The sequence below is a fragment of the Eretmochelys imbricata genome, chromosome 3 (genome assembly GCF_965152235.1).
Source record: "Eretmochelys imbricata isolate rEreImb1 chromosome 3, rEreImb1.hap1, whole genome shotgun sequence".
NCBI classification, from domain to species: domain Eukaryota; kingdom Metazoa; phylum Chordata; order Testudines; family Cheloniidae; genus Eretmochelys; species Eretmochelys imbricata.
In genome coordinates, this window is record NC_135574.1 from 124,871,144 (window position 1) to 125,447,859 (window position 576,716).

The 576,716-nt window shown below is 41.3% G+C and overlaps 2 protein-coding genes across 2 annotated transcripts; both read right to left on the reverse strand.

The window, feature by feature from the left end:
• Nucleotides 1–68,943: 68,943 nt before the first annotated feature.
• On the reverse strand, nt 68,944–108,997 carry C3H6orf118 (chromosome 3 C6orf118 homolog). The gene is made up of 10 exons (XM_077812165.1): nt 108,948–108,997; nt 107,910–108,618; nt 103,929–104,051; nt 96,693–96,752; nt 94,165–94,289; nt 92,297–92,355; nt 89,234–89,430; nt 86,087–86,140; nt 84,407–84,468; nt 68,944–69,028 (listed from the first exon to the last, which is right to left on the reverse strand). The coding sequence occupies exons 1-10, from the start codon at nt 108,995–108,997 to the stop codon at nt 68,944–68,946; spliced, it is 1,524 nt and encodes a 507-aa protein (XP_077668291.1).
• Nucleotides 108,998–128,369: 19,372 nt separating this feature from the next.
• PDE10A (phosphodiesterase 10A) lies at nt 128,370–408,046 on the reverse strand. Its single transcript, XM_077811808.1, has 22 exons — nt 407,248–408,046; nt 290,268–290,396; nt 243,679–243,707; nt 215,838–215,958; nt 213,517–213,566; nt 196,257–196,397; nt 193,811–193,966; nt 188,321–188,371; nt 186,802–186,860; nt 172,912–172,963; nt 168,139–168,281; nt 164,653–164,745; nt 163,882–164,068; nt 161,991–162,133; nt 160,320–160,403; nt 156,920–157,070; nt 149,725–149,880; nt 144,362–144,534; nt 141,347–141,458; nt 137,242–137,322; nt 134,501–134,589; nt 128,370–128,548 (listed from the first exon to the last, which is right to left on the reverse strand). The coding sequence occupies exons 1-22, from the start codon at nt 408,044–408,046 to the stop codon at nt 128,431–128,433; spliced, it is 3,117 nt and encodes a 1,038-aa protein (XP_077667934.1). The 3' UTR covers nt 128,370–128,430.
• Nucleotides 408,047–576,716: the final 168,670 nt, after the last annotated feature.

The following is a 576,716-nucleotide window of genomic DNA, read 5'->3' on the forward strand; positions in this document are numbered from 1 at the left end:
GAATTGAAAAATATATTTTTTGTTTTTTACAGTGCAAATATTTGTAATAAAAATAAATATAAAGTGAGCACTGTACACTTTGTATTCTGTATTGTAATTGAAATTAATATATTTGAAAATGTAGTAAACATCCAAAAAATTTTAAAATAAATGGCATTCTACTGTTATTTAGCAGCGCAATTAATTGTGCAACTCATCACTATTAATTTTTTTAATCGCTTGACAGCCCTAGTAAAAAGGTTAATGGTGACCAGATTCTCAACACAATTAATATTAACAACAAGGGAGAAGGCACGCAAGCCAATAGGGAAAGAACAGGTTAAAAAATATTTAAATAAGTTACATGTATTCAAGTCAGAGGGCCTGACGAAATGCAGCCTAAGATACGTAAGGAACTAGCTGAACCAATCTCAGAACCATTAGCAATTATCTCATGGAGGATCAGTGAGGTTCCACAGGAGTAGAGAAGGGCAAACATGCCTATCTTTAAAAAGGGGAACAAAGAGGGAATTATAAACCTGTCATGCTAATGTTGATACCTGGAAAGATACTGGAACAAATGAATCACTTTGGAAGCACCTAGAGGATAACAGGGTTATAAGTAATAGCCAACATGCATTTTTCCAGTACAAATCAGCCAGATCAGCCTAACAGGGTTACCAGTCAAGTGGATAGGGGATTTTAGTAAGGCTTTTGATGGTTCCACATAACATTCTCTTAATCAAATTAGGGAAATGTGAGCTAGATGAAATGAATATAAGGTGCGTGCAAAACTGGTTATACAACCATACTCAGAGATTAGTTATCAGTGATTTGCTATAAAATGGAGGGGTGGGATATATCTAGTGGGATTCCTCAGGGATCAGTCCTGGGGCAATATTTCCATTAATGACTTGGATAATCGTGTGGAGAGCATGCTTCTAAAATTTGTGAATGATACCAAGCTGGGAGGGGTTGCAAGCACTTTGGAGGACAGGATTTCAAAACAAACTTGACAAACTGGAGAATTGGTATAAAATCAACAAGATGATATTCAATCAAGACAAGAGCAAAGTACTACACTTAGGAAGAAAAAAATGGATTGCACAACTACAAAACGGAGAATAACTTGCTAGGCTGTAGTTCTGCTGAAAAGGATCTGGGGGTGATCGTGGATCACAAATTAAATATAAGTCAATAATGTGATGCAGTTGCAAAAAAGGCTAATATCATTCTGGGGTGTATTAAGAGGACTGTCATATGTAAGACCTGGGAGGTAATTGCCCCGCTCTACCCAGCACTTGTGAGGCATCAGCTGCAGTACTGTGTCAATTTCTGGGCACCATACCTTAGGAAAGATGTGGGCGAATTGGAGAGTGTCCAAAGGAGAGCAACAAAAATGATAAAAGGTTTCAAAAACCTGACCTCTGAGCATGTTTAGTCTCATGAAAAGAAGAGTGAGGGGGACCTGATAACAGTCTTCAAATACATTAAGTGCTGTTATAAAGAGGATGGTGATCAATTGCTCCCCATGTCCACTGAAGGTGGGAGAAGTAGTAATTGGCTTAATCTACAGCAAGGGAGATTTAGGTCAGATATTGGGGGGGAAACTCCAAATATAAGGATAGTTAAGCTGTGCAATAGCTTCCCAGGGAGGTTGTGGAATCCCCATCAAGTGGAGGTTTTAAGAACATGTTAGACAAATACCTGTCATGGATAGTATAGGTATCCTGCTTGGTCCTGTTTCAGCACAGGGGGTTGGACTAGGTGGTCTCTCAAGGTCGCTTCCAGCCCTCCATTTCTTGATTGTAGGTAAAGGATAAATATCCTTCTAAGTAATGCTGTTCAGTTTTCTTCTGTCTACCACCAACCTGGGGACCCCCATTTTTTGATGAACGAGCACCACAGGTGATGCATATGGGCTATACCTTTCTTCAGATCACACCAACTGTCAGCAATTCACACGGATGTTGCCGCAGACTATCAAAGTCTGAAGGAGACACTCATCTGGTTCACGCCTGGAATGATTTCGAAGTCACCTCACCTTCAGCTTCCTGATGCAGTTTCTGACTGAAGAAGATGTACATGTAGGTTTCTGCCCATTCATCTGGTAATGAAATCATCATAAAACCAGAAAGCCATTCTTTCTTACAGTCTTCAGTTAAGTACTTCATCACATTAGTATCAATGAGAGCTGGAACTTGCTGATTCATTCACTGATTTGGATGAACAAGGATAAGGATTGCATGTTTCCTGTTACAATTCCCAAAGGCCATTTTGGGACTCTCTTTAGGGGTATATGCCCTAAGCAAGGAAAAGTTTGACTTCCAGCCCCTTCAATCTTTAGTTGATCACTGAGGGACTGTCATGATACACCTAGTGTCCTGTTGAGGACATTAAGCAGTCTGATAAATAATAGCACTGAGCAGTCATGTTAAGTACACTACATTAATTTTACATGATCACCCTTGAACCTTGATAACAGCCTAAATAATGGGCACAGTATATTGGTGGATTATTATTAATTTGTGTTGGCATAACTCCGAGTTGGCCTAGTTAGGAAGTGGGACCCCACTGTGCTAGATACTGTGCTAATACATAACAAAAAGAGCTTTACGATCTAAATGTAAGATGAAAGACAACAGGTAGACAAACAGATTGGAGGGGGCACAAAGCAACAATGAAACAACTGAAAAGATACCCCCACCCACAGCTGAATCTAGCATCTATGTACAAAGATATATATTTAAGAAGAATAGTTAGAAGGAAAGAATACTGCACACAGTACCTACAGCATTACTGTTTTCATTAAAGGTGGTTATTCAAACTTACTATACAAAGTTAGGGCAAAATTTCATGTACAGAGCCTAGTATAATGCAGACCCTATCTTATCTGGGGCCTTTCGATGATATTGTAATACAATAAATAAACAAACATAAAACATATTGTATTTTAGAACCCTCCTCCCACAGGAAAAATACTTTAAAGAGGAGTGTTTCTAATCCATACACAGCTACCATTCAAAACGTTATAAGGGCTCTAAACCCTCATCTACTTCAGGGCCTAAGCCAATCACTAATGGATGGGAGTTGGGTAAAATATCCCCTACAGGCAGGTTATTCCATAATCATCCATAATTGTGTTCTTTCTCATTTTTCTAAAGGATCAGGTACCTGCTGCTGTCAAAGAGCATCATGGATTAAATGGACCACTAGTCTGATCCAGTATACGGTTCCTGTGTTTTTAGTATCCAAATCTAAACACTAGCATTCTTATTACACCTGTGTTAATCTCATCTACTTTTGATGGATGTAGCGAGACAAGCTTTTAAGGAAAGTATAATTACTTTTTTGGAAGATTTACATCATCTGCAGAAGGTCATTAGCAAGTTCCTAATACGCCTGAATTACTTTTGAAAGATTGAATAGACCTTAAGCAAAGGTGTTTCAAGATGAATAATCATTCATGGGTGTTATGATTTTCTACCCATTAATACTAGCTATGCAACTGAAGCATCAGATATTGAGTAATTAATAACAGGTATATCAGCTGTAGTGTTTTTAGACCATAAAACTAAGACCATGTCAATGGAAGATTAGGTGGCTAAACAACAGAACAGAGCACCCAGGTCTACATCTTGTAATGGATGAGTTTATCCTTTGCATGATGTCTCCACCCACATAAGTTGTAAAGGCAAAAAATCAAGTCTCCTTGAGAACTTTCTTAGACTAGCAGTTTTCTATTATTACATACATGAGCAATATTTACAGGGGTGTGAATGTTTCCATATAAAAGCCAACAGCTTGTCACATAACCAGCACCAGGCTGTAAGGCCGGTCAGACAGCTGAATCCTGGTAACTTAGATCCTGTAGGCCAGGTGTAGCTAATGTTTGGCAGGCTTTATCACTGAAAAACTATTATGAGAAGGAATAGATATTTTAGTGCAAAGCCGGTGAGTCAATAGAACCAGGAAGGTCCAGCTTTGACTTTATTGCAGCCAAGTGGCAGAGGTGGTAGGAAGTATTGTAGTGCCATAGCCCCTTCAAAATACCTTTAAAGATCTGCAGTTGTCATCTGGATGGGATGACAGGAAATGTATGTGACACACCCAGAGGGAAAGCATTTGGGAACTAAACAATCTAGGTGAAAAAGAGATGGACAGGGAAGATTAATAAGAGTGCTTTAGCCTTTAAGGGGGAATTTAATATTAAAGTTGTAGGGCACCCATGAATTCAGAACAAACATTTCTCCTAGACAATGCACCAGAGAGAAACTTGTAGACAAAACTCCTTTCCCCTATAGTCCTGAAGGCATAAAATTTCACCTGTCCTGTGAAGGATTTCCTGCTCTGCAGAATGAATGCCACTAAACAACATTGTCCCAAAACAAAACACACACACTCCTGCAGGACAAGAGGATGTTTTAAGGCTCCAGAATTGCATGTGTGAACAATCAGGAAGCAACCACAGCAACCAGGAAACACCTGTCTGGACCAACTAGAGTACTGGTTTGAAATCCAGATTACAGGGCCAAGCAGCAAAAGTTATTGGGGGGTTGGGTCTAGAGAGAGCAACTTTTTTGTCTACCCTGCCTTTTCCCAGGGACTGAAGAAAGAGTGGAGGTGAAAGGAAGGCAAGTAGGGAGGATATATGAGAGAGGGGACATGCAGGGGACAAAGGAAAAGGAGCAATATCAAGGGGAGAATATTTGTAATCTGGCTCAGAGAAAGAAAGGGCTGCTATCAGGAAAGTACACAATCAAGCAACAAACAATGGTACTGGAAGTGATAAACCACCTCAGATTACTGGCCTGGTGAACATGGAGTAGTGGAGGTCTTAGTGCCATACCTGAAGGAGAGAGTTGAACTCTGGTTCCAGCTAGAAGCCAGTCTTCTAGAAGATTCCAAGCCAGCACAGATCATTAACCACACAAATGAGCAGCGTAGACCCAGCCAATGTTTCATGTGAGACTAGAAGCAGCCTGAAAGATGCTGACATCACACCCAAGAATCTAACAAGATCATAAAGAGTAGAGGATACCAGTACCAAGGACTAATGGACTGAGACTTCATGGGCAGGCCTATGAGCCAAGCAAAATGTTGAGTACCCAGAGTACAATGTGCCAGTGTGGGGGCTTAGGAAGAAGTTGCAGACCCATTGGCAAAGGAGAAGCAGTGCTATAGTTTTGCATACAAAGCTGTTTCAGAAGACATCAGGATTACTAGGACCCACCCAGAGCAAGAACAAAATATTACAATTTTGATTTCTATACACATACATAAATAATTATTTTTAAAATAATTTTAAAAACAATTCAGTGAGTTCTACTTATTTGTAAATACCCCCTAAACATTTTAGGGAAACAGACTTTCAGGCCATTGGTTGTTCACAAAATGTTCACTGGTTTCAGAGTGGTAGCCGAGTTAGTCTGTATCAGCAAAAACAATGAGAAGTCCTTGTGGCACCTTAAAGACTAACAAATATATTTGGGCATAAGCTTTCATGGGCTAGAACCCACTTCATTAGATGCATGGAGTGGAAAATACAGTAGCAGGTATATATATATATATATATATACACATATACACACACACACACAGTACATGAAAAGATAGGAGATATATATATATACACACACACACACACGCTACTGTATTTTCCACTTCATGCATCTGAAAGCCCATGAAAGCTTATGCCCAAATAAATTTGTTAGTCTCTAAGGTGCCACAAGGATTCCAAAATGTTCACTGTGATGATCTGCTGCCTGCAGTGTGTGATTGGTCACATTATATTTTCTGCTTCCTCACTAAATACTTGAAACTTTTGCAGCAGAACACTAACAAATAGCCAGGAATTTTTCAACAGAACATTTTTTCAATGGAAAATGCAGATTCATCTAAACAAAACCTTTTTTTGTGGAAACCGATCAGTTTTGACAACCTTTCTCAGGTCCAGGATATAACTCACAAAGAGACCTACCCCAGAATAGCTAATAACTTGGTGGTTAGCACACTTACCTGAGATGTGGGAATCTGAGGTTCAAGTGGCTGCTCTGAATAGCCAGTGGGCTATAGAATCTCTCTCTCTCTCTCTCTCTCTCTGGCCCATATACAAATATGACAGCTCCACCAGGAGAGACTGAGACTGGCTCTATAGCAAGCTGGTGAATTAGGCAAGGCAGGGACTTGAACATACGTCTCCCACATCAAAGGTGAGTGCCCTAACCATGGGGGTATTGGCTATTCTGGAGCAGGTAAGTCTCTCTTTTTTCCTTCATAGTGTTCTGCAAAAAAAAGTTTTTGTTTGATGTGGAACAAGAAGTATTTTCAAAACATTAAATTTTCCACAAAACAGAATTGTTGCTGTCTGGTCAGCCCCAACAAACGTCCATCCAATCACAAATAGTCAGTAAGAATTCATGAACAAATCCCCTGACTCTGCATTAAATGAATATTCATGTTCAAAAAATAATATGAACTCATTAGTAGCAGCAAATTGAATTAGAGGTCTTGGTGAATAGATTCACAAATCTATGTTTGTTATCTGACTAGTTCTAAAATATTATTTAATGGGTTATTAATTACTGGTCCTTTCCTTGTAAACTAAACTAATAACTAATGTTGAAGATGTAAGGTTTATAGATACTTTCTCCTATTGTATATCACTCCCCATCTATCCATAACACAAGGCTACATGGTGTGTACTCTAGATCACTACAATTTTAATATGCTGGACTTATACAGAAAGGACATGACCTGCAGTTGCTATTGATATGTTAATAGTTTTACAGGTTAGAATTCAATTTTTCTAACCTTCCATATGGGGTCTAAAAGAATTTTGTTGTTCACGTAAAAATACAAAAACCAATTAAAAAATGAAAATTTTATATTATAACATCTTACTTAACACAAAAATCAACACAGTGCATTGCCCTCCTGAATTGTCACCTACAGGGATTGAATGGCAAAGAATCCTTTCAATAGTTAGAACTGGCTGGACATTTTTTTAAAAGAAAGAGAGAGAATATGACCACGTATGCTTACTTTCCATTGACCGGAGCTTTGTTTTCACTGTGCTGTTCCAATCCCCAGGGCCTCCCCTCTCCCCTCCAAGTCCCCTCCAAATGTAAATTGTCAAAATTAGTCTATTTAAAAAATAGGTTGAGTTACCCTCACACTGACTTACATAAACCCATTTTCCTGTTTTATTAGTTGCATTAGCATTCAATTGCCCTTGAAATGTCACAAGTTCAAGAGCACAGCTGTACATATTTCTATTTGTTGTAATAAAACATGGGGATACAATTTCCTGGGACACAGAAAAGATGGAAGAGAAGGGGGAATGCACGCGGGCAGCGCAAAATTGACTAACACAGTAGACAGGAAAACAAGATTGTTTTCAGAAGAATGGAGAGTTGGAGGTGAATGTGAAGCAGTTTTAGAAAAGCAAATGATTGACTTGATTACTCAGTTATGAGGTTTGGCTTGTTTGTGTTGTCTCTATCTGGAGACATGAAACAGCCCAAGGACCTGCCACTGGCTTCCACTCAAGTTGAGGAAGAGAAATGACACAGTCTCTACTTCAAACAGCTTCCGTGACCTCTTAGTTGCCTTTTCAGAACTACATTGTACATTCTGACTACTCTCATTTGTTAGTGGTGATTTATTTGGGGGCAGAAGCTAGCAATATTCCCTGGCTGTGCATTAACTAACCTAAAATGTTCCAGCGTTACCAAGTGTAATAAAGAAATTGCAGATTACTGAGAAAGTTTTGAATAAAGTAACAAAAAATCCTGAACTTTTGGGAATCTGATCTATGTACTCTTACCTGCTGTAGAAACTCGGGGGAGGGGCGGGAGAAAAGACGAAGAGGAAATGTGCGGAAGAGAAGAGGAGAGAGAGAGAAGCAACAAAAATCAATTGTTGTTCTTTAAGTTGTGAACCTCTCATATTTAAAACCACTATTATCTCGTAATGGGTGTACAAGATAGATACATTTTAACTCGGGTTTTTTTTTGAGGAGTTCATTTCTGGGGGATGGTTTTTAGCAATCTTTGTGTTGTGTACCTGTCCAAAAATCAGAGGGTTTCAGGTCTGTCTTTGTTTATATGCTAATGAGCAATGTACATTATATACATTACTCATTACAGTACTATATGCTGTAACAAGCAATCTTTTTGAAGTGCTCCCTAATGCAGTTTAATATAATATTGTTTTAAACAGCACTACATTAAAGCACCCTTTAGTGCACACCAATTAATGCACAACACATTAGTTCACTTTGGAAATCGCACCCCTGTAATCCACATTATTATTCTGTGTAGACAAGCCCTTAGATACAGCTAATGATAGGCAGTGTTTTTCTAGTGTCTATTGGATAAATACCAATTTGTTTTCTTTTTTCCTTTTTTTTTAAATCAGGGTGTGTTATCGATGTTTATCAGCTAAAACCTAAAATCAGAAGTCCTAATTTTATTACCTGTCCTAAGTAGTTTCTAGGCAGAAAAGCCTTCATTTGGTGGAGGGCTCCCAGTTGCCTGAAACGCATGCATGCCATTCAAGGACATACACATATAAGCACAGCCACCTAATAGACACATCTTCGAAACTTGGCTGCCTGTGGGGTTGGCCATCCAGAGATAAATGATGGCTACAACTCTTAGGATATGTCTATATTACCTGCCGGATCGGTGGGCAGCGATCAATCCAGCGGGGGTCAATTTATCGTGTCTAGTCTAGACACGATAAATCAACCCCCGAGCACTCTCCTGTCGACTCCTGTACTCCGGCACCGTGGGAGGCGCAGGCAGAATCGACGGGGGAGCAGCAGCAGTCAACTCACCATAGTGGAGACACTGTGGTGAGTAGGTCTAAGTATGTCAACTTCAGCTATGTTATTCATGTAGCTGAAGTTGCGTAACTTAGATCGACCCCCCACCCTGCAGTGTAGACCCGGCCTTACTGTCATGGCACAAGCTAATGTTCACCAATATTTTCAGACTGGCCCTATATGCACGAAACTATTCCTTCACGGTGTAACGGGCTGCAGCAGTCTGATGAAAAGCTAGCCAAAACTCAGCTGCCACTACTGTGGATGCACTGAGCTGCAGAGGCAGAACAGTTGCGGCCAGTTTATTTGATAAGGGGGTGAACCTTCCAGTCAAGGGAATGTGAGTGTACAAGATGAGCTGAATGCTGCTCAGCAGGAACAGGTCGGGGACACAGTACTAGAATGGATCACTGCTCTGGGTGGCCAGAGGAGGACACCAAGAAGAAATGAAGTTTTCTCCTTGTGCATGCAAAGGACAAGGTGGCCACCAATAGAGTGACTAGAGAAAGATTCTCTTACCAAAATTGGGGGAGGGGAAAGCAATGATTGACTCAGCAGAAAGCCCAGGTCACCACATCCAAGACCATCCATGGGAGCAGTGGTCCGGACGCTACATTGATAAGCTGCCAAAGGCAACATCAGAAAACAAGCACCTTGTTCATTCGTGTACCTCGTTTGCTGTAGTAGGTGGCCTAAAAGCCAAGTGTGTGAGGGAAGGCACTGGTGGGAGACCATTTCTTCCAGCCTCTCCTGGCTTCCACCTTCCTGGCCCATGACTAGCTTGCATGCACCACCCAAGTTAACCTGAGTGGACCCAGCACTGTTCTGAATAAAGGCTGTGATCATCAAGGCTCAGCCCATTTGCACCCACCCATTCTTTAGTGCATGCATGTTCTGCATGCAACCAGCTACACTTCTCTGAAAATCCCAGATGCACCAATCTTCCTCTTGTGCCCCAGACTGAACATTTGTAGAGGTATTTGCATGCATGTAAAATTTGGAAAACTTAACTCTGTTTTCTGGAAATGCTCAATGGTTCTCTCTCTCTTCAGCCTGTCAGGCCTGCAACCAGAGCAGTAAAAATGTGCTCTCAATAAATGTTAAACAAGTGAGACAGATGCAATACAACAATTTTGGTCAAATCTGAATGGATCTGTGGACTATATATCGTGCAGCAATGCATCCTCTGTTAGACACACAGATTGCCTTTTTCTTTAACTATTGATACAACCCCCCCACCACCACCACCTTTCATTTGATTGCTCCAATAAACCACTTGCCAGCATGTTCTATGGGTTCTGTTACTGTTTCCTCAGTCCTCTTTGTTGTTAATAATTTGGGAGGAATGTATGCAGATGAGATTCAAACATCTCTTTTCCTGGGATATAGTACGTATACATTGCTTGTTCTGCATATTAAATTAGAGGAGGATGTGGTAAGAACTTCAAGTGTTTTCAGCATTTTGTTTCAGACAATATTGTGCCACTCATCTATTTCTGCACTCCAGAGAAACAAGGTTTCAAGTGTACCCTTGAAACAGATTAAAAAAAAAAATCCCTCATCCGTACTAGACTCATAGACTTTCAGGTCAGAAGAGACTATCCTGATCATCTAGTCTGACCTCTTCTACATTGAAGGCCGCAGAACCTCACCCACTCACTCCTGTAATTGACCCCAACCTCTTCTACCACTTGTTTAAAAGGAAACTTGCCTTTATTCACAATGGAGGGTAGTTGAAAAAACAAAGAATGTGCCTACAAAACACAAATACACCTTCTGCATTTTGTTGGCAATTATGTAAAACACAAATGTCTGAAACAAGCAATGTCTCATTCATGACCTGGCTTCTGCAATGACATCACAGTCTGTTATGAAAAACACATTGTATATGTTCAGCACTTGCATTTCACTACTAAATCCAGAAGGAACAGGAAATAGGTGAGTAAGAAATCCTTGTTTAAATACGCTTCTCTTCAATTGGCCACTAGGGCAAAACCATAAACTGAAATAAAAGACTTATTTGTTGATTGAGTAAGTGGCACTTCTTCATCTGAGTTACTCAGTACAGAACCAACGCCCCAATATAATGGCACTATACTGCTAGAGGTATTATATCTTTCAGATGAGATGTAAAACCAACCTCTTGATCACTGTGGTCATTAATTAAAAATCCAAATATAATTTTTTGCAGATACAGGAATATTTAACACCAGTGTCCCATCCAAATGTAAACCTGGGTAGTTACTTTCTACCTACATATTATCCCACTACAGTTTCAATGAGTTACAGTTCAATGAGTTACATAATTCCCTTCCTGTTTTTAAACACTATGGAGTTTTGCTGCATATTGTGTCTCTAAGAGGTGCAGCACAGAACTTTCAGCCCAGGAAGAGAGGGCCTAAGCTGACTCTAAACCTCCTTTGCACCCAGACTCCTGATCCTGGGCCGTTCCAGGGATGGAGAGGCCTCCAACATAACTTATACAGCCCTGGGGCCTGTTTAAATTATGGAAGCCTGCCCAGGCTGCCTGTTGGGTCACAGTGCTGCCTGGAATCAAAACTCAGCACTGAAATCTCATCCCCAGCACATCCTTCCTATTCCCAGCATGTCCCCATGCCAGAGTTTGTGAGAGGGTCCTCAGAAGTCTTGTGGCTTTCTTCAAAGGGCCTGCACTAGGGGAATCTTGGCTGGATATGGGACATGTAAGTCCCCTTTATGCTGCCTCGGTCCTTTCACATGGCACAAAGGTACTGGAGCAGAGGTGAAGATCTCACTTGGGGTTTTTCAAGTCCCCTGACATATTATGGAGTCAAAGGCATGGCACTGGGATAAATGCAATACTATCTAATAACTATCTAATAACATATCAAAACGCTCTACTTCTTATGGGTTTCAGAGTAGCAGCCGTGTTAGTCTGTATCCGCAAAAAGAACAGGAGGACTTGTGGCACCTTAGAGACTAACAAATTTATTTGAGCATAAGCTTTCGTGAGCTACAGCTTATACTCAAATAAATTTGTTAGTCTCTAAGGTGCCACAAGTCCTCCTTTTCTACTTCTTATGTCTGCCTCCACCAGATTCCTTTTCAAATGGCTGGCACTGAGCTTTAGGAGAGCTGTTATCAATAGCAGCATTCCCTACAGGATCTTTCCATTGCAGAGCAACAAATGATAGTCTTCATCATCCCGTTCCCACTTGCTGCTGAACAGCTGTTTAATGGCCCACAGCAGTGACCTCTGATCCTCATTCAGCTCCTGTGAAGTGCAAAAATAAGGAAAGCCAACACAGGTGGGTAGGGAGAGAGAGAGACGGATAGGAACCAATAAGGAGACAATGCTGGATGTATCCATAATCATAATGGAACTGGAGTCAGAGGGGCCATGTTCCCTGGAGGAACTGTAATTGATGGGACACCTCTGGAACAGGGACCATGGGACATTAGGCTGGAAGCTACTCAACCACATGGATAGAGCCATGCAAGTTCCACTTGTTCAATTTAACCTGCATTCAGCATCACTCGTGCATGAAACATGGTGGCAGCATATGAGCTGTGAGGTTTCTGCAGTGCAGCAGCTGGTGCAGTGAGATATGGAACTAGGTCAGAAGCCCCCTAAAGCTCTGGATTTTGCAGACACAAGCCTAGCCCAGTGATGGACCTGGTGGAAGGAGGAGCTCAAGCTGTACACAGACCTGCCCCTGCAGGAGTATGACAACAGCAGGATGGTAAAACAGTTACTTTATCTTGTTGCAGATCAAGGCAGAGAGATCTGCAGCACACTGAAGCTCACCATTTCCTCAAGCTTCACAGCAGTCCTAGGAGCCCTGGGGAACTGTTGCTCCCCAAAGCAAAACAAAAGTGTGCAATATGCACACTGGTTGCTACCTGCAATTTTGGGGACTTGATGGACTCCCTGATTCGGGACAGGATAGTCTGCAGCATTTGGAATCACCACTTGAGGGAGCGGCTGCTCTGGGAAGGCAATTTCACATTAGTCAATTGCTTAGACATGGAGTGTGCAGCAGAAGCCCTAAGCGAAAGGTGAAAACCCTAGGAGGCACAGCACCACCAGAAGAACAAGTAGTGTGACAATAGCAAAGGAGAGCAGGTGGCCAGGGTTCCATACCCATAGCAAGATGCATTTACTAGGGGACACATCATGAGCACCCAAAGGAGAAGTGCCCAGCACTCAGACAGCATTGCAAGGAATGTGGCCAGTTGAACTATTTTAGCAGCATGGGCAAGAGCAGAGGAAGGTCCCAGAAAGATTCAGTCAGACTTGTACAAGATGGGGATGGCACATCAGACAGCGGTGATGACATCTTTACTTTCTTGAGTCTAGGGGCATATCAAGTTCAAGCTGTTGGGACAGGAAAGCAACAAGCGATAATATGAACTTCCATGTGCAGAGTGGAGCAATTTCATCAGTACACTTATGGCCACTCAGTAAAAGTGCAATCAGACCCCAATCCTAGAGACAATCATGGCAAAGCCTCTTCTTAGTACTCCAAAAAGATTGCGGCACATGTTGATGCACCTCTAGCACTACCAGGTAGAGATCAGGTATTATCCGAGATGATTACCAGTGTTAGTGGACATGCAGAACAAGGCATATCTACGCAGCATCAGTGATTTGGGGGAAGGGAATCAGGCACTGAATCCATTAACATGCTGAACTATCTCCCAGTTTCAACTGATGGAAATCAAAGAGGCTGCAGAAAAGGATCTCCAACCACAGACAGCCAAGCGAGTGATATTAGCAGAATGGCCAGAAGACAAAAGAAAAGTGCTGGTAGGAGCAGAACCATATGTTCAAATGATGGGGTCTAAATTAGCTGTTACCACTGTAGAACGAGATCTTGGAGTCATTGTGGACGGTTCTCTGAAAACATCTGCTCAATGTGAAGAGGCAGTCTAAAAAGCTAACAGGATGTTGGGAACCATTAAGAAAGAGATAAGACAGAAAATATCATAATGCGGCTGTATAAATCCATGGTACACGCACACCTTGAATACTGCATGCAGTTCTAGTCACCTAAAAATGGATGTATTACAACTGGAAAAAGTACAGAGAAGGGCAAGAAAAATTATTAGGGTATGGAACAGGTCCACCTGAGGAGAGATTAAAAAGACTGGGACTGTTCAGCTTAGAAAAGAGATGACAAACAGGGGAGATATGATAGAGGTCTATAAAATCATGACTGGTGTGGAGAAAGTGTATAAGGATGTGTTATTTGTCTCTTGCATAACACAAGTATCAGAGTTCACCCAATTAAATTAATAGGCATATAACATATATAAAACATATATAAGGAAGTACTTTTCCCATACAATGTGCAGTCAACCTGTGGAACTCATTGCCAGGGTATGTTGTGAAGGCCAAAAGTATAACTGGGTTCAAAAAAGAATTACATAAACTCATGGAGGATAGGTCCATCAATGGCTGTTAGCCAAGATGGTCAAGGATGCAACACTATGCTCTGGATGTTCTTAAAACTGATTGCCAGAAGCTGGGATTGGCTAACTCTATAATTGCCATGTTCTATTCATTCCCTCTGAAGCATCTGGCACTAGCCACTGTTTGAAGACAGAATACTGGGCTAGATGGAACACTGGTCTGAGCCAGTACATCCATTTTTATGTTCTTAAGAATGACCTGAGTGTGCAGGATGGAATCATATTTCAAGGACAGAGAGCTGTTGTCCCTGCCTCATTACATAGGTGTGTCATGCAAAAAAAATACATGCTTGAGACATGGGCATTGACAACTGTCTTAGCCAGGCTTCAGAGAGTGTATAGTTGCCAGAAACGAATATACAACTCCGTTTATTGATAGAAGGGTGTGACACCTGCTGGTCATGTGATAACTGCCTTCAGAAAGAGACTCCATTACCATGAGCTGCCTGCTTGACCATGGGAAAAGCTAGGAGTAGAGTTATTTGCCTTCAGTGAAAAGTAGTATTTGATTAGAGTGAACTACAATTCAAACTGTTTGGAGGTCAGTACCATGCCTGAATCAAGCAGCAAATCAGTGATTGCCAAACTGAAGGCTCACTTTGCACAATACAGCATTCCAGACACTGTATTCCAACAAGAGACCCCAGCATGCCTTGGCAGAATTCAAGGAATTTGCACGCATATGCGAGTTTGACCACCACAACTCCTTCCCAGCAAACCCACAGAGTAATTGGTAACATGGTATCCGCTGTGAAAACAGATTAGGGACTGTTACACAGGGCTGTTTCTTGTGGTTCAGATCCTTTGTTAGCATTTTTGGTACACACAACTACCCCATTGTAGGGGAGTCAAAACAGCCCATTGCAGGCACTGACAGGACAAAGGACCAAAATCCTGCAATCAGTGAAGGTAAACCTATTGCAGCAAGAATGCTGGAGATGCTGCTGAGAGGAGATAACCAACAATCAGAAAGCAGCCATTTGAGTACAACAGCTCAGCCAAGGACCTACCGGCCCTGGAGACAGGCATTCTTGTGAGGATCCAGCCATTACAGAGACACCAGAAGAAGTGGACTAAAGGAGATGTCAGGGGTACAGTGGCACATGAGTCATACAAGGCAACCGTGCAAGAGGGACAAGTGATTCAAAAGAAAAGGAGACATTTACAAGCCAGCAGACACAATGGTGACAGATGCCACCTGGAACTGGGGTACACTGAGCCCTCTGACCCACCAGCCTGGGCTCCCTCTCACACTGTGCTGCTGTGACAAGCTGCAAAGCCCTCCAGCCTGCACTTTCACCAGCATTCACACAGGTAGGGATACACCCAGCTGCAGTTACACACAGGCTCTCTAACCACCAGCTTCCCAGCCTAGGACCCCAGAGCAGTACCATCCTGCCCTGGTCAAATCTGGCCAGTATATGGGTTTAATACCCAGTCCACCTCTCCCTCAATGTGAGGAGAACAATACACATTTGTGGTAAGCAGAGATTTTCCCCAAGCATACCAGTCAATGCTCACTGGTTTGGATTAAAACATAAAATAAGTTTATTAATTACAAAAAATAGATTTTAACTGATTATAAGTGCTATCAAACAGATCAAAGCAGATTACTTCGTAAATAAACAGAAATGCAACCTAAGCTTAGATAGATTGGATATGAATAGCAGATTCTCACCCTAACTGATGGTACAGGCAGACTTGTAGATTCTTAAGGGGCAAGCTGCATTTGCTTTACATTTGGAATCCCGAGGTCTTTCAAACACAGGCTAGAAATCCCTTTAGCCTGGGTCCAGCACTTCCCCCAGTTCAGTCTTTGTTCCTCAAGTATTTCCAGGTGTCTTCTTGTGTGGGGAATGAAGAACCACCGACGATGTCACTCCCTGCCTTATATAGCTTTAGCATATGGCAGGAACTCTTTGATTCAAAACTTCGTTCCCAGACTGATTTGTGGAAAAATACTGACATCTCAAGATGGAGTCCAGAATCATGTGGCCTGGTCACATGACCTTGCAGTGTTATAGTAGCTATTGCTTACAGACTGGCCGAAGTGCCCACAGGAAGGTTAAGCTATTCCACGGTCCATTGGTTTTGCTGATGGGTCATCAGCCCCATCTGGCTTCATTGTTGCACCTGAAAGGCTGGCTATGGGTGTTTTCCAGAGTAAGCCCATTTGAAATACAGATCCCTAGTCAATATTCATAACTCCAGATAAAAAAAATGATACATGCATACAAATAGGATAATCATGTTCAGCAAATCATAACTTTTCCACTGACACCTCACATGACTTATCTTGCATAAAATACATCATAATAATGCTATAATCATATCATAATAATCATATGAAGAATATGGGGTGTAGTGTCACAATAACACCCAGAGAGATCCTACAAAGAGACAGAGAACCATCCAGAGGCTAACCTCACAGGAAAGCAGAAATCTCCACACAGAAATAGTTTGCTAGACTAGGAGATGGAGATAACTCACTCCTGGTGTTGTCACCTGTTGAGAAGACCAAACTATCTCAAAGACTATATCACTAGCTGAGTCTGTGGTAAAGACAAAATTTGAACTCAGCTATGTTCCAGAAGCCTCAGGCAGAAAGGATGGGGAATGGGAGGCTGGGTGTCAATGATTTGTTTTTAATGTTTATAAAATAAGGAAGATGTATCATGATGCAAGTGGAACTGGAGTCAGAGGGTCCATATTCCCTGGAGGGTTGTTATTGATGTGACATCAGTGGAACAGGGGGAATTAGGCTGGAAGCAATTCAGCTCCCTGGACAGAGCAGTGCACAGGGTTTAATAAACTTCCACCTGTTCACTTAACCTGCATTCAGCATCACTCTGTGAATGAAACATTGGATACATGCTTTACATGGCTTTATGTTTTAATCCAGTGAAAATAAACAGGTTAATTCCAAAAAACACGCAATGTGTGCACATGAGCTAAACTGAAGAGCACGTGTGTCACTATGTTCCTATGGCCTAGAAGTGTATGGGAACAGTAGAAAGTGATACATTGTTGCAATTAATGCTCACCTTCACCTGATGTGTAATTAGTCTGCACAGGGCAGTTTCAGAGCTGTACTGAGCATGGCTGAAAAGGGGGCTGCTTCTACAAGCTAGAAGCTGGAAAAACCTTCTCTTGCCCTTTGTAATTCTCTCTTTTCTGGCAAGTTCTCCAGAATCCAACCCTTGGATAAGTACCAGATATGTGTCATGCTTTCTTTGTAATATGGACATAATTATGTGTATGGTATATAGGGGGCCACCTGTGCACACTGTGACGGGTTGGCTCACAGAAACCCCCTGGGGCTGCCAACTGATGTACCAGGACTACTTCTGCCCCTGCTTTCTTGCCCTGGCAGGTTGGGACTCCAGCACCCTGTGTTGCTGAGCCAGACACACCAGTCTGCTCCAACACAGACCCAGCATCTGAACCACATGCCCCAAAGCTGCAGGCTAACTGAAAGCAACTTAAGAAGTGTTCCTTTCTTTGACACTCAGATGCCCAACTCCCAGTGGGGTCCAAACCCCAAATAAATGTGTTTTACCCTGCATAAAGCTTATACTGTCCCTGCAGAGTTCAGAGCAAAAAAGCACCTTCCACATGGGGATAACCCTTGGAGGGGACTGCTGAGTAGCCATTACCTGCACAAGCCTCAAATGCCCATTAGGAACACTGCAGGGAGTGGAATTCCGGGAACACATGGCTTCTCACAGATTCCAATTGATTCACGGGGTTTGGATGTCCTTGCAGCCTGTTCCACAGAGGGGGGTATAAAGTTACAAGCAGCAGCTCCACTTGCCTGATGGAACAATCAAGACACTGCTCTGTGAGGAGACCCCTCTGTTTACATTTCCTCCCCTTTAGTCTATGGCAATCGTGTTAAAATCTAAAATGCAGGTGCTTACACATGCTATGGTAACGCTGTCCAATGGAGGATTTCTTTTCTTTTTGCTTTTTTTCTTTTGGAATAAAAAAAGCTCTCCTTTGCTTTCCTAACATTTCCTTGGCTGGGCACAAGGCTGAATAAAAATAAATTTCTCAGCAAAAATATGTTTTGCCTGTAGCAACAGTGTAAAGAGACAGGTGCACAAGGCCAGAAGATGTATTTTACCTGGCGTGGCACATTTTGCCACTCTGAATGTATCCTGTGTGATCTGATACACTTATTCTAACAAGAGACAACCCCAGAGCAAGAGGGAGCATGTGACAGCAGTGATGGGGCGGGGAGAGAAATGCAGAAGAAACTCAGCTATTAAAAAAAATAACTAGACTTGAATCTGATTATTTGTTTGAGAAATGAGCAACTGAAAGCTGTTGCATTCCATAAGCAGGCAAGCGCTGTCATCACTGACCTTAGTGGGGGATTTGTGTGTGCCTGTTGAAATACAGCCTCATAAGCTGCACACTGGCAGGAGAAAGACTGTTCATCGTCATCTGGTGGATTACTGGAATGCGACGAAGCTTTTTTGTTCTTGTTCAGAAGCCAGGAGGATTGGCTGATGTCTCAGGAGCTGGCTTTGGTTGGTGCTATAAAGTACTGGAAATAGCTTAGTTGTATATGCATCCATGTCCTCTACGGGATGGAATGTCAGCCCTGATCATGTGTTTATTATGCTACCCATCACTGGCTGGCCTACGAAAAGGTTAGTAAGCTGATTGACACAACATGGACTGAGTGCGTCTCAAATGCCAGAGACCTGTATCCTTGGAGCTTACTATCCTGAGCCATATTTTGGCCCCCGTTCATCTTGGTTGCACTGCCCTGGCAACACATACCAACTGGAAAGCCACCAGATCCAAACTCCAACGGATATCTGCAGTGGGGCGGAGGTGGGAGAAGGGAGGGAGAATCCTCAAATGACATAGCATGGGGTGAGGTTGGGGCATTTCCTTATCTTGACTACCAGAATAGCCATTTGGACCCATGGTCAGCAGGGTGTAAATTACAACAGCCCAGAGACTACTCCAACTTATACTGGGAATGACCACGTCCTTGGCTGGCCGCATGGTCATTGGGATGAGGCGCATAAAAGTAGCTTAATGTACCACCACACACCCCTCCAGAGCTGCACCAAGATGAGAGCCCCTGAGTGCAAGGTGATGGAGAATCAGGCCCCTAGTGCCTCCTGCTTAATTGCTGTTGCTATGCTGGCTGCCCCAGCCCACCTGATCCCTACAGTGGCTGTCACCTTTGTGTTTGCTCATCACAGACACCATTTTGATAGGGGTCTCACTAGGTAGGCTTATTATTGTTTAATTTTGGTAAGCCAGGCATACAAGGCCTGTAAAGATTTCTGCATGCAACAGAAAAAGACTCTTGGGTAAAAGACTGAGTTTGCTTGTAAAAGCTGCTTTCTGTCTGTTGTCAGATGTTGGCTCCTTGTGTGTGTTTTTGCAATACCAGCCCTGTTCTTGTCCATTTCTGTGAGCCTGCCCACGGGCAGAACCTGACTTCTGCTCACAGCCAGTCTCTTGCTATCTTGACATTATATTAGCAAGGCTTGACCACTCCTTTAGTTCAGGCCTCAGGTCTCACACTGGGCCTCCGATACAAGGCCTTATGTCACAGGCTCCCTTTCTACTACACTGCCACATAAAGAAACAAGCATTTCCTGGCCATTTTTACATTTGTGTGGTAATGACTAAAAGACAATGCTCCAAATTGATAACATATATGTGGGGCTAACAGCTATCCAGCAGGGAGAAAATAATGTTCAAATTGTATAAGCTGTCTGCTTCCATGGGCTAAGAAGGGTGGGAAGGGGTAACTGAAAATTTGGTCTGGTGGCATTAGAATTAAAAACAATTAATTCTAGGGGATCCCTAATTGAATAAAAAAGTATGAAGGGGTTGTGCAAAATTACCAACGATAAGAGAAAATCCTTGCTAATGTCACCAGAATGCCGAGATATACAGGGCAGTGTTATTACCATTGGGCTCTTACGACATTTTTTAATAATATAGTAGAGTAGGGCATATGGAAATTTGAAAAAAAAATCTGTATATTATAAAGTGGGAGAAAATAATTGATGAGTTCTTGCTGCTTTCCATCAGCTTTTCTACCCACTCCTCCTTCCTTTATCCTCCCCACTTCCATAGGTGTAATTTTCTCTAAGACATCTTAATCAGGGGCTTAAAACACTCCATATATTTGATTTTTAAAGGGATTGAGTTTTGCCACTGAAGCCAAGGATATAAGCCCTGCTGGAACCTATGACCAGTCTACTGTTTTGCTATTAAAACCATATTTTAAAGTCTTCTATGTGGCTACACCAAAGCCTTGTAATACATGGAGCTTGTGCCATGTTCAAGAAGGAAATGGAGTTTGAGTGACATGTCATTAGAGGCCATTTTTCAACTGAAAAATATGCTTGAAATAAGGCACCATACATACACCTGAAGGGCACCAGGAAGGTGACCCCCACCTCACCCCTCTATTGGCTCCACCACAGCTTCATCAACTCTCGGCTGGACCACAGCCATGTGCAACACCTGGGCATGAAGCCACGGGTGGCAGGTGAATCCCCACTTTGGGGAGGCTAGCCAGCCTGCCCTGCTCCTTCCACCCAAGGCCCATCCCCGCCCCCGCATGCTGGAGTCCCAAACCCCCCTGCAGCTGGAGGAGCCCGAGGCTGCCCCCTCCCCATAACCAGAGAAGCCCCAGCCTGCCCACCCCGGCCACGCCCACCCCCCAAGCGCCGGGGTGACCCCAGCACTGGGCTGAGCCACCAGCGCTCCCAAGCACCAGGCCCGGTCACTGGCCCGATGCCCCTCCGTCTCAGGCCAGCCCAAGTGCCAACCCTGGCAGTCTGAGGTCCAGGCCTCCAGCTGTAGCTGAGCCCTCACAGGCTTCATGTTAGCCAGGGAGGGAAGGCGGGGCCTCCCAGGGTAACATGGGCAGGACCATGGTGTGGGTCAGGGGAGGTTTAGCCCATGCGTGAAGCCTTCAGCCCTTAGGAAACTCCAACTAGTACAGAATGCTGCGGTGCATCTCCTCCACAACATGGGCTACTGCGATCACATCAGATATGTCCTCCACTCTCTAACACTGGCTTCCCATAGACTGTCTAATCAAATTCAAAGACTCAGTCCTTATCTTCCAGGCACTCAGTGACCTATGCCCAGGATATCTAAAAGATCATCTAGAGTTCCGGGATGGAGACCCTGATTGACAATTTCCCTCCTCAGCACAGTGACACTTTCTATTGTAAGGATAAAGTTCATCTGTGTAGGAGACCATGCTTTCTCAGGAGCTGTCTGAGACTGGAAGGAACTCTCCCAGGAACTAAGACCATCACAAACCTCAACATTTTCCATCCCAAGTGCAAAGTGCACTTCTTTGACCTTGCCCTTTCTAATATAAACACATCGCATCATATACGTTTAAAAAAAAATCCTAGAACAAGACACTCCACACACAATCCTCCTGCTTGGAAGTGGATGAGAGGAAAAAGCAAACCTCAGGTGTCAGATGTTAATCATGTTGATTAATGCACTCAGATAATACAGTGATGGGAGTGCATAAGAACCTATATAGAATGGAATATAAATACAGGGACAGAGCCTCTCCTGAATATCTATCCCAAAGCATGGATATCTCTGAACTTTGAATTACTTGTGTCCTCAGAACTCACAAGGAATTTGACCATATCAACTTCTCATTTAATCATTAATCTGCTATTGTATTAATTGTACCATTGATTGGGACCACACACAAAGCACTAGTCACTATGAATAAGATTAAGGACCAGATCCTGCCAATCATTGGACATTTAACTAGAGCTGAACAAAATTCAGATTTTTTGCCCCATAGGAAATGCTGACATTTCAACATTTGTTTTTCTCATATATCAGGACAAAATGATGGAATTTCAGAGTTTCCTACAGTATGGAAATTCTGAAGAGTTTTGCTTTGGAAATGTTAACGTGTTTTGTTTCAACATTTTCAGTCCAAACAAAATGTTCTAACATTTACAAAATTGAAATGTTTTTTGGTTTGTTGAAATGACCCGAAACACTTGGTTTCAATATTATGCTGCATTTTCCCATTGTGGCACTTTGCATTATGGGAGTTGTAATTCAGGATTCTCATGCTCCACATTCTCCCCTTTGTGCCAGGCTCTCTGGCTGGACTACAACTTCTATATTGTAACCAGAATCAGGTAATTCCACTGATGCATCACACAGCTGGGTCAGAAGGAAATCAGTACCTTATAAGAGATGTAATCCTTCAGGGAGTATATATGAATGAATGGGGGCCAGAACTACAACTCCGGTAAGGCAATGTGCTGAGAGGAAAATGCTGTTTAATGTTTTGTTGAACTGATTCAAAACTAAATGTTTCAGTTAAGTTCAAAAACGTAAATATTCTGATTTGGTTCAAACTGACACAAAAATGAAATATTTAATTTTGATGTTCCTAAGAAAAAATTAAAATTTTCATTAAAATTATTTTTTTCCATGGAAAATTTCAATTTTGTGAAAACTACATTTCCTTTTGGAAAATCAATCCCAGACAGTGTTTAAATAAACTATAGTAACTTCAAGAAGCTTCTTGTAAATATAATCTTAATACACATTTCTGCCTCTGGCCTCAGGTTTTGATCTCAAAATAAGGGAAGTACTTGTAAACAGAAAGCACATTCAAATGATCATATTCTAAGTCTTCTCATTTTCATTATAGTGTAATATTGCAGAAAGTCCAAAACCAAGAAGTACAAAGCAAACAAGTTGGGAGGGAAGAAGCCAACTTCTGGCACGGAGGTGTTGCAGAGCCTGGGGGGTAGGTTGTGTATTTTGTATTTTATAACCTAATCTGGAAACTAGTAGATGCCTACCTTTTGACCATTATTCCCCACCACCACCCCCGAGTATCATTGCCATTGGTGATTGTACTAAATTCACAGCAGTGACACACTATTATGTCAGACAACGCTCACTGACTGACAATGGTGATGTCACCTTTGAAGGTGGTGCCTCTGGAGATTATGCGCAAAAATATTATTCACCATAAGTTTTGACCAGTCTCCAAACTGGGCCTAATTAGTGCCCTTTTCCCCCATCATTCCAAACTTCTAGTCAAAATATATGTTCAAGAAATTGCATGAAACTGTTCTGTCCTTGTGGAAGCTGCTACAGATGCTCTGCAGCTGATTTAACTGCTATTTTTATCTAGATGCTATAACAAAGCTCCTTCCCCCAAAAGACAGACAGTAACTTTTTCAAGGTAGCTAATGAGATTAAGGAGTGGTAAAGCTGAAAAGGTTACTGTTCCTGACCTTTCATACAGGCCTAACTGTCTTAATGAATTCACAGGCTAAGACAAGTCGGCTTCAGACATTGGATTCCAGATTCACTTCCTCTCACATGGGAAAAAAATCTCAAATTTATTGAAGAACTGAGGAGTGGTGCATTAAAGAAAAAAAGAAAAGGCAAATCACTCAATACAGAAGTAACCCAACTAACTAAAAGATAGGCAGAGGTCTGTGTGACTGCATGGTAAGCAGCTATAAAAGAATGTGCGCAGAATATCAGTGGTCTTCAGAGAGGTCTTCATTTGTGCCAGATAAAAAATAAATTGAGACAAAGTGAAAAAGTTTGTTTTCCAAAAACACCTGGGAACACAACCTATTGAATCTCCATATGGACTCACTGGGCCTAGTTCTATGCTCAGTAACGTGTACAATCTCACTGGCTGCACTGGGGAGCATGTGTATAAGTAACGGCAGAATTTGCCCCACCACTTTTAAAAACATAAATAAATGGAGATTAACCTTAACACTCTCAGGGCTTGTCTACATGGTGCCTTAATCCACACCAGCAGGGGTGTAAATTCTAATATGCACCAGCGTGTCATGCACTAACTGGCCCCTGCAGACACTTCTGGTGCACGCTAAAAGTTCCCTCATGTGTTAACATAGCACTTTTTGAAATGTACTACATTTACCGTTTGAAACCATTTCAAAAAGTACTATGTTAAGGCACCCTAAGGAACTTTTAGTGTGCATCAGCAGTATCGGTGCAGGCCAGTTAGTGTGTGACACACTGGTGCGTATTAGAATTTACACCCCTGCTAGTGTGGATTAAGGCACTGTGTAGACAAGCTCTTATATATGAATTGGAGTTCTGGCTCCTTTCCCCTACCTCCATAACAGACACACCAAAAGAAAAAAGGTCTTCCTGGCCAACAACAATCTCCCCCTCTCCTCACCACCCCTTCTGGACACATGGTCTTTGTGATGCTCTGTACCTCAAAGTAGCACCCTGGAACCCCCACATTCACCACTGTCACATGATTATGATATGTTTTGTACAAAATATGCTTTGTGGGGTATCAATTAAGAAGTTTTGATTTGCTGAACATTAATATCCTGTTGGATTGTATGTACTATCATTGTATGTGAAGTTATGAAGTGCTGCTACCTATATTAGTGAAGTATGTTGTGAGGTTGGGAGACTCCTACAGCTGGCCTTTCAGTTGCAACAAAGGAGCAGCTATCACTGACCAGACAGGTGTTAATGGCCCATCAAGAAGAATCCACCCTCCCAGAGGCTCCTGAGAAAGGGCACACATGCTATGGGGACTGCCTAAGCAATAGGAACTGCCTGACTCCCCGCGTCAGGGCAAGGCTCTTGCTAGCGGATGCAAGAAAGTATAAAAGAGGGACAGTAACATCATCACTTGGCCTCTCCTGACCTCCCCCTTCCCCCATCTCAATACCTGGAAGATCATCTTGAAGACAAAACACTTGGAAATAGGGAGATTGGGCCCAGGCTGGAAGGGAGTTCAGTCTGAGTATTGAGAACTCCCAGCTGCCTGTAACATCTGTTAGGGTGAGAGACTGGTTGGTTCAGATCTTGCTTAGTCTATTAAAGTTAGAATTTAGACTGCATTTAAATTTTTATTTCTTTGGTAACCAGCTTTGATCTCTATGCCTGCTACTTATAGTCACTTAAAATCTATCTTTCGGTCATTGTTAAATTTGTTTTATATTTTACCTAAAACAGTGTGGTTTTGGCTGACATGCTTTGGGAATCTCAGCTCAGATTACAAAGCTTGGTGCATGTCCACTTTCCTTTGAAGAAGTGGGGAACTTATTAATGAGCTTGCACTGTCCGAGGGAGTCTTGAGCAGTGTAAGATGGTATATTTCTGGGGTGCAAGGTGGGAGCTGGGGTGATTGTCTCGTGCCTCTCTATATATGATTCACGAGTGGCTAAAGGAGCATTCATGCAATTTAGCTGGGGGTGGGGCTCCACACGTTGATGGCTGAGTGATCACAGCATCTGGGGGGATTTGCTGCTTGTCACTGGCATAACTTTGTGAGAGACCCCCCCTCCCAGGCTGGAGAATTAAGGTGGCACTGCGGTCCCACAGTTCCAGGTTGTACCCTGGGCATCCCGTCACAGTCCTATAACACCCTGTCAATCCAGACATTAACAAATAGCACTGGGAAGCAGTAGTGTGATGAAAGGGGTGTTCAGAAAGATTGACAGGTTAGTCTGGTGTGTTGAGAGGGGATAGTTTAGTACATGGGGTGCTGGAAGGCTGATATCCCTAGGGTGCATGGTCTGTGATATGCACTATCACAGTGTGTGTACCATACTGTTAGATGACAAGATTTTAATCTCCTCATGTTTGTTGTGTGTGTATATAGCAACCTTCATTGTCTCACAATAAGGTTTCTGTCTGTGTATTAATTCTAATCAAGTTGCTTGTTCAGTGTCTGAAGAAAGTGACTCTTTCTGTGATCCTTTACCACTGTGACAAGACAACAGCTCTGGATACTCAAGTCCTCCATCCAAAGAGCACATACATCCCAGCAATAGGTGTGCACGGCTCTTTCATATACCTTACCAGTGTCCCAGCCCTTACTTGAATGGAGTCACGTCTAGGGAGAAGAGGGCAGAGTTTAAGCCTCCAGGTCCTTGAAGTCCTGTTCCTCTCTGTTGAAACTGCCATAGTGGTGGTAGTTGCTGATGTGGATATGTGCACAGTAGGAACCAAAGAAAGACCACTCTCTCATTTCACAGAGCAATTAGATAGTGACAGCATTCAGGTACAAAATGTAGGCTGGTTTTAAATTATTGTGCTAAATAGAGCTGGTCAGGAAGTTTTCATGAAAACATTTTTTAAAAGTAGAAAATGCCAATTCATTGCAACTGAAACTTTTCAGAGGAAAGGGTCAGTTTCAACACATTTCTCAATTTGAAAAAAAAATGTTGGAAATTGTTGAAATGTTTCATTTTGACATTTTCAAAATGACAATGTCTGGTTTCCTGGGTCCAAACTATTTTTCTTTTAGGAATTCAAACTAATTATAGTAAAAAATAAAATAATGGTGAAAATTGAAATGAAACATTTTGATTTGACCCAAATTGAAATGTCTTTCAGATTTTCAGCTTGTGAAAATATTTGAAAAGGATTGTTCATCCTGATTCAGGATGGAAACAATTTTTGAAATTTCAATAATTTTGGCAGGATGGGAAATCCAATTCCCATCCAGCTCTAGTGCTAAAGGTCCCTTCCTCCATTTCTGCTTTAGTCCACCCTTCTCTGGCCCTGTACTTAAATTTTTTACTTTTGGTAATTTATTGTGTTTAAAGCACAGACAAAAAATGTGGTTTTTTATGTGTGGTATCAGTCACTCTGAAGGACTCACAATGGCAGGTGAAATTAACTCGTGGACTGCTTTAACCTATTGTAGTTATTACAGGTTTGTGCTGATGTAATTATCTTTTTAGTGTGCTCCTTCTATTATATGGCTTTTATTAAAATATGACCTCGGACGACCTCACACTATATCAATCTGTGGCAAGAAAAAATAAAGTCTAATTAAAAAAAACCCTTAGCACCTTCAGAATTGTTGCTGAATTGTCCATATTCTTTTGCTTTCTTGCAGTAATTAAATAGGCTTCAGCTCTGACAGGGGAGACTTTTAGTATTAAGGCCAATTGTTAGCGAGACGCTCAGTAAAACAGTCACATTTTTCATTTTCAAGGCAAAAATATAAAAGATAGCAACATTTGAATGAGAAGCAGAATGGAACAGCTCTCCAGAACACCCACTGCACCAAGGATTCTCAGCTGGAGTAGATTGGCCTGGCTCCAGTGCCGATTTATACCAGCTGAGCACATGACCCAGAATATTCAAATATAGTTTTCTCAAGTTTGTCACGTCTGTGGGCCCTATTCTGTAGCATTTCAACCGAAAAACACTAGGTGGTGATATGAAAGACAGTGTTCAGTGGTCTATTTGTCAAAAGCATGGCTGTGGCTAGGTTCCTGAGAAATTCCACTGGTGACATTAATGCCATGCTGTTCTTTTTAATACAGCGTTGCACACACCAGTAAAAGTTATCTGTCTGAGTTTCTACAAACATGTATCAGGCATAGAACTACAGCAAATGCCAGCAGCAAAATTAGGGATTTCCTAAACATCTTTCAATAGCTACATATTCCTCACCTCCTCCTCCTCTTCTGCAATCTCTTGTATAAGAAAGCTACAAAATAACAATAGCAGAATTTATGGCAGACTCCCCCAGCCAGTAAATGAAAAAGAGTTTACTTGAATTTTCCCCTATCAGGGTTAGTCACCTGCACTATATCAACACAAGATAGTTTATCTCCATGCTGGTAACAGAGCAGCCTCACCCAGCCTTCTAAATAGGGAGCAGATCATGTCCCTGTTTTGTGTGTTCCCAAAAGGAATCTCTCTCTCTTATTATCCAAGGACTACATGGGTGCCTCATGTCAATGACAACCCATTCCCTTGGCCAACAATGATATTACCCTGTTCATAGATCAGGCAAGTACATATGAAGATCAAACCCAAAATCAGAGACCATGACAAGAGACAGTGCTAGAAGTAGAACAGGGATGATGCTTATTCACTTTCTATCATTTCTGCCTAGGAAATTCCATTTTAACTGGGGACTCTGATTAAAGTACCAGTTCAGGAAGATTATTAAAGGGCCTCATATTTGTAGGCCAGTGCAGTTAGTGAATCAGATGCCATAGCTTTGGGCTCTGTAATATGCATCTCAGCCTTTGCTGAAACCACAGAATATCTGTTCATTAACACAGGCTCAGCAACATATTTTTGCAAAGTATTAGGGTGCAGTGTTAAATTCACATTTAATTAAAAGAGGAAAGGCATAGGGCAGTCCCTGTTTATGCTAAAGGACCATGCTCAACTGTGAAAAGAATGGCACTGTTTTAAAGTAACACAATTATTCTGGATTACCAATATTTTGGAGCCATGCCATTATTTTCTAATTATTCATTTTTAAACACGCACACACACGGGGGGGGGGGTCCCAATTCCCCTACTCCTGACATCTCCTAGTTCCTTTCCCCAGCCCAAAATTCAGCGAGAGGACCCCACCACTTTCTCTTTGCAGCAGCTCCAGCACTTCTGCTATATACATTCTAACTAGGTGTGTGAATACAAGTTATTTTGTTGGTGAGAAACAGTAAATTGTGCACCATTTGGGTGGTTCAATCCTGAAAAGTGACTATAAAAAAAATCTGTGTATATTGTGGCCTACTGAGTCCATATCAAAATTGCTCAGATATCTGTTAACTGCCAGTCTGCACACTCACCCAGGGCTCTAAAAGTCAGACAGGGTTCTTTTCCGCCTGTGCATTATCATTAGGGCTCCATGTCTGTCACATGGAGGTCGCAGAAATCACCGATTCTGTGACCTCCTGCAACCTGCATGACTTCTGCAGCGGCCACTGTGGCTGACCCCAGGGCCGCCCAAGCAGCTAGCTCCGGAGCCAGCTGCTCAGGCAGTCCTGTGCCAGCCATACCGGCCCACTGCTAGAGCAGCTCAGCACCCCACCACTTACGCGGTCTCGCAGCCAGCCACACCAGCCACTGCTCTGGGGACCACCCAAGCAGCTGCTAATGTGGCTGGCCCTGGGACGCCCCTCTCCCGACAGCAGCTGGAGCAGCAGCGGGCTTCCTGAGGCACCCCCCTCCCAGTGGTGGCCAGAGCAGCGATGGGCCTCCCTTTCCCTCAGTGGCTGCAGGACACCCAAGGCTCCATCCCCTGCAGCAGGCCCCCTGGGGTTCTTCCCCTGCAGTGCCCCCCTCCCCAATCATGAGTATTTTTAGTAAAAGTCATGGACAGGTCATGGGGCCATGATTTTGTGTTTTTTGCCCCTGTCCAGTCCATGACTTTTACTAAAAATACTCATGATTAAATTGTAGCCTTAATTATCATCTCTAGTAAGCATTCTGCAGGACAGATTCTCCCCCTGCAGTTACACTTGCGCAGCTCCATTGCCTTCAATATTACTGAAGAGATGTGAATAGGGAAAGAATTTGGCCTCGCAGTCGGAACAATGTTAAAAATTCTGATGAAGACGCGTGAACAGGAATAGAATGCAACCTACTCTTTCAGAGTTGTGCAGGCTTGTTAGGAAAACCGGCGAAAATGTTGGGTGAAATCCTGGCCCCATGGAAGTCAATAGCAAAATTCCCATAAAACTTCCACAGGGCCTGGTTTTCCGCCTTGATTTTTGTCACTCAGGTCAGCAAATCTGATTGACTACAGAAAGGGAACGGATCTGTTGATTAAGGAAGTGTCATTTTTACAATCACTTTTTATTGTGCTTAAAACGGTTCTGCATCTGCCCTTCTGGAATGGTAGAATGTATATTAACAAGTCTCCATTTCATTTCTTCCCTTCTCACAAATGATTTTTCTCCTCTGCACATTTCCAGGGGAATCCTTTGATACTTCCCACCTGTATGGTTTTTAATAGGTTAGAAATCCAATTGTGTGCTGACCATTGCAATAAAGGGTGCACTGTACACCATTTCCAAACACCTACAATATAGCTTTGCTAAGAAGGGCAGAATTTGACGCTAAGATTCATCATACCATGATTGCATTTAAGTGAAAAGCAATATCTAGCTACCAGTCAGTTAAATAGTTCAGATGAGATTTGTAGCCCACAGAGCTCTTATACTTGTGTGTTACAAACTAAGATGCTGACTCAGGAAAGCACTGAAGTGCATGCTTAACTTAAAGCATGTCCTTAAATCACAATAATTTCAATTAAACCTAAGCAGATGCTTAAATACCCCTCCTGAATAGGGGTGTTTTCGTCAATCAGTGCCTACGTATTTAGGCACTAGCTGCCGTGCACTTGAGTACAAGGTGTAAGGCCATTCTTTGTAGTGTCTTGTGGAAGTAAATGCAGGCACGTACACAGGTAAAAAGCTAACGCTCTTTTTAGCAGAACTCTATATTCTTCTCCCCACTCCGAAGGCTTGTTTACTATGTAACCCGGGCAGCACTGGGTTTCGTTGATTACAGTATGGAGGCCTTAAAGGGACATGTAATTACAGGGTGGAGATGGCGCAAAGATGAGTACTTTCCTCCCCAATGGCAGTAAAAGCAGCTCTGCTCTTTCGGTACCTTGTGCTCCTGATGATTGGCACCCTTAGTTAACTGTACAATAAATGTCATAACTAGCCTGTAAACATACTACTTTGCTCTAAGTACATTTTTTCTTATTCAGATATAATGTTAAGGGTTGAAACTTTTTAAAAAAGGGCAACAGGTTGAAAAGACCACAAAAAGCAGCATTTTTTTAAACCAATCAAATAGAGCCATCCAAAATGGTACGTTGGGGCAGAAAAAAAGGGCATCTCCTGTCCTTACAATAGTGAAGGCCAGGCAGTATCTTTTCCGCTTGTTCACTATAAGCAGAAATACAAAATACAATCAAAATACTTTGTCCCTCTGCAGTTGTTGGGAGGTATCAGGAAAGAATCTTCAATTACAGTGATTTGGACAGGAGATATTATAACACTGATAAAAGCAAAGAAGTTTGAATGCCAGAATGTTACTCTCAAAAATAGGAAAGAGAAAATGCTGCATATACAAAGCATTCAACAACCAATCATTAAACCAGGAAGTGGTGTTTTGAGCAAATGATGCCTGCAGATTATTTGATTGTGTAGTGCTATTCAGTAAAGAGTCCTAATGTAACAAACCTGGAAGAATGAAATGTGATTTCTGCTGAATACCCCCTTTCTCCTCCTCTTAATGGGAGTGTCAGTATCTCTTCCTCTCACCACCCTGTGGTTTCTCTCAACATTTAAACAGATGTAGTACTCTCTACCTCCATACAGAGCATCCAATTTTATTCTAAGTGCTGGAATTTTAAAGAGTCTGTGAGCTTGATGGGATTTTGAAAGAACAGACAAGTGTCTTTATCTTATGCTGCCAGGTTATGCTATCAAATCAGTAATGACATATCAAAATGGCTTGTTCCAGCTGTAGAACTATCAAAGCAGCATATGAACAAACGACAAAGCTCTCCTCACAGGTGAGTTACAAATGAATTTAGGACTAGTCCCCCTCTTTAGCAACAGGGGCCTGAGTGCCTCTGAGTACATTGTACACACAACCAAAAAGCTCACGCTTTGCATTTTTTCTTGCAATGGCTCAGGATGTCCCCCCCGCCATAACAAATAGTCCCGTTTTTCTGCAACATACTTGCTCACAGCATCTGTTGATACTCTGACTTCCCCAGCATGTCACTCCCACACAAAGCTCGCCTGTTTGGAGTGAACGGGGAAGTAAATCAGTTAATCAGTGTTTTTATTACATTGTACATTTCTTTTCAGTTTCTATTATTGTTGTATACACTTCCCAAGATAGACACAAAGGAACAAACAAGCAGGAGGCAGCAGAAACACATTTAGTAAATGAGGTTAGAAGCTAAGGGCTCAGTTGTGCCTTGGAGGCACAGTCTTTCATCAACACCTCATTCGGGAGCTGCCCCACCTCAGGGGGAGGCAGAATGGCTTCCGGTGCTCCTGCGGGTACTGCACAGTACTGAACCCCTTTATGGAGTGCAGCCTGGGTCAGAGGTGTGGTCTTGTTCCCTTCCCACCCGTTTTGGCTACCTTGCTCCTACAGGGGAGTAGAGAAAGGAGAATTCCCCATACTTTCCAATTCTACCTGACCCTTATGTGTACTCTGAGAACGCAGAATCTGGCCCTTAATTCTTTGTGATTATTGACTGCTTGCTAAGTTAATTAATAAACCTTGAACGTCATTGTGCAGAAAAAACTCCGTTCCCACTACTTCAAAGCACCTTAGAGAATTCCAAATTATAAGCCAGGTCCTGAGGCTATGTCCTATCATATGGATCATGGAAGCCCCTTATCACCAACATCTATACCAGGTGTGCAACAGGCATAAAAAGCCTGAAGGCCATCTGACACAGTGCTCAAAAAGGGTAGAGGGAACCTGCTTCTGCTTTGGAGTAGGTGGTACAAAGCTACACACGCTACTTCAATTTATGGCCAGAAGAGTTTCTACTATGAGGCTACAGCAATTCCCATGGAACTTCTGCAGGTGAGTGGATAAGGTCTGGGTTGGATAGGGCAAGGAGGGACACCTAACATGTGAACAGCTGGGCAACAGGGTGTGATTCCCTGGAGAATTTGGCATGGTAGCCTAACAGCAAGGAATGTTCAAAGCAGGAACGTGCAGACAAGTGTGCTGTTAATTACTGGAAGCCTTGGTAGCTGAGAAATATCACAAGCAGCAGAGAATGCATCAGTTTTTCTCCAAAAGACACAGAGGGGGCAACATTGACAGAAATCACAACTTGGGAGCTTCTAAGAAGGGATGGATTTAGATCCTGCCTGGTTTAATGAAAAGTATCCTGAGTGCAGCATGGGCTGCCAGGAGAGAGTGCCCATTACCAATTTATTGTCCATGCTTTTAGTAAATGAAAGAATAATTTTATAATAATTTCATATCTGAATATCCATTTTCATGAGAGCACTGCGCTCTACTCATAGAACGACACCGAACCGAGCCGCAGCACTATTAATGTCATAAACTGCTCCAAACAGATTAACACAGTATAGTGAAATAGCTTCTATGGATCCACTCTGAAGCATCCCCTCAAAAGCTCTATTTATGCAAATCTGCAAATGGTGGATTGACAAGATACTTTGTCTGCAAGATCCGCTTATTACTGTCTCCATACAACTGACTGACATCGCACGTTGTAAGAAATCCATCGTCAGGTCTCAGGCTTCTCTATATAAGACATTTTGCAGCTTTATGAAGCTCCATGTGTTGGTAAGTAATGAATGATGTGAAGCAAGCTCAGGGGAGCCAGGAACACACTGACACAGATCTATGAGCCAGCCGCAAAATGGTGGATTACATGTCATTACATGTCTGCTAGCCCTGCCATTTCCAGGACTTTCAAATTGAATGTCATTGAGACACATGCAGTGCAGAGTGTGCTGAAATGACACCAACAATCTTGGAGCGACCCCAGCACCACTATGACATCAACATGTGCTGTAAGGATTGTGACCTGCTTCATTGTGTGGTTTACACTCATTTCCCAGCCCAGGATCTGTCATCTCAGAGAATGGCACCAAGAGGAACGACTGTTTTAAAAAACTAGAACACTTATAAATCTGATTCGTGTTTGCTTCTGAATACAAGTTAGTGATCTTTTTTTCTCTCTCTACCTCTCTAATAGAGCATTCGTCTAAGGTATTCCTATGGTATCTATCCCCTTTTAAGCATGCATCCACGTGTGGACTCTGAATCAAATGTTGGGAGAACCCCTAACGCCTCCATGTGCTCCAGATAACAAAAGAGCTTTAGTGCACCAAGTTTCCATAACATTTGTGTTATGATACAACTCATCACTCATGTTCACAAAGGTTTGGGTTCATTTGGACAGGGTAGAACACAACTTGTTCAAATTTCCACCTGAACTACTTGCCCAGCCCTAACTCACATATAATGCAAAAAATAAGAAATACTTGCTGTTGTGTTATACTTGACGTGAGATGGGTGTGACTGTGACAATTGAGTCCCATTTTGTGGGTGGGACCCACAGAAGGTGATAAGAAAATGAAAATAAGATGTTAGATACTGAGGAGATGGATAGTACGAAAGGGAGATACACACAGTGGTCAATTTCTCCATCTACAGGATATGAGCCATTCGCCTTGACTCCAATGGGAGTTATTCATATCTTAATGTGTTGGTTTGGGGTTGCAGAATCAAGCCCCAAAAGAGAAGCTGGTGTAAATCAGCAGAGCTCCACATCAGTCAATAGAGATATGCTGCTTTACACCAGTTGAAGATCAAGCCTTTGATTCTCCCTACATTCAGCATTTAGAAGCAATATTTATGTTTATTCATATATAGACTGAAATAGAGGAAGAAAGCAGGCAGATAATTTGCTAGATCTCCTAGCACTGAGCTATTATGTACATTTTTCATTGCTTCTTGTGCCAGGGCAGAGGCAGAAGCACACAATATGTACACACAAAGTACACTTTTTAATTTCCTGGGGGGCAACATTTCTTATGTCAACTCGTAATGTTGTGCTTCACTGCTAGACAGGTCTAAATCTCCATCACCTGCACCTACTATGACAGTGACCATATTATGTGCAATGGTAGGTCTTCCTTGACAGATTAGGGGGATACTGAGAACTACACTGTGGGGGGTAGTAGAGAGGGAATGGATCAGTCAATTTGTATGCAGATTTCAACTTCCTAACTATATCTCCTGTAGCCAGGAGGGCCCCTCAAACTGTTCTTTTAATCTGAGTCCATCTAAAATTTTCAGGTGCTTCCAAATCTAAAGGATATTGAAATGTATTTTGGATTTCAACTTCCATGAATAATTATTCAACCACTGATCAAAGTAGATGCTAAATTTAATACTTTTAGATTTAAATAAATAACAGTTAAAATGCCCATATGAAAAAGATCTCGGCACCCTAACAATTAGACTTTCAACCACAAATGATGACCACCCAAGCAGCAAAATAAATCATATTCAAACAACAAATTAACTCAGCCTGCCACTAAATCAAAGCAGCAAATTAACCCCTTTAACTGCTCCTCAAGAGCCCTCAAGCTTTCACCAAAACTCGGTCAAATACAATAAATGGTTTTTGCAGCACACAGAGATGGTCCTCCAGTTTGGGCTATTTAGGACCAAGCTGTTGGATATAAATTGCTATATCATCCTCTTTGTTAATATAATTACTGGATTTTTTTTTCTACTCAGCTTTTGCAAAGATTCCTCTCTCTGTCTTTTTTTCTTTTTCATCTCAGTGCCTCCATTCCTTTCAGTTCTCTGTCTTCTTCATGTGGGCAGGGGAAGAGGTCTAAAAGCTCTGTAAAACTGTCATACATCCAAAACAAACCAAGGGCTGCTGGAAAGAAAAGCGAAGACTTAGGAAGAGAAAGAACACAAGAGAGAAAAATAATGTTGGTTATTCAGACAAGATTATAAACCAAGGCTCTGACCACTGAGCTATTGAAAGAAAAAACTGTCTTCATTCTGCTCTGCCATCGGAAAGTTCACAAGAGAACAACCACCTCCCATCATCCATAAACTGAGACAAGTATTTTAAAAAAAAATTAAGGATCAGGCCCTGCAAGATACAAGATGTCTCCGGTAAGGTGCCAAGAGCCTTTTGCTACCCCAGTGTTCAATGGGAACAGAGCGTGCTCAGCATTTTGTCGCAGTAAGCCTCGTACTTTTAATCTCAATTGACATGTCTGAGTTTTTGGCTGGAAGCAGCCATCTTCCAAGGGGTGACATTTATGTTAACAGGAGTATGGAAATCTAATGCTGGAGAATGTAAATCCATTTTCCCTCTTGCTTTAATACTGGGCTTAACCCTCATAAGTAGAACTTTAATCTTTAAAATTAAACATTTGATTTAAATGTTAACTATTAAGGTCCATCCATTCGCTAAAACATAGAAGTAGATTTTGAAAGCCAGTCTGTGCTGGAGCAAATGCGGAGTTCCTCTAATTTACATCACTAATGTAGCATCCTTATTGCAGTGATGGAACTTAATGGACCCTATATCTGTGGAGGATAGATGTTGCAGGGCACAGCTCCACATGCCCCCTCTCCATCTCTGCTCTCCCTTACACATCCCCTACACTGCGGGTGGAGCTGGGGCAGAGGCAGGAGCTGGAGCTGCCTCTGACAGCTTTACACCAGAGGGGAGTTCTTCAGCACCAGAGAAATTCCCTGCTGGCCATGAGTAGCCAGAATCCAGTCATTTTGCGCTACCTGAGTAGAGGAAAGGATGAGGATCTTAGCTCAGAGTCTGGCCTTTTATCTTCACAAGGTTTCATAATATATTCAGAGCATGAATGCCAGTCATCCTGGTGAACTTTTAGACTGCTAAGTTGAGCAAATGAGGTTGCCTTTTCCTAAAAGGTCTCTTGATAATTTTCACAAGGGTAAGAATTTTAGCCCCAGCCTCCTGGCAAATTCCATTTTAAGAAATTATATTCTGCAGACCTAAATTTCATTTTTAGTTTCAAATAGTTAAATCCTTCTTCACATCTGTTCCTAAAGCCACTGTTGCACAGTTTTGCTGGGGCAGAATGGCCACCATGTTTCCACCTGCAAGGTGGCTCTGTAGCACTTTGGGAATTTTTGTCATAGAAAAATGCAAAGTATTTTTAATTGCCCTTTAGCTCTCTGTTTACATTAACTGTGACAAGCATTCTTCCAAAGCAGACTATTCTTTTTGGCCTCTGTTTCAGAGTACAGCTCTCTTGAAATAACCAAATGATGAAGTTTTCAGCTCAGCTCAGTTCATGCCATTCTGAAAACTTAACTCATACAGACACCTCATTTGTCAGGACTGGACACTATGCAGGGAGAAATCAAGACCGATCACAGCAAACAGAAGCTAGTTATCCTGATGAAAGATCTCAGGGAATCACAGCTGTAGTAAACTGCGACCCTTAACATCTCCTTTGCACTGTTCAGAAAATAAAGGACACATTGTACACAGATTCTTCTTTGATCTGAAAGCTGCGCACCCTGCTGATATTTTTATTATTTTAAAAACATTTCCTAGTAATGGCCTCTTTGATTTGTGGAGACAATATTGTGACTAATTGTAAGCAGAACTCTACATTCAAGTGAAGGTCACAATTTGATTTTGGAAATCAGAATCCAGCAGTTCTCTGCTCATTTGCATCTGACCCTATAATCTTTGCCATACCACATTACTTGTATAAGAATTCATCCAGGTTTGTGATTTCAAGGAGAATAGAATCAGTACACTGTGAGGAGAGTGAGAATGGGGCTATCACGAGGAATTAAATACATCTTGAAGGCTTGTCAAGAAACAAAAGCAGAGTTAGCTGGGCTGTTTTTCAGATGGTGAGCAAACAGAACAGTGTTAAAAGGTGATGTGGCTACCCACAGGTCATTCTGCTGACAAAAGAGCAAAGTTCAAGGGGGACTGCATGGCTCAGGGGATTTGTAGCGGGTTACAGAGCCTTTCACCTTTGGATCAGTTCTTGGAATCTGGCTAGGGCATTTCTCATAGGAAGTTACAATCAGCTGGCTGTCCTTTGTGAAATGGAGGGGTGGCCTTAGGCAAATATCTGTAGTGGACAGGAGCCTGTCGCAGAAACAACCATTACAAGTGGCATTAATTGGCATGTTGGAGTGGAAAGGAGTCCCTGTACTATACACAAGGCTATGGAGCAGCCCTTAGGAAGCTGCTATAAATTAAAACAAATGGACGCTGGGTGCTGCACTGGCCCCAGGAACACCCCAGAATCCCTGGACAGCAAAGGTGCTTTAGTTTCTTTCACTCACACCCTGCCCTTGCTCCTAGGGGCTGTATTTCTGTGCTGCACCTCCTAGAGATGCAGCAAGAATTCTAGCCCAATTATTATGATAACAACTAGAAAAAGAGAGCCAGTTTCAAGACTGGCATTAGGATCTTCATCTTCAGTCAAAAGAGACAGGAAGAACAACAGGAGAGATGTGAGTCTCTTTGTGAAAATGAGGTGTCACATAGGAGTGCTAGTAAAAGACTGGACTTCATTTCCTAGCCCCAGGGGGCAGGGATACAAGACCTTAAAGCCACGTCAGCCAGCAGGTGTCAGAATCCACGGATTCTAATTGACTTGATTCTAAGTTCCCTTGCCCCAGTTATACAAAGATATAACTCCACTGTCTTCAGAGAAGATCCTTTACACCAGCGCGGCAGCAGAATTAGATCCTCAGTCCACAAGGAGAATGGTATCAACAGCACCTCCTCGTTGTTCTAGATACAGTCAGCAAACACAAATCTGCTAGTCGCAAGCGAAGAGCGAAACTCCAGGAATAAAATGGCAGCACAAATTAGATGCATGGTTGAAAGTCCTACAGCTCCACTCAGGTCAGCTTAATAGTCAGATAATCAGGGAGGAGAGAAGAACCCTCAACAGACACACATGGTCGAGGACTGGATAATTAGCTAGGCTTGCCTTGCGATTCCTGGGGCCCTTTGCTGTACAAAGAATATATCAAGTTTATTGATTCTATCTGTAAATACTTGGGAGGCATTCAGACTGCAGTGATAGAATGATATTGATAGACAGGCTGAAAGAGAAGATGGATAGACAGAGCCCAGTTGTGATCTCATTTACAATGGTTTTACTCTGGTGTAATTCAACCGACTACAGTGGAATAACTCCTGATTTATAACAATGAGAGATGAGAATCAGGTGTAGAGATGCCAAATCATTTCTTGAAATACAATACTGAACCCGTTTCCAGTATTTGTTATTTGGTTAAGTTCAAGCACAATAGCTTTTAGCTACAGTTGTATACATCTGAATAGTGTTACCAAAAAGTGGATAATATCCTCTCTCCCAGCCAATATTTGACGTAACTGCATACAACTTACCTTTGAAGTTCTCTCTTTCGCAAAAGCCAAACTTGTCTTTTTAGGGTTGCTCTTAGAGGGCAGGTATCTTTATTGAAATGTAAAGTGCCCTGCAATGCCCATCATCAGGTAAGAGTGAGTAGTGGAAGGGAACTATGTTGGGTTCCAACACTTTAGTTATCAGAAGCATAAAACAAGCAAGATTCAGATCAGGTCAGGTCGCATTTGAGGCATTAAAAGGCTCATTAGTTCAGTATGTTTATCAGGATTCACATTATTGGAAAATATCTGTTTCTATATATATAGAATTTTTAAGATGTTCATCAAATGCACAATCAGTATCAAGTTCAGTGTCCCAGGGCGTTAATTATTCATCAGCGGAGAAGCGTTTTCCAATCAAGTCCCATTGTCCAGCTCTTCTCAATAATGAGCAGAATGGGCTGCTTTTCCTTCCAGCCCATCCCCACTTCCTCCAAACCTCTGTCTGTATCTATACTGTGGAGAGTGCTTTGTCACCCTGAAGAAGTAGACATCTGGGAAAACCTGAAAAGGGATGGGGAGGGGAATATTTAACTACAACAGCTGCATCCCATTCAGCTGGCTTGTCAAAGTACATCCTGATTGGAATAAATTACATTGAAGCCTTCTGAATACTGGAGGGGAAACAAGGTGTTTACAGTATACCACCTTGTTGGATCAGATCCAAACCATGACTCATGTCACACAAAGTTGTCCTGGTAGAATTAAACACGGATTCCTATCCAAAAATTGAATGCAGTGCATTAGCATTAAAATTTGGATCATCATATTGTATGACAGCATCATCACCAGAAGGTCACAATTCTCCAATCCGTTACACTCGCAGAAAATTGGTGTAACTCCAGATTTATAGAGTTACACCTGGTAAAGCTGATGTAACAAAGTGGAGGATTGTCCCCTAAAACTAAATAACTATATTACTGGAAACCAAATTTTTAAATGTACAATGCAGTTCTACTCTGAAAAGAGATTTTTTTCCCCAATATGGCATTGTATGGCTGCTGTTTATAGCCACTCAGTGATGCCAGATCAAATTTGCTCAGTTTACAAGTAAAAGATGACATTAAAAGAAAACTAATCACTAGCTCTATAATGTCAGGGCAGAAAGTGAATTTCAAGCTTTGTTGGCGTTATTTTGCACTTATCACTACTATTAAAAATTCTGCAAATTGAACTTGGTTATCAATTATGATGATGTGTGAGCCAGCACAGAACCCAGTTCTCTCTGCCAAGAGTAAAAATTTAATCATCAGAATCAAAAAATATAACCATACCTCTACAGGGAGCTGATCCATTGCTTAATCGGGTGTCATTTCCATGTGGTCCCTTTTCTGACTACGTAAGCACATTTCTACTCAGCACGTGTTTCACTTAATGAAATTTGACTGAAAAAGTCAGAAACTGAATGTCCGCAATTTTTCTTGGCCCTTGTGAGGGAATTAAGAAGAGATCAACAAACTTGTGACTTTAGCCAGGATTTGAACTTGTGTACGCAGTGAGCACACAAAGTTGGTGATTCAAGTAGCCCTACAGCACCGAGAGTTTTAAAGGAAGGGGTCTTTAATCTTTGCTGATGCATGGTATTACCTATGTAATGAAATAGTCTCTCCTCCGATTGCTCTCCATCTCAGGAGGAGATTTCATCCTCCATTCAGAGCCTATCCTCTTACTACCAGGAACATCACAAAACAGACATGACAGATGTTAATCGCGTCAATTACTGCACTGGAAGGCACTCAGCTATTACTGCGATGAGGGTAGTATAAGCACCTGTACAGACTAGATTAGAAAAACGATACTTCACAGTGCCATCAAGTAGTCAAGTCTACTCAATACACCTAACGTGTTTTGTAATTTCTTATTCCTATCCCCTCTGATACACAGCCATCATACCATGGACGTTTCTGTGTTTGCCCTTTAAATCCATAAGCCATTTTTACTTTGTATACTTGAATCCAAACCAGTATAAACAATTTGTGAAGATTAAAACAATGATGGGTATTTTTGTGCTTACTCAAAAGTCCAGAAGGCTGCTAACTAGGCAACAGTTTGTCACCAGTCCTTTCAGCCTGAAGCTCAATTACTGTAGAAAAGCGAGCATTCTCAGCGTTTCACCATGTCAAATAGAAGATTAATGGCAATTATCCGGCTGTCTCTTCCCTGCTCACTCAGACCAGTGTAATATTCAGGCTCGCCCACTACCCTTTTCTACACCCAGGATGTCGTCAAAAGTTCAAATGCCCCCCGTCTTCCCACCCCCTCAACCAAACTCTTTTGCTTCAGCTCCATCAAAGGGTTGCTTGCTTCATTTACAGATAGGCAGCTGAACAACTGTACTGAGCTGTTTGCATTTAAGCAGAAAATGACACTGATTGTCACTAAATATAATGAGTGCCGTATGTACGTTTCATTGGAAATGCAAGCTCAAATTAGCCTGTCAGAATTTCACTGTACCCTGATGCCAGCTTGTCAAATGACACAATTAGCTCAAAAGAATAAAGAAAAGGCTTGTCAAAGGCATCAAGGCTTTCCTCTTGCTCAAGTCCCATCCCTTTGCTCACTACCTTTATTAAATCCAAATGCATTTCATACTTGCAGTTAGGTAACTGCTGTCTATGTCTCCCCTGCATCCCCCCACTCACCTCCCTCCCCGCACCCATCAGCCCCCCTGTCATACTTTAAAAAACCATCAACTCTGTGAAGAGGGAAGGGAAATAACTTCCTTACAGGCCTCAAAGTTTGGTTTTCTAAAGGTGAAGGGGATTTTTAACAGTAGATGAAAACTTATCAAAGGCTGAACCCTAGTGCTGTGCAAGGAAAACAAACAACAACAAAAATACCAGATTTAGAGCCGAACTGGAGAGCACAGAGTTGAAGTACAATAAATGATGATAATCGTTTTATTTAGGAGTATCTTCTCCCCCACCAAAGCACACAGAACACAATATTTCTGTTGTCATAGCTGCAGAATTCTCAGACAATAAGGAATCGAGCTCAGAATTGGTATCTGCTGTCTCAAAGGGATAGCAGGGTCCAGCACAAAAAGCAAACTCGCTAAACCCAATCGCATCGGAAACTAGCTGGGAGGTTGGTGATCCTGGAGTAAGTCTAAATGCCTTCCCAGCAGCAGCACCTTCTTCCTCTCCCAAGGAATCTTTTCAACTCCTCCTCAGTGCTCTTCACACTCAGAAGTCCCCTCACAATCACCACATTCTCTTTGGGTCCCTGAACACTGACCCTGGGTTAATGTACTTCCCGATATTGTTGCTTGCTCAACTGCAAATGTGGGCAATATTTCAATTTTGGGAATTATTTATTCCTGTGGTCAATATTTTTGTGTTTTTCCCCTCTGAGCCAGCATAGAGTTGTAGTGAATAATCAGTTCTATGTCTCCTTTTCCTAAGCCTAAACTACAAAGACTCATTACAGTACTAGTGTTTAAACCCAGATCTGGACTCTGTTCTGATAAACAATGTTCATGGAGCCCATGCCTTAGGTGAGACTCTCGTCTCAGGCAGAGTCAGTGGAAAGACACACTCAAGGAAGCACAGGGAGTGCTGAGCAAATGGACTGGAGCCTCTGGGATCCCTTCCTGTCCCTCTAAACAGTCAAGAGAGGTGGAGCAGAGCGGGGGGAGGGATAGCTCAGTGGTTTGAGCACTGGCCTGCTAAACCCAGGGTTGTGAGTTCAATCCTTGAGGGGGCCATTTAGGGATCAGGGCAAAAATTGGGGATTGATCCTGCTTTGAGCGGGGGGTTGGACTAGATGACCTCCTGAGGTCCCTTCCAACCCTGATATTCTATGATTCTAAGAGAAGAAAAGTGTCTTACCTTCTCTCCCATTTGCCACTGGCAAAGAGAGGGGAAATATTGTGTCAAAGTTGCAGAAAGGCACAAAAACAGTGGCTTCAATGTCTTGATGCTGATTGTGATGTTCACATTATAGTGTTGCATCAACACAGAAGATCACTGTTTAGCGATGGCAAAATGTCATGGAACAAGCACTGGAGTGTCAGCATGCCACCCCAGGTCTGTCTAACTCCTGGAGATAGCTGTTGAAGTGGCTCTCCAGCTCTCTCAGCAGACACTATTACACGCAAACCTCCACCCAATTCAAACATTAAAGGTTTACACTCTAAAAACCTGCTCAGCCAAGGTGTACAGTAAGGGCTTGTCTTGACTAGCATCTAAAGCTATGACATTGCATTGTGTTATCTGGCTAATCTAACCAGAGCCTTTGTACTTTAGCACATGCTACACTGAGCAGATTAAAGTCTAGGAACCCCTTTAGGCTTTAACTTGACCAGTTTATCAGGTACTCAAGTACAATTTGCCTGTCTTGATTAGAGTGTAGGAAGGCGTTAATTAGATAAAGCTAGATAACGTGAGCTAACACACTTTTAAATCCTAGTCCTGGTGAAGCCTAACAGTCTACACTGCATCTGTAGTTGTGCTTGAAAACTGAGACTGGGGGTTATAAGTTGCCTTAGTCCAGTTACCATCCACCCCCTCAAGCACTTTTTCTGGAGACACCCATGTACATAGGGCTAGCATCTAATGAAAGACAGTCACACACCTTGGATCTGCTATTGGTGTATGCACTACTGTACAGCAGTATCCTGTTACAAGAGTATCATCCAAGGGTGGCTAAACAAAAACTTCAGCAGCACAGAGTAAGAAACAGAAGAACATAACTAATGCTCTAACACTTAAATATTAATTAGACGGAATGGAACATGGAAATGTTTAAAATAAATGCTCTTGGTGGTATTATTAAATGTTAACTTTTATGCATACTAAATCATTTTGTAGCCTGTTAAAATAGCTTTGCTGTGGCCTAGGAAATGCATAATTAATATTATTTTTTTCTAGCCATTGATGTTTAATAATTAAATAGATTGACTAACATTTAGATGCTAAAAGAATAAAAAGTCGTTTGAAAAAGCCTAACATTTCATAAAGAACATTACCGAGATAAGTCATTTTTTTAAATCATTTATTTTAAAATAGCAAGCACCAGTCTCTTTAGGCCTTTCTGAAGTCCAGTGGGGATGGGAAAGAGGGTTTTTCCGGTCAACTCCTGAATTCCAAAATAATTCCTTTTTGAATGGACAAGCTAACTACATGGAATAGGTGAATCAATACAGAAAAACTCCCTTACAGAGTAACTAGATAAATCTGATTGGAGATTTTTTGCCATTACACTTATATTTAGCAACGAGCAAGAATAAGACTTTTCTTAACAATAATACTTATTTAGAACTTTTCACCGTAGATCTCAGAACAGTTTGAAAAGTGAGTATGCATAATTATTTCTGTTTTATAAAGAGAAACTGACACTTGGATAGGTCAAGTGACTTGCTCAAGGGCACACAGCTTGTCAGTGGCAGAGATGGGAAGAGAACCCAAGTTCTCTGCTTGTTATTTTTATGAAAGGTATGAGAGGATTCTGGAACCTTTGGAGATGAAGGATGAAGAAATCTATTCTTCCTTTCTAAGGTAAATACCGAAAGTGTAGCTGACTACTGCTACTCTTTGAATCACACAGCCAAATACTCCCGTCTCTCCAATTGATCAACACCTTCCCCTCCCTCCCTGCACCTCACAATCATCTGTTTTGTGGCATGCAGGAGGCTCTGGGGGTGGGGTGGGGGGGAACAAGGGCATGGTAGGCTCAAGGGAAGGGGTGGGAAGGGGGCAGGGCCTGTGGCAGAGCCAGGCGTTGAGCAGTGAGCACCCCCCGGCACATTGGAAAGTTGGCTCCTGTAGCTCCAGCCCCGGAGTCTGTGCCTATACAAGGAGCCGCATATTAATTTCTGAAGAGCCACATGTGGCTCCGGAACCACAGGTTGGCCACCCCTTATTGGAAAGAATTTAAAATAGGAAAGGAAGAGCACTTGAGGAAGAAAACTGAGTAGCTCTTTCTTGCACAAGGCATGATATGAAAGAAGATACCTGTCAAGGTTCCTTCTGCACTCTGAACTCTAGGATACAGATGTGGGGACCTGCATGAAAGACCCCCTAAGCTTCTTCTTACCAGCTTAGGTTAAAAACTTCCTCAAGGTACAAACTTTGCCTTGTCCTTGAACCCCATGCTGCCACCACCAAGCGTGTTAAACAAAGAACAGGGAAAGAGCCCACTTGGAGATGTCTCCCCCCCCCAAAATATCGCACCAAGCCCTACACCCCCTTTCCTGAGGAAGGCTTGATAAAAATCCTCACCAATTTGCATAGGTGAACACAGACCCAAACCCTTGGATCTTAAGAACAATGAAAAATCAATCAGGTTCTTAAAAGAAGAATTTTAATTAAAGAAAAAGTAAAAGAATCACCTCTGTAAAATCAGGATAGTAAATACCTTACAGGGTAATCAGATTCAAAACATAGAGAATCCCTCTAGGCAAAACCTTAAGTTACAAAAAGACACAAAAACAGGAATATACATTCCATTAAGCAAAGCTATTTTACCAGCTATTAAACAAAAGAAAATCTAACACATTTTCTAGCTAGATTACTTACTTAACAGGAGTTGGAAGGCTGCACTCCTGATCTGTTCCCAGCAAAAGCATCACACAGACAGACAGACCCTTCGTCCTGTCCCCCCGCAACCCCGCCCCAGCTTTGAAAGTATCTTGTCTCCTCATTGGTCATTTTGGTCAGGGGCCAGCGAGGTTATCCTAGCTTCTTAACCCTTTACAGGTAAAAGGGTTTTGCCTCTGGCCAGGAGGGATTTTATAATTCTGTATACAGAAAGGTGGTTACCCTTCCCTTTATATTTATGACAGTACCAAAGAGACGACTCAGAACCCGTTGAAGTCAAGCTCCTATTGACTTCAATGGTGCAAGTTTAGGTACAGAGGGAATGGAAAGCAGAGACAAAGGAATGACATGCGGATCTTAGTTCAAGAAGATATTTTTCCATTTGCTTATTTTACGAAGTATGAGAGCATCACCAATTCATGGAAACCCAGAAAGAAACAATCTGAACTCCAACAAGTGTAGTGATGTGGTTATTTATGCAGGTACGCGGCTGCTTTATAATAAGCCTTTTTCATCAGAAGCAGCAGCTAAGCTGATAACTGACTAATGCAATTAGTGGTGAGTCATTTCCTCAAAGTTTGGTAAATAAGCATAAAGTATATGTTACTGGGCAACATTCCTTCTGAGTAACGATGTTCTCTGTACAGAAGAAGCCTGGAAGTGTGTGTCAATGAAAATTTCATATAGGCTACATTGTTCTCAAAAGCTTACAGAAAACATTCTGCAGACACAGGGGGTTTAAAACAACAACAATTTTTGCCTATTGCAAGGTTCAAACAAACAGTATTTTGTAACCCATGTACAGAATAAATATGAAGTTGCTAACAAAAAACTTCAGCTCTAGTTCAGCAAAGCCACTTAAGCGTGTGAGTAGTCCCACTGAAATCAGTGCACGTGCTTAGTGGATTGGGGCATTAGAGAATGAAGTGTCTTTCCTCGTAATAGATAACTGTGGTTAAAAAGAATTGACAAACAATTTTACTTCAGTCCCTAAACTATCCCCCTGTGATCCTGATATATTCTACTCCTGTCCACTGCTTGACAATAATCTCTCTGGAGAGGACATTTCTGACACACTGCTGTTCAACTTTCTTCAGAAATTTCAACTGTCACGTTTCAATCAACCAAAACTGCAGCTTGTTTGAACTGCTGTCTGGAACCTAGCATTTTCTCCATGGCTAAGATTTGGGCTGTACTGCCATCTAATGGACGTTTTGAAATAAACTTTTGGAAAGTGAGGCTAGCAGGAGGTGTTGTACCATTCAAAGAGGGTGAAATGGATTTGATCTGCATTGTTATACATGCTGCATCACAGACTGGCCTCTGAAATAGGTGTTGCTGTACCATAATAATTAGTGAAGTAAAAAGTGCAACATACTTAGATAAAAATGAACAGGATGTTAACCAATTAATGTTTAACATCCATTTAGTATGAGTTAATAAAATCATTTTCCACAAAATTGTATTTGATACACTAATTTCTCAGAAATCTGTGAACATATATCCAGTTTACGAACACTATTTGACCACTGAAGATTGCATAATCTTCAAACTTCCCCTGACAGGTATTAAAGGCATATCCCACAACAGGTAGTCATTAAAACAATTCATTCATTCTTCTATAGTATATTCAAATATTGCAAAGTGTAGCAGAGTCAAAATAAATAGACAAAAATCCAAGGTTTCATTATGTAGCACTTTTCACAAATGAAACTTCCCAAAAATGCTACATAAAAGATAAAGTTTAAAAAACTGGAAAGGATTTCAAGAAAATTGTCTGGGATATGCAATTTTGGGGCAAAATTCTTCTGACATCAGAGGAAATTCTGCATATGGATCAAATACTGAAAACCCAGGAGATATTTTTAGTGCAGATGGAAGAAGAGAATTTTCCCCTCAATCTCCGTGTAGACTCCTAACAGAAGGTAGGGAGATGGTGACTAAGCCCAGAGGTAAGTGGGGAAGTGGGATACCTGGAGAAAACACAAGGAGGAGGATGCAACAGGGGAGGCCTCCTGATTCATACTGAGAAAGTTGGCAATCAGCTAGTTAACGCAAGAAGCCTGGGAAAGAAGCAGGAAGAATTGGAAGTCCTGGCACAGTCAAGGAACTATGATGTGATGGAATAACAGAGACTTGGTGGGGTAACTCACATGACTGGAGCACTGTCATGAATGGGTATAAACTGTTCAGGAAGGACAGGCTGGGGAGAAAAGATTGAGGAGATGCACTGTATGTAAGAGAGCAGTATGATTGCTCAGAGCTCCAGTATGAAACTGGAGAAAAGCCTGTTGAGAGTCTTTGGGTTAAGTTTAGAGGCGAGAGCAACAAGGGCGATGTCGTGGTGGGCATCTGCTATAGACCTCCAGACCGGGAGGATGAGGTAGACAGGGCTTTCTTCGGACAACTAACAGAAGTTGCCAGATCGCAGGCCCTGGTTCTCCTGGGGGGACTTCAATCACCCTGACATCTGCTGGGAGAGCAATACAACAGTGCACAAAAAATCCAGGAAGTTTTTGAAGAGTGTTGGGGACAACTTCCTAGTACAAGTGCTGGAGGAACCAACTAGGGACCATGCTGCTCACAAACAGAGAATAACAGGTAGGAGAAGAAGAAGTGGGTGGCAACCTGGGCAGTAGTGACCATGAGATGGTTGAGTTCAGGATCCTGACACAAGGAAGAAAGGAAAGCAGCAGAATACGGACCCTGGACTTCAGAAAAGCAGACTTTGACTCCTTCAGGGAATTGATGGGCAGGATCCCCTTGGAGGCTAATATGTCGGGATAGAAGTCCAGGAGAGCTGGCTGTATTTTATAGAAGCCTTATTGAGGGTGCAGGAATAAACCATCCTAATATGCAGAAAGAATAGCAAATATGGCAGGCGACCAGCTTGGCTTAACAGAGAAATTTTTGGTGAGCTTAAAGACAAAAAAGCTTACAAGAAGTGGAAACTTGGACAGATGACTAGAGAGGAGTATAAAGATATTGCTCGAGCATGCAGGGGTGTAATCAGGAAGGCCAAAGCAAACTTGGAGTTGCAGCTAGTAAGGGATGTGAAGGGTAACAAGAAGGGTTTCTACAGGTATGTTAGCAACAAGAAGTAGTTCAGGGAAAGTGTGGGACCCTTACTGAATGGGGGAGGCAACCTAGTGACAGATGATATGGATAAAGCTGAAGTACTCAATGGTTTTTTTGCCTATGTCTTCACAAACAAGGTCAGCTCCCAGACTACTGCACTGGGCAGCACAGTATGGGGTGGAGGTGAGCAGCCCTCAGTGGTGAAAGAACAGGTTAAGGACTATTTAGAAAAGCTGGACATGCACAAGTCCATGGGTCTGGATCTAATGCATCCGAGGGTGCTGAGGGAGTTGGCTGATGTGATTGCAGAGCCATTGGCCATTATCTTTGAAAACTCATGGTGATCAGCAGAGGTTGCGGACAATTGGAAAAAGGAAAATATAGTGCCCATCTTTAAAAAAGGGAAGAAGGAGAATCTGGGGAACTACAGACTGGTCAGCCTCACTTCAGTCCCTGGAAAAATCATGGAGCAGGACCACAAGGAATCCATTTTGAAGCACTTGGAGGAGAGAAAGGTGATCAGGAACAGTCAACATGGATTCACCAAGGCAAAGTCATGCCTCACCAACCTGCTTGCCTTCTATGATGAGATAACTGGCTCTGTGAATATGAGGAAAGCGGTGAATGTGATATATCTGTATCAAAAGCTTTGCTAAAGTCAAATCTCCCACAGTATTCTTGACAGCAAGTTAAAAAAATACGGAGAGGATGAATGGACTATAAGGTGGTAGAAAGCTGGCTAAATCGTCAGGTTCAACGGGTAGTGATAAATGGCTCGATGTCTAGTTGGCAGCCGGTATCAAGCAGAGTGCCCCAGGGGTTGGTCCTGGGCTGGTTTTGTTCAACATCTTCATTAATGATCTGGATGATGGGATGGATTGCACCCTCAGCAAGTTTGTGGATGACACTAAGCTGGGGGGAGAGGTAGATACGCTGGAGGGTAGGGATAGGGTCCAGAGTGACCTAGACAAATTGGAGGATTGGGCCAAAAGAAATCTGATGAGGTTCAACAAGGAAAAGCGCAGAGTCCTGCATTTAGGACAGAAGAATCGCATGCACAGCTACAGGCTGGGGACCGACTGGCTAAGCGACAGTTTTGCAGAAAAGGACTTGGGGATTACAGTGGATGAGAAGCTGAATATGAGTCAACAGTGTGCCCTTTTTGCCAAGAAAGCTATGGCATATTGGGCTTCATTAGTAGGAGCATTGCCAGCAGATGGATGGAAGTGATTATTCCCCTCTATTCGGCACTGGTGAGACTACATCTGGAGTATTGCGTCCAGTTTTGGGTCCCCCGCTACAGAAAGGATGTGGACAAATTGGAGAGTCCAGTGGAGGGCAGCGACAATGATTAGGGGGCTGGGGCACATGATTTATGAGGAGAGGCTGAGGGAACTGGGCTTGTTTAGTCCGCAGAAGAGAAGAGTGAGTGGGGAATTTGATAGCAGCCTTCAACTATCTGAAGGGGGGATCCAAAGAGGATGGAGCTAGGCTAGGAGGATGGTGAAGCACTGGAATCTAGGGAGGTGGTGGAATCTCTATCCTTGGAGGTTTTTAAGGCCCAGCTTGACAAAGCCCTGGCTGGGATGATTTAGTTGGGGTTGGTCCTGCTTTGAGCAGGGGTTTGGATTAGATGACCTCCTGAGATCTCTTCCAACCCTAATCTTCTATGATTCTGTGGTGTAAAAAAAAAGAGAGAGAGAAAAAAGTGGAAAAAAATATTTTAGGTAACATGAGAAACAATTGAAAATGAAAATGTTCACACAGAGGAATATACCATAAACCAGACTCTGACAGACACCCTTATTCATCTTGGATAAATTGTTATTCTCCAGGTAGCCACAATGAAATCAATGAGAGAAGTAAAAGAAAGAAAATAAATTCACAAGTAAAACTCTAGGCTTTGTTTGTTTGGTTTTTTACTTTATTTTATTTTTCAAAACACCCATCAGTCAGTACGACAGCTAGTGAACTGCCCTTACAAAGGGACATCTGTAACTATAGTTTTAAAATTGAAGTTTGATTCTCAGAAATCCAGAGCTCAGCTCTGAGAAACTGAAGTATTTCACACTTTCAGAGGGTCGCACCATGCGATAACTGTACCTGTAAGCATAGGTACAATCAAATTATTAGTATGAGAGATTCTACAAATGAGATCATGGGATTGATTTTGTTGATGCTCGAGGTAAGCTTTAGAACATGCCCAGTGTGAAATAGAGGTTTTCAGTAGTCTGAGCAGTCTCAGACTGCTCTGAGTGCCGATGCCATTAATACAAACACTGAATCTTCTCTCCAGACAAACCTGATTCCTGAGTTCCTTAGTAAACATTCCTATCTGAGGTTTCTCTTCCTGAGCCTGGCCTCAGCACAGAACTGCCATTGACTTCAAAACACAAAGCAGTTGCTGGACCTTATTCAGCCTCAGAACACCCATTCTTTTTCTACAGAGTCAAAGGAAAGAAAGAAAACTGATTATAGCAAAGGGGAAAGTCATTATTATAACTACTGCCTAGAGGGAACAAGGATTACAGGGGATTTTCTTTTCTCCAAAGGTTATAATGAGGGGTGTATGAAATTCAGATGCTTTGGGAATTCAAACCACAGTATTCTTCACAGGCCCTCCAACTGCTGGACTTCTGCTTTGAGCTTCAGATTTGAATGAACACCTAATACTCCATTCAGCGACTTTGATGAGAGACAGTGCGAGCAGCCCTTACCTTATTGAGAGAGGTGTTTCAAGATCCAGATCTGAACTCTGCACACCAAGCACAGATCTAGTTCAGATTCCAAAACCATAAATTGGTGCAGCATCACTCTAAACCAGGCCCAGGTTCACTCAAAAGGCTTGTGAACTTTAACAGGGACGTTTCTAGGAACCTGAACTGAGTTTTCGGTTTGCAATAAAACCCTAGAAGAGGCAAGTCTCACATGGATTCAGGTTGCACTGTGAACAGCTTGCACAGCTCTCTTATATATGATACATGATTTCTACAAACCTTGAGGGCAAGTCTAGGTTAAGACAAAGCATGAAAACTTCACACACCCTTCCCCCCAGAATCAAACTGTCTTGCTCCTTGGGCCTCTCTTTTTCCCCGTATTATCCCTTCCTTCCCATAGAACTCCTTGACCTCTCCCAGTTGTCTCAAAGATTCTTCAGCCCAAATTCTCCAAGGTATTTAGACGTCTTATTCCCACTGTTTTCCATGGAAGTTAGAACCTAAATACCTTTGAGGATCTGGGCTTTAGTTTCTTAATGATTCCTTGCTGTGACTGGGCCCCTCAAAGCCAGCTCTCTGTAGCCCGACTTAACCCTAAAGCAGAGGTACATTGTCTCTTTAATTGAACAAGGACTAATTAACGTATAAAAGTAAAACATAGTAACCTGTAAATGGCCTAAGACATTGCAACCAAACTTGCTGGGAGATGGATAGCCTCCTTAACACAACAAATGGCAAGATCTAAGGTGAGGGGTACTACTCTGAATCCTTCCATCCAAAACTCCAAGTATCAAACACATTTTCTTTCTATTCTAACGTATTAGTTGACAATTTCCTTCAAACCAATAAAAAGGAGGCTATTGCACACCAAGATATAGAGGAAGAAACCAAAAATCAAACTTTTTTTCCAAAGCCCAAAAGGTGGTAAACTACAACAGAAAAGAAAGCATGATTTGATGAAGAGTTCAACCCTCAAAGAGTCTTCATTTGAGACATGAAAAGCAGAATTAAAAGGTTATAGTATTCTTTGTATAAAAGAAAACTCTCTAACCCAGCACAGCAAACTGGCTGATTATATTCAGATCAGGTGCTTTAACCAGATGTTACATATAAGCTCATCAGCATAATGCATGGTTATTGTGATAATCATGTAGACATCAGATTCTGGAAGAACCAATATCTGTGAGTAAAATAGGTGCAGTGGGTGTCATTACAATTCTGACATTTACTATTTGCAGTAAGCATACTTATGTTATTTGTGGAATTTCATTCTAAGTACATGGGGATTCTGCAGACCGTGTGGTATTGGTAAATACTGAAATACTGTGGTACAGTCAGCTCCAATGGCTTGAATTTTTTACCTGAGGGTACACTTTTACCACTCTGGCAGCGTAAAGGGATCTTAAAGTGACTCTAAACCACATCTCAAGTGAGCGTAAGGATCCTCTACACTGCCAGAGTGGTGTCAAGAGCCCTTCGTTTAAACGCAAATCAGGCCTTGAGTTTTTAAAGACATCCTCTGCAACAATATAACAAAGTATAGACTCACCCCAGCAGTCAATAGTCTGCTTGATAAATATCTGAGGACAACTCAGTGAAGGAAAAGGGTGACCAGTCCGCACAAGCTACTGTGGCATACGCAATAATGGCTGCGGTTGGAAAGGGTCAAGTAGAATTAGTTTCCAGTTAAATTTCTCCTCTGACATAGGAATAGTTTTGCATGGTTTCATTTTCTGTATTTTCCTCATACTAGATTAAAATCAAAGCAACAGTAACATACATTTGTACAGTCTCTATTTTAATCTAATTCCACAGGAAAGCTGCTGCTTGACACGAGGCCCCAACTCTATTAAAGTGCTACTTAAAAACCAAGAACAAAATATTAGTAATTGTGTAAAGATAACCAAATTTCATAGATGGTGCGAACATGTCCAGACTCCAGGGCTTCTAAACATTTACTGTGGCAAACAAAGAAGGGGTTGAAACCCCATGATTTCTTTAGGTACTATGGAGTCATCCGTAAATATTTAAAGCATGTTGGAAAAAAGCAGAGGCGTCTCTGTGCGCTATGAAGCAACAGATCTTATGTGCTATGCTGGTCGTGGTGCTGGAACTAGGAGTGCTGCAGCAACACCCCTTGGCTTGAAGTGGTTTCCATCATATACAGGGTTTACAGTTTTGTTCAATGGCTTTCAGCACCCCCCACTATAAAACCTGTTCCAACACCACTGATGCTGGTTCATTTCTTTTGGCAGATCTGCATGGGCATATGTTTCTGAGTGGAGCTTCCACTTCTAGCCTTTTCATAAGGACAAAGCCTAATCCTGTGAATCTCACTCATGAATAATTCTTATAAACTCAGTGGCACTTCTTGCGTGTGGAAAGACTATTGCGTGAATTAGGTTTACAGTATCAGCCCTGGCACAGTGTTTATATTTTTGATTAGACATAGGTTGTTCATATTCATTTATGTAAATGGCATTGCCCCTGGTTGTCCAATCCAAAATGTGCTTCCATAGTCATATGTTTATTAATAGACATAACAGAGCAGAGTAATAACTTTGCATGTGAAACAACATACTGATTATTCCCCTTTGTGACATTGGATCTGAGAGAACTGAACTTCTTTTGATCGTTAAACTAAATGTTACCATCCTGGAACAGCCTGTGCTTTCTGTTTAATTCAAGTTTTCTGATGCTACAAAGAATGTTGATAGAACTGAAAAAGGATCCTACTGTAATTTCTGTCAAATACTTTAAAGTCTTCAAGAATCATAGAATATCAGTGTTGGAAGGGACCTCAGGAGGTCATCTAGTCCAACCCCCTGCTCAAAGCAGGACCAATCCCCAACTAAATCATCCCAGCCAGAGCTTTGTCAAGCCTAACCTTAAAAACCTCTAAGGAAGGAGATTCCACCACCTCCCTAGGTAACCCATTTCAGTGCTTCACCACCCTTCTAGTGAAAAAGTTTTTTTGAATATCCAACCTAGACTTCCCCCACTGCAACTTGAGACTATTACTCCTCATTCTGTCATCTGGTACCACTGAGAACAGTCTAGCTCCATCCTCTTTGGAACCGCCCTTCAGGGGGTTGAAAGCAGCTATCAAATCCTCCCTCATTCTTCTCTTCTTGCCCAATCTGGATTCATTTCATGCTCCTAAAATACGTTGGGCCAGACTCACCACTGTCTTAAGTGGACTTGCATCCTTTTCCATCACTGGTGAATTTGGTTCACTCAAGAAACAGATACATTTCCTGTCTCTTCTCTTCACTTTGGGCCTTCTGAACAAACTGGAATACGTTGCTTTGAAGTTTTTGTGCTCTGCTTTCCAAGTAATCATATTTTTTGCCCCCTTTATTGACCTCAGCTTCTCTCTCTCTTGATCATAACCATATGGACATGATTTATAGTGCATATGAACACTGGATTTTGGGACCCCTGGAATAAAGCAAACTATTATCAGGCTATGCTGCCTGAAATTGAGTCAATTTTAAATCATTACTGCTACTTAAATGAGTCTTTCTTTTCATTCTGGGCTTAATTTTCAGCCAACATAATCATCCTCCCCAGGCTTTCGAACATTAACTTTTCGGACTTGTCTTTTCTATGTAAAAAACCTTCATCAAGATTAAAGATGAGCATGAAGAAGAACTGAAAATGTTTTAATTGTATTCTGCTCCTAGGTTAATATCAAGGACCGCTAAGGGCAGGTGTACTAGGAGAGAAGAAATACAGTGGTCAGGGACTTTTTGCATGACCCCTTAGACAAGCAATCCATTTTACAGTAAGTGAAATACTATGCAGTAATTGCTCTGCCTGTGGTGCTGCTTTTTTTTTTTTTTTCCAGTACCATAATACCATTAAAATAGCAACTCAGTGAACATTATACAGAATTGCTACTCAGGGCACTAGACAATTCCACTATATGCTACTGAGCTGAATGACACAGAAAGACTTATGCTGTTCCCCCACAGGGCACCGAAGGATATATGTACACATAAAGAGGCCACCCCTACAATTCGGACACTTTTGGCTTGTGGTAAATTTGGTGGGAACACTGTGATATTAATTTAAATGGAAACCACTCTGTGTGTGTGCACACTCTAGAGCTGGTCAGGAAATGTCCTTTCTCCATAGAAAATTTTGACTTTTTGATAAAAATTTAAAACCAAAATCTTTCAATTCAGAAATGCAGCTGCAGGGCCTCATGCGGGGTGGAGGTGGCGGGGGAGAGGGGTTGAAATTCTAGTGCCTCATGTTCCCAGTCTCCTCTATAGGTTGGGCTCCCTGGTCAGACTACACCTGCTATGATGAGAGGTTTTATCATGGGAGACCCTTGCCATGGTGTACAGCAATCAAGGTAAAATTTAACAAAAAACTTATTTGAAGTTTTACATTGCACAAGTATAGGGATGGCTTTAAAAAAGCCAGAAAGGTGCTTGTGACAGGAGATGAAGGCAACAAGTTTTACATTGAAACAGTATGTATGAAAAGATACAGGTCGCTTCAAAATACTATATGCTTTTCAGTGCAAGAAGGAACACTTAAAGCTTAAAAAAACAACAAATAAAACATGGTAACTGGGCATCTGCAGAATTCTGTCCAGTCATGACATAACAATCCTATGTACTATTAGTATTATGCTTTATACATAAGCTTAAATTTACTTTAAAAGCTTGTTTAAAGACTGGATTGCATAGAAAGAAAGGCATTGTTTTGCCACTCATGCTAAGCATTTATTACAGTTTAGTTTAACAACTGGTCTACCAATGACCTCTCAGAAATTGCAAGCTGCACAGCAGGCTGAAGTAGGGATATAGGAGTGACCTCACAGCGGCTTATGTCTTGTAGCAGCCCAGACATGCTAGAGAGGCCATTGGCACTATCTCACCATGGCCTATGGCTGGTCAGCAGCCTAGTAGACCAGAATGGAATGCGCAGAGGCTTTGAGGCAATGCAGCAGCCCAGAAAGCTAAAGGTAAGAAACCCTGAAGTCTAAATTGAGTGAAGCAAGCACCTCACAGAAACCTTTATAAAGGGTGCTTACCCTCCCCCCCACCCCTCTTGAAATTCAACGAGTCCAAAAAGCAAGGTGTTCTCTGTCCAGTCAGGGAGTTTTTCCTCTAAGAAAAAGAAGCTACAGGACAAATAAGTTTTTAAAAAATGGCAGTAGGAGATGTGGGAACAAAGCCAGGAGACACCTTAATTACAAAATCCCAAACCAAAGCTGAAACTCAACCCAGTTTAGTCAAGAGTTTTGTGGACACTTGTGAGCAAACCAGGATCCAGCTTCAAGCAAAACTGGGCCAATTTATGGTGGTGTAAAAGTACACAAATCATAACCAAAAGGAAAAAGGTTCATATGAACCCTGCCATCCAAAAGGATAAAGTTAGAAAAAAGATTTCCTGTGGGCAGTCTACTACCTCTCCAGGAGGAGGAAAGGTTTTTGGTTTTGTTCTACAACTGCTCTGCCGATCAAGAGAGCTGCTGCTGCCCTCCATTCTGTTATCCAGCACACAAACACTTGGCTTTAACTGTGTGATGTATCTTTGACATGTTTTCTCCCCCCAGTTGCCTTTATGACATCTTTGGCCAAATGCTGGGCAATTCCTTAGCACATGTGCTCGGCCACCTCTGGCTCCCAAGGATTTTTGCCAGTCAAGAACATTTTTGGTTCCTATTTTCAATGTTAATTTGCCTTTCCTGCCCCATTTTTAGCTAAGAGAATAGGAAGGAAAATACAAGCATATGCACATATATGCATGTATTTTTTTTTAAAACAGAACCACATACAAGTATACATCTTCTAAATAAAAGCCTGTTTTTTCTTAAAAGAAGTTACTTAAATCCCCAAATTCACATGACTGAACTCTAAGCCTGCCACATAAATACCAGCTAGAACATTTTGCCCTTCATTACAGACACACATTTCTCTAATATGTAACACTTCTCCTGGGCTTACTGCACCTCTTATAGTTATCCACAAGCTGGGCCAAATCCCCTTTAATTTCTTCCTTCCTCATAAAAAAACATTGTATCTGCCACTCCACTGGGCTTGTCCCAAGTAGAAATGTTGACTGAACTTCACATGCACTGAAGAGTTAGTGATGGCTTGCCTCAGCCCCTCATTAAAGTTACCAGATTTCTCTTGGTTTGACACACCTGCCCCTGCTCTCAGGAGAACTCTCTTATTGCAGCCCCTCCCAGTGTGTCTTCAGTCCCTGCAACTAACCTGCCAGCTGCACTGCTCCAACAATAAGGAGAGGCAGAGCCACGTTGCTGCTACAATGAGCATTGATTGAGACTGTTAAAGCCTACTCACCTAAGCCATGTTGGAACTGGGAGCACCCCCACCACCCAGCTGTAGGTCAGACTCCACCAGGCCTCAAAGGACCTGACCCCTCCTCTCAGCCAACTCACCTTCCCCTTATCCTCAGGCCACGGAGGAGCCCATACTCTCAGGCTAAAGAGGAAGACTCCTCACACTTGAGAGATTCATCTCTTCCACACCCATTATGGCTCCCCTTCACAAAAATCTTAAGGGGGTGTGAACAGTCCCTCCCCAAGGCACCAAGGGACAAAAGTCATAGGGGACTCACTTCCCACAAAGTTTCAGGAAATGGAACCTTATCTCTCCCGGAGATATCAGACACACTTTCTTCAAAACTTCTTCCTCTTTGAAGTCTCAGGGGACAAAACCTTCCCTACCCCAGGGGTCAAAGAACATCTTCCTCAACTGATCCCCTCACCCCAAGCCACAGGGGACCCAACTTACTCCATCCCTTTAGCAGCAGAGGAAACACTCCCCACATGAACCTTCCTCCCCAGTTCATCAGAAGATATGTGCCCAACATGATCCCCCACACAAGCCTTCCTGAACCCACCTCCTCAGAGACATGAAATGTGCTCTAATCTCAACCCCTTCCTCCTCTTCTACAAGTGAATCTCAAAGGACCTGACATCTTTACCCCAAGCCACAAGGTACCTGCTCCCTCCACTCTGTTCACAGGAAATCCACTACCATCTGACACCCCCCATCCTCCATGCACAACAGAACCCATCCCCTCCCCCACAAGCCACAGGGGATTGGTCTCACTCAAACTTCCCATCCCAGATCAGAGGGAACTAAATCTGTACCTGACCCCAGATCTACCCCTGTCATACCCCCACCTTCTTCAGTTGAGAAAGACCTTTTCCCTCTTCCCCACAAGCTAGTCAACTGGAGTACAAACCCACCTAAACCCCGTGGATATGTATTTGGGGCTGCTAGCCTATGCTGCCACAGCCCATGCTATCACGGCTACTGTACTATTTGACGTGCTAGCTCAGATGAGAGCTAAGGCAAGTATGTCTACTCAAGCTGAGAATCATACCCCTATAGACTTAGCCACAGACTCTGGCCTAAAGAGCTTCCAGTCTAAAAACAAGCAAAAAACAAAGGGGTGGAGACAGTGGGAGGGGGATAGAGTCAATAACCTACATTTTTATATCATTCTATTTAAATAAAAATATTGCAATCATTCCTTCAGCCTTTACCTTATAAGCTGGTTGATATGTTGTAGACATCAGAGAAGAAATAGGTCTTGAGGAGGGAATTGAAATGGGAAATAGAAGTGGCCTTACAGATCACTTGGGGAAGGGGATCCCAGGAATAGGGAGTGGGGTGGAAAAAGGCATGAAGATAGTTGTGGGAGAAAAGTAGACAAAAAGTCATCCAAGGTTATATGGCTGGCAAAGTAGAGGGGACAGGAAGCACTGCTGCAAGAAACAAGTGGATATGTTGGGAGAGCCAGACCTGTGAAGGGCCTTTATGCCCATGTTTAGTTAGCTCATAGGAAGCAGGTTCACTGGAGGGAAGGCACAGGATATAACAGCACAAGCAGCCCAGTCAGCCTGAAGTTCACAAGTAGAGTTACATTTTCAGAAGTGCCTACATGACTCAGGACCAGATTTTTTTAAATTAATCGAAGTTAGGTGCCTAAATACCTTCTTAAAATATCTGGCCCTTAAACCCCCCTGAAAGTCTATGAGACTTACGAACTTCTGAAAATTTACCCATAATGCACATGATCAAAGGCTTAAAAGAGATATTAACAGAATTACACCCATATTACCATATACATAAGCTCATCTGTATCGTCACGCCCATGATGATAATTCAATATCTAGTCTTTCTCTGCATGCAGAGTGGTTTTATATGTTGTTTTTAATTTACTTTGTTAACAGTGTCCCTTCATCATATGTTTATCTTTTCCCTAAGGAGACTGGTTGTTAATTACAGTATCTTACTATTATCCACTTCATGCTCTCAGTTTATTGGAAAAAAATAAAAAAGATTGAATACACCAAATGTTCTAGGTTAAATAATTTAATCACTTTGGATAATGGCTTAATTAACTAGAAAAACAACACTGGAGAAATGTGTGCCACATTTTGATTCTCTGTCATGTGTCCAGATTTGTAATGACTTGAGATAGGTGTCCTGCTTCCCGAGAGCCAATAATGGAGAATTACTTGTCTTCTAATTCAACTTCTCTGAAGAGGATAGTCATGCCAGATTCTCACACTTCTGTCTCAGCCCCCTGGCATGAGAAAGACTGAGCTCCCCTAAATCTAGAGGACTTTTTGTTCCTAATGGTAGTGGATAGGAATGTGAGCCTCTCTGTCCACCACTGATGGTCACATTCCGTCCTGGAACCTTAACCCTTGGAAGCTTCCATACAATTCCAGATATGAATGGGAAACCAAAGTTTCCCAAGGAAAAATAAGCCAAGGACAAAAAATAAATGAACTGACAATTGTAAAACATGAACAACAAAGTGCACAACCCCACCTCCAAAGGCTCCCTCCACATTATGTGGGTCGGTAAGTGAGAATCCTGCAGAATGAATCTTCAGGGAGGAGGATCACCAGGGAAGTAATGTCCCCTTTCTGAAGACACATCCAGGATTAAATTTGGACTGAGCAAGCCCTGCATGGTGGGTAAGTCAGGCTGTATTCATTCCTTAGTGGATTCCCTGTGGGGTTGGCCAGAGACAATGTACACCATCTCAGCCACACACCAAACATTTCCATCCACACCTCTGAATTTCAAGTTCCTCTAGTGGGCTCTCATTTCAGGGGGTGGGAGGAGATCTGTGCACAGAGGGCCTTTCCATGATTGAGACCCTGTGGGATGACTTGGCCTTAAATTAGAAATTCAGGGTCTGATCCTGTAGGATTAGAAGCTCTTCACTTTCCTGTGAGCAGTTTGCTGATATAATGCATGATCAGATAACCAAAAGTTTCCCCATATCATCTCCTGTGCTGCAAGTATGAAATATACAGGATACTAACCCTCAGGAGTGAAATCCTGGCCCTCAGTGAAGTCAATAGGAATTCTGCCATTGACTCCAACAGGTCAGAATTTCACTGCAGAGGTGTTTGCCAGAGATGTTTAAACTGAAGAAATGGGGTGTCCAAGTCTGCAAGCTCATCATCATTCACCCTCATTTACAAAACTGCCATAACTCTTGAAAATATATATTTCACGTCTGCCTTGCTTACAAAAAATCCTTCATAGACTGCTAGGACACTGAAACATGACCAGAAGTAAGAGGCAGTGCAGCTGTTGAAGGTGAAGAATATGTTGTCAGCAAAAGAACTGCATCAGAATCTGCTTCTGAAAATAAGGCTTTGTTCTGTGATCACTGGTCTTCCAATCTGAATGGTTCCATTACGCAAGCTGCAGTGGATGACATCCTGAGGCTCTTCTCTCTCTGATCCTTCAGCCAGATGGGGACATCAAAGCTGGTCAGCAAGTTTCCTCAGTCCCACCAGTCCTGCTGACAAACTGGGCTGGCCTATGATTTGCCAGATGAGCATGGGGCTATAGGACTGCCAATATAAGGGTCACCAAAGCTCTCACATGTGTTGCTTGTATTTAAGGCTAGCTCACTGTGTCTTTGTGTATAATACTGAGCATCCAAGAGGCTTGGGGTAGGAAGAGAATGACTATATACAAAAGTTGAATCAGAAAAATAACTAATGTTATAGTTATATGTTATAATGTGAATGGCATTTATGCAGTGTGGAGGCACAGACCCTGTGGAGAGTTTGATGTGGTCAGAGTGTGGCAGATGGGAGGGAAGGGAAGGCGTGCATAGATATGACATAGTGTTGCCAAGATGGCACTGTGAAAACCACGTTAGTAGTACCAAAGGTTGTTTTCTTGCTCTTTTTAGTTTTTCAATTAATTTTTATGAGTAAACGGATCAGGAATAAAATAATATTTAAACTTTGTTTATAATTGAAAATCAGTGTGCTGGAAAGCAACACATCTAAGAAGGAAATGGCAATTTTACTGTTAAACAGAATTCTATCAGTTTAACAAAAACAAAAACAGTACCTCTTCCAAATCTAATTAAGAGGCCTGCTCTTCTTGAACATAATGAGTAACATTCTATTTTAAGGACTCAGTGGAAAGTTCTAAAGAGACCTTGAGAGTTTGCTAGTAGAAAACATTAATCATACAGTTGAAGGAAGACCTAATAAAAGGCAAGCTGTATGGGAGTTACAAACACATGTGAAATCAAATCTCAAGCCTTCATTTTGCGATAAGACAATTTGTATTCTAAAAATAACATGTACTTCACTAGCTAGTATCATTTACGCCATAGGCATGTTAGGAAAGGAGGATCTCATATCCAAGACCACTGAAATTAATACATGGACTCAGAATTAAGGTAAAGAATAAGTTGTGGCTGTCTATATAGAACTTACTAAACACTTCTAAAATGTCCTGTTCTAGCATATTCAGGGGTTTGTTTATGACCTGCAAGGGACTCTTCGGAGATGGTATCTACTCTGATTGTCTGAAAGTTTGGGTCTGGGACACAGATGGGAACTTTTATCTAACTCCTCTATCATCCTTTACTCTTGGTTTCATGCCTATGCTGCCCTTTATGCCTGGAGCATACATATTGTCCCCATCCACCAAACTCCCCAGTCTTTCTTACTCTTCTAAATCTTCCTTAAAATCCACCTTTTCACATCATTGTTCTTCCATTCTACTCATTATCATACTCTCACTCTCCTTCTGCTGAGCTGTTGTCCTGGGTCTTACATTTTCTTTGTCCTATTTAGACTATTTTTTTTCAGGAGATGGAATGCAATTTATCTAGATTTGCAAAATACCCTGTAAATTAAATGTTACACAAATGTTTTTAATAATAATAATGTGGATTTTACACAGAGAACGATCACAGTCTAGTCTGTTGCTTATCCATCTTCGTGCCAGAGTGAGGGAACTAGGGATCGTTTTAAGCCTTTTGGGGTTTCTTCTGAAGGAAATAAAGTCCACTAGAACTTTAAATCACCAGTGTATTTCCACCTTCCAAACCTCCTATCATAAATATAAAGGGAAGGGTAACAACCTTCCCGTATACAGTACTATAAAATCCCTCCTGGCCAGAGGCACAAAATCCTTTTACCTGTAAAGGGTTAAAAAGTTCAGGTAACCTGGCTGGCACCTGACCAAAAGGACCAATAAGGGGACAAGATACTTTCAAATCTGGGGGGTGGGGGTGGGGATAGGTTTTTGTCTGTTCTGTGTGCTTGCCAGACACAGATCAAGAAAGCAAGCAGTCCAACTCCATTAGAATTAGTAAGTACTAGCAAGGGAATGTGTTAGCTTATTTTTGTTTTGGCTTGTGATTTTCTCTGTGCTGAGAGGAAGGTGTATTCCTGGTTTTCTTTTTGTAACTTTAAAGTTTGGCCCAGAGGTAAATCCTCTGTGTTTTTGAATCTGATTGCCCTGTAGATTATCTTCCATTCTAATTTTACAGAGGTGCTTCTTTTACCTTTTTTCTTCCTAATAAAGTTCTGTTTCTTTTAGAATCTGATTGGGGTTTTTTTTTTTTAGTGTCCTAAAAAAACCCAAGGTTGTTCTGTGCTCATCTTGTTTATTCTTAAGCCTCCCCAGGAAAGAGGTTTTGGGGGGTTGGGGGGATATTAAGGGGGGAATAGGAACTCCAAGTGGTCCTTTCCCTGATTCTTTGTTAAATCACTTGGTGGTGGCAGCATACCCTCCAAGGGCAAAGAATTTGTGCCTTGGGGAAGTTTTAACTTAAGCTGGTAGAAATAAGCTTAGGGGGGTCTTTCATGCCGGTCCCCACATCTGTACCCTAAAGTTCAGAGTGGGGAGGGAACCCTGGCACCTCCTTTGTCTGCTCACTGCCAAAAACAGACCCCCTCCTTTTTGAAAGGAAAAATATTTTCTAGTGTCAAACTCTATCTTCTCGAGTAGTGGTGTGCCTTCTAGCTTGACATCCAGCATCAGATGAGGGAGGAGTTAGATTCCCCTAGAACAGCCATAACTGCCAAATAAAATACAATTTCCTAGGCCTACTGCATCTGAAAAATGGAAGGAGAGTATTATATGAGCCACAAGCCTTCCTCTTCCTTCTACAAGCAGATTTACCACTGCCTGGGCAGAAGGATGGTAACAATATATAAAAAGGTTATACAAAATATTTCTGAAATTAGTTGGTTACCAGTCCAGTTCTTAGTGGATACATATCCACAACAGAAAAACCACCACAACCACCACATTTGACACTCCTTGTTGGCGATCTTAGCAGAAAGGCACTGCACTACCATACGTATGTTGGAAAAACTAGGCAGTGGTCCCTAACCTTTCTGTGGGAACAGCATATTCCTATTCCCAGAAGACTGTGGCGGGTGCCAGACACCCCGCCGCCGAAATACCGCCAAGAAGTGGCAGCGGCAAGAAGCGTTGCCGCTGAAATGCCGCCGAGAAACGGCAACGCTTCTTGGCAGCATTTCAGCAGGCGGTGTCCTGCGGGCACACACAACTGCCCCAGCAGGCACCATTGCGCCCGCAGGCACTGCATTGGGGACCCCTGAACTAGAGGATATATTCTCAGAAGAAAAATAAAATGACTGAGGGACTGGGAGGATTGATTCATAAGAAGAGATTAAAGGCCTCATCCAGAGTCCATGGACATCAATGGAAGCATCCCCAATAAGGACCACGAAAGAATGAGGACATTCCTTGGTAGCATCTTGTGCTGACTATGTATACAAACGTTAACAAAAAGTGAAGGTAAAGATTAAATGTGTCCATAAATACCAGGTTAAGTGACAGCTTCTCTTATAAATGAGACGCTGTCTAGCATTTTGATTATTAAAAACAAAAGAAAAGAAAACAACTACTTTGTTCACTAGACTAGAATTCCATGCCCATTTTGCCCCTGACTTGCTAGGTAACCTTGGAAAAGTCATTATTTAGTTTCCGTTTGTCCCAGTTTATCCATCTATAACATGGAAGTGTTGTGAAACTTAATTAATGTTTGTAAACTGCTTGGAGAGTCTCCGTTAAAAGGTGAGCACAAAACATTATTATACTTTCAACACCTTAGGAGCACCCATATTTTTTCATAAATGCATTAAAAGTAAATAGGGAATTACAAGAAGAAAATTATTAATCTGCTGTAAGAGTTAGCAAGTTCAAAACGCATATTCTAGTTCATAGAATACCTAGGTACACAGATACAAGAATGCACATCAGAGTTTATGTACTGATTGTTTTACTTTACTAACAAAAATGAGTTGAAGAATATTTTCCCTACATTCAGCTATAAATTTCTGCAGGAGGAGAGCTCCTATTACCTTTTTTCAAGTTATTTTATAGTGATAGATGCATGCAAAAATACAGAAAGAATGAAGTATGGAAGAAAGGTGGTCTTGTAGTCAAGGCACTAGACTGGGCCTCAGAAGATCCGTGTTTAATTCCTTGCTCTGCCAGCACACACACTTCCTGTGTGACCTTGGGCAAATCAACTAATCTCTCCCAGTTCCCCATCTGTAAAATGGAACATAGGAATTGCCACATTGGATCAGCCTCATGATTCAGCTGGTCCAGTATCCTGTCTCCAACTGCAGCTGGTACCAGACGTTTCAGAGAAAGGTGAAATTAACCCCACAGTAAGCAGCTGTGAGATAGTTTACCCAATATTTAGTTCCGATTCTAATCCCTAAGAGTTAAAAGCTGGTTTAAACCCTGAAGCGTGAGGTTTTGTATCCCTTCCAAAACTGTTTTTTTTTTTTTTTAGCATTCACAGTTATAAAAACTGGATATTCTTGTAATCCATATAAACATTCAATATCTCTGAATCTTGCTCACTTCTTGGCCTCAGTGACATCCGGTGACAATGAGTTCCAGGGTCTAAATGTTGAATGGAAAAATATTAAATGGGGATAACAATACTTCTTTTTTCCCTCCTTTGCTCTTCTTGTCTATGTTAATTGCAAACTTTTCAAGGTAGGAAATATCTTTTACCATGTGTATATACAGTGTGCAGCACAAAGTCTTGATCAAGGTGATACAAATATATAAAAGTTTTGATACTTCTAATTGTAAGGACAAAGACCCAAGATCCCCCTCAGACTATGAAGAAAATAACTGTAATGCTCTAGTCTCCGTTACATCAGTGACCCAACAAAATAATTATTAATAGACTGGAACGATATGCTACAACTGAACAGTCGAAGCCGAAGAACAGAAAATGCTTGTTTCATATGTAGTCATATTGTTGCAGCACTAACTATTTCAACAAGAAGATTAGTCATCAGAAAATATCAGCCAGCCAGCCAGGCAGCAATTCAGAGCCTGCCACATTTTTCTAAAAATGGAAAACAATTAAAATCATAACAATTTTGCTTTACTAGAAATATTGGGGCCTTCCTAAACTTGGCACTACACTAGGGTATAATGTCCCTTTGACCGTTTCTCCTCAAACCTATCAACACTGGTGGTTTTCAACCTGTGGTCCGCAAACCAACTGGGGTCTGCAAAAGGTTGTCATTACATAGAGCAGTGGTTTTCAACCTGTGGTCTGCGGACCCCTGAAGGGCTATGTCTAAGATTTCCAAAGGGGTCTGCACCTTCATTCAAAAATTTTTAGGGGTCTGTAAATGATTTTTTTAAAAAAAAAAACATTGCTCTACACAGTTAAGTGTACATGTGTAGTCACTAAAGCTGCCAAGTGAGCTCCATGGAAAATGTTACATTAAATGTGAAATATTGCAGTGCCATGCCTGGCCCACCTTTATCACATTTTACTAATGCAATGATTTAGTGAAATAAAGTTTAAAAACAAATCACTGATGAAAAATAATTTAAATAGCCTTTCATTCCTGCCAAGTTAGAGATAGGTTTGAACTAAACCCCATGATCCAAATATCCTTGAATTATGGTAGAGTGCAGTTATCTATCTAAACTTTGTTCTTGGGCCTGAGTCAAAGATTGACCTGTAAAAAAAGAAGGTAGATGTGCTCTTCCAAGCTCTACTCATTGCAGATGCCGAAAGGAGAGGCTGCACTCAGCAGATTGTGCATATTGTGTCAGGGTCAGGCCAGATGGCTACAAGAGAGTGGTCGAAGGTAGATACATTAGTTCCAGGTTAAGCAGGTCCCTTTTCCCTGGGTAAGGTAACAGGGACTGTTCCAGAACACTCAGGAACTTTCTAGAACTAATTAAGGCAGGCAGGCCAATTAGGACACCTGTAGCCAATTGGGAAGCTGCTAGAATTAATTAAGGGTACTCAGGACACCTGGTTTAAAAAGGCTCTCACTCCAGTTAGTGAGGGGTGCGTAAGGAGCTGGGAGTGAGAGGATGTGCTGCTGGAGGACTGAGGAGTACAGGCGTTAACGGACATCAGGAGGAAGGTCCTGTGGTGAGGACAAAGAAGGTGTTGGGAGGAGGCCATGGGGAAGTAGCCCAGGGAGTTGTAGCTGTTGCACAGCTGTTCCAGAAGGCACTCTACACAGCTGCAGTCCACAGGGCCCTGGGCTGGAACCCAGGGTAGAGGGTGGGCCCGGGTTGCCCCCAAATCTCCCAACTCCTGATCCAACACAGAAGGCTCCACTGGAGGGGAAGTTCTCTAGGCTGTTCCCCGACCCACACGGTGGATCAGCAGAGACTGTGGGGATTGTTCTTACTCTTTTTTCCCCATTCTGGCCAGTGATGAGGTTATCTGAGTGAATGGCAGATTTGAGCCATGAAAGTGGCCAAACTGAGGGCTACTGTGAATCTCTGAGGTGAGCAAAATCCACCAATAAGCGCAGGACCCACCAAGTTAGAGGAGGAACCTTATCACAATATGTTCCAAGTTTGATTGCACATGGTCTCTGAGCCTCTTGAGTTTAGCTTCACCTTACTGGGGGATTCAAATACACCCAGAGGCTCTGCTAGCCTCCCTGGCTTGGTTTTCTCTCAGGGTACTTCTGCACTGCACAAAGGTTTTAGCCTGAACCTACCATCCATATTAAAAAAAAAACCTGTGACCTAGCTTTAATTTCAGGTTATCTTACCCAGCTGGGTGTGCAGGTTAGACGTCAGTGGCTAAAATCACTCAAGTTCTGACAGTCCTCCAGTATATTTCCCAGACTGGACAATTGACAACTAACTGGGAAAGAATTTTAGAGCACCTCAGCAGAAAGAACTATGGGATATGCCCATAGACACACATTGGCAGACACAGTTGGGACACTCATGTCCAGGCTAAGCTTACCTGGCTGCTCAGACCCAGGGGCCAGTCAGGGGTTATTTACCTGTGCAATGTAGACATAGCCTGGGTGGAGTATGAATGTCCCCCTACTCTCCCTGGATTTTGGCTCCTTTTTGATTGGGGAAAATAATTAGTAGGGGTATTCTCCCCCTTGTTGCATGGCAAAAAAGGAGCTGCTACTTGCAGTAGTCTGTGCAAATCTTCATAATATCAGTCTTCCTTCCTTCCTCTATTTTTTCTTACATACTCTGATGAGCCATGAAATAATAAACAATGTTGACATTTAAAATATCATCACTGGCATCTGAATTAACACCTCTTTGAGATGAATGGGGCAATACGCACTTCGGAGCTAGCTTTACAGGCACTCTGCAAATTCAGGCAGACACTGCTGCTTCACATATACTTGGTTTGTGTTTTCAAGGGTTTTATTGCAATTGTAACAGCTAGACATTTACTTTTCTAAGATGGAAGCTGAGATTCTGAAGAACAAGAAGGCTTCCGGGAGAGGTGCCAGTATGCCATACCACTGTATACCAGTCCAAATCAAGTCCTGTATGCAGTACTTGCAAGAAAGTGTTTGCACACAGTGATATAAATAGATCTTATTTAGAAGCTGCAGCTTCCATTTACTTGAATAGCTGTTAGTTGTGAGTTCCATCCTGGGATTTTAATTAATAACCTCTGCCACTTGCATAATAAAGGTTCCATCACGAAGCGAGGGCGGCTTCTATTGAAAGCTGCATGGAAAAGGCATAGTTACTTAAACAATTGCTATTACTAATTCAGGGCATTTTCTAGATAGTATATAGTAATCTCTTTCTATATATACAGAATACCAAACCATGATAATTTGTGTAAAAAATGGCATGCATTTCTATTTCTGAAGTTGCATTATTATACTTAATTCTGAGACTCAGCATCAGTTTTTCATATTTGGATTTCATTTGCATGGTTTCAAGGTGTCAAGTATACCATCAAGGCATTTACAATTTATCTTCCTACATGTTCTTCTGAATTGTCTGACGATTCATTATCTTCAAGTGACAAGAATTTCTTCAGCAACTCCCACAACTTTCTAAAAACAAAAAGCACACAATCAATACACTAACTGCATAGAAAGCACAGGGTAAAAGTGTCCAAGCAAACATCTGGGACAGAATAGCAACCCCTCCATGAACTCTTCCACTGTCAGCAATATAAAAGGAAAGAAAGGTTACTTACCTGTACAGTAACTGGAGTTCTTTGAGATGTGTGGTCCTATCTGTATTCCACTTAAGGTGTGCATGTGCTCCATGCGCTGAGATGGAAGATTTTTGCTAGCAGTGTCCGTTGGTCTGTGCTTGCACCCCTCTACTCCTCATGCTTTGAACTGAGCGAATAAGTGGCAGTGTGACCTCTCCAGTTACTTTTCTACTGTGAATGGCTGTAGGATAAGGCTCCACAGGAGAGGAGCAGGAGGATGGGTAGTGGAATACAAATAGGGACCACACATGTTGAAGAACTCCAATTACTATAGAGATAAGGAGAGGTCACTTACCTTGTGCAGTAACTGGAGTTCTTCGAGATGTGTGGTCCCTATGGGTGCTCCACTTCAGGACATGCATGCGCCCATGCACTCTTGATCAGAGATTTTTATCAGTGGTGTCTGTGAATCTGCACCTATGCCCTGTATATCCTTGTGCTGCTCTGCAAGGATTTTCAGGGGGAAGTGGTCCTGCTGCCACTCCAGTTCCTTCTCAACCACAAAGTCCAGAGAGAAAGAGATTCTGAGGCAGAAGTGAAAGAAGGTGGGGAGTGGAGCACTCATAGGGACAAAACTTCTTCAAGAACTCCAATTACTGTACAAGATATGTAACCTCTCCTCCTTCTTTGAGTTATTGTCCCTCTGGGTGCTCCATTTGATTCCCATGAAGTACCTCAGTACTGAGGAGGCAGATTCCCTACAGACTGTAGAACAGCATCACCGAAAGTTGTGTTGGCTCTGAAAGCAAGTGTGAGAGAGTAGTGCTGGAAAAAGGTGCGCACTGAAGATCAGATAGCAAATAACTGAGATGGATGTTTTTAGTAGGGTCAGAGAGGTTGACTGGATCCTGGCAGAATAAGAAATCATCCTGGGAGGGGGATGCACCCCCAAGACATTGTAACAGGTTAAGATGAACTCCAAAACCCATTTAGACAGTCTTTGAGTGGAGATCAGATCAGATTTGTTCTGTGATCGAGATGAAAAGTCTAGGGCAAGCCCTAAAGTGCTTAGTCCTGTCAAGGTAAAAAGCAAGAGCTCTTCTTACACCTAGTGTACGAAGGGTTGCTGCTTCTCTCACAGAGTGAGCCTTGGGATAACACATGATGTATGTCCTGATGAATGGGGAATTCTGAAGAAATTTTAGGTATGAAATGAAGACAGGGATGTAATGTCACATTGTCACAATAGAATGCTATGCATGGTGGGTCATCCATAAGAGCTCCCAGCTCCCCAACCCTCCTGGCTGAGGTGATGGCTGTGAGGAATGAGGTCCTGAGGGACAGACGAAGGTGGGAACAACTGCCCAGATGCTCAAACAGTGGTTTACTCAGCTTATTAAGAATGAAATTGAGGTTCCATGGTGGAGTAGGTTCTTTGACAGGAGAAAAAAGGTTGAACAGGCCATTAGCAAACCTCATGGTGGTCAGGTGAGCGAAGACTGAAAAACCTTCAATAAGGAGGTGAAAGGCTGTAAAAGCAGCCAGATGAACTTGGATTCAGCTCAGTGACAATCCTGTGGTTTTTAAATTCAGTAGGTAATTGAGAATATGTGATGCACAAGACTCAAGAGGAGGTGCAGACTGATGGCTGCACCAAACTTGAAAATGTTTCCACTTCTGTAGGAAGGTTTTCCTCATAGTGGATTTCCTGCTCTAGAGCAGTACTCTTTATGCTTCTGCTGAGCAAGCCAGTTCTATGCCAGTGAGCCACGTGTAGCCTCAGTGCTTGAGGTAAAGCACTGAGAAGCTGGGCTGGGTGGTGAATCTCAACTGCTGGGTAAGGAGATCCAATGTTAGAGGAAGGTGGAGAGGTGGCTGCAGAGCCATGCAAATCAGCTCTGGGAACCATGACTGTCTTGGCACAACAGCGCCATGAGGCTGGTTACTAATTTCTCCTGTTTCAGCTTGTTCAGAACCTTGCGTAGTGATGGCGTTGGAAATAAGCATATAGCAATATATGATGCCTAGGAGTGGCTAGGATATCTCCCATTGAGTTGCAGCCATGCTCCCCCCAGACAGAAATGCTTGCTCAGGGAATCGACTACTGTGTTCTGCAACCTTGGTAGACAAACCACGAGATCAGGATGCAGTGAGATACGCACCAGTTCCATAGTCTTATGGACTCTGTGCATAGGACTGGGGTCTTGCTCCTCCTCATTGGTTGATATAATATATTGCTGCTCTGTTGTCCACCATTATTCTGATTGGGTGTCTCTTGATATGGGAAGTGATGGCTGTGAAACTGACTACTCTGAGCTCTAATATGTTGATGTAGGGGTTGCCTCCTGGAGGGCCTATTTGCCGTGAAGTCCTGAAAGCGTGCACCCCAGCCTGAGTCCAGTGCTGATGCCGATGCTGTTTCAGGCGGACTGCTCTGCTGAAGGATGTCTACTACAGAAGTTTGTATCATGACATAATGTTTTACAAAACTGTGCACGGAGCCTCATGATGCAGCCCCCTGCGGATCCCCAGAAGAGGGGCATCTCAAATTACGCTACAGATGCAGCTTAGCTTCTAGTCAAGTGGGGCCTCAAGCCTTGTAGGGGAAGAGTCACTATTAGCTCATAACAAAGCAAAATGTAGCCCAAACGCCATTTGAAAAGTCTTTGTGTGGAGATTATTTCCCCTGTCATACACTCAGCAAAGGAGGCAAAACGTTCAAGAGATTTCCTGAAGGGTTTTGTCCTTTGCAGGTATAATGTCAGGGCTCAACAGTGTAGTTTCCTGCCCTCTCTGGTAACATGTGGCTTTGAATAGAAAATTGGTGAGTGTATGACCTCGTTTTAAAGAAATTCTGAGATTATTTTTGAATGAATTTGGGGTGTAATCTCATGGAAACTTTCTCCTTGTGGAATTCCATATTTAGGTCCACTATAAGGGCCCCCAGCTTACTTACTATTCTGGCTGAGGTGACTACAACCAGAAAGGCAAACTTTATAGATAGATGAGCAAAGGCACATGATGCTAACGGTTTGAATGGAGAGTTCATTATACCCAATAGGACAAGATTGAGGTCCCATATTGTGATAAACATTAGTAGTGGAGGAAAGATTCTGACAAGTCCCGTCAGAAACTAGTAGTAGGATGGGCAAAGACCATATGGCTATCCACTGGAGAGTGAAAGGCACTAACAGCTGCCAAGAGCACCCGCAAGGAACTGAGAGACAATCCCAACATTTTTAGAAGGAGGAGGTAGTCTATAATAGTAGGGATCTCAGCATCCTCTGGGGGTATCCCACAATGCTGGCACCAGGTAGAAAATCTTTTCCATGCTGTGTAAGTATATTTGAATGAATTGAGCAGAGGGTTGAATCTGTTTATGTGAATTTGCAGTTATAGTTTCTTAAGCAGTTGCTTATGTTGAATCTGTTGTTATATAGCGGTTACTATGTTTTTCTTCTCTCTCTGCAGTACAAGATGTAGTCAGCCATCATGGCTCAAACCATGTGTACATGAATGTGTTTCTAAATCAGGGACTCATGCTATATCTGCCATACAGAGCAACTGGCAATGAGGATTTCAAGAACATTCTATGCATCAAAGGAGCAAAACAATGTCTGACATTGCTTGCAGCCCTGCGTGGGGAGAGGAGTCTCCTATAACTGTGACTACTCCAAAGTACTAAACTAACAGCAGCGAGGTCAAATAGAAGGCTGTACTGGAAATATGAAGGCCTTCAACACTGCCATTGAGGACTGGCTCACATATAGAGAGAGGCTGGAGCTGTAGTCTGAAGTAAATGCACTTCCACCAGAAAAACATGTAGCAGCATTATTGTGTGTGATAAGAGGAAAAACGTAACAGTTTAATAGGCAATCTGATTGCCCCAGAGAAACCAGCAAGCAAAACCTTTAAAGAGATAATGCAAACCGTTCAAGAGCACTTGGCACCCAAGCCCCTGATTATAGCACAAAGATTCAGGTTTCATAAGAGAAATCAACTTGAAAGTGAATCTATTTCTGCCTTTGTGACAGAGTTTAAAGGGTTATCACAACATAGTGCTTTTAAGGATGGGCTTAACAAAGCCCTAAGTGGCAGATTTGTGTGTGGACTGCTTAATGAAAGCATACAGAAGAGGCTCTTAATTGAGGAAAATCTTATCTTTAAACATGCAGTAGAAATTGGAGTAAGGCTGAAAACTGCAGCAAGGGATGCAACAGAATTGCATACCGCAGCTAAAACGGAAGTGGGAATGAATAAACTATCTGCAACCCAAGGCAAGATCTGGTCCACTCAGCAGACAGACACGTTATTAGTGCAGAAAAGGGTTTCACACTCCTGATTGCTGATTCAAAGATGCATATTGCAGAAGCTGTAATAAAAAAGATCCTATCCAAGCTGTTTGTCACACTAAGATTAATATGGAGGAGACCAAAGATGCGAATTGAAATGGACTATTAGTGTATAGTCTGTAGACAGAGGAAATAGTGACACAGAGCATGAGAGTGGAGTAGCCAGCCTGGATATATATAGTCTGATTAAAAATGACAAGTCAGCAATCTGGTTGACATCCTGGGTGGTGGGAAAAGTGCTCAAACAGGTGCCGCAGTGTCTGTTATCTCACGTCTGGAATATGGAAACTTTTAAAAATACCAAACTGAAGGGGACATTAATGTTGCTGAAAAAAGAGTGCCAATTGGAGTGATGCAAGTGAGTGTGGAGTACAACAATAAGCACTGTTTATCAGACTTATGTCATTGAGAAGTGGGGACTGGCTCTGTGAGGCCATGAATGGTTATACAATCATTACTCTGGATGGGAAATCTATAAAGATGCTGCAGTCACTTTCAGAAGACCTCATGAAAACAGTTGAACAACAGCTGGAAGGGATACTATGTCAGGCACTGGGAACCTGCAAGAAGGACATAGGAACTCTAAAACACATAAAGGCTAAAATAATCTTAGCTGAGAAGTGCAGCCCAAATTTCACAGAGGTTGACCTGTCCCTTTCAGCAATGGAACACCTTTTTTCATTTGTGGACCCCTAAAAAGTTTCAGATGGAGGTCAGAACCCCTTTGGAAATCTTAGACATAGTCTGCGGACCCCCAGGGGTCCATGGACCACAGATTGAAAACCACTGTTCTATGGTAACGGCAACTTTTCACAGAACCCTTAGACAGTCTGCAGACCTCCAGGGGGTCACGGACCACCGGTTGAAAACCACTGCCTTAAAGTATTCTACTCCTATCGTCCCAAATGTTAAACTTGATGCAGTAAGGGTATGTGGAGATTTTAAGGTCACCGTAAACCCTGTACTGACTTGAAAAATGCCCCCTTCCTTGAATTGAGGACATTTTTGCTACACTGGGAGGGGCAATGATTCAGCAAAATGGGTTTGTCACAGGCCTACCTACGAATGGAATTGAAGGAGAGTCTAAGGCAAACCTCACAATCAAAAGGGTATGTATCAGTACCACAGACTAGTGTCTGGTATTGCTTCAGCTCCTGCTATGTGGCAATGGACCAGGTTTTGCAAGGTATTCTCAGAACAGAGTGTTATTTGGATGACATTATTGTGACTGGTGGAAGTGAAGAACATCATCTGGAAACCCTGAAAAGCATATTAAAACATCTTGAAGAATATGGCTTATGAGCCAATCACATAAAATGTGAATATTTCAAGGACTCGATAGCTTACTGTGAGCACATTATTGATGCATAAGGCCTACATAAATCTCAGGAGACGATTAAAGCAGTTCTGAAAGCTCCACTGCCAAAGGATGTGTCACAACTTAGATCATTTCTCGGATTTATCAATGACTATAGCCAATCTGTACCAAGTATAGCACTGTATTGCATCCGCTTAATTGTTTACTGCAGACTGGTCAAAAGTGGGTATGGTCATGTGAGCGTCAAAAAGCTTTCCCAGAAGCAAAGCAGTAGGTCCTTGAGAAAGTGTGCTTACACACCTTAACCCATCCTTGCCTATCAAGTTACCATGTGAAGCTTCATCCCATGGAATTGGGGTGGTTATATTGCACTCCATGCCAGGTGGCAGTGAGAGAGCCATAGCATTTGCCTTAAATCTCTCACAGCAGCAGAACATAACTATGCACAAATAGACAAGGAGGATTTAAATTTGGAATGGGGTGTGAAGAAATTCAACCAGTATCTATATGGGAGGAAATTCACCCTTGTCACCAACCACTGACCATTAATAGCAATCCTTCATCCAAGGAATGGAGCTTCTGTGACAACAGCAGCATGAATGCAATGCTGGGCTCTCTTCTGGTTACATCTATGACATCAAATTCAAAAGAAAAGACGTGCACACAAATACAGATGGGCTCCCCCACCTGCCTGTGCTAGTTGAAGGGCGGCCTGTGATAGAGACAGGATCTATCAAATCTGTCAGTGTGTTTCAGATCAAGTGCTCCTGAGTGAATCGTAATTTGATTGAGCAAGAAACCAAGAGGGACCCCACACTAGCTCAGGTTTATGAAGCCAGCTTTGAAGAGCTGGAAATATACTGACTGCCCTATGCTGGCACCTTTTTACACATGCAAAGGTGAGCTTACCATACATCAAGGGTATGTCACGTGGGGAATTTGTGTTATTATACCTAGTACACTGGGCACAAGAGTATTAGATGAGATTCATTTAGGTCTCTTAGGGATAGCAAAAATGATGGCACTTGCCAGTTTTGGATGGTGGCCAGGCATTGACCAAGAAATAGAGCAGCTTGCTAAAGAATGTTTAGGATGCCAGCAGGTACAGCGCGTGCCTAAACCAGCACCATTACACTCTTGGGAATGGCCATCAACTTCCTGGTAATGTCTGCATTTTGATTTTGCCAGACCATTTTTGGGTATGATGTATCTAGTCGTTGTAGCTGCCCATTCCGAATGGCTGGAAGTTTTTTGCATGAAAACCACCACAGCTGCACAGACAGTATAGAACGTCAACGTTTGTTTGCCAGAACTGGACCACCAGAATAAGTTGAGAGTGAAAGGGGTCCTCTGTTCCGTTCAGAAGATTTTCAGCAGTTCATAAAGAAAAATGTTATTAGATATATTACCTCTGCACCTTACAATCCAGCCATAAATGGCTTTGTTTAAAGGTGTATATAATTCTTTTAAGCAAGCCCTGCAATTCTTGGCAGATGAGAAGGGGTCACTACAGCAAAAGCTGGTACATTTTTTGCTAGCATATCAAAATGCAACATATGCCAATGCTGTTTGTGAGCCAAAATCTCAGGTCACACTTGGGCTTATTAAAGTCAGATATAAGCCAGAAATAATAAGTCAAGTGAAGGTGAGAGGGACCAGGGCACCTCATCAGCTACAAGTGGGTCAAACAGTACTGGTGCATGATTACTGGGGACCCAGTACACGGCTTTCATCAATTGTTAGTGCACAAATGAGTCCTTTGTCCTATACAGTACAAGTGGCACCAAATATGTTTTGCAAACGGCACACTGACCAATTGCGAGATTTGTTGGTGACTCCATGTCTGACAAAAAAAGCAACAGTTAGGGAGACGCTATTTGTGCCCCAGCTTGATGCAACAACCAATAACATTATACAGAAAGCAGCTGTGCTGAACAACTGGCATCATCTGAGGGAACACATGAGTCAGACATTGCTGCAGACACCCCACTTCCTCAGGGGAGTGTTCAAAATGTTGGCAGACACTATCCAGAAAGAAAACACTAGCCACCTGAAAGATCTGATTTGTAATTGGACCTTGGATTGTTCTGCCACAAGTATGTCTGACAGCGTTGTGCCCATTATATTTCTGGGGAGAAGACAGATGTGATATATTTGAATGTATCAAGCAGATTTTGAATCTGTTTATGTGCATTTTGCAGTTATAGTTTCTTAAGCAGTTGCTTATGTTGACTCTGTTGTTAGATAGTGGTTACGATGTTTTTCTTCTCTCTCTGCAATACAAAAGTCAGCCAGCCATCATGGCTTCAGCCATGTGTACGTTTCTGTGTTTCTAATCAGGGATTTGTGCTACATCCACCATACCCAACACTGTTAGATGGAGGGATGCAGGGTTGGGGTATTTGCTTCTGTCTGAATCAACAGGTCTGGGAAAAGCCAAATATGGATGCACAAGGACATCTTGAGAATGCTTGGACACCAGAACTATCGGGGCCATTGGGGAGCAATCACGATCGCTGACATTTCATCATCTTTGATCTTCTTCAGAACTTGAGGTAAGAGAAGGATCAGAGGAAACATGTACATCCTCTGTCCTGACCATCAAACTAGACGTGTGTGCCCTCTGGAGTTGTGGCCTGGAGCAGGAGGTCAGGCATTTCTTGTTCCGTTGAGATGCAAACAGATCCCAAGATGGGAATGCCCACCGCATTCTCCTCACCACTAAGTCAGGTAGTTCCCACTCCTGGTCCTTAGAGAAACATCTGCTAAGGATCTCTGCTATAATGTGTTGTGCACCCGTGGAAGGTGCGCTGCTGAACAAGTGATTGGGTAGCAAATGCACCAGTTTGAGATTGCACAGAAGCAGTAAAAGAGGGATGGACCTTGTTCCCCCTTGTTTCTTGCCGTGGTCTTCATTATTGATGACTTCTTCTCACTCTGTGTTGCTACTGACAGCGTAGAAGATGTCTTCTGCCTTTTTCCCTTTGCCAGTGTTGTGGATGGTCCTACTTTTTCAGTTAGAAAGCTGTTTTCAGGGTGCTGTTGCCCTTTGGTGCCAGGAAACCAGTACCATGTTCCTTGCGAGCTCCTGAAGCTCTCATACTGGGGTGCAGTGTCTCACCTGACTTAGCGGATGTCAGAGATGAGGATCTCTTCTTGGATGTGGACATCCACAGGCTGCAGGAGGAGCTGAAAAGGGAAGCAGAGAGTAGCTCACCTGCAGCAGCCAGTGAAGGTGAGCAGACCTGCACTCTGAAGCTCTGCAAAAGGAGAATTTTGGGAGGCCCAGCTGCCAGGGCCCCTGACACATCTTTCCCTGCTAAGAGAAAAGGACTCTGGACATTTGCAAGGTCAGAGACATCTTCTTTGGCTTATTTTCTTTACCGGTTTTCTCTTGGAGACTGTTAGGAAGTGATCCAGGAAGACAGTTGCATAGCACTCCAGAGTGCAGGACTCAGCTGCCTGCCTCTGGGCCCTGAATTAGAACCTCATACAGAGGGTGGGACCAAGTTCCCGTACCCATACACCTTGCTCCTGATAGGGCTGGAGGAAAAAAGCCTATGTCTGACACCAGAGACTTATTAGGAAGACCTCCATATCCCAGAGAGTCCTGACTCAGGGACTTTGGCCAGGTGAAGCCTGATGCCCCCAGCTGGGCTGCAGAACTATACTTCGTGGCACTCTTCACATACCCCGGAAGGGGTGGATGCAACTTGTGGCCCACTCAGAGGGCCAGTCACAGAACAGGGCCTGTCATCCTCCTCTGAGCACTAGGTGGTGCCCTGTGGGGCGCAGACCGCTTCACAAGGGGGTTCTAATGAATCAGGCAATAGAGGCATGAGTTGTGATCGTCGCTGATTGGAAAAGCCCAGGGGAGCAAGCCATGCACTTTTTAAATCCAGGGATCCTGGACATACTAGACAGCCCATACAAGGGGCTGTTCAGGTTGGGAGGGATCCCAAGCTCCCATGACTCCTAAACTGCACTATCTAAAAACAGGTTTACAACTATTGGCAACTAACTACAGTTTAAAAGAAGCAGCTACCTAACGGTGGAGGTACCAAAGAGGTTCTGTCTCAGACCACTGTGGTGGAAAGGAACTGGAGAGGCAGTCAGTCCGCACTGCCACTTACACCCTCGGTTTGGAGCACGAGGAGGAGAAAGCACAGGCGCAAAACCAATGTGCATTGCTAGCAAAAATCTACCAGTCTCAGGTGAATGGAGCACATGCGCTCCTGAAGTGGAATAGACATAGGGACCATCACTCGAAGAACTAAGGCCTGGTCTACGCTGGGGGTGTGGTGGGGAGATCGATCTAAGTTACGCAACTTCAGCTACATGAATAACGTAACTGAAGTTGACGTACTTAGATCTACTTACTGCGGTGTCTTCACTGCGGTAGGTTGACTGCTGGCACTCCCCCGTTGACTTCGCCCGCACTTCTCACTCCGACGGAGTAACTGGAGTCGACGGGAGAGCGCTCAGCGGTTGATTTATCGCATCTTCACTAGACACGATAAATCGACCCCCGCTGGATCAATCACTCCGGAGGTAAGTGTAGACATGCCCTAAGAGTTGGAGTCACCATTAGTTGTTATTGTTCGATTGCATAGTACTCCACCTCTCTCTCTCTCTCTCCCCCAACCCCCGCCACCCCGCAACCGATTTGGAAAGTTAAGCTTGGGCTGTTCCCTGTAAGTCTCGTACTGGGAGCACAGACCAAAGAGTGTAATTTATACAGCATGTATCTTTGGAGAATAATAAATCTGTGACAACAGATAATGGTTTACATTAATTGTCACAGATCTGTACATCCTTTATAATGTTAAATGCAGGCATCTTCACATCCTGCATTTAGTTCTCTCACTGCAGCTACATGCTGCTTTCCTATGGAAAGAGGAGTAAACCATGGATCAGGTGTTAATGATGCAAGGAGCAGCATTAACTTATACCATTAACTGCCCTATGTCGTACCAGGGATGACTTTGCGGGCAGAACAATGAATGCAATTTTTTTTGTAAATATTCATATGTTTAAACACATTCACTTCAACCATCTTTGTGACACATTTGTGGCCATTTTCTGCAAATATTTGAGGGATCTAGAACTGTAAGAATAACTGGTTTTTCAGGTTGGTGTCCCAACTGAAAAAGTGTTTAAGAAAGAAAGTCAGATTGTTTCAGGTCAAGTGACACAAGGGGGACGTGGGAGGGCATTGAATTTTTAAGGGGGTTCTTTACCATTTTTAAATAAAAGTGAAGTACAATTAAAAACAAAATGTCATTTTGAATTGAAAAATAAAAAGGTTTTGATTTTTTTGCTAGTTTGTTGGGGGGGGTTTAATTGCCCCCAAACAATTCAGTGTATTTGACACAAATTTGCAAAATGTTTCAATCTTCCTGAATCTGCATTTTTTTGGCAAAAGAAAGTTTCATCTGAAAAACTTCATCTAACTTTAGAGAAATCCAGTTTACTAGCATAAATAATTTCAGAAAGCTAATTCTGAAGGGAATTTTTACTCCTTGTGCTGCAAATCCATGCACACTCATCCAGCCAGGGAAACAAACAATACAATGTGACTTAATCTGTCCAATTACAACTTAACAACAGAATTTTGAGTTTAGAATATTTGCAACTAATCAACCGAGGAAAGATACTGTAAAGCCATTTGTCAAATGGAAAATAAATCTGAGGAAATCACAGCCATCTTCCAGAAAGCTGAATAAATGTCTGCAAAAGATTTTCTCAGCTCTCATCACAGGCTGCATGGTTCACCCCTAATTCACTGAACAATCCCACAGCACCTTGGGGAAGCTGTTGCTGTAGAGATTAAATAATTAAATTGTTAATCTATGCCTTGCCTGTAATTAAATTCCATATTAATAAAGTTATGTGCTTTAAGGGCAAAGGATGATAAAGTTCTGACATCAGACAATTAGGTGTTCTCCTTCAATTGTGCCTCCAGACAGGCTTTGATTCAGAAATCTCATGCTATTGCTAATGTTTTAGTTTTCCTGATCTATCCTGGATAGGAAGAGTAATGTCAGCTCCAGAATTGAGAATCATAATACTAGGAGGGCAGAATTTGGAGGTATCTCATTTATAATATGCCTTATTATGCAAATATCCTGAGGCACTGTACATTTTTAAAGGGTTTATACTTGAGCTCTGCTGGAAGCAAAACTTAAGTCTTTATGTTACATTAAAAAACATTTAGTGAGGGCCCTTTCTTAAGTACCTCAGGGCTAATTACTTTTAATAATTAACACCATAGAAATGAAACTAATTAACTTTGTATTCAAGTATATCTACTACTAATTTCCTTGATATTTTATTTCTAATAACCTCTTGGCTAAGCAAGCGCTGCATTTGAATGATTTTAAAACAATGCTACCGAATTTTTATTTTTTACAAAATAGTTCTCATTATTCTTTCAGATGCAGTGACATTCCATTTTCTTCCAAGTTTTCTTTGTCATATGCCATTGACTTTGGGTTGGGAGGTTCCACTCCTGCTCTCTGGGACATGCAGTTCTAATCTAAAATGTTGTTTTACCTCACAGAACCAAAGGAATATCAGAAACTAAAATCACATGCTGCCCTGTAATTCTGACCCTCCCTCTAACCAGATCTGAGTTGTCACAGTCCCTAGGCTAACCCACACCTCTGACTTCTCCAGATGTTCCCACTTTGTATCAATCAGTGGGTCAGAGATTGACTCTATAGCCTGTTAGTCAGAGCACTCACCTGGCATATGGGAGACCCAATTCTGAGCTCCAGATCAGGCACAGCAGGGATTTGAAAACAGGTCTCCTATTCCCACCCCCCCAGAGAGTGCCCTAACAACCAGGCTCTTGGCTGTAATGACATGGGAGCTCTTTTTCTCCCATAACCACCCCCCCCCACACACACACACACACTTTCTCCCATGAGAAAGTACTGAGCTGGTTTAGGTGCCTAATTCCAGGAGAGGGTGCACAGGTGTGAATCCCAAGCAGAAATAGGCACCTCCTCCTAGCCCAGCATTAGGGCAAGAGCCGAGTTCAGGCCCCACCTCTCTCCTTTGCATTTTCTATTGGCCACCTCACTTAGCTTCCCCACTCACATGCTCTCTTCTATGAATCCCATTCTTAGGCACCGACTTTCTCCCCATGTATTGTATAGGGAGTCTGAAAGCCTAAATTGTGTTTGTTAATTCCACTGGGCAACAACTAATTCCCTTTGTGGATTTAGGCCTTTGTAACTTCTTATAGCCTTTTGATCTGTTAGTTCCCAGCTCTGGCAAAGCAGTCTTGCAGATCTGGGCTTGAAAGTAGGTCGTTGTCTGAGGTAATTATTTGTTGGGAGATTGCTTATCCAGATCCATTGTGTTGCTTTTCTGCCTGTTTTTCCAACAGTCTCCTATCAAGCTAGTTTAATACATTCAGACAGGAAAGTCTAATAACCCAAAACACAGCAACTTCATTTTGCTGACCTGGTCACATAAGTATTTATAGCATTACTACAGATCAGTATTCTTAGATAATTACATAGCAGCTCTGTGTCTCCCCTATGAATTGTGAGCCATTTTGCAATGTGGCACTGGACCTCCAAAAATAAAAACCACTGTGATACCACGGACTGACAATCCACAACTAAGTAAAAGAGCATGAAGCAGATTCTGAAATCTTCTCTTAAGTTTAACACTGAACTGAAAAGCTTTTTACATGTCAAGATTTGAGATCACAGTTCTCTATTTGCCACAAGACTCCATTAAAATACCTAAAAGAGTGATGTGACTTTTCTACATTCCAATTGTTGATTTAAAAGTTAGTGATTCTGTCAATGGCAGCAAATAAAGCACAGACCCCATTTAAACTCAGCCCTTGGCAGGTAAGAAGAGAAGGAAACAGTGTTCCACTAATTGCATTATTATGCCATTTTAATCCTAGTCTACACATATAGATTCAGATTTGTACCATTAGTCACGTAACTGCATGTGTACATTTGGGAATTTTGCAGACCATGGCCCTGTATCTACACACACCATTGTTGTCTGTGGGTACTGAATGTGAGACTTTCACCACCAAAAACATACACACCTCCCATCTGGGCTCAGGGAATAACGTCTATAGCTATGGTTAAATAGCATAGCGTTAAAACTATGGGGACAGATACTATATGGAGATAGGCACTAATGTCTCAGATCATTAAGTCAATGAGAAGCTTTTCTTTCAGTGTGCACTGGATCAGACCCCATACCAGTATATCACATGTGTCTAACTGGTATGTGAAAAAAAATCTGGCCCAAAAATTATCACTGAAATGGACTCTTAAAACTTTTTATGTAACTTTCAGTCTACTGTTAACCTCTTTCTGCTACAGAAGTTTGCAAGTTAGGTTTTCATAAAACTATATTGCAGACCTATAATACATACCCAAACCTGATGTTATACTACACTAATTTGAATATAGACAATTAACAGAGAGAGCAGTATGTGGTTAGCTGAAAACATCATCTGTAGACCTAATAAATGAAGTCTTGGGCTAAATCTTTGCACCTAATTGAAACCATAATAATAAATACTTTCCTTACTTACCTCTGAAATAAGCATAGATGTCAAAAGTGTAGTCTTTATAATGCAGACTTAGCTGCGTGCTGTCTCTTTTTTCTTTCAGCCCATCTTGATACTAACAAGATGTAATGTAGGAAGGTGGGGAGGACACCTGAGGGGAGTGGTAATGGAATGTACAGTCTTCTGCCCCTGGCAACCAATTCAGATCCAGCCCCGCTCTGCAGTGACCACTGTTCCCTCTAAGCTGAGCACGCGTGCACAGATCCTAAACCCCGCACACACGGCAAAACACCACACGCACAAAAATTTGCACAGAAGCACAATAATTTGCACAGAAGAATTTTTTTGCGCACACGGCCTGTCAAAAATTAGAGTGAACATTGGTAGTGACTAAAACTTTCTAACTCATTCCTTTGCAAAGCACTCTGAAATACCTTGAATGCAAACAGCACTACTTAACCCAGAGAGCCACAGACAATAAAGAAGCTGTGTGTGAAATAAGGTCTCAGTTCAGTTCCTATGGACATGAGTCCACATAATAAAAAACACTACCACACCTAGCACTGGACCGCAGCCTCAGAACAGAGGCCAAGGACTGGATGGGCATGGAGACTGTACTACTGTCTCATGCCCAGAGGTCACTTCTCTGGGGCAAGTCAGAAGCATATCAGCAGGACCGTGTGGGGAAGCTTAAACAGCCTCTAAAATATATCTGCTCGATAGTTGAATAGACAAGTGCAGCAAGTGGGGGTGTCAATCAAACATCATGCAGAAGCACTCAGATTCACATTATTTTTTTCTTACCTTATTCTAGACTACAGGGCCTTATTTAAACTGAGTCCCTATCTTAATCCCTAAAGTGCTACTGTGTATGTTGTACTAAGTAATACTTAAACCTAGCAGCTATAAATAACTGATCTTTCTTACTCTATTCTGGGACGTTTTTATGACGGGGTTTCAATCATCATTCTGTAACATGTAACATTTATAATATAGACCTAAAACAATATAGCACATCTCAAATACGTACTAACATTCAAAACTCACCGCTGAATTTCCTGGGTGACCTTCTGTCTATTTAAGATGTCTGTGATGTTGTATTGAACTTCCTAAAAAAACACCAACAACAAAAAACTCATCTATGTATAAATGCAGAGAAATATTTTTCAGTGGTTAAGAAAAAAATGGTTTGTGATGCAGTATCTGTGATAAGTAATTGGTGGTGCTGAAGTCTTTTTTAACTTCTTAACCTTAATTTATGGGAAAGGGATACGATGGTTCCTGTGCTATAAAAGGTTAAACTTCAGCAGGAAGTTTAAAGTTGCCAGGCATCTTTGGACATTATGTAGTGCTACACTTCCTGTTGATTCTCACAGGCTCTCACAAAGACTGACAGGAAACAATTGCAGAGATTAAGACAACTAGGCTAGATTACAGCACCACTGACCGGGCCGTTAAAAGCTGCAGGGCTAAGGCAGGCTAGTCCCTACCTGTCCTGGCACCGTGTTACCCCCCAGAAGCAGCCAGCAGGTCCGGCTCCTAAGTGTGGGGGCCACAGGGCTCCCTGCACTGCCCCCGCCTCGAGCACTGGCTCTGCACTCCCATTGGCCAGGAACCGGGACCAAAGGGAGCTAGGGGGGGCAGTGCCTGTGGGCGAGAGCAGCACACGGAGCCTCCTGGCCCCCCTGCCTAGGAACCAGATCTGCTGGCTGCTTCCCGGGCACAGCATGGAGCCAGGACAGGCAGGGACGCTGCTTAGACCCGCTGCGCCACTAACTGGGAGCCGCCCGAGGTAAGCCTGCGCCCCAACCCTGAGCCCCCTCCAGCACCTGAAACCCGTCATCCCGGCCCCACCCTAGAGCCTGCACCCCGAACTCAGAGTCCATAACCCCTCCTGCACCCCAACCCACTGCCTCAACCCACAGCCCCCTCCCACATTCCAAATCCCTCACCCCCACCAAACCCAGAGCCCCCTCCTGCACCCTAACCCCCTCATCCCCAGCCCCATCCCAGAGCCTGCACCCCCATCCAGAGTCCTCACCCCCTCCTGAACCCCAACTCCCTGCCCCATCCCGGAGCCCCCTCCTGCACCTTGAACCCCTCATTTCTGGCCCTACTCCAGAGTCTGCACCCCCAGTTAGAGCCCTCCCTCTTTCCCACGCCCCAGCCCAGTGAAAGTGAGTGAGGGTAGGGAAGAGCGAGCCAGTGAGGGAAGGGGAATGTAGTCAGCGGGAGGGGTGGGGCCTTGGGGAAGGGGCAGGGCTAGGGTGTTTGGTTTTGTGCGATTAGAAAGTTGGCAACCATAGTCTTTTGTGAGTTATGCATTTTGTGGGTATGTTAAATCCACCTAGCATAGGAACCCGTCCTTCATGCTAGTTCCCTAATTATACTAGCCGCTTTAGCATCATTGATTGAGTTATGAATTATGAAGCTTTGACAAGTTCTTGTAAAAAATAATGCAAATGGTGATCAGGAGAAATTTGCTTCTGATCAAAGTACCCTAATAGCTCTCCTAAACGGTGAAAAATAGGGTAAAGGGACAACCAACACCTTTCTACTCTCTAGCAGGTGGTTCACCTTGTGCCTCACGCAGAGCCCACAATAGTAAATGGGAGTCTTTCCAATGACTTCAGTGGGCTCTGGATTAGACCTAGTGAAGGCAACTGGAGCAAACAGGTTTAATAATGGGGCTTTGGACCATATCACAGTTCTAAAGAAGAAACTTACTTTGATTTGTTTCTGAAGGAAGCTGTTGTCTAAGCTGAGTTTGACAGCTTCGGCCTGTAAAACCAATAACACAGCTTTGCTAAACTGGAGCGCAACATTTCCAAAAACGCAAGTCATTGAACTGACCTATTTTTAAAATTTCATACATGTGCATAGTACAGGTTCCTGCCATCTTGGCATTATGACATCATAGTGTTAGGAGAACTACAAAGATGGGCTGGTTCAATTAGCTTGTTCTTCTTAAATGATAGCATACTTGCCCTTTGTCTAAATATCCAGTGGGTGCAAGGTTTAGATTATAGCTTTATTATTATGAATAATAATTTGAAATCATATACACCTTATACATTCAGACCCAGATTAACTAACCACCCATTTGCTTGGGGAACTAATGTCTCAGACTTTGTAGAGCACTGGTTCTCAACCAGGGGTACATGTACTCCTGGGAATATGCAGAGGTCTTCCAGGGGGGACATCAGCTCATCTCAACATTTGCCTAGTTTTACAACAGGCTACATAAAAAGCACTAACAAAGTCAGTACAAACTAAAATAGGGTAAAGACAATCACTTGTTTAGACTGCTCTATACTCTGTACACTGAAATGTAAGTACAATATTTTTATTCCAAAGTATTTATTTTATAATTATATGGTAAAAATTAGAAAGTCAGCAATTTTTTAGTCATAATGTGCTGTGACACTTTTGTATTTTCATGTCTGATTTTGTAAGCAAATCGTTTTTAAGTCAGGGTACGCAACTTGGGGGTATGCCAGACAGATGAGACTCCTGAAAGAGGTACAGTAGCCTGGAAAGGTTGAGAGCCACTGGTGTAGAGGGTTCATTCACTCCCAGAGTTCATATACTTGCTGAGAGTGCCTGGAATGGCTACACATGAAGCATCCAGCCGGTCTGCCTCAGGCAGCAGCTGCATCTCTCAGGCTGAGAACGCTGTGCAACAGTGCCCTCTGCTGGCTGCTCTTCCTCATTCCAGCTCAGGTAAAGTTAGTAAAAAAATTCATAGATTCATAGATATTTAGGTCAGAAGGGACCATGATGATCATCTAGTCTGACCTCCTGCACAACGCCGGCCACAGAATTTCACCCACCACTCCTACAAAAAAAAACCTCACACCTATATCTGTTTTATTGAAGTCCTCAAACTGTAGTTTAAATTAAACAAATAAAAATAACATGAACAGAAAGTTAAACCCATATAAGGAACTTCTGGATACTCGTGTCCCCTTAATCGGTATCTCTGGAGCAGAGAAAGGATTTATTCCCTTAAGGTGCTTCACATTTCGTCCAGAAATTAATTGTTTATTTAGCTGTGAGGGGCATAACTCACACATTGTTGATCAGTTTGCAAAAGAAACTTTTCAGAAAACATCTTGGGCTTATACCCTTTCTTTGCCAGTACAAACATGGAAAACTGTGGTGGCTTATTGTTGTTATTCTCTGATCTAATACATTAACACTATATAAATTCATCTGAGTCCAGACTTTCTCTCCAAATGAATGTTTGTCATTTGTGGGTGACAGGTATTTTTTTTTTTAAAGTGAACTAGTTTTCTGTCTTGTACGGTTTGATAAGAAGACAAGATTGAAAAAATTGGCAGACAAGACAAAGAATTGGAATGTATTCTGTCAGTTTAAAGGCACCCAAGTGAAACCCAGCAAACACCATGATGGTCTGTGCACTTGATCTGGAAAAGACAAGAAGTGTGGAGTGTGCATGAATTTTGGTCTGTGTGTTTGTTTTCATATTTTTTCCTGGATGCTACACAATTGCATGACTGCTCTGTTTTACTACCAGTACAACTAACTGAATGGATCTGATGTCCTGAAGGAAGGCTAAATTCAGCCTCAGAGGACAAAAGGCTTGGGGAAACATTTGAATGTTAGATGTGTATTTAAATCATGTCTACCTATCAATAACTGTGCCACATTTCACTTTCTGCATGAGCAGGGAATATTCAGCTTTTATTTAATTTCAGGAAATTATTTCACTGAACACACCTGGGATTCCTATCCACCTGATCAGGGACAGGGAAAGCATGGCTCTGTTGAGAGCTTGTGGTATTTCTAGTGGCATAATTTCCAAAGGAAAGAGAATGCTGTTTTTAATGTGTTTGGCACCAATCCTGCAGGCACTTACACACATTTGACTTGTCATACTGTCAGTGATCCCAAGACTTCAATGGCACCACTCACAGAGCTAAAGTTAGGCCCTTAAAGTCTCTGCGAGATCAGAGCCTTAGACTGTACACTCCAGAGCAGGGACTGTCTCTTATCCCCAGCACAGTGAGGCTCCAATCCTGACTGGGACCTCTGAATGCTACTGGAATACAAACAGATGATAATTTTTGTAACAAATATTATTAACATATATTTGTAGTTTTATTCCTCTGCTTGGTTTTATTAAATAATGATTTTATTATATATTGACAGTATATTATAGGCCTTATATTTTCAGTCTGGAATCATCCAGGCCTTCCTTTCTGTGCCTGAAATGTGGTGCTCACAGCTAAGTTCATTTAGACATCCAAGAAATTGATTTGCAGGCACATTCATATATTTAGATGTCTACGGGTAGGATTTTTTAAAAGTGCTCAGTGCTGGTCCAGCCATGCTCCCTTTAAGCCAATGGGAGTTTACCATTGTCTTCAATAGGAGAAGAGTTAGGCCAACCGAGTGCTTTTGAAAATCCCACCTGTTATGACCTTAGCAGTGCACACAGTTATTACCACACACCAAGTGCAGGAGCAAAAGGAGAGAACATCAGTTTAAAAAAAAAATCAGACCCTCCACCTGTATCACTTATATATTTTAACGTATGTACTTTACAAAACATGGCTCTAAAGCCTCAATCCTGCAATGTGGTGCATGCAGACAGACCCCTGTGTCTGCAGAGCTCCATTTACTTTAATGCGGGGGTCCACCCATATGCATCACATTGCAGGATCAAAGCCTAAACACCATGGTGGGTTGCGGCCATATAAGTACGAGGAGTAGAGATGTATGTTCTCAGAGGAGAAAATACAGGCAACTGAGTCACTGTCTGTCTCGTTCTAAAGAGCCCATCACCAAAGTAGCTAGCTAGGCACCAATAAACTTGATAGGAACTGTTTAGAAATAATTATGTCATGCCTCTATGTCTTTAACCATCTTCTCTATAGTATTTGCCATCCCAGCATAAGTCATGGTTTCTCGAATCTCTTTCTCTAGCGCTTGCATTTCCTCCCACTTAGCGAGAACTTGGCACCTCATAGATTCAATCTGTTCAGCAAGGGTGAGAGGTTTCTCTTCAGGCAGTTTCATAGTATGGTCCCTGGAGGTCTCTGGAACTATAAAAAGGCAGGCATGGTTAATAGGACAGTGTTGCCAGAGAATTATTTGGCTATTCTGTGCTAAACTGTTGCAATCTCAGTTTGAGGACCCAGTGAAAATGGCAAAATGTCTACAGAGAGACCAGTGAGACATTAGATTGCATGCTCTTTTCTCAGAAATTGCCAGATGATGAATCAGCTTGCAGGCACACATGGTACCTGGGAATTACATCTTGTCCGGCAGCACAGTGAGTATGATAGTGTCTGGTTCATTCCTAGTAGATAATAAAGTTGATTGAGTGTTTTAAAAAAAGAATGAAAAATCTGCCCAGTTAGTGAGTAAAGTATCTCTGCTAAGTATCTGCTAAAATATTTAGAAATAACCGTTCATAAATTATACAGTGTTTTGTTATGGTGATGCTCTAATGTTTTTTTCAAACCAAAGATCCTTCTCTATTCAGATGACCCTCCCCAACTGCACACTTGTTTGCCATCCCTTGCAGCTACCTATGTTTCTAACTTAGGCTATGTCTACACCACGCACCTTTTCGCGACAGAGCCGTGCCGCAACGGGTGCGCAGTGTAGCCGCTCTTTGTCGCAGGAGAGCTCACCCGCCGACAAAGCGCTGTTCACACCGGCACTTTTCATCAGTAAAACTTTTGTCATTCGGGGGGAGATGTGTGTGTTTTTTTCACACCCCTGAACAACAAACCTTTACTGACAACAGTCCAGTGTACACAAAGCCTTCATTTCCTGTTCCATGCAGTGAGCATCATCTTCTTCCACACATCCCCCGCCAGGAAACAGGCAGCATCACATTTCTGCCTTTGTCCTTCCAGTGATCATACTTGGTATAATAAACAGCAGTCACTGCATACCCCCCTGTCTATTGTAGGTAGGCCTCACAGCAGAGGTGAGTTTTAAGGAGGGATTTGCTAAAAACAATGCAGTAATTTGTAATGTTTGTAAAGGTTTTGAAGGCACAAACTGCTAAAGATTATCATTGTGGTTAAGGTTCTACGCTCAGGAGACCTGAATTCAGTTCTTGCTTATGCCACAGACTTCGTGTGTGACCTTTGCCAAATATCTTAATCTCTCTGTGCTTCAGTTCTCCATCTATAAAATGGGAATAATAGTAGTATTTCCTTTTCTGTCTTGTCTCGACTATAAGTGTACAGAACAAGGACTGTCTCTTACTATGTGTTTGTATAGTGACTAGCACATTTGGGCCTCAATCTCATATTGGGTTTTTAAGCATAGTATTCAGCCCCTTCTAATTTTGTTCTTTGTAATTCCTTTTTATCTGAAGCTTTCCCCATACAGTTGTCTAATATATTGAAAATGTTAGGGAGGGGAGCTTGGAATGAATTGGACCAGCACTTCTGAGATGCAAGACTTTAAAAAAGGAAGCGTTTTCACATAGTTCTTAAGTCTTCTAACTTGTTTCATGCACAGCCATCTCTAAGAAATGTCTTGGCCTAGAAACTTCAAATTCATTAGTTCTGTCAGAGATCTAGAGCCAATTATCATTTCTGAAAGGGACAGCTGTAAACCTTTGGAATTCAAAGCCTGTGCCAAGTTGTAGAATCAGACATAGCAAAGCAAATGCAACCCCAGCTAAGTCCACTAAAGTGCAGGGAGGAATTTGGGCCAGCACATTTCCTGAGTGATGGAAGAGCAGAAGTTGGTTTGATTATACGGCACTTTTCATATGCAACATGCGTTCATAATAATAAGTAAGATACTGATAGTAGCACCTAAAATAAGGCACTAATAACAGATCACATGCAGCCTTGGGTATGATGCTGTATTTAATTGACAGGGAGAGTATGGGCCAAAACAGAGTTACGTCCTCCATTTCAGAAGCTGCCATTTTGTATTTAACATATGTGTGGAGCAGCTATCAGACAGAGCCAGAAAGCATCTCACCTTAACAACTCATGTGGCTATTTATTTATTCTCTCTATTTACAGTGTAGAAGCTTACCATTTTATATGGTCACATGCTATGTAAAGAAGCCATGTTTTGCATCTGCCATAAATACAGAAGTTTAACAAATGCATGAAATATAGATGTACTATGCAGTCTGACTTGGCATACTGTATTCTACCCTGATGACATTTTACAGAACTTCAGAAATGGCCCAGTTCATCAGAAAATGAAGTCTCTTTCCTTTTTGCCCTTTCATGAGCTTCCAGATTCACATACTCTTTTCTTTATTGAATCAGCTGAAAGACCCTGATCCAATGCTCATTGAAGGCAAATTCAAAACTGATCAAAGGAGAGAATTATTCATGCAGCACAGAATTAGACTGTGGAACTCATTGCCACAGGATGTTGTTGAGGCTGAGAATTTAGCAAGTGTCAAAGAGGGATCAAACATTTATATAAATAACAAGATTATCCAGAGTTATAGACGCTGATGCTTAAAAGAGTTTATGAAAGGACTACGAAAGCTCATGCTGCACAACTTAACCTGCCCTCTGACTATTAGAGATCAGGACAAGACCTTCATGAAGTATCAGATTATCTCACGTCTGAGGCATCTCCTGCTGGCTATAAGATACTTAACTAGATGGACCACGGGTCTTATTTGGTGTGACACATGCCCCGTGTTCTTTAATAAATGCAAATTCTCCTGTTGATTTCAGTGGGATTTAGATCAGGCCAAGAATGAAAGGCAAGGAAAATGTTATGTTGCATTATCCCACAAGATGCTCAGCACCACTGAGATCTATTTCTTTGCTTTTCGTGAGAAGCTGTTTAGCTTTAGTGTGTTTTGATACCCTGAGTCACAATATATGCGCGTGCGTGCGCGTGTGTGTGTGTATTTATTTCTTGCAAAACATCAATTCTGTAAATCCACACTGTGTTGTTACTTACCAATTTTACTCTCAGGAGACTGGCTCACCCACAATTGAATTTCTAATTCATTTCTGAGTCTAGCGTGGAACAAAAGAGAACACTGTGTTAATGTGATCACTGCCATGTTTTGAGTATCACGCTGCAGATTAGACATGAGCCAAGGCAATTCAGGTAATCCTGCAGCTCTTATACATGTGAGGATTCCCACTGACATCCATAGGCCAAATTCTGAGCTCAGGTATACTTGTGTAAATGCAGAGTAATGGTTAATTCAGTGAACTGACTGGAGTTACTCTGGATTCGAGTGATGTAAATCAGAGAAGAATTTGGTCCATGATCCCTGCTCTGAGAAACTTGAAGACTCGAGGCATCATCATACTAAGCCCTTGTTTCCTGAAGGAAGTAATATTAAAATGGCAACAGAGAGAAAACAGCTTGTTTGCTAAATGGAACTACTGAAACAACTACACATTATTTAAACACATGGTAGGATACACACATAACCCAGAAACACATGTGGAGTGCTGTCCATGTAATCCACTGCAGACCCATGTAATGATCAGCTGATCACATACTTGGCCCCCCTCACCTGCTCTCTGCTGATTAATCCATCTCCCCTGGACTTGTTTTAAAATTGCAAGCAGCTTCAAACAAATGCCATTTTAAAAAGATATCAACCAAGAAACATTTCCTTCTTCTGCCTCTCCTCCACCAACAATTACATGAGCCCAAGCAAAATTCAGACCTACACCAGTAACACCTTTGGTCTACTTAAAAATGTTACAGCTTTAAATTCAGATTACTAGTGGCAGAAATGAAGATACCATTGGGACAGGGAAATCCCATTTCTCTTGTAACACAGACTCCCCTCTAGACCTGGAAGATCTTGTGATAATGGACTTCTACCCTCTGAGCCCAACACAGTTGGATTCATGGTAAGAAAGGCAGCTGGGTTTGCTACTAGAAGAATACAGAAAATAGTAAAAATGCATTTTTCTTAAAATCTAAACATTTGTATGATATGGTGCATATACAGAATGCATGAAGTTGTGAGATGTTATAAAGGTTTCACAACACACTCCAAACACAACACACAAAACCATTCTCTGAAGTGTCCCTAGCCACTGTTTGCCAGAAGCTGGGAATGGGTGACAGGGTGACTTGATGATTACCTCTTCTGTTCATTCCCTCTGGAGCACCTGGAATTGGCCACTGTCAGGAGACAGGATACTAGGCTAGACGGACCATTGGTCTGAACCAGTATGACTGTTCTTATGAGCCATCCCAAACTGATATCAATAAAACCCTTCTCCCATACCAATCTGTCACACAATCTGTCTCTGTAGACACCTACATGTTTAATTGTTTGGGCACTGTTTATTAGCAACATGGTTTTGCTACAGTTTCGTTTGGTGTAAACAAGGCTCTGTCACACTTCAATATCTTAATGATCATGGAATTATACAAAATAAATTTGGAAAGCGCAGTGTTAATGCTGTTATGTACACAATTTTGATCAAATAAAAATAACTACAAAATAAATTAAACAGACCTATTCAGTCATCTAATCTAGGTAGCTCATGCAAATGAGAATAAGGAAAAAAGATGAAAGGGAGCAAAAGTCAACTAGGTTAGATTGTGACTCGCTAGTTCTTGACTTTGATGGAAGGGGTGTTGGAGGCAGGAGCATGTGATTGAATTGTCTCCAATTCATGTAAATGGGTCACCAGCAAGATTTCAACAGTCCAGTATGGACTCAACAACTTGAGCGAGGAATAACTCCATTTCTTTTGCAGTAGTAATAGACTCTCATCCTCTATGAGTACTAGGCACTAGAATGGGATAACACATACGGTTTGCACGTCCCTTACACTTACGGAACTTACTCTTCATTTCTCTCCCAGACACTTTTGGCTTTTTTCACAAGGGTCTGTACTTCTCGCCTGAGCTCTTCTATTTCTCGCGTCTTCAGAGTTCTTTTCTCCATACCTTTTACCTGAGCCATCAGGGTCTGTGAGATTAAATAAACAGGAGTGAAATATGAGAACGTTCACATTTATAAGGGGCATATGGAAGAAATATGCAAGAACTTGTACAATTTTTCTCCATTGGGCCGATCACAATTTTTTTTTTTTAGGTGAAAAATCAATTCTGAGGGAAACTTCTGAATGAGGATAAGTGCTAATGCTAACACTTCCACTGATGAACCAGAAAAACTACCGCATGTTTTACAACCATCTCTATAAATGGACAATTCATTCTAATTCCACCGAGATATTGGAAAGGTAGAGTAAAGGTGGTTACCAACAGAAAGAGGACTGACAATGCTGTGTGTCTTCCCCAGCCAATTATCTCTCCATTCCTATCCATCTGAAGGCTTTGCTGCTTGTGGGATAATCACTTTCGTTGCTTCTCTCCTGTGTAATGGGCTAGTTATGCTAGAGAAAGCATACTTCCACTACTGTCAGCGGTTTCAGGTTCATCATTACTGTGATTTCAACAGATCATCATAGTAACACGGCAGCACCAGGGCCCCAGCACAGAGTGCCATTAAGAAAGGGAGGTGGTACCTAGGGTGAAATCCTCACCCCATTGAAGTAAATGGTAAACTCCCATAGGGCCAGGATTTTCACCTTGAGCCTACAACAAAAGCCTGTACTTGTGGTTGGCAGGAGACCATTGACCGAAACAATTACTTTTATATTTCACAGTAAAAGCAAAACAAAACTATAAAATGTCACACAGTATCCTTGTGTTACAAGCTTCCTGACAGCAATATATAACAACAGCAGAAAACACTATCAATCAGAGAGAATAAAACAATTACAAAAGAGAATAAGGTGTGTCAACACAGCGACAGGGAGCGTGCTTCCCAGTGCGGGTTGACAGATGTGCCCTAGTTCTCCTTGAGTAAGAGTCCTAAAAATAGCAGTGTGGCCACCACAGCATGTGTGGCGGTTCGGGCTAGCCCTCCTGAGAACAAACGCACCAGATTACCTGACTCCCTGGGTCTGCAGGGTCAGCAAGGCCACACTGCCACTATGGCTACACAACTATGTTTAGTGGGCTAGCTCAAGTGGAGCTAGAATGGGTCTGTCTACCCACTCTGGGAAGCATGTTCCCAGCTACTATGGATCCATACCCTTAGAGAGCCAGTTTCTGCTACCTGATTCAAAGCTTCCCAGTCCCTGGCCCAAATGACTACATGCTGGTGGAGAATCAGGTGAATCACGGCACTCCCCCTCCCTATCCTGCTTGTATTGCACCCCAGAACACTCCCAACATTCCTTTTTCTTCCCGTTATGCTAAGGGGGAGGGGGGGAAGGCAGCTGATGTAGAAGGCACAGGAAGCTAACTTTACCAGCTTCATTCCAGTGGTGAGTTCCTCTGCACAGGAGGAATTCTCCTCCTGCTTTAAGGGAACAATACACCACAAAATTGCCTTAGACAGGAGTTTCTGGCTTGAAATGTTTACACAGCTCTGTGTAATTTTCAGTACAAATACCAAAGTTTAAATTCAGATTTTGTGCTCCGCACAAAATCACTGTGCAGAACATTTCTCAGAGGAACCCTCCCCACTCTCTTAGCTTTAAACATCTGGCTGTGTGAACATATATTTATGTAACATGTCTACACATAGCTGGACATTGCAGCTTGGCACTTATTCAGAATGCTTTCTTTTCCATTTGTGAGGGTGGTATTTTGTGACGCAGATATAAGTCCACTAGGAATTGGAGTGAAACCACTAGCTCACTCGACAGAGACCAACAAAACAGATGTCAGTGGTAGGGACTAAAAGTCACTATCATTCTGTGCTTGCTTCAACCAGTGACTCAGAGGTAAATAATACTGAATTTAAATTACGAATCCCCGAGCCATTCGTTCTACTTAAATTCCCCCTTCTGACCACAGAAGAAAATGGAACATATCTTAATACAGAGTGAACAGTGTGCAGATGCAGTATTCATCAATGAAGTCAAAGCCCCCAACAATACATATAGACAGACGTCATGGTTGGGTGCTTCAACATATTCAATTCATGCTGTCTCTGCCAACTCTGTTTTTATGCCTGAAATCTGCAGCCTCCTTAGCCTTTTGCTGTTGGTGCTCCTGCAGAAGTCCTCATAAGCAATGAAATAACAGGCAGGCTTTAGATCTTTGTATCAAAGATAAGTGCACATCACTTTCAGCGGTCCCAAAAGTGTCTAAATCACAGGCCAAAACAATCAAGGGCTGTTCAGTTTCATGTAACTTGTGTCTGTGTGCGCTCATGTGTGCACGTATCCGTTTGCATGTGTCCAAAGGAAGTTTTAACTCATCCATGTGGCTCCACCCGCTGTTTTCTAAGCTTTGAATGCAAGTAACATTGACCTTGTGACCTCATTCTGAGCGGCCATTGGCAAATGACTATTACCTTGTATTGTGTTGTAGGCAGAGAATCCAGAAGTATCACCATGTAGAGCTCATATTCATTCTAAACAAACAAAGAGGAACAAGGAACATTACAGAACAATTATCAACAACGTTCAGAGATTATACAAACTGGATTCACTTCAACAACAGCAACCACGTACTGTACGTGCTCTACAAGAACCTTTTCTGATAGGGCTAGGAATGAGTGTGGTCTTGATCTCACTGAAGTCATTTGAAAGAGTTGGATCATGTCATTTGTTAGTAAATATACCGATTCGTAGTGCATTCTTGCCACCCCCTCAAGCTTCCTTTAACATAGACTGTCTTTTTTCTCCAACCCGCCGCTCCTTCTCTTCTCACTGCCATTAATCCTAGATAGTACTCTGTTTCCTGCCTTTTGCCATTACCCATTGCCAACTATTGGAAGGCACTGGGGTGTGTTCACTTTCTTAACAAGTGTGAAATGTTGCCATTTCTCTCCCTCTCAAATATCAGACCGTGTGTCAACCTGGCACTGTCTAATGCCAATGGCATAACTCGACTATGTACAGAACAGAAAGAGTGAAACTCAATTTTCGTAACAGAGTTTTTAGGTTCTGTTCCATATTAGAGTCACTCTCACAAGGGTACAGCCGGAGGGACAAATAGATTTGATGTCCAGAGAGTTTTAAGTGTTAACTTTCAACATGACGACAGTTCAAAAACAGAGGGGGGATAACAAACACTGACTATTGCAGCTAGGTAATAATACAGTAATCAGCATTTTTCATATGTAGATCTCTGAGAGCTTTACATGGGGAAGTATTACCATCCTCATTTTACAGAGAGAGGGAAATTAAGACACTGAAAGGTTAACCCCGAATGACAAAAGTTTTGCCGATGAAAAGTGCCGGTGTGAACAGCGCTTTGTTGGCTGAGCACTCTCCTGCCAACAAAGCTACTGACAGGTTTCAGAGTAACAGCCATGTTAGTCTGTATTCGCAAAAAGAAAAGGAGTACTTGTGGCACCTTAGAGACTAACCAATTTATTTGAGCATAAGCTTTCGTGAGCTACAGCTCACTTCATCGGATGCATACTGTGGAAAGTGTAGAAGATCTTTTTATATACACACAAAGCATGAAAAAATACCTCCTCCCACCCCACTCTCCTGCTGCTAATAGCTTATCTAAAGTGATCACTCTCCTTACAATGTGTATGATAATCAAGTTGGGCCATTTCCAGCACAAATCCAGGTTTTCTCACCCCTCTCCCCCCCACACACACACAAACCCACTCTCCTGCTGGTAATAGCTTATCTAAAGTGACCACTCTCCTTACAATGTGTATGATAATCAAGGTGGGCCATTTCCAGCACAAATCCAGGGTTTAACAAGAACGTCTGGGGGGGGATAGGAAAAAACAAGGGGAAATAGGTTACCTTGCATAATGACTTAGCTGTTGTGATATCACAACTTTCATGTCTGTGATCGCGTGACCAGAGAGATTGAAGTGTTCTCCGACTGGTTTATGAATGTTATAATTCTTGACATCTGATTTGTGACACTACAGCGCTAATAAATGATGGTCACATAAACACCACCCTATACCGGAAACCTACTGACTGATATTCCTACCTACATGCCTCCAGCTTTCACCATGACCACACCACACGATCCATCGTCTACAGCCAAGCTCTGCGATACAACCGCATTTGCTCCAACCCCTCAGACAGAGACAAACACCTACAAGAGCTCTATCAAGCATTCTTACAACAACAATACCCACCTGCGGAAGTGAAGAAACAGATTGATAAAGCCAGAAGAGTTCCCAGAAGTCACCTACTACAGGACAGGCCTAACAAAGAAAATAACAGAACGCCACTAGCCGTCACCTTCAGCCCCCAACTAAAACCCTCCAACGCATTATCAAGGATCTACAGCCTATCCTGAAGGATGACCCAACACTCTTACAAACCTTGGGAGACAGGCCAGTCCTTGCCTACAGACAGGCCCCCAACCTGAAGCAAATACTCACCAGCAACCACATACCACACAACAGAACCACTAACCAGGAACATATCCTTGCAACAAAGCCCGTTGCCAACTGTGCCCACATATCTATTCAGGGGACACCATCACAGGGCCTAATAACATCAGCAACACTATCAGAGGCTCGTTCACCTGCATATTCACCAATGTGATATATGCCATCATGTGCCAGCAATGCCCCTCTGTCATGTACATTGGTCAAACTGGACAGTCTCTACGTAAAAGAATAAATGGACACAAATCAGATGTCAAGAATTATAACATTCATAAACCAGTCGGAGAACACTTCAATCTCTCTGGTCACGCGATCACAGACATGAAAGTTGTGATATTACAACAAAAAAACTTCAAATCCAGATTCCAGCGAGAAACTGTTGAATTGGAATTCATTTGCAAATTGGATACAATTAACTTAGGTTTGAATAGAGACTGGGAGTGGCTAAGTCATTATGCAAGGTAACCTATTTCCCCTTGTTTTTTCCTACCCCCCCCCCCCAGACGTTCTTGTTAAACCCTGGATTTGTGCTGGAAATGGCCCACCTTGATTATCATACACATTGTAAGGAGAGTGGTCACTTTAGATAAGCTATTAGCAGCAGGAGAGTGGGGTGGGAGGAGGTATTTTTTTATGCTTTGTGTGTATATAAAAAGATCTTCTACACTTTCCGTAGTATGCATCCGATGAAGTGAGCTGTAGCTCACGAAAGCTTATGCGCAAATAAATTGGTTAGTCTCTAAGGTGCCACAAGTACTCCTCTTCTTTTAACAAAGCTACTGCCGCTTATTGGGGGTGGAAGTGTTTTGTCGGCAAAGAGGGGCTACACTGTGCACCTTTTAGCGGCATGGCTGTAGCTGAACAGCCATGTCACTATAAGGTGTATAGTGTAGACAAAGCCTTAGAAACTGGAGAACAGCAGCCGAAATGAAGATGAAAGGCAAATATTGAAAATATAAGGAAACATAGAGTCTGTGGCATTAATAAAGTCACAGTTAAAGACCTTGTGAAACTCTGGATTTAGTACCTTTTAATGGCATGTGCTCTATGCCTATTACGGTTGAAGATTTTGCCAAGTTATGTTAAGAGACCTAGTTAATTGCTATAAACCTTCAAGTGTAACCTTTGATTTATATATTTCCAATTCGCAGTTTAAAAATGAGGGATAAAAACCAAACTGAATTTTTTAAGGCTTGAGCCTGCAGGGTAGTTATAGATAATTGAATTTAGTGGAGATTTGTGAATAGCACATTAAGTGATAAAATTAAAAACTTTATTTAATATAAAATACTTAAGAAAACAGGCATTACAATATAACCATACACTGCATTTATACTTACGTTTTAAGGTGGAATGAGGCATTTTTAAAGGTGATTAGTCCCTAAATGAAGAAAGTGTGTATAATCCTTTTTCTATCAGTTCCTTGATGATGGATGGGCATACCTAAGCTAAAAGTAGCAGGCTACCCTTTTTATATTCAATTATAACACCCCTTAAATAATTAAAATTAAATTTACCTTTTACCATTCCTATATTTCCGCTACCATGATTAAATATATTTTTACTTTTTCATTGGCTATTTAACATTAAATATTATTTTAATTAGCATTTGTGTAAATACCATACCACTAACTATTAATATAGAGAACATTTTCCAAAACATTAACCATTTGTTTAAAACACTTGTAAAAACCGGTTAAGATCAAACCATGTTTACAATGACCGCCCTGCAGCTTAAGTGGGGAGGTAAGGTGACCATTTTAGCTGGGACAGTACCTTTTTTAAGCCCTGTCCTCACTGTCCTGACTTTTTTTTTGGCAAAAGTGGGCTTTTGTCCCATTTGCTCTTGCCGACTTGATCAGTTGGCAAGAGCAAACGGGACTGTCAAGGTTCCTCCCCCACTCTGGACTCTAGGGTACAGATGTGGGGACCTGCATGAAAAACCTCCTAAGCTTATCTTTACCAGCTTAGGTCAAAACTTCCCCAAGGTACAAAATATTCCACCCGTTGTCCTTGGATTGGCCGCTACCACCACCAAACTAATACTGGTTACTGGGGAAGAGCTGTTTGGACGCGTCTTTCCCCCCAAAATACTTCCCAAAACCTTGCACCCCACTTCCTGGACAAGGTTTGGTAAAAAGCCTCACCAATTTGCCTAGGTGACTACGGACCCAGACCCTTGGATCTTAAGAACAATGAACAATCCTCCCAACACTTGCACCCCCCCTTTTCTGGGAAATGTTGGATAAAAAGCCTCACCAATTTGCATAGGTGACCACAGACCCAAACCCTTGGATCTGAGAACAATGAAAAAGCATTCAGTTTTCTTACAAGAAGACTTTTAATAAAAATAGAAGTAAATAGAAATAAAGAAATCCCCCCTGTAAAATCAGGATGGTAGATATCTTACAGGGTAATTAGATTCAAAAACGTAGAGAACCCCTCTAGGCAAAACCTTAAGTTACAAAAAAGATACACAGACAGAAATAGTTATTCTATTCAGCACAGTTCTTTTCTCAGACATTCAAAGAAATCATAATCTAACACGTACCTAGCTAGATTACTTACTAAAAGTTCTAAGACTCCATTCCTGGTCTATCCCCGGCCAAGACAGACTATAGACAGACACACAGACCCTTTGTTTCTCTCCCTCCTCCCAGCTTTTGAAAGTATCTTGTGTCCTCATTGGTCATTTTGGTCAGGTGCCAGCAAGGTTACCTTTAGCTTCTTAACCCTTTACAGGTGAGAGGAGCTTTCCCCTGGCCAGGAGGGATTTCAAAGGGGTTTAGCCTTCCCTTTATATTTATAACAGGGACAAATGCCCACTTTTGTCAAAAAAGCGGTGTGTGGAGGAATGTGCGGGGTGGGGAAGCAGCAGTGGTAGCCCATGCAGGGGGGAGGCAGGTCTCGGGTGAGAGACTCAGGCTAGCCCTGCGGGGCAGGGGGTGGCTCAGACTAGCCCCACACGATGTCCCATTTTCCCTTTGGGAAATATGGTCACCCTTGCGGGGGAGGGTATTGTCTGGCTTGCCGGGGGAGGGGGAATAGAGTTTTACAGGCAGGAAATGAGAGAGGGGCTCAGAAGCTGCCGCAAAAGTGGGCGTGGGAAGGGTTTTGGGACTGTGTGATGTATACTGGCAGGGGCAAGAAGTGATGATACATTTCTGAAGGTCAATGACTTATCGGGGAGGCTGGGGTGAATCTGTTATTCAGGTGGTGAGCCTGAGGTCTGCCCCATGGAGGCTTTGAGGGCATACGACTGGAGAGGGATGGGCCTCTCTTTATGCATGGTGACGGGAGTCCCCTCACAACGTACCAGTTCGTTACAGTGTTGAGACAGGGACTGACAAGGCTGGCGCTGCCAGCCCAGGAATTTGATTCCCACTCGTTCAGGATTGGGGTGGCACCAGCAGCAGCACAGCTAGGTATGGGGGCAGAGGCAATCGAGGCAATCGGACATTGGCATTCATAAGCCTACAGGATGTATGTGAGACCCCAGGGGGTGAGTCAGTGTTAATTTATTGTATTTTCATTCCAGAGGAATGGATGACCAGCCATGCAGGTGGTGGTGTGGCTCTAAGGGCACAGTATTGGGGGTTTTTTGAGCGCATAGGTGGGCGGCCAAGTTGCCTGAGAATTCGCAGCTGTGAGGGCTTGTCAGCGGTCACCAGATATAATTGTGGTGCACCAGGGGGGAAAACAATTTGGGAATGTGTGAATGGAACTTTTTCCAGGAGTAAAAATTGTGTGGTTAGACTTGCTTCAATGCAGAATCTGGCAGGGAGCTGTGAAGCCCCCCAAGGTGGACAAGGTAAAGAGGTATGGGAACAGGGAGTTGGCCAAATTCCTTGGAGCCATAGAAGGGTCGGTAATTTTGCATTCTGGCCTAGCATATGGGGAACCAGAGTTATTTCAGGAGGATGAGGTTTACCTGTCAGACTTGGGCACAGACACGTTTTTGGCTGATATAACAGGGGCATTAAGGGATGTCTGGGAACCTGACTGGATGGTAATTACTGGCACCTCCTTGTGGCGGATGTCCAGTGCAGGGGAGGGATACAGTGATCAGATAAATGGCTTGGTAAAGGTCTTAAAAAGGAGGTGGTTGTTAAAGCAGCAGAAGTGGGGGAGGGGATTCTGGGCTCCTATGACTGGCATGGCAGGAAGCCGACCCCTCTTTCTTATCGTCCACCTTCACCCTTGTTCAAGGGGTGGGGGAATGGTAAGGTCCCAGCAATGAGTTGGCTGGGGGATCTGGATGGAAAAAAGGGTGGGAGGGGCGCTGGCGGAAGCTCCTGGGTAGATACTGAATGATCATGGAGGTTCCTGCACTGTACACTTTTATCTGCCAGGTAGTCCCAGACATCCAATAATAAAGTTTCAGCCTGATTAAAACCATATCAAGTGTCTCCTGTCCTTCTTTCGGTATAGCCAGATAACATGACCTGGGGTTATGCCCTAACTTGTTTCCAGCTTGCTTCTGAATTGTTGTACTTAACTTTCCTTATATTTCACCAGGCCTCACTTGGCTATTGTCAAACCTTGTTGAGCATACTTACATTTCAACATATTTTTATATCAATATAAGCAAACGTTATCTTTATAGGCTACGCAAGCCCCCACACCTCCCACTGTGTGCATGTTCACAGCCCGGGAACTGCTGCCATCTCCTTCGTGGATCTGTGGAAGACCCTCTCGCTATTAGCACAGCAATACCTGGAGATGGTAGGGAAGCAGAGAAAGCTTTTTGTCACCTCAGATTGCTGGGCAGGCAGGCTGACTTTTTCTCCAGTTGCTCTCTCTCTCAGCACTTCAGCACTTCTCTGCTCTTGTATGTTTAGCAAAATAGAGCAAAGGAGCCAGGAGAGAGCACAAACTAAGAAAGAATCATCCAACCTTCGTGGGGGCATAACAATTACATACAAATTAGGAGATTCTTTGAGCATATCAGGAGCACAGGAAGGCTTAACAGATGTGTCTGATTTTAATTTGTGGCCAAGAGATCAGGGAGGAATAAAAGGAAAGTAAAAATGTCACTTCATTTACAGTAGCTAGGAAGGGGTGGACATCTTGGTTCCATAGAGTAGTGTTAGCTGATTCCATGACATTTTGTGAACAGTCCCTAGAGTACATAGGGCACAACACTGGTAATACAAAACAGGAGATAGAGAACCTTTAGATCACAATGTGCTAAGCCTGACTGGTATCTCTTACCTTAACTTCCTTCAGAATATCACCAAATATTAAAGAGCTGTTGCAAATATCTTCAAACACATCCCCAAAGACCTGCAGCCGTTTGAAATGGGGACGGTTACAATCACAGATCCTCTGGAGCTCCTGGAGTAAAAATCAGAATTAACACTGCATGCAGGTGTGTGTCGGATGCATCATCCCCACTTGGCTCTAGAGTGTACAGACAGCACAGACTCAGGGATATGCTTTAAACCAGTGATTCTCAAACAGCAGTCCTTCAACCGTCTGTGGATCTGTGGAGCCCTTCCTGATGGTGTACGAAATTAAATATTATGACAACCAAGCAATGGAAGTTTAAAGAATTAGGAGGAGATCACTCAAGGAAAGATTTTCTTTCACTCATAACACAGTTCACAGGATGAAAAATACATTTGGAGAACCCTGCTCAGCAGCAAGAAGAAAGGCTCAGATTGGAAATGAAAAGTAAGTGTTGTTTATAATAGCCAAGAGAAAAGAAAGAGAAGCCCTAGGAAGAGTGTTATAGGTAGCAATTAGTATATTAGACCTGAATATATTGTTAAGTATCATTGCTTAGACGTTTAAGGCCAATTCCTCAGCCGTTATTAATCGGTATAATGCAACAGGCTTCCACGGATCTATGCCTGTTTACAACAGATGAGAATGTTGCCCTTAGAATCCATCATCTCATTCCTTAAAGAAAACTGTTATGAAATCTTGGACAAGGTATGCAACATTTATAACCTCATGGTTAGGGCTCTACCAAATTCACGGCCATGAAAAATGCATCACGGACCATGAAATCTGGTCTCCCCACCCATGAAATCTGGTCTTGTGTGCGCTTTTACCCTATACTATACAGATTTCACGAGAAAGATTTCAAATTGGGGGTCCTGACCCAAAAGGGATTTGCAGGGGGGTCACAAGGTTATTTTAGGGGGGTTGCCATAAGGCCACCCTTACTTCTGCGCTGCCTTCAGAGCTGGCTGGGTTGGAGAGCGGCAGCTGCTGGCCGGGAGCCCAGCTCTGAAGGCAGAGTCGCCTCCAGCAGCAGCGCAGAAGTAAGGCTGGCCTGGTATGGTGTTGCCACCCTAACTTCTGCACTGCTGCCTGCGGAGCTGGGTGGCCGGAGAGTGGCGGCTGCTGACTGAGGGCCCAGCTCTGCAGGCAGCAGTGCAGAAGTTAGGGTGGCAACACCATACCAGGCCAGCCTTACTTCTGAGCTGCTGCCGGTGGCGGCTCTGCATTTAAGGCTGGGATTTAAGGCCAGCAGCTGCTGCTCTCCAGGCACCCAGCTCTGACGGCAGCGCGGCCACAGCAGTAGCACACTAGCGAGGGTAGCAGTACCGCATCCCCTCTACAATAACTTTGCACCCCCCCCCGACACACACACACACACACACCCCTCCTTTTTTGCTCAGGACCCCCTACAATTACAATACTGTGAAATTTCAGATTTAAATAGCTGAAATCATGAAATTTACAATTTTTAAAATCCTATGACCAGTAAATTGACCGAAATGGACTGTGAATTTGGTAGGGCCCTACTCATGGTGTTGTGACTGTTCATATAGACATCTCTTCTGACTACAAAATCTTAGGCATTAGAGACAGAAGAGATATGTTAAGTCATCGGCTCCATCCCCATCCACTGCAACATTTGCTCTATAGTGCTTCTAGTCTAGTCTTCTAGTGCTCTGTTCATCTCCAATATCATACTTGTGTCAGGGAGATGTCCTTATTCAGGTGATGAGCCATGGCACAGTTTCACTTTGTGAACATTCCTATCTCCCAACAGAGGCAGAAAGGGAAATGTGCAGATCCAATCAAAGGCCAAAGTTTGCCATTGCTGCTGGCTAACAGCTTTCACTGTAGTAGACTTTCACAAAGTCACAAAAAACGTGATGGACTCAAACTTGTCTTGGGGAAAATGTTCTCTGTATTTTTGTAGAGAAATGTCAATGTTTTTGCAGCAAATCAGTTGTGGGTTATTTTTTTTATTAAGGCTAAACTGCTCTTTTATTCGAATAGCAAGATGCCATTTTCCTGCTTATGATAATGAACAGCACACAATCCCTTCATTTCAAATTGTGGCAAACCTCGCTCCTCTGATTCTAATTCACATCGATGTACCTTCTCTCGCTCATTCTACTGACAGCGTGATCATCTTTTCTTCCCAGTGAAGAAAAGTCTCTCTTGATTCATTATTGCCTTATAACTGTGTCCCTCGGATGAAGAATTAGTAAGTGCAAGGTTGGCCTATAAATTCTTGGTTTTCCTGGGAATTTTTAATGCAATGGCAACTCTACAAAGAGGCAGTTCCTGGGAGGTCTCTCTCAGGCATGTGTTTATTCCTTTGCCTACTCTTCTCCTGTTCTCTTTGATGCACCCTGGGACCAAGTGGAGAGATATTCCTCTAGGGATACCTATTGCAGGTGGAAGTTACCAACTTCTTATCCAGTTCTCTCAGCATGGCAGCTTGTATCTAAGAGGAGCCAAAGGTCTGGTGGTGGTTATCCTTCCTCAAGCATTCAGCCCTCTTACCAGAGATGTACACTTTGTCCTAGTGCAGTTGCTGCAGTAGGTTGGAGGCATCCAGGAAGTGGGAGCACACCTTTCCTTAGCTGTTCGTCACCCATTTCATTGCCAACATCTGGTTTGCCCAGTGCTCTCACTGAGGGGGGCTGCTGCCTCTTTCAAGCCTGGACTATCAGTTTCCCTCTCTGGCGAGCAGCCATCACTACTCACTGGCCTGTTAAGCTTAACTCCCTGTCTGCAAATACCACTGATCACCAACCCGCTGCACTCTTATAAAATAGCTAGTGTGTAAATTGGGTGGGGGGAGCTTTGCCTCTTGCACAGCCACAGGATAACATTTCAAAAATCTTGTATGCTGCAGTCAGACAGATTTCTATTTCTGCCATCAGTACTCTTAGCTCTCTAGTTATCTCCCTGCCTACTGCATCATTCCCAAGGCTTCTGAATACCACGGTGACATAGGCAGACAAAGCTGACAGAGAGGACAATGAGGAGCCAACGTATCAATGGCCAGGGACAACTAAGCTATCTAAAGTCACCCTGGCCCACCAGTAGAGTGGTCCATCAGCAAAATGGCATCCTTCCTTCGAGACCTCTGAAACCTGGTGGGTTCCAAAAATACAGAACAATTAGTGTTGGTGACTTGAATGCTGCAGTGCAAGCAGGGATTCTACGGTGCACCAGAGAACCTCTGCTAGCACCTTCTTCATCTCATTCTGACATTCACATCCAAGCAGGACACCCTTAATCAAGGCCAGTTTTAGAGTGGGAAACCACTTACACTGAAGGGTGGTTGCGAAAAGCTTGGCTATATCACCTCCTAAACTCTCTCTTGATTCAAGCTGAATAGAGTGCCCAGCTGCAGTCATCCCGTATGCAAAGCCCAAAGCCTCATCCCAAATCAAACCATGGTTAGTGATCACAGGTAGCCTGTATTCTTAAACTTAACAGCAGGAACTGAAGAGCAAGATCAGGATCAGCCAATACCCTGTGCTTCTGAGAAAGACCCCATGCTGTGCATGTCGGTGGGACCAATACTGACAAACTGTCAGCCTGTGCTATGACTCTTCCTTGGCCTAGAACAAATTTGTACCCACCCTCACACCCCTGCCCACCATGGAAAGGGTCAAGGGACACAAGGCCTTGTAAAAATGATTCTCTCACATGCCCAGACTGAAATACATTTCCCTGCTCACAGCAACGTTAATCAGCTGTTCGGTGACCCAGCAACTGCAGTTGGGTGCCCAAATGAGAACCTAACAAATCTTTTCTGTCTCTAACTACTACTAAATGAATCTCTTACTGTAACTCCTTGGCTACGAGTGGGGCTCTCTCATAGCAATGATCAGATTTATCATTTCTTACCCTGTCCAGTTTAGAAGGTTTGTAGGATCTGGGGGGAGGATGTGTTGTGTTTGTAATAATTATTGACGTGCTTTTCCTTACCTGAGCCAACTTCCTTTCATGCCGCTCTGATGCTTTGCTCCCAGTGGTGTCATTCTCTAGCAGATCACGCTTGACAATAAAATCCCTCTGAAAATGTAAAAACTTGTTAAACTGATCAGTTTTAGTCACTCCAGCCAAATATGAAGGCATAAACTGGTACTCATCCTTAGCAACTTCAGCAGCAGCACGTCGGCTGTTCTTAGCTGGCTTGTACTTCAACACTTTCATCTCTGGCACATCTAACTCTTCTCTTTTAAGTGGCTTATTGAGTCTGTCAGTTTCTTCCTCTATTTTCTTTTTAAGCTCTTTCAACTGCCTTTCCAAAGGAGTAGAAGTTAATGGGCCATTCACTGGGCGATCAACACTGGCCATGAGTGCCTGAGAGTGTTTGTAGATAGGAGATGCAGATTTGGCACGTACTGGAACCAGTGTGGTGCTGGGGGTGAAATCAGCCAAAGTATTTTTCATCTTCTTGGCTGTCTCATCGCATATATTTTGAGCTGGGAATTGCTTTCTTTCTGTCATGAAACGTGTTGGTTTCTTGGCGCTGTCCCAGTATCCCGGTTTTATATTCTCTTGCGGCTTATAAAGCTTGTTATGGTTTAAGTGTCCTGAGGTATAAAGTTGAACATCAGCTCTGTGGGCCTTTTCCAAGCCATCTAAAAGATGAGTCAAGCTCCTCTCTTGCTTGCTTTCTGCCATGGTAAAACTGATGATTATATCACAGAAAACAACAACAAAAAGTAGGAAAGTTTTAGTTGAAAAAAACATTGAACATATGCCTCACCTCTTCTAGCTTCATAATAGAATATTTTAAGTGAAATTAGTGGTTGGATTCTCAGCCCTGGATAGCCAAGCCCATGAAGTATCAAACCAAACAGCATAGGAAGCAGTCATGTCAAATTCAACATGCCTTCCGCAAAATGTGCCCCATTCAGCATGCCCCAACCTTGAGCTGGGAGTACCACCTGTAGGGCTAAAAGTCTGCATCCATTCTCCATGCCCAGTATATTGCTGATCTCATCTCTACAACCATACCCGTAGGTGCCAGTTGTGATGAGAATTTTTGTAGGACCCATGAATGACATTAGACTCTACAATGAGATAGACTGCAAACAGGGTGATCTGTGGAAAATTATAAGAAAGAATTCCAAGAGTTGCCAAAAATATTAGTGACATGGAAAATTATGAGGGGAATTTCCTGATTTTTTGCAGGGAGGAATTGAGGTTTTTTAAAAAATAATTTTGTAATACATCTGATTGTCACTCACATTCTGTTTCAAAGTTATGTCTTAAATCAGATCACTGTGGTGTTGTGGTCTCTTTGAAATCACTCAGGAAAATGCCATTTCTGCAAAGCATCTGACAGAGGATGTCTGTGTAGTTTCATCAGGACGCAATGTGGGAGAGCTGTGCATAAAGCCGTCATCCTACACCTATTTATGCCTTTGCTTAACTTTAAACACAAGAGTAGTCCCACTGATTTCAATGAGATTACTCATGTGCTTAAAGTTCACCATGTGTATGTATAAAAGCTTGCAGGATCAGGACCTTAGTACTAGACCTAGTGTGTGATTCAATTTACAGTAGCTCAACAACCAAGTATAACTAAGGTGCTTAAGTTTAAACTCAGTTGTGGCAAAAAGAAGTTTGTCTAATACAGTTTGGGCAGCCAACTTAGACGTGTTAGAACAGAAGTATTTTGCACATGCAGGAGCCTAAGCTACAACATGGTTTTTGAGTATGGCTCTAACCTAGTTTGACTCCATGCACACCCGCCAGTTATCACAGCTTTTGCATCACTACATGTAGGTTGGTATTTACCCAACAAATCTGTTGGACAAACCAGGCTTTGCAGAAGTATGTGCTGAGCCTCCAAGAGTCAGGGGTTCTGTTGCAGCTCCTCAGCAACTCACTCCCACTGGCACATGTGCAGTGGCTTGTAGTGAGGAGCTAAACAATAATTTAAAAAAAAACCTACATGCAGGTCCTTCCCCGCCCTTGCTATGTAAGAACGGTGGCTGAGAAACTGCAAAAAACAAACCCTAATCAACCAGCTTAGTTTGATAGAAAATCACACTTTGGCCCCCGTCTTTACTGGCTGTAGGACAAAATCATATTTAAACATGGTTCAATCACTGCTCCATCTAACATAATGCAACATGACAGATCGGTATTGTCTGTGGCCACCCCATGTTTGGGGCTGTGTCAAACCAAAGGTCCATCTAGCCCAGGATCCTGTCGTCTGACAGTGGCCAGTGCCAGGTGCCCCAGAGGGAATGAACAGAAGAGGTGATCATCAAGTGATCCATCCCGTCGCTCATTCCCAGCTTCAGGCAAACAGAGGAGCCTGGTCTGACTCTCTCTCTTGGCCACCCAGAAGCTGGGGCTATGTGCTGGCCTGGGGGTGTAAGGAAAGAAAAGGGGTTGTTAAGGCAGCCCAGGGACCTCTCTCCATTCCCCTACCCGCAGTGCGGCTACCGCTCTGGCAACTCCCAGGTATTCCTAGTGCAGGGGAGGCTGCCGTTGTGGGAGTGACAAGGCTGGGCTCTTCAGAATATTTAGTGGTTTGAGCCAAAACGTTCCCAAGGAGAGACATGAGAGGAGGGAACTGGTGATTTTTAACACTCGGAGCTTGTCTACAAGAACAATTATGGCAGTTGTTCATGGCAAGCGTGAATGTGCGCTACACTAGCCTGCTGGGGTCTGACTGTCCCTCAGCATCCTGCTGCTGGGTGTTAGCAGCTTGGCAGAGCGCTCTGAGCTCGTCCTTTTTGAAATGGGACTAGCTCAAAGCGCATCATCAAAAAATGGTGGCTGCCCATCAGCAGAGCGCTGAGGGACAGTCAGACCCCAGCAGGCTAGTGCAGAGTAGATTGACACCCCAGCTTGCCACAAACTCATTGTTCCTGTGGACAAGCCCTTAGCTAAATCTCAATAGACGATCACCAGACACAGAAAAGGCACTTTTGTAGCATGAGGGGATCTCCCTGTCCTGAATGTCAAACAATGGAGGTGCTAATGCTTCTTAGAGAAAAGGTCCCAAAAATCCATTATAATGGAAAGTGTTAGGAAACATAAATGTAGGGGCTTGCGACGACCTCACCCTATCACTGAAGAAGAACAAGCAACAGTGTAAATGAATGTGTTTTATAATATTCTGCAGTATTTGTTCAACGTATTACATTTTACAACAGTACATTCTAATACAATACTACATTATAGCTATAGACGGCAGAGCTTGGGGGCTTTCCTGTGTAAAACTCGAAGTGAGCTGTAGCTCACGAAAGCTTATGCTCAAATAAATTGGTTAGTCTCTAAGGTGCCACAAGTACTCCTTTTCTTTTTGCGAATACAGACTAACACGGCTGTTACTCTGAAACCTTCCTTGACAAGGTTACTTATGCCTGTTCCCAGCCTGCTCTTGAGAGCTCCTGAGTGCTCTCAACCCCCAAGTGCTGCTCAGAGCCTTGTTGGATCATGCTCTGATACGGTAAGCTCACTAGGCTAGAGAACTTGAGTTCAATTCTTGCCCTATTTATGCCGGTGTAAACAGAATTATTGGAGTCTTTGGAGTTACTCCGTATTTATCTCAGTGTAGCTAGGAGCAGATTGGGACCCTGCATCTGCCGTTATGCTTTATGTAGCACTGACCACACGCTTGGTACTGAATAATGAATGGTAGTAGTCCTGCTCTGCTTCTTGGGCTTGAGTCAACTGAAAGCACAGTTCATTTTCAGACACGCCAAACCCGCAAAGAAAACGCAGACATTGGGCTTGTTTTTGGCTTAATTGGCTTGTGAGTTGCTTGTTGGCTAGTTTTTGGCCTGTAGCTTGTTGCTTGTGTTTTTTTATCGGCCCCCGGCAAGCAGGGGCAAGAGGGGGAGAGAGTCAGGGGTGCACAGCAGGCCCACCACAGTCCCAGACTGCATGCCGGGGGCAGGGCCGGATTAATGCAGGGGCTTTAGGGGTTGCAGCCCAGGGTCTTGGGCCAAGGGGAGGCCTGCGGGACGGATGGGGCCCGTTGCTTCTTTTCATCCAGCCCGTGGCAAGTTTCCACGCTGAGGGCCGGTCACGGGTCCCCGAGCCTCGCCCACTCAGCCCCGGCCCCACCCCCACCCCCACCCCCACGGGGCTGGAGCCGCGAGTGCTGTCATGCCCCTCTTGCCTAGAGGCCGCAGGAGTTCAGGGGCAAGGGCAGGGGAGGGGACGCACACACACACTCAGCACTGCTGCCACGCACAGTGACGCACACACATGCTATAGCTGGACTGGAGCCAAAATCACCCAATTCAAGCTTTCATTCTGATTGGCTGGGAGCCAATCAAAAAACAAGAAACTACAAGCTACTGTAAAAGCCCTGAAAGCCAAAAAGCTAGCCAACACGCAACGCACGAGCCAATTCAGCCTAAAACAAGCCCAATTTCTGCTTAGTTTCCATGGATTTGACAACTCTTGGGGATCCTGCCTTAGCCCCGCTGTGCCACTGACCAGGAGCTGCCCAAGATAAGCGCCTTCTGGCTGGAGCCTGCACCCCCTCCTGCACCCCAACCCCCTGCCCCAGCCCAGAGCCCCCTCCTACACCCAAACTTCCTCCCAGACCCCGCACCTCCACCTGCACCCCAACCCCCGTCCCAACCCTGAGCCCCTTCCTGTACCCAAACTCCCACCCAGAGCCCACACCCCGAACCTCCTGCTGCAACCCAACCCCATCCCATCCCTGGCCCCACCCCAGAGCCCACCACCCAGCTGGAACTGCACCCCCTCCCAGACCCCTGCCCCAGCCCTGAGCCCACTCCCACACTTCAAACCCTCAGGGGCCCCATAAAATCGGATAGCCCTGGGCCCACAGGAGAGTTAATCTGGCTCTGGCCAGTGTGATCTAGTCACATAGAGTATTGGGGTTCTCAGGGGTTGGCTTGTTTTGAAATGGGATTAGCTTGATTTTTGGCTTATTGTGAAAGTCGGGGTGCTTATTGACCGCGTGAAAGTTGGCAACTGTGTTCATTTTCTGTAGTGCCCTTTCACTGCACCTTCTAGTAGTAACTCGCTCGCTCCGCACAGCCCAGCCCACAGCCTCCAGGACCCACCCATGCAGTGCGTTGCTTTCGAAAAACGACGGACTCTAAACCACCGTCCCACAGAACCCAGCCCCGGGGGAAGCATTGCAGCAGAGGCCCGAATGGCGGAACGGTAACTTACGTCAAGGCTCCGCTGTCTGCTCTCACCGGCTCCACTGTGTCTCCAGCATAACGGCTCCCCTTCGGCCGGGGTGCTGTTACCGGGAAACCAGAGAAACATTCTGCATTCTCGCTCCTGCTGCTGCTGAGCAACCGTGCACGCTGCTGCGAAGGGAACCTCAGAAGGCCAGGGTATTTCCCAGTGGAGTCGAGCAAGCTTGTGGGATCAAAACCGCCTCCCTGGTGGGAATTCTTTTTCTCCTCAAGGTTGACGACTGGTATTTTAAATTCCAACCTGATTGTTTTGTTTTTGTTTGGAATACTGATCTGTTAAAACACACTAGACAGTTGGACACACTCCCAGGAGCTATTCTGCATCCCAAGGAGCGACAGCCTGTCCTTTGTATATTGAATGCACATAACACCTTGTGCAAAGTTGACAGCCTATTTCTCCCTGCTGTCAGAGTTCAATATTTGCAAACAGATAACACCCCGGAAAATTACACTCTCAATAATTTAAACTCTTCGGATCAAAGACTGTCTTTGTTTTTGAACCTGATACGGCACCTAGCAGATCATAAATAATCATTAAATAATAACTTAGTGCTCATGTAATTGTGGGCTATTAGGCCTGGCTTGAGCCAGGCACTGTGTGGGCAGATGCACTGCAAGCTCTTATGTAATATGACTCAATGACAGCACAGTGCAAGTTAATTTTTAGCACAGTGATACACTGTGTCAGAGATACACTGGTAACATAACAGGGGTTTATATTTACAGAGGCGTGGAGCAGAGCAAGGGCCCTGGTCCCATGGTATACTTACTTGATAGATATAATGGCATCACAATGGTTAAACTTAACACCCACCTTCAGCATACTCTATGCGCATGATGCCACATAACAGAGGTTAATATCTGCTGGTTTGTGAAGGCGTGCTTCCATGGTGGGATCATTCCAAGCACATTTCTAAACACTTTATTAATATATAATTATTAAGCTTTCCATCTAAGACACTCCAATACTATAGTGCTGGAGGCCATGAATTCTAAATAGATCAATAAATAACTAGACTAGTAGTATTTAACTGCTATAAAAGTATCACTTATTACTAAACTATAAGGAGTACGGTGGCACCTTAAAGACTAACAGTTTTATTTGAGCATAAGCTTTCGTGGGTAAAAACCTCACTTCTTCAGTGGGGTTTTTACCCATGAAAGCTTATGCTCAAATAAAACTGTTAGTCTTTAAGGTGCCACCAGTCTCCTTGTTGTTTTTGTGGATACAGACTAACACGGCTACCCCCGATACTTGTCACTTATTACTGATCATCTTACTACTACAATACAAAAGGCATCATGATTATAAAGTATTTATTTTACAGAATACTTCTGGAAGGCACAACAATGAATTATGAACACAGGGAGCAACCACAACACAGAATTTAAAGAGATACAGGCCGCCAACAAATATTACAATATAAGAATATGAACAGGGAAGAACTGAGAATGGGCCCAGTGCTGTGAAGATGAATGCGCAGAACCCTTGCAGAATCAGGCATAGTTTTTGGGGAAGGAGCTGAGGCGAAGGGTGAAATCCTAGTCCCATTGATTTCAATGGCAAAACTCTGCTTGACCTCAATTGGCCAGGATTTCACCCTAAACGTTTTAGAAGTCATTTGAAAGTACATGTACAGAAATAATATATTACATAGCAGAAAAGAATCTATAGAGAGAGTTTGTTACACCAAAAAAGAGGCAAAAAATAGAAAATGGATGGAATCAGGAAGAGGCAACACACAAAAAGAACTGAATGGAAAAGAAGTGTGCAGTGGCTAGCAAACAAAATGTTTGGATTTAGGTATGAAGTTTGGAAAACATGGAAACAAGATGGGCCAAGCAAAAGTGTGGAATCAAAATTGTGAACTCCATGTAAATTTGACTCAGTAGTCAGGTAAGCTGATGCAGCAGTGAGAGAACAGGTGAAACAGGATGGGCTGTGGAATCCATTCCACGTAAGGCAAGAGCGACCACCTCTAGGACACCCATCTGTTTAACCTCAGGTTTCCCATATCAGTTATAGTTGCTTGAACATCTGTGTGTGCTCCTGGCAAGGGTGATGTCGAAATAATGTTAATACCTGTGTATTAATCCTCAGAGGGTGCTCAGAAGCCTGAGCAAAGTCCCAGTCTGATCCAAGCGCTCATGCTGTTAACATAAGCATTGTGCTGCCTTCTCCTGACAAACCAGGTAACTGAAAGCTCACTGAACACTGCACCCAGCACTGATTTTTTCTCTCTACCTCAGAGAACAGGCATATGGTGGTTCTCATGGCCAATACCGTTTCTACAATTTCGCACACAGCAGTCCAGATGCCCTTCCAAGGCATTGTAGTATTTACACACATGGGATCCGTGAGGCAATTGGATCTGCTAATAGTTTGGAATAAACCTGAAACTGTCCGTCTGTGCCCAGAATTGATGTCTCCCAGCTGGCAATGCTGTACATGGCCACAGAGCCAGCTAAAGCAACATAATTTTTTAAATCATGCTCAACTTAGGCACCGACCAACTTCAAAACATCCAATATCCTTCGGCTGATTCCCTATTCCTCAAACTATGTTTGTTTAAAGAGTAAAGCAGCTGAAGCAGTCTTTTCAGAATGACTGTTAGTGCCACAAGGCTTTTGTTTGCGGCAAACACCACATTGGGCTGCCAGGAAACCAGACCCACTGTTACATATTTTATAGATATTATCATTCCAAAACATGTTCACGATGCACGTTTCTAATGTTGAACGTCTTATTTAAAACAGAGACATTCACATTGCTAGTCCCACTTGCTTTAGTTTCACACTGTTGTTGAATAATATGTATTCATAATAAGGTAAATAATATGAATAATATGTATTCGTAATAAGGTAAATTCACAGAGGGCCCATACTAGGCTACACACACACCACACAAGCCCTGAAGGCATAATTCAGGGATTCAGAGCTCAATCCAAGTATCAACGTAGATGGAAGGAGCGAATCTTCCCTCTAGACTATAGAGCTGTTCCATGGAGGCTGCTTTAGCCCAATGGCACAAGACTCCATGGCCCCAGTGTCTCCACATCCTGGACTGGAGGATGTGCATGCAAGTGGAGCCTCTGGCCCCTCCCCTTTCCACAGCCCCACTGCTCCCCTGCCCAGCCAAATTCAGCCCCAAGAGGCTGCTAAGGCAATGTTCCATGGCTGAAATGTGAGGACTGCTGTCTGACTGTCTTACCCAGATTATTATTAGCCATCACTGTGGTATCTGACCACCATGGATGTATGCTTTCCTTTGGGGCTGAAGTAGGACTTCAGCAGAAGCTATGCCTTTTTAAAATCAGGTGCAATTTGGCCCTGATTGCCTTTTATTGAGTCGGACAAAATGGAACGAGATTCCATATTTACACAGTTCTGCCTATAAGTCTATGAAAAGAAATAAGAATACAATTCTTAGGTCATTAATATACTTCTGATCATCTAAAACTGCCAAAGAACCCTCTCAGGGATCTTTTCTAGTACAGCAACTAAGAACCTCCTTCAGCAGGGGCTTACTGTCAGGGGTAGCTATGTTATCTATGTTATGTTGTGCAAAGACATGGGGGAGAGCTGAAACTCCTTGTGTGGCCCACAGAAAAGTCAGGCACAAACGCAGTCCTTAGGCTCAGGGAAGGATGGAGCACTTTGCAGGGCTAGGCTCTAGGATCAGACCTGTGAAGGAAAGCTCAACCTGGCTGTTTATAGTGCAAGTATCTGCAGTTCTCCTCATTGTTTTAATGGACCTTAAGCTATGGAAGCCTCAGCCAGGGCAGGAGTGGAGGAGGGGCTGTACTAGGTGCAAAGTGCCAACTTGTTGCAACAGCAATGGGGCGGAGCTACTTGCCTGAGACCTGGGAAAATCTTGGTGATAGCAGAAGTCCTCCTGGGACAATTTCATGACTTTGGACAACATTTCTACTTGGAGTGGGATCAGCAGAGGCTGCAGGAGTATGCGGCATTCTGTAAAGGTGAAGTATCAAGTGGCAACATAAGTTCTCCGTTGGTTCTGAGTTTTAGCGTGCAAACTATGCTTGTAAATTTGTGTATGAAAATTGCAAAAAAGTCACGGTCTTTGGATTATATAGAGTAGATGGGGCTCAAATATGTTCCATATTTTCTTAGAAATTGTAAAGTCACCATTTAAATTGTAAGAAGCACTCTGGTTTTTTTCATGGTTTGTTACACACTACGCTGGCAAGTTTACCTTGACTGTGGCCCTGAAGGGTGGGATTTTAGTAATATCACTGGCAGTAGAGTTAGGCCAATGGTGAGTGCCTTCAAAAATTCTATCCTAAATTCTTTTTTAGGATAGAAAAAAACAGAGCTTTCCTTCACAGTTGTGTGTGTTAATAACTAGGGTAGTTGGGTCTGTTGCCTGTTATTCTGGTGATTGGGGTTATTTGCTGTTTTTTTAAGAGGACTGTTTGAGATATGAAATGGCTTATGAACATCATCCTGCCAAGTGCTGAGCACCTCTTGCAAATAATACTGAGTGCTTCCTTCTGGTTCCACTGAAGTCACTGAGACTGATGTGCTGATCACGTTGCAAGACTGAGCCATATACATTCATAGCCTTTAAGGCCAGAAAGGACCACTGTGATCATTGCATCCGAGCACTACATCCGAGGGTGCTAAAGGAGTTGGCGGATGTGATTGCAGAGTCATTGGCCATTATCTTTGAAAACTCATGGCGATAGGGCAAGGTCCTGGATGACTGGAAAAAGGCTAATGTAGTGTCCATCTTTAAAAAAGGGAAGGAGGAGGATCCGGGGAACTATAGGCCAGTCAGCCTCACCTCAGTCCCTGGAAAAATCATGGAACAGGTCCTCAAGGAATCAATTCTCAAGCACTTAGAGGAGAGGAAAGTGATCAGGAACAGTCAGCATGGATTCACCAAGGGTAAGTCATGCCTGACTAACCTAATTGCCTTCTATGATGAGATAACGGGCTCTGTCGATGAGGGGAAAGCGGTGGACGTGTTATTCCTTGACTTTAGCAAAGCTTTTGACACGGTCTCCCACAGTATTCTTGTCAGCAAGTTAAAGAAGTATGGGCTGGATGAATGCACTATAAGGTGGACAGAAAGCTGGCTAGATCGTTAGGCTTAACAGGTAGTGATCAATGGCTCCATGTCTAGTTGGCAGCCGGTATCAAGCGGAGTGCCCCAAGGGTCGGTCCTGGGGCCAGTTTTGTTCAGTATCTTCATTAATCATCTGGAGGATGGCATGGATTGCACCCTCAGCAAGTTTGCAGATGACATTAAACTGGGAGGAGAGGTAGATACATTGGATGGTAGGGATAGAATACAGAGGGACCTAAACAAATTAGAGGATTGGGCCAAAAGAAATCTGATGAGGTTCAAAAAGGACAAGTGCAGAGTCATGCACTTAGGAAGGAAGAATCCCATGTACTGCTACAGACTAGGGACCGAGTGGCTAGGCAGCAGTTCTGCAGAAAAGGACCTAGGGTTCCGGTGGATGAGAAGCTGGATATGAGTCAGCAGTGTGTCCTTGTTGCCAAGAAGGCTAACGGCATTTTGGGCTGTATAAGTAGGAGCATTGCCAGCAGATTGAGGGATGTGATCATTCCCCTCTATTCGGCATTGGTGATGGTGAGGCCTCATCTGGAGTACTGTGTCCATCCACACTACAAGAAGGATGTGGAAAAATTGGAAAGAGTCCAGAGGAGGGCAACAAAAATGATTAGGGGGCTGAAGCACATGACTTATGAGGAGAGGCTGAGGGAACTGGGATTGTCTAGACTGTGGAAGAGAAGAATGAGGGGGGGATTTGATAGCTGCTTTAACTACCTGAAGGAGGGGTTCTAGACTGTTCTCAGTGGTACCAGATGACAGAACAAGGAGTAATAGTCACAAGTTGCAATGGGGGAGGTTTAGGTTGGATGTTAGGAAAAACTTTTTCACTAGGAGGGTGGGGAAGCACTGGAATGGGTTACCTAGGGAGGTGGTGGAATCTCCTTTCTTAGAGGTTTTTAAGGTCAGGCTTGACAAAGCCCTGGCTGGGATGATTTAGTTGGGGATTAGGTCCTGCTTTGAGCAGGGGTTTGGACTAGATGACTTCCTGAGGTCCCTTCCAACCCTGATATTCTACGATTCTATGATCACCTAGTCTGACCTGTTGTATAACATAGACCATAGAACTGCCCCCAAAATAATTCCTAGACTGTATCTGTTAGAAAAAACATGTAATCTTGATTTAAAAATTATCAGTCTTGAAGACTCCACCATGAATCTTGGTACATTGTGCCAATGATTAATTACTCTCACCATTAAAAAACTATACCTTATTTCCAATCAGGGGTAGCCTTGTTATCTAAGTGTTACACGGGTAAACTGTTTTGAAGTTCTGTAGTGTTCAAACTTACATGTCATCTCTTTCTGATATTTCAGTTGGTGATCCTTCACTTCCTATCCTACACTATTGTGCAATATATCTAGTCCTGTTAAAAAACTATCATGGTCAACCCCACAGACAGCTTTATGTCATCACAAGTGATCCCTGTATATAATCTCTAAAAATGTCACATGGTCTCTCTGTATGAGCAAAGACACTGTATATAAAAAAGCTGGAATTCTCCGGGTGAGATTCCGTGCTGTACCTCTAAGGGGTGCAACACAGAATTCACAGCTCAGCACTGAAGCACTTTTGAAAATCCCACAAGCTGCTTAAGCACCTAACTCCCATTAATTTCAATGAGAGTTAGGGACCCTGCCACTTTTGAAAATCCCACTAGGCGCCTATCTGCATCTTTAGGTGCCTGAATATCTTTAAAAATCTGACCCTCGGTGACTTGTCCAAGGTCACACAGGAACTCTGTATGGAACAGAGACTTAAACCCAGATCTCCCAAGCACTTAACTCAAATCGAAATGAAGACATCAAGCAGGATTCTTCACAAAATCCCATGCATTTTATGTCAACTATCTTGTGCCCATAATTTGTCACCTATTCCTTTCCCAAGCCAATCCATACTGCTAACAATAATTGTCAAGTGAGGTGATTATTTACTGTTTAGTCACTAACAGGCACCAATACAGGACTTTACCTGCCCTTAAAAGTGGGCATTGAGGGAAGGGTGGAATCTCCTTGGAAACTAGGCAAATCACGTTCAAGTTCCACTTTACTTTCATTAAGATTGATCTGATGATCTGTGGTATTTCTGGTCTGCCTATTCCCCACAGTATTTGGACACTGATGGTAATATTTTCAAAAGTGCCTAGCAGATGCTTGAAGTCCCTCTGGTACGAGTGAAAATTTTACCCCGAGACTTGGAAACTTGGGCTCTTTTCTGGACCCATAGTTTTGATTTATTGCTGCAAGATGCTGTTAGTGTAAAAACAGTGTAATTAGAGGTAGTTCTCTGTGAATAATGTACTGAATCAACAGCCATTTTCGCTGTATTCTCTCACGGGTGTTCAGGTGCTGTGACTGCAAAGATTACCTAGACCTTCCAGTAATCTTAGAACATAAAGGAAAATTACTTACCTGCTGTAATTCAGCTTTTCCAAAGGTGTCATTTGACTGGATTCCTATTGTTGGGTTTCAAGTTTCCAGTGTGAGACAAGAGGGCACTCTTGTTGTTCTCAACAGACTTTTGACTTTCAAGCACCAAGTGGTGTTCTGTGTATATACCAGACACCAGGACCTTCTAACATGTATCCCTTGGGTTTCTTCATGAGCAGGAAGCCAAGAGCTCCCTCATCTCCAAACAGTATTTATGCCTGATATAAACTTTCCTAAGACAAAATGAGCAGAAAGTTACTGAAATTCAGCTTCCCAACTCTGAGGGGAATGAAGGTGTGGGTGAGCAGTCAAGTAATATTTTCAGAGAAGCTCTCTGAAGATACCTGGGGAACTCCTGGCTCTGTTGAAGACACTGGTAGTTTTGTCAGACTTAAATGGCACCAAGATTTCATCCCCCATGTTGACTTGGATACCTATATTGGAACCTGATCCCAAGTTCATGAAATGATCCCCCCCAGTAGCTTCAATGGGTTTTGCATCAGGGCCTTGGAAACTAAAATGTTCAAAGGAAGTATCCACAAAGCAGTACATTCTCTAACTTATAAGGGGGTAAGAAAAATTCAGAGGCATTTTTGTAAGTCTCAAGAAACCCCTTTCATCAAACAGGAGGTAAAAGAGTTGGAGAAAATATTACTGGGTGGGTAGCAAACAGTCACTGGCATGCAATGTTCTCTGCAATGTAAGAGCAACTACATTGCCTGTACTGCAAGAAGGAAAACATGAAAAGAGCAAAGGACGTGCTCTATTGCCACCAATTTGAGAAGCTGGATCAAATAGTAACCAATTGGTCCAGAATACTAGTTCTTACCAACAATAAAAAAATTGGTGGAAAGGACCAGGTTAATAAAGAATTTGCAGAAACATTGTCCTTGTGCAAACGTGTTGGGATAGGGGAAAATGTCAAACTAGGATGAGAAAACCTTTGTCCTACACACAGGTCAAATCTCAGCACAGTTAATGTATTAGAACATTGGTCTTGAGGTTGAAACAATCCACAGTTAGATAAAAGGAGCTGAGTCTAGAAGGAAAAGGGAAGGGGTTTGTTTCCCTAAGGAATTCGGAAACAAACTTCAAAACACCCTAAGTGAAGGTGGAAAAAGACAAGCTACAATATGTCCAAAATAGCCTCTGAAATATCTCTGAAGGAGGCACTCAACTCCAGCACAGCATCAAAACTAACTGCATGAGTGAGAAAGACAATGCTCCTCCCCTCAGAAGAGCTGAGGCTGTTGATGTGCTCAGGACTGAGGAGTCCCACATGCCATATCAACACACCATAGCTGACAGAGAACTGAAATTCCCTTATCAACCCCGATTTCAAAGTCCTAGTTGGTTATGAAGTTGAAGGGCTAAGAAAGAAATCGGTTCTCCAAGCAATCTACTGGGAACAGGGCACTGAAAAAAGGATACAGAGCACTGTCCAAGTGGAACTGAGGTCTGCAGAACTGGACCTGGCCTCTATGGCAGCAGTTCCAGCAAGGAGCTCCTTTGACAAACTCAATAAAAAAAAAAAGGAACTGGAGGGGAACATTACACAGTTGGGATTTTCATGCTTTTTAAGTGTGTGGACCCAAATCAAAATAGACATTGTTTCATGGATCATCTCCCTTTGATTCAGGACATCATGGATCTCCCTTCCCCCTCCACATACTATCAATCACATAAAATTCTTGTACCAACTATAGCAATTGCTTACATGGAAAAATAACATAAAGAGATAATGTACGTATTTGTATTAGTTATCTAATGCAAGGCAAGAGCTGAAAACAGAGGGAGCCAACAGCATCTGACCAGCCAGTTCTCCACTGATCACTAGTGAGTGCCCTGTGTTCAGTGCGTGGTCTTTTGAAAACTGTTCAGGAGGGCACTGAGGCACCTACTCTAATGTCTTGAAGGGTCAAAAACCATTGAGAGAGATGAGAGTTCCTGCCACTCATGCTGGAACTTTGCTACTTAAAAGTAAGAGTCCAGTCACCATGGTATCTTTAGATGTATTTTTATTATAGTGATCACCATTAAAAAGTCAATGTTTCCCCATAGCTACCCACCATCCTATACCCGAAATAACACATTTCCCTGCACATACAACAAGAAATCTCAGTTACTATGGGCGAATGTTGATTTTTAATGGCAGCTACAGATGAATCTCATTTTGACAGAAGCATATATAAAATCACCTGTTGTATTGAAATTAACTCATCCATGTTATTTTCTACAATTGTCAATACTACCCCACATGATCACATGCTAACCCAATAGAAGGCTCTTTGGAGCAAGGATTTGTTTGTATAGCATCAAGCAGAATCCCCGTCTGGAACGTCTGAGTACTACTGTTATATAAATAGTAATAAAAGGAGGAGTGGCAGAATTATAGGTACTGTAATAAGGTGCATTCATATTGTCTTTTTTTAAATCTGTAATTTTGTCTAGCCATTTCTACCGTGAGGTTTGTCTTAGCACACCTAGCTCTTCCTGGGAACAAACCTTTTCTCTCAAAGTTAGATGTACCTGTGTGGCTCATGAAAAACAGGGTTTGGAGCATAAGAGTTCTGAAGGAAACCCATGTAAAGAAACTATTCTAACAATACTAATTTTTTGCCCCCTTTCCTCCTCATCACTGTGCCTAGACAAAAAGGGCCACAAATCTTTTCAAGCAACATATATGTAGTTCCAAGGTGCTGGAAATAGATGGATTGTAAATGTACTCAATTAAATTTAATTGTGAACTAAAAAGGATAGCCCAGATCCTCAGCATGGAAATCAATGTAGCTCTGGCAATTTACACCAGCTGAGGATCTGATTGTAATTTTAATATTTAACATACAGCAAGACATATTTTGTTACAGAAAATAGCTGCAACAGCAGACGTTTGGAAAAATGCACCTTAACTGATAAGTTGTCACATGTACAGAAAATCAAATGTTGATCTTTTTCATGGATTCCATTGCCTTTTGTTCTTATTTCTCCTTGTATTTTACTTGTAGTGGATCAACAAACATACACACAGATCCACAAGAAGTCCCTCTCCCTCTCCCCCACTCACAACAACACCAAAAAATGAACATAGAAAATATTAAAAAACTCTGTATTCAGTAATATTCACACCAAAGTGTATGGATATGTATATATCCATTAAAATTATGAACATTTCTAAATATATTTTATGTATCATACATATATTTATATGTATAATTACATATCCACAGAAGTTGTCTTGCTGTGCTAAAGCCAGCAATTAAAGCAGAAACAGGTTTCACAACAGGACACCCATATATGCATATGTACTGGCTGTTTGGTTTGTTAATTTATTTACAGCTTAACTATATCATAATAAATGATTACTGCTCTATTGTACAAACATAATAGTAAAGGTTGTTTGTTTTTTAAATACAAAGACTGCAAATGAATACATGAAAAAATACACACCATGTACAGTATTTATAATTTATAAATGCAAAGGTAAGACCTCTTTAAATTATTGCACTTGCATTTTTTTTACAAAGAAGATAGTTTATATGTGTCATATATATAAAATCAATTTTTCAGCTCACTAGATGTCATAAAGTTGAACGTTGTTATCTTGAAGTTTTTTCTTCTTCACAGAACTGCCCCCCCACCCCTCGAATTTTGAATATACATGGATCTACTCTACAAACCAGTTTGATCTACCCTGCAAACTGGTTGATTACTAACTTTTTCAGTTTTTGACAGAGCATACACCCAAATTACAATCGAGCACAGTTTTTGGTCAGCAAGCAGACAAAAAATAGTTGTGATGTGCCTTTGCTAGATTGGGATACATAACCTAAAATTTGAATATGAGTATCCTTATAGGAGAGTATAGAAAGTCACTTACTCTCCTTAGAATGAACAATTTACTGCACCATTTCACAGAATGGCAACTATATCACAGTGTTTTAGGCAAATGCATTTCTTCAAGAAGGTTGCAACTGTCTGAACAGGTAAGGGACTTGAGTATTTCTTTTAGATAAATAATGCTCTATGTTGCCCTTACAATTTTAACACTAAGTGGCCTGAACACAGTAACAGCAAGAGACTGATTAGCTAGTACAAATATTTCTACTTCAAAATTTGCAATCCATACAGATTATTTAAAACACACCTAAGTACTGTGTACTGCGTGCCATATGAAAATGTAAGTGCCACACTGCATGCCTCCGAGAATCTAATTAACATATTTGAGAATGTGCTCCCATTTAAAAAAAAAGCAGTACATTATTCTAATGTAATGCTTCTACCATGCTACAATTTATAACAGTGTAGCTGCAATGTGCTGACCCATTACAGTAGAATATTGCACTATCTGACAAAAATTCTTAATGTGATTACCGCAGTAATGGAGTTTCCAGCAAAGCTTTTATAGAATATACAGTATATTAAGTGAAAGCTAAAATGGCTAATACCATCCTGTGTCAACCACTTTTCACAGGTTGGCTATGTTTTCCGTATTCATTATGTTCCAGGTATTGTTTCAAGATGCATCAGCAGGAGCTATGGCTGAATACGCATCCTTCTCAAATTCAGCTTCTTACACCTACTCAAAAGAATGCTCAAATATGGCTTGAAATAGTCCCTTTTTTCTATTGTTTTGTTTAGAAGGGAAAAGATCATTAAAACTTTAATAAAAACAGTGCTCTTTTGGGAATAAAAACTATACATTTTACAAGACTTCTAGGAAAAATGTCTGTGCCAATTTTTAAAAAGTTCTTATTCATTTTGTGTGACTACATTTTTAAAGAGACAAAAACTCAGCTGACATTTGACCACAAAAATGGTTGTGTCAGATGTTTAGTTGTTCTATTTGCCAGCGCAAGTATAAATTTTTGGACAACCAAATATTCAACATGGACCTGAGTCATGACATTCAAATGCAGACTCAAACTTCTTCTTAGATTAGGGTTTTCAGTTCTGGGATACTGATTTGGGTTTACTTCTGTCAAACACCTGGATGCCTAAAATTGCCCTCACTAAATTAGTCTATAGGACAAATAGATGCAACTTAGAAAATTTTGCCCATTAAGACTATTATTTTTGTTGTTGCCTAAAATATAGGTAGGCTTTGTCCGTATGGTTTTACTCTTTTCCCCTGCCTTACTCCGGAGGAGAAGAAAGGGGGTGGGGGGACTGTATTAACTCTAATGGAACTTTAACAAACTATTTTAAGTGGTTTAGGTTACTCAAAATGTCAAGTACCAATATGGTTGTCTCATCACATTAATAGAACTATTTATTGCAACTTTGCTTAATTCGTTAGGGAAATATTTAAAGCACCTATATGATACTGCCAAGCATTTTCAGTGACGACTCATGATTTAGTTAATTTAGATTTTACAGTCACTGACTGGAAATCAGACAAACTTTCTGTGAAATGAATATAGCATGTGACAAGGAATATTTTGCAACACTGACAAGACCAGCAAATAGAGGGAGAAGGGGACAGTAATAACAGACATGCTTGAGCCATGAAAGAGATTTTCAATATGAGTTGTTTTGGGTATCTCACAGATATACAGACAGACTGTATTTGAGGCCACCACTGTGAAGTTTCTACATAAATCAGTAACTCTGTGTCCCAAGTTCTTTGCTTGCAGTCACGCAGGCTGCGTATGAATTGCGTTATTTAAACCAGAACTGATAAGGAATAAAGTAGAGGACACACTTACGTCGATCTTGTTTGTTTAGTTTGATAAAATTGCATCCTTATAATTTTTTTTCATTCCCAAAAAATTCACTGGTGACTATGCAGAGAATAACAGCATTTAGTATTGGCAAAGCAAATTGAGCGTTGCATGGATGCTGCTAGATATCCTTGGTCCCCTGTATGATTCAGATCTGAACTTCAAATAAAAAGATTTGATCAAGATACCCCAAATCTAACCCTACATGGTATTTTATGTACTGCAAAGGCTTATGTATACGTTATGTGATTACAGATCACAAACATATACTGGTTTGTGCTCAACCAGAACAGAAGGCAAAGCTCTTCAGGGACCCAGACATTTTAATAAAAACAAATAATAAGATGCATGCTTATTAGATCAATACAGTTCAGTAAACAAGAGATACTACCTATTGCCTTTAACTGCTGACCGTACTACTTCTTTGTATTTATACTACACGGTAGTGCTGTCACTGAACCACTTCAAGACTTGCCTATCTGCAAGCAGGTAAGAAGAGTTGATTAATAGAACGTAGGCGCGGTGGCGCAGATTACACAAATGCAGGGTTGCTACCGACCAGGGTATAGACAAAATGTACTATATACTGAAAGTTTATTTTATTTTTAAAAAGAAAGATTCAGGGTCAAATTCTGTATATTGAAAGTACACCCTTTGCAACCACATTAAAATCAAAAGGGTTGCATAGAGAGCATAAGGCCCAAAACTGCAAACTGTTATACATGTGCTTAATGTTAAGCACATGCATAATTGTTTGCAGGATCAGAGCCCTATATCAGCACAGAATTTCTTCCACAGAGTTTCAGTTTTCTGAATCAGTTATTTTTCTGCTTAGTTAGGTAGCTCTAAACTTGGAAATGTTTGCTGAACTAGAAAAAAAAGCAAACATAAAAAAGGTAAATGGCTTCCCTTTTTTTTTTTTTTTTTTGGTAGTAGAAAACATACAGTACTGGTGAGCAACATAAAAGCTAGTCAAAGAAAAATACTTTCCTTTTATTGTGATGGTACCGCAGTAATGCCTAGTATACCTGACTTTTCTGACAAGGCTCCTACTTCCAGCAGAAAGTACTGTATGTTAAACATGTCTCTCTAATATTTTCTAAAATATGACTCACCACGAAAAATATTAGCATGACCACTTGACATATAGCTAGCTAGGCAGGCAGATCTCTGCTATTACATTCAAACTTTAGCCCGTCATTTTAGTCAATGTTGATAAAAAGGTCCAGCCTGAAATTATATAAGCCTGCATCTTTCCTTACTGGAGATAAATATCCAGTACTTCCAGTGTATGAATGGATGAGCTCTCTAGCTTTTCACATAATTACAAAAAACCGAAACACAGCCAGTGCTTTCAACATTTAACTTGAGAAATATAACAGTTGCTCTGTGATACCTAATAGAATTTTTGGAGCCTTGAACCTAGAAGTTGATTTTCCTTCTGTCTGCAGCAAGATAATTCAAGTACTGTAACTTCAGTAAAAGTTACAGCTCCAGAGGTTTTCTGCTAAATTTCAAACTGATTACCAGTAGATCACACATAAACATTCACAATAGCAATGTGTAAAATGTTCTATTTATAGCCAAGAACTCCCAAGTGACACTGGTGTTAAATCCAGCCACAGTACAATATAATAAAAGTACCATTGAAACCCTTACTAGAAAGATACAATTTTAAAAGTACCCCCTAATATTTTTCCCTTCAGTTTTGAATTAAGGCCTCAGCAATGTAGCCCATGAGAAAAGGCCAGTCTTTTATATTCACATGTCATAAGTTTGCTTTGACAGCTGATTCTGAAGCAACTGAGTTGTCAGTCTCTCTCTGGTTATGTTGTGTCACTGATGTTAGACAGGAGACTAGTGGACAGTCACCTAGCTGAGGTAACTCTGTAGGTATTACCTCCACAGGCAGATCTGCTTCTCAGCATCTGTAGCTTTTTTTTTTCCTTTCCAAAAAAGAAAAAAAAACCAAACCAAACAAAAAATGAACAAAGGAGAGATGCCTTAGAGTTAAAGCAATTTGTCACGGCTGTTTAGTCATCAATCTTCACAGGAAGTGAATCTGAGGTCTGGGGATCATGTGATTGGGACGGAATCCATAATGAAGTTTCCTCTCCTTGTGTCAATTTCTCCCATTGTTTGAGATTTTCCCTGGAGATGCAAAAAGAGCAAAACCTGTATATAAATTTAACAGTTCTTTCCTAATAAGTTCTGCTACATTATACCAACAGAAGTAGCTTTATGGAGTACATAACACTGGTCTATAATAAAGTTTTTCTTACTACTGTATTTATTTCATCTTATTTCTTTCTGTCAACACCACATTTTTAATCTTGATGCCTATTTTAGGGAAGTATATGCTGGCTATTGCCAGGATCCTGTGTGTTCTGCAATTCAACAGCTGCCAATTTGTCACAGAATTCACCCCTTGCTAAAGAATTGTGCTAAGGAACCTGCTTCCATTTCTTATAAAAATTGAATTTCTAATCCTCATCATTGCAGAGATGTCTTTGAAAGCATGACGTAATGCCGTGATGCCTGCTCAAGGCTGCAGAGAAACTGAAACAATAGCTTTTGAGAGATGTGACCTGTCCCATACCTCACTCAGGGAATCATGGACTTTGTGGCAGCCTAATTTGTTGTTTTTCCAGGATGCCACAGAATTCAGCATTCTTGCCATGCCATTTGCCTCTATGGAAGCCATGGAAGCCCACAATTCTTCATGAAGTCCTCTCTCCATTTAGAGCAGTAAGACAATACAATTCTGCTGGCCAAAGTAGCTAATGATATTTTAGATATTAGGATTATTGTATTAGTCAGTCTTCTCCAAAGCAAAGGGCCTTCGAATAAGGGGGGGTGTTCTTGTCTGATATTCTCCTTCCTAGAGGAAGAGAGTGCTCATTACCTTAGAGTCTGGCCTACCCTATCTTTCAAGTCTCCAAACTTTGGTTTTACAAATCATAAAAGTGTCAAATAACAAAGTTGTACAGGGAGATTTTGGAAAATCAGTAAAGTGCCTGAAACCACTATTGCTTATTGCTAAAAGCAGCCAAGTTAGCAGGCCGTAAATTGGCCGTGCAGCAACCTCAGCTTAACCAAGGCAGGAGGGGAGGGGGTTTTGGGTGCCACAGAAAGGGCAGCTTGACCCCACGTCCTTCCTGATAAAAACTGTGTTGAAGTTGCGGATACATGCATTTTAGAAGAGCAGGATGTGCCACAGGAATGTCCATTAGGGCTTCAAGGCTGCAAACTCTGGGAAAATACCCACACCTGGTTAATCAATAATCAGAAAGAAACCTCTTGCTTGACCGTTGAAACTGCTTGGTTAACAAGTTTTCTTTAAGTGACATGTCATTGTATTATTAATGTATAAATAAGAGGGAAAAGTTTGAGGTAATGGGACTGCATTCCTCCTCTGAATGCGTCTTGTGTTCCCCACTGGCAGACAGGCTGCTGCTGTGCCACTCGAGAGTCACACTCAGCTTTGGTAATTATCGAGGGTTGGGGGTGTTTTACTAACCTGTGGCGGACGTGTGTAAGTGCTTGAGACTAAGTAAAGTTTAGCTTTAAGTGAAAGCACTCCTGTGTTGTCCTGTTTGTGCCAGCCATCTATCGGTCGGACAGCCGTGTCTCCCCTGATTTATTTCCTGACACCACCTCGCACAGAGCAAAAGTTACCAAGAGCTTTGGGTTGAAAGAACCCCGGGTAACACAGCTGCTTACAGCTTAAGTATCTGAATGGAATATGGAGCCAGAGTTTCACGTGGTGTAAACTTGTATCACTCCAAGGACTTAAACTGGATTATGTCAATTTATATCGCTGTGGATCTAGTGAGTCCATGATATTTACATATGGTCAAAATCAACCATTCAGTTTTCAAATGCAGAGTAAAGGACAGCCATACTATCTGAGCTTTAACAAATTCACTCCATTCTGTCCTACCAAGTGTCTAGTTATGTAGACAGACTCTCAGACAGATGTCTGCAGTGAAGGAATAGGAATACAGTAACTCCTCACTTAAAGTCTTCCCAGTTAACGGTGTTTTACTGTTACGTTGCTGATCAATTAGGGAACACGCTTGTTTAAAGTTGCGCAATGCTCCCTTATAACGTTGTTTGGCAGCTGCCTGCTTTGTTCACTGCTTGCAGAAAGAGCAGAGTTGGAGCTCGTGGTGGGGGGCTTGGAACCAGGGTGGACCGGCAGCCCCCCCTCAGCTCCCCACTCCCCTAAGTTCTCTGTGTCTGGACAGTTCAGCTGTCCCTCCCTCACTGCCTTGTGCTGCTCCTGCCCTCTTCCTTGGACCTGCCCCTGGGAGCCTCCTGCTTGCTGTGCAAGGGCAGGGCGGGGGGGGGGCAAAGAGGGGTGCTAATGTCAGGGTGTCCCTGTTGCCCCCCCCACACTTTATCCATCTCCACAGAGCAGGGCGGTGACACGACAGGACTTAGGACGGAGGGAGCTTGCTGGCAGCAGCTGCTGTCTCAACTTGCTGATCTACTTAAAAGGGCAATGTACTTAGAGTGGGGTCAGCCTACTTAAAGGGGCAATGCACATCTCTCTCTCACGCACGTGTGTGTGTCTCTCTCTCTCTGCCATGATGTTTCCCCTCCCTCCATTCCGTGCTGCCTTGTAGAGTTTTTGATAAGCCTAAAATTTTGAAAAGTTTTGGGACAACCCAAAAAAGTTTTTTTTTTGGAACTTCTGACAATTATATGCTGTGCAACCTTATGCATCTTATTTACCCTCCCTAATCCTTAATTTCCATATCTCTAAAATGATGATAATAATGCTCAACTACTTCACACAAGTATTGTGAGGCTATGTACATATTTGTAAAATAAGTGCAAAACATAATTAAGGCCAGTCACGTGACTGAGGAGTTCCTGGCTTCCAGTCCTGAGGTTAATCCATCAATCATGTGGCCTCTAAGAAGACTTCTTTCCCACCTACTTCATAATGAAAATATTTAAGAACATATTTTTGAGCAAAGGTGGATTTCTGATTTCAAAGACATCCAGCTAATGGGAAATATTTCATGAAGAAATTCATCTGGAGTTTTCATAAATGTAAAACATTTTGAGGAAGTTGAATACGTTTTTTTAAATTAAAAAAACAAACAAACAAAAAAAAACAAGACAGCATAATTGAGAAAAATTGTGATGGGAACCAGCTCTGCTACAGAATATGCAATTTGTCTTTAGGCCACAATGGACCAGCCAGCCAACATCTAGCTTTCAGCTGTTGATATTACTGGATGACTATTTAGTAATCTACCCCACGCAGGAAGTACAAATCTAGCAATTAGCAAGGTTGCAAGATCGCACAAGCTACCTCTACAAGACAGCTGACTGATTCACAGTCAATTAAGACTGTTTACAAGTAGTTTTATAGGGAACTTTAAGTGAACTAATTTTTTTTTTTTAAAATTCTCAGGATTTAGCTTTGGTCTTTTGTTTCTAACATTAGGAAGGGAGTCTGGAGCCTCCAACACCAAAGGGAATGAGACATAAGGTTCCACTGAGGGAAACTCAGTGTAATAACAAAAACTATGTTAAAGCAGATAGGAACATCTGGAATAGGCAGAAGTAGGTCTTGCTGCCACAGTTACATTTAGGCAATTGGTGGGCTTACATCTGATATGTAGAAAAGGAGAGAATGCAGAGGAAAAAAGGTATGTGCATGCATGGGTGGGAAAGAGTCAGGAATAGCCTCCATCACAATGAGATCTAGAAGTGGTAGTATTTATTTTATTTAGCATTTGCATATTTGCTGAGCCAAGCAATGTGGCCAAGTGGCGCTCTCGGAGCCCATCAATGAATTTAGTTAGCGGGCACTACTCAGTAATGGATGTAACTGCTTGATCTGTGCCACAGCTGCAGCTTGCATTGTCTCGAAGATCCCAGTGGTGCTGGTTGGCTGCACAGAGGCCTTGCCCAATCCTGGATCGACTAAGAAGGACCCACTGATGACGTGGCAGGTCGAAGCTGGGTGGGTGAGCAGGAGGGTCTGTGATGAGGAACTGATTTGTGGTTGGTGTTAAGCACCAGTCTTCCCGCCCCAGGGACTCTGCTGTCATGTGCTGGCGTAGCAGCCTCGACCATGGTGAGTGTCATAATGAAAGATGTGTAGCTAGTGGGCTAAAAAGGGCGTTGAACAAGGGCAAGTTTGGATTGGCACGTCCCTTCTCAAGCAGTTTGCCAGCTGCAATCTCCCTCCTGACATAAGGGGGATCAATGTGGCTCAGAATTGGAAGCTATGGAAGATGAGTCAGTCAGACGGTTCCTGTGATAATGTGTATTGTTGAGCTGATTTGCATGTCAACAAGTTTGGTGTTCCCTGACCGACTCCATACTGGCACACAGTATTCTGCTATTGAGTATGAGATGGCAAGGGCTGAGGTCCTTAGGGTTGGAGCATCTGCTCCGCATGAAGAACCTGCCAATTTGCTGAGAAGGTTGTTGTGTGTCTTGACCTTGTTGTATCTTGCTCAGGTGGCTTTTGTAGGTCAGTGTTCGGTCAAGGGTCACGCCTAAATAAATTGGGTAAGCTTCATGCTTCAGCCTCTGGACATTTGTTATGATGTTTAGTTCCCTCTTAGTGTTTGCATGGTGGAAGTGGTATGTGCTAGAGACTGTCCTGCTGGTGCCATGTCTTGAAGTAGTTAGCCAGCTTTGCAATGTTATCACTTCTTCAACTCAGAGAAAGTCGGAGCCTACAGCCCACAGCAAATGCTGTCTACAGAGATGAACTTCTGTGACTGGACTGGTGGCAAGTCACTGATGTATAGGTTGAACAAGGTTAGGCTAGAACAGACCCTGGGGTAACCTGGCTAAAACAGACCCCTGGGTGGCAATGGATCAGTATTCTCATTGCACCACCTGTCAGTACCCAGTACAGTCCAGGGAAGCTAATGATCCTCCTAGCAAACCAAATTCCGCAAGTTCATACTTGAAGAATCCCAGTATCGCCACTTCCCGTAACCCTAAGAAATGGTAGTGTCACAATGTAAACAGTGTGTGTTTGTACCCACACCACGTCTCACACACACACACGTAGCTAAAAGCCTGTGCTTCACCTAGGTGTGGCAGTTGGGCCAAGTAAGCCACCATCTGAGTATTCTTGTCATATAACCAATGGAACTGTTGTATGCAAATGCTGTAGAGCAAGGGTGGTGATTTGTTGACTTACCTCTGAAATCACGTTAGTTCTAGGTCTGTTGGCATGGCATAGATACTTACCTTGCTGTCACATGGATATAATCTGCAAAGTCAAAGTGGCTGAGAACTTAAAAATTGGATGATAACAGACTGTGTATCCCAGTGATGACTGAACCTGGTGATATTCTGAATTAAAAGAGCTTTCAGCCAAGCTTGTAGCTGTTTCCATCACTTCACGCTGACTCAGACATTGTAGGCTTCAGAGTGACAGTTCTGGAATCTTATTTTATTTATACTACGTATACACAAACACACACACTTCTGGACCTCAAATGTATATTTTAGATGGAGGAGTGGATGGACAGAGAGAGAGTGAGAGAATTTCCTTCTCTTTACTTTACACTGCCACTGTACCCAGAAAAGAAAATGCTAGTGGTTTAAAGATCTGAAGAACGAAGAGAGTACTCTGATCTGCCACACAGGAGAGAGAGACACGTCTGTTAAACTAGAATACAGGAATACAACCAGAAGAAAAGGAATAGGAGAGAGATGAGGAGACAGTAAAAGCACAGAAGAAAAAGGCATTTTAATTCCCAGTAGTTATGCAAGTAAAATGGAGGCATGAAGCAGACAGTGGGAAGTTGAGTTGTACTAGGCTAGATGGAGGCAGTTAACTGGGGACACATTACGGATGGACCTGTTTGTCTACAGGTAGTTTTGACATTAAATAGATTTTAATAGCTGCATCGATGGACCTGTGTTGGCTGAACCTACCCAATAATCCCTGCCTCCAGGTGTTGGATGCACTTGCTAGAGAAGAACATTTATGTTTGTCTACATGCAATATTTGGAATTTAGAGGCATATATTTCTAGACAGATATATGTAGTGGGACACACTCTCACTCAGCCAAGATATATGCTGTGCAAAAACTTGCACTGCTACTCACCTGCATGCCCGGAGTAGTGGCCCAGCAGGAGGGAAGATCTGTGTGAGTGTGGTGTAACATGGGATGGCTACAGCATTGTAGAATCCAATCTGTGAAAAACAGTGGAAAAAATATTGACAGGAGCCAAATTATGACACAGTTAACTGCAAAAGAGCCCCAAACTAATCTATTTACTTACTTATTTTACAATTTACTGACTTACAACCTATCTTACTGTTCTGTACTGCTGCCCATCTCCACAGCATCTGAGCACCATCAAAGTGAACTCAGTAGCAGTCAGCTCTCCCTTTTGGGGGTAAAACATACTGCTTGAGGTAGGTTCTCTTTGAACTTTGTTGGCTGGTTGATTTGTTCATTTTGGGGGTTGGAGGCATGTGGGAGGATGGGACTGTCCATGTTCGGAGTGTCATTCTTATGGTGGAAAGGCTTTTCAAAGCGGAAAATATTGCAGTGTTCCACAAAGATGGGTCAGATTCTGGATTTGACTTATGTCCTCTGGAATTTTAATTCACACTTGGATTCTCTGGATGTTCTAAGGATATGGTGTACTGGGGAAATTTTCTAAAAACGTCTCTTGTTTCTAAATACTGGTTTAGCTCTACCTGTGGGGCCCCTCAGTAGATGGCTCAACTGACATTTTTAATGCTGTGTCTCATAACGCTGCTTAGAGCAGGTCTAGTCAACACAGCGTTAAAGGTGCCACTAGCCCATCTAGGGTAGGGCTCCTAACGTTGCTACCTTTGGTGTACCTGAATTGGTGTTAATGGCAGGACATTTTCTGAAAACAGCCCTAGTACAGGCAGGGCTAAGGGGCCAAATTCAGCCCTGCTGTAACTTCACTGATTTAAATGTAGTGTTTGCTTACACTATACATTTAAATTTGTCCCCCTCCTATCGCCTCTCACTTTAAAAAAAAAAAAATCCCCACAGCTTTAGTAGAGGACCACACGCTAGCCAGTCTAGTGCAAGAATATCCACAGTGTGGGCTACCAGTCTTTTTTTCTGATATATGGTTTTAAATGTATTTTAGTGAAATAGCATACTGTACCATGATCACAGGGTTTGACATGTAAACCCCTTTTTATCTACTGACATATTAGACCTTATCCACATATTAAAAAGCAAATCCTACCTCTGCCTCCACAGATGCAGAGGTTCCCTCTGCAATGGAAGTGGAGTGTAAATAGGTGTGTTTGGTGCTCTACAACAGATAGGAGATACAGTCCCTGTCCTCAGATTCTTACAGTCTAGGCTACAGAATATATGACATGACTGACAGAGAGGCTGCAGTTGGTAAGGGGGCAGGGCTGCAGCAAGAGGAGGGAGGTTTAAACATCACAAGGGAGCTCACTATTTTAAACTGTATGTTTTATATGCACTCCATGGGTTTTTTTAAAGATATTTGTAATTAATTTTTATTTTATTTTAAAGAACTGACAGACTGCTACAGACCTGTCACAAATTCTAAAGGAGATATCTGCTTAACCTATCAGTATTAATACCATGGCAAAAAAGTGAGAGGTTTTGCCAAAATTAAACACATCTGGGATTTACATCATAGAATCCTATCACTGAAATCACAGTACTTAAAAATAAAATAAAATATTATGGTTTGGGCCGTATTAATTAGACCATTTTCATTTAAAAAATACACAACAAACTGGACAAACTCTGAGAGGGTCAAAAAGAGGTAGGGTGGAAAAATGAATAAAACCAGTTAATCCATGACAATTCCTTGAGATAGTTTCCCCTCCTACCAGGAGCTTTAAATTTTAGATTTTTTTATTTTAAAAAGGGCATGAATTCCCCAAACTAACATTCCAATTCTCATCCTCTCAACCATACGTCTGCATTTTAAGGGCAGACTGTGGCTAGATTAAAGAATTTCATATAGTTCCTCTTTAATTCTGTTTTATAAGTACATGAATATGTAAAAGATTGCAGAAAAACTTTCAAAAGCACCAAGGTGACTTGGGCGCTTAAGTCTCATTGACCTTCAGTGACACACAGGCTCCTCAGTGCCTAAGTCCCTTTTTAAAATGAAATTTAGGCATTTTTGAAAAAGTTACCCAATGTTTTTCCATTTATTAATAACCAACATGTTAAAACCATCACTCGCTTTCATAAACAAGGCTTTTAACTTTCAGAGAATAAAATTTAAAACAACTCTATTTCAGTTTTGCTGCATAAGAAAAAATTTATTTTATTTTCCTACCTGAAAATCCTATTTCTGAGAAAAGCTGTCTTTAATCTGAAGTGTGCGTGCAGCTCTTTCTTCCCTCCCTTCATTACTATGGCTGCATTAGTCTGCTTATCAACAGGGCTTGCTGCTCAATGCATAATTGTGGCAATCATGCATCTAGTCAATGGACCTCAAAAATCTTACTCTTCCAGGTGGGAGTGGAATTCTTCTGAGTGAGAGCTTTGAATCTGCCCTCTCCAAGCAGCTGATTAAAAAGAGCTAAGGTCTAGAGGAAGTAGAGCTGCAACACACTATATTTCAGGACAGCATGAAATAGCATGCTCTTGTTCCAACAATGTCTCTGAGGAGGATGTTTTCAGTTGCCATTTTTAAAATCAGCTATGGGTTTGTATGTAAAGTGTGGAATTTGGCATGACAACTCACAGGTCAAAAAATTATCACATGCCTTGCTAGAGGCTAATATCATATCCCCTTATCAGGTTTTACTTGTGTGTATCTTACAGCAACTATAAAACATTTAATTTTAGATAGCCCATACTTGGCCTTGAGGGACCTCATCCTTCTTGTCTCTGTCCATCATAGGTATAGGTTGAATACCTATCTTCCTCATTTCATCACCCTGAAAAGAGAAAGAAAAAAGGGTAATGTACTCCCCAAATAACTAAGGACATTCAGAAGGAAAATCAAGATTTCTTAAATCAAAAAGTGTTTCAGGTTTATATTATTTTTAATCTGAGTATTTAGAATTCAACATACCATACGGGAACAACTGAAGATACAATCTCAGAAAACTGTACAAGGACTCCTTTCATAGCATGATACACTCAAATGGTAATGCAAGCAATAACTCCTAGAAACTAAACACAACTGTGATATATTTTTGTGTATTTAATTTTGTTTTAGATGGGCCTATCCAAGGTTGAAGCACTTGTACAGAGTAAAAATAACAGATCAATATAAAGATTTACCTGTCCTCCCCACAATCAACCTCATTTCTCTCAAAATGTGTCACCAATGCCTCATAAAATAATGATCTGCTTTGACAAGTTATCCCACATCCCTCAACTCACTCATTCAGGAAAAGCCCAAGAGATGAATCTTGCAGCATGCCCTGAAGGTCAGCTGATCCAGGCAATTTTGGACCAAAGGTAAGGAGTACGTTTCTCAGTATAGGGCACCTCGCAGAAAGTATCTTGCCAATCAGACACCTCTTTTAAAAACAGATGGTGCTAGCCACGTGCTTCTGCTCATCACAAGTGCTGCAGTATTACATGGTGAAAGAGGCAGACTTTCAGGTATATGGGAGCCACACCTTTTATAGGGCAAAACCATCACCTTACATTCTACCTGGGAACTAAAGAGAACCCAGTGCACCCTGCTAGTCACCAGAATAATGTAGTAAAGTTGCCCAATGGTCTTAAAACATAACAGCATGTTTAGAACACTGCAAAAGTGTGATCTAAGAAACATATAGATGCAATAAGATTAGTTTTGGCCACAGCTATTACTTGAACATCCAGGAATAGTAGAGAACCTAATGTGACCTTCATACTGAAAAACTGAGTAATAAATGTTCTAGAAACTACCTCATTAAGTTGCTGATATAATCTGTGCTTGTTTCAGACCTCTACTGTATTAATAAAAGGCAAATAATTTGAAAAGCAGGTACTGTTCTGCACCCTGTAAGAGAAACACACCTTACAGTACATACTGCTCTCTAATGGCAGATGTAAGCGCAAATCTGGTTACGAGTGAGGTTTCCATATGTACACTTCTGGCAAATATGGTCAGTGTTTAACTCAGATATACATATATATGGATCTTTGTTTACACGTTTTTGTCTGTTTGTATATCTTGTTCGGGCAGTCCAGTCCAGTCTTCCTAGCCATTTCTACAAACCAGAACAGTAACTGAAATTAGCATGAGGTGAGATGAACAAGTTGAACCAGCAGAGTCCAAATAACTTAGATAATATATGCAGGTATGAAGGAGGTGGAGAGAATTATTGATCTGCAGGGTTCCTAGAAATCTGTTTGCCATGGAAAAATGCAGAATTTGTGTTTTTACAGAGAATCTTTAGTTTTTACATTTTGTGAGGGAAAAAAACAAAAAACAAATAACTAAATTTTACTGAAAGTATCAGTGTCACTTATTCAACGAGTACAACCTCCCGCTCTTGTGGCTGATTTTTTAATTTGCTGACCACCCCAGCCGCTATCAGCCCTGGGCAGCTGGTGGTTTGATTAATACAGAAAGCCAGATAATGGAGGCTTGGATAAACAGGGTTCTATTGTACATTGCTAAACATACTCCAATAAACTGCTTCTGGAGTATAGCGGCTACTCAACGGCATATCAGGATTCATGTTTTAATGCATCTCAAATTTCACTTTAGTCTCCAGGACTAATTCAGAAAGTGAGTAATGTTAATATAAAAGCAATTTTTATTTTATTTTTTGTGCTTTTCAAAAAAAAATCTGAAAATATAGAATACAGACATAGAAGTATTTGGTATATGTAAGAAATACAAATTGCAATTCTATTATTTTTATATTATAATGATTGATGGCACTGGTAGGCTTCTAACTTGCTTAAAAATTGTAAATATATCAATAAAACATTATGTTCAACTGATACCTATATATAGATGTATGTTCCTATTTAACACTTACACAAAGTGAATAACATTTTAAACATACTGGTATTATTAATAACTTGTATTCAATATATTGAAAGTAGCTATTAATCTCATATGCAGTTTGTAAGCAAATGGCTTTTCCACTCATCTCTGAGAACTGTACAGACAACAGCTAGATCTTGTCCAAACTTACCCTATTACCCCAGTTTACCATTACTGCTAACTTAAGTAACAACAAAACATATGGTGGAATGCAGTCTACATTTTCTACTGAGTTTGGCTGTTCTTATGGTTTCCCCTGCAGGATACATCTGTACCTGCCCCTAGTTTCCTCTGCTTCAGAGGAACCTTCAGACCCTTTTATGTTCCTGAGGTAGCACTTGCCTGTACTGCCTGCTAGGACAGGGTGAGGCACCAGAATAAATGCATCTCCTACCACCTGCCACCCCCTCAGATGATCCTTTTCTGAAAAGTGATCCAGTAAAATATTATTGCAGGGCTCTGTGTTTATTGTCAATAGTTTCCAAAGAAAATTTCCTTCATTTACAAGTAAAGAGATGTTTCTCTCAGACACATCCTGGTATTAGGGAGTCGAGTTAAAGTTTTTCCTTCTGGCACATCCTCACCAGTCAAACACTCTGCAGGGCAAATTTTGTCCTTAATCCCACCTTTATTACTGATTAGAAAAAAAAACCCCAACTTGACTCTCCCCTTCCATGTTGGGTTTACAGCTCTGGCAGTTACAATTGAGGTCTTTATACTTGTAAGCAAAGCAAATTTGCTACAGAATCACTGAGATACAATAAAACAATAACCAAATCATTCACATTTTGAATTCCAGAAGAAACATGCAGTAGACAAGAAACAAACAAAATCCATGAAAAATCCATGCAACATCAACTCTGTGAGCCTGATTCTCGCCTCACACCATTGTAGATCACGAGTAACTCCACTGAAGTTAACAGACACACACCTAGTATATAAGAGAAAGGAATCAGGCCCTACAACTTACACATGCAACATCAGTTCAAAATATACAACAGATCTTCTGAAACTGAAACTGGAGAATTGTAGGATAGTTCTTGTTTTAGTTTTTTAGCCCATATTCTCATCTTTGTTCATCTAAACCATTGTCTATTAAATGGGAAATTATCAATCTGTTTAGGCTCTAAAAATATTTTCTTCAAAAGGTTTCAGAGTAACAGCCGTGTTAGTCTGTATTCGCAAAAAGAAAAGGAGTACTAGTGGCACCTTAGAGACTAACCAATTTATTTGAGCATAAGCTTTCGTGAGCTACAGCTCACTTCATATCCGATGAAGTGAGCTGTAGCTCACGAAAGCTTATGCTCAAATAAATTGGTTAGTCTCTAAGGTGCCACTAGTACTCCTTTTCTTTCTTCAAAAGGAAGCTAAATCCAGTGCAACATTCTTTGAATAATACCTTACATTCACTTTATCAGTCATCCTCCCCCCTCTTGTTTTTTTGAACTATTGTAACAGTATTTGGGTTCTCATTTATCTAAGCATAGGACATAATTGTACAAGTACAACTATGTTCCATGTATAGATTCTCATTACATCGTCTTTGTAAAGGGAGCTTTGTGGCTTATTACAAGGCTACCATCACAAACAGCCAGGTCTACTTTAGAGAATTCCCACTAGTGACCTGAAAATCGTACAGATTTTCTTCTCTTTCGTCTTGTTATCCCTTAAATCACTTTCTATTTTGATGAGATAGATGCCTTCTAAATATAAATCTTTTATTTTGGGAAAACAATATACTTCTTGCTTGCAAGTTGATGACAAATCCCCATACTAATTTAGATGCTCAAATGCTTTCCAGGGAGCTTACAATACCTCTGCTTGCATACATGAATATATTTCAAGACATATGTGGTAAGTAATCTATTGAAAACTGTTCTAGATCAACCTACTGTTGTGTTCCTTTCTCTCATTTATCTGAATATTTTCCATATGTAGAACAAATGTAAGAGACATATACATACCTCAGCCCAGAACTCTGCATATATATCATTAGCTGTCAATCTGGTAACTGGCCACAACTTTGTTACAGAACATAGATCACAAGCTGTCATCATCAGACCAATCATACGATCCCTAGAACACAAGAATATGAAATTTGTTATTTAGATAAAGCTTTATGTTATTGTGTTTTGAAGCTTTTTGTGTGTCCTGTCATATATATGTCCAACAACAAACAAAAAGTACAGATTCTACAAAATACCTCCCACATAACTCCACCATCCCCCTTTGATATTAGCTCATTGATAATTCATCACATGAATCATATTAGTAACATATCACTCTTATTCAGTTCAGTAGCTTATACTATTGAAAAATGGCTCAATTCAAGAGCAGCCAAGTGAAAAATTTGATGGCTGACCCAAGCAAGTGTAAATAAATGTAGTGTTTCAAGGAAGATCACGCTATAATTGATTTATAGCATACATTATCCACTTTTGAGAAAAATTATGTCCCGTGATTTATACCTGTTGTATTTGTGAAGTTTTTAAGCAATTATTATATCTGACTTGGTACTATACTAAAACGTCCCTTTGTATTTTAACTATTATATGATCCTAGTCTGTTTTGAACATGTGTTAGTAGTAAATTAGAATTTTGTTTGTGTTAATAGCCTGTCTTTTTATTATAAGGTAGATTAATTTAGGGCCATACATATAACGTGTAGGAAATATGAGCAAAATGAAGATCTTTCATAATTATGCAGAGATATAAACATTAAGTAGTCCAAGGATATCAGTGGTCAGGTATTTTCATTTTTAAACACTAATATACGTGCCCACTCTCGTATGAGTAAGTTTAGCCCAGAGCTCATTTTCTATTGTTAATTTACATAATGGCATGTCTACTCTTGGAAATTTATCAAAATATCTGTTTTGTAATAATTATTTCAGAATTGCTATTTTGGTAAATTTCCAAGCTCTAAGAAGGACTTTTCAGTTCTTGGGACATTCTCAGAGTTGCCATCAGGAGGGTAAATCCACTTTTGTTGCTTTCAAAGTGGGCTTGGGAAGCAATGGGGATAGAGGAACTTGTTGCTTTCCCTGAGTTTCAAGATACTACAATGATGGGTGCTATAAGAAACAGCCAAGGTGGAAATATTTTTATTCTTTACATGGTCAGGAAGCTTGTTCCAGAGTGTTTTCCATTCAAGTACCAGTTTTGCCCCAGTGTAAGACATAAAGAGGGACTGAAAACTGGTCAAACTGGGATTTTCCACAGGAAACTCACTCTCTCGCTCAATCATTTTGAAAAGTCTTGTCAGACTGTGCTACTTTGGTTTGGAGGGGTGGAATGTGTCTGTGTGGTGCTTTGGGTTTGTTTGTTTTTAATAGGTATTTGGGCCTTTGTAATTTACAGGTATTTGTAATTAAGGACATATGTTGGAATTGCACATCTGAATTGAGAATTTATGGCAAATATATATCATAAATGTTTAATGTAATTATTGCTAATGACAATTAAAAAGTTATAAAGCACAAAAACATGAATAATTTGAAACACCCTGTATTACCCGAAACCAATTCAGAGAGTTAACTGATTAGAATCTGAGATACTAGGAGAAAGTAGGGGCTAAAATATTTAAATACCTTTTTACATGTCACAAAAATGCTGCACACTCATATTGTGATAAGTAATGTTCATTCTGTTGTATCCTCTCATACATGATTAAAAATACTTAATTAAAAAACTGCATCTATCCTATTTTGTTTTATCCAGAAATTTTAAATTTCAAAGGTTAATGCAAAAATGCTTTGAGTATATATTTCTGAGTTTAGTTATGTTGAAAGGTACTTGTGATCTTTTGTGCTTTCAGCTGACCAAATTCTGAAGTACTTGGCTCAAGAGTCCATTCTCCCCTATACCAAATATTTTAATATGGTGTAGCGGTAGTGCTCCGATTTTTATTTTGGCAGGGATGAAAAAACATCCCATACAATCTCTGTGTTTTGCATGCCCAAAAGTAATACATACATAGATTTAATCCAACTCACTCTGTCTAGCAAAACCTTAATAGTGACCTCAGCCATCTTAAAGCAGAGTAAATGGACTGTGTGGCAGTCAGATGTGTCAATCTGTTGATTCAAGAGAGTATGAGATCACTATCAAGATTTGGCATGACAGACCAAGCTGGGTGAAGCTGGGGTATGTACTGCTTTTCAGTATGTGCTGGAGGTAGAATAAATGCCTTATAGAATGTGATGCAGATTATGTGAAAGTGGCAAAAGACATTGGAGACTTTTCCCTTAATTCTTATTTTCATGCTTTCAAGGATTTAGGTAGGTGAGGTGAATCCTGGTGCAACTTAGGTTTTGTTTAGGCATGCAAGTGTGAATGTATATTCTAAAACCAGATGTTTCTGTGGTCTAATTCTCAAGGATAAGGGGGCTGATTCTCCTCTCACTAACCCCGGGTTTCCAACCAGTATAACTCTACTGATGTCAATGCAGCTATTCATTATTTACACTGGCATGGGAGGAGAATCAGGCCTTAGGGCTAAAAGTATTTTTATATTAACTGTGTGAATAGGTAATCCCCGTTAAAAGGATTAATTGATTTTAACTAGAGTCGGCTCAGGCACTTAGGCCCTGATCCTGCAAACACTTATGTATGTGCATAATTTCACAAATATGCATAATCCCCTTGAAGTCAATGAGACAGGTGTAAAGTTAAGCATGTGTGTAAGAATTTGCAGAACTGGGGCCTGAGTTACTAATGAACTCCTCAATAGGAACAGTTTGAAAGCAATGAAATGTCAGTGTGATAGATTTAAACATAAAGTATCTGAACACTGTAAATTGTCCTTTTATAGCTGGAATACTATATTTGTGCATCTATATTTGCTCGTAGAGCTTACTCTGTGTAAAGAACAAGATATTGTGTGCATGGTAAAAGTTCTCATCTTAATTCTTCTTTGTTGTCATTTGCAGAAACAAGGTTCTTTCTTCAAGTTATGAATGTTTGCTTGTTTCCTTTACCTATGTGCTTGGTTTTTAAGGTTTAAGGCTCCTGTCTGATGCAGTTCTTCCAGCTGTTTTCTGTTTCCAAAGTACAGGGCAAGATCTGTGGCAATGATGGCTTTGCGGATGATCTCCAGGACCTGCTCGTACTCGCTGGAGCTCAGTTTGGAGAAGATATTGTGACCTTCCAGCTACAAAAAAATAAAAAATAAAACCAATAAAAAGCACAAGCTCTAATTTTGAGATGATTCATGGAGGACAGGTCCATCAAGGCTATTAGCCAGGATGGGCAGGAATGGTGTCCCAACCTCTGTTTGCCAGAAGCTGGGAATGAACGACAGAGGATGGATCACTTGATGATTACCTGTTCTGTTCATTCCCTCTGGGGTACCTGTCACTGGCCTCTGTTGGATGACAGGATACTGGGCTAGATGGACCCTTGGTCTGACCCAGTAGGGCCATTCTTATGTTCTTCTTATTCCTATATTTATCAGTTTATAACAGTTTTACAGCCCACTAAGGATTTTTGTATTTTGTAAATGAAACCATGAACAGCATGAAACATGCTTTGATATTTTCTTTTTAAAAGGTTAACATGGAGCTGTTGCTATGATTGAAATGCTGCTCTGTGTTTAGGACTCAAAGACATGCCGTCTCTCACAATACTCAGATCACAGATCCCTATTTTTTGCCGTAGTACAGCCTACCGTGATTAGCCCAATCCATTGTCATAAACAAACATATTATCTCTATTATGAATCTTAAATTTGCACTCCATTTATTTCTGAACTCTTCATTTCCCCTAAGTTTGCAAATGAATTTACATTGTGGGTCAAAATTTAAAAATTAGGAAAAAATATCTGCATGTGTCTAACATGTACACAAATAACAAATGTGCAAGTTCAAGTTCAAACCAGAGGTTTGGTCTCTTACATTGTCAGATGTGTGAATAACTGGGCATTTGCCCACTTTAGTACCTGAACTGCACACAAATTAGGCACTTGAAATATTTACATGCATCTAACTTTGAAGATCTAGCCCTGTGACCTTCCCTAAAGATATGTCCTGATGCTGGAAGGTGCTGGGTACCTACTGCAAAGTACTGAGTGCCCCACCAGCCCAGGAGCTGATGGTTCTCAGCACTTCTCAAGCCCAATGTTTGCTTGTTTTTTTTTTTTAAACACTCCTCTCTCCTTCTAAATGGAGAAAGCTCTCTAAAAGTAGAAGAAATTACTAGGCAGAAATACATTTTAACAAAACGTTTCCCAGCAGTTCTACAAAGCACTCCCACTTACAGCTGGCTTGGGAGCCTGGGATTCCCAACCTGATCCAGAGTGCTGAGCTGCCACTAGCCTGGCAAACTGGCTTGGGATTTCTTCCTGAAGATAACAGGAGTGTTTTAATAGTGCTCAGTGTATGCACAATATTTAATATGGATAAAGAAATATCTAGTTACTGTAATAAGGTTATTGCAATTTGATTAAAGTGCCCTAAATGAAATGTAATTAATATTCATTAGCAGATGCAATTTCCTCTTTCAAAACCAAGTTAGGTACAGTATTTTCATGTGTGTATACTTAGGAAAAGGCAGCTTTGTTTAAGAATGAGCTGACTTATGAACTTAGAAGAGAGAATAATGTCTTACACCAGGGAGACTGTAGAAACATGCCATGCTTCATGCCCTTTCCATTTTTGCTATTATTAAACCATATGTAATGAACAATATCCATATATGGTAATCGCTGGTGAAAGCTACACCATATAGTTAGAAAACTCTGCACTATCCAATGTTTTTCTCCTTTTGGAAACAATTAATTAAAGGTCTTGCTAAAGCCCAGAGGGGGCAGGAAGAAAAAAGGATGAACCAGCTAAATCAAGGTGCACACATTCACAAACAGAAAACATAAAAAATATATTAAACTTGGATGTGCTTCAACATTTCACTGCCACTTGTACAGAACATAACCAAAAGCCTCCCTGCCTTTTGTCAAGATTTTCCATAAGGATAAGTTGTTCGAAAACAATTTCTTATTGGTGCAAATAAAATAGGCTTGTTTTTGCCCATCACCGGGAATGTGAGCTTTATTTTCTAACATTTTGCTTGGACAAATAGATTTATTGTGAATAATGAAGAGAAAATACAATCCATTTGTGTCTCAATGTTCCCTTGACAATGTCCCAAGACAGGTACAGGATGTTTCAAGAAACTTATTTTAATCCATCGTCAGCACTCTGGTGCCAGACAATGTTTAGCAGTAGTTCTCCTAGTCTGGATTTTTGGCATTGATTTTTTTCCTACTCTTGCTGCATGATCACTATTAATATACTCTAAGTTCTATTACTAAGGTTATACCGTGGCACAACACCACAGGGTATACAGTAGGCACCTCTTAGGACCTCAGAAGTTACAATATCAGGAACATTAACATGACCAGATGGTTATGACTGTTTCTACACAGAGTATTTACCTACAAAAACTGGTTGGTTTCTTATCTACTAATGGAAGTTCCCATTTTGGATATGCCATTTATGTTTCTGAACACTATGTGAATGCATGCCTGCTGATAAGGTTTGTTTCTTTCCAGGATCAGCTAAAACTGGTAACTGGAATACTCTATATTTATACAAAATAAGTAGGGCTGTCAATTAATCATAGTTAACTCAAGCAATTAATGCAAAACAAATTACCTAGATTTAAAAAAAGTCACAATTAACTGTATTTTTAATCACACTGTTAAACAATAATAGAATACCAATTTAAATTTATTATAAATATTTTGGATGCTTTTCTGTAATTTCAAATATATTGATTTCAATTACAATACAGGATACCAAGTGTACAATACTCACTTATATTATTTTATTACAAATATTTGCACTGTTAAAAGATAAACAAAAGATATAATATTTTTCAATTCATCTCATACAAGAACTGTAGTGTAATCCCTTTATCGGGAAAGTGCAACTTACAAATGTAGAATTATTTTTTTACATAACTGCACTCAAAAATAAAACAATGTAAAACGTTAGAGCCTTCAAGTCCACTCAGTCCTACTTCTTGTTCAGCCAATTGCTAAGACAAACAAGTTTGTTTACATTTATGGAAGACAATGCTGCCCGTTTCTAATTTGTAATAAATAATAATATATGTGAGCACTCTACACTTGGTATTCTGTGTTGTAATTGAAATCAACATATCTGAAAATGTAGAAAAACATCTAAAAATATTTATAATAAATTTAAATTGGTATTCTATTATTGTTTAACAGTGCAATTAAAACTGTGATTAATCACAACTTTTTTAAAATCGCATGACTGTGATTATTTTTTTAATCATTTGACAGCCCTAAAAATAAGTATGGCATAAACCTATGTTTATGATGGTTGAAACAAATAACTATAAAGTTCTAATTAATGTAATGTTTTTACTATTTATTCTGCTGACACACAAGGCCAGATCCCCTAGCTCTGGTTGGTGCTAGTCTAAGAAGGTTCCCTGATCCTGGGGCCATCCAGTCCCTAGTGCAAAATGGAGCAACCTAAAGGCTGCTTTATATGACACTCGCCACCAGTGACCCCAAGTGACCATTCTGGCTGCCAGTATTTTAGCCTATACAGTAGCATCCTTGCCATGTCCCATTTCCCAAAACACCACCCCATGCCCAACTGCCAGGGCTAGGATGTGGCATAGGAGCAGCTATGGTGGATCTATGCAACTCAGGGATTCCACCACACAGGGGAAACCCCAAATAGGCCATTAAAGTACTGATTTAAGTTTGCTTTGCACTGCCAGAGTGGTACAAAGAAGTCTTAATAGGCCTGAGTTTCTTGCTCACTGTATATAAACTCATTTGAAAAACAAATACTAAAAATCTAATGCCATACTAACACTGATGGACTCATTTACACCCTCCTAAATGAAGGAACATTAAGAGTTAAGGCTTACATTCTGTGAAGGCCTCCATGTATATGATTCCTAAAAATATGAATCACATGATGTGCTTATGAATGTGATACAGAACATGTGTTTTTATGAATAGCTGATAAGATATTTAAGAAAATAAATATGTCCCCCTTGAAAGACCAGGAAGAGAAAAAAGTTAGCAAGGGATGAAAGACACAGTACCATGTAAAGGGTGTGTATAGGGAATGTGTACACCAAAACGAAAAACAGTGAGCACAGAAATCATAATGGACTAGAAGCTATTTTTGTAGCTATGAGGTCTCTCTCTCTTTCCAATTCAACATCAGTTTATTTTTAATGAATAACAAAATATCTGTGTGTTATCACTAAGTTTAACTTTCATGAAATTGGTTAGCACGCTCTGTGGTAACTTTGTATTAACTCAACACACAAAGGCACTACTTCATATTATGGACCCACCGGCATGCAAAATTTAATATTTAAAACAGTTATTTTTAAATCAAGAAGAACAAGAAAGCATATGAAAACAATCAAACTATTATGTACATTTTTCCATGCATGCCAAATATTATGTTTGCTCCTAGGTAAAAGATGCATACGCATTTAAAGCCATGCGTTTAATTCTCTCAGGAATTTATCACAGCAGATTGCTATAACTCTGCAATAGACTGAAATAAAAGACTAATAAGCACTGTTGCCAATTCTTGTGGCTTTATTGTAAGTCTCAAATTTGGTCATTTTAGGTATATCTACACTGTAATCCAACATGTGTTTACCTATGCCAGAATGGTTGAAAACAGCAGTGCAGGTGCAGTGATGCAGACTTTAGTGCAGGCTGGACAAGCACCCCATGGACCCTGGGAACCTACTTGCATTGCTAGCCCATGCTGAAGCCCGTGCTGTGGCATCCACCTGCCATTTTAGCCATGCTAGTGTGGGTAAAGTCAGCGTAAGTCTACCTGAGTTGCAACCACATCTCAGGCTGCAGTGTAGACCTACTCTTTCTTGAAGCATCAGCTGCTAGAATCATCTAACAATATGGGAATCTCAGGGAATTTTTCATTTAAAAAACAAGTACTTTTCTAGGTCTTCACTGCTAGAGAAAAAAGCATCAAAACATGACCCAGGTGCGTCCTAAAGCCTCAGAAACCAGACAGCAAATAAAAAGAACTCAATTCTTTACATTTTTTAAAATCTATGGGGTTTTATGGAAATCTCAAGATTGTGGGGGATGGAGGGGTTGACTCCTGATTTTTAACGCTGAGGGTTTTGTAATAGTGCAATACAGGCTTGCTGTAATAAACCGTGGCAACATCCCTTGCAAATATTTTTATTTTCTAGACTAGCACTACAAATCTAGTAATAAAATTAAACATGCTTAAAAACAGCTATTAAGAAATGCTGAGTCTACTACATTCACTACTATGATTCTAAGATGAGCATTCAGTAATCCTACCTGCAGAATGGCCACTGTCTGGGAGAAGTGGTGTTGCTCCATAGTTGAGGTGGAATAAAGAGCTGCCAAAGGGTGATCAAATTTCTGAAGGTAGCTGTTGCTGTAACCCCTGTGATCCAGGTCATGACACAAGCATGCAACTAGGAGACCTTTTCGCTAAAGAAATGTGTGAGGCAAACAAAAGGAAAATATAAGAAGTGAAGAGATGCATTTCCCTGTCTCTAGGTTTCACTTCAATCTCTTTAAATATTGTACAGTCACACTACAATATATAAATTAAAAAGAAACCAAATGGCAGTTTTTCACTCTATGCAATGAATTTTTGATGCTCTCAATTTTCCATTTTATTAGTACGACTGTTTCAGGTTTCCTGTTTAAAGTATGTTTTCTTGGTATTCTAAACTCTTTGTAGTTGTCCACCAGATGCACAGACTATAGCATGTTTCTGAGAAGATCTGTTTTATCACAGAAGTTACACAGGGTGTAAACATATTTGGCCAAATTGTTCTCATTAGATCCATGAACTGAGCTTGACCTTCTCACTTGTGTGTGTATATCAACTACCTGCCCCCAGATCCACTGAGGAGTTTCCAGGGGTCCAGGAGTCTGTGTGGGAGGAGGATGAAGGAGTCAGGGAACATACATCATTCCACCCAGTACCCATCTATCAATTTACTAAACAATTAAATACTGGCTGTGGCTGTATTAATCGGATAGTGCTGGAGAAGAAGAACTATGTGGGAAAAGTTCCCACAAGCTGGGGAAGTCCAGGAGAGAAGCAGGAGGCCCAAAAGCCAGTGCAGATAGTTACTGAGAGTCAACCTACTGTTTCTTCAGTAGTAGGCAAACCCTGTTCCAAATGGAAAAATATGGAAGAAACTCCAGGAGGGGGACTTTGCAGAATTACAGAATACACTTACATACTCCAGAGAAGGGGCAAATGGGCCCATTTTTGTTAGGTGTTTATGTGTGTGTATGTATATGTATGTATGTCTGTGTGTGTGATGGTCCAAAGAGAGGGTGGAGAAAAGCAACACATTTATACTTCATCTGAAGACAAAGTGCTACATTCTACACCCAGCCTGAGCTCTGCTCAGACACAGAAAAGGGGGAGGCATGAGGAGCTGGTTATTTCTAGGAGCGGCTCTAATTTACACCAGTAGTGTAAGGTCCACCTTATTCCAGTAGAGAACTGGGAGTAGAGAGGAGCAAAGTGGATTTAGCAGATCAGAGAGAATCCAGCCCAAAGATTCTATGGCTTGGAAGGGATCATTGTTTATTTAACGGGATTTAACAGCAAACTAACAATTTAATAACAAGCTAACCTTGTTTTGTTTTTTTATCATCACATTTTAAAAAAAAAATTGGTCTGTCTGTTCTTAAATTACAGGAAGGCAAAACAAGGAAGCTAATTAGTTTCAGATTATTTTTCTCATACAAGTTGGGCAATGATAGTACATAGAATTACATTTTTATATTGCAGGCTCTCTCTCTACCATATAGACAAATTGCATTTGATTGGATTTTATTTAAAAATTCTTATTTGAACTAGAATACTAGTGTCACCTTCTGAGGTGCAATCCAGACTGGTGAAGAGTTGTGTCACCTTCTACCCTGTGACCCTGAGTCCCTCAGAATGCCTTGCTGCTGTAGCTCTCTGCCTAGGACACCCACAATTAGCAACAACCATGAGCGCTATGTCTATGCATTGGGCAGCCCTGATCCAAAGCTTTGGATCCTGGAGCTTGCCTGCAATACTACAGACTTCCACGGCTCACCACCAGCCTTGGTTAACAACTGGTAAGGTGATGCCACGCTCCAACCCCAGCCCTAAATTTTCCCAAAACATGTGATCTGAACTGTCCTGGAACAATCAGAGGAATCAGAGTAGCAGCCGTGTTCGTCTGTATCTGCAAAAAGAAAAGGAGGACTTGTGGCACCTTAGAGACCAACAAATTTATCTGAGCATAAGCTTTCATGAGCTACAGCTCACTTCATCGGATGCATTCAGTGGAAAATACAGTGGGGAGATTTATATACACAGAGAACATGAAACCATGGGTGTTGCCATACATACTACTCTACTTGTGCTACATTGATGACATCTTCATCATCTGGACCCATGGAAAAGAAGCCCTTGAGGAATTCCACCATGATTTCAACAATTTCCATCCCACCACCAACCTCAGCCTGGACCAATCCACACAAGAGATCCACTTCCTGGACACTACGGTGCTAATAACCGTTGGTCACATAAACACTATCCTATACCGTAAACCTACTGACTGCTATGCTTACCTACATGCCTCCAGCTTTCATCCAGACCACACCACATGATCCATTGTCTACAGCCAAGCTCTACAATACAACCGAATTTGCTCCAACCCCTCAGACAAACACCTACAAGATCTCTATCAAGTGTTCTTACAACTACAATACCCACCTGCTGAAGTGAAGAAACAGATTGAGAGAGCCAGAAGAGTACCCAGAAGTTACCTACTACAGGACAGGCCCAACAAAGAAAATAACAGAACACCACAAGCCATTACCTTCAGCCCCCAACTAAAACTTCTACAACGCATCATCAAGGATCTACAACCTATCCTGAAGGACGACCCATCACTCTCACAGATCTTGGGAGACAGGCCACTCCTTGCTTACAGACAGCCCCCCAACCTGAAGCAAATATTCACCAGCAACCACACACCACACAACAAAAACATTAACCCAGGAACCTATCCTTGCAGAAAGCCCGTTGCCAACTGTGTCCACATACCTATTCAGGAGGCACCATCATAGGGCTTAATCACATCAATCACACTATTAGAGGCTCATTCACCTGCACATCTACCAATGTGATATACGCCATCATGTGCCAGCAATGCCCCTCTGCCATGTACATTGGTCAAACTGGACAGTTTCTACGTAAAAGAATAAATGGACACAAATCAGACATCAAGAATTATAACATTCAAAAACCAGTCGGAGAACACTTCAATCTCTTTGGTCACTCGATTACAGACCTAAAAGTGGCAATTCTTCAACAAAGAAAACTTCAAAAACAGACTCCAACAAGAGACTGCTGGATTGGAATTAATTTGCAAACAGGATACAATTAACTTAGGCTTGAGTAAAGACTGGGAGTGGATGTGTCATTACACAAAGTAAAACTATTTCCCCATGTTTATTTCCTCTCCCCACCCCCACTGTTCCTCACACATTCTTGTCAACTGCTGGAAATGGCCCACCTTGATTATCACTACAAAAGGTTCCGCCCCCCCCCGACCCCGCTCTCCTGCTGATAATAGCTCACCTTACCTGATCACTCTTGTTACAGTGTGTATGGTAACACCCATTGTTTCATGTTCTCTGTGTATATAAAATCTCCCCACTGTATTTTCCACTGCATGCAGCCGATGAAGCGAGCTGTAGCTCACGAAAGCTTATGCTCAAATAAATTTGTGTCTCTAAGGTGCCACAAGTACTCCTTTAATCAGAGGAATGTTAAGGTTCATTGCTCCTTTAAAGGGTCACTATCCAACAGCTGTTACTTTAACTGGAGCTACCAAACAGTTCAGTTCAAACACAGCATTGGATAGGTTCACATGGAAAATAAAGCAAGCTTACTTCATTCCAAAGAGATTTTAAGTGTGTACAAGTATAGGGATTAAAGCCAGAAATGGTAACAAGAGAAATAAAGATCAAAACGATTTCTAGTAATTAAAACTTAACAAGTTAGACTTGGTTCAAGGTAAAATCCTCACCACACCTTTCCATCAAGATGGCTGACCAAACCCCAAGGTCAGGACCTATCCCCCAAAGCCAAATGGCTGGTACCTTTGTCTTCTGAGTAACTACCTTCTATCAAAAACTGCAACATGAAAGGAGACAAGGGCAGATGTAGACGGGGAGGGGCAGAGTTGAGAAGGGTCTTGAAGGATAACAATTTTTATTATTACATGTGCTAGGTTCTTTCCAAACACAGAGGATGAGAGAATCTGTGCACTGAATAGAATATACTCTGACTACTGAGGCTATTCTGAACCCTTTGTTTCCTATGCTACCAGGAAATTAAAACAAATATTAAAAGACGCTTTTGCTATATAAATAAAAAGAGAACAAGAAAATAACTGGAGCCACTTTGCAGCGAGGAAGGGTAGAGACTAAGGATTATTTAGTTATGACCCAAAAGCTAGAGGAATACTTTGCCTCCATTTTCAGTAAGGATGCTAATGTGGAATATGGGGGCAAAGGCCGGTTGGCAAATGGGTGTGAGTAAACAGAAATGCAAATGGTCTTATTTAAACTCAAACAACTTCATATGTTCATGTTGTGGTGACTGGCTAAACTCCATCCCAGAATACTGAAAGAATTGGCACATAACATTTTAAGTCTGGTAGCAAGGATTTTTAATAAATCTGTCAAGTTGGGGGTGGTACCATATGACTGGAGAACAGTGAAAGTAGTACCTATATTTAAGAAAGGAAAAAAAGGTGATCTGGACAACTGCAAACATGTTAGTCTGACAGCACTAGTATGCAAGCCTTGAGAACAAATTTTGAGGGGAAAAATCATTAAAGATGTGGAGGTAAATGAAAAATGGGATACAATGCAATGTGGGTTTACCAAAGGTAGGTTGTGCCAAACTAACCTGATATCTTTCTTTAACTGATATCTTGCAATTCAATAAAGCATTTGACATGGTATCACATGGGAAATTATTAGTTAAACTGAAGAAAATGGGGATTATTACAAGAACTGTAAGGTGGGTAAGGAACTGGCTAATGGGGAGATAACAGATTCACCTAAAGGGGAACTATGAGCTGGACAGAGGTTACTGGTGGAGTTTCTCAAGGATTGGTGTTGGGACAAAACTTATTTAACATTTTCATTAATGACCTTGGCACAAAAAGGAGGAAGTACTAATAAAATTTGCTGATGACACAAAGTTGGGAGGCATTGTAAATCCAGAGGAGGATCAGAATGCGATACCAGAAGAATTGGATGACTTTGAAGACTGCAGTAACAGAAATCGGATAAAAATGAATAGTACAAAGTTCAAAGTCATGCAATTAGGAGCTAACAGCAAGAATTTATGTTCTAAACTGGGGAATCATCAGTTGAAAACAACAGATGAGGAGAAAGACCTGCGTGGATTAGTCAACTCCTTGATGACTATGAGCCACCAATGTGATCAGGCAATGAAAAAGGTAAAGGCAATCCTAGAATGTAAGAGGCAAGGTATTTCTAGTAGAGAGAATTAAAATATGTTTCTTCATGTCTAAATATTAGTGACATTGTAGCAGAATTTTTGGAAGCCTTCTTGATCCATTGCTAGCTTCAAGCACTCAGCCACTGACCTCCCAGGGATCTGCTGCACACCATCTACCCACCTCCTTGCTGGTTGTCCCCTACTGCAATGACCTGCCACCATTCCTTCCATAATAATGTTCTCAAGTTTATTTCCAACTCTACGTCTGATGTGATCAAAATACATAGGTTTGTACCTGCTGATATCTGACAGCAGTGTCCGCTTCTCTCCAATAAAGAAATGTAATAAAAAGGTGGAAGAGTTGAATCATGCAGGGAAGGAAACTGGAATCCACTCTCTGTACTTTCTCCCACAAGAAGTATCCAGTAGAGATAGGGAAGTATTAATGCCATTTTACAAGACACTGGTAAGACCTCATCTGGAATACTGTGTACAATTCTGATTGCCCATGGTGAAGAAAGATTAACTTAAACTGGAACAGGTGAAGAGAAGGACCAATAGGAGGATTAGGGGAACTGTGGATCCATCTTACAAGAGCAGACTGAAAGAGTTTGGCTTGTTTAGTTTAGCAAAATGAAGGCTGAGAGCGGATATGACTACTCTCTGTAAATACATCTGGGGGTAGGCACTAGGGAAGGAGAAGAGCTATTTAAACTAAAGGACAATGTTGGCCCAAGAACAAATGGTTATACATTGGCCATGAATAAATTTAAGCTGGAAATTAGAAGACTGTGTCTAACCATCAGAGGAGTGAGATTCCGGAACAGCCTCCCAAGAGCAGAAGTGGGAACAAGTTGCCTACGATAGCAAGGGACTGCACCCTTACCCAGGGGGTCCCTTCCAGGCATATGATCCTCTGAAGCAGGGGAAGACACAATTCTCTGCGAAAAACCACTGCATTTTATAGTGAAATTTGTGCAACAAAAGTATTATGCTTTGCACGGACTTCAAATGGGAATTTTGCATGCATAGAGAACAACAGGCCCATAATTTGGATGTCGTTTTTCTTTTTTAAGTTGTTAACCGAAATACCACCCAAATGAAATGCTGTATTTTGGGCAAAGAATCTCTCTCTGACTAAGACCAAATTATTTTTGTCAAAGTTCTGAGAGGTTGAAAATGTATAAATAAACCCAACCGTCCCCCTCCCCCAAGAAATCCCCACATCAACCAATACACACTTGTAAATCTGAACCCTAGAACTGTTGTCTTGAGGATGGAAGAACTCCCAATCTAAGAACTAAATTTTGTAATCTTATATGGCATGGATTCCATCTAAATCAACTGCTGAAGTAAAAAACATTTTGTTCTTTCAGATCTAGAAATTATTTCTTGCACAGTATTAAAATTCTGAACAACCATCATCATGCTGTGTAAGAATTCTAATTTTAGTTGGCTTAAAGATCATTCTTCATGACTGTAAGCATTATTATGGTAATTTTATCCATCCTGATCTGCATCTGAATTATACAGAAAGCAAGCTTTAACTTAGAGAAAGAACACCTTTGCTTTAAAAGAATATATAGGGGCTTTTTTCTTTTACAGAGTTTGCCATTAGAAAGTCAACATTTACACACAATTACCAAACAGTGATACCAGATATCACATTATTTCCTGTATTTAGAACAGCTGCAGCGTTGCTCATAACACTGTGTGGTAAATATGGATAAATGCTGACTTTTTAATGGTAATCACTGTATGGGAGAGTGCCATCTTGAGGACACCGCTGTGAGTATATAAAGGCCAAATTTTATGGAAAAGCCCACAGAGAATAAGTTTACAGAAAAACTCAAAGCAAAACAATAACAGACGAAAGATACTGTACATATTTCCAGGACATTTGACACCTTCCTTCCTAGCTCAGAATGACATTGCTGTCTGAGTTATGAGATTTTATGAGAGTACTATAGTCCCTGTGCTTACCTCCAGGTCTGTGAAAAGCCCTTGGTTGTTCTGAAGTATGGCATACATGCAATGTGCAACTGTAATTGCATGCTTCCAGTTGTGATAGGGCACACGGCGATAGTTCTTCTTTACAGACATAGTAAAACGACATAGCTTTTCAAGTTCAAAGCTTCAAAGAAAAAATTGGTGAGAGAGAAGAAACAAAATGGAAAAAATGAGAATAATTCTATTTCATCCCAAAATAACCCACTCTTTATAACAAAAAATATATGATTTGGTTTCCTTTCTAAGATCTGTTAGAATTATGAAACTTTTAGATTCCAATAGTCATTGAGTACAAATCCAGGATGGTGGTCTGATTTTGGTCTGCCATCTTCTGATGCAGACCATCTTCCCAAGTAACTCTCAGGGTTCATTTGAACAAAAACCTCAGAATCCCTGACTGTTGCTTTCTTAAACAGGTATCTACTGCTAATAATCTCAAGAGAAATAATGAGTTTAAGGTGGACTATGTTTGTCAAGAAAACATAACAATTTTTCCTTTTTTCTTCTTCTTTGATACATTTTTGTCTAGAACTCCATTCAAATTGTTGGAGCATGTAGTGGCTCCAGAAATAGTCTCATTGGCTTTTTTACTGGGTTATTGTCACTCAAACATAATTGACGTCCTCTGACCATAATCCATGTCTCAATCTATATAGTTTGAGGGGCTATTTTATTTAAGGACATTTATCTCTAAGCCTGCTTACCTACTATGAATGCTTAAAATAGACTGGTGGTCAAAAGAAATTGGGGAGTAATAGTAAAAAGGACTGCTAAATCAGCATTATGTGATTAAGCATAAGCACGCAGCATTAAGAATATCTACCAGCATCGCTGTTTCTGACTGTCAGCATATTTATATGGCCCTTGTCACAAAAGTGTATGAGTGTCTCACAATCATTAATGGATTTTGTCCACATAACACTCCTGCAAGGTGGCAGGAAGCAGTATCCCTATTGTTACACAATGGAAATTTAGGCCTAGAATAGTTTAAAGGTAAAATTTTCAAAAGCCCCTGCATGACCTGTCAAAGATCACAGAGGAAATCTGTTGAACCCAAGTTTTTGAATTAAACCCAAGTCTCCTGATTTCCAGTTCTGTGTTCTTTCAAACTGCCCACTCTTCCAACCTATTTTAGCAGTTTCTTTGAAACTGAGGTGTTGTTCTATTGCAGAATTTCTTGTACATTACATTAGCTAGTTACTATACTGATACTGTTTGTGTGTCTAAAAATGGAGGTTACTTCCTTCCTTCAAGATAGGTGGTCCCTATCTGTATTCCACATGGGCATGCGTACCTACGAAAGGAATACACATGGAAACCAGCACTCAAAGAAGAAATGGCAGTTACTGTAACTAGAGGTTCTTCGAGATGTGTGGTCCCTATCTGTATTCCACTCGGAGGTATGCATGTGCATGTGGAATACACAAAGGGTCCAGCACTCAAAGAAGAAGTAAAACTTTGATTATATATAATTATTATTAATAATAATATTAATATACATTTCATACACCATCTTTCACTCAAGTTTAAATGCCTGGGTATTGCAATGTATGTTATATACATGATTACCAACCACATGGTGAGTCCTTTAATATTATGGTTGAACATGCAAAGTTAAGGATGAAGTGGACACATTAATCATAAACCCCTTCCTTTTGGTTAGTGTGGATTGACTGTCTGACCTCATCTGGGAGAGTTCTCTTTGGTTTTGTTACTCTTTTATATAGTGGCAGTATTGATGTCCTGCTTTTACAGTATACATGGGCTGAAAAAACAGCTAAATGGTTCTGACCTATCATGTAAAAATGTAAACACATTTACTATAGGAAGCTATTTAGACAGAAAAATATAGTACTTCATGCTTATTGTTTAGTATTATAACATTTACAGAGCTTTAGCCTTGCATCAGAAAAAAAACTGGAGGCATATTGTCTTTCACAAAATCTTTAGTATTTTTTCTTCTCTTTTTTAAATTCTAGAGGTTTCAGTCAAACATTTTCAAACATTTGTTAAAAATATTCTTTGAAATAGGATATTCCTCAGAATATATATATTACAATGATCACTTCCTTCTGTACAAATACCTGTCCATGCCTATTTACTTTCAGAAACTACTAAAGGACAGGACAATCACCATCAAAAGCAAAATCACCACAGAGAGAATACCTCAGCCTAGAATATAACTATTCCCTCTACTGCTGTGCTCTCATTAGAGGGCAGCACTACATCACTTCTTATTGGGAGCAAGCAAGGAATTGTCACTGGGAGTTGCAGCTCTTTCTCTACACTCCCTCTCTGTGGACAGCTTAACAGCTACACTCTACCCTTTACACAGGACTGTGCTCAATGGTGTAATTCTAGTCCTCAATAAGCTCAGCATCTAAATGCAATGTTAAGACAGTTGCAGACTTTGTTTTGGAGAGATAAGAAGCTTTTTTCTCTCTATATATATATTTTTAAAAATATAAGAAACTTCAAAATAATAAATATGTTTGGATGGCTTGAAGGATTCCAGGCCTTCCAATCTTGACAGTATTCCTTTGAAAATATTTTTTTCTCACATTTATTTATTTTTTAAAAATATCTGTGGGCTAAGACTCACTAAGCAAAGTTTCAACTTGGTGCAATTTTTTCCACACCAAACTGAAACCCCCTGGAAAACAAAGTTTAGAATAGAAGCAATTTAGGAGTAAATTTAGCTCCCATCTCTGGAACCAAAGACTTCTGACACTGGAAACAAGGTGATTTTTCTGTGAAGCAGGGTGCTGTATTTAAGAGGGGCTACTGCTCATCCACGTTGCAGCATGGAGGCAGAAGGGAGCAGAATGCGTCAGGAATGGGGCCAGAAGGGCCATTCATGTCTTCTATTCCTGTCCACAGTTGTTGAATGCTAGATAAGGTTCTAATCAATAACATCTTTTTACACACTATTTAAATAATATTTTAAACTAATTCAGCAGCTATATTTTGAAATCCTGTGTAGATGAGCCTTAGGTCTCCTTTACTATTGAGAGGTCCTGTTATGTTGCCATCATCCTTCTCACTGAGGAGCAGCTGATGCATCTCCACTCAGAACCAAGCAATGCTGCTGTTTACTCAAAGGGCCATTGTCCAATGGAAAGAGTTCCCTCACTCGGAACTGAGCTCACTGACCCCACAACATCCCCAGCCCTACCAGCTGAGGAACAAAAACTGGGCCTGGAAATCCAATTTGCTTAATAGATTCCTGTGTAGACAAGGTATACTATGTTGCTAAAAAAAAAATCTCCAAGCATGAGGAGTCTGATTACAACATTCAGTAAAAGAAAAATAAAATAATAATAATAATCACAGAACCAAAATAATAGTGATGAAAAATACTTGTAATTCATACCAGGTTGCACCACAGGACTGGTGGACCATGTAGACAAAAATGGCCGGCCAGACATCCTCGTAGGGACCGATATCAAAGTGGTATCTGACATAAAGAATATTTAAGTTCAGCAGCAGGAAATATCCTTTAATTCTTATTATACTTAGGCTAAAAACTGCTAGATGACATGCTCACCTGACAGCAGAGTCTTGTTTCTGACCATACATACTATATTGACTTTGTCGACCAGATCCTCAGCTGGTGCAAGTTGGTGTAGTTCCACTGACTTCAATGGAGCTAGGAAGATTTACATCAGCTCAGGACCTGGCCCTATTGCTTAATAGAAACATCCTCCCCTTTCCCTTTTTAAGGGAACTATATCGTTTAAAGAATGAGTCAGAGAGCTCATCAGAATCTTCTTTGTTGAATTAGGATAATGAGGGGAGTTATAATGTCATTCAAAAGTATTCAAACTCAAATTAACCCTTCGCCACAAAAAGCTGTAAGGGTGGCTCATATTTAATGAGAAATTCACTGGTGTTTTCAGGGCTGGTTGAAATCAATTACTTATTTCAAGAACTGGATGCAACTTCCACCAGGTTTCATTTTTGTAGGGAAAAACATTAGCTTTTACTATTTAATAGAAACTAAATAAAAATGTCAAAATTTAAGGATTTAATACTGTACTTTTATGCTTCATTAGTTGATGTTCCCCCCTGCCCACCCATATCAACATTCACAGCCTCATGTTGGGGGCTAGCATAGCAGAGCTGCTTGTCCTTCCAATATTAATTACCCTCTTTCATTGCACCTGATGTGCTGAAATGTTCTATTTATGTCCCATTGAATCTAACCAAATGTTAGAGTGTCTGTGATACACTGAACAGCACAGCAGGTGTCAGATCTGAAAGTAGCTGAATTGTTTGGAAAACGATTACCTGTGTTCAGATTCTAAAACAATGGGGGTTTGTATTTCCAAAAAGAAAGCCTGCCATATTTAAAAGTAAAAATCATTTTGTTGAGGAGGTGCGTTATATAATATCATTCAACAAAACATTAAAAATTATACTGCAAAGAACTATCCTACATTACGCTTAATCCTGAAAACTGCTGAGCACTCCAACAATCAAAGCACTTAAGCACATATTTAACTTTAATCATGAGTAGTCCCAGTTAAACTTAAGCACATGCATGCATGCCTTGCTGGACTGGAGCCAGAGTGCTCAATGCTTTGCATCACTGAGCTTTTGTATTTTCATTTTTTTGTGGTTTATTTTTTATATGATCAGAAAGTCAGGTCTCCCTTACTTGGTTTCTCCTGGAAGCCTCATTCACTACAGGAGAACTGGTAGGATTAGGATAGCAGAGATCCCATGCAAACAAAGCCTAATTAATAGAACTTTTTTCTCTACATTCCTTTGGCTTGATTTACTGTTGCTGTGCAAAATGTATAATTATTTACATGTGTGCAAAGTGGATGCAAAATGCTTCTACTCTGATTAGGTAACATTTTACATCTGTGTTACACTTTGTACAGATATAATGAGGTGCAAGGTAATTCAAAATGAATCCCAATAGCTTTAGGATGTTTCTTTGATAACAACTTCCACAAACCCTCTGCTGTACATGGAAAATTTAACTTCATGAGCAAAATACAGGTTATAGCTGCTGTTGAAATGACAAAAGACTCACAGTTCAATTTCTTTGCAGATGTGGGTAGGGAGTGTGCAGTTCATGAGATTTTGCCATTCTTCTGCTGTACAAATACTGTGATAGGACAGCTTCTCCATCGTTACACGATAAATACACTCTGAATGGCGAATTCTGTGGTACATCTGAAAGAACAATCGTTATTCATTAAGACTGGACTTCGGTTACAAAGATAATGCCTGTTTCCTTCAAGATCAAACATTTATTCTTAAGAATAAAGGCTTACATTTTCAAAACTGACTAGTTATTTTGGATGCCTGACCTGACACATTTTATAAGAGCCAGATGTTACGAAGGTGAAAACTTAGCACTTCTGAAAATCAGGTCCTTTCCCTTTAAGGCAGGGGTGGGCAAACTTTCTGGCCGAAGGGCCACACTGGCGTTGCAAAACTTTATGGAGTGCTGGGTAGGGAAGGCTGTGCCTCCCCAAACAGCCTGGCCTCCGCCCCCTATCCGCCCCCTCCCACTTCCTGCCCCCTGTCTGCCCCCGTCAGAACCCCCAACCCATCCAACGCTCCTTGTCCCCTGACCGCCCCCTCCCGGAACCCACAGGCTATCCAACCCCCCCTGCTCCTTGTCCCCTGACTGCCCTGCCCTGAGGGACACTCAAAAAAGGAAGCACCTCTGCGAAGCCTATTTCAATGCCCTTGCTACTACCTGTGATGTGGGTAGAAGGTGCAGAACTGAGAAACGAGCACATTGCATCCTTTTGACCACTGCGCTAGCCAAGCCACAATTTGGCCCAAAAGAGCTAATTTAGATAACATATTTTCTATACATTTTCAATCTCCCACTGAGTTTTTCAAGTAATGTATTGTCACTGTTGCTTCAGGGACAGCGTTTTTCACAACAGAGAGTGGAGAAATTACCACTCAGTGCCAGGGAAAAACAAGTTCAATGATATAGTAAAAGATTGAAATTCAACTATATTAGGCCTGGTGTGGATTGTAAATGAGTAAAAAGAATTATGCTTCATTTGTAGAAAGTCCCCAGGAGCAACATGCTTTGAGGGTTCATCCTCTAACATGGTAGATCCATGTCCAATAGATGGACTTGACTGGACCTGATCCTGATTTACCCTAAGGCCACTTTATACCACTCTAAAGAGGCCTTAAAGTGGGCGTAAATATAATTTACTTCCCCTTTTACAGCCAGAGTGCTGTAAAAGGGATCTTATGAGACTCTGGCCTGACTATGTCATTGTACAATATCTCTCTTCAATAAAATGTGCTGAGTTCCTCTTTTTAATGGTCAATATTGCATTTTTATACCTATATGGTAATGATTATAAATGTTTTTATACTTTCTAAATGAACAGTTATCTTTCTTTAAAAGAAAAAGAAGGCTGACTTTCACAGTTAATAGCATCAACACTCATCTAGACGCATGGGTAGTTATGTGAGAAAAGTCCAGGATGTTAAAATAAATATTCAAATGTATTTGATATACTCTTTCCACACTACGTATTTGAGTACACTCCCTCCACCATGCAGTAAACTGTGTAAAATACATACTCTGAACCTGAATAAATGACTCAGGCCCATTCACCTTATCTGAACAAAGTTAAGTGGTGCTCTACATATTTTGACTGGAGTACATTGTTTTACGTTAGCTGTACATAACAGATATATTAATTGCACAATTATTTCAGAAGAAATCAACCGAATCCTTATTGTGAAAGAATCAACATATTACTGATGCCCCATTAGCTCAACAAAACAGAATTATTCATCAATTTTAATGATTTGGAAGATGAAGCAGAATTGATAAAATCCCAAACTGATCCTAACTCAATATGTTACAAGCAATAGCTGACAGAACTGAAACTAGTTTCTTCACACTTCATATTAGGCTTTTGGGGGGTAAAACTTACATTAGCACAGTGTAAGGCTAAAGCACAAAAGACTGCAAACATTTTAAAGTTGTTCTCATCGGTTTTAGAGAAGGCACTTCCACTTATTTTGTTCACCATCTGCACAACGCCTATTACACTCCCTCGACTCACAATCGGCATGCACAGAATGTTCCTGGTTGTGTAGCCTGTGTAGAGGTCAACTTCTCTGGAGAGTTGGGGAAGAGAAAGAGAAGGACAACAGTTAATGGTCATCCCTTCTTTCCTAGAAATGTCATTTAAATATACACAGGGTTCACTAATCTAACACTTAAATGCATGCATCAATTATTATAATACCCATTTAAAAGTTAAAGAAATAAAACTTCAGCCAATTAAGTCAGCTCATTCATAAAAATACTGAAAATGTTTTAAAAACTCTATTTTTATGACTTAGCTGGTCGTCAGGTGACTGAAACACACCTATTTTCTAAACCAATCAGACGTAATTAAGGTTATTAATGTACAGCAATAGTCCATCCAGCTGTGCAAACTTCTATATAGAACAAAATAACTAATGCTTCCTCAATTATTTGGTAAAACAGACTCAAAATAATTTTAATAGACTACAGTCACAAGGTCAGGGTGCATGCTATGAAAATAAATATTTCAAGTTTGTCTCTTCATCATACCCCTTAATTCCATGAAAACGTACTAATCAATTGATAATGTCTTTAAAATTTGAGTGGAACATTAAGTAAAAAGCAAGCTTTTTTTTTTTTCTGTCTTAGTTGTAATTAAAGAATGTCCTACCTGTTAAAGCGTGGATCTGCATAGGCATCAGGAATGTTAAGGACTTCACCTGTTCTTGCTACCTGACCCGCTATTCCTTTCTCAATAGAAAATCTGCACATATTAAAGAAACATGTTGATCAGCATACGAACAGTTTGAATAAACATTTTTTCATTGTAGACTACCCTGAACATACAAATGTACATTCAATCCAAACCAGCTTAATTTTGTTGTTTGTAAGGATAAAATGCTTGAAAGACAAGAAGGAATTGTAATGAATAATACAGATCTACTGAAAATATTTATATGGATATAGAGCAGGGGTGTGCAAACTTTTTGGCCTGAGGGCCACATCTGGGAATAGAAATTGTATGGTGGGCCATGAATACTCACAAAATTGGTGTTGAGGTGCAGGAGGGGGTGAGGGCTCTGAGGTGGGGCCAGAAATAAGGCATTCAGGGTGCAGGAGGGGGCTCCAGGATGGGATGGAGTGCAGGGGGAGGGGGAGAGGTGAGGGTTCTGATTGGGGGTGCAGGCTCTGGAGTGGGGATGGGGATGATGGGTTTGGGGTGCAGGAGGTTGCTCTGGGCTAGGATCGAGGGGTTTGGAGGGCGGGAGGGGGATCAGGGCTGGGGTAGGGGCACGAGGGGAGGCTCAGGGATGCAGGCTCTGGGCAGCGCTTACCTCAAGCATCTCCCGAAAGCAGCGGCATGTCCCTTCTCTGGCTCCTACATGGAGGCACAGCCAGGCAGCTCTGCTCACTGCCCCATCCACAGGCACTGTCCCTGCCGCTCTCACTGGCCATGGTTCCTGACCAATGGGAGCTGAGGGGGCGGCGCCTGTGACGGGGGCAGTGTGCAGAGAGGAGCCCCTGGCTGCCCCTAAGTGTAGGAGCCGGAGGGGGGCCATGCCGCTGCTTCTGGGAGCCACACGGAGTGGCCCCAGACCTTGCTCCCTGGCTCAGGGCAAGCCTCAGACCCTACTTCCCAGCGGGAGCTCGAGGGCTGGATTAAAATGGATGGTGGGCTGGATCCGATCCATGGGCCGTAGTTTGCCCACCCCGATATAGAGCTAAAAAAGCTATACTATAATCATTTTGGTTCAGTATGGATTGCTGCCCATAATAAGATTAGAGGTTATTTTTAATTCATGTTCATTACATTCAATTACATTTGCGCAGTCTGATGACTTGTGTTTAAGTCATCAGTTTATTTTACAATTTATCAACTGAATCTCTTATATTCATGCTATTTTATGAATGAATCTCATGTAATATGCTTCTTTGGTGCAAAAAAAAAAAGTTTGGAATAAGTCAATGGAAAATGTCAAGTATGCAGTTCATGTGCACTTGGGTCACACAGACCTTAAAATGGATGGATAGATTTCATTTTACAGCAAGCTAAAATGCACTAGTACTGACAGAATCTTGTAGACCTTCCACAATGAAATCAAATACATGAAGCATACTATAGTTGAATCATACAAATCCTGCAGTCAATATTATTACAAGAAAATAATTTGGATCATTCTTCAACATAAAACACTTCTGGCTTTTATAATTCAAAGGAGGCATGGGTGAAATAAGCAGAGATGCTCAAAGGTGGGCCACACGCAGATGTTAGTCTAAGTGGGTAAATCCTGGCTCCACTGAAATCAGTTGCAAAACTCCCTTTGACTTCATTAGGGCCAGGATTTTACGCAGTACAGCAGGAAAGCAGAGTTGCGAACTGAACGGTCAACCACACACCTCATTTGAAAGCAAATACAGTACAGTACTGTGTTAAATGTAAACTACTAAAAAAATAAAGTGAAAGTTTATAAAAAGATTTGACCAAGTAAGGAAACTGTGCTTGTTTCATTTTTCTTCTGTATAGCAAAGTTTCAAAACTGTATTAAGTCAACGTTCCGTTGTAAAGTTTTGAAAGAACCACTGTAACATTTTGTTCAGTTATGAACATTTCAGAGTTACAAACAACCTCCATTCCCCAGGTGTTCGTAACTCTTACGTTCTACTGTATGTCTAGAAGAAGTTTAAGTTGGTGTATTCTATACCTTCTTCTGCCTATCCCCACAACATGTACACCAAATACAGCATTATACCAATTCAGACTACTTCAGACAGACTCTTACCCTCTTGCAAATGTATATGTTACAGTCCTTTCCCCTTATACATCACACCTGAATTTTCCTCATAGATTCCCTTACATTCAAAGTCAAAATTTGTGTAATTCTCACACTGAGGGGACAGACGAGAGGACTGTAAACAAGAAAATCAATTATCAGGAGGGTATAAGAAAGTGTAAGTAGGCCACCTCCTTCTTTAATTTACACCATCTTCTTGCTCCTTAATATGTAAACTGCACCAGTGTAGACTCTCTTATGCTCATGTACACAATGTAGTAAGAAAGAATAAACATCAGCCTACGTGAGTCCCATTGAGAGTATGGGAATCTGACTTACATTCTTGTATGAACCATATCTGATACTATAACTTTAAAGATACAAAGAAACAATTGAATAAACCATTTTAGAATGTCACTGCTGAGTGAAGAGCGGTATGTATTTTATGTTTGAAAGATTTTGAAGTAATGCATGGGATTTAGTCACACATTTTTCACTAAACTATAAAACAATGTGGACCCAAATCCCCTACCCTGCTTTGAAAAATCTCAACCTATATCCATTAGGGATTTTCCTGAACGAAAGGCACTATATAAATTATCATTCGCTCCTAAAACTGAAATATTTAAAAGTTACCTTGTTATTCTGGCTGTTTTTTCCACTAAGGAGGTGTGTATGTGTAAAATGTACACATTAATGAGGCAATTTGTACCATGTAGATGATGCACAAGTTTTAAAAATACTCATAGAATCTTGTGTAACCTTCCATGCCTGTGCAAAGCTTAAAATTGACCAGTTCCAGTGCACTTTAAAATCACAATTATTTAAATCAGAACAAAGTCCAGACTCATCATATCAGGTGAGGCAAGGAGACACTAAACTAAGAGTAAATGGATTGCCCACCTTAAAAGGATTGATTAGATCTGACCAGTTACCGGCAATGCCTGATTCGCCAGCCAGAATTACCCACAATAATTTCCCTACTTTGGGTGTGTGTGAGAGAACATGTCACATTTAGATTGATCTTGGGAAAGCCAATAAAAGTCTTGTACTTTCAGAACTGTAGATAAGGGGGTTTAATTTAACACCTGCTCCTTTACCTACCTTGGAGCACCTGTGTTTTTTTCCAACATGATTTCCAAAAGGACCGCCTCCGGAAGACGGCATTTCCAGGAGTGACGTTATAGCTTCAGAGACGTTGTTTCGATGGCACTGCAATGTCATTCCCAGAAGTACTACCTTCTGGAGGCGGGTCCTGGTGGGAATGATATCACAGTATGACAAGTATTGTCAGGGTAGGCACCTGCAAGTAGGCACAGACACTGGGTAACAAAATACCTGCCATCGCTAGTTAGAATTAAATTGCATTCTTCTGCTGTTCCTACCTTATTTCTTTGGTCTTCTTGAAGACAGGTTTCCCCTCCTTCTCCTCTCCAATATCAAAAAGGTCTGAATACAGCTCCTTGTTTTTGTGATCAACCTGGAAGAGTGCACAGCGGTCTGCATTCACCAGGTTTTTTGCATATATCTATAGACAAAGAACAAAACTAAGATTAACCATCATGAGATTCAGGTGAACTTTAGTCCCTAATCTGTTCATGAAGGTAGACCCTTCGAATATGAAAGTTCTGACAGCTTTTCTAATAGAGAAAGCATTTTCCAGAAGTTTCCTCAACTATAACAATTTAGGCCATAACTTCACACAAAAATATTTTTTTTGTTTTATACAATAATTTCTTTAAATCAAGCTGTCATTTACAGTTTTAACATTTAAATTTAAAAAGTCAGGTTTTTTTTTTTAGATGCTTCAGTGGGTGATGTACAAGGAGAAAAATGGGTCTCCCATTGAAGAGGGGTATTTTGTGGGTAGAAAGTCCTTGCTTTTGGACTGACAACCTTTTCCCTACTTTTTAAAATGATTTACTTTCCAGTACTTTAATAGATTTGAAGACACAACAATATCAAAGAACATTTTATGGGCATTATGATTTCTAAAACTCTGAATAAATAGTGTTCCTAATGGAAACGCAAACTGACCAGTCACTATATCATTACAGCTAGATGCACCTATCAAAATGTGCTTTGAGGCCAAAGAGAGAAGCATCACTGCATCCTACTTTAAAATTAGAACTTGATGAGATTTTTCTGACATTTCTTTTCCCATTTTTTTTAATAAAATAAGCAAGAAAAGTCCTTGCTTTCTTACATCCTTTAGTTTATTTATCATTTATCATTAATAGCATTTATTGTACTGTGGTAGCATTTAGATGCCTCAGCCAGGTTGGGACCCCTCTGTGTTAGGCATTGCACAGACATATAATAAATGACAGTCCTTGGCCCCAAAGACATAGAGACTTCAAACCCCTTGGGGTTCAGAGTGTTTTCTCAAGATTAAAATACTCCACATTTTAAATGATAAGCCAGATAAATATTTATTGTTTGAAAATTATAATACGCTTAACTCCTAAAGTGCTTACCTGGGTTACTTCTGAACTATACAAGAGCAAGAAAATTCTGGGATTAAGAGCTAACCCCTGAGTACACGAAACGCAATCCCTCTTGCGTATATGATATTGCAGCTCATAAGGGCACAGTTTAGCTCAAAATACACCAAACTTTCCATCTGCAGAAGCCTTGAAAAATAACTTTTTGCATAAAGTCCAAAAGTACTTTTGGTTGACTCAAGTACACAATGCATATCCTTTCCTAAGAGTTCTGAAATATCCAGGCCCAACAGTGTGACCTAAGGACACAGCAAAAATCTCATCTCTGAATTCCTCCTCTCACTTCAAATGAGAACAGGTTAACACTTCCCACACACTACTCTGTGGGATCACTTTTCAGAAAATTAGTTTGCAGCAACTAAAAAAAGAAGAGAGAGAGAGCAATGGACAGAGACTATCCAAATGTATGAGTCCAGCTGAAGTTAAAAGAAGATTTTATATAACATTTTTCAAATGTATTGTATAGCATAGTAGTCATTTTATTATCACGTCACAGGATTTAATGCTACTGTATATATTACATAAATTATATTCTGACCTGAAAATATAGATCACAAAAGCATGTGTATAGCGGGTGTGCTCTCTCCTTATACTACTAATATAGGGGTTTGCATACACACAGTTTCAAGCTTTTCCAGGACACACATAGACATGTGAAATCCATCAGTAACAATCCCAACCAGATTTTTAAAAGGATGCAAAAGGTAAAATCAAAACTGGACTTTAGAGCATTCAATTTTGGGAATGTCCCCTAATCACGATGATTTCAGCTGGACAAAACACAAACACAAACGCACGCACACCTGATTCTTTTTTTTCTCATTTGCTTTGCCATTGTGAAGAATACCCCGAGATATGTTCATTTACAGCAGACAAAAGGGCCAGACCTTAATCTCAGATTTTAAGAACTCTACATTTGTGTGCATGAATTTTGTTAAAATATCCTTTGTGCGTGTGTGTTAAACATACACTCAAGAATGCTAGGATTCTGAAGTTAGCATACATTTCTAAAGAAGCAAAAGTGCCATTTTTGTCATGGATAGTAGTGAGATATAAAAATATTGTGCCAGATTCTCATCTGTACCAATGTGCGCTGGACTCAGCCTGAGTTGCAAAGAATCTGTGTGTGGCTCCCTGATTCTGGGGCGAATGCTATGCCAACTACCTTTGGCACACAAGGTACCGACTGCCAGCCAGGGACTGCTGGACCACAGCAATCCTGTCATACTTTCCATATCCTATCCCTTATGCTGCGACCTGTGTAGAACCCAGCTACACCAGCTGAAGGCTCCCCTCATGCTGGAAAAATCCCCATCTGGAGAGATCCAGAAGTGTTCTGGCTCCTTGGTGCCACCAGGCTGGTGCAAGAGGGGAAGATGGCAGGCTGAGTGTCAGGCCCAAGGTATCTTTTCTCCATGTGGGAGTTTATTAAAAAGTCTAGCCATTCCCAATATTCCTTTATTCAGTCAAACCAGAGGAACTAATTTAAACCACTTTGGCAATCCCTGGGATTACAGTAAGGGAGGTTTCCCTATGTACCTTCTGAAACCATGTCAGGTGCTTCGTAAAGCAGCAGTACTTTAAAACAGATCACAAGGCATTGTATTTTAATACATTCAACTCCTGAAGGATGATGTCATTTATCTTATGTCACAACCTATTTTTGTCAGACTTGCCTGCTTAAAATATTACTGTTTGTGGAGCAGATGCCTAACGGGTTTGGCAAAGCCTTTCTTCATGGGTCATTGGCTCAAATCCAACCCACCTAGACAGTGACTGGCAGGTGATATAATCACAAAAGGTACCCTTGTAACTAGAGTAATAAGGAGGCCAAGGACGGAAGGGGACCAACCTATCATCTCTCCCCTCAGGGCAGAGCCTTCAGAATAGTTCTGAAACATATTAGTGAGGCAGTGTGTGGGGAAACTTACACTCCTGTTCCCTACGCTGCACCACTTCTGTGGATGAAGAAAGACCTTTATTTTCAGGTGCTCCCAATCAGGCACCTTTTACTGCACTAAATTCACTAAGGAGTTTGAATAAGAAAGAAACAAAGATATAAAGACAAACTTAAAGCAGAGAAATGCTACTATTATTAGTGTAAGAACCATCAAAAGCTTGCACTGTAATCTCCAGGAGGTGGACTGGGGAGAGGAGATTGATTCTTGCTGTTCTCTCACTCTAGGAGATAGGGTGAGTCACAGAAATGATCCAACTGGTCTCCAGTAGAATTGCAGTGGATGCACAAACTAGCAGATCCATCCTTCTCTTTCTGCTAGACCCAGAAGAAGCCAATTGGCACAAACTTCAAAGGAAGTTGAATGTGAAGCATCAAAGCAGGTTGTACAGCAGAATGCTGAGAGAGCAGGTGTTTGGAAGGAAGATGAAAGAATAAGCATATTGCATTGCCATGCGTGTGTTCTACTTGGTGACTGTTCACAGAGAAGAATATCATTATCTGTCATTAAGTTCTGTGTATTATGTTACCACAGTGCTTTTAAATGTTAAACAATGTTGTGAAGCAATTTGTGTAAATAAGAATAGACAAAGCTGCTGAAACTGAGGAATGTTTCTTGTGCATTGAAGAGAGCAATTCTTGTCTGTGTAGTAACTAGATTCAGCTAAGACTGCAAAATATCTCTCCTGAATATTGATTTGAATTTATGAACAAATTTGCTTTGACATGGTTTGCACTGTTGGTGTGCTTACTTTCTGTGAAGATTCTAGCTAAAAAGTTCACTGATAAGTTTAGGGCAAACACTGGAGAGTATTGTTGGATAGCGATTTTTAAATTGGTAAAAATGCAAGCACTCATCAGAAAACTGACTCTTATTTACACTCATTCAGTCAGGGAAGAGAACCATATTATTCAACATGTTCGTCCAAAACTAAACACATTCAAACACTCAGCAAACAATCTACAGGCAAATTGATTTGCAGATAATGTTCAATGAATAATTCTGAATAATGAATAAATTCAAGAAAATTGTGATCGGTTTATGAACTCAAAAAAGTGAAATCCATTGACTAAATAATCTGTTAGTTATTACTATGCAACCAGCTTTAATTGCTGCCACAATGTTCTGTGACTGACTGTGCCACTCTGTAACTGCGGAATCTAAATCGGTTTATGTCCTAATTGGTAGGAAACAACTCTCTTTTGTACCTATCACATGTCATTGGATAAACTATCTATGGGTAATACTGGCCATTTTCACATGGCTTCACACAGACAATGCTCTTCAATCAGAAGGGCTATTTTTGTGGGGTTTTTTGAGGAGTGTATTGTAATGTGCAGTGATTTGAAAGTAGAAAGAACCAGTCAGAGGAACAAGTTGAAATGCTAAGAAAAAGTGGTACCTTTCCATATACAAATATTCCATTTATCTAGCAAATCTGAGATCAACATTTAGTTCACAGAGACCCAATAACTCAGTACTTATGAAACTGTGAAATGAAGTTTTTGCAATAAATAAAACCAAGAGGACCCTTATCACTATTTCCTTATAGACCATCCTCAGAATTACCGATCATATGAACTCATTATAAACAGCTTCTATGGTTCAACAATGCCACACTTTACTTCAATGAAAAAGAGACTGGAAGACTAACAGATGTGATGTATGAATTTAAAGATGAAAAAAGATAGCTTACCATTATATGTTCAAGTAGAGAATCTATTGCGACTATATTATCAAAATAGGTTCTGTAAAGAAGAAGAGATACAAAATTAGTAAGTAATGTTATTTAGATTGCTGCAGCACAAGGATTTGAGCAGGTTCCAAGTTGTAGTCCCTTTTAGATAAGCATGCAACTCTGTTAAAAATAAATAAACAAAATAAATGAATGAATAAATAGAGAGCCTACCATATGCTGCTTCAGGCCCCTATTTAGCAAAACTGTTCAGCATATGTTTCAGTGCTTTGCTGCCCTCCAGGGCAAGTGTTCCTTACTCTCTCTCTCTCTCATTAAATGCTTTAACATATGCATTATTTAATTCCTTCCAAATATACTTCATTAGGTTTATGTATTAGGTTATTTGTCAAAATTAATGTCATACCAAACCACTTTTCCTAATGGAGGCAAACACCTAGAAAACATTTAAATGAACGTTCTTTATTAAACCAGGTAAAGTCTGCTTGGGTGGGTGGAGGCACAACAGTGCAAGACACCTGCACCAATGGGAGCATTAGGGAATGCCAGTGCAGAAAAGCGTGGTGCTGGTGAGGGTGGGGCTTGGGTGACAGGAAATGCACTTTGAGTCCTGGCAGAAATTAAATTCTGGGGAAAGCAGCAGTGTAAACACCACCTGCCCTCCCCATTTATGGCAAAGTTCCCCATCAAGCACAGAAGCCCCCAACACTAGAGAAGCTGACCCACACCGCTGTATTCTCACAGTAAGTCAAAAGGCCAGACATTTTTTTTAAACCGTAAGTATAACAAGGCATCTGGGAAAATAAAACAGTCTTGGATGCTCTCTGTCATCATCACAAAGACAATGGAAAGACTTCATCCACACAGCCCTTGAATTTACTATGTTATTCTAGATAAGGCCTCAACCCATTGTGCTGCATATGGGGTTTCTTCATATTAAGGAGATGTTACTGATCTGCACAATAACTGGAGTTTTTTGAGATGTGTGGTCCCTAGCTGCATTCCACTTGAGTTGTGCATGTGCTACATGTACTTGATATCAGAAAATTTTTGCTAGCTGTATTCATTGGTCCATGCCTGTGCCCTTCTCCTCCTCATACTCCACATCAAGGCCACGTGGGGCAGTGAGGACTGCCTGCCTCTCTAGTAACCTTTCTACTGCCAATAGGCCTGGGATAAGGCTCTGCAGCAGAGGGGAAAGACGGCAAGTAGTGGAATACAGACCACAGATCTCAAAGAACTCCAATTAATGTACAGGTAAGTAATCTTTTCTTCTTCTTCGTCAAGTGGTTGTCACTATGTGTATTCTACCTGAGGTGACTTATAAGCAGTATTCATTGAGGAGGATAGTGCAAGGAATGCTGCTGTACCACATATTGAAGGACTGCTAAACCAAGAGGCTTCTGCTATAGAAGCCTGTACCAGGGCAAAATGTCTAACAAAGGTACAGATGGAGCCCCACATTGCCACTTGGCAAATATCTAGAAGGATGTCTCAAAGTGAGGCTACTGAGGTAACCTGGGTTCTTGTTGAATGGCTCTCACCACCTGAGGGGGAGTAGTCACTGATAGTTTGTAATGTATCAGGATTCAGACCAAAATCTCTATAAAGGAGACAGCTTCTCTTCTCATGTATTTGGCAAAGGACACGAACAGTTTGGGAAATTTTCTAAGGGGCTTTGTCCCTGTACGTAAAAAAGACCAGTGCTTGGCAAACATCCAGAGAGTGGAGTATTCTGACCTTTCTAGTGACATGGACATTCAGATAGAAGACAGGTAGGTATACGACTTGGTTCAGATGGAATTCCAAGATTACTTTGGGAGACTACATCCTAAATTCAGGAAATCTTTATCCTCATGGAAGACCATACATGGATGGTCAGCCATAAGAGCATCCAGCTTACTGACTCTTCTGCCCGAGGTGATTGCCATGAAAAAGGCCACCTTCACTGAGAGATGTGTGAATGAGGCTGAAACTAATGGTTCAAATGGGGTCTTCATCAGTGCTGATAAGACAAGATTGGAGGTCCCATGTCGGTGTGGGTCTCAGCACTGGAGGAAAGGTTCTGATGAGCCCTTTTAAATCCTTCCTGTGGTAGGATGGGTGAAGACTGGAGGGCTTCCCACTAGAGGCTGAAAACTGCTAATAGCCACCACATGAACATGCAAGGAACTAAGAGATAGTCCTCATGTCTTTTGAGAGAGGAGCTAGTCTAAAATAGTAGGGATCTCAAAAGTTTCTGAAGGTATTCACCAATGCTGGCCTCAGGTAGAGAATTATTTTCCATTTTGTGGCATAGTGTTTTCTTGTGGAATCTTTCCTACTATTGTTAAGGATTGTACTGCCACTGAATGTGCCTTTTCTATATCCGTCATCCAGACAAATAACATGTTGTTAGATGGAGGTCTACTCGATTGGAGTATTTGATTCTGCCCTCATTTTAACTCAGTAGGTCTGGGAAGAGGTGAATATGGACACATGGGCCAGGCCACCTGGAGAATGCTCATAAACCAGAACTGTCTAGGCCACCAGGGAGTAATCAGGATAATCAGCTCTCTCTCTTGTTTGATCTTCCTCAGAACTTCAGGTTCCCCTGAGATGCAAAGAGCTCCCACAATGGTAATGTCCATTGCTGAAAGACACTCCATACCACTGAGTCGTGCAGTTATCACTCGTGGTCCTTGGAGAAATGTCTGCTGAGGTTGTCTCGCGTGACCAAAAGGTGCACTGCTCTAAGAGGGTGAGCTGATGGAGAATACACTATTTCCACTATTCACTGCTTCTATGCAAAGAGGGGTGGACCTTGTTTCCCCTTCTTACTTGATACAGTAACTATTTGAGAGACAAGGTGGATGAGGTAATATCTTTTATTGGACCAACATCCATTGGTGAAAGAGACAACCTTTTGAACTTACACAGAGCTCTTCTTCATGTCTGGGAAAGGTACTCAGACTGTCAGAGTTAAAGACAAGGTGGAACAGTCTGTTAAGCAAGGGGAGTTAACACATATTGCAAGGGACGTCATCCACTTTCTCTCTCAAATGCCCTGGGACTAACACGGCTACAACAACATTGCAAATATAAACTATTCTTATGTTGTCTGACATGACCTGGATGTGCAAGGTCTAAATAAAGAGTAGGATTTGTTCGTAGGCATCATGTACAGCAAGCAACTTCAGAAGGTTTATATACAACTGGGATTCTTGGTTTGTCCAGGTACCCTGCATTACATGTTCATATAGGTGAGCTCCCCTCTCTAGGAGGAAGGCATTTGTGATCAGTATTTTTTGTCGATGGGGGACAGATTTCAATTCCAAGCAATTATATGCAAGGGTTATATTCAATTCTTTGAGGGCACGTAATGATTCATCTGTCTTTCCTCTCAATAGATCATTTACCTCAAAAGGCAGATCTTCCATGGTGGATTGGACTTCTTTGGGAAATATGGAGGACTGGAGCCACAAATATCATCTCAGGACTATGGAAGTTGCCATCAAGTGGGAGATTGTATCTCCTGCATTCACTGAGGCCAGGAGAGCCAATCTACCCAGCAAGTTACCTTTGTTGATAATTGCTTGAATTTGAAGTCTATCTTCTTGAGGGAGTTTGTTAGTGAATTCTGATAACTTATTATAATTAATAAAATCATATTTTCACATTAAAGCTTGGTGGTTCACTATGAAGAACTGTAAACTCACCGAAGTGAAGTTCTTTCTCCTGGAGGGGTCTAGATGTTTGGACTCCTTATCAAAGGGCGTAGATCTGGAGCAATGTTGCCTGTTCATTTTGAGGAAGCTTGTCTTGATTCCTGGTGTGATCTTATGGATTTGGGATGTTGCACATAGAATCCCAGAGACCCCAATAAAGCCAGTGTGAAGGGGCTGTAAGGAAAAGGGGCTGGTCCCTGTGACTGTATCTAACCCCTGGCCCAAGACAATGGACTAGGCTTCTTTCTTTTGGTCACACCAGAGTTGTTGGTCTTGTCATGGTCTACAGTACTGACTCCTTCGTAGGCCGTGTTGGTATCATTGGGGTAGGAGGCATCTGCTGCCTTCTTTCCCTCTCTGGTACTGAGGATGCTCCCACTATCATTGATCAGGTCTGGTTTTGGGGCACACTTGCCCTTTGGTGCCACAAAACTGGTACCATGCTCCTTGTGAGTGCCTGACAATTCTATAGCGAGGTGCAGAGTCTGACCTGGCTTATAGGATATCAGAAAGGAAGTCCACTTGGATTAGGACTTGGAGGGGGGTTTCTCACTTTTTTTGTGAGACTGTTTGGTTTTTTCCTCCTGCTTGGAGGAGTCGTTTGTCCTACTCCAGAACTAGAGACCAACGTGCTCAGAAGGGCACTTCTTGATGCCTCTGCCCAATGTACACAGGGATCTCATGGGCCAGGATCAGACTGGGGCCTCATAGCGCTATCCACTAAGGATTCTCCGAAGCCTATACTCAGAGGCTTGACAGGTTCTACTTGAAAAGGACCAGCAGATACTGCACTTAGAGTAGAAAGGAACTGTAGAGGTGGTCAGTCTGCACTGCTGCTCCTTATGCCCTTATTTCAGAGCATGAGGAGGAGAAGGGCATAGGTGTGGACCAACAGCCATTGCTAGCAAAACTCTTCCAGTCTCAGGCATATGGAATACATATACACCTTAAGTGGAATGCACATAGGTACTATTACTTGAAGAAGTAGTAACAGTTTGATATAACAGTGTCCAGCAGTGCAGTGTGGATTGCAATCATCATCGGTGGCAGCAGCAGCTTCATATGGCTATGATGTAGTTGTGGGGGCACACAGAATGGACTTCCATCTTGAATGGGGTCCTTTGCAACTCTTCTTCCTTTAGGAAGATTCAGTATGGGAGGATTCAGGCTTATTAAATCCTTCAAAATTGCATCTTGCAATCTCATTCATGGTCAGCCTTCTGCTCTCCTTCCTTCGACCTCAGCTCCATAAACATGTAAAAACATACTTTCTTTTGTGCAGTGGACATAACCCCACCACTGCAGTCAATCTTGTTCTCAACTGGTGCAAGAATGCAACTTGCTGCGATCATCTAAGTATCTCCTCCATTGTGACAAAAATCAAACCAATGGATGTTAAGAATATAACTTTTGACGCTGAAAACTGTTTCGACTACTTCCTCTCCTCAGCTCTTTTTAATGGCCATGTTTCATCTCCATATAACAGAGTTGTCATCACCAAACACATTGAACACTTGTATCTTAGTTGTCACACAAACATCTCACTGCCCAAACAGAGGTCTTTGACATTGCTGAAATGCCAGCGATGTAAGACCAACCCAATGAGTGATGTCTTTGGATATAGAATCTCTTGCTGTCAACTGACTACCCATTCAATGTCTGTCAAGGTTCCTCCCCCACTCTGAACTCTAGGGTACAGATGTGGGGACCTGCATGAAAAACCTCCTAAGCTTATCTTTACCAGCTTAGGTCAAAACTTCCCCAAGGTACAAAATATTCCACCCGTCGTCCTTGGATTGGCCGCTACCACCACCAAACAAATAGTGGTTACTGGGGAAGAGCTGTTTGGACGCGTCTTTCCCACCAAAATACTTCCCAAAACCTTGCACCCCACTTCCTGGACAAGGTTTGGTAAAAAGCCTCACCAATTTGCCTAGGTGACTACAGACCCAGACCCTTGGATCTTAAGAACAATGAACAATCCTCCCAACACTTGCACCCCCCCTTTCCTGGGAAATGTTGGATAAAAAGCCTCACCAATTTGCATAGGTGACCACAGACCCAAACCCTTGGATCTGAGAACAATGAAAAAGCATTCAGTTTTCTTACAAGAAGACTTTTAATAGAAATAGGAGTAAATAGAAGTAAAGAAATCCCCTCTGTAAAATCAGGATAGTAGATACCTTACAGGGTACCTTATTAGATTCAAAACATAGAGAATCCCTCTAGGCAAAAACTTAAGTTGCAAAAAAGATACACAGACAGAAATAGTTATTCTATTCAGCACAATTCTTTTCTCAGCCATTTAAAGAAATCATAATCTAACACGTACCTAGCTAGATTACTTACTAAAAGTTCTAAGACTCCATTCCTGGTCTATCCCTGGCAGAAACAGCATATAGACAGACACACAGACCCTTTGTTTCTCTCCCTCCTCCCAGCTTTTGAAAGTATCTTATCTCCTCATTGGTCATTTTGGTCAGGTGCCAGCGAGGTTACCTTTAGCTTCTTAACCCTTTACAGGTGAGAGGAGTTTTCCCCTGGCCAGGAGGGATTTCAAAGGGGTTTACCCTTCCCTTTATATTTATGACAATGTCATTGCCAACTACATGCAGTATTAGCAGGTCATTCATTTCCATTTTATAGGAGGCATGCATAAATTTGGTTTTATATCACCATTGATCTTAAATCCTATAGGTTCTGCAGTTTTTCACAGCTCTTCCAGCATTAGCTGTAGTTGGTCAGTAGTCTGTCCAAATAAGGCAATATCATCAGCCTACCCAAGATTTCACACCTTCTCTTTTAACCTCTATCAGCTTTGTCATCAGATAGTCTATTAGAACATTATTTAATGTAGGTAAGAAGGATCCCTGGTGTATCCTTGATTCTACAGAAAACCAGTCTGTAATACAACCACTGACCCTCACACAGTTAAATGTACCATAATACAGTTCCTCCACGAGGCACACTAAGTCCTCAGGCACCCCATAGCCACAGTGTTGATCCGTGCACTGAATCAAAAGATGAATTAAAAGAATTAAAAGAATATTTAAAAAGACACCACACACTTGTATAACACTTTGAAAATGTAAATGGGATCCTCCAGCAAAGGCAGTAAAGACTAGTCTTACATTCCTGACGTATTAAGGTTAACAAAAACCGAAAGCACAGATTAAAAAAAAAAGTTTTAAACAATCTTTTTCAACCCTTCTAATACTCATCATAAGCTAAGAGAGATACAAATACCATTTTCTATTTTTCTGTAGCAAGACATCTTTAACACTGGAGACAGGAGAAAAACATGGAGACAAGGAAAAACAAAGAGAAAAAAAACTCAAATAGAGAGCAGCAGCAAATACAACACCTTACTCTTGTTTTAATGAGATGTGAATTTCAGAGCCTGACACCATTTAAAAGCTATTATTAAGTAGAGTTATTTTCTCCTCCTTTCCTCATTTAAACAAGGTAACTAAATGGAAAAATATTGACCTGATGTTAATCCAATGATCCCTTTACGGCCCCTTGATAAAGGGTTGGGGCTAAGTCAGAAAGAAGGTTTAAAAGCCAGCTCCTAAGCAACCAGAGGATCTAGTGAACTGGTGCAGCAAACAGGGCAGTTTGGTGAGGGAGTTCTCCATGAGAAGGAGGAGAGACTACATGACCCTTGCACTTGGGGTGAATTTGTCTGTTACCTTGTTGTCTGCTCGTTTGTTTGTTTATCTGCTTGCTTGCTGTGTGTTTGCTTGATTAAAGAGTGTAGCAGGGTCTGCTGTAGGGCTGTGTGCTGAGCCAAGCGACCTGCTAGGCTAGGCTGAGAACTTCCTAACGAGGCTCTATCCTGCCATCTTTTGGTCCCTTACCTCTTTACAATTCCTTGATGGGGAGAAAGGGAGGTGGGTTAGCTCAGGGAGAACAGGAGTTTTAAAAGTCATTTCCTAAGCCACCAGAGGAGCTAGCAGACAGGGGAGTTTTGCAAGGGAGGGTGAGAGGCAGACACACCTAACAAACATACTCTAAACTTAGGCCAATAACCCCCCAAAAAACAACCAACCAAAACAAAAATCCCTGCTAGAGTAGAAATAGTGCAGGTAGAAGTCTAGCAGCAGAGTAGGGGCGATCCTCTTTATTGCACTGAATGCAGCATGTACGATATTTGCCTTGTATTCAGGTGCCGTATCAAGCAGTCAGCAAAAGCAACTCATGGCCCTCAGAGACCAAAGCCGCTGAACTTGACGAGCTAAGGGAAACAGAGATGTACACAGAGAAGACTTTCAGAAACACAGTAGAGCAGTCCCACACCTAGTGTGACAGCCTCTGTGCTACTAAGGAGGATAAAAGTCTCAGGGAAGGAGCAGAGGGAAACAATCCCATATTTGGGACCCTCCTTCGAGATGATGTCATATCTTCCTGCACTCAGGATATCTCTTCAGGGATAGGACCCTAGTTATGAGGAAGAAACAGGTAATAATAATGGGGGGATTTGATATCAGAAATACAGATAGCTGGGTTTGTGGTGACCAGGAGAACCACATGGTGAACTGCCTGCCTGGTGTGAAGGTTGCAGACTTGGAGACATCTAGATAGATGTATGTGCAGTGCTGGGGAGCAGCTGGTGGTCATGGTACCTGTAGATACCAATGACATAGGGAAAGGTAGGAGAGAAATCCTGGAGGCCAAATTTTGGTTGCTAGGTAAGAGAATGAAGTCCAGGACGTCTACAGTAGTATTCTGTGAAATGCTTCCTGTTCCATGTTCAGGGCCAGCTAGACAGACAGAACTGTAGGGTTTCAATACATGGATGAGATGATGGTGGTGGGAGAAAGCGTTTTGGTTTACTGATAACTTGGAATCTTTGATGAAAGCAGCATTTTACACAGGAAGGATGGGTTCCACCTAAACCAAAATGGAACCACACAGCTGGCATGTAAGTTTTAAAAGGCCGCAGAGGACTTTTTAAACTAAGGGCTAAGGGAAAGTTGACAGGTGCAGAGGAGCATATGATTTGGAGAGAGACATCCCTTAGGGGAGGGTTTATTTAAAAAGATAATCTATATACTAGTAAACATGAGAGGATAAAAGTTGATGAAGTACAATTAGGAGCCAAAGAGAAACAGTCAAATGAAAAAGAGTCCCATTCAGTTGCAACACATGAAGGCAGACAACTAAATATTGACAAATTTTATAAGTGCTTGTATATGAATTCAAGAAATATAAATACTAAGATGGGTGAACTTGAGTGCCTGGTATGAAATGAGGATATCAATATAATAGGCATCACAGAAACTTGGTGGAATGATGATAATCAATGGGACGTGGTAATATCAGGGTACAAAATATATAGGAATAACAGAGTAGATCACGCTGGTGGAAGAGGGACACTATATGTAAAAGAAAGCATAGAGTCAAATATAGTAATAATCTTAAATGAATCGAACTGTATCACAGAATCTCTATGGACAGAAATTCCATACTTGAAAAATAAGTGTACAGAAGTAGGAATACACTACTGACTACCTGACCAGGATGATGACAGTAATTGTGAAATGCTCCGGGAGATCAGACATGCTACAAAAACAGAAAACCCAATAAAATAGGGGATTTCAACTAACCCCAAATTTGCTAGACACATGTCATCCCAGAATGGGATGCAGAGATAAAATTTATAGACAACATATGACTGTTGCTTGGAGCAGCTAGCCCTGGAACTGACCAGGGGAGATCAGTTCTTCATTTAGTGCTAAGTGGAGCACAAGATCTGGGCCAAGAGGTGAACATAGATGAACTACACGGTAACAGCAACCATAATGTAATTAAATTTAACATTCTTGGGGGGGGGGGGGGCGGGGAAAATATCAAAGAAACCCAGCACAGTAGTTTTTAACTTCAAAAGGGGGAACTACACAAAAATGAGGAAGCTAGTTAAATGGAAATTAAAAGGAACAGTCAAAGGAGTGAAATGCCTGGAAGCTGCATGGAAACTATTTAAATACACCATAATAGAGGATCAAATTAAAAGGATACTCCAAATAAAAAGAACTGTAACAGGACCAAAAAAAAGCCACCAAGGCTAAAAAGCAGAGTAAAAGAGATGGTTAGAGGCAAAAAGACATCCTTTAAAAACTGGAAGTCAAATCCTACTGAGGAAAATAGAAAGAAGCATAAACTCTGTCAAGTGAAATATAAAAGTATAATTAAACAGTCCAAAAAAGAATCTGAAGAGCAACTAGCAAAAGACACAAAAACTAAGAGCAATTTTTTTAAAATACATCAGAAGAAAGAAACCTGCCAAACAATCAGCGAGATCTCTGGATGATCGAGGTGCTAACGGAGCACTCAAAGAAGACAAGGCTGTTGTGGAGAAGCTAAATGAATTCTTTGCATCTGTCTTCACTGCAAAGGATGTGAAGGAGATTTGTCACCTAAAAAGAATGGCTCAGGAGTGCCAATCTGAGGAACTGTCTCAGATTAAGGTGTCAGTAGAGGAGGTTTTAGAACAAACTGATACATTTAACATTATAAAGTCACCGGGAACAGGTTGTATTCACCAAGAGTTCTGAAGGAACTCAAATATGACATTGCAGAACTCTCTCCCTCATTCAGTAAGGGTGTGGGACCCTTTCTAAATGGGGGAGGCAACCTAGTGACAGATGATGTGGAAAAAGTTGAAGTACTCAATGCTTTTTTTGCCTTGGTTTTCACAGACAAGGTCAGCTCCCAGACTGCTGCACTGGGCAACACAGTATGGGGAGGAGGTGAGCAGCCATCAGTGGTGAAGGAACAGGTTAAGGACTATTTAGAAAAGCTAGACATGCACAAGACCATGGGTCCAGATCTAATGCATCCAAGGGTGCTGAGGGAGTTGGCTGATGTGATTGCAGAGCCATTGGCTATTATTTTTGAAAATTTGTGGTGATCAGAGGGAGATCCCGGACGATTGGAAAAAGGCAAATATAGTGCCCATATTTAAAAAAGGGAAGAAAGAGAACCCGGGGAACTACAGACTGGTCAGCCTGACTTCAGTCCCTGGCAAAATCATGGAGCAGGTCCTCACGGAATCCAATTTGGAGCACGTGGTGATCAGGAACAGTCAACATGGATTCATCAAGGGCAAGTCATGCCTGACCAACCTGACTGACTTCTATGATGAGATAACTGGCTCTGTGGATATGGGAAAAAGTGGTGGATGAGATATATCTTGACATTAGCAAAGCTTTTGACACGGTCTCCCGCAGTATTCTTGCCAGCAAGTTAAAGAAGTATGGATTGGATGAATGGACTGTAAGGTGGACAGAAAACTGGCTAGATCGCTGGGCTCAACAGGTAGTGATCAATGGCTCGATGTCTAGTTAGCAGCCGGTATCAAGCGGAGTGCCCCAGGGGTCAGTCCTGGGGCTGGTTCTGTTCAACATCTTCATTAATGATCTGGATGATGGGATGAATTGCATCCTCAGCAAGTTTGCAGATGACACTAAGCTGTGGGGAAGATGTAGATACGCTGGAGGGTAGGAGGGACAGGGGCCGGAGGGACCTACACAAATTTGGAGATTGGGCCAAAAGGAATCTGATGCCGTTCAAGAAGGACAAGTGTAGAGTCCTGCACTTAGGACAGAAGAATCCCATGCACCGCTACAGGCTGGGGACAAACTGGCTAAGCAGCAGTTCTGCAGAAAAGGACCTGAGGATTAAAGTGGACGAGAAGCTGGATATGAGTTAGCAGTGTGCCCTTGTGGCCAAGAAGGCCAATGGCATATTGGGCTGTATTAGTAGGAGCATTGCCAGCAGACTGAGGGAAGTGATTATTCCCCTCAATTTGGCACTGGTGAAGTCACACCTGGAGTAGTGTGTCCAGTTTTGGTCCCCCCACTACAGAAGGGATGTGGACAAATTGGAGAGAGTCCATCAGAGGGCAACAAAAATTATTAGGGGTGCTGGGGAACATGACTTACAAGGAGAGGCTGAGGGAACTGGGGTTATTTAGTCTGCAGAAGAAAAGAGTGAGGGGGGATTTGATAGCAGCCTTCAACTACCTGAAGGGGGGCTCCAAAGAGGATGGAGCTAGGCTGTTCTCAGTGGTGGCAGATGACAGAACAAGAAGCAGTGGTCTCAAGTTGCAGTGGGGGAGGTCTAAGTTAGATATTAGGAAACCCAATTTCACCAGGAGGGTGGTGAAGCACTGGAAGGGGTTACCTAAGGAGGTGGTAGAATCTCCTTCTTTAGAGGTTTTTAAGGCCCTGACAAAGCCCTGGCTGGGATGACTGAGTTGGTATTGGTCCTGCTTTGAGCAGGGGATTGGACTAGATGACCTCCTGAGGTCTCTTCCAACACTAATATTCTATGATCCTTAACTATGGTATGTAACCTATCACTTAAATCAGCCTCTGTACCAGATGACTGGCAGATAGCCAATGTAACACCAATTTTTTAAAAAAGGCACCAGAGGTGATCTGGCAATAAAAGGCTGGTAAGCCTGACTTCAGTACCAGGCAAATTGGTTGAAACTATAGTAAAGAACAGAATTATCAGACACATTGATGAACACGATATGTTGGGGAAGAGTCAAGATGACTTTTGTAAAGGAAAATCATGCCTCATGAATCTATTAGAATTCTTTGAATGTGTCAAACATGTGGACAAGGGTGATCCAGCTGATAGAGTGGACTTTCAGAAAACATCTGACAAAGTCCCACATCAAAGGCTCTGAAGCAAAATAAGTAGTCATGGGATAAGAGAGACTGTCCTCTCATGGATCAGTAATTGGTTAAAAGATAGACAACAAATGGTAGGAATAAATGGTCAGTTTTCACAATGTAAAGTGGTAAATAGCAGTGTCCCCCAAGGATCTGCACTGGGATTTGTGCTGTTCAACATATTCATAAATGATCTGTAAAAAGGGGTAAACAGTGAGATACAAAGCTGGCAGATGAAACAAAACTACTCAAGATAGTTAAGTCCAAAGCTGACTGTGAAGAGTTACAAAGGGATCTCACAAAACTGGATGACTGGGCAACAAAATGGCAGATGAAATTCAATGTTGATAAATGCAAAGTAATGCACATTGGAAAACATAATCCCAACTATACATACTAAATGATGGGGTCTAAATTAGCTGTTACTGCTCAATAAAAAGATCTTTGAGTCATCATGGATCATCCGCTCAATGTGCAGTGGCAGTCAAAAAAGCTAACAGAATGTTACAAACCATTAGGAAAGTGATAGATAGTAAGACAGAAAATATCATAATGCCACTGTATAAATTGATGGTACACCAACACCTTGAATACTGCATGCAGTTCTGGTTACCCCATCTCAAAAAAAGATATATTAGAACTGGAAAAGGTACAGAAAGACAACAAAAAATAATTAGGGGTATGGAACAGATTCCGTATGAAGAGAGATTAAAAAGTCTGAGACTGTACATCTTAGAGAAGAGACAACTTAAGGGGGGAATATGACAGAGGTCTGTAGAATCATGAATGGTGTGGAGAAAGTGAATAAGGAAGCATTATTTACACCTTCATAAGAACCATGGATAACCAAATGAAATTACTAGACAGCAGATTTAAAACAAATATAAGGAAGTACTTATTCACACCCCACCCAGCCAGCCTGTGGAACACAGTAAATGCCAACTATGATTTTAACAGCCACATTAACATGTTACTTGTGTTTATTATTTCTTTTCCTATTTTCCCAATTAAATGCATAGCTGAATTATAGGGAAGCAATGGACTCCAAATGCAAAAATTCTATTAATGATGTAAAAGAATGCCTATGGGCATTTGCCAACTCCAGTTACATCCTAAACATTAGCAACTTCACGTATTTCTACAAAACAGTAGAAATGTGGTAAAATGTCTTATATTTGAAGTGTAATGATCAGAAGTCACACTAAAACACAGTAAGTGACCTTGAAGCAAAAATACAAATATTTATCACATGAATAATGAATAAAATTGGGACTTTACAAGACTTGTATTGTACAAGAGAAAGCCTTAAGCAGCATTGAAAAAAGGGCAAATGCAGACAGAGGAAACCCATAAACAAACAGGGAAAATGGAAGGGAAGCACAAACATACAAATTGCAAAGGAAAAATATGAATTAGTAACTTTCACTTATCAAAAAAGGAGCCTGTCACAGAAGCAATCATTCAGCTGAAACTGGCTTGTTGCAAATCACACTTACTTTGATACGTCAAGCAGGAAGTCATTCAGTTCAGTCTGTTTGGCAAGACCCCTGCACACCTGAGGGAAACACATTATACATTGTTGCTTATTCCAGGAGAACACTGGACTCATAATGAAACTGTAGGACAAACATTTTATTGGTCTAATCTGTATATAAACAAACAGGTATATATAACAACACGTGTAAAATGTACCAAAAAGCTAATACAGGTTTGTATGTCGGGCTTCAAGTTTAAATATCTTTTTGCAGAGCTGTGGATATGTTAACATGGATGAGCAATACATTTCTCCATCTCTGCTAAAAAAAAAATACTGCCTATTGTTCAGTACTGTAAAATCTGAGGTGCCATTAACTGGCATCTTTGGGTCCTGCTACGAAATCAACTTAACTACTGCACTTCCATAACAAATGCTACACCCTTGCTGGGAATGCTAATAGCATTTGTTTCCTTTATCCCTTATCCTGTTCCTTCATCACTTCTCTCAGCTTGCCAAAAGTAGCCCATAAAGGCACCTAATGAGTGAAGTGAAGCAGAATTGCTAGATTCCCCTTCCCCATGCTCTTTCTTTGGGGAAGTCAACAGGATTACAGAGACCGAATACAATTAACAGCGCAGGGAAAGGAAAATATTGCTGGATGAAGTGAGGACTTTGAACCCCATTGCTACTTCACCAGATTTCATATTCATTTCATATTAGTTGACAAAAGAATTTTACTCCTATAATGTGCATGGAGCTTTGCAGAAAGAATAAAGAAAACGGGCCTTTACCGCTCTGCACCTTTTATATCATAAAATACCATTCAAATCTGATAATGCTTTATACATGTGCAAAGTGGATGTAAATAACTACATAAAATGTGAAGAATCAGACCCACAGTTTCTACTTAGATTTACTCTATGGTTCCTTAAAAGTGCCATGAAACAATTAACAATTAGGCTAAGGGATGACTTGATCACAATCTCTGGAGAACAAAATTTGATAATCAGTTTTTGAGTATAGCAGACAAAGGTATAACATGATCCAATGGATGAAGTTGAAAAAAAAAATTCAGACTGGAATAAGGCACACATTTTTAACAGTGAGGACAATTAGCCATTGGAACAATTTACCAGTGGTACCGGTGGAATCTCCATCACTGCCAACTTTTAAAACAAGATTAGATATTTTTCCAAGTTATGGGCTCAAACTTTTAAAGGAATTTAGGCGTTGCTGCACTTGCAATGCCTAACTGACTTAAGAGCCTACGTCTCATTTTCAAAATGGATTTAGGCACTTAATCCAGGGGACAATGTGATTTAAGCTCCTAAATGCCTTAATCCCTTTTGAATATAAGTTTTAGGCTCCTAAATCAGGTGTTGCAAAGCTCAGCGCAGCAACACCTAAATACCTTTAAAATCTGGCTCTGCTCTAGTTCAAACAGGAATTAATTCAGGGCTATCCTATGGCCTGAATTATGCACGAGATCAGATTAGATGATCACAATGGTCCCTATGAGTCAATGAATTCAGACCCACCTGTACTTGATGTATTGCTACCGAGGCCCATGCAAGATTTGCTGTTGCAACCTGAAACAAAATATAAGAAACCAACTTTGAGGAAGTCCAGTAAATTTCAAACCAGCTCTATAATACTTTGTTTTTTGATCCAGCTGCTAAATGTCTTTGAATATCCTAATACTTCACCGGCTGAGATGTTTTAGATCATAGACAGGGAACTATATTTTGCAGGGGAGGGAGGACAGACAATGAATTTATGAAAGGTGTAACAGGGCTACCAGTGGTTCATTGTTCTAAAAGAGTATTCAGGTCACACACAGCAAGTGTTTAATACTTCTCATTTGTTTTGTGCCATTGGGAGGCTCACAGAGCTGTGCTCTCCAGAGGCAGCATGACAGATTCACCCCAGCAAACAAAAGACAGAAGCAGCTCTTCCAAGAACTCAAGAGGGGCTTTAAAAACTACATTTCATACATTGTTAAAATGTTTCTGCCACACAATGAAAGATCCTTGTGACAACAAAATATTCTTTATGAGGACCAATCCATTAAACCACCAATATTTCTAAGGGAAAATCTCTGTTTGTGGACAGGCACTGCTTTCTTCATTGCCATTTGTGTTTCAGAAGAATCAGATATGATCACTAAAACAAGACTTCTGTTTAAAATATGTCAGTTTCTGTACAACATTTCAAACAAATGTCTTGTAATCTGTAGTTAGCTAAATTTAAATAAGATGTGCTACCAGGCATAATCTCCTGTCCTTAAAGCACACAGGTTTTGTTGGGAACAAACAGAACTGTAAAAAGTCTACTGTTATATACTCTATTACAGCGTTTCTCAAACTGGGGTGTGCAGACCACTGGGGTTCCCCCGAGCGTACCCCAGGGGGTTCGCGGGCCCTGCTGATCAACTCCTCTCCAGCCCTCCCAGCGCCTCCTGCACCCAAACTCTCTCCCAGAGCTCACACCCTGCATCAATTCCTGCACCCCAAACCCCTGCCCCGGCCTAGTGAAAGTGAGCGAAAGTGGGGAAGAGCGAGCGACAGAGGGAGGGGGGATGGAGTGAGCAGGAGGCAGGGCTTCAGGGAAGGGGCAGAGCAGGGGCGTGGCCTCAACAGAGGGGGAGGGGTAAGGGCTGAGCTGGGGGTTCCCGAAAAATTTTACATCAAAATGGGGGTCCTTGGGTTCCTAAAATTTGAGAACCGCTGTTCTATTAATATACATATTTCCTATAGAAGATACTGTAGCTTTTTTTAACTGCATAACTGTGGCATAAGATGTTTTGTGAGATAAAATTAAAAAGATTAAAAGGATACAAGTTACCTTAAAAATTCTCAGATTAGAACGAAAACATTTTGTGCAGCATTATTTATTTTTTAAACAAAAAGCTACTGAATTATTGGAAATGTAGCAATTAGTTTAAAGTAGGTCCCAAATGTAAACAAATTGTCCAATACATACACAGCTTTGTACAGAACAAAATATGTGTAAGACCTACAAGAAGTGTGGTTTTATTAACTGCTGAAGTTATTCTAGGGAAGGTGAGGTTACTCACCCTATGTAGTAACTGTAGTTCCATAGCATTTTTGCTTCGGCACAAAGAGAAGGGGATCTTGCCAGCTGTTGTTGGTTGATGTAAAACATGCAAGCTATGCTGTCTGTCATGTTTTAACAGATTTGTCTCTGATTCCTGACTGCCCTCAGCTCCAGAAGGTAGATATGTAAACGACCTTCTTGGGCAGACCATCGGCCCTGAATAGCATTGTCAAGGTTCCTCCCCCACTCTGAACTCTAGGGTACAGATGTGGGGACCTGCATGAAAAACCTCCTAAGCTTATCTTTACCAGCTTAGGTCAAAACTTCCCCAAGGTACAAAATATTCCACCCGTCGTCCTTGGATTGGCCGCTACCACCACCAAACTAATACTGGTTACTGGGGAAGAGCTGTTTGGACGCGTCTTTCCCCCCAAAATACTTCCCAAAACCTTGCACCCCACTTCCTGGACAAGGTTTGGTAAAAAGCCTCACCAATTTGCCTAGGTGACTACAGACCCAGACCCTTGGATCTTAAGAACAATGAACAATCCTCCCAACACTTGCACCCCCCCTTTCCTGGGAAAAGTTGGATAAAAAGCCTCACCAATTTGCATAGGTGACCACAGACCCAAACCCTTGGATCTGAGAACAATGAAAAAGCATTCAGTTTTCTTACAAGAAGACTTTTAATAGAAATAGGAGTAAATAGAAGTAAAGAAATCCCCTCTGTAAAATCAGGATAGTAGATACCTTACAGGGTAATTAGATTCAAAACCATAGAGAACCCCTCTAGGCAAAACCTTAAGTTACAAAAAAGATACACAGACAGAAATAGTTATTCTATTCAGCACAATTCTTTTCTCAGCCATTTAAAGAAATCATAATCTAACACATACCTAGCTAGATTACTTACTAAAAGTTCTAAGACTCCATTCCTGGTCTATCCCCGGCCAAGACGACTACAGACAGACACAGACCCTTTGTTTCTCTCCCTCCTCCCAGCTTTTGAAAGTATCTTGTCTCCTCATTGGTCATTTTGGTCAGGTGCCAGCGAGGTTACCTTTAGCTTCTTAACCCTTTACAGGTGAGAGGAGCTTTCCCCTGGCCAGGAGGGATTTCAAAGGGGTTTACCCTTCCCTTTATATTTATGACAAGCATATGTCCCTAGATGAGCCTCCCAATCCAACAACAAAGTTAAATTTGTCTTTATGGTGATGGTTGTAGCTGGCTGGATAAAGGGTACTCTGGCACAGACATTGTGAAGTTTCTTCAGACTGTTTGGTCAGCATATAAACTGGAAGCAGAAAAGGCATCACCTTGTATGACATGTTATGGCAGCTTGTACTTTTGTATGTCCCAGAAGCTGAAGACAATTTCTTGTCAAAGTCTGGGGGCTTATTTGAATCTTTGCAATGTGGTTTGAATGAGTCGAAATGGGTCCATGAGGAGGGAAGCTCTGGCTGCTACTGTGTCTAAGGAGTCGCCTATGAATTCTACTCTTTGTATAGAGGTCTAAGTGGACTTTTCTACATTGACCCGGAGATCTTGTCTGAGGAACAGGGACAAAGCTATCTTCATGGTGGAAAGAACCTCACAGAAAGACCAACCAGTTGTTGAGGTATGGAAAAACTATCATCACCTTCCAACACAGACAGGTGGCAACCATTGCCAATACCTTTGAGAATACTCTTGGAGCAGAGAAAAGGCCAAATGGAAGTACCCAACATTGGAAGTGGTCTCAGCTGACCAGAACCCGAAGGAATCTCTTTGTGAGATGGGTGAATCATGATATGAAAATATGCATCCCGAAGGTTGAGGACCAAAAACCTAGATCCAACGATGGACTTTTTAGCTGCAAGGGTCCCCATCCTGAATTTCTGTACTTTCACTAAGATGCTATTAAGTCTTAGATCTAGAATAGGTCTCCACTCTTCTATGGGACCAGAGAATACTTGGAGTAAAATCCCTTCTCCCTGTGCTGAGCAGGAACTGGTTCTATGGCTCCGAAGCATAGAAGGAAAGTGATTTCCTGTCTCAAGTATTTGTGAGAGGGATCCTTTAAAATGGAGAGGGAAAAGGGGTGGGGTTGGAGATGCAGGTCAAATGAATGCAGTAACCTGATCTTATAAGCTCCAAGTTCAAGTGGAGAGTCACGTGGTCCCATGGAGACATGTAATTCCAGTGACTGTGTCAAACCTGGTACCAATAAATGTTCAGTACTCATCAGGGGAGGGGAGACTCTGGATCATCTGAAACTAACAGGTAGCTAGAATACCTAAACTCCTGTAAGACTGTGTGGGTTAATGGTACCGAGAGAGGAGTCTACCCAGAAGAGTCTGTTGGAGTGGAAGTCATCAGTACCAACAATGTTCATTGCCTCAAAGAGCGTGTGGTCTGAGGTGGCTTCTTAGACTGAAGGAGTCATGGTGCTAAGTACCAGAGGTTGTGGAGGAAGGTCCATCGGTACCATCTTGCTAGAAACAAGCTGCTTCTCTCTGCTGCCCTGCTTGCATTTTGATGGTACCCAAAATAGTTTAAGTACCAATGCACATTTAGAATCATGGCTCCTAGAGGAACTCAAGAGTCTTTAAAGCACTATTGGTTGGTACAGGAGGAGCATGGAGCCTCAGGTGGTATCCAGCCCAGAACCTGAGGGCTTGGACATGGTCAACTTGTGAGAAAACCAAAATCTTTTTGAAACAGGCTCTTTGTGAGGAAAGGTAAAACTCCTTTTCTGAAAGTCACTCCCAGAATGCGGTGTCAAGGTAGAAAGGGCACTCTGCTCACTTGGAGACTGATGAACGGGCAGAGGGTCTCTCATAACTCTCTGGTGAGGGTGAAGAGAGCTCTCTCTGATGAACTATTGAAGTCTAATCTCTGTTTTCTTAGCCCTGCTCTTAAGTCAAAGTTCCCCTGAGCCAATGGCTCACTGGACTGATGTGGTTAAGGCATGTCAATTTTATAGCCAACAGTACACAAAGGAGTAATGTGGCCAGCACCACATCCAACTGCCTTTGGCTGCCCTAACCCGATGGATCAAATACTCATTTTCCCCCTGGGTGTACTGGAGGTGGCTTTTCAGTGTGAGACTAAGCAAGATTCAAACCTCTGACCTTCAGGATTGTAGTCAAGCACCTTAATCACTCAGCCACCACACTTCTAATGGCACTGCACCTCAGCTCTTAAGGGCTGAGCAGAAATTGCATTTGTGAGGGATGTGCATGCCCCCAGATAAGGAATGCACCAGGAATGCCTGCTGATGAGTGGGATAGCCTATTGGTAGGTGAGGCAACACATGAATCTTGGTGATCCTGGTATACTGCCTTCACCTGGAGTGAAAGCCTCCCAAAAGGAGGGTGGGGGAACACCCTGAACAGGCACTGCTACCAAACATCTCTGATCAAAGGTGCATGAAACACATGCACACTTGAAGGGGAGCACCGTACTCGAAGAATAAATGCTTTGAAAAAGTTGACCAGTGTAGAAACACTACCTACCCATATTGCAAAATATAGCTTTACCGAAAGGTTTAAATTGAGCTCTGTGTAACTTGGTAATGTCCTTTTAAACAGTAGCAATTTCATTCTGTAACACTAGTTCATGTACTTGTAATAGCCTGAGCTTTCATTGACCCACCCTTCCATTAAGGTGCTGACAACATCTATTATTTTAAAATTCATAATCAATAAACAATTGATAACAACATGCTTTCAATTATTCCCACAAGATGGAACAAAACAATTAGAAAATGCTGTGTGTATGAAATGAATCTTTACCACTTCCCACTCAGAATACCAATGAGAATCAACCGGCCTTATAAGGCCCACTCTCCAAGTACATAACTCAATTACAAAAAATATCAAAAAAAAAAGGAGGAAAAAAAAGGAGGAAGTCTGGGGTCAAAAGTAGCTGGCACCATCTTGAAGGGGGAAACTTAAAAAGAAAACCAGCTGCAAAATTTTAGGCCTTACCTCCTGGTGACTGAGATGGAAGGCTTCTTTGCCCCAATGCCGATAAAGCTCCAGGATACCAATCAAATCACCAATTGCAGTGACAATCGGTAAACAAAGAACAGATTGGATACGAGTCCCTGATTCCAGTCCAGTACCTTTGGGAAATCGTTCATCCTAAAAAGTGCAAACAATGTTTCATCAAATGTAAATATTATAACATTAATATAAAAAATAAATCAACATTTCTCTCTCGGCTGGCTGAACCACTTAGCACAAACAGCTACACCCTTGACGTTCAAGAACTCAATCAAAAATGTCTCTCCATGGTTATTCTACAAATATAAATGACCTTATCCAAAGTTAGAGTCAGTTATGGTATCAGATGCAAGCTTTGCATTTATTTTTAAAGTACATCTCTTTTAACCTCACGCTCAGCAGAAATAGTACCTTATTGCTGAGGCTAGTCTGTACAATGGCAGAAAGAAAACTAAATACACTGGCAACTGTGCTGTGTCTACACTACTGTGGTAAGTCAACCTAAGTTACTCTACTTCAGCTATGTGAATAATGTAGCTGGAGTTGACGTAGCTTAGGTAGACTTACTGCAGTGTCTACGCCGTACTGGGTCAACAGGCGAGCACTCTTCACTAGACCCGCTAAATGGACCCCATGTGCATCGACTGCAGCAGTGTCGATCCCGCAGTAGTGTAGACGTAGCCTCTGAATTGAATTGCAGCAACTCAAACCACAGGGTTACCAAGCAGGCAATAGCCTCTGCGGGAGTAAGTAATCAAAGCCTGAGGCACTCACCGGTGCCAAAGGCCCCATGGAGACACAAATCTGCACTAATAATTCCCAAACTATCCCAATACTGAGGACAAAAGTTACATCTATACAAGACAGAAAGGCTCTTCCCCATATCCTATTGTGCTTTACCACCCATCCTTAGTATACCTGTTCTCAAACTTGGGCAAAAATTACAGGAAAGAATGTCATGACGATGAAATGCTACCACAAAGGGGTCCAGTCTATCAAGTTGTGCCATTAATAAGATATGCCCCAGGCTTTACAGATCAAATGCCCCAGGAAAGGGAACTTATCATGAATAGGAAAATTGCCCATATGCTATTTTTTACTGGGGTTGTAACTAATCTCGAGGTGTAACTGTGGGCCCACACTCTTGAGCACTAACTCTTTAATCGTCGACTCTCAACAGATGATCCCTGCAGCGTGCTCCAGGGAAAGGAGAACACCCCTCCTAGCTTGGCCAATCTGCTGTAGTGGAAAAAAATGCCTTCCTCACCCCAAATAAGGTGATCATTTTCCCTTTTAGCATGACAGTGAGGGTCAATCTGAATGTAACCCATAGCCTGAAAGCAATCGTCGCTCAAACCAATGGTAAATAGTCCCTCCCTCAGGCAACCCCAAAGGAAGGAGAATGTGCAGAACTTCAGACTGTCAGGAAGCAACGTAACAGGAGGATCCTACTTCCACTAGCAGACTCTTTTAGTGCCTGCTTGCATGGAGAGGGATCTGGCAAGTCAGTGTACAAGGGCCTGCTGCTTCCCCTTGCTGAAACACTCCAAAGCCTCTGGAACCCATTCATCCTGGTCAATAACCTCCTTGTAGAAAAGCAAACAAGAATAAGGGGTCTGGGAGGAGAGGAAAACAGGCCAGGTGGAAGCAGCCCTTGCATTTTTCCCAAATCCAACCCACAGGCCATTGTAACACTGCTCACTCTCTGCTGAGATGGAGAGCCTGAATTCTAGAAGAACATAGACTACGCAGAAAAGATTTCTTCTGAAACGAAGGTGAATGACTCGGCACATATGGATATGCACAATCTTTGCAAATAAAGATCTATTTGAGAAGAGAAAAGCTGCCATGCTATACTGGTGCCCTGGTGAGAGTGTAAACCGGAAGACATTATTCATACATTTCCCCCCACAAAAACTCTAGAATTTGATTATGAATATGAAAGATACATATATAAAACATTAAGGTATTCACTGAAAACTACTGAGAAAATTTTCAAGTAATGCAGTCAAGTAGTGTCATGTATTAAATCAAAATTTGGTTGACTGTGCAAGTTAATAGAGTGTCAGTCACTTTAGCATTTGGGCTTGGCATACTGCCTGTTGTGAGGGCTAGGAAGGGAATTTTGGCTGATCATGCTTTTTTCTCCCAGGGATTTTTAGTGCACAGTAGTGTTATTTCCCTTTTCTGGCAGAAAAAAAGTTAGTTTTAAAAAAATGTATAACATTTGTAAAAATTAAAAAAATTATACAGGGATGAGTTTTTATTAAACCAATCCAGACACAGAGAATTCATGCTTCTGGTCAGACACTACAAGTAGCAATGTAAATTATTTACTCTATGAATAATCCAGTTTACATTTCAACAATAATACATTTTTTGGGGAAAAAAAATCCATGTATCTCTTTAAAAAGAGAAAGTAATTTACCCCCAGAATATCTTCTACTAACAAAGTTTTTCTATATTTGGCTACATATGCAGATATTGTGGTGCCAAGTGCAATGGGCCCTGCAGGAATGAGCTGTGGTTGTCCTTCCTTAGCTCCCGGAGGTGTGAACACACAGAGGCTCTAATCAGAAGAAGAAAGAAAATGCCATTAGAAAGTTGGACTGTATTTGCACTGTAATTTGTGTTATTATGTACTATACAATAAATAATAAGAAGAATTAAAGGATAAATTAAAATAATTTAGGTAGATCCATTTTGAGCTGATGCAATGAAACTGAGGTGGACTGATGGACTCAGCTTCATTCTGTCAACAACTGCATCAAGAGATTATAGCAAATTCAGCCCTGGCTTAAGTGGATACACCTATTGTAGTCAATATCCACTGGGCTCACTTACATCAGAGATAGATTCTGCCCTTTTGAATACATTATGTATTGTATATAGAACTCCAGAGCAGTAAGTGACAAGATAACAGAAAACTACTCTTTTGTCAAGGATACATTTACTTCCAACTTTTCAAAGAAAAGTTTTAACAAACATGGATAACTCCAAGTTCTTGTTTCTCTTTCCTGTTACTTCCCCACCTCTATCTCCATGGTCAGGTGGCTTTGGCCCTGAACCTGCAATTGTATCTAGGCAGATAGACATTTGAACCCATGTGAAGCACAACTGACGACAGAGGGCCTCTGAGCAAGTGTGAAAGTGTCCCGCTGCGTGCATTCTGTTTTGCTGCCTTTGCACCCAAGATCAATCCGAGCTGATTATGTTGCTGAAGACTCAGAAGTAGTTATGACAACTTTCACTTTATGAAAGCCTTCCTCAAAACAATGACTTTTTTTTTAAATAAAGCTGAAGTATAAACCAAGGTAGCATTAGTAAAGTAAATAAGGCCAGCACAGAAAAAAGCTGCTGGCTAAATGGATCCAACTGCAGCATCAAGGCCTAAGAGAGACTAAACTAAGCATCTATTTTTTCCTCTTATTAAAATCAAACATTAAATTACAAATAATAAATAGATTGAACACAACCACTAGCATACATAGGGGCTAACCTGCCAGCCCTCCGGGTGCCCATCTCCCATTGGGAGTCTAGGAGAGTTGTGTTCACAAGGATTTTAGGATCAACTATATACTGCAAGGAACAATCCCATGCTGGAAGGAAAATGGAATAGACGATCACCATCTTCCATTTCATGAGTCTATAGAAGTAGTTATGGCTTTCTGTAAGGTATTTATTGCTAGATGAATGGAACAAGTAACCCAGCCTGCCATGAATCAAAGTAGCGCCATTACCTTCAATGAGGAACTAGTCCATAGTTTCAGTACTATTTCCCTGTTTGTTACTGCAATGACAGTGCTGTTTGAGTTACTGTTTTTTGCTGGGTTTCAGAGTAGCAGCCGTGTTAGTCTGTATTCGCAAAAATAGAAGGAGTACTTGTGGCACCTTAGAGACCAACAAATTTATTTGAGCATAAGCTTTCGTGAGCTACAGCTCACTTCATCGGATGCATTCAGTGGAAAATACAGTGGGGAGATTTATATACACAGAGAACATGAAACAATGGGTGTTACAATACACACTGTAACGAGAGTGATCACTTAAGGTGAGCTATTACCAGCAGGAAAGCGGGGGTGGGGGTGGGGGGAGAACCTTTTGTAGTGATAATCAAGGTGGGCCATTTCCACCAGTTGACAAGAATGTCTGAGGAACAGTGGGGGATGGGGGAAATAAACGTGGGGAAATAGTTTTACTTTGTGTAATGACCCATCCACTCCCAGTCTTTATTCAAGCCTAAATTAATTGTATCCAGTTTGCAAATTAATTCCAATTCAGCAGTCTCTCGTTGGAGTCTGTTTTTGAAGTTTTTTTGTTGAAGAATTGCCACTTTTAGGTCTGTAATCGAGTGACCAAAGAGACTGAAATGTTCTCCGACTGGTTTTTGAATGTTATCACCTTCAGCCCCCAACTAAAACCTCTCCAATGCATCATCAAGGATCTACAACCTACCCTGAAGGACGACCCATCACTCTCACAGATCTTGGGAGACAGGCCACTCCTTGCTTACAGACAGCCCCCCAACCTGAAGCAAATACTCACCAGCAACCACACACCACACACCAAAAACACTAACCCAGGAACCTATCCTTGCAACAAAGCCCGTTGCAACTGTATCCACATACCTATTCAGGGGACACCATCATAGGGCCTAATCACATCAGCCACACTATCAGAGGCTCGTTCACCTGCACATCTACCAATGTGATATATGCCATGTGCCAGCAATGCCCCTCTGCCATGTACACTGGCCAAATTGTACAGTCTCTACATAAAAGAATAAATGGACACGAATCAGATGTCAAGAATTATAACATTTAAAAACCAGTCGGAGAACACTTTAATCTCTTTGGTCACTCGATTACAGACCTAAAAGTTGCAATTCTTCAACAAAAAAACTTCAAAAACGGACTCCAACGAGAGACTGCTGAATTGGAATTAATTTGCAAACAGGGTACAATTAACTTAGGCTTGAATAGAGACTGGGAGTGGATGGGTCATTACACAAAGTAAAACTATTTCCCCGTGTTTATTTCCCCCCCCGCACCGTTCCTCAGACATTCTTGTCAACTGGTGGAAATGGCCCACCTTGATTATCACTGCAAAAGGTTCCCCCCCCTCCATCCCCCTGCTTGTAATAGCTCACCTTAAGTGATCACTCTCGTTATAGTGTGTATGGTAATACCCACTGTTTCATGTTCTCTATGTATATAAATCTCCCCACTGTATTTTCTACTGAATGCATCCGATGAAGTGAGCTGTAGCTCATGAAAATAAATTTGTTAGTTTCTAAGGTGCCACAAGTACTCCTTTTCTTTTTGTTTTTTGCTGGTTACTGCTTCAGATCTATTTGGCTTTCTTCTCTAGCCAGCTGACACTGTACTAGTTGTAAGATTTGAAGGATCACTCAGTCACTCAAAAGCATCTGACAGGCTGCCACTGGTGGCTGAAATACTGTGAGACATCATGCATATCAGCAAGAAAATTAGCTAAAATGTTGATTAATGGGTTAAATAATTATTTAAGTTGTATTTCTAGAAAGCAGGACTGTTCTACTTAATTTACTCTTTGCTTGTTAGTAAAAATAAATCCACTAAGATACTGTTCTCTACTGTCAGAATGTTCTCTTCTCTTCCCTGCTCCTAACCAGTTCCCCTTTAAAATGATTTCGTTTTACTTCTCAAATAATCAGACATCCAAAGTTGAATGGCAAAACAATAAAGCAACATGTTAGTGACTGTCAGTATAACAGTCACATAAGATTATTAAATGCACAGGAAGCAGACTGATATTTCAAACATTAATTGGAATCCTGGCTCTATTGAAATTAATAGCAAAACATCCATTGACTTCAAGGGGCCAGGAATTCCTGCCCTTATTTTTATCTACTTTCGGTAATTATGTGGCCCCAGGTACCATAGTATCTGAGTGCCTCACAATTTTTATCTTCACAACCACCCCCAGTGAGGTAGGGCAGTACTATCATACTCATTCTACAAATGGGGAACAGAGATACAGAGCGGCTCAGTGACTTGCCCAGTCACACAAAAAGACTGTGGCAGAGCACAGAATCAAATTCTGGCTTCCCAAGTCTGAAGCCTAGTGCTCTAGCCACTGCATCATCCTTTTTTTAAAAAAATTCTTTACATTAATAAAACCCAAAGCACTTTTTGAAGAGACTCTTTTTAAATAGGCAAGGGGTGGCTTGTTACTAGTTTGGTGCTGAAATCTTTAGCCCAAATGGTTTGATTTGTTTCAATAGCAAAATTAAATAAAACTGAACCAATAATAATATGCAGAATTTCCATACAGTAAGTAACAATAATGATAAATAGTATTATGACTTTTGGTATGAAATAAACAGGAGATACACTAAGGATGAAAGCTCCTTATTCATGCAAATGTCCCTACTAATAAAAATTATGGAAACAGAAATCAGAAAATATATAATATTTAGGGAACAATTTCTCCAAACCGAATGTACTGCAAGCTTTTTCATTAGGCATCAGAAAGTCTTAATTGTCCAGACACATATGCAGTCATATGATTGCACTGATTAATTTTACCATCAGATGCTGTGTTCATTAAGTCTATTATAGGGATTAAATTCCCCAAGCTTCAAATACTATCACAGACATTATTTTTAAGGATAATTAATATTAATGAATTTTGTTTATATCTTAGGTATATCAAACCTAAAGCTTCCTTTGCCAACAGTGGAAAGCGATACTGCATGTACTCTTCTGCTATGAGAGAATCAAACTGTTCAGAACAGAGCACCACCTTGAAAGACAGAACAAAAACACCACCTTCTTTCTGAGGCCCTTTTATTTCCTAAAATGGTTTCAGTTTGGGTATAAGGTTGAATCAGGGGACTGGCAGTAATTTTGTTATTTGAATATTACAGTGCCCTAAATATGAATGACCCTTTGTAGACAAAGCAGCAGCAAATCCCAGTAGATTTTATAATCTCAGGGCCTGATCCTGGAAACACTACCAGACACAGGGCTTACCACCATGAGTAGTCCCATCCAACTGATTCCTCATTTGGTAGCTTCTTGTGTTATATCTGATTGTTGTTTGTTTCACAGCACCCAAACTGTGCTAAGTGTGTTATTAAAACACCAAAAAGACAGGTCCCTATCCTGAAGAGTTCAGAATCTAAGTAGGGTACAAAACACAAAGACAAGGAGCAGCAAGGGCCAGGAGGACAATGGGTACAAATACAGAGTCATGAGCTGACTTTGGTGGTCTTAATGCATCTTGTGGATTTTTTCATGTATTAAATGTTTTGTCAGGTGAGGGTTTCGACTATGCAAAGGGGGACAAAGAAATGGTTGGGAAGGTGAGAAGAATGGTCAAGCCAGAGGAGCAGAAAGGCATGCAGAACTCAACTAGAGGAGGAGGAAGGAATGAAAACTGAGAAGGGGATTGGATCAGAGGATATAGAAACTTTCACCTGTCTCTGGGTGGGCGTGATAAAAGTAAATGCCATCTGCTTGCAGTGACCTACACTGAATTAGATGGTAGTCCTGTGTCCAGATCACATAAATACCACTAGAACAATTGTTGACCGTGTTAGAAGAGAGGTTAAGGGCTTGTCACTGCAGAGACTTTGTACAGGGCAAGCCAGGCTATGAATCTACAGTGCACTAGCCTGCCATGCACTAAAAGTTCCATAGTGCGCTTTGACCTACTGTTTCTAACTTTTAGCTCTCATGACAGTTACAGTATCAGAGTGACATCAAAAGTTACTGAAATCCTGCATCCTGTTACGAATAGTGGTATGTCCAATCACACTATGGAACTTTTAATTCACAGTAGCAGGGTCCTCATGGCCACATAGTACATGGCAGCCTTGTAGGCTGTAGATACATATCCCAACTTGCCGTTCACTAGATCTCTGAATAGATATGCCCTTAGTACAGAATGGGCCTGGATGCTGTGCTCCCTCTAGATCAAGATTGAGGTACCTTGATGGAGGTAGTGAGGAGAAACTGTATCTCTTTTGTAGATACAGATCTTCAGTAACTTGTGATATCAGTCTGATATTGTCACACCAATGGGAACCAAATTATCTTAAAAATTAAAAAATAAATAAATAAATAAATAAATAAATAGTCCTTTAGCTCTGATAGATTCCACCATGGTGTATTCCATACTACTTACGTGATCTGAAGAAACAACACTTCTTTGGACAGGAAAGTGCTAGTGACCATGCACAAGACAACCATTTTCTTCTGCTGCACCTAGTAGAGGCAGGTGCAATACTGAGGTTTGGTGCTCATTCACTTAAGTCTAATCTGAGACATTATGCTCTGAATCCATATAAATTCACAACTTCTTTTTAAGTTTGGCCTTTTGAAGGGACAAGGGAACTGTTCAAGTCAGATTCTTTGCTATACAAGTGTAGTTTCTTATATGTAGTGAGAAAGAAAATTTAAGAATCCAGCAGAAATCTACCTTTCAATATAATGGATAAACCCATAAAAGTCTGCAAAAGACGGCCAGAATAGAAAAGCATTTTTATTCTGCTTTCAATTACATTCTTATAATCTAATGGAATGCATATACATTATTATATTCAACTGGGAATTTTACGTTTACATGGCTACTTGCCTTTCATGAGACTTAAAACTTAATCCGAGTTTGACGTTATTAAGCTTATTTCAATAAAAGCAAGAAGAATATATTATGCAACAGACACAAAGTAGGCGTCTTGGGATCTGAATAGAAATGAACCATCTTAATAAAACTCAAGAAACCACCACACACAGAAAATGCAGTTCCCTCCCCCCCCCCCCGATTTGTTTTTAAAAAATCAAATAAGCTAATAAACCTACATGCACATTTCTTTCTTTCTAAATTTTGTTTTTGTTAATTTGTACACTTCTAGGGGAAAGGAGGGCTGAAGATTTAGAAAAACATAAGACTATGATTATTGGTATGTGTATTAATAGTATTATTTGTTTAGCACTGAGAGTGTGCTTGACGTTGTACAGTATCCAAAAATGCAGATGTTCCATGAAACACACAAAGATGGGAGTAAGAATGATATAATATGACATGTGGGAATATGAATGAAAATTACATTAAATTAACAGGACACTGACAAGCCAAGATGACCTCTTGCAGACTTAAAAGCTAACAGTTCGTTTCAAAACAATCTCCTGAACCCCACCCTTAAAAATGTATCTGGTCCCCCAAGATGACAGCAGAACATATGTGAAACTCAATTCAGCAAAGCAATGGTATCACTATTTTTTTAAGTTATTAGTTAGATGTATTAAAGGGGCTCTTCCACATAAGTCCAGGGGCATGTCCAACTCCAAATATAAAAACCATACACACAAATCTGTCTCTTCTCAGAGGCAACCCCACCCTCCTTTCCTCCCCCCGAAAACCCAACAAAGCAAAGCAAAACAAACAAAAATCTCATAACAAAGGATGTTCCATCCCATTCATGGGCCTTCCACTGTGTCCTCAAGGCCAGTAAACTGAGATATCTCTATTTATGGGTAAACATCAAAAGGATGGGAGAATCAGTTTGATTTTGAAACGCTGGAAACTTGCTTGAAATTCCAATCCTGTAGAAGCTAGCACTGTCCTAGAGAGCAAGAGCTCCCTCCATCCCACTCAACAGGCCTCTGCTCTTCCCTATCTTGATCTGTTATTCTCTCTTCCAGAGGCAGCAACAAAATCTCTTCACTCAGGTAGGACAGTGGCAAAGACTGACAGACCATTATCCCCCCTTCTTTCAGCAAGGTCTGTTTGGTGACAGACTTCTTCCTCCATTAACTGTGGCTAGTTAGTGGGACCCAAGACTCTCACTGTTGACCCTAGTGCAGAGGCCCCCAGAATGTACTGGAAACTCCCTTCCTCCCTTCTCTGTCAGAACTAAAAAATTAGGAGATTTGCAACCAAAGAGGCGCAGTATTTTTCTACAAAGTTCCCTCTTGTGTCAGTTTTTTAGACTTACGTTAGAGTTTACTGTCCATTAACAAAAACAAAAAAATCTCATGAATCTTGGTTGAAAGGTGTTATTGTGCATAAATAGTGATCACTTTTCAAACTCAAATAGCTCAGTCATTCTCATTTATGAATTCTGAAGTATTTCAGTGTACCAGGATTCATATTAAGCATTAAAGGCCTGTACAATTTTAGTTGATAAAGAAATACATTTTTAGTTACAGGACTGTAAAAAAGAATCTACAGCCACACTACCCCCTACCTTTGCTGCTGCTGTTATTGTTTGGTTTGGTTGGTTGTATTTTTTGCTGTGCGGTGATGGTTTTTTATTTTGTTTTGCTGCCTATAAATTAACATTGACCAAACCAATTTAAACCAAGTTTATCACTATAATAATTTTTTAAAACAGTATGCTAAATTTTGGCCTCAAATCTCCACTGGTCAAATTCTGAGTCTCACAAAATAAGAGTTGCTAAAAAGAAACCCTAACAACTTTCACTGGAGGTTAAAAAAAATAACACAACTGCCACTCAACTTCTTATGTACTCTACATATACACAACCTCTACTATAATATCATCACCATGACACTAATATATTAACAAATTTTATGGTTTACCATAATGAGGAGTGATGCATGTTATAATGAATTTTGGAAGAATTTCATCAACTAGACAATATTCTCAGGTACTTGTTACTTTAGCAAAGCTAAACATTTGTTGGATATTTTAAGTGTGATTTTAGTGTTTGATCGAAGTGCTAGATTGGGAACCCCTGAGACCAAAGCCCTCTGTTTATCAACAGAAATGATACAGCATGAGCAGCAGTAGTCTAAGTTTCCCCACACCGTGCTACCAATGTTCCTCAACCATCTTCTGGAAGATCCACTTCTAAGGCTAAGGGATTCGCCGGGCTCAGTCAGTCATTGGCCTTTCAGATGAGGCAGATAACAAAGGAGCCAATTCATGCCAGCTCTTATTGTGGCTGCTGTGCTGTAGCCATTGGGAACCTGGTAAATCACCAAATACATTTTACATAAGCAGTCATCAGATGATAAAAAGTTTCCTTGGGCTGCATTTGAACTGGAGACCTGTTTCATTAACAACTAGTGAGCCATTCAGTTGCTCTTTTTCTTTTTTAAAAAATACTCCTGCTCAGTTAAGCAATACCAGTAACAATCAGATTTTTAAAACACTTCAGATTTTTATTTCTGTCATAAATATAAAGGGAAGGGTAAACCCCTTTGAAATCCCTCCTGGCCAGGGGAAAGCTCCTCTCACCTGTAAAGGGTTAAGAAGCTAAAGGTAACCTCGCTGGCACCTGACCAAAATGACCAATGAGGAGACAAGATACTTTCAAAAGCTGGGAGGAGGGAGAGAAACAAAGGGTCTGTGTCTGTCTGTAGTCGTCTTGGCCGGGGATAGACCAGGAATGGAGTCTTAGAACTTTTAGTAAGTAATCTAGCTAGGTATGTGTTAGATTATGATTTCTTTAAATGGCTGAGAAAAGAATTGTGCTGAATAGAATAACTATTTCTGTCTGTGTATCTTTTTTGTAACTTAAGGTTTTGCCTAGAGGGGTTCTCTATGTTTTTGAATCTAATTACCCTGTAAGATATCTACCATCCTGATTTTACAGGGGGGATTTCTTTATTTCTATTTACTTCTATTTTTTATTAAAAGTCTTCTTGTAAAAAACTGAATGCTTTTTCATTGTTCTCAGATCCAAGGGTTTGGGTCTGTGGTCACCTATGCAAATTGGTGAGGCTTTTTATCCAACATTTCCCAGAAAAGGGGGGGTGCAAGTGTTGGGAGGATTGTTCATTGTTCTTAAGATCCAAGGGTCTGGGTCTGTGGTCACCTATGCAAATTGGTGAGGCTTTTTATCCAACATTTCCCAGGAAAGGGGGGGTGCAAGTGTTGGGAGGATTGTTCATTGTTCTTAAGATCCAAGGGTCTGGGTCTGTAGTCACCTAGGCAAATTGGTGAGGCTTTTTACCAAACCTTGTCCAGGAAGTGGGGTGCAGGGTTTTGGGAAGTATTCTGGGGGGAAAGACGCGTCCAAACAGCTCTTCCCCAGTAACCAGTATTAGTTTGGTGGTGGTAGCGGCCAGTCCAAGGACAACGGGGGGAATATTTTGTACCTTGGGGAAGTTTTGACCTAAGCTGGTAAAGATAAGCTTAGGAGGTTTTTCATGCAGGTCCCCACATCTGTACCCTAGAGTTCAGAGTGGGGGAGGAACCTTGACAATTTCACAAAGACAGAAGACAGATTTTGCAGTTAGAATGAGTTTAGGGTTAAAGTAAGTACACACGTTATAAAGCATTCCACCATTAACAATTTGTTTGGTTTTTTTTATTACAGGGGATGTGATCTTGCCCCTACTTCATTCACAGAGAGTTTTGCAGCTCATTTCACTGGAAGAAAGAATGGGCCCAGAAAATGCTGAATGGAAAATTATTTAACATTCAATTAACATTAAATGGACACATCAGTGCTAAATTATTGTTGTATACTTTGGTGCCTAGAAAAGACATTTCCATTCAAGAGAATTCTATATTAAGCAAGTTGATATTAAGTGAGCTTAAGTATATCTGCATCTCACATTCTCTTCCATTTGGTAGCAGAGGCAGGGTGGTTTGTTTTGTTTGTTTTTTGTTAAAGGACATGGCAGCCCAACATATAAGAGCATATCCAAACTCTTGTACAATAAAAATTCTTGGCAAATATATATCAAGGACTGTGCCTTAAAATCATATTCTTAAATGAACAAAACTAAGCCCAGTAGAAATGACGACCAATACAACAAACCAAATCAATAGAAAAGTATCCCCAGCAGAAAAGGTTGGAATTGTAAAATGCCCAAGTTGAAGAACCAGCCAGATGCTATAGCTCTAAAATCTTCCACAGTTAAAGCCAACTGTATCCTGTGTTTGAACACAATTGCCAGCAATCCCACTGTTACGAGAATTTGGCCAGGGGGAAAAGAACAAACAATAACTTCTTGCATTTTTACAGAAACATTGATAACTCATGATTTATCTGAAGAGCTCTGCATTTTTCTATTGTACAGTATTAAGTATGCTGGGAAAACAGATATAAATGTTAGAAAACTAAAGCAAAGACAACATATTTGTACACTGTAAAACAATTTGTAATGTAGCTGATAATTTTGGGGGCCTGTGATAAACTAATCACTTAAGGATTGTGAAGCTGCATGATGGGAGTGCTAAATTATCATAATTAAAAGTCGTGCTAAAATTCCAAACTAGTTGGCATATTTTCTGAGTGAATTTGTTTGTTTTTAAGATGGGGGCTGCCATTTCTAAATGCATTTAACTGCTGAAGACTTTGCTATTGGGCAGTGCATTCTACACTGACAAATACGAAAGAAGCAAAGATTTTTCTCTCTATATATACACAAAGGATGCATAATGGCAGAAGTAATTTTAGTAATTTTGGGAGCTATCAACTTGAGACACCTTAAAGTGATTGATTTTCAGAGAATGGGAGCTCTGTTCTTTCACAAAAATCAGTGGCCTTTAAGCTGTCTCCATTTGGCCATCCAAAAACAGAGACAACTATAATCACTAGTCATTACTCCAGGGTTCTTAATATCTACAATCTTCCCTTCTACATAAAATCACTAGATGGCGCTGCATATCTAGCTAGAACAATAATTTCTACATACTGTAGGAATTCTAGAATAATAGCTCTATTACATTCACCCTGAAGCACAGATTTGTGGCCTCTGACAAGTCTCTTTACAATGAAGCTGTTGTGAATCACCATCTGAAGGGAGGATGATTGATTTGGCATAGCAATTTACAGCATCAGGAAATAGACAATGCTCACAATATAAGATAGAAACTAATGTAAGCGTCTTGCTATTACATTTCAAAAACTAAATGGGTCCAAACCTGCATATCCTTACTCACATGAGTATACTATTATAACTAACCAATGAGGAATTACTCACAGGAATAAAAACTACATGAGTGAGAAAGCATTTGCAGGAACTGCTCATATATTAATACATAAATATTGTAGTTGTGACACAAAACAAAAAGTTTTGGGAACATTCACATACATAGGCCACAAACTAGAAGCATGTACTTAAGTCCATCCCTATTTAACATAGTACTTAGGAACATGTGTAAATCCCACTGCAGTCAACAGGACTTAATTAAGTCATTCAAGTTAAGCACATGGTTAAATGCTATGCTCAATTAAGACCATAACTGCTAAAGTTTTGAACTGTATGTAATTCCCTGTTTTGGGTAATAAAACGGAGGGAACAAAATAGGATAAAAGTCTTTTCTCTGAGAGTTGACAAACATTACTGTTTGCTTACAAGGCTGTTCCAGTCTCCAAGGTAAACACAATTAGTTGGTATTTTCAAATATGTGTTAGTGCCCTTAAGATGAAAGTGTCTTATTTGTAATTGTACCAGCCTATCAGACAAACTTTTAAGTAGACCATTGCACAGGCTAGATAGGACAGGGGCACAGGGTATGTGTGCGCAGGAAGGGAGTAAACAGGACACAAGAAGCCCTTTACACTCTTTCAGGCAAGAGTGTAGGAGGCAGCAGAATCTTGGTGCTTGCACTTCCTGAGCACATCGTGAAGGGAGTGTTAGCACTGCCAGCAGTTCTGGACAATCCAATGCCCATGTCCCCTTTGGCATCTGCTAGAGGCTGCTGGTTTGTGTGAAAAAGCACAGTGAACACTTTAAACAGATGTAGCAGCTGCCACCTCAGAGATCCTACTCCAGGGATCTTGGGGGCAATCTACTTGCCTCTTTTCTCAGCAGGAAACTGCTGCAGGTACATTGCATTACCACACAACTCCTACATACCTTTATAGAAAAGTCCTGTAGAATTTAATAGGGATAAAACCAACAAGGTTATACAGAAATTACTCTGAAAACCTATGGAATTTTATTAGGAGTGAAAACTACTTAACATATATTTTAACAATCTTATGAAATTCAAGAGCAAGGATATAATTTCCTATTCAACTCCGTCAGATAGTTAAAACACTTACAGAAAGATATCTTGTTCTGTTAAATTATATAGGACTTTTCTCCATTAGTGAGATACCTCTTTAGAAGCCAGTGTAACACCTGTATTATGCACAAAGCAGAATACAGCAGACAGACTAATTCAGAGCTTTCTTTTGAATTAATCAAATGTGCATTAATTTTTTTTTAAAAAGCACATTCATTTCACCATACTCAAATACAATTTTCAAATACAGAAAGGGCTATCCATACTAAAACCAAGAGAGTGGAAAGCATTTATGACTAATTCATTAAAGCCAATTTTAAAACTGCAATGACAAGGCTGTTTCCCTGTTCCTTCAATGAAATTTTAAAAAAAGCACAAACATCTTCCATGATATGAAGTAATCACTTGTTGGGTCTCACTTTGTAAACCTAGATTCTAAAGTATCTGAAATGAGGAAACTTTCTTCTGTGTTATGTATAAATTAATGCATTAGAGAAATGGTCGGAAGTAAATAGGATGAAATTCAATGAGGACAAATTAAAAGTACTCCATTTAGGAAGGAACAATCAGTTGCACACATACAAAATGGAAAATGACTGCCTAGGAAGGAGTACTGCATAAAGGGATTTGGGGGTCACAGTGGACCACAAGCTCAGTATGATTCAACAGCGTAACGCCGTTGCAAAAAATAGTGAACATCCTTCTGAGATGTGTTAGCAGGAGTGTTGTAAGCAAGACATGAGAAGTAATTCTTCTGCTCTACTCTACTCTGATTAGGCCTCAACTGGAGTATTGTGTCCAGTTCTGGGTGCCACATTTCAGGATGGATATGGACAAATTGGAGAGAATCCAGAGAAGAGCAACAAAAATGATTAAAGGTCTAGAAAACATGACCTATGTGGGAAGACTGAAAAAATTGGGTTTGCTTAATCTGGAAAAGAGAAGACAGAGGGGACATGATAAAAGTTTTCAAGTGTGTAAAAGGTTGTTACAAGGGGGAGGAAAAAAAATTGTTTTTCTTAACCTCTGAGGCTAGGACAACAAGCAATGGGTTTAAATTTCAGCAAGAGAGGTTTTGGTTGGACATTAGGAAAAACTTGCTAACTGACAGAGTGGTTAAGCTCTGGAATAAATTGCCTAGGGAGGTTGTGGAATCTCCATCATTGGAGATTTTTAAGAGCAGGTTAGACAATCATCTGTCAGGAATGGTCTAGATAACATAGTCCTGCCTTGAGTGCAGGGGACTGGACTAGATGACCTCTTGAGGTCCCTTCCAGTTCTATGATTCTGTGATTACACAACTAGTTGCGAGACAACAGTGGAACACTGGGCATCAAGATTCCTACTTTCTTATACAATATCATCCCTCCTTTCCCCATGTACATACATATATACAGGCCCACACACAATGACGTCACTAGTCTCAGGCACCAAAACTTCTCAAATATTCCTTCAACAAGCATGATGTTATGAGGCTCAAACAAAGATTGGCTTAACACTGAAGCAGTCATCCTGACTGTTGAGATTACTTACTGGATGGAATCAAGAAGCTTTTCAAATATTTCCAAAGTTAGCTAAAAAAGCCTAAGGCCAATATTTCAAAATTGTCCACTATTTTTGGTTGCCAAATTTAATACAGTATAGCTATCCATACCTCAAACTGGATACCCGAAACACTGAGCCACCAAAAATTAGAGGCCACTTTTGAAAATATGGGTGTAAATATTTAACTGCTTCATTCATCTAAATTTAGGAACTTGTATCATTTTGCATTTATATATGCTACACAGAACAGCAGAGCAAAACACGGGAAGTTTTATCTGTGCAACAGAAATAACTGAAACTAAACCACCAAGAGGGATACTTTCAAACACACAACTGGCAATGAGAGATACCTACCTCGCACTGAAAGTCAATGGTAGTTAGATACCTCACTGTCATTTGTGCCTTTGAAAATGTAACCTCCTTAAAACTACAAAACTTAGGGTAGGACAAAAATGTTATAAGTCCAGTACACAGGAACAAGGATCCCCAAATTAACTGTTAGTTACAATTTTTTAAAAAAGAAGTCTACTGCATTACTATTAAGTGACAGGAGTACAATATGGGCCTAACCTCAAGCCACTGAAGTGGCAATGGGCTTAAATTGGAGCAAGGGAGGTATAGGCTGGACATTAGGAAAAACTTGCTAACTGACAGAGTGGTTAAGCTCTGGAATAAATTGCCTAGGGAGGTTGTGGAATCTCCATCATTGGAGATTTTTAAGAGCGGGTTAGACAAACACCTGTCAGGAACGGTCTAGATAATATAGTCCTGCTATGAGTGCAGGAGACTGGACTAGATGACCTATTGAGATCCCTTCCAGTCCTATGATTCTATGGTAAGTGAACAGAAAATCTCACATGGGTTTTGATGGGCTTTGGATCAGGCCCTATATGACCAGATGAACACCATGCCATTGTGGGGCAACTGTAATCACATTTCAGTGACAAATATAATCAATGTGTATTTTTTATGCAGCTGGTATTTATTTTTTTCAGTGGTAGAGTTCATTATAATGGAGCACATTATCTTGCTTGTCTAAAAAGCTATAAAGACAGCAAACATACAGCCCCCATGTCAGGTGCTCAAGAGGTCAGGAAGCTGTAAGGTACCCCTCCTCATCTTGTTCCCCCCATGCAAAAGATGAGCATATTGTGAAATCTTGAGCTGCAAGATTAATGCTACTAGTAGTTTCTGCAAAGAGGAAGTGGAGGAGGTAGGTCTGTTGTTCAGTTCTCTCAGAGTACAGCCACCAGCAGAGCTAGCCATCCATCCACATGCTACACCCTCATAAGTGAAGGCTAAACTTCCTGCGAGCTCAGTGGAGGTTTGCATCACCCCCAAAGTGGAACAATGATTAAATGCCAGAATTGGGCAGAAAAAACTGAAGATGGTATTGACAGTAGGTGGGCAATGTGTGGAAAAGCATACGCCCACGGAAGAAAAGTGATGTCTTTTGCAAGAAATACCTATGTTACAAAACTCTCTCAGAACAGGACTGATTTCTGAATCATAAAATGGGTTATCTTTATTATACCAAATATTTATTGAAGGAGTGAACTAGAACCCGAAAGTTAGATTCATTTCTTACTTGGAAAGAGCTATTGTACGACATTTAATTCATACCTTTGAATGGGACACTGTCGACTAGTCTGTTTTTAAAAAATGAGTTAAAAGTATTTTCAGGTAGTACTCCGGCCTCCTGTCAGTTAGTGCACCTTTACAATCATGCTTTCCTGCTGTTTTGTAAGTAGTTTTCTCTTCTCTTTTGCTGCATGAAAGACCCACACAAACAGCAGCAGGGAAAACTGAATAATGGACTATGCAGGAATAAACCATGAAAGCTGACTGAAGTGAAAGATTAAACTAAAACAGTGGAGAAAAATGTTTTGCCACTCTAAACAGTTGCATTTATAAGAGTCGGAGGTGTTTCTTGTACCAACAGTAGGCACACACTTTTCAGACAAAAATGTGATTTTTAACTCAATGGTGTCCCTTTAAAGTGTAACTACATTTTCCTGCCTGCAATTTTGTCACGTAACTAAATCTTATATGAGGGCATCTGGATAAATTGCCAAGATAAACATTTCTGCTTAACTTAATGCATTCTAAAAACCACAGCAAAATAGTGATTATACAACAAACAACACTGGACTAAACTCATTCCTGTTATAATTGTTGTAGCCAATTAATTTATACAACAAATTAATTTGGCTCCTCATTTTAAATGTATGTGATCTATTTCTTCATGTTAATCAATGCAGGAGTTTGAAATTTAGGTCACTTCATTTTCAGGCTACAATTGACAACAAAGAAACTGATGAAGTTTAGAAACCAGAAACTTAACAGGATAAAAAGAGTAAGTCACATTTAGAGGAAATCAAAGTTACATTTTCTCTCTTTAAAGAGAACATCTTTGGATAAATGCCAGGACTTGTGCTTGGCCATGTTGTGGGGAAAACTGTACAAGAATGCAGTTTTGCAGCTTCATAGTAACATAAAAATGGCAATACTGGGTCAGACCAACATCCACCTAGCCCGGTATCCTGTCTTACGACAGTGGCCAATGCCGGATGCTTCAGAGGGTAATGAACAGAACAGGGCAATTATTGAGACACCCATCTCCTGTCGTCCACTCCCAGTTTCTGGCAGTCAGAGGTTTAGGGACAACAAGAGCATGGAGTGGTGTCCCTGACCATCTTGACTAATAGCCATTGATGGGCCTATCCTCCATCAACTTATCTAATTCTTTTTTTGGACCCAGTTACACTTTTGGACTTCACAACATCCCCAAGCATCGAGTTCTACACATTGACTGTGCATTGTGTGAAATGTACCGTCATTTGTTTGTTTTCAACCTGCTGCCTTTTATTAATGAAGTTGCTAGACTTCAGAGAAAGAATAGCATTATATCTGTAAAGCTAAAAAAATACTGATTAAAAAGCAAGGCCCTTGGAAGCTCAGTGCAAAAAATACTTTTGCTCATCACTAAATTCAGCAATATTGCATCTACAGAAACAAAAATAATGTAAAATTAATATTCAGAACTTAACTAGCATTTCCTGCTAAATGATGTACAAATGAGATTACAGTATTTTTGGGGAAGTGGAAAATGCACTTTTAGTTAACTGTACAGAAAAGCAGCATCTAAATCCAGAATACTTACATTATTGCATTCTCCCAGGAAATATAGTGCAAATCCATCAGCTTTTGTAGCTGCCAAAGCAATAATAAAAGAAGTAATTGTACTCAGAGGGAGAATCAAACTTTTGCATGTTCTCCAAGGTGAAACCATAGACTCATTCCACTTAGGACAATCAGCTAAACTTCTGAACGTGAAACACCATTGATGTATCCCCTAAAACTGCAAAGTTAGTGGCATATGATAATATTTTGCAGAAACCCTGCAAAGTTAGTGGCATATGATAAAACTATCTGTTTCCCCACCAAATTTAATATATTTGAGACATAATTGGAAGCTGCAACCTGATAAACTTACCTAGTCTTTACTTCATGTCTAGTGAATGTTACATTGCATGAATACATATTACAGCATAAGAATTAAGTAAAAATACACATCCACAATGTAATCATACAGAACATAGATAGCACATTTTCCATCAACAGAAGAAAAGCTGTTTCCCATGTATAGAGCGTAAATATCTCTGTCCTTGCCTTAAGATACATAAGCATGGCAAAACAACAAATAAGCCTCAAATGCTGCCACTAAGTGTGTATGACAGGATTGTTTCTAGTTTCTATGACATGTGGAGGCCTATGTTTTCCATAGCTGTTCTGTATTAAATTCATTAAGACACTCCAGGGAGTAAATATTTGCTGGCAATTACTGCAAGACTCAGGTGGTGTTGTGAGGCATAAGGCCAAAGGCTAAGTGTTTAAACATGAAAAAGTGCAATAATCCCTTAGAAATAAACCATCAGAGGTATCTTATTGCTAAAACAAAAAAGAACTCTCGGAAACAGAGGAACACATCAAGCCTGTGCTTTTACACTCAGCATTACAAAATAGGCTTAACACTCTGGGCACAAATAGACCTCTCTGCCTGTCAGTAATGCTATCTCCTGTAAATGCACAGGTCTGAATGATTTCCTCATTTTTATGAACAAATAAAACACTCCAGTCAGTGCAGTTCAGGGAAATGATTATATTTTGAGGGTAGTTAAAGTCAGTTGGCCTTCTACACTTGTTTGACAGAACCAAAACTCCACTGTCTGATGGCTTAATTATTGACATGGATATGAATCACATCATTGCCAGTCAGTGAGAAGCTCATTTGTATTTGAGTTCAAAAGTCATTTCTAGAGAAAATATTATATGTCTATTGGACATTACAGGAAAGAAGAGCATTGTAAGTTAAGGAAAGAAAACCTACTCTCTAGTCTACCAGGAGTATGGAAGGATGTGTTGCCTTTGTCTCTCCTCCAGCCCTCATTTGCTCTTTAACATAAACCAGTACTGACCAGCTAGGATGAAGTTGAATCAGAACCCTCAGGGGTTCTTAAACTTCATTGCACCACGACCCCCTTCTGGCAACCAAAATTACTACATGACCCCTGGAGAGGGGGCCAAAGCCTAAGCCTGCCCATGCCCCTCTGCCAGGAAGTGGTGCTCAGGCTTAGGCTTTGGCTCCAGACCCCAGGAAGTCTAACGCCAGCCCTGGCAACCCCATTAAAATGGGGTCCCGACCCACTTTGGGGTCCTCACCCACAGTTTGAGAACTGCTGCATTAAAGTGACGGTAAACAAATACAGTCTATTTGAAATACAATACACATAAAACAGAAGAACCAGCTTCATGTTACAAAGTGTCAAGAGTGGTAAGGGTATGGGGGAAAGGTTGTAAAACAACTATTTGCAAAGTATGTGAGGCAAACAAGCCTGAAGAGATGCTTTCAATGCAAATCTGTCTGTACTCACGTTGGTTAAAATTTGGGGCAAGGGGAGGTGATGGAAGCTTTACATTTTTACCGGAAACGTGTTTCACTTTTATTCTTGGACAATATTCTGTTTCACAAAGAGGCACCTGTATCACATCAAAAAGTGCTATAACTCTATAGAGTTTTAATTTATCTTCTAGGAAAACACACATCCAAATCACCTCACTTTTGTTAAAGGAGCAGTCAAGATTTGCAATAATATTGCTGATAGCTAATTCCACAACTTTCCAAAGCAATCTGTCAGGCAGCACTAAAACCAGAATAATCTACCAAGTGGTTTGCTTTGCAGCGGGCCCTGATCCTGCAACTGGACTCACAGCTGGGTGGACCCTTGCCCCAAGCTGTAGTTCCACTGACATCAGTGGGGCTCCATACCAAGGCAAGGGCTACTTGGCGTGGATGCAGTTGCAGGATGGTGTACCAAGCACGTACAGTTATTCTGTAATAACAATATTTATTTAATAGCTTAAGTAATGCACAGAGTACCAAGACAAGGCTTCAAATAAAGGGCATCAAATCCTCTTCCTTACCTATTTTAATGATGCTGCTCAGTTCATATAAGAGAAGTTGGTTGTCTCCGCCTGTATCCAACCGTTGTTCTATGTAGCTGTTCAGTTCGTACACCACTCCTTGCATATTTGTATCCTGGTACTATTGACCCAAAGAGGAAAAACCCAGTTTAGAACAAACATATTCTACAACTTGAAAAAAGCGTTCTCAACATACATATAGAAAAATACACAGTGGATGTAATGTATCTGATCAATCCTCAATTGTCCCCCTAACCCAATTGCCTGAATATTCACACCATGGCCATGTGATATGAATTAGCATTCCATGCTGTAGCCAGCTAGTCAATTGTTCAAAACTCAACTATCTTTAGTAATTTTGTATCATCTGGCTTCAGAGGGGTAGCCGTGTTAGTCTGGATCTGTAAAAGCGGCAAAGAGTCCTGTGGCACCTTATAGACCAACAGATGTATTGGAGCATGAGCTTTCGTGGGTGAATACATCTGACGAAGTGGGTGATCACCCACGAAAGCTCATGCTCCAACACGTCTGTTAGTCTACAAGGTGCCACAGGACTCTTTGCCGCTTGCATCATCTGCAAATTTTGCCACCTCACTGTTTACCCCTTTTTCCAGATCATTTATGAATAAGTTGAATAGGACTGGTCCCAGAATAGATCCCTGGGGGATACCACTATTTACCTCTCTCCATTCTGAAAACTGACCATTTATACCTACCCTTTGTTTTCTATCTTTTACCCAGTTACCAATCCATGAGAGCACTTTCCCTCTTATCCCGTGGCAGCTTACTTTGCATAAGACCCTTTGGTGAGGGACCCTGTCAAAGGCTTTCTGAAAATCTAAGTACACTATGTCCACTGGATCCCCTTGGTGTACATGCTTGTTGACCCCTCAGAGAATGCTAGTAGATTGGTGAGACATAATTTCCCTTTACTAAAACCATGTTGACTCTTCCTCAACAAATTATGTTCATCTGCTTCTTTTGGGTGTGTAGGCACATTTGACCAACCACACTTACTGATGGATTCAACACACAGCTTACCCCAGGCATCCCAGAATATGGTGTGCTGTTGTTTCTGCTATTGCTTTCTTGCATCGATTTCTACTATTTGTATAATTCCCTCCACACTTTCTGTCACAAATACAGAACATATGACCCTACACATCTGAGAGTCATTTGGTTTCCTCATTTCAAAACAAGTAAATGCTTGCTGAGTGAATAGCATTAATTCCCAACAGCCTTATTTAAACTGAACTTTTCTCATCAACGGAACTGAATACTGACCAAAAATGCTGATGGGAGAACAACTCATTGTTTGACCCATAACCTCTTCTTAACTACCTTAATACTGTGTCCACCTATTGTTCCAATAGACATGTACAACTGCATGATACCTGGCAGCTCAGATATCCTCCTTGAGGTTAAGGTTGTTTTTAAATTATATAATTTTTTAAATTATTTTTATTACAAACATTCCTGAAACAATATTAGGTGACAGTGGATGTGTGTGTTTACATTTTGGAAGAGAGCGTGGTGCTTACCAAAAAGAACATCTACAAACATTTTTTTAGAGGAGCACACAGTGCAAGTAAGGTGCTTGGCAAGCTTCGTCCACATACTGAACCTGGTTCTCCACTGCCTTGCCCCTTGTGTAGTCATTTACAAGGGAGTACAGTCATTTACAAGGGAGTACAATCAGAATGGTGGTATTCTACATATAACTTAGCACTCACTTTGCACAGGCACAAGTAACTACACAAAGAACAAGGCAATGAAGAATGAGGTCTGGTGTTGCCAGCATACATGAGCCCAGATCTGCAAACTCATGTCGCCACAGTCTGGGTTTCTCTAAAACCAGGACTGTAAATCATGAAAAATTGCACATTGGATTTGTTATGTAGAAAAATGTCCTCAAAGGACTTGGGGGTGACCAAATTCACTTTCACCTGTGACCTACAGTAATCAGGATTTGAAGCTAAATCTTCAAAGGTTAAGGCTTATATTTTAACCCGCTCCATCATCTACATCAATCTATCAGCATAGCATCATAACCCTTTACTCAACTTTCACATAACTCAGAACTATGTATACATTCTAATTATGCAATTAACTATGTGAATAAACGATGTCACCTTTGTAACGTGTTAGCAAACATTTAATAAATCTAAGGAGACTGAAGTTCCTGCACACATTTGTGCAACTGTGAAAATGCTAGCTGCATAACAAGAGTATTAATTTGTAACATGGCAGATTTCCATCCTGAGATTATCTGGATTTGACAACCGGCAAGATGAGCAGAATTTGTTTAGAATCATAATCAAGTCATTTTATAAGAGGCTGATGAGGTCTAAGACAAGTGGAAAATAAAAAGCTAAATCAATCACTATGACTTTGGACCTGTACTGGTTTCATTTTATAACACAGACTAGCACATATTTTGTACAGGTTTGGCAAAACAAAATCTAAACTGATCCCAGCTGATGAAAGAAATTCCTCAAACAATTCAACCTTCAGCAGGAAAAAAAAAGGCATGCAAACATGGTTATTTGCCATCACATAACTATGAAAATATTTAAACTGTAACAGGAGTCCTGAAGGTTAAAAATTACCAACAATACTCAAATCTAACTAACCCCTTCCTCTGCCTACTCAACATTTTGTGTATCAAACTGATGACCCTACCAATATTTTGGGGCTTTTAATTGGGAAATCTAAATTTCAATGTCACTAAACTAAGGCAGCATTAATTTATTTTAATTAACTCTATCAGTGCCAGTGATAAAACTGCATCCTACTGACATGTTAATTGTACTGATCACCTAAATCATAGTACCATAAAATGGGATAATAATTTGAAGGACAAATCACTTTGTAAACACCCATGATTAAAGAACTTTTTGCAGAGCTTTTTCAGAAATACTTCTAGCACCTGTTTATCTTTAGAACATACCAGTAACGCGCAACAGCTGACAAGAAATCAACAATGAAAAATAATTGGAAGAATACTGCTAGATTTTCTATCTAAACAAAAGGACGCACACTTTTTTTAGAAAGCTGCACAACAATTACAATGATCGCTTAGTCCATGCAGAGATATTGTGACTTCAGAAAGAGTCAGATGGATGTGAGTCATTCAATATGAAGAATTAAGTAATCAAAAGGTAAAGTGTATGTAACATTAAATGAAACATGAATAAGTATGAAGAACTAAAGTGACAGATTAATCTGCATGCCATGCCTTGCTGCTTATAAGGTAACTGTGCCAGGAACATTATTCCTCTTGCTATTGGGGGCGGGGGGGAGGGGAGAGGGAACTCAACAAAAAAACAACTGATATAATCTGCTGTAACAGAAAGGCTATGGTAATAGGAATCAATGTCAGTAAATACAAAGTTAAAAATCAGGTTTCAGAGTAACAGAATAATGCATCCCATGAAGTGAGCTGTAGCTCACGAAAGCTTATGCTCAAATAAATTGGTTAGTCTCTAAGGTGCCACAAGTACTCCTAAAGTTAAAAATCAGAAGCAGACATGTGCCTATCTTAGTGTTTTCTATAGTTTCTTACAGTGTTTGCAGAGTTCCTGTGGCAAAATAGTTAACAACAAAATTGATACTATAGTAATTATTATTATTATTTTCTCCCCCCAAATCAGTGATTCCCAGCCTGTGAGGTACAGCCCTGTCCTTTTATGTGATCTCAGTTATTCAGCAGAATTCACTTTGCAGTGCATGAAATTACTTACAGGATTTTAAAAACTAGGACTGTAGCTTCCCTTTGATGTGCGAGAAGGGAGTGCCAGACGCATTTTGGGACTATAGAAGGATTGGAACTCAGAAACCTCTCTGGATAAGGTGAAGAGAGGTGAGGAAGCCACAAAACATGATGGAGGAAGGGGAGGCAGTAAGAAAGATCACAAGCTTTAAAACAACATTGCTTGAGACATTTAAGAAATGAACTGGCCAGAGCACTAGAAAATATTTATGATGGATTTGGAGCTACTCTGTAATAACCTTAGGGTGACCAGACAGCAAGTATGAAAATCGGGAAGGAGTGGAGGATAATAGGCATTTATATAAGACACAGCCCCGAATAATAGGACTCTCCCTATAAGAGTGGGACATCGGGCCATCCTAAATAATGTATGAATATCATATATTCTAACCATTTGACTGTTGTAAGGGGGGAGGCTGTTTACTGTAGGAATACAAAGGGTTAATTCAGGTAGGGGCCAGCTGCAAATATGCAGAACAAAGGACAACAGATTCAAATAGCAACCCATTTACTCACACTTCAGGGAGAATATTTGACCTATTCACTTTAATGTCCTATATCCAACCCGCTATGGAGATGAAGGGACCAGTTTGTCATGGGGTGATCTCAGTTTGTAAACATAAGAAAACCAAAAAGCCTGGGAGTCTAAGACAAAGGGCTCCTGGGGGGATAAAAGTGCCATTCTTGAGGGAGCGGGGAGTGGGTTTTGGGAGTTGCTGATGAGAAGCAGGTTCTCATTGGGTACGTCTACACTGGAAAACAAACAAACCTGCAGCACCATGCCCCACAGCCTGGGTCTGCAGACTCAGGCTTGCACTACACCACTAAAAATAGTGGTTTAGTTGTTCCCACCGGGCTGGAGCTTCGGTTCTGAGACACGACCCCCATCACCAGGTTTCAGAGCCGGAGCAGGAACCTCCACATTACTGTTTTTAGCATTGTAGCATGAGCTGGTCTATGGACCCAGGCTCTCTGGCTCACTGCTGTGGGTTTTTTGTTTGGTACTATTTTTTTTTACAGTATAGACTGTGAAGGGGCAAGGCCAGATGGCTATAGAAAAGTAGTGGGAGATAGATATATTACCTCCAGGCTAAACAAATCCCTGGTACCAGGATAAGTGAAATGGCAGCTGCTCCAGGTCAATTAAGACACCTGGGGCCAATTAAGAACTTTCCAGAAGGCAGGGAGAATGCTAGGTTGATTGGGACACCTGAAGCCAATCAGGGCTGGCTGAAACTAGTTAAAAGCCTCCCAGTCAGTCAGGTGGGTGGGCATGTCAGGAGCTGTGGGAGGAAGTTGTGCTGTTGGAGAGACTGAGTAGTACACACCATATCAGGCACAAGGAAGGAGGCCGTGAGGTAAGGGTGAAGTGGAGCTTGAGGAAGTGAGGGCTGCAGTGTGGGAAGTAGCCCAGGGAATTGTACATGTCATGTTTCTAAAAGGTCAGCTACCATAGTCAGCAGGGGAGCCGCCCACCCGAACCCCAGGGCTCCATGTGGGCTGGTAGCCTGAGCCCCAGGGAGAACGGCGCTGGGCAGTTGGGGCTGGCAGCCTGAGCCCCAGCAGTCAGTGGGACCTGCAGCCCAAGCTCAGTGGAGCTCAGTTGACCAGGGCAGTGAATGGGGTCCAGCAACAGGAGCCTCACAGAGTGCGGAGGAAATTTAAACTTAAAACCCTGGAAATATTCATTTTTAGGAGGGGGTTCATGAGATTTCACAATTTAGTGAAGGATTCACGGGCTGTTAAAGTTTGGGAACCACTGCTCTAGGTCCCCATATCCAGGCTATGTCCAAGTCTTGTAAATTCTTTTTGCATAACATTGACACATTCTACATAACATCCATTCTTTCTGCCTTTCCTATCCATCCATGAGAACTGTAGTCCAAACTGTCATAAATATCATGCCTCAATTATTGTAATATCCCTTTTGCTGGCCTGAAGATATGCAGTCTTGCCCTATTGATATCCATTTGGTATACTGATGCAAAGATCATTTTCCAAGTGTGTTGCTTTGCCTTACCATACTGACTATATTGTTTCCTTATAGTACCAAGTCAGTCTGTCTGTATACATCTGTTGTCTCTTGGCTTAACCTTAGAGAATAAGCTCTTTGGGATCGAGGCTGTCTTTTTGTTCTGTTTTTGTACAGCACCTAGCACAATGGTGTCCTGATCCATGACCAGAGCTTCTAGGTAATACAATAATACAAATAATTAATATAATAATAATAATAGACGGATGTGTTGTGGAGAAGAGGTAGTCTCAGCCTCTTAAGCCATGTAAAGGTTTTCCATGGCTAACCTGTTGGCTGAGGAATAATAATGATAAAAATCAGTTTGAAAACAAAGCAAATTACCACCTGAAATGCACTTTCCATAGGTGACAGAGGATGAAGCAACATAGATCACTTGTGGGAAAGAGGAAAGACATTTCCATGCAACCAGTCCAGTCAGCATTATGTGAAGAGAGAAAAAGAAGCAGAGAGGAGTAGAAAATACCCATTTATAGAAATTTATACACTTATTTGAGTGAGAAGGATTTAGTTCTCATTTGACACACAAAGTGATTACCTATATATGAAAAAATAATGTACTTTATTCCATAAATGATAAAAGATGGCACTAGGTTCCTTACAGATAGAATTTATACATTTAGATTACACAAACCAAAGTAAAATATGCTGACAGCATCTAAGAGCCAATTTTCCCATCAATTTCTTTTCCCAATCATCCCAGTGACGGGGTGGGGATCCCCATCCAGTGCGGGGTGAGTACACCCCACCACTTGAGCGCCTGTTTCTTCAGAGTAGGACGCCTGATGGACCTACACTGATAAGATTAGCAATAAGGCCTAATATTCAGAGTCAGTGGAGAATCTCTGGTTCGCAGGGTCAAGGCTTAGCGGTCTGAGTTTATAGGGGGTCTCTGATTCACAGGGTCTCGAGGCCCAGTGGCTGGAGTCAATAGTGGTTCCCTGGTTCACAGGGTAGGCAGACCTAGTGGCCAGAGTTCATCAGGAGTCCCTGGGCCGCTGGGTTGGTAGGCCTAGCGGCCAGAGTCCATGAGGAGTCCCTGGGTGGCAGAGTAGGCAGGCCTAATGGCCAGAGCCAATGAGGGGTCCCTGATTCACAGGGTAGTGGGCCGCCCTCAGGGGGAGGGTGGCAGCCTAGGGTAGGCGGACCTGGGTCCTCCCTACTCCACCGGGTCCCAGCCCAGCGCCCTCGTAGTGGCAGAGGGTTCCACCAAGGAGGTCAGCAGGGATCCAACTGCAACACGCTGCTTATGTCCAGGACTATGGCTAGTCCCCCCCAGGCTACTTCCTACTGTGGTTCTGGTGGCAGTAGTTGGGGCATCTTCAGGTTGCTCGGCAGGGGCTCTTCCTGGCGTCTCCAACCCCTCTTGAGTATCAGTGGGTGCCTGGGCGTCAGCCAGGGCCTCAGCGTTTTGGGCTTCTACGGGGTGGGTTGGTAGCTGCTCCCCAGCGAGACCCTGTATGCTATATCCTTCCCCTCTGGTGGTCAGCCCCAACTGAACTGGGCTGTCTGCCTTTATACTGCCACTGCACCTGGAGCATGCCCAGTAGGACCATGGGGGCATGGCTTCCTCAGCCACCAAGGAAGAGTTAACCCCTGTCCAGTGTCGGGTGAGTACACCCTGTCACAATCCCACAGAAAATGATGACCAAAGTTCCTTTAAAGACTATGCATAGTGTAATTATGTGATGTTTGTTCATATACAAATGCATTACAAAACGTCATGTCAATGTTTTTCCTACTAGCAGCAGCCAGCACAAGCTTTCATTACTTTAACAACAAGATCCTTAGCACTGAAACAGAGAACCATCAATGGAAAAACTAAGCCATCATTTTAAAGGTGAACTGAAAAATAAATCAATACAGGTTATTTGTTACAGTCTGGAAGGCTAGAATAATATTTTGTCTGGATGCAAATAAAAACAATGTGATCCTCAATGTAGTCAGGATTGAGGAATGCTGATGGCGTTACATAGGGAAGTTTGCAATGCCACTGCTGTGCTATATCTGTTTTGTAGATAATTAAAAGATTTCAGCTCTCACAGCTACAATCCTGCACCTTTCACTATTGCTATATTATTCAATAATTTTTTAAAAATTAAAGATAATAAAATGATTTGATGTATTGTGTTAAAATACATTAGCTGCCCTTCTTTTGAAGTAGCATTTGGTCTTATGAAAAAAGAGAGACAATTAGGAGGTGAAGGTGTACTGCATGAATTTACTGGGCTCTCTCTACATAAGATTCACTGTCTACACCATCATCTTTCTTCATGGCAGAATATTACAGGCTGTTGATCTATTGTATCATAAAAAAATCAAGATATATAGTTTAAAGAATCATATGACCATTGGCTTATTTGTCCACATAACTACCTTTCTCCTAATTTGCTTCTAATACAAAAATGCATTCTCTTCTCCAATCTTCCTTTGTGGCCTACTTTTAAAAAATACTAGAAAAGAAACACTGGTGTAAAATAATTTTCTCAACCTCAGCCTAACGGGTACTTTCAAAGAGCTGCCAGGTTTTGCAGTGCTTGGCTGCACTAATAGCTAGATCCTTCATATATGCAAATTGATATTCCCATTTCCAATCATGAGTTACAGTGACATATCTTAGCTATCGTGCAATGATACTACAAAAACAGTTAAACCACACCTGTGAAGAACTGAAATATGGGACACAGTTTCATGCCCCCCAAAATTATGGAAGGTCATGAAATTCCATTAAGACAAAAGTTTGATTTTTGAGGGCAGAAGCACTGAGCGGTGGGATATCATATACTTGGCTTCAAAAATAAAAGTATAGAGAAACACAACAATAGGCTTAAAGTATCCACCTGGCTTTCAAAGCAGTAGAGATGCTGAAGACAGGAAACAAAGAAATCTCCTTGATCCAAAAATCAAGGGTTGGCTTGTGTGAGCAGTTTTGTTTAAGCGTGGACACTGGAAAGCATGATGCTATAAAAAGCTGGCTCTGCTGTGATTAATTGTAATGCTTGTATATAGCCTGAGAGAAAACTGCTGCTACATGTATTTGTCTGACGTCTATTCTTCTTGTTTTGACTGAAGAGGACATGGGTTATAACTTGTTCAGTAAATAAAGCTTAACTTTGCAGCACCATGCACAGGTATTTATGAATTGTTTGTTCACACATCAAATGCTGCTCATGACAAAATCAAAGGAGGGAAAAATGTGAAATAACAGCTGGCAGAACATGCCCTATTATTAAGTTGAAGGACGCAAAACAGCTCTAGTACTACACAGAGAGCGCTCACAGTTTTTGAAGGCATACATTTTCCAGCTTGTTTATACAGTCGATTTTCAGGCCTGATCTTAGAGAGAGAGAGAACACTGCCTTCTGAACATCAACTTCTTGCCGCATAGTCACTGATCGCTGGCATCCAATCCCAGAGACTTTCCTCCAACTTTTCATCCACTGGTACATGTCAATATTGAGACAGATTCCCTCAATGCAAACATTAAATTAAAAATTATTTATAATGGAGTGAAGGAGGCATTGACTGGACTATAAAGACAGAACACTTTGATTATGCAGAACAGAAAAGACAGACCCATTTTATAAAATCTGATATTCACTGCAAGTGTTACAAAGACCATACTACCTTAGTTATACCACTTATCCAGACAACAGCATTGTGAAAAACATGTAATGAACTCCATTAACCTTTATATTTTAATTTGGCAGGTCTGGATATTGCCATTTATTTAAATTTCCCTTGATAAATTGCACATTCCCTGTTAATATAGCTATGTTGATGCCTCACCTGTAAAACACTCCAAAAGACATTCCAAAAGAAATCATGAAAAAATTAAAAATATGGTCCAACCTTTTTCCATCTCCATTCTGCTTATCTGCCCCTTTCCTTAGTCTCTTACTACTACCAACAGTATCCATAAGCCTCTTTCTCCATTCCAACTTCATAAAATGCAAGCATCTTCCTCTGATAACACTGAATGTTGTATTATCTTCTGAAGGATATATATATTGCTCCTGGGGGAATTCTATGCCACTGCGCATGCGCAGAGTTCATGTCCCTTACAGATTTCTTTGTTTCCCTGCAGAAAAATGACTTTCTGACAGGGAAGCAAAGGAAGCCACAAGAGCGGTCATGTGACTCTCCCCAGGAGTATATTTTGGGTGCCAAGGGCAGCCGGCAGAGAGATAAATCACTGTGGGGAAGGGGGCAGGACTGTGGAAGACCCAGCTGGTGGCTTCTACCCTGCGCTGGGCTAAGTTCCTAGTCCCAGCTGGGCTGGGGAGGACAGGACTTCCTCTTTCCCTGCACAGCATCTAGGGCCAGGTCAGACATCCCCAGATTTCTCCCCATGCTGCGGGAAGCTTTACAAGCTCACTACTCCCTGGCTTCTTGCCTCCATCACTCCTCAGCTGCAGGGGGAGGGATCACTGTACGGGAAGCTGCTCCCTCTTTCGACCAACCCTCATACTCAGATCCTCATGCCCCCATACCTAGAATCCCTCCCCCACACACGGACCATGCTGACAAGTCATATGCACCCGGATCCCCATCCCACTGAGCCCCAACCAGGTGCACCTGGATCCCTACCCCACTGAGCCCCACTCCCCCCAGCATTTGGACCGCCCACTGAATCCACCACACCCAGACCCCCCTGCCAAGCTCTATCCGCCCCCCCACCAAACCTACCCCCGCTGAGTTCCAACCACTTTAACCTGGGCCCCCCTACAGCATCCCATTACTGATGCACCCAGAACCCCACAACAAACCCTTGTGCATCCAGATCCCCCCTGCCCCCAGGTCCCCCACTTAGCTGCCTGCACCCAGATTGCCCCCCCACATAACCCTCTCAACCCACACCAGGATCCCCCCACACGAAGTTCCTCCACACTTAGATCCTGCTGGGCTGAGCCTGCCTGGCCATACCTGGTGCACCTGGCACAGAGGGGGCAGGGCCCTGGGGTATTTCTGGGGCAAGCCCGGTCCCTGCCCTATGTCAGGGTTGAGTCCAGCCTTACTGCTGAGTCCATTTCCCAGGGGGAGCTGCAGAGTGATCTCCCACCTCTGTGCAGCCAGTGGCCTGTGCTCCCCAATGCCATGCTGGAGCCTCCACATTTAGTACACAAATAAAATTTGCAGAATTTTAAAATATTGTGCACAGAATTTTTTTTTTGGTGGTAGAATGCCCTCAAGAGTAATACATATATGTCTGATGTCCTAACCCTTTTCTTTTAACTTTTCATTACACCATTCATTTTTGGTTGTGAAAAAGTTTAAATCCTATGATCAATAAAGAAACGGTGTGAAGAATGAATAATCAACTTGCTGTGGCAGGGAAATATGGAAGGGATTTAAATGGGACAGAGAAGTCATGCAATTATTACAATTATTTACTGAAAAGATACTGATTCTGTAATTTTCAGTGGCATATTATGCGAGGGTGTTACCTGGTGCCAAGGCAGCTGCCAAAAGCCCTAAGTCCAAAAACGGGAAAGGAGAGGATTAAGTGTTATTGCCATTTCCAAGAATAAAGTACTGTAAATCAGTTAGTCATTTGCTAGGTAATAATTTCATGGTGTTTATACTGTAAACTACAGCAAAGTGAATTGCTGCTGGGATCACTACAGTTTACAAAGCAAACAGGCTTGCCAAAATGCAGCTTCACCATGGGTACTGTACAAGCCAAAGTGGAATGCAAAAGAAGCCATTATTTGAAATGAACAAGGGCTAATTTCACTGTGATTATATCAGGCACACTGAGCATTTTTATTTAAGTTTAAGGTTCTGAGGTACAACATGGCACACAGCCACCATGGGAGAAGGAAGCAGCATACAGGACAAAATCCTTGCCATGACTTAAGCAGCAGTATTGGATATGTTAACCCCTAGCCTGCACACACATGCCAGTTCTGCACCAGACCCATCCACAACATACGTGATATCCTGTACTCTCCCCTCCCTGCACAGCTGTCTGTGATCCCAGTCTTTTTCTACCCATGGACTGGGAAAGCAGACACACAGCACCTTTCACGTAGTTGCCATAGGGGAAAGAAAGTGGTGGGAACCAGATGCATTCAGGGTGGTCAGACTGTCTGGGGTTGCTTGGAAGGCCATGTCCTTCACTTTCCAAATCACCAGAAGTTTCTCCATCCCAAGAAGTTCTGCACCCCTATGGAAGATCTCTTAACTGGTCTGTGTGTTCTATATAGTATCACCAGTCAGTCCATTCCCCCGCGGTCTTGGACGGACACTGTACATGCTTAATGTCTCTCTAATGTTATTTCTAATGTCTAGATGAGGCAGAATTATGGACTTTACCCCTGTTTTGCCAGCCATAGAAGACTGACCCCTCTCCAATCCACAAATAGTGTTTTACTAATATTGTGAATGGAATGAGTCCTTACCTCAGTCTAGCACAGAACACACATATGCAAGACTAGTGCCCAAACTCACCCTTCTTCCTGTAGTAGTTCCTTTCTTAGGAGGTAAAAGAGCGATAGCACAATATGAAGCTTAACCTAAGCTATTTCCACTAGGCTGATTCTAGGTTTTCCATCCAGAACCTCTGTCCCAAGACCCTCTACCCTGATAGCCACACCCACCTCTAGTATACCTAGGAAAAGAAAAAATAAGAATAAAAGAAAAAATGACACATGAAACAGAACTCCTGGACATCATTTTATAATGTGTTCAGTGACAAAAAGGTTAAAGAAGAGTGGCGTGGGGGGAACAGAAACTCAAAAACTTGAAATTTTCAGAAAAATAAATCATTGTTTCACTTTGAACCCTGCAAAATAGAAACAACTAAGCAAAACTGTCTTTCCATTTTTCAACCATTTCTGCTCAGACCTAGGGTGCAGGTAACAAGATGACATCTGCACCGTAAATGAACAGGAATCAATCAGCATTTCCATACAGGTTCCCCAACATTTGTTCACAGGATGGGTCAAAAGAAGGTGCTTGCCACCCATTACAGATACTGAAAGATATTTCACAAATGTTACAAAGTTAAAGTGATAACATGCAGAAAAAAAGTTCCTAGGTTCAAAGTTTCATCACAGATGTTTATGAAATATTCTGGTTCTTGCATTTTTGATGGTGATAACAACTCTCTGTGATCAGAAAATCCGTGGTAGAATGATTTCCATTTTTGTGGGGGACAATATTTATATCAAGACAATCTAACATCTTTACTTGAGATTTCTGAACCCAAGTTGGTTGAAAAATTGAAAGAATTTTACTTTGTTGTTTCTATTTTGCCAGGTTCTAAGTGAAACATTTTTTTTTTTAATTTTAAGTTTTTGAGATTCAGTTCCCTTCACTTCCATCCTTTTAAAAACCTTTTTGCCAATGAATACAATAGAAAATAATGATGTCCAGGAGTTTTGTTTCACGTTTCATTTTTTCTTTTGCTATTTTGTGACTTTTCAAACCTTCTCCAACTTTTCAAAGATGAAAAAAGGAAAAATGAAACTAACTCTGGGACTCTAATTTTTCAATACTTTGCCACTCTGTAACTTTTGAAAAGTTGGAAGAGTTACAAAGCTTCATTTTTCCATTTTCCAGTCTCACTTTTTCAAAAGTTGAGCAAATGCTGAAAAGTTACAGAATGGAAAAAAGAAAAAAAAAACGAAAAAATGCTACACAGCACTCCATCTATTGAATTTAGTGATAGAAAGGAATTAAAAAAAAAAAAAGAAAGAAAAAACTGGAAGGGGGGAACAAAAGAACACAATTCACATTTTTCAATTGCAAAAGCCCCTCTCCCCAAAAATAAAAAACTATTCCTATATGAAAGTTTTTCATAACATTTTTTACTTTTGAAAGGCCATTTTTAATTGTGCAAGAGAGTACTGAAGCAAGTTCACAGCAGAACATAGGAGTCTGATGTTTCATTTTAAAGTTAGTTTTTCATGACACGTGGGGTAAAGAAAAATGATTTAGCTAGGAAAAAACAAGTAAATTTCAATTTTAGAACTTTGAATAATTTAAGGTTTTTCCATCTATGTACTCATTTTACTCTGCAATAAAATAGCTTTCATTGAGCTCTTTGCTTATATTGTAAATTGTGTGATCCAGACAAAAGTACTTTTTACAACATTTCCAGAAATGAAAATGTACCATTTATTGCCTTTAAAACTCCCACACAGACTTAAAACTACTTCAAAAATTGTATTTTTGCTGGGTATGGAGAACTCTACAATTATTCAAGTTTATTATTTTCAGAATTCAGTTCTTGAGCAGAGAGATATTTACAATCCAATTACATTTGAACCTGTTTTGGGTTGTTACTGAAGGTAAGCAGTGCACTACCACAGTCTAGATTATTATATACTGTTTCTTAGATAATACAATATATGCTAACAAAGATGTCTACAACTTTATATACACACACATCCATTTGTAGTGCTGTGTATTAACCTCTGCGTGCCAGACGGAGTCCATTAAAATTATGCAGTGAACCATACTTATTTAATATACAACATATTACATACAAAGTGACTAATATTAAACGTTTGAGGAATAGGGATACCCATATTTACACCCCAAAATTCTGCACTGCACATTTGTATGCAGATAAGTTAGCTTTGTACTCAGTTGGCTCCAAGATCTATACTGAAGCCTCACTGGTCTCTGACTGGAGTTTAAGGTGTTTCTTATGATTTGTACGCCTATAAAAGAGTTGGGACTGGCCTATCTGAGGGATTGCCTCTCTCCCACTTCCAGCTGCAGTCATGGGAGATACCCAAGCTGGATCCCCTCACAATAAAAGAGAGGGAGAGCTGGCACAGCATTCTCTGTCAGAACTTCATGACTCTGGAAACTGTTCCCCTGCTTAGTCCTAAATAACCTGAATCTGGAGGCCTTTTGAGCATGCTGCAAAAGAAATGTGTTTGATAGGATTTTTGGAGAGGAATGAGGAAATGATTCCCAGAACAATTAAGGGGTGGAAAGGAGTTTCAGTATGTGGCTGGCTGGCTGGCTGAGTTCCTGTTGAAATGATTAATGCTGCTGGGGTTTTACTGCATTGTTAATGATGTGTTAGGGCATCTAGAGCTTTGGCATCATTTTAATTATTTTAAATCTGAACAAAATAAAGTAAATTATTAAATATCCCCTCAATTATACAATTAACAGTAGGATGAGTACACAGATAAATTAGTTTTATAGATAACCACACTATCCCCCTATTTCAAAAGCCCTCCAGATATCTCTACCATGTAAAAGGATATGGAGGACTGACCTCAGCATAAATTTACTCAGAAATCTTTCAGTTTCTCATAAATAGCCTGCATTAGGGATTAAGGCTCAGTTACCTAACACGTCAGTCCTTTGCCTTCAGGGTTACTAATCCAAGAAACTTGGTATCAGGCTTCTCCTATACCTTCACAATTCCTTTCTTCATAGCTGTTGTGCAAAAAAGATTCACAGTGCAACCATGACACTTCAGCCTGGGTCTGTGGTCCCTTGGACAATCTTGTTTTTAATCCTCTAGTGGAGACCTCACTATATTGGTTTCAGTCTCCTTTCTTTAGCAATTACTTCTGTTAGAGTAAGTGATTTGAGATGTCTGTTGTTTGGAGAACTCTATCTTTAATTTTTTCTTCTGACTTTGCACACAAACAGAAACCAGAGTTCTATTTTTCTCTTTAATGTTTATACTCTGGACATGAAATCAGCTTTAAAAAGTCCATCTACATTGGATTAAAACAGAGAACGTCAGAGACCTTATTCTTCAGGGAAAGCAAAAAAAAGCTCAAAGGCCTCCAGTACTCAGTTGCTTGATGGATCATATAAAACATATGTCTAACTTGCAAAGCATTCCATAAGAGACCTCCTAAGGGTAGCAAAATACATTCTACAAATTGTTTCCCAAAGCTTTAACCTGATGTGCAATATCACCCTTTCAGGTTTAAAATTCTTTCACTGAGCACTACAAGGCTGATATTCCATCCTTGACTGATGCAGCCTATGATTCTTCCAGCTTCCCTTCATCCAAACTAAGTGAGCAAATAAAATGAAAAATTACAAAAAGTAAACAAAGAAATGTTTTAGTTCTATTTCTTTGTTCAATAATAATGCAGAAAAGGCAGAGGTAGTCAATAAATATTTCTGTTCTGTATTTGGGGAAAAAGCAGATTATATAGTCTCATCATATGCGGATAACAATACTATTTCCATTCCACTAGTATCTCAGGAGGACGTTAAACAGAAACTACTAAAATGAGACATTTTAAAATTAGCAGGTTCATATACTTTGCATTGAATAGTTTTAAAAGAGTTTGTTGAGGAGCTTGCTGGACCATTAATATGGATTTTCAATAAGTTTTAGAGCACTGGGGAAGATCCAGAAGACTGGAATAAAGTGAACATTGTCCCAGTATTTAAAAGTTTAAATGGGATGAACCGGGTAATTATAGGCTTGTCAGTCTGAGACTGATCTCAGACAAGATAATGGAGCAGCTTAGCTGATAATAAGGACTCTATTACTAAAGAATTAAAGAAGGGCAAAGTAATCAATGCCAATCGACATGGATTTATGAAAAGCAGATCCTTTCAAACTAACTTGATATCTTTTTTTTGGATGAGATTACAGGTTTGGTTGGTAAAGATAATAGTGCTGATGTAATATATTTAGACTTCTGTAAGGTGTTTGACTTGATACTGCACAACATTTTGATAAAAAACTAGAATATAAAATTAACATTGCACACATTAAATGAAATTAAAAAACTGGCTAAATGATAGGTCTCAAAATGTGATTGTAAATGAGCAATCATCATTGAGCAGGTGTGTTTCTAGAGGGGTCCCACGGGGATCTGTTCTTAGCCCTTCACTCTAACATTTTTATCACTGACAAAGACTGCAGATCACAAGCAAATAGGCTGACCAGATAACGTGTGTCAAAAATCGAGACAGGAGTTGGGGGATAATTGGTGCCTATGTGAGAAAAAGAAATCGGGACTGTCCCTATAAAATTTGGATATCTGGTCACCCTACAAGCAAACAACGTGCATTTTAATACAGCTAAATGTAGATGTACACATCTAGAAACAGAGAAGGTAGGCCATACTTACAGGATGGCAGACTCTATCCTGGGAAGCAGTGATTCTAAAAAAGATTTGGGGGTTATGGTGGATAATCAGCTGAACATGAGCCCCAATACAACACTATGGCCAAAAGGGCTAATGTGATCCTTGGAGGTATAATGGGTTTCTTGAGTAGGAGTAGAGAGGCTACCTTTATATTTGGCACTGGTGTGACTGATGCTGGAATACTGTGTCCAGCTCTGGTGTAGACAATTCAAGAAGAAAGCTGATAAATTGAAGAGGCTTCAGAGAAGAGCCATGAGAATGTGTAAAGGATTAGAAAATATGCCTTATAGTGATAGACCCAAAGAGCTCCACCTTATTTATCTTATCAAAGAGAAAGCTAAGCTGTGACTTGATTACAGTCTGTAAGTATCTACATAGGAAACAAAAGGCTTTAATAATAGGCTCTTCAGTCTATCTGAGAGAGGTATAACATGATCCAATGGCTGGAAATTGAATTTAGGACAAATTAACACTGGAATTAAGGCACAATTTTTTAGCAGTGAGAATAATAAACTATTGGAACACTTTATCAAGTGTCATGATGGATTCTCCCTCATTGCTAATTTTTAAATCAACACTGGATGTTTTTCTAAAACATATGCTCTAGGAATTATTTTGGGGAAGTTCTACTGTCTATGTTATACAGGACGTCAGACTAGATTATCACAATGGTCCCTTCTGGCCTTGGATCTTTTCCCCACCTTTTTGAAATTATATTTTTGGATTTCAGGCTGAAAAGCTTGGACACCACTGTTTTAGAGGGGAAAATATTGCCCTATATTGATGTTTCTTCCTTTCCCAGAAGGAGCAGTTAGCCACGAGTAGCTAATGGGGCTAACTTGCACCAGTAATGTCACAGCTGTGTAGTGTTACTGATGTATTGCAGGGTGCAGTAGCACCTGATGCTACTGGCAGGACTCTTGGCATACATGCTGAAACTACAGGTACTGGGGGTGCTGCCGCACCTCCTGGGTGGAAGTGATTTCCATTATATACAGGGTTTACAGTTTGGTTCAATGGCTCTCAGAACCCCAACTATAAAAACTGTTCCAGACCCCCTGCCTCTTGGGGGGAGCAGAAGCTGTTCCAGCCCCTAGAAGCTACAATATATATGACTGCCACCAGGGGACTTTTGGCCCTCAGCACACAGACTGCAAGCCTCAGAGGAAGGCAGTATAAAATAGGGAATACAGGCTTCGCTGACTCTAACCCCACAGGTGCAGAATCTAGCACCCTTTGTACGTTCTCTCTCAAACTCCTGAAGTTCATGCATCATATGGAGAAGACATAGAACAGGATATTCCAGATCCCATGCTCCCTACAGCCTCCTCTACTGCTTTTCCAGACCCAGCAACTAGTCATGGGGAATTTCTGAGCAGGGCGGACTGGAACTTCTGACCCCGTGCTGGTGATGAGTGTCAGGTTGTAGGGAGAAGAATTCTGACACTGAATTTCTGTAACAGGATCCACGACCTGCCCCTCTTCCTGGGGCCCGCCTGATGCCCCAGTAAGGCTCAGAGAGGCTTCAGGTTGTGCAAAACCTGTGTCTTTGTTCACTTAAGGTTTGCTCAAGACCGGGCTATGTTGCGGGAACTGGTAAACCAGGTAAAGGCCCTTACAGAGCTGAACTGCAGCCATGATGGGACGCAGATCATGCGGGCCAGCAATTGGCTGCAGAAAATGATGCGGGAGGATGATGTAGAGGCATACCTCCTGGCCTTTGAGAGGACAGCCTTGTGGGAGGTTTGGCCCTGAGAACAATGGTCTGGCATCCTCGCTCCATTCCTGTGTGGGGAGGCCCAGAAGGCCTATTATGATTTGCCTGAAGAGGCTGCGGCAGACTACCCCCAGCTGAAAGCAGAGATCCTGGCCAGATCTGGGGTAATGACCGCAGTGCGGGCCCAGTGATACCATGAGTGGAGGTACCAGGAAAACAAAACCTCACGGTCCCAATTATATGACCTCATCCATCTCGCACAAAAGTGGTTACGAACTGAGTCCCGGTGTCCGGAGGAGATACTAGAGGTTCTGGTCATCGACGGGTACATGAGAGGACTACCACCACACCTTCGCTGCCTGGGTAAGCCCAAACGAACCCTCCACCTACGACGAGGTTGTCGCGCTGGTAGAAAGGCAAAGGACGGCAAGGGAGCTGACCCAACCAGTTAAGGAAGAATCACCCCAGGTAAAACTAGCAGCACCAAGCCCTAGAGCTCGGGGGACTGGGCCACCAGGAGAACCCAGGTGGAAAAAGAGAGGGGCTGAAGGCCCACCAGAAGCCACAAAGAGTCGGAGCACTGAGGGGGAAGAGGATCGTGATGTTAGACTACCCAAACCAAGAGACAGGGGAATGTCAAGGGCTTCATACAGATGTTACGCCTGCGGGGAGTGGGGACACATAGCTGCACAGTGTCCCAATGCAGAGGAGCCTATGCAGTGTAACCTGGGGAACTGGGCAGACCCATGCTCCCTAATCCACCTTGTGGGGGTCTCACTAATCCCACATATGTACACTAGACCAGTGAAGCTAAATGGGGTAGAGACCACAGCACTGGTTGATTCGGGGAGTGCTAACACACTTGTCTCGGGGAAGCTTGTGAAACATAGTCAGCTGCTGTGGGCTAAGCATATGGGGATAACGTGTCCATGGGTCAGTTGGTTATTACCCCACCATCCCAGTAAAAATCGAGATTCAGGGGAACATTACTGAGGTAGCAGCAGATGTAGTCCCTAAACTCCCCTACCCAGTGCTCATAGGGAGGGACTTCCCAGGGTTTGAAGACTTACACCCGGTAGGAGAATTGGAGAAAGGGGGAAGCCCTGAAAGTAGTGAGGCATCCACAGTAGACTATCAACCCCCAACCTTCTCTGAAATATCCCCAGATTTGTTCTCAACTCCCAGACAGCATAGAAAGATGAAAAGGGAAAGAAGGGCAGCTAAGGCCTTGGGAACCCGAATACTGGCCCAAAGCCAGAGGGTCGCTCTCATAGGTATGTGGACCCGAGCACCTGAAAAGGAGGTCACCCAGGAGGGAGAAGCACCCGAGTCTGTCCCACACCCTAAAGCCTCTGAACCAGTAGAGGCAACAGAGACTGGCCTCCTAGATCTCGGGCAGATTAGCCCCAGGACAGGAAATTTTGGACGGGACCAGGCTGAAGACCCAAGGTACGACAACATTAGGAAGGAGGTGACCGAAATAGATGGGGTCCCCGTGGAAGGGAAAACCCAGGAATCAGGACCCTACTTCATAATGAAGAAGAATCTCTTATACTGGGTTGCACCACTACAGCAGCAAAAGGTACAGCAGATCCTAGTACCTCAAAGACACCAGAATGCTGTATTAAATCTGGCCCATAGTCATCTTTTGGGGGGGCAACTGGGGGTAGAGAAAACCCTGGCGTGGGTCCTGAGACGATTCTTCTGGCCCGGAGTACACGAAGAAGTGCGGAGGTACTGTGCGTCCTGCCCGGAGTGTCAGCTGCACAGTCCCCGTCCCCACTTGAGGGCACCTTTAGTACCCCTTCCCATCATAGAGGTCCCCTTGGAGCGAACAGCCATGGATCTAGTGGGACCCCTGGAGAAGACAGCCTGGGGCCACCAATATATACTTGTCGTTCTAGATTATGCTACTCGCTACCCAGAAACCGTCCCCTTGCGGAACACGGCCTCTAAAACAATAGCTAAAGAGTTGGTGGGAATCTTTGCCTGAGTGGGGCTACCAAAGGAGATATTAACAGACCAAGGTACCCCATTTATGTCGAAGCTAATGAAGGACCTCTGTACGCTGCTCCATATACATACCCTGAGAACTTCAGTTTATTATCCGCAGACCGATGGGCTGTGTGACAAAGCTCTGTCCTTGCCTCCGTGGGTCCCACGTTTCCTGACGGATTTCACTAGCCTCAGAGGCTCACTGTGACCCTCCATGTAACCCTTCTCTCTCTAGAGACAAGGGTCACAGTCTACTGAGCCATTTTCATCATAAGCCAGCAAGGGAGGTGAGAAGTTATCCTTCCTTCCACAGTCTCTGTTATCTCCCAGTCTCAGTGATTAATCAGGGGGCAAAGGTGGGGGGGAGCCCGGGCCCACCCTCTACTCCGGACTCCAGCCCAGGGACCCTAATAGTATCAGCTATGGTAGCTGACCTTTTAAACATGACGTACAATTCCCTGGGCTACTTCCCGCACAGCAGCCCTCACTTCCTCAAGCTCCAGTTCACCCTTACCTCAGGGCCTCCTTCCTTGTGCCTGATATGGTGTGTACTACTCAGTCTCTCCAACAGCGCAACTTCCTCCCACAGTTCCTGATATGCAACCCCACCTGACTAACTGGGAGGCTTTTAACAAGTTTAGTTAACTAGTTTTAACTAGGGATTTGTTTAGCCTGGAGCTAATATATCTATCTATCTCCCACTACTTTTCCATAGCCATCTGGCCTTGCCCCATCACAGCTAGTAGAAAGATTTAACCGAACCCTCAAGGCAACGATAAGGAAAGTGGTAAGTCGAGACGGGAAGGATTGGGACACCCTACTACCCTACCTTATGTTTGCAATCCGGGAGGTACCTCAGGCCTCAACTGGGTTTTCCCCCTTTGAATTATTGTATGGACGCCACTCCCGTGGCATACTAGATATTGCAAAAGAAATCTGGGAAGAGGAACCCAATAAGGGAAGAAATATAATTGACCATATGTTGCAGATGCGAGAATGGATAGCCCAGGTCACCCCTATTGTAAGGGAACATTTGGAAAAGGCGCAGGAGGCCCAGCAAACCCATTACAATCGCCAGGCAAAAGTCCGACAGTTCCAACCAGGGGATCGGGTGATGGTGTTGGTACCCACGGCAGAAAGCAAGCTTTTGGCCCAATGGCAGGGGCCCTATGAGGTGGTTGAACCCGCGGGGGAACTAACCTACACCGTGTGGCAACCAGGACGCCGGAAACAAGAACAAATTTAATCACATTAACCTCTTAAAGCTTTGGCACCAACGAGAGGTGTGTGTAGTGGCCCAAGAGACCCCCATCCAGGGAAATAATATGGCAGGAGCAGATCAGGATATCCACTGATCTGACACCAAACCCGAAGGAGGTAACTGAGATGATCAACCGATACCAGGACGTGTTTTCAACCAAACCAGGTCGGACCACCAAAGCATATCACTACATTATCACAGACCCTGGGGCAAAGGTAACTTTAAGGCCCTATCGGGTCCCAGCAGCAAAAAGGGAAGAGATCAAGGCAGAGGTAAAAAGGATGTTGGAGCTGGGAGTCATCAAAGAGTCCCACAGTCAGTGGTCAAGCCCGATTGTGTTGGTGCCCAAACCTGATGGCACCTCTAGGTTTTGTAATGACTTTCGCCAGCTGAATGAGATATCCAAATTCGATGCATACCCCATACCCCGTATCGATTTGTTAGCTGACCACCTGGGCAATGCCCGATTTTTGACCACCCTTGATTTAACAAAGGGATACTGGCAGATTCCCTTTGCCAAAGATGAGAAAGAAAAGACGGCATTCTCTACACCAGAGGGTCTGTTTCAATATACTGTTCTTCCTTTTGGACTGCATGGGGCACCTGCCACCTTCCAACGTCTTATGGACAAGCTCCTATGGCCCCATACCAGTTATGCAGTGGCATACCTGGATGATGTGGTTATTCACACCCCCGACTGGGAAACCCACTTAGGAAAGGTGGAAGCAGTTCTGGACACGCTAAGACGGGCTGGCCTCACAGCCAACCCAGCCAAGTGTGCTATAGGGCTAGCCGAGGCTAAATACCTTGGCTACATTGTAGGAAGGGGCATCATCAAGCCCCAACTAAACAAACTAGAGGCTATCCAAAATTGGCCCTGGCCGAATCGGAAAAAGCAAGTCTGGGCATTCCTGGGTGTGGTGGGGTACTACCGACGATTTATTCCCCATTTTGCTACCAGAGCGAGTCCCCTGACAGACCTGATAAAAGCCCAGGGTCCAGACATGGTGAAGTGGACAGATGCTGCAGAGAAAACATTCATGGATCTACAGACAGCCCTCTGCAGTAACCCCATGCTTATAGCCCCAGACTTCAACAAAGAATTCATTTTACAAACAGATGCATCTGAAGTAGGATTGGGAGCTGTCCTATCGCAGATGGTCGGAGATGAAGAACAGCCAATCCTCTACCTCAGCAAGAAACTCCTCTCGAGAGAGAGAGCAGAAGTATGCCGTGGTTGAAAGAGAGTGCCTAGCTGTGAAATGGGCCATGGAAACCCTATGTTATTACCTTCTGGGATGACGGTTTACCCTTGTGACCGACCATGCATCCTTCCAGTGGATGCAGCAAAATAAAGAGAAGAACGCAAGGGTGAACAGATGGTTCCTGTCCCTACAACCTTTCCAATTCACCATATAACACTGGGCTGGAAGCCACCATGGCAATGCAGATGGCTTGTCACAAGTACACTGCCTGACGTCCCAAGTTGCCCAACCCCATAGTGTTGAGCGGGGGTGGGGGGTGGGGTGTATATGTGACAGGGTCGGGCCAGATGGCTATAGAAAAGTAATAGAAGGCAGGTATATTAGCCCCAGATTAAGTAGGTCCCTTTTCCCTGGGTAAGATAACAGGGAAGATTTTTTTTGAAACAGGAATCTTCTGGAGACAATTAAGACAGGCTGATTAGAACACCTGCAGCCAATCAAGAAGCTGCTAGAATCAATTAAGGCAGGCTAATCAGGGCACCTGGGTTTTAAAAAGGAGCTCACTTCAGTTTGTGGTGTGAGTGTGAGGAGCTGGGAGCAAGAGGCACTAGGAGCTGAGAGTGAGAATGCGGACTGTTGGAGGACTGAGGTGTACAAGCATTTTCAGACACCAGGAGGAAGGCCCTATGGTGAGGATAAAGAAGGTGTTGGGAGGAGGCCATGGGGAAGTAGCCCAGGGAGTTGTAGCTCTCGCACAGCTGTTCCAGGAGGCACTCTAGACAGCTGCATTCCACAGGGCCCTGGGCTGGAACCCGGAGTAGAGGGCAGTCCCGGGTTCCCCCCAAATCCTCCCAACTCCTGGTCAGACACAGGAGGAGTTGATCTGGACTGTGAATTCAGAAAAACGGCCAAGCTGAGGGCTGCCGTGAAGCTCCAAGGGGAGCAAATCCGCCAATAAGTGCAAGACCCATCAGGGTGGAACAGGAACTTTGTCACACTATAGAAATGTTAAGTAGGAAGAGGAGAGTGAGTATGTGGAGGGCTATTTCTTGAGCTGGTGAGGATTTGGCAGGTTGTGAGCTGGAAAAGTATGTGTCAGGTTGGCAGGGGAGTCAACTGATGAATGAGATTGTGTGTGAATTGAGCAGGAGATGGTAGGATCAGACCTAGATTGGAGGAGCAGAAATTGCTTTACGAGAGAATACTTAAGGAGTAACAGGGTAAAACTATTGTTTTCTCCCACACTTTCCTTTTCTGTAAGGTGCCCCAGTTTTTCACTTCAAAAATACAATCAACCTCGGGGGAGCGGGAACTGGTGGGAGGTGCAGATTGCTATTTGCAGCCCTTCCACTTATTTTGGGAACCAGCTGTCACTCTAAGAATCAGCCTACTTCTTATTACTTCCCGTAAGCAATGTCCAGATACATGACTATCCACGACTGAGAAAGAGACAATTCGTTTCCTTACTTGTAAATTTTATTTCCCATAACAGAAAGCATCTGGCTTGGATAAACTCTTCCTATATATCAAAATGTTTTTGATAAAACAGACTGTAGATGTTATAGTCTTTATTCTATTAAATTTACAACTTACAGTGGTATTACCTCTCTCTTCTAACTAGTTTACATAGTTTCAGCTTCAGAAGATTTCACCTGTAATAAGAGTATGGTCCTGCAGCAGACTCACAAAAGGAGTCTGAACTCAAAGCCGGGAGGAAGGAAAGCGTGGTCGGGGGGAAGTGCTTAAGATGCCTGTATTGCTGTGAAATTAGTAAGGCTTACCTAATGAGTAATGATAATACCAGTTGATTCCCTCCATTGTGAGAAATAAAACTACAGGTAAGGAAACTAAACATCTCCATTCTCAGGAACTTTTATTTATTCAGAAATAGATTTTGATTTTACAGAAACTAGAAAAACTAAAAAGGCACAAATTTCTCCCACCGTACAGGATGTTTTGGAGGAAACTAAGGGGAAAATTCAATACTCAGAATTACATACACACACGCACATGATACCTTTGGCTTCGCTGCTCAAGTTTATGCTTTTATATGGTAAATATGACAAATTACAATTAGGTTCAGACTGTTCTGAGATGAGTGAGGTGGCGTTTCTTCTTTTCTATGATTTTGGTTAAGAAAACAGCAGTTACACACTAGTTACCCTCTCATTAGTTACCCCTTCCACACCATGATCATTTTAATGAATCTAGGTTTGATGCATGCACAGCTCAACCAAGTGACTGTTTGCAGAACTCTCCATATTGGCAGCTAGTTAGGGAGGTGGTAGGGGTAGAAGGTTCTAGACTCCATGCCCAGGTAGCTCTAACAAGCCTTAAACTGATGACTTGCGCAAATGTGTGCATTGTGCTGGGAGATATGTGTTGATTTGTGTGGGTGGCAAATGAGAGGTGCATGTTACAGTGAGGGGCTGTGTGTGTCTGGGGTCAGTGTGTGTGCTGATTGTATTGCTTTGTGGGTGGTTTGACTGATTTTTGTCTGGGGACTGTGCTGGGGGTTTGTGTGTTGATTTGCGTGTGGTTTATGCTGGAAAATTTTGTGTTCCTTTGTGTGGATTGTGATAGGGAGTTAGTGCTGAGTTGTATGAGTGGCAAATCAACCCCTAAAGAACTGTGGCAATTGGGCCAAGCAACCCACTATCCGTTCAGTCTAGGACTCTTGCCATAGAAACATCTTTCTGATAGCGACTAACAGTTTTGTAAGTGCATGCCTGGAAAAGATGAATTGTACAATGCTTATTTCTTTCGTAAAACAAGATACGGTTTTCAAGATTACAGTACACAATTAGCACTCAGTAGTTGGGTTCAAAAAACCATGCATGTAATCCCCGGAATTTCAACAGATTTCACATATCTTGGATAAACAGTCTCTACTAGACTTATCCCCTTAAAGACTCAGACCACAGTGAAGATGAAAACTGCAGATGTACAATACAATTCTGGGTGTGAAACTGAAACCTGAAAGGCTAGTCCTGATTCAGATACTGATGCTACTGTATTTGTTTGAGAGTAATTATTTTACACATGTATAATTATTTATATTAATAACTTAAATACCAGGATAGTGTCAGAAAAGTAACTAATGCTACACAATGCTTTTTTATTTCCTCTTCCTTGTCTAACTTTTATTTTATGCTGTGTCATTGTTATAAGGATTATAATCATGTCAAGACGTGATCTTAGTAATGTTTAAGAAATTTGGAAAGATTGACTTTATAGTAGGTCCTTAATCTTTAAATTTCCACCCATTTAAAAGATTCTAACCTATTTCTGGGCAGAAGGTTTCTTAAAAGGTTATTTTATTATCACTTCTCCCTCACAGACAGATATACTAAAAGGTTTGGATGACAAATGTGTTGAAAATATGCTTAAATAATAAACTGATTACTGTTGGTTTTACCTTTAAGTGCAGTATATACTTAAATTCCTTTAAAAGTAATAGTATTGTTACTCTAGATTTGTTTTTCTATGTTGTAGTCTTCTGTGGTGACTTTTGATACTGTTAAAAATTAAAGTTGCTACATGAAAAACGTATCAACAAAATCAAATAACATTTGTAAATCTTGAGGAAAAAATGTAAACAAATATTCTGATTGAAAGAGATACTGAACTTGACTGTCTATAAAACTTTCTACCTTTAGCTTATTCAAAGTTATCATAAGATTGATGGTTATTGGGCTAATGTTCCTTTTTTTTTCCCCGCTGTGAGGGTAGCATTAATAGGTGTGAAAGAAAAAAGGCACTGAAAAAGACCATCGTTTGGCTAGGGCTGATGCATCAAGCAAATCTACCATTCAAAAGCGAAGTGTAGAAAAGGCTGTTGATGTCCCTTAATTACATGATTATATCTATGACTGGCTCATGAGATGACAGACATGGTAATGTCACTGGTGGAAGAGAGTCCACAGTGAAAAAGGGAAAAGCAGAGAAGTGTGTTTAGAAGGAATAAAAAAGGTGGCAACCATTTGTTTGTGTGGCAGATGGAAGGTTAAGAATGCAAATAGAGCAGAATTATTTACCAAAATATCAAGGTACAACATGGGAGCAGAAAGACATCACCACCTAGTTACCACAAGATACTACATGGTAGACTATGGTAACTCTTTCAACATGAAGTATTTGTTCATTGTATATATCACCCAGATAAATAGGGCACTGAGACAGAAAGAAATACATAATTCTCAAACACTGAAGTTGTGTCATATTAGTTTTCATTCAATAGATTGCAAAATATTTTACAACAATGAATTTAGTTCTTCGGTACCCTACCATATCTCAAAGGGCAGAATTATATAGGACATAATCCTTGCCTTGTTTCCTCTTCAATAGTATCATGCATGCCATCTCTCATGGTAGTAATACTGATTAAATAGTGGGTAGTCATATTAACAACTAGTCAGAACATTCAAAGTTGCTATGAATTTCCTGTTTTCGTTTAAGCAGCCTTGTTCACATGGGATCATACCAGTAGCTCCTGTATAAGCTCCCTTATTTTGCTAATGAAAAGACATGACCGTCACTCATTTACAACTAATCAAATGTTTTGAATAATAGGATTTAGTATTTTAATTGCTCTGCAAGTTGTCAGTTAGATATACTTCTCTGGAGATCTGATTCATTCAGGGAATAGAGCATAGCCTTGATCAGAGACTGAAAGAAAGTTACCTCAGGTGACCAGTGGGCCAGAGAGACCTCTTTTTTTTTTCTAGTGTGGGATGGAGAGATATCTGTAAAGCAGTACTTACCCTGCTGACTTCCTTAGGAGGTGACTCATCTGTGAGGAAACAAAGCAAACAATTAGGTTCTAGAATGAATGTAGAACAAGATATTGTCCTTCAAGAAAATTTGTACTGTTGTACAAGACTTTCTCTGACTTAAGTTCATTATTTTGGTTGAAATGTCTGTTTTTACTGATATATATTCAACTGGCTTGCCAATAGTCAAGGAGTATAAAATTCCACACCTAGAACCACAGCAACAGTCTGATTAAACAGGTGAGCTTTGCTGCTACTCTTAAATTAGGACACTATTAGACAAGCTGGGGAAGTGAGTTGCCACCAGATCCCACATGTGCAAGGCTAGAAACTGAGGGCTCGATTCTGCTCTATTTGATGCCAATGACAATACCCACATTTACTTCTTTGGGTGCAGGCGCAAGCCTTAATGACCAAGAGCACATTGATGATGTTGCCTGGCGTAACATCAAAAAAAGAAGCATAAATTATAGAAATATATCTCATCATGTCTTCCATTTTTAGAATACATACAGGCTATACTGTGCATTTTTTGAAGTTTACATTTCAAGTTATAAAGACAGATATAGCAACGTGGCATATCTTTAAAGGATTATGCAACACTTCAGCAAGTGAACAAAGGGAAAGTGATCATACAATAAGAGACCCTCTATGACATGAAGGTTATTATGAACCTACAGTCTCATGTGTCTTCTGTTGCATAATTATTTCTAATAAGAAAACAGGGAACAATCTGTATCTTTCTATTTTTGATCCCACAAGCTAAATTATTATTTTTTGGACATGTCGCACACCCACTATCAAAGAAACATTTTTTTAAAAAAAAAGCGTTGGTGACAAAGTTCTGGACAAAATTTACAAGGAAAGTCTGATATCACTAATCGTGTTCATCTCCTCAAATTTGTTTGAAGGATGCTAAGTAAAATAACAGATTTCATGGTGATGAACCATTATGCCTGACCTTAGTTCCGAAAAATAAATCTTACATTGAAAATTCTATGCACAAAGAGTACAGAGATATGCCCAGCTGAGCCATTCTAATTAGTCCTGTTAAAAACTTATCAATGGACCTCTTGCACTTTGCAGTATGACATACTTATTGTATACGGAAGTGTACATCAAAGACAATAGATCACCATCCCTGGCTGGATCAGTCCAATGTGATTGTCCTTGCAATCATACGGCTTTCATAGCATTTCAAGATGTGATTCTCACTACAACTCCAACTGACAGCCAGAATATGAATAAACCAAATGCCACAAACCTAAAATCAGCAAAGAGTCTATCATGTTATATGCAGCCTGATTAGATCTTCATTTAAGATAAAAAGAAAAGGAGTACTTGTGGCACCTTAGAGACTAATAAATTTATCTGAGCATAAGCTTTCGTGAGCTACAGCTCACTTCATCGAATGCATTCAGTGGTTGAAGTGAGCTGTAGCTCACGAAAGCTTATGCTCAAATAAATTGGTTAGTCTCTAAGGTGCCACAAGTACTGCTTTTCTTTTTGCGAATACAGACTAACACAGCTGCTACTCTGAAACCTGTCATTTAAGATAGTAATTCCAACATCATAAACACCAATCCATGGCTATATATTGTTCCGCACCTTCACCATGACATTGTGATTTCAGACTCCTCTCTGAGCTAAATAATTTTAGCTGTATAATCTGCTTAATGTGAAACAGCATTTCATTCTTCCTGTAAATATTTTATGCAAGGCTTTGGTATATAGGTTACCAGACATTAAGAGGTCTTGCAGTCCACAATTAATGCCTTTATTATTATTTATATTTTCTAGTAAGGAAGCATCTAGAGGCCCTAATCAAGGTTTGGATCTTATTAGTGCTAGGCATAGGACATGCCACGTGAAAAGACAGTCTCTTGTACCAAAGAATTTACAATCTAAGAGTATCAATAAGTGAATATAACAAACAAATGGGGAGGAGGGGATGACACACACAAGGTATCAATGAGACAATTATGATTAGAATAATAAACAGCAGTCACAACACTAGCCTCCTAGCCACTGTCTTTTTCTTTGGGGGTGGAGGGGACACGCATCACACTGGTGGGTTTTAAGGAGGAATTTCAAGGACAATATAGTGGTGTTGCAGATTTTTCCACTATGCTTCTCCCAGTGGCAGCATTGGGAAAAGCACAATGGTATCTGAGGGAAAGCAGAGGTCAAAGGCTAGATGCTAACCAAGAGGCGACAGGACAGGGCTTCAGCATCAAGGGTCTTAAAAGCAAAGACAAGTTATTAATTCAATATTCATAAATGGCCTGTTCCAAAGTCCACTGAAGTCAATATAGTCTTTCCACAGTCTCCAATGGACTTTGGAGCAGGCCCAAAGTCAACAAGCTTTCATGACAGACATGTCCCAAATGGAACTTGAACCACAGTGTTTAATACGTTGAGTTTCAATTCTTCCAAACTGAACCACATGAGAACTGAACATACTGGTCCATTAAAATTCCAACTCTCAGTCTCCATAGGGAAAGCATGTTACTCAAGATAGAGCAACAGTAATTGAGGCAAAACAGTCCCCAACCCACATAACAACGAGTTCTGTAATAAACTGGGGCTCAATTCTCCTCCCCTAAATTCCTACAGCTCCCATTGGCGAGGAATGGCGAACCACGGCCACTGGGAGCTGCGGGGGACTGTGCCTGCAGATGGTGAACGTAAACAAAATGTTTCACAGCCCACCAGTGGATTACCCTGATGGGCTGCATGCCGAAGGTTGTAACCCTGTGTTACAGCATCCTTGGAGTTGGTTCTTCTAATGAGCACCTGAACGTATCCAGTTTACACCAAAAACAGGAACAATTACTTTCCATAGGATGAGTTGGTGAAGCCCTTCCAGCTTTAAAAAAGCCCTGCGGGCTCTTTTTACAGCAGTAAAACAAGCACTGTGACCTGGAGGACCTGATGTATACTGAATTTATTCTTTTGGAATACAGGGAAATGTAATGCCCAGGGACATTCAGTGTTGAAGGAAGCACGTGGAATATCTGTCGATCTCAGTTTGATGTTTGTACTTGCACTATTCTACAAATCTACACTATAATGTGAAGCAGCCCTTCTTTGTGGATCATTTCCATGCAATGAATACAACAGACATCACTGGTGGAATGGCCTCTTTTCATTAATGATTTTATTCAACAGCAGATTGCTAACAGAATCAGTTAATACATCAAAAGAATGGAGAAAGTGGATATAAAAGGGAATGCCCTGGATCTGTACACCTGTGTTTATTTAAAAGACAGCACATAAACACACCAAGTCCTTTTTTGTAACTCAAGCTCTGCAACTTTAAGAGTTATGAGACATTCAAATAAATTGATTAGTAATTAAACTATACAAAGGTGCATTTATCTTAACACGTAGTATGTGAATCCTGCCTAGCAAGTTAAAAGCTTAGGGCAAAATTCAGTCCCATTCTATGTAGATGGTTCTCATTTAGTCAATGGGGATAGGCGGAATTGACAGAATTTGGCCCTTAGTGGAAAGTGGAATACCAAACACATGTAGTACACAATTTTCAATACAATTTTTTCATTAAGTTTTGTCCAAACAATCCATGGTATCCATCTTTATGACAAGCAAGTCCACGGCAAGTTTAAATTTTGGGAGTCATGAGAATGCAAAAGAGAGTGTGCTGGGAAAGTCTTCTATTACCATGATCTGTTAATTCAAAATTACTGAACAAAATGTTAAATTTAAAAAAAAAAATTCATCTTTGGACTGACGGGGAAAAAATATCAGCCATTCCCCCACTTTCCCAGAAAGTTATAAACATTTTTAAAAACAGGGTTTAAAATGAAATTTCTTCCCTTGTAATGACAGCTGTATCTTGTCAGTAATATGACACTTAAAAAATAAAACAATGGTCCATAAAATCAGTCCTTCCTTCACTTACCGGAGTGCAGGGTTTCAAGCAAGGACACACTAGAATGGCTCACACTGGCTTAGCAAGACAGCACTTTTATTTTATTTTTTGAAGAGGCTATCATAGAATCATAGAACTGGAAGGGACCTCGAGAGGTCATCTAGTCCAGTCCCCGGCACTCAAGGCAGGACTAAGTGTTATCTAGATCATCCCTGACAGGTGCTTGTCCAACCTGCTCTTAAAAATCCCCAATGATGGAGATTCCACAACCTCCCTAAGCAATTTATTCCAGTGCTTAACCACTCCGACAGTTAGGAAGTTTTCCCTAATGTACAACCTAAACCTCCCTTGCTACAATTTAAGCCCATTGCTTCTTGTCTTATCCTCAGAGGTTAAGAATGATAATTTTCTCCCTCCTCCTTGTAACAACCTTTTATGTACTTGAAAACTGTTACCAGGTCCCCTCTCAGTCTTCTCTTCTCCAGACTAAACAAACCCAATTTTTTCAATCTTCCCTCATATGTCATGTTTTCTAAACCTTTAATCATTTTTGTTACTCTTCTCTGGACTTTCTCCAATTTGTCGACATCTTTCCTGAAATGTGGCACCCAGAACTGGACATGATACTCTAGCTGAGGCCTAATCAGTGCAGAGGAGAGCGGAAGAATTACTTCTCGTGCCTTGCTTACAATACTCCTGCTAATACATCCCAGAATGATGTTTGCTTTTTTTGCAACAGCATTACACTTTTAACTCATATTTAGCTTGTGATCCACTATGACCCCCAGATCCATTTCCACAGCACCCTTTCCTAAGCAGTCATTTCCCATTTTGTATGTGTGCAACTGATTGGTCCTTCCTAAATGGAGTACTTTGCATTTGTCCTTATTGAATTTCATCCTATTTACTTCAGACCATTTCTCCAGTTTGTCCAGATCATTTTGAATTTTAATCCTATCCTCCAAAGCACTTGCAACCCCTCCCAGCTTGGTACCGTCCACAAACTTTATAAGTGTACTCTCTATGCCATTATCTAAATCATTGATGAAGATGTTGAACAGAACTGGACCCAGAACTGATCCCTGCGGGAACCCACTCATTATGCCCTTCCAGCATGACTGTGAACCACTGATAACTACTCTCTGGGAGCGGTTTTCCAACCAGTTATGCACCCACCTTTTTGTAACTCCATCTAGGTTGTATTTCCCTAGTTTGTTTATGAGAAGGTCACAAGAGACAGTATCAAAAGCCTTACTAAAGTAAAGATAGACCACATCTACCACTTGTTACCCTGTCAAAGAAAGCTATCAGGTTGGTTTGACAAGATTTGTTCTTGACAAATTCATGCTGACTGTTATTTATCACCTTATTATCTTCTAGGTGTTTGCAAATTGATAGCTTAATTATTTGCTCCATTATCTTTCCAGGTACAGAAGTTAAGCTGACTGGTCTGTAATTCCCCGGGTTGTCCTTATTTCCCTTTTTATAGATGGGCATTATATTTGCCCTTTTCCAGTCTTCTAGAATGTCTCCTGTCTTCCATGACTTTTCACAGATAAGTGCTAATGGCTCAGATATCTCCTCAGTCAGCTTCTTGAGTATTCTAGGATGCATTTCATGAGGCCATGGTGATTTGAAGACATCTATCTTGTCTAAGTAATTATTTACTTATTCTTTCCCTATTTTAGACTCTGATCCTACCTCATCTTGTGCTCCAAACTCTAAACTTTCAATTAACATCAATTCTCTAGCTCTTATGGTTGAAAAATTTTCAAATGTGAACCAAGTCTAACACAGTGGAGTGATATCTCCCTGATTCCACAGACAACCTGAAACAATGATTCAGAGAAACATGAATTGCCCCATTTGTTTCAGTGGCTGTTAACTTTGAAGCATAACAATGACCATAATTTAATTGACAAAATTGTTAACTGTTGTTAAAATGGCAGATCATGCAGGAAAACCTGCACATTCTACAGTAAGTGGTTTCTTATTTTGGCATACCAAGCAGATTGATCTTTCTTTGTGAGCAGAGCCTGGGAGAGTGCATCTACTTTATTTCCAGCTCAGTCTCTACCATCAGGGTGTAACTTAAGATATTCTGTAATAATCTCTGGAATCATTAGCACTGTGTAAAGAAATGATCTAGGGAATTTAGTTCCTGCATTGTATGAGTTGGTAATGTCATCAACTGTTGCAAGAGCAATATATGTATGTCCTGTTTTTTCAGATATTAGAATCCTTTGGGATATTACTACAGTCTGGTTGGCTGTGGACAGAAACTATGCTGATAATCATTCCTGCTACAGTTCAATACGTGTACAGATTGTAATTCCCAAAATATGCCATGTTCCTGGAAACTCTTATAATTAACTAGGCCACACTGCTCATAGTTGTGTACTTTAATACACTGTCTGTTACAATTGTGGTTTGTGAGGCACCTTCAATTAGTTAGCAAAGCTGCTTCCATCACACCTCTGAAGAATGTGCAATTGAAACAAGAAGTGAGTTTGCCGTTCTAAAGAAATGCAATTGGGCACGTGTCAGTTTTCGAGCAGAGTTCCTTCATTTAGGTTGTGCTTAGGATCTAAAGACTGATAAGTTTCTTTGTTGTTAATCCAAGTACAATCAATTCTTGATTAGACCAGAGAAGAACAAACTGTCAGGTGACCTGGAGAGAATGTGGGAGCTGCAAGCACTATGAGACAACTCGGTACAACTACTTCTACATACTATTAATAATAATTCCTGTCTCTACTATATCACTTCCCAGCAGTAGATCTCAAAAATTTTAATGTATTTACCCTCATAATACCTCTGTGAGGTGGGGAAGTGCTATTACCCCCATTTTACAGATGGGGAACTGAAGCACAGAGAGTTTAAGTGACTTGCCCAAGGTCACACAGGAAGTCTGTGGTGGAGCAGGGAATTAAGGTTGACATCCTGCAAGGAGGGAAAGGAAATAGTTCAACTACAAAATGGGGGGAATATAACCAAGTAGCTATCCAGCTCATTAAAGCAGTTATTTTTAAAATCTTTTCTCCTTAATACTTTGCAAATGTTCTTTAAAAAAGCCACAACACCATCATACCCAGGCATTAATGATGCCACAAAGAATGTGTGCGGTAGTGAGGGGAAGTGCCATAAGAGAATCTCAGTTTTAAGTGGTTCACAATCTGACAACTTTGAATGACTCAGCCTTAGCATGTGTAATTATGACTAACCTCTCTACATATAGCACCACAGGTGTGCATAGCACTTAACATGGTAATAAAAGACAACCCCTGACCAAAAGAACTTCCAGTCTAAACTAAAGGTGGGAAGACAGAAGAGGAACAGAGAAAAAGATTAGAAGGATGAAGGGAAAGAGTACATAGAAGGTGGTTATGGGGATACAGTAGAACTTCAGAGTGACTAACACCAGACTTACGAACTGACTGCTCAACCACACACCTCATTTGAAACTGGAAGTATGCAATCAGACAGCAGCAGAGACATATACACAAAAAAGTAAATACAGTACAGTACTTGTTAAATGTAAACTACTAAAAAATAAAGGGAAAGCAGAATTTCTTATGCATAGTAAAGTTTCAAAACTGTATTAAGCCAATGTTCAGTTGTAAACTTTTGAAAGAACAACCTTGACGTTTTGTTCAGAGTTATGAACATTTCAGAGTTATGAACAACTTCTATTCCTGGGGTGTTTGTAAATCTGAAGTTCTGCTGTCTTCTCCTTCTTTCATGCAGGGCCAGCTCTTGGTTTTTTGCCCCCCCCCCCCAAAAAAAGATGGCCAGAATGCCGTTCCTGCAATTGTGCCGTCCCAAGCATGTGCTTGCTTTGCTGGTGCCTAAAGCCGGTCCTGCTTTCATGTAGCTTGGGTAGGTAGCAACAACTACAAATTTATATCTAAGTTTGACAGCCAGCACATTACCACAGAAGTGAGCTGCTGAATATCCTTCAGGGCCCCAGAAAAAGAACAAACGGAACACTCAGATACGATGCACTCTATTGTTTGTGCCTGGTGATCACAGTTACATACAGGTGTTTGCCTCATTTTCCATTTAAAGGGGGTTTGTCCACATCTCCCATGAGCTGTCCAGATGCTATTCAATCTGCACCAGCCTTTCCAACACAAATCAAAACCCGGTGGTTCCTCAACAGGATCAATGACAAGCAGTTTGTTTTGAGCAAAATGCTTCATACGACTCTCCATTGAGCCTCAGCACCGAAATTCGGTGTAAGGGTCTTAATACAGTTGCACAGAGGGTTGAAGGATTTTAATCTCATCTTTGGTGGATTCTGCAGGTCATGGTGTAGTGGGATCCTTGCATTTGCATTAACATGGTTAAGAAAATGAGAAGTCTGAGCAGCTCTTCTAATCTGTGGAGGCTGGATGTGCGATAGGACCAGAAGGCAGTCAACTATAATTGGGAGGTAAAGTACAATTCAAGCTACTTGCTAAGTTTGTTTTGGTTTTATAATATTTTGTGTTAAATGGGAACCTTAATTTTGGAATTTTGTGCTTTCAAAGTTTCATCCTTCAGATATGCATATTTTATAATAGAAGATGTAAACTTCTATTTTACAGAGGGGGATGATTTTCTCACAGCTGCACACTGATAGACTAGAGTTGTACTGAAAAAACCATGATGCCAAGCAGTCTTTCAGCATCTCAACCACAATTTATCTGATGGGTGTATTGAGGAGACACCTAGTAAAATGACCAGTCATTTGTAGTCAAAAACTTATTAGTAACAACAGTACTGTAGGTTTCAGAGTAACAGCCGTACTGTACTGTACAGTACTGTAGTTTCCCTTTGGTGTTGAACTGCTTTCTGTTCTGTGCAGAAAAATAATGTGGTACTGTATTTGAATATGTTTCAGATGCACAGATTAAGGGCTGATGTTTATGGTCAACAGGAGCGTTAGTGGGGGGAAACTGCAGTATGAAGTCAGGTCAAATATCACCCAGATTTACACCTCATAGAACTCCATGGAAATCAAAGGGACTTCTGGGATATCAGTCAGGAGAGATTTTTTTTTCCAGACATGGGGAGAGAGGGGGAAAAAAAGTAGTAGTAGTCTAAGCTTCACCCACAAACTCCACACACTTGAGATGCCAAAATGACACTGCTCAAGGTAGACTGGTCATCAATTAAAAATATGATCATGCATTCTCTCTGTGCTCTCCTGGGCCCCTTGAGTTTAGTTTGCTCATGTTTAGCCATGGATGATACAATAGTCTTATGACTTATGAGCAGGCCTCTAGAAGTTGTGACTGGACAGAGTCAAGTGAGGCCATAACATGATTCTTCACTGGGTCTGAGCACATGGGAACCACAGTGGTTGTGGCTTCCTGATCCCAAGCAACTAGTTAGAACTTCAAAGGAGGACTGGACATATTATTTGTATTACAGTAGTGCTTAGAAGCTCCAACTAAGATTGGAGACCAGTTGTGCTTGGTGCTGTACAAACATTAGGTGGGGGGAGGAGGTGCTAGCACCACCTGTCATTAAGGTTGCTTGACACATCCATTTATAGGGCCCTGTTTTATGTTGCTTATAACTTTGTCAAACTAGCTGTTTGGACTGAAATTTTCCAGGCCAGATGCCTGACTCAGGCTGATTTCTTTCTTTCTTTCCTTTTCTTTTTTTTTTTTTAAACTTTCAGCCAAAACAGTTGAGCTGGTTCAGAGAACAAAGCTAGTGGAAAATTCACTGTTTTGCTCATGTTAAAAAAAAAATCTGGTGATCTTTTATTTGAACAGCTCTAGCTCCCCCATGCTAGGAAGTTACATACAAAATATGTATGGTAAAAGTTTATTAATGTTATAAAGTCCAGCACTCAAAAGTTAAGAAATATCAGAATTAAAGTTTGCCTATGCACCCTTAATTTGGCCCTCTTGTGCTTACGCATGTTGATACATGGATCAACCTGCTTTGCAAATACAACAGGGTTGCATAGTGAAGGAGACTGTTGCCTGTAGGACACTAGCCTCAGTAGTTGTGGCAGCTGGCAAGTGTGTAGAGAAGGAGGCAGGGGATTGCAGAAAGAGAAAAGGGAGTCTCGTGGTTAAGGCAGTTGAATGCTGCCCTGGAGAGCTGTATTCTGTCCCTGACTCAGCCACAGAGTTGCTGGGTGATGTTAGGCAAGTTACTTAAACCAATTTTTCACAGGTGGCCACTAATTGTGAGTTCTTGGTTTTCTGGGTGTTAAAAAACACGAGACCCTAGAGTCTGCATTGCAGAAGTGCTGAGCACTCAGAGATGCAACTGAAGTCAATGGGAGCTATGTTCTGAGCACATAAATTACTGTATAAAGCTAAATACTCTGAAAAATCAGGTCCTAGGAATCTCAAATTGGGCATGCCAAATTAGTGGATACTTTAGACATAACTCTCTGTGCCTCAGTTCCCCATTGTAAAAGGGGAATAATACCCAGTCATCTCATAGGGGTGTGGTGAAAAACACATTCATTAATATTTGTAAAGCACTCAGATATTATAGTGATGGGCACTATAGATAATCTCATGAGAAAATCAACGGTCTTCAGAGCAGGATTTGAGAAATGTGTACTAAATGAGGTTTTGAACTATGAGGATAAAACAAAACATTCAGGAACTTTTCATTAAATGTGCATCATCTATCCTATACACTGAAAAAGGCAGGGGTCCTGTGGAAAAAATAGTCCGGGATCATATAATTAAGGTCTATATCATAATGCATACATACACACATACAGGGGCATTGAATTAAGTTTGCACAGGCAACCTTAATTCTGGCATTTCTGCAACCTTAATAATGTGTATTTAATGTAGCATGGGCATTTGTAATATGGCAAGAGATAGATTATAAGCTGCTTCGGGCAGACACTAACAGACAAGACAGACAAATGGTACAGAAATAACATACAAGCAGATTTATCATTATGAGCTTGTCTTCATATTGCATTAGTCCGCATGAGAGGAGTCTAAGCTCTAGTTGTGCATGGAAGCAATGTTTCAAGTAACAACATCCTTGATGCCCTTAGCCTATCTATCCAATTTTGGCAACTACTCCCAGCTCCTAAGAGCCTGAACCCAAGGAGAGAAGTACAAACACAGGGATGGAAAAAAGAGTAATAGTAAGTGGGTCTGTGTATCAGAGAACTTCAAATGTCTTTATGTCTGTATTGTGTCAGAAACCAGGACTAGCTAAAATTACAATAACTAGTCCCGACTGCTTCCCCACTGTGTTCCTGAACAAATGGTGAAGTACATATTGGTTGATACTGGCTGATTATATAACACACACTGTCAAATAAAAGGTGTGTGCACACCGAGACTTTGCACTGTTGGATTAGGATTCTTTTTTCAAGGGATATATGTTAGCACATGCTGGGAGACATATTCAGAAGATATTTATAGGTCGGCCATGCAATTTAGTGTTCAAAAATGTAGAAGTGAAATTGTTTGTCTAATTTTTGCACTCAGTTATTATCATGACCACATGCACAAATTGGGTATTTATGTGCATGAATGACCTGATAATTCTCTTACCCAGAGAGTCCAGATCTCACATAGGAATGGAAAGGACAGGCACTGCTTTCTCCTCCATCAAGCTCTGAGTGACCCCCCTCAGCCATATATGGTGGGGGTAGAATCCAGACTACGTATAGAGGAGAGGGCAGGCCAGGGTGGCTGGGACAATGCCATGGGAAGTTCTCACCTCTGGCCAGAAGCACTGTTTCAGGGACTCAGAACCCAGCTGGGCCATGCGCATTGGCTGAACTCTGTGCTTCTGATGCAGCAAAAAAAGGATCTGGCACTGTAATAGGAATATGATGTGATGGTCCTTGTTTCACTGTATTGTAGAAGCCCTGGAAACATTTCAAGTTGTATGCAAATATCTTTACTTCAGTTCTGCATTTTTCCCTTTGTTGCCCGTTATATTGCTCTCATTACTACCCATTTTATTTATTTGCCATATTTTCACCTGTAACTTTTTTTTAAGGAAATGAACAAAAAATATTCCTGTGGCAAAAGAGAAGTAATGAAGTTATTATACCCCTGTGAAGTTGCTCCAAACTCCCAGCTTCCACTTCTCATCAGCCACAGAATCTGAAATAGACTGAGGAGATTTGCTTACTGGCTTACTTTCTGCTGCCTATGTCTCTGAATACATTGAAAACAAACAGATTTGTGCTGAACTTTGCAGTGGAACTCTCAACATCTGCAGAGAAGTCAAGACTGAGCAGTTCTCTCTTCTCTTAGACCAGCTGACAAGGGAAACAAAAGGAAATGTCCTGGGGGAATAGTCTGCTAACGTCAACAAGGGTAAGAAGATCATTAGCAGCTGAGATGATAGGTTACCACATGGGAGTACCATAGTGAGCCATTGTGGAGCATACTTACGTCAAGGGAATCATTTCATTCCCTCTGAAGGAACCCTGCTGTAACTACAACATACGTACATTTGTATTAGAGACGTATGCTATTTATTTTGCTCAAGGGATTGAAAACAAGAAACTAAAATGTGTTCTGTGTCATTTAAATAAACACTGTAATAGAATAAAAATGACAGAATAAATGCTTGTATGCAGTCATTTTAGGATATTTCCACTGACCTGTTTGTAATCCCAGTCCAGTGTTGACTGGATGTGTGTTGTATATTACAGAATAATGATATGCAGACAGTTCAAGATTTTAGAGTCTTTGGAAAATGGCAAATTAAACTAACATGATAAAGTAATAGCAGCTCACAATAAATCTAAATGATTTAGCACTCATCACCCTTCTTAGCAATATCACTACTGGGAGTGAAGCATTTTTCTCTGCTATAAAGAAATTACTTATCTGGAACTGCTGTTGTCTGAAGCTGTATGTTGTAACAGATTCCCACCCTCACATCCATTCTCCGAGTAAGTGACTGGTGGGAACCACCAAAGCTTCACAATTTGGGAGGCAGATTCCTCACCTCCACACTAGAACAGTGTAGGAGTCCCTAGAGTTAGTTCCTTTTTTAAAGACACTAGAAAACATTAAAAAATATCCAAATGTACCACCAAGTCTGGGGGGAGAGTCAGTCCATGAATACCGACAGGGAGAACCCAATCCTCAGTGCATTGGTGACTTCTCCATCCCTGGGCACATCAGTGTTTAAGGCAATGGTTTTCAAACATTTTGTATTGGTGACCTCTTTCACATAGCAAGCCTCAGAGTGCAACCCCCCCTTATAAATTAAAAATGGAGTTTTTAAATTTTAATTTAACAGCGGTTTGGGGATGACAGCCCCCACACATGGCTGGGCTTGTGACCCCCCACATAACCACTTTGTGACCCCCTGAAGGGTCATCACCCCCAGTTTGAGAACCCCTGGCTTAAGGGAATCCCCTTTTCATCTCTCTGGCACCATGACTCTCCATTAGCACTTAAGCACTGGAGGGAGACAATGATGGGTACCATTGATGTTTGGAGAATCTGTGGTACCTTGGTGCACCAGTGCTTATCTAGCTATTAACACTCACTGAAACTCCAAATATGGCTGCAAATTGATCACCTGTGGTTGATGAATCCTATGTTTGTCAATTACAATTTCATTTTTACAAACTTACCATTCTGGCTGTTCGTCTCTACCAACAACCTTTCTAATGTAACCAAGTGCCACATTTATAGCTTGAATAGGAATTTTGAAAAATAAGTTTGAGTATGTGACCGATTCTATAGAAATCTTCTGCATATACTGCATCTGCCTGTAATGAGGAACTCAAAGAGTTTATTATATTGTTTGCAACCACAGTTCAGTTTGTTTCTAACTTTCCATAGCCAAGCAGAGTAGCATGAAATCTCTCGTATGCCTCAGCTTAAATTTTAGAGTATTGTGAGAGTGAATTAATATTTTAACAGAGAATAACTTAATTTTTTTTGCAAAAAGAAAAGGAGTACTTGTGGCACCTTAGAGACTAACAAATTTATTTGAGCATAAGCTTTCGTGAGCTACACCTCACTTCATCGGATGCATTTTTTTGTAGCAGGGTGAGGGAGGAGCGACCTGCCCAACCCCATTACCTCCCCTCCCGGAATGATGTGGGGAGGCAGTTTTCTTTAATAGGAGTCCAAGAAACTTTAACAAAAGTTTGTCTCATCAACACATAGCCTGTTCAGGCTCCTTTCTGGGGGTAGGTGGTCCCCAAAGAAACTTAAAAGGGAAACAGAGTCCCAAAAATCTGTCCCAGGGCATGGCTCTTACCTCAGAGCCTGAGTGCATGAAAAGGATTCCTTCACAGAGTCTCTCTTCTGGGCTTGCAGATGCCCTGCCCAAGCTGACTCCCTTGTGGCTTCTCAGTCAGCCCTGCCCCCCAGAACTGCTTCAACTTTCTAACAAAGGAATCGGCTGTTTAAGTTTCCTTTCCTGAGCCAGGTGTCTCCAATTGGCTTATTTAGTAACCCTGCTCCAGGCTTCAAGTCTCCTGCAGAGCAGCTTCCTCACTCCCTCTCATATCCTTACATATCCTTTATCTACACACACGTCAACAGTTCAACATAAAAGATGGACTTTTTTTAAACACACAAAACTAATAAGAAAGACACGAGAACTGTCAATTGTTTAAAAGTGCTAAATAGAGAGTACGAAAAAGGTTATATTACCCTTTTACTGAGGTTGGCTGTATACATGCAATGTCTAATATTTGATTTAGGATTGTGACATAATATTTCATGTCAACTTTTGATAAAAAAATGAAACCATATTTACATACAAAATGGAAAAATAATAAAAACTAAATATTCAAACTTTACCTTCCTGCTAATTTACCACAGAAGAGAATAAAATCCCTCCCAGTCTTCCACACACACAAATAGAGGTATATACCACTGATAATCCTTGCAGCAGTTACTTAGTCCTTACTGGTTTCAGAGTAACAGCCGTGTTAGTCTGTATTCGCAAAAAGAAAAGGAGTACTTGTGGCACCTTAGAGACTAACCAATTTATTTGAGCATGAGCTTTCGTGAGCTACAGCTCACTTCATCAGATGTATACCGTGGAAACTGCACAGCTCACTTCATCAGATGTATACCATGGAAACTGCAGCTGCAGTTTCCACGGTATACATCTGATGAAGTGAGCTGTAGCTCACGAAAGCTCATGCTCAAATAAATTGGTTAGTCTCTAAGGTGCCACAAGTACTCCTTTTCTTTTTAGTCCTTACTCTTTCCTAACAGGTCTTTTTCAAAGTCTCCTCCTTAGAGCTCTTAGAGATACCCAAACAGTCTCTTCTCTGTCTAAAGATTTCCTCCTCAGAGCTGAAAGTCCATATCCAATTTATCAGAAGGCAAATCCAACCTTCCCCCGTTGCAGTCTGACATACAATCCCCTCACAAGGTATTTCAGTACCTTCCAAATCCTCTTTCTAGAACTCTGGGCAAAAGATTAAGGAATTTACATTGTGAAGTTACTATGGTAACTGCTGTGTGTCACATTTAGAATGTCTTGAGGCTCTGTAGATTCCAGCTTTACAGTTCACATTTCCATCCCATGTAGCTAAGATGATTTTTTGGGGGTCCAATTTAAGAGGAATCTGCAGTCAGAAGTGATGAGAAAAGAGTGCTCAACATCCATGAGCACTGAATCTTCTGGGAGCTCTTGGGCACTTTACCACTTTTGAAAATTAGGCCACTTATACAGAGGCCTAAATATGGGAGTGGGGTCAAGTAGAGAAATGAAACTTCAGAACAGAGCAGAACCACCAATGCATAACAAAAAGGCAAACACTTGAAAAAATAAGTAACAACTAAGAAAAGGAAATGGAAAGTCAAAGAAGAGGGCTTCAGACAGAGTTGCTACTTGCTGAACCACTCTGCACAGGGGGAGGAAGAATAGAGATTCTGGGAATATTAAGAATCTTAGAGAAAATTCTCTATTGCAATTGGCTGTGACCTGCTTCACTGACTTGTGTAGGAATTACCTCACCTGCTTCCCTGGTAGAAAGAGGAGCACATTCTGCCATGCTTACCCAGAGGCAATAGAACAGTATCCTACTCCACAAGTAATCCGAGTGAAATCAATGGGTCTATTTAAGGAGTAAAACAGTACTCACCATAACTATAGGAGGCAGAATCTGAGCCAAAATGAAAACAGAATTGTGAAAAGAAGTAAACTGTGAACAAAAAAGCAAAAACTGGGAACTTAACCCTCAACGTTTTAAAACAGTCAAGTCAGGCATTGCAGTATACTAGATTGATTTCCATAAAGTGAACAGATGGCATAATTAAAATGTTAGAAGAATCAAGTACGTGTAAGTTCCTTAGAAAACTTTCATTATATGAAAAAACTGAGATAGATAACATTAAGCTACAGGATTCTAAATGACATGAAAACACAAGCAACTCTTCAACATTTATAAGACCCAAATTTTTGAATTAGTTTTAAAAATATTAACTACTGCATTATGGAACAAGAACTACTCAGGAAATACATTGAAGGGACTATAAACCCATGATTCAGTTTCAAAGACCATTTCCAAGTTATATAATATTTTCTGAACCCGAATTGCTGTTAATTTCATTTGAAGGACGGAAGATGGAAACTAAGCAGTCTATAAAAGAACAGAGGGAGGAAAATAGTTCTGCACCTTTGTTGGCCTCTTTGCATCTTTCTCTCTCAAAGCCACTCCATTAATTTCAGGGATACAATACACTTAGTGTGAAAAACTGCCTTTACATGTATATTCTCAGACTCATAGATATTAAGGTCACAAGGGACCATTATGATCATCTAGTCTGACCTCCTGCACAATGCAGGCCACAGAATCTCACCCATCCACTCCTGCGAAAAACCTCTCACCTATGTCTGAGCTATTGAAGTCCTCAAATCATGGTTTAAAGACTTCAAGGTGCAGAGAATCGTTCAGCAAGTGACCCGTGCCCCATACTACAGAGGAAGGCGAAAAAAACCAGGGTCTCTTCTAATCCTCCCTGTAGGAAAATTCCTTCCTGACCCCATATATCGCGATCAACTGAACCCTGAGCGTGTGGGCAAGATTCACCAGCCAGATACCCAGGAAAGAATTCTCTGTAGTAACTCAGATCCCACCCCCCTAACATCCCATCACAGGCCATTGGGCCTATTTACCATGAATAGTTAAAGATCAATTAATTGCCAAAAACATGTCATCCCATCATACCATCTCCTCCATAAACTTATCGAGTTTAATCTTGAAGCCAAATAGGTCTTTTGCCCCCACTGCTTTCCTTGGAAGGCTATTCCAGAACTTCACTCCTCTGATGGTTAGAAACCTTCGTCTAATCTCAAGTCTAAACTTCCCGATGGCCAGTTTATATCCATTTGTTCTTGTATCCACATTGGTACTGAGCTTAAATAATTCCTCTCCCTCTCTGGTATTTATCCCTCTGATATATTTATAGAGAGCAATCATATCTCCCCTCAACCTTCTTTTGGTTAGGCTGAACAAGCCAAGCTCCTTGAGTCTCCTTTCATAAGACAGGTTTTCCATTCCTCAGATCATCCTAGTAGCCCTTCTCTGTACCTGTTCCAGTTTGAATTCATCCTTCTTAAACATGGGAGACCAGAACCGCACACAGTATTCCAGATGAGGTCTCATCACTGCCTTGTATAACGGTACTAACACCTCCTTATTTCTACTGGAAATACCTCGCCTGATGCATCCCAAGACCGCATTAGCTTTTTTCATGGCCACATCACATTGGCAGCTCATAGTCATCCTGTGGTCAACCAATACTCCAAGGTCCTTCTCCTCCTCCGTTACTTCTAATTGATGCGTCCCCAGCTTATAACTAAAATTCTTGTTATTAATCCCTAAATGCATGACCATACACTTCTCACTATTAAATTTCATCCTATTACTATTACTCCAGTTTACAAGGTCATCCAGATCCTCCTGTATGATATCCCGGTCCTTCTCTAAATTGGCAATACCTCCCAGCTTTGTATCATCCGCAAACTTTATTATTATTACACTCCCACTTTTTGTGCCAAGGTCAGTAATAAAAAGATTAAATAAGATTGGTCCCAAAACTGATCCCTGAGGAACTCCACTGGCAACCTCCCTCCGGTCTGATAGTTCACCTTTCAATATGACCCGCTATAGTCTCGCTTTTAACCAATTCCTTATCCACCTTTCAATTTTCATATTGATCCCCATCTTTTCCAATTTAACTAATAATTTCCCACGTGGCACTATATCAAACGCCTTACTGAAATCTAGGTAAATTAGATCCACTGTGTTTCTCTTGTCTAAAAAAATCTGTTACTTTCTCAAAGAAGGAGATCAGGTTGGTTTGGCATGATCTACCTTTTGTAAAACCATGTTGTATTTTGTCCCATTTACCATTGACCTCAATGTCCTTAACTACTTTCTCCTTCAAAATTTTTTCCAAGACCTTGTCTACTACAGATGTCAAATTAACAGGCCTGTAGTTACCCGGATCACTTATTTTTCCTTTTTTAAAAATAGGAACTATTTTAGCAATTCTCCAGTCATAACGGTACAACCCCTGAGTTTACAGATTCATTAAAAATTCTTGGTAATGGGCTTGCAATTTCATGTGCCAATTCCTTTAATATTCTTGGATGAAGATTATCTGGGCCCCCCGATTTAGTCCCATTAAGCTGTTCGAGTTTCGCTTCCACCTCAGTTATGGTAATATCTACCTCCATATCCTCATTCCCATTTGTCATGCTAAATAAACAGAAACAAAATTACACTTTAAGCATAATCTATGCAGAAATACAAACCTTATTATCTAGGCTGAAGGTTCTCATAAGGTAAACAAAAAGTCATTCAAATGTCTAAAATACATGCGTCAATGCTTTTTAATGTAATGTTAGATCTGCTTATTTGACACCCAAACTGTTGTACTTTGCTGTCCATTTCACCAACTTGAATTATTATACTAGATGGGATTCAACTAGGCACCATATGATTTCAAACTGCTTGTCTTACTTCCTATTGTCTTGATTCCAGCATCTGCAATGGCTTGATTCAGTAAGATGATGTCTGCTGATATTTTAATTTACATAAAGAGATGAAGATTCCTTGTCACTTCCAAAATGTGAGAAACTCAGTATATTATGAACAGGTGACAGACTAAAAACACTGCGAAAATTCAACTTTCCCCCACAAGCTAATATGCAAAGTTTGCATGTAGGTTGTCTTACTAAGATAGACATTTCTTTCACCTCAGGTTTCATTAGCATAATCTGGAGTGTAGTGAAATTTGCCTCTTTTAAGCCCTTCACCCCCTCATTCTAGAAAAACAGTCAACAAAATAAAACAATTACATGATAACTGAATTATATTCTCAAATTCTCATTTTTCAGAGGACAGTGTCAATTATGGGTGTTCAACAGAAATGTGTACATTAAAAAAAACAACAGTAAGCACTTTCCCAACAGTCAAGGTCAATGCAGGGACTGAGCCAATTAAAGATGCTAAAGGGCAAAACTAAGACAGCATTACCCAGCCAAAAAAGTGTCCTTTTGAAGCTTCCTCAGGTCCAAATTTGTAACTAGAACTCTGAGGAAGAGGAAAACGTGCATGTAGAGTTACACTGTGGAGAGGTTGTCTCAAATAATTTTGGTTACAGGTAAGTAACCTTCACTTCAAGTAGCCTCTGCACAGCCCCACACTTAGAAGTTTGAAGCAGTGCTCCTCTCTCCAGATGCAGAGTCCTAGTTTAATAGGGATTGCAATATTGCTTTTGTGATCTAAGAAATAATGTTCTGAGAAGTATGAATCAAGATCCAACTGGCAGTTCTAGAGAGTTCTAATATTGGAATATGTCTAGAGGAGGACATGAAAGTGGCCTGTGCTCTAGCTGACTGAGATCTAAGCCCTTCTAGAAGGGAAACAAAAATGTATTTCTAACACTCTTCAGTATAGACTCTAACATCTTAGAAAGGTATTGGGATGTGACTGCCTGACCCCTCTACTCTTATGAGAAGAGACAGTCTAAGTCATTTTCTGTATCCCTTAGATCTATTCAAACAGTAGGCAAAATCCACACACTTTGCTGGGTCAATAGGTTTAGATTTGCAGGATATAGTCACAATAGATCCTAGAACCATTTTTGCCTCACTCAGGCTGTTGCTACCAGAATAACCTTCAGTCTCATTTGATTTTGTTAAGAACTCCCTCAGTTAGATGAGGGAAGGCATGAAGGAGACCTAATCCCACAAATCACCCCAAATTTAGAGGAAATGCATTTGAGATGGACTGGTTGTCTTCTCCTGGTTTGGAGCAAAATTTTGACATTTGGAGTTGTGTGTAAGTGCCTTACACTTCTTTCCTGTATGTTTCACTATTGAGGATAATGTATACAGTGTTGCATGGGGGGTCCCGATCCAAAGGGTCCAAATGAGCGTGTTCTAGAGGCACAACATGATTAACCAGAGCCACCATGGTAACTGTGGATCCAGCAGGAATAGATGGATTCAAAAAATCATCAGGTGCCTTTTAAGGCTTACACTGAGGTTTCAGTCATGGAACTGATGGCCTCGGATGGGGGCGGGTTGTGGAGTAAGGTGTTCCTCTATTTTGCAAGATGCATGAAGAAGGCATGAGAAAAACTGCTCCCGTACCACAACCAGTAAGATGCATTTGTCTGAGATTTTTGTTTTTAATTGGTGGGGGAAGAATGAAGAAAAACAAAGTCAGATGTCCCCTAACTACAGACTTTTTATCTGGGAGACAAAAATGATTGTCAAGCATTTGATCTGGCATTTGTTCCTGAGGAATCTGTGGAATCCTGCTTGTTTTGCCTCTTTCATTGCTCCTATTTCAAAATTTGGCTCTGCTATAATTGGAATCTTTCTTGATTAATTTGTTTGTTATACAGGCCAAATGAATGCTTCTTCCTCACAATAATTTCATCCCATCCTTAAAGTTCTGAGGAAGGTTTTTAATGTTTAGCTTTTTCAGATGACCCCAGGACCGTTTTTTTTAGAATCTTGCCAAATAGTCCACCCTTTCTTAATTTAGCAAATGAAAAGGTTTAGCAAATAAAAATTATTATAAACTTGCCAACCATGTTAACAGAGGAGTCTTTTCCACTATGTCCACTAGAGACAACTTCAAAGTAATCTATAGCAACATCTGCTATGAAAAATGTGACTAAGGTGAACTTCTTCAAAGTAGGTTTGAAATTATTTTCTTTAGCATCTAACCAGTATCACTGCACCAGGAGAAACAGCACTTAAACTGAGCTGTCTGTGAGGAAACATACAACTTCCACATTTATCTTTATAGTTCTTGAGTGTTTTGACCTAATAGATTTCTCTTCAAGGAGTATTCCGATGGAATGACCATATCTGTGACAAACAATATTACTGCAGTATTATGTCTGGGATAGACACAATGTGGGATTTGGAATGTTGCAATTTATAGCGTGGTTGACAGATTTACCTTCAGGATTCTCACTCTGAATGGGCAGTCTCCCCAAAAGAAAAATAGCTAAATAATACCTTATTTTTATTTGTGGTACATTGAATTGTCATACTAGATCAGGCCAATAGTCCATTTAACGTTCAGCCTCTGAAAGTGGCCAGTAAAAGAAACTTCAAAGAAAAGTGTAAAAAAGGTTGACAGTAACAGTATTTCTGAGAAGATTTATTATACTTTTATTAACTCTCCATTATCCCTTTGTGTTGACTACTTTGAATCAAGGTTTCAAACATTTTGCAGGGAATAATTCAGCCTACTGGTCCTGGTCAAACTGTATTGATTGATAACTTGACAAATCCCATTCCACAGTTGAACTAAGAACTTTTGATAGAAAAAAACAGAACTTGATACCAAATTTCTTAGTTTTTTCTATATTTCATTTTTAAAGATCTTTTCCTGTCAATTTCCATGCTGCCATCTTCACTGTATTTTACAATATGTATAATGACTGCTAATATAACCACCTTGGACATTAAAATGTCCCAGAAATTTATTCACAATGGACATTGATACAGCTGTCATGGGTGAATGCTCACAAGCTAAGCTTTCTGAGGAAATGTGGTAACAAGGACATTGCTGGAAAACACTTAAGTCATTGTAGTATAAATCTTTTATCTGACTGGAGGACACATAAGAGTTTCCTACAAAGACATGCCTATGACAACTTACTAATGTTTGTCCAGCTATAAGTTTAACAAGAGGAATAGGCAACAGGGAAAAAACACAGACGGTTCCTAATGTGTATGTATTTAACACATACATGATGACCAAAAAGGAAGTGAAACCACAACATCACTTCCTAGCTTATTTAAAGAAAAAGAATAGGGACAAAATTAGATATTAATTACAAATGTTAAATGAAGTAATCCTCTTCTTCCCGAAATAGGAATTTATTTTAGTGGTCATGATTACTCTGACTCAATATATAAGTGACATTTTATAGTTATTAGGAGTTATATAAACTGTGTTTTAATAAATGTCTACAAATGTTCCATAATGTGCTTAAAGATGGATGTGCCTAAAAGTCCCTTGGAATAAACTTATCTCGTAGACTAGTCAAGGAATACATATGACTGTGTGCACTCAAGTGTAGATATGTTAAAATGTTCATAATGAACGTTAAATCCACTTGAACTGAGTGTGTGTACGAGGATTACTATAACAGTATATTGTGAACCTCCTCACCTCAACCAATAAAACCCAAGGCCCCCTGCTGCTAATTTCTACTGGTGTCTTTAAGAGTAAAAAATCCCCGACTTTAATAGAACCATCAAGGTGTGCACATACACTGACAGAGTAACAATCGGATCTCATTAATGTAACCCTTGTCCTTCCTCATCCCTTCTCCCATCATTTCTTCCTCTCTCGCTGTCAATTCAAATTAGATTGTAAACAGATCAGGAAAGGACCATGTCTTTGTTCTATAAAACATTTAGCACACTTCTGGCAGCTGAGCAAACAAATAATTAAAATCTAGCTTCATATTAAACTTAAAGATCCAAAAGTTATTTTATTGCTCAACATTGTTCAGGAATTTCAAATGGCAATAGATAACATGCACTCTCCTTGAAAAATGGTACCCTACAGATTCAATGCACGGATGCTCTTACAAGTCACAGTGGGATCACACACAAGATGTCACTTAGATATGGTTCCAAGATCATTACCCAACACAGTTGGGAAGGTGAGAATGAAATGACTCCACTCAGCATTGGAGCCATCAACATGAAGTACGTACAAAGTGTTATTACCACAGGGCTTGTGAGATGCCCTAGTGTTACAACTCGGCCCCAAGTACACCTTCAGCATAAATGACAAGGTCCATGAACAAAATTTCATAATAGACAAAGTTTTCATAGAAAGTAAATTTCAATGCATTATCAGATTCAGTTTGATCTACAATTATGGTGGCATTGGCTGCTGCTAGGGATCCCATCTCTAGGCCAGTAATTCTCAACCTCAGGTATACGTACCCCTGGGGGTATGCAGAGGTCTTCCATCAACTTATTTAGATATTTGCCTAGTTTTACAACAGATTACATAAAAAGCATGAGCAAAGTCAGTACAGACTAAAATTTCATATTGACTTGTTTATACCACTCTATATGTCATACACTGAAATGTAAGTACAATATTTATATTCCAATGGATTTATTTTATAATTATGTGGCAAAAATGAGAAAGTAAGCAATTTTTCAGTAATAGTGTGCTGTGACACTTTCTATTTTTATGTTTGATTTTGTAAGCAAGTAGACTCCTGAAAGGGGTACAGTGGTCTGGAAAGGTTGACAGCCACTGGCCTAGGCAACAAAAGCTTGCACACTGCACTCATAAAGATACTGCTCTGCTGTGAAATTGCAAAGTCTATGCCCAAATAATGGCATCTGGCCTTACAGCTGGCATTAGCGCCAACCATACATCTACACTGGATAGCAGTGGAATTCACCAACAACAAATATATAAGCAACAGTAAATGGAGCTCACAACAAATGTGCATTTAGGAGCTAAACAGACTAACAGAAGCACCTGTTCATGATTATTGATTATTTGATTGTTGATTATTTGAAGCAATGAGTTGGGTGGTGGATGGAATGAAAGAGCTGGGAATGAGATGGCATATTCATGTCTGTTACTAGAGAGCTGCAAATTAAGATGCATTCATAAAACATGCTACTGTAGGTAACAAAGTAGTTTAATGCAGTCTAATTTGCATTTAATTGTCAGCATTTATTTCAATTTTTACAGTATAAAGAAGCGCACAGGATAATTTGACGTTTATGTAATTTTACCTCTTCAAAGCATTAGAACTACTGATGGTCAGTAGAATCATAGAATATCAGGGTTGGAAGGGACCTCAGGAGGTCATCTAGTCCAACCCCCTGCTCAAAGCAGGACCAATCCCCAACTAAATCATCCCAGTAGGATAATAAGGTGAATTTCAATTACTCACAAGATACAAAGGCTCTGAAATATTTTTTCAACAGCAGATGAACAGAGACTGGGCAGACAGACTAAATCTAGCCAAGCACACAGTATAGAATAATTAAATTCTTATAATCATCTATCTGACAACACTGCTAGAAATTATAGCTATAAAACTGATAGCCCTGATTCATCTAATACTAATTCCTCTGTTACAAACTATTTTAAAATTGATACACTTTGTATGTGCTTCATAGTCCTCTGTCTTAGACAACCTGAATGTTTATGAAAAGCCTGAGTATAAAAGATAATTTACCTTAGTTGGCACTCTTTATTAAACGTCAGTCAGAGATGGAGAGAGATGTGGATACTTGCCTCTTCCCATAGAGAGACAAACACATCAATTTGTGAATAATAATATATATATTACCATTAGCATATCTCCATGGAAAGAAACGAGTTTACGTTCAACTTCAGGTGTTCTATGTTTCCAGGGAGATAAGTAAATGGCAATATTTACTGCATGACTCACCAACATATTTTTAATACCATATATGCAATATATAGAACACATGATCTGGATCTTTGTGCATTTATTTTTCAATATTTGTAGCCAATATGTAAATGACAAAATAAATGCAGTGTTAATTCATAGAGTAATGAAGTATAAGGCCAGAATAGACCACTGTAATCCTCTAGTTCAATATTCAACTTTTTTCCATTTGTGGATCCCAAAAATTTTTTGAATGGAGGTTGGGACGCTTTTGGAAATCTTAGACACAGTCTGCGGACCCCGAGGAGTCACAGAAAACAGGTTGAAAGCCACTGTTCTATGGTAACAACAACATTTCACAAACCTCTTAGACCAGAGGTTTTCAAACTGCGGGGCAAGTCCCTCTAGGGGGGCATGGAGGAATTTTCAGGGAGGGAGTCTGGAGATGCCAGGCAGTTTGGGCCAGCAATGCCGGGGTGGGGGGGCGCTCAGGGAGGAAGCCCCACCTCCAACCCGATTCACCTCAGCAGGACACCCCATGTGTGGATTAGTGTCAACATTGCTACACTGATTTCCGCTGCCAGCAGCCTCTGCCCCAAGAAACTGTCGCACACGCCTTCCCCGATCCTGAAAACCTGAGCGGGGAGGGGCAGGTATTGTGTCTATTTTTGTCTAGGCAGGGAGGCGCAAGCAAAAATTGTAACTCAAAGAGGGGGCTCAGCTCAAAAAGTTTGAAAACTGCTGCCATAGACATAGCCTGCAGACCCCCAGGGGACTGAGGACCACAGGTTGAAAACCACTGATCCAGACTGACATCTTGCATAAAACAGGTCACAGGACTTCCCTGAACTAAGTTCCTGTTAGATTTAAAGCATATCTTTTTTAAAAAAAATCTGATCTTGATTTTAAAATTGCCAGTGATGAAAATCCACCACAATCCTTGATATGTTGTTTTAATGGTTAACTACCCTCACTGCTAAAAATTTCCAACTTATTTCCAGTCTGAATTTCTCTAGCTTCAACTTCCAGGCTTTGGATCCTGTTACATCTTTGTCTGTTAGATTGAAACCCTTCTATTATCAAATTTCCATTCCCTGTGTAAGTATTCATCAGGGTGGATAAAAATCAATGATTTAAAAAAAAATCTGATTTTGTTTAATTTAAATTGGATTTTTTTGATAAAATGCTTTTTGAGGAAAAAACCTATCTAAAGTTAGTTTTAATTAAGATACATTATAGCTCAAAGATATCTCATCATGGAATAGGGATTATAAATCCTAATTCTATAGTATGAGACAATACACCAGATCGTCTACATAACATGAATTCGGATATAACGCAGTCACGGCCATGGATCTCAAACCTAAGTACTGTACAGTACAATTTTTTTGAGTATAGACGTGATAAATCGACCGCTGAGTGCTCTCCTGTCACCTCTAGCATTCCACCAGAACGAGGAGCACAAGCGCAGTCGACGGAAGAATGTCAGCTATTCACGTAGCTGAAGTTGCGTACCTTAGATCAACCCAGCGTGGTAGTGTAGACAAGTCCTAAGATGATTTCTGTAGGTCTAGAACGCCATACAAATGTAATGTAATAAAAATGTACAAGTACAGTATTTATCTTTAGAAAGATGTCAAAAATGTCAGGCAAAAGGAAGGCTTAATCGGTGCAGGAGAAATTGGATGCTATCGAACGACTTAGGAATGGCGAAACCCAGACAATGATTAGCTGCAATACTGGCATTAACGAGTCCACCATTCGTGGATGGCTAAAGAATGCTGACAAGCTCAGAACTTACATTCATAACCTGCATGAAAAGCATGGCCTTCAAAGAAAATGAGTCCGTTTAGCGAATGATGCCGATCTTGATTTTGCGGTTTACACATGGTTTGTTCAAGAACAGCTGAAAGGCATTCCGATTTCTGGTCCACTTGTAGCCATGCAAGCGGAAAAATTCGACTGGGAACTTAATGGCGAATTCAGCAATTTCAAGGCGAGTTCGGGTTGGCTATAGCGATTTCAGAAAAGACACAGAATCTCTCAGATTGCAGTTTCGGGAGAAAAACGCTCTGCTGATGCCGACGCCACGCAATCATACCCTGCGAAGCTGAGGGAAATTTTACAGGCAAAGGGTTACTTAGAGGAACAGGTTTACAATGCAGACGAAACAGGAATTTATTATAAAATGTTGCCTGATAAAACCCTGGCTGTCAGAACAGATGAACATAAGAAAGAAGGACACAAACAGGCAAAAGATCGCCTTACTTTATCGTTTTGTGTGCGTGCAACAGGCAAGCATAAATTAAAACCATTGTGCATTGGAAAGTCTCGCATGCCTCGGTGCTTTCATCACGTAAATGTGAATTGCCGGCTGTTTTCATATTCCAAACTCCAAAAATTCCTGGATGATAAGAGAGATTTTTGAACAATGATTCTTCACTGAATTTGTCCCTTCTGTGCGAAAGCATTTGAGGGCAAAACACTTAGAAGAAAAGGCCACTCTTTTGCGAGACAACTGTCCAGCGCATCCTCCGGCCGAAAGACTCAGAACCCGTGATGGTATAATACGGGTTGAATAATTACCTAAAAACACGACTTCCAAAATCCAGCCACTTGATCAAGGTGTTATCACCATTTTTAAGCAGCACTATCGACAGAACTTGGTATGACAAATGATAGAAAGCGAATTGTCTGTCACCGATTTCTAAATACGTTGATTATAAAAGACTTCTTTTACATTGGCGGCGATTCCTGGAATTCATTACACGCTGAAACGATAAACCGCTGTTGGATGGTGGGACTGAGAGAGTCGTTTGGCCACCCGCTCCTGAAAGAAAATGAAGAAAGTAGATCACAGTCTGACAAGGAATCTGACTTCGAGGGATTTACAGAGGAGGAAGTTGGAAGTGGATGCAGGAGCTGTGGATGCAGGAGCTGTGCCAGCAACTGTCCAGGCTCGGGGTAACTGTTCTGCCACAAAATATCGAGTCCTGGATAAGAGGTGATGATGAAGCAGAAGAATTTTGTCCCGTTGCTGAAAGTCTAATGGATGACCAAATTCTTCAGGCAGTACGACCAAACAACATTCCAGAAGCTGAAGAATTGGCCTTCACCATGGAAGAAGAGGAGGAAGATGAAGTGGACGTCGTTCCAACATCAACTGCGACCGTAGCTGGCTTAGAGACTGCTTTGAGATGGTCTGAGTCGCAAGACGTTGAGCCTATAAAAATTATGCAGCTACGTAGTCTTTTGTAGTTTGCTAAGCGGAAGCAGACAGCAGCAAGAATAAAAAGTCGGTGAGTTGCTTTTGCAAGAAAAACTAGACTAGTTTATTGTAATGTCTACTTTAAATCTCTAATAAAGCAACACTTTTTCTCGTTTATTGTTTCCTTCAAGTAGGAGTTTATTTTCTAGGGTTTTCTATACTTTATGGATGTGACATTTACTGTATACAGTAATTTCATTTTAACGTGGTCCCCACTATAACACGGTACTTGGCATGGATCCCAAATCTCACGTTCTAGCGAGGGTCCAGTGTATATTCATGTAATGTTTAAGAAAAGTTTTGTAAATGATTTCCAATAGTTCATGGATTAGGGACCTTATCTTATGGGGTTCCAAGGGCTTCTGAATAGATTATTTAGGTTAATCTTTCTATCTACCCAATAGGACTCAGTGCTCAATCTAGAAGATACCATCAGAGATGCTTAGTTTTGCAGTTCTCAAATTGTGGATTTGTGTCTCCAGAGAGAACATGCTTGTGAACAGCAAAAATGTTTAAAATAAATAATATATTAAGATGAAAAATAACTGACCTCAACCCTATTGACACTCTGTAAATCTGTGTACACAGAGTCAATCCCCTATCTCTCTCTAAAAGTGCAAAGTTTCAAAAAGTTCAATGAATAGAAGATTGCTGAGGACAGAATAGATCCAGACAAGGAGAAGAACTCTGGAGATAAATGTGAGAAGGCAGGGACAGGCAGTAGAAACAAAAGTGAAACTGTTTGAGCAGCATATTCCCGAAGTCTTGAAGTCTTTCTGAGTGTAGCCTTCATTGATTTGAGATCTACCATACTATTCTCTCACTAGAAAAGGAAAACCTATAATGGCAGCAGGCCGTAAAAGAGACCCAGTTTGGGAATAAGAACCATTCAAGAAATATATGTTTGCTGCTGCTGTTTTAAAGAAAGTCACACCAGCGAACTGGTGGAAGCCACTTAAGCACTTGGATTCAGAGACTGTTGAAGTGATAATCTCACTTTTAACAGCAGTAGCTTCTTCTCCCGGTGTAGAAAGAATATTTTCTTCCTTTGGACTAATTCATTCCAAATTGAGAAATCGTTTAGGACCTGAAAAAGCAGGAAAGCTTGTTTTTCTTTACCAGATTATGAACAAATTGGAAAATGAAGGTGAAGATGACTGAGTTAGCTGCAGAAGCCAATGTTCTAAGTATTTCATGTTGACCTGGCTGACATAGTCGTTTTAATTTTTGTGGGTTTTTTTAATTTCATTTAACTATTTTAGTTAAAAACTATTATAACAAAAACAAACCTGAATTTAAAAAACTTGAATGTTTAACTAAATTCAAAAATTCATATCCTTGTTTTGTTAAAATATTATGTGTTTGCTGTTGAAGAAAAAAATCCAGAATACCTAACGTTGTTGTTTTAGTTTAATAAAATAGTTTAAATGTCTGTCTGGAGATGTTCTCCTCCTAATACAGCATGGCAAGAAAATCCTCCAAATAATAATTAACCTGTTGAATTGGAGATAGTTCACCTCCTAATGACTTCATAAATATCTGCTTCAATTACCTTTGGTAAATGAAATAACCAAACAATCATGCATTTTCTGATATAGCTGTGATACTAGTCTGAAAAGTTTTCAAAATAAATCACTTTAAAAATGTATAGTGAGTACCTTCTAAAAATGAAACCTCCATCTATCTCTGAGTTGTGAAGAATATGTATTAAAGTTATAACAACCAACAAGAATGCACTTTTATGTAGAAATCCATGATTAAATCAAGTCTTCCTGACTAGTGATTTAAATCAATTTGATTTAAATGAAATCCACCCTGGTTTCAGACTGTGATCACGTCATCTCTTAACCTTCTTTTTGATAAACTAAACAGATTGAGTTCCTTTCACTACAAGGCATGTTTTCAAATCCTTTAAACATTCTTGAGGTCTCTTCCAGTTTATAAACATCCTTCCTCAATTGTGGGCACTAGAAATGGACACAGTATTCCAATAGTGGCTGCTGTAGTGTGAATAGAAAGTACAGTACAAAGGTACAGTACAAAGGTAATATAACCAATTGTACTCCTGCTCCATATTCCCTTGTTTATACATCACAGGACCACCTTACCCTTTTGGCCACAGCATTTCACTGGGAGCTCATGTTCAGCTGATTATCTACCATAAGCCTAAGTCTTTTTCAGAGTCATTTCTCCCTAGAAAAGAGTCCTCCATCCTTTACATATGGCCTACATTCTTTGTTCCTAGATCTATAACTACACTGGTCATACCGAAACACATACTGTTTGCTGGCATCCAGTTCATCAAGCAGTCCAGACTGTTCTGTATCAGTGACCTGTCCTTTTCATTTTTTACCACTCCCACAATCTTTGTGTCATTTGCAAACTTTATCATTAATGATTTTATGTTTTCTTCCAGGTCACTAATTAAAACATCAAATAGTATAGAGCCAGGAACCAATGCCTGTGGGACTCCATTAGAAGCACACTTGCTTGATGATGATTCTCCATTTACAATTACAATTTAAGACCTGTGTTGTTTGCACTGATGTTGTAGCTATGTTGGTCCCAGGATATGAGAGACACAAGGTAGGTGAGAGAACCTTTTATTGGACCAACTTCTGTTGGTGAGAGAGAGAGAAGCTTTCGAGTTTCACAGCTCTTTTTCAGGTCAAGAAGAGCTCTGTGAAGGTCAAAAGCTTGTCTCTTTCACCAACAGAATTTGGTCTATTAAACTATTTTACCTCATCAATCTTGCCTCTCTCAGTTTAAGACCTATCAGTTAGCCAGTTTTTAATGAATTTACTGTGTGCCATGTTGAATGTGCCATATCTTTCTAGTTTCTTAGTCAAAATATTATTCAGGACCAAGTCAAATGCCTTACAGAAGTTTATTATGTGAACACTTTTACCTTTATCAAGCAAACTTGTAATCTCATCAAAAAAGATATCATGTTAGTCTGACAGAATCTATTTTTCATAAACCCATGTTGGTTGGCATTAATTATATCACCCTCCATTAATTCTTTATTAATCAAGTCCTATATCAGCTGTCACATTATTTTGCCCAGAATCGATGCCAGGTTGACAGACCTATAATTACCACCACCCTAGGCTTGTGATTATGCATTATCATACAGTCTTCAGTTTCATGATCACATACTATTTTTTCTCATGACATCTGCCTCATTCAGTGCATTGGACGCACAGTGATCATTGTATGGGTAGCTATTCAATATATTGTTTTACCCTCATCATTTAATATGTGGTCCTAGGCTTTATTTACTGGACACCATCCAAATCCTGCATTGCATACAGAATTATTAATTTCTTTGTGGACTCTTCTGCAGTGTTCCTCACCACAGCATCCAAGATCGTCAAAAATATTAACAAATTTATCTTCAAAACATACCTCCAAAGTGTGGAAATGATATTATTATCCCATTTTACACATGGGGAGCTAAGGCATAGAGGAATGAAAGCTAAATTTGTCAAGTATCCTGTAGTCTGGAGTGCCCAGTGTGCAATCCCTATGGCCTGATCTTTCAGAGTATTTAGCATTGTATAGCACCTTTATATGTTCAGAGCAGTGGTCCCAAGTTGCAGCTGAGTGAGTCCTCAGCACTTCTGCAACTCTGACTCCAAAAGTTTCAAATTGCACAACCAGAAAATGAGAAACACAATTAGTGGCCTTTTGGTGCAGGTTCCAAAGTTTGGCTTGGGAAATGCAGGGACAGAATCCAACTCCCCAGGGCAACATTCAACTCCCATGAGACCATCTTTTCTCTTCCTGCAGTCCCCTGCCTTAGTCACTACACAATTTCCAACTGCTGCAACAAATGAAGCAGTGGTCCTATAGATCAGTGGTTCTCAAAGCCGGTCCGCCGCTTGTTCAGGGAAAGCCCCTGGCGGGCCGGACTAGTTTGTTTACCTGCCGCATCTGCAGGTTCAGCCAATCACGGCTCCCACTGGCTGCGGTTCGCCGCTCCAGGCCAGTGGGGGCTGTGAGAAGTGGTGTAGGACAAGGGACATGATGGCCACCCTTTATAGTTAACAGTTCCTCCACTATGCAACCCTGATTCATCCCCTGATAGAAGCATACAAAGGCATAAGAGGATTCAGTGATTGATAACTGAAGTTAGATAAAGTCAGACTAATTTTTAACAGCAATAGTCATTTACCATAGGAATAATTTACCGAGTGATATTGTGAAGTCTCCATCATTAAAAGTCTCTAAATAAAGAGCAAGTGTCTTCATATAAGATATGTTCTAGCTCAGGGGTTCCCAAACTGTGGTACATGTACTACTGATGAGATCTGAACTTCATGTTCCATCCATTTACTTCATAACATTTTTTTAAGGTGACACATGAACCAGTGAAGTTTGGAAGCCTCTCCTCTAGCTCAACCAGAAGTTAAGGGCTTGATGCAGGAAACACTTTGTACGGTTTTATGGCGTCAGTTATGCAAGAGGTCAAACTAGATGGTCTTAAAAGGAACCATCTTCCTCACCTTAATACTTATAATGGGGAAGGGAAGGAATGGAGATACATAAGGAAATAAGGAAGAGGATTAAGGGAAGGAGAGGAATGAAGGAGGAATTATGAATTATTATTATTATGAAAAATGAATTATTTCTCTCTCATAATGTCACGTTGGCATGTGTGACACTGCTTGGGGGCATCTGAAATGCTATTGAGTCAGTTACATAGTTACATAGTTCAGTATCCTCACCAGCCAACTTTATTATTTCCATCTAGAAGGAAGCCATTTTATAAAGCAGGGTATGCTCACAACTTTCTTTCTAATCCTACCAATCTTCATGGTACCTTACATTTAAGAGAAGACTCCCCAGATACTTCTGAAAATCATAAATGGTAGTAGGCTTGAGTGATAAACTGTAAAGCTCACAGTTACTATCCCAGTGCCAGTATTGTAAGTGGAACACTGCCCAAACAATTCACATATTCACTGTTCATTTTTGGCAAGTATTCCTGCTTGTTGGTATATCCTGGGAACGTAAGCACAGCAAGGCTGCATCAGGATGAAACGGCATGCTTACAGCATCAGTGAAGCATGAATACAGCCTAAATATAAAACATGGAGGTTATTAACATGCTGCCATGTCATTTCCTTTTGCACAGTCTGATGAGGTATCAGAATTGCAGTGAGTTATGAAATGTTGCTACTAGAGTAATACTCCCACTTTTTGAATATATTTACAGCTCTTTCATATACACGGTTTGGAAGTACTTCATTAACCTGCTGAACAAACCAGTATTAGCAACTGGATGGTTTGAAGCTGTAGAGCTCCCAAAATAGGCAAACCCTCCATAGGCTCCTTCCTCCTATTTTTACAGGCTGATAGCAAACTGCCAGATTTTTAGCACCACACATACACTGATACAAGAACATTCCTGCTAAGCAGAAACATTTGGCAGTTAGCTACCTTTCACACGTTAAAAGTCTGTGGACAAATTGCAAATAACACATCTCTATATTGCACCATTTAGTAAAAAGTTCTTCCAAATTTAAAACCTTTAAAAACATAGGCTGTACAAAAACCCAGAAAGTAAATGAAGGGAAAACAAAATCATACCTTACTTACTCTAAAACCATACACGTTTGTTGTACCCTTTTTATTAACATGCCCACAACACAGCAGAAAAACAATTCCCTTTTCATACCATACCCACAAATACTGAGAAATTACCTACTTCCTATTGGTAACAACCCATCAATTACTCTCAAAGACTCGCTTGCGTAGGAAGGGAGATTGGGGTGAAAGGAAGAGATTAATGTAATAGAAGTCAGTGTAGTGTACTCTAAAGTTGAACATTATAATGTGAGGTATTGCAAAAGAAACAATTCCCATTCTATTTTGGACCATGGAAGAATTGTTTTTCATGATTCAGCACTGGACAGATTTGCTTTTAATATAAGCCTAAAGGACTAGTGGACAAATTGTCTCTTTTGTGCAGAAGACAACCTCAGGGTTTGGGAACGATTGAGTCTTTTGGTGCAGGTTCCAAAGTTTTATAACAATTAAAACACAAAAACTGTCAACATCACATGTCAAAATATTCAAAGTAAATATCCTTCAATAGACCTATGAGTCTATGACTCTAAATCAAACTCCAAGTTCTCAAGCAACATTCTTCTTTCTTTGCCTATCTGTAAATTTCTATTATCACTGAAGGAAATATTTTTCTGTCAGTTTGTATGTGTATGGAGAAATTGATGTTTACTGACATTTACCATTAAAAATCTAATCCTTTCAAGTCTAGGTGTAATGTAGCTGAGTCTGGATGGCATAGTTGCCCCTCCTTCTGGGAGATTACCTCTGGAAGAAGAGGTACATATATATTGGCAGATGAATGGACAGATTCACTGGGGCTGAATATCAGAACTGATTATCATGGCTGAATACTGTCTGAGCTTCCAGATGTCCCTTGGTACCAGCGGGATAGGTAGGTTGATGAATATTATTCCTGGAGCCCAGGGGATCAGAAAGGCATTTGACAGAGATCTTGGGATCTGGCACCCTCTGGAGCGGAACATGTGGCATTTTGTGTTCTCATTCTTTGCAAATAGGTTTATAATTAGGTGATCTCACTTGTCATATGTCCTGCATGACGGTGTCTTTGACCATTCATGGTCATTTGCAAAATGTTTGCTGCGGTGGTCTTCCAGGATATTCTGCAGCCTGGCTGCAGAAACAGAATTAAAGGCACAACTGTAAAATATGCGAAGAAAAGATAGTACAAATAGTAAGAGGCCATTATGGCTCTTTCAGGAGCTCCTTAATTACCTCAAAATCAAAAAGGAATCCTACAGAAAGTGGAAATATGGACACATTGATAAGGAAGACTACAAAAGAACAGCACAAGCACATAGGGACAAAATCAGAAAGGCGAAGGCACAAAATGAGTTACACCTAGCAAGGAACATAAAAGGCAATAATAGATTCTTTAAACGCAGAAGGAGCAAGAGAAAGATGAAGGAAAGCATAGGTCCTCTATTTAGCAGTGAAGGAGAGCTAGTACCTGATGATATCAAGAAGGCGGAGGTGTTTAATGCCTATGTTGCTTCAGTCTTCATTAAAAAGCTTATTGGTGACCAGATACTCAACACAATTAATATTTACCAAAATGGGGAAGGAACACGAGCCAGAATAGGGAAAGAGTAGGTTAAAGAATATTTAGATAAGTTAGATGTATTAAAGTAGGCAGGACCTGATAAAAGTCATCCTAGGGCAGCATTTCTCAAATGCGGCCACCGTGGCCGCATGCAGCCAGCCAACAGGGGCTTTTCTTGCAGCAACAGGCTTCTGGGTGGTGACTGGGGCAGGGGAAAGAAGTGGCTCCTCCCCTGGGGCTGCCAGGAGAGGTTGGGCCCTGCCCACCTCTGGAGCCACAAATGCCAGAGGAGCAGGAAGCCGGTATGAATTCCCCACCTTCCTGGGGGCAGTAGTGGGTGGACTTCCGGCTTCAGCCCTGGGGTGGCAGGCTCTGGGCATGTGGCAGTGGGTTCAGGTGCCGACCCCAGGCTCACAACCCCAAACATTGCCCCGGCACGTGCTACCTTCCCCAGTCCCCCGTCAATTCCCCCATTGCCCCTGCTGCCTCCCTATCCATCTCCCCATTTGGACTTAATTGTACCCTGGTTTGCTGGGGATGAGTAAGTCTGCTGTGAAAAGTGATATTCGTATATTTGTTAATATCACTTTTCAGTACCTCTCAGCTAGCTAGCAGACTTCTAGCTAGCAAGTCTAAAAAATAAAGAAACCAAAAAAGCAAAAGAAACAACAACAAAGACAAGAACATGCAAAGCACCTTATATGTGTTTCTATTCCATTTAGGTTCAGTAACGAATAGAGACAACCATACATTATTTTTATTATTGAGTCTGCAAACAAAACCCTACATAAATAAATTACAATGATTTGGACATGTACATGTGCATATTTATTTTTTTCCCTAAAATTAATTAAGTATTTTAGGAAATATTGTCAGAGTTGGTGGCTGCACTCTGAGGCCACAAAAGAATTTGTTGTGAGAATCCCTATCCTAGGGTTCTTAAGGTAATAGCTGAAGCAATCTTAGAACCATTAACAATTATCTTCAAGAGCTAATGGGGTATAAACTCATGGGTATAAGTAAAGAGCCAGAGGACTGGAGAAGGGCAAACAAAGTTCCTATCTTTAAAAAGGGAAACTAAGAGGACCTGGAGAATTACAAGCCAGTCAGCCTAACTTTGATGCCCAGAAAGGTACTGGAACAAATTATTAAACAATTATTTTGTAAGCCCCAGAGGATAATACGATTATAAGAAATAGCCAATGATGAATTTTTCAAGAATAAATCATGCCAAACCAACCTAATTTCATGCTTTGACAGGGTTACTGACTTAGTGGATAGGTGGGAAGAAGTAGATGTGAGATATCTTGATTTTTGTATCTTTGACACAGCCCCATACGATATTCTCATAAGCAAACTAGGGAAATGGGGTCAAGGTGAAATTACTAGAAGATGAGTATGCAACTGGTTGAAAGGCCATACTCAAAAGAATAGTTATCAGTGGTTTGCTGTCAAACTGGCAGTGGATATCTAGTGGGATCCCATAGAGATCAGTCCTGGGGCTGATACTATTCAATGTTTTCATTAATGACTTCGAAAATGGAGTGAAGAGTTTGCTTATGAAATCTGAAGATAACACCAAGATGGGAGGGGTTGCAAACACTTTAGAGCACAGGATTAGAATTCAAAATGACTTTGAAAAATTAGAAAATTGGTCTGTTAAGAATAGGGCTGTGGCTTTCTCCTCTAAGCAGGTGCTTAGACATCTAAAGATCTCAATGTTGCTCAAGAATATTTAAATGAGCACAGAGCCTCATCGATCTTAATATTAAATAAAGTGACAGCCTTCAAATAGAACACCTTCTATTGTTGTCTGTACCTCCGTAGGCATGCCAGAAAACTGTAACCTTCAGGATCTCCTGTTAAGAGATGGCCATGGAAACTCAGAGACAAGAGACTTAAATTCTTCCCTGCTGTGATGATATTTGTCTATGAATTTAGAAGCACTGTCCCAATTCAAATAATCCTATTTTGAAGTCGCTTCTAACCCTATCTGTGACACTCTGTACCTCAAAGCAGCACCCTGGAACCCTCATATTCCCCACTGTGATATGATTATGACAGGTTTTGTACAAAGTGTGCCTTGTGAGTGATCATTTGAGACATCATGATCTGTTGAACATTACCATCCAGTTGAATTATGTGTGTTAGCATTGTATCTGAAGTTATGAAGTTTTGCTATGTGTGTGTTACTGAAATATGTTGAAACAACGAGGAGAAGTGGGTTTTAGCTCACAAAAGCTTATCCCCAAATAAATTTGTTAGTCTCTAAGGTGCCACAAGGACTCCTCGTTGTTTTTGCTGATACAGACTAATACAGCCACCACCCTGAAACCTGAAATATGTTGAGAGTCTGAGAGATACCCACAGCTGGCCTTTCAGTGGCACAAAGGAGAAACTAACACCCTCAAGAAAGATTTACATTCGGCAATGTGTTGCTGGCCCATTAAGGAGAATCCGCTCACTCAGTAAGCCGCTCCTAAAGCACTTAGACAATGGGAATTGCTTAACTCAGTAGGAGACATAGAACATGTGATCCCTAACTCTATGTTTAAGACAGTATCTTTCCATGCTCATGGATTGGGGAGCGGAGGGTAATAAATTGGAGTCTGTGATATCAGCCCAGGGCCTCTCTCCTCCCCCTCCTGCTCTGAAAGCAACAAGAACATTCAGTAGAAAAGACTTTGCACTGAAGAGACAAGTCCCAGCTGAGCACAGAATTAAGCCTGTGTATTAAGAACTGTGAATTGCTTACAACACCTAGTAGGGTGAGAAACTGCCTGATTCAAATCTTGCTTAATCTGAAAAAATGTAGAATTTAGACTGCAATTTTATTTTTATTTCGTATGTAACCAACTTTGGCCTCTGTGCCTACCACTTATAACTAAGGCTAAGATTTTGTCACAGTTATTTTTACTAAAAGTCATGGACAAGTCATGGGCAATAACTAAATATTCACGGAAGCCCGTGACCTGTCCCTGACTTTTATTTAAAAAACTATGACAAAATGGGAAGGGAGGAAGTTCCAGCACCCACTGCTTCTGGGCTCTAGAGTTCCCCCCACCCACGGTGGCTGAGAGTGCAGTGTTTCCCCTGCTGCTGGCAGCAGCTTAGAGTTGTGGGGTCTGCCCGTGGGAGCTGGGAGCTGCAGGGACCGCCCCCCAACCCGTGCTGGCTGGGGGCTGCAAGGTTAATTATGGACACCTGAGTGCAAATAAGCGAAGTCTATGACTTTTAAAAACCTCTTCAGAGGAGGGATGAGAAGCAGGCAGCAGAAGGGTTGTGTGCAGAAAAGGGGAAAGGTTCTCCTAGATAAACAGGTGTTTTTTTCTATAAGGGAAACCTTGTGTTTATTTCTGTTTGGGGATGAGGCCTTGGTTCCCAGAATGGGTTAGTAAGGGTGGCTGACAATTGGTAGCCAGCATAAGAAGAGGCAGTACTCCAGTGGGAGTTAGGACGGGGGGAGGAGGAGTGGTTTACAAAACAAAACAAAAAACCTCTTGGGCTAACCCTAGGGCCTACCCTGTAAATGCTGAAAATAAACCAATGCTAAGAATTAAACCTCCAGAGTCAGACTGATTTACTCCAGACAGACCAGCCACCCACCAACGCCAGAAGGAGAAATGCTGAGCCCTGATGTGTTGAAAGAGGTGCACTGTCACAGCACCCAATAGGACTAAGGCTGGGGGGAGCTGTCAGGGGTAGGGAACCAAGGCGAATGCTCATGTTTGGAACCACTAGGTCTAGGGAAATAATACTTTGTCCTAGATTCCCCATCACAGCTATAGGGATCAAATAACTGGGACCTTTGAGAGCAGATTGGTGATGTTTCCCTGATGTGCTCAAAGGCTGAAGAGGAGAATGAGTATTCTTTTTTGAGATGTGAAGCTACCTTCACTGGGTCCCAGGCAAAATTATAGTGTCAGATCTGGCCTGCTCCAAGGAAGCACTCAATCCCATAATGGTAGAGGTGCCCAGTCCCAGGAGTGATACTCTCACAATACAGGAGAGTAGTGGTGATTTAAGTAGAGATGACACACTAAGGCGAATCAGCACCATAAAGGCTTTCAGAACTAGGAATAGCAGTACCGAGGGCAGGTGAAGAAAGGCTGTCGGTACTGGAGCAGTGGGCACTGAGAGTTTCTGTGCTGACAAATCAACATTGGATAAGACATGAAACTCATTCTGAGGCATTACCAAGCCGTGGTGCCTGACGGGGTACAAGAGGAACCCATCTTGGGTCTTGAGCTACCCTTTAAAGAGGCAACATGAGGAGATTTCTGCCTTTTCTTGCCAGGATCTGGTGATGGTGACCTAGATCTATGCCCCTTGCAGGAGTACTGCTTCTTCTTTCCTCTGACCTCAGCTGTTTTACCAGTAATGGAAGACATCTTCCTAGAGACATAAGCCCTAGAACTATGAACCAAGCCTGACCTCTCCGAAGCACTTCATGAAGAGGGTTGGCCAGGTGTGAGGAAGAATGTAGAGGAAGAATGTATAGCCCTCTCTAACAAAAAGAGATGCTTGTGAGCCTCTCTTGCCTTCTGCCTTCTCTTAGAGAACAATCTACAGAAGGCACATTTATCAGGAGTGTGTCCCTCTCCAAGGCACAATGGGGCACCCTGTATGCCCATAATTCAGCAGCAGCATCACATCAGAAGATGGGCAGCTTTAAATCCAGGAGACTTCTGCTCAACAAGAAGAGCAGGAGCTGGCACTGGGAAAGTCTCATAAGAAGAAGTATGAAAGAGCAAGAGCGAGAGATTTTGTGCATGTGTGTGTTTTGTTTTTTTTACCAGAGAAGACTGCAAACTACTACTTACATAATTAACCCTAACAGCTATTTAAAAACTATTTACAAGACAAAAGTTAGCCACACAGTGAGAGAGATGGACTCTGCTAGGATTCTGACTCACAGCCACTGGTGGTAAAAAGGAAATAAGGGGCAGATGAGGTAGCCCCATACTTTATATCCTCACTTTAGGGTCATTAGGACTCCTAAGGTGCAAGATGCCACTGCTGGTCAAATGAATCTGAACTCAAGTGCATGGGATGTACATGCACGCAGAATGGAAAGCACATCTCAAAGAAGAGAAAGAATTAAAAGATGAAAAATTAAAGCTCCTATTTTGCAGAGCACAGACCAAATTGTGGAGACTCTCTGAAATAACAGTATCCATAATTATGTTTCTAATTTATTATTAGTCTGATTATTGAAATTCTCTGGTGTGTGTTTCAATGAAACTGATATTGTCCTTAATGTAAACACACACAACAGTAGCTTCTGTACCTGCAAAGTCCCTGCCTGATGAAGCCAGGTTTGGAGAACATGCATTCTGCTGTGTCAAAGGGAAGTGTGTTTTAGTATGCTCTGTTAACATTCTTAGCAGATGCTCACTGAGCATAGTTATAGATTATTTTTAAAAAATCAATTACTTTATTCACAGTCTTTCAAGCTTCAAGAAGACTAGTAACATCTTAGATAATTTCTGAGCTACTAGTCTGGGGCAAAAGAAAAGCATGGCAATAATTTTCTTTAAAAATAATCCCCCTGCCCCCTTTTATCTTGCCATTGTAACTCAAACAACTATAAGGATGTTGCTTACCCTTCACCCTGCCCCTCCCAAAAAAACAACTTTGGCCAGAGACCATGCATGGAGTGTTTCTGCCCAAAAGTTCAATTTTTTCAGAAAATTAAGAGCATGTAAACCAAAGAGTTATTCACTCAAATTGTTTTGCAAGCTTAACGATAGCACTTACTGTCAAGTGAATGCTATAATATACAAAAATTTAATTGCAAGCTGAATTTGTATGGAATGGATCTGTTATTTTAATTGCCTTCTTATGTAGATTATTATTGAATACACCAGTTACATCACGGAATGCCACCATCTGTCCACACACTGACTTTACAGCTCTTCATGCTTACTTTGAGAGAGACTAGTTAACTTTTCTGCCTAATTTTCTTGGAATTATATATATAAGCACATACCAGAATGTTGCAAAATTTCAATTTTAGAGACAATTCCAGATTTAGGAAAGAAGAGATAAAACTCAGCCAATGTCTAGAAGGCACCACTGGATGTCCTTCACATGCACTTAAAAATGAAATGGAACTGCAGATTATGTTACAAATCATATTTATAAGTATGTGACTCACAGATGTGAAAGATCCTAATGTAACCAAAGCAGGAAGAGTCAATGCTTCAATTTTTCTACTTTGTGATATATTACAGTGGTTCTTAACCTTTCTGTACAGCTAGCCTGCACATTCCTAAAATTGTTCCTCAACAATAAATGTTAGCGTGTCTTCTTTCTGTTTGTCTTAGTTCTAGGATAATTTGTTCTCTTCATATTACTCTTATTTTGTGTTCCTCTCATTTGTTTGCATGCCTCAGAATTGTCTGTCATTTTGTTGTGTCTCTGTTCAATATTTTGTTCTGAGTCGTTACTAGATAGATCATTTGCTATGATAAGTGAAATTCTAAGGTCTTTCTTCTCTTTTCCTGAATCATTGTATTCAGTCTTTTGTGTATGTGTTTTTCATATGCATTTTTCCATTCTCTTTTGGTGTCTTCTGTTTTCTTCTTTTTAGTGCCAAGGGTAGAAAGGGAAATGTTAGAATGTTGTGAAGGCCTAAACCATAATGGGGTTCAAGAAAGAATTAGGTAAGTTCATGGGGAATAGGACCATCAATGGCTATCAGACAAGATGGTCAGGGATACAACCCAATGCTCTGGGTGTCTCCAGCCTCTGACTGCCAGAAGCTAGGTGTGGGTGACAAAGGCTGGATCACTCAATGATTGCCTGTTCTGTTCTTTCTTCTGAAGCATCTGACACTGTCAGAAGATAGAATACTGGTCTAGATGGATCATTGGTCTGACCCAGTATGGCCATTCTTATGAGAAGGAAAAACAGTTGGCATGCATTACAATGGTGCAAGTCATATTTTGCACATGTGACTACAGGCTTCCAAGAACAACCTTAATTTCAAAGAACTGAGCTATTTGGAGTAGTTTTAAAATATGAATATCTGCCTGTACAACTCTGCAGAGCCAAGAATATGTACAACCATACCTCCCCAGCACAGAAAAGAGAATTTTCAAAGCCCAATAGTGAGCATTCTTTCAACTCTGAGCTTCATATTACTTACATATGGAAGGCAATCACTTATTTCTGAACTCCTTTTCCATTGTGCTCAACAGCATTTGCTTACTATAGGTATTTGGTAAACTTACATAATAGTAAATATGAAACAATCAACACATGTATGAAAAGGCAATCTAGATGTTCAAGTAATCCTCTAAATTTGCATAATTATATTTTTATATAGCTATTGGGCAGAGATGTAAGTATATACAAAATCTGACATGTCCAATTATATCTTCATTTTATTGTTGTCAAGATACACTAAGATTTCACTCATTCCAAAATTTCATACTTATCAAGCTCTATGCAACTCATTCAGAGTTTACATTTGCAGCTGAACATCAGAAGAAAAACATACAGTAGTGACTACTTCTCATTATTATAGCATCCATAGGATGTATTCAATATGTTAGTTTCTTAAAAGATTATGACTTTTTGCCATTACAGCTAATATATAGCATATGTGGCTTTCTTTCAGAAATAAAGATTTCTTTTGGCTTATGTTTATCTAAAACATTTTCCTTTGCAAAGTCCAAAATGGAATAGCTGAAATATTTTTGTATGTACAATGGTCCATTTACGGCAATTGCTTCCAAAGCTTTGTCAGGATCCTACTCATAATAAAATATCCTGAAGATTAAATTAACAAATATGTATAATTAATAACATTTCTCCCATTATTTATTAATTGTGGTTTCCTCATCTGTAGACTGGGGAGTGCAATACTTTCCTATCTTCCAAGAAGGTTGTGATCATTAATGAATGTTTGTATAAAGTTTTGAAAATATAAAAAGTGTTATATAAATGCAAATTAATAATAATTTGAAGGAAATGATTTCTCTTCTCCTTGGTTACAGTTGTTCAGATGTCACCTGACCAGAACGAAGGTTGCTGAGAGGCACATTTATTTGCCTGATTTTGTAAATAGCTTCAGCATTTTTCCATCTAATTTTTGCGAAGTCCTGAAATGGCAATATAATGCCACCCAGGCAAATCTGCACCCCTCCCCACAAACAGTTTGAAAATACACTCATGAATATACCTAAAATCTGGATTTGGACATTCAATAAATATGCAAAAACATGCTTCCTTATTGGGTCAATGGAAATCACAATTATTGCTTCTGAAACTTTTAACTTTATCTCCTTCAAAATGTTACTTATAAAATTTTTTGTTAGATTCAAGAAAAACTTGGCTCAAAATCAGAGACTTCTAGCTATCGCTCACAAAAATATAAAGAAAATCTGTAACAATCTATACATTGACTTCACGTTTCAAGGAAAACCAAGGTTTATTGACCCTAGAGTTGCCAACTGTCTAATCACACAAAACCAAACACCCTTGCCCCGCCCCGCCCGTTCCCCAAGGCCTTGGCCCTGCCCTGCCCCTTCTCACTCCATCCTCCTTCCCTCCGTTGTTGCTTGCTCTTCCCTGCCCCGGCAGGGCATTGGGTTTTGGGAGGGGGCGGGGCTGGGGGTGGGCCCAGCGTTTCAGAGTGTGGGAGGGGACTTGGGCTGAGCCTGGGACAAGAGGTTAGGGTGCAAGAGGGGGTGCGGGCTCTGGGAGGGAGTTTGGGTACATAAAGGGGCTCAGGGCTGGGACAAGGGCTTGGAGTGCAGGAGGAGATGAGGGGTAAGGGCTGTGGGAGGGAGTTTGGGTGTAGGTGGGGGCTCAGGGCTGAGGCCGGAAGTTGGGGTGCAGGAGGTGATGCGGGGTGTGGGCTCCAGCTGGGCGGTGCTTACCTCAGGCAACTCCCGGAAGCTACCGGCATGTCCCTGCAGCTCCTAGGCCAGGCGGCTCCGCGCACTACCAATGCCTGCAGATACTGCCCATGTAGCTCCCACTGGCCATGGTTCCAGTTCCAACGTTTTTCGGCCACTGGGAGTTGTGGAGCCAGTGCTCAGGGCGGGGCAGTGTGTGGAGCCTCCCTGATTGCCTCTGTGCCTCGGGGCCGCAAGGACATGCCAGCCGCTTCTGGGAACCGCACGGAGGCAGCCCTCCCTGCTGTGCCACCGACCGGATTTTTGGCCTATTAAAATCTCCCAGATTGCTTTCAATAGCAACTGGGAGACTGAGGCCGATTCCAGGAGACTCCTGGCCAATCTGGGAGGGTTGGCAACCCTAATTGACCCTCAAGGTCAATATTTACCTTGTCTTTGTTAACTGGTTGGCTCAATACAACTTGAAGCTTACTTCCACAGAAGTCACCATTATTAGAACGTTTTAATGTCACACCCAAGTGTGTGAACAAGCACCATAAGATAATGGCAGCAGAGAAATTCTAAGCAAACCAAAATAACTTCTACTTAAAACTGTCATGTTCTCTGAACTGAAACACTATCTGAAACTTTCTGCCACATTTAAGCACTCATATTCTTAACTCACACCATAACCTACATTTCACATGGAATATCACTCCCTGTACATATCCTGGCCTGTTGTAGAAAATCACCCTTTGCACAGGATGGAAAGACACTATTGTAATCTAAAATAAGGATTTTCCTAGTAGCACCAAAGTATTTACTAATTTGTAAGAAGTCTGACTCAAATGAGTCCATTAGTGGTTACTAGGCTATTCTGCACCCCACCCCACAAAGCTCTCCGTACAGACATAGTATACACTTATGGTTCTATTGGGTATCACAGTTCCCATGAGTAACAGTCAAAATAAAAAAAACCCAAACTTTTAGCTCCATACTTGACATACAAACTTGATACAGAAAAATGCTGTTGTGTATGTGTAGATAAATTATAAATATAAACACTCTGTTGTGTATCCATTAAAGTTGCACTATACCTATACCTAAAACAAAACCACAAAAGTAAATGAAAGAACAACTAAGGAACCTAATAGTACGTACCCACCACTCCTTTTCCTAAACACAGGCATCTCACCATTAGAACAATCATCATACACCAAAGAAAATACACTGCATCTTAACTTTGCACACATAATAAGGCCATCCATGCAGTACTACCTTTCACAAACTCCTTAGCACCATTACCACAAACAGACCAGATTCACCCACCACTATCCTTTCTGCATTGTTATAGAAAATCATATTCACTCGTATTTGGGAAAGTGGCAATATTCCATATATTTAAAATGGGGAATATCATTCAAACTAGTATTTTAAAAAAACAAAACACAACAAAAACTATTTATTGCTGCATATATGGAGCAAAATCAGGCTTTTTTCCCCAACCTACTATACTGCAACCTCATGTACAATTTGCTACTGTGATCCAGAACTTTACTAGAATTCATTCTTTCCAAGTGTCTCCTTTGCATTGACTCTCTGACGTCTGGATGATGTTTTTCCCCCGATGAATTTATTCACATTTTTCCAGAAAAAATATAATTGTTATTGCCTGTCAATATTTTTTCCTGGTCATTTTTATTTCTCTTCATTCCTCAGTGTTTGCAATAATTTTATTTAATTTCATCTGCAGACCTAGGTTCCAGTGTTGCAAACTACTGAACAAGCAAGGACCTTTCATCTCACAGCTCCACTAAATTCAAAAGGGTTCCAAGTATCCATTCACGTACAACAGCTTGTAGGACTGAGGCATTAGTTAACAAGTTGGTTATCAACAAGTCCAGATCATTAAAAGGAGAAGAGCTCTATGTAGCTGTAAGTCTGTCTCTTTCACAATAGAAATTGATCCAAGAAAAGATATTACCTCACTCACCTTGTCTCTCTGTTAAGTATAAATTAAGCCTAATACTGATCCTGCAGCAGCGCAAGAACCTCCCCATAATTCAATACATTGCTTTTTATAATTACCCTTTGCTTACAATCCATGTGTCACTGCTCATATCCAAACCCATTTTAATTCATGTTGCATGTAGGAATTTGCGAGATAACGTACCAACTATTTTACTGAAGGCTACATATTATGTGTTGCAGTATTTTAGCAATTTTAGAGGTAAGAAACAAAATTATGTTTTCAATAAACTTGCACCGATGTAATGTTTGTAATGATTAATGGTTGGCCCAAATGTTCATATTTATTCATTTTCAGTTACAATTATTGGACTAAACTTCTACAAAGGAATACCAGTACATTCAACCAGAAATAGCTAACGGCTAGAAACATAAGGAATTCCTAGCCTTTTTTTTTTTTAACTTTATTAAAAATTTTGCAACCTTGACATGTGAGCTACAAAATACAAGTTTTAAAAAATGAAGCCGGTTTATAAAACCAATCTCCAACCTGTTTAACATTAATGTTTAATCACAATTAATAAGATTTTACCTTCCTGTCTGTTGTTTTTTCTCTTCAGCCATTTTTCCACTGTCTCAGCACTTACACTTTCTGACACAAATTCATCCAGTACCTGGGGGTGAAGAGAAAGATAGGCCTTCACTTTTTCATCTGTCAAACCTGCAAAAGAGAATATTAACTGATTACATTTTTATCACATTATTCCTTATAGAAATGCTTAGAGACCCCAATCTGGATCAGGGCTCCCAATTGTGCTAAGGGCTGTAAAAATACACATGTACACATGGTTCCTGACCTGAAGCTAAGGTTGCCAACTTTCTACTCACACAAAACCGAACACCTTTGCCCTGCCCCTCCTCCGAGGCCCCACCCATATCCTGCCCCTTCTCTGAGGCCACACCCCCTGCTCACTCCATCCCCCTTCCCTCTGTCGCTCGCTCTCACTGACTCGCTCATTTTCACTTGGAGGGTATCAGGAGCGCAGGCTCTGGGTAGCACTTACCTCAAGCAGCTCTGGAAGCAGCCAGCACGTCCCCCTCCAGCTCCTATGCAGAGCAGCGGAGGTGCAGCCAGGCAGCTCTGTGCGCTGCCCCATCAGCAGGCACCGCCCCCACAGTTCCTGGCCAATGGGAGCTGTGGGGGCGGTGGCAGCATGCGGAGCCCCCTTACTATTCCTACACATAGGAGCCAGAGGGGGGACATGCCAGCTGCTTCCCCAGAGCCACATGGCATGGAGGCTAGCAGGGAGCCTGCCAGCCCCGCTGCACAGAGTCACCTACCGGACAGTCAACAGCCCGGTCAGCGGTACTGACCAGAGTCTCCAGGATCCTTTTTTGACCGAGTATTCCAGGCGAAAACCAGACATTTGGTCACCCTACCTGAAGCGTTTACAATCTAAGACAGGAAATGACATGCAAAGAGTAGGAAAAGGGGATATGGATCCATTCATGGAATATATTTCCACTATAAGGAGATGCATGGAAGAACACACAAAGGCTGTTACGGGGTTGTGGGAGAAAAGTATAGGCAGGAAATCAAGGCTGGAATCGCCGGTGCAGTGATAGGAGACATGTAGGCAGGTTTGAATGAAAATGGGGAGACAGTGGAGCAATTTCAGGGGCAGCACGATCTAAGAATAAGGATTTTAGCAGATGCATTTTGTTAGATTGGAGAGAGGGGATGTGAGAGGAGGAAACTGCAGTAGGTGGGGTGTAAAGGCCTAAATGGGGATTTTTTGAAGCAAGGACAGAGATTTTAGAGACGTTACAGAGGAACAACCAGCAACCTTTGGACACAGCCAGAGGGGGTAGGGTGAAGAAGAGTGAGGAGTCAAAGATCACCATTGGGTTACAAGCCTGAATGACACGATGGCTGGTGACAGTGTCATCAGTAACACAGAAAGCGAAAGTAGGGGTGGTTTTGAATGACAAATCAAGAGTTCAGTTTTGGCCAGGCTGAACGTAAGCCAACAGTGAGACATTCAGGACGATATAATTGGAGAGACAGGCTGAGATGTGGGGTTGGATGCAGGAAGGTGGTCGGGGTAAACATGTCTCATATACAGTGCCAAACTCAGTTTCATCACTTAAACAGCAACAAGAGCAATAACTACAATAACATGTAACATCAAAATTAGGTGGGAACTTAAAAAGGAAAAAAGTTGCAGATATAGCTTCAGAAGCAGAAGCAATATTCAAATCAACAAGCAACCATTATTTTAGAAATTCCGTTATCATGCTAAGATTACACTTAAGGGTATATTTCTTTACAATATCTAACAACAGGAAACCAGTGATACGTATTTTAGAAAATGCAGGACAACCAAAAGGCCAAATCAGAAATTCTATGATATGGGAAATTCCTGATATCACAAACCTACTGTACCATTCAAAAGTCCACTTAATGTAACTACTCACTTCAGGGGTGTGCAAGTGAAATGAAGCTAAAATTTTTCAAGGGAGAATAGGAAACAACTCTAACTGCCTTGAGAGAGATACATGTTTTCGCAAACAGAAGTATACTGAATGCAGAAGTGTTAATTAGTTCTGCTGGGGACTGAAGTAACAATTGCAGTAACTCCTTAACTACCTCTTCTCCTCCAGAGTTGTGTGTACATAAACATATTGTCAGCGAAGCTGTGAATTAATGACAGAGTTAGCACAAGTAATGAAAAAGCAGATCAGCATTAGACAAACCTGAAACTCTCCCCAAACCGTGTTAAGTTTGTTTTGAGAATTCCGACACAATACCGAAATATTGATGCTTCTTTTCATATTTCTTGCTTAGTACAGTGTTAGAATACACTGAAAAACCCCTTCAGCCACTGAGATTATAAATTGTAATAATATTCTATAGTAATTTTAAAAATATTATAGCTAGTGTCTTTCAGAATGAAAATATTTGACAAGTAATATCAAAATACAAAAACAAACACAGCACTGACATAATTTTGTACTATCCAGATTCATTAACACTGAATGTTGGAGCTGCAACACTAGATCAGCCACACCAGACCACTAGTACCAAACTGACCACAGATCATACCATTAGTACCAAATTAGTGAAGAATCTCAGTCCACCTAATCCGGGTACATTGCCTCCAGCAGCAATCAGTACTTGATGCAGCAGATAATAGTTTCAAAATACCAACTGACCATGCTTGCACAATTTAAGTTAGACCACATAGCAGGGTGCTTGATTTTCGTTTGGGACGAGCAGTTGGAACTCTCATTTAAGTCAATGAGAGCAGCAGCTGCACAGCTACTCTGAAATTCAGGTTACTACTTTGGATGCCTAACCTTAGGCAACCATATTTTAAATGTGTACCATAATGCATCTACCACAATCCAGACGTGCATGCTCTGTATGGATTAAAAACTCTCAGCCGATGTAGATCATCATCTACATCCTGAAGAATTAGATTTGGTTACCTATATATAATTTTTGTAACCAGCTGCACAAAGAAATACACAATAATATTTTGGTATCTAAAATACTGGTATTCTTATGGGACAATATATTTTAATAGGATAATATGTTTACAGTAATGATGTATAACAAACATTTTGGAGATTCAGTTCAGTTAAGCATCAGAAAGTTGTTTAACTTAGCCAAAGCTCTCCGGTCTAAAAATATGGCTGATAACTCATTAGTACAGAAATGCCTGCTATGTTCCAGGTTCTATGCAGATTGCAAGGACAGAAAAAATAGCATTTTGTAGCACTCCTGCTTCTGGCCAAAACTAGGAATCGGGAGGCATGTAAAACATAAAAAAAAATTAACTCCTACAAGGTTTGGTTTGAATTTTAAATGAAAGTTCATGTCTCCTCTCATTTATCTGAACCAGTCAGCTAATTCTTAAATTTACATTGAAACATAATGTTAAAAAATTATGAACTATGACCCAATCTTGTAAATCATTACTTAACTTGAGATACTGCTGAAATTGCAGATTCCCCAATATTCAGTTTCCACCACAGGTCTGATAGTGGGAGCCTCCGCTCTCAGCCCCACGCGGCTGACAGCAGAAAATCGCAGAAAAGGAATAATGGACTTTAGTACCGCAAATAATAAGGACCATTATTACTGGTCTGCAATTTTCCATGGCTTGCCCGCAACCCAGCCACACTTTTTTTTTGACAATCACCCTGCAATTCAAATAGGACCTTACTTGTGAGCATAGTCCTTATTCCTTGCCTTCCAAGGAAAGGAACATGTGCTTTAAACTTTTATAGGATCAAGTCCCATATTAACACTTGCCATCATTCAGTAAAATGTCCACAGGAACTAAGAGCTTACATCTACATTCCATACATTTAACTATAACTTCAAAAATAATTTTGTCCCAAATGTCTTGCAACTTCAGCTACCCTGCGCAGAGGCTTCTGTTTTAACCTCATGGGGACATGTGAGTCTTTCGGTCAATAGGAGAATTCCAGCAGTAATCCAAGAGGAGCACACTTGCATTTGGCTAAGATGTATGTGTCCACACTTGGCTTTGTGTGTGTGTCAGACAATTAGAATAGAATAAATAGGTTCTAAATTCTATTCTATAATTGCAGAGGTGAAAAGAAATGGCAAGATTAATTACAAAATAATAATTTGAACTAATTTTCTTTGCAACATAAAGCAGGTATTTTACCTAGGTTCTAATCTTTAGCCTTCTCTATAGAAAAAGAAATGTTATAGCCACATTAAGAAACCATGTTTTAACCTTACAGATTTTAAACACTGTTCACTTAATGTGGCTATAAAATTTATTTTTCTTCTGTACACGAAGACAATAAAAGTGTTATAATACAGTTTGGTCACAAAAAAGTTTACTGCATTTAAACAGAGCTATTCTGTGGTATATATGGGGCTTTCCATGTCACAGGAATTTATAGGTATTAAATTAGCTACACCACTCTCTTGTTGATCCCTCAGTGCAAGGGAATCATATTGCAGAATTAAAAAGACAATAGTCAATTAATAAAAATTTAACATAAAGGACTATAAAGTTCATACCAAGATGCATGTGCCAGAAATTTTTCATACAAATCTGACATTTTTTACAGAGCATTTAATTTATTCAATAAAAAAACAGAATGAGAAGGAAGAAAAGGATAAGACAATTTTTGCAATAAACCTCTCTTTAAATGTGTCAAAGCCTTAATTATCAGTGCTCTTAAAATATCCTTTTCTGTAAAATTAAAAATATGTATTTTTACATTAAAAATATTTTTTTCTATTTCTCTCCACCTCCACCCAAACCTACAGCATATGTAAATTAAATGAACTTAATTCACCTATATGAATTAGAATTTACACTTGCAGATCTTTTGGAAGATACCATGAATGAAATCTTAGATCTCACTGACTTCAGTGGAGCCAGGATTTCACCCATGTTGTTAGCAATTCTGGCGCTGAACATTTTAAAACTATGTAAACAGCATTTTACAGAAGTCATATCTCCAGAACTTTATTTCTATTTGATGAGCTCACAAAGTTTCACAGACCAGTTTCCTCCAAGGACCTACATTGGTTCTTCTGGCAGAAAATAATGAGCATTCTCATTTCCTGAAAACAATTCTATCCTCCGACAGTGCAGGGATAGTATCAAGAGGGACTATCACTCAGGAGACCTGAACTTGGGCCACTAGCTTACTATACACAAAGCCAAAGCACACAGAAAGGTTTGGAACAATTGATTCTTCTGAGAATTAAAAGGAAAACTTGCATCTCAGTTGACCAGTCAATGGTTCCCTTTATGCATTAGACTTTGCCTTGCTGATTCATACATATCCTGTTCAATGAATTAAAAAAAACCCCACCACAATGCATCTTCCAACTCCCATTTTTCCTCTTTTTTAGGTGATAACCCTATATTTTGGTGTTGACATCCCTTGCTGCAACCTGCTAATCCCCTGTTACGTACATGTTAACTATTTGTTCTGGTTTTGTGATTAAACAACGATTATAATGAAACTAAAACACAAAAAGGACCCGCGTATCAGATAAGCACTTCCTTTCTTCATTTCCCTCAGAACAAACTGTAAGCAGAGAAATTGTGCAGGGTCTACCCTCTGCTTCTGCTAGGTCAGCAGCTACTAACTTCCTGACCAGCACATTTGTTTAGGTTCTCTTTGTGGAGCTCACTTAGAAATGTTCCCTTAGGCCATGCATCCAGTTCATAAAGTTAATTCATATGCGGGACTAACCAGAAGGACTTTTTTTTTCCCCTGGCTATTGCTGTCCTGATAGTCACTGAACACACATCGCTACATCACTGTTGTATAAATGACAACTTTCGCGTGAGTTTTACACACTGTTGTGCTCTTTGTGTCATTCAGGCTAGCTTGCTTATTCTATCGTCAGGAAGAGACTAACATTTTTGGAACCCTGTAAAACAAAGAAGGGAGAGAGGAAACAGCATAGTTTTTACAAAGACAATGCCCTGATCCACAACACTGGTATTTATCACTGAGGAGGGATAACCTATGTTGGAACTGGTTTATCCAGTAGCATTCAGGCAATATCCATCAGGCAAGAGGGAAAGAAAAGGGATACAAAGATGATTTTTCCTAATATTTTTCCATTTTGATTTGACTTGGTTAGGGTGTTAGCTGTGGCCTATTCATACAGTGACTATAAACATTTGGATACTGTGTCCAGTGCATTCAAGTGTACAGTCGAGGTATGATCTGTTCCCTAATCTGGCACCAACGCCTACGCAGTCTATAAGGACAGATTTTTTTTTTAATTAAACTTCCTGGCCTTGAATGGAGCAGGCAAAGGGGCAACATTTTTATTCTTGGCATAAGGCAACATAAACCACTAAATTTAACATTACATTTGTCTTTATACCAAGGCAGAATTAGGGATGGAGTCTTTCCTCTTCTTCTTCCTGTCTACTTTTTTAACTAATTATAGAAAATCTGAACGTACATGTTTTTCTAATATTACTATGTAATGACATAGTTTAGTTTTCTAAGCACTAAAGTTGGAGCCAAGAATCTGAGTGCTAAGTCTGGCTCTGCAATTTTTTTTTCTTTGGCCTTAGGTCTGTCACTTAAAGTGCAGAACTTCAGTTTCCTCATCTGAGAAACAGAGAGAAATCTTAAAAAGTTATTGTGGTGATTAATTCACTAACTTTTCTAAAGCACTTTAAAGATGAATAGCACTGAAAGTACATAGTGTAACAGCTAAGCATTAATATTATCCATTATTTCTGATTCCATCATTCTAGTGGAACTAGAACACTGGGGCCAACGGCATAACTAGAACTTGGATTCTGTTGCTAGTAGATGTACTACTCTCTCCTTTTTAAAAAAAAAGAAAGCATGGTATGAATTGTAGTATTGGTGAAAGGTTTGGTTTGCAAAAGACTGACAGTTCTAGAGTCTGACAACCTTCACTTGTCCACATGAAATCTCGAACATTTTATTTGCTCCCACTTTTCATTTGCAGTGACTACAAAGCGAACACCAAAATGGATTTTTGAACTCACCGCTCAAAACCGGATTCTGCTTCTTCTACTATCCAGTGTTAGTAAATAATCAAGAGCTTCACTAAATCAAACAGCAAATCCATAACAGAGTACATGCTATTGGCTTTGATGAGAAAGATAATAAAGCCTGTACAAGAAAAACAAAGTGGACTTCTTGTAGCAACTGGGAGTACTACACAAGTAGAATATATACACAGAATCAGTTTCACTGCAACTCAAATAAGTCTCCTGTTCACTATAACCCTTTTCAAAACGGCAGTCCCTCACAGAGTTTAAATAATTAATAAAATTTGATACGACTGTGAGCAAATGCTTCAGTCACAGTGAGCTCAGCAATAGTTCACTCACAAGCTAGGAAACTCTTACTGAGAGAGGAATGTTGGCCATAACACTGGAGCTATCTTTATACTTTTTTTAAAAAATGCAACATGAACTTCTAAGTTCCACCTGAAAAATCACACAGTCACAGAAAGGATCTTGAGTTAACATTTCATATGCAATAATGAACCTGTAAATACAACCAAGACCAATATTTCACTGTTAGAAATAGACGGTATCAGTGCAAAGAGTTTTTGAGATGCCTGAAGTCAGAACAAAACGTTTCAAATGAAATGCACATATTTCCACTTCAATCCAGTGACCAGAAAATAAAAAATAAAGCAAAGCCAGAAGACAAAGCTTACAGAATAGGAAGACTAATGCAACAAATATATGGGCACTCTCCCAGTTGATAAACACAATACTCATAATTTCTATGGTAGGATTTAGGAGAGACAGGATCTCTAAATACTGTCATAGTCTTATATACAGCAGTCCCTTCAAGATGCCTGCAAAATATTCCTTGGAAAATTAGTCTGTATGAACATTTTAGTTTGTCCAGTGCAAAACACTATCACTAACTTAAAAGACCGTCATGTATTCAGCAAGTATGATAAGGTATATCCTTTAGAAAGTCGATGCCTTAAAAACTTGAAAAACGCAGTGGCAACTGAGTATGAAAAGAGATTTCGTTCAAATAGGAGTGGAGGGGAGTTCGGATTTACAAAGAGAATGAAATCTTTCATTCCTGCACCCCCCCAAAAAATAAAAATCCCTCCTTCATTTGGAATTTACAATGAAACAAAAAATACCAAAATTATGTTTCTGCTATTAAAGGTATATGTTTTGTAAGCCATATAAAAAAATATAAGTTCTTTAGACATTTTGTTTTCATTAACAGCCCAATTCTGGGACTCTTACACATGCTGTGTATCACTTTGTTCTGGGAGTAGCCTCATTGAACTCAGTGTAAAGCAGTGCTACTTGAAGTGGTGGTCCGCGGACCGGTGCCGGTCCGCGAGCCATCGGCTGCCAGTCTGCGCGCACATTGGAAAAAAAAATTGCCGGTCCCCCACATCAGATAGCTTGCGAAGTACTGGTGTAAAGTACTACTCACTTCCACGATGAATAGGTGGAAGAATTGGGCCCTGTAGCTACACTTTAAAAATCCGTTGTGTTTGGCACCAAGAGTAAGTCACAACCTTGCCGGCTCTCACAGTTTTATCACAAATCTTGCTTACTTGGTGTTGTACAAAAGGTGCCAACTAACGCAGCCATTCATGTGACTATGTGAGAATCTCATCTTTCATTTAAAAAAAAGTTTCTAGCCCCCTGGCTGTTGAGAAAAATTTGAAAACATGAAACCTAAAGGTTCAACCACCAGCAAATCAATAAAAACAACCCAAATTCTATTTTTAAAATCTTGTGATTTTTAAGACAGTCTTGTCATGGGGTGGGGCGGGGGCTGGACCTGTCTCACAATTTTTCTACAAACCTATTTGGACATACTCCAGTCACTGCTATCCCTCAAAGTTCTTCTGCAACGCCCTCAGTGGAATATCTTGTTGGTCTAGACACGGCCAATCGCTTTAATAACCATTGCAAGAAAGACCACTAAGAAATTAAGACAGGTTTCAGAGTAGCAGCCATGTTAGTCTGTATTCGCAAAAAGAAAAGGAGTACTTGTGGCACCTTTTCTTTTTAAGAAATTAAGCAGATTTTAAAGTATAGACCAACAATGATGGGGAAAAACAGCTTCAAATATTACAACTTCTTTGGTAACGGAAGTTTAAAAAAAAAGCTGGTTTTGCTCTAACTCTGATGGACCACTGCAAAATATTTGACAAGGGCAAATTCATCACTTCTCCACACAATTAAGACAGATATTTTGTACCAAGCATAAAATTTAGCAAAAACACATTATGATAGACTACAGATTAGAAAACAACCTTACCTCCAATAAAGGTAAAAATTTTGTAATGTTAAAATAAATCCTTTCATTTGGACCCGAAAAATGATGAACAGAGATGTATAACAGCACTTCCTATAAATAAGCATTTGAACTGGAGTGTCATAGTCGGCACAGTGAGATCTTTGACATGAAAAATTCTCAAATTAATCCAGCAAGGAAATGTCAATGCATTTTTGCACCTATCTTCCTTCCTGAATAATTTAAATAGTCCTGTCCCATGCCCACCCAACACAAAAATCACCTCAGAGTGTCTCACTACAGAACCTTATAACTGTTATTTGTACTCATTCTTGAAGGCATTTGGGGCATGTGTGTACACTGCTTCACTTGGATTAAACACTAATCCCATTAAATCAATCCCTTCTTTGTTCAAAACATCAGGATTCAAAACCACAGACATAGTCAGTTTTGGAATATTCTTTTAAAGTCAGACTTTTTATCTTAATCCATTTAAGTATACAGGAATGTAATGCAACCAAGTGCCCAAACTGCACAATACCTAAGATTACACTGGTTTGGCAAAAAGTGTAGTTGTCAATTGCTAGCAATCAGAATGGTTGGATCTCTTCTTTAGTTTAACTAGCATTCAGGCTACCTCTTTTCCTTCTTCCTATCCAACCCTCCACTATTACCCCAAGCCTTAATTGATAGGAAAAGAGAAATCATAAATTATTCCTTTGTACACTGACCAGCAAACCAAGTCATTTCTGTATTAAAAACAATTACAAGTATTATAGTAGCTTTAGATAAAGATATTATAGTGCACATAAAAAATACAACAGTGAAAAAGTATCTAAAGATAAAAAGGTAAAATCTAAAATTGTCTTTAGAGTTCAAAAAAAGTAGGTGTTTTACACACCTGATATGGTTTACAAATATATTTGTATATCTGTTGCACATTTTAAAATATTTAATCTAGTTGCGGAGACGGGACTATGTTAAATTGAAATTGTATGATAAATGTTAAGTGAAGTTTTGTGAAGGGAAATATTGTTGGACAGAAATCAACAAAACATATGCTGCTGGGAGATACAGAGGCTTAGACACCTGGACAGAAGCTCCGCCCATCCTGCTTGTTCGGAAGTTTCGGGGGGTTGAACTGGAAGAGTTGCTGGTTGTCTCCAGAGGGAGGAGCGAGTGAGCAGGATCAGGGAAAGGGGAGAGCTAGACTATGGTCAGGAAAGGAAGCACTGCTGGATTAGGCTTTCCCTTTGGGAATAAGAAATAGAAGGGATATTGAATGCTATTGTTATGTTTATTCTGGTTAACCAAAAGTTTAGTGGTTTTTGAAACCCAAAAGTTGGAGGCATCATTAATCAGTAGTTTTTGAAGAGATCTTCAAGGACTTCAAAATAGACTTAGAAACAGCAGTCAGAATGGCCCATTATTCACAGGCAAGTGTCGTCAGGGGAAGCTTTGGAGGGGTGAAAGGGTTGTACTAGGTGACCCAGAGACACACCATTGTTGAACAGGGTCAGGTCATTACACTATATGGTATTGTAAACTGTGTACATATAGGGAATGCTTCATTTCGTCCACCACCAAAATGCCATCTCAGAAGTGGAATATGGTAATTAATATAAGGATTCCAGCAGCACTACACAACAGTTTGAGAGAGAGAAAATGAAGAATACCTCATCCAATTAAAGCAACAAAGAAATTTAGGCAGGTAGAGCACTCGTAATCATACTGGAATTTAGCCAAGATACAGAGGTGAAAGTAAGCCAGTACGCCCCGGTACGGCGTACCGGCAAGAGCCAGTGCGCTGTACCGGGGTGGACTGGCTTCCTCAGGTGCAATTTAAAGGGCCTGCGGCTCCCAGCAGTGGCTGGTGCCTCTGGCCCTTTAAATTGCTGCCAGAGCCCTGGGGGAGCGGCAGCGGGGCGGAGATTTAAAGGGCTCAGGGTGTTAGTGGTGGCTGGAGCCCCGTCCCCGGAGCCCTGCTCCCAGAGCCCTGGGGAACTGGTGGCGGGGTTCCGGGGATGATTTAAAGGACCCAGGGCTCTGGCTGCCGCTACCGCCCGGGGCCCTTTAAACCGCTGCCAGAGCCCCCGGCTGCTGCTGTTACCCCAGGGAGGGGGAAGGAAGCACTTGCCGGTACAGGGTGGGCCGGGGCTGGCTCTGACCTTCCCCAGCCCCGCCCCTTCCCCCCAAGGCCCCGCCCCTTCCAGGGGCCAGAGCTGGCCCCAGCCTAGCCCCAGTAAGTCCCTAGATTTACTTTCACCCCTGCCAGGATACCATGGTTCAAGCCCCTTACTCTTGTGAAAAGTGCCTCAAGAAACTTTAATGACTACGGGGGGGCTTGATCCCACAGTCTGAGCAACAACGTGAGGTGCTGAGCACCCTCAACTCTTATTGACTTCAACAAAAATAAAGTGCACTGAACACCTCCAGTAACTGCTCAGTTTCTTACAGAATCTAATCCTAGAATTGGTTATGCCCTCTGTCTGATATGTCATCCAAAATATTATACTCTAATGCTCCAATAACTCCAGGGCAGAGCCCTGATTCAGTACTACCTAGTATATGGAAGAACACCATCTACTGAATCCTTATCAAATTTAGTTTTTATTAACTAGGGTAACAAAGATCTGTTCTCTTAGCTTAAGACTTACACACTTGTTGAATGGGTGAATAACCCCCCATGATTTTAGCATTCAGTTTTCAATAAAAACATAAATATTAATACTGAATTGAAAATCTATATATTATGCAACACTGCAGTACATGTATACTGTTATTATACAACATTATCCATCAGTTAATGTACAGGTATTTGATAAAATTGTGACCATTACTGTTATGCCCTGAGAACAGGTCCACTACATTTCTAACTAGAACTCTGGAATAACTTTAAAGAATGCATAATAAGTTTTAGTCTCCACCCAAGTGCATGCTGGGACAGAAGACTGGGTATTTAGTATGCAAGAAGCTCATGGAATGAATGCAGACACACTAACAGCTTCAGATTTTAATCAAAGTAATCTCAAAAATTTGCCTGAAGAATAAACTAAATATTCACTCAGAATTCATGCTAAAGGTGATTACCAACATTTGTAATGAAGTTTCAACATTTCTACAAGTAGCAGAATTAATAACAAATATATAATGAATATTTCACTACAGTTTAAAATCATTTGCCCTTTTTTCCTTCTCTTGTGTAGATTCATGAAAATATTTCCTATTGCCCAGGTTTTCACCCAACGTGCTCTGTGCTAACAGTCTAAATCAATATCAACAGGTGCTGAAGCCGTATCTGATTATACATTATGTAACTCATCCAAAATCCAAAACTAAGTAAATTTCATAAAATAAACAAACACATAAATCAGGTTGCAAAATTAATTACTCAAATGTCAAGAAATGCCCAAGATAAGGATGCAACCTTAACCCTGCCTTTGGGTGTCTACAGTAATACAATTTAGTATACAAACAACATTTTCTACAATACAGGACCTGATCCTATAACATTTATATATTTGAATAATCTCACTGGTCTCAATATTAGTCTCATTATCTATAATCAAGTACTACACTAATTTTTTATATTCATGATTAGAATTCTAGTTACATTAGCCAGAAGCTAAAAGTTTGCCTGATGAACAAGCTGGATACAGAGGTATTTACTTATGAAAGGAGCAAACAAATCAGCCAAACAGTTGCATGCTCAGACAGTTTACCTGGAGCACACAGAAAATCATAATCATGCTAGAATCCTCTGACGTAATGATTAACACAGAACATTGATGCAAAATAATCTATTGCATAGCAATGAGACTGTGCACCTGTGTTTTGTCCACTTTGGTGGTATCGGGTGCCCATTTACAGCAGCATACCATAGCTCTACATTTCATTGTAATTGTTTCCAACTTTCAGTGTACATTTTCAGAGAAAAATAAAGGAAAAGTGCACTAAGAAAAGAGAAGATATAAAAACATGGAAACCTGTCATTAGGAAGTTCCATTAGTAAGAAACCTAACATGACTTCCTCATGTTTGATCTGGTACGTGAAAACGTAGCTCTTCTAATACAAACTATACTGCTCTAATTACATGTCATTTTTTTTGTAATTGAGGCTAAACTAAAAATCATAGCTTTTCGTTAGCTCTTTATGAGATATAAAGTAATATATTCCTAAATATCTTGAGCTGTGACTTTCTCAGATCTTTTAAGATTGGCAGGAACAATCCTGTTTAGTACTTGAATGGGAGATCTCAAAGGAAAACCCCAGGTCCCAACAGGAACGTGTACGGATGCTTTCGGAGGTGGCACTCCTCCATCTGAGTTTGACCTGAACAAACACCCAGGCCTGGTACTGATAAATTCATAGCTTTTAAAGCCAAAAGGTAGGCATAATTGTGATTATTTTGTCTGATAAAAACAGAAGAACAGCCATACGGGTCAGACCTAAGGTCCATCTAGCCCAATACTGTGTCTTCTGACAGTGGCCAATGCCAGGAGCTTCTGAGGGAATTAACAGAACAGGTAATCATCAAGCAATCCATCCCCCGTTGCCCATCCCAGCTTCCGGCAAACAGAGGCTAGAGACACCATCCCTGCCCCTCTTGGCTAATAGCCATTGATGGACACTGTCCTCCGTGAATTTATCTAATTCTTTTTTGAACCCTGTTATAGTCTTGGCCTTCACAACATCCCCTGGCAAAGAGTTCTAAAGGTAGTCTCTGCGTTGACTGACCTGCCTAACACAGGCCACAGAACTTTATCCGGTAATTTGTGCATTGAGCCCAGTAAATTGTGTTTGACCCAGCGTATATCTTTTGAAAGACATCCAATCTTGAATTCAAGACTTATAAAGGTACCTATAGCCTGTACACAAATAACCTCTTGACATGCTCTTCAAGAGACTAAATAGATTGAATTCCTTAAACTGAATTTCCTTAATTTAAAGGGGTGCTTTATTACTTGTGATGGCATAATTCAGATGAGATTTATAAAACACAAGGCCTGATCACTCACATTTATTATCACATAGTAGATTCTGACGAGTTTGGTCTTGCAGTTCAGACTAAGGGGGTGTGAACAGCAGTGCGGACCAGAGTACTGCACTGTAACTTCTCCATGTGCACACTGAAGGCTTAAACTTAAAGGTCCCAATTTTGCACTCCTGTAGTTCTCTTCAAAGCTGTTCAAGAGGACTACACTAGCTGAAACTTGGGATCTTTAAGTTTATGCCTGCAGTGTCCACACAGAGGTGTTACAGCATAGCACTTTGGGGCGGTCACACCCTCGTAGTCCCACACAATATAAGTTCTCAAAAATTGACTTGTATATCATGGACCCTAGATGTACTGCATTTTTTGCTACATCTGACTCCTAAACATTAAAGTTGCTCATGTCAGAGAAGTTAATAGCACATTCACTGCTATGAAAACTACTCTCGCTATTTTGTCTCAATACTGCTGTAAAATATAGATACTGTATGTCACTCTCTTCAGATCTAATGCAGTTCTTGACTGACATTAAAAATAAAATTTACCAGTCAAATTCTTGGGGGGAGGGGCGAAATTCCCACTTTCACACTAATTAAGTGTTGAAAGTTAGGTGCTGACTCCATCAAAGTGTCAGAAAAAAGTTAGAAATTCCAATTTATTTAAAACAAGATAAATGAAAAACAGTGTTTTTTTTTTCAACATCTCAGTCTTCAGATGTGCAAGTGAATAGAGTGAGAGAGGACGCTTTAAAGATACCAATACTGCTCAATTCTGTGGTGATGGATGTAATGATATCTCCATCTAAAATATGGCCTAAAAAGAGCAGCATAATTTAAGAGATTTCAATAAACTCTCTGCTATAGTGAATGGTGATTTAAAGTGACAATTAAATACTGTGTTAAGCTTACTTTTACATTACAAATAAGACTAAGTTGCACAACCCGTGCTGCGAGCACTTACTCAACTCGAGTATTCCCATTGACGTCAGTATATTTGTGTGGGTAAACAGTCACCAACATGATCAAGGGTTGTGCAACAAAGCCCCAACCATGTTTCATTCCACACATTGGTTCAGACTTTATTTCTTTGCCAAAAGTTGCTGCTTACTAGTATGTACAATATTACTTCATTAAATCATGACAATACAAGAAACTCTTTGCATGCACAAAATATGGTTACAGAATTGTTCAACAGCAAGTTACAAATTATGGACCCAATCTGGCTCCAACTGAAATCAATGAAAAATCTTCCACTGATTTGGATGGGAGCAAAATGGGATCATAAACGTAAATGCATTTCAAAAGATACATGGTAATTTGGGAGGATTTGCTATTTGCTCTTAAGATAAAATAGTGGAAGATAAAAGGAAATGTAGAACAAGCAAACTATGGATATATGCTGAACTATCAGTGTGCAAATTCAAAAGATACCCATGGGCTGCAGCTATTAGAATATGAACATCGTGTTTAAGTTTGAAATATGAAAATTGTTGATAATCTTAATACTTAATAGCTCGTTAATGCCCTTCATCACAAAGGATCCTAAGGCACCATATGAACTATGGAAATCATCCTGCCATCTTTAATCTTCATAAAATTCCCATAGATTCAATGTGCTATTATTTTCACAGGCCCTGAAATATTAATACAGAATTTTGCAGCACTATTACTCCTATATTTGATGCTATGCAATATTAATAAATTCAGATCAAATTACAAGATATACAATTCAAAAAGTTTTCATTAAGAATGTATACAGTTTCCTTTTCAATATATTAAATACATTATATGCAGTGAATGCAATTAACCAATGTTGCCATGAGCATATTAACAAATTACACATTCCAGCATTTGTAATTCTTTTTTGACAAAAAACAGAATGAAAGGTTCTAAGTTATGGTAACATCAAATCAAGAACTGGATGGTTTGCATGTTACACGAATGAAAACTTGAGAACGTCTGGACTAGGTTTTACAAACTAAATGTTTACACCACTACAAAGCACTACAAGCTGACAAATACCTAGACGTAAAATGTCCCAAGACCTTTGCTTATTGCACAGTAATTTGCTCGCTTACTCTTCCCTCATCACCCTCATTTATGCCTTGGTCACCTCCTGCCAGGACTACAGCAATGCAGCATAGCTAGGCATGATGCCTTCACCACTTACAAAAAACCAAATAGTACAGAACGCTGCAGCACCTCTCAGCAACATGGGTTACGATGACCACATCAGACATGTCCTCCACTCTCTACACTGGCTTTGTCCTATGACTGCAGAGATTTTAATTATCCACTTCATTGTGAATGGCTTCTTGTATTATGCATTAACTCCTTATACTTAACAATCTGTTCCGCCTTGATACTCTGATTACCTTCCCCAAACCTGAAGAAGAGCTCTGTGGTGCTTGAAAGCTTGTCTCTTTCACTAACAGAAGTTGCTTAACAAAAGGTTAAAAAGTTGTATTTTACAGAATAGTGCAGATAAGTGAAAAGGTTTTGAATATGTGTGACGCAGTTTATGGGAGATGGTGGGTTTTCCATTAAGTTGCATAGATGTTTGAAAGCCAGTATGTCTCTTCTGCCATCCTTTTCAGTGAATGGTACTATAGCGTGACAGATTTTTTAATTACTTTGTTCACCTACACAACCGTGGGCAGGAAAAAGAATGGAAGGCAAGACAAGACTGGTGGACCAATCGTGGATTCAGAGACTAGCAACAGTAGTATGAGTGGAAGGGACAAAGTTCTGGATGTAACAGAAACACAGTGTCCCAGTAAGGTAGGGCAGCCACTGAGAGGGAGTGCTATTTACTTTTTTCCCCCAAAGAAGAATAATTTTAAAATTCAGAATATGATTTCTCTTCATCTGCAGCTCCAATTTTATTTATCAAAAAAATTCTAAACATACATTTTAAGAATCAAAATTGACAAAACCACCTAAGATTTTAGCTTTAATAATAAATACTATAATAACAGCTATTGATAATAACACTATGACACCATACATTGCCATGTATATGAGAACCTCAAAGCACTTTCTAAAGGTGGATAAATACCAACGCCCCCATTCCGTAGATAGAGAAAACAAGCACTGGAAGATAAAGTGACTTGCCAAAGGTAACACAATAAATCAGCGGCAATGTCAGGAATAGAACCCTGGTCTCCTGCCTCCCAGGTATCTGTTCTAACCATAAAAAAAAAAATCAGAATGCTGCCTATAATATCTAATATTGGAAGTGGTTTGCAGAAATAGCAAGGTAAGTACAAAGGTGACTGGCACTCTGGAAAGGAACAAATTTTGAATGGCTGCTTTTCCAAAACTTTCTATTGGTGTGACAATCTTCCACTAATAGCAGATTACTTGGCAAGTGATGTTCTAATCTTTAGACATGTAGTCTAGTGCTAGTTTCAGTTCTAGAGGTTTCCCCTCCCTGCACGCAATCTAAAAAAAGAGTCACAGGATTTCAGTCAGGCCTCCTAGTTTACCACAATGCTTAAGCAAATGCCACAGAATTCAAGGCTGGCCTCAGAAATTAAAAGTGAGCAGCTGTTTCTCTTCTCTCTCCTCCTCCCCCTCATCACTTCCCCACCCTTTTTCGTTTGTTTTGGAGACAGTGCAGCTCACCACCATGTGTTAATGTCTGAAAAGCATCTTCAAAGGAAAAAAGAGTTGGAAGAGAAATGGAAAAGTAGTGGTAGATGGAAAAGGAGAGATTTCCCCCGGGTTTGTTCGGGACTCAGAAAACACCTAAAAGAATTAAATTGCAGCCCCCACCTTTGCACTCACAATGTGTCTTTGTTGTAATGACATATACAGCATTAGTCAGTCAGTAAGCATTGTGCATGCTCTGATTCTAGACTGTTAAGCACCTAAAGCCCAGGATTCTGTTTTTCATCTGGTGCACTGACCAAATGCAAAGATGCACACATTACAGTGCAATATAAATGTCAAAATAATAATAGCGAAAAGAAACGTGGAAATCATGAAGCGGGCACTTATAAACAGACTGACCCGTTCTCAAAATGAATTAGTTAGAAATTGCAACATTAGAAAACCTCCTGTAGCAGAGGTACACTGTGAAATGATCACTTAATGCTTAACTATTAAAATCAGTGAAAAAACACAGAGGCTTAATAAAATGTAGCTTTTCAAAACCTCAAAATTAAAACCCTTTTTGTTGACTTCAGAGAGGGCCTCCACATTAGCTGTAAAATTGCTGCACTTGTAGGCAAGACCGCGTTAATTTAAAGGCAGCTCAAATTAATTGACAGTGACAAGAAAAGTCTGGAGAAAGAATCATTAGGCATAATAACTGAGATACTAAAAGTATTGCATCTGTAGGATGCAGCACAGGAAAAATGGACTCCAGAGGTCTCTCCGGCGTATGGTACAACATATTACTGCTTCTCCTCTTGCTCTTTAGATTTCCCCAGTTTCGAACCTTCAGTGACAATTTTTGGGACTTCATCCTGCTGACATGCTATTCATGTTATTCCATGTGTTAACACTTAGGAAGGCATATCTTACACTTAACTTCTAGTTAATCCTCTTGGAAGGAACAACTTTTTCCATTGAACAATGAGTCCCAAAAAGATACAATATGCTCAAACTACCGTGACTCAAAGATAAGATCTTAAGTGTGAGACAAACTTTATGCAATTATTTAACTCAGTAAATATTATACTATTCAAGATATACGAAACTTTTTCTTCTAAAGTGCAATTTTGGTTTATTTTTGTTTTGCTTTCCTGGTTTTCCTGTAAAAATGACAAAAGCAAGGTTCCATACTTATACTCTCTTAATTGCTCCATATCAAGTGACTTGACAAAGTGCACCCAACATAAGAGCAAGTTGCAGACTTCTTAATCTGTCTGTATTTTTAACTTTGAGGGGGCAAGCAGAGAGGAGGAGTGCACAGAATGAAAGGGGAAAGAGGGCAGACAAAAGGGGATAATGAGAGCCACGCTGACTCACAATTCTGATGAATAGCTGCCTCCCACTGTAATTGGCAGGTCACACAAAGCCTGCTGGGTGCATCGGCAGCAGGGAACCATCACGGGAGCTCTGGGGACATCAGCTATTATAGAGGGAGAGGAAGACAGAGCACAGCTGGAAGACAGCACAGATGGGAGAAAGATATGAGCTCCAGAATGTGTGCAGATAAACAGGGAGCCAGAAAGAATGAGGAGGGGATTTAGGAAACAAGTGAATGAAATTTCAGTGTAGGTGGTGGTATCATGATCAGCGGAAATGGAGTCACAGGGCCCATATTGCCTAGAGGGATTGTTGTTGGTGGAACATCAGTAGAACAGGAGAAGCAGGGAGTTAGGTGAGAAACAGCTTGGTCACATGGACAGAGCAGTGCACAAACTAAATAAAGTTTCATTTGTTCAGCCTAATTTGCATTCAGTTTAACATTTTGCAAATGAAACAGGTGGGTGAGGCAATTCTATGGAAGGGTGGAAACAAGAGAAAAACAAAAGAGAAAGGACAATTCAATTGACTGTGGACATGACTTCTTGGAAAGCAGGGAAAATGTTTTGCAAGAATGATAGGATGTATACTATCTTATCATGAAAAATAAGGTCTTAAGGGAAGCATAGATAAATCCTATGACTGCAGCATGGCTCTTTCCTCTCTTCCCTCCCTCCCCCCCAAACCTGAAGAAGGAAAAAGTGAGGCATAAAACCACACCAAGATAAAACACCTAGTGGAAAGCAATCTCAAAGACAAAGGGGAGTGGACATGACATTGGAGGTCGGAGGGATCAGGGGAGGATGAAGCGGTGAAGGTATCGGAGGCAATACTTTCAATGTAATCTCACGATTTTATTTTTATTTGTTTCATTTTCTGCCCCCTTTTGGGGCCAGTAGTACGGTATAGTTATATCGGGTCTGCTGTGCTAAATGTAATTCACATCAGTAAAGTAGAAACATACATAACTAATAAACATAGGGAGCAACATGTTGCTACATGTTATAAAGCCACATTTTAACCTGCAAGTATATAATGTATAGAAAAGTTCAGCTACACACGTTAATCGTACATGTACACACAATCATTTAATAGTTCAACAGGATTTTTTCACTTGTGAGATAAAACACATATGCCCCACTGTGATAGGATCCCTGGGGTACAACCTGGAACTGTGGGACCACTGCACCTCCTTAACTCTCCAGCCTGCGCTGTCTCCCACAATGCTTTGCTCGTGACAAGCAGCAAACCCCTCCAGGTCCTGTTATCATTCAGACACCAGCATACAGAGACACACCCAGCTAAACTGCATGAATGCTCTCTAACCACTCATGAACTATACACAGGGAGACATCAGCAAATCCCCCCAGCCTTACACCCTGGTGTGTCTTATGCTGCTCAAGACCTTCTCTTCAGCAATGCAAGCTCATTGATTAATTCACCACTTTGTCAAAGGATAGTGAAATACCAGCCTGTGTAATCTGATCAGATTCCCCTAGCACTTAGGACAAACTCACTGGTAAGGATAAAACATTAAAGTAAGTTTATTGACTACAGAAGGATGGATTTTAAGTGATTATAAGATGTAGGCATAAAAGTTGGTGACAATTACCTACGAAAATAAAAATTAAACACCCATTCTAAAGTCTGAACTTTCAGACTAAGGAAAATTTGATTCAATCAGCTTTTCTCACCCCGTTGGATGTTGCAGGTAGGTTACAGTTCTTAATACACAGGCTGAATTTCCTTCTCAGTCGGGGACCAATCTCCTCAATGTAAAGTTGGTCTTTCCAGAGTTCTTGTTGTCTTCCGCACAGGTAGGAGAGGAGAGAGGTATTCTCCTGGTGCCACTATCCCTTATTTTATACTCTTAATTCATGGCCCAGGCATGTCCTGCCACAGAGTTGAGCAATTCTCATTGTGTGCGGCTTGTACAACTGTCTTACAGAATTGTAAATCCCTTATTTACAATTCCTCTGCTGATCTATGGCTCATGATGGTCAGTTAACGCTCATTTGGCTGTGGGTCACCACCTTTGTCACCACTGAAGAGCTAGCAGTGTGTGACTCCCAAATTCACAACATATTTCAATAAAAACCATATAGCAAAATCTCATAACTTCATACACACTAACGATATACCTATTTTGCCAGAACAATGAGTTTCAGCAGATCATCACTTTTCATATGATATCTTACATGGCATGCTTTGTATGAAATATCAGAACCACAGATAAATGACAAATATGGGGTGCTACTTTGAGGCCCAACGCATCACACCCATCAAAACTGTTCTCAGTGAATATGCATTCACTTTATGGGAGCATAAAGAACATGTCAGAATTTTTAGGGGAAAATATCTTCTGCACAAAACCCTGAGCTGCTTAGCCTTCTTGGAATACAATAATGCACCCATTGTACAGTATTGTATTTCTTATGGCAAACTCTTTCAATGTCTTCAACTATGTCATCAAGCCATTTTATTCCAAAGATGTAAAACTTCTTTAAGCTCTGTTTCTTGTGACAGAGATGTTTGCTCACATTAAGAGGCTTATCTAAAGGGATCATATATGAATAACTTGCCTTTTTAATATTTAAAGCCAGTGTAACAGCCTTGGAGATTAAGTACCACTAGACAGCTACAGAACAGATGATGCAAGCTTCCTCACAACTCCCTGCTCCAAAAGGGCCACCTCTAGCAATGAGAGCAAAATTTGCCAGTGGAGAACGGGAAGACTGCAAGGTCAGCATGGGGATCTAAGTCATCAGTTTTGGCATAATTTAAGCTTTCATTTAAAAAAAAAAAAGTTTTTAGCCCTTATGGTGGCATGCGAAGTTTTCATTCTGTTCACTTTTTGAAGGTTAACTGATGAAACCACCAGGGTCTGCAGAGATAACTGCAGTGGCTCTGTTGTTCATAGCTTTATCAAGCAGCCTCAGAGTGAAATAACAGGTCTCTGTTCAATTTCATTGTTATTATTCAGAACCCTGAGGGTTATCAGGAAACTTTTAAGAATGATGTCAGTTTCATGTTGCTACTTCTTGGGGAAAGCTATCAGCAGAGGCAGGGAGTAAAGTTATTCACAGGAAAGGAAAACCCCTTCAACCCTCCCCCCTTCCCCCCGCAAAAAAACAACAACCCATTGTCACACACCAAAGGCTGTTTGAAGAGTAGAGCCATGGAGAGGAGCAGTGGAGATATCTTTCCATTTTCATTGCAGTGGGCAAGATACTCTTTGGGAATGCAAGGGGGAGGGGGGAAAAGGGGAGAAGAGACAAAGTTCTTTCTCCCTTCCAGCAGCTAGTCAAAGAGAATGGGGATAGATTTCAAATTTACAAGACTCCTACTAGATAGCAACTGATAAGAAAGATGGAGTCCCCCACCAAAAGGGTTCAGGATATCATCCTAGTAGACATCACTCTTTTCCACCAACTTGAGGCAGGAAGGAAGCTTGGCTTCTCAATATGCATTTACTTCTGAACCTCATTAGTGGGGCTCCCTACCCTCATTTATTTTATCTATTTCTGACTATAATCCTCTAGCTATTAGGTGTCTAGTAAATTTTTGATTCCTCTAGGGAAGCGTCTAGCTTATCCAAACCTTGGCCTCTATGCTAAGAAAGTTACCAGTTGGTGCCAATATGATATATGAGTGAGTCCAGTCTGCAAATACCAAGGAGGATAAAAATCAACAATTTTTGTTAAATAAAAAAAATCTGATATTTTTATTTAAATTCAATTTTTTTATTTAAAATTGGATTTTAAAATTAAATTTGAAATTAACAACCTACATTAAGGCTTATACTTTTTATAATCGATTTAAATAATTTAAATTAAATACCAAAAATAATATTAGGCACTATGTGTTTGCTGTCAAGTTTTAAAGAAAGCCAGACCACTGAACTGGTGGAAGTCACTGGCTAAGCACTTGGAACCAGAGTTTGTGGAAGAGCTGAACCAGCTTCTGACAACAGTAGCCTCTTTTGTAGGCGCAGAGAGAATATTTTCATTTCAGTTTATTCAACTAGTTCAGTACAATGACTGGTTCAGTCAAAATTAAGAAACTAACAGGGAGTTGAAAAAGGAGAAAAAGAGAAGCTTACTCAGTAACTGAGATTCTTTGAGATGTGTCCCCCTGTGGGTGTTCCACTGAAGATGCAGCAGCCTGCACCTGGGATCAGAGATCTTTGGGAGTAGTGCCTGTCACACCACACATGCGCTGCTTCCCATCTCGTACCATGAACAGCATCTATATATAGCACTGCACAGTCCAACTGCCCCCCAGCTCCTCCTTTTCCACAGAGCTTATGTGTCAGCTCAGAAGCAATGGGGAGGAGGGCGGGTAGTAGAGCACCCATAGTGGGACACATCTCGAAGAACCTCGGTTACTGCACAGAGTGAGTAACCTTCTCTTCTTCTTCAAGTGATGTCCCTATGGGTACTCCACTGAAGTTGACTATAAAATAGTGCCCCTAGTTGGAAGGCTGGGGCTTCAGAGTGGTGTTTAATGCCGAGGATAGAACAGTGCATCCTAGTAGGGCATCTGAAGCTCCCTCATAAGTAATTGCGTAGTGATGGCTAAAAGTGTCTGCAGATGCCCATGTGGCTGCTTTGCAAATGTCAGCAATTGGGACACTGTTGAGAAAGGTTTCAGAGTGGTAGCCGTGTTAGTCCGTATCAGCAAAAACAACGAGGAGTCCTTGTGGCACCTTAGAGTCTCTAAAGTGCCACAAGGACTCCTCGTTGTTTCTACTGTTGAGAAAGGCAATCAAGCGGAGAGAGAACAGATGGAATGTGCTCGAGTTCCAGGAGGAGGCTGTTGAATGTTTAGTTTGGTAGGATAGGTGTATACACTGCAAGATCCACTTGGAAAGGCACTGCTTAGAAATGGCCGTGCCTTTCGATCTTTCACCTGTTGATTGGAATAAGCTTGGTGATTGTCTGAAAGGTTTAGTTCTGTCCAGGTAAAAGGCTAATGCTCGTCTGATGTCTAAGATGTATAATGCCGCCTTCTGCTGGTTGTTGTGTGGTTTTGGAAAGAAGCAGGGGAGATTAATAGGTTGCTTTAGATGAAAGGAGGATGGTACTTTGGGTAAGAATTTCAAATGTGGATGTAACATAATTTTATCCTTATGAAAAACCGTGTACAGGGGTATGCCATGAGCCCACCAATTTCACCTATTCCTCGGGCAGAGGTGATAGTAACAAGAAATGCTGTTTTCATGGATAAATGAATATAAGAACACATTGCCATAGGTTCAAATGCTGGTCTAGTAAGAGAGTGTAGAATCAGGCCAGGGTCCCAAACTGGAGTGAGATCCTGTATGTGAGGGTAAAGGTTTTGGAAGCTTTTCAGGAATCTTTTCATGAATGGGTAAGTGAAAACGGAGTGGCCGTCTATATCGTGGTGAAAGGTCATGATGGCAGCTAAATGTACATGAATGGAGCTTGTGGATAACCCTGATCTTTTAAGAAGTAAAATATAGTCTAGGATGAGCAGTAATGGAGTGCTCTTTGCCTCGACATGATTGGTGGTGCACCAGGATCGGAATCTTGTCCATTGTTGCAGTTCAGTGTGTCAAGTTGTGTCACATATGCTATTGAAGAGTACTTCTTTTACTGCCTCTGAACAGGTCATCTCTGAATCCCGAAACCATGGAGAAACCACACCTTCAGAGGGGGTAGCTATGGACTGGCATGGAGGATTCGACCTGAATCCTGTGAGAGGAGTTGTGGACTCGATCACAGAGTGATAGGAAGACATACCACCATGCAAATAAGGTAAGTTTACCAGATCTGTCGTGGCTATGTTGGAGCTATAAGGGCTCAGTCCCCTAGGATCTTGTGGAGTATTCTGAACAAAAGGGAAAGAGAGGAAAGGCGAAGAGTAGCTAGGCATTTTAAGTGAGGAGGAACACGTCTCCCAAGGGATCCGTGGCCTAGGCCTGCCCTCAAGCAGAATGGAGAACATTGGGCATTCTTGAGTGTGGTGAAGAGATCTATGGTGGGGAATCCCCAGTGGCTGAATACGTGGTGTAGGGCTTCGTAACCAGCTCCCACTCATGGTCTTGGGAGAATCTCTTGCTCAATGAGTCCTCTGTGGTGTTCTGGTGTCAAGGGAGATATGTGGCTGTTGTGTTGGATACACTAGTTCCATAATTTCAGTGCTTACAAGCACAGAGAGTGGGACCTCATTCCACCGTGCCAGTTAATGCAGAACATGCAGGAAATATTGTCCGTCACAACTCATACTGCACTGTCTGATCAATGGCAGAAAAGGTCAGCAGGCACTGTGGACCGCTCATAGCTCTAGGGGGTTGATATGCACGGTGGGACCATCCGCCCTGCACTGTATGGGTCTGAAGGCAGGTAAGGAGGCATGAGTTGCTAGCATCATGGACGGTGCTTGCTGAAGGAAAGGGACCCCGTGCAGACGTTTTTGGGTTGGGTCCACCAAAGTAGCGAGTTCTTGACCTTGATAAGCATGGATAGGATTTTGTGAAGGCTGTGTCTGTGAAGTACATTAACTGTATGTAGCCATGCACGGAGACAGTGCTTGTGCAACCCTGCGTACTCTCCCACAAAAGTGGTTGCTGCCAAGGGGCTGAATAGTTGAAGTGATTTCCTGGCTGATATCTGGGGACAGTTTCTCACCATGGATACGAGATCGACTATTGCTGAAAATCTTTGAGGTGGGAGGAAAGCTCTGGCTTGTATGGCATCCAGTTGTGCCCCTATGAACTCCAGGTGTTGCACTGGTGAAAGTGTAGATTTTTCTAGGTTTATGCAAAGGCTGAGGCTTGAAAAAAGGTCCATTGTCAGTCATATGGCGTGAAGGGCGTTGGTACTCTGTATTGATAGTTATTGGTCCCCATGATGAATTGGAGGAACTGTCTGCGGGCAGGGTGTATTGTGTTGAGGGCCAAGAACCAGTCCAGCAGGGAGAGAACTTGACCAGGGCTGTGACAGATGTGCAAACAGAATATCTAACTCAACAAGAAGAATTAAAGTACTCCTTTTGAAGGTGGGCAACATTTGCTTTTATCAATTCAGAGAGATTGGAGAGATCCTTGGGAAAGCAGCCAAACAATTTTGTTCCTGAAATTTTTTAGAATTCAGCAATAGTTTTCAGTGGTTGTCAGCCTTCCATAGTACTATATTAATATTTTTTGCTTACAAGCCGTCAGAGGCTCTTTCCCAACACAGTACTTTCTCAACACAGTCCCAGTCGTAAATAACTAACAATATAAGGGCCTGATCATTCAGAGCACTGCACCTCAATAAAGCTGAGCACCGCTACCTAACTCAGAGACACAGAACAGTTCAGACACAAACACAATGGATGACCAGGGGATGGTCAGATCTCAAAGCACTGTACATTGGGAGAGTGACTTCAGCCAACAGTGGCAGAAAAATGTTAACTCCCCTTCACTGATTCAAGCAATAAAAGGAAAGAAGGAACAGAAGATAGAAAATCTTTTCTTGGCTAGATGCCAAATTGCTAGTGGAGAAGTCAACCCTGGATTTTATTTAAAGGGGTGAAAGCATTTGTGCAAACTTGTCATATTTAATATATGTCTACAGTCCTCTGTTGCATAAGCTGAGCTGAAGGTCCTCAGCTCACTCAGACATCATGAAGCAATGCACTTTTTTGCAAAACACACAAATTACAATTTCATGGTTTTAAAATCTAGACTTAACCCCTTCACTCCTGGAGAAGCAGCATAGCATTGTGCACTAGAAAGCATATATGCACTAGAAAGCACCAATATTCTTGAGATTTCAGAACAAGATATTTAAATATTATTGTTGCATACAGCCTAGGGTAAAGCTTCCAGAAAATGTTAAACATTACGCAAATGCTAAAGATTATTAATAAAACAGAATCAATCTGTATTTTGTACCATGTACATTGCTGGTATCTTGAAATTCTACCTGTCCTGAAGGAAGGAAAGCTTTTGTTTTGTTCTTAAACAGGAACCCATTAACATTTAATGGTCTTTGCCCTACAGGAAAAGAAATCTCCTGCAGGACAGGTAGAATTTTATCCTTCAGAAGATTTTTTTATATATATATATATAAAGAGAGAGAGAGAGAGAGAGAGAGAGAGTGAGTAATAAAAATCCTTAAGAGTTAGTATACAGAAATGTACATCAGAATAAACCACATTTAAATACTATTAAGTATCTTTGTTCTTTTGACTAATTAGAGAAAAATACAGTAACAGAACAGTGATCCATCTGTGACACACATTTGACACAGTGCTAAAAATTGAGTTTTTATTCAATATTTGGGATAATTGAATATTTCAATTCTACAATCTGGGATATCCACAGGCACGTCTCCTGACTGCCTATGGAATCTCTGCAGAGCAGCAGAGCAGCACAAAGCATTCTAAATACTTCCCAGTAGACCTAGCTATTGAAGAGTAGTTAACACATACAGTTTTTAAGCACATAGGCAAGCTACTGTTTGAACTCTAACCACCAAGTTTAGTTATTAAAGAAACAAGGTGTGTGAAGTACTATCTTTTATTGGACCAACTTCTGTTGGTCAGAGACATATACTTTCGAGCTGACACAGAGCTCTTCTTCAGGTCTGGGAAAGGTACTCAGAGTGTACTGCTAAATACAAGGTGGAACAGACAGTTTGGCATAAGTAATTAACACCTGATAATATCTCTCCAATCACAGGAGGGAAAGGAAAGCAGCGGGGGTGGGGGAGGAGGAGGAGAATGCCACAGGGGAAAAGGGTGTTGTTAGTGGGTTATAGATTGTTGTGATAAGGCATAAATCCAATTTCTCTAGTCCATGATTTTTAGTGTCTAACAAAGTTATGAATTTAAGCTCCCAGGTTCATCTTTTGAAAGCATTGTGGAGATTTCCTTTGAGGATGAGGAGGCCTGAGAGATCAAATACAGCGTGATTACTTTATGAAAACTGTTCACCCACAGGTGATATGGTGTTTTTGTCTATCAGTTTCCTGTGTGCATTCATTCAAGAGTGTAGTGATTGTCTGGTTTCGCCCACATAGTTGTTATTGTGACATTTAGTGCACTGAACAAGGTACGCCACATGCTGTCATACACATGTGTAGGCCACATGGATCTTGAAAGGTGTGTTGTGGGCAGTGTTGATCATTGCAGCAGTGGAGATATGTTTGCAGGTTTTGCATCTGTTGTTCTGGCAGGATCTGCTGCCGCTTGGATTGGTGTGTCTGTGGGGAGCTTCCTTCTGATAATGACCTTGGAAAGGTTGGGAGGGTGTTTGAAGACCAGAAGAGGGGATTCAGGAAAGATATCTTTCAGGATAGGGTCCCCATCAACTATGGGTTGTAGTTATTTGATAATATGGGTTCCAGTGTGGGGTGGCAAGTGTTAATTAGGGTTGTGTGGTCAAAGGGGAGCTAATTTCTGTACTGAAGCAGGTTTTCTCAGGGTATTTGGTGGGCCCCTTTCCATGATGCAATCTATTTCTCTGATGGAGTGTCTTTGGAAGACAGTTTGGAGTATGTTAAGATGTAGATCTTGGGCTTTCTTCCTGGAGCATATTCTGTGGTATCTGAGTGCTTGGCTCTAGATAACATTTATTGATGTGTTTGAGGTAGTTACCTGATCTATGAAGATAGGTGTGGGGCCTGGTAGGTTTCTTGTACATAGTTGTCTGTAGTGCTCCACTGTTGCAGCTGATCAAGGTGTTCAGGAAGTCATGCTAGTTAGTGTCCAGCAAGGTGTCCAGGAAGTCACAGCTAGCCAAAAACTCAAAAGGTAATAACAAAATGTTTTTTAAGTACATCAGAAGCACGAAACCTGCTAAACAACTGTGGTTTGAAACCTGTCCTTTAAATCAGCTTCTGTACCCAATGACTGGAAGACAGCTAATGTAATGGCAATTTTTAAGAAGGGCTCTAGAGGTGATCCTGGCAATTACAGACTGGTAAGTCTAACATCAGTACCAGGCAAATTAGTTGAAACAACAGTAAAGAATAGAATTGTCAGACACATAGAAGAACATAAATTGTTGCGCAAAAGTCAACATGGTTTCTGTAAAGGGAGATCATGCCATACTAATCTATTAGAGTTCTTTGAGGAGGTCAACAAACATGTGGGCAAGGGGGATCCAGTGGACATAGTGTACTTAGATTTCCAGAAAGCCTTTGACAAGGTCCCTCACCAAAGGCCCTTATGTAAATTAAGTTGTCATGGGATAAGAGGGAAGATCCTTTCATGGATTGAGAACTGGTTAAAAGACAGGGAGCAAAAGGTAGGAATAAATGGTACATTTTCAGAATGGAAAGGGGTAACTTGTGGTGTTCCCCAAGGATCAGTCCTAGGACCAATCCTATTCAACCTATTCATAAATGATCTGAAGAAAGGGATAAAGAGCAAGGTGGCAAAGTCTTCAGATGATACTAAATTGCTCAAGATAGTTAAGATCAAAGCAGATTGTGAAGAACTTCAAAAAGATCTCACAAAACTAAGTGATTGGACAACAAAATGGCAAATGAAATTTAATGTGGATAAATGTAAAGTAATGCACACTGGAAAAAATAACCCCAACTATACATACAATATGATAGGGGCTAATTTAGCTACAACTAATCAGGAGAAAGATCTTGGAGTCGTCATGGATAGTTCTCTGAAGACATCCACGCACCATGAACGTGCAGCATGTGCAGCAGCAGTCAAAGAAGCAAACGGGATGTTAGGAATCATTTAAAAAGGGATAGAGAATAAGACGAAGAATATCTTATTGCCCTTCTATAAATCTATGGTACGCCCACATCTTGAATACTGCGTACAGATGTGGTCCCTCATCTCAAAAAAGATATACTGGTATTAGAAAAGCTTCAGAAAAGGGCAACTAAAATGATTAGGGGTTTGGTCTGTCCCATATGAGGAGAGATTAAAAAGGCTTGGACTTTTCAACTTGGAAAACAGGAGGCTCAGGGGGGATGTGACGGAGGTATATAAAATCATGAGTGGTGTGGAGAAAGTGAATAAAAGTTATTTACTTGTTCCCATAATATAAGAACCAGGGGCCACCAAATGAAATTAATGGGCAGCTGGTTTAAAACAAATAAAAGGAAGTTCTTCTTCACACAGCGCACAGTCAACCTGTGGAACTCCTTGCCTGAGGAGGTTGTGAAGGCTAGGGCTATAACAGGGTTTAAAAGAAAACTGGATAAATTCATGGAGGTTAAGTCCATTAATGGCTATTAGCCAGGATGGGTAAGGAATGGTGTCCCTAGCCTCTATTTGTCAGAGGGTGGAGATGGATGGCAGGAGAGAGATCACTAGATCATTACCTATTAGGTTCACTCCCTCTGGGGCACCTGGCATTGGCCACTGTCAGTAGACAGGATGCTGGGCTAGATGTACCTTTGGTCTGACCCAGTATTGCTATTCTTATGTTCTTATGGGAGTGTTCCAGAGAGAGTTTAATGGATGGGTGGTGGCTGTTGAAGTTGTGGTGGAAATCCGTGAGGGATTTTAAATCATCTGTCCAGACAATGAAAAGATCATTGATGTATCTCAGGTTTATCATTGGTTTCATGGTGCATTTGTCCAGAAATTCTTCTTTAAGGTTGCCAACCTCTTCATGGGCCACCTTGATGATCTTGATTAGGAAAGGTGTACATTGGATGTAGGGCAGTGGTTAGCATCTAGGGTTGGCTTCTTCAGAAACAGTTTGATTATTGCCTTCTTCATGGTAATTGGCAGACTTTGATGACATTGGATACTAGTGGGTACAGATGTTCTTAACTGCTTTTCATCAGCCAGAAGGGGCAGATGTCTGTTTCACATATGGTGATCTGGACCTGCTTCATAGCCTAGAGAGCTTCCTATTTTTTATGGTCAGAATGAATTCCCTGAAGTACGGATTCTCTGATTTAAAGAGGGTTGTTGGTTCAATGTATCTTGTTCTAGTTGTCAAACTGAAGCAGACTAACTTTTTTCAAATCTGAGTATCATTCTAGTTGCAGAATACAATTGTATGAAACATTATATTTGTGTTTCTTCTGAAAGACCAGGATCATACTGGACAAACATACATAAAGTTCTAAACCAGATAACCTCAATAACTGTTTTCTAAAATTGATGGATACCAAAAAGTCAAAGGTTGCATAACTCTTGTGTTGGACGCTCAATCAAAGCATGTTTGTGGTCATCAAAAGATTAGGCTCCAAAAGAAAGCACTTAGGGTCACAGCATTTGTTGGCATATTGCATGCATGTCACAGCTAAAAATCAGATGTGTGATACTCTTCACTTTACTGATATGCAGACCATAAAACCCCTTCACACATTGGATAAACAACTTCTATTGCCGCAGTCTCATAAATGTTCAAACACAAAAGTACACTTTTTGTTCAGTCAATAAGTGTGAAGTTTCATCTGTTGCCAAGTTAATATTTATACTATAAATATTTCTGAGTTTGTTTGGGCTGTATAGCAATGGCTATTCTTGTTCAAAAATGTACATGCAACCTGAGTTAGCTCCTGCACATGTGCTCAGTTCTCTAAAGTGGTTGCCAAGAATTCAATCCAATTTTCCTGCTTTTCCTTGGAGACTTATCCTGGAATGTGCTCATGGGCACTACACAAAGCTGGGCACTCTGACACAGCTGCCCAAGAATATGTGAAAACCCTTCTATTACCAGAACATTAATACTGGTGGACAGCATACAGAGTTAAAAGAAAGATACATTTAGTTTAGGTTGCCCCAAGATGCCAAAAGGAAAGTCTTGGAAGTATAATCGTCCCAGAACATCTCAAATCCATAAAAGGGTCATGAGTGCAAAAGTCCGAGTTGGACTCTTTACATTAATATATAAGAACAAAGGGTTAAACTGAAATATAAATTAAAAACAGAAATTAAAAAGGTACAGTGCCAAAAGTGAAATCCCTGCAAGCAGCATGGAAACCTTTTAAAGACACCATAACAGAGGTTGAACTTAAATGTATACCCAAATTAAAAAACATAGTAAGAGAACCAAAAAAAGTGCCACCGTGCCTAAACAACAAAGTAAAGAAGCAGTGAGAGACAAAAAGGCATCCTTTAAAAAGTGGAAGTTAAATCCTAGCGAGGAAAATAGAAAGGAGCATAAACTCTGGCAAACAAGGTATAAACATATCATTGGGAAGGCCAAAAAAGAATTTGAAGAACAGCTAGCCAAAGATTCAAAAAGTAATAGCAAATGTAATTTTTTTAAGTCTATCAGAAGCAGGAAACCTGCTAAACAACCAGTGGGGCCACTGGACAATCGAGATGCTAAAGGAGCACTCAAGGATTGTAAGGCCATTGCGGAGAAACTAAATGAATTATTTGCATCCATCTTCACGACTGAGGATGTAAGGAAAATTCCCAAACCTGAGCCCTTCTTTTTAGGTGACAAACTATGTAGACTCCCTCCTCAGGCCCTACGCTACCAGCACTCCCAGCTATCTTCGAGACACCACTGACTTCCTGAGGAAACTACAATCCATCGGTGATCTTCCTGAAAACACCATCCTGGCCACTATGGATGTAGAAGCCCTCTACACCAACATTCCACACAAAGATGGACTACAAGCCGTCAGGAACACTATCCCCGATAATGTCACAGCAAATCTGGTGGCTGAACTTTGTGACTTTGTCCTCACCCATAACTATTTCACATTTGGGGACAATGTATACCTCCTAATCAGCGGCACTGCTATGGGTACCCGCATGGCCCCACAGTATGCCAACATTTTTATGGCTGACTTAGAACAACGCCTCCTCAGCTCTCGTCCCCTAATGCCCCTACTCTACTTGCGCTATATTGATGACATCTTCATCATCTGGACCCATGGAAAAGAAGCCCTTGAGGAATTCCACCATGATTTCAATTTCCATCTCACCATCAACCTCAGCCTGGACCAGTCCACAGAAGAGATTCACTTCCTGGACACTACGGTGCTAATAAGCGATGGTCACATAAACACCACCCTATACCGGAAACCTACTGACCGCTATTCCTACCTACATGCCTACAGCTTTCACCCTGACCACACCACACGATCCATCGTCTACAGCCAAGCTCTACGATACAACCGCATTTGCTCCAACCCCTCAGACAGAGACAAACACCTACAAGATCTCTATCAAGCATTCTTACAACTACAATACCCACCTGCTGAAGTGAAGAAACAGACTGACAGAGCCAGAAGAGTACCCAGAAATCACCTACTACAGGACAGGCCCAACAAAGAAAATAATAGAACGCCACTAGCCATCACCTTCAGCCCCCAACTAAAACCTCTCCAACGCATTATCAAGGATCTACAACCTATCCTGAAGGATGACCCAACTCTCTCACAAATCTTGGGAGACAGGCCACTCCTTGCCTACAGACAGCCCCCCAACCTGAAGCAAATACTCACCAGCAACCACATACCACACAACAGAACCACTAACCCAGGAACCTATCCTTGCAACAAAGCCTGTTGCCAACTGTGTCCACATATCTATTCAGGGGACACCATCATAGGGCCTAATCACCTGCACATCTACCAATGTGATATATGCCATCATGTGCCAGCAATGCCCCTCTGCCATGTACATTGATCAAACTGGACAGTCTCTACGTAAAAGAATAAATGGACACAAATCAGATGTCAAGAATTATAACATTCATAAACCAGTCGGAGAACACTTCAATCTCTCTGGTCACTCGATTTCTGACCTAAAAGTGACTATTCTTCAACAAAAAAACTTCAAAATCAGACTCCAATGAGAGACTGCTGAATTGGAATTAATTTACAAATTGGATACAATTAACTTAGGCTTGAATAGAGACTGGGAGTGGTTGAGTCATTATACACAGTAAAACTATTTCCCCTTGTTTATTCCTCCCTGCCCACTGTTCCTCAGACGTTCTTGTTAACTCCTGGAAATGTGCTGGAAATGGCCCAGCTTGATTATCACTTCAAAAGGTTTTCTTTCCCCCCACCCCACTCTCCTGCTGGTAATAGCTCATCTTAAGTGATCACTCTCCTTACAATGTGTATGATAAACACCCATTTTTTCATGGTCTATGTGTATATAAATCTCCTCACTGTATTTTCCACTTTATGCATCCGACGAAGTGAGCTGTAGCTCACGAAAGCTTATGCTCAAATAAATTGGTTAGTCTCTAAGGTGCCACAAATACTCCTTTTCTTTAAACTGAGGAACTGTGGCAGATTGAGGTGTCATTAGAGGAGGTTTTGGAACAACTTGATAAACTAAACAGTAATAAGTCACCAGGTCCAGATAGTATTCACCCAAGAGTTCTGAAGGAACTCAAATGTGAAATTGCAGAACTACTAACTGGTAGTTTGTAACCTATCATTTAAATCAGCGTCTGTACCAAATGACTGGAGGATAGCTAATGTGACACCAATTTTTAAAAAGGGGCTCCAGGGTGATCCAGGCAATTACAGGCCGGTAAGCCTGACTTCAGTACCAGACAAACTGGTTGAAACTATATGGTAAAGAACAAAATTGTCAGACAAATAGATGAACAAAATGTGTTGGGGAAGAATCAACATGGTGTTTGTAGAAATCGATGCAAGAAAGCAAAGCAGAAACAACAGCACACCATATTCTGGGATGTCCGGGGTAAGCTGAATCCATCAATAAGTGTGGTTAGTCAAATGTGCCTACACACCCAAAAGAAGCAGATGAACAGAATTTGTTAAGGAAGATTCAACATGGTAAAGGGAAATCATGCCTCACCAATCTACTAGAATTCTTTAAGGGGGTCAACAAGCATGTGGAAAAGGAGGATCCAGGGCATATAATGTACTTAGATTTTCAGAAAACCTTTGACAAGGTCCCTCACCAAAGACTCTTAAGCAAAGTAAGCTGTCATGGTATAAGAGGAAAGGTCCTCTCAAGGACTGGTAATTGGTTAAAAGATAGGAATAAATGGTCAGTTTTCAGAATGGAGAGAGGTAAATAGCTGTGTTCCCCCAAGGGTCTGTACTGGGACCAGTTCTATTCAACATATTCATAAACGATCTGGAAAAAGGGATAAACAGTGAGGCGGCAAAATTTGCAGATGTACAAAACTACTCAAGATAGTTAAGTCCCAGGCAAACTGCAAACAACTACAAAAGGATCTCACAAAACTGTGTGACTGGGAAACAACATGGCCGATGAAATTCAGTGTTGATAAATGCAAAGTAATGCACATTGGAAAACATAATCCCAACTATACGTATAAAATGATGGGGTCTAAATTAGCTGTTACCACTCAAGAAAGAGATTTTGGAGTCATTATGGATAGTTCTCTGAAAACATCCACTCAATGTGCAGCAGCAGTCAAAAAAGCAAACAGAATGTTGGGAATCATTCAGAAAGGGATGGATAATAAGACAGAAAATATCATATTGTCTCTATATAAATCCATGATACACCCACATCTTGAATACTGCAAGCAGATGTGGTCGCCCTATTTCAAAAAAGATATATTGGAATTGAAAAAGGTTCAGAAAAGGGCAACAAAAGTGATTAGGGGTATGGAACAGTTTTCATATCAGGAGAGATTAATAAGACTGGGACTTTTTAGCTTGGAAAAGAGATGACTAAGGGAGGATATGACAGAGGTTTATACAATCATGACTGGTGTGGAGAAAGTAAATAAGGAAGTGTTATTTACTCCTTCTCATAACACAAGAACTAGGGATTACCAAATGAAATTAATAGGCAACAGGTTTAAAATAAATAAAAAGAAGTATTTTTTCACACAACACACAGTGAACCTGTGGAACTCCTTGTCAGAGTATGTTGTGAAGCCCAAGACTATGACCGGGTTCAAGAAAGAACTAGATAAGTCCATGGAGGATAGGTCCATCAATGGCTATTAGCCAGGATAGGCAGGGATGGTGTCCCTAACCTCTCTTTGCCTGAAACTGGGAATGAGAGACAGGGGGTGGATCACTTGATGATTACCTCTTCTGTTCATTCCCTCTTGGGCACCTGGCATTGGCCACTGTTGGAAGACAGAATACTGGGCTAGATGGACCTTTAGTGTGACCCAGCATGGCCGTTCTTATGTTCTTAAGCTAAGATTTCTACCAGAAATGTTCTATATACTCTGCAAAGAAAAGAAAACCCTTAGAGACAGTGATGCCAGCCTCAGCTAAAGAGCTGCACAGTTTTAATTAAAATAGGCACCATAACTCCATAGTTAAGAATACTCTTATGATAACTCTCTTCTCTGGTCCTAATTCATAAAAGGAAATAAAAGAATAAGGAAGTTCAACCCAGTACATTTCTCTATGTGAAGCCACATTGCTAACTAATTGCTGTAAATATGCCCACTGTGCAAACGGTGTACATACAAGGCCAAATTTATCCCTGGTGCAGCTCTACTGAAATCAACAGAACTACAACAAGGATGAACTTGCCCCACTTCTTGTCAATACTCTACGACTAGTTCCAAGCATATTCATTTATGCTCTCAGGGTTAATGAAGTAAATATGTTTTTAATATCTTTATAGATATATAGATATCTTATTTTTCATTATAACGATGCACAGAACTATTACTCAATAACAGTATAATGGAAGTGTTTATCAAACATTATTAATTATCAAATATAACACAACAGATGTGCATGGCACTAGACAGCCATGTCCTTGTCCATAAGGATTTACAATTTAAAATATAATGTATAACCAGGACAGACAAAGGAGTGGAAGAGTGATGAGTAAACAGTGAATAGAATGAATATAATGAGAATTATATTACTGTAGCATTTAGGGATATGTCTACACTGCAAATGGGAGCATGCTTCCCAACCCCAGTGGAAAGACATGTGCGAGATTTGTTAGAGCTGCTGTGCTAAAAATAACAGTGTGGACATTGTAGCACAGGACACAGCTCAGGCTAGTCACACAACTATGTCCTCCACACAAAGTTACAGCCTTTCTAAAATGCTACCAGTAGCTATGCTGCTTTGAACATTGGCTTACTGTAATGTTATGAATAAGGCCCTACCAAATTCACGCCATGAAAAACGTGTTACGGACTATGAAATCTGGTCTCCCGCCGTGAAATCTGGTCTTTTGTGTGCTTTTACCCTATACTATACAGATTTCATGGGGGAGACCAGCGTTTCTCAAATTGGGGGTCCTGACCCAAAAGAGAGTTGCAAGGGGGTCAAAAGATTATTTTAGGGGACTCACGGTATTGATACCCTTACTTCTGCGCTGCTTTCAGAGCTCGGCAGCCAGAGAGCGGCAGCTATTGGCCAGGCACCCCAGCTCTGAAGGCAGCGCCCCGCCAGCAGCAGTGCAGAAGTAAGGGTGGCAATACCATACCATGTCACCCTTGCTTCTGTGTTCCTGCCTTCAGAGCTGGGTGGCTGGAGAGTCGCAGCTGCTGACTGAGGCCCCAGCTCTGCAGGCAGCAGCGTAGAAGTAAGGGTGGCAATACCATGCCATGCCATCCTTATTTCTACGTTGCTGCTGGGATCCAGCCAGCAGATGCCACTCTCCAACTACCCAGCTTTGAAGGCAGCGCCACCACCATCAGCAGGGCAGAAGTAAGGGTAGCAGTACCGCAACTCCCACCCCAGCCCATTGCCTTCAAACCTTCACATAACTCCTTTTTGGGTCAGGACCCTACAATTACAACACTGTGAAATTTCAGATTTAAATAGCTGAAATCATGAAAGGATTTTTTAAATGCTCTGGCCATGAAATTGACCAAAATGAACAGTGAATTTGGTAGGGCCCTAGTTATGAACTGGGTAAAATCTTGTTATGGGTTAAAACCTCATTGAGATTAATAGGTGTGAACCTTCAATTAACATAATGTGACAAAGCTCTGTCCTTACCTCCATGGGTCCAGTGTTTCCTGGTGGATTTCGCTAGCCTCAGAGGCTCACTGTGACCCTCCACGTAACCCTTCTCTCTCTAGAGACAAGGATCACAGTCTACTGAGCCACTTTCATCATAAGCCAGCGAGGGAGGTGAGGAGAAGTTATCCTTCCTTGCACAGTCTCTGTTGCCTTCCAGTCTCAGTGATTAATCAGGGGGCTAAGGGGAAGGGGGGGGAGGAGCCAGGTCCACCCTCTACTCCGGGCTCCAGCCCAGGGACCCTAACAGTATCAGCTATGGTAGCTGACCTTTTAGAAACAGGACATGTACAATTCCCTGGGCTACTTCCCACACAGCAGCCCTCACTTCCTCAAGCTCCACTTCATCCTTACCTCACGGCCCCCTTCCTTGTGCCTGATATAGTGTGTACTACTCAGTCTCTCCAACAGCACAACTTCCTCCCACAGCTCCTGGCATCCGCGCCCACCTGACTAACTGGGAGGCTTTTAACTAGTTTCAGCCAGCCCCTGATTGGCTTCAGGTGTCCTAATCAACCTAGCATTCTCCCTGCCTTCTGGAAAGTTCTTAATTGGCCCCAGGTGTCTTAATTGACCTGGAGCAGCTGCCATTTCACTTATCCTGGTACCAGGGATTTGTTTAGCCTGAAGCTAATATATCTATCTCCCACTACTTTTCCATAACCATCTGGCCTTGCCCCATCACAATAACTAAGGATACATTAATTACAACCCTCCCACCTCCCACTTAGAACAAATAGGGTTATGTGAACCTAGCCAGGAGTTTTCGGATTGTGTAGACAGAGGAGCTTTTGCTGAGTAAGCACAGTGTGGCTTTGGAAAAAGCTAGAGAGAGTGCACTTTTGGGTCTGGGTGGCTGGCTGAAGAGTAAATTAAACTGCTCATTTTCTCTTTGGTTCCTCCTGCATTAGCAGAAGCAGGATGTTGTATATGCCTTACAAATAAACAAGATTGCACCAAAGAAAATATCAGACTCCATCATCAATTTCTACTCCCAGTGGAACATCTCCAGGGCCTCAAACTTAGACTAGCTGCTTGGTTCAGAAAAGGTGCAACAATCACTTCAGAAGCAGTAGAATCTTCAAAATGTGCTTAATGTACCCCAATAATAAGAAAATAAATCTGAATCTCCTCTTTAAACAGAAAAAAAGAAAAAAAAAGTTAGTGCATGAAATTTGGAAAGCCCTGACATTGATGTCACAATAGTCTATATTTATACTTCTGTTGTGTCATTATTTTTAAACAATAATATAAATTGTTTGTTCTCAGCAATTACCTTTTCTAAGACTTTCTGTGTATTCTGTTCCTAAACCAAACAACACACATGAAAATCATGTTAGTGTCCACTGCCTTTATATTGTTATTTCGATATCAAAACATGGACTTCCCATATTTTATCAGAGACACTCCACAATACTCTATCGTTTTTTGGCTAGCAAATACTACTTTGCACTTAAACAGAACTTTGAAGCATTTAAAACACATTAAATTAATTAAGCCCATGAGGTAGGCAAGAATTATGAACTCATTATAGATATGTTATAGATGTAAAAACTGATATGGAAAGGCTAATTGATTTCTCCAAATTTATATTGCAAGAGCTGAGAGCAGAATCTAGGAGTCCTGATTTCCACTTCTTTGATTTAACTACTGAACAACTCTCTATCATCTTGAGGGAGCTAACAATGCTCCCAAACTACTGACAATTGTTTATGTTAAGACCCCTGCCAAAGCATCTTAAAACAAAAACAAAAAGGCTTTTAGTTTAAAAGGTTTTGACATCACTGACACAGAGGGACAAAACTTTCATGAGAATTTTAGCTTTAAATGCTAAAGCTGTATTCTCATATAAGTCCAAAACTATTACATCATTAGCATCTAACTCTCTGGAAGGCGTATACAATATTTACAACTTCTAAGAATATGCCTGTATGTAAATGTATGTACTGAAGCCCATGTAGCAGCCTTATATATCTCAGACTTTGGTACATTCTTCAGTAATGCTGTAGACGTTGCCTAAGATCTTCTAACATCCAGGGTATGGAAATAGGATTCCTGCTGAAAACTATCAGATTTCAGAAAAAAATACTAGTGGATGGATTGACTGAGGTGGAAATCCGATAGAACTTTTGGTAAGAACTTAGGATGTGGGTGCAAGAACACTGTAAAGGAGGGATCACCATTAAGGCCCTGATTTCCCCAACCCCACAGGCCATGTGATGGCAACTAATAAGGTAGTCTTCATAGATAAATGGAGCTGGGAGCAATTTGCCATTGGTTTGAATGGAGGTCTCACAAAGTGATTGAGAACCAGGTTGAGGTCCCAGGTAAGGGCAAGCTATGTAAACGTTGGGGTAGAGATTTCCTAACTCATTAATGAATCTAGATGATGCTGGATAAGTAAACACAGAGAATCTTACTTCACTGGGGGATGAAAGGCTGATATAGTGGCCAAATGTACTTTAATCAGGATAATCCCAATTTCTTCAGATCCAACAGATAATCCAGGATGAGTGGAAGTGTAACTGAATCAGTCCAGAAGGAGCAACGATCGCATCAATGAGAGAATCTCTTCCACTTTTGTAGGTAAGCAGTATGGGTTGAGGTCTTTCTAATATTTAATAGTACTTGTAGTACTTCCACAGAACAGGAAGCCTCTAACCCCAAGAACTATCAAGGAATTACACCTGAGCATAGAACCACTAGACTGCGCTGAAGCACATGACCCATATCCTGAGATTGAAGGTGAGGAATGGTTTGAAGTTTGAACAGCGGTTGAACAGATAGGTGAAGCAGATACAGGAAACCAAGGTTGTCTTGGACAGTTTCGCACTATAAAGATTCTTCTGGCTCTGTCCTATCTGATCTTGATTATGACCCGGACAATTAAGGGTGTAGGGGGAACCACATAAAGAAGGCCCTTCTTCCAAGATAGAAGGAAGGCATCTCCCAAGGAGTGGTGACCCAGACCCCCTCTTCAGCAGAAAAGAGGGCACTTCTTGTTTTTGGAGGTGGCAGAAAGATCGACCTGGGACAGTTCCCATTTTTGGAATATGCTGCGGAGAATCTGAGCATCCTGTGAGAAGCATCTGCTGAGAGCATCGGCTGTGGTGTTCTGAATGCCTAGGAGATAGACCACTGAAATATGGAACTGATGGGTTATGCAATTCCATAGCTTTAGTGCACAAGGAAAGAGCCCTTGCTCCCGCTGCTTGTTGATGCAGAACATGCCGGGTATGTTGTCCATCATGACCCTGACTTCTTTGTCCTTTATGAGGGGCAGAAAAGGACAGCAAACATTCCTGACAGCTCTGAGCTGCAACGGACTGATGTGTAGACTGCTTTCCTGGGCTGTCCATCTGCCGTGACTCATGAGGGTATTGAGATGTGCTCCCCATCCTAACATGCATCAGTTGTTAAAGCCACTGATAGGGCTGGGCAACAGAAAAGGACACCAGCACAGACGTTGATTTGCTCCTTCCAACAGTTTAGGGAGTTTTTTTACTTGCAGAGGAACCATCATCTGTCCATCTACGGTGTCCCTGACTGGGGAGTAGGTTGATCTGAGCCAACCTTGGAAGCTTCAAAGACACAGCCTTGCATGATCGATCACAAATGTGCAAGCAACCATGTGTCTCAAGAGCCGAAGAAAGTTCCTTAGTGTGGTTTAAGGGCTTCCCTGAATTGGCCCTACCAGACTTGACAAAGTTAGCAATCCGTCCAAAGGAAGGTAGGCTCTGGCTATCAATGAGTCCAAATACACCCTTCTCCTGGCTGCTTTTCCCAGGCACAAAGCCCCTTTCTGCCACTCATTTGAATGCCTTGCCACTCTCTTTCTCTTTATGACCCAGCGTGCTCCACCTTCTTGGCTTGGCCCTCCAGCCAGATCACTGTGTGCTTTCCCCTCCCCTTTCAGGGAATCAAAATCCCACTGCACACCTGTCCTAGGGAGTCTTCTGCTCCACTGCTTGGCCTGTACCACTTCCTCGGTGTCTGGTAGGGGAATCCAGGCCTGCCCACTACTCCAGGTTCCAGCCCAGGGACCCTACAACCAGCAGCCAAGGTCTGCACAGTCCTGAACCTTGCTATTGTTTCCCTGGGGTGATCCTATTTTGCCTTTTTCTCCACCCTCGTCTGGGTACATCCTTCCCTCAAGGCCGGGATCCCAGGACTTCTATTCTCCCCCTTTTTTTTCCCTTTCCTTCTCTACGTCTAGAGTGACTGCAGGCCTCCACGCTGCAGCCCCTTTCTGCTGCCAATTTCCTGGCTTTATCATAGCTTCCCCTGTTCCTTCTCAGATCAGCTCTATGCCCAACCACGGGCTGCTTATCCCACCTAATTCCCCTCAGATGTGGTCTATCCAGTTATTTGTTAGCCTCATTAACCCTTTCAAGGCTGGTATAGGGGTGAACACCCAATCACACCCCCTATAAACTGTACCCTTTGTACGAGCGTCAATATGGATTTCTTTTCATTCAGCTGCCAGCCCAACTCCTGGAACAGGGTGAGGGGAATGTGAGTTGATGATAACACTGATTCATAGGGGCAACCCTGGAGCAGCCAGTCATTGAGGTATGGAAAGTCTAGGATCACTTCCTGCTGAAGGTTAGCCACCCTTGCTGCTAAAACCTTTTTGAGAATACATTTGGAGCTGATGATAGACCGAAGGAAAGCACCCAGTATTGGAAGTTATTCTGGCCTATGGTGAAGCATAGGTATTTCCTCTGCAATGGGTGTATTGCTATATGAAAATAGGCATCTTGTAGATCAAGGGCTGAAAACCAATCCTCTCCGTCCAGTAAGGGAATTATAATTGCCAGAGTTACCATCCTGAACTTCTGAGGCTTCATGTGCTTGTTTCATGTATATCTATACATACAACACTGCTGTGGTGCAGTTGTACTGATACAGAGATGCACTTAGAGTGGCCATCGCTTACAGGAATAGCCTCTCAGGAGGAGAGGCAGTGTTTAAAGCCTGACAAGCCAAGCATGCCCTGTGAGGTAAACAAGTCTCCCGGAGGAAAAAGGGAGAGGAGAACAAAACAATCCCCTCACTACCTAAACAAACTATCTATACCTATACTAACAACTGCAAACTAAGTATATTAACACTAAGGAGAAAGAAAACAGAAAGGCCATGGCACGCTCAAAGCAGACACGCTAAAGCTCCATCTCAGGCCAAGGTGGTTGAGAAGGAACTGAGAGCACTTTGCCCGTGCACCCCAAGTAGCCTCAGTTTCTGGCACAAGGAAGCTTAGGGTGCATGCTTGGAAGTATTATGGATACTGCTAGCTGGTTGTGGGTCCCCTTATCAAATAAGTTGCCTGTCTTTTTATTGGCAGAAACCGAGAAGCATCTAATTCAGCATTTTCAAAAAGAATTCCCATCACCTTACCATGAAAAAAGGTGATAAGAATGAAGCATGTTTCTCTAAAGGGGACTCCAACACTTGCTTAACAGAGTAGTTGGTACCCACAGACGTCTTCAGGCAAACACAGCTTACTACCACATTAACACACTTAGGTTGGGGCTTGAAGATAAAATTTTTGAAGACTATGGGCCAGATTTACAAAGGTATTTATTTAGGCATGTAAAGAAATGGGTAGGTGCTCAAATGTGTCACTTTGAAACCTAAGACCCACCTATTTCAATGGGAGTTAGGCACCTAATCTATTTAGGTGCTTTTGAAAATCCCATTAGGCAACTATCTGCATCTTTGGGCACCCAAATCCTTTGTAAAGCTGGCACTCTGACTCTCTCTACTCTGTTGTTTGAAACAATTCATTTATGTTTGGATAATTAATATCAAGTGATGGTAATGTATTGCAATAACATTGTGCCTTTCATAAAAGGACGACTGTCAGTTTAAATTAGTTTACAAACAAGGGTGCCAAAACATTTTTGCTGCCTGGCCAGATCACCACCACCACAAAGAGGCTCTGAGCAATAACTGTCTCATGGCTGCTTCTTTCCAGCCCACCCACTGTACTCCTTCAGGTCACTGACTGGGCTTGCCTGCCTGTTGTAACTATAACCACCCCCCCTTTTTTTTGAAGTCAAACCTTCCATCATTTCTTATTTGTCCTAGTCCTGTCTCCTCCTCTATCACTATATTAAGTTTTGCCAACTACTGAAAGAAATAACAGCAGCCAGCTGTACACTCAGCTGCTGCACTTTGGTCTAGATATTGTGTAGATGACTGAACATGTAAAAATTTCAACTGCCATGCTGACTACGATGGGCTGCATTACAAGTGCTGAAGGCTTATCCAATGTGTCAGTTCAGTTTGACAAAAGAAAATCTTTGTTTTCTCTTAAATTGGTTATTTCACTCTTAAAGTTCATAATATGTATCAGTAAGGTTACCTGCTTTACATACACCATTGTGTATGGCATAGTATTTACAGAAGCAAAAAAATGCTACTGACATACGCTATTCTCTAGACTTAGCCTCACTGATATCTCTATTCATGCCTAAATCACTTCCTTCTGGACTTCTGCAACTCCCTCTCAGAAGAGCTTAAATCCACACACCAAATTTCAGGAAGTCAAGAATACTGTGGCTGCATTCTGAAGTCATGCCAGGAAGTGAGTTTATCTCATCTCTGCCCTCCATTGCCTTTACTTGCTTCCTAGAGCCACCTCCATCTCCAATTCTAAACTGACCTCTTGGTTTTCAAAACTTTCCCTGGACTCACTCTCCACTCTCTCTCTCTGATCCATTCTTCACCTAATCTCTTGCCTATTCATCCTGCTCCTCCAATCTTCGCTTTCTCTCTGCCCTCACCTGGCAATTTTTCATAGTTCGGAGTGGGGTGCGGGTGTCACTCTTTTGTCTTGAGCCATAATTCTGGAATTCTCTCCCCCTTCTCTGAACAACTGAGTCACTGCCTCTTTAAATCTTGCCTAAAAAAACCTTTCATTTTCTCCTTAGATTATGATTGTGTAACTTCTTTGTGCAGCATTTTCTGATACTTGCTATGAAAGAAGCCGTATAAAAAATACAGTGTAAAAGTGAATGAAGTTGCTCAATCACATTCATTTAACTATAGTTTAATGATGACATGCAAAATACTGTACATCTGTTTTGCTGTTCTGGAGGGAGTAGGAAAGCTGTGAAAGGAGGTCAGTCTGTTGCTTTTTTGGAGGAGAACAGGAGGGATTTTCCGAAATGCATAACACAGAAATTATGAATTTTAAGAAGTATGCTGCCAAAAGATTCAGGCCAGAGGCCAACGTGTAGGTTGGTCTCTAATTTTCTCACATGAATTACTGGGGAAAAGGCAGAGCTGAACATACTTTTGTATCATTAAAAAAATGTTTTAAACTTATAGCGTTAATTCTTTATTTTTATGGAACCATCAAGATTACCCTATTAAAGTTATCAAACAAAGCAACTGTAAATATAGAATTAGCTGACCTTTCTGTACTAACCTTTCTGTAACTATTGTTCTTCAAGATGTGTTGTTCATGTCCATTCCATGTTAGGTGTGTGCACACTGCATGAACCATCACCAGAGATTTTTTCCTCAGTTGTATCCGTTGGGCTGTCTCTAGCACCCGCTGGTGCAACATGCCTATGTGCTGGTATAAGGGGCACTGCTGACCCCGCATCCTCTCAGTTCCTTCTTGCCAGAGAACTCCGACAGACGGGCAGGAGCATGGGTCGTGGAATGGGCATGAGGAACACATCTCGAAGAACAACAGTTACAGAAAGATTAGTAACTGGGTTTTTTTCGTTGAGTGCTTGCTCATGTCCATTACATCTTAGGTGACTCACAAGTGGAGGTGGGTTCAAAGTCCTGGGAGGTGGGTTCAAAGTTCATGGACGTACGGATTGCAACACTGCTCTCCTGAACCTGGTGTCATCTCAAGCCTGCTGGGTGATGGCATAGTGGGAGGAGAAGGTATGCACTGACAACCAGGTTGTAGCCCTGCAGATGCCTTGGACTGGGACCTGGGCCAGGAACACCACTGATGAGGCCTGAGCTCTCGTCAAATGAGCGGTGAAGGTAGCAGGAGGTGGGATGCCTGCCTACCCATAGCATGCCTGAATACAGGAAGTTATTCAGAATGAGATTCTCTGGGCTGAGACTGGCAGGCCTTTCATCCTCTCTGCTATTGCTACAAGATGGCAGAGTGAGCAAAACTGCTGACATTTTCTGTTCTGCCTGGTTGTGAAGAGGTCTACCTGGGGAGACCTCCACATCTGGATGATGTATCTGGTCACTTCTGGGTGAACGGACCACTCGTGGTAAGAAAAGAAAGGTCTGCTAAGGTGATCTGTGAAGGCATTCTGGGCTCCCGGAATATGGGAGGCCTCAAGGTGAATGGAGTACTTTACACAAAAGTACCACAGACAGAAGGCCTCCCGGCACAGGGTAGAGGAGCACACTCCTCCCTGTCTGTTGATGTAAAACATGGCTGCCATGTTGTCCATAAGCACTCAAACTACTTTTCCTGTGATCTGGGGAACAAACACTTGGCAAGCTAAGCGGACCTTTATGAGCTCCCTGACATTTATGTATGTAAAGGGATAGCTCTTCCTGGGACCACAGGTCCTGCATCCTGAGGTGTTCAAGGTGGGCTCCCCAACCTGCATTGAATGTGCCCAAAATTAGGGATCCTGAAGGGTGATGGGTGGCAAAGGGAATGCCTGCAGCTACCGACTGGGGGCCTTCCACCAGTCAAGGGAGGCAAGTCCCTGGGCAGGAACCATAAGCACTGAGTCCAAGTGGTGTCTGTTTGGTGAGTACAATGAGGCCAGCTACATCTGCAAGGGTCTGAAACACAGCCTTGCATGTCATACCATGTAAGCAGACACAGCCATGTTCCCCAAAAGTATGAGCTGTTGTGACAGGGTGGGCCTTGACCCTGGATATCAGATCCAATATCGTCTGGAAACAGGCCTATGGAAGGAAGACTCTGGCCTGGGTCGAGTCTAGCACTGCCCTGATAAACCTCTGTTCTCTCTACTGGAACGAGAGTCTACTTTTATTAGTTTATCAACAGGCCCAGTATTTGGAAGGTGGCTTGGACCAGGCTGATGCTGTTCCTTACTTAAGTCTCTGAGCGACCTTTGATCAGCCAGTTGTCGAGGTATGTGTAGACTTGATTGCCTTGCCAAGGGGCTGCCGACAGGCCAAAGGGGACGATGGTGAATTGGTAATGGGCTTGGGTTACAATAAACCTGAGGAACCTTCTATGGCCTCAGAATATGGAAACAGGCATCTTCAAGTCAAGGGCGGTGTACCAGTCCCCCAGATCCAGGGAGTGAATGATGGAGGCCAGGGAGACCATACCGAACCTCAGTTTCTTGAGATATCTGTTGAGGCAGTGCAAGTCCAGGATTGGTCGAAGACCTGGTGCTGGTGGGGGGAACTGCACCGGGGTTCAGTGGGATGTAAGAACGGCAGTGGTGGCAGCTCTTAGACTGGGCGTATGGTTCAGACTCCGAAGAAAAGTCCTCCTGAAGAGACCATGGGGGAGCGGTAACCCTTACTTCCATCGGTCGGTGCCGAGGGTCTGGTGACTGGTGGCAGATCAGGGAAGATCTCAAAGATAACAGCAGGGCCGGTTTGCCTTTGGTCAGTACCAACGGCCAAGGTGCCAGGTAAGAGCTCGGAGCCCCATGCTCCCTTCTGCTTGTCGAGCTCATTGAAGTTGGTGGTTGTCCCATCGGGTTCAATGATACCACGAGTGATAGCAAGTCCCTGCCCACTGCAAAGGTCTCTGAGGTAGAAGGCACCGCGATCCCGCTGTTACTGCAATGACTTCCTGGCATTGGTGGGAGGTCCTGCACCAGACTCAATGGCACCTGTGAGCGGGGTGCAGTTGACAGTGCTGCTAGGGGACCAGGAGCGGAAGAGTAGCCTGGCCTGGGTCGCACTCCACTGCTTTCCTCATTTGTTCTTTCTTGGTCCCGGCAGGTGTCCCATCTCAGACCACTGCTTCTTATGTTCTTCCTTGGCACCAGAGATGGAGAATGGTGCCAAGAAATGTGCAGTGCTGGAGAGTCACTTTGCACTGAAGCAGAGGTGCTTTGTGCCAAATCTGATCAGTGTGGCTCCAGTGCCGATCTAAGTGTGGCTTCCATCACGATAGCTCTCAGTCTAGCCTCCCTGTCTTTCTTTGTACAAGGCTTGAAGTCCTGACAAATTTGACAGCGCTCTCATACGTAGCCTTTCCCAGACGCTTCAGACAACTGGAGCGTAGGTCGCTCACTGGCACAGGCTTGCAGCAGGAGGCACAAGGTTTGAAGCCCGGGACTAGTGCATGCCATCCCCAATGACAAAGGGAGCCCCTCTATGCTATGAGAGGGGGACTAACTATCTACACTATACTATTTACACTACTACTAACTAAGACTAATAAAACTAAGTTGAAGAGAAAACCACTGAATGATGCCTTGCCGAAGAAATAGGTGTTGTTCCAGCTCACGAGCAGTAAGAAGGAACTGAGAGAGCACAGAACTGGCAGTGCCCCTTTTACCGACGCACAGGCATATGGCACCAAAGGGCGCTAGAGCTAGTCCGACAGATATTACTGCGGGGAAAATCTCTGGCAATGATGCACCTGGCACGGGCACACCTAATGTGGAACGGACATGAGCAAGCACTCGAAGAAGAATGACAAGCTGTCCTTAATTAATGCCAACTTGTACAGAAATATATTAACACTCAAAACACTTAAAATATGGTGCACAAATGACAAAAGAGTTAATTAATATTTAAGGCCTATCTGCTATCTTTAACTGTAAAGTGGCTTTGACAGATGTATTTCAACTGTTATTCAAAAATCAATGTAAGTGATTATAAACATACTGTAGTTTTTGGTGTTTTAAAGGAAAAGAATACGGTAATATAAAGAACATCAGAATCATTAGATCTAGTTACAAAGAAGGGGGCATGATGATGCTTCCCTCACAGAAGTCAACAGACCATCTCCACTGACTTCAGTGAAAGCAGATTAAATCCCTCGTTACAAAATGTAAACAATAGAACTATTTACATTCAAATAGGAAGCTGTCCTCTTGTCAGTCTGATATTATAAAGAAGAATACTGCATGTCTGAGATAGAAGGTGATTTTCAAAGTTATATGGTAATTATATTTATTTTCTAAACTTTTTTTAATCAAACATTTTTGATGGATAAACAGAACTTACAGTTTTAAAAGTCATCAGTTCAAATGGGAACTGAATAACCTGTTCTCCCACATCAAATTTCAGAAACTCCTATTGATTTCAATTGGGAATATTCATACCCTACTGCAAGAGAATAGGGACTCAAGTCCTAAGGTGAAATCCTGACCCCACTCAATTTATTAGGAATTTTGCCACTGACTTCAATGAGGCCAGGATCTTACCCCTAATTTACAACATTAGGTTCTATCTCCTGTTGGGGAGTAAAATTAAATAGCAGATCCCACAAAGAGACATGATTTAGAGTTATGGAGATGATGAAACAGAGGTTGGTATTTCTAAGCTCTTATGATAATTCATTTTTATTATGTATTATTTTTGTACTAAATATTTAAACTGATCATTGATCAGTTTTTCTTTGAAATAAAAGTTCATGCAAAAGTTCTAAAATATTTGGTTATCTATCAGACCAAACTGCTCCAAACGCGTCAGGTAAATTATATTTGAATAATTTATTCTTTTAAATGTACGCTGCATATTCTGTTCTTTATATAAGTAAATACGCACATAGTCAAATAGGTTTGACCAAAAGTCATCCCCTCCCACCCCCGAAAATACCAATACGGATAAAGTGATTAGCTTTTACACAATGAGTTACCTTATGCCAAATTTCATTTCAATATTATTCAAATGAGCTATCCAGATGAGCTCCTCACTTCAACAGTCCCTTATCTGACTGTTCAGTTGGGAATTAACACGATATTTTTCACAAAGAGATAAAAACAGTGTTCTGTCCAATATTCCCACTCTGAATAAAATCTGAATGTATGAGACAGTGTATAAACTGCTATCAGTACAGTCATTCCTACATTACCTCTTACTCGATCATTGTGAGCCCAATCCTGCAAGCTCTCTGTGGCTGGAACTTTGACTTTAATAGGAGTTCCCCATGCAGAGAGAGCCATTGTAGGATCAGGCTCCTGATTGCCATATAGTAAAGCTGCATTTTGAGTTATCCAGAATATGAAATAAGCAATATAGAACTAAATTCTATTATACTGGTTTTGAGAAATATGCATAAGAGGTTTTTCCAAACTATTATGTGTTTACAGGCAGTTGTGCATTGCATAGGTAAGGTTGAACTGAGTTTTGTACTTAGAGGAGCAATTCAACCATGTTGTTAAGCATGAAAAACACATCATATACCTGTCCAAGTTACAGTACTTATTCTTTGAGTACAGAATGAGTTTTCTGAGAACTTACAAGTAAACTGATTTGCATTAAAATTAATTTAACAGTGGTGCTTAAAAAATACAGCATATTATGTTAAACTTTTTTGTCCCAAATTAGCTTAATAACAGAATACTGCAGACTTTTCAAACTTCCCATCCATCAATTAAAACTCACTAAAATCTCAATACACTCGGTTATATTTAAAACAAATGTTTTTTTAGGATTAATGGTCATTTTTCCCATTATTCTTCATAATTGAAAGTTTCCTCTTCAGCAGGATCTGACAAACACTGCTGTGCTGCAGAGAATTCCATGACAAAATGGCTGACATACTCTATTGTTTTCAATGGGAATGAGGCTAGAAGTTCCTTTATCAAAGACGCCCCAATGGGCACTGCCACCCATTGTTTCCATTCAGAGTAAAGAAAAGCTGCCCTTGGAAAAGAAAGTAATCCACTATACCGTCCTTAACTATGGAGTTAACTACCAGGGTCTCCATTATATGTACACAGACCATGTCACATATGTGAAACTGATATCTATCTCCACTAGAACATATACTTAAATATATAACTCTTCTTCATCTAAGGGTATAGCTACACTTCAAGCTGGGGTGTGATTCCCAGCACAAGGAGACATACACCCATGCTAGCTCGAACAGACTGTACCTGTCCAAGATGCCAGATATATACTCAGGCAGCTAGCCTCTCCTGCTGCTCACACGGCTGTGGCTACACTTCTTATTTTTAGCTCAATAGCTTGATCTTTGAGCTGGGAATCACTCTCCGCTCAAAATGTAGACATATCTTAGATGTGGTGCCCACTAAAAAAAATGTTTCCTTCTTTCTCCTAAATGGAGAATTCCACTGTCCTCTGTCCCCCAAAAATTTACACTGGCACAAAACAGGCTGTATTTGGTCTTGGATTAGTTACTCATTTAAAAGACCAGTAAGACCAAACCTGCAATGTTAAAATTGGGAGCCAGGATTAACTTCTAGCCTCAAAAGTCCCAAGATATCAGATTCCAAAGCTGTGATATTTTACTAGATATAAAAGTAATTTAGGGGATTTTTAGAGGTTTTTAAGATTTACAGTGAGGCCTGTACAGATGGACTCAAGACAACCAAATTATTTGGCTTTATAGGCAAAAGGATGCAGAAAGTAGCCCCAATAAAATTTTTACAAACTCTCTGAAATATTTCAAAAGTAGTTTTTTTTCTGAAATGTGTGTGACACATACACAGAATACTATGATGGTATAATATAAAGCTTTTACCACCACTCAGACTGACCTCCACAACTCACTCATGGCTTCACAATTTATCATTAATATGGCCATCCCAGACACATTCTTAAAACCTTTTTACACTACATCACCACGTATTCCCTACAGATTACGCCAACTGGCTCAAAAATGGTCAAACAAAATTAAAATACACACACAACTAAAATAAAAATATATATGCCAAGTTATAGGTGGGGTGAACTTTTATAGGCAATCTGCATACCCATGAAAATAGGACCTTTAAACAAAAGGCTTACACAACAATTACTTATATAAATCCATCATATGAAGGGACCAAACACAGCTCATAAGCTCCAGCATTAATTCAAAAGAGTTTCAATGATTCATAGACGACTGCCTGAAAATGGCAGCTAACTGTCCCCATTTTTTCCTGTATACATCTTAACATTGAGCAATATTTGACAAAGAGGACACTACAGGTTTTTGTTGATATACAAGACATTACCAAGAGAGAGAACACCAAGGAGTATATTATCAAAGTATGTTTGCACTTCTTTAATGATCGCTTAGGCTACGTATACATGAGAGACCTTACAGTGGCATAGCTCTACCAATGCAGCTGCACCGCTGTAAGATCTCCCGTGTAGCTGCTCTATGCCGACAGGAGAGAGTTCTGCTATTGACATAATTAAACCATCACAAACAAGCGGCGGTAGCTATGTCAGTGGGGGAGCATCTCCCGCCAACATAGCACTGTCCATGCCAATGCTTCTGACATTGTAACTTATGCCACTCAGGGTGGTGGGGGTTTCACACCCCTGAGCAACATAAATTATACCAACAAAAATGCTAGTGCAGACATAACCTTAGAAGTATCACAACTGGAAATGCATTACAAAATGTTACAGAGTAAGAAGAACCATAAAGAGAGAAGATAAGGAACAACAGTAAACAAGTAAGAATACTGTGTCAGTTCTCATACTCCATACAGAGTACTATCAAATTCTATTAATACTATTACATTTCAATATATTACTTAAATAGTGTAATATTTTGAGACAACACATGCTTTATCTAAAATTATTCTTGATTTCATGACATTTCTTTCTGGCCCTCAGCAAGAAATTGGGTTCTTGCAAAGCGTACTTCACATAGCTTTTAAACAGCACTCTGTAATACACAAAAAAGTGGGTTCAGACATCCCATTTTAAAAACAATACATGCTGTATTCTGTATCTGATGTGACAAGCATAATGAAGTACACATTATGCATGATGAATTAAACACTTTTTTCTAGTGAACATTTATTCTTGCCAAACAATTTAGAAATAATACTAAATAGTTTAAACAGACAGGACTCTGGCTTTAATTCAAGAAAAGCAATAAGATGTTAAAAAAATACCTCAACAAAGCTGCCTTTTTCAGACAAAGAGCCTATTTTCCCCCTCTGGCACAGAAGTTTGGGAACAGAGCCAAGATGCTACTTATCAGCTGTTTGACATCAGGGGAGAACTGCTTGCGTCAGTAGGCCCAGTAGAGACCCCTAGCTTATGGCAATGGACCATGTGGTTCTTATCTTATCAGTTTCCAGGGTCTGGCACTTCAACCCATTGCAGTGTGAATAGAAAAAAAAATAAAAGCAGGAAGGTGTGTATAACTGGGAGGGAGGAAGTGAAAGATGACTAGCGAACCAGGTTATGGTGTGTTACAGTTGGCAGCCTGATTATGTTTGAGTCTTAGTTTGTCGTACAGTGTTGGGGGGAGGGCATAAGTAGCTTTCCCCACAGTACCCCCCATTTAAGGTTCAGGCAAAACTGCAACCCGTGTTCTGTATGCCACAGGGATTGCTCCTTCTCTGTTTGCCTGGGAGCAGACACAGCAATGTCTGTGTCCCCTCATATACACCAAATCAGTAGAACTGGCTACTCGGGTAAGGGGGAAATAAGCTGCACCCCACAAAGGGGTATTATAACAAACACACTGCCTCCTGGTGTCCAAAAACTTTCTGCGGCAGTACAGCACCACATGACCCTTTACTATGGACTGCGTCTAAATTGCACAGCATAGTCCTTAGCACAGCTTCAGTAGGACTTGTTACTAAAGTATATTACTTTTGGAGAGATACTGTACCACGAGGTACATAACTCACCATGCCTAAGACCCAATTGCACACAATGACCATTTATTTTTAATAATTAGAAAAACATTCACCTAGAAAAGCAACCATAAAGTAAAACATTTCCTTTTCAACAGTGCTATGCCAACTGAAAAATTAGTAACTTACATACACCACTCAGAAAAATATAAATCTCCCCACCTGTCTCTCCCTCTTTCTCTCTCTCTCTCACACAATGTATGTGCGAGTTGGTGAAACAGAAAGCTGTCTCCTTTGGATGATTTTTTTTTTTTTTAAGTAATACACAGCTCTGCTGAGAATGAGAGGGCAGTTACCCCATATGTTCTAAAGCTGCATCATAAGGCACATATTATACAAGGTTCATTGAGAAGCTGGTTAAAATATCTGTGGAAACTAGCTGTTTTATGTCCTTGACTAACTATAATTCTGTTCAGATTTTTTCCTTCCAAAGATGTGTTACTTTATACTGCAGTAAACCAGAATAACAGCAGTACACAATATGGTGGGACTGCATAACAATTTAGCAGCCACACAGAAACCTTATTTGTTAAAGATTCGAGGCAGTTTTCTAGAACTTTTATCCCTTCTTGCCAAAGTCAGAATTAGCATGGGCAGCTTATGGTGGACCTCTGATGACTTTAATGAAGGTTACTTGCTTTGTTATTCCAAATACATTTTATATAAATAATGTAACTAGGAATAAATCTTTTGCTGCATATAACCACCATTTACTCAAAATATTTCTTAAGTTTTCTCCATCATGTTACGGCAGCTCTGTCAACCATAATAACCTCAGGCAGTTTGTGGCCCAGTGTTGAGCTTTAAGTATTATTAATCTGAAGAAGTAATATACTTTGTTATGGTATAAATATACTACAGTAAATGATCAATTAAACAAAACCATACCTTAAGCCTTGACACTAGAAAAATTAAAGCAATACTATGAGCTAAGTGTATTTTGCTGAATTTTCCAGTACACGTAATACACTTTCCTCACCCCAGCTTTATAAGAAAGCTCTCTGTATTTATTAGGTAAGACTAACAATGTGCTTGGAGAGATACAGGCACAAAATAAAGGCAGTCCCTTCCTCAAAAAGGCACATGAGGTTCTACATGAGGTAGACATGGGCACTGCATGCCCATACGGCTACAAAGAGTACAGTTTCCTTATAAATGCCCTCTAATATTCATTCTTCCATACTGGTAACAGCAAACCTTTCAGGCAACCATTGCAGAACCCAAGCTTTTTTTCATTGTACTTTCAACATGTCTGCAGGGGAGATAAAGCAAAATCTAAGTCTGAGAAATTGCTCAATTTTTTTTTTTTTTTTTGGGAGATTGAGGAATAACTGCACAGTCATCTCCCCAGCTATAGCTCGCAGTTCCCTTCCACTCAATGCAACACTTTGGGGGAGGGGGGGGAACCATATTGGGGAATAACTTCACAGTGTGCCTTTCTTTGTCTTTTTGAAGAAGGCTATTCTGTGCCTTCTAGCTACCCACTTCAGTGTAATGTCATCCAGAGTCAAGACACCCTAACGGGAGTTTAGGAAGAATTACTATCAAGCTCTTCCCCCAGATGCCCTCCGCTAACCCCTCCAACACCATACAGACACTTCCTGGCACAGCAAAACTACAAAGCCAGTCCAGGAACCTAATTCCCAACCCCATCTCGTGACCAGGAACATGATTCCCAATCCCACTCCACCCCCAGCCTCCAAGGCACAATGTCAAAGCCACACCACATACACTGCACAGCCAAAAATCCCAATTCACACACTACTGACTACCTCCCAGGTTCCCTCATGACAGGGAAGAATCCCAGGGAGATAAAACCAGACATACATGTTTAAAAAAATGCTATCACAGCCTCCCTAGAATATGAACAATAAGTGTTTATCTTTTCTTAAAAAATATCTCCACAACTATGGTAACAACACCGGCCTGACCTTCAAGGACAGGGGCCTTATCAATGCCTGAACAGCTGGAAAACCTAAGGGGGAGAAAACAGAAAACTCATGTAGAAGTGTTTGTGGACATCATTACAGAGCCTCTCAGAAAACCAGCAAAATGCAGAGAGGTAGAGGCAATGTGTGAGGGAAGAGAAGAATCTGATAAGGAGCTTTCCAGGGAGATCATTGTGGTGACCAGTGACAGCACAGCAATTTCCAGGGAAAGCCTTACCCTGGCCACTATGGAAAAAGACAGGAAGATGCAGAGACAATTCCTGGAGGCAATACAAAGAGCAAATGCCCTGTTGCAGCACATGTTACTATTAGGGCAGCAGGCAATACAATTCTGTAACCCAGCACCCAACCATGTTATACAGCCATTAGTCAATACAGGCTACCGGGAAGAATAGAAACTCCACCCTTCTGTACCTCCACAGCACCGCTCCCAGAGGCCATTCCCCTCCTAGACCCCAGCTTAGGGCACCAAGAACAGTGGTACCTGGGACCCCCAGCTCTTTTGAGCCCTCTATCACCGATGGTACTTTTGAGCCTCAGCACTCCAGGCCAGAAGAGGCAGAGCCAAGACATATACTCGCCTGTGACTTTAAGCCCCTGCACTGTGTCCTGCACTGCACTGTTGCACTTTATTGTTTTGTTTAGCTGCCGGTTTAATAAAAGGGTTCTTTGAGTTAGATCATAGATTGGTTTTTAATATATTGTTTCATAATTATAAGTTGGTTTTTCATTTAAGCTGAAGGTTCATTTCTGTTTGTTCCATGATATATTGTTTAATAATAAACAAACTTGAAAATTTCATTCATACTGAGTCTACAGTTCACTCTGCATAGAAAATAATTAAGTGTGCACTAATACATAAGGTTTTTGCAAACACAGATAGGCAAAAATACAAGATACAATAAAGAATTGCCACAAAGTTGCACTTCTACTGCCAAAAAGTAACACTGAACTGCACAAAAATCTTCCACTCCACACGTAAGCCGCTGGAGGTACAGCCGCACCGTTTCAGGCCTGAGATTCAAAATAGGAGCAACAGGCACCTCGGACAACTTTCCTCTGCCTGTTTCCATTTTGTATTGGACACCTTGCTGCTTGCTGAAACCACTGAGAAAGTCTCTTCACTTCAGCCTCCCACTTATCGCTAAGTCTTTCTCCCTTCCTCTCACAAATATTGTGCAAAATACAACATGACGTGATAAATTTTAGGATTTTTTTTCGCTGCTTGAAACCTATTCCACTAAAAGTGCCACCTTCCTTTCAAACAGCCCAATGCACACTCCAATACCAAACTGCAACTACTGAGGCAATAGTTAAACAGTCCCTTCCTTCTGTCCAAGCAGCTTGTGAATGGTTCATTAACCAGGAAAGCAGACAGTAAGCCGAGGTATCCAGGATAACCAGAGCAACGTCCATACAATTAATATCCATAGTGCTCCCAGGTGCAAACATGCCTTTCTCCATTAATCTAAACAGAGCTGAATTCTGCAAGATCCTAGTATCATGGACCCTTCCAGATCACCTAGCATCTACGTCTGTAAACATGCCACAGAGGTCAACCAGCCCTTGGATAACCGTGAACAAATATACTTCCTGTTAACGAATTCTGAGCCCAGGCGGCAGAAGGGACAACAAATGATAGGTACACGGGTTCCATCAACTGCCCTAATATGGTTTGGAAATCCCATGGCTGCAAAGACATCAATAAAATCCTGAGTATTGCCAAGCTTTATAATCTAGTGCAACAGTACGTATTCCATGGCATCACACACCTGCATGACAAGGGCCCCCAACATCTCTCCCCAACCTAAGCTGGTTTGCTACAGACCCATTACATTCAGGGGGTGACCAGCTTCCAGATGGCAATGGCAACATACTTGTGCATGGATATGGGGCACCAGGTGTTGGCAGGCTGCCACTTTGGGGTTAGTTCAGCACATATCTCCAGAAAGGTTGCCTTCCCCACCCTGAAATTCTCTTGTCACTGCTGGTCATCTCAGGACGGCAAAAAAGTCCTTTCCCACCAGCATGAGCCCAGAAACAGCGCTGCACCCTGTGAAGCTGCTCCAGGAACCAATCACTATCAGCTCAGTGTCTTCCTCTTCCTCATCAAACAAGTCAGCGTTCCACTGCCATTGAAGACCCTCCTGCTGATAGACAAGCTAATGTCACTGCCACTTCATCTGTTCTGTGGTGTGGCAAGCAAAGTCCCAAACCAAATTCATCCAGTTTTGAGTGCTAAAATACAGCCCAAGCAGCCTCTCATCGCTGAGGGTGCCAGCATAGTAGTACAGAGCCTTGTTGGGTCCATGCTGGCCAAAAGCAATTAGAAAATAGCACTAGGCCGCCATAAAGGAAATACAGGGCAGAGACAGATGAATCATGGATTTTTTTAAAATATGAACTAGCCTGGCTTCCGTTACGCATCCCACAATGCAAAGCAAGAAAAAAAACACCAGAGGCACACTGCTCAGCAACCAAGAAAAGGACCATCCAAGAAAACCATGCCCCCAAACCACGTGGCAAACTGCCATCACACACTGACAGAGGGAATGCCAAACTGTGTACACGTTATTACTGCAGCTTGGGTAATGCAAGATTGCAGGTTAACCCCCGCCATTACTCTGATCCAAACTGTTAGTCTGATCTAGTTTACAGCTCTAAAGTAACACTGGGGTGAAGAGCGCCTTTGATGTGTGATAGCATTTGTAGGCTTACAGAAAAGGGGAGTCTTTTAGACCATTTGGTTTTCCTTGCTGTCAGTAACAATGTTTTTATATTTCACTGGAAAATACCTGAGTAGCAAAATGACAAAACTGATTAGAAAAACAAACTATAGATTTATGATAGCCAGATATGTAAAGATTAGATGTGATGACTTCAATAGCCAAGAAAAAAAGACACACATGAATTCCAAATGTACACTGTCCCCTTTGAAAACTAAGGATCTGCCATACTAACCGACTGCATCATCTAAGAATAAACAAATATATACATAAATAGTAAAAAAAAAATCTTGTACACTATGTGTTTCACTTTACTTTAATCGGAGACTGATAACAGAAAAGATTCCTATGCAAGCGTACGATGCCAATGCACTATTTTTTAAATCTGTTTTCCTCTATAAAAGTATACTAAATTAAAAAAGAGTCAGATACACAATTATGCAGTCATATATCTTTCTACTATTTATGTAAAACACAACAATTATTCTTTTATCAGAACATTTAAGAATGTCAGAGATTCCACACCATGAAGTAAATGATATGCATTATTAAAGTGTGGTTTTATTCTGAAATGCAACAGTAAAAAAAGCACAAAATGGGAGCCCAAAACAAGTTTTGGTACTTTTTGCTCTTGTGACACAGCAGAGCCAACAGAGTTCTGTTCCTTTTTGAGCAGTAGCCACAGTATTGTTACTAAATCCCAATTAGTTATATTTTGACACATCTACTGAAGACAATGGGTTTTGCAGTGGTGTTGCTGTAGACTTACTTTTACCAACAGAATATTTATTACAGATGATGACATAGAAGAAAGAAGGAATCCAACTCGATTTTCAGGTCTTGGGTTGAAAATGTATATTCTTACCTGACAACTGAGCACACCAGACATGAAAAAAAAATCAGAAAATTGAACAAAGAATCCCACAATGCTATTATTACAGAGTCATCTTTCAAAGCAGAACTGTGCTTTAAGGGAAGTCAGTTTTGTAGTAAAACTGAAACACCGAAAAAAGTTTAGGGGCATCAGTATGTGTCCATCAATGGTAATGCTAATTTTAAAAGTGAGGATAGTAGTACTAGTTAGTTTTATTCATAGTATACTGGTAACACACTTCAGTCTTGACTTGTACTATATTTGCTAGTCTAAAAGCTACGTCTACACTACAGTCACCACAGTGTCATAGCTACGGCTCTGCAGCTGTAGCGTCATAGTGTAGACACTTGCTACAGTGACAGAAGGGGTTTTTCCATTGCTGTAGTTAATCCACGCCTCCAAGAGACAGTAGCTAAATCAGCTGAAGAATTCTTCTAATGAACTAGCAGTATCTACACTGGGGCTTAGGCCAGCTTAACTACGTCTCTCAAGGGCGTGAATTTTCTCACCCTGACCAACATAGCTAGGTTGACCTAAGTTTTAGGTGTAGACAATGCCTACAATTTGTCCTTTACAGAGCACAGAATACCAGTCATATTGAATACTATGTCTAATTGTGTGATGTTCTTGTGGTGTGAGTAAACATCCACTAGGGAGTAGACTCAAATAACCTGACTGTCACTTGTAACACTTTCATTTAAATGAACAAAGTTCCTTCCTACACAACTAAAGTAATATCTGTATGGTATATTGCACTTATTAGGAGAATTTGACTTGGGATTGGAACTCTGGATCAGATATCAGAATCTACCTTTGAGACAAAACATTCCTTTAGAAGAGGGAAGTGTCAGATGTTTCTTACTGTAGCTAGATTTCTTGTCAACAGAAGAAACACACTGCTGCCAGCTATAATCCTACCCTAGAGGAAGAAATCCTGATGACACATTGGCCAAAACACCGGAAAGAATAATAAAAAAAGAGAGAGAGAGAGAGAGAAAAAGTCTGGCCCTCTGGTATGATCTGCCAGAACCACATTTTATGAGATTAGTGAAGATATAGCTACAATGTAACTAACAAGGCTGTTCAAACTTGGTCTGGCATTCAGAAAAACCAGTAGTAGCTGCTGTCCTGAAGTAGGATAACCCAACACAACAGAGATGAATTAAAACCAGTGATTTTAAAATTCAACTCACTTTCAGTATTAATACTTATCGGACAGTAAACTATTAAGAGATGTTTTGCTAGTGGTTTTTGTTTTGGTTTGCTTGTTCATTTTTTGACGGGAGTACAAATAAATGTTTGAATAATCACCTCAGTTCCTCATCACTTCCATTTTTAATACAGTATGGTACAAGATGTTAAATATTAATTTGCCTGAGGTTAAAAGAATATTGAAAATGAACAATAATCCTCATTGACTATTTCATCTTTTTGATTTCCCCCCGTCAGTAAATGGTAGCAAATGAAAACTGACAATGAGAAGTCTATTTTTCTTAAAAATCAAGAGTAACAAGGAGCTCCATGAAACAAGTGCTAGACATCACAGATAAAACAGTATCTTGTCGAACCACTACATCAGATAAATGATTGGCTTGCTGTGCTATCCAATGTTCTAGGCAAAAAGTTCAACAAAACTACACAGAACAAGTTTTGATTGCTTAAAAGGAAGACTTGTCTTGTGAACTGAGAGTCACGAAGATCTGAGTTAAATTTTCAGCTCTGTCTCAGACTTAGTTGTGTGACCTTGCAAATCACTTAATTTCTCTGTGACTAATTTCCATATCTGTATAATGGGGAAAAGACTTCTTTTCTCCCACACTTTTCCTCTTCTACTTGGGCTAACACTCAGACACTTAACTTGACTCTTGTAAGTAGTCTAATTGAACTCCATGGAACTACTCATGTGCTTAAAGGTAACAACCTAAGGAGCCCTGAATTGTAAACTCTTCAATGCAGGAACTATATCTCACAAGGTATGTGTACAGCACTTTGAACAATAGGACCTCAATCTTGATTGTGGCCTCTAGGCACAACTGTAATGCAATAAATAATCTTGTTATTAAATAGCTTCTTAGAAATAATCAAAGCAATAATATTTTACACATTCACAGCAGGCTTCTCCTGAGGATTCCAAACTGCTATACAAACTAACTAATTTAAGAGACAACACCCTTGTGAGACAGATAAGGGATATATACAGATCACTTCACTCACCAGTGAAATGGCACATCATCTGGGGTGGAACCCTGCTCTTTTTAATACCATACCACAACACTAATAAACAGAGATAAGCAAAGAAGAGCACAGTATCTTACTGAAACTGAAAGAGGAATTTAAGTAGGAAAAATAAAATTACACGAGTTAAAATTTAATCAGGTCAATTGGGTTAACATCCCCATCCAAAGAGTGCCACAAGAAAGTCAAATGACCTCAGGTGGTGGGGACTATTGTTTTACCCAGAAGTTCACACCTCCGATAACAAACTTCCCCTAAACACTATGCTGGAACAATGATTCAGTAGTGACTCAAAGGGAGAAATGTACTTACTGAGTCACCAACATGATTTCCATCACCACCCGCATGTTTCTTGGAGATCCCCCACTCAGGTACTAACCCTGCATAGCCCTGCTTGGTTTGTGACATCTAAAAAGATCACAGCTCAGTTTTTACAGTTGCAGGCAAACGGTCTCAAATACAAACTAAAACATGCACATCGCATATTCTAAAAACACAACAGAAAAGTTATAGACAACTGTGCTCTTTACAACCCTAAAATGTTTATTTTTCATAAGTGTATATTTTAGCCACAATGTTACATGACCTACATCAACTTTGACAAGGGAAAGAGTTGAGGAGGGATGAATCATAGACCACAGAACATTTGCTACAGAAAGGTGTTCTGAGCCCATTATAATGGGGCTTATGTTTTTTTAATATGAGTTATGCAAAATCACCTAAAATGTGGCTTTATCAGATATTCTGCTATGTCTTACTTTCCCCTTATGGAGAATACTATAGAATTTAATAGACAATAACCACCTTTTTATTGACTTTTTAAACCACTCTACTTAATAATGACATATCTGCTACAGAATTCTATAGAATGGATACAAATATACATAAGAGATATAGATTTTTGAGAAATTTCTATAGAATCCTATTATTTTTAATGAACCTGGTAATGTTTTTCTATAAGGGTATTAGTACAAGAAATTAATATTCTATTACATAAAGCATGCAGAATTGGATCCTTTTACTGTGTGTCATTTATGAGAATTGTGTACTTATTTCCTCCCTAAAAACAATGAAAATGCATATCCCAAAGCTTTTACAGAAATAGGCAATCTGGACATGTAACTTTCAAAAATAAATGAAATCCATTATTTATATGTTGGCAGTTACAACCATCCTTTTAATCTTCAATAGTACAAGGTGGTGTGTTGCCTTTTTTAACTCCTGTTTTTATTTTCTCATATGGAATATGTTTGTAAATTTTAAAATCACAAAACAAGAGGTTGTATGTCAAGGTGATTTTGGAAGGACTGCAACCAATGGCGAAGGAACCAGGGAAGGGTCAGGGGGCCACTTTTAAAAGTGGGAGAGTTCGGGGGGGGGGAGGGCAGGGGATGACACTGTCCCCCTGAACTACAAGCCGCGGGCATGCATGGAGCAGCGCTGCCAGGGACTGCAGTGGGGGAAGCTGATAATTGTGATCAGCTCCCACACCATGAAGCGCAGCCCCTGCCAGCACCGCTATACACCTGCCCAAGGCTTGCAGTGCCATCCCTTACCCCCAAACTACACCCATGTTAAAAAGTGGGGGCATGGCTTCCTCCCACCCTCTCCAGTTCCATAACCGGTGCCCTCCCCACCCCTTCTACAAATGTTTCAGCACACCTGACTGCAATAGCATTCATATCAAGAAAGTTTGCAGTAAATGATACAGGAAATTATTATTTTCCCCACAGTAACAATACCTTTGCTAATACAAACAATTCTGTCTTTACCACTAATGTTGCCACGTAGCAGATGTGGTTTCTGGCCTACACATTGCATTACCTGACCTTTCTGCAAATTTATGTTGTGTCCCCAATACATACCTTTTTTGCAAATTTAAGCCTCAGAAAGTTTTACCAGCATAAGTTCTGCCAATGCTCTAGTTATTTCAGCAGACTGCATTCATATTTGTCTGTCTTTGCCAGTGCAGTATATATCTTCAGCACATCAGGCGGTACAGACAAAAGATGTGTGGCACTGTCAGTAGGCATCCCAGTGTTCTCTGCTCCACCGTCTGGTGCACTACCTTGTGGGAAATGTTTGCAGTTTATTGTGGGCTGCTGCCATGCATTGTGGGATATCATCCCTCCTCCCAGGGAGCTTTTCATTCTATCATCCAGTCTTTTTCGTGCCATTTTTCCATTTTGCACCCAAAATACATGGATGTGATACAGATCAACAGAGCTCTCTTAACCATTTTAAAGACAAGACAAATGACTGTTGTGTATTTGTGGAACCACAGCTAGCACACAACACATTAAAACAGAATTTCTTTGTCCCGTACGTGACCAGCCACCTTTTTGAGAGAGATGTTTCGGGGGCCTCAGAGAAAATAAACAAAATGGCCTGTATTAGAGGAGCAGTCTTACTAAATTGCATGTACCCGAGCCCCCTTCCTCAGTGACTGACTGAGTCTTTGCGGCTGGCTGGTTCTCTAAGAGTTTCTGGCTGTTAGACTGGCCCAAACATAGTCCATGTCCCTGTTTTCAGTGCTCTCTTCTTTGGTCACCAGTTGTGGGGTGCCCTACACTGCAGCTCACAAGGTGTCCACTGTTTCTCTCAAGGGAGAATCCCAACTCAGCAGGACTATTATAGGGCCAGGTCTTGGGGAGAACACCAGACTTGAGGTTGTGCTCCTTTGTCTTCTGATAAGCCTCCACAGCTCCACGCAACTTTGCCAGCATTGACCCTTGTCCATCCTGCACCCCAGGTTCTTCATGGCTCTTACAATGTCTGCATATCTTTATTCCTGTGGGAATGCTGCAGCTGTGTCTGCAAAATGTTCCTCCCCACAATCTGTGGCCTCACTCCTGGACTAGAAAGCAGCATGAGGGCAAGCTGTAGCCATGCTTGTACAGGTGTACTTATAGAGGGGCAGGGAAAGAGGTATCTCCAAAACACAGTGGGAATTTTAACTGGGAGGTGGGCTTCTGGTCATTGTGAACCCTGGGAAGTAGCATTCAAAAATTTGACCAGAGTGGTCACCGCCGCAGGGACAGCTGCACTGAAAGCTTGCTGCTGCAGGACTGCTTTAACCTGTATAGCGTTACTTCTGTGTCCGCATGGGCATGGTGCCAGTCAAACTATACCAGTAGAGGGCTTGTTTCATTCAGGGATTTTGTGAAATTTTGCTGGCAAAAGTTGAGGGTGTTGACAGCAAACTCAAACAGAACATGAATGCAGGCAAGCTGTGCTGACATAAGGAAAGTTTGGCCAGTAAAACTTATGCACCAAACCTGCAAATATGTATGCATGAAAGATCCCACTGAATTCAAAGACACTGACGATGTGCTTAAAGTTACTCACATGCAAAGGTAATTTGCTGGATTGAAGTCTGATGCTGTATGTGCAAGGGTGCTAAATTTGTTAAAAAGATACTTTTTCATTAGGGCTGTCAAAATCTTTCAAGACTCCTCATTTACAGTACACTTTGCACAGTAATTTTTTCTTCAGGTAAAACTGATAAAAATAGGGAAATTTATATGTGCTTACCTGAAAATGTCCTTTCTTCAACTAGTGAAATCCAGAGATCCTAACAGGCTTTCAACCTGCTTGCAGCTCTGTGCCTAAAATGGAGGGGGTTTGGGGTTTGTTTTTTGTTTTTTTAAGATGTACATCTTCATGGAGACACACCCAGGGTCAGAACCAGGCTTGGTTTTGATCCTACAGTTTTTGCACTTCCTTATGAATCAGATACAGTAGGTATACCTGAGGAACGGCCAAAGAATTTCCGTAGAACGCCAAAATCTCCCCAGATGATTGTAGCTTTAGTTTGCCCTACGGGGCTAATCAAATCTTTGTTCTCCTTATCTAGGCAATAAGGCTTCATCTAGATTTGAATTTGGAAGGGGTTTGTTATTACCTGTTATTCTAAGCAAGGCCTTAAGACTTTCTTAATCATTATTTTAATTGACCGACAATTAACTCAGGTTGTTTGCACTGTTGTAGCAATGTTGGTCCCAGGATATTAGAATGACCGGAGGAAGAGCTCTGTGTGGCTGAAAAGCTTGTCTCTCTCACCAACAGAAGCTGGTCCAACAAAAGATATTATCTCACCCACCTTATCTGGCTAATTAACTCAGGGTAACTGACGTATTTGTAAAGACTAAATCTGGACATTCCCCAAACATTTATTCCAGGCTACAAATATTTGAGGAGTGTCCAGACGAGCCTTTATAAAGTGTTGATAACCTTGAGATAACTGGCAGTCAATTAACTCAAGATAAATGTATAGTCTAGTCAAAGCCTTAGAGGTAAGTTCTGGGAAGGGGACACTGATATGTGTTTGGGCTTCTCTATGGGAATTTTTGCTCAGGATAGAAAGTCCTAGGGAACCCTCAAGGTTCATTTAAACCAAGGGCTTGTCTTCTAGTACAGTACTGTCAAGTACAGTCTTCAAGTACAAGAAGGATGTGGATAAATTGGAGAGAGTCCAGCGAAGAGCAACAAAAATGATTAGGGGTCTGGAACACATGATTTATGAGGAGAGGCTGAGGGAACTGGGATTGTTTAGTCTACGGAAGAGAAGAATGAGGGGGGATTTGATAGCTGCTTTCAACTACCTGAAAGGGGGTTCCAAAGAGGATGGCTCTAGACTGTTCTCAGTGGTAGGAGATGACAGAACAAGGAGTAATGGTCTCAAGTTGCAGTGGGGGAGATTTAGGTTGGATATTAGGAAAAACTTTTTCACTAGGAGGGTGGTGAAGCACTGGAATGGGTTACCTAGGGAGGTGGTAGAATCTCCTTCCTTAGAAGTTTTTAAGGTCGGGCTTGACAAAGCCCTGGCTGGGATGATTTAGATGGGGATTGGTCCTGCTTTGAGCAGGGGGTTGGACTAGATGACCTCCTGAAGTCCCTTCCAACCCTATGATTCTATGATACTGCAGTGGCACAGATACACTGGTACAGCTGTAGCGCTTTAGAGAAGATGCTACTGCACCAACGGCAGAACTTCTCCCATCGACAGAGTTAATTCACCTCCCCGAGAGGCAGTAATATCTTGGCGGCAGAAGCCCTCCCATTGACATCATGCTATATACATGCAGGGTTAGGATGGCATAACTAGGTGGATTTTTCACACTCCTGAGTGACACCATTATAGCAATATAGGTCTGTACTGTAGACCTGGCCTAAGACTTTTGCATGTGTGCTTCTGATCATAGCAACACCTACTGATTCCACTAGCTAAACAGTTACATCACAAACGGCTGCCACAAAAAGGACAATGAGATTTTAAATAGAACACATTATGGGCTAAGAAAATTGCAGATTCAAGTACATGAAAAAGGGAGAAACTGTTTTATGAGTCATGGGAAACAAGAAAAAATAGTCTTATTCTTATTAATTATGTAGCAAAGGCAAGTACTGAACTTCAGAAGATGGACAGTTAAGTCAAACATTGTTGACAAATGTGATTGAAAGCAGTCTGTCTGCACCATTATTCAGCTACAGGAACAAAGCTTTTTACTGAACTCAAGATTATAACATACCATTAAAAGTCATGACTTTGAGCTATTAAAATTGTCACAAAATGTCATCACAACAAAAATGTAATTCTAGAACTTAACATAACAGTTCTTTACATTTTAGCTACTAGTACTTCCATCTGAATGGCAAGAGAAGTGGGGGGAAAGAAAGGAAAATCGGGTGGATTAAGCCAAGGCCTTCCATCAATTTGCACCCAGAAATCCCACTCAAGTCAATTGTTATCTTTCTTTACACACACACAACCTATCTACAACCTCAAGTGCCAGGGATTACACATGGAGGCAAGCTATAAATCTCTAGGGCACCTCCTTTTTAATATTTAGTTAAGAATATCATGCTGAGAATTTAACACGAAGAATAAAAAGGGTGCTCCTGGAATAAAGCTATTTTGGGTTTACATTTGATCCAAAACAGGATTGTGCTTGGCAATGTCTTTGCCCAAGGAAACTGAATAAAGCTGCAATAATAAATACTATGATGGCTAGTGGCCTTGAAAAAAATAATAAAAAAGCCTATTAAATATCTGACAAATCTTTGTATGGTTGGTTGGAACTTTAATCTTCAAAGGACTGCAGTCATAACGTATGCCATACTTTTCTTAGGAGTTTATGCCCGATTGCTTACTTCCTACCCTTAATTCCAACTTTTTTCTCCCTGATCCATTTCTTTTTCCCCAGTCTAGCTGCATTTTTTAAAACACAAATCCACTATTTTTAATCTCTATGATTTGTAATAAAATGTATTTTCTATACCATTTTAAAACAGTCTCATCATGAGGGCTTGAGAATACTGCAAGGTTAAAGAGCACTGTGGCCCTGATCCTGCAAAGCACCGAAACATGTGTTTAACTATAAGCACGTGAATAGTTCCACTGAAGCTCTGCTGGAACGGGGTAGAGGACAAAGCACGTTGCATGATCAAGCGCTGAATTTATAAATGGAGCAGAAGCCAACATGGGCCTACTGTTTACTTTTACTACTACTTTTTTTTATTTATCATCCTTATCACACACGGATGCCAATTCTCACTCTGGGCTTGGCCCCTATACACCACTGGAGCAGTATACAGGACCAACCCAGGAATTGTACATGGTGGCCCAGAAGAATTCCCCCAATGCAGGAGCAAACAGAGGACCAAGAATTTTGGGGAGCAAAGGTGATGTAAAGCCACCTTTCTTCCCCAAGCTTCACACTGAATGCTTCCCTCAGGAAGAAAAGCACAGGATCTAGTCCAATACATAACCATAGATGAGATGCTGTACACCACTCAAAATGATTCATTTCAACCCTAAGTAATAAAAATATAGCAAATTGGTAATATTCAGTTTCAAGACCAGGCTGGCCCCAGCCTGGGGCAAGGAAGGAAAAGCACATGTTAAATTAGTGGCTTAATACCTCATTGCTACATATATGTTCTGAGGCAAATGCATAGTTAATTACACTCAGACATTTCTTGAGTTCCCTTTAATCAACCTTCATCTTCATGGCTCTTCCCCAAATGTCTGCACTCATTTACAAAAAATGCAAACTGCAGCCACATTAATAGGCAAATTTCTACTAAACAAAAATGTGTGTTGACTTCTCTTCATCTCTACAAGCAACATCAGTGATGTTTAACAGGACTGATAAGTACATAGACTTGAAAATGCTAATGTATTATCACATGGCAGGGGTGTAAACAACTGTTTTATTTGGGGGTCGGGAGCATTTAAAAAAATAATTAAATTTTAAAAATTAGATAGATTTAAAAAAAATAATAATAAAATAAGAGTTGCTGAACATCGCTTCAGTGAGCAGTTCTGTACCATGAATAAATCCATCCATTTTTAATGAAGTGAGATAAATGATCTAATACAGTGTTTTCTTTACTAATGCAAACCCTAAATTTCTAAAGCCTCACTAAGTCCTCAATTGCTTATCCACATACAGAGGAGAACTGAATAAGTGTCAACTGTAGTAGACGTCAAATCCCTTCCACTTCCACCAACAGAGTGGACTCAAATAGGGTGGATGGCATATAGAAAATGGGGGAAATGCTATTTCAATGTCGTGCTTTCCCCAATCCCTAAAATACCCTTCTACAGGTGCAATATGGTGTCTTCATGACTCCAGAGATGTGCCAGTGACAGGAGGAGAAAAGATGATGGTCACTATGTGGCATCACCCTTCCTTATACTCCTCAGGGATTCCAAACGTAAAATAATGATAACTATCAGAATTATCTTAAGTGAAGGGCTGTTCCACGCACTGAAGGGAGTTACAGGTATAGCAAAAGCAAGGAGGCACTGGCAACATGGTTCCTGAGTAAACTGGGAGGCCATCAGTGACGGGGAATGATGAAGAGGTGAGGGTCTCTGAAGTATGGGGCATCCATGGTTTCAGTGGTAGCAAAACCCCTGTCCCAGCTCCCTCTTCTTCATGACAGCAAAAGAAACAGTTTGAAAGAAAGTCTATGAGTTAAAATTTGAAGTTTCCTTCCCTTTATATAGCTTTATTTTCTCATGTAGGATTTGGCCTTTACCCATTGAAAACGAATCTTCTTAATCTGTTTAGAACTAAAATGTTACCTACTTTTTAAATTTTCTGGTGAAATGGTCTTCCAGGCCCTAAACATTAAAATCCACAAAGCTATTTCTTGGCAAATTAAAGTCATGTTAAATTTTCAAACAAGCACCTTCATGCTTCAAGCACCTCACAAACATCCACAAAGCTACCTCATTATCCTCAAAACTCTGCTTTGCCATGACGCCTACAAAAATAAATTGACACTGGTTAGGCTGCTGGTGTACAGAGATCACTGCTTATCATGCTGACCAATGTTGTCTAATTGTTTCCTTGAACTTCCCCTTCTGTCTGTATCCATCTGTTGTCTGCCTTATACTTGGATTATAAGATCCTTGGGACAGCGATGGTCTTTGTGTTCAGCGTTTCTACAGCATCTAGCACAATGGGATCCTGGTCCATGACTAGGGCTCTTAGGTGCTACTACAATACAGATTATTATTTTGACTTGAAACACTAAAAAGCAACATGCTCCCGGCACGCAAATACAATTTTGTGAACCTGTATTTTGGGAGATCCTGGACAAGATATATGGTGTGGTACCAATGCTGCAGACGCCACAATTTTAATATGCTCATGTTTTTTGTACTCCTGTCATTTCTTTATCTGGAATAATTACTGTGGTTCTTAACTTTCTTCAAGCTTAAAAATCAAGGTAGATGCAAAATTAAACCACCAAAATCCAGCAAACTCAGCCTATTCAAGATTAAAGGCTGAATAATGTGACCCCAGAGAAATAAACAAAATGAACATCTGTGAGATTTCCCACAAAAAATGATTTATAGCAAAATTCCTTTCTTTTTGATGAATTATAGTGTCATCTATCTTTATTTTTCTTTGAAAACTGCACACTGTAATATGAAAATTTAAGATTTATAGTAGAACTGATGCAATCATTTCTAAATAACCGACTTTATCCAGGATAATGTGTGGTATGTATTGTATTTCACCATGGAGTAAGAAAATAGTGAGTGCTAAAAACATTTCTTGTATAAAACATGGACATGCAATTTGGCTGCCTGCAACAGAGACTATATTAATAACTTTTACACAGATTTATAGGCTCTTACACATACTTAAAAACTAATGATTGTAGACAGAATTTTGAAAACTGAGGAGATCATATCTCAAATATATTTGCTGCATTGACACACTGGTATAACGTACAGTAGTAGTTGCAGTTAGACACAAATCCTCCCATGCACCACACAGACTGATACTTTGCTGAGGAGGAAGGCCAACTGGGAAGGAATCCTCCCCGGAGGCCATGGGCTACTCTGCAGCCACTACTGCAGCTCAAGATGCCAGTAGCCTCACAATCCTGCAAGCAGGTTGCCACCTTAGAGCTGAATTCTGTATAATACCAGCGCCCAATTTAGCCCCCTAGATAGAACTGCACCATTTCTACTGATAAGAGACTCTCTTCATTCAGAGGAGAAGGAAGCAGATTTTATTTACTAAACAAGAACTAGCTTCATCTTCACAGAATGCAAAGGAAACCTCACTAAAGCTGTATGAAGTTTAAATTGATTAGCAAGTTATGATCTTTAATACAGTCTAAGACAGGGTTTTCAAACTTCCTCCACATTTTAACACAGAGATGTCATGGACTACCCCCTTTCAATGGACCGACTACTTCCCCTCCCATTCACATGACACAGCACAGCACCTCTGTGGCATCTACAGAAACTGCCAACATAGAAAAGTCATAACAGGGAATTATTTAATATATTTTATGTCCATCACCTTGTGACCAGCCAGCTGCCTCCACAGACCACAATTCTGTCACTCTAAAATTCAACCCCCGATCCCAATACACACACACACTTCATGGCAAAATGGCAGAACTAGCATAAGGAGGTGGAGTAATCTGGATAGTCCCCAAATTATTAGTTTTTATTTAAAATGGGTCTGAATCAAAACCAAAGATTTAATCTTCATCTCTGTATAATGGGCCACATCACAAATGACTACATCTAAATATGGAGGTTCAAAATCTGTATCCAAACTTAAATGCCACTTAACAAAATATATTGGCGCATAGATTCCATAATCATACATGGCCCAATAGAGGCACAAGTCTGAGCTACAAATTCAGACCTGGACCGAGATCTATGGCTTAGACCAAGCACTAATCTTAATATAAAACCAAATCTAGGGTCCAAAGATATTGGCAATCCCTTTGGTACAACAGTACATCTCTTTCTCTTTGCCTCTGTTTTGTTTTCATAGTTATTTGTTTTGTTTTCTTTCCATCCATTCTCAATTATTTAGAGGACTCACCCTGTCCTCTTTCCTCTGCAATACCTTTATCTATTCTTGACCACATACCACATTTTCCCTTTGCGCTATAATAGATGGGTCCAAATCTTCATGTCAGAATGAAAAGATGAACAGAAGTGCTTTCCAAATAAATAATTTATAGCTTAAAAGCTCAAATTATGACTATAAATGTGTAAACTTAATTATTACAAACAAGTCCATTTAAAAACAAGATGAAAATAACTTCTGCTGTCAAGTAACTGACAATATTTTTATTCAGACCTTTTGGGTTCTGTGTTCCCTCTGTTTGATTGGTAGCTCTACTAATGTTTAAAGCAGTGAAAGAAATGCAACTCCCCCAGTTTAGGTGTAAGTGATGTCTCCAACTGTTATGAGAGAAATACATAACTCTCAGGGACTGAACTCTGTTCCTGGCAGGAAAATCCCTTTCAATTGACCTTTACATTTAAACTGCAGCATTACTTACTTTAAATCATAAGGTGAAAAGTAAAATTACTTTTTAGCTACACAATATGCCATAGCATTTAACTGGTTTGCATTAAGTTTTTGTTGTTAAAACTAGTAAAGCAGGGATGGGTTAATATACAGCATGGGTGCATCTTATCATCCCCACCTGTTTTCAGGAAAGTTTTTTACTTCTAGGAAGAGAGTAAATCAATGTGTGAAAGATATGGCAATTACCTATAATATCCTTGAATACCTTATGGTTTTAAGTTTATGTATTATTGTGGGCCAAGACTGAATGTAACTTCTCAAGGAGAGAGATGAGACACATATTGCAATGCAGTATCTTTGGGGTCCACTGTGTTAAATGAAAGTTTTATAACTGTGTTATACTCAATGGGGAGGGATATCACAGCTCCCCTCTGGGAACTAAGCATTGTATGTGGTGATTATGGCAAATCAACCAGGTTGTAACCCCCCACAAAAGGTATCACATATACTAGTTCAAACTGAATTCTCCAGAGGCCAACAGACAAAGAAAGGACTTTGAGATAAACAGCCTGCATTTGAACTGACTTGGTACCTTCTTTCGGATCCAGCCAACGGACAGAACCTCCAGCTCAAAGGGGGTCCCAGCGCTTGTGGAAGGGTCGGAAAGACTTTGGCCTCCTAAGGCCTCATAAGGTTAATGGGTGACCTCTGGTAAGCTGTTAGCATGGGTTTAGGAATGCTTATGTTTTTATATCTTATCTGTAATGCTTTTTACCTGAAGAATAAATGCACTTGCTTAAAAGGAGCTGTGTTGTAACTTTTCACTGTGGTCAATACACAGGTTTTAGCAAAGCACAGATGCTGGCCTGTTTAGGCAGTTTGGCTTGTTGGGGATATCACAGTGTAAACCCAGGGAACTGTGCAGCCTTAAATCTCTCTGTCAGCAGAGACTGAGATGCAGGTCTCTGCCCAAGAGAGGTAATGGCTGGGAGCTAGAAACCTTTAAGAGGGTGCCCTTTCTGGACCACAGAGGGGGAAATCAGGTGCAGTTGGATTAAAATTGTGACACAATATACCAGATTTTCTATCCATCTTATATCTCCAACTACAGAAAGACAAGAATGTCCCTTTGAATTTACTTTTCTTATAGCTGGAGCACGTACCTACAACTCTAGTTAAAGGGACACTGTCAATTTAAAACTTACTTCCGACTGATTTTATTTTTAACTACTATTGTTTCAAACAACACCTAAAGTTTCTGTACACTAAGAAAAGGAGTACTTGTGGCACCTTAGAGACTAACCAATTTATTTGAGCATGAGCTTTCGTGAGCTACAGCTCACTTCATCAGATGCACACTAAGAGTATGTCTACACTGCAGCTGGGAGCATGGCTCCCTACACCAGTAGACAGTGCATTAAAAATAGCACTGTGGACTTCGTGGCACAGGCAGTAACAAAGGCCAGCCACCCAAGTACGAGCGTGCCACCATGTTCACGGTGCTATTTTTAGCATGCTAGCTCAAGTAGAGGTAGCGCATGTCTGTCTACCCTGGCTCACAGACACACTCTCAGCTACAGTGTACACATTAGACAAACAAATATTTTCTCTATTTTTCAGTTTATTTCCTTTGTCAATCTGACAGCATTCTTTGTATAACCAGTTTAACATTTTTCCCTGTTCAGTCACTATCCCATTTATATACATCTTTCCCACAGCAATAAGAGAGAGAAAAACACTTTAAAATACAACTTGATAGCAAAAAATACAAAAATTCATTTTTCACTGCCTAGATACAAGTATTTTAATTGTTAAAACACAAGTTTAGCATTTAGTCCAGAAAAAAAATCACAATTATCTGATATTTAACCCAGTTTTTGTAAATAAGAGTGTTGTCTCTTCCTGTTAACTAAATGCAGTAACTAATGCATTCAATATGATATTGCTAGGATTTTATAGAGGTTTTTATTTATTGTTACTGTCTAGTTAATAATTTTCCCTCTTAAACTCTATCAGATGCTTTTCTTTGGTCCGGTTGTTTTTCTGTCCACTGGCTGACAGAGACCAGATTTGTCTTATGTGACATTGCCTGTTATAAACTTTTGAGAATTCCATATACAACTCTGAGCTTCACATCAGCTGGTTTTGTATTCAGTTTAAGTTCCTTTGGCTTAAACAAGTTCCTACAACAACATCAATTCTTCCATATTGCAAATGTGTAGGATTTTCTATTTCTACTTTATTGATTAATGTAAATCTCAACAGACTGCATTACAGCTTGTGTCGTTAAATGAATACCATAAAATATACAAAGTATTCAACATGTCCAAGTTAATGTTGCAAACTTTAACAACCTTTAACAGTGGAGAAACATTTTTCCTCCCCTCATGTAACATTTATATTAGAGGGAAATCTGAAAAGGTGGAGAACATTGTCATGCTATAGTCTGAGGTCCCAATCTTACAATGCAATCTATGTAGGCAGACCTAGGAGCTCTGAAGTCCATGGGAATGAACAGTATCTTAAGAAAAATAAAAAACATAATATACAACAAATCACATAAGCACTACTACGCAACTGTCAATCACTATTCAAAAACATCATACAATCAGAGCAGCCTAGGTGTTTTAAGACATTTTTGAAGTACAGTGACAGAGCTGTGTTGGGAAGCTTGCACGAGACCTGTTTGCTAGCCAAAGCATGTGGCTCTAGCTAGTCGTCTAGTCCCTCACTTTTGTGAGTACTAAATATACTCAAATTTGAAAACAAAAGCACAATATATAATAACACCAATTAAGCCCTATAAAAGAAATTCTCTGAAGTGATTCAAGTAAAATTCTCACCAAAAAGATCATGGGGAAAAAATTAGTAACTCAGAAAAAATTAACCTAAAAGAAAGAACAACGAAGTTGAGGGCAAGTTTCTGTGTGCATGTATAACAAATACAGCATCTTTGGAATAGACATCTTTGGAACAGGCTAACTATTAATGTTTGCTGCTGATAGTCACTTGCTGCAGTAGTGGATCCCACAGCACTAAATCTGTTCCATGTGAAACTTCAGCTTCAGAAAAATCACATATTAGTATTGTTATAATTGAAATTTAGGAAAACATGTTGTTTGGGTGGGCAAAAAATGTTTTCCTCCCTGTTCCATACATATCATATTTTAGGGATAATAATTAAGAGGTTACATTCATCAGGCATGTTGTTCAAGCATCATACTACATATCTGGCAGTGTGGGGGGAGAGAGCCTCCAACCACTACCTGCAATTCAGGTTGACTGAAGATTGACAGTCAAACTAGTGGCATGCTAGGGTGTGCATGAGTTGATGTACAGTCTGCGCAGTATTTATGTCTTTGTCATAATACTGCCAGAGAAACTGGCCGGAGAATAGTGAAGGACAACTCTTGTTATAATTCAAAAGATGTAGACCATGCTCCTCCTAGCGTTGCTTGACTGATGCATGATGGGCAGAGCAACAGCTCTATATGCACACACTATTACCTTGCCCAGATACACCCTTTTTAGTGCCAATGACAGCCAACAGTAGTACAACCCTTACACTCGCCACAGCCATCAGCCAACTTCTGGCTTCCCCTGCTCAGATGTGTAAGGAGCAGGAGAGAGAGGGCTTCTCATGCCTTCTTTCCTTTCTAGGGCACCATGCTAGAGCAGCTGTACTCTGAGACAAAGCCTAAGAGTTAATATGAGAAATAGCAGACCAAAATCCAAATATCCTGAGAAGAATTGATGGTAATACATGTGACTGAGTTACCTGACAATTTTTAATAAATCCAGCAAAGTAGTGGTAGTCTAATTAACTGAACCTGGTAAGGAATACAAGCCATCTGAAGACTGTGACACAACTTCAACTAATTAATGCTACGATTTAAATTTAAAGGTGAATTGAACAGCTTTAACCTTGCCAAGACCAGAATTCAGGACTTAGAAGGTTGAGGGGAGATATGATTGCTCTCTATAAATATATCAGAGGGATAAATACCAGAGAGGGAGAGGAATTATTTAAGCTCAGTACCAATGTGGACACAAGAACAAATGGATATAAACTGGTCATTGGGAAGTTTAGACTTGAAATTAGACGAAGGTTTCTAACCATCAGAGGAGTGAAGTTCTGGAATAGCCTTCCAAGGGAAGCAGTGGGGGGCAAAAGATCTATCTGGCTTTAAGATTAAACTCGATAAGTTTATGGAGGAGATGGTATGATGGGATAACATGATTTTAGTAATTAATTGATCTTTAAATATTCATGGTAAATAGGCCTAATGGCCTGCGATGGGATGGGATCTGAGTTACTATAGAAAATTCTTTCCTGGGTATCTGGCTGGTGAATCTTGCCCATATGCTCAGGGGTTAGCTGATCGCCATATTTGGGGTCAGGAAGGAATTTCCCTGCAGGGCAGATTGGAAGAGGCCCTGGAGGTTTTTCGCCTTCCTCTGTAGCATGGGGCACGGGTCACTTGCTGGAGGATTCTCTGCTCCTTGAAGTCTTTAAACCACAATTTGAGGACTTCAATAGCTCAGACATAGGTGAGAGGTTTTTTGCAGAAGTGGGTGGGTGAGATTCTGTGGCCTGCGTTGTGCAGGAGGTTGGACTAGATGATCATAATGGTCCCTTCTGACCTTAGTATCTATGAATCTATAAATTATTTTCCTGCAATAGTCAATGACATCACTAATGCCAACAATTATACCACTTTAGGTGTTAGTGATGCTGCCAAGTGCAGCAGTGAAGACATGGAATCAGAAAAGACAAATAATACAAACACACATGTCAAGGTTCCTCCCCCACTCTGAACTCTAGGGTACAGATGTGGGGACCTGCACGAAAACCTCCTAAGCTTACGTTTACCAGCTTAAGCTAAAACTTCCCCAAGGTACAAATTAATTTTATCCTTTGTGCTTGGAATAACCACTGCCACCACCAAACTCTAACTGGGTTTACTGGGAAACGTAGTTTGGACACGTCTTTCCCCCCAAAATCCTCCCAACCCTTGCACCCCACTTCCTGGGAAAGGTTTGGTAAAAATCCTCACCAATTTGCATAGGTGACCACAGACCCAAACCCTTGGATCTGAGAACAATGAAAAAGCATTCCGTTTTCTTACAAGAAGACTTTTAATAGAAATAGAAGTAAATAGGAGTAAAGGAATCACCCCTGTAAAATCAGGATGGTAGGTACCTTACAGGGTAATTAGATTCAAAACATAGAGAATCCCTCTAGGCAAAACCTTAAGTTACGAAAAAGACACACAGACAGAAATAGTCATTCTATTCAGCACAATTCTTTTCTCAGCCATTTAAAGAAATCATAATCTAACGTATACCTAGCTAGATTACTTACTAAAAGTTCTAAGACTCTATTCCTGTTCTATCCCCGGCAAAGCAGCATACCAACAGACACAGACCCTTTGTTTCTCTCCCTCCTCCCAGCTTTTGAAAATATCTTGTCTCTTCATTGGTCATTTTGGTCAGGTGCCAACGAGGTTACCTTTAGCTTCCTAACCCTTTACAGGTGAGAGGATTTTTCCTCTGGCCAGGAGGGATTTTAAAGGGGTTTACCCTTCCCTTTACATTTATGACAACACACTATAAATGAGACACTGTCAAGGACAAAAGGCTTAAAATGTGATGTGTATGTCACACCATCCTTCTGCGTTGCTCTTCGGCTCCATTCTTAGGAGCAGAGGAAGTGTGGATATATACAAGTGTCCTGCTTTCCAAGGGGAGCTATGTACAAGCCGCCTCCCAGTAACAAGCTGGAATTTTATCTGCATTATTGGCAGGAGGGACTGATAATATTTTCTCAATCAAGGGCCAGGAGTGTATTTCAAAATTTTGGATTGTGATGACCTGAACAAATTCATTTTAAGGCTTTTTTTTAAACAAGCTCTCTATTCTACCCTTGAGTGTGTGTACTTAAGCAACTGAAAATATTCGGAAACCTCAGATATAACATCCTGGTGAAAGCGTTAACATTTACTTTTCATTTGGCCTGGCAAAGTACACCTTTTTTATACAATCTCCTCCAATTTTGTCATTTGGCTGTTTTATATTTCACACTGTTGGTGGAAATGTATTAAAATACAGCACCTCAAGGTAAAACAGGGTGGGGTTTTGTTTGTTTGAAGTCTAGACATTTATATCAATAAATAAAATCTCAGCGAAAGGGAAAAATTTTGTTACAAGATCCCCTCAATTTTCAGATGTATTGAATCAAGACAATTAAAATAATGATCCAGAGTTTCACAGGTTTCATTTGATTGTGTTTGTCTTTTATTAGTCATGTGCCTTCAAAGTGCAGCCCAGCAATGGAAGAGGTATTTTTATGAAGCAGGAAGTGCACGTTTGGGAGGGAGGCGATTTAAAAGGAACTATGCACAATACTCTTGGATAAGACAGTTGTGTCAAAAAGGGAATTATGCTGCTACCTTCCTGTACAGCCAACACAAAGGTGCTTTTCTTTTACAGCCCACAAAGAAGGGTGAACATGTTTAGAGAATTTTATTACTGCCAAGTTTTTCCAGTCTTTTTCTCTTTTTTTGGTGGAAGCAGAAGGAGAAAGGAGTAATGTCTAACACAGTGGCTCTCAACCTTTCCAGACTACTGTACCCCATTCAGGAGTCTGATTGGTCTTGCATATCCCCAAGTTTCACCTCACTTAAAAACTATTTGCTTACAAAATCTGACATTAAAATACAAAGGTGCCATAGCACATTATTACTGAAAAATAATTTACTTCCTCATTTTTAACATATTATAAAAGAATCAATTGGAATATAAATATTGTACATTTACATTTCAGTGTATAATATATAGAGTAGTAGAAGTCATTGTCTGTATAAAATGTTAGTTTGCACTGACTTCACTAGTGCTTTACATGTAGCCTGTTGTAAAACTAGGCAAATATCTAGAGGAGTTGATGTACTCCCTGGAAGACTTCTGCGTATCCTCAGCGGTATGTATACCCCTGATTGAGAACCACTGGCGTAAAAAACTTTGTAGTAGATGCTAAAGCTGTTCCCACTGTATTGATGGTAGTATGTTGTTTTATTGTAACTGATCTGCCAAATTCCAGCCGTTTCCTATTTATTGCAAAATGTGGGTTTTAAATGAGAGGCAACACAGCTGCTTAAAATGGTTCACCAGAGATTTGAACCACCACAAACATTACTCATCTGGTCCTGCCCTGATCAGTTTTTTTGTCCAAAAGACAGGGTCAGGCATGCCTGAGACTTGGGACATACAAACTAAAACTTTAAAATAGTACTTTTCTGAATATGAAAACTATTCTCATGTATCCTCTGAAAAGTTACATATAGTTCTCACCTAGGTTACAAATATAATCCACCATGGTCGTTTTTTATGGTCCTCTACACTAAATAGTTATGGGGTAAAGGACTATAACTTATAACTTGAAACATATCCACAAAACTACATCCATCCACCCAAGATGGTTATCAAAGGGGACAACACTAACCGTTTTATTTATTCCTAAGTAGTTCACTTTAAACAAAAACAATCTGTAAATGTTTCTCTATACACGCTTGCCAACTTCATCTAACAGGTGCACACAACTGTAAAAAGCCATTAAAAAGCTTTGCATTCTGATTGACTAACAGACAAGGCATTGTGTGGTATAAACACAATAGCACAGGTTCAAAATTAGTTTTGTTTGCTGAACTGCATCACAAATACTATCAACAGAGCCATAGAAGTTATGGGTACTGACACTTAATGTTGCATTTTCTAGTGGCATTGCTCATATTTTAATTGTATTTTTATCAATAAAAGCTTTGCACATGACAAAACCAAAACCTTCCTTTCTTCTATCCATTTATTCCTTGTTTTTGGTTTACTAGCCTATATTTAAAAATTCATGTCTTAAACTTTCCCCTAATCTTTCATCACGTTTCTCTGGAAGACCATGACTTACTCTCCTGCTGGCTTCTTCTGCTTCCTGGTCTCTGATTCTCTACATCTCTTTGCCTCTCTTACCGTCTCTCTTCCTGGATAGATTATTGTAGCTTTATATTTGAGAATATTTACCCCACACACACACACACATTTGAATAGCACTTTTTCATTTTGAAGGATTCTAAAATGCTCTAAAGACTAACGTGATTTTTTCTGTTATTGGGCAACCTCCTGGCTTTAGAGGCAAATAGTCTCCCTAAGCTTACTGGATACAAGATTGTTCCACCTACCCAGCCAGCAGTTTCTGTCAAATACGTAATTTTTCCAGTCCCTGGCAGATGTGTGTGTACTGTATATATTGTAGACTGAATTAGAGAAGATAAATCACTCCCTCACTACTGAAATGCAGCTTTTCTGAGTACAACATGGCAGACATTCTGCACCAGTACCATGCACACCAGCCTTTATGAGAGAAGTGGACAATATCTTCTCCCATAAAAAGAATTTTAGGTAAGCAGCATGGATAATCAAGTAATCAAACAGGTATTTAGTGAAGTGACAATAGCTAACATCACTACACCTAAACAAAGTAGCACGGGACATTTAACAACAAATGGACAGGATCTTGGGTTTTAAAGCTCATCCAAAGCCACAGTCAACAGCATTGTGTCCTCTAGCATTACATGCTGGAATTACTTCATTATTGACCCAGAAGAAAGAATGCCACGCACCGAATCACCAAACTATTTCCAACACCCTGGGTTTGGAGGCCTCTTCTCCTAAATGCTGACCAAGCTTATTCACCCTGCTCTGGAGATGATATACGACTGCAGGCGTTGATACAGTATTCTTCACAAAAATAACTTCTCAGCTCTCCTGCAAGGTTTTCTAAACTTTTGCATTTAAAAGTAAAATAGCTAAATCATTCATGACTCCAGAATAAAATCTAAAAACCTCTCAGGCAAGAGCAGATGCTATGTTAGTGGATGAAGCAGTGAGACAGGAAAGAAGACTGTACAGGACGCCAGTTTCTTCCAGAGACAAAAGAAACAGAAAAACCAAGAGGAGCAAGTTTTTAGATTTTAAAGGTCTTTTCTTTTAAAAATGTATTTATATATTCCATCTTTCAGTGGAGAAAGTTGAATCAGTAATTTGCGGCAAGTGTTAAACAGCAAATTGAAGATTTTTCCTTTTTTGAAGCTTTTACAAGCTCAACTGGCAAATTTATAAAGGCAAGAATAGTTGAACTGACTTCTGCAAACAATAGGAACTGACCCACTTGCAGTAGCGACAGGGACGTTTCAGTCAGAGTGACGCATGCATAATATTATTTTGCCTAAAGCTTTCTGGGACTGAAGCCAGAACACCTACCCCTTAGAAAAGCAGCTAGTTTCATTCGACCCAGCTGACCCTCTCTGCCTAGCTCTTCCTTCTCCCTCTGGAGGGAGCCAGCCAGCCCACTCCATTCACTCTCCTGGTCGGGTTAGCCAACTTCTGTCCCATTGAGAAATTGACATCCCATCCTTCCAATGGGGGCTAGCCAGCTGCATCACTCTCCTCCTTAATGAGGCTTGCCTCCTCACCCTCTAGCAGCGTCCAGGTGGCTCTGCTCCCCTCCTTTCACTTAATGTGTCTAACCTTTCATTGCTTGTTTCTGATAAGGCTGGCAGGCGCCAACCTGCTCTGCCTTGCTTCTCCCAGACTCCTCCTCCCAGGTCCCGCTTTCCCTCTCCAATAACTCTCTTGCACACCTTCTAAGCTCCTGCAAAACCTTCTTGATAGCGTCCCTTGTCACCCTCCCATTTTCTGTCGGTCAGCGTTCTTCAGCAGTAATTACAGGGTGGGATGCATCTGCAAACCCTGCTAGCAAGGGCCTAGTTACCAATAAAAGGAAATTAAACTTTGGCTCTGTCAACACTACAAAATAAAGTCTCTTAGGAAACCATTTTTCAAAAAAGTGACTTAAAACATCTGAAAACTATCAACAGGGGCATCTGAGGAGATAAATAAGGACACAGAAATACACTGTATTTGGGGAGCTTTTGAGAGACAGAACATGGAAAAATGGTATGTATCTGGCTTGAACAACAGGTCTGTCCCTCCAACCTAGCAGTTTAGCCAACATGGGTTTTGCCACTTACATGAACAGAATACAAATGTGTTAATTAAAAAACAAAAAACACCACACACACACGTGCAAAACTAGTTTCAATTATGCCCTGCTCCCACGGGCAACAAAACCATGTGAGGCTGAAATGTTAAAATTTGATTTGTGAAGCTCTGTTTCTTTGTTGCACCATGTATTATTTTCCACCATTTCAATAAATGTGCCCCCTCACCACCACCACATGCTATCACCTATCTGCGCCCACTCAAAAGTTTGGGACACAAATGCTTCTCCTCACCGAAGTTTTTTCCTGCCATCCAATACATGCTCTGGTTTTTGGTTTTCTGGTCCCTCTTACAGGCTGCAGGTGGTTCTGGTGTTTTGAGCACGCCAAGTTTGGCTGTCTTGCCCCTCTTCTCGCTGGTGTCGTCCATGCACTCGTGCTGAGCGCCTGGCACAGCGCTGCTTCTGACGCGGCCTGGGAAGCGCAGGGAAGCATCAGATAATGAGCCCACTCAACAGAGCACCGCAAGACAGGTTGGGACAGCAGACGCCCCGGCCCTCGCTGAGTGACGGACACACAGACAGGGCTCCGCCCAACAGATGGTCTGCCTCTAACTGACCAACTGACTCTTCCTAGAACTTTCTTTCCGGGCTACTGTGACATCAGCATCTCCTCCCTTTCTCACCCACTGGATTCTAAGCGGCTCTCAGCACCAGGTGACTGTCAAAAATGTTAAAAAGGGGCACTGCAAGGCTAAACATCAGATACTTACAAAAACTTTTATTGTGCTAATAGCACCGTCTGAGATGACTAAATCTGAAAGTATCTTAAAAATCTAATTCAATTTACTTTTCACTAGTCATGCCATTGGTTTATGCGTCACACTTCCCTCAGCTTCGGCAATGTACGTCACATTAGTCTCTGTTATGTGATTATGTATTGAAAGACCTTCCTGTATGTGTATATACAAGGGGGAAGAGGTCAGACTGTTGTAGGAAACAACATGTAATGAGACTGAAATCACAACTTTAAAGATGCATCAACTCTTTTGTGCATGTTATTATATTTAATAGCACCAACCACATGTCAGTTCAGTGGTTTTCAAATTTTTTCCTAGTGGGACTCCCTTTTCCATATCAGAATCTCTTTTCCTATGCCTCCTCAATCTAGCTGGACCTAGCCGACAGCACTCACCCATATAATCGTTTGGAAAGGGCAGGGTTAGCAGGACCCCTAGACACCAGTGTGCAACATGCCTTCACAGTGTGACCTCCATTTTGAGAACTCCTACATGAGGCACTTCACAGAGGTGGCAGGAGTGAAAACAAAACCGCAGAAAAATCCTGCAGGAGACAAAACTGCAGAAGTCTAATGTAGAAAAGATACACATTTCACAAAGTTCTTCCTTTTTTATAAATTGGCATTCTCCTATCCATGAACTAGCCGCACTTAACTTTGCCTAGCTGAGAGACCTGACATAGCTGACCTGACTAGTACCAGCTAGTTCGATAATAAAACAGAACAATCATTAAATCCTGGGGAGTAGATAAGAACAGCAAGCATCAAACCCAAATATTACAAATAACTACTGCTAGGCCACAAAGCAAAAGCTCAAATATATAAAATCTCTCCAATTAATACCTCAGAAAAATTACAGACAATGCCTACAGTTAAGGTTGCCTAACACTTTCCATTATAATTCCCCTTTACAGCTGTTCATAACTACAACAAATTTTAACTATTTACGAGGAAATTTTCCATGCATGGTCTCTACTTCAGGTTACATTTTTTTTTAAAAACAGTTGAGCAAAAATGGCTTGACTGTTTCAGAGAATAAGGTGGTGAAAAACATATAGGCTTACCAATAAAAAAAAAAAATCAGTTCATTTATATATTTATTTTCTTAGCTCTAATGTCTCAGGAATTTAGGAGTAGGAATTTGACATTTGGCAGTGGGTACATCTGAGGTCAGAAACGAGCCTTTCACTGTCTATGTGAAGATTTGACCAAATATGGCGAAGTTATAACCAGCCGAAAATCATCCACTGAACATGGACAGAACTTGTTCTACACTTGTCCTTTAACTTTCTAAATGTTCTGACTGAACTTCACATGCTCCCAGAATCTGCTGAGCCTCCTGCAATACACACAGCTTCAGACAGGTCACAGAAAAAACTTATGCTTCTGCTCTTCATCAAAATACCCGTGAGCCTTGTGGAAGATGCACTGTGTTGGGAGCCAGGAAACCACATATTCTACTCTTCACTCTTCCACTGACTTCTGATAATATTACTTGCACTTCACAATCCTCCTTATTAAGCAAGGCCTCATACCGCTAACTCAGGAGGCTGGCAAGTAGTCTGCCATTTCTCCTCATTTACAAACTAAGTAACATGATCTCTTACAGTTGCGCAGAATGGAATTTCTTTGATTTTTCAGGTTTCTGTTTTAAGAAACCTAGGTAATGTCTTTTTTCTTTTTTAAATCTACATTGTGCGACCTGATTTGTGCTCTGTGTTTTGTAAATCAAGCCATTTGATAGTGAATACTGTACCTCTGTTCTTTTACTGAAAAAAAAAAACTGGGAAGGCTGAACTATACTTAAGTAAATAAAGAGCACCTGTGTACTGTGGGTAACATTAGCTAGAAGAATGAGAATGATCAAAGCATGTCAGGTGCTGTTAGCATAGACAGCTTTTCTACAGAGCAGTTGGCCTCTACATGAACTATAATGGTAATATTATCACTCAACAAAGTTTAGCAAGTTAATCTTTGACCTCAACAAGCTAAACTGTCTGTGACCACTACAGATTTGCCTGCATGACAATATAAACTTAGCCTGTACCACAAAACTCTGGAGCAGAGTTTTATTCATCTCCCATAAGGACTACTGGATTTACAAAATCCTGATCCCAAGTCCAAAACTAAGGAACTATTATTGTCGCCGCAGAGGTATTACCAATCTTTAACAAATTTTACTGATCTCTGATAACACCACTATAGATAACCTGACTTTAATAAAATTATTCATTGTTACATAAAATTGCTGAATGCCGAATTACTACTGAATTACAAGTACATCTTTCCCTCTGGAAAAATGCTACTACACTGAAACGTAATACAGCCTCTCAACAAATATCACTTGTGCCAGGGATGATTATACTGCTCATAGTGAAACACCCAACATTGAGAGACTGGAATAACCATTTTTGATCAGAGCTGACATGCCCCTGCAAATCACAGCAGCTAGGGTTACCTGTTACTTCACAAATAGGAGAATGGCTTGTATCTCCTGAAGCTAACTCCATTAATGAACAAAGAAGGGGGAAAGTGCAACTGCATTATTTAGGAGTAGAATTAAATTAACTACAAAACATGCCCGGGGTTACTGATATGCCTTCTAAGGCATTCCTTTTCATCAAAACTGCTAAGAAAGCTTCTATTTATACATTAAAAAATAAATCCCAACAGGATAGATCAGGTTCCACCCATTTCTCATTTACTAGGTAATTTAAAGAGGTAGCCTTCATGGGGCTCCTCCTGTCCCCTTACAGTCAAGGTAAGTTTCATTGCTGACTTCCGTGGAAGCAAGATCAGGCCTGTGTTTGTTACCGTATTTTGCATGATGTTTTTAAAATATATATTTTCTGGAAAGCAAAGTAAGTAAAATTAGAACTCAAATTAAACTGAGTCATGACACCACATATCAGACTGCAGCAATTTTTAAAATCAACTCTGTTTGCTTTGTACAACAGCTAGCATGCTTGGTTATACATACTAACCTGCCAACCTGAAATCATTATTTAAGATGGGTCTTTCAGTTCTATGCACTAAGCCTATTATGCAATTTTACCAAATAGCTTATAAATATTATAGTACTATAGTCATTACTTTTTAAACATAAAAATTAGAATTGTGTTCCAAATGCTATCTCGATTATCTTTCCAAACACAAAGATGCTGCTGACTCATTTGCTGAATCTGAATCCAACTTTGCACTCTGTCCAAACTCATTCACATTCCCTACAAGGACAGCTTACTGTAGAACAGGCATTCACAAAACCCACAAGTGCATAGAACAATATCAACATTTTACTATGTACTGTAAATACAAAGGCAGACTAAACATAATCAGCATATTTTGTGAATACAATCACAACTACAGAATGAAAAGGAACACACCACTTATTGAATAAATTAAAAGAACTGCATAATTAAACATGAGAACCTTTTAAAAAACACACATGGATAAGATTTTAAATAAATTATTAGACTTAATACTTATCTAACATTAGACATTTTTCATTTTAAGTGTGAATTTCCTAAGCAGGTTCTGTACAACCCACGTCACTAAAACTGTTTATTTTAATATTGTTGGGATGACAGACAGTTGTGATTTCAATCATGAGTGACACACAAAGGAAGATTATAAGTCTGTAATGAAAGCAAGTGGATATTATCATTGGGTAAAAGAGACAAGAAGATAAAAATTTGAACACCAATAACGGTAGTGATGTCACTCAATAAGTTACAATATTAGGCCTGGATTCCACAAAGAAATCCACCAGTGTGCACCCTAATCTCTATACTCACCTGGAATACTTTAGTAGGACTCCATAAGGGTGTCCAGTAGTGGTTCCTTTTGCAGGATCAGAAATTGCTACAGAAAGTTGAGGGGGAAATGTCTACACATTTTGAAGATAACAGCAAAATAGTCAAAACAACACTGACATAAAACACTTTTAAAAAAGCTTATCACTCTAGGCAACCAAAACTGACACAAATTAATTTAGCTTTTAAAAATTCCCTCATTTATGTTGTTTATTCTTTGCATTTCATTTATCCCAGACAATGACACTAGCTTGGTCCCTTCCACTTTCTGGTTCTCAGGCATTAATCGTGAAAGCCTACAAGGAATGGTTACATTAAAAACAAAAGAAAAGATTAAATTCACTGAAATTTTATTTTAAAAAATTAAAACATCCAGAAATTAAGTTTCGTGAGCACACTGCTTTTTATTTTTATCGGAACCTACATTTTGGGCCTAAATTAAGCACCATATGACAGTGTCCTTGTAATTCATGGTTGATGATGAGAAAGAATCATAGAATATCAGGGTTGGAAGGGACCTCAGGAGGTCATCTAGTCCAACCCCCTGCTCAAAGCAGGATCAATCCCCAATTAAATCATCCCAGCCAGGGCTTTGTCAAGCCTGACCTTAAAAACTTCTAAGGAAGGAGATTCTACCACCTCCCTAGGTAACGCATTCCAGTGTTTCACCACCCTCCTAGTGAAAAAGTTTTTCCTAATATCCAACCTAAACCTCCCCCACTGCAACTTGAGACCATTACTCCTTGTCCTGTCCTCTTCCACCACTGAGAATAGTCTAGAACCATCCTCTCTGGAACCACCTCTCAGGTAGTTGAAAGGAGCTATCAAATCCCCCCTCATTCTTCTCTTCTGCAGACTAAACAATCCCAGTTCCCTCAGCCTCTCCTCATAACTCATGTGTTCCAGACCCCTAATCATTTTTGCTGGACTCTCTCCAATTTCTCCACATCCTTCTTGTAGCGTGGGGCCCAAAACTGGACACAGTACTCCAGATGAGGCCTCACCAATGTCGAATAGAGGGGGACGATCACGTCCCTCGATCTGCTCGCTATGCCCCTACTTATACATCCCAAAATGCCATTGGCCTTCTTGGCAACAAGGGCACACTGTTGACTCATATCCAGCTTCTCGTCCACTGTCACCCCTAGGTCCTTTTCCGCAGAACTGCTGCCTAGCCATTCGGTCCCTAGTCTGTAGCTGTGCATTGGGTTCTTCCGTCTTAAGTGCAGGACCCTGCACTTATCCTTATTGAACCTCATCAGATTTCTTTTGGCCCAATCCTCCAATTTCTCTAGGTCCCTCTGTAGCCTATCCCTGCCCTCCAGCGTATCTACCGCTCCTCCCAGTTTAGTATCATCCACAAATTTGCTGAGAGTGCAATCCACACCATCCTCCAGATCATTTATGAAGATATTGAACAAAACCGGCCCCAGGACCAACCCCTGGGGCACTCCACTTGACACCGGCTGCCAACTAGACATGGAGCCATTGATCACTACCCGTTGAGCCCAACAATCTAGCCAACTTTCTACCCACCTTATAGTGCATTCATCCAGCCCATACTTCTTTAACTTGCTGACAAGAATACTGTGGGAGACCATGTCAAAAGCTTTGCTAAAGTCAAGAAACAATACATCCACTGCTTTCCCTTCATCCACACAACCAGTAATCTCATCATAGAAGGCGATTAGATTAGTCAGGCATGACCTTCCCTTGGTGAATCCATGCTGACTGTTCTGGATCATTTTCCTCTCATGTAAGTGCTTCAGGATTGATTCTTTGAGGACCTGCTCCATGATTTTTCCTGGGACTGAGGTGAGGCTGACTGGCCTGTAGTTCCCAGGATCCTCCTTCTTCTCTTTTTTAAAGATTGGCACTACATTTGCCTTTTTCCAGTCATCCGGGACTTCCCCCGTTCGCCATGAGTTTTCAAAGATAACGGCCAAAGGCTCTGCAATCACAGCCGCCAATTCCTTTAGCGCTCTCGGATGCAACTCGTCCGGCCCCATGGACTTGTGCACGTCCAGCTTTTCTAAACAGTCCCTAACCACCTCTTTCTCCACAGAGGGCTGGCCATCTATTCCCCATGTTGTGATGCCCAGCGCAGCAGTCTGGGAGCTGACCTTGTTAGTGAAGACAGAGGCAAAAAAAGCATTGAGTACATTAGCTTTTTCCACATCCTCTGTCACAAGGTTGCCTCCCTCATTCATTAAGGGGCCCACACTTTCCTTGGCTTTCTTCTTGTTGCCAACATACCTGAAGAAACCCTTCTTGTTATTCTTGACATCTCTCGCTAGCTGCAGCTCCAGGTGCGATTTGGCCCTCCTGATTTCATTCCTACATGCCCGAGCAATATTTTTATACTCTTCCTTGGTCATATGTCCAACCTTCCACTTCTTGTAAGCTTCTTTTTTATGTTTAAGATCCGCTAGGATTTCACTGTTAAGCCAAGCCAAGGCAAGTTTTCAAACTCCTGAAGTTATTTCAACTTAAGTTTTCTTTCTGCATTGCTTTCCATTTCCTCTCTACATTACTTACCAAGTGCACAGAAGTCTAACAGTTCAGTACTTTGACTATTTGTTATTTTAGAACAGATGCACTAACTACTTATCATTGAGTTTACACAAAGAAATAAAAACAGCTCTTCCAGAATTGCTTGTTTTACTAGACCTGGTTATAAATACAGAAAAACCTGCCTTAGAAATCGCCTCTGAACACAGGAAAATCAAGTAACTACTTGCAGAGGCCCTGGAACATCACTATTCTCTGGTGTGCAAACCTTTGAAGAGAGAGCACTTTTGCTAAATCCCAGATCTGGTCGCTCTTGGCAGGTTTTACTGTAAGTATATAATCATACAGGAAAAATCAATTTCCACCTGACATCCAGTGCAACACTGACTACCAGGAAGTTACAAGGAACCTTGCTTGAGCAAACAGAGCACCAGATTGGGAGTCAGGAGCCCGAAGCTCTATTCCCAGTTTGGCCACAGATGCGATGTTCAGCTGGGGCAAGTCACTTCACCTCTCTGTTCTTCTCCCTCCTTTTGGGTGTCTCTCATGTTTTTATCATGTAAGCTCTTCCTCAGGGCAAAGACCATCTCTTATTAAATGTGTTTGTACAGTGCCCAAATACATTATTTGTAATCCAAACTAATAATAGTAAAATCAAGAAATTATGGGCCAGACTGTGCATGCTCGATTCACTTACAAATCTCACCCCTCCCAGGCAGAAAGGGAATAGGACACAAATAATCACATCTGCAGTTCCCTTCCTAAAACCATGAGAAAGACACTGCATAGGTGGTATTCACAAAGGGAAGGAGACAGGGATCCAGCAGCCTTGTATTGTGCGAGGACATGGTCAGGCCAGGGTGGGGCAGAATGTACATTATCCCTCTGATCTTTAACTAATCACATTCTAATACCAGAGGAGATTCTCAAGTGATGGTGTCCATGCTTAATGGGAGAAAGATTCATTTTCCTAATGTCTTTAGCTGCTATTCAGATTAAACTAGAATAACCCCTAGCAGAATATGTGCTGTTAAATTTAATTTAAAAAAAAAATACAGATGTTCCAATGCCCTGATGGTGGCACTATGCACTGCCAAGTGGGAAACCAAAGTTTGGATCTCTGAAATAGCCTTTTGCTTCTTAGGCCAGTAGCTTTAAATTGATGCAATGAACTCCTTAGGGCAAGGGAGCCTCATGTTGCTTTAACAGCAGTTTACTCCCTTAAATGGCTACTCGATGAGCAGCTCATGCTTGGAACGGTGATCCAGGTCTAGTTACATGGCCAGAAAAAAGATTAGGGGAAAACAAAGCAAATCTATTCGTACAGGAGGATAGTTTTGAAGGTTTGGAGAGAAGGACAAATTCAGATCTCTGTTTCTCCAGTTTAAATCTCTAGTAACTTCGCTGCAATTACTCTGGATATAGATCAGTATAACCGAGATCAGACTCTAGATGAGAATGCTCAAAAAAGAGGATGTGTGCTCTTCAGACCTTCCAGCCTAGGCCCTGACCCTGTTTCTGATTAGTCTAAGTATCCCAAAAAGAGGGGAGAAAGGTGGTGTGTTCGTCAGCCACTCTGAGGTTGAGGAGACACCTGTTAGATGCAGCCTAGGTGTTTAATAAAGGAAATTAAAAGATTCAAAGAACCTTGTCATTAAGACTAACCACATCTAGCATTATGGTTTAAAGGGTCCTCTTCATTGTTCAGGAAACTCCATGGGGCTATAAAGCAATTATAGTAGTTCAGTCCACAAAACAAGTTATAAACCAGCCGGGACATCACAACTGTCACATCAATCTTTATGTAGGTGGAGAAGATGATAATCTTCTCTTGTCATTTGTAGTTTCAAAGTAAATTGAATTTTTATTTCCAATTTCAGAGTCATACAATTTCATAAACATATTTTTCTAACTTTTGACAACCCCCTCAGACACAGAGCGCAATCTCGTACCCAGTTATGTAAAAGGAAGTTTTGTGAATGGATTTGATGGCAACAGGATCAAACCCAAGTGAACAAATCACCTAAAAATCAAGATAGCATCTCAAAACAATTTAATACGTAAAACTTAGCTCTACTTTATAAACACACAAAACATTAACAGATTAAACTGGCCCATGGCAAGATACTCTCTCCTCTGGACTAAATCCCTGCAGTTTGATTCCTTCTCAATGGTTGCTACATATTTTTAATGCAGTATTTCACCATTTTCTTTCCTGAGAGTGGAGAAAACACAAGCTGATAAGAATTAGCTACCTCTCACATAGCCTATAAGAATTGGTGTAGCACAGAATCAAGCCAAGGTTTCTACAGCACTGCTGACTTAACCACATTGTCCATATAGAGTATTTTCTATTCCTGTTTCTGGGGCAAATGTGTAATTTATATTCAAAATATACAAATGTAAAGATTCCAACAAGACTTTGAAGTTTACATCTCATTAAGATGAACAGGTTAATGGACAGCAGTGTTTCCATCTTTGATGATGATTCTGTTTGCCAGGAGACAATTTTCTGCAAAACTGAGTTAAATATGGCCGCATCACATAGGTTTATATCAAAAGAAAAATAGAAACTTCTGTTCAAAATAAGAGTCTAAAAATTGCAGAACATCACAGAAAGCAGCAGAAACTTCAGGAGCACCTTAAATTGCCGGATCTCTGCCTTTTTTTTTATATTTTTTGAGACCATGGTTTCTTCCTCTCTTTGATGTTGAGGCAGGTTTGGTTGGATTTGTTTTTTTGAGGATTTAATTGTGGGTCTTTCAGCAAGATATTTACATCAGCCTTGCATAAACTGTCTCAGCAGCAGTTATGGACAATGAGAATGTGGCTGGGCAAAGAGAATGTGGCATTCAGAGACAAATTACGTGATGTCTCAAAGGAGATGGGTTTCAGCAGGCTTTGACAAAAATCTGAGATAATCTCCAAGCATGTTCTGCAATGACGTTTCCATCACTTAGATGTTACCCAAGTGTCATGCTACATGTGTGATGCACCTGCAGGCCACCTACCACCATCACCACCCCACACTTCTGCAGGATTCTCTTACACATGGGCTGCAGGTGGAAGTAGTGATTCCCCTGTAATTTATTCTACAGACTGCCAGGGCTGCTGTGGAGCTGAGATCAAGGGTAGCAAGGTTTCCTCTTTCTCACTCCTCATAATGCTACTCCTGGAGGCCATCCAGCATGGAACAGCCAGAAATAAGGAGGAGTCAGCAATGGCAGGCCTAGTGCAAGTGGGAGAACTGAACACTGGGGTCAAATGGGGGAAGCTGCCTCTGGTTCTCCATGAACCTGGTCAACCACCCCCTTAGGCTGCTCCAGATCCCCTGCCACTTCCACATACACAACCCCCTAGTCAGTTCCACAGCCAAACTACACCTCTTGGTGGCCTAAGGCTCTCCACCTTCCTCTCCCAATAACTGCCCTGCCCCAAAATATTCCCCGCTGATTTTGCTCCAACACCTCCCTCTTGTCAGGCTTTTTACCTGAAATTCAGGCTTTTATAGGATTTCTCAGGCCTGCCTCCAAAATCTCATAACATGTGGTGCTGCAAGTAGGTCAATGACACTGAATATCACAGATGAGGAAGAGGGCAGGGAGTTCTCTCCTGGTAGTCTGCAAAGAAGGTAGTTCTCAAGCAATTTGGGCAACAGAGGATCTTGAGTCACAAAGTCAAGGAACATATTATTGTTTGATCAATGAGAAACTTTGGAGGGAGAGAATACAGGGAGTGGTTGCCAAGACGAAATAGGGAACCAGACAGCTGTGGAGAGCAAAGAGGCACAGAGACGGAACAAAACTTGAAAGAGGCTCAGAGAGCTGAGGGGACAAGAAACAGAGCAGAAATAAGTTACAGACTTATATGAGACATGTCCAGAGAAAGCAGGGAGGGGCTCAGCCCTTCAGGGAATGAGGAGAGCATCTTCTCAGGTTGCCGCAGGGTGGCAGACCATCTGCCCTTGAAGATGTGGAAATTAGCGGACGGAAATGCTTGGTTTCATTTTCTCAAAGAGAATGACTATTAAAATATACACAAATTAGCAATTACCTCAAGACACATATAAAGGGTTTATCTAGATTAGAAAAAAAGTCTTCAAGCTTAGGTCAGACTTAGCTAGCTTGTATTAGCTGAGCCCCACCTAAACTCCAACTTTCTCCTAGTGAAGACAAGGCCAAATATTTGCTCTCAGCCTAAGACCAGGCAGGGAAAGAGTCAGTCTCAAAAGGATTTTCTTTTTAAAAGCATGTGTATAAGACCTGAGAAGGTGGAGGCAAAAACCAAACTAACAAAAAAATCCTCCACTCTAAAAAGGCCTCCTAACCAAGCCCACTGGTCAACTTTCTAGATCTTTTACGGTTCTAGGTGTCAGGCAGGCTTTCTTCTTTCCCTTAGACATCAGGTTGGGGGAAGAGCAAATTAACAAAGTTCATAACCCCCTTACCTCAGAGCCTTGAGTCAGTGCAACCAAATTTACAGTCAGCAAAACAAGAGTCTCTAGGGTGTCCTTGTGCCTAAGGGGGCCTAAAATCCATGGCAGCCAGCAGGACTTCTGCCTCCCCAGATCAGCATCCTTTTCCTGTTTAAACAGCCCAGCCCCGAGCCTCGGGCAGGCTGCTCCTTGATTGCACCCAGGCTGTCTCAGCTATAAGCACCAGACTGTCCCTTAAAGGGGCAGTACACCTCACTTAAGAACTTCTGAAAACAGGAGGTTGTAACGGAAACCATTTTGCAGCCCTAACTGTATCTTTTGCTTCTAGCAAAAGTTAGAATAGCAAAAAGGAAACCACCAATGATTTTAAGTTAGCTTAATATAGAGAGGAAGATCAAACAAAGCAGTGATCATTTTCACAGTTCAAGGTCTACCAATTAATCTAATGGGATACGTGTAAATTAAAACATTGATGACCAGGGAATACAAACATGCTCATTCCAGATAACAAAAATGCTCACTGACAGCTTTAAGGGAAAAAAGGAAATAGGATATAAGCAAAAATTAAACACAACCCTTATTTTTTTATTATTATTACTACAAAAGCTCACAACCATAAGACAGAAGGTCTGTTGCTTAGAATCTACTCATGAAATAGACGGACAGAAACAAAAATGTTTTCCCCATGGGGAAAAAAAAAATCTAGGGTAAAATATGTAGGCCAAAGTTCAGAAGTTCAAACCACATCTATCTAATGTTGACTGAAGAATCTGAAGTTTATAGAACCCCACACATTTATAGACAGACTACTGGAAACTGCATTATTTGATCTTCTTCTCAGTGAATGCAGTCAATCTAGGCACTGGTCCTTTACAACATTTGACCACACCGATCTCAAAGCCAGAAAAAGATCTCCCCCACCTCTTCAAATTTAATTCTGTTTGGTACCAAAAAGCATCTGAGGCTACCCAGTCAATCTTTTTTTAATTTAACATTTAAAAACAAATCACTTTAAAGGGATTATATCAATTTAGGCAAAACCCCTGCAATTATCAAAAAAAGAGGCCATTACATTTCAAGCTATTGCCATGCCTCCCCAATCTGCAGTACAATATTTTATTATTTTGTAAGGAATATATTCTGGGATTGTCAATGGTGCCTAAAAGAATTAGCTGCTCAAATCCCATCGGCTTCCCCACTGCCTTTGAAAAATCCCACCCATCATCTTAATATTCCTTTTTCCTTAAAAGCAAAATATTTAGAAAAAAATAAACCTTGGGTGATTTCATAAAATCTCATATGCTTAAAGAGTGCCAAATTGGGTCAGTTCTAGGGAAACCTTCAGAGAAAATCCAATTGCTGTAGGAAGTGGTTTGGTGAGTCGGTAGATTGCACATTTTCCTTTGACCATGCTTAAACAATGCTCTACAACAGTACTTGTGGGCACTATGCTAAAGGTGCAAATCTTTTGGATAAGACCTACAAATGAGGTCCTGGCCATCTGCAGCCATTAAACATCCCAAAGCATTTAAAACAAAAAAAAAATGGGAGCAGAGATGTTAAACATAGCACACCGGCCAAATTCTACTTTGGCTGATTATATTCTGTCTACTATAAACATACCAATTTAGTTTCAATTGGCTACAGTATTCTTCACTTCCTGTCCTAACTGTAACATGATGTTTCTGTGTTCTTAGACGCAGCAGCTGTGTCTTGCTCTAGAGATAGCTGCATTTCATCAGTGGCTAAAGGAATTCCTAAACATACCTTATAAATCAGCTTGTAGCATTTTGGGATCTTTCTGAATGAAAACTATGCATCTCCTAGCAGCTTCACACTCCCTTTGTACATACAGGGGAAAACTGGGGTAAAACTCTACAGAACCCCACATGACAGCCTTCTGGGTGACTGAAAAATAACACCACACTCTGGGATCAATCTTAAACAGTGCCTACATGAGGATCAAGATTTCCCAGGTGGCTCCTGAATCTCCCATATGGTAATGCTTAATATTGTCATCCAGGCCATCAACTCACACCAATGGAGGCCTTTCTGAAAGAGATAACTGCAGTAAAGAGCTGGACATAACCTAAGACAGACATACTGAAGTAGATACGATTTTAGTTTTGTACTTTCAACTTCACGGTAAAGCAGCCTAATAAAGATTTGTTGGAAATACACAGGTCCCATCTGCACCAGTGCCAATGTTGATTTTCCTCAAAATAAAAACCTGCCAAATAAGTAGGGTGAGAGTAAACATATTTATGCTAGCCATTTACAGCAGTGATTCTTCTCCAAAACAGTCTCATGCTACAAACTTCAGTCCACACTGTTTTGACATCTAGTAGCCCATTATTTTAAGTTGGACCTTGGCTTACACTTTTTAAAATCCTGTAACATTCTATGCTCTTCTGAAAGATTACTGCTTCTACTCAGCTAGGCAGAAGATTTGTCCATATATGGACAACTGAGAAGACAACAAATGGCTCTTTTCCCAGTCTATCAAGCCAGGAAATTAGAGGGCTTGAGGTAGTCTGGCTGACTTATTTTGTTCAGAGCCTTGACGGAAACCTTTATGAATTAGTTCCATGAAGAGACAGATACTCTATGATGTTGGCTGCAGTCAGCACTGTCAATTTCATAAAAGAGCAGAAGACGTGGCACTCATATAGATACAGAGAAGAACTGATGGTGATTGCTGCCATACTCCCAAAAGGAGTATCTCCTGATACAATGCACATCAATAAATCCAACAACACTTACAGGAAAAATTGGCACCAAGGAGAAAGTCAATCCGTTATTTGCTGCTTAAAGCCCCTCAGAACTTTCCTCTTGATTCCTAAAATTTTGCTTAGTTCTTTATAAACGTAAAATTTGCAGAATTTGATCAGTATGCAACATTTTGTCCTCTGACACTGGATTATCTGTAAGACGGTTTAACTTTCTTCAGTGAATTCTAGTTGAAATTGTTTTCTTCTGATATCAAAAAATGCAATGGATGAATCAAACAAATTATGGGACTTTTAACCATTTTCAAAACATAGATTTAAGATCTAAAACAGACCAAAATTTCACAGGTAAGCTTTCTCACACTGGGACCCTGGAAAGAAATTCCCTTCCAAACAGTCAGCTCAGCTACCTGGAAACTTAACAGTATGCCGTGCCTTGCGTTTTTAAGCTGCAACAGAGGAAATGATTAAGGAAGCATTAAAATCTAAATGCACCATAAAAGGCATCTGCCGGAAAACTAGCTGCTATTTGCAGTAAGGAAAGTATGTTATTCACACAACATAAAGAAACAGCAACATTGTCCTCTAAACGTTTCTAACCAAACACATGAACCATGAACCAAGGTTGGCATTTCAGAGTCTCTAACTGGCAGAGTTTATTTCAGGAACTTGAATAAGTGGGGCAGTATCTCTCCAGTGACAAAAACACATGAATCAAAGTTTTAAGAAGCTTCATGCCCCAATTTTATTTTGTTCAGGTTTTTTTACCCTTTACCTTATGCCAGAAAATCCTTATCACCCCTTCAGTTTCCTGATGCCTGAATTGATTTTTTGGTAGTACTTATTTTCTTACTGGCAAGAAAGAACTGAAATTCTCTGCTGTGTTTCTTTTTGTGTTTTCTGTCTTCCCTTCTGTTTTCCTACTAATACCCCATCCTGCCAGTCACCCTACCCTTAACCTTTCAGGACAGATCTAATGGTACAAGTTAGCAGCCATTCTAGTATCTTAGCCAGCCAGCATTTAACACTGCCAGTAATAGGCATAACATACTGATACAATTGCTATCTATTATTGGCATAGAATTCATTACTCAAGAAAAATTCTTGCAAACTTTTCTTAAAGCTCTCCTGTTGTAAGAAAAAATTAAAATGGGCCAGAGAAATAGCAGTCAATCAAAAGCATTTGAGTATTCCAGTGTAAATTGGATTTGATTTGATCAAATTGATGACATTTGCACTCTGCATAAGTGCAGTATATTTTGCATGGGATTTTCTTGTTCAGCTCATAAAAGTGAGAAAGGAAGGCCAATATGCACACAATGTGTGTGGTGAAAAACACAGTGCAACTGAATAGTTAATGAAGGAGGGCTGTGCAAAACTGATGTGTAGTAATCTTTGCTTCAAGAGTTGACAGCCTCACCAAGTGAGGTCAGATAAGGCGAGCCCAGGAGCTGCTAGAAAGAAGTCTCTGTTCTGCACAGTACTGGTTTAATAATAAAAGCGTTTACAGATTAATATATTCATATTAAAATCGTGCTACTATTAACAGGAGAGATTGAAAAATCCACTTACAAAATACAAGACCAAGTATGGGGATCTAAGCCATTAATGATGGCAGCATCGAAGCTTTCATCTTTTTTTTAAAAAAATATGCATTAGCCTTTATGCACCCTCCACATGGGAGCTTACTGTAAACAAGTTTAGTGCCATCTTCCTGAGTCTGCAGACAGAGAGCTAGCTAGATCCAGGGCCTCTACTACTGCTCATCGCAGAGTGAAACTAACAAGATTTTGGGAAGTTTCAGTGCTACTATTCAAAAGATTGTGGGTAACCATCGAACTGCCAGTTTTTAATCAATTGTATGCTGCTTCTGCTTGGGAAAGCTGTGATAGAAAACTTGGGAGAGCAGGAGAGGCAGAAAGTAGAGCTGCTGAAGGGTAAGGCCTCCCACACCCAAAAAATGGAAGTTGGGGTGGAAAAGAAAAATGAAAACTTCCCCCTTCTTCCCCAAACACTGCTCACAGCAGCCAGGAGGCTGTGGGAAGATTAAATTAACACTAATATACACAGCTGGCAGGAGTTCTGGAAGGAAGAAGAGACAAAAAGTTCTCTTTCCTTTCCAGCAGCTAGAAGGCAACTTAATAATTCACCTATCTGCCTCAAGAGGATATGAAAGGTGGAGCCATGAAGCAGGGTTCAGGAACAACATATATTGGTAGAAATCCCAGCACCCCATTTTCCCAGTAGCTAAAGGTGACATGGATAGGACTAGGCTGCATGCAAGGGCTACTCCTCTTTCTCATCTTCTGACAGTTGTCGAGCTAGTGTGTCAAAAATGAAAGATTTGGGTAACAGTACACAAACTACTAGTTAAAAAAATAAAACACAGCAGGTACCAAACATATACCACAATCCCATGCCAATGCTATGTATATTTCTCATTTAGTAAATAAATATTCGAGAGGGGAGGGTGAATAAAGAGAATTGCAATGCAACAACTCTAGTGGTTAATAATTTAACAAAATATTTACTTTTTAAAACAAACTTTTTCTTTCGATTGTTGAACCAGTATTAATCTCTTGAAGGCTGTGTCACACACCTGCTGTGGTACTTAAATTGGAAATGCCAACACATCAAAAGGAAGCAGCTGCAGTCCACATGCAGCCACAGTAGTAACAAATGATATAATAGAAAGTAAAGCTAGTTTGCAGGCTTACACGCCACTCCCACATTCCAACTGTAACCAGCAGCATTGCTTTTTCAGCACGATGGCAACCTTTTGACATAGGCTCAGAATTAAATGCCAACTACAATTTTGTTTAAAAAAAAAAAAAAGGAATTACTTATTTCAGTTCTATTCATGGGGAGAATAGAATATATTACTTTTAATATATTCAGACTGTGATGCTTAAGTAAAATGAATTCAATTTTCCTGTAAGCAGGACTGTAATTGACTACCTAACATTAGATTGTAAAATCATCAGGGCAGGGATTGTGTCTGCCTCTGCTTGTACAACAGCTAGCAGAAAAGGCTCATTGTTGGAGAAGGGACACTGCATCCTACTGTAAAATAGATATTAAATATTTAATAATCTACACAATATTAATAATCTAAACATATGAATAAGGATTTTTACCATGGCAGTTGTGAAGTCCATGACTGATTGTCATCATCATCAACCAATTTGCTTGATACTGAAGTTAGGCTGACTGTCTTATAATTGCCAGGATTGTCTCTGCAGCCTTTTTTAAAAATTGGTGTCACTTATCTCCAGGCTTCTGGTACAGAGGCTGATCTAAGCAATAGGTTATATTCCACAGTTAGTAGTTCTGCAATTTCATATTTGACTTCCTTCAGAACATTTGGGTGAATACTATCTGATCCTGGTGACTTATTACTGTTTAATTTATCAATTTGTTCCAAAACCTCCTCTACTGACACCTCAATCTGGGACAGTTCCTCAGATCGGTCAGCTAAAAAGAATGGTTCTGCTATGGGATTCTCCCTCACATCCTCTGCAGTGAAGACTGATGCAAAAAATCCATTTAGCTTCTCCACTATGAAAAAGGTATGCACAAATTGCTATGAACTGAAATCAGTATGTTTTGCCTAGCTGCATGTGTCACACATGCTCTAATGGACAATGATACATACACAAAGAGCACATCCATGTGAAAGTCAGTAAGAAAAATCCCTACTTTTCTAGGTGAAAGGTCTGTCAGAGTTAAAGAAACACCTTTGGAGGATCAGCTGCTCATAGGGGAACACAGTTCTCATCAGTAGAGTACATTTACACAGATTCCAAATTGCTGAATACCTGACGATAGCTGACCTCATATTTCTGAATCAGTATCAGAAGTGAGAGACAATATTTTGATATGCAATTTATGCAGAAATAGTGGCCAAGAAAATGCCAGAACCTTTTCCTCCCAGCAGGAGTTCATATTATCAAGAGACATGCTCAGCTCCTATTAAGTGGTTTTAAATACTATTCAGTGGAATCTTTTTACAGGGAAGAAATATTTTTTACCACAACAAATACAGATTTACTTATCATAACAGCAATTTGAACATTGTCACGAACTGAAACAATCCAAAGCTTTCAACCTGCTGCACTCAAGATGAAGTTTTACCATATTAGGCTTAAGTGGGCTCCAACAGTACTTAAAAATAATTGATAACTAATGTTCCTTAGTAAGTTTTATGCAGTGACTTCTTGGAGAGGAAGAGCAAGTTTAATAATTCTGAAATGATCGAACAGCTAGGCAAATACAATTGTTCCACAGTGGAAAATCAAGGTGTGACCTAGAGCAAGACTCCTGCACAGGCCAATCCAAGGTCTATGCACCACTCAAGTCCTTCTTAAACCATATATTTAATGTTGAGTGGTGCACAGACCTTGGGCTGGGCTCTGCAGAGGGGTGCATTGTCATCCTACAGGGTGAATAGCTTTCTGAAAAATATACTTACTTTGTTTAAAAAGCATCTTGAGCCATTTTGACAAGATATCTTAGAAAAGCTTTGTGCAAAGATGACCATTTGGGAAACCTCACATTCAAGAAGTGTGTCAATCTAGCCCTTCTACCTTAAGGCGTTAGCTGAAGCCACAGAAAGAGCAGTCTCTCCCTTTTCTTCTTTCCACTGTAAACTGGGAACAACACTTACCTTCCTCCCTCACATGGTTGTGGTGAGACTCAATCAGTGTTTGCAAACCTCTCTGAGATCCATGGATGGAAGATACTATACAACAGTGGAACAAATTCTCTTTATTTGCAATTTGTGTCCACTTCAAGTTTTTTTTCCGTTCTGTTGATATGTGAAGTCATTTTTGCTATTAAAACAGCATCTCTAATTGTTCAGATAAACTTTAGAGAAATGTCTAAAGTGAGTATGTTCATAACTAAAGCCACTAAATGGATTTTGCTGAATCCTGCAAGCATCCAAAAAGTGCTTAATGCAAATAGGCTGATTCTGAGTTTAAAATTATTTCTTCAAGGATAACCTAACCTCTTTCATAATATACATACATTATTTTATACACACACTTTAGAATTTTCACATACATTCCCTCTTCCCCTATCCCCCTCTCTTATCACACGCAAAAATGTATTTACAAAATTACCACGGGCCAAACTGTGCCCTCAGTTATACCCATGAAAATCCCACTGAAGTTAACATGTATAGCTGAAGGCAGAATTTTGCCTTACGAGTACTGTTAAAATCCTTCTGGATCCTTCTTTACACAATTATTCACCACATAAATTAGGGAAGTTTGTGGTGTAGAAAAACACATTTGGACTTCCCAGCAATTCAGAGTGACTGCTGGTACATCAAGTAGTTCATGTGTGCAGACTGTCAGCTTTCCTTATTCTGTCTGAAGTGACTAAAGAAGAGGCCATGCCAGACAGTTCGTAAGAAAGTCACTAGCTTTGGGATGTCAAAACCCAAATTCAAAACAAGTTATTTCATTTTAAATCTTTAAAAATATATAGTAATTCCTTGAGAGATGGAGTGCAGTGTGTTCATACTTCAAATTAAATGAATTATTGTAATATATTTGGACTAAATAGCTAAAATAATACATAATATAGCAAACTGATTTGGTTTAAACACACATTCATGCAATGGATAAGATCCAGGTGATACTGTCTCTACCTAATGCACTTTTATCTTCCAAGAATGCAGAGTTTAGATCAAGAAAGGCCAGGAGGGATCAATATGTCTTCATCAAAAAGCATTTAGTCATTAAGGTCAGTCATTTTCCATGAAAGTACTGTGCATTAGACAGCTGTATTCTTTCAACACATTAAATGTTTATTCTATTTATCAGATTCATGAGGTTTTATGCATTTAGCAATTCTTATTGTGGAATCAATTACCAAGGATTCCCTGGTTCAGCATAATGCAAAACTAAACAGAGGTTTCATTAAACTCAGAAAATTTCCTTGCACTAAGTTTAAAAATAAAGCTTTTTCACTAGTTCTGTAGACAGCTGTAAGTGAACAAAACAAAAAACCTGCCACTTTGCAATGATTTGCGATGAGGGATCAACCTCAGGAAACTTGTTTCCTAGACCAGTGGACAAACAACAAGGTCAAACACTTGGGGTGAAATTCTGGCCCCACTGAAGTTGATAGCAAATCTCCACTCACTTCAATGGAGTCAAGATTTTGCCCTTACTTCGAAAGGGCTATGAATGAATTAATCAATAGAGAGGCATTAATGGTATAATTGTAACTGCAGAGACAAATCCCGTAATGACAGCTATTTAGGTGAAGATACACTGGTAAAGAACATTGGGAAGGTATGGAGCCCCTCAATGGTCATGGGAACTTTGACCACATTCTGAAGCCTCGTATGCAAGAACAGAGAACTCTTCGATCCTAAAAGGCAAGAGAGTCATCATCAGAGAATCATGGCTGCATTAGAAATGAGTATGGGCATACCTTTAAACAAATCCTTTCTGGAAATTCATTTGGACATTTTTCTAAAGGATTTATTTTTTTTTATTTGCTTAAATGCTTTGTCGTGATTGCACATTTGCAATTCACCAAGATCTCGGCAAAAAAAACATGCAAGTCAAGAGCCTGGAAAAACATAGACTGTTAATAATACCTCTCTCTTATATAGCGCTTTTCATCGGTAGATCTCAAAGCGCTTCACAATCTGCTTTATTCCCAAAGCACTATCTACCCTGTGCACTGAATGAGGCAGTGGTCCTGTGGAAGAAACAGTATGCAATCATGTAATTAAAGAGTGTTTCATAATGCACATGCACAAGGTGGCAAAGGCAGTACAGGCACCCTCAAATCAGGCATTTCTTAACTTTCAAATGAGGTAGATTTTGCAACCTCAATAACTTTTTTTAATTAGGGTTTTTTAAATTGAGAGAGTAGGGGAAAGAGAGAAAGAATGATTTTTTTGTGTGCGTGAAAAACTGATCTTTATTTTCCAGAAATATACAAACTTATTCTCTCATTTCTCCATCTTCATCTTCTACTCCTCTGATGTACAGAACTTATCAAAACTTCACCAAGGTGTCCTGACAATGCACCATCTATGTATTCTTCTGTGTTTGCAAGCTGCATGTTCATGTAGCTATCGCCAGACACCAGGTAGCCCTTGTACTCCATGATTGCAGGCAGAAAGAGCATGCTGGTAGAACTTAAAAACTTTTCTAAAGCTAATTAACATTAGGTAAAGGTGCAGAATACATTTTCTTGTTAATTTAAATTAAATGCTATGACTTTGGCTCTGTATTTAGCAACAGTAGTCTTCCCCCAGACTGAACCTCTTCTTTTTTTCCTATCCTTTAAAAGGCATCTATGATCAGCCTTTTTTCCCTCCCGGGGTACTCAGCACCTTGCAGGATTAGGCATTTAGTGCCCCTTCTGTTCCATTGAAATCAATGGGGAAAAACAGTCAATAAAGCTCTTCGGAATCCATCTGGATGAGACACACTACAGAAATGCAAGATCCTTATCAGAAAGACAAGTAACCAGCACTTTGAACTTTGGCAATTTAAACAAATGCACACTGATTACAAGACACTTGAGCACACAATTTACTGTAAGAAGTATGTAGAAAAGAATAGCTCCTCACAGTTTATATATCCAGCTTCAAGCATAAAGGAGAAAATAAGTTCCCAAGAGTAATTTTTTTTAATAAATAGATTACAATGGATATAAGCAAGACTCTAAAACCCTTGGCCAAATACAAACTTGCACCAGTTCAGTTAAAGTGATTCAAAGCCAATGCAAAAGTCTATGTAGAGACTCATTTCAGTTTGAAAATGGCTAATTTCAGTTTAGTTTAAATCTGTTTCTAATCAATGTAAACCAACCAAAATAATCATGGTTTAAATTAATATACGAGTCCCATCCACACAGACTTCTGTACCAGTTTAATAAAATCAGTTTAAAATCACACCTTGAGATAAACTAGTATAACTCTGTATGTAAAGAAGCCTCCCCATGACTTTATGTCTATGATCTTAACAACATGTGGATTTCTTCTCAGTACTGACCATTTTAAGTGGGTGACCAGCTTTGTTATAATCTTTTTTCTTATGCATAATTTATGGAGAAGAATTCAGCTTTCCTAAAGCCCCTTTATACTACATAAGCATCAAACAGAAAAAATGTTTTCAAATAGAAAAAAAACCCTCCTTTTGTAGGTGATTGGAAAAAAATTGCTTCTTGGCTCTCCAGAATGGCCAGTTGCTTTGATTCAGGCTCAGTCAGCCTCAAAGACGTTAAAAAAAGATGCTGCAGAGAGTCAGCAAAGTGGTTCATCACATTAAGGTACACATAGCTGAATGCACCAAAACAAATAAAAGTTTAGTTCTTACAGCCATGTTGGAAGTGAACACAAATGTAACATCATATTCGTGATCTTGACAGTAAATATTGACACTTGTCTTGGAGCCAGAGTACTTTACATACTGCCCACGCAATTGTCATCAATACTAGTCTCTATTTTGGTGATCTATGATGATATCACAGCCACACACAGGTCCTTTAGAGCAGTGGTTCTCAACCAGGGGGTACATCAACTCACCTAGATACTTGCTTAGTTTTACAACAGGCTACATAAAAAGCACTAGCGAAGTCAGTACAAACTAAAATTTCATATGACTTGTTTATACTGCTCTGTATACTACATACTGAAATGCAAGGACAATATTTATATTCCAAAGAATTTATTTTATAATTATATGGTAAAAATGAGAAAGTCAGCAATTTTTCATTAATAGTGTGCTGTGAGACTTTGTATTTCTGTGTCTGATTTCTGTAAGTAAGTGATTTTAAGTGAGGTGTAATTTGGGGGTACACAAGACAAATCAGACTCCTGAAAGGAATACAGTTGTCTGGAAAGGTTGAGACACACCCTTTTAGAGACTAATCAGATTAACAAATCAAAAATGGGCAAGCAGTATGTATGTAACCATATTTGTATTATTCATGCAGGGAGGGAGAGGAACAATGTGCACAAATCATTGTGTTACAAATAAAGGATACAACGAAATGTACTGAAGAAAGTACATAAAAGTCCTAGAGTGACTTAGCAGAAAAATGGTAAAAGACTGGGCCAGTTTACATATACAAAGGTTTGTTACAAAGAAATTAATCAGATAAGAATAATAATGTTCAAACTGCAAAAAGTGCAGAATACACATTTTAGGCACTCACTGCAAATGTATAAATAAATTCAGACACAATATACCAGTATGGATGCTTGGTGACTTTTATCGATATTAAATAAAGGAAAGAAAAACATTTTTGTTGAAAGGAGGAGATGATGATAGTTAAAGAAAGGGCTGGAGCCACATACAGGAAAAAACCTCATCTTACTTCGATGAAAGAATATCTACAAAATCATATCAACAACTTGCTGACAGACATCATTTACAAAGTAATGGAAAAATTGTTTCATCTACCCGAAAGACATAAGATTAGAGTTTAAATATAGCCTTCTCTAAAGGGATGCACCTTTTCTTCCAATGTAATCACATTCTTTTGAGCACTGAAAATGTTGCATTCTCCTTCTTTCCTATAATGTTTTTCACTTTGATTTCTTTGTAATGCCACCACTTTAACTAGATATGTTGCTGTCATTTTCCCCTAATATCTGCAGTCAAAATTATTAGCATATTCTAGCCTCTTGTCATCAATAGATAAACTTTTCCCCCACCTTATAAATATACTTAGCACTTATATAGCAGTTTTCATCCAAAGCTTTCAGAGAGTTTTACAAGGTATTGTCAGACAGGGCAACAGGCACAGATGGGTCAAACGATTTGCTCACGGTCACACAACAAATCAAAGTCCACCACTCTGGTGCCATATCCAATGGACCCCTCTGTTTCACTTACCAGTTTGTATGACATATGGTTCTGCTTTAAAGGTGAAATACTGGCCTATGATTTTGTGGAAGTAAGGGCTGCATTAGCCCATTCAACAGCATATGCTAGCTCTGCAGTGGCTCAAACAATCCAAGGAAATTGAGGTCAGGTATAAGAGGCGCAGACAAACTCCACAATCAGAATTTGTGCAACTGCTCAGCTGGCAGGAGGCCTCTGTGGATCACAGACCATTTTCTTCCCACACAGTCTATGCAGGTTTCTCTCACTACACAGAGTAGATACATGAGGAGAAACAAAGGCTGAAGCAAGGTCCCATTCCCCCTAGTGATTATCCTTGACCGATACAGTTTTCACTGAAGAGAGTTTTGCAGGGATGGCTGGGGAACCAGTAATCTCCATTCCTTCCCCAACCAAGACAGATGTTTCTGCAGGCCTGTACACATTCCCAGGCTACCTAGCTCTTCCCAGACTCTGCATTACATCTGGCATTTGGCCTTCAATTCCTAGAATAGGACATAACTTTATTTAGTCATGACCCTGAGTCACCTAGAGTTTCTTGCCTCCTAGATGCAGTGGCTGGAAAGAAGCCAGTAGTCCTGAAAGCCATGCTGAAGCTGATTATACTCATAATCATAGACTGACGGATCTGAAAACTAAATTCCACAAATTAGGATCTATGCTAAAGATCAGCTTCTCAAGGGAAGCTGACTCAAAAACATTATTTGTGAAAAGTAAAGACTGAACCTCCTTCCCCATAAAAGTAGTTTCCCTACAGGTTTGTAGTCAGGCACATCAGAAGGCTGGTGTGAAGAAACCTGCGCATGCTGGCTAAGGCAGCGCCAGTTATGAGAATAGATTACTTCAGTTTTCTGTTACATGAAACTGCACCTTTTAAGAGAGCTAGAGTACTGTGGCACCTTAGAGACTAACAAATTTATTTGAGCATAAGCTTTCGTGAGCTACAGCTCACTAGAGCTGTTTGCTTTAAGAAAAAAATACTAGTGATATCACACTTAGGGCAAGGCAGACAGCGCCAGATTAGGAAATTCAGTGAATCACAGGAAACATGCAACACATAGGAAGGTTTCTGAGATTGCTGTGTGTGATTTGGAATTCTTGGTGGGGGTGGGTGAAGAACAGGACATATAGGTAAAATGAACTTGAACTGAAGTAAGACCAGTGCACTGGCTCAGAGGAAAACAGCTGTTGGGGGTATGCTGTGGGGAACTAAAACCTGTAGATAGGACAGGGTAAAGAGTCAGGCATATGGGTTGAGGGGAAGGAATCTCTACAGAATCCAGCAATCAGGAAGGAAACAGCAGCTAAAATAAGCTGATGGGTGGATGAGGAGGAAATAATATTAAGCAGAGAAACAGATAAGGCCTAAACAGCGGGAGAGGGGGATGATCGTGAAGACAAAAATACCGGAAACAGGGCGAAACTCCAAGAAAACAATAAAGAGTTCACTCAGAGGAAGTTTCCAAGACATCTGTATATAAATGAAAGAAGCATATCAAAAATAAATAAAATAGACACTATTGGCAAACAGGTGATATATCACAAGCTTGACATGAGAAAAGTCAGTGAAGGATAAATATTGAGGTGTATAACTTTGCTTTTAGGAAATCTCAGAGTAGAAGAGAGACTAGTAGCTTTAGACATACAGGAAAGTTTGGAAGTAAATGCAATAAGACATCATGGAAGGAACTACTATTGAGGTACAAAGATTAGATAGTGAAGGGAACTATAGAGAAATAAGGAGGACAGATACCTAGTTATCACACTAAAGATAGGAGAGCCCAAGTTTAGCCTCTTGTTCTCTGAATCAACAGAATTTTTGAGAGTTGCAGAAATGTTGCTGAAATACCCAGGACAAGGAAAAGGTTGTATTTTCTGCCAATATGATGTTACCCTACAGGCTGAAGCAAATTAAAGCTGCACTCCTAAGGGGTACATATACTAGTTTATGGCTTTAGCTGGAAAGCATTAATTCCTAAAAGATCAGGTGGTCCCAAGCAGGAAGAGGAATTAGATGATCTAGATCCTGACCATCTACAACTTCTGAAGTTCCCTCCATCATGCAAGATCAGGATTATTCTTCTTCTTGTTATAGGATTTTTTTAAGAGATATTTTATTTTTGAAAAGCCACTTTAAAACAAAACAAACCACTAAAGTAGTTTGGGCTGCTCCAAAACTGGGCTGTGATTAACATCCCAAAGTCATTTATTTTGTGACTTTTTAGGGCTAGGTTAGCATGCTAAACCCCACCGGGAATCAGGGATTCTCCCTCCCAGTGGCATAGAGCTCCCATTTCTAGCCTTTTGGGACTGTGACATATCACTTTTGAAGATGTGACCATTTAATGAACTGAAAAGCTGTTACTTGCCCAGGATTAAATCTTACCTATCCTGGGATACAGACAGGTGTACTACGGGGGAGGTCAACATTTTAGAGAACAAAACATTTCTATGTCAGCTTTTTTTTTTTTTTTAAATTGTACCTGTTTGAAGCATGAGTTCTGGGCGCTGGGGTTGAGGGGTGTATAAATGACTTCATCCTCCATCTACATAGTACATTGATTTACAATGATCCAAGCTTTTCCCAATAAATCAATTAGCAAAATCCATCTCTGATTAACAATTACCCTAAAATGAATGATATTGCTCATGAGCATTAAAAGAATGATTCATTCTTTTTCTTCAGGATAAAATACAGCATGTTGATCTCTAATTTAAATTGGGGTGTTTTTTTAAATAGTGGATTTGATATGCATAAGGTAGGAGAGAAAACAATGAGTCTCACTTGCAGCCTTTGTTAATTCTTGGCAAGAATATACTGTAATACGTACACGAATGAATGTTCGGAAATAGCCATCATCTAAGTACATACATATACACAATACTGTTTTCCTCCACACCATTCCCACAACAGGAGCTGCCATGTTTCATTGATGTTCTTCAGTACTGCCAACACCAAAAATTCAAAAAATCATGAATCAGACCCTTTAAAAAATCATGAGATTTGAAAAGATTAAATCGTGGGATTTGGTCTGTCTGTGATTTGAACCCCCAACTACTCCCAATATGTCTGCGATAATGAACAGTTGGAACTAATTCTGTCGTGCACATTGATTCCAGCTCACTCTGCTTCTCCAAAATCCATACCTGCCAACATCTTCTGTCAAAATAAGCAGCAGATCTTTAATTTGCATAAAATTAGAGAAAAGTGTATAAAGTGCTTCTGATAGCGTTGAAGCTTTCCAACTTCTCCCAAAACTCAAAAATGTCATCTAAATAATTCTGTATCCCTTCTAACCCCTCCCCATTACTAGGCCAGCCTTTTGTCTGGTTTTAAGCTTGACAGTCCTGTTTTATCAAGGTTTGTCTGCTGTCTGGTACCAGTATAAAACTGGACATGGTTTTGCCCAGCATTGGGCATGGAGGACGCCATTTTGAAGAGCAAGCCATGCTGCTTCCGCTGGCATCCTCCAGGGGCAGAGTAACGCAGGCAGCGTGGGCCCATGTTAAGCAGAGTCAGGCTATGTGAGCATCTGAACGGAAGAAGAAACACCAAGGTGCTACAGGAAGGGATGTTTGTGATTCAGTCTGTGTCAGAATTAAACCAGAACACCAGCACATATGAGGTATAAAACAGTGGCCTTAACCATTTGGTAGTAACTAAAGATCTTGGAGGCATGGTCCAAATTCCATGCCTACCTAAATTCCCCTTGCAGTTTCAGCTAAATAGTGGCATTTACTTCCAGCTCTGAAATGTTGCTATACACTCTTAAAATTGCCTTATTCCCCTCCAGAAGTTGCTACATTTCAGTGGTACATGAAGCAATCCCTGGCTTAGTCTGTAAAATGCTCAAGGATGGAAGGTGCTATATAAGTGTAATACAATTATTGTACACTGGTGCACAAATCAAGTTTCCTATAAAACTAGCTATTGCACTTATACAAGAAACACATGAACACATGCCTATACAACTAAATATAAGATTGAGCACTGATTGTGGTGATCTTACAAAATAAAAAAAAGTTCATGGCCCTTTCTGCGGTTTTTAAATCCCATACTATGACAGAATATTGTTTGGTGTATAATACACCCATCTGAGACTTTCCAGTGTAGTGTGATGTTTATTTACCTTGGTGTTTATTTACTGATAAAGGAGATCCTCACAGGAGTCAAAGGATATCAACTTTTCTAAAGTTAAAATCAATGCAAAGTAAAACAAAAATGAGAAGACCCTTCTTAGAAATTTGCACATATTTTCTTTTTCCACCAATTTTTTTTCATTTACCAACTGTAAGTTCTTCTGAATTTCTACTGATGATTGAAATGAACACAGATTTCTGCAATTCTGAATACCAATGTTTCTGAAAGCATTGGTAATATCAGCACAGATTTAATACCAGGGTTTGAAATAGTTATTTACAATTCAAACAGCCAGCAGAGGGAGTAGAAAAGCCCAAAATATACTGAGTCAAAGAAAATAAAGGCAGTTAAGTTTAAACAACAATAAAAAAAAAATATTGTGTGCAGTGTTGTTGTAGCTGTGTTGGTCCCAGGATATCAGATAGACAAGGAGAGTGAGGTAGTATCTTTTACTGGACCAACTTCTGTTGGTGAGAGAGACAAGCTTTTTGAGCTTACACAGAGCTCTTCTTCAGCTCTGGGAAAGGTACTCAGAGTATCACTGCTAAATACAAGGTGGAACAGATTGTTTAGCATAAGTAGCTAACACATATTTCAGGTTTCAGAGTAGCAGCCATGTTAGTCTCTATCTGCAAAAAGAAAAGGAGTACTTGTGGTACAAATAGATTTGTTAGTCTCTAAGGTGCCACAAGTACTCCTTTTCTTTTTACATATTTCAGGGACCATTTAAAATGAAGTGGCAACTCCTCTCAAGTCATATGGGGGAAAGGGGTGGGGGAAATGCTGGGGGAGGGGTAAGTGGGTTATAGATTGTTGTAATAAGACATAAATCCAGTGTCTCCATTCAGTCCATGAGTTTTAGTATCAAAGTTATGAATTTAAGCTCCCAGGTTCGTCATTTGACGGTGTTGTGCAGCTCTCCTTTGAGGATAAGGACTCAGAGGTTGAATATAGAGGGATAGTTTTATTAAAAGCATTCACCTACAGGTGATAATGGGTTGGTTTTTGGTTTTGTTTTATTGTCCTTTAACATTTTCCTGTGTGAGCTGGAGAACGTAGTGATAAAAAAACATTAACATCCTAAAAGTATAAAAGGTATAAATTCTGTGCTAAGGAAAACATGCCATTTTGTATTTTTAGAAAATAATAAATAGCAAAGGAACAGAGACTATTCTTTAAACGGTGTTATTCATTTAAATCTCATTGACCAAACTACTATTAAACTGAAACCCTGTATAATTTTGGATATATTCAAGCCTGACACTAAACTGTGCTCTGTTTTTAAACTATGAACATACATTCAGAGAATATCTGATGGGCGTGTTTTATAAAGCAAAAAGTAAATTAAAACAATTTCAAAAATTTACTGGAAGCTGCTACGTACACTCTATTGGTATTAGAATAATGAAGGAGAACAATTTTAAAGCTGAATAAAGGGAGGTTTTAGTCTATACAACAGATTTAAAAGTTGGTAAGAACAAGTATTTACTGAGTTTTAGCAGAGATAAGTGACTCAGTGGCTTGGGTGTGAAAGTTATATAAACACATACATATGTACCCATCCTAACACTCTAACTTCCACCAGATCAGATTAAAAGACAGTGGTTCAAATACCTGATACCACTACCAAAGGCAGGAGGGAGGTCAGTGTGAGTGTCAGGACACTCCATTACAGTTAGAAAGCTTTAATCCAACAAAACACAAAAAACCTGTCCTTTTCTGAAAAGTGGCATCTCACTCAAGTGGTGTGATCCCACAAAGATTTGTTTGCTTCTCCCACAAAGATTCTTCTGCTTTCTTTCACACTGCCCCTTCCACAAGGAATGCACTCCCTAACTGATATGTGAGATCACTACCTCCGCAACTTAAGACCTAATTCTGCCATGATGCCTACAAGAAATCAGTCAGTCAATGACGCTGGGGAACATCTGATTTATTTATAAAATAAATCACAAGATTTAGAGCCAGGAAGTTGTTCAATAGCTAACCTATGTAACTGCATGAGCCTTTTATCATTACCCTGCTCGTCACTGCTCCCATTCCCTCCTACTCCCTGATATATACAATTTTTTTCAAAAGAAACAAGTGAATGCTCTTCATAGCAAGGCCCCTGGTGTTCCTACATGTTTGCACAGAGCAACAGAACAATCCTGATATGGCCTTTCAGTGACACCCCAAATCACATAAATAATTGTTTATATTACTTCAGTGACATTTCTACTCCCATAAACAATGCAGAACCAGCACATTTATAAGAGTGAGAGCCAAAGCCTATGCTGGCTACTGCATCATCAACTAAGTTCTAAAGGAAGATTCAATTGCAAAACCTACTTCTGCTCAGTCACACATCTGAATCACTGCTGAAGACAAACATTTGTCCTACAAAATCTTGATGACAAGTGATGATACATAAGCCAGAGATAAAATAGCTTGATCCCAGGTAGAATTTCCTATTAGCCAGGCTAACAGGGGCATTCAAGATACTACTTTAGCTAAAATCTCATCCTTCCCCACACTTCCACGTCCCACTACATCCACCCTTCTTGGATGATTACTTCATACCGATGCTTTAAGTTTGCACATTTAAATGCAGACAAACTCGTGGCATCACAACAAAGCATTATTGAGACATGAGATTGCAAACATGAGGCCCAAAGTATTAGTGTCACAATAGTGTTTCTACCAGCACAGGTCTCCAATCTGCAAATACTTATGCATACGAGTAATTTTCTGTATGCGAGTAGTCCCCTGGGACACGCACATGGAAAGTTATATGTGTGTTTGCAGAAGTGGCCTCTTGGAAATTAAGACCATTCCACAAAAAACGGGAATGGGTGGCAACTTACAATATCACAGCTACTGTGGAATTCCACTGGAGGATGGACCCAAAATCAAGTCTTATGGATTAGATTATATTATATGTTTCCCAAAGTTTATTTTATATCCCAAATTATCTTAAATATATAGTTTTTAAAACTTTGAAAAACACAATATAATAATAAAGGACATTTACCTGACCCACTGCAGGCCAGTGCAATGCTCTAGTTGTGACAAAACCAGTATGTGGCATGTTTGGGCATCACAGCAGAGCAAGAACCAGCCAGATGTGGCATGAACTGATACTGCAGGACCTGAAATAAAAAATATAAACAGCTTTTAGCTAATATTTTGAATGCCACTATTAGCCTGGTTCGCGTGGACGTGTCGAAGAGCAGTGAGGAAATAAATTCCTAGCAACTTCATCTGAATCACAATGCTGAGAACTTCAATTAGGTCACCTCAACGTCTCTTTTCGAGAAACCCATCCCAATTTCCATAACCTTTCCTTATGTAAATTTCATTTAGTCATTATATTGTGCAGTTTTTCAAAGATTTTATTTACACACGCACAGTGTTTGGGATAGAAAACAAACTTTGAGATATGCATAGTATAATCCATCAGACTCATTATCTTCATTACCCTGAACTACCTCACCTTCTTCATAACAGTAATATCGTTCTTACGATACTGTAAGCAGTAATGCAAGCAGTATTCCAAATGTGGACTGACAAGTGCATTTTCCAAAAGATATTCTGCCTTTTGCAATAGCCCCGCTAAAGCTGTCTAGACTCTAGTATTTTGTTTGACTTTCTTCCCTTATTTATTTATTTAAGAGCTTCTCTGTGAACTGGACTCATGTTTTCAAAATATTTTACATAATAATCCTTCAAATCCTTTTCCTGATGAAGTGTGCCAGAGAACTGCCCAACTGGCAGAAATTCACTGGTTTAGTCTCTTGTTCTCAGACTATTTATTTTAAAATATCTGACTTGTGCCGTAAGTATGAGTAGCCTTCTACCATCTCTCTCAAAGTGGGAACAGAAATAAAGACAGCAAGAAACCCCATGGCTTAAGCTTTTTCTTTTAATTTCTATTTCTACAAACACTTCTGGAATTAGCTATACATGTTTGTAGTGTGATAACACTGTGTATGTGAACATGCATAAACAGCTATATAAAAATTTGATTGTATGGCAGGGTGACATGCTGATCAACATGGAAAGAAGTGCCAAAGCATGTGTGAGGGAGTCCTTTCCCATGCCAATCAGATCACAAAGCAACAAATATTCACTATGATAATTACACTAAAATCACTGATGAGTTATCAAGCAATGTGGTGCGATTTTAGGTAGCATCCCTGCAATTTTTACTTTAATTCCAAAATGCCTATATTTGTGTATGTAAAATAGCTTTTACATGCACCCAAAAAAGTCCGCTAATCAAACTGAACCTGTGACATTAAAAATAATTACGATTCAACAGCCTTCTAGTTAACAGACCCCTATGGCAATAACCAACTCCAAAAACTACCTGTGATTTTTTTTTTTTAAATGAAGTAACTGGATGTCAAAATTGGCCCCAAAACATTTTCACACTAATACAGTTACAATACCCTAGGGAGGAAAAACGCAACTCAGGTTCCAAGTAAAGCAGAGAAAGCTTAATACAGCTCCATAAATATTTGCACTTAGGTGAAATGAATTTCTCCTAAAACAGAACCAGGGGTGCTGGAACAATTTGTATAGCAGTGGCACTGAGAGCCATTGAACCAATCTGTAAACCCTGTATATGATGGAAACCACTTCAAGTCAGGGGGTGCTGCAGCACCCCCAGGTCCAGCGCCTAGCACAGAAAGGACCAATCCAGGCGCCTGGTCATAGATTGGCTAGTTCATGCGGCTCATTAAGCAGAACAGCGAGAATTCCCAGAAAAAAATGCCCGTTTGTCCTTCCTTCTCCATTGTGCAAACCTCTCCCCCAGCCTCCTTTCACAGCCAGAGCCTGGCAACTGCCCCCCGGGTCCAGAGCTTCCAGGGCGCGATTCCCATCGCCAGTCCCAGCAGCGAAGGGCGGTGGAGAGACGCGAATGCGAAGCGCAGCACGGCCCTGGGGGCGGGGCTGACACTCCGGCGCGGAGGGAGAGCCCGGCGCTGGGTTATGAATGGAGCGGTCCTGCAATGCGAAGCCTCGCTCCCCTTTCACCACCTCGTGGATTTGGCAGCTCTTCGCTGGCTGCGAGCGGCTCCCCGCTCCATGTGCTCCGCTCCCGGGCACCCGCCCTCCTCTCAAAGCTGCCCCCCGTCCACGCTACCCCCTCCTCCTCCGCCGACAACCTTCCTCCCCCCGGCCGCCTGCCCTCCAAGCCACCCCGCCACGTGTCCCCCCCAACTGCTGCCGCCACCTCGTCCCTCCCATGGAGCACCAAGGAAACCCCCCCACACACCCCGCTGTTGCGACCAGACAACTGCGAGCCTGCCCCCAGACCCCGACTGAGCAGTGCAGGGAGGAGGGACGTTGGGTATATTGGTCTCACTGCCACCTCTTGGTACTTTTGTAACTGGGCCCACCGACACCTGCTTATGTGTAGACCGGGGGGGGGGGGGCGGCGGTCTGATCGCTTCTTGTGGGGGTGGTAGCTATTAGTCGTACGGAAGTCCCTTGTGACTGTCCAGACCCATTGATTTCAGCCTCCAGCCACCCCAGCGGTATCCCGCGGCTGCACAGAGCACGTGTTTCTGCCGTGGCTGTTGTCATCCCGGCGGCACGAAAAGCCACAGCCAGGAGGAGAGGGCATTGGCTGCTGAAGAGCGACCAACCACACACCCATCTCCTTGTGTCGGATCTGACCGGAGCGTGGGGTTTTGGTTGGTCTTCTTCAAAGCATCCCACCCTTTCTCGTCCCGATTCCATATTCTCTGCTGCTGCTTTCCCGCCCCCACCTGGAGATAGCAGGAGCTTGCTGATTTTACGACTTTAGGCAAGTCCTGAGCCTGGAAAGGGGAAAGTCTCCGATCCTCCCCCGTGGTACCCACGGCATGAATGGCCACACAAGCATGCACCAACTCAAACACTGATTCCCCCCGCGCTGCAACTGATTCTAAAACAACGCTCGAGAGATAAATTCCGAACACATCATAGCCTCCCCCAAAATAAAACTCAGTCCACCCACCACCCCTTTCCGCCATGCACCCCATCCTCCATGCATCTCCACGCACCCCGCTCTGTGCATCCTGAGCCACCCCATCCTCCCCACGCGGAGAATAAAAGGCCTTCCCCTTCGTGTAGCTCCCTCAAAACACCCCCGTCCGTGCACCCAGCCCTCCCTCCATCCTCTCCCCCCCGCAGGCAAGCAGCCAGTCCCTGCCCTGAGTGCTCGGTCACCTACTTGTGCCCAGGAAACAGTCTGTAAACCTCCTAAAGCAGCTTGTAGAAGAAGATCCATCTTCCATGTCTGGCCTTAGCAGCAGGGGAGACGAGAAGGAGAGGAAGGAGCCTCTATGCCGCTGCCTAGGGGTCCTGCTCCTGCCGGGGCCGTCTCCTCTGATCCCGTCGCCGCGGGCGGCTGCTGCTGCAGCACCCAGGAAATTGTAGGACCACAGACGAGAGGCAGCTGGGGCCAGGAGGAGCCGCGGCTGGTGCTGCCGGGGTCCGGCGGCTGGAGAGGGGAGCAGCAAGCCCTGGATGGAGGAAGAGAAGAACAGCCTGCTCCTGCTGCTGCTCCTGCTGCTGGGATGGACGATCAAGGGAGCTGCTGCTTCGGCTCCTCCAACATCTCCTCCTCCTGCCGCCTCTCCTCCTCCCCCCTTTCCTTGGAGACTTGCGAGCGCAGAGGCAGGGGAGGGGGGGAGGAGAGGAGGAGGCGGCGGCAAGAAGCGAAGGGAAGAGGGAGCAGGGGCGGGGAAGAAGGGGGCTGGAGGAGCCCGGCGAGGAGCGGCGGCGACTCTGGGGACGATGCTGGAGGAGGCGGCGGCGGCTGCGGCCGTCCCCGCGGCGCGGCGGCTGTTTGGGAGCAGGGCAGAGGAGGAGCTGCAGGCAGCCGAGCCGCTTCTCGGAGGAGGAGGAGCCCGGGCGCTGCCTCCGCTGCTCTGCCCACAGGAGGGGACAGTGCCGGAGCCGGGCTTTTCCCCGGCGGCAGCCAGGGGGGCCTGGGGGCGGGCTGAGAGCAGCCTCTCGGGGTTGGACATCTGCCCGCCCGGAGGCAGGACGTTGGCCGGCGACACGCGAGCGGAGGGGAGAGGCGCGGCGGGCGAGGCGCTCTCCCTGCCCCCCAGCAGATTCCCCCCGGGAAACAGCTTCACCCCCCTCCCCCCGCTTTAGGGCGGAGGGGCTACGGCGCTGCTGCTGCGGCTGGTCGCGAAGCGGCTCCGCCCCGGGTCCCCCCCCCCCCGGGGGCCCCCGCGCCGGCACGCGCTCGCCTCGCGATTTCAAGACAGCTGGAGCGTCTTCCCCGCCATGCAAATATTTCCGTGCGTGTGTCTGCGAGGGAGGCGGAGAACCTGGCCGCCGCCGCGCGCCCTGCAGCTCCGGCCCCCGCCGCCAGAAACCGCCCACTGGCGGAGCGCTCGCTGCCCCGGCTGCCTCCGCGCCTCTCACGGCCCGCCCGGCCGCCGGAGCCGCAGCACGCGCGCTACCCCCGGGAAACGCTCGGGCTTTGGGTTTTTCTCTCTTACGAAGAGCGGGAGGGGGAAAAAAAATCCTTCCTAGGGGGTCCCGTGACCGAGACAGTTCCAGCTGCGGAGCTCAAAGAGGCTGGGGGTGAGCAGATGCGATGCAGCAGCGGCGATGGGAGCGTGAGGTAGAGGACTGCTGGGAGCATAGTCCACTCTCCGCTAAACACCACCGCCCCCTTCTCTCGCTTTATATAGAGAGACATAATGATGTGCATAACCACACTCCCCCCCCTTCATTTATTATTTTATCTGAGTCTCCAAGTTTCTATTACGCTCATGAAGCCAGAAAAATAGTTCACACGTTTGAAACCCACCCCCACCCCCCAATAAACCTCCTTCTGCCCCGCCCCACCCAGAGCTATACCCTGATCTCCCACGCCGGGTGGTGCAAATCTGATGTAAATGCATTAAATTCGCTAGAATTACTCCAGATTTACATGGAGCGTAACTGGCAACGGGATGGGGGTGGGGGAAGAGGAGGCGTGCATGCAAGAGTGGCACATTAAAGTTTGTGGTTGAATTTAGGGCATATACACTCAGTGGTCAAATGAAGTAAAAGATCGCTTTAAGAAGGCTACGCAAACAAAACAACACAGCCACCACAAACAAAGAAACCCAACCTTGGCTCTGCTTGAGCTGATGCCTCACTAATGGGAGACCCCTGGACAAACCCCATGGTGGCTTTCCAGGCTCTCTCAGTTAGCAGCACATGGACCTATCAACACCGCACAGTTTAGGACCCACAAAGAAATGACAAATAGCAAAGCGGGGTGTTTGGAAAATAAACCTCAGTTGATCAGAGTGTCAGACAAAACAATACCTAATAATGGGGAGGTCTGTGCCGGGCAGCAGTGACCCAAGCACATCCTCTGGAGAGGTTGGACACGGGGCGGGTTGAGGAGCTCCACAACAAGGCTACACAATCCAGATTTCGTTCTCACTTCAAATATTTTTAAGCACCACATAGAAAAGGAAAAGATAGGGGAAGTTTTAAATATGCCCTTCCTGCCCTTCACCCTCAAAAGGGGGGGGGGGCTTACTGCAGTTACAATCCGATATGGATAAGTATAAACAGCCAAACAAAACAGTACCACGCGCAGAGTTACAACAGGATGTAAGGAGAACTGCTCCCTGTAGTAATAACGTCCTTCGCACATTTTAATACCCTAATGCTGTCCCCCCCTCCCCCACCGTAGAAAAGTTTTACTCTCTCTAAGGTGCATGGTTAAAAACAAACTGTTACAAAGTTCAGGGGTTTGATATTGTCTTCAGTAGAAATCAACTGCCTGCCTGCCTTTAGTTAAGCTAGCCATTCGTGAAATATTCCCCCATTATTTTATCATTTTTGTTTCTAAATCGTAGTGAAAATTCGTTAGCTAACGGAAATTAGTCTCATCAGGAATTATATCAACATTAGAAATTCCCAGGGAAAAGAAAATACAGCCACCGACTTGCTTATTAAAGAGAGCTGCGTTTACATTGGGATGGCCGTTCTTTCATGGAGAAAAAAACTTGTTCTCGCAAGGAAACTATTTTCCCCAGACATCCAGCAGTGTAAAATCCACAAACAAGCTCGTCTACTGTTCCTTTCTTATTCTGACAGTTGAGTCCCCGGTGCTGGGGGCATTTCCTTGCATTTGCTGTTGTTGGGGGGGGGGGGAGGAGTGGAGGATTTGCAGCAACCTCCTGAAAAGAGGTCCGATCCTATATTAGGTTCAAAAGGTATTAGCTAAGAAATTTAGTATTAATAGCAGTCGCATCCAAAGAGCCGTTTTCCAAACCCTTAGCTCTTCCTCCAAAAAAGAAAAAAGTCCTATTACAACTCTATCAAATTCAGACCATAACAAATATATTTTTCCTTGGGTAGCACACACATTTTTGCTATACTATCCCAAATTTAAATGAGGTCTTCATTAGTCTAATATAAGCATTTAATATAAACTTCCCTCCTTTACTAGATTCAGTCTCATCTTCAGTTATTATTTACTCCCCCTCCCTATTTGCCAGTTTTAGTATATAGAGCAAGCTACCTACAGTTCTCTACGCTTTTGCAAAACTGATAAGAAAGGTCTCTTTTTTAAAAAATCCTCATTATAGCAATGCCTTGTTAAATGCTTTTAGAGCTATTACTGGGAGAACAAACCAAACTCTTTAATTAAAGATGATTCAAATTTACATTCCTGCATATAATAAGCCACCATAAACTGAGTTAACATAAAAAGTCAAGGTCTAATTTGAACTCACAAAAGCAAAGAAATTATTCTTTACTTACCCTTTTGTGCTCACACATTGGAACGGGGATAGTATTTCTGTGGACTAATTTCCTTTGTTTTGATTTTTCTATAATAATGTAAAATAAGGGGAATTTGTTTAATTATATGTATATGGACCTATTGAGGCTCTTTCAGAGACCTGTTGAGTTTTGCGCATTATTCTTATATTTAAACACAGTATACTGTAAAATCAGATCAGCATTAGTATGTGCATAATGGATTAGAATTACAGAACATTTCTGCATTTTGCATGCTCTTTTTGAATTGGTATCACAACACTAGCTCACATTTGCATATTATGGATTTATAATACTAATCCATAGAAAAAGCATGAATTTCAGAAGTATTTGTATGAGTATTAGCACTTATCTGTATTACATGTATATAGTATTATACATATATAATCTATTGCATATCTATCATACGTTCATATTGATAAGTTGTGTTACATGCATACTTTATATATGTGACTGCACGTATTAAAAGGGTCTTGGTCTACATGATACAATAACTAATTTTAAAATATATTTTTGTCAGACACAAAAAAAACCAGCTGTAACTAGTAATAGTCTGTTTTCCTCTAGGTCCACCTTTACCTCTCCATGGACCTAAATATTTAATTGCCAGGTTTCATTCCTGAGTTAATTGTTATGGCTAATTTATTTATAAACCCCCTGAACACAGGGGTTTATATTAAGAATCCTGAAAAAGTTGACAATTGCAATTGAGAAAGAGAACTACTTATAATCTTTCCATTTTAACCCTTCTCCCCGAAGTAGCTACTTATTTTCCACTCAAAAATACTAACACAAAAGTAAGATTTTGTCCTTTATTGTAATAATACAATTATTTTTACTTATTACTTCAGGTACAGTTTTTAAAAGGCTAGGAGGACTACTATTTCAGTTTAAGGATCAAAGCCCTGATGTATCATCACCATTAACCCTGAAAATTATCAAATGAGATGGTATTTCTCTCAAGATCATACAACCCTCCGAGTGAAATACTTTTGTCAGTTATTTGAATGCTTGTAACTGTGGAAAACAATCCACACAGTTTGCAAAATTTTTGTTCAAGAGATCAAAACAGATTAGAGAACTCATTTTAAAAAAACAGAAACAGAGGTTGGCAGGTTTTGGTAAAGTTGCTATCCTACATATATAACCTATTTTTGCCTAAAAATGCTGAATTGAAATACAGAAAAACAAAAACAGTGGATTTGCTTTCATGACTCACACTTTCCATTTCATACTGTTTGACTTTTTGTCAAAACAGCTTAATAACTGTAATTTCACATATATATTGAAGTTGGACAGAAAGTAAATACTTTTGTTTGCTTGAATGTGAATATGTTATTTCTTGTGAATCAATCAGGATTCCTAGAGATTTATAGAATAATACAATTCCTTTACAAAAGATTTAGTTAGTTTACAGAAAGAAGAGATTAGTGAATGGTGTTTTATTGTTGCAACCTATTTTTAAACGCATATATTTTGCTGACATAAATTTGTAAGCTCTTCAGGGCAAGGACCTTGTCTTTATTTCTGTCTGTAAACCACCTAGTAGAACCAAATACATTAATGAGCTGTCAATTGCTAAGCAAATATCTGTAGTTACTGTTACAAAATATTTAATAATAAAATATCTTACAAAGAAGAAGAAGACTGTCAAATTAGAGTAAAACTCTCAACAAGGAAAATCATCACCAAAAATTAAAGATACCAAGCCATCCAAAATCCACCTTTATTGTGTTTAGGTATTGCAGTCAGTATGGGATTCAATTAATTAAATTAGTTACTGAATCTCTACATTTTCAGTGCATGTTTTCAGAAACCCTACTAGACTCTGAAAATCTGTGTTAAGTCCCTGTATTGTTGCTTATCCAAAAGTATAGCTGATTGAACAGTATTAATCAAACCAAACATTGTCATAGTTTGGCTTTTTATATTATGTTATACACAAATACTCTTCCCCCCTCCCCCTCCCTTCCCCCCCCCCCCCCCCCCGGCACAAATCATTCATACTCCATTGAGGATGTATTCTATATTTGTAAGAAATCACCAGATTCTCCAGACAAATAGTTTTCAGGCCAAGAGTTGTTTGCAAACTGTTCATTTCATTTATGTATTATTCATTAATTATTTGTTATTCATGGATGATTGGTCCCATAATATTGTTTCTGCTTTCTGACTAAATAACTGCAGCATTATTAGAACAACAAATAGTGAATAATGAAAATAAAATTTTATAAGATCTACATTTGAGAACTTTTCTTGATTTGAGAACATTTCATGAATGCCTGGTGATTATCTGAATAATCAGGAATAAATCAACAGAAAATCATATTTGAGTCACAAACAGATTTGTGAATAAACAATTTTTTCATTATTTGACCAGCTCTATTCAAAACCCAGTATAACACAACTGCTAGTGCCACTGTGGAATGATGGGGCTGTTACAACAATAGTGCACAATCCTACATGCTTTGTATCTCATAGAAACTCCCATGGACTTCAACACCACTTTTGGGTGTGTAAAGAACGCAGAATCAGCCCTGAATCTAAGAAATCAAACAAACTTTTCTTGTACAAAAATAAATAAAAAAGTTAAAATGATCCTTCCTACCCACCTGATTCAGATGTGTGCATCCCTCCGAGAACAAATGATACCAATACAATATGGTCAAAATGTATTCTAGATGGCATTTGCAGTTACAAATGTTGATTCTGATCCTGTAAGAGCTCCCCATACAGAACTCCCATTGAAGTCATCATGAATTCTGTATTCAGTGCACTTACATCATTAGAAATATTATGAAAAGCAGTTTGTGTGCCTATCCAGGAGCTACTTTACAACAACAACAGTTTGGGGGGTTTTTTTGTTTGATTATTTTTAAACATAGTTAACCAACAAACACCCCAAATTTGCCTAATTCCACTTGTAAACCATGACTTTTCAGGAAAGACAGCAAAGTAGGCTGTCTGATGTCTGGCCCCCATTGTCTGTTCCTCTGCCTGGTAAATACTCCTGTCTCTGAGCTGCCTCCATCCTGGAGCCCACTCTGTGCAAACCTGGTCTACTCCCTTGAAAGAATAAAGAAAAACAGCCAGAGAAAGGGAAGGGCAAATTTAGCAAAATCTAAGACTGAAGTCATCCAGAATTCAAGATTCAGCAGATGAGAGAGATGGTTTCCGCGTGGGTTAGAGAGGGGCCGCAGCTGTGAAATGTAACCTGCTGGAAAAGTGGAGCTGTAACCAGAAAGTGGAGGGGTGGGGGGTGCAGGGAGGAGGAAGAGGCAGAAAGATAAAGACAGATAAGACTCTGTCCTAGCACTGAGTAAATACCACCTTTAAAGAAATCCCTTATGTAAAAATCCTTTGTAATTCAATAACAGTGACAGCCTTTTTATAGTTTTTTTCTGCTAAATTATCTTACAAAATGTAATGATTATATCTCAGCTACCAAATTCCATAGAGTGATAAAAAAGCCCCACTATATAAAGGACATTCTTCTTTATTAAATTCTATAATATTTTTGAATAATCTATACAGAATACTTTTGGTTTAATCCCTATTACATTCTGTAGCACACTCTCATGTGGGGATTACTCAAAGATTTATAAATCAAAAGCATGAATTCAATACAAGGGTATACACCAACCATTTTATTTAATTTCCACATTCAAACGAGCTAATTCTTGTTCCAAGGTCATTGACTAAAAGAGAAAGTGTTTAGAATACTCACACAAGTATGTATTTACAGAACTATTCATGCTGCTGGCCATTTTGAAGGCTCTTTATGAGTTTGGGAGGCATCTAATCCAAGAGAAGAAACAATACAGTTTGATTTATGGTGACCAGAATCACTCACAAGGTGCAAATAAGGAAGTACAAATACCCAAAGCAATACTTGCAGCAAATAATTTGTGAGCATCTCATAGGCTGCAATATGTTCAAATAAAACTGTTAATTGAATAATTCAAAATACTGAACACATTCTTAAAAATCACAGATCACTGGCAAATAGGAAAAAAGGGGGGGGGCTAAAGTATGAATATATTGCTCATTCTGTGTAGTTCCCCCAGCTCTGCTCATCTCACTCTGCAATATGGCAGCTGACAGAATATGTATTCATAGGTACGAATAGATACAAAATATTTAAAACTTTCACAGGAGTCTGTTCAGTAGCAGTTATTCTTTAATGTTAATGATATATTCATTTTCATAGATTTTTTTATAGTTGGTTGGAAAATATATTACCCCCCTTACAGAAAATTTTAATTTGGGGGTGGGGGGGGAACTGAAAAAACAAAAAGGGTTCAATTTTTAACTTTTTTTTAAAACAAAAATTCATAATTCCCCATGGAAAGCAGGTAACTTGTGGGGAAAAAAAATCCCCACCCACCATTTGGTCAAAAAACCCAATCTTCCATCAAAAAACATTTTGACAGAAAAGTTTTGATTTAATATTGCAGACTCTGTTTAAAAAAAAAAACAAACCAAACCAAATGTTATCGTTAAAAACAGGAAAAGGTTGGTACCAATGCACAAATTGAATTCTGAGTCTGACTTTCTTTTTAGTCATGTGCTTGGATTTGTTCACTCTAAAAAGATCATGTAAACCTAAGCAGCCAAAGAAAATATAAATTTTGTGGCTTCTTCCACCTTGTCTGTCACCATGAAATACACAGGTCAGACATTGCATAGTTTTTAGGTGGTTGGTTGTTTGTTTCGGGGCCGGGGGGGGGGAGATTGAGCAGGGGAGAAGAGAGAGAATTTTTTTTTTTTTAATTTCAATGGTCAAAATAAAGGACATAAAAATCACTAGCGAAGGACTGACACCTTCTGTCTAACAAATGGAACCGTAATAAATAATAATAATAATATCTAGCTCACACAGAGTTTTCTGGCAGCAAAAGGTTTTACAAGGAAGGTCAGTACTATTTCCCCCACCACCACTTTACAGATGGGGAAACTGAGGCACAGATTTCAGGGTAACAGCCATGTTAGTCTGTATTCGCAAAAAGAAAAGGAGTACTTGTGGCACCTTAGAGACTAACCAATTTATTTGAGCATAAGCTTTCATGAGCTACAGCTCACTTCATCGGATGCAGCTTATGCTCAAATAAATTGGTTAGTCTCTAAGGTGCCACAAGTACTCCTTTTCTTTTTGAGGCACAGAGGTGAATTGTTATACCTTACACAAGTTCCCCCAGCAGGCCAGTGGCAGATCTCCTCAGTCCTAGTCTAGTGCTCTGTTCACTAGGCCAGCCATCAGCTTTAACAGTAACATTTAGAACATACCTTGTTATTTGTATAACAAAAGTTCCACAAACAAAGTAAGCTCTTTGAGGCAGGGCCATCTTTTTTGTTTGTTTGTAGAACCTATAGCACAATAGGACCCTTGATGAGAACTCATAGGTGCTCTTGCAATACAAATTATAAACAGCAGCAGCAGGCAGCAATGTGGAAAGCAGAATCAGGAAACTGATGCTATTAAAACAGCCATTTTTGTTATGCAAATAAAAATAAAACCAGGCTATCAGTATTTTTGTAATCCTATTTTTCAACTGTAATATGCAAATAATTTATAAAAATCCAATGATTACAATTATGTATCTGCTAAGTGACAAGTAATATTGATGTGTTATTTCAATTCAGTAATTAATCAGCACACCTACACTAGGTTGAGAGAGAGTTAGGATCCCTCTATACAGAACATACCTAAGAAAACCAAAAAAGCAAGGAAATGAAAAGGTAAGGCATCTAACATGACGTATCTTTTACTCCTCCACCCAGTGACACACATCTGACTACTACACAACTACTGTATCCCACAGACAACCCACCACAACCTCAACCCTGCTCCAATTGGCATACCAACCTTCCAGTGCCCTTTCCTAAACTCACCACCCACTATGAACATCCAGACTTCTCCTGTTCTGCACAGTTTTGGAAAATTGCACTTGTGGTTAGGTTTCAGAGTAACAGCCGTGATAGTCTGTATCCGCAAAAAGAACAGGAGTACTTGTAGCACCTTAGAAACTAAGAAATTTATTTGAGCATAAGCTTTTGTGGGCTACAGCCCACTTAATCAGATGCATAGAATGGAGCATATAGTAATAGGATATGTATACATACAGAGAATATGAAAAGGTGGAAGTTGCCAGACCAACTTTAAGAGGCTAATTAATTAAGATGAGCTATTATCAGCAGGAGAAAAAAAATTAATTAAGATGGCCATCAGATGACACCACTGTTGTCTAGAATACATATTAAATATATATACACAGGCACACAGGATTGACACCTTATGGTCCCCTAGGCACAGCATCTTCAGTGCCCCTTCCCCACCCACAGAACCTCCCCCTGCCCCCACTCCACTGCCCAGCACCTCCCACAAACTCTTAATATACTGTAAAAAATGGCAGGAAAGTTTGGAGAGATTAGATAGAAATATTGAGATCTTGCAGTTGTTTGTAGTATACCACTAGGTTAATAAATAAAATAAAATAATAATAATAAATTACTTATTTTTGAAGCAATTTCTCTTGAGCCTTCACAGTAAGATACAGAAAAGAAAGACTGCACAGTTCAGCATAGTCCACTAGACTCAATCTCTAAAGTGTCCTCAGTGAAAACTGATTTTGCTAGAGAGACTATGCAGGAATGAAATCCTGCAACTAAAAAACTGTGGGTTTCATATGTATATGATCAGATGAGTGCCATTGTCATAAATATAAAGGGAAGGGTAACCATCTTTCTGTATACAGAACTATAAAATCCCTCCTGGCCAGAAGCAAAACCCTTTCACCTGTAAAGGGTTAAGAAGCTAAGATAACCTCGCTGGCACCTGACCAAAATGACCAATGAGGAGACAAGTTACTTTCAAAGCTGGGAGTGGGGGGAACAAAGGGTCTGTCTGTCTGTGTGATGCTTTTGCTGGGACCAGGTCAGGAATACTCTTCAGAACTTCTGTTAAGTTAGTAAGTAATCTAGCTAGAAATGCATTAGATTTCCTTTTGTTTAAATGGCTGGTAAATAAGCTGTGCTGAATGGAATGTATATTCCTGTTTTTGTGTCTTTTTGTAACTTAAGGTTTTGCCTAGAGGGATTCTCTATGTTTTGAATCTGATTACCCTGTAAGGTATTTACCATCCTGATTTTACAGAGGTGATTCTTTTACTTTTTTTTTTAATTAAAATTCTTCTTTTAAGAACCTGATTGATTTTTCATTGTTCTTAAGATCCAAGGGTTTGGGTCTGTGTTCACCTATGCAAATTGGTGAGGATTTTTATTAAGCCTTCCCCACGAAAGGGGGTGTAGGGCTTGGGGCGATATTTTTTTTGGGGGGGGGGAGGGAAGACATCTCCAGGTGGGCTTTTTCCCTGTTCTTTGTTTAACATGCTTGGTGATGGCAGCATGAGGTTCAAGGACAAGGCAAAGTTTGTACCTTGGGGAAGTTTTTAACCTAAGCTGGTAAGAAGAAGCTTAGGGGGTCTTTCATGCAGGTCCCCACATCTGTACTCTAGAGTTCAGAGTGGGGAAGGAACCTTGACATCCATACTGCTTCTAGCCATAGAAAATAGTCAAATCCACAAACTGACATATGGTGCTTGACAACCCCTTGAATTTCTGATTTCCAGGGAGCAGTAAAACTATAGCAACGCAACAGTTCCAATATCCCGGTCACATCAGATGATCCCTATATCTGATCTGACTAGTGCACACAAAAGTGTCATTGTCTATCATTACCTTTTTTTTGTAAAGACAGATTGACATTCAGACTAAACAGATTAGGGCAGGAGCAGCTTTAGGTTTTTATTTGTGGAAAAAGGATTAGTTTGTGAGACCACAAAACCTTATAGTGAAACAAAAGCTGTTTGTGGGAGTTTTTCACAAGTTATTCTAACCTAACTCATGGCTTAACTGGATGTGACTTCACTACAGAAAATCTAGGGGTGTTTATTAGAAAAGCCAGATACCTGCTGCCAGTAGCTTTTGCAACCTGTCGGTCTCCTGTCCTTCAGCATCATGGCCTAACGCAATATGGATGCAGAGTTCGAAGACCATCTCTCACCTACAAAAATGACAAAGAGTTGATTCTCTACCTTCAGAGGGAGTTTACATCTGTTGCTGTTTAGATTCTCTAGAACTCCAGAGAAAGAGTGACAGATTACCACTTTAATCCATCTCTCAGACAAGACTTTTAAAAAAGGGGAGCCATGAAAACATTTAAATGGGACAAAAATTAGCACATATTTGAAAATGAAGCAGATTAGGTAGATGAAAAGTTGAGGTGAGTAAAACCTTTAGGAACAGACCATTTGTCGTACCACGTAAGACCACTGGTACATTATATCTGCAGTCCCATCTCTGGCAGCTTTTAATGGCAGATAAAAGCCATAATGCAGTTTCAGTTTATTGCACTTTTATTTATTTATAGGTATTTCTAAGACACTCATGATTGTAGTACCTCAGTGCTTCACAAATATTCATGAATTTGACCTCTTAACACCCCTGCAAAGTACATATTAATTACATGTAAAGAAAAACAGGGAGGTTAAAATGACTTTCCCAAGGTCATGCAGGAAGTCTGTGGCAGAGTCAGGGGAAAAAACTGGCACCCTGGTTCCCAGCTCAGTATTTTACTTACAAAGCCACCTTAATACCCTTCTTCTCTCTCCTTCAGTGGAGAAGAATTAGTAATTCCTTCCTGATTCCTGTGGTGATCAGCTTACAGCCAAAAGCATAGTGTGTGTTATCCTTATGTTAACATGCTTAACTGCAGATAGCGTTATTCGTCATAGAACTATCCAGTTCTTTTAAAAATTCAGCTACAGTATCTGATTATGGCCTCCCACAGGAGCAAACTGTAGAGACTTTCATGGCACAGTGTACACAGGGGTAGAAAACTGAAGCACATGGAGCCCAACACCCTTTCAGTTTTAGGGAACCTTGAGTAATCCCATTAAGAACCACTTTTAAGAAAGGGAATTTAATACTAAAGTGTTGACCTCTATTTGACCTTTCCATACAGACTTTCTTGCTACTTATTAGGGCTGTCATGTAATCACAGTAAACTCATGTGATTAACTCAAAAAAATTAATCACTGTTAATCATAGTTTTAATCACACTGTTAAACAATAGAAATGTATTCTATATTTTGGATGTTTTTCTACATTTTCATATATATTGTATTTTGTGTTGTAATTGAAATCAAAGTATATATTTTTATTACAAATATTTGCACTGTAAAACTGATAAACAAAAGACACAGTATTTTTCAATTCACCTCATACAAGTACTGTAGAGCAGTTTAGAAATAGATTTCTTGTGTTACATATCTGCACTCAAAAACAAAACAATGTAAAACTTCAGAGCCTACAGTCCTCTCAGTCCTACTTCTTGTTCAGCCAATCGCTAAGACAAACAAGTTTGTTTACGTATCAGAGGGGTAGCCATGTTAGTCTGGATCTGTAAAAGCGGCAAAGAGTCCTGTGGCACCTTCTAGGCTAACAGACGTATTGGAGCATAAGCTTTCATCGGTGAATACCCACTTCGTCAGATGCATGTAGTGGAAATTTCCACTACATGTAGTTTGTTTACATTTACTGAGATAATGCTGCCCTCTTTATTTACAGATTTCAGAGTAACAGCCGTGTTAGTCTGTATTCGCAAAAAGAAAAGGAGTACTTGTGGCACCTTAGAGACTAACCAATTTATTTGAGCATGAGCTTTCGTGAGCTACAGCTCACTTCATCAGATGCATACCGTGGAAACTGCAGCAGACTTTATATATACACAGAGAATATGAAACAATACCTGGAACTCCTGGGCGCCCCATCATTTCAGGCATTGGCACCCTGACAGCAGGATTGTCTGGCTATGTAGACTCCCTCCTCAGGTCCTACGCTACCAGCACTCCCAGCTACCTTCGAGACACCACTGACTTCCTGAGGAAACTTCAATCCATCGGTGATCTTCCTGATAACACCATCCTGGCCACTATGGATGTAGAAGCCCTCTACACCAACATTCCACACAAAGATGGACTACAAGCCGTCAGGAACACTATCCCCGATAATGTCACGGCTAACCTGGTGGCTGAACTTTGTGACTTTGTCCTTACCCATAACTATTTCACATTTGGGGACAATGTATACCTTCAGATCAGCGGCACTGCTATGGGTACCCGCATGGCCCCACAGTATGCCAACATTTTTATGGCTGATTTAGAACAACGCTTCCTCAGCTCTCGTCCTCTAAAGCCCCTACTCTACTTGTGCTATATTGATGACATCTTCATCATCTGGACCCATGGAAAAGAAGCCCTTGAGGAATTCCACCATGATTTCAACAATTTCCATCCCACCACCAACCTCAGCCTGGTCCAGTCCACACAAGAGATCCACTTCCTGGACACTACAGTGCTAATAAACAATGGTCACATAAACACCACCCTATACCAGAAACCTACTGACCGCTATTCCTACCTGCATGCCTCCAGCTTTCACCCTGACCACACCACACGATCCATCGTCTACAGCCAAGCTCTGCGATACAACCGCATTTGCTCCAACCCCTCAGACAGAGACAAACACCTACAAGATCTCTGTCAAGCTTTCTTACAACTACAATACCCACCTGCGGAAGTAAAGAAACAGATTGATAGAGCCAGAAGAGTTCCCAGAAGTTACCTACTACAGGACAAGCCTAACAAAGAAAATAACAGAACGCCACTAGCCGTCACCTTCAGCCCCCAACTAAAACCCCTCCAACGCATTATTAAGGATCTACAACCTATCCTAAAGGATGACCCAACACTCTCACAAATCTTGGGAGACAGGCCACTCCTTGCCTACAGACAGCCCCGCAACCTGAAGCAAATACTCACCAACAACCACATACCACACAACAGAACCACTAACCCAGGAACTTATCCTTGCAACAAAGCCCGTTGCCAATTGTGCCCACATATCTATTCAGGGGACACCATCACAGGGCCTAATAACATCAGCCACACTATCAGAGGCTCGTTCACCTGCACATCCACCAATGTGATTTATGCCATCATGTGCCAGCAATGCCCCTCTGCCATGTACATTGGTCAAACTGGACAGTCTCTACGTAAAAGAATAAATGGACACAAATCAGATGTCAAGAATTATAACATTCATAAACCAGTCGGAGAACACTTCATGTCTGTGATTGCGTGACCAGAGAGATTGAAGGTCGCTATCTTAAAACAAAAAAACTTCAAATCCAGACTCCAGCGAGTAACTGCTGAATTGGAATTCATTTGCAAATTGGATACTATTAATTTAGGCTTAAATAGAGACTGGGAGTGGCTAAGTCATTATGCAAGGTAGCCTATTTCCTCTTGTTCCCCCCCCCCAGATGTTCTGGTTTAACTTGGATTTAAACTTGGAGAGTGGTCAGTTTGGATGAGCTATTACCAGCAGGAGAGTGAGTTTGTGTGTGTATGAGGGTGGGTTTTTGGAGGGGGGTGAGGGAGTGAGAGAACCTGGATTTGTGCAGGAAATGGCCTAACTTGATTATCATGCACAATGTGTAAAGAGTTGTCACTTTGGATGGGCTATCACCAGCAGGAGAGTGAATTTGTGTGGGGGGGTGGAGGGTGAGAAAAGCTGGATTTGTGCTGGAAATGGCCTAACCTGATGATTACTTTAGATAAACTATTACCAGCAGGACAGTGGGGTGGGAGGAGGTATTGTTTCATATTCTCTGTGTATATATAAAGTCTGCTGCAGTTTCCACGGTATGCATCTGATGAAGTGAGCTGTAGCTCACGAAAGCTCATGCTCAAATAAATTGGTTAGTCTCTAAGGTGCCACAAGGACTCCTTTTCTTTATTTACAGTGTCACCAGAAAGGGAGAACAGGCATTTGCATGGCACTTCTGTAGCCGGCATTGCCAGATATGCTAAATATTCATATGCCCCTTTATGCTTCTGCCACCATTCCAGAGGATGTGCTTCCATGCTGATGACGCTCGTTAAAAAAAAAATGCATTAATTAAATGTGACTGAACTCCTTGAGGGAGAATTGGATGTCCCATGCTCTGTTTTACCTGCATTCTGCCATATATCTCACGTTATAGCAGTCTCAGATGATGATCCAGCATATGTTCATTTTAAGAACACTTTCACTGCAGATTTGACAAAATGCAAAGAAGGTACCAATGTGAGATTTCTAAAGACGGCTACAGTATTCAACCCAAGGTTTAAGAATCTGAAGTGCCTTCCAAAAATCTGAGAGGGATGAGGTGTGGAGCATGCTTTCAGAAGTCTTAAAGCAACACTCTGATGCGGAAACTACAGGACCCAAACCAACAAAAAGAAAATCAACCTTCTGCTGGTGGCATCTGAATATGCGTCAGTCCGCACTGCTTTGGATTGTTATCCAGCAGAACCAGTCATCAGCATGGACGCATGTCCCCTGGAATGGTGGTTGAAGCATGAAGGGACATATGAATATTTATCACATCTGGCACGTAAATAGAATGCCTGTTCTCACTTTCAGGTGACATTGTAAACAAGAAACAGGCAGCATTATCTCCTGAAAATGTAAACAAACTTGTTTGTCTAAGCGATTGGCTGAACAAGAAGCAAGACTGAGTCAACTCGCAGACTCTAAAATTTTACATTGTTTTGTTTAATATAATTCTACAGTTGCAAGTTCAACTTTCATGATAAAGAGACTGCACTGCAGTACTAGTATCAGGTGAATTGTCAAATACTATCTTTTTACAGTGCAAATATTTGTAATAAAAATAAATACAAAAGTGAGCACTGTACACCTTGTATTCTGTGTTGTAATGGAAATCAATATATTTGAAAATGTAGAAAACATCCAAAAATATTTAAATACATGGTATTCTATTATTGTTTCACAGTGTGATTAATCGCTTGACAGCCCTACTAGCTATACATCACACCTGGTAGCCTTTTAACCAAACATCTGATCCAACAGAAGTGTGATTTTTCAAAACCACTCTTAATGCTGGGACTCAACTCAGCTTCCTCCACTGTGGACTACCAGCACATCTTCCCAAGACCCCTCTACAGAATGTTAAATACATCATGTGTGTTAGTTTCTTAATTTCATTTTACATGAAATTTTAAAACTCCTAGCAACAGTAACTTCACTATAATCTCAGAAGGAGCTCTTGTTTTATTTGTACGATCATTGTGTGATTTAAAGCAGTCAGGGTTCAGCAGATACATTTGCTTAAATGACAGCTTGTTCTTTGGGTTTTCTGGCATGTCACACACAAAATGTGAAGAGGAAAAACAATTTACTGCCAGATTGTCACCCAAGAATTAGTAATATTTATTAACAATAACTAATTGATTTCATAAGATAACATAGTAATCTTATACTTTCCTCACAGATAGAAGAATTAGCCTTATACATTTAAATATAACAAAATATTTAAACCATGTGGTAAGGGCAGAGTCTTGAAACACTGCATTGCTTTTAGTGCAATTTCATACACTTCTGACATGTTTCTTGGACCTTGTATATTCTTTCAGCCACTGGTGTAGCTGCACTGGTAGAAAACGCCATTGTGGACATGAGTCTCACAGGAGGGACATAATTTGCATTAGTGCAAATTGTATTCACTTCAGGGGGTTGCCCCAATGCAGTTACTCCACTGGTTGAAATCCTAGTGTAGGCAAGGCCTTGTTAGTATGCAGAATAAGTTTCAATAAAGATCAAGACAGAGGGGATGGTGAATTCTGTAACACTGCAACTTGCTCCAAGACACCGGTTTCAAAAGACATGTTGAAATGGTTACTGTTCTGGGCCACAGTGCAGCCACCTCTGGGGTGCCCCCCATGGCCTCACAGGGGCCCTGAAAGAAGCCCCTTGCCCCTGTTGCTGGGGAGCATTCTCCTCCCTGTTTCTCTCCCAGGTATGGTTTATGCACTTGCCTGGAGACATCAGCAGGCTTATCTCTCCATCACAGTGCATACTTCATCTTCAGCTCTCTTCATCTTCCTCTGCTGCTCTCAGCCTTCAGCTTCCTCCAGCACTCTTGGGTCTGGAAAAAATTTAGGGGACCCTGAACTGCCTTCTTTCCTTCTGTTTTCACCAGCCTGCTCTGTCTCTACTGCTCTCTCGGGAACTCTCAATCCATGCTCCTTCAAGCACATTCGCTCCCTGAAGCTCTCAACCCCTGCTCTTTTTCTGAAATCTGGCTTCTGAACCCTCCCTTGCTTTTGGGGCTCTCACTTATAGCTCCCAGGGGCAACCCTGCCTCTTCAGTACACCAAACTAGGGGGCACCAGGACAGGAACAGGAGAGCTGGGTCCAATTTCACTTAAGGGGCCAGCTACCCTGTTACATTGTGATTAGCAGAAATATTAATTTGCACTGTTACTCCTTGGTGAGAATAAGCTTCTGTGAAACCTATACAAAAATATTTCTCCTGTATATGGATTGTGTGTTTCTGCTGAAACCTAGCCCCACAACTAGTCAGTGAATGTGACTTGAATGAGAAAAACCCAGCAAATGGTCTCAACGTTTGCAAACATTAAAACATACGACAGAGAAAAAAATTGAGCTTTATTATCTGACAGCAACTTCAAATAGGAAAGAGAAAGGAATGTGGGGGAAGGTAATGAACCATAAGCCACATATTAGGGCTTTGGGAGAACCCCCTGGTTTAGGATAAGTGGTCTTTGAACACTCCATCTCCCTTTCTTTCTTTTTCTCTCTTTAAAAAGCCAAATACATTAGTTAATGGTTTAGCCAAGGTTTGTTTCTTTTTTAATTAATACAAAAAGTGAAGGCCTCTGATATCTAAAGCCAAGCAATCAGATACAGGGTGATGAGCTCATCCTTCAGCCAGCATTATTGTGCTACCCAATTCGGACAATCTTCCTGAATGAGGAGGAATCAGAGGTGACCAAATATGATTCACAAATTCAGCTGGAAGGAAGACTACCATAGGAGGTGCACACAGTCCAGATCACCCAGGCTGACCTTGAACGAGGCCATAAAATGCAGGAAATCTTTAGATAAGGATAAATTACTCAGGAGCAATTTAATCACTGTGTAATAGACACAAAGCCTCTCTCTGCTACAACTGAAAGATTAGGCTTGATTCTCCTCTCATTTATGCCAGTGTAACTCTACTGACTTCAATGGCATCACTTATTTACATATGTGGAAAAGAAAGGAGAATCAAGCCACATACCTTAGCCACTTTCTTCCAGTCAGTCACTGTCCTGCATTTCTGTCTCATTCTCCCTAATGAATTCAAGCATCACTTGTTGCCTTCGCTATAGATCAGCAGCAGGTCTCAAATTATGGTCTGTGGAAAGCCGGCTGATCACAAGGTGCTGGTTTCCCCTCCTTGGTTCCACCAGCTAAAGAGCATTAAAAAGATACATAAAAATGCATTGCTTTCCTACTATTACTTTCCCAGATAACAATTTACTGTAGTTGCCCCATGGACATTACGCAATCAAGAATGGAAGAGGAAGCATCTATAAAACAATTTCTTGATAAGCTGTAGTCCACACTATAAAAAAAGGGTTTGAGAACCCCTGTTATGCATATGTGGGTTACACATAAGAATGATATGAGGCTAACAGTAATGCCCAGTATAAGTGGCATTGCTCCAGCTGGATGAACCCACCAGTCAAAAAACTTGCTTCATGCTAGAGATCTTGCCACATTCAGCATGTGGCTTCCAAGGAAGTTTGAGTTAAAAAACAAACACAAATCTTTAGAAAACTAGGAAATGCAGAGCTAAGACTGCACTTCTCACACAAAACACCCAAACAAAACTGCCCTGGTTAGTAACCTCAGTCCTCTCAGGCTACCTAGATATCGGGGACATTTTTCATGCACTGAGTAATTCTTAGATTAATGGGATTTTCCTAGAACTGCTACAATAAAGCATCTTTTAAAAAGAAATACAGATGGGACAAATCACACATGATAAAAAAGCCCATTTGTGCTTAATACACAGAAGAAATTGTTTAAAAAACTTTCATTTCTATAACATTGCCATGGTCGGTGTCCGATTAGGTAACTGGTCAAAGCCAGTCACCCCAGAGGCAATTTTGACTTGCACAATAAAGATGTTCAAAGGCATTCTATGTTCTGCTTTTAGGAATAGGCTGCCTTGTTTGGAAGAAAGGAAGCCTCTCTTTTTCTCTGCCTCCACCTCAGCTTATACATCCCCCTACTGTTCACTGGGCTGAATAAGTATTTAAGATCATTTTGGACTTTATGCAAATATCCACATGGGATAGTGCTGGTTTTAGAGTTTTGCATGTTCCATACACAAAACACTGGCCTTCTATGGGTTGCAAGTGATTAGAGAAGAGAGTTCTCAGTGTTTAACCCCTTGAACACTTTACCCCTGTGCACTCAAGGTCTGTAGGGATACCATGGAAATAAAATTATGAGTATAGGAATCACTGTGCAAATAAAACTGGTTCTATCTCAGTATGGGGATGACTGTGCTAATACCTGTGGGCATACCCAATGTGAGCTGGATGTTTTCAGAAATCTGAGCAGACTCAGACTGAGCTAAACATTTGTAAAGTGTTGTGCATTCTTCTGAAAGATGACACATGCCCAATTGAGAACAGAGAGACAAGGTGGGTGAGGTAATATCTTTTTTTGGACCAACTTCAGTTTGGTGAGAGAGACAAGCTTTTAAACTTACACACAGCTCCTCTTCAGGTCACTAATATCAGCTCTCGTTCTTCAGCTCTCTACTATCCTGGGACTGACACGGCTACACCACCACTGCATACAACCAATAAGAAATGTTTAAAATACACAATGCATAATTAACCTGTAGAACTCATTGTCACTCAATTTCATTGATCTCCAAAGCATAGGAAGATTTAAAAAATGATTAGACATTTATAGGGATAATAAAAACATTCACATTTATATTGGGATAAAAATTAGCAGAGATGCAAACCTTCATGCTATAAGCCAACCATTAACTGAAATGAGAAAAATCATCTTGCACCTTCTTCTGAAGCCTCTGGTTCTGGCCTCTTTCAGAGATAAGGCACACTGCACTAGACATTGTCACCTGGCGTGGATGTCCTTATGTTCCTGACAAACCAGACTCCTGCATGCTTTTTAAATGTTACTGGGGGATAGGGAGACCCATGACTTAATCAGAGCAGCGAAACAAAGTCAACGGGAGTTTTGCCAGTGTAAAAAGTGAATAAGAACTTTAGGATACAGCCCTTGAAACAGATTGTACTGCAAATGGTACCTGCAAGAACAGTTGTTTTAATGTATTTTGTGTGACATAATGGTACCTCAGAATAGAAGTGATTGTCTAAACAGACTAGTGTTCATATAACATTAGTAATAATATTTCCACAGCCCAGTAAAAGATTGTCAGAAAGAAGATAAGACGACATGCAGGATACCCTTCATGATTGCAGCCTCACATTTTTAGACCTCCAAAAGGTGCATCTTTCATTAGCAAAGATCTTCTGGATAGCAATTCCCCCTTCCCCCCAATCAATTTTCTCCTCCAGTTCTGGGAATCACTAAAAAACTCCCCATTCTAATCTAAAAGGCAATTACTGACCTTATTGAAGCCCATGTACAAACAAAGCCCTGCACTCAAGTTGTGACTGCAGATGGCACATGCATGGTTCTGGCACATAAGGAGTTAGAAGTAATAGTCGTGCATCTTTATCCATATATGCCAGTTGTTCTCACTCAGGGACAATATGCCACATTTTAGGAAATTTATTTATTTCCCCCCCTCAATGTCTACCCAAAAGTGAATGGATTTACCAAAAAGAACCACCCTCCCACCCACACCCCTCTTTTAGCCATATTGGCTAAAGGATCATGCTTACTATGACAAACTGAAATATCCTGGACAAACATTTGGAATTAAGTTAAATCTTATTGAATTAGGATTAAAACCTTTGGGGGCCATTGAATTAAAAATGCTATTTGGTATGTGTTATTGTGGAGCTGTAACTCCTGTAGGAGAAGGGGGATAGTAATATAATTCCTCCAGTTATCAGTCTTTTGAAGCCACTCCCTGGAGAAGTTCACATATACTAATTTAAATGGGATTCTCCAGGGACCACCAGACAAAGAAAGAACTTAGGTATAAATAGCCTGATTTTAAATAGGCTTGTGGCCTTCTTCCTGATTCAGCAAATGGACAGGACCTCTGGTCCACAGAGGGCCGCAATCCTTCAGGAAGGATTGGGCCTACTGAGGCCCCATAAGACTGGGTGCTTGTTCTGAGCTGAAGCTGTGATGAATTTGAAAGCACAAGGAAACCCTTGGATGGGGTGCTGAAGAACTGCTCCTGCCAGACTCCAGGTTAGGGCTGGGGTGATCTCTGGTAAGTTTATTCACAAGTACGTAGGCTCTTTTATTGTTTTTAATAGGTTTCTCTGTAATGCTTTTACCTTAAAAATAAAATAGGCTTCCACAGGAAGTATTGTGTGGTACCTTATAGTTATGGGCAATTACTCCGTTTTTCATCTCTGAAGAGAAAGTAAGCAGCCCTGCTTAGGTAGAATCACTTGCAGGGGTATCACAGTGTAGTCAAGGGAGTATGCAGACTGGAAATATCCCAGCTCAGAAGGGAGTGAGGTGTGCTTCCCCCCTGATGGCCAGGGGAGCCCAAAGCCCTTGCTGGACCATAGAGGGGGAATACGGGTGCAGATACCCTGAACTGTGAAACTTACTCTTTTCTCTCCACACCCACACAGAGACCCTGTTAGTATCTTCCAAATTGTGGCAAATTTTGTTTTCATGACTGTACCAAAGTATCTTAACCCTGTTAACACGGCAGACTGGCTTGAGCCTCATCTGTCAGGCCTCTGTGTTAGGGCACCATTCTTCTTTTACGTGTCCCACGACTGCCTCTAAAGTCAGCAGGCTATTATAAACTGTCTGCTGTACACAGCCCTAGATAATGGAAATTATTCTTCCTTGACAGATACTCATTTAAGTTCCTCTCTCCATATTTATCAAAAATTAAAAACCTTTGAAGTATGTTTGCTTTTATTTATGAATACCATTGACCTCATATCTATTATCTTTCTCCTCACCCCCCAACCCTACTTCTACATACATCTTTTCCTCCAGGGGATCCGCTTGGACTACTATTGTTTATTTGGATTTCTAGAGGCTGGCATTTCATTTTAACATTTTTATGTATGTGTTTGAGTTATGGCTCCTATGTGGTAAGCACAATAAGAGCCTCCAGAGGGAATGTTGTAAATCCTGCGGGTTTCATCTCAAATCCAGCCACTCCTCTCAATCCGCACTGCTAATACCCTTGTCACAAGTCTTGATTCTCTTGTGCATTGACTGCTGCAGTTTCCTCCTCTCTGGTCTCCCTGACACTCACCTTACTCCCTCTCCAAACCCATCCAAAGCTAGGCTGGAAGGATCATCTATCTTAACCTATAACACATTCAGCGCCTCTTAAATTCCCTTCACTTGTCTTCCCATTGCCCACACCCCAAATCAAATACAAACTCTGTGTTTTCACCTCCAGGGCCCTCTACAGTCTAATTCCTCCCATCCTCTCAGTCTCCTCTTACTACTCTCCTCTGCTCAGCACAAGCCACTCACCTGGGTGCCCCCTACCCCCCCCCCCTCCTCTTTGCATTCTTTTTACATGCCTGCTTCTAAGTCATCTTTCATGCTGCCACTACGCCTGGATTTCCCTTCCTAAGCCCCATCTGCCATTTATTCTCTCCCTCTCCTACCTTAAATCCCTGCTCAAAACCCACTTCAAGACGACTTACAACAATGGCATCTTATACATTTCAAAATGAATTGACTTTTTTTAGGACACCTCATTACTTCCAGCCCATGATGTGCATTAGTTTCACAAGCAGCCACATAATTATACTGGTCTTTTCTTCATCCTCTCCTCCCCCCGTCCCCCATGTTACTGCCCTCTGCTGTTTGCTCTCGACTTAAATCAAGTTGTGAGCTCTTTGGGCATTTTTGTCTTGGCTGCAAGTGCCACGCATATCTGTGGCACTATGGAATAGATAAGTAACTGAACCGATTGGAGTCAAGATGACTCCAATCTTGCTGAAGATGCTGCGTCAAAGCCTTCTCAGTTGCCTTCTCCAAAAGGAGCAGATTTGAGACACGTGATCAAGAGTTTGTCTGTGTTAAGAGATGATTGCTTGAGCTCATGTCTAACAACCACTTCTTTCACAGAAGATGGCATCTTGCCCACCATACGGAAGGCAGTAAATCCACTCCAGAATTTCCTTGCCGTGTTTCACCAGCCAGGAATGGCATAAATACAACTCACAGGACTTACATAAAGCTCCCCCAGCTTCTCTAGAACTTCAGTGAATGACACTGGCTGGTTCTCAGGATGATAGGACTCTATGTTCCCCTCCTAACACCATCCCAGACATGGCTCTGCTACTGTAGACTGACAGTTGGGTTTGTCATATCACAATAAAAGTTCCATTGCAACAATCTTAGTTTTGCCACTGGTTGCCTGTGTAAAGTCACTTCATCTCTTGGCCTCAGTTTTCCAGTCTGTAAACTGGGAATAATACCTATCTACCCAATATGAATGTTGTGAGAACTAATTCATTCTTGCCCTAGGCACCTGAGCAAGGAAGTAAGGAGCCAGAAGGTACATCCTTATTTATTAGTATTGCAGTAGCACTTCGGAGCACCAATCATGGACCAGGACCCCACCGTGATAGGCACTGTACAACACAGAACAAAAAGATGGCCCATGCCCTAAATAACATATAATCTTAATCCCCTGTGCAAACTACCTGCATCATAGGTCACAACAGTGGGGAGAGCAGCCTCTGTGGGGGTTACCATTCCCCCTCCCATGCAGGTGGGCAGGCAGTGAGAGGAGCATTGGCTTGATCAGCCCCCACCTAAAGACAGCTGAGTCACCACAAAGAGAGATGTCATCTGCTACAGTACTCCTAGCCTGGATCAAGGGAGGAGGTAGGGAGAGGACTGTCCATGTAGCATTTGTCATAGGCTATAAATCCTATTATCAATCTCACATTGAAAAATATGGTTTCTCTCTGAATTTATCAAATACATTTCTTCTTGATCTTCCACCTCTCCCTCTACTGCCTGAACACAGCTCAGAATTTAACAATAAAACCTAGTCTCTTCACCACAGCCAGTGAAATACTAAGGGCCACATTTTTTCAAAAAAGAGCGCAAGGCCAGATTTTTGTTCATCCTCTAAAATTGGTGTCCAGTTTTTGGAAAAATTCAGTTCCCTTTTAGGTATATAAATCAGGGCTAGATTTTCAAAATTGCTTAGCACCCAAAGTACTGAGCTTTTATGAAAACGTAAAGACTTATTACACAGCCTAAATGAAAGTGAAGCTCTTTTGAAGATCAGTTCCTACCTGCTTGTTTCTAATATCAGAAACAGATATTCAGCATTTCCCCAAATCTTAACATCAATAACTGTATAAGGAAATACAGTGGCTGATTGTTCCAGAATTCATATAAGTATACACAGCTGCACACACTAATGCAACACTGGAATTCGTTAGCAATATTCTTATTGATTATCATTGATACATTCAAGAGCAGCAACCAAGGAGATTTAATTAGCCTGATTATGATCTCAATCTGTGGCCTGATTTACACCAGACTGAGACCAATATCAGGCCCAGTAGCCCTGATATGCCACAGAGAAAGTGAAAGGACAGAAAAGGATACAGAATCTCTTGGAATCTACATTTTAAAGTGATACTTAGACACACAAAATTAATTTATGTCATGCTATCCTTAAACAATGTAAAGAAAACAACCAGTCCAACAAGGAGAAGAATGATGAAGGAAATAAAGAGAGAATAAGGAAAAAACCAGATATCTGAGCTCTTCCCTATTTGTAGTTAGGAACACAAACCATCTCCTACATTTGAATTTGTTTACAGTGTCCAGGCAGTATTCCCATATATCCTGAAAGTTTGAAAAATTATCGTTACATCAAAATGTTAGAAATTAATCCATGATGATGTAGATTCAGTTGTGGATTTCTCTTCTTTTTGCTAAACCAAATCACTAATCCTACAATGCACTCTGGGCATATGTAGGGGGTCCACACATACAGAGCTCCTTGTGGGATTGGAGCCTTACTGGTTAGCTGTAATACACTGCTCAGATCTTTAACACAATATAACATTAATAAAATGCCAAGACTAACTATTGTTCTTGCCATCACTTGGTCAATTTTGTCTGACTACACTCATTTACTGAACCCATGCTTTTAAGATTATATTTATCTGTGTCCTAATATTTATCAGTGCCAAATAACCAAACCAAAAGTGGACTTTATACTGTCAGGCAAATATAAAACAAGAAACAAACTGAATTAAATGAAACTTATTTCATTCAAATAAAATTTAGAAAATAACCTCTCTCCCCTACTACATTTGCACTTTATCATGCTGATAGTTCATGTATATTTTATTTCTGTTGCATCATTTATTCCTGTGGGGCTGGACTGTAACCTTACAATTAGAGCCGGCCAAAACTCCGGGTTTCTGGTTTGCAAGAAATTTCAGCATTTCAAAATTTGGTTTTGTTCTGAATTGGATCAAAACCAATATTTTTAAAATTTCTCACAAACTGGAAATCCCCCAAAAAATAATTTTGGAAACATATGGTGTTTCTGAAACAAAATATGCTCCTCAGGACTACCTGCTGCTGACTGAAACTAACAGGAATGTGAATTTCAGTCAGCAGCTTCGGGGGCTCCAATGGCCTGTGGATCTAAGGCAGCCCCACAGCTTTCAGACTTCTGGAAAAGCTGGCTCCATAGGCTGCCGGCCAGCACAAGGAGCCAGCTGGCCCAGAAGTCACAAAGTCCTGAAGCTCCCAACACAGGCCAGTCCTCATGACAGGACTGCCCCAGAGCTGCAGACTTTGGAAACCCAACTCAGGAGGACTTCTATGTTCCCAACTCTATGGCTGGAACCCTGGAAGCCCTGGTATGGCCAGGCTGCCCCAGAGGCAGGGATCCTGGAAGCATGGGGTCCCAGGGCTTGGGGCAGACAGCATGGAGCCAGGGACCCTGGAAGCCTGGGCTCTCCAGCATCCTGACAGGCAAGCTGGCAGGGAACCAGGCAGGTTTCCAACACAACACTGCTTGTGATTAGGTGAAAGTTTGTTGAACCCAGCACACTTTTATGATATTTCAGGTTCAACAATCAGCATTTTCGAGCTAATTTTCTACTTACAATCCCACCCACGTAAGGAGCAGTGCTGCCTCAGAAGCACAGCAGGAACCAGGCTGCAGTGTTACCCACTGTCCAGATATTTGGTGATGTTCTTAAAATCCAAGATAACAGCTGGACTGTAGTGAGGTCAAGACTCACCGGTGCAGTGCCTCCTGCTCTCCGCCCTGGGAATTAGCTCTACTCCCGCTGCAGAGCGCTCTCAGCTGGTCCAGTGTCTTGGCTGCCTCAGGCCCTGTGTCCCTCCCGGACCTGGTACCCCTTTACCTCGGGGTTCTGCTGGGTCTCCCCTCCCAGGGGAACTCCTAATCCTCTACACACACCTTGCCTCAGTGGCTACTGCCAGTCATCAGCTAGTCCTGGCTCCCAGGCAGCCAGGTCCTTCTCTCTCCACAGCTAGAGAGAGGCTGACCCAATTCCTCCCTAAGCCCTTATAACAGGGCCAGGGGTGACCTGATTGGGGCGTGGCCCCAGCTGTGGCTGCCTCCCCAGTCAGCCGAGCCTTCCTCCACCAGAGCAGGGTAACTGCCCCACTACATGGACAACCCACATCAGTGACTGGATCCCCAGAGATCACAAGCAACCTCTGGGCAGACTGAAAATGCATTGGGCCAATCTCATGACAAAACTCTTTGGCCAGATATAGAAAGAATGTGTTCACAACAAAACTGAATGGTGTGGCATCAACTTGCGTTCGTGGGGGAAGGCGAGGACAAGCCAGACAAAGGTAATAAAATTTCAGCTCCTGGAGTCAAAAGAGTATGAGGAATATCTCATCTTTCAGTTAAAGGAAATAAAAATAAAAAGATTTTAGCCCTCACGGTGGTGGCAAAAAGCTTGAAAATGTGACCCAAGTGCGCCCATAGTGGTTCACAAACTAGGAAATAAATATGAAACCCCACAAAATATGGGAAAAAGAAATGGAGTACTTGTGGCACCTTAGAGACTAACCAATTTATTTGAGCATGAGCATGAGATGCATCTGATGAAGTGAGCTGTAGCTCACGAAAGCTCATGCTCAAATAAATTGGTTAGTCTCTAAGGTGCCACAAGTACTCCATTTCTTTTTGCAAATACAGACTAACACGGCTGTTACTCTGAAACAAATATGGGGTTTTTTTTAAATCTTTTTTTTTTTAAAGCCAATCTCATGATTTTGGGGCCTGACCCATGATTTTTGAATGCTTGGAGTTGTCAGTACTGAGACAGCGATTTCAGTCACAATCTTATCCCTACTTTCTTCTCGCTCTAACAGAGAAGTCATCTGTTCTAGCCCTTTTGCTGCTACAGTTTATTTTCCCTTCTGAAACTAGCTCAATATTGCTGACCAGTAAGCCGGAATGGCAGAGCCAAGAATCTACCCAGTCTCCACTCCTGACGAGCCACAAGTAGAAACTTGGCAGCAGCAGCTCTTCCAACAAGCAGGCTGGGGTGTTTGTGGGTTGCCCACAAAAACAGAGTTGCAGGGCTCCTTACACACACTTCCTTCTGCACAGATGGGCTCACAACTGATCCCACGTTAAACTTCCCTATTAAAATGTATTTTATTTTTAAATGTGTAAAATAAACCTAATGTTACACACCCAGAAAGAACATAACACATACATACCTACTACAAACTAAAACAAAAGTCAGATAGGCACTTATTTTTGAAAATTTTTGCCTAACGTGCCCAAGTGTATATTTAGGTGCCTAAGTATGGGCATTTCAAAAGCACTTAAGTGACTTGTGAGCCCAAGGGCTGAGATTTTCAACAAAGATAGGTCCTCAAATCCTGTTGATTTTCAATGGGAGCTGGGCACATGATAACTTCCGTTCTTCCCTTTGAAGGTCCCAGCCTGAGTCCCATTTTCAAAGGCAATTTACAGTTTTAGGAGCCTAAGTTTCACTGAAAGTCCTTGAGATAGTAACTAAGATCCCTTTTTTCTAAAGTTAGACTTAAAAACAAAACAATCAAACAAAACCAACCACCACTAATTTTTAACACAAACTGGAATTTTTCAAGGCAGAGGACAAATGACAAGGATCTAATTAATCCAATAACATACCTGACTTCAGAAACGGGTCACACAGGCTGAATGTCAATTTTCAGGGACTTGTAAAGCCTACTATATCTTTATAAAAGTATTACAGAATTCTACAGTAATGCCCCAAAACAATGGAGGTAAATTTGAATCTCGGTTACACCACTGCAATCCCAGTGTATTCTGTGGAGTTTTACCAGTGTTAGCAAAAGTAGAATTTTACCCAGCAGTAGTGCTGAACGTTAGTATTTTCCTTTTTTTAAAAAAAAAAAAAGCTATTGAATGCTACTGTATTCTTGTTTAAGGAGATGCTTGAATAGCGGAGACAGTTTTACTGAGTTCAGCCCTATGTTTTCTTTATATTTTACACAGAAATTATTTATTGTGTAGCTTGTAAGCTCTTTGGAGCAGGGACTCTACTACATTGAGTTTGTACAGTGCCTAGCATAATGAACCTCTGATCTTGGTTGGTTTCACAGCAATACCATAATAAATAATAATAATGATTTAATGCTGGTAATGGTGTATAAGCAACATTACTTTTGTCTAGTCTTTTTTTAAAAAACAAACACCTTTTTACATTCTTGGCTGGAGCTCAGGAGAAATCTACATAATTGGAGTTAATAAAATGGCAATGTGGCCTACTCATTGTGCTCAGACTGCCATATTTATGGGGCCACATACAAGCCTCTCCTGTTTTGGGCTGTAGGAGAAAGCATTCAGCCTACATGTGAGCATGGGGCGTGTGAATGTTTGGGGGCAGAAGAGATTACTGAAAAACTGATTTAAAATACCGCTGAATTCCATAATAGCAGTTCAAAACATTGTAGCCATAACACAAGTTTAATTATGCGTTTTTAGCCATTGCTGTAAAATATTGTAAGTTTATTTCAGTGCTTTTTAATAAGAGGTAAGGAAATGCCTTGCATTGCTCAGGGATCTGAAAGGAACATGAAAGATACCCAGAGGGAGTAAAGGCCAGGAATCAAGTTAAATCAGGGGAAGTAGCAATAGCTGTAAAAAGCTCTTGCTATTTTTTGTGTTCAGGTTTATAAAGCCTCCTGCAAATGAGTAAGTCGTATGAAAACGTTAAAAGGTTACAGTTAGACATGGAGTAAACTCAGCTGTGTGTGTGTCACAAACAGCAATATGCTGCATTCCTAACTTGGAGATTCCAGATACATTTTGGAAGAGACCCAAGCTGTCAGGCTCTGGGCCAGCAGAATCTGTGGGTAGGTGCCAGTTGCACTCCTAGAACAACACCCATTGTCAGCTAACCTATGGCGCAATAATGGCATCAGTTTTGGAGGGAGATATTGATCTGCCTTCCAAGCAGGAGATGAAGAGTTAGCATGGTGGCAGAGGACAGCACGGTGGAAGGAATTCTAAAAAATGGCTTCGCCTCAATTTTAGGTAAACCCCACTCCCAAAATTATTTTCTGATGTCATGATGAATATTGTTAAACGGCACACTAAGGAGAGACTTGATGAGAGATCTTTGAGAGGATCAAAGACAAGGTAAAATCATATATTAAACATTTCTTAATCAGTATTTCTAACAATACTCAAATGTATAGGAAGGAACAGAAAGAATGCAAAGAGGCTATTCAAAGAGCAAAAAAGAGGAAGTGAAACATATTAGATAAACATAATGGGAGGCTGAAAAATAAGAGCGCAAATGGGGCCATTAATAGGGCAACAAAGTAGAGAATTTTAGGTTACTGAATAAGAAAATGAAGAAATAAGTAGTTTGATCAAATCTGTGTTTGTTAAAAAGAGAGATCCCTGGAGAACGTTTTTCTGAGAACGGATACTGACAAATCAGAGAATACCAGTTACTAAAAGAGTGATAAGCAAGTATTTGGATTGGATATAGGTTGCTAAAGGATCACATCGCAATAAGTTACATCTTTGGATTACTGAATAATATACTCCACTCATTTGGAAATACATTATTAAGAAATGAGCCCTGATTCTGTGGTCTGGATGCTGACAGAACTCCTCCTGATAATTCCCAATGGTAGTTCTGTCTAGCTAAAGAATGTAAACTAGTAGGTGGAAAAGAGAAGGCTGGAATTAGTCATGTATTCTTCCTGGAAGTTCGTGAGAAGTGGAATTTTTCAGGGCTCTATTCTAGGACCAATGCTTTTATACTGTTTTGATACAATAAATAAAGTAATAATAATGTGTACTTCTGTAGTGCTTTTTATGCAAGGCTTTCAAAGCATTTTACAAAGGTCTGCACTACTATCCCCATTTTACAGATGGAAAAACAGGGGCAAAGAAAAATCATAGGACTTGTGTAAAGGTACAAAGCAAGGGCTCTGCACCACTGAAATCAATGGTTGTTTTGCCACCGAGTTCAATGGCAGCAGCATCGGGGTCCAAATCAGTCCAGAATCAGGAGTAGAGCACTTCATCTTTCCTGTTTCAAGTCTGTCCAAAATGCTGAAGCTATTAATGTCATCATCCCCTCCGACCACTCAAACTAGATCACCTCCTCTTTGAACCCGTTAGCTTCCTCTCTCTCTTGCTGAGTAAAATGCACATGCCTTGTGCTCACCTAAAACAGCTACTCTATCTACATGTTCTCCTGTACCCCCTACTGCTCTCTAGACTTCCCCGTTCTCTCAGCTTACTCTGCTTTTCATTTCCTCATTCTATTCTCAGATTTACATTTTATATTATCTCACCCCCTCCGGTAGGAGCACACTACCTGCCAAGTGCCTTCTTGCTTTTCCTTTAAATCACTTCTTAAAACCCATCTCTTCCAGAAATCCCCCCTTTCCTAGGTCTTGTTGCGCATTTGTCTTGACTCTTAACTCTCTACAGAGAAGGCAACGTGTCTGTCTATGTTATGTAAAGTAGTTATGTTAAACTAATTATGTTAAACTACCTAAAGTAGTTATCTTATGTAAAATAGATCTCCTAACTCCCAATTCCCTAATCCAACCACTAGACCACGTTATAACATTGTGTTTTGGGTGGCAATTGTTGAATTCCCTGTTAAGTAGACATGGAAGTAGTTAAGATTTAGAGACACACAGCTGTTTTAGTGGATAATTGTAATAGATTAGGTGAATGGACTCAGAAATACACTATGAAATAAAATGTTTAATTGCAAAGTAATGCACTTGAGTAGAATACTTATGCTAAATAAAGTTTAAATGGCACTGGATTCATTATTACAGTAGAGAAAAAGATCTGGGTATTTTGGGATATCCAACATTCATATACTAAGTTCAGAGAGGAGCACCAATAAAGATGAACAACAAGATGTTTGTTTGCACCCAGGGAAGCAATCCAGTGACTAATTAGATTAAATCTGAACTGTAGTGTCCAGTGTGCGTCATCTTATTTAAATAATATACTTAAGAGAACACAACATAAGGCAATTAACATGCTGAAAGACTGACAAGCTTGATATTTAGTTTTGAAAAAAGACTGTTAAAGGGGAGGTATTTGAAGTATGTAAACTAGCTAGGGACTAGTTTAAGTTATTAATGTAACATAAAGAGGCCACAATCACATTTCTGTTGGAAATTTTTGTACCTAATATAATCACAGCTAATATCTAATGATGTCTAAAACTGAAACAAGTTGGAAAAAAATTCTCTAGATGTTCAATTTGTACATTTGATGGCACTTTGTATATAGTAACTTCCAATGTCTGCAAAGACCTTATTCACCATAAAAAGTGAGCAGAAAAACCCTTCTAAATATCTTTAAAGGATTTTTTAAAAATTAGGTTATACTATTTAAGAAGCACTCGCACAAAATAGCTACTTGTAATTAGTCAGTTTTTAAAAAATTCAAGCTGACAGTATCTCTTTAAACTTGATCTAAATGAGGTTGTCAGAGCAGAACTAAGGAACATAGGTATATGAATTAAATGGAAAGACATGTCAGAACAATTGAAAAGGTATTATATGTTAGAGTGGTGAGTAGTTAAAATAAACTTCTGGAGCCAAATGGTTTAAAGTTTTTATGCAAAAACTGGATGACTATATGGAATGGAATGAGACAAAGTATTTGTTTTCTCCTTGGATGCAGTCACTCTCCCTGCTGGGGTTTATCATACTTTCCCTTTGTCTCCCCCACCCCCCACCCGCAATTGGCTTTGTGGTATTTTGAATGGCAGTGTTTCTGGGAGCCCTCTGCCAAAAATGTTATAATGGAGAATGATACTAGAGTTGTAAATTTCACTTTCTGTTTACGGTTCATTTCACTCCCCAGCTCTGATGCACTCCCACAAAATTCTTTTGTTTGGATTCGCATTACAGGGGATCTCAAATATGTTTTTTAAAAACCCTCCCCCCCCAAAAAAAATAATTATGAAAACAACTGTTTTCATACCAGTTTTGTAAACCAAGCCTTTCAGCTAAGCCCACAAACTAAATTTTAGGCCTCAACTAAATTGATACTGTCTTTTTAATCCTCTATAATAACCACTCTCAAAAGGATGGGAAAGTTACAACTAACTTTCTCAGATTAGTGCGTAGGCGCTTAACTAGGTTCCACTCCCCCACAACACTATTCAATCAGCTCTCCACATAGAATCTCCAAGGAATTTGCATGTGAAAACATCACAAGATACTGAAAATCTTTGAAAACTGGAATGTCTTAAGTAATTGGTTTTAATATATAATTTAGAATACTGGTTTTAATAAAGAGCTGTTTGGAGGTTGTCTCCTGTGCCCTTGAGTTTCTGCTTATGAATATTTATGTTGCGCTGGGAAACAAGGAAAAAGGCTTCTGTGCAAGTTCAGCCTGTGACAAACAGATGAGTCCCTTGGCTCTATCCCAGATAAGACAGCCATAAAACAGGTAGCTGATACACAGTCACCATGTTCTGCGTTCCTGGGCCACAACGTAATTACAGTCTCCTAAATTTAGCCCACTTGTCCCTCCCCCCCGTAGTAACCAGGTCCAATCACATGCCTGGAGGCTCTTATCCTCCTGGAGGTTCAGACATGGCATAGGCTTGTTAGGAGCAGTACACAGTGTTTGCTTCACCTGACTGCCAGCTCCAGACTCAGCCTGCCTAACCTCTGGCTTGCAGCTTCTCTTTCCAGTCACCACAAACCTTACAAGGTATTTCATAGGTTCAGATAAGAATTTCACAGGTAAAATGACCTTCTCTAGCTGCCTTAGGGCCCCATAGGCAGGCACTCCACAGCGGGAGGACGGCACAAGGCTCCGAAGGGTGACAGGAGAAAGAGCCCCTCCAACAAGTTATTGGTTCAGAATAGGGGTAACTGGGTGAAATTTATGGCCTGTGTTATACAGGCAGTCAGACTAGATGAGCACTGTGATCCCTCCTGGCCTTAAAACCTATGAACACACTTTACAGATTGCACAGCACAGAGTGTTCCAGTGGTGTCTTGTCAAATAGTTCAGGACTGGCTATAATCGGATTATTTTAAAACAAAACAACTTCTGAGAAACGTCATGCAAAAAATGAATGAAAAGAATGACTACACAGTGAAACTTTCAAAAAACAGGAACGGACTAAGTGAAGATTGTACATGCAACCTAAACTCTACCCCTTTGTGCATATGCATTATAATAGTCTGCTAATTACACAGGATACATATAATTGCTCAAATAATGCAATGTACATTTTTTCTACTAACTTAGATACACATGTGAAGCATCTTGTATTACTGCATACAATTCTGTGTATGCCAGAAAGAGTCCATGACAGTCCGTTATTTTAAAAGTATATATTAAATCATTTACTCAGCATATACAATAGTAATAAACATATATAGGATACCTAATTTTTCATATAAATTAGCTTTGATCTTAACTGCCTCATCCCATAAATTGCATCTAAAAAAGCTATTAAGTTCTGGTATCTCCTGACGGGCTGGAGTATGAAAAACACTGTATTACTGTGGAAAAAGAAGGGTTTCAGGATCCACAGTGGGGTGGACAAAAATATCATTTTGAGTCTTAAAGATGCTTGGGACCCTGGATTTTAAACCCCTCCCTAACAGAGAAGTGAATGTTGCTCACCCTGTAATTCTGGGGGAAACTCCATTAAGTGAGGAAAAACATTTGGGGAAGAGGGGGCTTGTCTTATCTTGTTTGTTTTCATAGATTCTTAGTGTTTAAGGCCAAAAGGGACAATGAGATCATGTAGTCTTATCTATTGTATATCACAGGCCATTAAATTTCATACACTTGAAACTTGGGTTTGACAAAGCATAAAACTTTGTTTGATCTAAGTATACCTTCCAGAAAGGTGTTCAGTCTTGATTTGAAGACGTCAAAAGATAAAAAATCCACCTCTCCCTTTGGTAGTTTCAGTGATTAATTACCCTTGCAGTTAAACAAACAAATGAACAAAAAAAACCCACCTTCCCTATTTCCAGTTGGAATTTGTCCGGCTTCAGCTTCCAGCCATTGGTTCTTGTTATGTCATTCTTGGCTAGATTAAAGAGCCCTTTAGTACATGCTGTTTTCTCCCCATGAAGGAACTTCTACATGGTGATCATGTCACCTCTTAGTCTTCTTTTCAATAACTTTAACAGATCCAGCTCTTTACATCTCTCACTGAAAGGCATTTTTGTCTAGTCTTGAAATAATTTTTGTGGCTCTTTTCCACACCCTCTCCATTTTTTCAGCATCCTTGTTAAAATGTGGATGCTAGAACTGGACCCCGTATTTCAGTGTTCGTTTCACCAGTGCTTTATACAAAGGTATCACCTCCCTACTCCTACTCACCACTCCCCTGTTTACACATCCAAAGATCATGCGTTAGCCCTTTTTGGCATAGTATCACACTGGGAGATCTTTCTGTTGCTTGTCCACTGTGATCCCTAAATCCTTTGAGTCACTGCTTTCCAGGATTTAGTCCCTCATTCTGTAGGTAGGGCCTGCATTCCTTGTCCCTAGACGTACAACTTTGCATTTGGCTGGATTAAGACATTTGTTTGAATGTGCCCAGCTTACTGAACAATACAGCTCACTCAATACGACTGCCCTGTCCTCCTCACTATTTACCATCCCATCAAACAGAGTCATCCATAAATTTTATCAGCAGTTATTTTAAATTACTTCCAGATCAATGATAAAAGTGTGGAATAGCTTGAAACTTAGAAGCAATCCCTGTGGAACTCAACTAGAAACATCCCCATTTGATGTCAGTTAGCCAATGAAATCAATTGAATGTGATTCTCCATTGATACTGGATAGTACTGCACAACATTCGGATGAATAAGTACTAAGTCAAACGCTTACAAAAGTTCATGTTACATCTATGCTTTATCAACCAAATTAGCAGTCGCCTTAAAGAATGAAATCAGATTTGTTTGACGAGATCTCGTTCCATAAAACCATGTTCATTGGCATTAATTGTATTTTATCTTTTCGTTATCAGTTGAATTCTGTATCAGCTTTTCCATTATTTTACACAGTATTTATTCCAGGCTAACCCATCTATTGTGACTTAGGTCACCCTTCCTGCCCTCTTCGAATACTTGCACAACAATAGCACTCTTCTAGTCTTCTGGAACTCCCCCCCGTACGCCAAGGCTTACTAAAAATTAACATCAGCAGCCCAGAGGTCTCCTTAGTCTGCTCTTTTAGAACTGCTGAGTACAAGTTATCCAGATGATTTATCCTGATGATTTAAAATGTTTATCCCTGGTAGATGTTGTTTAACATCCTCCTGAGTTATTAATGGACTAGAAAGTACATCAACCTCATATGATACAAACACATCAGCTTGCCTCTTTTCCATATGTGTTAAACATTTCTGCCTTTTCTGAATCATCAGCAATTTTTCCATCTCCATCTAGTAATATGCCTATATCATGTAAGTGCTGTTTGACGCTTCTCAGAAGTTTGGAATGTAAAAAGTAGTCCAGGTGGAGATGTTTTAGTGGGAGAATGCTGGTGAAGTTGGGGATGAAAGATGGTCTTGTGCTTAAGGCACTGGGAGAACTGGATTCAATTCCTGGCTCTGCCACAGACTTCCTTGTAACCATGGACAAGTTGCTTCATCTTTCTGTGTCATAGCTTACCCATGTATCAAATGAGCTTCCTTCCCTCAACAAGGGTTCTATAAAGTTAAACTCATCAGGTTTGAGTAGAACAGGTACTATGGTGATGGGGATTATATAAATACTTAGATAGCAAGCTAAAGGTGCATTTATCGCAAATGAGGTATTAAAAAAAGAACTGATTCCTATGTCTTCAAGTCTACATCAATGGCGACCTAGTCTACACAATCATCCATCCAATATACAAAGGATAAGTTGGTTTTACTCAGTTTAATGGTAATAAAAATATTATCTTTAGACACCGGAAGTATATACAGCATCAGGAACAGAAAAGCAACAAAAAACAATCCAAACACCCCAGAACTTTGAGAAAGCTTGAATCTTTGAGGCTAGTCCCTATTTGTATAATGGATTAAGCCAAAACACATGATCCAACACTAAAGTGCACTGAAACAGTTTAAAAAATTATCATTCCACTTCACCTTAAGATCCTGAGTTACCTCAAGCCACAACTGTTACTGCATGTCCCTCTAAAGCAGTGGTTCCCAAACTGGGGTTCATGAAAAGTTACAGGGGGTTCTCGGGAAAAAATTCTCTAATGGCAGACAGAGCTGTCCCTAGGAACCCCGGGCAGCATGGGGCCAGCAGCCAGGAGCTCTTGGACTTCCAAGAGCTAAGCAGATCAAAGCAAGCATATCTATCCCACTGAGGAGATTTACATGTTAAGACTCCTTATAAGAAATGGAAAAGGAGGGGGATAATTTTTGCTGTTTTGAAAATTAAATAGGCAGCTAGTATTGTTTTAAAAATTATTATGAAGAACAAGTTTAAGCTTCGTTGTAACGTGCGTCGTTTGCCTGGACTGCTGAAGACCTGAATGCTTGTGTAGGAGGAACTCTGAGTTGGCTTCTTACATCCCTTCATGCTGTTTCACATCTGATACTCCTTGATGAAACATAGGAGCCTTGTCTTATAACAGGCTTATTCAAAGTGATACAAGCTACAAAAGTGAGATCTTGGAAGAGCATTGCCGTTTTCATAATGCATTAAAATACTGTCATAAATAATAATTAAAAATAAATAGTGTGTAATAAGCATGTCATAAAACAAATTTTATATTTCCAAGACCACTGCTTTTATAATTTATACTCAGGTAAAGGAGAAAATCCCTGGAAATATTCATTTTTAGGAGGGGGTTCGCGAGGCTTGACATTTTATTGAAAGGGGTTCACAGGTTGTTAAAGTTTGGGAACCACTACTCTAAAGCAACTGAGAATAGTTACATTGCCTGTGTTCTCTGTCCCATGGTGCCATCTTGACAAGGCTAAGAACAGAGGTTTCCCAGTTCAAAGCCCTTGCTCATGGAACTCTATCTCCAAGGATATCCACCAGAATCATTCTGTAGCTCTTGTCAAAGGCAGGTTGAATGCCCTTTCTATCATTTTTACTATGTTAGCCTCCTCTTGTGGGTTATTTTTCCCATGTGCTGATCATCTGGTTTGTTAAGAGTGGCCAGCTTTACTGGGACATAAATATTTCAGGTAATATATTGGAAACTTTTTTCAGATAAAAAATAGGAATATCTATTTAGGCGAGTCATGATCTGCTATTTTGTACCATTTTGCACAGAAAAAAAATGTTTTTAGCAAAGATGACATCATTGAACTTTAAAAGGGTTTCATCGGACAGACTTCCTGTAAAAAGAATGAATAAAGTTAATTAATGGCTGATTCAAAGCTCTTATTTAACTTTTAGAGATTGAATATGCACATTCTAAGCCTTCTATCTAAGCAGAAGCATTAACGACTCTCTTGGTCATTTACCTCAATTCTGTTTCCAAACTAAAAAAAACCAAAAACCTGGTTGTAGTGGCATTCGCGGAAAAATATATAAAATTACTAAGTTTGTGCCTTTCGGATCCAAACACATGGTTACAAAACGGACAACTCAGTTCATAAAGCAAGAATTTCTGGACCATAAAACTTCACGTTTGTAATACACAAGCAAAAAATAAAGCAGGTTTCAGGAAGTGATAGGATCAGGGTTTTTGCTACTCCCTCTGTTTGAAAAAAATCCAAAGGAGTCTTATCCTCATGAGATTTGGGTACTGTGTTAGTATTTGTACATCTGAACATCATGAGAAAGGAAATAAACTCCATACTGGTGAGTTTTCCACAGCTTGACACAATCAGTAAGGTATCTTCAAGGTGTCTCGATCAAAGGACTAGAGGGATACTGTGAGGCTATTTTCAGACGAAATGGTAAAAGTGATCCCAAATTTCTCTCTCTCTCTTTTAAAATAAACACAAATACTCACACTTTATTCTATGATGCAGAAGCAATTCAAGTTTATGGGGGTCAACAGGAGCAGGGTTATTGGATTTATTGTTTGAGGTGGAGAAAGGGGCTGGTTAGCTCAATTCTCTCTCTACTTTTGGCTGTTCAGGCTAACTTGCATGCCAGCCACTAGCAATCAGGAGGGAGCACATGACACTGGCTTCTAATAGATGTGGTGTATGGACTAAGGAAAGGGTCTGCCAGGAAAAAGAATTCCCATTCTGCTAACGTCATGTCTACCACAGAGTTTATAAGGACACTATTACTAAGCATTTATATAACACTCTGTCTTATATTTAAAGTGCTAAACAAATATTAACTAATAGTCATAAATATTCCTCGAAGGTGAGCTGAGAAGCATTATCCTTGTTTTCAGGTGGGTAGGCAAATATATTCTCCGATAACGTTGCTACGCCCACTCTGCCTATCATTTCTTGTTCACTACTGAGATGTTGACTCCCACCTCTGATCAGCCCATGATCCCACTCTCCATTGCCCACTGGTTTAAATTTTCAAATGAACATCTTCTTGTTTTCTCCTATGTTGCCCCTCACACTGGGGAGGTGCTCCCCGTAAACATCCATAAAGCTACCTCATTATCCTCCTTCAAAACATTCCTCTGCCATGAAGACTACCAAAAACCTGACAACAGTTGGACCACCGGTGCACTAAAACCATTGCCTCATCATGCTGACCAATACGGTCTCCTTGTTTCCTTGTACTCCCCATCTGACTTTATCCATCTCTTGTCTTTTACTTAGATTGTAAGCTACTGGGGGCAGGGACTGCCTATTTGTTCTGTGTTTGTACAGCACCTAGCACAGTGGGGTTTTGGTCCTTGATTAGGGCTTGGAGATAGGGTTGGGTGGACGAGTCTAGAAGATTCTCTCCACCGCTTGCAGTTCAGTTAATTTATTGAACGCACTGTTTCATTCGCAAAGTGGGAGGCCGAATGCAGGTTAACAAGGTTGAATGCAGGTTGAACAAGTAAAACCTCATTAAACCCTGTGCACTCTCTATATGGCTGAGTTGCTTCCAGCCTTACTCTCCACATTCCCTGTTCCACTCATGTGCTCTCAATAACAGTTCCTCCAGGAAACATGGGCCCTCTGACTCCAGTTCCACTGATCACAGTACAGTCACTTGTTATTCTTCTAATCTGCCTTCAGACTTCTAATTACTGTTGCTCCAAAAGACACTGCCACAGCTTTGATGGAATGAGATCAAACCGTTATAGGTACAGGAACTTCTGCTAATATGTCACATTGAACAATTCATTGTTTAATCCATCTAGAAGCCGTGTGGGAAGACACAGTATAACCCGTGTGATCCTTAGCATAAGACACAAATAATCTAGATGATTTTCAAAACCTTTTTTCTTCTGTTGAAACAATACATAAGAGCTCTTCTTGCATCCAAAGTATATAAAAGAGTTTCCCCCTTATTAATATGGAGCTCTGGAAAAAATACCAGCAAATTCATTGTCTGATTGATGTGAAATTCAGAAACCACTCCAAAAACCTGGGATCACTTGAAGAAAAAAGGTTACTTTAATATAGCAAGAGGACAAAATGTCACTCACAAAAAATTAAGTCATTAAAACAAAATTTAAAGGGACTCTGAAGCATGGAATGAAATTCAGCCATCTTGAGTCTTCACTCACTGGCATAAATCAAAACTACTTATTTGCTACATACTGTGAGGCTTATTATCCATTGGTAGGCTAGACAATAAAGGAGTTAGAGTACAACAATAACGGTAACGTGCTAATCTGTTTTATTTCTCATAAGCCAGAGTGCTTTTCTTGTGAAACTGATTAGTAAAATGAAACAAAGAAACACACACCACTTTTTACACTAAATAAACAACCTCCGATCCTATTAAAATTCAGACCAGAAACTTATGAAAAAAACATTTTGCAGGAAATGGATATGTGATTTATAAAGACAGTTAAACATACTATTCCTTTTTCAGTGAAAGGGCAAAATAAATATCAGTCTTGCAATCACTGGACTGTCACACGAGTCAACAGCATTTGCTAACAGAGACTGCATTAGTATCATACAGGAGGAGAGGACTCAGTCTTTTAAATTCACTAGAAACAAGGTTCATTCTAACCTGCAAGAGAGATTTATGCTTAGTGCCTTAACCTGTGGTCCAGACAGGGTAAGGCCTGGGGCAACAGTAAACAAACCTCAATATCTAACAGTCAAAAGAGTGAGAAAAGGAACTAATAGATTTCTTATCCATGACATTTTTCACTTTTTAATTTTACTCACAGTCATGTGTTTTGTTATGGCCCTCTGGTTGCTCTCTGATCATTTGTCCAATGCATTTTTGCAGATACTTGAAGTTGTGCCTGTTTGCTGAATTCAGTTCCAGTAGCCTAGGCAAGATACAGAGGTATGGGGAGAAAGAGAGAGTTTTACTTCCTGCCCTTCAGTGGAGCAGGCTGGGAGGCAGTGTTTTGTTTTGTTTTTTTGTTTTTGTTTTATCCAAGGCAACAGAAAGGGTTAATCCATCACTGGCCAGGAACTGCAGTCTTTTATCATAAGGAAACATACAGATATCCTGACTCAAGTATCTGCAATTGTCTCCAGGCTTATGTACACCACAAACAGTGCCATGTTGTTTGGTCCTGCCTCTGTAGACAGGACTGAAATGTTTTAACTATGTTGCAGATTTTTGCTGTAGCCTTGGACTTTACAAGGCTCTATTGTGATTTAGTAATGTGGTGCAATATCATCTTTAGGTGGTCAGACCAGCCAATCACAGAGGTCCCTGCTGGCCTTAAAAGATCTATGACTCTTCTATACAGGCAAGACCAAACCATGTTCTGGCCATTTTGTGGCACTACTTTCATGTACTCCAATACTGTACTTTGTGCAGTAAATGGGACCCGATGCTCCATTTCAGAAAAGTACTTAAGCATGTGAGTAGACCTAAAACAGGAATACGAATGTCCTGGGACTACTCATGTGCTTGAAGTTGGGCATGTTCTTAAGTACCATGCTTAACTGGGACCTGAACCTATAACACTGTAACAAGCTTTTAAAATGTTCAGTTTCCGCCCCTTACAAAATTGTAAAGATGACATCTCTTTCAACACATCCCCACAGCACACACATTAAATTTAGACAGCATGTCAGACTGCTGAATTTTGTTTATTAATATTTAGAAGGTTCCTCTCCAACACGTAAGTGTTTATGACAGCCTCCTTTTAACCTGATCACCATTTAAGGCATTGGAAGATCCCAAAGGGAGGGCTCCAGGCAACTGCACTCCAAGGTAGTACTTATATTATGGAGAAGGCTGGTAGTGACTCCATAGTTCTAAAACTATGTTGTGTGTTCTAAAATGGATTTAAAATAGGGCATAAAATCCTGTCTCTCTAAAAGTAGATGGCTTATTCAGTGTGAAGTGTCACGCAGGGATAGTTTTTATACCCTTTCAATTTTCTGTATAGTTTGTTTGGTTTCTATTCATTTTTTTAAAGTAGTCTTTGAACTTGGACTCTATCTGAATTTTTCCCTTGACAATCCTACTGTTGACCAAGCTCTCTTCAAAAATCTTTGTCTATACAAAAATTGACAGAAAGGTGGACTCTGGTGCAAAAGGTAGTTTTTTTAAAAAAAGTTACGTTTAGATTAATTTTTTAATCATGATTCATGCTGTAGGTGTAGGCGCTGTGCATGCAAGCCCGATTGGCTGATGGGGGCTGGCCAGATGCATGCCTTATTTGTTGACATAGGCACTTTTCTGCCTGACTGTCCTACAGCAGAGGAGGATTCATGTGCAGCTGCATTCCCTATCAGCAGCTGTACTTCTACCCACACTCCTAACTCACTCTCACAGCCAGTAAACCATTAACAAAATAGAAAAGTAATGTGTGTTGTGAAGCAGTTAGGGTTGCTTACATATAGAATTCATGACAAAAAAAGGAAATGAAAAGATAAGCCACCTAAAAGCACATCCCATTTACTCCTCCACCTACAATTATACACTTTGCTATTAACACAACCATCATGCCTCATGCAGACCATGAAATGTACCCTTAACTCTGCATCCCTAAGGAAGTCAGCCTTCCATCACCCCCTTTCGCTGCCCACCTGCACATAACCCGTTAGTGAAGTATCCTCTCCCAATGCAACCTACTACCGCACCCAACAGCCACAGCTAATAATAGCATGGGGGTGGGGGATTATCTAATAAAGGAGTACATGTGGAGAAAGGCAACATTAAGGTTGAGTTGCATACCCTATAGAAGGTACAATAGTCATGGTAATGGTAAGATGCGAGCTTGCAGAGGGAGGAAGAAGCAGGAGATACGTACTATTAGGAGGCTTAATGGTTCATTCCTTGATTTTGTGGCTTTGTACCACACAAGCTTGCTATGCACACAATGTAACTGCTTCACAATAAAGATTTCTGTGTATTAATACCGCTAGCACTCTGACAGCAGGGGTTGTACGTACAGGCAAACAAACACCATTTCCAACAGCAAACAGATATGAGGAAACCTTACCCAGCAGAATCTTAAGCCATAAAAGGATAGGAACATGAGGAGAAAGTGAATATTGGATACCATATCTTACCAAGAGAGTTATTAGACAGATCAATAGGCTGATTACATACACTAGACAAAATTCATCCCTGATGAAACTCCATAAACTTCAGTGGTGTGACAGGGATGAATGCGGCCTGTTTTGATGAAAATCGCTGTGCATTTACAGCTCACTTCATCCAATGAAGTGAGCTGTAGCTCATGAAAGCTTATGCTCAAATAAATTGGTTAGTCTCTAAGGTGCCACAAGTCCTCCTTTTCTTTTTGCGGATACAGACTAACACGGCTGCTACTCTGAAACCTGTGCATTTACAGTGTATTCTCACACATGTGGGTGTTATTTTAAAACTATAATGAAAATGAAGCCAAAAATTAGACGATTTTAGCACTTTCGTGGACTCCAGCAACTGCAGATCATATGCTCTATATTGCTGTTTATTTCCTCAAAACGAGGTCATTAGAACTTGGAAAATTCAGTTTCAATAACGCAGAAGTTTTGGGTAAGCTTTTGAAAACATGAACTTTTATCCAAATAATCCAGATTTCTTTAGTTTGGCAAATTTGAATGAGAAATTACAATGAATGAACTTTCCTGGAATGTCAGCTCTTCAGCTTATGGTCCTTGAGAAATCTGGGACAATCAGAGCAATGTGAATAAAAAAAATTAGTGAGTGCGCTTGCACGGGGGAGGGTCATGTACTTAAACATACGTCCCACCCCCAAACACCTTTATGCAAAAAGGGTTCACAATCTGGATTCAAGGTCATACTTGTTTTAGCCAAATTTGGTGACCTCTTCCTAGTCCTAACAAATCAGTTTGCAGACTACTTACTTCATGGGATATTAACATGGACGAAGAGGCAATTTAAGGTACATCACCACAAATATTTGGATGTTGTAATATGGCTCACTTAACAATAGAAAGACCATAACATCCTTAAGAGCTCAGGTTAGCCAGTCCAAGGTTTGGCTCTCTGTTGCATATGGATGGCACTGCAAGGCCGTGTATGGTAAGTAGTTCCAGATTCCATCAAGCAGTCCACAATCAATTAAAAAGCAATGCAATCCAGATGCTTTCTCTAGTAAACACTTCCTTTCTCAGCAAGGTGAACTAAATGCAAAGGATATTGCAATATAGTTTTTTTTCCTAGAACATTTATTTTACAGAAGCAAAAGTCAAGTGTAAATACCATAAATGTCTTTTCTTTCAACACAGTAGAGCCTTCTGACTTACTTCTTTGTGCTATCCATGTTGTAAGCCAAATTCTTGAGGACATAAATCATTCATGCAAGCAAGATATATTTGCCTATAGATATTTGTAAGCCTACTCTTACTAGGACTGACATGTCAAATTTGGCCCCCAAAACCTTGCAACACAAATATTGGTGTTTTACTTTTGTACCTAGAAATAGGAACTGAAATTGACTATAAATAAAAATGAAACTGACTAGCATAACTATTGTCCAAGCTGAGAGAGATACAAAAAGTATCAAATACAATTCATTAATTAAAAGCATAAAAACTACAAAGTAAATAAATTATTTTAAAATCTTTTCATTTTTGATCATCCTTGTAACAGAGATAAGGATTTTTTAAATGTAATTTTTAATCTGATAGAGTCACTTTCAATGGAGGCAAATTTTCTCAAAGTATGAAACTTTAATTGAAATGTGTTTCTGAATTTAGGTTTGGGGTTTTTGTTTGTATTTGCTTCATAAAATTTTTGGCTGCTGAAATTAACAAAACAAAACTTTTCAAGGGAGAAAGAATGTGTGTGTTAAAGCTGGGTCTGTCTGAACAAACATGCAAATAATTTAGAGCTCCATACTCAAAATCTCAAAGGAAATGACTAAAACCTCTCAAGATCAAGCCCTTAGGATATCATTTAGGTACATTCTTCCTTTTAGAATCCAAGGACCAGATTCCTCAGCTGGTGCACCTGGGAGCTTGTGCGGAGCCCCATTGACCTGAGTGGGGATTTGTGTGGGTGAAGGGTGGGTCTAGCAACAAGTCTAGGACCTAGTGGAGGCTTCTGTAATCCTGTCCAGAGAAAACTGAAGGCCAAATCCTGCCCTGGATGACACTATAAGGGGGTTGGGGAGCAGGATAGCTGTCATATGGTGGAGAGAATTTGCTGTGGTTCTGAAAAGGAGTATATCGTATCCCCTAGGGCCACAGCATATCAGCCACCATGTTCAGTGTCTCTGCCTTTCTACGGTTCTCATGACCAGTAAAGATCTTAACCATCCGTTTCTACATACACCCTCTTCCCAACCCAGTGCATCAGATGGAAAGATCTAGCCCTGAGCATCAACAACAGATTTCATTCACTCAATAAAAAGGGTGTCAGCTTACTTCATGTAATTCCTCTTCTATGTATGGTCTGCCACAGATCCCTCTACCTGAGCAGGCAGCTCCTATGGTGCGGCTCTGTGGAGGGAAATATCCTGAAGGAGAACACATTTTAAAATACAAATCTTGATGCAGCAGCCTCCCTAGTGCTGTACAGGGGGTCGACTGCTTCAGCCAATGCCTTGATAAATTAAACTATGCTACATCTGCTCATCCTCCAAACACAGCACGTGGTTTTGTAGCTTGAATGAAAGCTACAGACCATCATACTTCTTGATTTAGGATTGTAGCTAAAATAAATAATAATTTCTCTTGTAATAGGTTTTTAAACCTAACCTTGTCATCTTGAAAAATGATGCAAGATTCAAGTATAAAGAAACTGACAAGCTCAAGGGTCATTTTTATATGCATACATCCCATACAATACCTACTGTATCTGCAACCATCTAGAAGATTCAAAAATCCCATCACAGCTTTTACTTTGGAGCAATTACATTAAAAAGCAATAAATGAACATTAAAAACCATCTTATCCAATATAGAAAAACATCAAAAAATAAGTGAAAATGAGGTATTCCTTGGTGAAAACTAGCTTATATAAATGAAACAGTGATCATAACCATTGCTCCATACATCACAGCATTAAAGGAGATCTGAAAATCTTTTTGCCTGCCAGAATCTGACTTCATTGCTTTGAGTTTCTTTTGCTCAGGCTGATATTGCCAGCACCAAGAGCAGACATTTTCCTATATTTCTGCAGTTTTTAGTTGCATGAAGGCAGATTCTGTTCTTACTGACCACAACATGAATCCAGAGTTCCTCCACTGAAATCAACGAAGATAGTCTAGATGTGTACCACGGAAATTATTGTGTGCAGTGTTGATGTAGCTGTGTTAGTCCCAGGATATGAGACACACAAAGTGGGTGAGGTAATACCTTTTATTGGACCAACTTCTGGTGGTGAAAAACAAGCAAGCTTTTGAGCTCAAGAGAGCTCTTCTTCATGTCCTGAAGAAATCAAACTCCAATTGTGACATTTATAGTAAATAAGTGAAGAAATGATTTTTAATTTTTTTATTTTAAATGTTGGATATTTGTACGTTTGAAAGTATATTTTCAGAACTCTGATACAGTTTTGAAAACCGGTCCCATTAAGTTAACACACACACTATATATATTCTGTCAGAGTAATCTGGGAAGCTTTTAAAAAAAGAATTATTGAAAAGAAAAGGGAACAAAAATCCTTTAAAAGTGGTTTGGGTAGAAGGAATGCAAATTTCTCTAAACAAGACCACACAACAAAGGTTTATTTGATGAGAAGAAGTGTCTTGATTTAGTCCTTTCCTTTCCCCGGCAGTCTGGTCTGTGAAGTGTAGGCAAATGATGCAATCCCTCTGGGGGATGGGGAGAGGACAGCAAGCAAGAAAGAGACTATTTCACAGCGCAGTGTATTGCTGGCATGTCTGAAGTTATGTAAGCTGTTCCTGAAGCGAATGCAGGAACTCTCAAGTTCACTGCACTGCAGGGAAAGCTGATAAACAGGGTGCTCAAATCCCCATTCTGGCTGTAGATGTGCCAATCACCCATCTCAATTAAGTACATGAGATTTGGGCTGAATTAGGAAAAGCATCAGAAGTAGCCAGATAATCTAAATTTAAAAAATTGTAATTTTAACATTTTTGTTTCTAAAAAACAGCCAATCCAGAATCAGAACAACATTGATGATTTTTCTGAACTGAAGATTAGCTTTTGTTCTGGTGTTTGAACTTGCCAAATGTGTTTACCCTTAAAAAAAGCAGGCAGGAATTATAAGGCTCTTCTAAATTTCTATACGATCCCTTACAATTCTTATATAACATGTTTGCAAGAGTAAATCACAAGTCACATGCATCCTCTCTATTTACAAGTGAGTGACTAGTTAAATGGAGTTTATTTACACTACTAATTACACAGAATGAAACTCAGGTTAAGCATTAGATGATTCTCCAATGTAACAGGGTAACTTTTCAGCATCAGGAACGTTTTGAAGCTCATTTGTATGTCTACCTATGGTCCTGAATCAATTCCCATCAAAGTCAATGGGAGTCTTTAATGGATTTCAGTGGGGTTTTGGATCAGGCCATATCTGCCTATCTCCAGTGCTGCTAAGTTTCATGATTTTATCACGACTAATTTTTTTTCCTAAAATCCCAGGTGCTAAATTCAAGAGATGGCACGATAGTTTCAGCATTCATTTCTATCTATGACATAGCCCTCCTGGTTGTGGAAAAAGCTTGAAAGTGTAAAGTGAATGAACACTAAAGAACATTCCCCCACAGACCACCAACACTGCTTTAACCTCAGGATTTCTGAGGGCTTGATTCATGATATTTGAAAACGCACCAGGCAATATGGTACCTATGTGTGTTGAGGGGTGGGGATAAATGGCACAACAGTCAAAGGACTTTAAATGGAATTCACTATTTGGTGCTAAATGAATCCGGTTTCAGTCCATTCAAATCTTTTCTACTCCAAGGAGTTTCATTCATTTTAAAACTCGTCTCCCTCTAGATTTAGCTCACACTACTTGTCACTGCCTAGCAGTCAAAAGGGATCATCCACAAGGATGGCTGTCATAGTGTTGCTGAATTGCAAAAGGGAAGCAGTATGGTCTAACAGAGCACAGGACTGGGATTCAGGAGACCTGGCTTCTATTCCTGGCTCTGCCGCTAACCTGCCATATGACCTTGGGCAACTCACTTCAACTCTGTGCCTCAATTTTCCCCATCTATAAAATGAAGAGAATGATACTGACCACCTTTGTAAAGCACTTTGAGATCTACTGGTGAAAAAAAAGTGCTGTCCTGGAGCTAGATATTAATAATAATACAATTTAGTCTAAAACGAAGTGCCAGCTACAAAGTATATTAATAAAATAATATGTTACATATAGCGTGGGATTCCTCCCAGAAAGACCCCAACATACTTTATAATTGTACTTTATGGAAACACTACTGGGTGGAAAGGTGGGAATTATTTAACAGTGGATTTAAACACTACAACAATAATTTAGAACAGAGAGTGAGGAACACCTTATCCAACAGAAACTGCAGAGGTAAATGAGGTAGAGAGAAAGTAATTACTCGGCAACATTCTTGTCAATGGAACCATATGCCAAAAAAAACCCCCAAAACAAACAAACAAAAACCACAATCAAGCCCTTAAGTGTATCGTAGAGCATCTGAAAACAGAATGTAACATCAGACAAGGAAAAATACATTTATGAACATATATTTTCAGACAAAAGTGTCAGCCTAGCTCTTTTAAAAGTCAAAGCAATCAAGATGACAATAACACAGCAGTGTTGCAGATGTCTAACCATTCGCATGCCAGTTCCTGCTTGTGTCTCCTCTTATATTTTCCAACTTTGACTGCTTCATTTAAATGACTTCTAAAACAAGACAAGGTGCTTGCATGGATGATTGGAGGCATTTGAAGGCATAACATCTAATCTTGCTGAACAGATAGCATTGCTGGACTTTAGCACTACTTTTTACACCAAACTTGTGGCTAATGTACGTGCATTCTGATTTGCAGCTAGGATGACTCAAGTAAATCCTGCTGGATCATCATCATGTTGTAGCCCTTTCAGTCGGAAACCAGTCAGATGACAAAAATAAATAAAGATTTGTAGACAGCAAGATTTGGCTGGGGGGGGTGGTGGTGAATGCTTTTACCCATCCTTGTATTCTGCTCTATTCATCATAATTATTGATCACCAGACACTGGTAAACCCTTCTGGAAATACTAGTGCCAAAGCAATCAGCCAGGACTGAATGATGAGACCTATGACTCTAAGCATATACTTTTGAAATACTTCACAGATCTGGAAAGACCAGGCCTGCTGACTCCCTCATCAGACACTGCATAAACACTATAAATCCCCCTCCACCAACTGCTGAAAGAACATCAATCATATTGTCATTGACGCAATTCCAGAAATCTTGGACTATGAAGGAAACTGCAGTCACATCATGAACTGACCCTGCTCTGACCTCCATTAGACAATGAAGACAAAATGAATAGTGGTTGGTAGAATATCTTACTTTAAAAGAAGATGAGGATTTTGTTCCTCCCTGAAACAGAAGAGAACATACCACACATAAGGATTCTACTCTTTAAAAGAAAAGGAATCTGGCAGTACCTGCAACTCCCAGGAAGATGATCACTGAAGTTGTGTATTTTTAGCCTATGCGACACACACATTGGAGGATGATTTAGACCCCTCCACTGCATTTAAACTACTCAAATCACAGAAAAAATTATTTTGCTGAAGATAGCAAAACATCTCTGGGACTAGCCATACCAGGTGACTCAAGATAAAATATTGCTATAAGGCTGATAATTTCACATTCTCCCAATGACACTGTGCGATGCTATTTGAGAGTTTTGCATAATAATATTCTACATTATAGCTGACAAACTGAAAAGGCTAGTGTAACAGCCATATAGTTTCCCCAGATAAGAAGAGCAGTCGTTAATCAATCCCCACCTTGTGCAGGTATTTTGTTTTCCTGCTACATGAAATAAAAGAAAAAGTACTTGCAGCACCTTAGAGACTAATAAATTTATTAGAGCATAAGCTTTCATGCACTACAGCTCACTTTAGCTCACGAAAGCTTATGCTCAAATAAATTGGTTAGTCTCTAAGGTGCCACAAGTACTCCTTTTCTTTTTGTGGATACAGACTAACATGGCTGCTACTCTGAAACATGAAATAAAAGATGACTCTTGTATAATTGTCCCAGAGTATCGGCTTGAGCCCAAATAATCTCCAGATGGTAACTTCAGACTAACATGCTTCATTCTTGGGGCCAGATTTGGATGCCTTTACTCAAACCAAGTAATATTTTATCTGCTAATAGGCTCCTCAAGGAGTAAAGGTATACTCAACATGACTAAAGGTATTAGAATTGGGCTCTGGTGTTAGGTGGACTGCTTTTAGTAAATTTAACGCACAAATCAACATGGTACACACAAAGACAAAAACTGCCAAGAAACTGAAATACATATGGAGCGCCTGTTATTTGGCAGCGTTTTGTACCCAGTTCACGCTAGTGTAAATAATTACACAAAGTGCAGAGACAGAGAATCTGGCCCAAATTTTAACTCTCCTGCCCCATTTCTCCCATTCTTATGCATCTGTCTAACCCAGTGATATGCAGACTGAAGCTCATGAGCCACAAATGCTGTTATTGCTGTTAATATATTTATTTCCAAGGTACTCAAACCTGAACATTTCTGCACAGCTAAGAAAACCCAACAACTAAACTCAAGAATTCCAAAAACACAATAGATTTGAATAGCAAAACCAATACTTGAGACAGTATAAATACCCCCCCCCCACACACACACACACAAACAAACCATCACCTACCCTAGACAATAAAAACAAAGGAAATAAAGAAAAAAACCAACTAAATTCAACATGCAAACTGCAATCTTAAATGGAGATGTCAAATGGCTTTCGGTCATTGCCAAGTGCTGTACTACTATGTTTACCTCTGCACAATGTAAGCACTATAGCTGCAGATCTGGTTATGATCACTAATGTAGAATTAAACTTGTTGAATAGGCCACACAATGTCTAACAACAATAAATCAGTTTGCACGTGATTTGAACAGCAGCAAACAATGTGTGCTTCAAAAGTTCAAGGGTGAAATCTCAGCCCCACTGAAGTTAATGGCAAAACTCCCATTTCAGTGAGATTGGGATTTCAGTGAGATTGAGATTTCACGTCAAGGATACGCAAGCTTATGCCTCCTGTAAAGTTGAAACAATTGATTTCAGATAAGCCAGGCAAAACCTTGGAAGGCCAGGCAAAACACAAATAAACTCACTAAAAACACAATACACTCTTTTCCACTTGGAAAGGCTTGTCCTTCTGAAAACATTTCATTTTAAAATGTCTCTCATAAGTCCAAAACAATAATGCGCTCCAGTCCAAAAACTACCATTGATTCTGAGCAAGTCACTTTGATCTTCTGCACCTCATATCCCACATCTGTGAAATGGGGATGATAATCAAATTTATAAAGCACTTTGAGTTCTATGAATGAAAAATGGCAGACAATTGCTACAGTATTACCATTAATAAAGTTTACAATGATCAGTCAATCCCTTCCCATCTCAGTATAGTTGCCTTTTCTTTTCTGTCGTTTCACAGAGTCTGCCTCAATAGTGGCATGGTAGTCCAGGTCTGGTTAGTATCTCGCACCACACACAATAGACAACAAATAGAGGAGCCAGCATTTGGGATTAAACATGCCAAAATTAAACATGCCAAAATTCATTTTTACAAAGTTGATGAGTCACTTAATTCTCTTCCCTGCAGCAGGAGCAAGCAAGCCTATTTAAAATATTCAGGACTCCATCTTATGCTATATTCTGTCCTCCACCCAAAATTTACCTTGATGTTTGTCTTTTGAATAAATTTTCCTGGACTAACACAGTGGGCTTAAAAAAATGAAGTTGAAGATATTTTAAGAGAGTCTAATATAAAAACATGCACAGCACATTGTATATATAGAGAAAATATGGGATCCAGTTCTTCCTTATAACAGAAAATCATGCTATTATTGTATATGATGGTCCAATAGGACCATTCAACACTACTGTCCAGTTACATGGTAGCAAAACTGGAGTAGAAATATCCAGTAATGGACACAAGTAGACAATGAGGACAGCCAATACATAGGCATCGGATTATAAACAGACACTTGCCAAGAAAGATGGACTGACATCCATAGACAGAACTTGTCAAATGCTTATAGTAACAAGACTATCATGAAACCTATGGATAGTCACTGAGGAAGGTAATATAAAGGGATACCTATAACATATATTTCAGGTTCTTGCAACACGGGCAATATTGTCTACTGAAGCCTGGTGTGTTCCAGTCTATTTATTACAGATCAGTAATTATTTAATATTTATTAAATACAGACAAGATGCTCAATGCTGTACAAGATGCAAACAACCCAGAATCCACAGGTGAGGTTTCTGTTTCTGCAGCAGTATACTTACAATGCTATGCAGGAATTACATTTTAATGTCAGGCAAAACATCAGGGTAGTTTAAGCCCAAAATTCAAGTTTCATGTACAAAAAAAACAAAAAAACCCCAAACGACTGATATGATTAGAAATGCATTCATGAATGGCTTTAACATGTCTACTTGAGCCTCATATTTTCCTCTCTAGGCTACCACAGAAGGTGTTTGAGAACAACCACTTTGTCTTAAAACGGGACACCCCAGATCCTTTCTACAGCTTTACAATGAACAACACAGTGCTGAAGCTATATTCACAATTGTCCAGTGTACCCACTGAATGAGGATCAAAGACTTAATATCACCTCTCTCACTAACAGGACATAACACAGAAACTAAAAGGAGTTGTAAGTCAAAACACATATTAAGAACAAAAAAATCTAATATTTAAAGGAATATTTAATATTCTTTCCCATGTGGACAAAAATCAGATTGGCTTTTGGACTGATTCTCCTATAAAAGGTAGCTGTCCAAATTGTGCATCAAATAAAAGGTTGAAGAAAGAATTCAGCAAATCAAAAGAGAAGGCAAAATCTAAACGTTCTACCCTCTATTATAAAATGGGGCCAACAACAATCAAAGAAGAGATTGATAGTGCCAGAATAAACGCAGTGTAATTTTCTCCTGCATCATTATTCATCATGACATTTCAGAAATAGACGCCCAGATACATTTTAACTATACAGTTATCAAACTTAGGTGTTTCTATTATGCCCATGAGTATCTAGACTACTAACAAAAGGAAATGGCACACATAGAGGGAGTAAGGTAAAATCAGGGCTGGCCTTACCATGAGGTGAACTGAGGCGGCCGCCCCAGGTGCCAGACTGTGCAGGGGTGCCACTAGGATCCAGCATTTCAAAGTTTTGGCCCAAGCAAGGGGGCATGGGGCATCATTTGAGCTCCCCGCCTCAGGTGCCAAAATGTTGTGGGCCGGCCCTGGGTAAAATGGGGGAGTAGAGTAAAAAGAAAGAGTTCTAAAGACACAGGTACCCAAAACATCCTTACAGGATAGTCACAAGGAAATAGGGATGGCCCTAGAGGTGAAAGTAAGCTGGTACACCGTGCCAGACTGGCTTCCCCGGGCAGGCGATTTAAAGGGCCCAGGGCTCCCTGCAACAGCCGGAGCTCCAGGCCCTTTAAAGTGCTGCCTGAGCACCACTGCCTGAGCCCCAGGGTAGCGGCGGCAGGGCTCTGGCGGTGATTTAAAGGCCCAGGGCTCCGGCTGCTGCTGGGAGCCCTGGGCCCTTTAAATCACCGCCGTAGCCCTGCCGCCGCTACCCTGAGGCTCAGGTAGCGGGACTCAGGCAGAGATTTAAAGGGCCCGGAGCTCCGCTGTGGTAGCGGTGGCTGGAGCCTGGGGCCCTTTAAATTGCCCCTGAGCCCCGGGGCTCCAAACCACCTCTGCAGCTGGGAGCTTCGGGGGTGATTTAAATGCTGCAGCTGGGAGCCCCAGGGTCTTTAAATCTTCTGGTTGAGGCCACGCCCCCACTCAGGACTCCAGCATACCGGTAAGTCCTTTAAGTTACTTTCATCCCGGGAAACCCAGAGGCAAAACTAGCATCTGTCCATGCTTTCTTTGGTCTCCTCCCTGTCAACAGTACAGAGAACCTGATTCACCTCTTATTTCCATCAGTGTAAACCTGAGATAAGTGAAAGGAGAACCAGGATTCTATATGGCTCTCAATTATACAGCTCTCAATTATATGGATCTAGCTTACATCAAGAGGAGGAGAGGGTCTTATCTGAACTGAGATTTGTGGGGTGAAATCCTGGCTCCATTTAACCAATGGCAAAACTCCCAGGGAGGCAGGATTTCACCCCAGAGCTGCACAGCTGTGTACGAAGTGAGGCAGAAAGAGAGCTGAAGTGCTGTGCCAGAGATGCTGACCCAATGAATACACTGAAATGACCACGTAATATGCTTTTCTCCTTCCAAGAGCTTCCGAAATCAACTGTAAAGCATTTCTCTCTATTTTCCTCTTACCTGTAAAACTATTTGCCATAGATAGTTTAAAGGTAAAGACATTTCATTTCACTGTACTCTTCCACAGGAGCTCCCTCATTGCTTATGAGCACTAGAGAGCCAGCCATTTATGTAAAGGGAGTGCTTTGTTCTGAACCACACCCTCACTTCTTTATACCACCATCCTGATGAAGGGAGGAAAGTTCAGCTGTATTACACTGAGCTAGATAAAACCCCAGTGCCTCCCATTAAGGGCCCCACATATTTTAGCTAACTAAGGATGTGACTTTTACCTCGCAATACTATGAGGTTGTTTTTACACAAGGGAGAATACAGGTAGCAGCTGAAATTTCAGTTGCCTTCTAACTGCCTATAACTTACTTTATGCCAAGTAAAAGCCCTCATAGGGAAAAAAAAGTCACCCATGTTTTGGTTCCAAAGTCTCAGTTTAGTACTTTCCCCACATTCCTGCTGTTCCATCCTGTGTGAACGTCTTCCCTTCTTGAAGGGGAAGCAGGTGGCAAAGAGAGAAAGTGATGGGGAAGGCTAGGAGATGGAGAAGAGCAGGTAGGTGTTTCCTGAAAGGAAGTTACAAAAAATTTGTCTGTATTTTGTGGTGACTCCTGTCATTTTTGCCACTGCTGCTGGTGATTCCGACCCTCAAAGCAGCTGTGGTCAGCAAAATGAAAAGAATCCTGTCAGAACTTCGTCTCAAGCAGAAAATTAATAGCAGCCTGATGTTTAAAAATATCTATCCTTGCACTAGAGAGCATGAAATTTGTTCCCTTCTCTGATATAAGTGACTGAATAAGGTTACAGAATAGCAGCCATGTTAGTCTGTATTCACAAAAAGAAAAGGAGTACTTGTGGCACCTTAGAGACTAACAAATTTATTTGAGCATAAGCTGTAGCTCACGAAAGCTTATGCTCAAATAAATCTGTTAGTCTCTAAGGTGCCACAAGTACTCCTTTTCTTTTTGTGAATAAGGTTAGTGATTATAATGAATTCTGATTATTTAAGGGCCAACATTGGAATACAATAATAATACAATGGAATAATAATGCACCTCAGATATTAATGAATTCAAACTGACAACACCTTACTGAAGGAGCCCATTTTGCATATATGGAATTGAAGCACAGGAGGGATTAAATGACTTGCCCAAAGGTCATCAAAAAAAAAAATCCATAGTTGAGCTGGGAAAAGAACTTAGATTTTCTGACTCCTAGTTTTGTGCTCTAGCCACAAAACCGTCCTTCCCGACAATAACCTTTTACCAAAGTGTGTGTTATCAGAGAGCTTTATACTAAGGGCTCGTCTACATGGGAAAGTGATACTATTATAAGCTAGGGTATGAATTTAAAATTAAACGCATGTATAACTCCCCACATGGATACCTCTATCCTGGAATGATTTTTTTTTTTTTTGGCTTACCCCTGTGTCACTTTGGAAGGGATGAAGCTAAATCAAAGTCACTCTTATTCTAGAATGAGAATGGCCACATGAGGCGTTATAGATGCATAACTGGTAAAAGTTTCCTGTGTAGACAAGCCCTTAGACTCTTGGGTGATAATCAACAATCTATACTTGGTTTAAACGTGGTTTCAACAGAACTGATTTCTAGCAGTGTAGCCTTCTTTACACTGAGATGTTTTTGTTTTTTAAGTTTCCCATCAATGCAGAGCCATCCAATGGGAGCTCATGTACAAAAGGTTCTGGTTGCCACTAGCGATCTGAGCACCATGTCATCTAGACTAGCTCTGAGCAGGGTTAGGAAACACATTGGTTAAAATACTGGTTGTCACTGATATCTTCTTTACACTAGAGCTCCCACTGCTGCTGTCTCCAGTGAAGCTGACTCATCACTAATGTCATCATGAGAAAGGACCAGGACAAAACAGAACTTAAAAAAAAATCATATTATGGCTTAGATACCCAGGTTTTTTAAATAGTTAGGTCACATCCACAAGGCCTAACTATGCCAGAAATCAGTTTTCCCTGAAGATGTGTAACACCACAGTTATATAACTCAACCCACTTGGAAGCCTGTTACAGATGGGACCTATTGGTAAAGAGAGGGTGATCAAGTATTCGGATTGTCTATGACTAATGTCACCAAATTAATTACCATGACAAGTCAGATTAAAAGAAAGAAAGAAAAATGTTCTGATGTATTTTGAATTACCCACTGAAATTAAAGTCTTATGCATCAACAGCAGGATAAGCCAAACATAGGTTGAGTGCAATTGTCTGGGCTAATCCCTAAACCACCATGAATGTAGAGTTTGAATACGTGGTTTCAATATATTTTTCTCTCTAGACCAAAACCAACACAAACCCTCCCTCTGTGTGAAAACATTCTGGGAGAGACAAAAAGCAGTTTAAATATCCACTCTCCTTTGCCAATAACTGGAGAGCAGCACCATTTTAATCACACCAAATGGTGAGAAAAGATTTTTAAGAAATCTGAAGCCTTGTTTAACTGTGCCACTTAAAACATCCTTAGTTGGGTGTGACATCAGACAATGCTGCATATCCCATTAAGTCCATACCTTTTTTGGTATACTGCAGTTTATAGTGAACAAATTCCTTTTTAACCAGCGGTAAAAGCTGACTGACATAGATGGGTAGAATAAAAGTTGTGGTGGTGTATTGTTGTGGGTTTGGTTTTATAATGTAGTAGTTTAGAGTCTGTAGTTAGTTGTTTTATCTACATTATATGCAACTGCTGCAGAATAGTACTGACGAGTTCTGTGAACCCAGCCATAAGGTTCACCTGAAACTTAGACTGTAGGCTCGATTCTCCTCTCATCGTTTATAATGATTTTAAGCTTGAACTACTCCTATTAATTTGGAGGTGCTCCTGATTTAAGCAATGACAGATGAAACTAGAAATCAGGCCCCATGATTTTATACAGAAAAAAATGAACTGGAGGCATTGAAATGGTAACCAAGGTGGCTAAGTTAGCTCATTAGCTTTCAAACTTGGACATATGGGTTCAAAACATGCTTTCAGTCACAGATGAAAATAAGGTTAGTGTCCCATCCTAAACTGCAGGACAACACTGGTTCACAAACCACAATTCAATAATGATACTTCACACTTAAAAAGCACTTTTCAATGTCAAAGTCTTTTGCAAACTTTAACTAATTTGCCAACGTGGGGCAGCGTGGATGGAACAAAGGCACCACAAGTCTCTCTTAAATTTTTCCGCTTACTTGGTTAGATCAAGAGTGGACATGGTTGGTTTTATTGGCGTTTGAGTGGGAGTTCTGTTGGAGGAGAAGAGGCTTTTAGGGGCAGTGTGCTGGGAGAGAAGCTGAGCTCTGATTAGGGGGCGGGGCTTCTCTGACTCGGGGTCCTATAAAGGTAGCCAGCCAGACAGGCAGCGGCACAGACAACTGCAGCGGCACAGGAGCCAGCAAATAGAGGAGCTTGAAAGAGGAGTTTGGGAGGAAGACTAAGAGAGCCAGGCAGAGGAACAGACAGGCTAGTGAAGTGAGTGTGTGGTGTTGTGGAAGTGTTTTCATGCTCGTTGGGGGTTTGTTTTGCTCTGGGTGGGTGTTTTGGTTCGGTTTCTGTTTCCCAGACTAACAGGACTTAGGTGGGAAGGCTATGACAGACACAGAGGCAGCAGCGGTAGTGACCCACATAGTGGAAGACACTATGAAGATGACTGGATGGAGAAGCTGTGGCATGTACATGACCCTGGAGGGGGTACCTTTAAAGAATTTCGTCTGCATGAAGTGCCGCCTGATAGAGCTGATGGAAGAGAAGATCCTAGGATTGGAGATGCAGGTGGAGACTCTGGTTGAGTTTAGAAGGGCGTTCGAGCGGACGATGGAGCAAAGACATGAGAAGGTTGAAAGGAAAAGCTCAGACTTGCAGATAGAAGCAGGACCGAAGAACTCTGAGGGAATACTACTGGGTGAGGAAAGTGGACAGTGGAAGCATGTGACTAGGAGAACGAGGCAGAGGAAAAGATGGGGCAGTGAAGGAGAAATAGAGCTCAGAAACAGGTTTGCAGAGCTGGAAAATGAAGAAGGGGCACAGCAGGTGGTTACTGAAGGTGAGAGGACAAGGAAAAAGAGAAGAGCAGATAGTCCTATTGGAAGAGGGCAAGAGTCAATGGAGATAACACACTAACCCAGGAACCTATCCTTGCAACAAAGCCCGTTGCCAACTGTGTCCACATATCTATTCAGGGGACACCATCGTAGGGCCTAATCACATCAGCCACACTATCAGAGGCTCGTTCACCTGCATATCTACCAATGTGATATATGCCATCATGTGCCAGCAATGCCCCTCTGCCGTGTACCTTGGCCAAACTGGACAGTCTCTACGTAAAAGAATAAATGGACACAAATCAGACGTCAAGAATTATAACATTCAAAAACCAGTCGGAGAACACTTCAATCTCTTTGGTCACTCGATTACAGGCCTAAAAGTGGCAATTCTTCAACAAAAAAACCTTCAGAAACAGACTCCAACGAGAGACTGCTGAATTGGAATTAATTTGCAAACTGGATACAATTAACTTAGGCTTGAATAGAGACTGGGAGAGGATGTGTCATTACACAAAATAAAACTATTTCCCCATGTTTATTTCCCCCCCTACTGTTCCTCACACGTTCTTGTCAACTGCTGGAAATGGCCCACTTTGATTATCACTACAAAAGGTTTTTCCCCCCCCCCCGCTCTCCTGCTGGTAATAGCTCATCTTACCTGATTACTCTTGTTACAGTGTGTATGGTAACACCCATTGTTTCATGTTCTCTGTGCATATAAATCTCCCCACTGTATTTTCCACTGCATGCATCTGATGAAGTGAACTGTAGTTCATGAAAGCTTATGCTCAGATAAATTTGTTAGTCTCTAAAGTGCCACAAGTCCTCCTATTCTAATCTCTGTACTAGTAACTCCAGTGCTTTCGATTTTATACCTGTGTAACTAGAATCAGAATCTGAGCTCAAAGGACCCAATTCTGTCACCTTATACTGTGGGTACATTCAGACCTTCAGCGTAGCTGCTGCGGTGCAAGCAGCAGGGCGGGCTAGCCACCTGAGGTACAGGCCTTGGGTCTCGGAAGGGTATGTGCTTGGGGTGGGTGCATCTCCTTGAGCTGGGAATTGTGTAGACAAAGTGTAGTGTAGACATACCTGCAGAAAAGTACTTCAATCTGAGAACACACCTAGTGGTTTCAATAAGATTATCCACAGAGCAAGGTATTTCTTGCTGTTTGTAGCAGTGAAATAATCAGGCTCAGAAAGAGCAGGGAATAGTACTGAGAATTTCCTAGCCTCCAGTCTTAGTTTAGACTCCGAGACCAGGCTTCTATCACAGCAGGCTTTTTTTGCTCAAGAAAAGCCTGGAATTAGAGGAGTGTTGCATGTCAGGACCGAGACCATGTCTACACTAGCGAGCTTACAGCACTACAGCTGTACCAATACAGCTGTGCCGCCAAAAGCTCGCTCATGTAGCTGCTCTATGCTGATGGGAGAGAGCTCTCTTGTTGGCATAAAACCACCTCAACAAGCGGTGGTACCTATGACCGCGCTGTGCACACTAGGGCTTATGCCAGTGAAATTTATGTTACTCAGGGATGTGTTTTTTCACACCCCTAAGCGACATTAGTTTTACCAACGTAAGTGGTAGTGCAGACATGGCCTGAGGTGCATTGACAAACCAGAAAAGAGCCCCAGGACTGTTGACCCCTGCCCTCTACCAACACAAACAACCCCATCGTACAGTCACACTCTAATTTGTCCATCTCTTTCAAAACTAATTAAGTTGTTTGCCCCACAACTCCTATTGGGAGGCTGTTCCAGAACCTCACTCCTTTGAGGGTCATAAATCTTCTAATTTCCAACCTGAATCTTTTCATGGCCAGTTTATACCCTTTCGTTCTTGTGCTAACATTGGCCTTTAGCTTAAATAGCTCTTTACCCTTCTGGGTGTTTACCCCTGTGACGGGGTTCACTCCCCCACACTATTGCCTCCTGCTGGCTGTCCCAGGGGTTAGTTCCTCTCACCAGTGTGCCTTCTTCTGGTGTGTCTCACCCTCACCACTTCTGCTCCTGGACCCGTGTTGTTCCAAGAATAATTTTCAGGACACAGCCCTCCGCTGTGCCACACCCTGTGTTCCCCAGTTCCGGGGGACCTGCAGTCCACTGTCCTGCAACTCTCTCAGTGGCAACTGCAGCCCATTGTCGGACCACTTTCTCGGTGGCAAAGGTGGGAGTGGGAGGGACCCGGGCCCACTCACCACTCTGGATCCCAGCCAGGGACCTTGTAGAAGGCCGCTGCTTGTGGCACCCTCTCTGACTCCTCAGTAGATTTCCCTAAGCTACAGCCCCAGCACCCTCCTTTCTCTCGCCTGAGAGCCACAGCCTGCAGATCCCTGCAGTGCACCAGGAGCTGCTGTTAGCTCCCCAGGTCTCTGCCTGCACCACTGCTCTGTCCAGGGTACTTGCTGCCATCAGCCTGCAAGGCAGCCAGTCCTCAAGCTCCAGGGAGTGATGAACCTGCTCTGCCCTGCAGCTTTTCTTATGTAGGCCTACCTAGCCCTTCTCTGATTGGCTGCCTCCTGCGCAGCCTCCCAAGGGCTCTATGAACTGCTTAGAGCCAAGTGTGGGGCAGGCACCCCATCACAACTCCCTAATATATTTAGAGAGAGCAATCATATCCCCTCTCATCCTTCTTTTTTGAGAGACTAAACAAGCCTGGCTCTTCCAGTCTCTTCTCATAAGATAGGATGATCAGGGAATGGAGGGCCTAATAGCCCTTCTCTGCACCTGTTTCAGTTTAAAATTCATTGGCGACCAGAATTATACACCGTATTCCACAGGGGGTCTAAACAGTGCCTTGTACAATGGCATTAATACTTCTCTCTCTCTCTCTCTACCAGAAATGTCTTGCCTGATACATCCTCAGATTGCCTTTACCCCTTTCACAGCTGCATCACACTGGGGCCTCAGTCATCCTGTGACTGACCCCACCCCCGTCACACACATACAGGTCTCTCTCCTCATCAGTCACTTCCAATTGATAAACCCCCACATTGTAGCAAGATTTCTCATTAAACTAAGTGGATGACTTTGTACTTCTTACTATTGAATTTCATCCTATTTCTCTCTCTCCAGGCTTCAAGGTGATCCAGATCTTCCTGTATAGTATCCTGATCCTGCTCTCTGTTCACCATGCTGCCCAGCTTTGTATCAGCAGCAAATTTCATTAGCATGTTCCTAATTTGGGTGCCAAGATCAATAAAATTATTCAACAAAATTGGTCCCAAGACTGATCCTTGAGGAACCTCAGAAGTAACCTCTCTCCAGCACAATAGTTCCCCTTTTGGCACAATCTTTTGCCTTCTCCTGATTTATCCAGTTCCTTATTCTAGTCACCTTACAATTCTTGTACTAATCCTCATCTTTTCTAATGTAACTAATGATTTCCCATGTGGTATGGTTTCAACTGCTTTACTGGAGTCCAAGTGTATGAGATCTACTGCGTTTCCCTTATCTAAAAAAAATAGTCATTTTCTCAAAGAAGGACATCAGGTTAGTTTGGCAATATCTATCTTTGGTAAATCCTTGTTGCATTACATCCCCTTTACCTCCATGAATTTAATTGTTCTTTTCTTCACAACTTATTCTACAGCCTTGAATAGTACTAAGTTCAGACTAACAGATTTGTAATTGCCTTTCTTAAATATAGATATGACATTACCTATTTTCCAGTCATATGATGCCACCATCAAACAGATAGTTGCTACTAGATTAGCAATCTCATATGCCATTCTTTTAGTAGTAGTATGTGTGGCATGCGCAAAAGAGTCAGAATTTACAGAAGGAAAGCTAAGTCAAAGAAACAATTTTTTGATTTAGTTCTGTATATGGTAAAGTCAGCAGCCATTGTTCTCTCTTCCGGTACAGAGGTCTGTAAGCTACATCTATTTCCTGTGACAGTCCTGTCCCATGAGCTGACAAGCCTCAACAGTTTCCTTGGGCCAGTCAAACCTGTTGTGGGGGGGGGGGATATAATTTTAAGGTTGCCGAGAAAGAAGCCAGGGCCAATCCCATTGATGAGGTTGAATATCAGGACAAGTTCTTGAACTGGATTCTGTATGCAATGGGGGTATCAGTGAAGAGTCAGAGCACTAAGCTGATGTGTTCATAGTGAACTGCATTGTTTAGAAAACAGGCAGCTGCATTTTGTATCAACTAGACTCTTTCTGGTTGCGTGGCTTCATTTCTAGAGATGAACTGCAGTGATCAGTTCTGGAGGTCACATATCATGGTGTCTGGGCCTGTATCTGACAGACTGGGAAACAATCTTGGGGGCCTTTTGCAGATGGAAGTGGATATTTGTGACCCAGGAATCTCTTAATGGCAGTTAGCAAGAGGGTGCAGAGGGGTTACAGAAATCTCCTGAGTCTGGTATGTACATTCTAGTTAATCAAAACAAGTCATGTGAGGTCTCAAATAAAAGCCGGGGTCACAGTAAGAAGAAAAGGAGTACTTGTGGCACCTTAGAGACTAACCAATTTATTTGAGCATAAGCTTTCGTGAGCTACAACTCACTTCATTGGATGCATACTGTGGAAACTGCAGAAGACATTATATTCACAGACACCATGAAACAATACCTCCTCCCACCCCACTCTCCTGCTGGTAATAGCTTATCTAAAGTGATCACTCTCCTTACAATGTGTATGATAATCAAGTTGGGCCATTTCCAGCACAAATCCAGGTTTTCTCACCCCCCGCACCCCCATATACACACAAACTTACTCTCCTGCTGGTAACAGCCCATCCAAAGCGACCACTCTCCCCACAATGTGCACGATAATCAAGGTGGGCCATTTCCAGCACAAATCCAGGTCTTCTCACCCCCGCCCCCCACACACAAACTCACTCTCCTGCTGGTAATAGCTCATCCAAAGTGACCACTCTCCTTACAATGTGTATGATAATCAAGGTGGGCCATTTCCAGCACAAATCCAAGTTTAACCAGAACGTCTGGGGGGGAGGTAGGAAAAAACAAGGGGAAATAGGCTACCTTGCATAATGACTTAGCCACTCCCAGTCTCTATTTAAGCCTAAATTAATAGTATCCAATTTGCAAATTAATTCCAATTCAGCAGTTTCTCGCTGGAGTCTGGATTTGAAGTTTTTTTGTTGTAAGATAGCGACCTTCATGTCTGTAATTGCGTGACCAGAGAGATTGAAGTGTTCTCTGACTGGTTTATGAATGTTATAATTCTTGACATCTGATTTGTGTCCATTTATTCTTTTACGTAGAGACTGTCCAGTTTGACCAATGTACATGGCAGAGGGGCATTGCTGGCACATGATGGCATATATCACATTGGTGGATGTGCAGGTGAACGAGCCTCTGATAGTGTGGCTGATGTTATTAGGCCCTGTGATGGTGTCCCCTGAATAGATATGTGGGCACAGTTGGCAACGGGCTTTGTTGCAAGGATATGTTCCTGGTTAGTGGTTCTGTTGTGTGGTATGTGGTCGTTGGTGAGTATTTGCTTCAGGTTGGGGGGCTGTCTGTAGGTAAGGTGTGGCCTGTCTCCCAAGATTTGTGAGAGTGGTAGGTCATCCTTCAGGATAGGTTGTAGATCCTTAATAATGCATTGGAGGGGTTTTAGTTGGGGGCTGAAGGTGATGGCTAGTGGCGTTCTGTTATTTTCTTTGTTAGGCCTGTCCTGTAGTAGGTGACTTCTGGGAACTCTTCTGGCTCTATCAATCTGTTTCTTCTCTTCCACAGGTGGGTATTGTAGTTGTAAGAATGCTTGATAGAAATCTTGTAGGTGTTTGTCTCTGTCTGAGGGGTTGGAGCAAATGCGGTTGTATCGCAGAGCTTGGCTGTAGACGATGGATCGTGTGGTGTGGTCAGGGTGAAAGCTGTAGGCATGTAGGTAGGAATAGCGGTCAGTAGGTTTCCGGTATAGGGTGGTGTTTATATGACCATTGTTTATTAGCACTGTAGTGTCCAGGAAGTGGATCTCTTGTGTGGACTGGTCCAGGCTAAGGTTGATGGTGGGATGGAAATTGTTGAAATCATGGTGGAATTCCTCAAGGGCTTCTTTTCCATGGGTCCAGATGATGAAGATGTCATCAATATAGCGCAAGTAGAGTAGGGGCATTAGGGGACGAGAGCTGAGGAAGCGTTGTTCTAAATCAGCCATAAAAATGTTGGCATATTGTGGGGCCATGCGGGTACCCATAGCAGTGCCGCTGATCTGAAGGTATACTTTGTCTCCAAATGTAAAATAGTTATGGGTGAGGACAAAGTCACAAAGTTCAGCCACCAGGTTAGCAGTGACATTATCGGGGATAGTGTTCTTGACGGCTTGTAGTCCATCTTTGTGTGGAATGTTGGTGTAGAGGGCTTCTACATCCATAGTGGCCAGGATGGTGTTATCAGGAAGATCACCGATGGATTGTAGTTTCCTCAGGAAGTCAGTGGTGTCTCAAAGGTAGCTGGGAGTGCTGGTAGCATAGGGCCTGAGGAGGGACTCTACATAGCCAGACAATCCTACTGTCAGGGTACCAATGCCTGAGATGATGGGGCACCCAGGATTTCCAGGTTTATGGATCTTGGGTAGTAGATAGAATATCCCAGGTCGGAGTTCCAGGGGTGTGTCTGTGCGGATTTGATCTTGTGCTTTTTCAGGGAGTTTCTTGAGCAAATGCTGTAGTTGCTTTTGGTAACTCTCAGTTGGATCATAGGGTAATGGCTTGTAGAAAGTGGTGTTGGAGAGCTGCCGAGCAGCCTTTTGTTCATATTCCGACCTATTCATGATGACAACAGCACCTCCTTTGTCAGCCTTTTTGATTATGATGTCAGAGTTGTTTCTGAGGCTGTGGATGGCATTGTGTTCTGCATGGCTGAGGTTATGGGGCAAGTGATGCTGCTTTTCCACAATTTGAGCCCGTGCACGTAGGCGGAAGCACTCTATGTAGAAGTCCAGTTTGCTGTGGGGAGAGTGGTCGCTTTGGATGGGCTGTTACCAGCAGGAGAGTGAGTTTGTGTGTGTGTGTTTTGGGGAGGGAGGTGAGAAAACCTGGATTTGTGCTGGAAATGGCCCACCTTGATTTTCATACACATTGTAAAGAGAGTGGTCACTTTGGACGGGCTGTTACCAGCAGGAGAGTGAGTTTGTGGGGGGGGGCGGAGGGTGAGAAAACCTGGATTTGTGCTGGAAATGGCCCACCTTGATTATCATGCACATTGTAGGGAGAGTGGTCACTTTGGATAAGCTATTACCAGCAGGAGAGTAAGTTTGTGTGTGTGTGTAGGGGGGGGGGGGGCGGAGGGTGAGAAAACCTGGATTTGTGCTGGAAATGGCCCACCTTGATTATCATGCACATTGTAGGGAGAGTGGTCACTTTGGATAAGCTATTACCAGCAGGAGAGTAAGTTTGTGTGTGTGTGTAGGGGGGTGGGGGGGGCGGAGGGTGAGAAAACCTGGATTTGTGCTGGAAATGGCCCAACTTGATTATCATACACATTGTAAGGAGAGTGATCACTTTAGATAAGCTATTACCAGCAGGAGAGTGGGGTGGGAGGAGGTATTGTTTCATGGTGTCTGTGAATATAATGTCTTCTGCAGTTTCCACAGTATGCATCCCATGAAGTGAGCTGTAGCTCACGAAACCTTATGCTCAAATAAATTGGTAAGTCTCTAAGGTGCCACAAGTCCTCCTTTTCTTTTTGCGGATACAGACTAACACAGCTGCTACTCTGAAACCAGCTATTTAACAGTGGCTCTTGGACCATAGGACAGAAGTATCTTCTTATTTCCAGATCTGAGACTATGTATACACAAGGAACAGGGTTGTCTTAGAAGCAGGCCTCCTAATAGGAATCAGAGACATTGTTGCTATATTTTGGTTAAAATGCAGATCCATCTCATAATGGAAAACTGTACTTATTTTGGCAAAGCAACCCTAGTCAGCTAGTGATCCCAAACTGGAATGAATGCAAGTACAGATTTCAGGCCCTGCAAGCTAAACCCATTACTCTAACAAAGTTATTAGACTCTTCTGAAATTTATGAATCTGTGTATGGTTATTCATATTTATGAATATATTAATTAACAAAATTGGGATGTTTAATGGGAGTTGGTTTATTCCTCTGCGTGGGAATTATAAAACAATTAGAAGAGAAACAAGAGCTGCATATTAGGGGACAGTATTTTCACCCAAAAGTTCAAACTTGTCCTAACAAATGCTAAATCCATGATGAAAATCCCAGCCATCTGGAAAATTGTAACTGTATCAGTGAACTTCTAAAACTGTGTTTGTTCAAATCTGAGCCAGTCGCTGGGAACAGGCCAAAGATGTAAAAGCTATAATGTGTCAAATTCTGGGGCCACACAGGATGCAAATGAGAAATGAACTTGTTCCAAAGTGCTTTCTTACTATAACCCCCCTGAATAAGCAGCAACAGCGAGGCCATGATGTCCGATCACAATCCTAATATTGCATGGATATCCTGAAATCTTACATCAAAGATTGTTTATTAAGTGGATTATTTTTATTACCCCATTGTACTCCTGCTCTTCCCAATTTCCTTCCTGTATTGTCCGCTGTAATCCTCAATTGTTGGCTTTGTCATAGTATGAAACACACACAAAATCAAAAATCACTTGATACGTCAGTACTCAAGGAAGAACGAGTGTGTGATCTCACTGCTTGTTCAAGACGTCCTCTTTTTTTTTCCCGTCCAGATTTGAGGCATACATTCCTCTGATTCCAACAATGTGATCTTATCACAGGTATTTGGCTTGCGTTCTACACTTTCATTTTTATTGTGTGGGGTCTGAGCCTCTGATGCAAACAGTCTGCCAAACATCCTCCCTCAACTGCACATGATTTCCCTCCCCCTCTTCAAACTCCTCCATGCAGTGCACTCTAGAGTCACCCTGGCTCCAGCCAGCTCCCATTGTTTTCATGTCAAGGGCGTGAGAAGGATCTTTTTGCCAGAGCAGCAGTTTAAAGAGTAGGCCTTGAAAACATACTCGCTGTTTGCAGAACAGCAGCTATCCGGCTCTTCACAAGGCCAGAGATGAGGAACAGTTCTTTGTGGTTTAAAAAAAGAGATGGGCAAATGGAATTAAATGATAGGGCCAATGTTATGAACACACACACACACCCCAATTACAGAACTACGTGGAGACACCAAAACCAAAGTCTTTTCTGGAATGGCACAAAAAGAGGTATTGCCATAGCAGATTAGACTACAGCTCCAAGTTGGCTGGTGTGCTGACTCCAGTAGAGGTCAATACCTGATGCTTCAGAGAAATTGAGTGTTTAGGGGTGACAGAGGTAGATAATAATTTTAACCAATTGTGCAGTGTCGAACACAGGGTATGAGAAGTTTCTCCCTGACCCATGCAGGTGAGCTTTAGTATTAATCTCTTAGCTTGCTTAGGCAGAAATGTTACTACAGGTCCTAACATTGTCCAATCCTTTAAAATAAATCCATCCACAGGATTTCTCATTTGTCTAAATCTTCTGAGACAGCAAATTCCAGAATTTGATTGTGTGTTCGGAAAGGAAGTATATCCTTTGATTTGCTCTAAATTTACTACACTAGCTTCATTGAACACATCCTTGTTTTTTGCATTATACTACAGGAAAAAACACCAGGAAATGATAATTTTTCACTCTCTCCATATTTTTTTTGTTACTACTCTCCTTCATAGTTTTAAATGCCCCAATCCCATCTCCTTTAGCTCTTCTCCTTTTCTTTCTCTCATTATGTGTAAATCCTACCATCCTTCTATAACAAGTCCTATCAGCTCTAACTTTTCCAATCACTACTAATTTTTTCTTAAGAGGTGACCAAAACAGGACACAATATTCCAGGCTATCATGAGTCTATACAATGTCACTTTATATTTTCTAGCTTAATTTTTATCCCCCTTTTAATGCAAGCGTCTTAGTAGCATTGTTAACGGCTGCTATGCCCCTCACAAACATCTTCCTTGAGATATCCACGGTGATCCCAAGATCTTTTCCTTCATGCAGTCTTGGAGCCTGTCAAGTGTCCATGGGAAGTCCAGACTATTTTGCCAATATGAATTATCTTGCCCTGTTCTAAGTTAAGTTGAATCTCCATTGTGTTACTCACTCCAAAAAGACGTCTACATCCGAGTTCTCACAATTCTGCACACATATTACTGACCAAAACACTTTTGTGTTACTAACTCACTTCACTAAGGGCTCCATCCAAAGCTCACTGAGATCAATGGGATTCTTTCCACTGACTTCATGGGTTTTGGATCAGATCTCAACCCACATTCTGCTCCCTCCTCTAAACCAGCAGCTCTCAACCTTTCCAGATGACTGTACCCACAAGTTACACCTCATTTAAAACTACTTGCTTACAAAATCAGACATAAAAATACAAAAAAGTTCACAGCACACTATGACTGAAAACTGCTTGCTTTCTCATTTTTACCATATAATTATAAAATAAATCAATTGGAATATAAATATTGTACTTGCATTTCAGTAGATAGTATATAGAATAGTATAAACAAGTCATTGTATGACATTTTAGTTTTCACTGACAGCATAAGTGCTTTTTATGTAGCCTGTTGTAAAACTAGGCAAATATCTAGATGAGTTGAGGTACCCCTGGAAGACCTCTACGTAGCCCTGGTTGAAAACCATTGCTCCAAATCATTAGCAAACGTATTACACACTTATTCTGTCACCAGTGACTCACTGCCAATCCACTGTTACGACTACCAACACACTACAAACTTCACTCTACTTTGAGGAGCTGCCATTAATAATTTATTGTATTGTTTTGTAGAGTACCCAGTGGCATAGGAAATATCTATGGTTCTGAATCTACCTCTTAGCCAAGATGTAATCCATGCCAAGACTTGACCCCTTACCCTGTGATTATTTATTTTCCTTGAAGTTTCTTATAAGGGACGTCACCAAAGTTTCTGAAAGTCTAAATATATCATGTCTGCCAAGACACCACTATCTATTGCACTGACTTTTTCAAAGCATTCTAACAGTGTAGAAAGACACAATGGATCTTCCCTTACAAAAGCCACACTAACTTGGCCTTATTTGGGTATACATGGCCAAATGTTGCACTTTCCTCTCCTTAATTACAAGCACAATAGTCTCAAAGAGAAGCATAAAGCAATAGTGGGCAACCTGCGGCCCGCAGGCTGCACACAACCTATCAGAGTAATCTGCCGGCGGGCCACAAGACAGTTTGTTTACATTGACCATCTGCAGGCACAGCTGCCCGCAGCTCCCAGTAGCCGTGGTTCACCGTTCCCGGCCAATGGAAGCTGCAGGAAGCAGTGGCAGACAGTCCATATAAACAAACTGTCTTGCGGCCCACCAGCAGATTACTCTGATGGGCTGCGTGCGGGCCGCAGATTGCCCACCACTGGTATAGAGTCACCAATCTGAAATAGGCTCCCTCTGATTAGTTTTTGGCAGTTTGGAAAGTCACTAATGTGGTGCCTATTTTCAGAAACTCTTGCTGTTTTTACAGCTATTTCATATATATTACACTTGGGGCCTGATCCAGAACCCAGTGTAAAAAACAAATCAATGGGCATATTTCAGCCAACTTCACTAGGCTTTGGATTGGCCCATTCGGAGTATATTAGTATTTTTTCTGTTGCACAATTTATTTCAGAATTCTTAAATGAATACTGGTACCTGAAAGACCTGGCAATTTACTGAGCTTCAGTTTCTCAAGTGGCGCTATAGCTTCCCCCTCAGACACATCCATCTCTGTTAAAGAGACAGACTGGTTAAAAATTGTATTTTTAAATGTCAACATGTCCTTTAGAGAGACAAAGTGAGTGAGGGAATACCTGGTTTTGGACCCACTGCTCTTGGTGAGAGAGACAAGTGAGCACTCTACATCTGACCTATCAGTCCTCATCCTCCAGTGAAACCCGAACAACACTTTTGTCATAAATATAAAGGGAAGGGTAAACCCCTTTGAAATCCCTCCTGGCCAGGGAAAAGCTCCTCTCACCTGTAAGGGGTTAAGAAGCTAAAGGTAACCTCGCTGGCACCTGACCAAAATGACCAATGAGGAGACAAGATACTTTCAAAAGCTGGGAGGAGGGAGAGAAACAAAGGGTCTGTGTGTCTGTCTATATGCTGGTTTCTGCAGGGGATAGACCAGGAATGGAGTCTTAGAACTTTTAGTAAGTAATCTAGCTAGGTATGTGTTAGATTATGATTTCTTTAAATGGCTGAGAAAAGAATTGTGCTGAATAGAGTAACTATTTCTGTCTGTGTATCTTTTTTGTAACTTAAGGTTTTGCCTAGAGGGGTTCTCTATGTTTTTGAATCTAATTACCCTGTAAGATATCTACCATCCTGATTTTAGAGGGGGGATTTCTTTATTTCTATTTACTTCTATTTTTATTAAAAGTCTTCTTGTAAGAAAACTGAATGCTTTTTCATTGTTCTCAGATCCAAGGGTTTGGGTCTGTAGTCACCTAGGCAAATTGGTGAGGCTTTTTACCAAACCTTGTCCAGGAAGTGGGGTGCAAGGTTTTGGGAAGTATTTTGGGGGGAAAGACACGTCCAAACAGCTCTTCCCCAGTAACCAGTATTAGTTTGGTGGTGGTAGTGGCCAATCCAAGGACAACGGGTGGAATATTTTGTACCTTGGGGAAGTTTTGACCTAAGCTGGTAAAGATAAGCTTAGGAGGTTTTTCATGCAGGTCCCCACATCTGTACCCTAGAGTTCAGAGTGGGGGAGGAACCTTGACATGGTGGCATAGTGGTGGGATTAACCTGAAATCATTTTGAGATCCAGTTGAGATTTTTTGAACTAGAAATACAGATTTTAAAAAGGAATTTTTTTTTTCCTTTGGAAAGGAAGTCCAGAAAGCAGCTGAAACTGAAAGCAGCTTGTTTTTTCTCTGCTTTGTGGCCAAGCAGAGACAAAAGGGGATTATCTTTGTGAATTGCAGGTTTTCTTTGCCTGGAGGCAGGGTACTTAACTCCTGCAGGGAAATTCAGTCTTCCAACCCAGAGTTTTGTTTTTTTTTTCTTCCTAAAAGTAAATAGGGGGTGTGTGTTCTACCCATTTGCTTTTTCTTTGGGCTGGGTAAGCAGGTTTCCAAGTAGTTGGAGGTTTTTTGCTTTAATTTGGGCCCAGAGCAGAGACAAGGGAATTGTCTTTTTCTGTAGGCTGACAATCACTATCAGAGAATAGATATTCTATTCCAGCACAGCAAAATTTTACAGCCAAGTTTTGTTTGTTTATTTCTAAACCTTGGGTGTAAAGTTAGTTAAAAACAGAGAGGTTAGAATGACAAAATCCGCGGCTCGACTACAGCTGGAATTAGCCAAATTTCAGGCTGAGGAAAAACAAAGGGAACATGAAAGACAGATAGAACTCATGCGGCTGAAGAAGGAGGTACAGGAGGCTGCCCACAAGAGGGAAATGGAGGCAAGGAAACATGTGGAGGAGGAGAAGGAAAAAGAGAGGAAGCATGTGGAGGAGGTGGAGAAGATAAAGGCCCAGCAGAATATACCAACAAACCCTAGCAATCCTTCTCCAGGTACCACTTCCCATCCCAGAAATTTCCCCACCTACAAGGCAGGTGACGATACTGAGGCCTTCTTAGAAAACTTCGAAAGGGCCTGCCTTGGGTACAACATCTCTACTGACCAATACATGGTAGAGCTGAGGCCGCAGCTCAGTGGACCCTTAGCTGAGGTGGCAGCTGAAATGCCTAAAGAACACATGAACAAGTATGAACTGTTTAAATCCAAGGCGAGAGTCAGAATGGGGATAACACCCGAGCAGTCTCGTTGGAGGTTCAGAGCCCTAAGGTGGAAACCAGACATGTCATTTACCCGACATGCCTACCACATTGTGAAACATTGGGATGCCTGGATATCAGGAGCAAGTGTTGAATCTCCAGTAAATTTGCCCTTCCTAATGCAAATGGAACAATTCTTAGAGGGTGTTCCTGAGGAAATAGAAAGATAAATCCTAGATGGGAAACCCAAAACTGTAATCGAGGCAGGAGAGATTGGAGCCAGATGGGTGGAGGTGGCAGAGAAGAAGAAAACTGGTCTCAGTTGGAGCGGAGACCAGAAGGGACCACCCCAGACCACACCCTATTACCGGGGGCCGCCCAAAGCCCCACCTACCTCCCAAAGAACCCTCCAGACCCCTTATCGTCCCACCACCCCGTTCTCTAGCAACCCTCCTCGCCCCAGTGACCCGTCAGCTGGACGATGTTTTAAATGTAACGAGCTGGGGCATGTAAAGGCCAACTGCCCCAAGAACCCCAACAGATTACAGTTCATTGCACCAGAATCACACCAGAGGTCCACAGGCCCAGATACCTCCCAGATACCCTTGGAGCGGAGGGAAACTGTGAGTGTGGGCGGGAAGAAGGTCACCGCGTGGAGGGACACCGGAGCACAAGTGTCAGCTATTCATGCTTCCTTAGTGGACCCCAATTTAATCAACCCAGAGATCCAAGTGACGATTCAACCCTTCAAGTCCAACTCTTTCAATTTGCCTACAGCCAAGTTGCCTGTCCAGTACAAGGGCTGGTCAGGAATGTGGACTTTTGCAGTCTATGATGATTATCCCATCCCCATGCTGTTGGGGGAAGACTTGGCCAATCATGTGAAGCAGGCCAAGAGGGTGGGAACGGTCACCCGCAGCCAGGCTAAACAAACCGTGAGGCCTAGCTCTGTTCCGGAAGCTTCTATCAGGACCCGGTCAGAGGTGATGGACCCGGACCCCAGGCCAATGTCTGCAACAGCAGTAGTGGATCCAGTCCCAGAGACCCAGACGGAACCAGTCCCAGAACCGGAACCAGCCAAACAACCAACACCAGACCCCGTGTCAGCACTGAATCCAGTACTTGCAACCTCAACACCAGAGGGCCCCACCGACCCTGAACTGGCAGCAGCCGATAACCCGACACAAGAGGCTCAGCCGGAGCCTGAATCCCAACATAGTGCACCAGCGGAGAGCGGTTCACAGTCAACAGAAACAGCACCATCCCCTATATCGCTTCCAGAGGGACCAAGCCTAGGTCCACAATCCAATGAGGGACTGATGTCTCCAGCATTCAGGGAACAGTTCCAGACCGAACAGGAAGCAGATGAAAGCCTCCAGAAAGCTTGGACGGCGGCACGGAGCAACCCACCGCCTCTCAGCTCTTCTAATCGATCCAGGTTTGTTGTAGAAAGAGGACTTTTATACAAGGAAATTCTTTCTGGTGGACACCAGGAAGACTGGCATCCTCAGAGACAGTTGGTAGTTCCAACTAAATCCCGGGCCAAGCTCTTGAGCTTAGCCCACGATCACCCTAGTGGCCATGCTGGGGTGAACAGGACCAAAGACCGTTTGGGGGGTCATTCCACTGGGAGGGAATGGGCAAGGATGTTTCTACCTATGTCCAGTCTTGTGAGGTGTGCCAAAGAGTGGGAAAACCCCAAGACAAGGTCAAAGCCCCTCTCCAGCCACTCCCCATCATTGAAGTTCCATTTCAGCGAGTAGCTGTGGATATTCTGGGTCCTTTTCTGAAAAAGACAGCCAGAGGAAAGCAGTACATACTGACTTTCATGGATTTTGCCACCCGATGGCTGGAAGCAGTAGCTCTAAGCAACACCAGGGCTAAAAGTGTGTGCCAGGCACTAGCAGACATTTTTGCCAGGGTAGGTTGGCCCTCCGACATCCTCACAGATGCAGGGACTAATTTCCTGGCAGAAACTATGAAAAACCTTTGGGAAGCTCATGGGGTAGATCACTTTGTTGCCACTCCTTACCACCATCAAACAAATGGCATGGTGGAGAAGTTTAATGGAACTTTGGGGGCCATGGTACGTAAATGAGCACTCCAATGATTGGGACCTAGTGTTGCAGCAGCTGCTCTTTGCCTACAGAGCTGTACCACACCCCAGTTTAGGGTTTTCCCCATTTGAACTTGTATATGGCCGTGAGGTTAAAGGGCCATTGCAGTTGGTGAAGCAGCAATGGGAGGGATTTACACCGTCTCCAGGAACTAACATTCTGGACTTCGTAACCAACCTACAAAACACCCTCCGAACCTCTTTAGCCCTTGCTAGAGAAAACTTACAGGATGCTCAAAAAGAGCAAAAAGCCTGGTATGATAAACATGCCAGAGAGCGTTCCTTCAAAGTAGGAGACCAGGTCATGGTCTTAAAGGCGCTCCAGGCCCATAAAATGGAAGCATCGTGGGAAGGGCCATTCACGGTCCAGGAGCGCCTGGGAGCTGTTAATTATCTCATAGCATTCCCCACCTCCAACCGAAAGCCTAAGGTGTACCATATTAATTCTCTAAAGCCCTTTTATTCCAGAGAATTAAAGGTTTGTCAGTTTACAGCCCACGGAGGAGACGACGCTGAGTGGCCCGAAGGTGTCTACTACGAAGGGAAATGTGGTGGTGGTGTGGAAGAGGTGAACCTCTCCATGACCCTTGGGCGTATGCAGCGACAGCAGATCCAGGAGCTGTGCACTAGCTACGCGCCAACATTCTCAGCCACCCCAGGACTGACTGAACGGGCATACCACTCCATTGACACAGGTAATGCTCACCCAATTAGGGTCCAACCTTACCGGGTGTCTCCTCAAGCTAAAACTGCTATAGAACGGGAGATCCAGGATATTTTACAGATGGGTGTAATCTGCCCCTCTGAAAGTGCATGGGCATCTCCAGTGGTTCTAGTTCCCAAACCAGATGGGGAAATACATTTTTGCGTGGACTACCGTAAGCTAAATGCTGTAACTCGCCCAGACAACTATCCAATGCCACGCACAGATGAACTATTAGAGAAACTGGGACGGGCCCAGTTCATCTCTACCTTGGACTTAACCAAGGGGTACTGGCAGGTACCACTAGATGAATCTGCCAAGGAAAGGTCAGCCTTCATCACACATCTCAGGCTGTATGAATTTAACGTACTCCCTTTCGGGCTGCGAAATGCACCCGCCACTTTCCAAAGACTTGTAGATGGTCTCCTAGCGGGATTAGGAGAATATGCAGTCGCCTACCTTGACGATGTGGCCATATTTTCGGATTCCTGGGCAGACCACCTGGAACATCTACAAAAAGTCCTTGAGCGCATAAGGGAGGCAGGACTAACTGTTAAGGCTAAGAAGTGTCAAATAGGCCTAAACAGAGTGACTTACCTTGGACACCAGGTGGGTCAAGGAACTATCAGCCCCCTACAGGCCAAAGTGGATGCTATCCAAAAGTGGCCTGTCCCAAAGTCAAAGAAACAGGTTCAATCCTTCTTAGGCTTGGCCGGTTATTACAGACGATTTGTACCGCACTACAGCCAAATCGCCGCCCCACTGACAGACCTAACCAAAAAGAAACAGCCAAATGCTGTTCAGTGGACCGGAAAGTGTCAGAAGGCCTTTAACAAGCTTAAAGCGACACTCATGTCTGACCCTGTACTAAGGGCCCCAGACTTTGACAAACCGTTCCTAGTAACCACAGATGCGTCCAAGCGTGGTGTGGGAGCAGTTTTAATGCAGAAAGGACCTGATCAAGAATTCTACCCTGTAGTGTTTCTCAGCAAAAAACTGTCTGAGAGGGAAAGCAACTGGTCAGTCACTGAAAAAGAATGTTATGCCATTGTCTACGCTCTGGAAAAGCTACGCCCATATGTTTGGGGACGGCGTTTCCACCTGCAAACCGACCATGCTGCACTGAAGTGGCTTCACACTGTCAAGGAAACTAACAAAAAACTTCTTCGGTGGAGTTTAGCTCTCCAAGATTTTGATTTTGACATCCAACACATCTCAGGAGCTTCTAACAAAGTGGCTGATGCACTCTCCCGTGAAAGTTTCCCAGAATCAACTGGTTAAAATCGTCCTTGAGATGTGGAAAATATTGTTAGTCTTTATGTACTTGGTAGTATATTTAGAGATGCATGTGTCTTATTAACTCTGTTTTTCCTAGAGCTCCAGGAAGAAATCCCAGCCAGTGTTTCACCCTAGCTGAGATTTGGGGGGCGTGTCATAAATATAAAGGGAAGGGTAAACCCCTTTGAAATCCCTCCTGGCCAGGGGAAAGCTCTTCTCTCCTGTAAGGGGTTAAGAAGCTAAAGGTAACCAAAGGGAAGGGTAAACCCCTTTGAAATCCCTCCTGGCCAGGGAAAAGCTCCTCTCACCTGTAAGGGGTTAAGAAGCTAAAGGTAACCTCGCTGGCACCTGACCAAAATGACCAATGAGGAGACAAGATACTTTCAAAAGCTGGGAGGAGGGAGAGAAACAAAGGGTCTGTGTGTCTGTCTATATGCTGGTTTCTGCAGGGGATAGACCAGGAATGGAGTCTTAGAACTTTTAGTAAGTAATCTAGCTAGGTATGTGTTAGATTATGATTTCTTTAAATGGCTGAGAAAAGAATTGTGCTGAATAGAGTAACTATTTCTGTCTGTGTATCTTTTTTGTAACTTAAGGTTTTGCCTAGAGGGGTTCCCTATGTTTTTGAATCTAATTACCCTGTAAGATATCTACCATCCTGATTTTACAGGGGGGATTTCTTTATTTCTATTTACTTCTATTTTTATTAAAAGTCTTCTTGTAAGAAAACTGAATGCTTTTTCATTGTTCTCAGATCCAAGGGTTTGGGTCTGTAGTCACCTAGGCAAATTGGTGAGGCTTTTTACCAAACCTTGTCCAGGAAGTGGGGTGCAAGGTTTTGGGAAGTATTTTGGGGGGAAAGACACGTCCAAACAGCTCTTCCCCAGTAACCAGTATTAGTTTGGTGGTGGTAGCGGCCAATCCAAGGACAACGGGTGGAATATTTTGTACCTTGGGGAAGTTTTGACCTAAGCTGGTAAAGATAAGCTTAGGAGGTTTTTCATGCAGGTCCCTACATCTGTACCCTAGAGTTCAGAGTGGGGGAGGAACCTTGACAACTTTCAAAAGACAACCTTGGAAGCTTAAATTCATGACTTGGCTGGGTGCTAACCCACCCACCCCCCGGACTCAACAGAGGCACTGGTTTTATGGCTTATTCCAACAATCTGTAACCTGAGCTCTTAAAAAAGCAGGCCAGGACTGGACACGGGCAAGTAGGAGGGAAAGATGGCTGCAGAATTTGCTCTCAGCGCCACAGCAGCATAGCGCCACCTGATCTGCTCTTCCCACAGCACTTCTGGGGTGGCTCGTGGGAAAGGGCATGGAGTTAGCATCCCCTGTGCACTGGCAGCAGCAGCTGCCGCACTCAGGGCAGAGAGAGCATGCCTGTTGCCTCAGTCCCAGCCCTAGAGAGGGCTAAACATGTTAATAAGAAGAGCCATTCGTGGACGGGCAGGCAAACAATTTTATGTCACCTCACCCCAAGCATACCTGATTCATAGTTACCAGCCTTCCAGCACCTGTGCATGGGACATTTCTCAAATGGAAGGTGGTCATGGATTCCTCTTCCCTACAGTACCCCGAGCAACAGGAACAGGGTGAGATTTAGGAGCCTATTCACCCTGTCCACCATTCACAAGATCACATAAGGATTTGGGGGAGCATCAGTGATAGGAATACACATTTATTTTTAAAATAAAATCCCCAATAGAATGTTTTTTAAATCATGCACATATTTCTGTACAGTTTTACAGAAATTATGAAGAAACTTACATTGGGGATTAAAATTTAACTTGACTATGTTCCAATGGCTGCTAATTTTCTGGAAAAGTCCTCTTAGAGGATTTTCTTCATAGTCCTCCCCAATAAAATCCAATATGCATAGTAACTATAGAGTTTGATCATGTGAGAGCCCTATGTCAGAGTGGCTACGTGATCCAATCACAATTAACTCTTTTCCTATCTCACATAATTCCAAGTTATACTTCCTCTCTGTAAAGAAGAACAGGATGGCGGAAGGTGGGTTTGCACTTCTTTGTATTCTAAACCCACTTCCTGGCATGGGTTAGAGCAGCCTCAAGGCTGTTCTAACTTATGCTCAGCAGGAACACAAATTTCACAGCTGAGAGTAACTGGAGAACAGCAATGCTGTAGTCATGACTCTCGCATGTGTCCTAAGCCAAAGGCTGTGATTGGGCAGCACAGAAATAGTTTGCCAGCTGTACCTGAGCCAGACAACCACATTTCACACAGGTTGTTGCCCAGGGGCTTGTTCTGCCAGATTTACAGTCTCTTTCGGCCACTGGAATTGCATGAAAGGGCTAGTATACAAGATAGAGGGTAAAGCCTGTGCGCCTGATTGGCTCTCTCTCCTGATATAGAAAACATACCTAGCTGCCGTGCTTTAGCTGCATCTTACCCAATACTGTTGCCATGCTACTTTCATTGCTCAGAGAGGATTTAGCCTCTGAAAGAGATGCTTTTTAGCCCTAATAAGCTTGTGTACTTCTCTGCTTAATCATGCTCATTTTACTTTTTCTTCTTTGGCTCAGAGGCACACCAGCTTCCTGGGCCTCTAGTATAGTGTTCTGAAAAGCCTGCATGTTGGTTAGGTTCTTATGGCCTTTACTTCACCCTACTGCTAACCATTTTCCTCAGTTTTAAAATCTGCCCCTTGAAAAATCTATTGATGTTGTTTCAGAGTAACAGCCGTGTTAAGTCTGTATTCGCAAAAAGAAAAGGAGTACTTGTGGCACCTTAGAGACTAATTTAGATTGGTTAGTCTCTAAGGTGCCACAAGTACTCCTTTTCTTATTGATGTTGTGTTACTCCCCTTAGAAAAGTCAGCCTATCACGATACTCATCTCTATCATCATCATTATTTAGTGACACGTTTCAGAGTAGCAGCCATGTTAGTTTGTATTTGCAAAAAGAAAAGGAGTACTTGTGGCACCTTAGAGGCTAACCAATTTATTTGAGCATAAGCTTTCGTGAGCTACAGCTCACTCCATCAGATGCATTCAGTGGAAAATACAGTGGGGAGATTTATATACACGCAGAACATGAAAAAATGGGTGTTATCATACACACTGTAAGGAGAGTGATCACTTAAGATGAGCTATTACCAGCAGGAGAGCTGGGGGTGGGGGGGGAGGAAAAAACCTTTTGTAGTGATAATCAAGGTGGGCCATTTCCAGCAGTTAACAAGAACATCTGAGGAACAGTGGGGGGGGGGTGGAATAAACATGGGGAAATAGTTTTACTTTGTGTAATGACCCATTCACTCCCAGTCTCTATTCAAGCCTAAGTTAATTGTATCCAGTTTGCAAATTAATTCCAATTCAGCAGTCTCTCATTGGAGTCTGTTTCTGAAGTCTTTTTGTTGTAATATTTCGAATTTTAGGTCTGTAATTGAGTGACTAGAGAGATTGAAGTGTTCTCCCACTGGTTTATGAATGTTCTAATTCTTGCTGTCTGATTTGTGTCCATTTATTCTTTTACGTAGAGACTGTCCAGTTTGACCAATGTACATGGCAGAGGGGCATTGCTGGCACATGATGGCATATATCACATTGGTAGATATGCAAGTGAATGAGCCTCTGATAGTGTGGCTGATGTGATTAGGCCCTATGATGGTATCCCCTGAATAGATATGTGGACACAGTTGGCATCGGGCTTTGTTGCAAGGATAGGTTCCTGGGTTAGTGGTTCTGTTGTGAAGTGTGTGGTTGCTGGTGCGTATTTGCTTCAGGTTGAGGGGCTGTCTGTAGGCAAGGACTGGCCTGTCTCCCAAGATTTGTGAGAGTGGTGGGTCATCCTTCAGGATAGGTTGTAGATCCTTGATGATGCGTTGGAGAGGTTTTAGTTGGGGGCTGAAGGTGATGGCTAGTGGCGTTCTATTATTTTCTTTGTTGGGCCTGTCCTGTAGTAGGTAACTTCTGGGTACTCTTCTGGCTCTTTCAATCTGTTTCTTCACTTCAGCAGGTGGGTATTGTAGTTGTAAGAATGCTTGATAGAGATCTTGTAGGTGTTTGTCTCTGTCTGAGGGGTTAGAGCAAATGCGGTTGTATCGCAGAGCTTGGCTGTAGACAATGGATCGTTTGGTGTGGTCTGGGTGAAAGCTGTAGGCATGTAGGTAGGAATAGCGGTCAGTTGGTTTCCGGTATAGGATGATGTTTATGTGACCATCGCTTATTAGCACCGTAGTGTCCAGGAAGTGGATCTTTTGTGTGGACTGGTCCAGGCTAAGGTTGATGGTGGGATGGAAATTGTTGAAATCATGGTGGAATTCCTCAAGGGCTTCTTTTCCATGGGTCCAGATGATGAAGATGTCATCAATATAGCGCAAGTAGAGTAGGGGCATTAGGGGACGAGAGCTGAGGAAGCGTTGTTCTAAGTCAGCCATAAAAATGTTGGCATACTGTGGGGCCATGAGGGTACCCATAGCAGTGCCGCTGATTTGGAGGTATACATTGTCCCCAAATGTGAAATAGTTATGGGTGAGGACAAAGTCACAAAGTTCAGCCACCAGGTTTGCCGTGACATTATCGGGGATACTGTTCCTGACTGCTTGTAGTCCATCCTTGTGTGGAATGTTGGTGTAGAGGGCTTCTACATCCATAGTGGCCAGGGTGGTGTTATCAGGAAGATCACCGATGGATTGTAGTTTCCTCAGGAAGTCAGTGGTGTCTCAAAGGTAGCTGGGAGTGCTGGTAGCATAGGGCCTGAGGAGGGACTCTACATAGCCAGACAATCCTGCTGTCAGGGTGCCAATGCCTGAGATGATGGGGAGTCCAGGATTTCCAGGTTTATGGATCTTGGGTAGCAGATAGAATACCCCAGGGTTGGGGTTTCAGGGGTGTGGCTGTGCGATCACAGGCGTCCCATGAAGTTCCTATGTTTACCTCTTGTATGTACTCTGACAACAGCGAGTGAGGCTACTCCCTCGATAAAGTTAAAGCTAGCTCCCCCCATTATATACCTAGTATCAACTCTTCCCAAACTTGTATTGATCTTGGCGCAGTCTCATGCTCTCTCTTTCTATCCCCTGGATATCACATTCATCACATCATACTAAGTGAGGTTTGGGTCATTCCTCCCCATCTTTTTCACTTTCCTCCTATGTGCACAGGAAGGAGCAGTTGGTGCAGAGTTTGACGTTTGTTGTTTGCCTCTGGATCTTGTCAATTACAAGTTATCTAGCCTTCGGCACAGAGGACTGCTTCAGAGATGGTCCCAACTCTGAATGATTACATTCAGATGCAGCAGATACTCGGACAGCCTTCTCTAACAAGAGAAGGCTAAGCTTCAATTCTCAATGACCATAGGTGCAGGAAACAAAGAACATTCAGGTCAAGTACAGACTTGAGCAATCCCCTTTCTTCCAGGCACTACAGGCAACAAGAATGGTGGTCAGTGATGGACATCTCGTCTTGGCAACATGCAGACCATTTGAACCGAGGCTTCTCGCAGGGACTGGTTTTGTTGATAGCACCAAAGAATAGAGCTGGTCAGCCCATGCCACATGCGGTACAGAATAGAAACTGATCCCAAAAAATCCGTTTACCTACACTAACTACAGAACTAATAATATACTGATTACCACTGTCTTCACAAGTGTGGGTTTGCTGAAATATTAATGGTGAACACCTGTTAAAGTGAAAGAAGAGAAAAACTAGGGGTTTCACCTGTAGCTGATGCACTAGGAGGGGCTGAAGTTACACTCCCATATATACCCTCAAGTCTGAATACATAGTGCTGTCAGCAAGCAAAAGTGCAGCTTCAGCCATCATTCCCTTCTAAAGAGTGTTCTTACCTGATGCTCTTGGGCACATGCACATTATAAGAGTGGAGATCCCCACTGCCAATACTCAAAGGGCAATATAGTATACAATGCTTAGGAACCCATTGTGACAGGTTCGGTCACAGAGACCCCCTTGGGACTGTCACCCGGTGTGCCGAGACAACCTCTGAGCCCATTTTCTCTGCCAGTTTGGGCCTCCAGAACCCTGCCTTGTTGAGCCAGACATGCCAATCTGCTCCAACGCAGACCCAGGGTCTGAACCACGTGCTCCAAAGCTGCAGACTTAACTGAAAACAGCTTAAGAGGTGCTCCTCTCTCCAGCACCCAGACACTCAGCTCCCCATGGGATCCAAAACCCAAATGAATCTGTTTTACTCTGTATAAAGCTTATACAGGGTAAACTCATAAATTGTACACCGTCTATAACACTGATAGAGAGAGATGCACAGCTGTTTGCTCCTCCGGGTATTACTTACTTACTCTGGCTTAATTAATAAGCAAAAGTGATTTTATTAAATATAAAAAGTACGATTTAAGTGGTTCCAAGTAATAACAGACAGAACAAAGTAAGTTACCAAGCAAATAAAACAAAACACGCAATTCTAAGCCTAATACATTAAGAAATTGATTACAGATAAAATCTCACCCTCAGAGATGTTCCAGTAAGCTTCTTTCACAGACTGGACTCCTTCCTAGTCTGGGGCCAATTCTTTCTCCTGGTACAGTTCTTGTTAGCTCCAGCTCAGGTGGTAACTAGGGGATTTCTCATGACTGGAACCCCCTTTGTTCTGTTCCACCCCCTCTAATACCTTTGGCACAAGGTGGGAACCTTTTGTTTCTCTCTGGGTCCCCACCCATCCTTCCAAATGGAAAAGCACCAGGTTTAAGATAGATTCCAGTACCAGGTGACATGGTTACATGTTCTGTGAGACACCAAACCTTCATTCTTCCTGGCCTGACTCACAGGAAGTCTTGCAAGTAAACAGAGCCATTTACAACCAATTATCCCAGTTGATGGGAGCCATCAAGATTCCAAACCACCATTAATGGCCCACACTTTGCAATAGAACCTGAGAGTTATATTTCATATTTCTAGTTTCAGATACAAGAATTATACATTTATACAAATAGGATGACCCCACTCAGTAGATTATAAGCTTTGTAAGGATACCTTACAAGAGACCTTTTTCATGAAGCATATTCCAGTTACATTATATTCACACTCATTAGCATATTTTCATAAAATCATATGGAGTGCAACATCACACCCACACATTAAAACCAAAGAGTTCTGCCTTTAAAAGACAGGATTTTGCATGACATGAAATAAATTGTTGCAAAAAAGATCTTTTTTCCAAAATGCTAAGCTTTGCTGTTCCTATTTTAGAGCAGTGTACAAACACCATCCAAAACCATTAACTTCTTTTTTCCTAAACAACCTTTTTTCCTAAACTTCCTCTTGTGCAGAGACCTTGCATGCCAAGTTTCATTTATTCCCAAAACAAGCAGTTTGCTCACTCACAGCCTCCTGAAATCAGCCAATATCTGGGCTGCTCCAGAATCATTCCTTTTGCTGTTTTGTAATGTTACTGACAGCAGTGAGAAAAAATGGCTTGAGTGGGCACATGCAGCAAAAAAAAAAAAAAAAAAATCTTTGGGCTAAACGTGCAACTTAATAGTAACATTTGTCATTTATTTGTATTATTGTAGCATCTCTGAGCCCCAATCTTGACCAGGACCCCATTGTGCTGGGCACTGTATAACCAGAACAAAACAGACAGCCAGGCTACAAAACGGGCTCCATTGGGAAACAGACAGCCATGTCTGCATTGGGATGTTAGCCGCTGGTGCAGCTATGCACACGCAAACCCCTTGGTGAAGACAGCGTTTACTGCAGTGTGGCATTAGTTTGTATTGAGGTCAGATACACAGGTTTAAATAGCGTCTACTCGGTTTTGCACCCCAAAAGCTGCGCCAGTGACTAAAATCCCAGTCCAGACATCTTAAGAAGAAACCAATATAGGTCTAATTTTCGTGAGCACATTTTTAATAGGCCCCACTAATACCCTAGGTTCTGGCTTAGTGATTAACCATAGCTGACCATATTATGAAATTCTTTCAAAACAAAAAGTGAAAGTTTTTCATTAAATCTTTTCCATTTTCTATAAGTAACACTAACTGCACTGGCCAAATTACTCAAAAGATTCCATAATAGAAACAAGACCTTGTTCAGTATATCATTTTATAACCCGGTATACAACTGTTCTGCACAGCTATTTCATGGAAATTTATACTCCAAAATTAAATCACACACACACAGATGTGGATCAGACTAGTTTAATTAGGATCTGGAATGATACGGAGTATCTCCTACTGCTAAATCACACTCCGTTACTGTTAAAAAAAGAGATCATGCAGCAAGGCTATTAATTTTAACTACACTGACACCATAACCCTTAAAATATATCATTGACCACATGAGACTGTAGAGAGAAAGGCCAGCAGCAGAGGGAAAACACTGGAGGGTGGGGCAGAGTCGTCAGAAGAGGGCTGGGGTCTTGTTGGTCAGAGGAAGGGACCTGGAGAAGGGAAGGAGATGGGGATACCTTTGGGGTGTGGGGAACACATCCAATACCTACATAACATTTGGGATTCACCTACTAAGCAATAACACCATGGTCCTCTCTCTTTTACAAATACAATAATCCAATTCCTGAAGGGATAAGATACAAGAATGAAGGCCAAGTAGTGTAGTCACAACACGGGAATCCAATTATTCTTGAGGAAACAAGAGGGGCAAGGATATCATTGCTATCATCATACAAATTAATGCAACAGTGAGGCTAAGAAATTAAGGACATAAAGTCAGGGTTCCATTTAAGAAACATATCAGGGGTGAAAGTAACTTAAAAGGACTTACCAGTACTCTGGAGTCCTGAGCAGGGGGCATGGCCTCGACCAGAAGAGGCATGGCCTCAACCGGAAGAGGCGGGGCGGGGCGGGCCCTTTAAATCAAGATTTAAAGGCCACAGGGCTCCGGCTGTAGCTGGGAGCCCCAGGGCCTTTAAATCTCCCCCAGAGCTACCAGCTGCAGAGGCAGCTGGGAGCCCTGGGGCTCAGGGGCGATTTAAAGGGCCCCGGGCTCTGGGCACCGCTACCGCAGTGGAGCTCTGGGCCCTTTAAATCACTGCCGGAGTCCTGCTGCCGCTACCCCAGGGGCTCTGACAGCGGGGCTCGGGGGGGCGCTTTAATTCTTCTACGTATTATTTACTAGCTACTTTTGCTATGTTTGATCACCTGAACATTTTCTAAATTTCCCTATTTTATTTGGATGGTGGGGTTTGTTTGTGGTTTTACAGGTCCCATCCCCAAGCATTATCACTTATGAAAACATGGAGTGCATAAAAGCTGAAATCAATTAAACAAAACCCTCCTGATCTTCAATGGTCCAGTTAAAAATGGAATCCATTCTGATCCAACCCCAATCTTGGCTTTGCAAAATAACCCAAGCAGGAAGGTATTACAAAACAAAAGCCATCACTTCTGTTTTGCCCATCTACAAGGTTACACAAAAATCTTTATATTGTACAAGATAGATTTGCTTTTTCCAAATATGTATTATGTAGCCCTGAGCTATATTTGTTACAAGCATTAATAGACGGTCCATCATTGTAGTGTCTGGGCACACTTGTGTCTGTGTCTTATACCAATTTTACTGCAAGGCAATCTGAAGATGAGTGACTTGTCCCAGGTCACACGAAAAATTAATGTGGAATGGAACCCAAATGTCCTGATTTGTCAGTCCCCTTTTTTAGGGCCTAATACTGTAGGCACCTTATTCATGGGAATAGAAACACGAAAATCATTGGGACTACTTAGGTGTGTGGCTGAACTACAGGGCCTACAGACAGTAGACCACATCTACTGAAATCTGACATTTTGCCATTCTGAGATGTTTTTAATGAAAACAATGTACCAAAAGTTACATATTTCCTGAAATTGTAGACTTTTTCAGACTTATTTATACAAGCTTTTAGGGGTGGGGGTTTTTGGTAGGTTCTTTTTTTTTTTTTTTTTTAGGGGGGTGCATGGGTGGAGGGAAACTAACTATTTTGTCTTGTCCTTTCTTGTGCTGAATTCTTTTTACCAGTTCAATTATATAGGTCACTTTCACGAGACAGGAAAGAGGCATAAATGACAGGTTGCTTCAGCTGATCCTTGTGTCTGCTCTCTAATGCGTCTACTCATCCAGTCACATTTACTATGTATATATGTGACTCGATAAGTAGAAGAATTAGAGGGCAGACACAAGGATCTGCTGAAATGATGGGTTGCTTATGCCACTTTCTGGTCTACCAAAAGTGAGCTAAATAAGAGAACACCCACCCAATTAATTTAATCTGCATTAAGCGTCTCTTGCACCACCGAAGTCCAGGGAGATTTGTTCTTGCTCGCCGTAAGAGCAGGAGCAGGCCCTAATTTATCTGTGCATTTGGTTTCTTGAAAGGACAGGCATGGTGTTCAGCCTCACAGCATGAAGGAGAACTGCATTATACACATTCACCAATAATTTAATAAACTGAAATGATTTTTAATCCAGACAGAATTAGCATGGACAAAAATAGAATCAGATTAATTAGGTCTGACTGGTTTATAATAGTTTCCCCAGTAGTAGCCCAAGACAGAATCAGAAAGGGACCTGTCTGCATTCACGCAGTGCCATCCGATGGCCACGTCTCCTACCCAAGCTTCAAGGAAACACTGCAGTGATTAATCATAATTTGAGAGTTAAAATAAATATTCAGAGCCAGATTGTGACTAACCCATATACAGAGATCAAGCATGTCAGGAGGGGAAGGACTGCTTAAGGGGCATTACCTCCTTTGTCTTCCCAAGGCACTGACTCAGATGTAGTACCTATATACTGCTCCCTGCAGCTGCCCCTTGGTGTGCCAGCCACTCTAAATAGGGCTTTTAAAATAGCAGAACCTGAATTTAAAAAAAAATTTAGAAGCATCTGAGACCAATTCAGTGTCTGCAGAGCTCTGAACAGTTTATGTGGTAGATGTAGAGATTCAAATATTTTATATATTACTTGGCAGTTTTCCGACAAGCAATCTCTCTGACGGAAATATCACTGTGGTATATAGCTGCCAGAATACGCTGGCCTCACCCTGCAAGACTCTCTCATGTGATTAATCCCTCTGACTTCACTGGATGAGTAAAGGCTGCAGGGTTGGGGCTGGAGTTTGAAGAACATACTTTATACACTCACTCATCACAATAAACTTTCTGCTTCTCCCCACCCGCATCCTTAAATTTTAGTTAGAGCCTTTCAAGTTCCAGCACTATTACCTGGGATTTCTTATGTATTTCTAGGAATAGCTAGTGAACTACTTGCAGGAAAGTCATTGACTAAGCAGGCTGACATCACCACACCAACAGTTTCCAAGAACAGCTGTCAGAACACCACCACCCACCCACCCACACAGAGGTATAGAAGTATTTGTTGATTTATTTCAAATCCATTGGAGCAAACCCTGGCCCTTGCTGCAGCAACTCTGAGCCAGTCTGCGAGTACAAAACAACCACAAAGCCACTTTATCTGGCTGTACAAGGATTCTCCCAGCATAAAGGGGAATCCCTAGCTGATGTAGGGCTGATATAGCTGGCTCTCCATCACTCTCTCATGGCTTCTCCACCATAGAGACTATAGTGGGGAGTAAGGGGACAAGGCTAAAAAAACCCTTATGTTCCAGCATTCTGCCAATGACCAGAACAACCCACTGGGGGATACTCCAGCTGGGCACAAATTAGAGAAGCCCAAAAGCTGCTCTAACTTTAACTGAGGGCTAAATCAGCTTCCAGTCAGGATCAGGAAGACATATGCTCAGGTCCTGAGCCAAGTGATGCTCAGACAGGCCTGAGGATCTAGCCCCTTGTTTCCAGGTTCATAGATTCATGTTCGTATGATCACTATTTTGCACATAGCCTCTAACAGCAAGGTTCAGACACTTAAAGCGGAACAAACGGACCTAAATATATTATTTAATGGGGTTATTACCATCTGCCAGTAATCAATCTTCCCTCCATTACATTCCCCCGCCCTCTACCCACACGCAGCATTTATTTATTTATTTAGGTCTTGCTGTTTTACTGGAATTAGTGAGCACACTAATTTTCCATTCATTGCTTTACAGTCATCCTTTCCAACTGCTTATGATTATCACCTTTTTACTCTAATCTTCCTTCCCAAGGACACTCTTATAAAGAAGATGCAATTTACAGCTCCAGGTTTTTTTCTGAAATTTTAAACCTAGCTGTCTTTTTTTTTTTTATTTTAATTGAAAAAGGTAAAAAATTAGGCACAGGGAGCAGAAAGAACAAAAGCTCAGAGGGCTCTAGTGCATTAAAAAAATCAATAGCAGCAGTCGAACAGCGCTAAAGGTTGATTCATGTAAAAGATGATGGATCAAATACATATAATTTCTGCAGTTACCTCAAGGGCTCAATCTACACGTGTGCTCCCTTGCACAGTCAAAACCTGGAATGCAACGCAAGGTTGAGTCAGACCATTAAAGGGCTGTTCCGTTCTCTATATGTAAAACAAAATAAATCCAAGTTAAGAACATGCCCTTTTAAAACTTTGGCAAAAAACTGGGTACAATAAGGTCTTGTCTACACTACAGAATTTTGTCAACAAAAGTCAGCTTTCATTGGAGGTGTACATGCTACAATGCTCCTCCTGCCGACAAAACTCTCCTGCTTTGCTGAAAAAATAAAATCACCTCAGTGAGAGGAGTGGAGGTTTTTGCAGTAAAGTTATAATCGACAAAGTGTCAGGGTAGACACTGCGTTTGGTTATGTTACTGTAAATGGCCTCCAGGAGATGTCCCATAATTCCCATCCTGACCGCTCTGGTCAACAGTTTGAACTTGCTGCCCTCCACCCAGGTACACAAACATCCACCCCTTCTGCTTTAAAGGCCCAGGGATTTTTGGAATTCTACTTCCTATTTGCTCAGCATAGAGAGCTCATATTGCATCTTCTGAGCTGACCATCGTTTGCTGCATGGAGCCACCCTCTCCCGCTTGGAGCACACCTGAGTTATTGGCTCTGTGGGGAAAGCAGGCTGTGCAGTCTTCGCTCCGCTCCAGCCATAGGAACTTCGACATGCAAGGTCAGATTTCTCGTGGCATGCTGGAGAAGGGTTATGAATGGGACATGCATCAGTGCCCTGCAAAGACCAAATAGCTGAGGCAGGAGAACCAGAAGGCAATGAATTCAAACCGTCACTCTGGTGCTGTACCGAAGACCTGCCACTTCTAGAAAGAGCTGGATGCCATCCTTGGCAGCAATCCCACTTCCACCTCCGAGAGCCTTGCGGATACTGCAGCAGAGCTGGAGCCAGTGGAATCACCCCAGAGGATGAAGTTGTGGATGAGGAGTTCGAGTTGGAGGACAAGCAATAGGATCATCCGGTACCATGCAGAGCCAGGACCACTTCTCAACTCCGGAGGGTTCTAGCCAGTACTGTCGCTGGCGTGCATGACGCAAGAGAGGGGAGCTCTGGTAAGTCATCTTTTTGAGTTGATGCTGCTCAGTTATGAGGTAGAGCTGTCCTTTGCTTTGTTATATTCTAGAAGTGGGTGAAGAGATAGAGATGTATATTATTAGCTGTTGTGTGCTTCACATTCCCTTGTGAAGCTAAGCAGTGTGGCAGAGATTTTGCAGGAATCCTCCATAGATATCTCTAGGAAACTTTCCTGGAGGTACTCGCCAATCCTCGGCTGAAGGTTGCTTAGCAGAGCAGCTTTGATCTTTCCCCCATTGTAGGAAACTTTCCCACATCAATCAGAAATCACTTGTGCAGCGATCAAAGCGGCACATAAGCGAGCAGCACAGTGACCCGATCTGAAGCTGCACACATGCAGGAGATGCGCCTATGCATCCTTGTTTGCCCTCAGGAGGAAGATATCAACTACAATGACTCCCGCCTGTGAAAAATGGTGGCTGAATTTACAAGTTTGTCCTAGTCACCTGCAGTGATCTCCTTAAAAAGCCATGTAGATCCTTTGCCCCATCTTGAGCCCCCTCTGCCTTCCATGGGCCGAACGCACAATATTTAGGGCATTTGCCAAGCTGTGCGCTTGCTCAGGAACAGTGAGAAACTGATTCGTATTTAAAAAGAGGTGTATTTTACTATAATGATTCAATGCTGTAAGTGCATTAACAATCATGCTTCTGTTTATTGTTTGCTTCTGCAGATGTGGCTTTCAGGAGAGCCCCCTACACACAGAGGTGAAAGTAAGCCGGTACGCCCAGGTACGGCGTACCGGTAAGAGCCAGTGCGCCATACCAGGACCAGCTTTCCCAGAGGGCAATTTAAAGCCCTGGGGTAGCGGCGGGGGGCTGCGGCGGGGATTTAAAGGGCCCCGGAGCTCCAGCCGCTGCTACCCCCACCCCGGACCCTTTAAATCCCGGCCTGAGCCCTGCTGCCCGAGCCCTGGGGTAGCGGCGGCGGGGCTCTGACGGGGATTTAAAGGGTCTCGGAGCTCCAGCCATCGCTACTGCCCCGGGGCCCTTTAAATCCCAGCCTGAGCCCTGCTGCCTGAGCCCTGGGGTAGCGGCGGCGGGGCTCTGGTGGAGATTTAAAGGGCACCAGAGCTCCAGCCGCTCCTACTGCCCCAGGGCCCTTTAAATCCCGGCCTGAGCCCTGCTGCCTGAGCCCCAGGGTAGCAGAGGCGGGGCTCTGGCGGGGATTTAAAGGGTCTCGGAGCTCCAGCCATCGCTACTGCCCCGGGGCCCTTTAAATCCCAGCCTGAGCCCTGCTGCCTGAGCCTCAGGGTAGCGGAGGCGGGGCTCTGGTGGGGATTTAAAGGGCACCAGAGCTCCAGCCGCTCCTACTGCCCTAGGGCCCTTTAAATCCCGGCCTGAGCCCTGCTGCCTGAGCCCTGGGGTAGCGGCAGAGGTGGGGCTCTGGCGGGGATTTAAAGGGCTCCAGAGCTCCAGCCCCCACTACCCTCCTGGGGCCCTTTAAATCCCTGCCTGAGCCCTGCTGCCGAAGCCCTGAGGTAGCGGCGGTGGGGCTCTGAGGGGATGTAAAGGACTGGGGCGGTAGCGGCGGCTGGAGCCCCAAGCCCTTGAAATCCCCGCCTGAGCCCTGCTGCCTGAGCCCTGGGGTAGCGGCAGTGGCAGGACTCAGGCGGGGATTTCAAGGGCCCCGGAGCTCCAGCCCCCACTACCCTCCCGGGGCCCTTGAAATCTCCACCTGAGCCCTGCTGCCGAAGCCCTGGGGTAGCGGCGGTGGGGCTCCGGCGGGCATTTAAAGAGCTGGGGTGGTAGCGGTGGCTGGAGCCCCGGGGCCTTTTAAATCCCTAGTGGAGCCCGGCCACCGCTATCCCAGGGCTCGGGCAGCAGGGCTCAGATGGGGATTTAAAGGTCTCGGGGCTCTGTAAGATGTTACCACAGTGGAGCCCCAGGCCCTTTAAAGCTCTGCACGTCACCGGGAGCCCCCAGGGCTCCTCAGTGATGTAGAGGGCCCAGGGCTCTGCTGCAGTAGCAGCAGCTTGGGCCCTGGGCCTTTTAAATTGCCCCCAAGCCCCGGGGCTCCCAGCCGCCTCTGCAGCTGGTAGCTCGAGGGCGATTTAAAGGGCCCCGGGCTCCCAGCTGCCACTACTGCAGCTGGAGCCCTGGCCCTTTAAATCAAGATTTAAAGGGCCCGGGGACTTAAGGCCCTGCCTCTTCCAGTTGAGGCCATGCCCCCTGTTCAGGACTCCGGCGTACTGGTAAGTCCACTAACTTACTTTCACCCCTGCCTACACACCTGCAGCGTGCCTCCACCCGCTAAGGAAACGACCAAGGAGGAGCAAGGACAACATGTTTCAAGAGGTGATTCAATCCTCAGAGGATGATAAACAAGAATGTAGGGCGTGGAGAGAGACTTTAAAAAAAATTATAAAATAGACAGGCAGGACAGAAAGGATAGCCAGGAGTGAATTTTAACAGGCCAGGAGAGGATGACAAAAGTGGAGGACCACCAAACAGATGTCGCAGTCCCTAATCACGCTGCAGGTTGAATTCATGCATGCTCACCTCCCCTGCAACCGATACAGAACTGCTTGCTTTGCCCTCCCCAAACTCTCACACAGTCCTTGCAACCTCCCAGCCTGTCTCGGTACCCTGTACACTCCACCCTTTGGACAGCTTCCAAAATGATAGCTGCACTTACACACAGCTATGAGCGCTTACACTGCCCTTCAGCGTTATCTCCCTTCCCACCAAGTGTTGCGTGTTGTTAACTGGTATTTAATGAAAACATTATATGAAAGATCATCTTTATTTGTCTCCTACCCATGGTGGTTACTGCTGAAATTAACACACAGTGGCAATTGGATCATTTGCAGACTACAAATCCTGATCAGGGATCAAAATTTTCATGCAAGGCAGCAAATTAACAAAACATGGTAGAGTGTTCTACAGAAAGACATTACTAGTGCTCATTGTCAAAATGGTGCCTCAAGACCTCCCTGATTCGAATAGCCTCCCTCCCCCGGGTTGCGTGCCTCGCATAGTCCTGGTATCTGGCTGCACATAATCCGTCACCAGGTGCTCCACCTCCAAGTTCCATGCCAGGGGAAACTTTTCACCCTTAGCCTCACAAATATTATGGAGCACACAGCAGGCTGCTATGACCATAGGAATATTTTCCTCATTTAGATCTAACCTGCCATAAAGGCAGTGCCAGTGTGCTTTTAATCTGCCAGAGGCACATTCGACAGTCATTCTGCACCTGCTCAGCCTATTATTGAAGCGCTCCTGGCTGCTGTCCAGCTTTCCCATATAAGGCTTCATAAGCCATGGGAGTAAAGGTTGGCTGGGTCTCCCAGAATCACTATGGGCATTTCAACATCCCCCACTGGTCTGGAAAGAAAGTCCCCGCTTACTTTCTGTACAGGCCAGTACTCCTGAAGATGCATACACCATGCATCTTCCCTGGCCACCCCATGTTGATGTCAGTGAAACGCCGACAGTGATCCAAAACCACCTGCATTACCATAGAGAAGTACCTCTTTCTATTGATGTACTCCGTCACAAGATGGTCCGGGGCCAAAATAGGGATATGCGTGCCATTTATCACCCCGCCATAGTTAGGGAATCCCATTGCCACAAAACCATCCACTATTTCATGCACGTTGCCAAGAGTCACAGTCCTTCATAGCAGAATGCAATTAATGGCCCTACACTCTCTTCTGTTACTGCAGCCCCCAACAGTGGACTTCTTGACTTCAAACTGATCTGCAACTGACTGGTAGCAGTCTGGAATTTATACAACAATCGCCATGCATGTCTCCACCAGCTCTCATTTTGGTGTTCTTCCACCGCAATGCTGGTGTGAGCTCTGCACACGTTTCCAGGAAGGTGGAATCCTGCAGCCCCTGTTCATCATCCAGGCCTGCATAATGACACGATATCACCATTCAGCACTTGTTTCCCAAGACCTTAAAGCAACAGTCCACCATGTGCAGCTGCTCTGTGAATGCCAAAAGTAACCTGGTGTTGTTTCTTTCCAGGGCACACAGCACATCAGGCATGACCATCCACAAAGCGGTAGACGTGCTATATCTTGACTTTAGTAAAGCTTTTGATACTGTCTCACATAACCTTCTCATCAGCAAACTAGGGAAACACAACGTAGATGGAGCTACTATAAGGTGGATGCAAAACTGGTTGGAAAACTATTCCCATACAGTAGTTATCAGTGATTCACAGTCATGCTGGCAGAACATGACAGGTGGGGTCCCGCAGGGATCGGTTCTGGATCCGGTTCTGTTCAATATCTTCATCAATGATTTAGATAATGGCATAGAGAGTACACTTATAAAGTTTGTGGATGATACCAAGCTGGTAGGGGTTGCAAGTGCTTTGGAGGATAGGACTAAAATTCAAAATGATCTGGACAAACTGGAGAAATGGTCTGAAGTAAATAGGATGAAATTCAATAAGGACAAATGCAAAGTACTCCATTTAGGAAGGAACAATCAGTTGCACACATACAAAATGGGAAATGACTGCCTAGGAAGGAGTGCTGCAGAAACGGATCTGGGGGTCATGGTGGACCACAAGCTAAATATGAGTCAACAGTGTAACACTGTTGCAAAAAAAATGCTAACATCATTCTGGAATGTATTAGCAGGAGTGTTGTAAGCAAGACATGAGAAGTAATTCTTCCACTCTACTCTGCGCTGATTAGGCCTCAGCTGGAGTATTGTGTCCAGTTCAGGAAAGATGTGGACAAATTGGAGAGAATCCAGAGAAGAGTGACAAAAATGATTAAAGGTCTAGAAAACATAGGATGACCAGATGTTCCAATTTTATAGGGACAGTCCCGATATTTGGGGCTTTGTCTTATGTAGGCGCCTATTAGTCCCCCACACCCATCCTGATTTTTCACACTTGCTGTCTGATCACCCTAAGAAAACATGACCTATGAGGGAAGACTGAAAAAATTAGGTTTGTTTAGTCTGGAAAATAGAAGACAGAGCGGGGAAATGATAACAGTTTTCAAGTATGTAAAAAGTTGTTACAAGGAGGAGGGAGAAAAATTGTTCTTCTTAACCTCTGAGGATAAGACAAGAAGCAACGGGCTTAAATTGTAGCAAGGGAGGTTTAGGTTGGACATTAGGGAAAACTTCCTAACTGTCAGGATGGTTAAGCGCTGGAATAAATTGCCTAGGGAGGTTGTGAAATCTCCATCATGGGAGATTTTTAAGAGTAGGTTAGACAAACACCTGTCAGGAATGGTCTAGAAAATACTTAGTCTTGCCATGAGTGCAGGGGACTGGACTAGATGACCTCTCAAGGTCCCTTCCAGTCCTACGAGTCTATAATAGCAACCTCAACAGTGGAGAGCAGTGCAGGATCCATGCTTTTGGGCAGAGATGGTGGGTGCACAGTAAACATGGACCATTGAAAAATGCCACAAAATGCAGTTGGAAGCCCATTGAATGATGGGGTCAGAAAAAAATGCATCATGGGATGTTGAGCCAGCACCCATGATGCACTGCAATCCACTCTGCCTTCCCACAACTCCTAGCTGTAGAAGGTGGCGAGTTGCACAGTGGGAGAGCTACCCACAGTGCACTGCTCTTACAGATGATGCTAGAGCACCAACTGTGGACACTCTCCACCAACAGAAGGAGCATTGTGTGAACATGCACAAGCGAGATAATTATAACACTTCTGATAGTCAGTGTAACTCACTTCAACAAAACTCTGTAGTGTAGACAAGGCCTAATGTTCTCAACAGGAATTTTGATGACATGAGTTCCTCGGAGGCAGTGTTTCCGCTCATAACTTTCTTGTACATGATGTAAATGGTTGCTTCTCAAACAGAGACGCATTGGGTGCATTTATGTTATAAGGCCAAGGTTTTCAAAAGTGACTAGTAATTTTGAGTTCCTCACTTGAGAAACCTTTGAGATGCCTGATTTTCAGAGTGGCACTTTCCAAACATCAGGCCTCAGTAAGGTGTCAAGTTGGGCACTCAAAGTCACTTGTGAAAATCATGGCCTCGTTTTCCAATTCAGATGCGGGAAGTTAGACACCTAAATCCAGAATTTAGCACATAAATACCTGCTTTTAAGTACTTACTGTAAGTCCTGATAGGTCAAAATTTTCAAAGTCAGGTCCATAAAGTTAATTCCATAGTTTGGCACCTAAAACAAAAGTAGTCCAGTCTTCAAAGACATACTTGCAGCTTCCATTATACTTGTATATGCTCAGCACCTCTGGGGTGGGGGTAAACCACCTATTTCAGGTGACCAAATGCAAAATTACGTACCTAACTTTCATGACCACATTTGAAACATTTCATACTAGCACTTCATCAGAGCTCAAAGTGCTTTCCAAATGTGATAAATATAATTATCCCATTTTACATACAGAAAAACTTAAGTGTGAAAGACAGATTACTCCAATAGAGTCAAACTAGTACTGACTCCTGCCCTATACTTAAGCCCCTTTGTTTTCCGTTTAAACCAATTTTTATTGAAGAATTCCTAGGTTTTACAAAAAGTATTATTCATTTTTTTCTGATTTTCACCCTACTTTTGTATCATTCAAATATATAAAAAAATTGTATTTTCCTAAAAAACCAACACATTGCATGAAATATGTGTACAGTATTACAACAATACATTAGTCTGTGCATATATGCAAAACTGCCTGTTGAAGTAAGGCTATGCATTAGTCCAGAAGTTACATCAAACAGACACATATGCAGGCTCTGAAGTGCACGCACATCTGAACGTAGTGATGAATCTCACGCCCACCTCATACACATTTCAAGCTGTTAGCGGATAACGGTTTAAAGATTTGACACACTAAATGGGAAGAAAATGAAAATCTGTATCAGAATACATTTCAGAACACAAGGAAGTATTCAAAAGTTTAAAAAAAAAAAAACAGGAGAAAAGGATGAAGTTGAGTGTATGCGCTGCAAATGGTGTGGCCCAATTATTAAATGTAAATATTTAGAGACTAATAGTTCTAAGTCTGCAACAGCAAACTCTTCAGTCAAATGAAAAGTTATTCGGGGATCAGAGATATATTGTTTTCTTAAACTCAGAGGTGGCACTGTGTTCTGAGTTCTGTTTTAGTTCTGCAGTAAACCACACTGAATTCCATTTCTCTAAGCATTAATCTACTGAATACTTCCCCCCATCTTTCCATCCACCAAAATAAACCCTGATATTTACCCAGAAAATTAATAGTTGTTTGCACTGATTTTCGTCTTTTTTGTTCTTGTGGTAATAAAAACAGATAAATTCCCAAGAAAAATTAAATAAAATAAAAACTGAAAATGAAGGGCCCTACCTATACTGGATACAACAAACACTTCAGCATTACTAAATTTTGTCAACCTATGGAAAAGGATTACCTGCTGGAGATCTGCTACCTGTCAATGGCATGTGTTGGGGAAATATGCAACTGAAGCTAGGTAAAGCAGTAGTCAGATACTTCACACATGCAAAGCATCCTTTTGACACATGATTTTGGCTGGCAAAGGATTAAAGTTACTATTGTATGTACGCAGTAGAGATTCAATCCTTAGAGTTTAAAAGGTGAACAACAAAGGTTAAATAGTGTGACCAAACAAACATACGTGGCAGGGATTTTGACACAATAAAACTTGTTAACCACTGGCGTGCGGCTTTAGGGACTGGCTTGGGGAATCTTAATCTTCTCATGTTTAATGCCCAATCTTGTAAGGTGCTGAATCCCAGCAGCTCCTATTGACTTCAGGGGGAATTGAAATCACTCAGTGACCCTTCAGCATCAGGCTTCAAAAGCGTGTAGATATTCAAGCATGGTTCTGGTCCACTAGAGGTGGATAATCTGCTTCATCCAACAGGCACACACAATAAAGTCATGGCTTAATAAAGTAATTTTCCATTATTGCATTTAAAATTAGTAGCTAATACAATATTCATTTTTGCTTTTGGATATATCCACACAGAGCCAGCTAAATACCGATTTGTTTATTGTGTTACTGGTTTGTTTTCTGCTTTTACAGTTAAGTTACATGGAGCAGGGGATTGTCACACAGTAACTTGGCAGATGTACTTTACTAGTGTCTATTGCATTCCATTTTCTGCATAAATCTGATGCTGGCATCCAATCATAACAGTTGCCTCTTCCCTTATCCTCAAATTTCAGATCATTGCTGTGCTTATGAATGTTAATGAAAGAAGTTTTTAATAAATTTAAAATTGCAATTTATTTTTCTTAACAGGAATCTGGCACCCTGACACTTTAAAAATATTTTTGACCCAGAAGTAGTTTGGGGTGCATTAGCCAAGACTGCAAGAGATTTTCCAACAGTGTTGTGACATTCTGCAGTTTTTGGTTGGTTTCAAAACAATGTGTTAGTTCATTTGAAAGTAGTCAATTTCACCTTGTTGTCTGAAATTTTCTGCTTCTCCTCATCCTTCTTTTTGTGGTTATGAAAATAATCAGTTGGGAAAGTGCTGTATTTACAGGGTGAAGGAGGAAATCATAGGGCAAGTGACAGCACGCAAGATGGGGAACATTTTGCCAGGATCCTGTTTTGAATGTGATAGCTTTATACAGTAGAATATTAAGTGTTCTTCTGACTCCTACTCATATAAATCTTGCTCCTGAAATTGACTCACTGTTGCGGGACCCTACTGACTTCAGTGGCATTCTACACAGTGCAGGAGTGTGTTCACACGGAGGCAACTGTAGGATGGGGCCATGTTACTATGTCCATATACACACACACAGAGCCAAATTAAGTTCTTCATTACACTGGCTTGATCTAAAACAAATCTGAAGTTATTCCAGCTTTACACCATTGTTTGTGAAAGAAGTATTGGGTCTTTGGCCCCCGTTTCCTTTAGATTGATGTATAATTTATTAGAGAACAAACCAGTCATGATGCCTTGTAGCACACTGGATGCTTCAGAGTTTATAAACCCCAATGTGTTATTTATTGGGACCCCCCTCCACCACTTCACTAGTACAGCTTTGGGCAGGAAGACATAATCTTAAGTAAAGTCCCTCCTTAGCCCACTCTGTATCCTGATCCTGTATCCCCTGGTCCATGTCAGCCTCCCCACTTACACTTCCTTCCTCTCCTTTAACTGTTCCTAGCTGACAGGTTGATTGCTCTCATTAGCTTGCCAGCCTCTGGCCTAATCAAGTCATTGTGCACCCATCCCCTAAATTAAATCCACTCTGGGAGGGAGAGGGAAGAAACAGCTAGTAACTTAGTTACTAGAGGGCTGGGTCAGTGCTAGGTTCTTAGTACTTGTCACCTGCCTCAATAAGTATTTTCCCCCCATACAGGCTGCCTCTGTATTAATAAAGCTCAGCTCAAAGGTCCAGCTGAATGTTTCTGCACAGGAAACCAGGTAGGCAAGTTGGCTGGGAATCCAACTGTGGCATTTAACGGGCTTTACAAATTAACGTCAGTGCTTCATGCAATTGTTTTTTCAACCTGGTCAGGTTTCTCTGAACTCTGTAATTGTTCTATAGCAATGTGGTAAACACTTCCTGCAGACAATTTGTTAGGAAGTTTGGATTTTATATAACCCAGGAAATGAAGTCATCAGACCTGTAGGCTGACTGTAATGATTCAGTCCCTGGTTCCTGAAAGAAGCAGACCTTTTGGATCCATAAAAAAACAATCCACAGGCAGTGAAAGTAATTGAAGAAAAATTGTGGATAACAGTTTCTTAACTAACTCCATTTGAAGAGTTGTAGGGAACTCCTAGATGCTTCTGAGCTTTTTATTTTACTCTAGGGCTGCAAGCTTTATGTACACTATGTGTCATTTCAGCTCAAATCAATACTGAATGTTTTTTTCCATGATACAGAAAGGGTGGAAAGAAAAGCAGAGTTTCTGTCCCTCTCCTTTTTCATTTGGCAAATGTGGATTTTCTACTCTCTATTTCTGCTTGATCTGAAAGGAAGATGGCATTTTTTATGTATTTCCCTGCTTGTGCATCACCACCACCACCGACCATTTAATCACAGCTCCGGGAAAAATGTTCTCGAAACTACTACCTGGTACAGAACAGCAGGGGGAGTGTCACCAAATTATTTTTGAGTGTTCCACCAAACTTCTTCTAAGGGTGCTTTCTTGGCAATGGAGGTAGAGTTTTATTAAGATTAAAAAAAATAAAGATATTTAGAATTTGGAGGACTTTCCAACTAGTATGTAACGCCATACTACCTCTCGCTCCTGGACACAACGCCACAGCTTTGAAAAGTCCATGTACGCTAGATCCCTCTAGGTGTAACAGAAGGGGCTGCTGCCCAGTGTTCTCTGGAATAGCTCACTGGTTCAAAATAGCTCCAGCTCTGGTTCAAAATAGCCTGGATTGTCAACAATGGAGCATGCTGCAGCTCTCATTTGTTTCACCAGGCCTCAGAGGAGAATCGGGGAGGCTTAGATGCTGTCTGATGTACGGGGTTATTAGTATTTTATATTAAGAAATGTGTCTTTGTAGGACTGAGGCCAGTTCAAAATGCACAACTCATTTTGGAGGTTTAAATAACTCTGAGGGTGTACAGAGCCTGTGTGGGGGTGCTTTTTAGTGCTGCAAATCAAAATAAATTCAACGTAATTTCCAAAATACAGTCACATATTGGATACATATTTTGACAGTGTACCTATCAAGGTGATCTGAATCAAATAAAAACCAGTTCTACCCTACACTGCTCATATATGATATATAATAAGGCACTCAGTTTCTTTATTTCCTACTAAAAAGTAAAGTTTCTGCTTGTTTTGTACATTAGGAACATGAGGTCCTGAGTGCTCTTTTTTTCCCGGAAGACAATTGCAAACTCCGATGCACCTGTTTTCCTGGAAACTAAAATTTCCCCCCTCTTATTTTAGACCCATTGAACCATGCAATGCCCCCCTTTTGAAGTTCTAATGCATATTGTTCCTTCCATCCAGCCCTGGATCTGCACATAAATGTGGAACATGACCTCAATCTGGCCATTCCCCAAGGTACTGTAAGTGTGTTATACTGGAAGCAAAACACTTATAAGCAGAGCAACATTCCTCCCAGTAGCCTCAAGGAAAAAAAAAACCACAATAGGTATAAAAAGATGGAAGGAATTTCATGTTACAAACAAAGGACAGTCCTCTCTTGCCTAATATCCTGGAAAAACAGTGCACAAGCAATTCATCTATGGGAAAATTATACAGTACTCCACATTTAATCAGGAAAACTGCTTAATTGCACATCTCCCAGTAGACAGACCGAAGCTGACTGCTACTTAGTGTGTCTGCCACTGAAGCAGAAAGCTTTTGGGGTACTTACTGGCATTCAGACATTTTACTGTGTCTCAGCTTAATACTGTTTTTGCCAGTCTGCTTTTCAAACAACAGTTTTTAGTTCCTGTTTAGCCATTTCATGTACTGAAGGTGATTTAAGTGCTTCACCGCTGCATCCTCCTGACTGGCACCTTGCTCCTTCCACATCACTGGCAGCTGTACAAGACATTTTGAAGCAGCTCAAATGCCAAAGTTGGGCAGACAGCTCAATCTTCACCCAACTGCATATCTAGGGCTTCCGATATCCAAGCAATATGCACTCATGTGACTGGATCACTGCAGCTTAAAGGAAGCCATGTTACTGTTGAAATGCCACCTCAGACTGGAATTCCACACACACTAGAATTACTGATCTTCCCCTGAATTGTCTTGCTTAAGAGGATTCTACTCTACCCGTGTACTACTGCACACCTCAAGTTCTAGTGTTATGCTGTGTTAGCACCGGTCTCACAAGCTAACACTGCCTGAGGGCACTCTTCACTTGGGGCCTGTCAAGGTTCCTTCCCCACTCTGAACTCTAGGGTATAGATGTGGGGACCTGCATGAAAACCTCCTAAGCTTACTTTTACCAGCTTAGGTTAAAACTTCCCCAAGATACAAACTATTTTACCCTTTGCCCTTGGACTTCCACTGCCACCACCAAACGTTTATCTGGGTTTATTTTTATTAGGAAAGCGTTGTTTGGAAACATCTTTCCCCCCAAAATCCTCCCAACCCTTGCACCCCACTTCCTGCTGAAGGTTTGGTAAAAATCCTCACCAATTTGCATAGGTGACAACAGACCCAAACCCTTGGATCTTAAGAACAATGAAAAAAAGCATTCAGTTCTTGAAAAGAAGAATTTTAATAGAAGTAACAGTAAAAAAGAAGTAACAATAAAAAGAATCACCTCTGTAAAATCAGGATGGTAAATACCTTACAGGGTAATTAGATACAAAACATAGAGAATCCCTCTAGGCAAAACCTTAAGTTACAAAAAGACACACAGACAGGAATATCCATTCTATTCAGCACAGCTTAATTTCTCAGCCATTTAAAGAAATCATAATCCAACGCATATCTAGCTCGATTACTTACTAAATTCTAAGACTCCATTCCTGTTCTGTCCCCAGCAAAAGCATCACACAGACAGACACTTTGTTTTTCCCTCCCCCAGCTTTTGAAAGTATCTTGTCTCCTCATTGGTCATTTTAGTCAGGTGTCAGTGAGGTTATCCTAGCTTCTTAACCCTTTTACAGGTGAGAGGATTTTTCCTCTGGCCAGGAGGGATTTTAAAGGGGTTTACCCTTCCCTTTATATTTATGACAGGGCCCAACCCAACCGCCACTGAATTTAATGAAAAAAATCCCATGCCAGGTATATGACAGGACAGTGAAAGGTAAGTTTCCTTTCTGAGATGTGGCATAATTTGAATGGGAAAATACCATGGCTTCAACCTTGTAATTCAATTTAGGCAAACAAACAATCAGAGTTGCAGAAGGCACATACAGACAACCACAGATGAGCTCCCGTGTGGTAATTCGTTCCACTGAGCACACACGTATCAAGGATCTGTGAATCTGTCCCTTTTAAATGTGATTATCCAGGCGTAAGCAGGCACCATCCCTATTCCAACACATGTATTTGCACAAGGAGAGGTTGCTTACCTTTCACTTGCATTCTTCAAAATGTTTTGTCTCTACAGGTGCCCACTGTAGGAAGTGTGTGCACCCCTGTTCTCTCGGAGGTTTGTATTAGCAGCATCCATGGGGCTATGCCTGCACACCATGAAGCCTCATGCTCCAAAACAAGGGCATCTAGGGAGAAGCGGACAGGAGGTAGAGCACCCATAGGGACAAAACATCTTGAAAAATTGAAGTTCTCGCTCCTCCTCCAACTGTATGTCCCTATGGATGCTCCTCTACAGGAGACTCCCAAGCAGTAACTCAACATGGAGGTGGATCCAAGAAGGTGCGGAGGACAGCATCAAAGGTCATGTATGTCCTGGGTGCCAATAGAATAGCATAATCTTTAGAAAATGTCTGAACAGAGGACCAAGTTGTGGCTCTGCAAATTTCCACAATGGGTATGTCCTTGAGGAGGGCAACAGAAATGGACTGAGCTATCACCCAAGGATGAGGCTGTACACCTTGGACCTGATAGCAGGCTATGAATGAAACCTGAACCCCACTTTGGTTTGTTTGTTCATATCCTTTTCTGAAAGAAAAAGAAAGAAGGAAAGAAAGAACTATCTAGGAGAAATCCTAAAGGTTCTAGTCCTGTCCAGAAAAAAGGAAAACACTCTCCAAATGTCTAAAGTATGAGGATAGCCTCATCTCTCGAACAGTGAGATTTGGGAAATAATGCTGGCTGACCAATATCCTGACTGATACAAAAGTCTGAGGAGACCTTCAGGAGGAACAGAGGATGGGGGTGTAGCATGACCTTGTGATGGTAGAAGGTAGCGTAAGGAAGGTCACTCATGAGGGCCTCAAGTTCTTCCCCCCTACTAGCTGAAGTGATGACCAGTGGGGATGATACTTTAAAGGAAAGATGGCAGAATGAACAGGTAGCCATAAGTTTGAAAAGGTGGCTCCTTAAGGCACTGAGGACCAAATGTCTGATGGAGGTGAGGGATTCCAGATATAAGGAAACGATCAGATGGCTGTGGTTGGGTAGGCAAAAAATGAGAGAACTTCGACAGGCAAATGAAAGGCCATAATAACCTCCCGGTATACTTTAACCAAACTCATAGATAATCCCCTTGTTTTTATTCCAGCAGGTAAAAGGATTCTTGAGAGTTGCTTCTGAAGTGGATAAACAGTTACGTGAACATCAGAAAGAAAGCATTTCCACTCCTGCAGTTTTATGTGTGGAGGGCTTTCTACTATAGAGAAGTACAGACTGGACCTCTGCCAAGCAGTCCAGCTCTAAAAAGTGAAGCGCCATTGAGGAGCCAGGCCTTGAGGTTCAGGGATGGAAGATTGGGGTGGTTCATGGTCCCCGAGTTCTGTATAACAAGCTCTCTCTAGTGAAAGGTAACAACCCCAAATACCACATTTGTCTGGGCTTCGACAACACTATCAGGATGACCCTCACCTGCTCCTGCTGTAATTTGATCAGTGTCTTGAGAATTAACGGTGCTAGAGGGAGGCATAAAGATGAATACAAGACCAGGAGACATGGAAGATATCCCCTAAGGAGTTGTGGCAAGTCCCCCCTCTGAGCAGAAGATTTGGCATTTTCTTTGTCCAAAGTTGCAAATAAATCCACTGCGGGGATGCCCCATTCATTGCAAATATAGCAAGAGATCAGATTGTTAAGCTCCCACTCATAGTCCTAATGAAGTGTCTACTTAGGCCATCTGCTACCACATTCCGGAGGCCTGGTAGGTAAACTACAGAAAGCTCTATGTGACGGGCAATGCACTAGTTTCAGGGATTCTGTGCATAAGGACTAGGATCTTGCTTCCCTTAGTCAATATATATATTATATTGCCACCTTGTTGTCTATCATTACTCTGATATGATGCCCTTGAATATTGTGAAAAGAGTGTTGGCATGCATAATGAATTCTCCATAGCTCTAGAATGTTGATGCCTAAAGAAATGTTGCTTTACAACCATTCGACCTTCACTATGGAATTCTAAGTTGGCTCCCCAGCCTAGGATGAAGGTGTTCATTGTGATGATTCATGCTGGTGAATCACCCAAGATAACCCAGCACCTATGAGGGTATGGAAAGTCATTTGGTAAGGCTGTGCTTGTTTGGTGTGTATATCGATTTGAGACAGGCCTGAAGATGTGCATGGAAGATGTAAGTCCTGCATATGGGGTTATAAACATTAAAGCAGACATGTGGCCTGAAGCCAGGTCCTTCCTGTTGTCTGGGGACTCAGCTGTAGGGTAATAACTAGATTAGATATGGCGGAGAATCTGTCCTCTGGTAAATTGGATCCGGCTGTTCGGGCATCCAGGGTAGCCCCAATGAAATCTATCTTCTGGCAACATGTTGTCATAAATATAAAGGGAAGGGTAAACCCCTTTGAAATCCCTCCTGGCCAGGGGAAAGCTCCTCTCACCTGTAAAGGGTTAAGAAGCTAAAGGTAACCTCGCTGGCACCTGACCAAAGTGACCAATGAGGAGACAAGATACTTTCAAAAACTGGGAGGAGGGAGAGAAACAAAGGGTCTGTGTGTCTGTCTTATACTGGTTTCTGCCGGGGATAGACCAGGAATGGAGTCTTAGAACTTTTAGTAAGTAATCTAGCTAGGTATGTGTTAGATTATGATTTCTTTAAATGGCTGAGAAAAGAATTGTGCTGCATAGAATAAGTATTTCTGTCTGTGTATCTTTTTTGTAACTTAAGGTTTTGCCTAGAGGGGTTCTCTATGTTTTTGAATCTAATTACCCTGTAAGATATCTACCATCCTGATTTTACAGGGGGGATTTCTTTATTTCTATTTACTTCTATTTTTAGGAAAAGTCTTCTTGTAAGAAAACTGAATGCTTTTTCATTGTTCTCAGATCCAAGGGTTTGGGTCTGTGGTCACCTATGCAAATTGGTGAGGCTTTTTACCAAACCTTGTCCAGGAAGTGGGGTGCAAGGTTTTGGGAAGTATTTTGGGGGGAAAGACGCATCCAAACAGCTCTTCCCCAGTAACCAGTATTAGTTTGGTGGTGGTAGCGGCCAATCCAAGGACAACGGGTGGAATATTTTGTACCTTGGGGAAGTTTTGACCTAAGCTGGTAAAGATAAGCTTAGGAGGTTTTTCATGCAGGTCCCCACATCTGTACCCTAGAGTTCAGAGTGGGGGAGGAACCTTGACACATGTCAATGTGGATTTTTTTAAGTTGATAAGAAGACCCAGAGAGCAAAACAAGATGAAGGCCTTATTGGTTGCTGATTGGACCTCTGAAGCAGAGTTCACCTGGAGGAGCCACAACATTGCCATCTTGATTTAAGTGAACAGTGACTATTGAGAGGACCATCATAAAATGTGTTGGGCTGGGGAAAGTTCGAAGGGGAGGAGATGGTATTGATAATGTTCTGAGCCAACAATGAAGTACAGAAAATGTTTCTGGGGGGGTTTTTTCATGTTGCTATGCACCCATTTTGAAGCTCAAGGGCGGCAAACCAATCCCCCTCGTTCAGGAATAGGATTATAATAAGGAGAGTCACCATGCTGAAATGCTGTGAAAGGATATATGTGGTCAGGCTCCTGAGGTCTAGAATTAGCCTGCAACTGCCCTTTCTTTTCGGAACCAGGAAATATTTGGAGTAAAATCCTCTCACAACAAATTTTAAGGGAATTGGCTCTATCACCCTCAGATTGAGGAGGAACTGAACCTCCTGTTTCAAGAAATTGTTGTAAGAGGGGACCCTGAACAGGGAAGGGAAGGGAAGGGAGGGTGGGCCATAGATTGGAAATGGACAGAGTAACCCATAACTATTACTTCTCAAATCAACTTGCCCATGGTGATAAGTTCCCACATGTGCACGAAATGTGAGAGACTGTTCCCAGAGCAATGACAGAAGGCAGGGGAGTGAAGCATACCCAGAGAAGGGGAATGATTGTGACCCTCAACAAGACTGTCAAGATGGTTGTTTGGAGGGAGACCCACAAAGGGAGGTGGTTGTCAGGATTGTCCCTTTCTCCTGTGAGGCCTGGGTCTTCTTCGGGGAGGTTCTGTAGGTCTGGAATAGGCCTGGGATGCTTGATACGGAATGGCTGGGATTGTTGTACCATCTGAAATTTACTCGAACATCTTTGTACCAGGTACAAAGATTCTGAGTGACCTCATGGTTGCCCTTGAATCTTCGAGGGAATATAGTGAGGTGTCATTATTGTCATGGAACAGCTTCAGTCCTATGAAGGGGAGATCTCCCATTGTGTTTTGTACGTCTCTGAGGAGGACAGACAATTGAAGCCAGGATGCTTACCTCATCACAATAGAAGTGGCTAGAGAACATGAAGCTGTATCAGCAGTGTTAGGGCACTGTGTAAAGAAGTCTTGGCTTGGAGCTGACCCTCAGAAATGAAGGCTTGGAACTGCTACCTCTTGTCCTGTGACAAATAATTAATATGAATAACTTTGCATAGTTACTAAAGTCATATTTTGTCATCAGACTTGGTAGTTTGCTACCCAAAACTGAAGGGCAGAGGAGAAATAACTTCCTGCAAGGAGGTCTAGGCATTTGGTCCATGGCCCAAGCCAGAGATTTGGCAGAGGGATAGCTTAGTGGTTTGAGCATTGGCCTGCTAACCCCAGGGTTGTGAGTTCAATCCTTGAGGGGGCCATTTATGGATCTGGGGCAAAAATTGGGGATTGGTCCTGCTTTGAGCAGGGGGTTGGACTAGAACTCCTGAGGTCCCTTCCAACCCTCATATTCTATGATTCTATGAAGGACAAGGTATCCAGGAGGATGCTGAGGTGACAGACTGGTATTTCTCTGGTTCGAGTGCATATGGCCGGAGGATGGTACTGGAGAGTCAACTAATACCAGAGCTTTGGGTTTCCTCAGGTCCTTTGGTTCAGACAAACCTTGATGCCTAGACAGTGCCAGAGAAGATGGCTTTCTACTGTGCTTGCTAGCAGGCTTGTCTCAAGTTGCCTGCTTGGGCTGTACCAGGGCCCCGGGGCAGTGTCAATGGGGGCCTAGGAGGTACTCATTTTGGGACACGAGCTGACTTACCTCTTTTTCTGGAGGCTTTGTCCAGAAGGAGAGCTCTCTCTTTTTAGAGTGCTTCACCTCTGAAGGAGTCTCAGTAGCCACTGAGGTACTGGGAGGAGTTGGAAGATCAGACCCCACAGCTCTTAGGGAGAGCTCCATGAGGAAAGGTTTCAACCTCACCTCCCTTTCCCTGCAAGTCCTGCTCTTAAACATTGTGCAAACTTTGTATTTCACCATGTTTAAGAATCTCCAACACACCAGAGATAGCTGGAGTGCCCATTGCTCTGAGGGGGGGAAATGTATTGCATAACTGGCAGTCTTTGATGCCTGGAGCTTTTGGCATGCCCCATCGTACGGCCAGTAGGAAGATCAAAGAATTTGTCCCCCAAAAGCAGGAAAGACTGGGGCAGAGGAGCGTCTCTAAACACACAATCTGTGCAGGGGTGGGGGGTGAGGGTGGATAAAAGCTAAATACAAGGAAAAATACAAAAGAATAAAATAAAAGTGAAGGAAATAAGTAAGAAATTAGTATAGCTACTAGAAGCAGAGGCCATGCAGTTGCTCCATCTCAAACAGCAGATGGCTGAGAAAGAAGTAGAGTGGCAGTGGGTCCTATAGGCCCTCATTCTGGAGCGTGACACTGCTAATTCAAATCTCCAACCAAGAGCGTGCAGGCCTATGCACATCTTATGGTGGAGCACCCATAGGGACATACACTGGAAGAAGAAATCAGACTCCTTCGTATTCTGCTTCAGCATTTCTTAAGAAAACAGGATCAGCCCTACAGACAATACCAGCTTGAAGGGTTTTGCTGCCTTATATCAAAGTAAAAATGCATGGTGTTCCCAGTCTGCAGTCACTCATACTTTTCAGTGATCACTGAAAGGTAGGGAATTAACTGAAGATCTGAAAAAACTGACTAGAATAGCATCCTGGGGGCTAGACAGTGTATTATGAGAGCCTGGATTGAAGATGTTGAATCAATGGTATCAACAGGGATACTGAGGGAGAATTCTCACCCTTCATTAGAGGCATGGTCATTTAAATCAGTGTAGGGTAACCACATCTAAGTGTGTATAGAATATTTACAGTTAGTACATTTAGTATTTATTATTTGCTACCTATACTTCAAGATTTACTTACTTCCTGCACTTATCAAGTTTGGTTTTCATTGGAGTTTGGGTTTGTCATTTTTGTAGGCCACCTGATCTTGGAGCCAATGAAGTTAATGGCAAAACTCATCTTCAAAGGGAGCACAACTTGGGCAAAAGATAGGTTTCATTTAAAAAACTGGGGGAATGGGGGGGAGAAACAAACAAAAAAACATTCTGGGGAAAAATCTTACTGTCTGTACCCACACAAATAGCCCCATTGACTTTGACGGGACAACTCCTGGAAATAAAGCCCCTTTATTATCTTGCATGATGAAATGTGTTAGTTTCGAAGCACAGCATCAATTTTGTTGTATGTTTTTAGCTATTATAAACACAAACACACACACTCTCCCCACTCCTAAGTTCTTCCCACCTGGAAAACAGATTCAGAGCTTCAGATGAGTAAAAGAGGCAACAGTCATAAGTAAATCCCAAGAGAGAAATAAAAGGACTTAATAGCAGGCTATTATTAAACTCTATTTGACATATTAAAAAAATCACAAGCATGCCTGTCAAAAAAAATTACCATGCTCAAATAAATTGCAAGGCAAAGCTGTCAGTCACATCATGTGAACAGGTGAGGCAGAGACATGATGGAAAATAAAGAGTCGCAATGCCAGTGAAAAGTCAGCATTGTAACACTGAACAAGTTGATGTCCTGGTGCAGCTACTTTGTCCCCAACTAATCCTAGTCACCTGCCACCTTCATAGGTTGGCCTTCTCTAGTTGTTGGCCTGGTGAAACTTAAGAGCAGTACATAACCCGTGTTCTGGTGCAGAACCCCCTCTAAATAAAACCCATTCTTCTGCTCTATGCTAGTTACTGTCTACACAGTCATTGTACTAACTTATAAGTAACTGCTTTGCAAACTGCTTTTGGGATTATTTTGGTGGTTTATAAAACCGACTGTTCCACATCATTGAAGCACCTATCTTACAGATAGTGCCAGACACTGGCAGAGACTTTCGTTTAAAAGTGAAGCTTTTTAAAATAAAAAGAAGCCTTTTGATGTTTGTCCCCAACACACTCCATGCAAAGGTGCAGCACAATGTATCTAATGCAAAACAAACAACAAAAACAAAATCCACACCCCACAACATACACAACATCATGGTTGCAAAGTTAAGCACTCAAAAGTCCGGAAATGGGAAAGTCAAGGGTGAACATATAATGAAGGCACACAAAGAACAGAGATGAGGTTACAATACTGTCTAGGATCACATACTATTGCCCAAATTATACAACACAAGGCAACTTCTTCTACATCCTCCAATACACATTCATATCACAGAGAGTGGCATAGATTTAAAGACCATATCATAAGGTACATGTGGAAGAGGGCAGAGTTAATGTTAAATGTTCTGCTTCACTTTTTAAACTTAATATTTCCCCCCATTTCATTTGCTGGACATATTTTTAAAGAAAGGTGGGAGAATTCCCAGTTTTATAACAAGGACATTCAGCCAACTTGTGCCTATCAACATAGTTGGCAAACAGAGCACTTGAAGATTTAACAGGCATGAATCAATAGAAGATTGACTAGTGTCTGTTAGCACAGCAGGCTAGGTGTGCATTTCCACACATATTTGTGTCTATATCTTTATAAGTATTCAATTTAAGAAATAATTAAAGGTACATAATACTCCTCCTGTATCCTGTCCAGTCTTCTAGGACATTGGTACTCTCCCCGCACCCCCAAGCAACATTGTGAGTGGGAAATTTTTCCAGTTTAAAATTTTCCCAAGTCTTAATAGGTGGGTTAAAGCTGCTTATTTGTCTTAACGCACCTACCATGGGGGCTGGCCCTCTGAAGGGTCAAGCACCCAGCCTCCCTATGCAGGACCGGCTCTAGGCCCCAGCAAAGCAAGCACATGCTTGGGGCGGCACATGTCCAGGGGCGGCATTCCGGCCATCCCAAGCATGTGCTTGCTTTGCTGGTGCCTAGAGCCCGTCCCATCTCGTCCCCCGCGAGCATGCCCGGGGGCTTGGCCCTGCCCTCCGGAGCTGGGCGTTGCAGCCCAGTGCCAGCAGGAGCAAGCAGCGGGCATTGGGGGGGTAGGGGGCCTGCTCGGTCCCTCCAGCCAGGGCACAATCACCTCCGCTCCCCTGATGCCAATCCAGAAGTGAGTAGCTCACTCCCCAGGAGCTTCAAGAGAGCTGGATTACTCCCAGTGGTGTCTCCTTGGAGAGCAGAGGCTCCCAGAGAGAGGAACAGCCCCCAGAATACAAACAGAGAATGCTTTAGAGGAGACAGACTACGAAGCTGTCCAGGAAAAGAGGGCCCGAGAGAGTACCCCTGCTAACTCTGGGTGACTGCAGAACTCCAGGCTGTGGAGAAGCCTGGAGACATGCAGCAAAAGGTGGTTTATATACGTACCACGTCTGGCAGTTGATTAAATAAATCAGACCCCTGAAGTGACACTGTTCACTGTACACAGTCACTGAATTTACTGAAAGCTCAATAGGGGAAACTGAGGCAGAGATATAACTGCCATTCCCGGGGGGCACTCTAGGGGTGAGTGCCTGCCACTACACCATCTGAAAGCCAAAGCTGGCTTGCTTAAGACAGAAGACATAATGAAAGCAGCAAAAGTATGGACATAAAGAGAACAAGCATGACTTGGCCAAAGGTGGGTTTAAACCCCATACTTCACTTTAAGGCTTTAGAGTAATAGTTGAAACTGCAGAAAGTAAATAACAGATCACCATAGAGAGGGAAGACAACAGGACTGCTGCAACTTAACCAGTCTTAGAAAGTGAGCCCTTCCTCAGCTACACACCTGCATTAGGTGCATCTACCAAGGAAAACGCCACCATTCTATTTAACATGTTCAGTAGTTTTCAAACACTCCTAAACATTTTCTTTCAAACCAAGCGAAAGCACTAGTCTAGAAAGCAGAGCAGCTAGTGCATACTCAGATGTCCCAGCTACATGCATGCTCCTATAGGAAACCCTGTGGCAGACAGAAGTTGTAGGTACAGCATTGCAAGGGAAAGGCTGGGAAGGCTCCCACTGCCAGCGACCCTGTAGTTACATCCCACCCATTTAAAAGGGACATGACAACTAACCTTTAGAATCCAGTCAAGCTGGAGCCCTCCATAGCCGTGCAAGAGGTAGCCCAAAAGACATGGCATGTACTTCCACCAGCATATACCTGATCTTTGGCGGAGAAAGAACATGCCGGATATTTGAATCTAGGGCCAGGTCTACCACATGCTGTACCTAGGTCATAATCCAGCAAAGCACTTAAGCATGTACTTAACTTTAAGCATGTGAATAGTTGAAATCTGTGTCTAAATGCTTTGCTGAAGCAGGGCCAAACTGTTACAAAGGTTCAGCTCTTAACCCATACCACATATAAGTAGATGAGGTGGCTTTTGTGCCTCATGCTTTAACAAAACAGGGATTGAAGAGCAATTCTTTGCAGAGCGGGCTTTCTGCTCTACAGCATACCTGTGTGCAGGCTGCAGACCCATCTGGTAAAAAACTCCTGGGTTTCCTTTTTACATTTGCAGTGACAAATTCATTCTCATACTGTCATTTATCCTTGTTTGTAGTATATAAGCCTCAATATAGCTACTGTGACTTCTCAGAGAACTAGCTTGCTGCATTCCGCTGATGGGCTTGACGTGGTGTTGCTAGGATAGTCTGGTGTGGGTTACTTTTTCCTCTGGTCCCTACTAGGGCAGCCTCTCCTGAGACCCAAGTAAAATGCCCCGTGTTACACAGGAGGTCAGAATAGATTATAATGGTACCTTCTGGCCTTAAAAATAAAATCTATCAATCCACGTAAGTGCGCTACTCCAGGTCAAGGGTTACAATATTTCATTGGCTGTACTTGTACTCACTGCTGCACTATCCTTGAACCAACTACTGAACATGGGGTAGCAGCTGTAGAGACTGTCTGGTCTCCCTACATGCTCCGTTTGCCCTCCCCACTTTGCTTCCAGGCTATGCTCTGTCATGCTTAGGGCAGTATGAGAGGATGTGCAACCTAGTTAATTATTCCAAAAGAAAAAAAAAAACATTAGAATGGATTAGGTTAAAGTTAATTCAAAATCTAATTAAAATTAGGTTACTGACACATACTCCCAACTGTAAGGGTAAAAAAACATTACAGGGTGGTTGTAAGTATCCCAAAACCAACCCTAATACACCCAAGAAACCCAGACATAAGGTTAAAAGAAATCCAAACATGTTAAGGCCAGAAATGCACAGTTAGAGCACCCAAACAACTTTAAATCTGTCCTATAGTGACACCAGGCAATAATCATATGATTAAGACTTTAGTTTTTGTAGTCCCAGAATAAATTAAACTAATTTTCACAGACCCCTTCATTTCTCCCCCTTCACAGCATCACTACAGGGTAGAGTTAATGTAGAATTTCCCTGGTCTTTCAAAATTAATAATTTAATACACAAGAAACACAAAGAGAATGCTATGATGCCTTCAAATCATTAGAAATATCTAGTATCAACCTTAAATCACTTTTAAAATATTTTAACTTTTGAGAGCAGAGTCACAGATACACCAGATGGCTACAGTGCACTGGACAGGTAAGCTGTGGTTAGAACTGCTTCATAGATGTTAAGGCCAGAAGGGACTACTGTGATAATCTAGTCTAACCTAGTGCATAACACCGGCCATAGGATTTCCTTGAATTAATTCCTACTTCAAGTCCAATACCTGTGGTTTAGCTAGATCATACCTTTTAGAAAATCATCCACTCTTGGTTTTAAACTTTCCAGTGATGGAGAATCCACCATTACCCTGTCAAAAATTTGCAGATGCCACTCAATATAAAGTCCCTCGTGATAACATAGCTTTCATTCATTCACGTTATAGATATGTGCTTCAGGAGCCAGTCATCCTGTTCCCTAGTGTGACTTTGTGGTCTGTAGCACACCAACTAGTGCCCCATCTTGTGCACTTCATCTGTTAGATTACTGATCCATAAGCATTCAAGAATATTCTCTTCTGAGTTATCAGTGACTTGGAAACAGGTAATGCATTTTCTGACTGAGTGTCACTCCCCTTTTGCCCATTCAATCCTTTCTAAATAGGTTATAACCATTTATTTTAATGTTCCAATCATGCGACTCCTCTCACTAGAGTTCAATAATACCAGACAGGTTGAATTTATGCTCTTAAATGAATAATTCCAATTCCTCTTGTTTACCACGCAGAACTCTTAGCATTGGTGTATTCTTCTCTTCATAGCCCTTGGTGTCTTGATTAATTTGGTTCTCTACATCTTGATTTTGTGCTAAATGAACACTCATTTGTTTCCCCCGTTCACCCTCCCTTTTTGTTGTTCATTTAACACCCTCCTGACCTAGTCTAGGCATATTGTCCCTTAGAAGACTGGTTCTCCTTCTACTGAGATGGCCCATCTCCCCACAGAAGGTGGGCCAACGTTCCACAAAACTAGAACCCTTCCACCCTACACCACTGACCTTGGCAGTGATTCACCTCTAGAATCTTCAGCGTGCCATCTTCCTTCACTCATGGGACAGGACGGATCTCAGAGAAGATCATTTGACCATTCCTCTTCTTCAGCACACTCCCTGACGTCATCATATCTGTGAGGTATCCTGAGCAGCAGAGCTTCTGATGGTGCATATCTGCACTATCACCAGTGAATCCTTGCCTGCCTCAGAAGCCTATCAAATCTTGGTCACATCTCATGTTTTGGCTTCAGGAAGAGAGCATGTTACTCTGTTGTCCACCCGTCCCTTTCAGAATGTTCTTTCCAGTACAGAATCCCCACCAAGGATTACCTGTCTTTGCTGGATGGCTGGAGATATCTTTGTGGGCACAATTGATTGTCTTGTGGATTGGGCTGAGAAGCTATGGGGGCATACCACTATGAATTGGGCATTCTCAGCTATGTCCCATACAGCTCTCCATTCTGTTCAACCAGCTGGTTCTTCAGACATTTTTTCTGGAGGTTTCCACACTGAGCACGACAGTGATTGAATACTTCTAGCTCTGTTGATTTCCTCCTGGTCCACTTCTCTCCAGTAGTCTCAGCCTGCCCATTCTTGTTTGCCTCCAGCTGTGCAGAATGTGGTCTAGTCCTTTTGCCTCTGGTTACAAACTTCCAAGACTCTTCTCTGGTATCCACTCTCTCGCTGGTTCCTCCTGACCAGTTCCTTTTTTCCTTGAATCTGGGGTAATGACATTTGCTGAACCTGGCTGTCCAAGAGCTCCTCTCAAACTCTTTAATAAGCGGTCATGTCTGTACTTGCCCTTTCACATCATGAATCTTTTCTTCCAGCAGAGCCACCAGCTTATACTTAATGCACAGGAAGTCCCTGCTGGCTTCAGGCAGCACACAAAATACATTGCAGGTTGTGACTACTGTTCTATTGCTGGCTGTCACCGGATTGAGCGTAGAACTCTGCTTTCAACGAAAACCTCACATACTCCCTCCTGTAAACTCCTTCAGAAACTCCACTGATTGCCATTCCTGTTCACCTGCTCAGGAATTTGAGATGAAGAGGGATGAAGTGGGGAAGGGAAGAGGGGAACAGGGAAGGGAGGAGAGGAGAAGATGATGATGACGAGCAGAAACTACCTCTGAAATCACAATCTTAGCAACTCAGTGTTTCATGGGTACCAGATAGTTCTTACTGACTGACTGTTCTCTTCACCTTTTTGAGAACCAGGGATGGATGAAAGTTTTGTATTGAAGGCCAATGATTACCTTTCAACTTTATTTCTTAAATTTAATCTCTGAACGGGCCTGAATTCATGCTGACTATGCTCTATTCCATAGAGTCTCCTAAAAAGTCACTGTGCTTTTATTTATTCTTTCAAATATCTGAAAGCTATTTTTCAACAGTGGCTATTCAGTTTCTGTTTGAGGGGATCTCGGTTCATCACAAGCTACAAGGTCAGCATGAGATAGAACAATGACTTGTTGCAGATCATCCTGTGATGCAAGAAATAGACTGAAGGCTAGATTATAGCAAACACTAATGCAGCCATGCAGGGAAATGAGCCCCACACCTCTTTGCATAGATGAAAAAGGCCTACTCAGATCTTGAGACCAGGCCATGGGTATAGCACACGCACTACAAGGCCAATGCTCCCAACTATGAGCAAGTAAGCGGGAAGAGGATGGGGAGAGAAAAAGTGGGAGGAGCGTTTATTCTACTCCTCTCTCCCCACAACGCCAACCAGCACATCTGGCTGGACACACATAGTGGAGGGACTAGGGGAATATAATGCACTCTTTCAAGGGCTAGAGTAAATTATTCACCCCTCCTCTGAGTCATAATTCCTTCTAGGCAATGCAGCTTGTGAACCACCCCTTTTGGGGCTGTGCATATAGGCAAAATCTAACCGGTAGCAAGTTGGTGTAAGATCCTGTAAGATAGTCCATCTGCAGGCAACGTATTGACAAAAAAAATCCCAAAGGAAAGTTTAAAAATCTCAGATGTAGAACAACAACAAATCTGCAAAAATTTACAAAGCCATAACGCCCACAAGGGGCAGAGGGCGGTGATGAGAGACAAAGAAAGCAAAGCTTGAGTGGTTGGCAATATCAAAAATACCATGCTGGAAATGGAATTAAAGTTTGCAGTTTTTCATTTATATTGCTCCAAAACCTTCCAGAATATCTTCCACAAACCTGAAAAACAGTTTCTGTTCTCTCTCCTCCTTTACATCCTCCGCTTCAAAACCCACTCCTTTCCACAACCTCACCAGCAATGACTCACATCAGCCTAATAAGACAATTTTGAAATTCCTGAAGTAAAAAACTAGCAACACAGGCCTGGCTTATGCAAGCAACCTTATGACCCTACTTTGTCCAAACCTCCCCTCTTTAGGTCTCCTCCCCATGAGCCATATTATATTACATCTAACCTAGACTGAATGCTTCTCAGGGCTGGCACTAAGTGCCACAAATACCTTTGGTGCTATACATAACTAATATCAAAACTTAGTTTGTTCTCAAGGTTGGCAGATTGCCAGTTCACGAGTCTGAAGCTCTCTGCAAAGTAAAGGTACAATACAGGCAATGGCAATACAGGCTGCCCTGCCAGCGAGCCTCAACCCTGACTCAGAAGGACCAATTCAGTGGGGTGAATCACTTCGCTTATCCAATGCTTGGCTCCTTTAATGAGACTGCCAGTGGAAGCCTGCTGTGTTCATGCTTTTGTGATATTGACCATAGTGCACTGGGAACTGGACTAAAGTCACCAAAATGATTTCAGAGCAATTTGATAGCACTGGGAACTGGACTAAAGTCACCAAAATGATTTCAGAGCAATTTGATATCAATGGTTTTCATTAGATGCTAACCTAGGATGGAGCTGGTCTATAGGGGAAAGAATTCTGACTCCTTACCTTATTATGAAACCTTGGTGCCAGCCAGTGCCCCATAGTACTTGAAGAGCAGATATGGAAATATTTAAATTATGATGTAACTGTTCATTTTGATTGTAAAATAACCTTAGACACTGACAAGCTGTACTATAATTGATTTGTGAAACACTAATGTAATCTACTGTAATGGCTCAACACACTATGGCCCTATTCCCCAGCTGCAGCCAAGGAGCACACAGCACAACTCAGGAGGGGCACGTGTACACAAAGATGGTTCAGGCATCTCTAGCTTACAACAGTGTACTGCTTCTCTTAATCCTGATTCAGGCAGTGCACTGGCATAAGATAGAGATGTCTGAAGGCTGCTCTAAATTAGATCAGCTGCTACAGCTTCAGTGGGCTTAAAGGGCATAGTAGCCATTATACTAACTCTACAACACTGGAGTACCCCCATATGTTGAGTGAATCTCTGAAGCAGTCCCAATGCAGCCGAGGATCATAGATGACAGCTCTTCTGTTGCAAGAGGTGTTATCTTATGTGATTACCATAAAATACAGCCTTTAAAAAAACATAATTCAGTGTTCATACAAATATTGTGATAATTCTATGTCCTCTGCCATGCTGCACATTTATAGTTGAATTTGTCTTTATATATTTCTAGCATACAGAGTGAAGCAATTTTCCCACAAATATTTAATCACATTCATCAAAAACAAGGTCAATGGAGGAAACGAGATTAGACATTTCAGAGACCTGATCTGTTGCCGTAACAAAAAAGCACTAGATAAAAATCAACATTGTTAAGCCAAATCGTGGTTAGGCTGAAGCAACCTCTCCAAAGTAATTGTCCCCAAAAATTCTCCTTTCTACTCTAGTATTGGCCATTGCAATCAGAATTACATAACAGTAGTAACCAAGGCTTCCTTAGCAACCAGCTTAGCGATATGCCCTCATCGTCCATTATTATGGCAACAGGCTGATTTTTTTTTTTCTATTTATCAACTTTTTATAAAGTCATCAGAAGAAAAACAAAAAATTAAATGTTTTTCTTGGACTTTTTCCCAGGCACACAACACCCAGTAAGCTACCAGAAACACAATGTGTGCTGCTAGACGAATAAAAACAAAGTTTCCATTTAAAAAACTGCCTTTACTATACAGAACAGTTGAGGAGAAGGATAGAGTTATTACCGCTCTTTCTTTGTTATGGATAGAAAGGGTTCAATTCTTGCAGACATCTATATGCATCAGGCAGACATCCCTTAAAACGACAGGCGTTCGCATCAGGTGAAAGAGGATGGCAGATTGAGGGTTGGTCTATACCCAAAACTTAGGGCTGTGAAAAATTTTACACCCTGTGCAATATACTTCAGTTGACCTAACCCTGGGGTGGACACTGCTAGGTTGATAGAAGAATTTTTCTGTCAGCATAGCTATAGGATCACCAATTTTCAAATTTCTCCAAACTGGACACTACACACAGCTATGGTCAACATTTTTGATGTTGAAGGGGACTGTGTCTCTCCTGCTCCATCCAGCAGTGGCTCTGAGACAAAGAGTTTGCAGGGAGCGATGAGGGCAGGAAGTGGGGCGGGGGAGCTTCCTGAAGCTGGGGGAGGTTCCCAGAGGTGCTATCCCTCCCCTGCCTGTCTGGGACAAGCAACTGGGGCACCACCAGCTCTGACCCTCCCCATCTCTGGGGCCAGCGCTCAGCGGTTAAAGGGACCTGGGACTGGCATGACAATGGGATCGCAATAACTGGACTTTTGATGTCTGGTCAATACTTCTGACCGGAGACTGCACTGGTCTCCTTAAAACTGGACTTTCCAGTCAAAAACCAGACACCTGGCAACCCTACATAGCTACCACCTCTCAAAGGGATGGATTTACTCCAGTGACTGCCACCACGGTAGCAAATCTCTACACTACAGCAGTGCAGCTGCAATGCTTGGAATGTAGACTACCTTCAGGAAATCTGGGGTCTGCCACAGAGTGACTCTGGGAGCTGGGACAAGTCCCATGGGGGAGTTAGATGCCTCACTATCACTTGTGCCTGTGCAATCTCCCCCTTGTGTCTCTCTGTACCTCAGTTCCCCCATGTGGAAAAGGAGGATGATTATACTTCCCTTCTTCCACATGACCTTGTCTACTGAAGTTGTAAGCTCATTAGGGCAGACTGTGTGTCTCTATGTGTACAACGCCTAGCACAACAGGACCCCAGTCTCAACCTGGATGACTCGGTGCTACTAGAATACAAAGTTAATTAACACCGTTGGTTGAGAAATCAGTTAAAATGTTGTATGAAGTATTTGCAAATTTTACTGATTTTTCAAAATTAGAAGAAAGAAAATGCATCAAGCTCTGTAGTTGGTTGAGAAATGAACATTTTTTTTTTTTGGTAAAAAAAAAGGATTTCATACACACACCCCAAATTGAATTTAACAAACTTTTGAAACACTCAGAATTCAGAAAATTTTGACCAGCTTCATAAACTTGTTTTCTGGTAAAATATTAATCATCAAACTTATTTCCAGAACCTCTCTTTTATGTTCTTTAAAAATAGTCTATTTACTCTTGGCATACTCAGAGAAATAAAAAAGGGCACTAAAGGACTCATCCTGAAGCATGCTAAGCATTTCTCCAAGGCACGGAGCACCCACTTATTGTGGAGGAGTTGTGGGTGCTCAGCAGCACACAGAAATGCTCAGGGCCCTGCAGGATTAAGCCCTAAATGTGCTACCTTCTCAAAAGGAATTGTTTCACATTGCTGTGGTATTCCATTTCACAGCAGAGAATTTCATCAGTTGTTGGATTTATACTGTATGGTGCATTTGTAAAATACCAGAGGAGGGTAGCAAATAAAACTTTGGGCATTTATTTACCTGAGCACATGATCATGGAGGGTTCTTCTGTTTAACTTCTCCCCACAAATTGAATGTAGTGCATGGGAAAGTTGCCCGATATGGAGGCTGTTAACCCAGGATTCCACTATGGTCTATATGTTAGAGATAGATATTCAGTTTTTAGTTTGGGTCTGAGTTTAACTACCCCAAAGTAACCCCGCCCAGCCTTCCATTTAGGGCCCATGTTAGAGAGCTGGCCTGAAACAAAGACATTTGGATCCAAAGTTCTAGGGCAGGGATAGGCAACCTCTGGCACATGGCCCGTCAGGGAAATCCGCTGGCTGGGCGGAATGCTTTGTTTACCTGCAGCGTCTGCAGGTTCGGCTGATTGCAGCTCCCACTGGCCGCAGTTCACCGTTTCAGGCCAATGGGGGCTGTGGGAAGCGGCGTGGGCCACGGGATGTGCTGGCTGTCGCTTCCCGCAGCAACCATTGGTATGGAACGGTGAACCACGGCCAGTGGGAGCTGCGATCGGCTGAACCTGCGGATGCTGCAAGTAAACAAACCGTCCCGTCCCGCCAGCGGATTTCCCTGATGGGCCATATGCCAAAGGTTGCCGATCCCTGTTCTAGGGGGTTGCATCTGGTATCCCAGTTTGGGACCATCTCTACTTAATATCCCAGAGGAGAGCGAGAATACTACTCAGCTAACTAAGCTCTGAAGTCACACCCACAGTGATTAGTAACATCGCAGGAAACACGACAGCAAAGTTTGAGTGGTTTACAATGTCAGAGAATGGTGGACATCATGATGGCTGATTTCTGTTCACAGCTTTGTCTTCACAATTGGTTAGCATATCCTCAGATAGTTACCAGGCTTATTGCACAGCTAAAAAGAAACAGTGTGATATTTTAAACCCAGGACATTAGATGAGGCATAGTGTAACTAAAATATTTTAAGATAAAAGGTGCAGAGTATTTCATTTGCTCTATATGAGCTACCCCTGGATAGTTCATGTAATACGTTGCTGCATCTTGAACAGTCAGAAGAGAGTTGGAAATTATTTAAAATATCTGCTAGTTTTATACTATTAGATATGGGTAAGCCAACTAATACATTTCCCAAACAGCATAAGTATTAGCCTTATTCAACAAACCACCTATTCCCAAATATGGATTGGAAAATATTCAACTGCCAGATACTTGAAAGTACAAGCATCAAAACAGAATCAGATGTTTGAAACAGATTTCTAAATCTCAGGAAAGCACTTCCTCCAATTAGTGACTGAATTGAGTTTCAGTCTTCTATTTTGCAGTGTCCTTCACTTGTTTGGGTGTGGACTGGAAGCACAGTTGCTCTCAGTTCCTGAAAACTCAGTGTTGTGAAATCTCCACACCTACAAGGAATGTAAAATTAGGAAAGGAAAACAAAGAATTTTATCCTATCTGCCTGCCATTGTGCTGCTGCCATTCCCCATATCTTTGCTGCTGCTGGTGGTGGTGATAAACTTTTGCTGCCAAATCCAGTGTTGCTCATCTTCTAAACTTTTCCACTTCCTACTTGTGCACCCTGCTTTGAAGGAGCTGTTTATTTCAGGGTTCTGTGCTGATGTTGTAAGCCATTTGGGGGCAAGGACCATCTTTGTGTTAGGTGTGTGCACAGTGAGGCCCCAATTGGGGTCTTTAGGTGCTTCTCCAATAGAATCAGCATCATCATCATGCTGGACCAAATTCATACCTGGTGTAAGAGGATGAAATTTCCATTGAAGTCCATAGGAATTGCCCATTACTATGAAGCTTATTAGAAAGACCACCAAGAACAACAAGCCCTCTTCTAAAAAGGTGAACATTTTCTCCAAATGACTGGGATCACCATATAGATGCTTCCAAAAAGCATATCCAGCAAACTATTAGTACTTCACCATTTATTAATGAATTAGTTCAAGTTCTCATTTTAAAAATAATTTTAGAGTGGAGATGTCTTCACCTTTGGGTTGCAGAAAACTAAAATTGACAGTATTGTTTAACACAAAAACTCTCATCTGTTCATTCTAACAAGATCTTCTTTTAATCTCTTATTGCTTCAGATAAGCTTAAAGGAGGGATGTGAACAATAAGCGATTAAAGTTGCACTACTTAGAATCATAGAATATCAGGGTTGGAAGGGACCTCAGGAGGTCATCTAGTCCAACCCCCTACTCAAAGCAGGACCAATCCCCAATTTTTGCCCTAGATCCCAAATGGCCCCCTCAAGGATTGAACTCACAACCCTGGGTTTAGCAGGCCAATGCTCAAACCACTGAGCTATCCCTCCCCCCCCATTGTATTATATTGTAAACAAGTGAGATTATGTATAATGGTTTTGATCACTTTGCAGTAACATATTGCATATTAGCAAGATTATACTACTTGGTTAAAAACAGATAATGTTTCAATGGACAACTCAGCACAAAATCCTCTCTTAAATTCACTTGACAATATTTCCATACTCTGAACTGTACAGTTATACATATTAAACAAGATTATGTATACTAAAAACAGTCAAGGTTAAGATTTTATCAGGGTAGTCTTAGTAAAAGTCACGGACAAGTTGCAGGCAATAAACAAAAATTCATGAAGCCCACGACCTGTCCTTGACTTTTACTAAAAATAACTGGGGGGTGGGACTGACTGCCGGGGGACTGAAGCCTGAGCCCTGCGAGGTAAGGATGGGAGAAAGGCCTTACAGCTCCCGCCACAGCCACTGGGGCTGAAGCAGTCATGGACGTTCATTAAAAAGTCACAGAATCAATGACCTCCTCATATCATATCCTTAAATGTAATGTGTGTGATTTGTAAAAGTTAGACCATGCTTCACAATTCATCTTTCCCCATCAACCTCCCATTGTCCATCATCGCCTCCTACTCAGCTTATACTGACAACAAACTCTTCACAGTAGGAACTTTGTCTTTACGTGTTTTGAACTGTTTTACTTATAAGGCACTATGCACATCTATGTCTCTGTATAAACAATACACAGTGCTGATTCTAGGCTTGTTTACCAGACATGCATTCGATGTCTGTTAACCACAACTCCTTAATGGACATCCGAATTTACATCATAGTCATGCATCAGACCATGACCTTAAGTTGTGGTTCATGCAGCTGATCTGGGCAGGGTACAAACAGAAATGGGAGGCTGGTGAAAAGGAGTCTATCATAGGAGAAGGCTGCGTTCTCTCCCCATATAGCTAGCTGGTGCTGGAAAGGTGCCAGTGTTATTACCCAATAGTTTAAGTTGATTTGTTTGGTCTAAGAGAGTTTGTGTTTTTGGAGATAATGCAAGCCCTGAGGAAAGAGCTATGAAGAGTCCTGTAGTTGGGATTATTTCCCCCATCCTTGGCAGCTGGGTATGCACCCTGGCTCACACGGTATTACTGGGTGCACTAGTCTGAAATATACTAGAAAATACAAACTCAATCATATATAGACTATTTTACTGCTGTTATACTGAAAGAGTGTTCATGCAACATTAGAGCTCTGAGAACACTGGAAATTTCAAAATTAAGGTTGACCCAGCAATGGTGACTTGGTCATGCAGTATATCCTATGTATTTCAAGCACTAAAACTGGAAACATGGTTTTATTTTACAGCAAACTCTGTCTATATGTTAGTTAAGTAAACCAAAAAACTAACACTTGGGACTTCAGATATTATTGTAATACTTTACAGCAGTTTGTTTTTAAATGCACTTTTCCAGTACTAGTAAATAATACACATTTAAAAATATATTTTATGTTTTCATCCTTTCCAAATACTAAGTAGCTAAAGGATTTTGCTCAAAATTTTCTAAGAGAAAACAAATCTTCCTAGGAAGAGATCAGCTTTCAAGGTTTTCATGCCAAGCAGTGAAAGTTTCAGAAGGTGAAGACAAGAGGATGTAATTTAAACTGTTTTGCAACCTTAGCTATGGTATCATGGATGCTACCAGCTGACTGCCACAATGCAGTACAACTGCAAAGTTACATGTCAATTAAGAGTCCTTCAGACATTAAGGGCCTGATCCAAAGGTTGCTGAAGTCAATAGATAGATTCCAATCAACTTCAATAGCTTTTGAAATCAGGTCCTAACAGTACTGGTCATCTAAAGTTTTGCATATCTACTTTGAAAAAGAAACAAAAGAATTTTTAAGTGTAGAAATTTTATGACAGTAAATTTCATTAGTGAAGTTACTGTAAAACACAAAAAGGATTAAATCATTAGATGAATCACTGACATGTTAATCAGCCTCTGGGAGTCTGTCATTCTCATCAGGAGTCAAATGCTTTCACGAAGTTGCTTTACTCAGTTTATGAGTACACTTTACAGAACATGCACCTACTGATTCGGTCACAGTCACAGTCTCACACTTAAGCCTACCATATATGTAGCTCAGAATCTCTGGGCTAAATTCACCCCAGTGTAGATGCAGGTCCTGGAAGAGGGGCTGTGTAACGGTGTAGGCTTCCCCTTTATGGGCTGGTGACCAGGAGCTAGCCTGTCCTGCCTGCCACACCTGGGATGAGGTATGGGGTTTAATTAGAACCAGCTAGGTATGGACTAGATTTCCCCTATAAAGCAGGAAGCTGCAAAGCCGGTGGGGGGTGGGAAAGGAGCTCAGGATGCTGCAGAGATACTGCAGAGAGTGGGAGACAGGAGACCTACTCCAGCTATGAAGGTCTGGGACAGGCCTACTAAAGCAGGAAGGACCCTGCCCAGGCCAGACCCTGCCCAGTTGAAGGCTGCAGGGAAGTCTTTCCTGTTTATTTTTGAATTTTAAGTTAATGAACCAGACCCAAAGGAGAGCTGGTGTGATTGGACTTGTAAATACTTTTAATTCACTGAGGAACCAAGAGGGTAAACTGAGATGATGGGGCACTCACAGGGCCCAAGGCCATGAAATGGTGCGTGTGATCAAGCCACTTGTTGACAGGCTGCAGCCTGTCAACAATTGAGACAAGCCCACCGACGGGGGGGCCAGGAGCAAAGGGGGGCAATTGCCCAGGGCCCTGGGTGATTTAAAAGGGGCCAGGGGCCCCTGGCCACTGCCAGGGGCACAGCAGGGCTAAGGCAGTCTTCCTGCCCACCCTCGCTCTGCACCACTCTCGAAAGCAGCTGGCGTGTCCCTGCGGCCCCTAGGGAGGGGGTCTCCGCAAGCTGCCCCCACCCTGAACGCCAACAGCGCAACTCTCTTTGGCCAGGAACTGCGGCCAATGGAAGCTGCAGGGGTGGGGCCTGCAGGCAGCAGCACACAGAGACGCCCTGGGCTCCCCGCTTAGGAGCTGCTGCCAGAGGGGAGTGCCGGTCGCTTTCAGGAGCCATCCGTGGTAAGCACTGATCCCCTCCTGCACCCCAACCCCTTGCCCCAGCCTAGAGCCCACATCCAAACTCTCTCCCAGAGTCTGACCCCGCATCCCCTCCCACACCCAAACTCCCTCCCAGAGCCTGCATCCCACACCAACCCCTGCCCCAGCAGGGTGAAAGTGAGCGATGGAGGGAGGGGGATAGAGTGAGCAGGGGGCAGGGCCTTGGAGAAGGAGTGGGAGAGGGGCATGGTCTCAGGGAAGGGGCAGGGCAAGGCTCTTTGGGTTTGCGCAATTAGACAGTTGGCAACCCTATCAGGCGGGTATGTGGAAGCCCTGGCCATGCCGGCAGCTCACTGGCCACCAGCCAGTGCACCGCCCAAATGTCAGGCGGACCATGGCCGTGGCTTGTGTGTGCGTGGGGGCCTACTGTTCTGCCCTGGGATCCAGAATTGCTGTCAGCGGGCCTGAACTGAGAGGACTCAGGGGTTCGGTCACTATCACCCAAAAAATAGAGTGACGCTCTCTGGAAAACGTGTGTGGCCAGCATGTGCACTCATTTGGCACATCCCTTCAACAGAGTCTGGTGATGGGTTTCCTATAAACCCAACAGCAAATTAAACTGCCTTTCCCCATGGAAAGCCCCCAAAAGAACCCCCGCACCCGCCCATGCTGGGGGGGGGGGAGGGAGGGAGTGTGAGTGTGAGTGAGTGTTTAAAGAACCTTGCTGATGCAAGGATACACAATTTGCTTCTCCTGTGCTAGATTTAATCTAGTCCTATATAACTATGATTTTTTTGGACAGAAATTTGAGACAGTTACCACACTTAAGACCTCGTCTTCACTAGGAAAAGTTTCTTTTAAAAATAATCCAGTTAGCTAACTGGATTTGAAATTCCACTTGGCACCTAGAAGGGACACAGTTTAACACTTAAAGTTAGTGAGTGATGGGGTGCCCTGCCAGATAACCTGGGGTACCCCATGATCTACCACCATGAATTTAAGTTCTCAGATCCTGAGACCTCTGAGCAACAGGCTTCCTTGTGTCCCTGACAGTCTGAGCGACATCACAACTGCTATAAATATAGATTCTCCTCTTCTAAACTTCTAATTTTAATTTATTTATATTATGTGCTGTGCCACTCAGCCAAGTAACCCATTGCTTACATTTCTAGGTGTCTTTGGGCAAGAATTTTGCTAAAATACACTTAATTGCTACACTAAACAGCCAGTCCTGGTATTTCTTTTAATATCTTTCAAACAAGTTTTCCAATTCACCTTTTAAATAAAAAAATGTAAACTTTTGAGAGGAAGTTGGATTTTTTTTGCAATCCACCATTGGCCGCATTCTGAAAAATCCTCCACATTTATTCTATTTTAAAATAAAGTTTGACTCACATAGAGATAGCTTGAGCCGTGTTCGCTACCCCATACTTTGAGTAGTTGGTACAATACTTTGACAGGCTTTGGTTAGTCTGTAATTGACATTTCTACATAAATAAGATTAATAGACTTGCCATGCAGCGCCTTGTTTTCTGTCCCTTGACTTTTACTGACATCCAGTGGAGATATAGTCAGACCTCTTTAACGCACTAATATCAGCAGTGCATTTTAAAGATGCTGTAATTAATTCGCTAATGAGCTGGACAAGTCTGTCCTTGTAAAAGCTAGGACTTTTCTCACATTTTATCTATATTTAGCGTGTTTAGGAAACCAACTCACAGAAAATCAAACCTTAAAATCATTTCATTAATTTAAATAATTACATTTCACAGTTCAGTCACAACCATCCTCTTGGGTTAGATTTCAACACACTGGAATTCACATTCTCCTTCCCCCTCCCCAACCTCTGATCACAGAAAGATTAAAAACAACACGTGATGTGTTATTCTTGCACATGTAAACTCAGTCTGTTAACTGGAAGAGGATTGCAATCGTAAATGAAAACACATCGGCATACACACCGGACTTGGAATCCAAAGAGAGAGCATCTGGAATATTACAACTAGAATATTCTATTTATGAATGAAATTAAATGATCTGATCTAAACCCTCCTCGGTTCTCGTTAACCATAGCTGGGTTATGGCCCCCAGCATCCATTATTTACGTTGCAGTTTCCCACCTTTTTGTACAAATACAACCCCCCATATATCTAAATAAACTCAGTGTTCTCCCACAGTATTTGGATAAACTGAGCCCCCTTATAATAAAAACTTAAAACACAAAACTTGCTCTTTAAGATCCCATATGCTACAGTATATTCCAGTCACAAAGCAAGATGAATCTGGTATAAGGATCTTTCAGTTTTTTTCTGGTTTTGTACAGAGTATTATAAAACTTTTAAGAGAAAGGGACATTTACATAAATTTCCCTATATATTGGAATCTCTGAACAGTGCACCCCAGCACAATGAAACTGTCTAGTGATGAGAAACAATTTAGAATTTGTTTCAAGGAACAGCAATGGGCAAACTAATTCCGGTTACAGTGAAATTGCTCTTCCCCCTCCCCCTCCACAAAAAAAAAAAAAAAAAAAAAAAGAAATGTAAAGGGTTCATCGGCATTTCACTTTTTATTGTCTTTGACCTGAACTGGATCCCCAACCCAATTGCCTTGAATTCACACAAGATTAATTTACAGATCTGTCTCTGAGCTTTAGCCATCTGTCTCAAAAATAGTTCTATTACACTCTTATAGGTCCAGCACTTATTGTGGGCAAAAGTTTGTGTGAAAAGAACAAGTGTGTTGTAGAAATTTGGGGACTCATTTACCACTCCATTACACCTGTTTTGTTGCTGAAGTCATAGCAGCATAAAAATGATTTAATGGAGTGGAAAACGAAGCCCTTTGTTCCACAACCCTTCATTTACCAACTTCAACTTTTCATATTCTGAGGACAAATTTGGAAAAACAGATACCTTCTGGATCTGCCACAAAAACACAGTTGTAAAACCAGCAAATGTTCTGAGATATATTTCGTCCCTGCCATATAACCACTAAGACAATCTTCTCTCTTCCCACTGATCTCAATATTAATGTCCTAATTTCTAAACTGTGGTATAATAAATTATGCTATAATCACCAAACCACAGGGCCTCTATATATGGGTACTACTTTCTCCACAAAACACAACTTCTTACTTGTTTATACATATGTCCTCATACAGGTAAGCTTCCTCTGGTGACTTGCCCAGCTCAAATCCTGGTCCAACTGAAATAAATGAAAATTTTGCTATTGACTTCAAGTAGATTAGGATGTAGCCTCAAGTCCTGTTTCGGAGCTTTCTCAGAAGCAATATTTAACACATACAGCTTCTCACCCTTTTTCCAAAGTGTTGCACAAACAAACTCAGTAATGCTCACCTCGCCCCTTCAAACTTCCATCAGTTAAGACATGCCAGTGTTTCCATTCTTAGTTCCAGGTGTTCATTTCATTTCTACTTCCACTCAGCCTTTGCCCAGGGAAAAAAAATCTCAGTTACCCCCACTTCATCAACTCCTCTCTCCCCCTTATTCAGTCAAATATTTTACCTCCAAAGTTTTAGTTCTTAAACAAAAACAGTTGATATATGTTCTTATATGATTTGGGTTTCAAGTATATAAGAATGTTTGTTCTAAAATAGACCTAAAAGTTAAAACTATGGCCCAGATCATCCCATATCTAGGAGTAAAATCCATGGAAATGGGCTCTGGTGGAAGTTTCCCCGATGATCTGCTCACAACATTCCTATCTTATCATTCCATCTGTGGAGCAGAGGTTGCCTTCTATTCCTGGGAAAAGGAAACTGGGTCCACCACCAAACCTGGTAAAATCTCCATACTGAGGTACAAGGACAAGCACTTCCCTGGCACAGTCCTGAGTACCCTCAATTTCTGTTAGAGCATCTGGCAGGGACTGGCCTCTAATTCATACAGCTTTGAAAGAAGCAATATACCTCAAAATGCTATATGTTATTGCAACATGGCGAAAAAAAACCTCACCCACACACCTTGGTCTTACTCTTCTAACATTATGGCAAGAAAATATGTGGTAATGGTTAACAGGCAACTTTCAGAATCTGCTAGATTAATGTCCTCAGTGAATGAAAATATCTTCTGGTAATGGAAATTTTGACTTTGGGTTTCTTCAGACATGTTCTTACTTGATGTCCTGCTGAGATGCGTTCAGGGGTGGAGTTCCGTGGAATAGCCAAAGAGGCTTCTCCCGTCCACACACAGCTCCGAAAGAAGTTAGTTTTCTAATCCACCTCAACACTGTTAGGATCAAATCCTGTAAAGTGCAAGTATGAGAGACTTCCTTTGATTTCAGAGACAAAGAGCAATGGCTCAACTCTTCTCAGGATTTGGCCCTGAATTGCTAATGCTCAAACAACAACAACCCACACAAAAAAACCCACCCTCCTTTCTGCTATTTTATTTTAAACTTTTAGATCTATCCAAAAGGTGCCTACTTGCTATTTCAGATATTCATTTCATCTGGCTGTAGCAGGTGTTATTCAGTTTAGTATGATTGTTCATGTAAGCAAGCATGCATGCTATCCAAAATATGGAATCACTGTGTCCTGACATGTCTAGTATTATCTGGATGATCCCCTGTCCTGTACCTTGGATAGGAACATTTTTTGTTGTTGATTTTCTCTGGCAGGAATTTCTCTCGCTTACTTCAGCACCACATCAAGTTTCCTGGTTTTAGAGACCTTTTCCTCAACTAACAGAGTGCTGTCTGGCAAGCTCAGATGTGAGAGGAAGATTTCTCCACAGGGATCTAGTAGTATTTTGTGTAGTATCAGGTACATTACATCTGTGCCAGGGTCTTTCCTGGTCAGGGAGAGCTCTTCTCAAGAATACCTTTATCATATAAAAGTGTAACACTGACAGACCCCAGTGGTTGGTAGGCGGAACCGAACCTGGGACCTCAGTGCATGAGCTAAAGGCCAGCTAGCTCTTAGAGAGACACCCACCCACCCGCTCCCTGACTATACATTGAACTGTGTTAATGACCAGTTAATAATTGGCCTCTAAAGGACAAACACCAAAACAAAGAAGCAACTTTTATTGAAAATAATTAGGGATGGACGGACACTACAAAATGCTGATTCAGATTTCAAACAACAAAGTTCAGGGCTGTTCGGATCTGGAGCACTTGTTCAGGGCTCCTCATTATACAAAACAAATGTGAAGCATCAACTCATTTAGACCCTCATTATAGATATCTCATTGAGACCCTTCAAACTGCTAAAGCAGATATAGAAAGGATATTCATATTTTTCTTCTTGAAAGTAAAGTAGTTTCATTTTAGAGGCAAATAGCACATTTTACAGGCAGAGAAAAGGTGTGTCACTCTGGTATGTTCCCATGGGTACAAACTACACTGTGCTGAAAAAGAAGGGCATTTAGTCATTTCTTGCTTATATCTCGCAATAAGGGGAAAAGGGCAGGGAGGAGAGAACATGGTTCCAAAAAAAAAAAAAAAAAAAAAAAATTAATACGCCTACAAAAGATATATTACAGGTTATATAAATATAAATCTATTTCATTACAATCATTTATTTAGAAATACATACTGCATTCATGCAAATACTCTGGCCAGACTGGCCTGGTTTGCACCATAGTTTATACCACTTTAATTGACCCGAAATGCCCCCTCTAAGCATTATGTTAAATGGGCTGTCAAGCTGTCTAGTTTCATTTTACATGCAGTTCTTTATCTTCTGCTAAATACCCTTTTTAAAAACAATTTTTACAAGGTCCTCAGTGAATTACTTCAGATATGCCCACGCCTGCTGCAGCAGCTTTTATGTAACACAGCCTATATCTGTGGTGCTAGATAAGTGACTGATTAATAACATGACTTTTTTCACAGATGGGTAACAGTCTGCAGTGCTAAGGGCAACAGCTTAATGAGTGTCCACTAGTAAGTTGTTTGAGGCAGGGACTGTCCTTTATTCTATGTTTGTATCGCACTTAACACAATGAGCCTCAACCTGCTTGTGGCCTTTATATATGACCATGAGGTAAACGATACATTTTAATCACTCTTTTGAATGCCTCAGGATTGGGGCATTCTAAGAGACACCAATGGCCTAGTTATTAGAAGCATTAAATTTTGAAAATGCAGGTTCTCAGCAACTCTGACAATTAGGCCCCATGCATCTTAACTTGAGTAGGGATGCCACCTGGCCAATGTTTGACCGACCTGACCAGGATTTTTATGGATTTGCCAGTTGCTAGAAAAAAAAATGAAATCTGCTGGCTTGTTTTTTTTTTTTAAGTGATCTAAAGATTTGCATTATCACCACAATACAGTGAGATATCGAATGTTAAAAGTTTCTGTGTCCAGCTAAAGATGCTGCAGTGTTCCCACTGCCGCCATTTAAGAAAGAAAATGATGTTCTCTCTTTAGATACTATAAGTGGCTGTTGAAGTGGTGTGGAACTGCCGTGTGGTTGGGGTTGCGGTGGGCACCCTCTTTTTGCATTTCAAAGGTGGTAACCCTACACCTGAGGCATCCCAAGTAAGTGGACGCACTTTGAAGTTTGGGCTGAAGCAATTTGGACAAGGTCACACACTGAGTTAGTGGCCAACTGGACACTAGACCTGAGGAGTTTTAATTCCCAGTTCCCTGCTTTAACCAACAAACCACATTCCCCTCCCTCCGCAACCAAAGTCATGATGCTGTATTAGTGATCCCTGATGGGACAACATTCCGCGTTTCCATGTTAGAAGAGGGGGGTTGTTTATGTTGGACATGGTCTCACAGCTGATGTGAATTATGAATGCACAGACAGCATCAGAAGACTTAAGAGGTATTTGATAAGATAAATCAGGAAACCTATGAACCAGGTTAAATTCCATTTTCTATATATTATTCATAATCTGCATTATTATTGTACCAAGATAATTATGGCCTCAATTCTCCAGTAAGTCCAAGCTACACTTGGACATGGTTCCTTGTGGCTCCACCCTGCACTAATTGTGGTTCCCTAACCTTGGTAGTTTGACCCTACTGGGAGGGTCTCCTGCCATTCTAATTTCTGCCACTCTTGGAAACTGAGTTTATATTAGCTAGGGATCAAGCATTGTGGAGCACAGCTCTACCATGTACCTCCCCCCCCCGCAGTCCTGTTTACACCATAGGTGGGGAGACTGCAGAGGAAAAGTTGGCACAGGAGGCAGCTACACTGCTTCTGTTGGTTTTGCACCTGCAGAGATTCCTCCTACTGAATTTCTTCTGTGGAGGGGAAATCTCTGGCCAGTTTAGTACGCTTTGTGCTGCATAAGCCTAAGAGGCACAAAGTGAAATTTGCCGACTGAGAATCCAGCCTTGTGCTGTTTAAACTATTCTCTTTTAAAAAGAGCAATTACTTACATGATACATATTTTCCAGATGTAACTTTTAAAGACTATATGGTGATTCATAAGACTTTAAAAACTTTTGACGTGGGTACAGAACAACGTTAAACAGTATACCTAATTGTCAGTTTTTCTTAAATCGACAAGAGTTATCACATCTATAATAACAGAAGTATAATAATATCTTAAATATAAAAGTGAACTGTCATGATGATTTAATTCAAGCTTATATTTTAATTTGTACAGTATATTATGAACTGTAGAGTACCATTATATATTAGCAGAAAAGATATAAACTTAATTTTATAGATGACAGTAGATTAATATACTGAGAAGTCAGATAAGAAAATTCACATAAGTTCAGTTTTTAATGAATCTATGATATGGCAATTTGCAAGTCTTGAAAAAACTCGTGAGAAAGGCAGGCAAAAAAATCAAATTTTAATTAAAAAACACAATCTGATGGGAAGAAACAAAGTGGTACAGAAAATTCTTTTCCAATGCCTAAAATTAGAAAATACTCCTAGGAGATCAAAGAAACTGCACAGTACAAATATATAGTTTTCAATCTTTGCAATATATAAATGAAAACAAATAAAGAATGAGCACTCATGATTCAGCATGTCCATCTATCACAGAATGTTAGTGTATAATTATGGCCTAGTTAAGTACATGCTGTATTTATTTTCTAACAGACACATGGAATATTATTCACACATATTTGGGTCAAATTTATACTAAGTATATATAAAAAAATATTAAGTGAAATTCTCATGCACACTAAAACTGGAAAAACTATTTCCTTTAGTAGTCGTAATAGAAGTAATGCAAATGTTTCTTTTAATTATCTCAAATTAGACAGAAGTCTATTGAAGTATTTTTCCTGTAATAAAACCCTTTAAAAGCTAGGTTTTGGCTGGCCCCTGCACAGGCATGAAGGAGACAGGTGATGGAGAAACAGTACAAGAAGCTTTTCCACTATCCTATTGCAAGGACCAAACAACTGCAGGCCACAGAATCAGGGGACAGCAGGAATTTCCCTCTTCTAGAGCACCCATAGAAAGAAACCATCCCAGAGGGAACTGAGTGGAGGTAGGGCTACAGCCTTGTCTTCCTGTCTCCACCACCATGCACGCACAGAAAGTTGGCTTACACCAGACGGGTAGTGCAGCTGGCTCCCATCTAAGGAACTGAAAACGCCAAGAGATTGTGCTTCAGGAGGTACAATCTCATCAACAGCTCCCTCTCAGGAGGAGCATTCTGTACTGTCCTAAATAGGAGCCTGTGACTGTAAGCCACATCTGGTCCTAAACTGGGGTGGCCAGGTGCCTGGTTTTTGACTGGAAAGTCCGGTCGAAACAGTGTCTGGCCAGATCTACTGACTGGAGACACAAAGTTCAGTAACTACAGGAGTGGGAGGTGCCAGGTCATCACCCGCGCCAGCCCATCCTCAGCCAAGGCCGCCGCCTACATGCATTGGGCATCTGCAGCTCACAGCCCCGGAGGGAAGGAAGGAGGGAGAGGAAAAGCAGTGAGCGATGCCGGAAGGGAGGGAAGAGGAGTGGACAGGGACGAGGCCTTGGGAAAGAGGGGGGGCAGGGGAGGTTCCGGCACTCCTGCTGGAGTGTTCAGTTTTTAAATATTACCAAATTGGCAACCTAGTAACAGTGTATAACAGTAACAAGCTGTATAAATAAGTGAAATCAGAAAATGGCACATGACACTGAATGCGTGGTATTTGTATAGGGTAGTCAGTCCATTCCCACGAGAGCCATTGTCAAAGTGCCTTTGTGGTTTTTACATGATGAAAGATTAGATCAAAAATAATTTGTGGAGGTGGAGGGCAAGGAAGAATAGGCGTTAACTCTGCAAACACATAGAAAACAAAAATATGCCTGCTGTCTTTGCCACTGGTGAAACCGCATTTCCAACTTGTACACTTTTAGTGAGAGTCTCGCAATATCTGGTGCACTTCTTGAGGTCTCACCGTCTGGAGTCATGTAATTATATGAGCAGAGCAGCTTTTGTTTAAAAACAACAGTTTCTAATCCTGCTGGTTGCAGAAAAAAACCTGGAAACATGACCAGAGTGTACCCTAAAGGCTCAGAGAGCCAAAGGCAAATAAGAATCATCTCAAAGTAACTAATTTTGTTTAAAGCTCATGATTCTTGGGGCCTGTCTTTTGATTTTGAATGCTTGGGTTTGACAGTTCTGGTACATGCCCTTCATTTAGGGCTGATGTGATAATCTTGCAAAGATTTCCACATGTGTTTAACTAAATTCCAGGCTAGTCCCACTGAAATTAATTGGATTACCTATGTATTTAAGATTAAGCACATGAGTAGGTCTTTGCAGAATCACTGTCTTGGACTGTAAGCTATTTGCAGATAGGGAATTAACTTCACAGCTGTCTGTAAAGCACTATGTGAATAAATATATAAATAATGAAGTAAACATCAATGACGCATGTGAAATAATATTACAAGTCTATTAACATTATTTTCCTGGTCTACTTTTAAGATACATATATAAAACTAAAACTTAGCGCTTGGCAAGTTAGTGTGCTGTACATTCACACCCTCCCTTGCTTCACACTATGTCCCTGTGTGAACCAGCAAAGCCAAACACCAGAAAGAGGATAGGGTTGACCTTAAGCAAGGTATGTAAACTTCACTTGGCATTTCTATCCTGCCCCACCTGCTCAATACAATATTTTCAATCTGCAGTTACATACCAATATTCCGTTGGCTAGCGATTCCAAGGGAATATAAAGGTAAGATTGTTTACTTCAGCATTCTGCAAATACTATAACAGGATTTGATCCTACACCACTGCAGTCAACAGATATGCTGTCATTTCTTTCAAGGGAAGCCAGGACCAAGCTCCCAAAGCACAATAATTTATAACCTACTCTATCTTAATGAAGCCTTCTGTCTGAATTTCTCCCCCTTCTTTTCCTATCAGACATTTTAAACAACAAAATGAAATGAACGATAGCCTTCTTGACCGTATGGCAACAAATTATAAAGAACAGAACATATTCTACATAGTCTATATCAAAAAGTAGACCAGTTAGGAAAAGATCTGTCTCTGCAGATGTGAGTTAAAACAGAAAATGTTGATGATCCACAACAGCTGTGTAACATATTACAAATATTTTATGTAAATTGTTCAATATCTGTATCACATCCACAAAAATAGTTCACACTTTTGTTTAAGGACTTTCAAAACCATGTATTAAAAACAGTTCAAAATAATTTTAGTGGTCAAATGCAAACCGGAAACCAGCAGATGGTAAATCTTGTAATATTTGTACATTACAAATATACTGGTGTGTTTTATCTTGATTATAGAACAATGTAGTGTCAATTGCAAATGTGAATGGAAATCAAACATTTCACGCCTCCAGAGAAAACTGACTGCCATTCAAAAGCCCACATACATCCCCTTGTAGGCTTGGGTTCATTTTCTATTACCTAATTAATGAAATATACTAACTGTATAGACCTATATTTTCAGCTGGTGTGACCTGGCATAGTTCTTTTGACTTTGGTACAAGTACGTCAGTTTATACCAGTTTATAATCTGGGCCTCAGTGTTTAAATTAACGAGCCATTCTAAATGGATGATCATTTTACAAAAGCTAAAAAAAACCAACCACCCCAGTCTTACTTAGATTTTTTTCAGAATACACCCTAACTGTAGCATAGAAAATAAGTTCTCAGTACTTGGAATTTTTATTTGAAAGTATACAGAAATGTTTTCCTGCTTCAGTCAATCAGACATAGTCTATGGATGTAAATAAGAATTGCAAAATGATTTACTTGGTGGCCACAGACATTTTTATTTTAGAGATTTTGTATTCCCAGCCAGCCATTGTGTGATGGAAGTCCAGAATCCCAAAAATGTGAACAATTCAGATAAGCAGGATTCATATGCTATACACTTTGAATTGTATTATGATCCAAAAGTGTAGGCAAAGGGAATATAAAACCAATATAAATATGACCATACATTGTATCAGAAGATGAAATATTGAAGGCATTGTAAAATAGTTTCATCTTTCAAATTATATATTGATATTGTTAATATGGGGCAGTTTAAACCAATTTCAAAAACAGCAGTAAACTGAAGGAATGCTGGAAACCTATGGAATGGAACCTAGGCATCTCTTAGACAAAGTAGAATGGACATTACCAAAAGACAAGGTCCCAGAGGTACCATCCAATGGAGAAGAAAGTAAGCTGCAAAGATTGACTGCTTGCCTACGTCAAAGAGAAAGAGATTACATGAAAAGACTTACAAAAGATGTGGCCACTCAAACACCACTAAAGCCCTTGAACAAATTTGGGTACTCAAATGCCAAGTGTTATGGAAACTGGCCATTACCAGGATACATGGGTGTATACCATACAAAGCATAACTTCTATGTTCCTTTTTCAATTACCTATTCTTGGACAAGATGAAACAAGTAGGGAATACTCTCACAATTCTGAATATAAAACCAATCCAGCGCCAATACCTTGAACACTTTGTTAACCCAAAGGAGTGCTATTACACCTTCAGAAGCCTTTCTGATGGCTGGTAATCAGACCCCTAAGTCCACACCCCTGTTCTTCCTCTTTCCTCCCCCCACGCCAAGTCTCTGCCTCTCCCCTATGTCCAGATTTTTTAAAAAGGGCTTGTCAAATGGCACCTGGATACACAAGCCAAAACCCGGACTGTCTGGGTGGAAAAATGGACAGGTGGCAACCCTACTTCTAATACTTTGTTTATCTGGCTTCTTACTGTAGGGGATAAGTGTGACAACTGCAGTTTTAATTTAATCTTAATTTTTCCCCTCATCCGCCTGCTGCCCACTCTTCCAAGAACTCTATAATAATTATGTCATTCAACAGTTACTATAGACAGACATTTTACTTGGCTTGTCATTAGACTGGTATACAACACTGCTGCCTAGATTTTCTTAGGCAAGATTTTTTCCAAGTCTGGTTTTTTTCCCATGGTGTCCCTTAACATTATAGGATTTTTCATGCCAATTCAGTGTCACTTTGTTGATCTGCTGTTTCACATGTATCACATTCGCTGTTTGACAGTCTTAATTCCCATGCCCAGTTAATAAGCTCCCACATCTCTCAGAAAGTAGTTTCTTTGTATTGACTAGATGTGTCATTTCCGATATCATAAAACTCACTGTCTGCTATAAAAAGCTGAGTGGGTCAATTTTAATAGCAGGGGTGTAATCCATAGAGGGTACATGTCCCAACGTGCTCGGCTCTATCTTGATCAGAGCAGACCTGGCTGCTAGCAAATTAGCTGCAATAGCTTTTACATGTCTCTTATGTTTATGACTTGCAAACAGGGAAATTCTTCTATTCTATCTGAAAAACAAAGTTTCACTATAACCACCAGTGCCCACCATTTTAGAGACTCAGCTCTTTGATCACTTTACAGCTACGAGTAGGAAAGGACTCTCCTCTCCTGCCCATCCTTCTCCAAATCTTCAAGAGGCAGCGTGGGTTAGTGGGATAGGACATTTGATTGGGAGTCAGGAGCCCCAGGTTCTATTTCTGGCTAAGTCACTGATCAGCTGTACGACTGAGCAAATCACTTCACCTCTCTGCACTTTTATTTTCCCTCCCACCCTGTCTGCCTGCCTTGCCTATTAAGTTCTTGAGGACAGGGGCCATGCATCAGTATGAATTTGTACAATGCAAAACACCCTGGAGTTTGGGTCTCAGCTAGGTCCTTTCAGCACTATCATGCTTCAAACACACACAACAACAAATATAGCTATCTGGATAAGTGAATCAAAGAGGTTTATTATACAGGCCCCCTAATGAAGGGACTGGTTCCATCTGCACCATGCAATTGCAGAAACTTTTTAAGTGGCAGGGGAAAAAGTCACGCGACTTAGAAAACTCAACGGTCAAAAATAATGAAGTTAGTAAGCCTATTGGGGCAGAGAGCAACTTAACATTAGGCATATGTACAACATCCAACACAACAGAGCGTAAGTCAGGGATCTGGGGCCTAAGTGCCACCACTGTACAAATCAACAAAACAAGTGTGATCAGAGCAGCTGCTGACATCACTGCAATTCAATCACTTCACAGTGCGAAGGGTGTCTGAGCCAATCAGACCACATTGTCTAAAATTTTAAATGCAGCCAGGAGTGGCTCTCTCCCAGGGCTGGGTGCCGGCACAGCACAAGCAGCACCATTTCTCTCTCAAACCCAGCTGTCAGGCTATGGGGAACCCACCACACTATTAAGCTCTGGAGAGAAACTAAAACTTTTACAACTTGACTTGGAGATGGCAACACACTTGTTCCAAAATCCTTCCCCCAAACAACAGAAGACCCTTTCTGATGCATTGATAACCTCTTTTTAGGAAAAAGTTATTTTTCATTCTTCAAGCTGTATATACAAACAAAATAACCCAATAAAAAGTACATCCATTTGTAGCAAAGCCAGAAGGAGCAGAAAGTGATCTTCTCCTTGCAGCAGCAAACTTCCCAGGAGATTTCCCATTCATAATGCTTTGAAAATTAGGGTCATCCGTTCTGGTTGTTACTTGAACTCAAGAGAGCTAGTCTGGGTCTTAGCCTCCCACTCACTGAGCCAATGTGTTTCCCTTCATTTAGGCTTTAAAGACCATCAAGATTGGTATTAATTCAATGTAATCACCACATTTAAAGAGTTATTTAACTGAACACATCACCCTCGGAGAAAAAAAGAAAGTGTTTCTTCCACCAAACGTTCTATAAAAAAGGGTTGGGTTATAATCTATTTTGAGTTTTAATGAGACTGTATCTGCACATTTTGGAAAGGCTTCCTATGGAATCTGAAGCAAAGGAAAAACTAATTTAAAAGGAACTCTTTATATTCAAATAGCTGACTAAATAGAACCTACTAAGAGCTCTTATTAGATAGGACAGTGATGAGCACCACATAAATGCCTCTGAATAAATAGATTGCAGGACTACCAATAGCGCATGGAAGACAAAAGGTCATTAAGGGGGTAGCAACTCAAATTACTTTCTACATACATTTGCACTGTGTGTGTGTGGGGGGGGGAAGTTAACCTGTAATATGAAACTATGCCTGAAAGAGGACTGTTCAAGTTTTCCCATAATTTGATTATATCATCACAAGAAAAGCACATAAAAAAAGAAATTTGCTTATTCCCCAAAATAAACCTATTTAAGTAGCAATCCATCCATTATATGAGAACTACATACGCTCATCATCACAGATGGGCTAACAGCTTTAGGCAAAGTAAAAATTATGCAACAAGACTCAAAGCTTTGCAGAGCACAGAAATGGCTCTAGCTATTATAGAAAGTCATATCTAGGAGTGAGAAAACACACTCTGAGAAAGCTCCAACTGGTGCAAGAGGTGACAAGCCCGCCTGCTTAGCAAGCCAGGTAACCGTGAAAACATCCCCTTGATGCTCTGCTCTCTGTGCTGGATCCCCATTCAGTACAGTGTCCACTTCAATGTTGATAGCTAAAGCCCCTTGGAAACTTTCATAGGAACTGGGCCTAGATTACCCAACTCACTCCCAGAAGATGGACAAACCACCACAGATTTAGTCATATCCAAATTAAATACAAGACTCTCCTCCCTCATCTTCCCCTCAGTAAGGTGTACACTCACAAATGAATCAAGTCATTCCCTTTTATTGGTTAGGAAGGAGAATATGGGGGATTGCCTCTCAAATATTTAAAATTAGAAATGAGAAGAACACAGATACAATGGTGACTGGGGCCAGGCATCGACAGCAATTGATTAACTAGTTAGACAAGAACAGAAGAAAGAGCTAGAACAGTCCCAGCAAGAATGATCAACTGCACATGCTTGCACTAGAAAGTGTCCATCGCTCAGACTCTTTGCACGATCAATCCCCACACACAACATTTTAGTATAAGAGAGTACATTCTCCGAGAACAGTGACAACAACAGGTCAAACATGAGGAGCTTTGCACTAGAAAACTCCAATGAGCAGGCCCCCATACAAATGTGCGCACACACACACTTCCGTTCTATTTTAAACATGGACAAAGGAGGCCAACCCTATTTACCAAACAAATGAGATGATGCAAGTGCAGTTCTAACTTGACACACCACTATATAAAAGTAGCACGTTATTACAGTACTCAACTTCTGTTTGCATACTGAGACTTGAGAGAAATAGTTTTTGTTGCTCTATTATTCCTGTTAGCCCTGCAAAAACAACACAGCTAAGGAAGAACAAGGAAGATTTCATTCCCTGTGGTACCCGAACAGATTGTTCCAGTTGGTGGGATCTGGGTATATCCATTCCCTTCAATGGGTTTGCACAGGTGTTGCTAAGAGTTTAAATGGGCCTGCAGAACCTTAATAACTGATGATGATGACGACAAGTGAATTGATCTCAGGCTGAATTTGCAGGGCTAGGAGTTGTGGGGAGGGGGACTTAATTGTAAACTAAACTTAAATAGTCTTGATCTGGAAATCAGTGAAATGCAATAAACATGAAAACTCACAATTCCATTTTTATAATTATTTTTCAGAACAGAATTCCAATTTAGAGACCCAAATTCTGCTAGCGTTTGTTCTTCAGAAAGAAGTCAGATATAATATAGGTGTTGCAGTTTCTAGCATTGTTTTGTCTTTCAAAGGCCCAAATCACCACGTCCATCCCTAATAAAAAAAAAAACAAAAAAACCTTTAATAGATACACACACCACACACTGAATGATGGCAAGGACAGTTATAGCCAGTGACATAGTAACAGACATATTTCTATAGTTTAGAAGGGGTCTCATGACAGAGACAAAAATTGAAGTAGTAGACTATTGCTTAGTTAGCAAACAAAATTGCTCATGAAGTCATTGATTTGGGGATAGATCTTTATCCCCATTGCAGAGATAGGGAGAACTGAAATGCAAGGAGTTTATGTAACTTGCCTACGGTCATACAGCAAGGCTTTGTCTACACCAGCTTTTCCTTGCCATTCCACTAGCATTGCTGCAGCTGTAGCAATGATGGAAAGCCTCACGCAGACTTGGCACAGATCTTTCCAATTACTGTGAACTAGATTTTTAAAAGGGTATTTAGGTGCCTAGTGGGATTTTCAAAAGCATCGACATGCTTAACATCCAGTAAAAATCAATTAATGATGCTCAAGGCAGTGGTAAGCACACATGCAACTGATCCATGCTAGCTGCTAGCACAGAGAGTCACACTAATGCCAAGCCAATAGTGAGTAAAGGGCTGAAAATCCCCAGCAGAGACATGCCCCAGGAGTGGCAGAGTAGACTCAGACCAGTGCTCTAAGCCCTAGTACTTATTGATGGGCAAAGGGGCAGATCTTCTGAGAGTTTAAATGTTCATTATTTTAAATTTGCTCTAGGTGAGGACCTGACCCCAAGCAGTCTTTAAAGAAAATATTCACTGAGTTCTGGATCACAGTAACGAAGTGTCCTCAAAGGTGCTTTGTTAAATTAACTAGTGCCATTAGATTGAAAACAGGGATAACTAAATATTTTAAAATTTACCTCAAATCAATTGGGGAGTAGTCAAACATCACACAGAGTGTGTGATTGTGAATTCTGTAGACACTAGGCATAATGGAAACAATAAAATTTTAGTTTCAAGTATTTTGAACAAGGAGGATATGGAAAAAGTGAAGAGACACATTTAAGGATAGTTTGAGGAATAGTGATCTCATTTTAATAAGGTTCCAAATACATTGGAAGGAGCTCAGTTTCCAATATGATCAACCTTGTAAAAGGAGAAATAAAGTGAAATAGATGGGCATAGTTCATAGAAGTGCCATAGATAAAAACTAGCTACAGTTTAAAGAAGTGATGGAGTTAGCTCAAAGGGAGTGTATACTATTATGCAAAATTAAGCACAGAATTTCAAAACCAAGGAGTCTGAGTGACAACTTGCTTAAGTTAATTGCAAGTAAAAATGGAGCTCTAAAAAAATTACAGGGAGCATAAGACTACAGCATTGTTAGTTTTAAAAGGAAAATCAAAAGGAATGGAAAGATGGTATTTCAAGCGCACAAAGGAATAATGAAGCACAAATAGCTAGGAGTATTAAGACTAACAATAAGATTCTTTAAATATATTAGAGAACTGAAAAATGAGAAAGAACAAGTGGTTCCATAAATAAAGTGACAAAGTAAGGAAATATTTGTTGTTGAAAAAAGAATTAGCAGAAGAACAAAATACTTTTCCACATTTGTATTTGAAGACATTATTAACTACAAATTCACTGTGAATGTATTTGTGGTTACAAAGGAGGACAGAAACTGAGAAGACTAAGATTAATATTAAACAAGTATATTTGGTTAGTGAACTGCTGAGACCCCATTTGCAGTAAAATGTTTAATTGTGTTCACATTTAGGTAACCTAATGCTTTTCCATTATACAAAAAAGTTGGCTTTAAAAAAAAAATTAAAACACTAACATGGCTTGCAGCAGGAACTTGAATTTTGGCAGGGAAATAGTCTCAGTGCACAAACTGTTACTCTCCTAAGGAAAATTCACTCAAACTGGACCATGTTATAAGATGTTAAAAAAAAAAAAATCACCCTTTGCAGTCCTCATTTTGTTCAACAGAACTTGCTAGAGTTAGCTACTCAATTCTACAAGTTTGCAGATGACACTAAACGGGGAGGAGATGTAGATATGCTGGGAGGGTAGGAATAGGATACAGAAGGACCTAGACAAATTAGAGGATTGGGCCAAAAGAAATCTGATGAGATTCAACAAGGACAAGTGCAGAGTCCTGCACTTAGGAAGGAAGAATCCCATGCACTGCTACAGACTAGGGACCGAATGGCTAGGCAGCAGTTCTGCAGAAAAGGACCTAGTGGTTACAGCGGACGAGAAGCTGGATATGAGTCAACAGTGTGCCCTTGTTGCCAAGAAGGCTAATGGCATTTTGGGCTAGATCGGTAGGGCACTGCCAGCAGATCGAGGGACGTGATCTTTCCCCTCTAATCAATATTGGTGAGGCCTCATTTGGAGTACTGTGTCCATCCACACTACAAGAAGGATGTGGAAAAATTGGAAAGTCCAGTGGAGGGCAACAAAAATGATTAGGGGACTGGACCACATGACTTATGAGGAGAGGCTGAGGGAACTGGGGATGTTTAGTCTTCAGAAGAGAAGAATGAGGGGTGATTTGATAGCTGCTTTCAACTACCTGAAAGGGGGTTCCAAAGAGGATGGATCTAGACTGTTCTCAGTGGTACCAGGTGACAGAACAAGAAGTAATAGTCTCAAGTTGCAGTGGGGGAGGTTTAGGTTGGATGTTAGGAAAAACTTTTTCACTAGAACAGTGGTGAAGAACTGGAATGGGTTATGTAAGGTGGTGGTGGAATCTCCTTCCTTAAAGGTTTTCAAAGTCAGGCTTGACAAAGCCCTGGCTGGGATGATTTAGTTGGGGAATGGTCCTGCTTTGAGCAGAGGATTGGACTAGATGACCTCCTGAGGTCCCTTCCAACCCTGATATTCTATGATTCTATACAAACATCCCCTCTGGACTCAGCATGTACCATCCCTACTGAGCCTCCTCACAGACCCCTTCATGCTAAGCATGCTCACCAACATCAAACCTGAAGCAGCCACAAGGAACCATTAGGGCAATGGGAGAAAAGAATGTGTCCTCCTATAACAGAGTCCACTGCCCAGTATACCTCCCTCATGACCCGGTGTGACATAGCAACCCCCAGGTAAGCATCCCCTGTTGACAGTCACTCTGGCACCATGGTGGTTTCTCTGTCAGATAACTCAGCCCTCTAGGCAGCATGCAGTCTTTTATTCACCCTTCCAGGTCACAGTCAGCCAAGCTAAACTTCAAAATTATTTTTAACAGAAACAAAAAGTTTCCACCCTTGTCTAGGGCTCTTCTTCAGTCAGTATCTTCCCTGGTTATTCAAGGTCTACTCCCAGACCTCCCTGCTCGAAAAGCTTGCCTCCCCACTGATTCACTCACAGTCCTGAAGGAGCTTCTTGCAATCTCTTCCAAGCAGCCTTTTCCCAGGTGGACCCTCTCAGGGCTTAAACCTGGCCCCTTTTAATACAGGAATCATCTGATTCCTTTCAGGTGGGGTCCATTCTGTAATCAGGACTGGCTTAGCCTCAGGCTCTCTAGTCCACAGGGCAAGCCACCCTGTTATGCCTCCACAAAGTGATTTCCATTCCAACTTTGCTTTGCCAAACTGTAAAAAGAAAAGGCTCCTTCTTCCCCTTTCTCTCACACGCCCGCCTGTTGTTGCTAGTCTCCCTTTAACACCTCCTGGACCAAGCCATTAGCTTACCTCCTGTTGGTGCCACCTAGCTTCTGGATTGTTGGAGCCAGCAGATCCTGAAGGGAGAGAAAGAAGCCCAGGTACTGTAGCTCCTCCTCCTCCTAAGGGGATGCAGGGAAAAGCGTGTGCTGTGAGGACAGGGAATGTGCTGGGGAAAGGGAGGTGGGGTCAGAACATGTTGGGGGAGGGACACAGAGGGGAAAAGAGCATTTGATTACTATATGAAGATCATCATAATACATACAGATGGGGGCAGAACTGAAGTTGCATGGGAAGCCTTAAATCCAATATTTCTTAGCTTCCTCAGGCTTGATTTTGTAACCCATGTAACATGCACTTGGCACTTTAACCCACTAACCCCCTTTTGGAGGGGAGGGGGCACTAAGATTGCAACAGTATTAACAGGCCACTCTACCATGAATGGTCCCTTAGAGTGTGTGCTAACTACTTATGCTAAACAATCTTCCAATGTGCATTTAGCTGTGATGCTAACAGTACCTTTCCCAGGCTTGTACACACTGCCACTTATGTCACTCAGGGCCATGAATAAGCCACCCCTCTGAGCGACGTAAGTTAGACCGACTTAAGCACGAGTATTCACAGTGCTAGGCCAGCGGGAGACCTTTTCCCGCCGACATAGTTACCAGTGCTCATGAAGGTGGTTTTATTATGCCAATGGGAGAGCTCCCATGCAGCTAGTGCTTCTAGTGTAGACTACCCTGCAGACTTGAAGAAGAGCTCTGTGTGGCTCGAAAGCTTGTCTCTCTCACCAATAGAAGCTGGTCCAATAAAAGATAGTACCTCACGTACCTTGTCTCTCTAATATTCTGGGACTGAGACAGCTACAACAGAACTGCTTTTTAAAATGTAATTTATAAGAAATGCATAACTAAAAGGGAGATAGTATAGCATAGGAAAATATTGATTATAGGAGGGACAGAGGGGATTACACAGCAATATGGGGGGAGACTGACCAAAGAAATTGCTTACTCTCAAGAAAAGACAAATGAAAGGTGACTTGATTAAGTATGGAAACTAGGCTAAGCATTGTTCTAAAAATTAAGCTTCATGATTTACTCAAGGTCACTGGACAAACCAGGACTAGAGGTGTCAGAAAAACTCAAGGAGATATTATTTTAGAGAGCGAGTGTACTGGGTAACTGGAGGGGACTTCCAGTTGAGTAAAGGGTGTCAAGTAGTATTAATGTGTTTCAGTCAGAACTGGTTGATTATATGGAATGTAGTACATCTAGAGAAAGGTGTATTAGCTTGGTACCTGGGAGTTGCTAACTAGAGCTGATTGAGAAGTTTTCAAGTAAATATTTTTTCATTGGGAAATGCCTATTTGTCAAAACCAAAACTTTTCACAGAAACGTATCTGTTTAGACAAAACTTTAGCTGGGAAGATTTCTCACGTCCAAGAAGAGATTGTGTGCAAGCGTGCACCTACAATAGCTAATAACCCAGTGCATAGGGCACTCACCTACAATGTAGAAGACCCACACTCAAGTCTGTACACTGAATCCAGCTGAGCAGGGATTTGAACCTAGGTCTCCCTCATCCCAGGTAAGTGCACTAACCACTGGCCTATTGATGACTCTGTAATGGGTGGGTGTGCGTCTCATGTTTTTTTGTGAAAAAACTGAGCAATCTCATTTTTGGACTGATGCAGAAAACAAAACAAAAAATTGTGGACAGGAATTCTGGTCAGCTCTCTTGCTAACCCATCTTTTGAGGGTAGGTCACAAGAAAATTTCCCCCACTGATTTTGTTATTCCCCTCCTCCCTGAGGCTGGCTATTGTGTTTTCTTTATTCGGAATGTTTTACTTTTGCTCTGGTACAAAAAGATTTTTTAAAAAAATTTTTAAATGTAAGAATGTAAAAAATTGAAAAACAGAGGAGGAAAAAGAAGCAGACTGTTATCAGTTGTTCATGAGATGAAAGCCTCTTGGCTTGCTTCTCTTTCCAGCTACGCAACTATAGATCGGATGTGGTAGCATAGCATGCTGCTGTCCAAGTCACTGGGTCAGCCAAAACAAACTCAGAGGCAGCAAAAATTGAGGAAAAGGGGACACCGAGCCATAAACATTCTGATCTTTAGACAGCAAATCAATCAAGGAGTTCCATGCTGTTAATCAGAGGACTGATTCTCTCCACTTTCCAAGATATTGAAAAGAAAGTGACAGTTCAGAAATCCATACAATATGGTCTATATTCCTCTCCTACAGATTACAATAACTTTTTATTTGGGAGTATATCATCAGAGCCTGTACCTAAAAGAAATCAGTTCAATGACTAAAACACTTACTCCTCTTTTGCTTTCTTTTAGCTCAGCTAGAATTAACACTGCTTCAGAAAAACACAATGTACTGCCTAGTCCTTCAGCTTTTACAGCCTGGTTATCTGTCCTGCAGCAGAGTGGATAAACAGTTTTCTTGCCAAGTAGAAGTGGATTAGCTAGAGCAGTGGTGACGATAGCACAGTGTGTGGATGGACAAGAGTTATAATAGATATTCCCAGAGATGTAACATGAGATGGGATAGGAGGAGATGAAATGGCATCATTCAGGCAAACATCTACATGCTGTGGAAAGGATGACCGGGATTTGGATAGAACAGAAGGGCGAGTTTGACGTCACATATCTCATCAAAGTGCACTGGATAAAAGTCATCGGTGCTGAACTTTAACTCCAGGCAGTCCCACTTCAGCTTTAGTTCTGAAGATATAAATGCAGGTTACGCTGCTATGATAAATTCCGTGCAGCAAGTCACCATTAAAGTATTCAGGATTCCAACAGCGTTAACAGATCAAGACTTTGACATTTTCTGTTGTCAGCACTTTGATGGCTGAGGAGTGGAGAATTCTGTCTCTATATTTCTTTACTCAGGGCATGGCTACACTTGCAGATGCAGAGCGCTTTGAGTTAAACCAGCTTACATAGAGCGCAGTAGGGAAAGCGCTGCAGTCTGTACACACTGACAGCTTCAAGTGCACTGGCGTGGCCACATTTACGGTACTTGCAGCAGCATTGGGCACGGTGCATTATGGGCAGCTATCCCAGCGTGCAAGTGACTGCAACGTGCTTTTCAAATGAGGGATGGGGTGGAGTGTGACAGGGAGTGTGTTGTGTGTATATGGGGGGAGAGAGAGTGGGTTTTGGGGGCTCTGAAAGCATGTCAGCTCAGTCTTGTAAGTTCAGACAGCAGCAGACCCCCCTCACCCCCAGCCTCTCCCTCTCATACACACAGCATTCCACACTAATGGTTGCTTTGTCTCAGAGCAGATAAGCATGCCAGCTGGCAGAAACTGAGCTTTCAAAGGGCATATCCGCATTCCTACAGTGATTCAAAAACAATGACAAGAGTGGCCACTTGACTTAAGGGGATTATGGGATGTTTCCGGAGGCTAATTAGAGCGCAGTAATGCAACACCTTGTCCACACTGGCACTGTGTCGCTCCAGCGGGGGCGCAGCAAATGTTATTCCACTCGCCGAGGTGGAGTACCAGCAGCCCTGTAGCCGTAGAGTCAGAGCGCTCTATGTGCCTTGCCAGTGTGGACGGGTAATGAGCTAGTGCTCCTGGGGCTCCTTTATTGCACTGTAACTCACAAAGGTAGCCAAGTCCTCAGGGTCTGATCCTGAGAGATGCTAAGCAATCTCAATTCCCAATCATTTCAAAGAGCTGCCAGTCCTCAGAACCTACCAGGATCAGGCTTGTAAATTGATTCTAACTGGCCAAGAACAAGTTGTCCAAGATTACAAGGGGTCTGGAAAAATTGGAGGGAAAAACCCCATGCAAACATTGAGTTACTTACTATATGAGTATTAACTATCAGAGGGGTAGCCGTGTTAGTCTGGATCTGTAAAAGCAGCAGAGAGTCCTGTGGCACCTTCTAGACTAACAGACGTATTGGAACATAAGCTTTTGTGGGTGAATACCCACTTCGTCGGATGCATGTAGTGGAAATTTCCAGAGGCAGGTATAAACATGCAAGCAAGAATCAGGCTAGGGATAATGAGGTTAGTTCAATCAGGGAGGATGAGGCCCTCTTCTAGCAGTTGAGGTGTGAACACCCAGGGAGGAGAAACTGCTTTTGTAGTTGGCTAGCCATTCATAGTCTTTGTTTAATCCTGAGCTGATGGTGTCAAATTTGTAAATGAACTGAAGCTCAGCAGTTTCTCTTTTATGTCTGGTCCTGAAGTTTTTTTGCTGCAGGGTGGCTACCTTTAAATCTGCTATTGTGTGTCCAGGGAGACTGAAGTGTTCTCCTACAGGTTTTTGTACATTGCCATTCCTAATATCTGATTTGTGTCCATTTATCCTTTTATGTAGGGACTGTCCAGTTTGGCAGATGTACATAGCAGAGGGGCACTGCTGGCACATGATGGCATATATTACATTGGTGGACGTGCAGGTGAATGAACCGGTGATGGTGTGGCTGATCTGGTTAGGTCCTGTGATGGTGTCACTGATGTAGATATGTGGGCAGAGTTGGCATCAAGGTTTGTTGCATGGATTGGTTCCTGAGTTAGAGTAACTATGGAGTGGTGTGTAGTTGCTGGTGAAAGTTACATGAGTATTGTACCACAGCAGTGTTTTTCCAGTTATATATTGGTGTTCCTAGACTTGCCCAATTTAATGCAGTACTTGACATACCAAACATCACAAACAAAACATTTTATGGATTGGTATGTGGTACTTCCTTCAGTGTCTTCTGAATGAAGTAAAGCTCATGTACCCCTGAGAGGTACAGAGGCATTAACACCATTTTACATATTGGAAGAATGAAGCACAGAGCTGTTAAGAGGAAGGTTGGTCCAGTGGTTAGGGCACTAGCCTGGACACAGTTGCAATTCCCTGCCCTGCCAGAATCTACCTGTGTGACTTTAGAGAAGTCACTTAGCTTCTTGATGCCTCACTTCCTCCATCTTTAAAATGAGGATAACAGCACTTCCTTTGCACCCCCCACATAGGTTTTGTGAGAATAAATATATTTAAAGACTGTGAGGAGCTCAGATACTATGGTAATGGGGTCGTATAAGTGCCACAGGCCTTTTCCAAGGTCACAGAGACACTCTGTGGAAGATGTGAGAACAGACCCCAAACCTACAAGCTCCCACTCTTATACTTTGCCTACAAGACCATCCATCTCCTTCCTCAAAGTATCTGATTTATGTTATGACTGGTGATGCCATATCCTGCCAATTTCCTATTGCTTCACTTTCCACATTGGTTCTCTCCTTTTTAGTGTGGGTTCTGAACCTAGCTCAGGTTCTTTCACTGTTTTGCTCTCATTAACAAAGCATTCAGCCAGCATTTTTCTCTGCTCATGTTGGAGAATTTGTTCCAGGTCATTGCTGAGCTGAAGATAATGTCCTTGAACGTGTAACCTGTAAAGAAATGAATGATTCCCTTATCAGTTGCCAACTGTTCATCCAGGACATTTCTTTTTCCAGACATTTCATCTGATTGTTGGACTGGCTCCCCATTCCACTCACTGAATGTGTCATGGCAGGGTAAAAGAAAAAAAAGGGGGAAGATGGAAAAATTAGAGCTATTTCTCCTTCCCCAGTTCACATCCTATGGGATCCTATGGAAGGGATCCTATGGATGACCTGGGTAACTGTCATGGTTTGGGCTTTGCAAACTGTTGTGTAAGTCACTATTTACCCATATTTGGGCAGAATTTGAAGTTTTCATGCAGTGCCTACAGACCACCCATATTAACGTGCTTAAAGAACTTAGATTTATATATAGCAGTCAATTATACATAAGTAGCATCCTAAGCAGCATCTACCACATAGCAGAAGTGGAGACTATGATTACGGAAGTTGCACCCTAATCCCTTTGAGTTAGTTGACCCAGGCAACATCCCAGTGACCAGCTATTGGTCATCCCCTCCAAAAGCAAAGCTGCCCATCCCCTTCCCCATCCCAAATCAACTCACTGTCATGGCCACAGAAGGACATAATTTATTTACAAGTGCTAATTCGTGTGTTTTTACAACAACGTTTCAACATGAAATGTAAAAAAGTTTGCTCCTTCTTTGCTGGGCAATGCTGCTTGTACCATTCACAGCCAGTCTTCAATGTGCTGCCTACAGAAACACAGCAGAAGCTGCTAGAGCCTGAAGGACTCAGGCAATAAGCATCTATTCCTTTTGTTTGAGAGACTTTCATTGGGAGGGGAGAGGATAAGGAGCATCCCCAACTCTTTCTGCCTTTTCTGGCTATATTGTCTTAGCCATTAGACTAATCGGTTCCCCCTTTCCCCCTCACTCCACCCCAGAGCCCTTAAATGTATGTAAGGGACATATGAAACAGATATGCCATGAATGATTAATACCTACGGATTCCTTCTGGCCCTCATAACATTAGAAAAGCTGTCCACCTGTGCTTATCCAAAATAGATTTCACCTAAGTTGTAGAGACAATAAGGTGGTTCACATCATGAGAGACGCTTTGTCAAAGAACCCACAGATCAGCCCAAGATCGGGAGTTTCTATCCCCAAACACAGAATCTGAACATGGCTAAATGAAAGTATTGTTAATCACCTAGGCAAGAATCCCTCATAATCTACATATGAAAAAAACACTTTCCCTCCCACAACCTAGCAGAAAAAAATCAGTTACCAAGCAAGGGTCATGCCCTGCTTTCCTATGCAAAGTGTTTGCACCCCAAAGTAGTAAACTATACAGCGTGTTCTTTGTAAAATCAAACTTACCGTGGAAATCTCTCACCCCAAATTAGATGACCCAGGCGTACATCCTTCTATATGTGAAAAAATGTCTCATTGCTATAAGTCCTAAATAAGGTGAAGTGCTTATGTACAATCAAAGAATGTATGGAGTATATGTCCTTCAAATTTAGAAGATTATAATAAGCATTTTGTTGTTTTTCATTGTAAATAACTGTTGCACTCTAGAAATAATAGGAATTGCGTGGCACAAGAAAGGGAAAAAAATATTAAAAGATATAAATCAGGATATAACTTTGGGATATTAAGACCAATTGCTTAAGAGGAGGGATCCCAGTTGATAGTAGGGGCAAATAATGAAATACAATCCTTAAAATGAATCAAACTTAAAGCCTCCATTAACAAAAGGACTAAAGAAATTGGTTATACACCAAAGCCATCTACTGGATACCAATGGAAGCAGCAAAGAAACCTAAGCACTCACTTGGAAGGTATCGAAAGGGATTAAGAGGGTGGGCCCCTTCCTATGAGCTCTGAAATGAGGGTATATAAAGTGACATCACCATGCGCTGAAGAGAATTGACCAGGGATGCTGGAACAATTTTACAGTGGGGGTGCTGAGAGCCATTGAACCAAACTATAAATACTGTATGTAATGGAAACCACTTCAAACCAGGGGGGTGCAGCAGGACCCCTAGTTCCAGCACCTATGGAGTTCACTGAACCCAACAAAAAGGTGAAGAATCCTAAGTGCAACCAATACTTGGACTAGTTGTGTGGAAAGGATTCTCACCCATCCTACCGTTAAGAGGATAAGAAATGGTGAACATGGGACATCACCATCTTCATTGGGGGCTGGAGGACCTGGGGCTCCACGCAAGACCCTACCTCAGCCACCTTCAGCAAGAGGCAGAGTTCAGCATTCCAGCAAACTGCTGCTCAGTCCCTGGGTCCCAAATCCAGGTGACCATGCTGGCTGCTGCTTCTCTTCAGATGTCCCAGGTTGTAGCTCCCCAGGTGCCCCAGGCTCATTAAAATAGCACGCTAATGCCTCTGGACACAGTAAAAATGGAGTATCCTACTGGATTCCAATATATATACACAAATCTAGTTCATTAGATTTCAGTTTTAAAATCTAACTGGCACCCTGGCAAATTGATAAATTGACCCCCTTTCATGCTTACATGTGATGTTATGAACACAAGAAAGAGGATCAAATCAAGACTTGCAGTAATTACATCCTATTTAAACTTGACCATTAGGATGGTTAAACTTTTTTTTAACATGTCTGTTTTTATAGCAATAACATCTTTATATGGCTGAACAACTTTAATTTGGCTTTCCTTTTTTTAAGGACATGCATGTGAAAAATGTTGACACCAACAATATGATAGATGGATTTACAAGAGAGGCCTTTTCATGGACTGACCATGAACAAATAGCCCAGACAAGAAAGATGGGTTTCACTAATTAATTTGCTCATTTCTGGCTTTTTAATACAACTACATTTTGATGGTTCAAAGTCTACCATGGGTCTCCCAAAAGAAAGAGGGAGGTGGAGAAACAGCAGTGAACGTACTGCAGCTCTTTCTTTGCAGAATTTTCTCCCCCTCCAAAAGCATTTAAGTTAATTTTGACTAGGTTTGACAAGAGTAGGCTTCAGCCTCTGTGCTGAAAACATTTTCAATGTGACAGCTCTGTCGGGGGGGGGGGGGGGAGAAGAGATCTGTGATATCTTAAAGTTACACAATAAAAGTTACTTTTAAAATGTCTTCTTTGTTTGCATGCAGCTTTTCACCAATGTCCTGAATAAGCCCATTCTGTCAAGGAAGGACAGAAACAAGGTGGTTAACATAAGCCAGCTGAAGACGCCTGCTGCTTTTCCTGTAAATAAAGCTGACCTTTTGGAGCACTGACAGAAACTGCTGTAAAGCAACAAAATAAATTCTTTGTTTCTTTGCAAAGATACATTCATGAGCGCATGTATTTAGGTACACCTCATGTTGTTAGCCAAACAACCAGCTTTCATGCACAGAGTTGCAGTACAGTGCTCAGTTCAGCAGTCAGTTTGCTGTGGAGACAAAGCTCTGTGGCAAAAAGTGTGACTGTTTACAGCATACTGCAATGAGCCCAGAAACTGCAGGCAGTCAGAAACCCAATGACAATTCAACTACACAATCACTACTGTAGCAGAGAAGTATTTTTGCCCACTGCCCTTTTTTCATGCAGTGCACTGCTATTTATTCAGAGCTGGAGGGAGAGAGAAAGAGTGTGGGCAGATAATAGTTTCAAGAACTGTCTACTAAGAAGACTGAAAAGATCACAGAGCTACACCAGCACTTTCCAACTTTCTCCAGTTAAAGTAAGTAAATTCCTTGGAGACTATCATCAGTTTTTCTCTTTCTCTCAGGTTTGAGAAATAACTGAGCACTTTGAAAGATAATAGGAATATCTGTCCCTGTACTTATATGGGCCTCATCACTGCGTTAACTGAGTACCTCACATTTATTAGTAGATTTTATCCACACAACATCCCTGTGAGGTAGAAAGCATTATCCACCTTTTACAGATGGGGAACTGAGACCGAGAAGATTAAGTGATTTGCCCATGGTCATACAGGAAGCCTGTAGCAGAGGTGGATACTGAACCCAGGTATTGAGTCACACTTCAGTGTCCTCTCCAATAGGCCATTTCTTCTCCCCTAGGAATGTCTACCTAGTATATCTGAAATATTTACAAGGTGACACTCTCCCCCAAGAGCCATACCAATCTTCTGTATAGAGCCCCTCTCCTACTTCCTCCCGCACACTCCAGCCTGAGAGAGGTGAACTGGACTAGTTTCCCCCTAGTGATAGAAACATCAAACTAGCAATAATAGTTTCTCCTGATCAGCAGGAACACCACAGATCCACACAGGGATTGCTGCTGACTAGCAACTAAACCAGAAATTAGTGTGTGTATATAAACTCCTCTGACCCCAAATCCCATCCCCACAACTTTTGCACATTTCCTCTTCCATTCTAAGATTCTGCTCTGTCCCAGAGACTTGATGCCATGTACTCTGACAGTTTCAGGTTTGGCTTTCTATGCTCTCTGGGATAGAGAAATTAGGAGATCAGAGGAATGCAGGCAAAAAAAGGAAGATTTAACGGCACTCTGGGAAGTAGAAAAAGAGCTCAGCTGGCTACACTGCTTGCTAGTGCTATCTGCTGGCAAAAGCATGGGAACCACAATGGTGTTACCCACAGACTGTGTTGCATTTGAAGCCATCAAGAGAAGGAGCAGAAGGGCTAAAGTTTATGGGGGAAATGGAGGGTCCCCAGGAATGAATCAGAGGCAGCTTGCTCTTTGGGATCCTGCTTGGACCAACTTTTGGAATGGAGGCAGGCCCAACAAGGAGGATTCTTGTGTGGGGCTTTAAATAAAGCAGAAATGTCACTTGGAGGAAGACAGTTTGTACAACAGGAGGTCTGTCCTTCCAACTAGGAATTAGTTTTACCAGCCCCTTTTCCTTTAATTTTTGAGAGAAAAAGGAATAGACCTAAAACCTTATATCTGAAGACCCCAACGATGAGTGTAGTACAAGCCTCCCTCTGTATTGTGGTAACACATAGGAGCTCCAATCAGGGTTTGGGGCACCATTGTGGTAGGCTCTATGTAAACACATAGCACAAAGATTGTCCATAATAGACAATTTAGGTAAGGCTCCACCATCACTAGAGGAAACATCCAAACGCATGATTGCACTCATACACATGAGCATTGACCAGCCAGATGAGTAGTCCTGTTCATGGACTATTGAAATCAATTATCCTTATGCGAATGAACCCTTAATATATTCACTAGTTTGCAGACACCACTGTAATGCAATAGAGTGGTTATATATTTTTAATTAGAAAAGTAAATATTCTAGAAATTGGAGTCCCCCTCGAAATGAACTTCCATTCATTTGTTCCTCTCTATGATACTTGAACAATCCTCAAAGGTAGAGTTGGTTACAGCATGCCTCCGCCAGGTTTAGTTCTGTTCCACCAACACTACCTTGCTCTCAAGAGAATTTATTGTTATGTGCACTGAAGAATTTCAGAAGAATGTCAGGATGGAGGGGCCATTAGATTAGATGAAGAAAACATCCAGATAATTAGATTGGCAAAATGATCCAATTGTTTACACACATTAGCAAGTTACCTCTTCATACAGTATCCCTTCTTGGAAGTCTCAATTAACCTCTTTCAACAAATATGTGCTCAGAAAGAGACATGAGCACCTAATATGGACGGTGTCATCAAATTAAAAAGAGAGCTTATCATCCAGTTTCACATTATGCCACTGGGCAGTCACTCTGAAAGTAGTAGTATGTTTGCACTCAGCTCCATGCCATTGGGCAGATCTGGACAGTAGTTTTTTAAGGAGACACTGAAGAGGTTTAAACCAAAAATGAGATTTTTTGACAGAAAGCAAAAGAAAAGGGGTTTTACAGGAAAGTATTAATGAAAACCATCAGTGAAACCAATGAATTAAACATTCCCCTGTAATCAGACATCCAAAACACATGTGCTAATGCATGAGAAGAAACTGAAATGGACTGTTGGATTCTCAGAGTCAAAGCTGAGAGAAAAACAAAGTAAACAGTATAAATAGGGAAAAGTACACTTGATTTTTCAAGGGTTTTTTCATTTTAATCATGAGGTATTATTAGAAAAAGATAGGGATTTATGATTTTTTAGATTAAATTTACAGGTAAAACTGTTCAAGTGTCATCAGTGCAATTATTAGTTACAGAAATATTAGCATCCAAACCACAAGCTCATCTGCTTCCTGTGGGGGTCTACAGCTGAGGACAAGTAATTCTGGGCTTCATTCACAGCACTTGTGCATATTTGAATAAACTCCCTGTACAAAAATATTCACACTCGGGGTAACTCATGAGCCATCTTCTCCTCAGTTTCCAGCTCATCCATTTCACCTCCTGCAACTCATGATTAAAATCACATAGCATCCTTCAAGCTCCAGAGACTACCAAAATACAAGTCAAAGTCCAGAGGCCCCTCCAATAGCTACCAATGAAAAGACTGACATCCTGTTTGGAAGAGGAGACCAAAGAGGCCATGGTACCAGTGAGGAGACTACTAAAAATCAACAGCACTCATGAAATGGTTAGGCTGGGATTAAATACATTCGAGCCCACTCTGATGTGGATATGGAATAGTCAGCACTGGTACTGGTTGGGTGATGGTCAAATTCTGCAACAGGAGTTTCTGCATTTATAAAAGAAGATAGTCTATTGCCACATGATCCATTTAAATTTTTTTAAAATGGCAATAATTCCTAAACGATGCTTAACATACGGCAGTGTAAGAACAGACTGAAGCAGAGCCTCCCTAGAGGGTCAAAGCACTCCATTCCAAAACAGTAAAATAGAGGCACTAAGCAACAGCACACTTTAAAATAAAATGTACACTTTCCTCAACGACCAATGAAATGTCTATGTATTCCTAAATCTAGCATCCTTAGAGAAACAATTTCAAAGGAAGAGCCTAGCTACCTCAGGTCCTATCAGTGATATCTCAGAAAAGCTATATTATTAACAGAAGACTGAAAACAACCACCAATATCATGCATTAGGCTGCACGAGAGAAGCTGCAAAAAGGCCATGAAGAGCTTTGAATGTAAGCAACATAATCAACTACTTTTACTGGAAGACCGTAGTGGTGATAAAACATGTCCACTAGAAGGACACTTGGATCTTTTCTTTTGGAATTACAGTTTAATATTAATAATGCCAGTATTGTTACTGCTAGGTGAAAAAGAAAAGATGAAACTGTTTGGGAGATAGCTGAAGTTGGAATGACTAATTCAGATGTAAAAATTAGAAACTGGAGAAGAGAGGATTTTGATTCTCTAGATCCCAAAAGCTGGCATGAGGTGGAAATGGAGAAATCAAACTAGTAAGTATATCTGGCTTTTTCCTGCAGAAAGTCCTTGGGATTGAAAGGATGTGTTAGGGGGCTTATTCCTTCACCCACTTAGCCCTGGTCTACACTAGAAGTTGAGGTCGAATTTAGCAGCATTAAATCGATTTAACCCTGCACCCTGCTCCATTGTGACCGCTCTGGACAACACTCTCAACTCAGATGCACTGGCCAGGTAGACAGAAAAAGGCTCACGAACTTTTGAATTTCAATTTCCTGTTTGGCCAGCATGGCAAGCTGCAGGTGAGTGCAGAGTTCATCAGCAGAGGTGACCATGATGGAGTCCCAGAATCGCAAAAGAGCTCCAGCATGGACCGAACGGGAGGTAAGGGATCTGATCGCTGTATGGGGAGAGGAATCCATGCTATCAGAACTATGTTCCAGTTTTCGAAATGCCAAAACATTTGTCAAAACCTCCCAGGGCATGAAGGACAGAGGCCATAACAGGGACCTGAAGCAGTGCCGCATGAAACTTAAGGTGCTGAGGCAAGCCTACCAGAAAACCAGAGAGGCGAACGGCTGCTCCGGGTCAGAGCCCAAAACATGCCACTTCTATGATGAGCTGCATGCCATTTTAAGGGGTTCAGCCACCACTACCCCAGCCATGTTGTTTGACTCCTTCAGTGGAGATGGAGGCAACACGGAAGCAGGTTTTGGGGACGAGGAAGATGATGATGATGAGATTGTAGATAGCTCACGGCATGCAAGCGGAGAAACCGGTTTTCCCAACAGCCAGGAACTGTTTCTCACCCTGGACCTGGAGCCAGTACCCCCCGAACCCACCCAAGGCTGTCTCCTGGACCCGCCTGGTGGAGAAGGGACCTCTGGTGAGTGTACCTTTTAAAATACTATACATACAAAAGCAAGCATGTTTAATGATTAATTTGCCCTGGCATTCGCGGCTCTCCTGGAGCAAACCTTGCAAAAGGTTTCTGAGGAGGGCAGCCTTATTCTGTCCACCATGGTAGAACACTTTACCACTCCAGGCCAGTAGCACGTACTCTGGAATCATTGTAGAACAAAGCATTGCAGTGTATGTTTGCTGGTGTTCAAACAACATCTGTTCTTTATCTCTCTGTGTTATCCTCAGGAGAGTGCTATCATTCATGGTTACCTGGTTGAAATAGGGTGCTTTTCTTAAGGGGACATTCAGAGGTGGTTGTTCCTGCTGGGCTGTTTGCCTGTGGCTGAACAGAAATGTTCCCTGATGTTAGCCACGGGGAGGGGGGAAGGGCTAGCCACGTGGTGGGGGGAGGCAAAATGCAACCTTGGAATGAAAGCACATGTGCTATGTATGTAATGTTAACAGCAAGGTTTACCATGAAAGAGTGTACCCATTGTTCTATAAAATGTGTCTTTTTAAATACCACTGTCCCTTTTTTTTCCCTCCACCAGCTGCATGTGTTTCAAGGATCACAGGATCTTCTCCTTCCCAGAGGCTAGCGAAGATAAGAAGTCGAAAAAAACGCACTCTCGATTAAATGTTCTCTGAGCTCATGCTGTCCTCCCACACTGACAGAGCACAGACGAATGCATGGAGGTAGACAATGTCAGAGTGCAGGAAAGCACAAAATGACGAGGAGGAGAAGTGGCAGGCTGAAGAGAGGGCTGAAGCTGAAAGGTGGCGGCAGCATGATGAGAGGAGGCAGGATTCAATGCTGAGGCTGCTGGAGGATCAAACTAACATGCTCCAGCATATTGTTGAGCTGAAGGAAAGGCAGCAGGAGCACAGACCGCCGCTACAGCGCCTGTGTAACCAACCGCCCTCCTCCCCAGGTTCCATAGCCTCCTCACCCAGACGCCCAAGAACGCAGTGGGGGGCCTCCAGCCACCCAGCCACTCCACCCAAGGATTGCCCAAGCAACAGAAGGCTGGCATTCAATAAGTTTTAAAGTTTTAAACTTTTAAAGTGCTGTGTGGCCTTGTCCTTCCCTCCTCCACCACCCCTCCTGGTGCTTCTCTCCTCCACCACCCCTCCTGGGCTACCTTGGTAGTTATCCCCCTATTTGTGTAATGAATTAATAAAGAATGCATGAATGTGAAGCAACAATGACTTTATTGCCTCTGCAAGCAGTGATCGAAGGGAAGAGGGGAGGGTGGTTAGCTTACAAGGAAGTAGAGTGAACCAAGGGGCGGGAAGTTTCATCAAGGAGAAACAACCAGAACTTTCACACCATAGCCTGGCCAGTCATGAAACTGGTTTTCAAAGCTTCTCTAATGCGCATCGCGCCCTCCTGTGCTCTTCTAACCGCTCTGGTGTCTGGCTGTGCGTAACCAGCAGCCAGGCAATCTGCCTCAACCTCCCACCCCGCCATAAACGTCTCCCCCTTACTCTCACTGATATTATGGAGTGCACAGCAAGCCGTAATAACAGTGGGAATATTGGTTTTGCTGAGGTCTAACCGAGTCAGTAAACTGCACCAGCATGCTTTTAAACATCCAAATGCACATTCTACCACCATTCTGCACTTGCTCAGCCTGTAGCTGAACAGCTCTTGACGGCTGTCCAGACTGCCTGTGTATGGCTTCATGAGCCATGGCATTAAGGTGTAGGCTGGGTCCCCAAAGGATAACTATAAACATTTCAACATCACCAACAGTTATTTTCTGGTCTGGGAATAAAGTCCCTTCCTGCAGCTTTTGAAACAGACCAGAGTTCCTGAAGATGCGAGCGTCATGTACCTTTCCCGGCCATCCCACGTTGATGTTGGTGAAACGCCCCTTGTGATCCACCAGTGCTTGCAGCACTATTGAAAAGTACCCCTTGCGGTTTATGTACTCGCTGGCTTGGTGCTCCGGTGCCAAGATAGGGATATGGGTTCCGTCTATGGCCCCACCACAGTTAGGGAATCCCATTGCAACAAAGCCATCCACTATGACCTGCACATTTCCCAGGGTCACTACCCTTGATATCAGCAGATCTTTGATTGTGTTGGCTACTTGCATCACAGCAGCCCGCACAGTAGATTTGCCCACTCCAAATTGATTCCTGACTGACCGGTAGCTGTCTGGCGTTGCAAGGTTCCACAGAGCTATTGCCACTTGCTTCTCAACTGTGAGGGCTGCTCTCATCTTGGTATTATTGCGCCTCAGGGCAGGGGAAAGCAAGTCACAAAGTTCCATGAAAGTGCCCTTACGCATGCGAAAGTTTCGCAGCCACTGGGAATCGTCCCAGACCTGCAACACTATGCGGTCCCACCAGTCTGTGCTTGTTTCCCAAGGCCAGAATCGGCGTTCCATCACATGAACCTGCCCCATTAGCACCATGATGCCCATATTGCCAGGGCCCGTGCTTTGAGAGAAGTCTGTGTCCATGTCCTCATCACTCTCATCACCGCGCTGACGTTGCCTACTCGCCAAGTTTCGCTTTGCCAGGTTCTGGTGCTGCATATACTGCTGGATAATGCATGTGGTAACGCATACCCTTACTTCCCTGGTGTTTAATGTGCTCCTAATTGCCAAAGTGATCTGAGCGGGCTCCATGCTTGCCGTGGTATGGGGTCTGCACAGAAAAAAGGCATGGAACGATTGTCTGCCATTGCCCTGACGGACGGAGGGGCGACTGATGACATGGCTTACAGGGTTGGCTTACAGGGAATTAAAATCAACAAAGGGGGTGGCTTTGCGAGAAACTGAATGGCCCCCTCAAGGATAGAACTCAAAACCTCAAGGATAGAACTCAAAACTGGGTTTAGCAGGCAGCTGAGTTCACGGAGGGAGGGAGGGAGGAGAAAATGAGTACAAAACAAATCTGGTCTATTTCTTGTTTTGAGCCACTTCATCTGTCTTTATACATCTTGCTGGCAGCAGACTGTGCAGTACGACCACTAGCCACCGTCATCACCTGGGTGCTTGGCAGAAGACGGTGCAGTATGACTGCTGGCCATCATCTTCTCCTGGCTGCTGATTAAAAGACAGTGCACTGCCAGTAGAACTCAATCGCCATGAGACGAAACTTAAAAGGGAAATGACCTGGCTGAGTCACTCCCATGTTTGCCCAGGCGCCCCTGACCTCATCGAGATCGGTTAAAAGAGCACCCAGGACCATGCCGATGACGGCTACCAGTCATACTGCACTGTCTGCTGCCAAAAGGCAATAAACTGCTGCTGTGTAGCAATGCAGTACCACGTCTGCCAGCACCCAGGAGACATACAGTGACGGTTAGCTGAGCGGGCTCCATGCTTGTCATGGTGTGGCGTCTGCACAGGTAACTCAAGAAAAAAGGCGCAAAATGATTATCTACCCTTGCTTTCACGGAAGGAGGGAGGGAAGGGGGGTCTGACGATATGTACCCAGAACCGCCCGTGACAATGTTTTAGCCCCATCAGGCACTGGGATTTCTACCCAGAATTCAAATGGGCGGCGGAGATTGCGGGAACTGTGGGATAGCTACCCACAGTGCAATGCTCCGGAAGTCGATGGTTGCCTCAGTACTGTGGACACACTCCACCGACTACATGCACTTAGAGCATTTGTGTGGGGACACAATCAACTGTATAAAACCGCTTTCTAGAAAACAGACTTCTATAAATTCGACCTAATTTCATAGTGTAGACATACCCTTACTTCTCTGGTCCTACTCGCATGAATAGAGAGCAACAATACCCGAAGTCCAAAGGTGCAAACAATTCAATGTTTATTGGGGTGAACTTCCAGCAAGTATGATTCCAGTTTCCTTCCTTAGTGTCTCCTTTCCCAGCTCTGACACCACAGAGCCTTACCTGTGTCCCTGTTCCCATTTCCCCCCTTAGCAAAACATGATTCCAATTTCCCCACCCCCATTCCCTGTTCCCATTTCCCCCACCCACACACTTCCTGATTGGTTAAGGTATAGCTAAGCAGAACTCAAGTTTTACTATATAGTCTGCAGTCAATCATTTTACTGAAATGTAACTAACCAATCCTAACATATTGTAACATGATTATTTAACTAACTATATCCCACCATCTTAACTAGTTTACACCCAGCAAAATTAATTATACAGCAGACAGGAACAATCACAGAACCAGACAGAGATTATACAGACAAACAATAGGGAAATGGGGGCTACAGTGATGGAACAACAAAGAAATGAGGATTTCACATCCTAGCTATTGATAAGTGAGTTCTTGACAGACAGGATGCTATCAAACTAAGTTTCCTTTTACATCTTCTAGGCACTTCCCTTTCTCTGGAGGCAATAGGCATTATCAGGACAGGACTGTATTCCTAACAGCCCAATAGCACCTTATTTCAATGTGACTAATTTGGAATGTGAGGATCTGACCATTCACTTCCCAGCTTATGGCTGCCTCTGCTGCTTAGCCAAAGGCCTTAGCCTAAGCACAGGGCCTCAGACTGTCACAGTAAGAGAAGAACCTTACACCGGCAGACAGTGATATTGATTCTTTCTTTTATACCTCTATAACTAGCTAAGTGGTAAGAATACACCTAAATTCTTAGAGTATAGGCCTTTACAGACAGGCCTGAATATCTATATCCTAACAGGATGTATGAATCACGATCACACATTTAAAGTGGATTCTCATGCAGTATGTGGTCTTGAACAGGAAGAAAGTGTTCACATCTATTACACTTAGCTTACATTTGTTGAAAATTCAGAAAACCTAATTTAAGGCATTTACACTTCGCCACTGAAAGCAGCATTTTTGAAGCTCCATGCATCAGACTACTTCAAATGGCATACATTACCTTTACTAACTTCTGTCAACCCAACCACTTGATCACACAGATTCAAACTAGTTCTTTGTAGCTTTTACAGTTAAGTTACGGTCCAAAAGGTGGCTATGTAAAAATATTAAATGTACCATACTAGCTCCCTGTGTATATTCATATTCAAAGTCATACCTCATTGTTGTGTTGACAAGCAAGTTTTACTATTGTTAGCAAATTTATTCTTCAGGCAGCAACAAAATTGTCAGATAATTACAAAATCTCATTATAGGCAAATATGTAAGATGCAGAAACTACACAAGCCTGGTTTTCAGATGCAGGGGGATGGGGAATGAAGCAACTTTTGCTAATACTAAGCCTCTGACTGAGTTCAAATATATTCAAGTCTGTGAGAATTCACAAATGTGCAAAGCTTTAGAGGTGTTCTAGATTAACTTGCTTGAATACATGTATTTGATGTCTCGTACATAGATTTGCCCCACCTCTTGTCTTTATATATACTTGCTGTGTGTCACATACCAGTGTGGGAGTAGGGGAGCTAGAGAGGGAGCCTGTGACTCTTGAATGTTACTGTATTGAGTGTTCACTGTTCTATCTCTCAGAGGGAGAGCGTGAGTGTCGCTCTTAGCAACAGTGCAGGAAAGTAAGGGGGTAAGGGGATAGAAAAATTACAGGGACCAATACAAAATATCAACACGGTCTATTTCACTCATGATCTCGAGGCTACTCTTCTTTTATTTATTTATTTATTTGCTTGCAACAGTCATCAAGTATTTTGAAAGCCAAGTATATCTGCAGATACCAGAAGTAGTTCACAAATTATTTGTAAAGACATCAATCCAAAATTGGCCCAATTTTGTATTGAGTGAGTACTATTCAAACAGATCCCATTGGAAAGCATGTTTTCAGAATATAATTACATTTAAAAATTATTAGCAAGCTTTCATGGAGGAACACGGTTTACAAATGCTCGGAGACTGCATTCTGACAGTTTAGTATGAAGGTGGCTACCTACCATGGTTTAGAATTGAAATTCAAAAGTATTTTGGCATGTTATTACATATTAACGGTTTACACATTAATGAACTTTGGGTATTAAATGGTTATATACTGTACCAGTTAATTGCAGCACATTATGTTGCATCGGGCATTTCTGTACCACAAATGTACTTTTTGTTTTTGTTCCTATAAAGATAACAAACAAACAGTTACCTAATTAGGGGTTACATTGTCACCAGCCAGTTTTCCCCAGATGGGGTCAGGAAACTCTCCTTTTGACTTACAGCATTTTCTCCTACTTATTCCATTGGGGAGGATGGAGAAGTTTGTTGTCCAAATCATGGACATCCGAAGATCCACAAAGACCACAGGACAACTGTAGAGATCCTGTCCCTCTGCACTGCTTCCTGTATAGGATTCCAATCACTTTCTGCTGGTTGCTGCCCGTAATCCCCAAGAGGTTTATTCAATGGATGGGGAATGGATAAAAGATAAGGCTGTCCAGGTCCACGTTAGCTTACACAGGGAGTAAACTGTCTTGAATAGTGGTCAGGGCCAGATTAAGACCTTTAGAGGTCTTAAGCACTGAAAAGATTATGGTCTCCCCCGATATGTAATTCAAAATAAAAACAATACTATACCGTAAAATAAAATTTTATTTTTCGAAATGACACAAAAAACTTACTTGCATGCTGAAATTAAAATAGCTTCTTTCTAGATTTTCTGATTGCAAAATTCTGGATAAGTTCATCGAAGCTGACTAGACAAAGTATGTCCGCTTCCATACACAATAGGGAAAGTGAATCAAGTCTGTCCTGACACACTGTTGTTCTCTGAGGGTTTTTTATTCTTTTAAGGGGAGAAACAGCGCATTCTGAAGAGCAGTTAGTAATCATCAATGTTAGAAAAATACATAGTGCAATCTCTACATTTGGAAATACACATTGTACTCCATCTTTCAATATTGTGTCATGAAGATCAATGTGACTGAATTTCATTTTTCCTGTTCCATTAAACTTTGCGTGCCTATAACAGTGGAACTACCGTACTTCTCCACAGAGATTCGTGTTCAAGTCAACAGTGTATGAGTCAACTTGCTTTTGGGAACCTTGTGAATATTGTTCGTCAGATAAGTCCATATCATTTAGAAAAGAAAATCTACTTGATACTTCTTTGTACACTTCACCTCTCCTCTTCATATGAGCTTCAAGTGTATCAATTATAGCGTAGTAAGTAGATATGCAAAATTTATCTCTAGGATTTAATATTGTTTCTGTTGCACTGCTATCAATTGCTTGTTTTTTCCTGATTCGCTTGCGGGACTGGGCTTCTTTGTAGTTAGTATCAGGCACGATATCTTTTGATATGTCTTCAAATCTTTCAAAATCATTCCTCAAAGTGTGTAAGTGGTCTGCTAATGATTGACAGAGGTCTGCACATGTTTTCAAATCCAATTCTTTTTCTTGGAGAGCTTGACTTATGTGGTAAAAGTGTTGTAAAATTTCAATCCACATGGTCAACATGAACACAAACCCTAGTTCTTGCATCTTGTTTGCAATGTTTTCTGCCTCTCGTATAGTTTCTCCCTTTTGTGATTGGTCTTCAGCTATACTTTCTAATGCATCCAGTCTTTGAGTTGGACTCCAGAATTGCACTTGTTGCTAGTGATGTGCAAGTATTAGAAAGAGATTTCAACACATGATCATTTCCCAAATATGTTTTAAGAACTGCCCAACGGTGTGTTGAAGCAGAGAAAAATGTATGAAGTAACTGGACTGTTGAGAAAAAACTTACTGCCACCAGACAACAATCAACAGCACTGCGGCCAACAAGACTGAGAGCGTGTGCAGCACATGGTATGAATATGGCATATTTGTTCTGTTCTAAAAGCTTCTTCTGCATTCCTTGATAACGCCCTGACATGCTGGCAGCGTTGTCATAAGATTGACCCCTGCACTTTGAGAAATCTATTTTGCAAACTTGGCACAGATAATGCAGTACTTGATTTGCCATTTCTTCACCAGTGTGGCTTTTCAAATTGAGGAATGTTATAAATCGTTCATCTGGTTTTCCATCACTGGAAGACACACATCTTAGTACAATACTCAACTGATCAATATGTGAAAGATCAGGTGTAGAGTCGACAGATAAACTGAAGTAGCCAGCAGTACTTATTTCATCCATAATAGCTGAACGAACTTTGTCACTCAGACCAATGAATTCATCACATATTGTCTTGGATAAGTATGATGGGTTACCTTTGCCAGCATTCCCATATTTTGAGATACGGCCTGCTAAAAATGGGTCAAACTGAGCCACAAGCTCCAACAGTCCCAAGAAATGTCCATGGTGCAATGATCCAAATGTGTCATTTGAAAGGCAGACCACGTTCAGGTAATGTTTGAACAACAGCTATAACACGCTGCAAGACATGTTGCCAGTATTCACGCTCCCCTTTAATTTGTTCTTCCAATTTTTGTGTCAATCCAAAGCCCTGTCTTCCATTTAAATAGGTCAACATTGAATCTCTGTGAGTAGTGCTATTTTCATGTTGTTCAGTTAAAACAGTATTCCGCCAGTCACTAAATCCATCTGCAGCAAACTGGGACGTTGAAGGTTTATATGCAAAAAGTTCGCAAACAAAACAGTACCCAGAACCTGTTGATGGTGAATACAGTAGCCATTCTCAAGTGTATTTCTCACCATTTGTTTTCGTGCCTGTTTTACCACCAGGAGTAGGATGATCAGTTACAGTCTCTGACACATCCACATGTTCTTCTATTGATGAAACAAACACCATTCCAGAAGGGTCAGTCTCTGAAACACCTACAGGTTTTGGAACGATGTCTGTGCCACTGAGAGAAGACGTTGCTTCTGATGGATTTGCTTTGAAAAATGTCAGCTTTGGAAGATTTTGCAAAATTTCACTAGTTTTCTTTTCTTCCACCAGTTTACGTTTCTGTGCTCCACTCAGTTGGTTATGTTTCATCCTGCCCCTTATCTCAGTTATCTGACCTTAAAAAAAACAACAAATTACACAGTGTACACTATTTTGTGTGTGTGTGTGTATTTTATATATATATGTATGAAAAAAAAATCAAGCACGTATAACTCAGAAGAATAGATCAATAATAAAACAAATTTATTGCAATACATGACAGGATCTGATTTCTTCAAATTATTTCAATCTACGTTAGTAGGACACCTGGTTTAGGTGGGGATAAGTAATAAAAAGAGAACAGAAAAATGGGTGTGTAGTGGAGTGTAAGGAAGTCTAACAAAGTTCTGATTTTTCCCATGACTACTTTGATGCTTTTTTTAAAATATCAAATAAATTTTGTCCAAACAAAATCTCATTTTTTTGTGCCCCCTGCTTTGCTGGTGCCCTAAGTACGTGCTTAGTCTGCCTTTTGGGTAATCCAGCCCTGACAGTGGTCATAACCTCAACCCAGCCCTCCTACCCCTGGGCCCAGCCTCCTCCCAGCCCACAGAGCTATATGTGAGGAACCTATGGAAGGACTTGTGGACTGGTGGGTAAAAGTGGGGATAAAGTCAATATTCTGTATTGGAGTGCCCTTCACCCTAGCACAGATAACTCCAGTCTTAGACAAATGTTAAAGACTAAGCAAGTGGATGGGAGAATTAGGGCAAAAAAAGCATTAGTGTAGCCGGTGACACAGATTTACATTGGGGTTTCTCTTTCAGAAGCACTTATGCAAGAGATAAAAAGATCCAGATACTATATCAAAAAGTTTATTTCCAAGAAAAATGTGAATTTTTAGCATATTTGCCAGATATAAGAAAGGAAACGCACACAAAGACCGAGAACAACAAACACAAACACTCCTATAACTAGTAATGAAGCATTAAAATACATTTTCAGAAAAAAGGTGCAAGTCATTTTCCAAAGCACATAAATCACATAGGAGGCTAGGTCACAACTTTCTATGGGACTTAGGCTCCTAAGTCACTTAGATGTATTTGAAAATTTTACCCAGGGTGACGATCTAATGGATTTTCAAAGGAGTGTAATGTACCAGACTTGGATTATGGGCTGGCAGCTCGGAAAGATATGTGCTTTTCACTGGAAAATCCACACCATGCAGCTAGGGAAAGGGTATCTCAGGATGTCTTTTTAAAACTTTTTGTTTGTTTGTTTGTTTTTTAGTACCGGTAGAAGGTGATGAGTGACAGCTCTGAAGACTGAAGTTCTCTATTGTACCATAGCCCGGGTAACAGAACTGCAGCTCTACATTTTAAAAAAAACCACTTAGTCTGGTATCAAGTGCCTCAATCCTGATCCTCCAGGGACCACTTATAATGATGATGATGACAGTAGTTCAGGCTCAATGCCCATCAAGTCTCTTGCCTCTCTGCTGCAATTGCCAGTAAGGATGCCAGCTGG

What these genes read in the sequence shown, in the direction of transcription:
- PDE10A (XM_077811808.1), bottom strand. Translation starts at nt 408,046, where the DNA reads ATGTCCAACCCCGAGAGGCTGCTCTCAGCCCGCCCCCAGGCCCCCCTG. An exon ending in AGACTGTTTCCTGGGCACAA is followed by an intron (nt 290,397 to 407,247) that starts GTAGGTGACCGA and finishes TCTCTTTTGCAG; the next exon opens with GTTTGACAGATGAAAAAGTG. An exon ending in TAGCAATACATCAAGTACAG is followed by an intron (nt 186,861 to 188,320) that starts GTGGGTCTGAAT and finishes TGTTTCCCTCAG; the next exon opens with GTGTGCAGGGGTCTTGCCAA.
- C3H6orf118 (XM_077812165.1), bottom strand. Translation starts at nt 108,997, where the DNA reads ATGTCATTCATGGGTCCTACAAAAATTCTCATCACAACTGGCACCTAC. An exon ending in TGCCTACAACACAATACAAG is followed by an intron (nt 94,290 to 96,692) that starts GTAATAGTCATT and finishes TTAATCTCACAG; the next exon opens with ACCCTGATGGCTCAGGTAAA. An exon ending in GTCACCCAGGAAATTCAGCG is followed by an intron (nt 69,029 to 84,406) that starts GTGAGTTTTGAA and finishes TTTTGTTTTTAG; the next exon opens with AAAGTTGTGGGAGTTGCTGA.